The 576,716-nt window shown below is 37.5% G+C and overlaps 6 protein-coding genes across 17 annotated transcripts; 3 read left to right on the top strand and 3 right to left on the bottom strand.

The window, feature by feature from the left end:
- Positions 1-215,364: 215,364 nt before the first annotated feature.
- On the bottom strand, positions 215,365-220,066 carry DMRTA2 (DMRT like family A2). Its single transcript, XM_039320033.1, has 2 exons — positions 219,212-220,066; positions 215,365-217,670 (listed from the first exon to the last, which is right to left on the bottom strand). Exons 1-2 carry the CDS (start codon positions 219,699-219,701, stop codon positions 216,568-216,570), a joined length of 1,593 nt encoding a protein of 530 aa, XP_039175967.1. The 5' UTR covers positions 219,702-220,066; the 3' UTR covers positions 215,365-216,567.
- A 25,294-nt stretch (positions 220,067-245,360) lies between these two features.
- FAF1 (Fas associated factor 1) lies at positions 245,361-436,270 on the bottom strand. Of its 2 annotated transcripts, XM_039320032.1 has the most exons (20): positions 435,870-436,270; positions 416,700-416,768; positions 407,693-407,739; positions 401,462-401,670; positions 397,615-397,706; positions 393,012-393,103; positions 386,006-386,111; positions 339,450-339,536; positions 321,168-321,263; positions 320,614-320,740; positions 318,325-318,388; positions 314,229-314,310; positions 303,579-303,733; positions 290,498-290,634; positions 288,874-288,962; positions 270,914-270,994; positions 269,393-269,470; positions 261,506-261,721; positions 248,095-248,201; positions 245,361-246,390 (listed from the first exon to the last, which is right to left on the bottom strand). In XM_039320032.1, exons 1-19 carry the CDS (start codon positions 435,900-435,902, stop codon positions 248,118-248,120), a joined length of 1,944 nt encoding a protein of 647 aa, XP_039175966.1. In that variant the 5' UTR covers positions 435,903-436,270; the 3' UTR covers positions 245,361-246,390; positions 248,095-248,117. The 2 variants fall into 2 exon arrangements, with proteins under 2 accessions (XP_039175966.1, XP_039175965.1); XM_039320031.1 differs by having other exon boundaries at positions 245,361-248,201; positions 435,870-436,269.
- A 14,446-nt stretch (positions 436,271-450,716) lies between these two features.
- Positions 450,717-455,607, top strand: CDKN2C (cyclin dependent kinase inhibitor 2C). The gene is made up of 2 exons (XM_039319901.1): positions 450,717-451,029; positions 454,947-455,607. Exons 1-2 carry the CDS (start codon positions 450,901-450,903, stop codon positions 455,325-455,327), a joined length of 510 nt encoding a protein of 169 aa, XP_039175835.1. The 5' UTR covers positions 450,717-450,900; the 3' UTR covers positions 455,328-455,607.
- A 27-nt stretch (positions 455,608-455,634) lies between these two features.
- Positions 455,635-497,513, top strand: LOC120297349. Of its 9 annotated transcripts, none has more exons than XM_039319896.1 (9): positions 455,635-458,231; positions 459,427-459,508; positions 468,415-468,482; positions 483,686-483,797; positions 487,314-488,705; positions 490,623-490,728; positions 493,045-493,171; positions 494,610-494,634; positions 496,643-497,513. In XM_039319896.1, exons 5-9 carry the CDS (start codon positions 487,439-487,441, stop codon positions 497,104-497,106), a joined length of 1,989 nt encoding a protein of 662 aa, XP_039175830.1. In that variant the 5' UTR covers positions 455,635-458,231; positions 459,427-459,508; positions 468,415-468,482; positions 483,686-483,797; positions 487,314-487,438; the 3' UTR covers positions 497,107-497,513. The 9 variants fall into 9 exon arrangements, 7 of the variants coding, with proteins under 7 accessions (XP_039175830.1, XP_039175829.1, XP_039175832.1 ...); XM_039319895.1 differs by having other exon boundaries at positions 455,635-458,500; XM_039319899.1 differs by lacking the exon at positions 455,635-458,231 and adding an exon at positions 479,092-479,439 and having other exon boundaries at positions 458,537-459,508.
- A 3,352-nt stretch (positions 497,514-500,865) lies between these two features.
- RNF11 (ring finger protein 11) lies at positions 500,866-531,789 on the top strand. Its single transcript, XM_039319831.1, has 3 exons — positions 500,866-501,455; positions 525,021-525,184; positions 529,416-531,789. The coding sequence occupies exons 1-3, from the start codon at positions 501,333-501,335 to the stop codon at positions 529,585-529,587; spliced, it is 459 nt and encodes a 152-aa protein (XP_039175765.1). The 5' UTR covers positions 500,866-501,332; the 3' UTR covers positions 529,588-531,789.
- A 9,994-nt stretch (positions 531,790-541,783) lies between these two features.
- TTC39A (tetratricopeptide repeat domain 39A) lies at positions 541,784-576,430 on the bottom strand. Of its 3 annotated transcripts, XM_039319888.1 has the most exons (18): positions 576,224-576,430; positions 571,400-571,504; positions 565,304-565,435; positions 563,092-563,168; positions 562,348-562,415; positions 561,273-561,337; positions 559,343-559,442; positions 556,967-557,032; positions 554,939-555,047; positions 553,625-553,692; positions 553,465-553,524; positions 552,350-552,511; positions 550,695-550,786; positions 550,001-550,121; positions 546,349-546,460; positions 544,847-544,961; positions 543,703-543,819; positions 541,784-542,637 (listed from the first exon to the last, which is right to left on the bottom strand). In XM_039319888.1, the coding sequence occupies exons 1-18, from the start codon at positions 576,394-576,396 to the stop codon at positions 542,517-542,519; spliced, it is 1,863 nt and encodes a 620-aa protein (XP_039175822.1). In that variant the 5' UTR covers positions 576,397-576,430; the 3' UTR covers positions 541,784-542,516. The 3 variants fall into 3 exon arrangements, with proteins under 3 accessions (XP_039175822.1, XP_039175820.1, XP_039175821.1); XM_039319886.1 differs by lacking the exon at positions 556,967-557,032; XM_039319887.1 differs by lacking the exons at positions 553,625-553,692; positions 554,939-555,047; positions 556,967-557,032; ... (5 more) ...; positions 571,400-571,504; positions 576,224-576,430 and adding an exon at positions 553,941-553,989.
- Between the last annotated feature and the right edge of the window lie 286 nt (positions 576,431-576,716).

Here is a 576,716-nt window from a genome sequence, read left to right as displayed (position 1 = left end):
TCCAGGACCTCACAATCAGCTAGGAGAAAGATGAACAGGTCAGTTACACACTATATACTATATTTCTCATTTCAGCTCATATTTTCAAGTCAAGCACTTTTTCCTTCCTCTATCCACTGCTGTTTGCTTTCTTTATCATCTTGCCTCATGAAGACTACAGGAGAATTTTTTTAAACAATCACACTATTTTGTTTTCTTTAAATTGCCCTATTATGGATTAGAATAACAAAACGTAATATTGAGGATCTGTGCACAAAAAATATAGATGTGTAAAGTACATTTAATTATCAATAATTATGTTCACGGTCATTCAGGACAATATTGATATAATATTTTACTTGAGATGTAAATAACTTACGAAATTTGTGAAAATCATTAGTAATTTGAAATAGATTATCAAATTCTCCGTTTGTTTCATAAAGATTTTGAGATTCTAATTTTAAGTTCTGCCATTATGAAAACACTTTGTGACTTCCTGCTGTTACCAATCAAAAAAGTCGTACCTTCTTAGGGTTTTTTTGTGAAAAATCTCTAGATTGGATCCAAAAGTTCACTTCTGCTAGTAGAGGAAGACATTTTAAATGGTACCAGTTTAAATTAAGTACTGTTTGGAGAGGAAACAAGGGATAGCCAACCCCTACTTTACATCTTACAGTTTGCCAAAATGTTAACATTCCAAATTATGATATGTTGTCATCGCTACTTGATCAGTTTATTTTTTTAAAAACGTTGGAGTAAGCTAATAAAGCAACATTTCATTTTGCAAAAATGCTGATTCTGTGTAAGCAGCATTTATTTAAACAACTCTAGCCTGTAGCTATAATAAATTATTAGTAGAATATTTTTAAAAGATGTGATACAGTGCCCACCAATCAGCCTGAAACTTTGCATTAAATGCATATACTTCCAAGAAGACTGCTTCCGACATCACAACTCTCCAGGTTTAAATATTTTTTTTTTTAAAAAGTTCCTATTAACTTTTAAATTAGCCTTAGAAGATTGCCAAACAAAAGGTATCTGTACTGTTCTTTCTTATCTCTGGCACCGTTGTCTAACCAGCTTCTCATTTCATGACTTTCTCGTTTCAGCTAAGTAGCTACAGTTATCAGTTCACATTACTGACAATTAAACTGCTACAAGTCTATCTCTGCTCTTCATTTTTGCTAGATGTTACTGATCCTGATAACTGTCTTTAGCTGACATCTTTTTCTGGTAAGAAGGCTGATTATGATACATAATTATGTCAGTAATTCAATTATTTATGTTTAAATGTCTTAGTTGAATGTTACAAGTTACTGATATTTTTAAAACAGAAAAGATATCCTCAGCTATATTTAATTTTTTTTCAAATGTGGACATTTTATCCACTTCATTGGAATTTCCTATCTTCATTTGGTTTTTCTTCCATATCTTTTTCATGTAAGGTTTTTCTATTCTAATCAGTTTTCAATTACTTGAATATATTGACTATTACTAATGGTTGTGATGTGAGTCGTTACACTGAATTGTCTAAAATATATGTAAATCTATTAAGGGTAGCTTATTTAAAAATGACACAATAATTTACAAAGCATCATTAGGTAGAATAATGCAGAATAGGTAGTCCTTGACTTACGACCACAACAGCCCAAAATTTCTGTTGCTAAGCAAGATAGTTATTAAGTGAGTTGCGCCCATTTTACAGACTTTTTTGCCACAGTTAAGTAAAGCACTGCAGTTATGTGAATCTGGACCTCCCCCACTGACTTTGCTTTACAGTGCAACTATCATAAATACATGCTAGTTGCCCAGCACCCAAATTTCGATCACATCACCATGGCAGTGCTGCAAAACCAGTCATAAGTCACTTTTTAGTGCTGTTGTAACTTCAAAAGGTGACTAAACAAATGGTTGTGAGTCAAGGATTATCTGTAGTACTTTCTGCACCCTAATATGTGTTGTAACATTTTTTTGAGATGAAAGTTGCAATTTAATGTTATACTTTCTTTAATATATTGAGTGTGGACCACTACTTCTGGCATGATGGTATGGCAGAATGGCTTCAAAAAGTTTGAAAGAACATTCATATTTTATACAGAAAGCAAACAATTTGTCTTTATATTTGGGTTTTGAATGATCTCTAGGAAATGAATATTTGTGGAAAACGTGTAAAGTTTTAGACTTCTATTTTACTATGCATTATTAAAAAGTAATTAAATTTTTAGCAACCTTCTTCATAGCAACATCTGAAAAATCCTAATGCTCCAGCTGAAAATATGGCCCTTATTTTATAAGTGAATTTCAGATTTATAACAGTACGTTGAGTCCTGAATGCAGGATTAAATTTATTTGCTCATTAAAATAAATACTAAAAAAAAACAAATTTTGCATTTAAAATCTCTCCCTCTTTATGTGTGTATGTATTTGAGTTTTAGATCTCACTATGAGACTTTTTAATTTTGCAGGATAAGGATTCTGTCACAAATATATTGTTTCACCCACTCATCACCATCTGCTATGGAGAATTAAATGTACAACTAACATGAAATCCTACAGCGTTGATATAAAAAGGTCTTTGTTTGAATTTAAACAAGGCTGTGGAAATCAGCAAACATATTACAAAATATCATAAAAACAATAACAAATGTGTTCATCTGTGGGTCATCTAACTATGCTTTTTTCTGTACAGTACGGGATCAACTATAGCATTTCTATTGGATATAATTTTCAATGTGCAATAAGCTTGTATCAGCATCTTAAATCCAATTTTTGCCAACACTTTCAAATGGTACTTTCAAACATGACAAATAACTGTATGAATCCCTCAGCCATGTTAAAAAGAATTAAGGTAATCTAGCATTTGCGGTTTTAGCATCAAAATAATGAAATTTCTCACTTACTTGGATTACTGAAATACAAGTGGTGGTCATTATTTATAATTTCACTTGTCAGCAATTGATAAATAGAATATAGATAATTTCCAGAGAAGAGATGGATCCCCTTTTGATTGGATATGTTCAAACAGACTAGACTGCCACCTCTCAGGGATGCTTTAATTTGTATTTCTGCACTAAGCAGAAAGTCCATTAGCTGACCTAATGGTCCCTTTTCACTCTGTCATTCTATGGGAAAAGCTGCCATATTATTTAAGTTTTTTAAAAAGTTTATTCAAATGCTGAGCAGGCCTTTGATTTGATATAGGGAAGCAGCTGTCTGTTTCTTCTCTGCTAAAATCACTATTTTAGAAAATAAGGCTGCACAGTTTTGTGCATTACATGGTGAAAGTCATTATCGATCACTGAGTGAATGTACACTTGACATGGACTTGGAGCCTGTTTCAGCCCTCTGGGCCAGCATACCAAATAATGTATGTCTGAGATACTAATAAGTTTGTACATACGTACATAAAATATTTCACAAGGTTTGTATTTATTAACAATATTTATAGCCCAATCATTATTCAGATGCTTTTGTAACCAGTTACAACCCATAAAGGATAAGACAGAGCAATAAAACTAAATAAAATAAATAATAAATCTCTCAGTAATAAACAAGCAATACTAACAGAGTGACACATCAGGGACAAGAGGCACACTTCGACTGTGACTGCCAAGTCCAAACAGATGAAAAACTACCATGAAATGAAATGAAAAACAAGTACCGAAAAAATATATTTTTGGCAGTAGGTTTTGCCATATCAAGTTTAGAATTCCCACAAGAGGGAAAGCTTTCTCCAGTATCCCCGTAGATAAAATATCTCCCTCAGCTATGGAATGTTGACATTAGAGCAGATACATTTTGGGAGAAACACTCCCTTAGCTTTCAGAGTACAAAACCATGAAACATCTTTATTACTGTAGAACCTTGACATTCAACTAATAACATATCTGCAGCCAAGGTTCAGTTAAGGACTGGAGAACTTAGAGAATTTACCTGAATTGAAGAACAGGAATGCAGATAGTATAAGGAAGCGTCCATTATCAACAGACTCTAGGCTGTAGCTCTACAAGCTCTGGGACTGAATTTATATAAAACCATAGCTGTGGTCCTGAGTTTTTCAGATATGACATGGCAAGCAGATAAAATGTAGCTCTTTCACGCCAATAAAAAGTTGTGGTTGAGGAATGTCTACTGTACAAATGGGTGAAGTTCTTTTAAATTATTTCTTAAAGAGAATTTACTGAAGTTTCTCATTTCATCATAAGTATTTTTTTAAAAAAGAATTTTCTGTTTTAAAAAAGCATTGTCTGTTCCCAAATAATTTGAAGCATATGGGGAGAATTTAGGCAAAGATTCTAGTTTTGTTCCTATGAATTATTTGTTTTTCACAGAATAAGGGAGAAGATACGGGATGAAAAACATGGCTGGAAAAAAATTGACAGAAAGCACATGCCCATCTCCTCTAATGTGAAGAACTGCAAGTATTTGGATTCAACCTAAAAGTGAAAGGGAAAAGATCCCCTTTTATAATCCAGTTCCATTTCTCTATTTTGAGAAGGTATTAAACTTTGCAGCCATGCCACTTTGCTTAAAAAAAACCCTCATCCAATCTTCTGATTTTAAGTATTGTGTTCATTTGCTGGGATGGAAGATGCTTTTGCTAAACACAGTGGAACCTTCTTTTCACTGATACTTTGTAATCTACATCATATTTTTTTCAGCATTTGTCATGTTGGACATATTAAATGGGCAGAGCTTAGATTGTAACATACTAATGGTCATGTCATCCTCTTTTACCTCCTATCTCTGCTGTCTGCTCCCACCCACCCCCACCCCCACCCCCGCTGCTATTTTCTTCAGTACCATGGCCAGCTAACTTGCTAGAGAAATTGAGAATGCTGGAACAGCCGGTGACCCAGCTACGTCCCAAAATACAAATATAGAATAAGACAAAACAGCACAAAGTCAAAGTCACAAAAAGACCAGCTATCAAAACATCACAAAAAAGACGAGATATCAAACATCATGGATGCAGGGTAGTAGCTAGATTTAAAGCTAATTTAAACCTAGTATTGGTACTGTTCGTTGAAAAATTGGGGGAAACAGAGCCTCTTAAATTGTAGGTAGGTCTTCGTTGTGACCTATGCGAGTCATCTAAAAATTTTGCATGCCTATTCTAGAATAGCTCTGCTTATAAAGAAGATAATTTTTCAGCTGAGTACATCTTTGGAAGATTCAGTCTTCATCTTGTGAGTCATGTAATATTTTCTTAACATGAGAGTTTAAAGCAATTCCAGATATAGAACCAAGTCTTAAAACCAGCTGTTCTCCTGAGACATGCAATCTTCAGTGAAAATTCCTCTATGACAGCTGTTGTACCACATTCATAGGTTTACAAAAGCATTTTCCACTATGATCATATTGTGTCTCAGTATAGCACTATGTAAGCATAAATCACCTTAAATAATATCAAATGCATTTCATTGCCTAAGTATTACAAGACAATCATTCTGTTCACTGAAACTATTCTGGGTGGGAGGGTTTTCTATTTCCTTGGAAAAAATTCTGTTTTCACTCTGCCTTAAACTGAAATAGGAACATTAGACATTTGCAAACATTTCAAGGAATTTATACAAAGTCTCTTCCATAATTACCATGCTTTCAAAAAGTGATATAATGGCCAAAAATATTATTTAGTTTTTCAATAACTTATATTTAAAATTTAATATTTTATAGACTTTATTCTTTTTTTCTTTTATTTTTTATTTTTATTTTATTTATATCTTTTTTCTTTATTCTTTTTCTTTTTAAGCATTTTTTTCTAATATTTATGTTTTTATACATACATTATTGTTAATTATCTTATAATTTGTTTAAGTAATGTATTTAGATTTATTTATGGTTTATATCTTTTTAAAGATTTTTTGAAGAAATTTCAATTAAGCCTATATTCAGCTCTGGGAAGGTCGGGGGAGGGAATGGGAGGGTCGGGGAGGTTTGGGTAAGGGTTGTTTTGTTTTTGTAAAATTTTAAAAATTTTCAATAATAAAAAAGTGATATAATGGCCATGGTATTTTATTTATTTGCCTTTTTATTTATATACCTTTTTAGCTTACCTTTTGCGACCTTCATAGTTAAAATAATGTAAAACAGCACAAAAATAGTATGAAAGTAAGCATCAGGTAAAAAGAACAAATCAGCATGAGTAAAATAAATTAAGTCATTAGGGATGGTTTTAAAAGAATCAAATAAGATCCATTGGCAATATCCATTATACATCACTACTAAAATATTTCTCTCATCTCTTTACAGGCAAGACAAGTAACCTGTGCATTAGAAACAAAGAACAAATCTCTCTCTCTCTCTCTCTCTCTCTCTCTCTCTCTCTCACACACACACACACACACACACACACACACACTTTTCTGCAGACAAGAAGTGAGATCTATAGCTGAGAAAGTATATGAAGATATTAGATGGTACAAGTGCCTGGGAAAGTGGAGTATTTTGAATATTTAGAATTGAAATTGTATCAAAATATAGAAGATGATAAGAAACAATATTTGGGAAGCTTTACGCCAGGCAGGGGATGTGCAGACTAGTGTTTTGCTCATCAATAAGTTACTGAGAAATGATGAAAACATGTTAAAGTAAATTTCTTACATCTATAGCATCTATAGATTGGATACTTTATCCAGTAAGAGCAGTATATGATGGAAGGAAGATGTCAGAATAAATGCAATTAAATGTATAAATTCACACCAAAGAAGAGGAAGACAAGGTGAGAAAGAAAAGCAATGTATTAAATGGTGTATAGATGTCATGCAAGCAAGGATGGTTTGTGAGAAGACAGAGGTATGGAGTTGTAAATTGTATTGATATAAAATACATTGAACTTCTGATTTTATGCCGTCAATGTCTTTGATGGTGCATTTCTTTATCCATTTCTGCATTTTGCAAAATGGAATCACTAGGAATCCAGTTTTACGAATGCTAATCCTACTATTATAAGGTTACAGTAACAGAATCTTGACATTTTGAACATGCTTTTCCCCATCCCCTTTTTACAGACATGAGACTAAGGAAAGTCAAATTTGAGATGTTTTCTGAAATTACATTTCTGCCCAAGACTCAGATTTCTTTTATTTGACTCTTGATTGTGGCTCTTCCTGCTGGTCCTCAAGAATATTCCCACTGCCTATTACAACATATATCCCAACCTAAAACACAGATGAAAATTTCCATTTTTCACCAGGCCTTCTGAAGCTGCAAACCAGCCACCACCTGAGCAACCTTCTCTAGGAATGGAGGGAGAAGGATAAAAATTATCTAGTGCTATTGGATTCAGAGATGGTTTCAGATCATCACCTTTTTTTATATATATATATAAAATTTTATTCATAATACAATTAAAACAACAATGGACAATCATGACATTCCAGAATGAATTTTCCAATCAGTTCCTATCATAGTACAAAAATTTTATACATTGTTCTTAACCTCTATATAAACCTCATCTTTTATACAATACAATTATATATACAATTATATGTACAGTTATGTATATCTTTTAATTCTACCATTAGTTTGAAAGTCCAAGCAGTTCTTAATTCATACCAGCGGTAAAATTTGCCCCAGATTTCGAAGTATTTGTTTTCCGTTTTGTCTTTCATAATCATTGTAAGCCTGTCCATCTCAGCACATATTAGAATTTTATGCAGGATCTCTTCTTCCGTTGGGGTTCCCTTGTTCCTCCAATTTTGAGCAAAAACCAGCCTGGAGGCCGTTAAAATGTGTAGCATTAAATAAAGTACGCCTTTGTCATGTTTTTGCGTAGTTAAACCTAATAGAAAGAGTTCTGGTTTTGGTTCTACCGCTTGCTCTAATATTTCTTCCAACCATATTTTAATCCTGTTCCAAAAATCACAAGCTCGCGTGCATTCCCACCACATATGATAGTAAGTTCCATTTTTCAAATTACATTTCCAACATTTAGGGGAGACATTGGTATACATTTTAGACAATCTTGTGGGTGGGAGATGCCATCTATAAAACATTTTGTAAAGGTTCTCTTTGTAAGAGGTGGCCAAAGTAAGCTTCTTGTTTCTTGCCCATAGTTCTTGCCATATATGCAGATCAAAATTAAGACCAAAATCCTTACTCCAATTCAACATAGTCACTTTTACTTGTTCCTCGTACGTTGCCTGATCTAGCAAATAGTAGTATAATTTTTTAATCATTTTATCCTCCGACCCCAAAATTATTTTATCCAATTCTATTGGTTCTAGTTTAATGCCTAACTCTTTTTTGTCTTTCCGATATCTTGCCTGCAGTTGCAGGTATGCCCACCATTCTAATTCTATCCCTTCATCATGGATGGTTTTCCTGGATTTCAATTCCCCTCTTTCATCTAAGATATTTTTATATGTTATGGTCTTGTCTAATTGAGTAAATTTTGGGTGTACATATATTTCTAACGGTGAGATCCAACTAGGTACTTGGGTATAATTTGGTTGCCAAATTTTTGTCCATACATCAATAAGAGCTTGCCTAATATAGTGACTTCGAAAATATTTATGTACTTTATATTTATGATCCCATAATATGGCATGCCATCCTATTTGTAGGTCATGGCCCTCCAGACACAATAGTCTCCTATTTTTTAGTAATATCCAATCTCTTACCCATACTAATGCTGCGGCCTGGTAATATTTCTCCAAGTCTGGAAGACCAAATCCCCCCCTTTCCTTTAAGTCCTGTAGTAATTTTAATTTAATCCTTGCTCTTTTTCCTTGCCAGATGAATTTACACATCATTTTATTCAAATTTTGAAAAAATTTCTTGTCTAATTTTATAGGTATACATTGGAACAAAAATAAGATTTTTGGCAACACATTCATTTTTATCACTGCAATTCTGCCCATAAAAGAGAGCTGTAGGTTAGTCCAAATATCAAAGTCTTTTTGAATCTGTTCTATTAACTTATCGTAGTTATCCCTTTTAAGCGTAGCGCATTTGGCAGTCAGTTGTATCCCTAAATATCTAATTTTATTTGTGATTTGAACACCAATTCTGTCAACCAATTCATTTTTCTGTATTTTAGTCATATTTTTGACAAGCATTTTAGTTTTTTCTTTATTTATTTTTAAACCTGCTATTTCCCCATATCTATTCAATGTTTCCATCAGTCTAATCCCTGATTGTAGTGGTTCTTCAATTATAAAAACTAAATCATCTGCAAAGGCTTGTATTTTAAATGTCTCTTTCTTGATTTCTAGACCTTGGATCTGTTCATCTTGCCGGATTGCTCTAGTTAATACCTCAAGAGGTAATATAAATAACAATGGTGATAGTGGGCAGCCTTGTCTTGTGCCTTTTTGCATTTGGAAACTCTCAGTCAGTTCTCCATTGATTATTACTTTGGCCACCTGCTTAGAGTAAACTGATTTAAACATATTTAAGAAATTTTCCCCAAAGTCCATATACAATAATTGATTAAACATAAAATCCCATTTTACATTGTCGAATGCTTTTTGGGCATCAAGAAAAATTAAACACATTTGCTTTTCATTATGTACTTCATAATATTCCAATATGTCCAAAACAGTCCTAATATTGTTTCTTATATATCTTTTAGATAGAAAGCCGTTTTGATCAATATGTATAAAATCCACTAAGAACCTTTCCAATCTTTGTGCCATTATTGCCATGAAAATCTTGTAATCTGAATTCAAAAGAGAAATGGGTCTATAGTTCTTAATTTGTGTCAGGTTTGTGTTTTCTTTAGGTATCAACGTGAGGAAGGCTTCTTCCCATGAAGCTGGTATTTTAGCTTGGGTTAAAACCTCATTAAATAAGTCCAACAGCATTGGGCTTAAAGATTCTTGTGCAATTTTATACATTTCTGCAGGTATACCATCTGGTCCAGGTGTTTTATTATTCTTCTGTTTCTTAATTGCGACCGAGAGCTCTAAATATGTTATCTCTTTATTTAGGAGAGTTTTAAATTCTTCTGGCACCTTGGGTAAATCGACTAGTTGTAAATACTGTACTATGTCATAGTTATTTCTCTTTTCGTCGTCCTTATATAAATTCTTATAAAACTCATATGCCACTAGCTTTTTTCCTTCGTTCTGGCACACCATATCACCTTTGGCGTTATAAAGGTTGGTAACTCTCTGCTTATTATTGTGTTTTTTGATTTTATAAGCCAACCATCTCCCTGGTTTATTGGCATTTTCAAAGAAATTTTGTTTAGTACGTTTTATCTGCTGTCCTAGATCTTCCTTCGTAATAATATCCATCTTATGTTTAATTAAATCAATCTGTTGTTTCAAATCACATCTTTGTGGTTCATTTTGCAGGTTATCCTCAACTTTACGTAGTTCTTCCAGTTGTCTTTGGCGTTGTGTTTTGATTTTGTGTTGCCTAGCCATATAAGAAATTACAACGCCTCTCATGTAGGCTTTGGTTGTATCCCATAAATTTTGGCAGTTTGTATCCTCCTTCTTGTTTGACTTAAAAAACAGATCCAATTGTTCTTCTAATTTTGATTTGAATTCTTTATGATTTAAGATTGCCCTTTTTAGAATCCATCTCCTCGTGTTTTTTTGCCCCTTCCATCTAATTCTAATCGGATTGTGATCAGCCCAGGTGTTTGTATCAATCATAATCTCCTCTACTTCTAAATTTAAGTCAGCTGACATCCACACCATATCAATTCTGGACCAAATTGATGACGTCCAGAATAAAAGGTAAACTGTTTTTTCCCAGGATTCCTTTCTCTCCAAATATCCTGTATATTAAACTCATCATCACCTTTTTAAGAGTCAACAGAACTACCTCATCACCAGCTGATCGGAACTACACCTTATCTCTCAGAAACACTGATTCACTAGGAGAGCTGTAGATCTAATACACAGGTGGCTTCATTTAACAGCCCCAAGAATCCCATTCACTTCTTCAGAACCAACCATACTAGATTCTGCCTAAGTCAAAAGACCTGCATAGGCGAAGTCCAACTCGAGTCAAACCAAGCAATTTTATCTGATGGATGTATTCAATAGTCTTCAAGCAGGCCTGCATAAGTTCCTTTGGCCTTTCCTATATTACGATAGTCATGTCAACAGAAAGCATAGGGGCACATGTTGTTATATTTTAAACTATAAGCATTTGCATAGAGATCTAAAGAATGCCTGTGAAATTTATAAAAGGGTAAGAGCCACACTAATAAATTAAAAATTCTCATGGGTTGCAAAGGAATACTTGGTGTGCCAGACAGCTGTTTGGTGGCTTGCAGAATGGCAGCACTCTGAAGCTGCTTGTAGCAGAGAGGATTGGAGACACTCAGCAGCACATCTTTTGGGGCAGTAGTGAATCTATTACTTTTTTTAAAATACTGGTGCATTGCATAAAGTTGTTTGACAGGCCACGTGTTATGCTGATAATTCTGAAGTATTAATGATTAAGCATTTGATAATATCTATTGACCAGGGTTCTTTCAAACTCTGTTAAAAGAAACATCGTAACAACTAAAAATACACTGAGAGAATTTACTGATCTGTGAATATGCAGTTTATTTCTTTTGTACATTAGAATTAAGACTGGTTGAAGAGTCAGAAAAGACTTGTCCTGCTTTTTGTTTTTTAGGTTCATTGGTTTGTTTATTTCAAGGTTCTAGAGATTCTGCATGGTGTGCAACAATATAAAAGAAGCATTGTTGAATGCCTGCAGTGAAAAGGCCAAGTACACCTCTGGCATCAGAGTATTCTGCAATGGGAGTACCATTGCCAAGATGGAATTCTGAATCATATTCCTCCTTCCTCCTGTTAGGATGGGACCTCCTAATGTATCTGCCTCTGGTACTCTTTTTGCTTATAAAAGTCTCTAAAAGCTGTAGATTTGCAAATTCGATGTACAATAAAGGATTTAAAAGTACACTAAATGTAGATCATTTATAAAAAAAATATTCAGTCTGGAGAGTCAATGCAAGAGGATAGTATTCTCTGCAACCCCCCTTTTTAACTCCCTTTTTTATGACCCTGTAATCCTGAATTACATAAAAATAATACCGTCTACACTTCCACCTGCAAGGCATGGAACTTTAGGAGTCAATAAGAATGCTATTGGAAAAGATTTTGAGATAACAAACTGGAAATTAGTCGTTGGAAGTGAAATATTATAAAACTAACTAGCATGCAAAAGCATGTTCCTTAGGTTACCAGACAACTTGTATATTTTGATTGTTTAAATTGTTAAAGGGGATAATAGTATATAAGATGTCTGTATATTTAAACATTTGAGATAAGACTATCTTTCTCAGGTTGACATACTTTATGTATTGGAGTGCAAAAAATTGTGGGTGTTACATTCCAGCATACAGTGTGCACTGGACTGGGAAACCTTCAAAATAAAAAGCATAGATTCTGGCATTAAACCAAAATATGCTCATTATATGGAGTTTATTTATGTTCTAAGGCAGGGGTCCCCAGCCTGTGGGCTGTGGCCCACTATTGGACCATGGCCTAATTGCCACTGGATCACGTGAGTGGTTGCCCAGTGCATGCGTGCATGCGCAGCCCCACTTGCTCACTCGCACAAGTGTGTGAATTCATGGCCCCACTTGGCAACCGTCATTGGCATTTGAGGGCCCCACGTGAGTCTCGTTGCAGGTGCTTGCGCGAGCCTCATTACGGGCACTCGTGGCCACACTCGTGTGAGCCTCTTTACCAGCACTTGTGGCCTCACACATATGTCACAGGCACACAGGTGTGCATATGTATGCACATATGTGCCTGCCCCACCCACAAAAATCATCCCCTCTTTCCCCCCCTCCTGCTCCGGGCCGCCAACCTGGAAAGGTTAGGGAACTCTGTTCTAAGGTCCTTGTGAAAACAGGAACAACACTTGAAATAAATTACTTTTTCTCCAAATTAGACATTCAGCTGAGGTGGATTTGCCCATTTCAGTACTCAAGTACTGAAATGGAGCAAACATCACAATATAGTGAAGAATATCTCCTCCATCCAGGCCTATTTCCTATTTAGTTGGCATCAGCCATAAATAAGACAATTAAATTACAACTTCTTCATCCCTTAATTAACTCTGAAGCTTCAGCATAAAAGCCATGTTCATATGGCGTGCCTAAAATAAGCACCACTAAGTACATGTGCAATATTTTTTAAGCCTTGTCTGACCTTTAAAACAGGTTTAGGATCACTCAAAACTCAACCGCTTTTGAATCTCTTTATCCTGTATGCAGGGGTGCTGGAATTAAAAAAAATATAGTGGCTGTGAATATCCAATTGGAGCCCACTCCTTTGGGGCAGGGCAATGTGCAGTCACAATTGCCATCTTGACTCCCATATTCCAGTGTTGTTATAGGTCATAACATTAAAATTAAACTGAATGTAATAATATGCTACATGTAAACTTCTATTTAAAAAAATGAAATGTGAGAGGATAAAAAATGAAAAGAAAAGGAATTTACTATTTATAGCTAGGAAAGCAAGTGACTGAGACCTTAATAGAGTCTCAGGTGTGACCTACAAGATTATTTTAATAAGCAAACTGCATAAAAGAAAATAGGCTTGTTTTATCTGCAGATTTTGAAGACTTAAGGCAACCATGGTTATGAACTGGTACAACTGAGGAAAATAACCATCCAGATGTTTCATAACCATATTTAAGGGTTTGCAGTGGTTCTTATGGTTGGGACACTAAGTCAAAAGACCATTGAGAGGCTGAAAGCTCAGCAGTTCAAAATCCGAGAGCGAGCTCCATAACGGAATGAGCTCCTAGCTCCTGTCCACCTAGCAGTTCAAAAGCATAAAAATGTGACTAAATAAATAGGTACCACTTTGATGGGGAAATAACAGGGACATGAAAGGAGCCCCCTCAGGCATCCCCTGGGCAACAGTGATGTCACCAGCTAATCCTTTCAACCCAGGAGTGCCTTGGTAGGTGCTTCCAACATGAATGTAGTAGTAGTTTAACCATATTTAAAGAAGACTGACATTTTCTAAGATGGCTACAGATTATACAAATAATTTGACAAAGTTGTTCACCATCTATCTGGAATTGAAGATATTCCATATAGTTTGCAGGATTCGGATAGTTCTCTGGACTTGAATCCAAAGAGCAGGTACTATCTAGTAAGGGGAAATCAGATGTCAAATTTTAGTCTTTTAGTTTGACAACAGAGAAAATAAAAAAAATTATGTTTGTTATATGCCTTCAGTTTTTATTTTAAAATATTTCAAATTTTATTTTTTAAAATTAGAAGAGTGAAAAGACCATTAGATACTGAGAGTTATTTAAAGACTTAAATTAACTTCATCTAAGTTAATATAAAAGCTCTCTGATTTCTGTTTTCTGTTTGTCAAAGAACTGTAATTTTATGTAAGTTTTGATTAATACTTGGAATTTAAATTTCCAGAAAAGTGAAATGCGATTATCTTCCCAGCAAGATTTGAAAGACTTATACTATCAACTAACACTGCTTTGTACCCAAGAAAACATGTTTGCATGCTGATCCATCTCTTCTAGCCTTCTTGGATAATAAAGAGTGCTTGGAAAATCAAAGCTTGCAACTATTTTGTAAAATCTTAGATATATTATATTCATTATTTCTATAGATTACATAGATATCATTGTTGTAGCTAACAAGGCTCTGTTTTTTATGATTCCTTAAATAACAATTTCAACTCGTATTGTATTTTAGATTTGTAACATGCATTTATATATATACAAATATATTATATTCAAAATAACCAAAATCCATATATATGTATTAAATTATTATAGCATTGTGAATGTTTTGAAATCGAGTATAATTATTTAAATTTGAATAAACCAATGGCCATGAGCAGTACTTTTTATAGATCTTGAACTGAGTCGGATTTCAAAGTGTCTAAACATATAGCAAATTGCTCTGTTATTAATAGTGGGACTTAGACATCTATTACTCCATTTCTCACTTTTTGGAGTGTCTAATTAAAAGAGTGATTGAGAAATTGCTGCTCACTGTTACAACATTGCTAGTTGAAAGGTGCAAAGTAAAAGCTCCTTTCATACTCTTGAAAATATAATGGATTCTGTCTATCAGAAATCTTAAATGTAAATGAAATTACTATCAGCCTTCACTCATAGCCAATAAAATCAGACTGAATAAAAATTAACCAACAGAAAATTTACATAGATGTTTTCTCAGAAAAGTCACAAAATGTATCAAGTCTAAAACGCTAAAACAGCATTTTGCATGGAAACAGATGCTTTTCTCCTACTTCAGCTAATTTTAGAATGTGAAGTGGTGGTTTTGAATTTCAGAAATGGATTCAGGCTTCCCTGTATTTTGCATATATCAGGTTTTTATCTCTACTGAGATTCTATTCAACTCTGTATTGCAAAAACAATGCAGGTCATTGTTCCCCGCTGATTGTACATCCCCCACCATGAACATGCAAAATCAGCAAGTTCATCTTTTGCTTATGCATATTTATGCATTGGTCAGGACCAGGTGTCACAGTAGTACTTCCACATACCAGGCTTCTGAAGTTACTGTCTTTTTTTTTTTTTTTTCATTATTTTGTTTTAATGTGACTGAGTGCAAGAGGGAACCTGCTGATTCTGTATGTTCACTGCTGTGGAGAGGAAGAAAAATCAATATGTGAGCCAAGCACGGCTACAATGGTGTACTGCAAAGTGTAACATTAAGCTCTTTCTGGATGGAAACAGAGCTGATTTATTCTTAATGACTTCACTTTGCTGACCATCAGTTTTTTGTTTCATTATTCAAAGGCAAAGACTGAGCCAGCATTTTCTGAAAGTGCCAAGCACTTTGGAGTGGGAGCAAGTAAGCACAAAGTACGTCCTTCAGATGTCTCATGTATTGAATACATATGATTTTAGGGAACTCTTTGCTCTTAAAATGCAGGTAGAATTGCAAGGTAGTCCAGACAGGAAGCATGTTCAGATGAGCTAATTCTCCATTATTGTAAGGTTACATTAACATAATCGTGCAAGTCTGAAAATAGATTTCTCTCCTGCTGCCTTTGCAGCCTCCAAAACTAGGGAGATTCCCTTCTAAGGTGTTTGCCATGCCCACATTCTTTCTGCAGGTTAATTTTCCAATCATTCCCTTGATTGCAGCTCTTCTCCCTGTCTCCCAAGGTCATTCTCACATACCATTACAAACTGATCCCGATCAAGTAATAATATAATAGACACCTAAACACAACTTTCATATTCATATAAGTGATGGAATCGCCACTTATGCAAAGAATATTACTTCCTTTCAATTTATTCCTATACATTATGCTTCACTGGGGGGAGGTAGGGGGGAATTTAATATATCATTTAAACTGTACAGAATTTAGCAAATTGCCATTTTGAATCATTTATGGCATCACGGGTATCAAACGTGTGAGTGATGTGATTGAACCCAATCATCTTTTGGCAAACTCCCAGAATTATGGTGCTTGTTTTGGTGTCACTTTTAACTAAGTATGAGCAGAGCAGGATTTGGAGTAATTGAAATTCCACAAGTAAGCTTTATAACTTACAAAAAGAAATGATATTTCGCTATTATATTTCTGAACATAGTTGAGGCCTATTAATATTGATTATGCTAAAATTGTATCTTAAGCATTAGAGGTTCTTTGAAAGGAAGAATTAGGCACTAAATAAAACAATATTTTTGTAGAATTGTAGATTTGGAAAGAGCCAAAAGTTAGACTAGCATCCCAAGCTACAGTGACCATATCCAGCATATAAAACCATCATTTGAGTTCCCAAAATCAGGATTAGGAATTCACTGAATTAACAAATTCAGATCTAAAAGAGTGTCATATTTTTGTACTTCCCACAAGCTATTAGCCCCATAATTCTTGTGTGTGTGTGACCAATCCACTGCAAGATATAGGTCTCTTCATTTAATGTCATGGACCATGATCCACCATGCTGGTCTGATGCTGGTTGATAGTTTTCAACTTCCCAGTCTGAGACTAAGAAAACATGATGGGTGTACAAGCAGAAGTAGTTAGTAAACCAATCCAGTGCTTAAAATATGACATCTGTTTCTGATCTGTTTCTAAACAAAAATGAAGAACTAAGTCAGAAACAGTACTCTAAAGCTGTCAAAATCATGAAATAGGGAAAAATATTGTGCTTAGTGTCCCTCAAAAGCCATGTCTGCCTATCAGAACAGTGTGTTTTAGACCTGGCAACTTTAAAATGTGTGATCTACTGCTCCCAGAATACTGGCTGATGGGTTCTGAGAATTGAAGTCCACGCATCTTAAAATTGCCAAGTTTGGGGGGGTGGGGGAACTGCTTTAGAACATCATTCTAACATAGTTCTGCCTATTATTTAGGAAAACCTTAAAATCTGGGTTTTTCAGTAGACTTTGAGCCAGTTACCTGATTTAAGTCTTTGTCCTCCTTGGTGCAATGTTTTATTTTGGCCCTTTTTTTTATTATGATGGTGTTTTTAAACCCCTCCGTACACCACCCTGAGTTGCTTGATGATTGGGCAGGCCTAGAAATCTCTCGCTCCCCCTGTAACTCATCCCTTCCATTAGACAGGATAGCTTGGACTTCTGGAAATAATAGGCAGAACTCTCGGGAAGCATTAAGCCAGAAAAAGTAAGGGATATGTAGAAAGATAAGTTGTACCACCTACTTATTCAGAGTTGATTTATTCTGGCCCCATTGTCAAGAAGTAAAATGACCTGGGGATTGGGGGTGAGGGCAGGGATGGAGATTTGTTTCTCTCTAATGTCTAAAACAGGCATTGATAAGACCTGCACTGAAGCCCTTCCTTGAACCAGAGGTCTATGCAATTATAGGCCTGCTCTCAGACATGCCATTGCTAGGAAAGGTGACCGAAGAACTGATGGTCTTGCAACTCTAAATCTTCCTGGAAGATAATGATTTCTGGATCCATTTTAATCAGGCTTTCTTGATGGACGACCTCTGCTAGAAGCTGGAGGGTTCAGTGCTGAATTGCTAATTTCTCTGGGATTTCTCATCAGCTTTTGATGTCATAGTCCTTGGTGTCCTTCAGTAGGATTTAATCCATGAGGGCTCGTTCTTGTCCCCCTTCCATCCTCCAGACTCCCTGCTGTTCAGCATTTAAATGAAATCACTGGGGGGAAACTGTTCAGAACTTCAAAGTGACATCACAATGCTAATAACACTGAGCTCGACTTACCACCCAGCTTCAGAGAAGCAATTTCATTATGATCGATGTGAAAGAGGCCCGGCTTTCCTCTGCTTACTGCTCAGTCTACCCGCAGAAAGTAGGGCTTTCAATTGTTAACACTTTTCAGCACCAATTTTCGTTTCTATTTTTTTTTACCTTTATTCTGCGTGCTATTATTTATTTCAGTTCTATATTAATGTGCTTCAATAAAAAAGCAGGATACAAATATAAATGAATAAATAAATAAATGCTATAAATCATTATTTCCATCGACACATATTTAGGATTCTGCAGTTCCTTTGAACGAGGGGCGTTGGAATGAGCCAGCATATCTTACTGAATTCCAAATTCAAGATCTTATTTACCATGACCACCATTTTAAAAAAAATGAAAAATATTCTGTTTCCAAGAGAGGGGGGGTGAGTGAAATATTTAAATTGTATTTTTCTTTTTTATATATAAAATTTTTTATTGATTTTTTCCATTTTTTTTCCAGCTTAGGACACAACGTGGTGATCAGGGTGTCAAGTCATTCAAAGACAAAATCATATAAGTATAGCTCAAATTAATTATCAAAAATTTCCTCTCTGTTTCCTAAATATAATATTGCTTATTAACATTAATACAGTTTTAAGTAAAGTTCAATCAAACAGAAATCATCAATCACATACAATTATAATAATCTATATCCTGTTTTTAAGCTTTACTAATTACAGTTGTCATATTCAAATTACGTTTTAGTAAACATATAGTTGGGATTTCAGGTATCCTTAATAATAGGTCATTCATTGAGACTGATTTTTTCCCTATCACAAATAGTTCTTCCTCTCTCTCTATTACAACATAGTTACCATATTTAAAATATTTTTTCTAATCCCAGTTAAATTAGTTCAAACTTCCACTAAATTGGTAGAGGATTGCAGCCTAATGTACACAGTTTGACAACCATAGTTTATTATTTATTTGTTTTAATTCTTCTCTTAAATTATTACTTGGTTAATGCAGTATTCTAAATTATATAATTTCTTTAGTTAATAATGGATAGGGGGTGGAACCACGTTGCCTCTTTAGAAAATAAAGTTGTTTTATAATGGAAAGCAGGATTAGATTATAAATCCTAGGGCAATTTATTGTTCTGCCAATATGTATTGCAACAATATTAAATATATGCAGCTACACTTAAGACCAAAGGAGTTGGTTTCTTGCACTTACTGAAACTTAATAGTCTCATTTTACCATTGGGCCCACCGAAAATCCCTTGAGAATTAAAATTCTCATTAAGTCCACGAGAAAGCAGAATGTAATCAAATGAATTCAAACGCTCCCTATTTAAAAATATGCAACTATAAATTGAATTTCTACAGTAGCTGGCATGGCTTTTCGTGGCAGCGATAGTCTTATTTATTATACTATGAATGCAAAACAAAATAAAAATTGAATTATACATCATCAATAGCCGCAGTCTAGATGTGTTCCTTGCCCGAGAAACTATTCTGTTTTAAAAAGCATCATCATATGTCACCTTTCCAAACTCGTAATCTGAAATTGGAAGATAAATATAAGATGTGAGTCTTTCTTTCATGACTTAATGTTACAATTGCTGAGATGTATTCTTCTAACAATGGTAAACTGGATCTAATGAAAGATAAAATGAGTTTTCATCTCAGTAATTTTGATACTTGTAATTTGTACTGATATTTTTCTTGGTTCTGCAAAGATTACAAGTGAATTCTTCCCATAATCATGGGATATTTTCCCCCATGTTATTTCTCTATATGCAATACACTTCACTTTCAAGAAAGAAAGAGACTTTGAATGCTTGAGGCCATAAATATAGCACTGAGCCAATTGTTATTGGAACAGATTGCCTAATATTAAGGTATTGTTAGGAGCCACCTGGACAGTTCTAAACCATTTGATCTGAGACGTCCCTTTATAATGGATGTTATTTTTAAAATACACACACACACAATCTTTGTGCTGTTTGACATTGATCTGTAAGAAACTTAAGAAATGCACTTTAGTATTGGAAATTAATAATCCTGTTCGTAATAAAACTCCGATTAACAATATTGACTGCAAGGCAAATGACTGCATTTTTGGTCACAGATGCTATGCATGGTTAATAAAATTTAAATTATAAATTTAAAACATGGCCTGTCTCTTCACTTCTGTTATTTTTTGTCACAGAGCTTTTAATATTAGAAAACCTCAATATCTACACACACATTAGATTTCATTGTCAAGTACAGCTACATGCGCAACATTAAATTGTGCGGTTGAAAAACTGCACAATTAAAGAATAATTCCATTTTGACTCAATTTATTTTCAAGATATGGATCAAGACAACTAATGTCAGAATGTGAAATGATGGCATCCACAAGTCTAGCCGTTTCAAGAAAGATTATATCTCATTAGCTCATACATTAGCATTCTGTCTCCCTTTCGATATCTATTCCAATTTTCACTTTATGTTTTAAAATAGGGATCCCCAACCCTCCGGCCCGTGGCCCACCAGGCCGCATGAGCGATGGGCCGGCAGATGCAGCTCAACTTGTGCAAGTTGAATTGCATGCGCATGCACGCCAGCCCATCACTTGCACAAGTCATGCTGTGACGCATGTATATACCAACCCATTGCTCATGTGGCCTGGTTCCCCTCTCTACCCCCGCACCAGGCCACCAAGCCACAAAGATTGGGGACTGCTGTTTTAAAACAAAATAACTTCTGTATTGTCCTCAAATATTCCCTGTTTTTCCAAAGTCTTAATTTTGATTAGTTATCTTTTCTGCCTGGGGTATGAAATATTCATATAATATAGCAACTGCGAGTAATTTTTAATTAAATAATGATAGAGTTAAGTCATTTTTCCTGTTTTCTCTTCTGTGTATAAATTTTCAGAAATGTATATTTTTCAAGCAAATTACTCAATACTATAATTGTTCAATTGTTGATGTTCTTTAAAAAATTTCCTGTTGAAACTGTAATTTATTTCTGATGAAATCTGAAAACTGAAATAACTAAGTCAGGTAATTGGCTACATTTGCACATTGCGCAAAGCCAGTATTTAGTCGCATGAACCACAGTTCAACTCATAAACAGTGGTGTTGCTAAGCTATAAATCTTGGCTTATAAACCACAGTATCTGGATCCACACAATACATTAAACCAAAGTAAATCACATCATGTCTGATTATGCTGGAGAAAGGAGATTTTACATTTTAAAAATTTGTTTTCTAGTTAACAGCATCAGATGACTTCCTAGATGAAACTTATTAGTCAAAGCAGAGAAGGACAGCCCCATTCTCAAGACCCAAACAAGCAGTGAAGGAGATGTAGACTCTGCACCAATGCCATGAAGGATTTGTTTGATCGTTATTCATATAAAAGTTAGCAAGCTCAGCTGAGTAGGCTATTCATGATGCAGACTGGAGACACAATAATATCCATGTATCCTCTCTATTTGAGAGGCAATCTGTGCATTGTACCAGACATTAAAGTATATTGTGCATTGTAATTTTATTACTGGAATGAAATCTGAGCTAAGGGAGAAGAGTCTGAAGAGGCTTATTCTGACACTATGGAATATTGAAGCTAAAATTAGTATTCAAATTACAAATCCATGTCCCTTGGCTATATTTTCTGTCAGTCCAGATCTCACTGCAAAACTACTGCCATTCTTTTGGCAGTAAATTCTATTTGTTTCCAGATAAGAAGATACTGTAGATCTACAGGTTTTTCTTGTTGCTAGCCATGTTCTTCACTTTCTCATGGTAAAAATACTGTTTTTTTTTTTAAAAAAAACACAAGAAGAAAAAAAGGAAAATCAAAGTATTGTCATTTTCAAATTAAAAACAAAATTCACAATCATACAAATTGATAATAGAATATAGATTTTATATCTCAGACTTCTCCAATTGCCTCCTATTGTTAATGGTTAACTTGTATGTGAGATTCAGATCGTGCTTTACTACTTATTTATTTGACAAATTTATGTAGTCATTCATCCTCCTTGAAATGCCTCTAGACAGCGCACAACAATCTAAACCCACAATATAAAAAGTAAATATTGTAAAACACCCATTATAAAATATGAACACAATCATTATAAATTAAAACTCAGTTAAAAAAAATAAAATAGACAAACAACAAATGGAAAGAGAGATATATATAATAGGGGAGCTGCCCTAAATGTTACCAGTTCTCTGGGATTCCCAACAGAGCCTGTTCAGTCTAGAGATTAAGGCATCAGGATAGAAATCAGAAGACTGCAAGTTCTAATCCTGCCTAAGGCATGAACATGGGCCCAACTCAATATTTTAGGGTTGTTATTGTGGGGAAAATATTCGTATGTTTATTAAAATAATTAAAGGCAGGAAAAAATATTTAAAAAATTAAAAACATCCTTAAAAGCTTGATGATACAACCGGTTTTTGAAGGCCTTCTTGAAGAGTCACAGTAAGTTTGGAGAGAACATATCATAAGGTAGGTGCCATAGCAGGGAAGGCCCACTTCCTGGGACCCTTCAAATATAGGTCCCTTGCATATAGAACCTGTAAAATGGCCTCTTCCAGATCTATTGGGATGAGATGACATACCATTTGTCTGAAATGGTATAGGTTTTCCTGCCTGAGCAAGGCATTGGACTAGATGACCTCCAAGGTCCCTTCCAACATCATCATCATTAATAATAATAATAATAATAATAATAATAATAATAATAATAATAATTGGGGAGAGGTCATCCCTCAGGTAACCCAGTTCCATGCCATGAAGGGCTTTATTGGTCAAAAACAGCAACTTGAATTGGATCTGGAAACAATCTGGCAGCCAATATAATTCACAGAGCAGAGGAATGATGTGCTGATCTAGGGGCACACATAGTTGCCTGCGCTGTTGCATTTGGTACCAGTTGAAGGTTCTGGATACTCTTCAAGGACAGCCCCATGTAAAGTGCATTATAATAATCCAATCTGGAGGTGATCATGAATAAAGCCTTTTGGTCCAAGTATGGGCACAAGCAGCATATAACACGAAGATGCATAAAAGGTCTCCTAGTCATGACTACCACCTGTTCTTCAAGCAGGACTTGTGAGTTCAGGAGGAACCTGTTGTGATTCCGTGCCAGCCTGTGTTTGCAACAGCTGAGTTTGAGGAATCTGAGGAGGAGGTGGAGGAGGCAGAGGGAGGGAGGCAGAGGGAGGCTCGGATGAATTACAGGACTCATGGTTTGATGCAGAGCCTGGGCCCTCCAGTCGTGTTCCTGATGAAGCTCAGCTGTGTGAGGAGAATGAGTCAGACTTGGAAGAGTCACACCTGATGGACTTGCTAATTGATGCTCGCACACATCGTCATTTAGCAAGAGAAAATCAGCAGCAATCAATATGACGCCTCCAGAGTAAAAGGAGAAGGCGATGAGAGGCAATGCCTTGGGACTGCTGAATAAAGGGAGGAAGTGTGGGCGGTGCTGGTTGCTGAAGGCAACCGTTTGCAAAGTGCTTCTTGGAATCCTGGTCTGTTCGTCTTGCTTGTGACTTCTCTTCTGTTTGTATTGTGTTTCCTGTGGACTATTTCATTCCTTTGGACTTGAGTTTTGCTGTTTGTGTTTTGCACTATTTGACAGGTTTGTCACCCATATTAAAAGGGGTTTGTTTTGTTGTAAAGTCTCCAGCCTATTGCATCAGCAGGGATTTGGTCCTTGTGTCTTTAACAAGGACGGCAATAGGCTGGGATAGAACAGAACCCCCAGATTGCACACCAGGTCTGCCTGGGGTAGTGCCACCCCACTGAGCACCAAAAGAGCCCCAAACCCAAATCCACTCAGTCTTGCCAGGATTCAGCTGCTGTCTGTTGTTCCTCATCCAGACTTTCCCAGTTGCTAGGCATCAGGATAACAATTCCATCAACAACATTGTTTAATTTACCAAAAGCAGAGATGTATAGTTTGGTACTATCAGCAGCATCTGCATACCTATGACACCTTATGCCATGATGATACCCCAACAGCTTCAGGTAGATATTAAATGGAAAAGGAGGCCAAGAGCTGAACTTTTGCCCAATGACCATCTGGAATTGACCTTGGAGAAAGGAGGTGAACCCACCTCCAATTCTCTGAACTGATTCAAAAAGATATCGTGGTCAATGGTATCAAAAGCTGAGGGTGGAGATTTGTCCTCCAAGCTTGTGTTTTGGTTTCTGAGTTTCCCCTAATCTCCACTGAAGATGTTACCTATCCTGGTAATGAAACGTTCGAAAACGCACACACAAGCTCAGAGAACGAACCTCCATCCTCATCCTACAATTGAGCTACAGGTATCAAAAGCAACTGAAACGTCAAATAGGGCAGGATGGATACACAACCTCCATCCTGCCTACATCAGAGATCATCCAAAAGCAAAACCAGTGGTGCCTCCTGCCCATACCCAGGCCTGAATCCTGACTGAAAAAGGATCTAGATAATTCTGTGTTAATCTGCTATATTCTCAAGGGAGAAAAGCAATACATTGTTCCACACTTTGTTATGGCTCTTTACATGGGAATATAGTTCTTCCTAGGACACGGAAAGTGAGTTGAAATGTAATTACTAATAACTACTACTCAACCTAATGGGATTTGCTTTTAAACAAAAGTACTTAGGATTGAGGTCCACCAGCTAACTCTAGACCAAGACTGGTTGGTAAAAACTGACTCCTATTTCATATTCGAAGCTGGGTAAGATACAGGAAGGGAGAGTAAAAAAGGTGTTGGCCACATTTTTGTGACTGCAGCCCCACTTTTTTACACCCAGCAACTCATTTAAAAGAAGCATTGTGGCCAACACCCTAACTTGTTCTGAACCCTGTGGACACCTCAGTTTCTAAAGAATAACCCATGTTTAAATAAATAGGGTCTTATTAGCATTTCACTTGGTAGATTTCAAAGGTGCATCTCCTTCCCAGCGCATCTCTTTCTGAACTGACAGGCCTATTCTTTTCCTTGTGGGAATATTTTGACTCCTGCTGAGACTTGTTAAAAAGACAACAATGCACTGATTCACTGTCAGGCTCCCACAAAAAGTAGTGGCTAAATAGCAATGTTTAAAATGGGGGATGGGGAGTTATTGTGAAACAGAAAGAAATAGCCAGTAGTAGTAGTAGACTGTTAGTAGTTATAATATATAATAGCAGTAGCAACAGCAGAATGTTGTTTAGCTATATTGAGAACATAAAATACTCCTAAAGTTCTGCCTCGTATTTACATGGATTTGCATGAAAAGAAGCAAAAGAGTGAACTTAAACTGATCATAGAAAGCTACTCAGAGTCTAAATATAGGTAGTCCTTATCTTACGATTGTAATGGAGCCTGCCCATCATGGTCATAAGTTGTGATGGTTGTAAAATGGTTGATTTTATGACCTTTTTTGCAGCAGTCATGAAATGAATGCGGCTCTTGTAAAGCAGCCATCATGGTTGTTAAGCAAACAGCGTGGTTGTTAAGCAAATCAATGGTTCGCATAAGATGGGAATTTGCTGGAAACTGAAAGTAAATGCTAATTTTCAGCAAAACTGTCGTAAAAATTGTCATGTGACCATGGGACTCTGCAAACAACCATAAATGTGGTCTGGTTGTTGAGCACCAAAATTTGGTCATATGACTGTGGGGGGGGGGGAAACCATTGGAATTCAAATCCAGGTCCTAAATAATCCCCAGGAGATTATCATAACTTCAAAAGTCACTAAATTGCCAGCCGTAAATCAAGGACAAGGGTACGTAGAACTTGGATGAAAAACTACCAGAACATCTTAAGACTATAAGTTAGGTGTAGATATTGAAACAATATCCCAGAAGGCAGCCAGAACAAACCACTGCCATATTGCTGCCAAGAAAACTACATGTGTGTGTCCATGTATTCATGAAAAAATCCCACCCAATTTAATTCAAGAGATTCTTTGCTATTATCTTTACTTGAGCTTCTGAACTAAGGACTCATTTTATCAGCAATATGTTTACTCACAAACATTTGTGTCTTTATAGAAATATGGAGAGAAATTTCAGAATCGTATGTGACATTGTACATACAATAGGTGGTCTTGAAGACACTCTTTTGATCTTTCACATCTCAGTGGCAAACTGGAAGTGATTTAAAAAAGAATTTGCATAATGAATTTTGGATCCTTGTTATAGTATTGTTCTTTATAATTATTTATCTTAAGCAACTTTGGATAATAAAATTACATAAACACAAGCACAATGAGTACCAAATAAAAATACGAAACTCAAGGCATCACATCCATAATCTTCAGTCTCAAATTTACCAATATCAGGCTCCACTAACAAACTGGCCTGCTGTCTGTAGAAAATCATACAGAACGCATAATCATTTTAGAGACTCCAGAGGACTCTACCATGGTCTTAATTTTATTTATCTTTTATAAAAAATACGTACAGGGAAGCTAGGACTGTGATGGAACATTTAGACAATTACCCAACCTGGGAAGACCTACTGCAGATATTCTATATGTGTGTATATCCATTTTATTCTTATGACCCGGTTAATCCCTTGCTTTGCATGGAGAGAAGTTGACTGAGTGGAACTGAGTGTTTACTGGCCAGATGCCCTTCTTGACACCTACACAGTGCAACAGATGTTTCTCTTTGTACTATGATAGAAAAACATCTGTCGCTGCCTAGGACTGAACTCTCAACTTCCAAATAAGAGGCAAGAGTCTTTCCCTCTAGGCCATCGTGCTGCTTGTACATGTGTATGCCTATATATATGTATAAAACACAAAATATACACACAATATTTATTGCTCAAAAGCAATTACCGTATTTTCCGGCGTATAAGACGACTGGGCATATAAGACAACCCCCGACTTTTGAGAAGATTTTCATGGTTTAGAAAGTCGTCTTATACGCTGGAAAATATGGTATGTTAGTGATCCTTACTGTTGTAAACACATAGAGTTGTCCATAAAGTGTTGTCTCAAATATGGTTGATCAAGAACCTTGAGTACTATCCTATCATGCCTACTGAGAAAAAAATACACTATGAATTCAAAGAGGTTCAGCAGAGTGGATATACATTGCTAGCAGTATTTTCTCTAATGACTTTTATTACACTGAGATATTTAAAGAGTGCCCTTTTTAGTCAACTTGTTAAAAATAAGCTAGTGTAAGATGGACCTTTTTCGAGCTGTCTCCTCATTGTTCAATATTACAAAGTATGAACCAATTTTCACAATGCAGTATATATGTTTCAGCTTCTTCCTTCTCCACTCTCATATAATTCCTTACTTATTTTATGACACAGAGCAGCTAGTACATGTAATCCTCAATTTACGATAATAATTGGGACGGGAACTTCCATTGTAAGTGATGTGATTGTTAAGTGAATCGTTATCAATTTTATGCTAAACTCATTAAGTAAATCTTGTCAATAGAGAGGAATCTGGCTTGCCCCATTGTCAGGAGCCCTCTGGGAAGGTTGCAAATGGCAAACACATGTTACTGACACTGCAACCATTATAGGCCAGTTGCCAAGAACACTAATTTTGATTGTATGACCGCAAGGATGGTTGTAAGTGCAAGAAAGAGTCATAAGTCACTTTTTTCTGTGCTATTGTAACTTTGAATGATAGTTATAGAAATGGTCGTAATTTGAGGACTACATATATAGTTTGATTGAATGAAGAAACCATGACTTCATTATTAAAGCTCCACCCTTTCTTTAAACAATGCACATTAAAAGGAGCAGGACTTTAGAATTACTATCTTGACTTTTTTGACCATCCCAAGGTTACTCTAATTAGTAACTGTTTACTAGATCCAAGAGTTCAGTAGCATCTTTACAGATAAATTATTATTCACATATCATATTTATTTTTAATGTAAACATTAAAACAGGGAATTGCCAAGCCAATGCTAATATGCTGAATAAAATGGTATTAAATAGAATAAATTCTGAAGCTTTGTATAAGCCTTCCTATGATTATAAGCATTGCTTTTACTAAGTGTTTGCATACTATGTATTAATATAATGTGATTTTACTTATTCATATTTTATTCTTCAGATTTAATAACTTTTCTAAATTTACAAAACATTAAATTGCAAAGTGCAAAGCAACAACAAGCCCACAACAGTAGTAATGACATTTCATGTTATTAAAATGCATGCCCACTAATTATTGATCTGATGCTGTTCTATATAAAGGTGGCATGCTTGGTTGCATAGAAATATTCAAGATCATTAATATACATGTGTTATTTTGCTGAGCCTGAATTGGAAGTGCTAGATTATTCCTATTGTCTAACAAATTAGGAAATGTGACAGCTAATGCCATGTAGCCCTGATATATGATTTCTTTCCCTATCTTCTTATTAATTTCTGTCAAATTAAAACTAAAATACCATTGCAAACCTTGAAGAACATAATATGAAAATCAAATATGAATAGCTATTACAAAAATATAGTACTCTCAATTGCTGAGGGTAGGTGAGCGGGAAGGAAGGAAGGAAGGAAGGAAGGAAGGAAGGAAGGAAGGAAGGAAGGAAGGAAGGAAGGAAGGAAGGAAGGAAGGAAGGAAAGGAAGGTTTAATTAAGAAAACCATGGAACTTATAACATTCATAACAATTCAAAATTCTAATTTTTGTGTTATTGATTCCCATTATCACCTTAAGTTTTTTCTCAAAACAGAAACCTAAGTATTATTCAGTATGTTGCTAAATTGCCAATCCACCATTCAACAATGAGGACGGATTAATAATTGTTGATCTTGTTTCAGACACTTTTCAAGATATCCTGAAATTTTCCATCTCCTTGAGATAACCTTTCTACTGTCCTTATTTCACCAAATATCACAAGCAATGTTTTTCCCATTCCAGCAACCTTCAGGATACATAGATCTTGATATTACTTTGGAGCTGCTATGCTATAGAGGCCTCTGTAAATAATTGATGACATATAGCCCATTCATTGTGAAATTCTGAAAAGTTTTAATACTGGGAGAGCACATCTTTAATGCATTTTGTATAACTCAAAATTAACCTTTAGAGAAGGTACATGCTTCTTTTGTATGAATCCCTAAATCAGCTTTTCTAATCTAACACTGGATAATCACATATCTCTCTCTTAGCAGTAGCCAAACTCATGCTGTGAGTTTGACTTACAAATATAAAGCATAATGCAGTTGTGGTGTAACCTGATAGAATATACAACTAGGTTTAAATATTCTTTGTTAATGCTTTAATAATCAGTTACACTGGTATGGGTACTTTTTTATTCTTTGCTACAATAGACATTCATCTGATCAGTATCACAGTATTTCACAAAATATTTGAAATTACTGATGCCATAAAATATAGTTTGTTCACTTGATGAAATTCTCAGATTCTCCTACTGATAGCTGAACAAATTAAACAGACTGGCTGAATGAACTGACATGAGTAGATGAATAAAATGAGAAAGTATACCCAAGGAAATGCAAAATCTAACCAGCTAATGCAATTACTGAGACAGATCACATCCCTTTATGGTTAGAAACAGGGTTAATAATGAATCCGAATCATTTATAAGCCACCCCACTCCTGAAACACTCTGCAAGGCAAACAAAATAATGCAATTAAAACACACTTCAATTAATAAAAAAAATTCAAATCTTCATGGTGCCCTATCCCCATCAACATAAGTCAAAGTTATGATCAAATAACATTGTTTTAAACCCCACTGAGAGCAAATCCCACTCCCTTCTAGCACTGAAGATGTTACTTAGTCAGGTAATAAAATGCCTGCAAGCAAACCATCAAGCTTGGAGAGTACCAAGAACTCCACAAGACTGTTTTAACCTGGCCAAGAGGGCACAAGTTGTGTGTATCTCCAAGCAAATAAAGTTCTATAACATAAGAGCTGCTACTGAGAAAGATTGCCACGTTGCCTCATCCCATGTCCTCCAGAAAAGAAGAGACACTTAGCAGGCCATTTCATGATGACCAGAATGGATGGACATATTTTATTCTGGCAACTCATTGCCTGATATAACTTGGTGCTGTTTGGTTAACAAGCAGCATCTGAATTGAGACTGGAAGCCTATTGATAACTGGTATAGCTACTTTAAAATTTGGGTTATTGTACACTGATGAGACAGAATCACTAGTACTCTAATCACTGTATTTCACAAGTTGTAGCTTCCAAGTCATTTCAAAAGGCAGCCCAATACAGATTATGTTGCAGTTGTACAGCCACATTACATTTAAGTATCAGGACACCCTGATTCAAGCAGGGCAATTGAATGAATCCAACTGGGTGGGTTTCAGACAACTATATCCCCACTAGAGTTTCAATAAAACTGTAGATGAGCAGGCTGAGCCTAAGGGAGGGATCAAATGCGTCATTAGTCTTGAGTCCCTTCACATTCACAAGAGATCTAAATCCAACCCACCTTGAATTCCATTGGTTCTTATCTACTGCCAATTTGCTTTGACAAATTGTATATAGATATACAGTAGATATACAGTAGTTCAGATTGTTGTAAAGACCTTAAGCTTGCAATAAATCCTTATATTTATTTAAACTGCCTGGGTTTCCTGATTTCTGGGCTTGACAAAAACTTTCTTTTATCCCAATCCACTTCACAGGGTGGTTGTGGGAAAATGGGAGGAGGAAGGAGTATTAGGTATGATCATCACTATGAGTTATTTATAAAAATAGTAAAGTAGTGATATTAATTTTTTTAAAAAATGCACACAGCTCAGTCTGTTCATCCATCACAATATCATTTGTGCACTTGATCTTATTGCAGTTCACTCTCATATTTACCAAGCAACTAGAGGCCAAAGTACACAAAACTTTGCTCATTGGGATCCACCTATGACCCCCCCCCCATCCTTTATCCCTTATGGTCATACATCAGACCTCATTCCTCTCCTAGAATGGCTGGATAAATCTCCCAGCCCTTTCTGTCCTTGCCTTCCCCTACTATAACCCCACAATGTGCAAGCATCTCTGTTGGTCTAACCTGTTAGGAACAATCAACAACACTACCTCTAATTTATCTCGGTCATTCCCTCAATCATACAATCATCTCATATATATTCTCTATTTCTCTATCTCACATATTATATCTCCCTGCTTCTCCTGAGGCTTATGAATCTAGCTTTCATACCACCAATCATCTATTTCCCCCCCCCCCATACTATCACTTCAATGCTGTAGGAGAACCATCTTCTACCCATACACAAGGATTGTGACTTTATTTAAAAATGGAAAGAATCCGACTACTTTTTAAGTAGCTATGCATCATTCATTATCTCAATTGTAGAACAATATTACAATACAATTACAGCATCAGTGAAATACAGTGTAGGTGGATTTGACAGACAGGAACAATTTTAAAATCAATGCAAATTATTTAATTGTCACAAAAGAAGGATCTTTCCTCTCCGGGGATAAAACAGGAAGAGAAATTACTAATTTATAGTCCTTTGGTATCCTGGGCAGATGTTAACTTGTATCAGTAATATTTATGGCACCAAAACCCAAACTGGTAATTAATACAAGTAATGCACACTTGATATAATATAATATATAATATACTATAGTATAGTATAATATATATATAATATAGTCAGTGCTGATTAATTCCTTTCCATCAGATTGAAGAGTCTTCAAAGATGCTCCAACACAGATAGAATTAAGTCTTTCATAATCATAGCCAAATCAGTTTTCAGGGATGATGGCATGTGATACCTTAGCCAAAGTTGGGCAAAGGATTACTGGCTGCCATAGTTAGTTCAACAATCAAGTGAAAAGCCAAATCTGAGAATATCTTTAGGGTCTCAATTGAAATACTATTCAGTTAAGATTCTAGGAGTAAACAAACTTAGTGGAGTGAGAAAAATATGCAGTACTTAATTTCTAATGAAATCTGGACCTACAAGTGTATTGGATAACAGTATGAATCACTGGGAAAGTACTGAGAATTCAATTAGTATTTAGTTTTTAAAGACATAATAAACCCAAAACAGATAAGTAAGGTGACCAACTGTCCTCCTTTAGGGAGGACAGTCCTCCTTTTGTGAGTTCTGTCCTCCCTCGAAAAGTGTCCTCCTACATGTCCTCCTTTTCGATATTTGAAGACTAATCTGCAGAGCTTTTTTTTCTCATAGAACACTCAGAACGGCGTTCCGGCACCTTTTTTGATTTTTTTTTCAACTGTTGCATGAGCTGTGCTACTCCCCCTATTGGCTTTCGAAAGCCAATAGGAATTACTGCTGAGTGCGCCAAAACACCCGGCCAGCAAACTTTGCACATGTAAGTTGTCTGCAGCGAAGATGAATTGGCAGGAACTTTGCACCCCTCCCTGCTACCCAACTACACCATCTCCTACTTAGTCCCGAAGATACCTGAGGAGACTGGAGCGGCGACGTCATAGTAACTTTCTCTTGATCTTCGGCCCTGCTAGGGCAATAATGGCTGCGGGCGCAAGAGGCAGGGGCAGCGGGGCTGCTGCGGGTGGGGGTGTGAGGGGCGGCAGTGGCCGGCTGCCCCCGTACTGTGGGAGCTGTGGGGCCTGCTCTACACGGGGCTGTGCAGGGTAGGCGGTGGTGCTGGTGGGGTGGCTGCAAGCGGGGTGTGTCAATGGCGGGCTGCCCCCCGGGGCTGGAGCTGGCGCAGCTGATGCTTTGGGAGCCGCGGGGCCCGCTCTACCCAGCGGGGCAGCAGTGTTGGCGGGGTGGCTGCAGGCGGGGGCGTGGCATGTAAGCATAATTACAATATAAAATGTTATTGTTACAAATGTTTTTATTATGCATTTATCATATTATAGTGTATTCTGTATTATTGTTGCAATGAATAAAATGTTTCTTTTATTTACGATATTTTTTCTTCAATTTATTTGTGTCCTCCTTTTCATTGTAAAAAAGTTGGTCACCTTAAGATAAGGGGCTCAAAATAGAAATTAACTGGCAAGGAATATATGGATTTTTTGTATAGGGATTGTTATCATAGATGGATGGGCAATTAATTTTCTCAAAGGACCACATGAGAAACTGGTACTGCTGTAGAAGGCCATTGTCCCACCTCTCCTGATGCTATCCCACCCCCGCTGACACCACCAACACAGGCCGGACAGGGACAGCTATTAGGCCAGAAGTGGCCTGCAGGCTGTAAAATGCCAAGGTCTGTCATTGATGAAGATAAATATAGATATAATATAGATATAGATATAGGTATAGATATAGGTATAGGTATAGATATAGATAGATATAAAATAAAATTAAAAGCTGTAAAAATAATTGTTAATGGAACAACATTGGAAATTACTATAGCAGCAGAAAGGTCAACATTACAAACTACAATTTTATTCCTCTGTTTCTCCATCTAGAGTTTCTTTATATCAGACTTTATTATGAGACTTCCAATGTACCCAGAAAAGATAACAGGAGGAAGGAGAAAAACTTATAAACACAAGCACAATACAGTGTGTGTGTGCGCGCGTGCGTGTGTGTGTGAGAGAGAGAGAGAAAAGAGAAATATAGCATATGTATGTTTGTGTGTTATGTGTGTGTGTACACACACACACATCTTCAGATCCTACCCAACATGTTCTCCTTGCCAAAGAGAAATTGCAAAACAAATTGGCAAAAGGAGAAAGGGAGAAGAAAAAAAATGCAATAAATTGTTTAAATAGGTTTAAGGGTTCTTTGATACCACCATCTGGATTTAGAACTGATAATTATGAGAAAATTTCAAAGGTTTACAACTTTGAACTACGAAATGTCATGGGAATTCTGTATGCACAGATTAAAATATCACCATCATTTTATATTACATTACATTAGGGTGGTGTAATGTCTCAGCAATTAAGACACTGGGCTTATCGGCTGGAAAGCCGGCAGCCCAGGTTCAAGACCTGAGTGCCATGTGACAGGGTGAACTCCTGTGCTTTTCCCAGTTCCTGCCAATCTACCAGTTCGAAAGCGAGTAGATAAATAGGTACACATGTCTAGGAATAGGTACACATGACCCAGGAAATGTCTTCAGACAGCACTAGCTCAATGGCCTTGAAATGGAGATGAGCACCACCCCCTATAGTTGGCAATGACTAGTGTAAAATCCTCAGGGACTCCTTACCTCTTACTTTATATTTATTATTTTACTCATTCCTTCTCTTCTTGCTTCTGCTATTTCTAAATTCTGAAAAACAGATTTAATGTGTTTTGAATTTTAATTCAGTGTTCTTCAGCACATCTATATGGGAAATCCACCTGGGACATGGGAGACATTTTCAGAAGGGCTTATACAGTTGGAGATATTTCCCAATGCTAACCTGTGAGTCCCACAGAAAATGCTATATTTAAGATGAACAGCGCTTTCACAACTTAGAAATCATCTCCTATCGTCCATGATCCCAATTCAGTACAGATCTAATTATCTCAAAAGAAAAAAAGTGAAAGCAAACAAAACAGAAAATAGCTCAAATAAATGTAGCTTCAGTTATACAAATCACATGAATAATTAACCAACAGCATATAATTAAGAAGTGGCTCATTCAAAATACATACTGGATGACAAAAAGGACAAAATTTTGCACTCTGAAGGAGAGTCAGTAAATTATTGTTCGATCGATGGTAGGGAATATGCTTTATCCAAGGAAGTGAGCCAATCCACAGCAGGGAACACAACCAGGGAAATCTCTAATCTATTTTCTGTTTTGAATTTTTGCTTAATATTTCACGTGCATCTTTCCTGCTTATACATCTGAGCAAATATTTTCCCCTGGCTGCCAGTGGTAGTTGTGTTTCACAATGTCGCAGTCTCATACTAGATTATTAACATATTTATTACATTACTGGAAACAAATGTACTTGGGATATATTAAAAATTCATATGAGCATTGTAACCAGCATCAATACTTCTTGGCTGGATAGGGACCAAATATAATGGAAGGTGAAAAATGTTCTTGGTCCTTTGTCACCTAAGAAAAACAAAATGGAAACAACTGTTGAAAGCCACATATTAAAATGTTCCATCTTAGGAAACTAAAATGGATATGAATTGAATTTCACTCAGTGTGTTGATAACCTTGTTTTTCTTAAAAATTGGGAATATTAGACATATGAGGCCAATTTAAACATCTGAGAAAAATATGAAACATGCTGAATTAATAATAGTAGGGCATGCTGCAGATCATTAATGGGTTTAAAAAGCATTCTAGCAATTATTTATAAATGTGTAACACTGAGGCCAACTATCCATGAATCCATGGTGAGATATGCAAAGCAGCTCTCTAACTATAATGAATAAAGTTTTTAAAAACATTACTCTAATTCCACTCATTTTTTAAAAAAAATATGTATATCTGGGATCCTCAGTCTAGAAAGAAAGAGAAAACACAGAATATATGACGGTGATGTTGGGTGAGGCTGTTAATGTTCTCCTCTGTTATTTATTTCACTGCTCAGTTTTCAAACAAATAAATAAGGTTCTTAATTTTTGAATGTCTCATTTCACTTCACATGCTCCTCATGCATGCCAGGTTTATCGTATTACATAACTAAATATTGTGAAGAATGTGCTCTATTGGTTAAAATAACAACCCCACCAAATAAGTTTAGGATTCCAGATGCTAAATATTGAAAGAATAAAGCGCTGTAAATTTATACGGAACCCACAAGCAGAGCATATAAATAAGGGTTACATTTATTAAATGCCTTAAAAATATTTCTGATCAACTGTACAAATTATTTTCTCTTCCTTCCTTCCTTCCTTCCTTCCTTCCTTCCTTCCTTCCTTCCTTCCTTCCTTCCTTCCTTTCTCTTTCTTTCTTTCATTTTGTTTTACTTAAAGATTCAAATAAAAAAGCATTACAAAAATAATTCTACAATTAGCAATTTTCTAATAAGCTATCTGGTTAAGAAAAAGATTACTATTTTAATCGGGACTGGCAAGATTGTATCTGTTATGAAGACTAAAAGGATACAATCTAATCAGTCCTAACAATATAATGCTCTCCCTCTGTTTTTTTGAGCAGATGAATTTTTGTCAAAGATCTTTTAAACCAGGACTATTGACCAAATTTTATCAAGCCATTTTTTGAATAAGAAATTTGCCCACTCTTTCCACTGTTCTACCAATAATAGGATCTAATGTCTGATTTTTAAAGATGGGCAGGCAGGACAACTGAAATTGCTCCTGCTATATTACCCTTCCAAATGAACAACTATGCCCCTGTCCAAATTGTAAGTTGCTGATGCCTTTCCCCGGAGTTATTGTGGCCTTCTTTGGGGGATGGTGTGGTAAAGCAATTAAAGAGTACATGAATGTCACAGCAAGAATCAGGGATTTCTATCGAAGACTTCTGACCAATATAGGCAAAACACATTTCATAGAATCCTTTAGGCAAACCAATGTATTATGCGTGATCAATATAAATTCATAATATACATCAGCGGTTTAAAAAAAAAAGACTAACTTAGTCTCAAAATAGTCTAATGAATCACATTACTGTGGACCCGAAAGCAACATTTTTTCCCAAAATTGTGCAACTGAGTTTTCCTGGAAATAAGTAGCACAGCTACTAGCTTATGCAAAGACTGATACATATCTGATTTTCCTTCTTATAGTAATTTCCTATTTGGGGCAGTATAATAAAACAGGAAATGCATGAATGACCACTTAATATAATATCTCTATCATATGTACTTCTGGTAAAATGTTTGATTCTATTATGGCTGCATTTCAAGAAGATTAAAACTATGCCCCCCTTTTTTAAAAAAAATGGAAGAGGTTTCCAGTAAAAGCTTCCATAATATATTTATGACATATCTTATACTCTCTCTAATGTGCCATCTAACTATGCAATCCCATTAAGTCGTAGAAACTGAAATGTCCATGAATTTGATTAGAGTGGGGGGGAAATCACGAGCTTTGTACATATGCCTCTTTAATAGGATTTTCTTTGGAACTAATCAGATAGGAACTTATTATTGAAAGCTAAGATTATTTTTCCTAGAAATATGTGTACCATCAGGATCTGAAATTTCAGCCTCAATTGCATCTTTCCATCCCCTGCTTAGGTTTACACATAACTCTATTAGATTTGCTGATGACATAATGAAATGACACTGCTGTGGCCAGAACGCAGAGGGCTGTTACTGTTTTATTACAGAATATCCTGGTGCCTCTAGTAGACAGATTCAGAATTAGAAATGTTAGCCAGGAAAACTTAAATGCCACAATTTGGGGGGATGGGGTATGTCTCTGTTTTTATATAGACTAACTCAAAACCCTATCAAAACCTAAAGAGCCAACAGAAACAAATCAAAGATCAGGTGTCATATACCAAGTCCAGTGCAACAACTGTGAGAAGAACTATGTGGGCCAAATAGGAAAAAAGCTGTCTAGCAGACTGCAGGAGCACTCCCTGGCTATCAAAAGACACGACCCATTGTCCCTCATGTCCATCCATGAGGACTCAGAAGAATACAAGTTCGATCTAACCGGGACCACAATTATAACCCAAGCAAAGTCAAGGAGAGAAAGAGAATTCCTTGAGGCCTGGTTCTCCACCAACCAATCAGTGAACAGACACATATTAACATATTAATGTTAAAATATTGTTTTTAATTAGAAATGCTAATTAATGCTAATGACACAATTGGAATATTCACTGCAAGAGAACAAAATGTCTTGCAGAAAAAGAAGATAACAAAATACTATCAACTATTTTATGTCAAAAAAAGTATAATAGAGAAAAATAGAAAATGTGATAAATAGGGAAGCCTGATTGTTCCTTCAAGCAGCAAAATGCTATTACCTGACAAAAAAAGAAATGAAGGCTATTTTTCTTTCTACTCTGTGCAAAAGTATGTTGCTACATTCTTGGTTCATCTACCATTTGCATATTAGTTCAAAAAGAAATATGTTACCATTTTAACCATTCAACTAGGTGGTTCAAGAAATTCAGTGAAGTACTGGGAAAGTGGAAAATGTTCTTAGAATAGATAAATTCCACAGCATGGAAGCAAAAGAAGCAGCACAAATATTTTAACATAGGGGAAATCAAACATCAGTACTCCTAGGTTACCTAATCAGATTTTAGTTTGTTTGCATTTATCTGTCAAAGACTAGTTTTCTTCTCTTAGTCTGCTTATAAATGGAATGAAATTTCTTCTCTTGTGAAGAGCCTTGCTTGCTGTTTGTTTGTTTTTCACTATTTAAGAAGTCATCTAAATAGCTCAAAAGAGCATTTGAGCCTTGTACTCTCACCAACATGAGAAATGTATAGATCAGTCAATAACTAGTCCATTTGACTGTCTGAATTACTAGGATAATATTACACCCTGATAAGGTTTTTATTCACTTAAAAACACTATAAAAATTAGTAAATTGAATACATAGTGTTTCCTAAAACAAACTTTCTTTGAGAGATCTGAGAGCCATTTGTATTAACTGAGCCAAGTAGTATTAATCCCCAAGTAATGAAAGGAAGGATTGGAAGTCTGCTAGGTCCAGTGAGCAAGAGGCACTGAACTATAATGGCAGAGAGAAAGAAGGGAAAAGAAAGGAGAAAGTGGAATCATGAATGGAAACAAATCAATTGCTGGAGCAGCTGAATGGAAATCAATGGTGCTAGTAGATGAGGAAGATTCTGGACCATTTAAAGCAAGGGTGGGCTCAGGAGCAAGGCTGGCTCAGGAATTCTGGGAGTTAAAGTCCAAAGGGGCCACAGTTGCCCACCCCTGATTTAGAGGAAGTGAAGAGCTAATAGTTGTTAAGTTAGTAACACAGTTGTTAAGTGAATCTGGCTTCCTCATTGACTTTGCTTGTCAGAAGGGCACAAAAGGTGATTACATGACTCCAGGATACGCAAACATCATAAATATGAACCGGTTGCCAAGTGGTTGAATTTTGATCATAAGTGTGAAAAATAATCATACGTCACTTTTTTGAATGCAGTTGTAACTTTGAACCATCACTAAACAAACTATTGTAAGTCAAGGACTACCTATATGATTTCACTCATATATTTGATTTGAAATAAAAATAAAAATGCCCCTGTTATTGATTGTAAAAAATATAATGAACAAATGGAAATTACACCAGATGTAATTAAAATTAATTCCACTCTAGAAGCAAAAGACTCTGACAATAATGAAATCCTACTAGCCTATGAGCTGAGACCCCGATTAAACTGCAGCTTTGCTGAAATGTGAAGTCTTTTATAAGAGTGACAGCCTACTGAAATGCAGGTTACAAATTGAGGATGTAGTGAAGCTTTCACAATGCACAACTGGAATATCAATTTCACATTGATATATATTCTATACAAAATTTCTTGTAGTGTGTTCGATTGATGTGTCCTATATCCCAGTTTACTGATTTCTACAAAGAATTCCTCATTATGATGCAATGCATCCTATTACTATTTAAACTGTAGAGGTTATCTTCATTCTGCTGCATATGCATATATGCAATGATTTATGCACAATTATATTTTCCTTTTTCATAATGCATGACTAGAGCATATTTTATATTTTATGGGTATCAAGTTTTGATGTTATTAATTTCATGGATAAAGATGTCTAAGAAATACAGTAACAAAACTGCTTCTGTAACTTCACTTTGAATGTAGGCCATATTTATGAAAAGTATAATTTTCCGGGTATTATCTTTTACTTAGAAATATGTTACTGTATTTTATAAACAGGCTCTTAACCAAGGGGTGCCCGCATAAAACTCAAGATAGGGCTTATTTTCAGGATAGGTCTTGTTTTCAGGGAAACATTGTATCTTTCATTGTATGATATGTACGATGTCATTATATGTTATTGTATGACATCATGATGTTATTCAGAAAGCACAATTTTGGTGTTTTTTCACAGGAAAAATTATATACATTACCAGTACATTTTATGCTCTTTATACCACCCAGCCACCCCTTAGTCCTTGGAGTACTTTTTCAAATTAAGTTGGGCAATTTTTGTTGTAATGTTACTGATATATTCCAGTTCCAGCCACAACCACCCTACTTTCCATGCTGAAAACCATAGAGGAAAAATACTTTTGTTATTTATGCTGGGAACTAAGCTGACCAACACTGAAGTATAACTTTGTCCCACTAATGAGCCCTCCTAGAAGAGAATGATCTCCGGTAAATACAGCCCATGAGAACTTCAATTACTCCACCAACTGTATAGGTTAGTGACACCATCCCAAGGGGAAGCTGCTGTTTTAGATTAATCAAGTCAGATCCTCCTTTGAGATTTAAAATGACTTCGCTGCTTATCCTTGGGAAACCTGGATAATTCAAAGATTAATCAAAAAGGCCTTGCTTTTTTTTAGAGCAAAAGGCCAATTTCAATAAGCTATTTTCCAATGCCTCCATGTCTCTTCTACCTCAGAGTAAAAGAGACACTAATTTCCTAATAAAAATACTTTCCAGCATCAAAAGACAGCAACTGTCACCGTGTAATTTCTTGTCCAGATACACATTTGTCCAAGGATAGGAATGGCTTCTGCATTCCTAACTCAAGAGAAAGCAAGTTAATTACTACTAGTTAAACAAAAGCCCAAAGACTTGATGGAACAGCTTTCTTGCAGACTTCCCTACGACATATTCTAGCTATCCAAATTCTCAGTGCCATATGGAATTTGTCTTTCAAGTCATTGTGGCAATGAAGTAGCACAAGTTACACCACCTGAACTGCTTCATTAGTCTGATTTTACCTCCCAGATCCCTTTTTTCAGCAGTCTGCTACTTCTGCAAGTGTGAGAAACATACAAATTCCCTGCAGAGTTATTCTGAGTCTTTTGTCCTTCCAATCAAAGCAGACAGCATGCTTTTTGTTTGTGCTTTATTCAGGAACTGAAAAACACAAAACCAAGTAAAATATGCCTAATTATGAATAAACTGGGAAAGGCGGAAGAGTTCAAAGAAAGAAAAATGCTACTCATATTCAGTTGCTAGTATAATTTTGAGAAGTTCACAATAATCCAAATCCACTGAGTAGAAGATAACCAAGGTTCTAGAGTTCAAAACTTTGTGGTTTATCATAAAGATCCTATTCCCTCCCCTCATAGCCCTTAAAGATATCTCATAAAAGATGATGGGTTCCACAAGTCAGTGGAAGAAGCTCTCTGTAATTTCACCCACATGGAAGGTTCCATGTAATTATCACTGTCCACTAGATTACTGGAAAATAGCTTCCAGTAAATTACCAAAAAATCTGGAAAATACTATAGATTACTGGGCTAGGAGCAGGGAAACCAGAGTTGTAGTCCTGTTTTAGGCATACAAAGCCAGCTGGGTTACCTTGGGCCAATCATTCCCTCTTAAAAAAATGCAATGACAAACTTCTAAACTGCAGAAAACTCCATAACTGGAGAAAACTCCATGAATGTCTCCATGTAGTCACAAGGAATCAAGTCGGACTCCAAGCGCCTCACGCACTCTCAAAATTAAATAAACACTATTAAATATTATTTCTGATGTTTTGGAAGAGAACCTGCAGGCATTCAGAAATATGGTTGGGAATTCTTTTGCTCTAAAGCATTCAATCTATTATGCTACTTATTTAAATAAGTTCCCTGAAGGGACTGAAATGTTAGTAGTTTTTCCTTATAACATAAAGCTTCACTAAAGTGCTGTGCCATTACCCTGAGCTGAGAATTGGCTGGCAAAATGGAGGAAGTATTTTATGAAACCTAATCCTTCCAGGTACAAGAATTGAATAGAAATCTGCAATTTAAAAAACCTTAAGTGAAGTAAACATTTTGTATTTAGGTGCTATTATAATCTGCAATAATAAGTATGGTTATTATTGATGGGGAATGCCTTAGCAATGTACTACCATATAGGTATCAACAATATATGAAATCTACCAAAAAAGAAAAAAAAGATCAACCAATAGAGGCATAACTATCAACTATCAAATCACAAAAAGTAATAGTTTTACTGTATTCTGAATACAATATTATCTCCATTTGTAGATGTTGCACTTTAAAAACTGAAATGTTCATGGGAAGTATTAAAGGTAATCACTTAGTCACCATGAAATAAATGCCAAGAAAGGATAGGCTGGGTCATTCACGCAGCTTCCCAATTATGTATTCTCCTATTGGTCAACTGGAAGAGACACTATCTCATTAGGAATTCTAAGATTTCCAAGGATGATAGCAGTGACTAGACTTGAAAGCTGACTCAAAAATGTACAGGTAGTCCTCGAGTTATGAGTGTAATGGAGCCTGCCCATTCCACTTGTAACTCGAAAACTCAGAGTGAATCTTGTTCCTTTAGCGAGATCACTGTCTTGCTCATTAAAACGCAGTCAGCTCGTTAAGTAAACATAAGGTATCTCAGGGTGGGGAAAGCCATGGAGGGCCTAGTACTGGAACAGGCCCCCAAGACCTCCCCGACCTACTAAGATACCGCATGCTTCCCCCTCCCTTCCTGCCACTTCAGACTCACCTGGAAAAGATCCGTCTCCTCTCTGCCACAGATCCTGCTGCTGCCCGGATTTGAGGCCAGGGAACGCTTTAGCACAGCCCCCCGTAGCCTGATCTGGGCTCCAGAGGACTTTTCCAGGCCGCTGTGGCCTGGATTTGAGGCCGGGGGAGGCTTTTGCCCCCCCCCTGCAGCCTGATCCGGGCTCCAGAGACCTTTTCCAGGCCCAATCAGGCCGTGTGGGTAGCAGAAGCATTCCCTGCCACAGATCCAGGCCTCAGCAGTTTGGAAAAGGCCTTCAGAGTCCAGATCAGGCCGCGGGAGGGTGCGGAAGCTTCCAAGGGCCTGATCCAAGCCTCGGAGGTGCTTTCTTAGATGTTTGCATCAGGAACAGAGATTGGGAGGGATTTCTACATGCCTCTGGAGGCTGTATCCAGTCCTCAGAGGACTGCTCCAAGCTGCTGCTGCCCAGAACGGAGCTTCCAAGGACCTGATCCAAGCCTCCAAAGGCATGCAGAAATCCCCCCCCAACCTCCATTCCTGGTGCAAATGACTAGGAAACCCCCTCCGAGGCTTGGATCAGGCCCTTGGAAGCTCCATTCCAAGCAGCAGCCACTTGGAGCAGTCCTCCGAGTGCTGGATCCAGCCTCCAGAGGCATGCAGAAATCCCCCCCAACCTCCATTCCTGGAGCAAACAGCTGCTGCCACCCAGAACGGAGTGTCCAAGGGCCTGATCGAAGCCTCCAAAGCTTGGAGGAACGGGGTCACTTTCTCCCCCAGCACAGTGAGCTCCGGCGGGCTGGACGCGGATGTGAGGGGCCTGGCCTTCTCCCTCAGTTGAAGGCTTCAGGCTTGCTGTCAGGCAGAAAGGAGTTGGGGACAGGAGCAGGAGACAGGCACCTTTTGCATAGAGAATGAAAGTCTCTGAGGTCTGTGATTTGATGCAACTTCAAACACACACGTGAGATCACGGACCCCAGAAATTTCCATTTTTTGTGCAAAAAACACTTCCAAACTGATTCTCCTCTCCTTCAAAGGGAAAGAAACTGCGGCAGAGAAGATTTTTGTAAGGTAAGTGAATCTGGCACAGCAGGAAGGGAGGGGGAAGCAGTTGTGAGGAGTGGGGGGAAATAGGGTGAATGTTGCAGTGCCACTCAAGTTGCTCATTAGGGCAAATGACTGCCGTGGTGCTGCAATATTCATAACTTCGGGACTTGCTCGTAAACACTAGGGGGCGCTCATCATACAACTTCGAACGAGCGTTAAGTGAACGCTTGTAACTCGGGGGTTACCTGTACTTGAGTCAGGCTTGTGACATTGCAGAAGTACTCTTGTTCTCTGAAGCTTTAGAAAGCAGGAGTACACGGACCAATGTGTTTGAATTAGAAAGGTTTTCAGGAGGAATTTATTGGCATAGCAGTGGAAAATGGAACCCATTATCTAGAGCAGTGTTTCCCAAACTTGACAATTTTAAGGCATGTGGACTTCAACTCCCAGAATTCCACAGCCAGCAATGCTGGCTGTGGAATTCTGGGAGTTGAAGTCCTCATGCCTTAAAATTGTCAAGTTTGGGAAACACTGATCTAGAGAAGTAATTGATTCTCCTCACTGGCAGTCTTTAAGCACAGTCTGGACAGCCTTCTGCTGATAACTTTTTAGCTGGGATTTCTAGCATCAAGCAAGGTGATGGACTACCAAATCCATTCCACCTCTGATGCAGTAATGTTAATACTCAGGTGGAGAAATGTCAGTGCGAGTCAAGTGTCCTTTTTAACTTAAATCAGCTGAGTTATCTTTCTGGCAGCTGTTGAAAAAACCCGAAGAGATCAACCATCAGGAAGGAGGGCAGAGAAAGAAGAAAAGATGGAAAATATATTCAAATATCTATTCTGTCAAGGACATTTGTAACACAAGGCACCTGAAGTAAGCCTTGCTGTCAAAAGTGTAGTAAGGCCTTTTTGTTTACATTTGTTTGTATTCCATTATTGGGGCTTTTTTTCTCCGCCTAAATGGCTGACCTCTGAATTTTCTCTTTTACGTGCACTGCAGTTAAATGACTTTTACCTGATAAATATGGAGAACTTGATGACTTGAAAAAAAAAACCCTTCTGTGTCAATTTGGCAGTTCATATTCATGCTGAGATTGTATCTAATTTTGAAAATCTTCACACTTGTGCCCTGCCATCATGTGTAATCTTTTATGCATGGCTACTTCCGCTGCTGCTGCTGAGGCAGTTGCTATGCAACAGATGAGCCTGCACCATAGGGCTCTGACATTAGTAAAAGTAAATTGACCACGGGAGCACTAATCTAGCATGAAAAGCAGTTGGTGCCATATATTTCCTTGCAAAACCTACCTTCAAATGTGAGCTGAATTACCTGGGCTTGGAGTTCCCTCATTCACACCTTCTTTGCTGCTTCCCATTATTATCAAGGGCTAAAGCTTTGGGGCTAAAAAGATAAGTAGAAGCTTGTGATACTTGCTGGGCATTATCTGTTAATTCCATGTGCTCCTCTCATAGAGTGACTGAAAATAGCTTCTTTTTCATCCTTAGGAATTTGAGCATCTTTCTGCTATTAGGGATCCTCTTCCTTACGAGCTCATTCACCTGTTGAGAAACTGCTGCACTTTGCTGAGGATCACATCTGGCACATATGGAATATTGCCTCTGCTTATCAGCTTCAATAACTGCCCTGTTATGAATAGGAATTATAAAGATATACCAGATTGTCTTCTGAAAAGCTGGAGGGGGGGGTAGCTTGGGTTGTTTTTTTTTTTTTTTTTTTTTTGAAGATCTTTGCTAAGTGATAAAAGAGTGCCAAGTAAATTACCCTGGGCAACATTTTCCAAGTATGATTATTAAGTTATAAAGGCTCTCTCTCCAGTCCCAGATTTGGGGCATTTGATTATGAGGGATAATTTCATGTCACATTCACATCCCACATCTTTTGGACTATTAAAGTCAAGCCCCACTACTTTTAATTGTTTCTTGAAACAGACCATGAGTCTTATAGTAATTTGGAAGCTGACAATATGTGTCTTTTGGTCAAAAGAAGGAAGATCTTAATCTTTGATTATGCATATTGGCAATTTGAAGTCATATGGAGTTTTTATTTTATTTAATTTCAAATGTACCCCAGCTCTTCAACAGTTTCCTTAAGCAGTTTATAAGGAAGAAAAACAACTAAAACATTTTAAATAAAATTAAGAGAGGGTTTTTTTTGTTTGTTTCTTGTCTATTCTTATGATAAACATGTTACCAGAATGATATATGATAATATGGGATTCCAGCTAATGTGTAACAAAGGCAGAAAGAAGGAACTTGAATTGGAAATAAGCACAGTGGATGATGTAAATTTTACCTGCACACTACAGTGCAATTGAGGCAAAATTGTTTGAAAATTCGGCTTTGGGGAAATAACTGTTTTTCAAAAGCAAAGATTTGCAGGCTGACCCCAATAGGCAGGTACTTAGAAATCAGTCACTATGAACATGGCAATTGTCTGCAGCACTCAGGAGTTAGGAAAATTCATTTAGATTTTAAAGTATATATTTTTGTTAAACTCTGGATCATTTGAATATTTGTAACTTGTCTTCATTTCAGTAAAGGCTGTTATGGAAAGTACAAAAAGTGCTCTACTCTTCATTCCATTCTTTGTACCTTCTTACTTACATGCCATCAATACACCCATTTATTAAAAATTGCTCTACAGACATTTTTTCTTGGTACTCATGTTATCGTGGGAATATAGTAGGAGGATGAAAGCATATTTATTTGATTTATGCCCTGCCTTTTATTAAGGTGTCACATAGTGTTTTCTTCTGCTATATTTCCTCACTGCAAGCCTATATGGTAGATTGGACTGTGAAAAGTAATAGCCTGAAGTCATTCAGCCATTTTTGTGGCTACTCTGAGGTTTCCCTATTCCTAGTCTAACACCTTAACGAATGTATCTCAGGCTACCATTCCTGAACTTACCTTTCCCACTCTGAAATAATGTTCTTATTGGACTACAGCAGTGGTTCTCAACCTTTCTAATGCCGTGACCCCATAATACAGTTCCCCATGTTGTGGTGACCCCCAAGTGGGTGTGGCCACCAATAAGAGGGAGTAGGACAGCTAGGGAAAAGGGAAAAAAATGGTGGACAGCGTGGTTTGGCGACCCCCATGAAATGGTCGTTCGACCCCAAATGGGGTCCCGACCCACAGGTTGAGAACCACTGGACTACAGTGAAGGGAACGATAGAGGCTATTTTTTTTCCCCAGGCAAAATCAGTTATCAAGATCTCAAAAATACTGACTCAAGATAAATTATATTTTTCAGTTTAGATGATACATTAAGAACATGGACTACAATGCCTAAGAAACTAAAAAGAACAATAAAACCAGAATGATTGGCTTTCCCTCCTATTAATTTCAAGCAGTTGTTGGTCATCCTATTTTCCCCATCAACTCCTGTGACTCAGTTTTTGTTGCTGAGGTGTTAACCAATCAAATATTTAGTTATCAAAACCAAATGTAATGACTATATATCAATTTACATTTGGCTTACTAAAAGCTTTAGTTTTCAGTTTATCACTTTTTAAGGCTACTTCTGACCATTCTTTGCCCCCCCCCAAACAAAACAAACAATTTCCTGTTAGAGGAAAACATCAACCTCAATTTGAAATTGCTATGAAATCATTCATAGGAATTGCATTAGTTCAATGCTGTTAACAGTACTCACTTATGATGCCCAAGTGATACCATGCCTTTTTCTCAACAAAAGATTTACCTAAACAGAATGAGAAAGTGAGTATAATGTTATGTTCATTTTAAAAATAACAGAATTTCCCCCTTCAGAAAAGTCTGCACAATTCAGGCACTCAGTATAAAATAGCTATCATTTCTAGAAACTCTTTTAAAAAATTGAATAGAATTGAAATCATCATACTTCTTAGTTTGTAAGGCTGCTGTGTCATTACAGGTCAAGACTGAAAGTCAGCTGCATAAGTACATTATTGTGGAATTAGCAGTTACAAATTTTTAAAAGTAGTATCTGTGAACCTTAATTTATCTTGGGACTACATTGGAAATGCAGCTGTTTTGTGTCTGGGTTCCAGTAAAAATCATTCCATTTTACAAAATGTGCTATAGTTTCCACTATTAATTACTTCTGAGTGCATAATGTATGTACAAAGTCACTTTCTACAGAAGCCAGCTTGACTTTCAGATTGTTTATTGCAAGCTGCTAAAAGATGCAGTCTGGAAAATCTAATGGTTTGTTTTAGTCAATATGAGTGTTTCTTTAACAACTTCAGACAGAAACCCGCTGCTCTGTTGACCTCAGAGAGGGAAAGATACCAGAAAGGTAAGGAAACTGATTTTATAGGGCTAACATCTGTTAACGAGAAAGTTCAAGCTTTTCACCTCAATGAACCCTGCATGAAGAATAGCACTTAGAAGCTTGAATATTCCCTCACCAACAGATGCCAGCCCAGTAAAAGGCATCATTTCACTCCCCCCCCCCCGTCATATCTTCGTGTTCCTTTAATTATTTCATAATGAGATTACACTAGACTCTAAAACAGAAGGCCTGCATTTCTGAGCTGGAGGATCATTATTGCCTGGTTCTGGAAAACATGAGAAACAAAAATCAGTCCATTTATTTGAATCTGACGATTATAATGAAATGTTATGGAAGCTTACGAATAAGCTTTCCATTGTAGTGAATCTTTAGACAAGCTTTTGAATTAGAAAAGGAGCCTTTTCAAAAACTTGCATAATTCCCTATTGTTGTTGTTGTTTTTAATTACTTGTCCTCCCTTGTGTCCAGGATTAATGAAGCAGGATTCTACACTTTTCTAAAACTCCCATCATATTTCCTCAGTATCCTAACTCCATAATTGCAGCTTGGAAAGTTTTAAATCCACCTAGTGATTTTTCTTCTTCCTAATGGTTGCCAGGCAGGCAACACAAAACTGTAGAAGGGTTTGTCTCTATAGACCACAATGGTTTAGATATAGCTACATCTAAGCTTATTGAAGGACTGAAGAATTGTAGTGAGTGTTATGGATCTTTATGGCTCAAAAGCATCAGAAAGGCAGACATTCAGATGACTTGGGGAAATAGTTAAGCATTTCCTGCCTTAATCTCTGCTCTCTTTCCGCGTATTCTTAATTTCCACATGCAAAACAAAACAAACAAAATTACTCTTTCATTTAATGCATCCAATGACTTGCTTCTCTAGCACCACTGCTATTTATTTCTTAGATCCTGCTAAAACCAAAGTAGTCAGGGTGACTGACTATTCAGCATGCTATGTTTGGGATTTAGCAGTACAACACTCATTAACTGTAACCGAGATTCAGGCAGCTTAATCTCCACTCTGAATATTTAACCCTGGCTATCTGTCTTTTTCAGTCAGTATAAACTGCCTTGATCAGTGAGATAAATAATAACAAAAACTCTTTGACTTTTGAAGTCAATTTTATTTCACTATACATATTTTAATGCATTTTGGGTTTTTGAATATTTCATTTGTATCCTTCCACTGCATTTATGCTTTAATCTACTGCATGAGAACAATGTAAATTCAGCAATGATAAAATGGATTGGCCCCTTCAGTGCACTTGTGGAATAACATTTATTAATGTTTTCCACGGTTTGGGTATTTTAAGAACAAAACATTTCCTGCACACTGTCAGCTAGACATATCAAGATTTGACTTTTTCTGATGTGCTTTTTATTTTACTATCATAGAATTTCTTTACATTTTAGAAACCCATCGCCTGAGTTTACCACCTTACTTGCAATATGTTTGTAAACAAGACATACAATTCTAAAGACTTCCAAAACCCACTTGCAGACTTTCAAAAGAAAATATTTGCAAAATTCTTCATACCATCCAAATGGCTAAATTAAACAAAAAATTCTACACTCCCATCTGAAAATAGAATTCAGCAAATAGAATAGAATGGGTTTTGCTCACACCCTGTTTCCTCCACTATAAAGAACAGCAGAGTAGATTACTACACAAGGAGGCTCCTGCAAGCCTTAGAGCTTGGGGGGGGGGACAGTTTCTTCAGTTGGTTTCATACCATGGAATGTAAATGTACTTAGGAATTTTTTAAGATTTAGATTTTTGCCTCCATTACAACCTCCCCTCAGAGGATGGAAAGTCCCATCAACAGTGTTAGTAAACATGGCTTCCTTCTGAAGTCAAATCACATTTTTATATTTGATGTATTTATGAAATATATAACGAGCATGAATGGAGATGACTAGCATTCTTATCAACATCACTCTACATTAGCTCCTCCATGAGAGATGTCCTGAGGGTGATGACTCTCTTGAGCCCATATATGTATGAACCTCTGGGCAGAGGGGAAAGAATGGGTGACACACATAATTGCATCATTTGTACATTGATGTAGTGACACAAATCACCATTTTGACATCACTGTGATTTCTTCCAGAGATATATGTACGTATGTTGTGAATTAATTACTAAATTGTGTATGCCTATGGAAAGAGAAAATGTTGGGATGTGCTGTATGGCTTGCTTTCTGTGAGGAAGATTTTCATTCCTGATGTAAATCCTTTTGTTGAAAATATTTGTTATGACCATTATGATTTCTTCTCTTCTAAGTGCTGTTCTATAAGAAATATACCGTAAATGGATTGGCAAATGAAAGAGAAGCTAGATCATTGGGACATCAATTGTTAACAAGATAAGTGAAAATTTAAAATTGTCTAGTACACCAACGGGTCAAGGTTGCTACAAGTAATTTAGTTTCATTTAATTAAATGGGATTAAGATATAATCAATCATATTGAAAATATAATAACTAAAATGCTGTATGCACATATATATTCTTCTATAACTTTTTTTTCCTGCAAATATCCAACAGTGTCTGCATAGTGTTTTCTTGAGGGTCCCAACTGAGTTACCAAACTGCTGTTTTCTGTATGATAACAACCTAAAGTGCTGACAACATGGTACCTGTCAACGGGCAAATGAAGGCCTACCATCTGTTCTAGTATAAATTGTCTCCATTTCTCTCAACTGGAGAATCTATTTTAAAGACTCTGTAATTATCTAGTATAACCTGAGGCAAATGACGCAATATTATTTTAACTGGAATTTCACTGCCACAGGGAAAAACAAACATTGAAAGAAAAAGAACAAAGAAAATATATTTTAAAAATCTTGGTTGTCTGAATGTCTGCAAGTGTCCCAAATTGCTCTTACACCAAACACCAGTGTAGTTCAGGTATGACCAATAACTACAATGATTGCATTAATAGGAGACACAGAATCACAAATTAATCACTCACATATTGGTAATCATATTTTTAGCCTAAAATGTTATGTGAGGCCAGTGTTTGTAACTTATGATTCTTTAAAATTTGACTTAATACTTTGAGTAAACAGGATGTAAGATGATCGTGTGCATATCATGTGAACAGAAAAATAATTAGGCCGAAAGTGATTTGAGGTTTTCTATAGCCAGTGATCCCCTTTATGGATTACTGCCTTGTCGTGGCGAAGGGGCTTGCGTAACTCAATGAAGCTATAAGCTATGCTGTGCAGGGCCACCCAAGACGGACAGGTCATAGCAGAGAGTTCTGACAAAATGTGATCCACTGGAAAAGGAAATGGCAAACCACTCCAGTATCTTTGCCATGAAAACCCCATGGACAGTACCAAAAGGCAAAAAGATATGACGCTGGAAGATGAGCCCCTCAGGTCGGAAGATGTCCAATATGCTACTGGGGAAGAGCAGAGGGCTAGTACTAGTAGTGCCAGAAAGAATGAAGCAACTGGGCCAAAGCCGAAAGGACGTTCAGCTGTGGATGTATCTGGTGGTGAAAGGAAAGTCCGATGCTGTAAAGATCTTTTCTCTATAGGAACCTGGAATGTAAGATCCATGAATCAAGGCAAGCTAGATGTAGTCAAACAAGAGATAACAAGATTGAATATCGACATCTTAGGAATCAGCGAACTAAAATGGACAGGAATGGGTCAATTTAATTCAGATGACCATCAGGTATACTACTGTGGGCAAGAATCCCTCAGAAGAAATGGAGTAGCCTCCATAGTCAATAAAAGAATAGGAAAAGCAATACTGGGATACAATCCCCAAAATGACAGAATGATCTCAATTCAAATCCAAGGCAAACCATTCAATATCACAGTAGTCCAAATCTATGTCCCAACCACTGGTGCTGAAGAGGATGAAATTGACCGGTTCTATGAAGCCCTACAGCACCTTATAGAATTAACACCAAAAAATGACGTCCTTATCATCATGGGGGATTGGAATGCTAAGGTAGGAAGCCAAAAGATAACCAGAATAACAGGCAAGTTTGGCCTTGGAATACAAAATGAAGCAGGGCACAGGCTGATAGAATTTTGTCAAGAGAATATGATGGTCATAACAAACACTCTTTTTCAACAACCCAAGAGACGGCTCTACACATGGACATCACCAGACGGTCAACATAGAAATCAGATTGATTATGGGCTCTGCAGCCAAAGATGGAGAAGTTCTATACAGTCAGTAAAAACAAGAACGGGAGCTGACTGTGGCTCAGATCATGAGCTTCTCGTTGCAAAATTTAGGCTTAAATTGAAGAAAGTAGGGAAAAGCACTAGGCCACTCAGGTATGAACTAAATCATATTCCTGATAAATACACAGTAGAGGTGACAAATAGATTTAAGGAATTAGATCTGATAGACAGAGTGCCTGAAGAACTATGGACGGAATTTCGCAACATTGTACAAGAGGTAGCAACTAAAACCATCCCAAAGAAAAAGAAATGCAAGAAAGCAAAATGGCTGTCTGAGGAAGCTTTGCAAATAACTAAGGAAAGAAGGGAAGCGAAAGGCAAAGGAGAAAGAGAAAGATACACCCAATTGAATGCAGAATTCCAGAGAATAGCTAGAAGAGATAAGAATACCTTCTTAAATGAACAGTGAAAAGAAATAGAAGAAAACAACAGAATAGGGAGGACCAGAGATCTCTTCAAGAAAATTGGAGATATGAAGGGAACGTTTCATGCAAAGATGGGCATGATAAAGGACCAAAATGGCAGGGACCTAACAGAGGCAGAAGAGATTAAGAAGAATGGCAAAACTACACAGAAGAACTATACAAGAACGAGCTTAATGTCCCAGATAACCACGATGGGATGGTCACTGACCTCGAGCCAGACATCCTAGAATGTGAAGTGAAATGGGCCTTAGAAAATCTGAGCAACAACAAAGCTAGTGGAGGTGACAGTATTCCAGCTGAGCTATTCAAAATCTTAAAAGACGATGCAGTAAAAGTGCTACACTCAATTTGCCAGCAAATTTGGAAAACTCAACAGTGGCCACAGGATTGGAAAAGGTCAGTTTACATTCTAATTCCAAAGAAAGGCAATGCCAAAGAATGTTCAAACTATCACACCATTGCACTCATTTCACATGCTAGTAAAGTTATGCTTAAAAACCTACAAGCTAGACTCCAGCAGTATGTGGATCGAGAACTACCAGAAGTAGAAGTAGGATTTCGAAGAGGCAGAGGAACTAGAGATCAAATTGCCAACATACGCTGGATCATGGAGAAAGCTAGGGAGTTCCAGGACAAACATCTACTTCTGCTTCATTGACTATGCTAAAGCCTTTGATTGTGTGGATCACAACAAATTGTGGCAAGTTCTTAAAGAGATGGGAGTACCAGACCATCTTATTTGTCTCTTGAGAAACCTATATGCGGGTCAAGAAGCAACAGTGAGAACTGGACACGGAACCACTGATTGGTTCAAAATTGGGAAAGGAGTCCGGCAAGGCTGTATACTGTCGCCCTGCCTATTTAACGTATATGCAGAGCACATCATGAGAAAGGCAGGGCTAGATGAATCAAAAGTTGGAATTAAGATTGCGGGGAGAAATATCAACAACCTAAGATATGCAGATGATACCACTCTAATGGCAGAAAGTGAAGAGGAACTAAAGAGCCTCTTGATGCGGGTGAAGAAGGAGAGTGCAAAAGGTGGCTTGAAACTCAACATTAAGAAAACCAAAATCATGTCATCCGGCCCTCTCAATTCCTGGCAAATAGATGGGGAAGAAATGGAGGTAATGACAGATATTATTTTCCTGGGCTCCAAGATCACCTCAGATGGGGACTGCAGCCAAGAAATTAAAAGATGCTTGCTCCTAAGGAGGAAAGCTATGGCAAATCTAGACAGCATACTAAAAGCAGAGACATCACCCTGCCAACAAAAGTGCGTATAGTCAACGCCATGGTTTTCCCAGTTGCAATGTATGGCTGTGAAAGTTGGACCATAAGAAAGGCTGAGCGCCAAAGAATTGAGGCCTTTGAACTATGGTGCTGGAGAAGACTCCTGCGAGTCACTTGGACTGCAAGGCGTTCAAACCGGTCAGTCCTAGAAGAGATCAACCCCGACTGCTCTTTAGAAGGCCAGATCCTGAAGTTGAAACTCAAGTACTTTGGCCACCTAATGAGAAGGAAGGACTCCTGGAGAAGGGCCTAATGCTGGGAAAGATTGAGGGCAATAGAAGAAGGGGACGACAGAGAATGAGATGGCTGGATGGAGTCACTGAAGCAGTAGGTGTGAACTTAAATGGACTCCAGAAGATGGTAGAGGACAGGAAGACCTGGAGGAACGTTGTCCATAGGGTCGCGATGGGTCGGACACAACTTCGCAATTAATAACAACAACAAATTGTATAAAAGTAAAATCTCCTTTAGGTATACTTCTATTGAGTTCATAGATAGATCCATAGAGTGTTCTTGGGATTAATATAGATACTATTTGCCACTCTCATTTTCTAGAACAATGTTTCTCAACCTTGGAAACTTGAAGATATGCACATTCAACTCCCAGAATTCCTCAGCCACATATCTTCAAGTTGCCAAGGTTGAGGAACACTGTTATAGGCAGTTTTCAATCCCTCAGTCCTTTCTCCTTTAGCAACTTGTTATGAATGGAGCTCCACTTATGATTTACTAAAATCTCAGACATTGCTCTTAATCACTTGTTTTATTTCCATCATCTTGATGCATGTTGCTTGGGAGGATGCATTTTCTTAAAGAGTGGATAGACATACTTGGTTTATAAATACAGCAACTACAAATGCATGTAAAATACAGTTAACTTACAAGAGATTCACATATTTCAGTTGTGCCCATTGTATTAATTATAGCTGATCCTAAGTTGAATTAAATTTTTCTAAACATTTAACATACTTATTTGGGAATTTAGAATCCTGATTTAAACCTCCTTTTGTCAGAGCTGAATTTTATTAGTACTATAATAGCATTTTTCCTATTAACTGCCTCAACTGAAAATCCCTGGCAGAAAAACAGCAAGCGTGATTTTTACAGGATTATACCAACCTTTTACACCCAATCCAACACAGACAAAAACATGAGCTAACTGACCAAATATAGTGCTGCCCCTTTTGCTGGATCTTTCATTATCAGGTAGGTTTTCCCAGTTGTTAGACACTTTTCAATTTCTCCTCCTTGTAGTATGTTGTTGAACTGCTTGGCAATGAGTGGGTGTATAACAGTTAGATGTTTCAACCAAAACCCATGCAGTTCATCTTCACCTGGTGCTGACCAATTTTTGATTTTCCTTGCTCTTTTTTCTACCATTTTTGTTGTTATTACTAGTTCTTCCATTTCAACTTCTGTTTTATTTTCATCCACCTCTTTTAATGAAGCTGCATCCTTGTTGTATTTCTTTGGTTATCCCATATCTGTCTTCAGAACTTGTCAGGAACTGACTGATTCATTGCAGTTTCTCCATTGATGGATTGGTAGAAATGTTTCTGATTGGATTGAAATTGGAGGTTCTGCCTATAATTTGCAATTCGAACTTTACATCTGCTGATCTTCCTGGCTATAGCTGTTATCTGCTGCTTTATTATTTCCGGGCGACATTCAAGCCAGTATGGCTTTCTGAAGTTTACATCTCACCATATTTTTTATGGGAGAAACACTCTTTTTCTGACTCCTCTGATGACTCCTGTCCAGTATGGTTGAACCTCTGGCATAGCTCTCGTCTTCCTCGGAGTACACAAGCCTCACAACCACATCAAGATAGTGTCTCACTGAGGGATGATGATGATGATGATGATGATGATCATCATCATCATCATCATCATTATTATTATTAACTAAAAGGACTCAAAACAAGAAGAGATGAAGACAAGTAAAGATTATAAATTATGGGGCAACTATCATCTGTCTATTGATAAATTTAAGGGGGGAAAGCACAAACTGAAGAGCAAAATGATTATTAAGTATTAAATCTTACTTCTACCACATGCCATTTATAAAAACAAGTTGACACCCATGCATGAAAGAGTGACCTCATCTGACATCTTTATAAAATAATTATCTGATGAAGATATCCTAACAAGAGGTTCCAATGATTAATTATGATTTAGTCCCCCACTTAGCAGACATATAGAAAGAATCATAGGAAATTGGTTAGAGAAAAGCTTAATTCACATCTCTTCCTTCCCCATCTTAAATTCTGATTCTTTATCACCTGCATGTTGAGAACAGAAAGAATAATGGTGGAGAGAGTGTGCTAAAACACAGAAAGTCTGAGCTGTTATGTATCAAGCTAATACATTCACTAATCAAACCTCCTCCCTTTTTTTCAAAAGAGCTTGGGAGCCACATTATATCTGCATGTTATAGTAGTTATAAAAATGAGTATTTTGGTATAAGCCCCACATGCAGATCAAACTGACAGGCTCCTTGGGGAACAAACCCCCATCATCTTCTGAATGCAAGACAAGCATAAAACTAGTGCAGCAGCAGGAGAAAAAATATCAGCTTGAAAATAATTAAACAGCAAGTCAACCACCCATAATGATATTCAGCAGTGCACATTAGGGACAGTTTGCTGGGAATGCACAAGAGCACTCCAGTTGTTTAATTAACATTGAAACGGCAGTTCCACAAGAACTAAAAATCCTGTTAATTTATGTGTCTGTTAATGATGCTCCTTTAAATACTGTCAACTTTTCTTGGGTTTAATATTCATGATTTCTAGTCATTAAAATACCAAGGCTCAGTTTGAAAATTCATCACAAAACAAATTGTTGGATAAGGCTGAGAAGTTGACTGTATTTTAAAGTTAGGGGGCTTGCAGCACTTCAGCTATGAAGGTCCCAATGACTCTGTATGAAGAATCTCATTCTACTCGCTTTGGGAGTACAATGAAATAATAAGGGGGCTTTTAAATGGAAGCCCAATTTACTACATTAAAACTATTTCCTTAATAAGAGTTATCTCTCCAATATTGAATGCTTTTGATTCGTATAAATATGTAGTAAGAGTCTATATGCAAATCTTCTTAGAATATATGTCTAGTGAATTGTATCTAATAGTATTTTTGTAACTAGAAAGAGGCTGTCTCTTTAAAGGAGAGGGAAATTATCTGCTCATGAAATAGGGAAGTGATATTTGCTCACATCTCTGACTCTTTATATCCGTTCCAAATTGTACAGCCCTGGAAGCTGCCATGAAAAGAAAAATAATTATGTATCCAACTTTTCTATAATATACTGTATATTGAAATTAATTTGAATTTTTAAAAGTTGCTGTTTTTCAGATCTGTGCTAATACTCCTACCATTAGAATCCCAAGCATGTCTATATTTTTAAGAGAACAGAGTTTGCAAAGAATGCCAACCAATCTGTATTCATTTTTCAGCTAGCATTCTTTGGGTCTATCTGAAGGTCCCACACCATGGGTCAAACCTTGCACAGTTTTTTTTTTAAAAAGTCTCTTCATTTCTCCTCCACAAAAGTAAAATAAAAAAACTTGCTAATGTATCCCTCTCTTCCAACCCCCATGACCCATGCATTTATTTGTCTGACTTTTTACAAATTATTCTTTATACGGATAGTAGTGAGGGGAAATTGATGTGTCATAAACAATGTTCTAGATCAGTGGTTCTCAACCTGTGGGTCGGGATCCCATTTCGGGTTGAACGACCATTTCACGGGGGTCGCCAAACAACACAGTCCGCCATTTTTTCCCCTTTTCCTTAGCTGTGCTACTCTCTTTTATTCTATTGGCTTTTGAAAGCCAATAGAATAGACTCTCTTGAATAGAGTCTAATTCTATTGGCTTTCAAAAGTCAATAGGAATTGTCCAGGCTGTCTCTGCCCTGCTGAGCCCTCCAAAAGTCCCATTCTGCAAACGGTGCTGCAAGTTGTCTGCAGCGAAGGCGAGCTGTCTGGAAGTTTCCACCCCTCCCTGCTGAGCAACTATTAAAAATGTAAGTAAAAGAGGGCCAGGGGTGGGAGGTGGGAGGCCGGCGGGCGCAGGGAGGGTTGCTGGTGCACGTGGGGCCCAGCAGGTGCCTTACCTCCCTTGGGCTGGGCCAGCTGGTGGCCCAGCCGGTGGTCGGCCTGCGCCGTCTCTGCCACTTGCCAGCTACGCCTCAGCCGGCGCAGGGGGCGGCACCACGCATGTGTGGTGCTCCCGGGCAGGGAAAGTCCTCAATTTACGACCTGTTGGGTACTCCTCACTTACGACCGGTTGGGTAGTCCTCGACCTACGACCAGCTGGGGGTCGCAGCATTAAAAAGGTTGAGAACCACTGTTCTAGATCAGGGCATCCAATCTTTGCAAATTTAAGACTTGGGGACTTTAACTCCGAGAATTCCCCAGCCAGCATGCTAAAGAAAATCAAAGAATTTCATTATAGATGAAAAACTTGCATGGAAAATTAGGGCTTTGCAGGTTCAAAGATGGGGCCCACAAATGGCATCTGTCTGTAACTCCTTAAAACAGCTGGATCTTCCTCCCCCCCCCCTGCTTTTTTCAGTTGCATTATAATCCCAGGAAAGGACATGTTTGGATTTAGGAAATGTGGACAGATGAACCCAATGCACCTCAGAAGGACATTTTTCTATTGAATCTGAAGTGCTACAGAGCCATATTAAGAATAATTTAGGACTACCAATGTTTTTTTTTTTTTTGGCCTGCACTTCAAAAGTGTTATATTTACATGTAGGAGTTTAAATAACTAAAAAAAGGAATTGTGAAAGAGGGAGAAGAAAATAATGATGATGATGATGATAACTTAATGCAGCTTACATTAAAACAATAAAAACGATCAGCATTAAGCTAAGTTATGAAGAAATATATATTTAAGAAACAGTTTCAGGAATTGCATATATTTATTTTGGCTCAATAGAGTTCAAAAGTATCTAGTGCATATAGTTTGAAGGTTCTTCTGAACACATTTCTAAAAGTATGCTATTGCAGAATAAACATAATATAGCCTACATTTTGTCAGTAGAATTGATATATTCTTTTTTCTATTCATAATTTATATTTCATCTTGTCGGCAAAATAGCTCCAGGGGCTGCGTGTAGTTCTTTAACTCTGGGTGCTAAGTTGATCTAAGGGTTAATTACTACTCTAAGGTCACCCATTGAGTTTCATATCTAAATGAGTTTCCAAATCTAGATATTTTTTTTAAAGGCAAGATCTATCTTAGCATTGCTTTCATTTCTGAGGCTCTATAGTGGTCCTTTTCCAACTGCAATTGCTGTTCAGTTGACACACCTTAACTAATGCAGTGTGGTAATTGCTATCTTTATAACACAATTTAGACTTACTCACACCAGTGCATAGTATCTAATTTCAGGAGATGTGGGTGAAATTGGAAATGATAGCTATGTTTTATCATACGTACTAATAGTGTTTGCTCATGCTGCAAGTCATCTGTGGCATAACAAATGTGGCAGATGCCAGGAGCCACACTGCTATATCAGATTGGAATTTTACAAAACCTAGTTATTGCACAGCTGCACAGTTGTTCAATAAAGCAGGTTCAAAACAATTTAAAAGTTAGGTTATTTATAGTTGTTCAGTTGTGTAGGTGTGTGATGGAAAGGGGACTTTTTAAACCATGGGTTTCACACCTGTTAATTCTTTCCCCTTGCCTTTTATTAACATTTTTAAATAGGAGTCAGATATATTGGACCATGCAGAGTTTGGTATCACAGAAATACTGTAATCTCCTTGAAGTCCACAATAAAATAGTTGAGAAAGAAGAATGAATATCAAGGGAGAAAAGAATTGCTCTAGAGCAGTGGTGGTGAACCTATGGCACGTGTGCCAGAGGTGGCACTCAGAGCCCTTTCTGTGGGTACGCATGCTGTTGCCCCAGCCCCGCCTCCCCCATGGCCCCCTCCTCACCAGCAGCCCTCCCGGAGGAGAGTCGCCCCAAGCAGTGCAGCCAAGGACATGGCAGCTGGGCAGCAGGGACAAGACTCTGCCTTCATGGCCTGTTGCATGCAGATGATGTTGTGGGGTGCGGGCGGAGGCCATGGCTGCCATGGTGCTGCAGGGCCACCTGGGTGATCTGCGGTGGCCCATGGAGGCAGTGGGTGGCCCTGTGGGTGGGTGGGGCAGGGGGTAGGTGGGGGCGGAGCAGGCCAGGCAGGAGGCGGAGCAGGGGTGGGGGGGCAGGTTTTGGGCACTCGGTCTCTAAAAGGTTCGCCATCACTGCTCTAGAGCCAGGCAGCAAGAAGTCAAATGAAGTCAACAAATAAGGTTATCCTATGTGACATGCAAACATCTTGACAAGGTGGCGCAGCAGTTAGAGTGCAGTACTGCAGGCCACTTTAGCTGACTGTGTTCAGCAGGGCAGCGGTTCAAATCTCACCGGCTCAAGGTTGACTCAGCCTTCCATCCTTCCGGGGTAGGTAAAATGAGGACCCAGATTGTTGGGGGCAATGTAAATATATATATACATTGCTTACTGGTGTACACCGCTTAGAGAGTGCTTGCACTTAAAGCGGTATATAAGTCTCATAAATAAATAAATAAATGGCAGCAAAGAGATCCAGAAAATGGTGACATCCGAAGGTTTGCATATCTTTTATAATGCCTAGAAAAATAGCATGAGCAGTGTGAGCCATCACAGTGTCAAGAGAATATGCTTAGCATCTAAATAGCTATATAAATGAACACATTGTAGTTCAATAATTGCAATGAATTCTGCAAATTCTAAAGTTGCAATAAATCTACAATAAGACTTGTGGTGTTTCTAAATGAGTTTTTTTTAGGATGCAATTTCTAGATATTTCTTGAGCCCAAGCAATACAATATTCATTTCTAACCATTTTGTGTTTTCTCTTTATTTCTTCCACTTTTTTCTTACCACATTTAGGACACACCCACACAGCCATTTCTAGTTCCCAAACTATAAAATTTGAAAATAGCCTGTGAGTGCACAGGTTCCTGCTAATGGACTAGCATATCAGCAACAAGCTCTAGAGTTTAACACTACTTGACTAGGATGATCCAACCCAGGTAACTCATGCATCTGAAATGTTTCCAAATGTGGCTTATGGATTCTCCTAGCAATATAGTGGCAATTCTGTTGAATATCTGGCCAAATATTTGAGACCAGACAAATTGACAAGATTTTTCTCTTTGATGAAAGAAGTTACCCCAGATGGTCTTAAGAGGGGCATCCTCTAAAAGGATTGTCCCAATCCCCAACTAATCTTTTAAAGAAAGTTTGTTGAGAAGGCGATATGTGTAAGGGTTTTTTGTAATTTCTGATGATTTTTTTAAGACAACAATGGAAGATATCCTTGATTTCCTCCCCCCCCCCACATACACTTTTTTATTCAAACAAATAACAATATTCCTTTGCCCGATTTCACTGACAACCACCAGGGAAGGAATGAAGTCATAATTTGAGATTTAACATGGATCACAAAGCAAAATTTCTTCTCTAATAGTAGATATATCTACTTCTAATGAATAATATTCAGCTTAAATGTTCTCCAATGAAATATGGATCAAACGAGCCGAGATTGAACCCAAACAAAGCAGAAGTGCTGTTTGTGCAAACATGAACAGGTACTCCATTTGAATGTTGATTCCTTTAGATAGACTGATCCTCCCCTGAAAGAGCAGGTCCTCAGCTTGGGAGACCTCCTGGATTAATAGCTACTGCTCGGTGGGTAGATGGATGCTAGAAGAAGAAAAGCCTTTGCCTAGCTCCAGCAAGTGCAATCCTACTTGGAGCTTCTACTAACATCAGTAATTCAAACCTCATCATCTATGGAGATTCTCAGTCATCCAGATCAAAAGGCAATTGGATTTAGGATTTGGCTTGAAGATGATTTGCTTTTCATCCAAGAAGCTTCTTCAGTTCTGAATGAACGGTGGTGAATGGAAGGAGTCATATTCCTGCAAGATCAAGCCCTCATCACCACCTGTAAAGACTACTGCAATGTACTCTGCTCAGAAGCTGGAAATGGTGCAGAATGCAGGGGGTCTACAACAACTCACCATAGCCAACTTGCCATGGCCAACTCACTGCAAAACAATTTGCCATGGCCAACTCGCCATAGGACAACTTGCTGCAGGACAAGAGTTACACTAATATCAAAGAAAAAGTGGAATAGAATCATTAAAAAAAAGAGCCGAGGTGGCGCAGCAGTTAGAGTGCAGTACTGCAGGCCACTTTAGCTGACTGTGTTCAGCAGGTCAGCGGTTCAAATTTCACTGGCTCAAGGTTGACTCAGCCTTCCATCCTTCCGGGGTAGGTAAAATGAGGACCCAGATTGTTGGGGGCAATGTAAATATATATATATATACATTGCTTACTGGTGTACACCGCTTAGAGAGTGCTTGTACTTAAAAGCGGTATATAAGTCTCATAAATAAATAAATTAAAGAAAGGATGCCAAAGAAGGGCCAAAATGAAATGTAAATGACAAACATTAAAATATATTTTTAACTATTTTAAATCATTAAATTGAATTGTTGAATTGTTCCTTAGCAGGTTGTCCTGTGGCGAATTTGCCATGGCGAGTTGCCTGCAGCAAGTTGTTCCATTCTGACAAGTGAAAAATATTATAGCTTATTATGATGCAATGCTGGAGCAATATCTCTAGGTTTCAAAGTATTGTTTTAGACCAGACATGACGTGACATTGCGTAACGTATCGGAACTTTTTCCCCATTGCCGGCAATGGGGTGGGCATGGTTTCCTCATGACGCGTCCAGCCCACAGGCCGGCAGTTTGACACCCCTGTTTAGACCTTCCAGGTCTCAAATGGCTTGACTTCTAAGTACTTGCAGGATCACCTTCTCCACACAGAACCAAATTATTCAGTATAGGTTTTCACTCCCTAAAACAGGGGTCTTCAAATTTGGCCCTTTTATGACTGGTGACTTCAACTCCCAGAATTCCTCAGCCAGCGTGCTTGGCTGAGGAATTCTGGGAGTTGAAGTCCACCAGTCTTAAAAGGTCCAAGTTTGAAGACCGCTGCCCTAAGAAGTAGGGCCACAATGATATCCTCAACATATGGAATAGCTTTCTTCCAGGAGTTAGGTAAGTAAATATCTTGTTTTTATTCAAAGTTCTATACATAAAACAGGGGTAGGTAATGTTTGAAAAATTGGGGACCACAATTAAGTTTTCTAACCTTGATGAAGATTGCAGGGGTATGATTGGTGATGCCATGATTTCAGCTCTTTGTGGTAGTGTGAGAGGTTGGTTTGATGTTGTCATTTTTCAGGTGGGAACAGAAACAGGAGGACTCTGGGAGACAAATTGCTACCAACTTACTCTCTCAACAGAATTTTAAATCATAGCTCCCAAATTCAACTATTTTGCTACTGCCTTTTTACCACATAGTTGGGAGTGTTGGGGCCACAAATAGAAGGAGTGCATGGACTGTCTGATCTTGGTTCTAAATCTTATATCTTAAGTCTACCAACTATTTTCCAACAATTGACAATTTGTTTTTCTTGAGAAAAAAGCTGGCAATGGTTGTCCAACAATAGTCAGAATTCTTCAATAACAGGGTGAAGAAAGGAGCTCCATGCAGAAATTGCAAAGTTTTATTAATACATATCACCTACAGCCCGTATCTCTATTAAATCAAAATGTATAATTAAATGACTAAACTCTCATTGGTGATTTTCTATGAAATCTTGTATGAAAACTCTGAAATATCACTAGATGTCAAGCAATTTCGAGAGAAGAGCCCAAGCAATTTTGTGAAATTATTTCACTAGAAACTATGCTGATACTCTCTAAGCCAACACTGAAAGTGACCTTATCCTCAAAAACATCCATATACCCAGTAAATATCTATTGTTTCCTCAAGGGGCGAGGAAGAAATTAAAGATATCCCTAAATAATAGAAATTAATATTGATAGAGATTTAGTATAACCATCCATCTAAAAGATTTTATTGGAACAAAGGCTTGAATATCTACAGGGAAATGTTAAACACTCACATAGATTACTGTGTTGGACTGAATTTGCAAAATACTTGGGAATTAAACCACTTCCTAATGAGAGATCAGCATCAAAGCAATTTAACAAACAAATTAACTTTTATTTATTAGTGGCAGTGGTATATACTTTAATTAACTAGAGGGACCAAGAACTGTGGATATAAATACAAAGATATTTAAAACACAAAACATGGTTTCTTAGAAGTCCACATGATGGAAGCAACTTCAGAATAAATTCAAATTTAATCTTACCTTTCTGAAAACATATTTCTATTAAAATAAAAGTTTATTATTTATGATTATCTTAGTGAGAGTATCAGATTATGTCTATTTGGAGAAGATAAAATTTTCCTGTCTCCTTGTAGCCTATATTTATCTGCCATACATTCACTTCCTTGAGCTCCTTAAAATATCAGTTTACACCAACCATTCTATACTTTATACAAACAGCTGTGAATAAATTATTACTTGTATATAACAAGTGCTTAGTCATCTGTCCAATGTACTGTGATGAGGCTGAAATAAAGTAATACTTCAGTTCTTTTTCATTTTGGCTTCCAAAATAGATAGGTTACAGTATATAGCATGTGAACTTTTGAGATATAATCCTACAATCTATTGTGGTTATTAAATGGTGCATAGGATAGAAGACAACAAACTTGACACAAGCATAGTTTTAACTTAGCGTTGGGACTTAATATGGTATATGATGCTAGTTAATATTAGTCTGTTAATATTAGACTTTTTCTTGATGGTATTTCTTGATGTATTTATGTAACCAGGCACGATAACGTAGAAAATTAGTCTTGTAGCCACTTTTGATCACAATGAAGAAATTTCTTGTAAGCATCATTCAAGGGTGGTGTCATTTTATAATTTATAGTGGTAAATATCATGGAGTTGCAAAATTTGGTTAGGCAAGCAAATGAATCCATAAAATCATTTGTATATCATATTTTGACATAGTAAAATGACATATCCAACTTCTCTCTAGGAGAAAGATCCAACTTGTATCATTATAATTTACCAGCTGACTCCAAACTAACTCTAGGTTGCTCAGAATATAATAAAAAATAAAAGCACAATACTGCACAAAGCAGTATGGGTTCCAGTCAATCTATACAGAAACATATCCAACCAAGGGCTCCATACATCTTAACTTAAGATGGAATACCAAGATGGTTTAGAGCAACATGGCCTTCCAATCTCATTCCAGAAGATAGATAGTATGACACACTTGCTGAGTTGCAATTGATGCATTGTTTAATTGAAGAAACTCAGAGCACGCTAATTCTGCTGGCATATACAATCCAGGCAGAAATGATGGGATATATGGTCCCCCAAATAGCCTGGCTCTATGTTATGTAGGCCTTTGTAAGTTATGACCAGCACCCTGGATTAACCTAAAAGAACAGTGGCAAGCAGTATAGCTCATAACACAGTGATGTCATGTGAGCATGCCAAGTTACAAGTCTAGGACAACACACTGCAGTCAACTTGCCATGGCCATCTTGCCATGGGACAACTCACCACCCAACTCACCATGAGATGACTCACAAGAGTTACAATAATATCTAAGAAACAGTGGAATAGAATCATTAAAGAAAGGATGCAAAAGGAGGGACAAAATGAAACATGGATGACAAAAAACGAAAATATTTTTAAATTATTTTAAATAATTACATTGAATTGTTGAATTGTTGCATGGCAAGTTGACGGTAGCACGTTAGCTGCTGCAAAATGGCCATGGTGAGTTGACAATGGTGAGTTGGCCACAATGAGCTGGCCACAGCGAGTTATCCCATTCCACCAAGGCACATCCCCAGTGCTTTTGCTACTGCACTTGGATCCAGTTAAACCTTCTCAATGGTTTTCAAGAGCAGTCCCATGTAGAGCATAGTGCAATAAATAATCATGTAAATGCCTCTATGAATCCCACAATATATAATAAATTTTCAGCCAGTTGTAGCTATTCCATTCGTTAGAGAGCTACTTACATATGTCATCACAGCTACAGCTGTTCCCGGATGATATGATTCATAATCCATTTTAATACCCGCATAGCTATGGAATAGAAATAGAAAATTTCTGTTTTGAAAATTGCACTAGAATATTAGAAAAAAAAACTTGTAAATATTCTAATATAATTTCCTGCCATTATTTATGGGCAGTTTTCCAGTCATCAGTCCCTTCCAGTAGTATCTCAAGTTACTACATCCTTGGAACCAACCCTTGTTTTGAATTAGTTCTTAGTTTGCTTATTGGTAATGTATAATTATCAGTGAGTGAGACCTATAGCAACCATATACAGAATCATAGGTTTGAAAGGGACCTTGAACTCCCAAGGCAGGAGTCCGTATACCATCCTGGAAAATGTATATGTTCATTCTACTTATCTTATTGTTTTACAAAGCTCTTGTGACTTTGCTGAAGATTTTTCTTCTAGTGCATACACCGCACGTGCACAACCTTCTGAGCATTTCAACTACTGTATGTCTCTAGCAAAAGAGTAACCCCAAGGCATAATTTTCTGTTACAAAGACCCTTCCAATAACTTACATTCAGTTTTAAAGCCTGGCTCCTCCTGAGTCCTTCAAATGTCATTTTCCAATTCATTGTGAATGCCCTAACTTTGGAACAATAAAAAATTAAACATAAATATAAAACACACATATTTTTGCACTATGGGATAGAATGGAGAGGCAGCAAGAGCTGGAAGCAGGGATTCGGAATAAGAAAAGGCTGTGAGAACAAATCTGACATGAAGCTGCTACTTGTGGTAACTCTGGGAGAAATTGCCTTTATTTTACAACCATGGAGTGATAACCATGTTATCACTGGCTGTATTCAGTGCTGAGCTTTTTATTTCTAGACTCTTAAGAACTCAGTATCTGGCACATGTCCAAAGAAATCCCATCTGCTTTAGCATGTGGTAGGAGGTTAATGGTGACAAAAAGTCACACTTTATGAGAGCTTTTCTCATTTCTTCAGTTTTCCTGACAAGTGGCTTTGCCAGCTTTCAAGCCTCTTTTTTCTCACAAAGGGCACCGATGTTTCATTAACCCTTTTCACTCCACAAGATGGCTTATTCATCGAAGAATGCAGTTGCTGCTGCTTCCTCAACCTTCTGCTTTTACTGGCAGGAGCCCTTAATTTAACACACTTTGGGCAAAGACCATTTCTTTTATTTCTTCAAATGCCAAGGTGAAGCCCAGTAAACTTCCCACTCTGCTTTGTGAAAGACTATTAAAGAAGGAGAAAAAGAGCTTCCATTATTGGCAGGTCAAAATTCTTTCCTGATGTCAAGCAATGCATTTCCAGACTGTAACCATGCTGATATTTGCTGTCGGCCTTAGAAAGCCAAGGCATTGAATGGAGTCATAAATGACTTTTTGACTGAGTTCAATCTTGCTTCTTGTGAATTTCATTGCTTCACTTGATACAAATTACTACCGGAGGTTTTCTGGAGCAAATACTAAACCTCAGTAAGTTTCTTGTGGTATAAACGCATGCTAGGGAATATGAAGAAACTCCGACATATTTGTTTCAAGAGATATTTTGAACTTGTTCAGGAAGGAAGCACGAGCTTTTGTGTCTGTGAGCAAGAAAAAACATGCAAGAAGATGGACACCGTTTGCTACATGCTATGAGCAACTTCCATGTGCAAAAGATGTGGGGCTGGTGGTGTTCAAATGAAAAGGACTTTGTTTGCAATAGTGTTTGCAATCAGCATTGTCTAAGACCCAGACAATTTTCTGAAAAAGAATATTTCCTTTATCAAACAATCAAAATTAGAATGAATTTACCTAAGAGACAAACTAGTTTGTTTCCATTATGTGTTTCCTTTGATATTTTACATTTAATCAGCCAGGTTTTTTATCCTATTTTGGAATCTGCCTTTTTAGATTATAGTAAGTGATCAGTAAAGCTTCACTGCTCACAGATTTTTCTTTGTATAAAAATAGGTTATCTTTATCAAATGGAACAGGAAAGGTTTCTTTCACTTTACCTACTGTGAACGATGGAAGGAATATTCCCAATAACTATTTCCTTGTGTGCTGAATGGGTTAATGCTAATTGATAATGACTTAGTGTCTGGCAAATCTACTTTCAAACTGACGATGACTTACCTATGTTGACATATGATACTATACTATAGACTTATTGCATCAGTAAGTTCTGACTTCATGCCCTTCATATCACTGAACATCACTGATTTTATCAACCAAGTCCAAACTTGCCTAAAATTCCCCTAGATCAGTGGTTCTCAACCTGTGGGTCGGGACCCCATTTGGGGTCGAACGACCATTTCACGGGGGTCGCCAAACAACGCAGTCCGCCATTTTTTCCCCTTTTCCTTAGCTGTGCTATTCCCTTTTATTCTATTGGCTTTTGAAAGCCAATAGAATAGACTCTCTTGAATAGAGTCTAATTCTATTGGCTTCAAAAGCCAATAGGAATTGTCCAGGCTGTCTCTGCCCTGCTGAGCCCGCCAAAAGTCCCATTCTGCAAACAGTGCTGCACCAGTTCAGTAGTCCTCGACTTACGACCGGTTGAGTAGTCCTCGACTTACCACTGGTTGGGGGTCGCGGCATTAAAAAGGTTGAGAACCACTGCCCTAGATTGAGGTAGACACCTTCTAACATTAGGCTGCATATAGCCGTTAGTTCCAGTTCCTGAAGAGATGTGTTAGCTTTAAAACTTAATTTTAAAAAAAGAGAAAATATCGCTTTAGGCTATATTCAGCCCTCACCCACAAACAATAAATATAATTATTGCATAAAGTAACCAACCAGTAATGAAAAATAACTATCCCTTAGTCAGCAATGGTTTCATTGGAGCAAAGGGAAAGAATCTCCTTTACAATAGATCAATTGGATTTGGTTTTCTCAAACTATCGATGCACTGTGTTGTTGTGCAAGGTACTCAAACAATTTCTACCCCAATTCATGATAATACTGGTAACCTTAACCTGAGAGCTGCCTCGCCTTTTTTCAGCTTCCCTCTCAATCATAATTATCGTGGTGTGACATGACTTATTTACTATAAGCCTGAGGCAATGAATTTGAAAGTCATTTTTTAAATAAAGAGGAAAGTAAAATTATGAGGATCGTAAGAATAAATAGAATTATAGGATTAGATCATCCAGTGTAAAACCTGCTTAGTGAAAGAATCCAAAGTAATTAATACTAGTTCTATGTAAATTTCTAACATAATATGACTGACTTCCCAGGTTTTTTTTAACCTATTCCTTTATTTTATTTATTTATTTATTCAATCATATCTGACTTCTTTCTGTCCTCTAACCATACTCCTCTGATTCTATTCACCATACCTAATTCCACTCATTTTTCCACTTCTTCATCTGTAACAGATGGCTTTGGAAGAAAATGTTCTTTGACCAGCCGCTTTTCTGACAGCTAATCCCAGGGGCATCTGCAGGGGAGAGTCAAAATAGTCGAGATGGAGGCCATGTCCATGCCAGTTAAGCCCATCATTTTATAACAATTATGCATGCAATGCATGTAAAAATGGGCAGGATTTTGATGGCATTTGTGCTGCAACTACTTTGACTTTTTTACCTTCTCCGGCAAATACCCCTATCTCGTCCTAACAGCAGAAACAGTGCTATGCAAATGTACCTTCTTGTTGTTTAATTTCCCACAGTTGTATTCTTGCATTCTACTTACAGTATTAGTGGTTAAGATACCAGGCTGGAAAGCAAGAGGCTGTGAGTTCAAGTCCTGCCTTACCCATGAAAGCCAACTGGGTGACTTTGGTCCAGTCACTCTCTCTCAGCCCAACCCACTTTACAGGGTTGCTGTTGTGGGGAAAATTAAGAGGAGGAAGGATATGTTTGCCATCTTGAATTATTGTAAAAATAATAAAGATGGGATACAAATTAAATAAACAAATAACTTGATACAAATTGCTGGCTTTCCAAATTGGTTTCCAAGTATGGGATTGACAATATAAACAAAGAAGTGTTTATAGAGAGCTGTCATGGCACAGTGATTAGAATGCAGTATTGCAGGCTAATTCTGACCACTGATAGGAGTTCGATCTTGACCATTGACTCAGGTTGACTCAGCCTTCATTCCTTCCGAGGTTGGTAAAATGAGGATCCAGATTGTTGGGGGCCGTATGCTGACTTTATAAACTGCTTAGAGAGGGCTGTAAAGCACTGTGAAGCAGTATATCAGTCTACTCTAAGTGCTATTGCTACAGAACTGCATCTTCCTCTCTCACACATGTACATACAGAGAAAGTCTATCCTATTGTGTGATCAGTACCAGAATTATTTATTCACTTGTTTCCTACAAATCACACTATACAGCTGAATTTGGGGGTTTGAAAGATTCCATGAGGACATGAATGGATCAGATGATATTAAAGGAGGTAAAAATGCAGATGCATTCATCCATCCACCCCTAACTTAATCTTGCTTTATTAGGGTTATCTACAGCTATTTTTCTAAAATATAGCAAAAAGGGAGAAACTAACTGACATTGAGAAGTCCCACCCCTGTTGCCCATTATCTTCAGCATGCACTCTTCCATTGTGTGTATTGTCAAATCTTTTCAGTGTTGTGCATGAAAAAAGTCTTGCTGTTGTTATCATATATAAAAAGAAAGTTCCATGACTTTTTGTCAAGCAGTCCCAAAAGAAACATCCCTGGCTTCAATTGTATATTAATCCTTAAAGTCTTCTGAATTAATGTATTTAAAATCCAAAATGAAAACTAGACAGATCATATGAAAGCTTCAATCAGTGATTCTATTTTGGCTAGGAAAGGAGAAGGCCCAAAGTGCCAAATTGTATCTCGTGGCCCTAAGCATGTAAGTATTTAAGAGCTCACAACATCATTGCAAATTATGAGACAATTCTGGGTTTGCTACTTGGCAGCAAAACTTAATAAAAAAGAGACCAGCAATGGAATCTTTCAACTGCAAAACATATAGACATGATTAGCTTGTGTTCTTGATGGTATTAGAATACCATAGAAACATCTGTCTGGAAATCCAAAAATAGGTAGTCAAGATACAACAAACTGTAGATTGAAAATGTCTATGCCTCGCCCAAGACATTTCCTTGCCTGAGGCAAAGCAGCAAATATCTCTCAGTCTGTCTGTCAAGGTGCAAAGTACATAAAGTCAGTCAAGTTATCTCTGCACATCGACTAAAGGAAAACAAAAGAACATCTATAAGTACACTTCTCCTTATCTGACAGTTGCAAACAATTAAATAATAAATATTTTGCCATTCTTTCACAACAGTGTTGCCTGAGGCAATTGCTTGTCTCCATCTGATGGGGCTGGTTCTGAATAAAGGCTTCAGAAGCTGGTTACCCTAGAGACGTGTGACACCCCCTCCCTCCCAAGAGATGGGGCTTTGATTGTATGGGCACATCTGCCATCTTGACTTTTTCACACACCCACAAAGAAAAGTTGAGTTTACTACACAATGTAGTAACAACCCAGGTAACTGTAATTGAAAGGAGCTCTAGGTTTTTTTTCCCCAAAAAAGATTTTTCATATATCCCAATCACAACGTAGTCTAATTTATATACAAGAAGCAATTCGTGCAGTTTGTCTCAGAATTATATTTCACCCCTACAGGATTAATTGTGCCTTGACAGCAAAATCCTAGTTGATACAATTTTTTTTAAAATAAACGATTTTGTGTTACTTTGCCAGAACCAGCATTGCAGTTCACAAGTGTAATTTGAGAAGGAACTTGCCTGACTTTCAAAACAGCAGAACTCCTGCCCATATAACTAAAAGAGGCAAGCCAAGGCTGCTCTCTGAACAAAAAATGATAATCTGTGACTTGTTGTTTCTTTTATGCAAACAATCTTTTATGAAATGGAGCTGAATTTTAAAGGGACATATTCTCAATGCAAAAGGGATCTTATTAATATTAAGAGATCTTGATTTCCACCCCCCCAAAGAAAAAACACTAAGGTTCTGTTTGATTGTGCATTGTTCTGCAAAAACATTAACAACTTGTTCTATGCCTTTTGGTAGTTGTTTGGATACAGATAGTAAAAGTAGCTTTCTTTCTATGTCAGGCTTTTCAATCTTGGCAACTTTAAGAGGTGTGGACTTCACCTCTTAGAATTCACCAGCCAATCTCAAAGTAGCCAAGTTTGAAAAACAATATGGCAGGGGTGTCAAACTGCCGGGCCGCAGGCCGGACATGTCATCCGGAAGCCGCACCCACCCCATTGCCGGCAATGGCAAAACAGTCCCGATACGTCTCGCGACATCACGTGACGTCACAAGTTTGACATGTCTGCAATATGGGATCTCAACCGTAGGATCAAGTAGTTAACAAGATGAGTCAGCCCAGAATTAGCAATCTTGTATTCCCCCATGTGCTTTGAATTGAAGCCCACACAATCCCTTGCCACCAGTGTTTCTCAACCTTGGCAACATTAAGATGTGGGGACTTCAACTCCCAGAATGGCTATGGAATTCTGGGAGTTGAAGTCCACACCTCTTAATGCTGCCGAGGTCGAGAAACATTGCTTTGACACTCCACCTGAAGATCCCATGGATAGAAATTCAAAATATCTATAGGGCAGTATGTTGCCTTCCTCCTGAGGGAGACAAATTTATCTCCTTTCCTGATAACATTCTGAAAAGGGAAACATTTTCACCCTATTTTCATCTTCTTTATTAGGCCTTTTTCAGCCTTTCTTTTTCTCTTGATACATTCACAGTCCCTTCATGTGGGAGGAAAGCACAACACCACTGCCTACTCAGTGTTCTTGTTGTCACACCTTCAAAATGAGGCCAGGAAATTCTCAGAGCGGTGCTTTGGGGGAAGAATGGAGTTAAAACCAGGTCCAGAGAGAGGAGAGGAGTGGAGTAAGCAAGGGATCCTTTTTCTCTTACATTTTCTGATGTCCATTAAGGTTCTGGCTGCCAAAGAGGTTCTTTTCTATACATCCAACTGAAACCCTCCAGATCACCTTCCTATCTCAGATTTCACCTCCATGCAAAACAGAATATTTACATAAGAGGATGGATTTCTGCTGGATCACTTTAATCTGACTTCATCCTGCCTCGATGATAGGCTAGCATCGAGATATTGGTTTTTTTAAAACACAGTCTCAACAAATGGGTAGCAGGTCATCTCAGAATTGAGCAAAGAGGATGTGTGGATGAGCCCTCACCCACAGAGAAGGGTATATCCAAAATATGGTTCAGTGTTTAAAATTATTAGCTGAATCCATATATTTCATTTGAGGCAATAAAGCTAACTAGACTAGTATTTGGGGCTCCTTACATATTACTATTTACTAGGATGCAAACCGATTTTTTTTTTCTTCCATTCAATCATGTCTGATTCTCAGAGACTGCCTGGACAAGTTTCTCACAGTTTTCTTAGTAAAGCTTTTCAAAAGTAGTATGCTATTGCCTCCATCCAGGGGCTGAGAGAAAGTGACTAGCTCAGAGTCACCCAGCTGACTTTGTGCCTAAGACAGAACTAGAACTCACGGTCTCCTGGTTTCTAACCAAACTGGTTGTCATCAATAGATAGGACTAGGAGACAGATGAAATCCCTGTCATTTTGGAGTTTATTTTCTTGTTTTTATTCTCTTCAAAACTCATAGTCTGTTTTATGCCCCTTTCCCTTACTCCTGGTTCCTGTTAGAAAAACAAAGTACATATCAATATGTAAAGTTTCATATCTATCATGTGCATTTCTTATGATGTTTTGATTTGGTTTCCTATACTGGTTAACTTTTAGTGTACAAAGAAACTTCATCCTATCCACTTAAGTCATTTTGAAACCTGATCACCTAAATTGCCACATCTCCATTTAGTAGATTGTTGTTGTAATAGTCCTTGAAACATCATTGTTAATGTGCACTTAAACAAAGGGCATGCATCAACTTTCCACTGGGCGGGGGGGGGAATGAAAAATTGGCAACTGGGTTTAAGAATCCATTTACTCCATTAGCAATGCCATATACATAAGAATCAGAAATGAAGGATTTGATGTTTGTTCCCATCACTATGCATTTTATGCCAATCCCTTTTAAAAAAAATCTGTTTTAGTAAGCTGAAAATACTGTTTTACTTTTTAATTATTACAGTCTAATATGGAAATTATGTTTTATTCATGAGTGTTTTCATCCTTGGAAACTGAGAACATTTTGGTGTTTCAGAGGTTACAAGAAGTCTGTTTATGGCCTTTCATGTTCCTTATGTAAGAGTGGAGTGGAGGGGACGGCAATGAGGAGAGGTGCTGTGTCTGACAAATCTACTTTCAAACTGCAAAATATTTTATCTAGTATCCCTTGACTATTGTGAAAGATGGATGTTCATTTTGATAAAACAGCATGATGTTCTCTCTTTACTAATAGGAGGGCTTGAAAATTTTCACAGAGTAAACAAAAGAGGATTTGTTCATGCCTTCTAAGCCTTCTAATATAATCTTCTTCTAAGGTCCCTTCCAACTTTTATTATTATTATTATTATTATTATTATTATTATTAATTCCTGCTCCAGTTTTCCAGTTCTTCCCACTTTCTGCTTCATTTTACACCCTAGTCTCTTTTCCAGAAGTTAAATTTTATTTTTATTTTATATTATTATTATTACTATTATTTATTCCATTTGTTGTATAGACAATAGCACCGTCCTCATCTTTCCTGTCTTTGTTTTGATCCTTGTTCTAAGTTTTGTATTTGTTATATATGTCCCTGTAACTGACGTATCATGCTACTAGTGGTATGTATTACAATACATCAGGGGTGTCAAACTGCCAGCCCACAGGCCGGATGCATCATAGTGAAACCACGCCCACCCCATTGCCGGCAATGGGAAAAAACTCGCGATATGTTGCAACACGTTATGTGACGTTGCGAGTTTAACACCCCTGCAATACATTATTGTTGTATATATTATTACTTTCACACTGGTTATCCACTGTTTCTAGGATGGCAAATCATTGGGTGAAGGCAAAATAGTTATATTCAAGGTGCTTCTGGGTTGAAAGGATTAATCGGTGAGATCATGGTTGCCTGGGGGATGCCCAGTTTGGGAGGGGTCCCTTCATGTCTCCATTAATGAGCCCATCAAAGTGATACCTATTTATCTACTCACATTTGCACACTTTCAAACTGCTAGGTTGGTAGGAGCAGGCGCTCACCCCACCACACAGCAGCACTCAGCTCTTGAGCATGGGCTTCCAACCACATGAGCCACCACACTCCTTGCCAGAATGGTTGCAGTCACCAATGATGTTCACTGTTCTTCTTGCACCTATCTTTGAAGACCAAACATAACTTTTGAGTTAGATTCATATCACACTTTTCCTCCCAAAGATCAAAGTCATGTCTGTATTTTGACAGGCAGAGTGCCTTAAAATTTGGTGGCTGAACACTTCTACTTTCTCCTGTAAGTCTTGAATCACTGCTGCAACAGTCCATTGTCTTTTTTTAACTTATCTCTTCATGCCACATCCTATATTGCTTCCTTCTATTTTCCTTCCAAACTGCGCAAAAAGATCTGATGGGAATATATAAACACAATGAGGATTTTCAAGAATTAGTGTGCTTTTCCCATTGGGTTACTCTTGAAAAAAGCTATTTGCAATTGCTGTAAGATGTTAGTTTAGCAGTAAGCACTTTTTATTATCCCAGGGAGATTCCACCACCAAGTGCAAAGTTCTGCCTATAAAGTTGCTTCTTATATTCTCAGAAGCAGTTCAATTATACTTAGAGGTTTGGATTTATTTTCTTCCTTCTGCCATCACATTTATACCCCTTTTCAAGAAGATCCAACTTCAGACACCCAAGATGTTATGCAATGAAGTTGTCACTTAATTCCACACATGAGGCTGGGGAATTCTGGGAACTGAACTCCACACTTCTTAATAGTTGCCTAGTTTGAAAAACATCCAGTTCAGGGAGCCATGTCCCTAACATCCCTAAGGGCCAATGTTTTTCTTTCAGGTATAATTGTATCTGAACACCCACTGCCTTCCAGGCTTATTCAATATGAGCGTCCAAAGATCTTATTAAAAATGCATGCAGCACTTGATAAAAGAAAACAGAAAAAATGCTGGAATTTTCAGCAAGTTAGGCTGAGAACATGATGTAGATTAGAACAGCTCTTGATAATAAACCTCCTGTTCTTTCTAATTAAGCTAACTGATTGTCCCCAATGCTCTTTTTTTTTTATAGAAGCAATAGCTGCAGAGTTCAAATTGGACCACACCATTTGACGCACATGATAGTCTGTCCTGTACAGCAAATCTTCCTGAAAGAAGGAGGTAAAGCAGGTGGCCCGAGTGATGGGAAATGCATTTAGTCTGGTACCTCTGGTAAATCTCTCTCTTATCAGAATCCAACCAGCATATTAGAGTAATGTTGCATAACTGAATGATAGAAGAGGGAAGAGAGGAAGCAAGACTATTCAGCAGTGAAAAACAGCAATGGTTCTTTTAAAACATGGAAATAAAAGAGGTCTTCAAAAGGGATAAAGCAAAGAAAACAGTGGAAGACAGCAAAAATAATGAAAGACAAAAAAAACACCAAGCAAAACCATAGAAGAAACATGCCTTAAAAACATAAATCATATGTGCACAAATAATTACCCTATAGGGAAAGGAAATTTTCTTGTTCAAAAGGGAGGTGAATTTTTAAAAAAATCTATAGGTGTTAAAAGCCACAGTACGGGGGAAAAAAATCCTTGCAAACCACAGACTCTAATGAAGTCCATGTATGTGCATGTAAATTCATGCAAACAGTAGTATGATTTTTTTAAAAAAATGTTAAGCATGGGAAGGCAAAAGGTAGGCAAGTAATCAAACTCCACCCTTACTGCCAATGGAGGCAGTACTCAACTGTTCAAGAACAATTCCATGAGAATAGAAAATGCATAATTAGAATTTTTTTTTAAAAAAAAAAAAGGGTAATGAGTAGAATTTGGGAAGAGCACTATGCCTCCCACAGATGAACCAGACATACAGTATGTACATCAGAACGATCTCATCCCGCATTGGAAAGATATACCTATTATAGGTCTGCCTGGAAACATATCGCTACAGTTCAGTGTTGACTTGAATTATGAAGCAAACTATAGACGCATGGACTTGGACTTGTAAAGTCATAACATCCGATGTGACAGAACAGTATTTTAATTTATACACTACTATAAATTCAAATACTACTCTATCACATATAATATTATGACTTTACATGTCATAATAATACAACTACAGTAGTGGCCAAAATTGGGAAAAGTGTACAGTAGAAATGTCACCTTTGGTTAAGTTTCCACCAATTTTTCTTCTAATTTCTTTATAACTGTAGCCTTGTTCACTTAATAATACTATTTTACATCGCTTTCTGGGCAACCAGTCAACTCTTTGCACCATTACTTTAATTTTAATACATTTTACAAGCTGATTGGCTCTCTAAACACTCATGCTCATTGGCTACAATCAGATGAAGGAAAGCTATCTGATATCAACCTAAGCAAGTTGTGCTTCCTTTTTCTGGTTATTTGGCTATAACTAGTGCTTTTTTTGTAAAAAAAAAAAAAAAAAAAAAAGGTGCTGGAACTCACACATGCCATACAACCTGCCTTGCCTTCTCTACAAGTTTCCATCCAAAAAAGGTGCTGGAACTCCGTTCTGGGCATTCTATGACAAAAAAAGCCCTGGCTATAATTTTTCATAGAATACAGTACAGATAATTGAACAAACATTGTTGCATTACGTTCTTGATTAAATTATCTTTCCATTCATATATACTTTTATGGTACTACTCCAAAAAAAAAGTGATGTTGTTAGCCATCAAACCTCAAAAATACACTTTTCCCAAAAGGTTGGCCACTACTGTATGGCATAATTGGAGTCTTACATTGGAGTTTCTTGATTTTTACAGTCCAAATGGAAATTGAATTGTATTCTCACCTTTTAAACAAAAGGTTGAAATATACTGTGTGTGTATGCGTGTGTATATGTGTGTATGTGTGGGCATGAATATATATAATGAACCAATTAGGGAAGAGTTGTTATCACTGAATCCTAAAGCTTTAGATGTCACTATTGGAGTGTAATGAAAAGAATATTAACCTGAAAATCCTGCTCCTGCTTTTCAGTATATTTATTTTCATCAACAATAGCTACTTTGGCTCCCCAGCTCTTGCTTCTCCCATGCTAGCAATAGAATTAGCATAAGCCGAGGATGATTTCCAACCCAACATATTGTTGTTTTAGCCACTCTTATCAGTGAAAAGCAGCCACATTAATGCAACGGTAAATAATACCTGGTGCTTGAAAGGCAGTGAAATAAAAAGCCCAAGAACATGCTAAGCAAATTATTCATTGCTGAATGAGAAAGAAATTTTTCCTCCTGATTTCCACAGTTGATCAACTTATGCCTTGAAGCATTAGACTTCTTTGTGCTAATCATTATTTTAGCTTACATAGCTGCAAACTTTATTAGTGTTGCCCAGTGACTTTGCTACTTCGGGAATTTAATCAAACAGTTAGAGTAAATGGAGCTATTTGCTTTATCCCTAAAGGCAGACATTTTTTTATATAAAAAAAGAAACCCACTTCAAATATCATTGCAATAAATATTAGACTCCATACTCCAATGAATTTCAAAAGACTATATTATTATTTTTTAAACTGTTCTTTTACACCAGATCAGTGTTTGCAATTTCCTTGCAGTTTCTTTGAAATTCTCACTCATTCAAGGGCATGATATTATTGAAGGATACCAATCTCTGGATTTTGCCATATTTTATCCTACAGTACATTTATACTATTATAATATTATAATGAAAATCAATGTTTTGATGACAAGAGCTACCTGGATTTTAAAAATTCATGTTTTCACTTTTCATTTAATAATTAAATTTGCATGCAGAGAAAAGATTATTCTTCCTGCGGACCTCTTAAACCAAGGCAAATATTTGGCATGGTGATTCCTTCATGTTTACATGAGGTATAGTATAGATACCTAGAATACGTTTTGAAAAATATCTTGAGGCATATGGTGATAAACTACAATGGATCACACATTATAATATTTATAAGATTTATTTCTTAACTAGAACAGGATCTACACTGAAACCACTTTCATATTTGCTATGGTGATATTGATTGAAAACACAATATGTACTTCAGCAGATACATGTCAATAAACACAGAATCTGATATCTTCATAACAGGAGCAAGGGCCATATCATAAACCGACTGTAAGTTGTAATTGTTTTGCCACAACTGTTAATAAAATATTTGACTCTATATATGCACAAAGGTTAGTAATGGTGAACACCAACTTTCACAGTCATCACAATAATCAGGCCAAGAGGGGAAATGCATAGCAGTAGTGGCTGTTGATCCTCCTAGACCAGGGGTGTCAAATGGCCGGCCCATGGGCCGGACACGTCATAACAAAACTGCCCACCCCACAACAGCAATGGGGAAAAAGCTCTGATACATCGCGAGTTTGACATGTCTGTCCTAAACCATGGGTATCCAAACTTGAAAACCCTAAACTTCAGCTCCCAGAATTCCCCAGTCAGCATGGATTTATGGGGAATTCTGGGAGCTGAAGTGCACAAGTCTTAAAGTTGTCAAGGTTGGATACTCCTGTCCTAGAGAAAAGCATAAAATCTTGAACAAGGAAACCAATGCAATAGCTACTTCCAAGTGGTGCATCGATTCTACTACTTGAGTGTCATAGCTCATCCTCCATTCTTGCATGTGAATGATGAAGATCTTTGGTTTCTCTTCCCATCTAATATATGTATAAATTGGGATAGATTGTAAAACATTAAGGGAAAATAATAGGAGAAGGAAAGGTTTGAGAGTGCACTGTATGCTGTGTGATTGTGTCAGATGTCACTATGACAAGACAAACCATTATACTTGAAGAATCATTTCTGCATTGTAGAAAAAAGTGGTTGGTATCTCAGTGGTTGGTCAATTTCCTTAGTTTTCTCTGTGTAATTTTCATACCTAACGTGAGACAGAACTCTCTAGACCAGGTGTGTTCAACCCACAGTTCACGTGCAGCATGCAGCCCTGGACAACTGGAAATCTGGCCCCACAAGATTGTATTTTTTTTAAAAAAGGAAGTTTTTTATATATATATATATATATATATATATATATATATATATATATATATATATATATATATATATATATATCATATTATATATATTTACATGCAGTCCAAGACAATTAGTCTTCACTCAGTGTGGCCCAGGAAAGCCAAACGGTTGGACACCCATGCTCTAGATTCTATTTTTACTTAGGTAGGTCTATCTAGAAAAGATCAGTTATAGCCAAGCAAAACTGTGAGGGTTCAGATGGATAATGGTTAGATTAACTATTCTTTATTATTTCTTTTTAGAGATTAGTTTGTGTCCACTAAGTAGTGCTTTTTTATCATTCACATTATAAAAGGTGTTATTCCAGTTGTTAGTTCCTCTCTACAGCAGCTTTAAAAAGCTCTCATCTAGCATGTGTAGTAACGTTCTATACTTTTGATCAGCTTTGGAAATCACTTTTTTAAAAGAAGTATAGAACATTTTTGCATATTTGTTTGTTATATTTTAAGCAAATCTGTCATTTTTCATCAGAACAATGTATTATTTAATGTCAGTATCCTGTTCCATGCAGACATAACTCAAAGTATCTGTCAGATTTTCTGATTCCATTATTAGAGCTAACCTATATTGTGATATGCTTAAATCTGTGACTTGTGCTTCATTCCCCTCTACATCCCATTAGTTGTTTGCCTTGCTAATTTCTAGCTTTTTCATGGTCTTAAGTGGAAAGCAATTATTCTGCAGAATTTACATGGCTTCAAATCACAAATCAGCAAAGTTTTAATCACCTTCTAGGTGCCATTTCATCTTGTGCAGATTTGTTTTTATGACCAGATCCACAAAGAGGTCATGAATCATCCTGAACTTAGTCTGCTTTTTGAGGGTGAAGGTTCGTTCTCCAAATTTGTGGGTTGGTTTCCAAAGTTTCATTACCAGGCTAGGTAACATCTTCAGGGGAGTTTAGGGGATGCCAGTGTCAATGTTCTTCTGTTTAAAAGGGCTTCGTGTGGTCGGTAGGTCTTGTGATGGGTCAGGTGTGAGTGTGTCAAGTGAGGGTGTTGTAATGGGTCTTACGATGGGTCAGGTATGAGTCATCAGTGAGAGTCTTGTGATGGGGAGGTTACATCAAGTCGGTCATTGGGAGGTGAACTTCTGGTGGAGGGGGCTTCCGTGGATTGGTTGAGGGTCAGTGCTGTCTCTGGTTGGCTGTGCGGTTGATTTGGATCCTGAGGGATTTGTAGGCTGGTTGTAGGTCAATGTGTCTGTTGATGGAATTGCTTGTGGAGTGCCAGGCTTCGATGAACTCACGAGTGTGGCAGGTGGTAGCATGGTTGATGATTTTTGTGTTGCTCCAATCGAATTGGTGCTGTTTTGTATCAGTGTGGGTAGAGATTAAGGATTTGGGATCGTGATGTTTGACTGCCAGCCGTGTTTTTGCTGAAGTTGATTAGCATGTTTCCAGCCTCACTGCTAACTGGTCTTTCTTTGCTTTTGCTTGCCAGTTCACACTGCCTTTCTGGCACAACAAATATTTTCTTGGTCCAAACTAATTCCCACTCATTCTTTTGTCTTGGTGACATAAAGCATATTTTTCTTTTTACAAAGGATTGCCAGGCACTGTGAAATGGAAGGAAGGAAGGAAGGAAGGAAGGAAGGAAGGAAGGAAGGAAGGAAGGAAGGAAGGAAGGAAGGAAGGAAGGAAGGAAGGAAGGAATCTAACCTTAAGAAGTGATATCCCCAAAAAATTTCTTCCTATTGCCTTCTGATGATTGGATAGCTGCTCTGGTGCTTAATAGTCTTGAAATTGGGCACTTTCAATATGTTTAGATAATTACTATTTCTATCTTAATAACCATTGGTTCTTATCTTACTTGGACCCCATGTAGAATAAAATAGATGTTTGCTGATATGGCTAAAATCACCCAAACTGCACAAGATTCACTTAAGATAAATAACTCCTTACGGAGCTAACTATGGAGCTTACCTCCTGCTTAACCAATCAGAATGAAGCTGTACTTCACAGAGCTCTGGAGCAAGGCAGAAAGGAATCTTTCACTGATCTATTTCCTACTAGCATATGTCCTATTGCATGTTATTGGTTCAATCATGTAAAGTTTAGATCCAGCAAGGTTAGAACTCAGTGCCTGGAATCAGGCTGGTCCTTTATAATATACAGTTTCACAGGCAGGCACCCCTTCACCTGTCTATAAACAAATGGCTCTTAAGCCATCACAATGTACAGGGAAAGGGGAAAAAAGATGTAAGATTTGAAGTTTGAAGTATGGCCTGAATCTTACAGTTTGGTTTTTCTTCTTTGATTTATCCTAGCAGCTTTTCTAGTATCTGTAATAAAATGATTATATTTTGCCCTTGAATCTCTGTCTGCAAGCTTCCTGGTTTTGGGACTGGTCTGGTAATGGTGCTTTTCTTATCGGATTGCTGAGAAACTGCCAGCTCATTGCCACTTTTGCCTCCAACATGTCAATGACTTCTATAAATTAAATTTGCACCAAAGCAAATCACTTCAAGTAAGTAGGATAACATGATGATGTGAAATATAATAGTCAAAGACAGACAAGTGATGCAAGAAATGATGACAGCCAGCAAATTTGGCATTATGAAAAAAGAGAGGGAAGGGAGAGACGTGGAACTCTGTGAAGTCAGAGTTCACACACAGAGATAGAAATACACACAATTCTAAATTTCACTAGTAGAAAAATTGTCTTAGTTTTTAAAGGGGTAAATTATAAGGTCACCTAATTCCTTTTCATCCTTTACCCTAAACTGGCCATCTCCCCTTGTCCAATCATGTCATACAAGACAAATGATAAGCAGGATAACGATATAGAAAGCATAATGAATCCTCACTTTATAGACCAGCTTGATTATATGTTGGATGTAATCGATTCATGACCACAACTGAGTCTGGAATTTTAGTCATAAGTTGATGTGATTGTTAAGTGGATAACCACATGACCTGACTCAATTTAAAGGCTATTTTTACAATAGTTGTTAAGCAAGCCACTGAGGTTAAGCAAATCATATGTTCATTAAGCAAACCAAATGGTTGTTAAGCAAATCCAGAATACCCAATGAGCATTTTCTGCCAGACAACAGCAAAAAAAAATATCACAAATTGTAGTCACATGACCAAAGGACACTGCAATTGGTCATAAATGCCAGCTAGTTGCCAAGCACTAGAAATGTGATCATTGACCATGGGGAAGGTAGCAGTAATAATTTGAGGATGGATCATAAGTTGCTTTTTTGAAATCTGTTGTAACTTCAAACAGTCATTAAGTGAGGACTGTGAGGACTATACATGACAGATGTGGAAACACCTATAAGCATTCATGTGCATATGGATTTGCTTCTATCTAAGGATCAAAGTTTCAGTGGTCTTTGCTGATATTCTTTTTTTTAAAAAAAATAGCATTTTCATAAGAATTTATTAATAAACTTTGATTTTCTCATTAACAAAACAAAGTGAATTAAAATATAAAGACTCTTTCAGGTCAGTTTCAAGTCCTACTGACTTCTTAGAAAGGTGTATGTAGATTTCTCAGAAATGGATTGTCATTGCCTCTTTAGGGGATGCTTTTATGACTTCCCAGGTTGGCCTCCAGCTGGGAAGGTATCAGCTGAGGATATCTCATGCTAGGCTAGCCAGGCTCAGCTCTACTTACTTGATGAGCCCAAACAAGGATAGCCAGGTGGTGCCACCTAGGAAGCAGATTACCTAGAAGGATATTGCCTGGAAGGGCAGATCAGAGTAAGAGAAGGGGTCCCAAAGGTATAAAGCCACTGCTTCTTTAGTGCCCTGTTTCATAGGAAACAGCTTTTTAATTAGTTTACTCCAGACAAACAAGCTTCTCCATTCGGAGAATTTGGTTAGGCAGCTGTCTCCCATCTGCGTCCTTAGAATCACCTTCAATCTCCTATATAGTACATCAAAGTTGAAATGCCGTCTCAGCAACTTGCCCTACAGTAGAAAAGTCCCCTCTTTTCCCATCAGTAATGTATATGGCATCTGACATAATACATCCTGGCAACAAAATGAACTGCTCATCTGGAGAGGTTTAGCATAATCAGGGATTTGTTTCCTGATGTGAACAAATTGTTCACCAATTGTTTCCTTAAGTGGTGCAGAATAGAGGGAAGATTGCCTGGTATCCTACTTTCCATCTTTATTTCAGGATACTGAAATAACCACCGGCCATGCCCTTCAGTGCGATCCACGCAAATTACCCTGAGTTTTTTTTTCCCCATAGCTCTTGAACTGACCCTTTTATCCTTTAGGGATAAAAATAATATAAATTCTAAAAATAATATAAGTTCTTCTCCGATTTCTTCTAGATCTCTCTCTCTCTCTCTCTCTCTCTCTCTCTCTCTCTCTCTCTCTCTCTCTCTCTCTCTCCTGTTCTTTTGTTTCATTTTTGCCACTGAAATGTTTTTGATGTTTGCTACTGCTTAATCAATAAACACCAAGCTTTCTTTTTACTTTGCTGGACCAGTGTGGGTGCTTGCCCAGATCTGAATGTAGGGATTGGTTGAGTGTGTGTTGGGTCTTACCCACAGTAATTCCAATAGGTGAAAGCCTTCAGCCAGGAAAATCTATGATAATCTATATACAGGGAGTCCTCGACTCTGAACCACAACTGAACCCAATTTTTTTATTGCTAAATGAGACATTTGTTAATTGAGATTTGACCCAATTTGTGACCTTTCTTGCCACAGTTGTTAAGTGAATCAATACAGTTGTGAGGTTAGTAACATGGTTAAGTGAGTCTGGCTTCCCCATTGACTTTGCTTGTCAGCAGATCGCAAAAGATGATCACATGACCTCAGGACATTGCAACCATCATAAATGTGAACTAGTTGCCAACTGTCTAAATTTTGATCACATGACCATGGGTATACTACAACAGTTGTAAATGTGCAAAATGGTTATAAGTCACTTTTTTCAGTGCTGTTGTAACTTTGAACCGTCACTAAATGAATCGTAGTAAATTGAAGACTACTTGTATCGGCAGTGTGGTGTATCAGTTTCTATTTCCTCTTGTTAATGGTGGAGCATTGCTGAGTTCTATAACCATGTTGTTGTGGTGGTTTTTTTTTCTTTGCAGCCTAGTGTTTCTTGCAATACACACCAGGCTAAAGCATCACTGGAACAAAATAGGACTTTCTCCTTCTCCTTTGATTCCCTAATTTAATTAGGTCTCCTAATCAGATCTAGAGAAAATATCTAGAGAGGGAGAATCCCTCTTTCATAACTGGAACATCTTCTTCTGATAATAGCAATCCCCAGATCCATTCAAGGGTGATTTTTGTATCATCAAATATCCTGATGTTTCTTCTGGTTTGATGCCTTTGATCAAGAATAATATTGCTACAGCCACATGGGAATGATGGTATATGATAGTACAGCAGATAGCAGGGATGTCTGCAAAAATGTTAAGCTGGTAGTTGCAGTGATGTGATTAAAGGTCCACCTGGTGGGGGTTTTTTTGTTTGTTTTTTTAAGATGCATCGTGTGGTGCTCCAAATGGCTGGAGTTTTGATTACATCATTACAATCACCATCTTGACTTTTTGGACATATCCTATAGATCTCCCTGGCAGGTAGTTATGCAAGGCAACAACTTTTCAAGATTTTCCTCAAGCAACTCCTGAGTTTTAATATTTTTATTATACTCAGCTCAAACCAGAGATACGTAAGAGAAGAGCCTCTTAACAGTTTCTGAACTGTTGCAATATATTCTAAGATTTGCTCTTGATTCATTGAGAAAATGTCTATTCTGGTATTTTGCTGGAGCTCTAGAGTACTTTCCTATGCAGAAACGGCACTTTGTGTCTTTGTTTCATTTTTTTCTTTGTTTTAAAAAACTGGCATCATAAAAGACAGAGAAATATAAATGCAGTGGAAGCCTCTTAATTGAGAAAGCAGCCAACTCTGGAGAGAAACGTCCATCTATAAATTAGGCACAGGGCAGGAAACCTCAGCATTCTGCTGTGTTACTACTAAAAGTTAAGAGTCCTATTTCATCATTCTGTATCTGTCTAACAAAATTCAAAATGTGAAGTGCAAGACAGCTACTTCTACCCTCCATACCTATCTGATTTGGAAGGACCTGCTGTAAAGTCATATGAGCTGTCTATGTGGTTTGGAACAATATAAAATCAGGGCTGTGCATTATGCAGGAGGCCTATAACATCAGCCCCATGTGGCTACAGAAGCCCCCCTGCTGAAGAAGTTATCTCTCCAACTCATCAAGCACAACTGAACAGCAATGAGAAGTCCAGAGTTTGTACCTCTTGTATGTTGATTAAAGTCAGAATTAGAATGCCTGGACAGCATTCAAATAATCCCATAAAATGGCACTACAGAGTCACACAACACTCAAAAGAAAAGGTTTCTGCACAGAAAGAATGTGGAATTTACTATGTCAAAATCTGATTATCATCAATATTTGAGGTGGCTTTAAATAGGATTTAAACGTGCCGAAGATATTAAATTATTCTGCAGCGGTACTTTAGACGGAATTCCAGATTCAGAATTATTAGTAAGACATTCTGGGAAACGTGATAAGCTGTAGGATACCTTTGGCCTGATTCATCAGATGTAGCCCTTGTTTTTTCCTCCTCTTGCACACTTTTCATCTTTAAACTTCATGGTAAGTCTAACTGTGATGTGCTTTCCAAATTTATCCTTTAGACAAGCAAAAGTTTGATGATAATTTTGTGGCAAATGTTAACATCTCCACAGAACCATATGGCCACAATGAAGTGAAAGGGTTTGATTTATTTTTTTTCCCCTGTCATTGAGCGGTTATTAATAGGGCTAACAATTCACTTAAAAAAAATATTTAACACAACACATTATTAATGTGTTCCATAATATTGGGTCTATTTGACTCATTGTCAGTTTATTTTAGACAAATTCAAAACCGTGAAAGGGAGGTGCCAGAAGCTGCAAACAGCTTTCATTCTCTTGATTGTTTCAGCTCAGGCCATCCTGGCAGTGCTACCGAAGGCACCATCTGGCACTGCTGAGGCTTGAAAACAAGCCATTGTCTTCATTCAGATCTTCAGGCCTGTAGCCCACAGCCCCCCAAAGAAGGTGTTTCCCCAACTACTTTGAATGGCCAGCATATGGATCATTAGATGTAATATGTATGAGGTAGATTGGCTGATAATAAGTGACAAGAGGAGAACACTTGTGGATTTCCAGAATTGAATATCTCCCTTTTTGGGAGTTGAAATCTACAAGTCTTAAAGCAGCCAAGGTTGGACTCCTCTCCCCCCTCCAGCCCCCCGGTCCATACCATAGAGAGAAATATCTCAGCCTTCTGGATTTTCCCTTGTTTTAAATAGAATCTTTAGGGCTACATACAGGAACTGTGTGCCAAACAACAGTTGGGTTGGGCAAGAGGTTGTGTAGTTTCTAAACCATTTGTTCTCTTTCAATATTTTCAGTCCATCTTTCTTGCTTCCGCTATCTAGCTAGGAATGCGAGGAAAGGGGGAAAATTTTCATACTAATTATATCTTTTCTCAAACAATTGGGAGGTACTAATGCTTGCAAATCTACAGTTCATCTCCAGGTATACCAACAGAAGTCAACTCTCCTTCACTGATTAGTCTAATTAGTCTAGGAAATTAGCAGCTCATAAATGACTCTAGCTATCTCTGGCTTACCTGTGAGTGGAAAGACCTCCACAATCTTAACTAATATAGTATCTACTACTTGAATAGAATACACTACTGATAAGTGGAGGAAAATATTATAAGTTTTTCATAACCTACCAGCAACAAAGTTCTGCTGTCTTTTGGAAAATGAAGACAGGGGTAATACACTGGGATGGATACAGAACCAAATAAAGAAACAGAAGAATAAATGAAGGTTGCTAAACAATGCTAGAAGATTCTATAGTCCAACAAGGACTGATTAGATCCAACAGGAAAATTTAAAAGAAAGCCATGTAATAGCATGGCATGCTATTGTGAGTAATAGCAATTTTTGCAGCAAAGTGGAATTTTAGTAACACCTCTGTTGATTTTTATCACTATTAGCCCTATTCTTTATTATTATTGTTGTTGTTGTTGTTATTGTTGTTATTATTTGTTCTATTTGAGAGATCTAAGTTAATTTTTAGCACTATATTTGATGATAGCAAATCTAGTCTATTTGGTCTAAAAAAAGTTCTTCCATTTTTTTGATCCTGGATCTCCCTGCATTTAGTTTGAGAAGATGAACCCACATTCTATTATTATAAGCAAGACAAATAACACAAACTTCTCTCTATTCATCTTTTTCTATGTATGGATAATTTTAGATATCAATATGATATCCACCCTATTTTCTAAATTAGGTCCCAAATATCATAATCTTTCCATAGATTAGACAGCTAATCTAGCCTCTTTTTAGCTGCTCCTGACTGAGCTCTAGAATTCATTATTTATTTATTTGTTTATTTATTTTTAGAGCTGGGAGGGTGTAACCAGAACCAAACACAATACCACTAATTATTCTCTAATTATTCCTCTCATGAAACCTGCTTTCCTTATAGCTGCTATGCTCTTGTTACATTACATTTTGAGTTACCTACTATGGCTCATAAATCCCTTTTCTGAGCAATCATTGCCAGCAAGAGGAAGGAGGAGGAGCATAAGATGACACCTACATGATGACATCATTATGCAAATGCAACAAATTGACATCTTTGCATCAGATGTCAAGATAACAATACATGGTATCATGTAGTTGTCATCATTTTGGCATCATGATCACAGTTTGCTGCAGATACTACTGTATATGAAATTTAATTGTAATTAAGCCACAACATTCTTTTTATATATTTTATCCCACCTTTATTTATTTGTGCAAATAACAAAGATAATATTTCTTCCTCCTCCTATTGTCCCCTCAACAACCCTGTGAGGTGGGCTAGGCTGAGAGAGATGGGCTAAAGCTCGCTTCCATGGCCAAGGCAGGACTAGAACTAAATCTCCTGGTTTCTAGCCTGATGCCTTAACCAGTAGACCAAACTGACTCTATTTATGAATTTATAATTTGTGTACATTTAAACCTATTGAAGACAGGCTTATTTGAGCCTATTGGAGACAGGCTTTATATAATGACAGCAAAGCTGTCATTATATAAAAGAATATATTGTACAACACACACCAATAAGCCAACCCATTTTATATGAAAAAGAAATTACCTGCAACTATTTTAGCAATTATGAGCAGCGCGATGGCCCAGCGGTTAAGATGCTGGGCTTGTCAGCTGAAAAGCCGATAGCCCGGGTGTGAGACCCAAGAGCTTTGTGAAAGGGTGAGCTCCCATGACTTGCTCCCGCTCCTGCCAATCTTGTAGCTCAAAAGCATGCAAATGTAAGTAGATAAATAGGGACAGCTTTGGTGGGAAGGTTACTTCATTCCATGTTTTTATGCTAGCCACATGATGATGGAAGTGCCTTTCAGACAATACTAAAGACTGAGAACTGGAGATGAGCCCTGCCCCCATTGAATCGGTCATGTCCGGACAGGTAAAACCTTTAAACCTTTTCATTTTAGCAGTTATGTTTGGGGGTGTAGCTGTTATTTGGGTTACTAGAAAAGTATAGATAGCAAATTTCTTGGCTTGATAGCAATTGTTACTGTATTAGCAGAAATTATACACACTTGTAATAATATCTTAACATGATTGTTTATGGATGCATTTTTATTTTAATTAAGAAGTATCTGGGTGAATAATCTTCTGCATTTTAAAAAGCACATTTAAATAAAATTCATTGCTATTATCTGAACATAGCCTGAAAACTGAGCACCATCAACCTTGCAATGAGCATATAGTTGAAAGAACAGGTGCGTTTTCTTTTAATCTCTTATCTATTAGTTTTCTGTTTCAAAAATATGTGAAATTTATTCAATAATTTATAATATGGTATATTTGTGGCTACTACTGATATATTATATGCCATAATATACTACTATTAGCCCTGAGGAAGGATATACCTTGTAGTTTTAATAGTCAAGGAACATGTTCATAACTTCAGTATCTGACTCACATAAGACTCCTACTCTTGGTTAATATAATGAAGGTTTACTCAATTAACCAGAGATGTTCTTAAGGTCAAAAAAGTCAAGATGGCAGCTGCACTCCCGCAAATAAGGCTGCCATCTTTATGTAACTACGCTCTGTTGATTCCCCTATAATTAACCTAATTTTTCAATACAGGAGAATATTTGTAGCTCAGGGATGAAATGAGGGTTCCTTGGTGCTTTTTGAGGTTGGTTGTTTTCTTGCTGATGTTTCATTACCCAAACTAGATAACATCATCAGCACTAAATATAACATAACTCTATAAATATAACATAAATGCATGACATTGGCCAAGCGTCTTTTGATCACATGACGATGGTGATGCTGCATTGGTTGTGAATATGCAAAATGGTTATACTGTAAGTAACTTTTTTCAGTGCCATTGTAACTTCGAACGGACACTAAACAAATGGCTGTTAGTCAAGGACTACCTGTATTAGAATTTTACCTGTTTTTATTATGTAACTTAGTGACTCAAGATGATGAACATACATAAAAAGTTCAGTATATCATAAGACTTTATCCACTGGGCAAAGGTTGTGTTCTGCCTCTCAAGCATACAGTAATTAATGAGCATCATAACAAATCTTGGTTTTTGCATTTGTTTAAGGGTGAGTGCACAACTGCACACAAATATGACCCTGACACCATAAAGGACTGTGTGAGGAGTGAATTGGTGACTTAGTGTTCACAAATTACCCATCTGTGCATATCCATGTGAATCTAACCCCAAATAGCTTTCCCTTTTCCATGAAACTCTGGTTATCCAATTGTGCTCAAGGTCCCCCAGGCAATTCACACATAGGAGGTTACTACATTTCATATTTCATTCCAGGAACTGCTTTATGACAAGTGACAATTTTTATTCTAGGATCTTTGCATGCTGAATATATTTTACTCTTTAACGCCCTCTGGTGGCTCCCTACCATTTTGTCTGTTTCTGTGTCTATAAACGTTTTTGGGGGGGGGGGGTTCTTATGCGAAAGCCACATTTGAGCAGGTTCTGTCTCCTTAACTTCATTGGTCAACTAAAAGAAAAACAGTCTCTGAAAACCTTTTGTTAGGGAAGCATGATCCCCCTGGATGGTATTTCTTCTTTTAAAGAGGAATCAGTTTTTTCTTGGACCTGAAATTCTTCTATCTGCTTCTGAATTGCTGTGTGATATTGGGTGACACTTTTCACATTTACAAGATGAACGCTGCTTTGTATGTCAAACTATTTATTGATCTCTCTTCATTTGTTTCACAGAGCAGCAATTAAGCAGACCTGCTTGGCAACTGGCCATTCAAAAAGATAAGCAGGGAGAGGACAAAAGAGGAGAGAGGATGGAAAACCTAAGGTTCAGCCATTTAGTTGATCTATGAGATGTCACTTGTACTAAGCCTTGGGTGCTGCCTAAAATTTCTTAGATGCCTCTTTTAGTGTCAGCACCTTTTACCACTGGAGAGCCAGTGCAAATGGCATAAGAAAGCTGAATGACATAAACAGAACAGAATTAAAATTATTGTAAGAAAATAAAAATATCATACAATGAGCCTCCTACATTAAAATAGTTTCTTTAGATTTTTGCATCTGAAGGCAGGACAAGAAGCAATGGATGGAAACTAATCAAGGAGAGAAGCAACCTAGAACTAAAGAGAAATTTCCTGTTAGTGAGAACAATTAATCAGCGGACCAGCTTGCTTCTAGAAATTGTGGGTGTTCCAACACTGGAGGTTTTTAAGAAGAGATTGGATAACCATTTGTTTGAAATGGTATAGGGCAGACGTGTCAAACACAAGGCCCGGGGGCCGGATGCGGCCCACAAAGTGGTTTCATGTGGCCCACGAAGCCATCCTGGAAACAGTGAGGGAACGGCCCCCACTGCCTTGGCCCTGGCCCAGGTCAGCTGGGAGCCAATGTACAATTTTGTGGTGGCCATCTATGCTGAAACGCATTCAGTCTTAGCTCCATAAGCCCCTCCCTGCATGTCCTGAGAGGAACAGTGAGGCTCCTCCAGTGGACCATGACTTGGCCCTTGCCCCGGTCCAACACCCTTTTGCCAGAGACCCTCAGATCTATCTCACTCCTGCCCAGGCCATCACAGGCACCCTTGATGGGAACGATGTAAAGCTGGCCACACCCACCCAGTAGGCCACACCCACTCTGGCCACACCCACCCAGCCCCCTGAGGGCAACTGCAATGCTGATGCAGTCCTCAATGAAATTGAGTTTGACACCCCTGGTATAGGGTCTCCTGCTTCAGCAAGGGTTTGAACTAGAAGACTTCCAAGGTCCTTTCCAATTCTGTTACAGTTTTTAGCAGAAATACCACAGACAGAGAAAAGGACTTGAAAACAGAGTTTCTGTCTTGCCATTTGCAGCTGTATTTTGTTTATCAGCCTAGGAAACTTCCTGTTTTAGTTCTGAAAAAATAGAAATACAATCTTTTGGAGCTGGAAGGCTATGTGCATGGAGCTTCTGAAATGTGTCAGAAGTGATTGCATACAGGGATGGCTGCAAGAGAATAAAGAAGTGAAGATGGTAGCTAGACTTGTACAAGCAAAGTTCCTCCCCCTTCTTACATATATTGCGGCATGTAAAGGGGGCACACCACACAGATCCCCTTCCATGGAGGCGCATCAAGAGGAAAAAAAGAAAGAAATTGAAGGTAGGAGCAAGCGTGTGAATGTAAAACTCACATTCTCCTTAAATGACATCCATTTATATTTTTTTTAATATGCAGGTTTTCTTCCTCCCATTTTAGTTCCAAAACAAAACTCCTGAATGTAATCTTAATTTGTAATCCAAAAACTGGCAGCTGCAAGGAAGATGTGCCCGGACGGGTTTGTGGTGCTTCATCAGCCTCGACATCAGGGCAGGGGTGGGGGAGTGGCAGTCATCGCTCGGAAGTCCTTGAGTCCTCGTGGGATTCCTGCCCCGGAGGCTGTTGGGTGTGAGTCCCTCCTATTGAAGTTGGGTTCACGGGTTCAGTTGGGCTTGCTGCTGACGTACCTACCTCCCAGCTGCGTTGCAACAGCCCTGCCTGCGTTGATGGAGTCAGTAGCCGGGTTGGCGGTGGAGTTCCCCAGACTTATAGTACTGGGGGACTTTAACTTACCATCACTCGGCGATCGCTCAGAGGCGGCGCAAGAGTTCATGGCTTCCATGGCAACCATGGACCTGACCCAGGTAATTCAGGATCTGACTCATAGGGGTGGTCACACACTCGATCTTGTGTTTCTCTTGGGGCAATGGAGACATGATCTTGAATTAAGGGGAATAGAGATCTCGCCCTTGTCATGGACAGATCATTTCCTATTGAGGCTGGACTTCAGAGCATCACTCCCCCATCGTAGGGAGAGGGAGCTGACTAGGTGGTTCCGCCCCAGGCGCCTAATGGACCCAGATCGGTTCCAGGAGGAGCTTGGGGAAATACCTGACTCCCTTGTCCACAACTCGTCCGGGTCCCTGGTTGCGGCCTGGAATGAGGCGGCGTCCGGGGCCCTGGATCGAATTGTGCCTTTGCGACCTCTCTGTGGTGGTGGTCCCCGGAGGGCGCCTTGGTTTACTGAGGAGCTCCGGGAGATGAAGCGCCACAAGAGACGTCTAGAGCGTCGTTGGAGGGCCAGTAACTCTGAATCTGACCGATCACTATTAAGAGCCTATCTTAGGACATTTAGTGGCGATAAGGGCGGCAAAGCGTGTTCACTTTTCCGCACTTATTGCGTCCGCAGAATCTCGCCCAGCCACCTTGTTTAGGGTGACCCGCTCCCTTCTTAAAGTGGAGGAGGTGGAGGAACCCTTGCAGGGGAGAGCTGAGGAGTTTCTTCAGTTTCTTTCGGACAAAATCGCTCAGATTCAGAGAGACCTGGACTCCGACTGGGCAGTGCCAGCCGAGTTGCCAGGGGCTGGTCTTAGTCATGTTATCTGGAGTGAGTTTGAGCCTGTGACCCCTGATGAAGTGGACAAGGCCGTGAGGGCAATGAATGCCGCCACCTGTTTATTGGACCCGTGCCCCTCCTGGCTGGTTTCTGCCAGTAGGGAGGTGACACGAGGCTGGCTCCAGGCGATAATCAATGCCTCCTTAATGGAGGGGTCTTTCCTGCAACCTTTAAAGGAAGCGGTGGTGAGGCCCCTCCTCAAGAAGTCTTCCCTGGACCCAGCTGTTTTGAAGAACTTTCGTCCCGTCTCCAACCTCCCCTTTGTGGGAAAGGTTGTAGAGAAGGTGGTGGCGTCCCAACTCTTGCGATCCTTGGATGAAACTAATTATCTGAACCCTTTTCAATCTGGTTTCAGGTCTGGCTACAGCACTGAGACTGCTTTGGTCGCACTGACCGATGACCTCTGGCGAGCCCGGGATAGGGGTTATTCCTCTATCCTGGTGCTTCTTGACCTCTCAGCGGCTTTCAATACCATCGAACATGGTATCCTTCTGTGTCGTCTCGGAGAGGTGGGGGTGGGCGGCACCGTATTGCAGTGGTTCTCCTCCTACCTCTCTGACAGGTCGCAGTCGGTGTTGGCGGGCGGACAGAGATCGACCCCTAGGCGCCTCGATCATGGGGTGCCTCAGGGCTCGGTCCTGTCCCCCCTCCTTTTTAACATCTACATGAAACCGCTGGGTGAGATCATTCGGCGACACGGGGTGAGGTATCATCAGTACGTGGATGATACCCAATTATATATCTCCACCCCGTGTCCTTTCAGTGAAGCAGTCGACGTGATGTGCCAGTGCCTGGAAGATGTGAGGGTCTGGATGGGGGTGAACAGGCTTAGACTCAACCCTGACAAGACCAAGTGGCTCTGGGTCTTGCCTCCCAAAGGCCAACTGGATGGTCCATCATTAGTCCTGGGGGGGGGGCAAATTTACCTCCCTCAGTGCAGGCACGCAACTTGGATGTCCTCCTGGACTCACAGCTAAATTTGAAACAACATCTATCGGCTATGGCCAGAGGGACCTTTGCACAGGTTCGCCTAGTGCACCAGTTGCGGCCTTATTTGGACCGGGAGGCTTTACTCACAGTCACTCATGCCCTTGTCACCTCAAGACTGGATTACTGTAATGCGCTCTACATGGGGCTACCCTTGAAGGGCGTTCGGAGGCTGCAGTTGGTTCAGAACGCAGCCGCGAGAGTGATTGTGGGCGCGCCAAGGTACACCCACGTGTCACCTATCCTCCGTGAGCTGCACTGACTTCCTGTGGGTCTCCGGACGCAATTCAAGGTGTTGGTTATCACCTTTAAAGGCCTTCATGGCATAGGGCCAGGTTACTTACAGGACCGCATTCTGCCGCACAGTTCCCAGAGACCGGTGAGGTCCCATAGATTGGGCCTCCTTCAGGTCCCGTCGGCCAGACAATGTCGGCTGGCGGGCCCTCAGGGAAGGGCCTTTTCTGTGGTGGCTCCGACCTGGTGGAATCAACTTCCCCCCGAGGTTCAAACTACTCCCACCCTGCCGGCCTTTAAGAAAGCCGTTAAAACTGTCCTGTTCCGGCAGGCCTGGGGCTGATGTCCCCGGGGGGGGCTGGGATATGATCGGACTCGCGGTATGACTGTATTATTTTATTGTTTTATGATTGTTTTAACTCTGTACGCCGCCCTGAGTCCTTTGGGATTGGGCGGCATATAAATAAAATTAAATACAAATACAAAAAAATAAATATTGGGTAGGTAATAAAACAATATGCTTCTTTCCAATAGCAGAAAAGTAGATGACCACATCAGCCATCCAGGGAGTCAAAGCTGAGTCACAAGGGAAAGGAGCCCTCTGAGCCCCCAACTGGAGCTTTTGCAGCTTATGAAAGTAATCTTGGATGAGGCATTGAAAACAACTCACATGTAGTTGGAAGAATAAGACGTTTATTTGAACTGTATACAGATCGTCCTCGGCTTACAACCATAACTGAGCGTAGTAATGACAGTCGTAAGTTTTGATGATTGTAAAGCGGGTTACTGTACAACCAGACTTATTTTATGATTATTTTGTTTCAATAGTTATTAAGCAAACATGGTCATGAACCGAACCCCTTATTCGGTAACTGTTTATCATAAGTAAACAGTTTACAGAAAAAACAATCATAAATTGTGATCATCTAACTACAGGATGCTGCAAATGGCCCTAAATGTGGGCCACGTGCCAATTGTCCAAAATGCAGTCAGGTGACCACAGGAGCCCAGTGTTGGAATTTTGAAACTGGGTTGCAAATCTCCTTTGGGAGGTTCAAATAGTTGCAATAAGTTGAGGATTATCTGTAGTCAACAGTTCTAGGGTTTTGAATCCTATGATATCCATATTTTCAAATTGGCGAACACAATCTTTATTATTATTATTATTATTGTAAAATGTCCATATCATCAAAAAAAACCCAGTTTTGTGCCGAAATATAGGTTGTAGTTCTTTTTATGTTGACTTGACTTTTCTGTGAATAATATAGAGGCCATGGTCATAGGAAGAAAGGTAAGATTTAAAACTCTAAAACACAAAAGCCGTCCAAATAGGGCATAATGAAACAACTTTATCTTGAAAAGCCCATAATGAAAGTTAAATTATGATCATTGCTATACTCTATACATGCACAATGTTATTTGTCTAATAATAATTTGCATCTTTATGTATGGTAAATACATGCTGTTTTAACAAAATCAAATGACTATGTACACATCTACAATATGTATGTTAATGTCTTTCTTTTTTGTGGAAATGAAAACTGATCAGTTGCAATTCCCTGCTAGATAATTAATGCAAATTCTGCTGACATGGTGCATTATATAAAATATGCACAGAAAGATGTATCACCCTGCTTTCTTCTGCTCCTGTGATTTAATGTACCAGGATATGCAGAGCAATCTTTGAGACTGGATGACAAGGAGAAACACACACACACACACACACACACACACACACACACACTAGCTGATCTATTGCATTTAGATATATTTTATAACTGACTACAAAGAAAATCAATGTCCATCTCATGAATCTTGTTTGTTCCTCTTTCTAGATGAGCTGTGTAAAAATAGCCACATGGAAGTTTTGTAAAATCCCATGTAATTCTTTACAAACATCACTGCTACATGTAAAGAACTTCAAGGCCTTGACAAACTACAAAAGGGTGGCTTCTAAGGACCTAATTGCTATCCGCCCTACCTTAGCTAACAAAGCTTGCTAACAATGGTGCATTTATGAAAATTATGTGACTGCTGCAAATTTTATACCATTTGCCTACATTAGGCCTTGATTAGACAAGTTCTTTCTAGAATATGCCACTGTAGTTAGAAAGCCAACACTTCTAAGTGCCTGGGGTGGGAAACAAAATGTTGTCTCTTCCCATTCTGTATGCAAAAACCAACAAGGGAAGAAGCTCAACTTTACTTCAACAATTACACAACAGCATCCATAGTGTCAGCAAATGAACATGATTGCTCTGCAGCCATATCATTGCCTTGCTATTGACTATGAGCAATTAAGAACCAGTATTATTCAGCTAGTACAGGGGTTCAAAGCTCTGTGGTTGCTAACAACATCCAAAGCATGGGAAGGATCTAGGACAACTTGCCACAGCCAACTTGCTGTGGCCAATTCACTGAAGGACAACTCACCACAGCCAACTCCCTGTGGGACAACTCACCGCGGGACAAGAGTTACACTAATATCAAAGAAATGTTAGGATAGAATCATTTTAAAAAAGGATGCAAAAGGAACTGTGAATGACAAAAATTAAAATATTTTTTAAATTATTTTAAATAAGTTGAATTGTTGAAATGTCCCTCCAGCGAGTTGTCCCATAGTGAATTGGCCATAGCGCATTCTTCCACAGCGAGCTGGCTGCGCCAAACTGCCCATGCTGATTTGACCACGGCAGGCTGGCGGTGATGAGTTGGCTGCAGTGAGTTGGCCGCGCCAAACTGTCCTGTTCCATGCTGGGAAGCAGGGGGAAAGAATGGAGTCTTAGTCTTAAAAAGAAAGAAGGAAAGTACAAATAATCTTCCATTATACAACCATTTGTTTAGCGACTGTTCAAAATTATGTCACTAGAAAAAAGTGGTTTTTAACCCATCTTTGCACCACATACCATCCCTGTGGTCACATGATCAAAATTCAGGCACTTGGCAACCAGCATATATTTATGATAATTGCAGAATCCTAGGGTCACGTGATCACCATTTGCAACTCTCCCAGCTGGCTTCCACAAGCAAAGTCAATGGGGGAAGCTGGATTCGCGTAACAACCACACCTTTCACTTAACAATTGAGTGGTTCACTTAACAACTGTGGCAAAAAAGCCGATAAAATCAGGCCTGACTCAACCTTGCTGAACAACAAAAATTCTGGTCCCATCTGTGGTCAGGTAAGTTAAAGACTATCTGTAATCCTTCTCCCTTGATCCTGCCTTGCTCACAGAATTCATAGGACATTTAGTAGAAGCTCCGTCAACCCAACTCTCTACAGCCAGTTGGGTCTCAAACAAACTTAACAAATAATAATCATAATGACCTGATAGGTGGACAAAAATATCAAATCCAGTCTGAACATCTGGCTGACAAATCATAATAAAAGAAATTTGCCAAGCGGAAGACCAAAGACTTCTTGGTCTTGTGATATATCCAGACAAGTTCCTAATTTACTTTGCGTTGATAGACATAGGCGACAAGGATTTTGCTAATCTATTCTCGTCATAAATTTGACTACTGTCCTCAGCAGCAGACGAGATCAACTGTGCTTGATATCTATACCCCCTTTTTTTTCTGAGGCTGATTTTTCTCTGTGCAGAATATATTGAGTTATTGAGCCTTTGCTTATGTGTTTGCTTTGGCTTTGGCCAAAAGAAAGAGCAAGCCACCTAAGATTATGTGGCTCATCCTAGAAAGACTTCTTCGTTCTCATGAATTATTTGCATGAGTTTTACATAAGTGGTTTCGTTTATTTAATTCAATTGTACCCATCCAAAGAATGGCAAAGAATAAAAGCATTGGGCAGAATCCATGCCAAACTGCAGGGCAAGAAACTGTCTCTGCAGAGATTATAGCTGCGGGTGGAAAGATTAAATGCCTTCTCTTTTGGGCTTTTGGCTGGAATGTCTGGGGCTATTAAATAAATGAACCCCACAATATGATTGGCAAAGACATCTCCAATGCTAAACTTATTGTGTTGGCAACCCAGAGGTTACACAAATGACCACAGTTCTTCTCTTTGAGAGAAGAACCGAGAAGATCGCTCCCATCCTTGCATGGAAAGTTGTTCAATGTCAGTAAGGTAAGAATGTGGGAATTGAGAGGTAGGAAATGGATCATTTTAAAAAGCCATAGGAAGAGATGAAAATATTGCAGCTTACTCCTCTTTATCCTGACAATGCAAACCATAACAGGGCTGTAGATAATCCATCTACCATCTGTGCCTATTAGGACTGTTCATTAATCTGATCTGTAACTAGCCCTTAAATCTTTCTAAATCTAAATGGGATATTTTCTGAATACAGGTAATTATGAAGAGGATGTAAGTGTGTCCAACCCAGTGGCTTAACTGGACTGAAGCTATATGGAACAGTGTAGCACTGGCATATGTGTGTGTATGTGTGCTTACATGTATACATGTGCATATGTACATATATGTACAAACACGCATATATCTAAAGGAGGGGAATTTTCTTAGAAAGTAGAAGCTGTTTCCAGCTACATGGCACACTCTACCAAGGTTGTCTCCCATGTAATGAATCTGGCAGAAATTATTAAGAGATGTGTGAGAATACAAATGGAGAAAGTCCTTACACATATGCCAATTGCCAGCCCTGCAGGGGACCTGATCATTTATTTATTTACTTTTAATTCCAGCAGGCATTTAGGACATTGATTTCTTCTGCTTTAATAGATGAGAATCATTTTATTGGGCTTTTAATGCTGCTCTTTTTATTTTTATCGGTAGTATACTTTTATGGTTGGCATTGTTGAACATATGCATTGGAATAAATAGAAGACATAAATAATCCGAAATAAATATTAAGTACAGGTCAAATGAAAAGAATTCCAACTTGAAGCGGAATATGGCACTGTCTGAATTTCAAACCACATTTTATGTGCTTTATTCATTGTATTCATCAATCATGAGCCGACTGCTAGAGGATGACTGCTTTCTGAGACACTCTCCAAAACAATCATGTTTACAGCCATGGAGATGCATCAGTGGTCAATGGAAGAATGGTCTCTTTGCTAGGTAGAAAGCAGCTCTCCTTCCTGCTACTGGACAAATTAAAACAAGATCCATAATGCCTACATAATCTATTTTTTTCTCCCCCTCCTCCTTCTCCCTCCCTATCCCTTCCCCTCTTTCTCCTCCACCTCCTTCTTCTTCTCTTCCTTTTCTTCCTCCTCTCTCCCCTTTCCCCTCCTTCTCCTTCTCCTCCTTTTCCTCCTCCCTGCCCCTTCCCCTCCACCTCCTCCTCCTTCTCCTCCTCCTCTTCCTCCTCTCTGCCCCTTCCCCTCCACCTCCACCTCCACCTCCTTCTCTCCAGCAAGAGAGAGCTATCACTGGATCATTCTTTCCAGTTTATAGTCAAAGATATTTCTGAGATTTTCCAGCCTCTTGGGTTATATATTTTCCTTTGTGAAGGCCACAGTGTGTAGAGAAATGAGCAGAATAAATTATCAGCAATTTCATTTAACCCATACAGAAGAACCTTGAGAATTCTTTAAGTTGTCAGCAAATTCAGGCCTCATAAAGCTAATCATCTGGGTTATTTAATTCAGTCCAGTAATTCCAGGTTTAGTGTATATAATGTTAAATATTCACTATAAAGGGAACTATTAATGCATGAGTCAAATGTTTTCTTTTTATTATCTTGTATAGTGTATTTGAATGGATTGCAAAAACATATAAGGGCTGGATCACATGAAATATAGAGAGTCTATAATCAGATATCCCAATTATTTTGAAAAAAAATATGCATAGGGAAGAGTATTTAATCTGATTAAAGATGCAGCAGTTATGGAAACTGTTGCGTCCTTGGCGGGAAACAGACACGAGAAGCAGCTGGAGTCCTCAGGTTCTTTTATTCAGCGTTCAGCTTACAGGAAGATGGCTTCAGCTCAGCCCAAACGCCTCGCAGCCCCTTATATAGGCAACTCCCGGGTAAATGGGTTACTTTTCCCGCGCCAGCACCCGCGCATGCGCACGGCGCTGGCGACAGCCTGTCTGGTCCCGGGCAGCTTTGCACCTGCCCGGGACTGCCTGCAAACGCCCGAGCCGTTTGCAAAGGCTCGGGACATAACACCCCTTTCCCCCGGGCTAAAACTACTACCAACATACAACATTTATTTTATATAACATTTTGCTCCCCAGTGCTCCCACTGTTTACTGGCCTTTGCCTTGCCAGCAATGTTATGTAGTCTTCTAGGTACTTGGGAGATTTCTTTGCTCTCTGTGACCTTCTTAGCTGTGGGTTACTGGCATAAGTCCCCTGACTGGAGGGAGGCGTGAGCCTATTCTCTCTATTGTGCCCTGGTGTCTTCCAAGGACTGTGCCCCGATGCCTGGCCTGCTTGCTTGCCCACCGGGCTCGTCAGGCCAGGGCTTCTGTTGCTTTGTGACCTGGTTGACCTGCCTAGCTGTAGACCCTCAGGCCCCTTGAAGTGATAGCCGCTGCTGGGCGTCTCTGTAGGACCTCCTAGGTCAGTCCAAGACCTGTCAGGAGGCTGTCCATTCCCTGAACCCCATTCTGTGTTTGGGCTCATGTGGGTTTCTGTACTCTCCCAAAACTCAGGTGTCCCCTGATTTGTGCTAGGGTTGTTGTAGTCGGGACTTGGTTCCTCGACTAGCTCTGTGTATGTTTGACCCTCTGTAGGATTTGGGGTAAGGTCAGGCCAACTTTGGGGATTGTGTGCCAGCTCTCTTGCGGGGAATGATTTGTTGGGATGCCCCCGGGTATCCTCCGTGACTGGAGTGCTGTGTGATGTGTGTGGAAAGTGAGTATGCCCCCGGGGTGACTCCCTGGCTGGAGTAGGCGTGGATGCCTGTTGTGTGGGTAAGCTCCATGACTTCCTTTTCGGAGCAATTGCAGAATCTTGGGACGGGCCGTTTGTGGCTCCCTCAGTGGAGATGGGCAGTAAGCTCTTGCCCTTCCCTTTGCTCCAAAGGGTCCCCCTCCCCCCCTGGAAAAGACCCAGGAGTTTCAGCAGAAAAGTCCCGCCTAGAGCGGAGTTGGTCGATGTGCCGACGCAGGACACGACCGTTGTCCAGGGCAACCTCGTAGGAGAGAGGACCTGTGATCCTGGACACAGAAGCGGGGACCCATGTATGACCAGGCCCGTAATTGCGAGCCCAAACCGGGGCACCCACAAGTAGTTGTCTAGGTGCCCTAGGATGTGAGGTAGATGAAGGCAGTCTGTCCGGATGCAACCGGTCAAGTCTCGTAGTAAGTTGGCGCCCCCAACGAAGTTCAGCTGGACTTCTCCCTGTAGAAGTGGACGGTGTGGTGCGATAAGAAAGGAGAAAGTCAGCCAACCTGTGATGCCAGTCCCCGTAGGTGAGTCTCTTCAAGGCGTCCTTTGCGATGCGCACCATGCGTTCAGCCATACCGTTGGTGGAAGGGTGAAAGGGCGCAGATGTGGCATGACGAATCAGGTTTGCCTGTAAGAAAGCTTGGAATTCGGAGGAGGTGAATTGAGGGCCGTTGTCAGACACAATGACATCTGGCAGCCCGTGTGCAGCAAAAATCCCCCTCAGTACCTGAATAGTCTTTGCAGTGGTGGTGGTCGAGACAGGCACAACCTCAAGCCATTTTGAATGGCTGTCAACAAGGACCAAGAAGAACTGGCCCTGAAAGGGCCCAGCGTAGTCAATGTGCACCCTAGACCATGGGGACTGTGTTTCCTCCCATTTATGCACAGGAGCTTGGGGCATCTCTGGGCGAGATCGTTGGCACATGTGGCATGCGTGTACCTTAGCCTCAATATCTTTATCTAAAGCAGGCCACCACAAGTGGCTGCGTGCAAGAGCCTTCATACGAACAATGCCAGGATGACCCTCGTGGAGGGATTCTAAGACCCTAGTCCTCATTGAGGTGGGAATGACAACTCTGTTTCCCCAAAGCAGACAACCCTGAGAAAGGGACAATTCGTTCCTTTTGGACCAGAAACTCTGAAACTCAGGACTAGGGCAGTGCTCAGGCCACCCGGACAGGACCCAGGAGCGGACACGTGAAAGTGTGTGATCTGTACCTGTTTCAGCGGTAACATCCCTGGCACTAAGAGGAAGCTCGGGCAAGGCTTGGATTGATAGAATGTTGACAGCTGGCGCGGGGTCAGCTTCTACTACTGGCAGAGGCAACCTACTGAGGCCATCAGCATGGCCCATTTCTTTCCCAGGCTTGTGGAGTAATGAAAAATCATATGCAGACAAGAAAATAGACCACCTAAGCATTCTAGGGGAAATGATGTGGGGAGTCTGCTTACGTGTGGTAAACAGTCCCAGCAGAGGCTTATGGTCAGTGAAGACCGTGAAATGCCTGCCATATAGAAAATCGTGGAATTTTTTAATTCCAGCAACAACAGCCAGAGCCTCCCTGTCTATCTGAGCGTAGTTGCGCTCGGCAGAAGACAATGTTCTGGAGTAGTATGCAATAGGAACCTGAGTTCCATCAGACCTGAGGTGACTCAGGACAGCTCCAACCCCGTAGGGGGATGCATCACAAGCGATGCACACAGGAAGAGACTCGTTGAAATGTGCAAGAACACTGTTAGAAGTGAGCAAGGCCTTGACTTCTTTAAAGCAAGCCTCATGTGCTTGTGACCACAGCCACACAGCTTGTTTGTCTAGTAGCCTGTGAAGAGGCTCAGCTACACTAGCTTTATGTGGAAGAAAAGAATTGTAGAAATTCAGGAGGCCTAGGAAGGCCTGAAGTTCGGCCTTAGACTTTGGCCTGGGTGCTTCTAAAATAGCAGTTAGTTTGGATTCAGCAGGATGAATCCCAGCAGCATCAATTTTGAATCCCAGAAATTCAGTAGAAGGCACCCCAATCTTGCATTTGTCTTTTCTGAGCTTAAGGCCTGATTTCCTGAATCTTAACAGGACAGCCCTAAGCCTTTCAGCTAGAATGTGTGTGGAGTCTCCTGCAATCAAGACATCGTCAAAGTAGGGGCAGACCCCTGGTATACCTCGTAGTGTGTTTTCCATTACGCTTTGGAAAATCCCAGGAGCGACATTCACTCCAAACTGTAGCCTTTTTACCTTAAAGGCTCCCCTGTGGGTCACAATGGTCTGAGCTATAGCAGCATCATCATCAACAGGCAGCTGTTGATATGCTTGAGCTAGGTCAAGCTTTGCAAAAACACGCCCCCCCTTGAGAGAGGCCAGGATGTGACTGACCACAGGAACAGGATAGGCATGTTGCTGCAATGCCTTATTGAGTGTGCATTTGTAATCAGCACAAATGCGAATGTCCCCATTTGCCTTTAGAGGCGTGACAATGGGGGTCTCCCATGGGCTGGAATCAACAGGTTCTAGGATTCCCTGTTGGATTAGTTTGTCTAGTTCAGTGTCAATCTTACTTTTTAAAGCAAAAGGGACCCTTCTTGCTTTAATCCTAATGGGAGTGACAGTGGGGTCTAGCTTTAAGGACACAGGTGGTCCTTTGAATGTGCCCAGCTGGGGGCTGAAAACATCTGCAAATTCTTGCAGACTTCCTGTAGGTCGAGTGTTTGTAAGCTGTTGAGTCCTGTGACGTGTATCCCCAGGGCCTCAAACCAATCGAGTCCTATGAGACTCGTTCTTTCACCCCCTACTACTAACAAGTCTAGTGGACCTTCAAAACTCTTGTATTGCACGTTAAGGGTGGCCTCCCCCTTAACACACACTCTTGAGTTCTGAAAATCAGTTAATACAATATCAGAAGGCCTTAACTTGGCCTTAGTCCCACTACTGGAACAAATCTTCCTAAATGTATGCAATGAAATGATGGAAAGGGCAGACCCTGTGTCTAGTTCCATAGATAATGGAACCCCTTGTAGCTTCACGTTGAGTGACAGCTTTTTCTTCATGGGCTTGTGTGTGCCTGTCCTACAGATGTTTCTACGCGAAGCGCAAAAACCTACCCTATTCTGGCTGGGGACTCTGGTACCCTTCAGGCGTTCTTCTTGAGGTTGTGCCTTTCGTCGGCCCAGACACACAGCTGCAATGTGCCCTTGTTTGCCGCATGCCCGGCAGGTAGCGGAGCGGAACTTGCAGTCGGTTCTCCTGTGGCGACCTCCACAGCCGATGCACTTGAGCGGAGCTGAAGAGCTTTCCTTCTGATTTTCTCCCTTCGCGGGGTGTAGACGGTCGACTTCTTCGTCCGGATCCTCCTCGGAGTTTCGTCGGACGTCTTCTTGGTGCACGGACGCACCCTCTGCACTGCTTCTGATCGGCCGCATGTTCTTGACGGCGCCGCCTGCTGCTTCTTCCGCGGTGGCTTCCCTTAAAGCGTCTTGGAAGGATAATTCTTCCTTAGCGAAAAGTCTCTGTTGTAGCTCTCGATGCCTCAACCCGCACACGAATCGGTCCCTCAGTCGTTCCTCGAGGTCCTTGAACTCGCAGGGCTTGGCGGCCTTCCGTAACGCGGCGATGTATTCCTTGACTGACTCACCGGACCGTTGATCCCTCTGCTCGAAGGTGTGGCGCCATGAGATAACGGACACCTTGGGGTGAAAGTGGTCCTTCAGCAGCTTCTTCAGGTCTGCGTAGCTTACAGACTCTACTGGAACAGGTGCTGCAAGGTTTTCTGCGATTTCGAAGGCGTCTTGGCCGCAAGCGCAAAGCAGGGTGGCAGCCTTCAAGCTATCTTCCCTCACTTGGTTTGCCTTGAAGTAGTTCTCCATTCTGGATACGTAGGACTCCCACCGCTCTGGATGTGAGACGTCGAATTCCGCAAGCCTTCCGATTTTCGCCATCTTCGGATCTTCAGGAGACGGGTCTATCAGCCAGCCTACCCCCGAATGCGCACCGGATTGGCGGGCAGCTGCGAGTCGACGCCGTTCCTCTTCCGCCGCTCAGGACTCCTTGGTAAGCTTACACTTCTTCCTTTCCAGGTAGTGCAAGGCATCCCACCTTCGTCGCCAGTGTTGCGTCCTTGGCGGGAAAACAGACACGAGAAGCAGCTGGAGTCCTCAGGTTCTTTTATTCAGCGTTCAGCTTACAGGAAGATGGCTTCAGCTCAGCCCAAACGCCTCGCAGCCCCTTATATAGGCAACTCCCGGGTAAATGGGTTACTTTTCCCGCGCCAGCACCCGCGCATGCGCACGGCGCTGGCGACAGCCTGTCTGGTCCCGGGCAGCTTTGCACCTGCCCGGGACTGCCTGCAAACGCCCGAGCCGTTTGCAAAGGCTCGGGACATAACAGAAACAGTGATTAACCATTCCCTTAATCTTCTTCCCAATTATAAATTCCCTCCCCCAAAGCATCTTAGATAAAAACAAAAATAATGTACAGATTTCAGAGAATATGCACCTGCACACATATGCACACACACTTTGTTTTACAAAAAAAATACATTTCTAATGGCCGGGCTATATTTTGGGTAATCTTTTTTTTAATTATGCCATATTCCTTTAGAACTGAAGCTGTGTTTTGTTAACCTTTTCTTCTGCTCAGCTTTACAACCCACAAAGGTGGGGAGGGCGTGTAATTCCATAAAATATCTGCATTTAAAAAAAGAGAGAAGGGGTTTTCTTTGGGAAAAGGTTGGTGTGTAATTTTTTTCCATCTATTTTTTTTAAGGCCATAAAGAAAAAAAAACCACCTATTTGTTCTGCATTGCAACAATGCCAGCTGCATTCAATCAACTAAAAAGCTGCAAGCCATAAACCTTCCTCCACAGCCATAGAAGGAGGGGGGGGAGGCAGGGCCATAAAAATTCATCAGGATAATGTAGAGATGAAACGCATTTGAATCACCATCCCTGCAATCAACCAATCACTCATCTGTGGCATTTACAGCACATCTCATTCCCCTGTTCCTTAAGGACAATTGATTTTCCTGATTCCATTAGCATAACGGCAAGGAAAAAGACTGCAGTGTAATATTTCTGGAAAGTTCCAACAAGTAGGCTGTGTGTTGGAGTGTGACCACAATAATAAGCTACCTAGTAGCTTGCTACTCCGTGTGCCTTTCTTTCTGCAGTCACAGTATCACAAGCTACAGAAACTATTTAAGGTCCAAGAACAGGGGGAAAAAATGTTACCTACCCCAAGAAGGACCAGATGAAAACAATTTAGACTAATGTTTTATAATTCTCTTTCCTGTGCTTAGCATTTTCACTTCCCCATTCCTTTCCAGAGGGGCAGGGCTGCACTAAGGATAGAAAAAGTCTCATCTTCAAGAATGCTCATTCCACAACAATATACAGAAATCATTTGATGGATCCCACTTCCCCAGGAACATCTGTAATCCTGCAGAGAATTACCAGCCCTAAGCAGATTCATTCTTCAAGTTTTCTCTTGAAAATGCAATGAAATAATATGCGTTAGAACTTCTTTGTTCAAGAGGCTTATCTGCAGTGAACTGAACCATGGTTTACTCCATTAAACCAATTTCCTGGGTTTGCACAACGTGCTGAATCATAAATTAGCTGCATTATCTGGGTTTGTGACTCAGAGTGTTATGTAAACTCAGTCCTGTTATTCTCAGTCTTTCAACTTCATGAAACTTTACTGGTATTTGCATACTACCTAATTTAAAAAATTCTCATAAATGGCTTTTTAAAAATGTTTTTTTAGCATAATTTAGAGAAAGCCCTTCCTCAAGCTGGGTAATGTGAAATTTCTTTTAGACTTCTGACATCCTGTCTGGTATAAATGTGTGAGTCCCTTTATGGTTACAAGCTCAATGGGTTGTACATGTTCAAATCAATTTTAAACTGATTTCGGAGTTGATCCAAGTGCTGCCTGCAGATTGCCTTGGTTGTTAAAATCAGGAGAAAAAACCCATACACTTAAATTATTGCATTGTTCATGAATGTTGTAGAAAATGCCAGCCAGTATTATTTGTTCTAGAATTACATGAGTGCACTCTTTCTATTGGCCAGATATATCCTCCCATTTGGTGGTAGGGTTTTTTTCTTCTTCTTTTAGATTGGATTACATTGTGCAATTTGTATTGACTCTGCTCCCTCTTTGTGCTGGCAGAACTTTGTCTTTTATTATCCTTCTGGTTCCTTATGAAATGCCTTATTTATAACTTTTTAATTCAAAATTAAATCTTCACTAATCTCCCGCATTCCACTGTTGTTGCCCAAAGGATGCAATACTACAAAACCTCTATATATATTCTTGTTACTAGAGGTCAGTGGGGCCTTTGACTAGGGCAAAGAGCTAAGGTCATTTTACTGGAAAGGATTTATAAGTGTTTCTGAGGTTTTGAAAGAAATGGCTCAAGGCTTTTTTATTATGTCAAGGCTATTCTAGGCATTGCAGTTTAGCTTCCGTGTGCTTTCTGCTTCAAAAATGATAAAAATCCTATATGTGCATCCACTCTAAAAGATACCAACAGAAGAGAATATTTGTAGCTCAGAACTGAATTGTGTGATCCTTGATCTCCCTGAACTTGGTGGTTTTCTTGCAGATGTTTCATTACCAAACAAGGTAATATAATCAGTGTTTAATTATCAAACTAGAAAAATCATCAGTGCTCATAACATTGATGATGTTACCTACTTTGGTAATGAAATGTCTGCAAGATGTCTAGCAAGCTGAGAGAGCACAAAGGACCCTACCACTCTAGCATGTACTAAATGCTCTCAAGGGCTACCGAGCATCCTCCATTCCCATAACCCAAAAGACATATTGCTAGGTTTTTCTCTGTCCATTCAGCTCTTGCATGGTTGATCTATTATCTATTTCTTTAACCACTTCATTTGTTGACAAAGAGTTTAAGTAACTTCAGTGCTGTTTTACTGGACTCAAATTTAACTATGAGGACTACCACTGAATGTGCGGTGGTAAATGCTGAAAGAGGGATGCGGAATTCTTGGGAAGATTAATAGAAAATCCAGAATCAATCTTTGTGTAATCAATAAAAAAAATCTATTCCTTTTATTATTATATTATTTTATTAATATTTTTATTATTGATTTCTGGGTTCTGAAGTCTTTGCAGTTTTTGTTCAAATTATTTCAGGTAAGCATAGCCAAGATGGAGTCGCAGATGTCTCACCTGGCATCTCATATTGCCCAACTATCTCTCCCTCTCTGTCTCCCTCTCACAGGGACGCATTCTGAGAAATTACAGTAGTGATGAGGAACAAAATGCTAGCAAGATCTCTTGTCCTCTTTTTCTCCCTTTCTCTCTCTCTCTCACACACATACACAGCCATTTTTAAAAATTACAGTACAAAATGCTAACAAGTTCTCTTGTTCTCTCTGTCTCACACACAAACACACACACGCAGATGCATATTCTTAGAAATTATAGTAGTTGATGAGAAACAAAATGGTAGCAAGTTCTCTTGTTCTGTTTTTCTCCCTTTCTCACTCCCTCTTTCTCTATCTCTGTCTCTCTCACACACAGGCATTCTCAGAAATTACAGTAGTGTTCAGGAACAAAATGCTAACAAGTTCTCTTGTTCTCTCTCTGTCTCACACACAAACACACACACATGCACATACATATTCTTAGAAATTATAGTAGTGATGAGGAACAAAATGGTAGCAATTTCTCTTGTTCTCCTTCTGTCTCTCTCTCTCTCACACACACACACACACACACACATACACACACATACACATACATACACACACACACATTCTTAGAAATTACAGTAATGATGAGGAACAAAATGGTAGCAAGTTCTCTTGTTCTCTCTTTCTCTCATTCACACACATTCTTAGAAAGTATAGAAGTGATGAGGAATAAAACACTAACAAGTTCTCTTGTTTTCTCTCTCTCTCTCTCTCTCTCTCTCTCCCTCCCTCCCTCTCTCTCACATACACACACACACATACGTATAGGCATTCTTAAAAATTACAATAGTGATGTGGAAGAAAATAATAACAGTTCACTCTCCTTTCTGAACATTTTCTCAAACTCTTGCTTTATAATTTGATTTTTAACTTTTTTATCTTTCACTCTTTTATCTTTTAGCTCCCTCCCTTCTTTTTAAAGCAAAATCATTTTCATATTTATGGTTGGGTTTTTATGTTCTAATTGTGTGAAGGGCTCTAGATAATTATTTGCAAGCTGTGGGCGCTGCCTACAATGTCTAAGAAAGAGGCCGGAATAGTCCACTATATCCTTCAGGACCAGAGTGATGGCAGGAATCCGCTTCACCAATTTGCCTTCCTTTAAAAGCATGTTTTCCAACTGCCATACCCATTCTGGAATAAAATGTGTGAGAGTTCTCAAAATGTACAGTACATCTAGTATTAATTCTAAAATAAAACTAAGCAATCAAAAAAAATTTTTTTTTATAGCAGGTTTCCTTGCAGATTATCAGAAGATTAAAGTGGCAGCTGCTGCTGCTGTATTTCTATTACCTTCATTTGAAGCTATCATCTTCCTCTGTTCATCAGCCTTTCTTCTGTACGTTTCCTTGCTTTTTGAGTTTTAATCATGCAGGGAAACAAAGAATCCTTGTTTTTTTTTTTTTGTACGGTACATTTATAAAGACCTCTTGGTCGTCTTAGGGGAAAGTGTCTGCAAAAGCCACTCAAGCATTATGGTCAGATTGATGGGAAATCATTTGCAAATTAAACATCTGCCTCTGCAGAGAAGAATGGAGGACAAACATACAAGGTTTTTGTTCTGGCTTATGTTGAAGTATCCAAACATAGACTCAGATGCTCAATGCAGCTGCTCAGATCTTGGTCTCACATTTCAGTTTTAGATTCTTTGGGTTTTCCCATAAGTGATGTTAGTCGCTGTTTGTATTACATATTAATTCAGCCAGGCTTTTGTAATGCAGGAATAAGAGTGTTATGTAATATTTTCACTGCATTGCATTGGCAAATGTATGTCCTTGACTGCATATTGAAAACCAGTAACTGCTCAGAGATATCTAGGAAACGTAGATGATCGCTAGGGTACTGCTTCAGACTTCTTGATACCTAAAAGTCTCTAGAGACTTGGATCCATCTCCAGGAGAGAAGGGAAATCAGAAGCTGATAGGGCAATCTGCAGGTATGACGAACAAAATATCAATATACCATACATTTTTTTAAGATAAGATAAGATAACCTTTATTGTCATTTTTTTACTGTGGGCATAACGGCACACATCAAAAATGAAATTTAGTTGCCCGCTCTCAAAGTGAAACACATACATGACACACACCTAAACATACTATGAACAACATATGTACAGACCCACATCCCTATATATATGTAGCAAATAAATATTAAATACTGTCCATCTTGAATATATAACACAAGGAGGAAGCTTGAGAGTTCACAAGGTATGGAATGAAATTATGGCTGAATCTGGATGTTCTGCTACAGATACCACGAAACCTCCTCCCAGAAGGTAACAAGGAAAACAGGTTGTGAAGAGGATGTGTAGTGTCCCAGATAATCTTGTGGACCCTACTCAAACAACGCTTCTGTGCTATGTCCTGGGAGGGAGGGAGGGAACTGTCAATGATTTTTTCGGCCATTCTCAGCACTCTCTGCACCGCCTTCCTATCTGAAGCAGTGATGCCTCCAAACCAGACCTTGATGCTATATGACAGGATGCTCTCAATTGTCCCCCTGTAGAAAGTGGTCAGGACAGGGGAAGGAAAATGTGCTTTTCTCATGCGACACAGAAAATGCAGGCACTGCTGTGCCTGCTTCACCAGTTTCTCGCTGTTGAGTAACCAAGCTAGCCTATTTGTTAGCTGCACACCCAGGAATTTGATGCTGGTAACCATCTCCATAGGTGAACCATTAATGCACAGAGAAGTATGGCTGTGCCTGCCTTTTCTGAAATCAACAATGATCTCTTTGGTTTTCCGGTATTTAAAACTAGGCTGTTTTCCTTACACCAGTTCACCAGCCCCTCAAAAGTACCATTTGCTTCACTTTTCATCAGTAATAACCCATGGCAAGGAAAAAGACTTTGTACATAATGTCAGGAGGACTTTCTACTAAGAATGGGGAAACTGTAGACCTCCAGATATCTGAGTTACCTCTTCAGTAGCTCCAGGCACTCTGCCCAATGGTAAGGGTTTCCTTCCCATTTGTTGGAAATGATGCTATTCCATTATTAGCCTTCTGGGGGAAATGTGTGCTTTTCAAACTAATTCTAGAAATTATTCTAAAATTGGCCTAGCAATAGTGTTATGAAACATATGACTTGTTTCAAACTGTTATGAGTTGCTTACAAAAAAGAGTATGTATTATGAGAAACTCTATACTCAGATAATTTTGTTACAATTGTTACATTATTTATCTTTTTTTCCTTCTTTCTTCTTTCCTTTCAGTTTTATTAAATACTGTAAAGGCAAAAGAAATGATAAAAATTGCCTCTTATTTGGTGCATTAATGTTAGATGTGCCATGTTGGTGTTACATAATAGTTCTTTTCAGACGTTCCATTTTCTACAAACACTCTTCACTTAAGTAGATATGAATAATTCTGATCATGTCATTCATATTCATGGAATTGAGCTGCTTATTGCTTACATTCTCAGCCTGATTTTGGGATTGTCCTCAGAGAAGTTTTAAAGTTCAAGGCTGGAGAAGCAAGCATATCACTCGATGTCAGGCTTACACTGGGTGCAAATCTTAGAAATAGAAATGGATGGCAACAAACTGTGTGGATGGCGCCACAGTGCGGAAGACTACTTTATATGTTACAAATGGAACGCATTATTCTAGAACAGGGATTAATCCCCATGTTGAAAATGTAGCATATCAAGCTGTCAAACAAGGGGTAAAGAAAACAATGGTCAGAGAAAAAAGAACAAAAACTTTTCTGAAAGATAGAAAACCTTCTATGGACTTTGTGGTGAAAAAAAGAAAGAAATGATATGTTTTATGGGCTTGAGGATTGAAAAGAAGCAAGTTAAGAAAGGAGGTGAAGGGATTTGTATAGCATCTAAGAGGGTGAATGGATTATAAGATTATAATTATCAATTATTTTATGTATATATTGTGTGTATAAAATATAATATCTATTATTAAAAAGAAAGATAAAAAGTAATAGAAACTCATCACTATGCATATCTGAATTCAAAATTTTCTAGCTTTTTTACGCAACTACAATACATTAAAATATCCCTTCTTGATATTCACATTCTCAACATAAATTTGAAGTGCTTTTATACATTCTAGACAATTTATCTGGTGACCTATAACAACAGTAGGCACATCATTTTACAAAAATTCTCTTTAAGATTTATCACATAGTGTAAAATTCAACCCTTTCAACCACACATTTTCCTAGTGGTCCATTTGTACATTATAACCAAAGATTTCACACATTTTTTACTTGTTCTTTTTTGTTTCACCTTTCAATAAAAGTATTCACACACACACACACATACACACATACACACACATACTGTAAGCAATTATGTGATCATCACTTTTTACAGAATTCTATTTCAAACTCAGTCTTACAAGGTTCAAAAATTATAACCTCTTTTGTCCACAGGTAGTCCTCAACTTACAACCATTCGGTCGATGACTGTTTGAAATTACGATGGCGCTGAATGAAGGGATTTATTACCTCTACCCAAATTTAGGGCTGCTGCAGTGCCCCCTAGTTACATGAACAAAATTCAGGTGCTTGGCAATCTTTCTATCCTTATGACCAACCTCAGGGATGCTTAACGCCCTCCCCCTGCCTACCTTCTCCCTGTCACATCCTGCTAGGAAGCCCTGGGCCTTCTTTCCATACTTCTGGCTCCCACAACCTCCTCCACACACCTTGTCATTAGTTGGTCCACTTATCTTTTCCATAGATCTCCTTTGGAAGCAGCCACTTTGCCACTCGGCCTTCCTACATCGTGATCTCAGAGATTGCCATCAGGAAGCAGATCTACCCAACTTATTTCTCATCTGTAAAACACTCCTTGTGCTGCAAGCCACAAAGAAAGATTGTCATTATGAGTAGCCATTGACTTATGACCACAATGAAGCCCAACATTTGCACTGCCACAGTTGTTAAGTGAATCACTGCAGTTGTTAAGTTAGTAACATGGTGGTTAAGTGAATCTGGCTTCCCACTTTGACTTTGCTTGTCAGAATATCTCCAAAGATGATCACATGATCCTAGAATAGGGCAACCTATCATAAATACATGCCAGTTGCCAAGCATCCAAATTTTGATCACATGACAATGGGGATGCTGCAATGGTCATAAGCATGAAAAACAATCATAAGTTATTTTTTGAGTGCCACTGTAACTTCGTACAGTCAAGGACTACTGTATCTATTGAAAGGAAGGTTATTCTATTTCATAACTTTATTTTTTCTTGCTTTTTTCTTTTTCTTTAAATTTGTCTTTTACTACTTGTAAAACTGTAAAATAAATTGTAACCACTTTGACTATTCCCTCTTTATGCACATGGAGAAACATATGGGGGATAAAGAGATGCTATTTCAAAATTCTCCACCAAATCTGTGAATGGTCTCTCTGAATTTCTCCAGGGGAAAAGAAAAATTCTCAGTTTTTTAAAGGCAAGACTTCTCTTAACACTGACAGTAATTCTGCTATATTGAAAAGGCCCAGGGGGAGAAAATCTCTCATGATGCCTTTCCTTGTGTTTAACTTATCATTGGAGGCTGCAAACTAGAGTAAGAGATTATTGAATAGTAAAAGACAACACACATGCAAATGCAATGCCTACACACAAATACAGAAACTCTGGCTTTTCATAAGCAAGTACATCTAAGAATACCATATCACACTCATAATTTCTTCAAAATTATTTTATCTGTAAGAAATTCTACATAAAATTCAGTCACAAAATTGACTGAAAAAATCCAACAACTTTTTAATTAAGCAGAATATTTTTACTTTTCTCTCCCCAGTTTTAAAATAAAAGGAACATTTTTCCTCCAGTGGTATATGTAGCCAGACAGCCAGTTTGGAGTAGTGGTTAAGGCATCAGGCTAAAAGTCAGGAGATCAGGAGGTCTAGCCCTACTGAGTGACCAGTGACACTCTCTCAGCTCTAGGGAGCAGGCAATGGCAAACAACTTCTAAAATCTTGAAAACTTGTCCAGGCAGTTGCCAGGAGTAAAAAAAAAAAATGTGTAACCTCCTAGAATGTTGTCATAGATTGAAAAATACAGTTTGATATATTGCAGAGGGATGTGATGGAGTCAAGTCTGGTTGCAAAGGTCTGTACCTGGAAGAAGTTACAGCAGGAGAGAAGTAAGAACCTCTCAACAGAGAAAATACAGGATAGGAATTCAAGGGAAGATAAAGTGTCTGCCGTTAGGCAACTAGAAGACAATGAAAAAAATTAGATTTAGGGATGCCAGACAATGGGAAAAGTTTATCCCAAGGAATAAAGAGGTAGAAACCAAACGGACATTAGGAAAGCTATCAAAGTAAGCCATGTATGGGAAATACACCCAGGAGACCAAAGAATGGAGCAGAAAAAAATTGATATGGTTAGGAAAAGGGGGGGGGGTTTCTAGCAAGGGTGGCCTTAGAGAAAAGGCTTTAAAGCCAGAGTAAAAAAAAAAGGAATACTTGTGAGATAGCAAAAGCACCAGGCCTTTCTCCTTATAGCATTCCACTTAGCTGGAGTTTCATTCCTGCAGCTAATAAAGGAAGAACAGTAGCTTGTAATGGGCAAAGGAATCAGGAATATCAATTGGCACATACTATGAAAGCAAGAAATGGAAGGTAGCAGATATTCACCAGCAAGGAAATCACCCGGTGAACAGGCTTGGAGGCTTGAAAAGCCAGTAAGAGAAGCAGATTGGTTCAGAGAAGATTAAAACTTAAAAACAAGAATCAAGCAGTAAAGAGGGCTGAGTAAAAAAACTGCTATGTGCCGTAGGTGATGTCTTGGGGGTGGTGATGGTGTGTTGTTGTTTAAATTGTTTAAATATATATTCTGCCTTTAAAATGTACAACAGCTTAAAGAACACCTTATTTCACGTGTATGAAAGAGACAAAAGGACTGCTATTTTTCCAATAAGCCCCCTCTGCAAGACTCCCATTGTGTTCAGCAGACTAGGGTGGTTTATCCTGTACCTGTGTAATCCAGATACTTCTTGTAAAGCAGTTGGTGTAATGGTAGTGGTGCAGCTGTTCTCGTACATTCATACCTAGGAGTTTGGTATTTTTCTTATTGAATTTGCAAAGGAGGCGAAGAGAAAAATAGGGCTGTCAGACCTGCCTCAGCTTGAGCCTCTAAATAAGAATAATCCCTAACACTGTTGGGTGGAGAAAGGCATAGTTTACTAGAAGCCAAATGAAATACAGTAGTGCAAAGCTAGAACTGAAATCCACGCTTCAAAACCCTAAGTGAAAACTTTTCCCCGCTTAAGCACTTCCCATTGCTGGTCCCCCACTGTCCAATCAATTCCAAAGATGATGTTTGGAAACTGCCACTCTGATTGTAAGCTGGCTTGCAGCTGCATTCTTCTCATCATGGAGCAACCTTGAAACACCATCTGGGTGTTTCTGGCACCTTCAGTTTCTTAACTCTCACTTTCCCCCCAAGTGCTCCATCTTCCTCTCCCCCACCCCATGTTCATGGCAGACTGGTACCAAAACAATTGCAGACAGCAGGCATGAGGTGGCAGTTCTGACAAGGGCCCTTCTTGCTGGTTGAAGACCTGGCAGCAAGCTTGTTGAAAATGAACTACTTGGGAAAGTTTGAAGGAGCTTACTTCTTGAATTTAGGAGAACTTCTTTATTCAAGCAGCAATGGCAGCTATGTTGTAGATTTAGTGTTTTAAGATGGTTCAAAAGCTTTGAATCCAAAAGTGCTGCAATTCTTGAAAAGTAAGGGTAAAGACTGAGTGAGCAGAGGTAGATATAAATCAAACTCTCTTGACCAGCTGCTTGATATGCAGAACTGGGAATGAGTTGCTTTGGGTCCAAATGGAAATGTTGATTAATATCACAGTCCTAGCAGAACAGCATATTAAACTAGTTTCTGAAAACTATAGTGGGTTGCCAGAGACATGTTCCTGCCAAAAAACTCAGATGAGTTAGGAAATAAATCTATGAATTATTTCAAAAGAGCCATGAGAAGATGGTAGACACTGATAGGGATGCCTGCAATAGGAGTGTCAGCATTGTTAAGTTAGCATTCAGAGGTTCTGTCGAAAGCAGGCAATGTGAACTAATGTGTTCCAGTTTTTCCATGTAAGTCATGTAGTTTGAGCCTTGGGATCTATGCCATATTGAATTATTCAGCTGGATTGAAGCTTTGCCATACTTTTAAAAAAGAAAGTTAAGAGTGGGGAAGCAGAAAAGCTGTAGGCTTCCTAAGCCTTAGTGCTGAAGCAGTGCAAAAAAATAGCCGTTTCTAGAATGACAACTTTGTCCAACAGTGAAAATGTTCTGATCTTCTTTACATTTCCTTTATTTACTTACATTTCCTACGTTTACTTTACATTTTACTCTCCCGTCTGTCACTGGGATGACTCCATACCTCTGTGATATAACTCTGAATAGAAAAGATATGGGGGAGGCAGAGAGAAGTGAGAAAAGAAGTCATTTTAAAGGACTATTTTGGCAACAGTTTTCAAGAGCTTTAATAAATGACTGCATGACTGCAAGGGCTTTAACTGTTTTTTATTAGATGTTAAATTGGGGGCATAAATCCAATCCAATTTAGACAAAAAAGAGAGAGAAGTTGAGCTACAGTACATATAACTACAGGTGATGTAACTAGAAAAGAAATTCACTTTCAAAAAAATCAGCAGTTGGTGAATTCAACATAAGATATTATTAGCTAGGGGTTACCATGGGGATATTAAAAACAGGCCAAGATAGTGACTAGAGCCACAGGACTGAATCCCTTTTCAAGATATATTGCAAGTGCATCAATCATAGAGGCATGGCAGCCATGTGAATTTTTTTAACCCTTATGTCCCTGGTTAGTACTGTGCATCAGGTGATAGAAAAGGAACAGAGAAGAAAAAATTCTGCAATGGATAAGATGGGACAAAAATGAAGAAAAGAAGTAGCATAAAGACACTTTGATCTTAGCTCCTACAGTTCTTCTGCTATCACTGGAGATATCCATATGGCTAAACTTTTAGCATGTGATATTCCTAGTCCCCAGAACATTTGAAGAGAGCCTTCTTGAAATGTTACCCCAGATTCTATCAGGGATGAAAGTTAATAATAATAATAATAATAGTAAAGTTGGAAGGGACCTTGGAGGTCATCTAGTCCAACCCCCTGCTCGGGCAGGAAACCCTACACCATTTCGGACAAATGGCTGTCCAGTCTCTTCTTAAAAACTTCCAGTGTTGGAGCATTTACTGCTTCTGGAGGGAGGCTGTTCCACTGATTAATTGTTCTCACTGTCAGGAAGTTCTCCTTAGTTCTAGGTTGCTTCTCTCCTTGATTAGTTTCCACCCGTTGCTTCTTGTCCTGCCTTCAGGTGCTTTGGGAAAATAGCTTAATTCCCTCTTCTTTATGGCAGCCCCTGAGATATTGGAATACTGCTATCATGTCCCCCCTTGTCCTTCTCTTCGTTAAACTAGACATACCCAATTCTAGCAACCGTTCCTTATATGTTTTAGCCTCCAGTCCCCTAATCATCTTTGTTGCTCTTCTCTGTACTCTTTCTAGAGTCTCAACATCTTTTTTACATCGTGGTGACCAAAACTGGATGCAGTATTCCAAGTGTGGCCTTACCAAGGCATTGTAAAGTGGTATTAATACTTCACGTGATCTTGATTCTATCCCTCTGTTAATGCAGCCTAGCACTGTGTTGGCCTTTTTGGCAGCTGCAGCACACTGCTGGCTCATATTTAAGTGATTGTCTACTAGGACTCCGAGGTCCCTCTCACAGTTACTACTATTGAGCATGGTGCCACCTATGCTGTACTTGTGCATTTGGTTTTTCTTGCCTAAATGTAGAACCTTGCTTTTTTCACCATTGAATTTCATTTTGTTAGTTAGTGCCCAGTGTTCAAGTCTGTCAGATCCTTCTGTACCTGAAGCCTGTCTTCTGGAGTGTTGGCTATTCCTGCCAGCTTGGTGTCATCTGCAAATTTGATGAGTTCCCCATCTATCCCTTCATCCAAATCGTTGATGAAGATGTTGAAGAGTACTGGGCCCAGAACAGAGCCCTGGGGCACCCCACTACACACTTCCCTCCATATAGATGCAGTTCCATTGAGGACCACTCGCTGAGTACGGCCGGTCAGCCAGCTACGGATCCATCTGGTGGTGGTTCTGTCTACCCCACATTTTTCTATCTTGTCAAGTAGTAGGTTGTGATCTACTTTATCAAATGCCTTACTGAAGTCCAAGTAAATTATGTCCACAGCATTCCTCTGATCCACTAATTTTGTCACTTGGTCAAAGAATGCAATAAGATTTGTCTGGCATGATCTATTTTTGACAAACCCATGTTGGCTTTTAGTAATGACTTTGTTTGCCTCTAGGTGTTCGTTGATTCGTTGTTTGATTATCTTTTCCAGGATCTTCCCAGGTATTGAGGTCAGGCTGATAGGTCTGTAATTTCCTGGATCCATTTTTTTTCCTTTTTTGAGGATGGGAACTACATCAGCTCTTTTCCAGTCCTCTGGTAGTTCCCCTGTGTTCCAGGATCTTTGAAAAATATAGTTCAGTGGCTCCGATATCACATCTGCCAGTTCCTTGAGAACTCTGGGGTGTAATCCATCTGGTCCTGGCGATTTGAACTCATCTAGGCTGGACAGGTGCTCCCTAACCATTTTCTTGCCTATCTTAACTTGTGTTTCTGTTTTGTTTTTTATGTTTTTTTTTGTTTGAGCCCAAAAGGTAGAAACTGAGGTCAGAGGTAAAACAAGCCAATCCATTCCCACATGACACATGATTTAAAGGTGAAATTTGGTGTGAGCAAACTTTCAAATTAAGCCATGCGTGTAATCAAACATTATTTTGTTGATATAAATTACAAATTGGCAACTCTCAGATTTAAAGGGAAAGGTAATTCCTCCCTGAAGCAAACATCAGCTGGCACCCCATTCCAAAATCTGCCCCCTCTGTTCTCCAAAGGCTATAGCAGTGGTCTTCAAACTTGGCCCTTTTATGACTTGTGGATTTCAACTCCCAGAATTCCTCAGCCAGGCATGCTGGCTGAGGAATTCTGGGAGTTGAAATCCACAAGTCATAAAAGGCCCAAGTTTGAAGACCCCTAGATTATAGATACCAATGCCCGTTGACAGAAGCACAGATTTCTCATTGGTATGAAAACTAGATTCCCGCACAGAGAAAAATGTTGGTTTTCATATAATATCTTTCTCTCCATCTCTTAGCATCTCATGTTATTTCTCTGCATTTCAGACACTTTGGATTGCTTGGCCTTTTGTGTTTAGCAACGTATAAGCAGTGTAAACTAAACTGTAAGGTTTTGTTTTTATTCCTTTGCTGATTATATAATTCAGACTTGCATGATCAGTCATAAATATTTTCTGTTGGGTTCAATGAAGTATGCAGAACCTCATTAGCACTGCTTTTCTTCCTCCCCACCCCCTCCCTCCCACCCCTATGTTTCCATGCCTACAAATCCCGAAGCTATCCAATTCACAACTGGTGGGTTTGCATTTGTTTATTTGCTGAACATCAAGAGCATGTGAAGAGTGGGCATGTGTGAAGGGAACTGCAGAATGAGCAGCTTAAAAGTGACTTCTCTGGAGTGCAAGTTAATGCTTTCTCTCTCTCTTTTTTTTTTCACTGTTAAGATAGCCACAAACTAGTAGTTACAAGAAAGTCAGAAGAAGATGACCAAGATTAGGGAGTGGAGGGAAAGAGAATGTTATCAGTGCACAAGTGGATGATGTATCATATACTCCAGTGAGGATTTTTAAAGCCTTTCTCTCTGTTACAGTCCTTATTAGATATGTAGTATGAGCAAACTCCATACCCAGACTTCCCTTTTCTGTTTCTTCACTGCAGATGCACGTAAGGTGACCCAAATCCCTTTATAACCCCATTCACACATTATACACATCTATGGTACTTGTAAACTGAAACAGGTTGAGCTCCTGCCCATATTCCTAACAATGAACCCCACCTTAACATTCTTCTCTGTGTAAAGAATCAGCATAGTGTTGATGTAGTAGAGAAACATTTGGCCTGCCTCATTTTCTGGGGTTTTGTTTTGTTCGTTTTAATCTCCCACCTGGGTTGCTATGCACTTTCCTTCTTGAATGATAATGATCACAGTGTACCTTTTTCCAGTTGCTTTTACCATATTTGCCTACATAGAAAGGACATAATCCAAATAAATGCATAAATATTGAAAGCTAGTGTGAAGAGGTGGGGGCAAAAGTCCATTAGATAAATAAATATGGAGATGAGACCTGTCAAGCTATGGCTACAAATGTTGTGGAATAGAAAATCAGGACACAAATTGTTACATATTCATAAAGAGAATTTGATCTGTTTCCATATGTGGCAGCCTAATTTCAGTAGTTTTTCCTTTGAGAGCTGGTTTGATGTAGTAGTTAATGCATAGTCTAGACCAGCGGTTCTCAACCTGTGGGTTGGGACCCCATTTGGGGTTGAACGACCATTTCAAGGGGGTCGCCAAACAACGCAGTCTGCCATTTTCCCCCCCTTTTCCTTAGCTGTGCTACTCCCTTTTATTCTATTGGCTTTTGAAAGCCAATAGAATAGACTCTCTTGAATAGAGTCTAATTCTATTGGCTTTCAAAAGCCAATAGGAATTTTCCAGGCTGTCTCTGCTCTGCTGAGCCCGCCAAAAGTCCCATTCTGCAAACGGTGCTACAAGTTGTCTGCAGCGAAGACGAGCTGTCTGGAAGTTTCCACCCCTCCCTGCTGAGCAACTACTAAAAATGTAAGTAAAAGACGGCCAGGGGTGGGAGGTGGGAGGCCGGCGAGTTCAGGGAGGGTTGCTGGCACACGTGGGGCCCAGCGGGTACCTTACCTCCCTTGGGCTGGGCCAGCTGGTGGCCCAGCCAGTGGTCGGCCTGCGCTGTCTCTGCTGCTTGCCAGCTATGCCTCAGCCGGCGCAGGGGGTGGCACCACGCATGCGCGGTGCTCCTGAGCAGGGAAAGTCCTCGACTTACAACTGGTTGGGTAGTCCTCAACTTACGACCAGTTGGGTAGTCCTCGACTTACGACCGGTTGGGGGTCGTGGCATTAAAAAGGTTGAGAACCACTGGTCTAAGTGCTATTGCTATTGCTATAAAGGTAGAGAAGTCCCTTTGTAAATATCACAAGATCATACCTGAATTTATTTGTTAGTATTGTGCCTCATTTTACAGTCCAACCAAGAACTTTAAGTTTGTATTTTAAAAATATAAAATTCAGGATTATGGAATTTGAGAAACTAGATAATTCATAATTACAGTCTTTCTTTTAGAGAGGGAGGAATTATTTTGTCAATATAAAACATAATATTAACACCAATACTTTGCTCTCAATGTTTATCTTTCAAAATACTAAACACTATCTAGAATTTGTGGATTTGGTTCTGAGTCAGAGCTGGTTGTACCAAAATTGCATAGAAATGAATATTAATTTGAACTGAGATGGCTGCTATTTTCTACTTACCTCAGGATAATTCATTCTAGCTGGCAATAACAGCAGTTTTCTAAAATTTGAAATAAGCACCTCTTTCAATTTTTTTAGCCATAAGTTAAGTGCCAAAATAATTCAGTCTACAGAGCACCATACTATTATAGGCTAAACAATATACAGTAATCTTATGGGATAGAGAGAAACTGCTGAGATGGGCAACTTTTATATACCCCACAAAGACTGGAATTGGTTCCCTAGAGGAATAGGCCACAAAACAGGCTTTCTTCCTTGTCTATTAATAAAGCAACCTTGGTTAATATATAAAAAACAAATCATACTGTCAACAGCAATATCAGATTTTTTTTAAGTATTTAAATAATTAAATATAAGAATCTTTCACCCCAGAATTTTGTTAATATAGTTCTTCCATACTAAAAGAAATCAAAAGTCTATAATAGTAACTGGTGATACTGGTAATACTTTATTCTACATTTTAATCTATTGTTATTTTTAGTGTTGCTACAATACAATTATACATTCAGAGGTTTTTTTACACGTTCATTTCTATTCATGGTCATCCTGATTGTTCCAATAATCTCAGAACAATGCTTGCATCTTTATACTCATAATGCAATCTAAACTGGACTAAAGATTTACATATCTCTCTAACGTTGAGTTTAGGCACAAAAAATTTAGATGCTGCTATTTTACAAAAACTAGGTTGAAAAAAATATAGATATGTTCTCATAGGCTAATAATAATCTGTTTGTCATTATAGAAGAAAGTTTGTTTTTGCTTGTTATCATATTTATATATTAAAGGTCCATTTTATTATGGTTCAGCCACAAAAACCATGTTGCTAAGCAAATTTCACTACTACAGAGTTGAACTTGGAAACATTCTTAACCAAGATGATAAAGTTTCAGAAACAGTCACTGACTAAAATCCAAGGCCATAATTTATGAATGGTATTGAAGCTCTTTTATGATAAAGCTTGCTGAGCTGTTACACAAATAAATACATAAAGCTTTAAATGAATAAATTATTCAAATACATGGTAATGTGTACATAAATTAACAGAACATAATAAGGAGAAGCAAGAAAGCAGATTTTAATTTTTTTTTCCTGCACTTTCAAAATATGTGAGTGATATTTGCTTTCAGAAGAACAAACTCATTTAGACAGTTTACAGAGCCAAACAAACACGAATCGGCACTGAAACCTAATTTTACGTTCGGCAAAGAAGAGAGATCTGCTTCTTGACTCAGTAGGCAGAAACCAATTAAATTAGGCAAACTTGAAAACATGAAAACAAATCTGTTCTAAAAAAAAGTTTTGGGGGCAACTAAACTTGTGCAAAGTGAGCCAAGGGGGGTCTGGCGAGATCAAATTCAATTCCGGAACATTGTCATGGGACATAAGATGATAACAAATGTTGTATATTGTAACACCTCTGAAATGAAACACATGGCATTTATGTGTCTGGGAGCAATTTGAAACCAACTGTGCTATAGAAATCTAACACTGTTCTCTTGGAGAACTGGAATAATAGCTGACAATCCTATAACTGTCAAATAAAAAAGGCTCAAATGTACCATGAAAGGGTCATAATAGGGACATGTTGAATGTTTTAACAATTCCATTTTTGTATTCGCAAATTCTGATTCCTTCTGAAATCAGCAAATTAAAATGAATGTATAGGATGTTCTATTTCACTGAAGTACTTCAAATATTTTAGAAATATTTGTTATTCCCAGTATATTGTTCTATATCAGTGGTTCTCAACCTTTCTAATGCCGCGACCCCATAATACAGTTCCCCATGTTGTGGTGACCCCCAACCACTTATACATCATCGGGTGCCAGGGGCGTGGCCAAAGAAAAGGGGGAAAAATGGCGGACTGTGTTGTTTGGCAACCCCCCTGAAATGGTCGTTCAACCCCAAATGGGGTCCCGACCCACAGGTTGAGAACCACTGTTCTATATGGAACCAAAACAAATCCCAATTGAAATATGAACAGCTACAATTACAGTAATCTGAGAAGTATATTTGGGACATCTAAAATATTAAAGGGATTTTCTCTGTTTCTTAATATATTGGAAATCCAAACTTCAGTAGTTCTTACAATACTATTAAATTAAAAACAGTGTTCCTAGTATACATTAATATGTAATTTCTTGGAGACCCGGTTCTACAGAAATGAGAATTACCAAAACAAAAAAATTACACTTTTTCTTTTTTCCTAAACAATCCAGTCATCAGTTACTTCTCTTTTAGATCATGTTTTATATCAGATTTAATAAAATGAATGGATTTGTTTAGGATGCAAAATAAACAATCAAAATCACTTTAAAATCTATCACTGCAAAAATGCAGTCCACTTTGCAATCTCTGGAGGTATCAGTGTTACTATAAATGACTTTCCAGTTAATTATCTATTTAGAAAAGAGAAGAGACTAGAATTCCCAGGTGTTCGAGTGTGTACTTTCAATGCCTGCCTCATTCCATCGAGTATGATAAATAATATATTGTCTGCCACCCAGGCTGCCAGGCAGTGGTCCCATCTAATCCTTTGGAAATGTTGGTCTCTCTGACATTAGAGGCAATGTAGGAACTAGAAAGAAAAATGAGATGGAGTTTAATCTTAATTCTTTCAATCCCAAGTGGAGGGCCACCAAGATTTAGAGAATAGCTTCCTGGTGGTCTGGAAAGAAATGACAATAGTACTAGAAACTAGGAAAGAGTAGGTGGAGAAATTTGGAATATAATTTAAATTTAACTCTTACTTTAGTCCTAGGTCTGTATTTATATCAACACATAAAATGTCATGTAACACACTGCTTACCAGAATAATGGTGGATGCATACATTCAAACAAACATTGGACTTATATGGTACACTCCAGAATCACATGAAACAACAGATTATGTCTCATTTGCTGGAAAAAAAATCACCTAACATTTCTATTATCCTCATTGGAGTTACTGTGTATTTCACGGCCTTTCCAATCTAACACAATCTGACACAAAAACATGTTGGCTGTTCATGTGTGAGGGAGTACTTTGGAGAAATGCTGTAGACCACCAACAATGAGATAATTTCTGTGTGCTGTCATGCAGGCTATTGTTTTTTTTTAAAAAAAAATGCTTAAAAAGCTTAGTTGTTAACTTCTAACTTAACACTAATCACTAAAGGTGTACCATATGTATATGTTTGTCTGTGGCTATTCCTGTCTAGGTTTCTGTGTCCTGAACACTCCTATTATGGACATTTCTGTCCTGTTTTGTCTTTAGCCTCCATTAGTTGGCTCCTGTTGTTGTTAGCCATTCTGAACTGCTGATGAAGCATTAACAACTACTGAAATCTTTCTGTTTTTCTGGAGGTAAGGGGAAGAAAGTGAGTAATAGCTAGACTCCAGCAGTATGTAGATCGAGAACTACCAGAAGTACAGGCAGGATTTCGAAGAGGCAGAGGAACTAGAGATCAAATTGCCAACATAAGCTGGATCATGGAGAAAGCTAGGGAGTGCCAGAAAAACATCTACTTCTGCTTCATTGACTATGCTAAAGCCTTTGATTGTGTGGATCACAACAAATTGTGGCAAGTTCTTAAAGAGATGGGAAGTACCAGACCATCTTATTTGTCTCTTGAGAAACCTATATGCAGGTCAAGAAGCAACAGTGAGAACTGGACACGGAACCACTGATTGGTTCAAAATTGGAAAAGGAGTCTGGCAAGGCTGTATACTGTCGCCCTGCCTATTTAACCTATATGCAGAGCACATCATGAGAAATGAAACAAAATGATGAAACAAAAGTTGGAATTAAGATTGCCGGGAGAAATATCAACAACCTAATATATGCAGATGATACCACTCTAATGGCAGAAAGTGAAGAGGAACTAAAGAGCCTCTTGATGCGGGTGAAGAAGGAGAGTGCAAAAGTTGGCTTGAAACTCAACATTAAGAAAACCAAAATCATGGCATCCGGCCCTCTCAATTCCTGGCAAATAGATGGGGAAGAAATGGAGGTAGTGACAGATTTTATTTTTCTGGGCTCCAAGATCACCTCAGATGGGGACTGCAGCCAAGAAATTAAAAGACGCTTGCTCCTGGGGAGGAAAGCTATGGCAAATCTAGACAGCATACTAAAAAGCAGAGACATCACCCTGCCAACAAAAGTGCGTATAGTCCAGGCCATGGTTTTCCCAGTTGCAATGTATGGCTGTGAAAGTTGGACCATAAGAAAGGCTGAGTGCCAAAGAATTGAGGCCTTTGAACTATGGTGCTGGAGAAGACTCCTGCGAGTCCCTTGGACTGCAAGGCGTTCAAACCGGTCAGTCCTAGAAGAGATCAACCCCGACTGCTCTTTAGAAGGCCAGATCCTGAAGTTGAAACTCAAATACTTTGGCCACCTAATGAGAAGGAAGGACTCACTGGAGAAAGGCCTAATGCTGGGAAAGATTGAGGGCAATAGAAGAAGGGGACGACAGAGAATGAGATGGCTGGATGGAGTCACTGAAGCAGTAGGTGTGACCTTAAATGGACTCCAGAAGATGGTAGAGGACAGGAAGACCTGGAGGAACGTTGTCCATGGGGTCGCAATGGGTCGGACACGACTTCGCAATTAACAACAACAACAAAAGCTTTCAGTGTGTTTGCTGGAGTGATGAGGCTGCTGGTTCTGCTTCCCTTTTAACCTGTCTGCTGTGGGGATGATCTTGGGAGACAGATGGAAAGCTATAGTCTAGATCAGGGATGTCAAACTGCCAGCCCACGGGCCAGATGCATCATAGTGAAACCGCGCCCACCCCATTGTCAGCAATGGAAAAAAGTCACGATAAGTCACGACACATCACATTACATTGCGAGTTTGACACCCCTGGTCTAGATCATTGTCAGATAAGCAACAGCTGAGTTCACAGAAGAAATGGGCAAACATCTCAGATTCACTCTAGTGTCAGACTATAAAGGTAAGGGGGGGAGAGAAGTGTTTTCAGATGTGAGATTTGTTAGTGTAGCCTTACAATAAAGTCAGAGCTAGTATTTCTGGCTATGAGTCTTGCTTAGACTACCTCATAAGGTTAACAAGTCCACAACCACCCTCCTTCTTCACCATAGATCACCTGTTAAGCTGACATCTCTTCCATTCCCTCTCCCATCTCCCTCACTTTACCAATTGTCCTCCCACATACACCTGCACTGAGGTGGTAATGGCATTTTGCTTTTCTAATTGGAAACCAGGCATGGTCCAGTACTCTTCAAGATGACTTAAAAGTTCCAGGAGGGAAAGTAAAGGGAAGAAAGAGTTCATGCTACTCTATCCTAGACTTTCTTTCCACGAAACGTTGAATGCTCTTTATCTTATCTTTTTAAAAAAATTATTTATGACACTTTTAACCATTTTACATTCACATAACCTGATTTGAAACACATCTGGAGAACAGTCATATAAAAGGTACAGGTGTTATGACCAATCATCCATATTTTATCCCTGTAAGCACCGTATTTATTCTTCAAAATTCAAAAAGATTTAGGACTTAAATGGACCATAATAAATTTTATAGCAACGGTTTTGGAGCCTCCACAATTAATGATAGGAAAAAAGAGCCCATGGCATTGCACAGGGACGTTCCTAACTTGGATTGGGAATTGTAGACCTGTACAGAGAAGTCTTTGGAGAAACTATGCAGAAGCGGTTGCAGAAACAAAAGCATGTGTTAAGCCAGGAACAGAGAAAACATGAGAAAGAGATTCAAATTGGCTCTGCCTAATTTACAGAGGTATAAAAGGGAAGGAAGGGAAAGAAGATTTTGAAGAGTCTGTATTATATAGCCTATATATAGCCTTTTATATCAATAAAAGGGTTCCAGTCCATTTGTAAAGTCTGTTTCCTGACCCTGCCAACCTTGAGGTATTGATATCAAAAGCCTATGTTTTCTCTTCCCTCCCTCTTATAGCCTAATAAATTAAAAAGGAGTCAGTCTGAGCTGCTCTCCCTGTTTCTCAGGCTTATTTTTTCTGTAACCATTTTTGGTTGTGTCTCCAAAATGGTATCCATAGTTCTCTATAAATAACATGTAAAAATAAGTAATCTTCCAGCCCAATCTAGCAACAGCTTGGACTCTGCAACAAGATTTGGAGTTAGGCCAGGTTTTCCAAAACTGACCCCACCTCCAAGACTGAAAACAAATATGTATAATAAACTACCTTTGTAAGACTTTGGCTTTTTCAGAAATACATTGTTCCAGAGGGTCTATATTTTGCAAGGTGGTAAAAGCAAACAGGGACCACATGAGGGTAGATTGCCAACCAACCTTCTAACCCCAGAGACTTGGCTGAAGCTTGTATGCCTACAAAATGCTAATTTGCAAATAATTGAACCATCCTAAGCTGAATTGATGCAACTGCCTGAGTCTGCAAAAGACCTCACACCATAAACTAATTATACGGACTGCTTTTGCACAACACACTGAACTAAAACTAGTGTGCTACTTTTTGGCCTGGCAAATTGTATAAATAGAGTTTTAAAAACAGATCCTTCTCCCTTAAGAGCCAGTGTAGTGGTTAAGGCACCAGGTTAGAAAGTGGGAGAGTGTGTGATTGTAATCCCTCCTTAGGCATGAAGCCAGCTGGGCGACCTCCAGCCAGACAGTCTCCCTCAGCCCTAGGAAGGAGGCAAATGGCAAACTACTTCTGAAAACCTTACCAAAAAAACTGCAGTCCAGTCAGTTGCCAGGAGTCAAAGACGACTAGGAAGTACAAAAAAAAAAAAAAAAAACCCACACACTGCAAGCCACTTTATTTATTAATTTTCTTTCTTTTTTTAACCTTACCATTTTAATTTACATATGATGTTTAGGAAAAAAAAACCCCATCTACCTTACAGAGTGACTCTGAGAAATGTTACTTGTTATTTATTTATCAGAGTTGCAAAAGAATAATAATTTATGCCCTCAGTGACTCTGAGTGGCTCACAACAGTCAAAGAATGTATATTTTTTTTAAAAAAATCAAAGATGGCAAGTGCAACGAAGTCAGGGGATCTCACTTTCCCTTCAGCCAGATCTTCCCAGCTCTTCTAAATAGCAATAAAGCAGAGGCCATCTGTATCTCGGCAAGTACCGTACCTTGTTCCAGAGAACAAGAATTTCTACATAGATGACATACTTCCAGAGTCCTGTTAGAGCACATTGCTTAATTGAAGGTCTCCTAAGCATGCTAACCCTGGAGGTTCAAATCAAGTCAGCAGATGCTAGGGGAGCCATTTGATTCTTCAAGTAACCAGGCCCTATGCCATGTAGGGTGTTATAATAACAACCGGCACCTTGAATACCACTCAGAAACAAACTGACTACCACTGAAGCTTGCAAAGCTGACATGTTTTGTGGACATACTGAGGCATACACTTTAGTACACTTCACTAAATTATTGGGAATACTGAATATTGGGAATACTGAATATTAGTTTGTTAAAGGGCTTATTTGGGTCAAATGTTAATATGACATTTTGATACAATTAAAAGGAACTAAAAACAAAAATATTGGACCGGTCTGCAGAGCGATGCTGAAAAAACACATTCCAAATATATTAATTCCTTCCAAATGGCTATAATGAATCAATAGGGTTATCTAAAATACTGAGTCATGTTATCCTCTCTTTTTTTCGGCATAAACCCATATTTATTGTTCTGCTTAAATGCACTAGATGTTCAGATCTATTGGGGAACATTTATGGTGCATTTTATTAGGGATCCAAGACTGTGGGGTTGTAGCATTTCAATTATGCCCTACCCGGCTGCTATGATGTTTACAGATAAATTCTTATTGTATGTCTCATATCTACTAGCCAAAAATAGATTATTTATGTATTTTGCTTTAATAGCAAATGTAAGATTTTTAGCGAGGTTGACAACATTGCCCTCCAAGTTCATAAATATTTGTCTGCTGAACAGCAACATTTATCTCACAAAGGCAGACTGGACAGTTTGGTTCTGGCATGTTTTTTGTTTATTTATTACCCTAATAACAAATGGCCTGTCAAGTTTGTTAGGCCTCAAAGATTATCTAGGCCTGCTGGCACAAAAGATTATGAAAACCAGTGGTTAAGGTGTTAAGCTAGGACTAGGAACATTCAGATCCTGGTCTGCAACAATTGTTAAGTGAATCACTGCAGCTGTTAAGTTAGTAACCCGGTTGTTAAGTGAATTTGGCTTCTCCATTGACTTGGCTTGTCAGAAGGTCTCAAAAGATGATCACATGACCCGGGGACACTGCAACTGTCATAAATCTGAGTTTTGATCATGTGACCATGGGGATGCTGCAATGGTTGTAAGTGTGAAAAACAGTCCTAAGTCACTTTTTTCAGTGCTATTGTAACTTTGAATGGTCACTAAATGAACTGTTGTAAGTTAAGAACTATCTGTAATCCGCATTGCAGTTCTTTCTCCCTGGCATGGATTCTAAATCTTTTTTTTTTTTTTTTACGGACTGGGAAAATCATGGGATTTACTTGTTCTAGCTATATCCTTACAGTTATAGTCACTTGGTCCTTAGTTTGAAATGTTTAAAAAGAAATTCTTCAGCATTGGCCAAATAACCCCAAATTTTTTAGTTTCCAAAAATCAAAAAAAAAATCAGCAGTATACTTCGTATTACGCCAATTTATTCTGCAGTTTGATTACATGTTGGCAGCCATCCCTGATTAGGATTTTAAGCAGGAACTAGCAGCAGTTATGTTGAATATGGTTTTTACTAGATGAAGCACAATACCATTGATTGGATGCCAATTATATTCAGCATTAACTCAAACTCTTTAAAAATATCACAAAGGAAGTAGGTCTGATACCATATTTCTAATTGCATGGATGAACACTGCATGTTGTGACTTTAGATTTTACAGTCTAAAAAAGCAATGAATATAGTATGTTAGAACAAAACCATTAATCCCAGTCGTTCTTAAACATATTTCTAAATGACAGTAATTACTTCTTTTGACTTTGCATTGCTCAACAGGGTGAAAAACAGCATGCCACATCAAATATTTGTGGTGACCAATAATTTTCAGAGTTCTGATAAATTCTCAGGAGAGGCATATTTGCACTTTTGCCCAGAGGTGCATCTAATACTTTTTAATTCAGAATTTGGTAAATTCAAAGCCCACAATGTGGTTTTCTGATTAGTAGCTTATCATTTTGTATTCATAATTGCAGGGATATGCATCTTGTTTTTATAATATGTGGTTGGCTGACTGTGGGCTTCAATTAGTGAAATATGAATTAAACAGTGAGCACAAGACATGAGTATTGCTTAGCAGTAGAAATTTTGAATAAATCTCAGTCCAAACCAACTGGGACAATGGTATTTTAGCTTAATCCTTTTTTATATACTTTTGTTTTCTCTTTCTGACATCTGCTGGCACTATTTTGTGTTATGCTCCATGTTACATGTTTGTTAACAATATCTCTATTGTATATTTTTCTATTTGGAACATGAATACCCAAATACAAATAACACTGAGAGCAGAAGTCCTGTATAGCTCAATACACAACACTGTCATAGTTGTGTATATACAATGGGATTCCATGTTCTAACAGAACAAGAATTTCCCTCCTTTATTCCTATAATTGCTTCCCTCAAACCTTATGCCAATGTAGTCACTATTCACCTACATAATTTTCAAGCTAAGTGGGCCTTGACACCTGCTTTGTTCTAATTTGTGTAACCATAGTGAGTAATTTTTTTGTTTCTTTCAAAGGAAATCATAGTAGTCAATGATCTTGAAAAAAAAACAAGGTTAGAAAATCTGAAATGGAACATTTCAGACAATGGTTTCTGTTTTCACAATTCTCATATTAAGGTCAGAAAAAAACAGTTTTTACAAATAATCATTATAGATATATCTACTTACTATTTCCAACAGTAGGAAAACTGAATGCGAAAAGCTTCAGAGCATGACCATAGGACACTCTTTTGTGTTATTCTCATAGCAGTCCTTTTAAAGTAGGAAAGGGTGCAAGGTTGCCTATCTACAACATAAGCTGTAGGTGTAGAAGGAATAGTTGGTATATTTACAAGTTGGTCAAAAATTGGACCTCCACTTGATCAAGTCACAGTCATGGGGAAGTTTGCAAGCCCACAAGATTCTATGCAAGGATGCTGGGAGGAAATTTGCTCTCAAACATGTTAGCTCTCCAGGGTATAATTTAAATTGCCTTATGAAATCTATCATAAGCAGAAGTAGGACATGATTTCAAACCAAAAGATTGCACCATAAAGGAAAAAAAAAACACCTCAATAATGACATGATATTAATGAGATGACATCACCAAAACAACAAGGACAAAGTATGGGTGTCTTTGTTGACTTTGGGCAGTTTTTAAATGAAAAATAGAGGCATTGGCTTATCATATTTATTTTGCTTATAATTCTCTTTTTGGGGAAAAAATAGGATGTACTGAGAAAGCAAAAGATTGGTACCAACATTTGTTGGTTGACCACCAACTTCTATGGAACAATCTTCTGAGACCAAAGGGCTTTAACTTGATGGCTGACTGGGAACTGGTATCAGGACTGTCTAATCCTGCTTGCCTGGACGACTGATGACTAAAAAGCAGTTGGCAAATTATTAGAAGACAATATCTGCAGAAATTGTGCTGCACAACATGTCTAAGGCCTAAAGACAATACATTTAAAGTTTTTGTCATGAATCAACTGCATGTTTTACTCATACTTGGTGCAATATCGTGATTATCCTTTCGGCTCCTAAATTTATGGTTCACAGGCTTGAGCTTCTGTTGTTAACTATTTAGGGTGCACATGAATTGAAAAATGTATTTTGTTCCACACACAAAGGAAGCCCCTGTGACTCAGACGATGGACAATCCTAGGAATTCTTCTGAACTGAAACCTGGGGAATACTTTTATTGTTTGCCAAACTCAATCTACAAGACTCTTGTGGGTGATTAGAGCAAGGCTGATTCATTCCACCTGCCACTGTCTTCCTTTATAGCAGGAGTGTCAAACTGCCAGCCCGTGGGTGGGTTGAATCATGCAGAGGCCATGCCCACCCCAGCTCCAGCAATGCGAAAAAAGTCACAATACGTCAAGCACATCATGTGACGTGGCAAGTTTGACTCCTGTTCTCTATAGCATGTTCTATGCAACTGCCTGTTGACCAAACTTCTTCTTTCCTTTTCCTTACTTTGCATTATCCATCACTTTCCCAGTACTTGAATTATACACAACATTGTCATCGTCCTTCCTTTTATCTCTCCTGAGCTGCCCACCCTTATTTTCTCTGCCACCATTGATGCTCAGCCAGCCACCTACTCCTTCTCTATTCTTCCTGCACCTTTCTTTTCCTTACTTCTCTCAAACCACTATCATGCCCACAGTACACCGCCACTTCAAATGGCACCGCCTGTGTCTGACTCTCTCTGTTGTGGAACTTCTTTGCCCCAATCTAAACATACATTTCTGTACTGGCCCAGAACTGGCTATTCTATGCAGGGAATGTTCTGTGCATGGAACAGTTTGCACACACTTCCTATCAAATAATTAAAATAATGAATTAATTTTCTATATTTGAATGGTATATTAAGCATATACCATTCAAATATTGCTTGAATTCTCTTCTTGTAAAATGCATCAAAAATATAAAGGAAATGCATTACTTTTTGTGTAGCACTATAGTGAGCATCAATAGCAAATGTCTAAATTCTCAAATAACAGGGTAATGGAAATGTTCCCAGGTGTGTTTTAAAACTGCCAGGTCCTGACTATCTATGTTGATATTGTATTATAACTCACTTTAGCAGTGTCAATGCATACATATGCACATATCCATCATGCTATTCCCTTTCAGGATAAGAATGTAATGCTAAGTGCAGAAATAAATAAGAAATAGTGAACAAAAAAAGCAAAAAAGCATTTCTTTACATGAGGTAAAGAAATATAACAAAATCTAGTTTATCTTAGCAGCATTCACTATAATATTCCATATCAGTATGTCCTTGCCCACCATCCATACTTGGCCCATATCCATCCATTGCTTTATCCACTTCCTTTTGCTCTTTAAACTTCTTCCTTTTTTTTAGGATTTCATAATCTCCATCCACCAATGACTTTCTTGGTCTTTCCCTTCCTTGCCATCTTTTTATTCTTCCTTCACAAATTTATTTCATACTTTGATCCTCCTTCACTCACTTTAGCATACTCTTTTCATTGTACTCACTCTCCTTTGTACTCAAACTTACTCATTCAGCACCCATTCATTCTTCACTCAGCCTCTTTTTTACTCTACACTCTTCCTAAGTATCCCATTCCCACAGTATACAAATTACTTCTATCTTTCTCTGATATTCCCAAACTGTTATAGAATTGTTTGTTGTATATAACAAAATGGGAGAAACCAGATCTTATACCTGGCTATTTTCTTTTCTTTCGACCTTGTTTACTATAACCACATATTTTGCACTGTTTTTTAATCAGCTTTTCATGCATTGACATTTCTCTATCAATTTTTCCATTTTTAGTAAACATTCTGATAAGTTCCACAGACTCATTTTCTTGCTTTGTTTTTTTCACTGCAACTTACAATTGTTCCCTCCATTGTCCTGTTAAACTTAATGAGCTTAGTCTTTGATACATTAATTTTCAGATCCATAACTCATTGTTGTTAAATATAACCTGTGTAACTTTCACTACAAATCATTCAAGTTCTCAGCCAACAATCCAGGCTTATTTGGATGTGAAAGTACACATAAATGCATGTTTCCAATCAACCCATGTCCATTGTCACCACAAGCATCATTTTATCTATAAGTACTATAAATAACCATTGTGCATTACACATCCTTGCTTTCTCCCTTTTCAAAGCTGAGCAATTCACTAAACATTCCATTTATTCTCACATATGCTTTATTTCCATGATATACTGTTCTTATGGCATTTAGCAATCAATTATAGATTCCATATTCTCACAGAACATTACATAATTCATGCTTGTTGACTTTATCATATGCTTTCTCTAAATTGACACTGCATAAACTTTCTTTCTCATAGTCATCCATTTCTCAATGTCCCACTGAAGAGCAAAAATCTTATCTGTACAACCTCTGTCTCCCCCACTGCATTTTGCTCATTGTTCATTTTTACCTGATATACCTCTTTTATTTGACTTCTGCCAAATACTTTCTCAGGCATATTTAATAAAATAATACTCCTGTGGTTTTTGCACTCACTCTTTCTACCTTTCCCTTTATTCATGGGAACAATGTCAGCCTTCTTCCAATAATCAGGCAGAGATGCAATCTTTACACATACATTAAAAAAGTCAAATAGCCATTCAGTAAGCAAAACATATACAGATTTTCTTCAGTTACACTTTTACACCTGCAACCTTACATTTTTTCAGCATTCTCACAGCATTTATGGCTTCCTCTTTTTCATTTTTTTTCTCAGATACTAACATTGATGGTATTGTTTCAGTTCTTTGTCTATCAACAATCTTCCAGTTTCATTTCAAATTCTTTTTTCAATGTTATTTTACTGGTAACTCTGTTCAGCCTTCACCCGCTGATATTTTATTTTCATCAAAATCTCTCTGCATTTTTTCTGTCTGTCTTAATCATACTTTGCTCTATTTGATTTACATTCTTAGCAACTATGTTTTTTCTTGTTATATAATGCAAGCAATTATTTAACTCACCAGAGGGAAAAAAAATACAGGGCATATGCTTTAAATTCAAGGTATTTAGACAAAACAGAGGTAGGCATGAAGTACAAGATACAGAAACACTGATGCCTGAAATGGATTGCTATAAAAATAGGTCAGTTTTCATTGACACATGACATTTAGTGTTGGTGGATTTTCAAAGTTGAAATGCTGAACACACAATGAAACAAGAACAGAGTTGCAGATTTAAGATGCTCTAGATCAGTGGTTCTCAACCTTTCTAATGCCGCGACCCCATAATACAACTCCCCATGTTGTGGTGACCCCCAACCACTTATACATCACCGGGTGCCAGGGGCGTGGCCAAAGAAAAGGGGGGGGGAAATGGCAGACAGCCTTGTTTGGCGACCCCCGTGAAATGGTCGTTTGACCCCAAATGGGGTCCCGACCCACAGGTTGAGAACCACTGCTCTAGATGTTGTGTGGGTCAACTTCTGCTGGGTATATTTAGTAGTCATAAATGATTTGTGTTCTAATCTAATAAGATCTAAAAACCATGAGTTCCCTACTCCGGGTTTAAGGACTTCTTATTCCTTATCTGTGTACCTACCTCTTAACTCTGGATTTTTTTTTTCTTTTCATTCCTCCAGCATTATACTAATGCTCAGGCAAGGCTGGCAAAAAAATGCTTGAAGTGAGGGACAAGATAGCACCCTGTCTTATTCCAGGAGCAGAAGCTGACCAGTGAAGAAGTTGAATACTACTTTAGCAATAGCAATGGGATAGCTTCCTAGAAGAGATGGTGTTTGACTCCACTGGCTACCAACACTTGAAGGCTGATCCTGCTTCCAGGATCCAATTGTTTAAGATGATCCCACATCACCTAAACGCAGCCCAACCTTATAATTAGATTCGTGATTCTGTGAGTGTACATCTGGTTGTGATTTTGTTTGTGTAATAATAATAATAATAATAATAATAATAATAATAATAATAATCCCCCAGTGAGGCACTACCTTGACGTGGTTGTGGGGCTTGTGTACTCTGAGGAAGATGAGAGCTATGCCAGAGGTTCAACCCTACTGGACAGGTCTCATCAGAGGAGTCAGACAAAGAGTGTCTCTCCCATAAAAAATATGGTGAGACGTAAATTGCAGAATGCCATACCGGCTCAGACGTCGCCCGGGTTAACAAGGTCCGCACTAGATATTGGAGCTCCTGGATATCTGGTGAAAAATGGGTTACAGGACTCAGGACTGTTGGCTGAGCAACCAGGGCCAACAGCTGAAGAACTACTGGAAGAAAAGGTGTTTACCCGTCGCAGATACACAGTGATGGAAAACAAAGAAATAATGATCTGTTACTACAGATCAAGTCCAACAAGAAGAGGATATTTAAAACGAATGCACCAGTTCTGGAAAGAACAACATCCAGAATCAGAAATAACAGAACAGAGACTAGCAGATCAACGCCGATTTATAACACGAAACAAAATATTCACAGAAACAGAATTGGACGAACTGCAAAGGTTTACCCAGGGCAAAGAAATCAAAGCCTTACCAGAAGTAATTCAGAATGTAGAGGCTAACCAGGGGGAGTTGGCAGTGAAGGAATCTAGCAGAAATATACAACTGTTCTCATTTGGAAACCAGGCACCTCTACCTTAGGAAGAACAAAACCCTCTAACTAAAGAAATAAAAGAATTGAAACAAAGAATAACTGAGCATCTAGAACAGCACAAAAACAACAGAATAAGGCTGCCTGCATTGAAGCTTGTTTCAAAGAAACAGCTAGCACAAGCATTAAAAGATGCAAATACTGCAATAGCAAGTATAAGCACCAATTCACTGCAAGAAACAAACCAACTAATGTACAGCACAGCTGCAGTTATAACAGAATACCTGGGATGCAAAATCAACAAAGAAGAAAAACAAACAAACAGTGCACCAGAAAAATGGAAGGTTAGACTAGAAAATAAGATCAGCAAGTTAAGATCACATGCAAGCAAGCTAGAACAGATGAAAGAAAAGAAGCTGAAGAACAAGAAGACCAAAGAATACCTAATCAAGAAATACCACTTAGAAACAAGGAAGATCAAGGAAGCACTGGAAATAATAAAGCAACAAATAACAGCTATAGCCAGGAAAATCAGTAGATATGAAGCTCGAATTGCAAACTATAGGCAGAACCTCCAATTTCAATCCAATCAGAAACGTTTCTACCAATCCATCAATGGAGAAACTGCAAGGAATCAGTCAGTACCTGACAAGAAAGAAACAGTGCAGTTCTGGAAGCAGATATGGGATAACCCAAAGAAATACAACAAGGATGCGGCTTGGTTAAAAGAGGTGGATGCAAATAAAACAGAAGTTGAAATGAAAGAACTAGTAATAACAACAAAAATGGTAGAAAAAAGAGCAAAGAAAATCAAAAATTGGTCAGCACCAGGTGAAGATGAACTGCATGGGTTTTGGTTGAAACATCTAACTGTTATACACCCACTCATTGCCAAGCAGTTCAACAATGTACTACAAGGAGGAGAAATTGAAAAGTGGCTAACAACTGGGAAAACCTACCTAATAATGAAAAATCCAGCAAAAGGGGCAACACCTGGTAACTACAGGCCAATTACCTGCTTACCAACAACTTTCAAATTACTAACTGGTTGTGATAGCTGATGCAGTACAACAGCATCTAGTTGAAAACAATCTCTTTCCACCTGAGCAGAAAGGAAACCGCCCCAATAGCAGAGGAACAAAAGATCAACTCCTAATAGACAAAATGATCTTGGAAAACTGCAAGAGAAGGAAGACCAACCTGAATGTGGCATGGATTGACTACAAAAAGGCATTTGACTCTCTGCCACATGATTGGATAATAAAGTGCTAGAAATAACAGGAGTCAGTAGAAACATCAGAAAATTTGTGCAAAGATCGATGGCACAATGGAAGACACAGTTGCAGATCAATGGTGAGAAGCTGGGAGAGGTTAATATCAAGAGAGGAATATTTCAAGGAGATTCATTATCACCATTACTATTTGTTATTGCACTGTTTCCTCTGTCAACAATACTGAATAACTCAGGACATGGCTATCAAACATCAAAAACATCTGCCAGACTATCCCACCTCCTTTACATGGATGATCTGAAGCTGTATGGAAAAACATCATCTGAAATAGAATCGCTGCTCAACACTGTCCGTATATATAGCCAAGATATTGTAATGGAGTTTGGCTTGGACAAATGTGCCACACTTACTATCAAACAAGGAAAAAAAATAGTGAAAACTGAAGGAATCAAGATGCCACACGAAAATAACATTAAGAGTCTGGATGAGGAAGAGTACTACAAATACTTGGGTATTCTTCAAGCTGACAACATCAAGCACACTGAAGTCAAGAAAAAGATTAGAGGTGAATACATCAAGAGAGTGAAGAAGATCTTAAAAGTCCAAACTCAATGGAGGAAATACATAAAGGCAATCAACACCTGGGCAATCCCAGTCATTAGGTACACAGCTGGAATAGTGGACTGGACTCAAGCAGAACTAAAAGCAATGGATAGGCGACCAGAAAAATAATGACAATGATGAATCATGCCTTCAATCCACGCAGTGACATTGATAGACTTTATCTACCAAGGCAAATAGGTGGGCGTGGAATGCTACAAGTACATCAGATGGTTGAAGAAGAAAAAATGGCTTTGGAAGAATATCTGAAGAACAATGATGAAGATGCACTGAAATTAGTATATCAGGAAGGCTTACTAACTACTGGAGAGACCAAACTGGCCTACAAGAAAGACCAAATGAAGAACAGAATAGAGGAATGGGAAGACAAAGCACTACATGGCCAATGGGAAAGCAGATAATAATAAAACCTGGCAATGGCTAAGAGCAGGAAAATTGAAGAAAGAGACCGAGGGACTAATTCTGGCTGCACAAGACAAAGCCTTAAGGACAAACGCATACAAAGTCAAAATTGAGAAGACAGCAACAGACAGTAAGTGCCGCCTATGCAAAGAAGCTGAAGAAACAGTGGACCACTTGGTAAGCTGTTGCAAGAAGATTGCACAGACTGATTACAAGCATCGGCATGACAAAGTAGCAACAATGGTGCATTGGAAGATCTGCAAAAATATCATTTGCCTGTAAGCAAAAACTGGTGGGATCATAAAATAGAGAAAGTCATAGAAAATGATAAAATTAAACTGCTCTGGGACTTCAGAATTCAAACAGACAAGCACCTGCAACATAACACCCCAGGCTTAACAATTGTCGATAAGAAAGACAAAAAAGTCTGGATAGTGGACGTGGCAGTGCCTGGAGACAGCAAAATAGAAGAGAAAGAACTGGAGAAGATAACAAAATACAAAGACCGACAAATAGAAATAGAAAGACTGTGGCAAAAGCAAGCAAGGGTAGTACCAATAGTAATAGGCTCCTTGGGTGCAATCCCAAAACAACTGGAGCACCACTTGAACACCATTGCATTGACAAATTTGCTATTGTCAATTGCAAAAGGCGGCCTTACTAGGAACTGCTTCCATCCTGCGACGACATCTGTAATACCATCAAACATCCACATCTGCCTATCCCAGGTCCTGGGTAAGGACTCGATAGGTAGACAAAATGCCAAATCCAGTCTGAACATCTGGCTGACTGTGCGATGATCGATAATAATTAATAAATAAATAAATAAATAATGATGTTGGAAGGGACCTTGGAGGTCATCTATCCAACCCCCTGCTCAGGCAAGAAACCCTATACCATTTCTGACAAATGGCTGTCCTGTTTTTTCTTAAAAACTTCATTATTGAGCATTCACCACTTCTGGAGGCAGGTTTTCGCAACTGGTGCTTGTTCTAACTGTCAAAGTTTTCCTTAGTTCTAGGTTCTTCTCTCCTTGATTAGTTTCCATCCCATTGCTTTCTTGTCCTGCCTTCAGGTGCTTTGGAAAATAGTTTGACTCCCTCTTCTCTGTAGCAGCCCCTGAGATATTGGAACACTTCTATCATGTCCCCCCCTCGTCCTTCTCTTCATTAAACTAGACATACCCAATTCCAGCAACCGTTCCTTATATGTTTAGCCTCCAGTCCCCTAATCATCTTGTTGCTCTTCTCTGTACTCTTTCTAGAGTCTCAACATTGTGGTGACCAAAACTGGATGCAGTATTCCAAGTGTGGCCTTACCAAGGCATTGTAAAGTGGTATTAACACTTCACGTGATCTTGATTCTATCCCTCTGTTAATGCAGCCTAGCACTGTGTTGGCCTTTTTGGCAGCTGCAGCACACTGCTGGCTCATATTTAAGTGATTGTCCACTAGGACTCTGAGGTCCCTCTCACAGTTACTACTATTGAGCAAGGTACCCCCTATACTATACCTGTACATTTGGTTTTTCTTGCCTAAATGAAAAGAATCCATGGATCAGCAAAATTTTGTAGCCATGGAAACTTCTATACAAATTTGTAAGCAATTTTTCAAGGAAGAATGCCCTAAATTCAGTAATCTCATAACATTTTAACATTCTTATTGCAAGAATTTATTTAAATGTGTTTCTCAACTAGGACACTCCAGAAGTGCAGTGTTCCACTTCCAATGTTTTCAAAAAAGGCCATGCTGGTTAGGAATTCTGAGTGTTAAAATCTAAATACCTAAACAAAGCTTGTGAAGGCAATCAATAAGTTAGTTCGGGAATACTGATCCAGCGTATGTTTTACCACATATTCAGCTTGCTATGCAAACTTTAGTCTTCTCTGTCACAACAGTGCTCAAATCCAGCAAGATAACATGTAATCAACCTGCTGCTTTAATTGCGTGTAAATGTGGAATACTTGCATTTAGACTAAGAACTCTCCTTTCAAATAAGAATTACTTATATTACTAAGTAATATATGTTACATATATTACTAAACCTCCCAACATTTTAGCTATCTTATTGCACAAAATTAGAAGAAAGCATTCCCCAATCTGCGAACACCAAGTGTGTGGACTTTCATTTTCCAACATTTCAAGGTGAGTCAGGCAGTTTGCTTGTATCATTCATGTTAGTAAAGTTAAAAAAAAGAGTTTATTATCCAGGAAACAAACTAATCTTTGATTCTCTGTGAATGAAGTTTTCTGGAAGAAAAATGCTTGGTATAAGTCTCCAGTGTTGCCAAACATAATGAAAAATAGCAACAACTTTGTTTCCTATAGATGCAAAGCAGAAATAAATCAGAGGAGTATTTTTTTTTTCAGAAAGGCTCTGAATTTATTTCTCTCTCCTTACTGGGAGAACAAAAATGAAAATGTAAACCTAACGTTGTAAAATAAAGCAAAGCTGTCACCACTAGCATGCATTCAGACTCTTTTGAGTGGGTTGCTCCCTGACAAACCTTTTGCTTTCATCCATGAAGAAGGCCTTCACAACTGATTCCAATCATGGGATGTGCAGTAGGTTCAGTCTTTTACATGACTTCTCCTCAGAATGTACTTGGAACACGTAGGCCCATATCCAGTTTTGTGCAGTAAAAAAAAAGAAGAAGCAAGCAAAAGCTCTCCATTCAACAAAAGAGCTGCTTTGATTCTCATTTGTCTTAACAGGTCAATTATCAATTACCCCCAAACTAGAGTTTCTTCAGCAAAGAAGATGGGGGAATGGAAAAGGAATTACTGTAAATTGAATACAAGATATCATTAAATTGGGATAGACTGAGGGTGTACCCATGGGTCTGCCCAATCTGCTAGCCAGGGGCTAATCATTGGCAAGAGCTTCAGTACCTCTCTTTGGCTTTCTTTTGAATCATGATTCATCTGATGTTCAGAAAATGTCTTCAGATAAAAGCACCAACTGAGACAGGTGCAATTATCCCAATTTCCTGCCCTAACTCCTTTGGAAAATTGCATTGTATTTCTGTCTAAAGTGTAATTGTTCTAAATACACCATTTTTCCTACATTAAAATGTGCAAATCTGATTTAAATTTGTATATTCTTTTGTATTCCTCATGTGGGAAGGAGATGCAGTTTCTCATTTGCTGTGGTATAAGTAGCCATTCTAGGGGCATCTGAAGGAAAGAGACAGATGCTCCATAGATATTCAACCTGGAGATTATTTTTCAGTGTTTGTAATTGAAAGGAAAAAAATGAGGAGGATCACAAAGGGAGGATCTACCAAAATCAGTAAAACATTTCCTTCCTATCTACATTTAGTTGTAAGTTTAGACATGCCAGGAAGTCTGCTGAAGCTTCCCAATAAACTATTCCTGGGTATGCAGCGCAGAGGAACATCTCTACAATGAAGAGGGACCTGGGAAAATTCCACAAGAATAGAAGTGAGCAAATTGTCCAGAATGGAAGACATGAAGGAGAATCACTCAAGATGTAATAATAGGAGGAATATTGTTCAGGAAACACTTTGCTAACCACCTAACCCAGAGAGATATTTTGCCTGTAGATTCTTTAAACTTTGGGCTAAACCTAGTAAATTTAAGCATGCAAAAAAATATGAATTCAATAAATGGTTAGATGTGATTTAACAAACAATGACATTATTTTAAAAAATGTATGTAAATAAGCAGAGTGCCTACATGAAAAATGTTACATGTCCTAAATCTGCTTTGAAAATTCCCTGCCCTCAAGACAGCCATACAGATAATGCTTGATTTATGAGTGTTCATTTAATGAGATAGAGATAGAATGACTGGCCCAAAGTCACCCAGCTGGATTTCATGTCTGAGGTGGGACTAAAGTCTTTCAGTTTCTAGCCTGATATTTTATCCAAACTCCATTTGTGTGTGTTGGGGGGATTCCAGAGCATTTATAAGTTCATGAAGGTCATTGTACAAAAGATTCTGAGAACCCACTTATTATATCAAAAACAGTGATGTAAACTCCTCCCATTAACCAATCTGCTACATTTAATACAAATACAGAGAATCTTCCCAATCAAAGTCAGAATTCTGGTGTAATTATTGAAAGTGTTCCTTAGCATGGAAATATTAAGGTGGAAATGATGGCCAGGTAATGCTGAAATGCCAACTGAGCCCTTCTCCAGATGTGCTGGTGCAGCAAACTCTGAATAATCACTTAATAACTATTGTAATTCATTTAAAGAGAGGTAAAAATTATTGCAAAATAGGGTCTCATAATGACTGACTTAATGATCTCATTACTTAATGACCAAAATTCCAGTCCCAATTGTAGTCATAAGCCAAGAACTATTTGTAGATGACTTAAAAGGACGAACTTTGAACTGACTAGCCACAATAGTCCTAGAGACTGGGATTCCTTTGTCATATGTACTGTATGACCTCTAGGACTTAAAAACAGCTTTAGCTTTTATACTAGCTCAGCATTTTGACTACCAAGAAACCAATATAAAGAAACGATTTGTTAAAGAGACATTTTGCTAAAGAGACATTTTGACAGTGAGCTGTCAATGGTTAAAATTCACATGATGCCATTTAGAAATAGAAACCTATATATACAATAACTGTGATGTCTCTTCCAGCAGCAAAAATTGCTTTTGTTTGGCCTCAGGATATCTGGGAAGAGAATCTGAAATCCACCTAATGTGTGTTTCTTATAAGTATTCTATGTAAAGCAACAATATTTCCTACTTTTGTTAAGAAAATATTTTAATAAACAAGTGTATTTCGGTGTATCAGAGACTGAAAAGGGTTTGTTGTGGGAAAAAAACCATTTCTATTTGGATTTTTGTTGAATAGTAAAGTCTCTGTTTTTACCAATTTTCATGATGAATACAAACAGAATTAGATGGAGTAAAATGTTATAAAACTTTGTAATAATTAATGTGAACTTTTAAATCTGATGTGAAAAAAAAAACAACTAAATAATGAAAGGGTTGGTTTGGGTTTCAGATGTGTGTGTTTTTAATTGTTTGTTTTTCCTCCACAAGGTCAGAAATGTTGAGGAAAATGAAGTAGAATAAATGCTCTCTTGTCTCTTGACTCTGTTGGAAAATGGGTTTATTCTATTAATACATATGAAACTCTTAACAAATTTAATCCATGGGTATTGTTGCCGTTTAATGCATACTAGGTGGAAGTATATTTGAAGGTAAGAAAAACAGATTTCCATTATATATACACAGATTAGTATATACAAGATAATGGTGTTAGAGTCATAGCATAACCAACAAAGTTCATAAATTAGAAAGAACCAAAAAGGAAAATATGATTAGGAGAGAATGCTAAAAAGAATAACTAAAAATCAATCATGGCTGCCCTAGTGACTCAAGCACCCAAGACTGCTATGTTTATAAAATATGTTTATAAATGCCAGGAATGAAGTAGTCCATGATCTGCAAAACTCATCTCAAAACTGCAGAGATATAGAAGATGCAGAGAGAAACAGATACAATTCACCTTGTGTAGACGTCTAGAAAAACTAAATATCACAGGGAAGTATTTGAATAATTTTGTGGAAACTGTATATACTGTATTTGTTACTAATTTCTATTAACAAAGTTGTTCCAATAATAGTAAGGATAATTACAGTATAATTAATTATTTAATATTTGCTCTATTTTTTTACTGTTACTCTTTTTAAAAAGAATTGTAGGAGATTCTCTGCAGTCAAAATATTTGTATGACCTTTCCAATGGACTTTTTTGCAAATAGCTACCCCACTTTTCGATACGACTGCACAAAAGTTGCCCCAGATATAAATAACTGCCTAGTATCATCACAACAATTGGAGTCACTCACTCCCAAAGATTTAGAAAACCTACCAGTAGACTTGTCTATGGAGATTCTCAATCACCCAGATGGTTGTCCCAAAGGTGCTTTTTAAAAGGCAACTGGATTTTTTTAGTTTTTACCTTGAAAATGTTTCGCTTCTCATCCAAGAAGTCCAGTTACCTTTTGAAAAGTACTGTTGGGACTGCCAGTAGACAGACTCAATATATTTGAGGAAGCAGAGGACTGGGTTTGAAGTAACTCATTTTTTTTTCCTTCAGGGATGGGAGAAAAACTTAGATTATCAGTTAAAATCTAAAACGTGATTGGCATAAGAGCAATCTATCTTATGAGCAACCTGACACCAATGTTATTGGGGAGGGAAATGCTGGATAAATTACTCTAATCTTACTTCAACCTGCTGTTCTCTGTAACTTCACTGAAACACCTGCTATTTCACATAGCATAGGAAAGGGGCTGTGGTTATCAAATTGTTTTGAGTTTGATATATTAGTAACACATTCTTTGCTTTACTTGTCCTGGGTCTTGTATCTCAGATTGTAGGGCAATAAACTAAGCTTTGCTTCTCTCTTCACATGCTATTAGTGCAAGCTGCTATGGAGACAGAACACTCCTGAAAGAGTCCGGGGAACAACGGGGAGAATGGAGCAGCACCTGTCTCCACTGCAGCTGGATGGAAGAGGAGAGCCCTTTAACTCACCAAATTGCCAACCCTTCACTATTCAAGTAACAAAACTTCTCAAAACTGTATGCAATGCACATTGTACAGATTTCAAAAGACCTAATTCTGCAGCATTGATTTAAGCAATAGAGTCTATGTTTCTTAAACACACTTAATCAAATGCTTTCTGAATACCGAACTATTCTCCTTTTTTTCAGATTAAATGCAATCTGGAAGACAAATACTTCTAATTCTTTAGCTCATGCCTAGCGTGACTCATCCTTTGGGCTTCATTCAATAGCGGAGAGAGAGAATCACCAGCCTTCTTTGAGAGTCCAGAAAACATTGTGAATCAATAAGTGGGTTGCTATGTGGCATCTCTGAATGCAAGATTCAAGAAAGATCTGTGCGCATATGGTTGGGGTCAGTGGGATGGGGATAAAAAGTCTTCCAGAAAACAGCACATGGCTCCAAAGTAGGTTCCTTATAAAGTTTATATTTAAACTGCAGCATCCTCATGATCATATGATAAAAAATTTGATTGCTTGGCAAATGGTACATATTGACCACAGTTACAGCATTCCAGGATCACTCAAAATCAGAAATATGCTTTAGAACACAGGGGGGAAGGTGATGTACATTAGTGCAAGGCTTATCTACAACTCTTCAAATTAAGGGTGATCCCTTTCTGGGATCCAACTACAGCCACTACAATCCCAAAAGAGATATGTCTACTTTTTGCTTGTGAACAGCCTTAGTCAAAAATCTAGTCTCGTCAACCATTAATATCGATCAGAGTAATAGCTAAAAAAAATGGGTTTTGTGAAGGTAGCCCTGCCTGATTCCAAAATTGTGTTATATTTTATGCTCCCACAATTTGGGAATAATGCAACCATGTATCTGCCAAACATAATGCAACGCCCTCTGCAGCTGCGATGTGATCCCAAGAAAACATCATTGGTTTAAAAAAGCTGCAGACAAGAATAGTTTTTCAAACCAAAAGTACCCACCTCCATAAACTTCAAAGTAGCTTTTTGGAATCAAATCAAAAGTGTTGCACAGTCCTACAATTCAGTTCTGCTTGCATTTTTAAAAATGCTAAGACTATATTAATTGCATCAGCTCTTTTTGATCAAGCACAGTTTTATGATGCAACTATCTATATCAGCATGTTGGCTGGGGAATCTGGGAATTGAACTCCACACATCTTAGAATAGAATAGAGCTGGAAGGGACCTTGGAGGTCTTCTAGTCCAGCCCCCTGCTCTAGCAGGAGAACCTATACTATTTCAGACAAGTGGCTGTCTAGTCTCTTCTTAAAAACCTCCAGTGATGGAGCGCCCACAATTTCTGGAGGCAAGCTGTTCCACTGAATAACTGTCCTCATTGTTAGGAAGTTTCTCCTTAATTCCAGGTTGCTTCTCTGTTTGATCGGTTTCCAACCATTGTTCCTCTGCTGCTTTGGAGAATAATTTGACTCCCTCTTCTTTGTGAAGCCCCTCAAATACTGGAATACTGCTATCATGTCACCCCTATTTCTTCTTTTCTTTAGACTAGCCAAACCCAAGTCCTGCAGCCATTCTTCATATGTTTTAGTCTCCAAGCCTTTGATCATCTTAGTTGCTCTTCTCTGAACTTTTTCCAAAGTCTCAACATCTTTTTTGTAGTATGGTGACCAAAATTGGTTGCAGTATTCCAGTTGTGGTCTTACTAGGGTTTTATAAAGGGGTACTTTGCGTGATCTTGATTTTATGCCTCTGTTTATACAACTCAGTATTGTATTAGCTTAAAGTTGTTGAGATTAAGAAACACTGATCTGTATATTAAGCATACTAAATCTGGGCTGCAGGTCTAGATGGCAACAAATAAATACTGAAATCTATAACTCTTGGCCACCATTTAGTGATCATTTGAAGTTTTGTTACTCAGATCTGATAGCTTTATATATACTGTCAAAACTGGATCCCAGTTTTGAAAGTTAATCTTCTTTCTCATCCAAAAACACATCTGAAGTTTTAGGGGCCTGGGACAGATTTTTAGCTGATTATTTGCTTCCCAAAATAGTCTGTCTTGATTCCTACTCAAATAAATATTGATTCCTGCTCAAATAAACGTACAGTATTGGACCAAAAATTGGGAAATCTGGATTCTAATTTTGCCGTAGGCATGAAGCCAGCTATGTTATATTCTCTCAGCCCTAGGAAGAAGACAATGGCAACATGAAAATGTTGCCAAGAAAACAGAGACGTGTCCGTGTAGTTGGTAGGAGTCATAGCTGACTAGATAGCACCCACCAGAAAGACCACAAAATCTAGGAGAGTATCAGCACTAAAAGATCTACATTTCTGAAGATTTTTATTAGTACATTGTTGATCAATTCAGAGAGTCAACCAAATTTTTGCCTATTTGTTTTGCTTGACATGGTTCCAAATTTGAACTGTACATCCATAAAGTCATTCCATCTGTTCTCCAATATATGAGGACTTCTGAATCAATAACACTGGATTCATAGCTAAGGCAAGAGTGAAGTTTAAAAGCTGTACGGAGATGCTCTTCTCTAGTCAGTTCAATATGATATATCAAGTTGTAGACAGCAGAAATTGCTACAAATAGCTTTACTACTATCTTCAATAATTTTGTCAAGTAGAATTTAGGACAACAATTCATTTATTAATATTAAAATAGACAAAAAGTAGATCTGAAGGAAGAGAAAATCTACATACTTTTTCCTTAGAGTTTTAAAAGAAAAAGTGATGTTTCTTTTCTTATATTTTAGGGATTTTTGTTACAGCTTTTAAGGTCACCTTCTTGTTAGTTTCCAACAGGGGTTTATGTTGAACCATTTTCTCTGACATACAGCCCAATGATTTATTATTGCTTAGTTCTTAATACTCTTCACTGCACAATCCAATCTAAAAGACACACATATTTTTCAATTCAGGGACTTTTTTATTTTATGAAAAAATAAGCTTGGCACTTTGTGATAAATGCTAGACTTCCACTTGATCCTAATTTCTTTAAGTATGTTTTCAAGATACAATGTTTTATTTTCTGCACCATCCCTGCCAAATAGTTTTCCTCCCATTTTATTTCCATCATTTTTATTGTATGGTACTTGCATTTGAAAGGAAGGCAAGTTGAAACACAATGCTTCATTCACAATTACAATTCTCAGGCTAAATCAAGGTACTGCAAGATGAAGTCTTCGTTATCTGTTTTTTTTTCAACTGCTTCAAGTCATATGCATTTAACCACCTCTGAACTGAATTTAGGTTCATCATGTGCCCTGCATTTCTTTGGGATTATTTTATATATTTTTTGTTTTTGTTGAATACAGTATGAAAATCCCCCAAGAAAGATGTAGCTGTTGAATTTCTGCAGTACTTTTCAAAGTACCAGCACATTCTCGGTGTTTTTTTTTTTCAACTGGCTAGTTAACTTTTTATTTCCCAGAACAACTTCAGCCAGATATGACCTAGCCAGACTTCGAGGGCAGCTACTTAAAAGTGGGAAAAGGGAACATGTGAAAGGTCATTTTCTAAAATTATGGCAATAGCACTTAGACTTATATACCACTTCACAGTGCTTTATAGCACTCTCTAAGCGGTTTGCAGAGTCAGCATATTGGCCCCCAACAATCTGGATCCTCATTTTATGGACCTCAGAAGGATGGAAGGCTGAGTCAACCTTGAGCCAGTCAGAACTGAACTCCTGGCAGTGAGCAGTGAATTAGCCTGCAGTACTGCATTCTAACCACTGAGCCACCATTAATCACTTGCTTGATTATATACCTACTTAAAGGCAACCCAACTCCAGAAGAAACTGAACAGCTTACATTTGAATAATAACAATCAATAAATAGATCGTAGACATCCAGAGGAGAACAGAAACCAAACAAAAGAGTTCCTCCCCCAAATGGAAACCCGTGGGAACTCAACAGCCACCCTAACCCAAGGCCTAGGTCAGGGGTAGGCAACCTCGGCTCTTTTATGACTCATCATAAAAGAGCCGAGGTTGCCTACCCCTGGCCTAGGTGAAGAGTCACGTTTTCAGAGACTTTCAGAACATCATAGTATAGGAACCATACAGATTCCAAGGAGATACAATTGCAAATTGCATCAGAGAAGGCACTTTTAGGTTGTAAGAAATGTATGACCACTTAGATTCTAGAAAATGTTCCAAATTAGATCATTCTGACTATATTAATGATTGACAATAGAGCTACTATATCAAGACTGCAAAATTCAGATGACCGGCCACTATATGGAACAGAAAGCTACCCAGAATATTAAGTCTTTGTTCTAGATGTCCAGATTTCTGCAGCTCAGATATGGTAGCCCTAACTGATGCCACATAAGGCTCCTGACTGGGGGAAGAGAGAAATGTATAGTTAAATTAATTTATCTTAAGAACTGCCTTCTCAGCCATGAAATTGCCCAGATGCTGATACTTTTCTCAGATGCACTTCCTGATGCCTATCCATCTGCTGAAAAGAGGCCACCGGTGACCTATATTAAGTCTTCTCAGCAAGAACATCCTAACTCTACAGTGGATTTCATAGACAGAATACCTTTTGATAATAAGTTTGATGCCTTTGGGAAACCAGGTAACAATAATGCCTCAAAGGATTTCTTTTTTTCAAATGATAGCAGTGTTAGAAATTTCTGTATTTCTTCCCTGCCCTCTAGCATTGGTCCAGAGGTTTGCAGCTCAGATCTACTAACAGTGATTTTACACCTTTATGGACTGAGGTTTTTCTAAGCCTCACATAGATATGAACCAAGATATGAACTTAAGATTTTTTATAGTGAACATTTTTGGAGAAATGTTTACTGCGAATGGAGTTGTTTTTCGTAAACAGCTATGTTTATTACAGCTGGGGAAAGTGCAAGTTTTTCCCCTTCCATAAATTGCTATGGTTGCACATATGTCAGCTTCAACCTATAACAGAATGCTTTTTAAAACCTTGGTGACTACCAGAGCTTTCATAAGCATTCCTACAGGCTGTTTAAACCATTTGGTGCCATTACTCCTTTCAGTTCTTAGATCCTGGGCTGCAGCTGCTTTTTTTAAAACTGGTAGTCATTAGCTGGTACGTTAAGTAGCTAATGATGCTCTTACAGGATCTGCTGCAACATACAGGTGTCAGGGAGCAAACATTTTTAAAGGGCATTTTTTTTTTTTTTGTGGCAAGTCATTTAAGAGCTCAAATTTGCAAATGCTGTCCTGAGTAAGGTTAGTCATAGGTTAAAGCCCGCCCTTCACTCTGTTTGAATCTTTTTTTGCAGAATTAAGTCCTTAATGAGCAGAAATCAATATCAGACATTGGACTAAAAGCTTTGGCAAGGAATCTTATAAAATCTAGCAAAGTAGAAGCATATGATCTAGCAAGCACTCCCTGTTCCATATTTCCTTTTGATAAGAACATCCCTCTTGCTAAAAGTGTTGATTTGCATACTGCTAGTAGTTGGAGTTTATTCTTTGTTCTATGATCTCATTGTTTTCCCATAAATTGATATTTAAAAAAAGAAAAGAAAGAAAAAAGAAAATGTCCAACCACGATACATTCTCTCTTGCTAATTAGCCACATGTAAGAAAGATTAATTAGATGCATGTAAATTATTGAAACCTTAAGCAGCTTCTGGAGCCCTTCTTTTCTCCTGGGTCAGGTGGAAGACCCTTGAGGTGCTGATGCATAACAAGGTTAAATAAGCAATCCTCATCTTTCTGTCCGCATCTGTCAGACACCTTTGTGGTCCTCCTGGCGCCAGGAAATAAGACACCAATCTCCAGGCATGGAACTAGAGAGACAAGAGAAGCTGCCAACATTAAATTTGATATCCCAGCAGAAGGTGCCATTTGCTATCCCATAGGAGAACAATTCAACTTCTTTGCCTTTCGTGCCCAAATTATAAATAGACCCAAGGTGATGTAATTCCTAAAGCTATTGCTTTGGGATTTTTGGAAAATGGGATTTCTTTTAAAATCTGATTTCAGTTCTACTTGTGTTTCCAAAAAAACAAGCACTAAAGAATGTGGAGCATCCTCATAAAATATGTGCTTTAAAATGACAACCTTGCAATTCTGTGCACATTTACTCAGAATTAAACACTGCTGAGATTATTAGTATTATAAGCATACATAAGATTGCAACTATAATCTATTCTAACCTATAGAAGAAGACAGTTCACAGAGAGATAAACTACACTAGCGGTGGCGAACCTCTGGCACGAGTGCCAGAGGCGGCACTCGGAGCCCTCTCTGTGGGCATACGTGCCATCGCCCCAGCCCTGCCTTGCCCCATGGCCCCCTCCACACCAGCAGCCCCCCAGAGGAGAGTCACCCCCAGGCACGGCCCACCTGGAGCAGCGCAGCCAAGGACATGGCAGCCAGGCAATGGGGACAAGATTCCGCCCTTGCACCCCATCACAAACAGATGATGCTGCGGGGCACGGGTGGAGGGCGTGGATGGCGTGGCACTACGGGGCCACCTGGGTGATCTGCAGGCCATGGAAATGGTGGGTGACCCTGCGGGTGGGTGGGGGTGGGGCAGGGGTAGAGCAGGGGTGGGACGGTGCGGGGGTGGCACAGTTTTTGGGCACTCGGTGTCTAAAAGGTTCGCCATCACTGCACTACACCATGTGTGCAGAATATGGTTTTGTATGATATAATTTCACATCAGTGAGGCTCATTTAGGAAATGTTTAGTGATTTGAGTAAGGGGTTTTCCTGCCCACTTCTACAACTTGGCAGCATTATAGGATGCGATAGAGTAGTTGCATAATGTTCCTTCTCCTAAAGCATGTTTTTGTCACCAAAGGCACTTTGTAGTGTTCATTGAATAAAAGAAAAAAAAAATAACATCAATCTGCATGTAATATGCATGTGACTAAAGTTTTAGTTAATCTCTGGCCCTTTGAGCCATTGTTTTTCTCTGAAGTAGAAGATTGTTGTGACAAAAGGGCTCTCCTGCAAATCCCAATTAGAAGACCTTATTTTCATGGCCAGCAAAGTCCACCATTCATGTGGTAACCTAGGCAAATTCTTGGAGCCAAGAGGCATTTCTAATGCTTTCGCAAGTATCTCCAGTTCTTTTTCATTTCTTAAATCCCCAATTTGGTGATAGAGTAAAATACAACTCTTTTACAATTAGTCCTCAACTTGCAACCATTTAGCAACCATTCAACAGCACTGAAAACGATGACTTATGACCGGTCTTCGCACTTACAACTATCACAGCACTCCCACAATCACCAAGTTGCATTTACAATGGTTGCAGAATCCTGGGGTCATGTGATCACCATTTGCAATCTTTTCTGCCCCCTTCCAATCAGCAAAGTCAAGGGGAGAAGGTGGATCTGGTTAACAACTACATGATTCATTTAACGACCGTGACAAAAGGATCACAAAATTAGGTGCGGTCATATGATGACTCACTTCATCTAGAAACAGAAAATCCAATTCCAGTGGTCATAAATCAAGGACTACTTGTATCCCCTATTTAATAAAAAACATGATTGCACAGCATTTTCCCCTGACATTTCTTGACAAGCTCATTTAATGTTTTTCCAAGCACATCCATAACTTCCTTTTAAAGCTGTTTTTCTTAACTGTCTGGCCAGGTTGGTACCTTTGTTTATGTTACTGTTTTCACAATAAAAACTGCCCACATAGCATTTTTATATATGAATACTTCATTTTGTAATGGCTATCATTTTCTTCAATTTCCATCCTGAGGCAATGAGCTACTAGTTGTTATACTGTTTACCTTTTTCAGCATTTATAGACATTTCCAGAGAGAGCCTGGTCTTCACATAGTACAGTGGTGGTGAACCTTTTAGAGACCAAGTGCCCAAACTGCAACCCCAAACCCACTTATTTATTGCAAAATGCCAAGGCCACATCAGCATTGTGGTGCCCTCGGGGGGGTAGGGAGGTGCCTCTTAGTGCCGCCTCTGGCATGCAAAACCCGGGGGCACAAAAATGGACCATCTTCCGGTGGATCTGCGCGCGCGATGGCGGCTACTTTGTAGCCGTCCTCCTGGGTAAGTGTTTGAGGACATCAGCTGTTCAGTGGTTCAAAAACCCCCTCCCGGGCAAAGGGGGGGGGAAGAGAGTTGTCTGAATAGTGGTAGAGCCTCTTATGCACCCCCAAAGTTTTTTGGGGGGGGTGAAAAGAGTGCTCCCACGGAGTTCAGACTGTCTCCGCTTCCCAGCTGCTTTTGTCCCTAGGGACAAAACAAGCCGCTGCAACCACCTCCGCGATTAAAGTCAACTGGTGAGTTTTTCTTAGAAGCGGACAGAGCTGAGCAGAGGATTTAGTTTTTGCTTTCTTTGATTTTATTTGGATTTTAAGTTTGATTTATTTTTACTTTTATATTCCCTCTTTTTATTTTTTTTTCTTTGTTGAAAGGGAAAGTAAAATGGTGATCGGCAGCTTTTCGGTGTTTTTGGGGGGGGGGAAGGTAGAATGGCGATCGGCAGGCTTTTTGGTGTTTCTTTTTTCCCTTTCCTCCTTTTTCGTTTCTTTTTTTCAATGATTGGAATGGAGTGTGGATTTGATTTATAATGATTTTTTTTGATGTTGGGTTTGGACTTTAGTAGTATTATTATTTTTGTTTAACTTTTTTGTTTTGTTTTTTGTACTTTTAAAAAATGGAATGGATTTTTTCTATTTAATTATTTTTTTCTTTCTTTTTCCTTTTTCTTTTTTTTTTTTTTGAACTCCTTTCTTTTTATTATAATGATCTCCTTTTGAAGGATTTTTTTATTTTATTTTTTGGAGTTAATTTCTTTTTTTTTCCCTTTTGCTTAATTTTTGTAATTTTTAAGAAGGAGCAAAGATTTTTTTAAGATGGCTCCAAAGCGTCCAGTAATCCCTACAGCTCCTAAGGTGGCTTCTTCTTCGGTGTTATCATCAGTGCAACAACCTAAATCAATAGCTTCACCTTCTACCTTGGCACAGTCAACAATGGTGAAGGATTTGCAAGATATGATGGGAGATGTTATACTTCAAATTAGGGGAGAAATGAAAGAGATTTTAGAGGAAAACAATAAGATTTTGAGGCAAGAGATAGTTTTGGCTTTAAAAGGAGTTGCCTCTGTTCTTGAAAAGCTGAACTCTCGCGTAGAAGAGGTAGATGAAAAAGTGGAATTGATGGAGGGAAAATTTGAAAGCATGGAAAAAAAGATGGAAAATTTCCAAGATGAGATTCTTATGCTTCAATATAAACAAATGGAATATGCCTTAAGAATCAGAGGTTTGGGAGAGTCTGTGCAAGGAGATTTGAGAGAGATGGTTGCAAAGGACTTTGCTGTGATTTTGAACAGAGAAAAAGAGGAAATACTTAGTGAAATTGAACAGACATTTAGAGTTAACTCTGTGGTGGCAGAGCAAAAGAATTTGCCAAGAGATGTGGTAATTTACTCTGGGAAAAGATCCCTGCGCAATGAAATTATACAAGCTTTTTATAAGAAGAGGTTTCAAATTGCTTCACAAGATGTTATAATTTTAAAGGAGATCCCATCTAAAATTTTAAGAAGAAAGGAGTTTGCCTTTTTAGCAGATGAACTTAAAAAGAGACGAATTTTGTTTAGATGGGATGTTCCGACTGGAATGGTGGTGAGTTACCTGGGGATACGTTATAGTCTTAATACTGTTTCTAAAGCAAAAGTTTTTTATACTTCGGTCCTGGGGGTATGCTCATCGCAACCTATTACGTTTAAAGCTTTGGAAGAAAAGAAGACAGAATTGCAGTCTGAAGAGCCTATACTTATGAAAATTGGGAAATCTCAGTTTGAGGGGCCTCAACAAGTAGAGACGGAGGAGCAGAGGACAACCTGTGTAACATACAACTGTAAAGAAAAGGATCAACAGAAGAAGGTCAAGGAAGTTTTACAAGTATTGGTTTCTGAATCTGTGGGAGAAGTAGGATTTATAAACTTTTTGGAGCAACCTTTAAGGGCAGAATTGCAGTGTGAAGAGCTTACATTAATGAAAAATGGGAAATCTCAGTTCAAGGGGCCTCAACAAGTCGAGATGAAGGAGCAGAGGACAACTTGTGCAACATATAAACGTAAAGAAAAAGAGCAACAGAAGAAGGAGGTTAAGGAAGCCTCACAAGTATTGGTTCCTGAGTTTGCGGGAGAAGCAGGATTTACAAATTTTTTGGAGCTACCTTTAAGGGCAGATTTTAAAGCACTTCTTTCGAGGTTTATGGACAAAAGAGACTGATAAGGAATGTGTTTGCTGTGGATGGAATTGGCTATTGGAGAAAAGATTATGGAGATCGAATGAAAATTTTAGATAAGAAGTTTAAGTTTAAATACTTAGTCTAAGTACTCAAAAGAGTACTGAGTTTGCGGGAGAAGTAAGATTTACAAACTTTTTGGAGCTACCTTTAAGAGGTTTATGGATAAGAGAAGGAATGTGTTTACTGTGGAGTAATTTGTTATTAGTAAAGATTTAAATAGGTATAAGGGAATTTTAATGTTTTAAGTAATGTTTAAATTTGTGTTTTGGATGGAGTTTATAAAGAATGATGGATAATAATATAAGTATGATATGAAAAGGTTTAGAGTATATTATAATGTGTTTAAAGATTGGTTTTTTTTCTTTTCTTTTTTTTTCTTTTTATTATTATTATTATTATTAAGAGAAGGTAATTTGTTTAATTAAACGTATTTAGATTTGTTTAGGATTTATATGTCTTTTAAGTTTTTTTGATAGGAGAGAAGATTATGGAGATTGAATGAAAATCTTAGATAAGAAGTTTAAGTTTAAGCATTTAGTTTAAGTATTCAAAAGAGTATTCAGTCTTAATGGTATAATGAATGTTTATATGTTTACATTTGTGTTTTAGAATAAAGAAAGAGGGAGACTAGATTTTATATTATAGGTATAGATATTTAAAGAAAGTAATGTTTAAATTTGTGTTTTGGAGGGAGTTTATAAAGAATGATGGATAATAATATAAGTATAATATTAGAAAATGTTTAGAGTATATTATAATGTGTGTTTAATGTTTGCAATTATTATTTTTAGAGAAGATAATATGTTAATTTAATGTATTTAGATTTGTTTAGGATTTATATGTGTTTTAAGTTTTTTGTTTTTGTTTTGAAAATTTTTAATTAAGCCTGTACTCAGCTCTGGGAAGGTTGAGGGAGGGTATGGGAGGTTTGGGGTGGTGGGGGAGGGTATGGGAGGGTGGGGGGGTTTGGGGAAGGGATTTGTTTTGTAAAACTCAAAAACTTTCAATAAAAAAAATGGACCATCATGCTGCAAGGTGCAAAACGGCTGCCACCGCGGCACAAGATGCAGATACAAGGCGCTGCACCACACAAGAACGGGGCAGGGCTAGCATCACACAGGCACTAGTCCTGCCCCATTTGCAGTGCGTGCGTGCTCGTGACTCTATGTGCACATGCACACATGTAAAATGCTAGTCGGCTGCTTCGCCTCCTTTGTGCTAGGCGGGGCTCCTGCTCCGGGTGGCGGTGGTGGCCTGATGGACCTGCTGCTGGTGGCAGTGGCATGTGTGCCAACAGAGAGGGCTCTGAGTGCCGCCTCTGGCACGTGTGCCATAGGATCGCCACCACTGACATAGTATGTCCAAAGTAAGATAATGAGCTTTGTCATTTGTGCCTCCAGGAAGAATTGATTTATTTGATGTCCCATTTTTTTGTTTGAATAGACAGATTCACTGTCTGTCATATTCTTAGGAGTCTTCTCCAACACCAACATTCAAAAATGTTAATACTCTTTCTACACTGCGTCTACAAAGCCCAGATTTTGTTTGCATAGAATGCCACAGGAACTGCACAGCAACTCAGTCATTGTTTTTTAGGTATAGGTAGTCCTCGATTTATGGCCACAATTGAGCCCATTTATGTTGCTAAATGAAACATTTGTTAAGTGAGTTTTGCCCCGTTTTACAACATTTCTTACCACAGGTGTTAAGTGAATCACTGCAGTTGTTCAGTTAGCAACACAGTTTGTAAAGTGAATCTGGTTTCCCCATTTGACTTGGCTTGTCAGATAGTCGAAAAAGATGATCACATGACCCTGGGACACTGCAACTGTCATAAATATGAGTCAGTTGCCAAGCGTCTGAGTTTTGATCACGTGACCTCAGGGATTCTGCGAAGATCGTGTGAAAAATGGTCATGACTCACTTTTTTTAGCGCCGTTGTAGCTTTGAACGGTCATTAAATGAACTATTTTAAGTTGAGGACTACCTGTATAACAGTCTAGCATTTAAATATCTTTTCCAAGGTCTTCATTTCTTCTCTACCAAGTGCTAGTTTGTAGTATTTTTCTTGACTGCTCATTCCTTTATCATCTATAGGTGATCGGAAAAAGCAGAAGCTGTCCACAATTTCAATGTATTTATGGTCAGTTCTAAGGGTGGTTGATGTATTTGATGGTCTGTTTTATATTTAAATTAGTCTATTTTTTCACTGTGTTCCTTGACTTTTATTACTGCCATTCATTTTTGTTTTCAGCTGTCAAGGTAATGTCATCACCACAGCACAAATTATTGATACTTATCCCTCAATATTAAAACCATGCTTGTCTTTTTCTAATCAAGCTTCTGTCAATATATTTTCCTCACGGGCTAAAACTGAAGAGATTTTATATATTAAGGCACACGCCCACTAAACAATGAAAATATTAATTCCTACATAACAGATATGAATCAAGCAATGGGTAGAAATTTAATGTTGGAGATGCTGGTTATTTGTTAAGTGACTGGTTGCCTTAATGATACCACTGTCCTTTTATCCAAGCCCTGGGGTCAGCCAAACAATATCAGCACCATGGATAGCATCTAAAGCAGAGCGGGCAACTATGGGCTCTTTAGAAACTCTGATAAACCCTGATTGAAAAGGTTTGTTTTAGCCCTAAGCTGACCTAAGAAAGGGTGAACATCTGGCTTATATAAGAAAATATAAGTTTGTTGAGACTTTAGATCAGGGATGGGCAACTACGACCCCTTTATGACCTATGGACTTCACCTCCCAGAATTCCCATGCTTGTTCAAGCAACTCCCAGAATTCTTGAGCAAACGTGGGAATTCTTGGAGCCGGAGTCCACAGGTCATAAAGGGGCCCATAGCCTCATTACATCCTGGGAGGCAATGTAATTGGTTTAATTAAAAGAGTTTATTTCATGGTAATTCAATTTTGTTATGCTGCAAGATTTAATGTGTCCTTTGGTAGAATGGATTTATTATAAATATTCATACCATGTTTTTTTCTTAGCACAGCCAAAGAAACTTTATGAAGAAATTATGTATGGCTGCAAATAAAAAGTATGGAATAATGTTTGTAGAAGTTAGAAGGATTTCTGCTCAGTAATCCTCCCTCATAGTATTAAGACTGTTTTTGCTGATACAATTATCTGTCTCAAACATTCTACTCTTACTTTGTTGATTTGATGGATATTCTGTAGAAATAACACTGGAGTGAAAATATTCATACCTTTGAATGCAATTTTTGTCACCTTACACATAAAAGCCACTCTTGGACTAAAAAAAACATTTTGTCATATTTCAGGGCCATAATAAAAAATATATCTAGCTAAAAATTAGCTGGGTCTTATTCTGACCATCCAGCATTTTTTATTTATACTGTCTTGTGTTTTTTGACAGACTGGCACCTGGAGTAAAATAGACGTGTGTTGTTTGTATTCAATGAATCTGAATGTAATTCAGATATGAGGAATTGATGTTTTCTTTAAAATGTATTTGATGTTAAACGGTTCTCATAAGGGAATAAAAGTTAGAGCTTATGACAGAAAAGATTTAGAGGATTCTACTCTATTTAACGAAATGCTTATAACATTATACTAAATTAATCTAAACTAATTTACTTAACTTTTCATTTTGCCTTCTGCTGATAATCAAGTGCAGCAATAACACTGTATGATCCTGAATCACCTACACTTGAGTAGAAGTCACACAGTGAAACAATAAGTAGAGGGAGCAGCACTATGTATGTCATCTTGAGCTCGGAACAAAAGTGGGATATAACTCAAATCTAATAAATAAATGTAGTAAAGCAATGTTTGTGTTCTTCAGTGATTGGCTCATGTCTTCTATTTGGTGTGAGGAACTCCCAGCTTTTATACTGGAAATAAACTTTTTAACCTATTTATAAGGATGCCTAAGGATGTGCAATGGTTAAGGTTTTGCACTACCCTTAGCCATGAAAGCACATTGGGTGACTTGAAACCATCCACCATTTCTTGGTGCAACCTTCCCTTATTAGTTTGTTCTTGGGGGGGGGGTGCAGAAAGTACTATCTAAGCTTCCTTGAATTTCTGAAGAAAAGTGAGAATGTAACAAAATTCCTTAACTATATGGAGGAGGAGGGGGGGGGAGTTTAGTACCAGTGGAAGGTTGCTAATTAAGCAGTTACACAATGGACCATGTGAGATTGCTGTCACTCTCCCCTCCCTTACCCTTCGCCCCCAAAATTCTCTTCACATAACATTTGGTGTTTTAAAAATAAGTTTATATTGAAATAAGTGGAAGGATTTTGGGTGGGAGAAACAAGTTTGAAAGCTGTAGTTGAAGAAGAAAACACAAGGACTTTCCACATAGGATTAACACTTGGAGAGGAAAGAGCTCCTTTGGATGCTACTAAGATGGTTTTTCAACACTTAGGTATATTGAAGTGATGGGATAGCTGGGAAGCAAAGGTGAATTCAAGAGAAGGGAAGGAAGAGGGAATGAGGAGAAAGACAAAGGGGGAAGAGGCAGACAGAGAAAACTGTGGACAGAGGAAACGACAAGTGGAGCATGTGAAAGGATGAATAACTGCCTTGTCCGCTTTCTGTTTCACCAATAACCTTGATCATTATAGAACTGATTCCTGGAATATTTGCTTAAGGAAATATAGCTTTCTACATGAAGGGAAGGCTCCTACCCACAATGTGGGGTCAAACAGGCAGATGAAAACTTGAACATGTTATTTTCAAATCTTCTAACTCAGGTCTGAGGCAAGATGTCCTGATGTAAGTTGATGTAAATATGATGTATATGTAATAAATTTTCCTCTAATGTTATTACTTTACAACTATGCAGTCTATCACCCAAATTTTCTTCATGGAAGATGCAATGCTGTTTGTAATTCATGACAAACAATACTCATTCCTGAGCTGGCAGGACATTTTTTTTTTTCTCAATTGGTTAAATTAAGAAGAACGATGATCTCTCCCTAGATTACTAAAATCCATAAATAAGTTGTCTTGACAAAGTATCTCTGTCAATTCATAGCAGCCAATTTGTAAGACAGGAGATTGGATTGATTCAAAACATATTTTGTTTAAATCTTTGATGCATTTTATATGGGCATTTTAGGCAGCATGAAGTTAGGCTGAAAATAGATGTTCTTGATACTTGGTTTGTACATTTTAACAAAAAGCAGCCCAAGCCAGAAGAAAATTTGTATCTGATTGACAATAGACAAAAAAAGCTTAGCATCAGAAACTTTAAGTGGCCTTAAATACAGCTAGCATTTGAATAGAAATTCAAGATCTTTGATCAGATCAGATACTACATCCCTATATCTCCCATCCGCGCAATACATTTTTTTTAACCAGTATTCCTAATTTTATGCTTCAAAGTAGACATGCTATACTAACTTGCATACTGTAAAAACATTAATCTCAAACAAATGAAAATAATCTAGTGCTATTAATCATTACTGTTCAGGCAAAATGTAAATACTACCAATTTCAAAAAAAAACCATAAACATGGTAAGCGAGACAAATGGGAAGCATTAGTGTTCTCCTAGAGTACTGCAGATTTGAAAGAATAGGAAAACCATATATTTTGAAGAACTGGTTTAAATAGCAGCAATGTTTCATACGGGTACACTGAGGTGGTCAGAATATCGCTAAATATTGAGACGCATAACAAACTATCAGACAGAGATGATGGTAGCAGTTCCATAGTAGAGTTCTCCAGCTATTTCTTACATAATTCCAAGGAAATGAAAACAATGAAAATCAGCCTGCCATGATGGGCATTATCCCTTACCACGACTGTCTTCAATCTATTAGCTCTCCAACTTAGGTCATGGCATATATGACTATATATAAGTGCCTTTTATCTCTCAGCCATGAACAGAAGCAATGATTCATCCACTAGGTCTTCATTATCGCTGTCACTAGCAGTGGCCTTGTTTCCATAAACTATTCAAAAGCTACTCGGTGAAACTAATTAACTATAAAATAAAATTTCTGCCATCATTACAACTATTAAAGTAATTTTAATATACAGAACTGCTGAGTTCAAAAACACACCATCCTTCCTATCAGTAAGGTACCATTTCATGGAGGGCAAGTTTTCAACAGTAAAACTGTACAGATTGAATAATTCCCTCCATATAGTTTTTGCAAAGTTCAGCAAACACCTCTCTGCTATTAAAGTACCCTCTCAATTTTTTTTTCAGACCATACAATGAGTTTTTAAAAAGGATATGGCAGCTGACTCAATGCAGTTAATATAGCCACATCTCTTTTTCCAGCTTATGCCATCAAGAATAGAATAGAATAGAATAGAATAGAATAGAATAGAATAGAATAGAATAGAATAGAATAGAATAGAATAGAATAGAATAGAATAGAATAACAGAGCTGGAAGGGATCATCATCATCTAATATTACAATTCATAATACCACAGTGGGTTTTTTTTTAGTTTTTTGTTTTAGTGGCATGCCAAAGGTATATATTTGCCTAAGTTATAAATTATGTCTTCTTATTACTTGTAAGCCTTTGTCTGTGGGGTAAATAATAGCATTCTACATACATCCATAGAAAAACTCTAGCCTTTCTGGTCTATGTGACTGTTTGTCTGTCTGTCTGTGTGTCTGTGTGTGTGTAAGTGAGTGTGAGTGAGTGTGTGTATGAATGTTTATTCCCAGCCAAAAACTCCTGTAACATGAGTAATCAGGCGAAAGCTTCAGTAGCATCCACTGATTGTTTCCTGTCCTCCCACCCACCTACCTCCACATAGCTTTGCAGATGGCCTCTAAGTTTATAGATGTTTGTTAAGCATATTGTCACTTCTTTCCCCAGCTACTTTTTCATTGTAACTGAGAACATTTTAACGTGTTGATTGTATTGATTTTCCCCTCTTTTGAAGCAGAAATAGCAGGCTGCTGTATTTCAAATGAAATTTCAAGGACATAAAGACTGCTAGAATGGAAAAAAGCCATTTAGTCAACAATCCTGCTCACTTTATTTTTATCTCAGCCAAGCACAGAAAGAATTAAAAAAAAGTCCTAGTTTCCCTCACCCATCCTATACCTAAAGGCAGGCTTCATTTCAGTGCCTAGATAAACTGAAAGAAGCAGGGTTGAGGGTGCAAAGATGCACACAGAATGTTCTGCCCTTGTGAACTAACATCTGAAAATATTAAAGTAATTTGATATCCTTGTATCCAATTCCTTTGGAATGTTCATCTTTTCAACATAAAATGTAAAATTACAGATTGAGCTCCATACTACAGTAAATCTAAACTCTCTCTAAAATATGGTTTTGCTTTGGATGTTTCCTTAGATGTTTCCCCTTGTTTTCGGGAATACCTCAGTATCACCTATTTACAACACCAACTTTTAGCTGTGTGGACTTCAACTCCCAGAATTTCCCAGCCCACTAGCTAAGGAATTCTGGGAATTGATGTCCATACAACTTAAAGTTGTGGAAGTTTGGAAACCTTGGTTTAACCAATCAATCACCACCTTAGCCCTTGCGTGCGTGTTCCGCATTGAACTGTTGCATTTCAAAACCTGACAGAGGCATGTGTGAACCGACCCAAGTGGAAAATCTTACACCTTAGCTACAGTCAGAGTTCAGAATATTCTGTATTTGATTTGTATATTAGTGTGGGTTATCACAAATTCAACAGTATGTGCTTGCTACACAGATGGTTGCAGATGCATCATACTATATGATCCTTTGATAAAGGACTATCTCTCCTAACCCTTAAAACCTTGCACTGAGGATTGCTTGATTGGTTGATTGATTGATTGATTGATTGATTGCATTATACCCAATATAACCTGATTTTAATCCAGTTCAATGAATTCTGGGATTATGCCATGTTTTCTGGTGAATAAGGTATGGGGCACATATATATCTGCTACAGCTTCCCACCTTTCTTGTTAGGGTAGCTCTTCCAATGAATTAAAATTCCGTTCCTGTATCTAGAATCTGTAATCCAGTCCATTTTGTCTTCTTCCACCAAAACCAGGAACGAGGGGAAGCTGCCGAATTCAAGCAATAGGGAGGCCTTTTCCTCAAAGGAAGCAAAGATGATACAAAAAATGTATTCTCATAATAGCAGGTAATTTCAAATGAAAAGCACCAGGTTATCTATGGGATACTTTTTCAACTGCCTTCCTGCAGTGATCAATTCATGTTGAGTAGCAGTTCTAAAGGTGGTCATGTACTCACACACACACACAAACACATACTTTGGCAGAGAATAGGATATAACAAGTTGGAAAGTAACTTGCAAGGCTGCTCCTAATTGAGGTAAACCCTGTTCCAAATACTGAATTAATTGTGCTCGTGATCAGTGATCTGATAACAAGGCTACAAGAACTATTTGGATTTCTAGAAAGATTGTCATTGCTAGATAAGTAATGTGGCAGCATCTTGAAAGCCTATCAAAATATTTCTGCTATACAATGTGTACCTAGTCCTTTTCTCACGCCTCCTCCTTTCCCTGGAAACAAGAATCCTTGTGTAATGGCCCCATTTCATTCCTGGTCTTGCATTCTCATTTATATATATGAAGCATTCTTCTAAAGAAATCTATTTTGGCTTTCTCCCCAGAACAATTGTTTATACAGGAGTGCCTGAGTATATATAGAAGTCACATACTGTAAATATGATTACATTACCATTAGCAACATGCACCACATGAAATGACAGAGATAAAACTTACAACCTGCTCATCTGCTTTTCTGCTATTAACAAACCAGAAGGATCACCATCTTCAGATTGCAGGCACTAGATCTATTTGTTGAAAATGCTGACTAGCTTTCATCAGAACACACTAGATCCATTGTCAGCAGTTTTGCAGAAAGCAGTAAGACTGCCTTTCCCCATCCCCCACTTTCAAGGATAAAATTATTTTCTGTGGAATGGAAATAATCTGAAGGGAAGCCACACATTTAAGTGAAAATTTTATCTTATACATTGCATATTTTGGGCCTCAAAAATCAAGCGAGATGAATGGAAGAAAGAAATAAAGATGATGAAACACAAATTAATAGCTCCTGACAGTGACCAAATATTGTGGCAGAAGAAAATCTGGCTTCTCCTTTCTCTGTGTCTATTCACTTGTGCAGACCTGTAGAGATACGGCCCAGGTAGAGATGTGAGCAGCAAACTGCCCCTCCAAAGCCTGTATGCCTCTACATTATCTCATCCCTTCACATCACCATGCCAATGTGGGAAAGTACCCCAGGCTGGTACAATGACCTCACCTGCCTGATATCAGCTAGCTTACACCAACAGGATGTTACAGCCAACTGCTCCCTGTTTTGGGCCTCTGGCTTTCTATCCTTAAGGATTGGTAAGGAGTTTAACCAATGAAATGCTATTGCTATGCTATTGCCATGTTAAACTTTTGCTGCTTGTAAAACTGTATAAAAGGCAATAAACACTGCGAAGGCGGTCAGCCATATTTGCACCCTGCAATGACTGAGCACTGATTACTACACAGACCCAGTGATATGGCAAAGGATATGCCTGCTCACTCTCTGTTCAGACTCACATTGGATTGTGAATCATTTCTTCAACACATCTGAGGGCAGGCCCCACACATTTTTGAGGCTATTGATGCAAGCAAGGACAAGCTGGTGGAGAAATCCAATGTCTCTAGCTACTCAAACTAAAGAAGGAACTGTGTGGAGGAGGAGAAGTTAAAAATTAACTTTCTACCAGTAAGATGACCATCTACATACCAGAATTTCAGCCTGTAAAAAATGTTGATCCAAGAATGGTTGGGTGCTGGTAGAAGCAGTAGCATAAATATAAGTGGTTACTGGAGGAATCCAGACTTCCTCTTACAATTACACTTAACACAAATAGGAATGTAACACAAAGCTCAGAAGTTCCTTTTCTTTAGGATGGCATGCCTACCAAACTTTTCTATTGTAAAAGTTCCAAAATTTCCATAACAAAAATTCAAGAAAGACATACTTTCAATCTTCCTCTAAGCACAGCATAACAGCATGAGTCTGACTAAAAGGCAGAATCAAAAACCAAAGGGGCTCCACCTCCATCCTAGCCAAGGCCTGGAAGAACAACCAGGTTATTAACAATTTGTAAAACGCAAAAGAGTAGCAACAGTATGGACCAGTATAGATAGTCATTGGTTAACAATGGTAAATTATGACCAAGAAATAGAGATCATGTGACCTCGGGATGCTGCGACCATCATAATTGCATGCCAGGTGTGAACAGCCCAAACTGAAATCACATGATAGCAGGGATGCTGCAACAACCACAGTTTGAAGGACTGGCCGCGAATCTCCTCGTTCAATACTATTGTAAGGCACAATTTAAAATCCTGGTGTTTTTCAAACATTTCTTAAGAATGGTAATATTTTCATTCCAACATCAATTTGCTCTGTGCGATATTTGCAATGCTAGACTGCCTCTAAATTGAGAAAGAAAACTTTCTTGTTTTCCTTGTTCTGTACTTTTGCAAGAGCTTCAGAGTTAGTGTTACTTACAAAGATTTCTCTGTAACCTAAACTGCATCACAAATGAAGACAAATGTAACAAATATTCTATAGGAAAAGTTAGCCATTTATTTAAAATCCTTGCATGACTTCAGATTCATTTTTATACCAAAGTTGAATTCTTATGAAAGTATTATCAGCCAAACACCCTAACCTTGTTATTTATCTACAGCAATTTCCTGCTGTGTTGCTTGTTTGAGAGCCCTAAGTCTAAAAGATTAGCACCAAATACTTGGTGAGAAAACTAACTGAAATAGAGCTGGACTTTGGTGGAAGCTAAAACAGCTTTATGTTGGTGCCTCATTGTTAGGTCACAGCCAGTGTTCTACGTTCTGCCCCAGTTCGTAGAATTTTGTGGCCAATTCATGTCATGTGGCACTACCTTTTTTTCTCCCAGTGACCCAGAAGAAATCAAGAAAGGTGCCAAATCAACAGGATATAAATATCCCTCCAGAAATATGTTATTAGCTTCCAATTTAAGGTCTCTCTCTCCCTCCCTCCCTCCCTCCCTCCCTCCTTCCTTCCTTCCTTCCTTTCTTCCTTCCTTCCTTCCTTCCTTTTTAAAGGGGCTTTCATTTTCCTTCAAAGCATGTTGTCTCTAGTCTATAAGAGATTCCAATCTTTTAGAACACCCCTGTCAACAGCAATAAACTTAATTCAATTTTACAGGGCAGCGATGTCTTTCAATCAACTGGATATTGATCTGAGAAATGTACTTAGAATAAAAGCCCCAAACCATATTTATGTAAAGGGTACAATCCAACAGAAACAATGAATGCAATAGCTTTTAAGAATACTTTCAGAAAAAGAAACATATACCTGGTTAGAAAGATACCCTGGAGTGAAATGTATATATTTATTTACCAGATTTATATCCCTCCTTTTGGTCAGGAACATAAGGCAGTGTATCTATCACTCCTCCCTCCTATATTTCTCTGCAACAGACCTCTGAGAGGTAGAGTTGAGAGAAAGGAGGGGGAAAATGAAAGTCACCCATTGAATTTCCAATGCTGAGCTTAAACTGAAATCTTGGGCCATCCATTCCTCAGCCACTTTAACCATTAAGCCTCCCTGCCTCCTAATGCCTGTATGGAAACATCAATATGGCTTTTCATGGCAGAAATATGTTTGCCATGGCTTTCTTCACAATTTTTTTTTTTGGGGGGGGGGGGGGATTTCTATCTTACCTACAACCCTAAACTTTCCTTTGTTTCCCATTCAAGAAAGGGAACCTATCTGAACCTTTTTTAATGCAAATTCTACTAACTTAGTGTACGATTGCTAAAACACTCCTGGCTTCCTCAGGATACAAAGGCAATGATCCACACAGTGAAAGCTATTAATCATGGGAAGTTTTTGCATGAGTTCATCCTCAATCCTTTTGCAAAATGCTTTGATTTGCATATCTGGATCTGATTTTTACCCCAAGAGTCATGGATTGCATCACAGTTTCCAAAGTGATGCAATTTGACGCCATTCTGCAGAATTTAAGATGACTGTGGAAACTGATTGTATTACAATCACATCTCATCCCAAGTGCTCCCAAAATATCTCATCCTACCCATTCCTTGATCTCCTGCCATCATCACATGGCACTCTGTGACCTTCTGGGAGATCAGGAAATTGAGTTGTGACTCTAGACCATCCAAATGTTGCCCAATTTAGAGCTAAACAAATGCAGCGTGGCATCAGTATATGCAGTTGAGAATGTTTTCTCTATCCATGTATTTGTCAAGCTAAAAAGTCCCGCAATAATATTTTTTTTCTTAATTTCAAAAAACTACATTATTTTCAGTCTCAGTTAATTTGCAGAAATAGCTCCCCCAAATCTACAGAAAGGAAATAAAAGTAGGCAATATAGTTCATTTCAATCTCTTTATGTTTTGCATGATTCAATTTAAGGACAACTAAGGGCATCGGGTTATTCAACCAGTTTAACATTATCCCTATCGTTTTGGCTTCCAAACATGTCTTTGGGTTAAATGTTTCAGAAGAGAATACAAAGGAAGGCGATCACATTTATTCGTTTATCAGGGAAGCACATCTTTCGTTTCCAAAGCTGCTGCTGCCATCTATTGGCAGGAGTCTAAAATAACACCATCTGTGTTCTTACAGTCCATTATTGCTTCTATTTTCATAGGGCATCACGTACAGTACATTTTTGATATGTGTGTATACCCACTGCACATCTTAAAACTGAAACAAAAGGGGGGGAAAGAAACATGCAAAGGTTTATTACACCATATCCACATCCAGAAAGGATCAGGTTTATGTAGACCCCATAACTGAAGTATCCCTAATAAAAACTGAAATGAACACATATATATGGAGACAGTCTAGAGGGCGAGGTACACAATAGTCCTATTATCTTTCTTCCAGAGAGAAAAAAGAAAATCAATGTGTAAAGAGCAGCTGGCATCACTTGACCCAGGTTCAGGTTCAAGGAACACTCTTCAAGGACTCTCTTCTACATCAGCAGAATCTCACTATCTAGGCTTTTCACGAATTCGTTTAGAAGAAATGTACAAAATAATATATTGGCTTCCTGTTTGCTTTCTAGTAGAGCTTAAGCTATTAGTTCCATTAAAATGCTGGATGGCTTTCAGCCAGAGTATCAGAAAGAACCATCTCCATCAAAATAAAATTGCCCAGAACCTTTTTCTTCCCTGAGACCCCCATAAGATAAGAAGTACATGGAAAATGAAGCTATCCTAATTGTGGAAATCATTCTCAGGCCCTTTGTACTGATGTTTAAAGTGTTTAAACTGCTTGCTTTTAAAAGACCCACCCAGTTGTTTCGTTGGTATAATTTACTTCATTTTGTTTTCAATTTATTTTAACACAATGGTACAGTGCATTAGGCTTTCATTGTGTAGCAGAAAATAAAACTTTCAGAAAGTCTTCATCAAATAATAGGTGGGGAACTGTCTGTCTAATCAATAGTGAAATGTGATTCATAGATCGATTAGATTTTTTTATCCCACTTTTATTATTTTTATCAATCATTCAAGGCAGTAGAGATACATAATACTTCTTCCTCATCCTATTTTCCCACAACAACAATACTGTGAGGTGCCAAAAATTGTCCATTTGGCTTCTGGAGACCTTATTGGCAGATTCTGTTCTCCACATTAAGAGATGAATAAGCCACTGGTTTTCAAAAATGAAAGATAATCAATCTCTCTCTCTCTCTCTCTCTCCCTCTCTCCCTCCCTCCCTCCCTCCCTCCCTCCCTCCCTCCCTCTCTCTCTCTCTCTCTCTCTCTCTCCAAGATGATTCTTAGTCACTTGAACTTCCATTTGGAATTACTAGAGAAAGCAAGCTTGAGATAATACCAACAAAATGTGCACGTGGATAAGAAGTGCCTTTGAACATGGTTCATTAGCCCCATTCCAGAGAAAATAAAAATGTTGCCAGCAGAAAGCAATAGATTTAAGTAATCCCAAGGGATCTTTGCAAGATTTTGGCAGCAGGAGAATGAAGTGGAGTCTTGCCAACATGAAGATCTGTTCTCTGGAATGTTCATCAGTAGCCTGGAAGCTTATTTTGCTTTACAAGAAGATAAAATAATTATTAGACTAACAAAAAAGAGAAAAATTGACTGGAGACAAGTTCTTCCCCGGGGGTTGGGTTAGAAGGAGTGGTGATTCTGTGTGCTATTTGGGTTTTCAAACTGTTGGGGGGAGGCTTCAGACATTTGGGATTTTAACTTTTTTTTTTTTAGGATTGTTGTTACAGAGTTGGGTGGCCTTATAAATTTAAACAAGCAAAAAAAATGTGTAACAGTTTTAAAAAATCTAGTCAAAAATTACATACAGTCAAAGCTAGTCATGAAAATGAAATGTCAAAACCTGAATGGCATAGTTGGACTGCAAAATTATGCCAAGTACTTACATGCAGTACTGCTATTGCCAGCAACATCAAAACTTCTTTCTCAAGAAAGGAACAGGTATAGGGAAATATGGTGGAAACATCTCATTCCAAAGGGTTTTCAAGAGCCATGGGATATTTTCCTACCTTTGCCATACCCACATATTGTGAACTATTACATTATATCTACCAGGCATTAGACTGAGTTCATATAGTATGATGTTATCCAGAATCAGCACAGAGAGCTGTAAAGCACTGTAAAGCGGTATATACGTCTAAGTGCTATTCCTATTGCTATTGTTAAAAGTGTCAGCAAGCAATGTTGGATAATTTTGCCCTTTCATTTTTGTCTTTCTAGAATAGTCTCCAATGGGGAATGGGCACTATACATGGAAAGGAAAAAGACTTCAGTACATAAACAAATAGTGCATTTTGCCATCCTAAGGTGCCTTGCTGACACTTCTGATAGCATCCAAAGCTGCTATTTGTTGTTATAAGGCATATCTGAGTTTTGGTAACACATAAACCAGTAGCTGAAAAGGAAGGTCCTGGATCTGGGCAGGTGTTTTGAAAGATTAAAAAAATACATTTAGGAAATACATCCGACTTAAACGATAAGTTATCTAATATGCTCCCAAAAGATTACAACCCAATTATTTCCTGGTCCCAAATGTTTTGAAATATATACATTTCAAATTCATTTAGTAGATTTAAAATATAATTAAAATTAATTAATTTGAGTATTGGAAAACAGTGTATACTTTCTTTTTTAAGTTCAATTACTTTGAAGGCAAAGAAAGTTATTCCCTTTTTAGAAAACACACTAGCTAATGTTGTTGTTCCAATATAAATATCTACAAACTTACAGGAAACAAAATTTATATAAAGCTGAACGGATCGCTTTGCCAATGGTACAAATTATAACACAGTTTTGAAAATGTTATGAAAAGGAACAGTATGCTAACAAATTGCAGTATTTATAATCCATAAAAGGATCTCTACACAGCTGTAGAGAACATTGGGACTACAGAAATGCATTAGAGAAGATTTTTCACAACTAGCCCCGTCATGTACTTTTGTTCATCAATGAAATTGGAACTGTACAACCTTGCAGAAATGTCCATTTATATAAAACATAAAATGAACAGCTAAATTGTTTAAGAGCCACTCGGGCATTTCTCCATACTTTCCCATGATTATTTTTATGGGTTACCATTTAAAACCCAAACTCTAGTAAGATATATACATGTACAGGTCACATAAAAACTAACGTATCAACAATGTTCATAAATGATTAATGAAGAATCAAAGAAATATCCCAGAACAACTTCACTCCACACTGAATGCATGAGTTATTTGGAATAAATAGATATGGCAAACATCCAGACTATAAATGGTGGCACTGATATCCCAGAGACTCCTGTCTACTCACTGGCTTCATTTCATCCCAGATGAGCTCATTTTACAAAGCAAGACACAATCTTCTCTACCAGACCTGTCCAGTTAGGATAAACCCAAGCAAAGTTATCCTATCAATTCCCATATCTGCTTCACAGTGAAGAAGTATTTATAACAGTATTCCACCATCTCTGACTTTTTTACCACAAATATTTCACTATGGAAAAGGAGATCTTTGCCCATAAATGGGATTCAATTCTGTTTTCAGACAAAGTATATGAACATACATCTTGCCTTGGCAAGATGCACTAATGAGAAAATACAGAAAAAAAAATATGAACAGCTCACTCCTACCAGTGCATGCCAACTCTCTTCATTTATCAGCAGGAAGACTCAGGTCCAAGAAGTCCCCACTGGCACTTGCACAACATCTGCCCAACAACTTTAACATCAATTCCCAATGGAGAGCCAAATGGGTTGCTGAGCACAGATGTGTAAATGACACCCCCTCCCAAAAAAGTGCCAGGCTTTTAACTACCACGTCAGCTATGGACAATCCTGAATAGGATTTGCACCTCACATGGCATCTGCCAGGATGCTCTGTATAAATGGGGGCATAGTATCCTCCCCTCAATGTGACTGTGGGTGTCCAAATCAAATTGTAGGTGACATTGTGACTGGCTACAGGTTGAGGCCCTATACACATCCAGTATCTGAATTTTTTTAATATACAGTAAATGATGCTGCACTTCAATGGTTAGATGACCTAAACATTGATATTTGAACATAGAACTTTTAAACATTTATATTTTATTGCGTTCTACTAATCTAGTTGAAATGTTAATTTATATTGCTAGTCCATTGCTAGTCCAGTTCATTTATGTATGATACACTATACGCTAATACATAAAACTAACCTAAGAATATGGAACCACAATTCATAGTCATAAAGCAAGCTTCTGGATCTCTGTGGAGAAATCATTATTGTAAGAAGCTAGTTACATGTATTCATAACCTAAAGGGGCAAGAACTTATTAGTTTGCAACAAGGGTCCCCAAACATTTCAGCTCATCAACCAGTTTATGAAATTTCAGATTATTCTTCAATTTCTAAATATTTATATGACAATGATGTAATAACTACTACATCATGAGCCATGATGGCACAGTGATTGAATGCCGTATTGCAGGAAAACTCTATCCACTGACAGGAGTTTGATCCTCACCAGTTCAAAGTTGACTCAGCCTTCCATCCTTCTAGGGCTGGTAAAATGGGACCCAGGTTGTTGGGGGCAACATGCTGACTCTATAAACTGCTTAGAGAGGGCTGTAAAGCCCTATGAAATGGTACATACATTTAAGTGCTAAGTGCTAATAACCAGTAATAACACTGACCTTTCTGTATCACAAAACAGATTTTTGCATATCCAAAGACAAGATAGTTAATGAATTTCATGGTTGTGGTTTCCAAATATTGGACTCCCCATTTTAATTGGATTTGGGTGGTTTCAGAATACCAAAGTGGTTCCAGCAGCCCATCTCATCTTTCCCTCCTCTGAGAAATAAAAGCGATGGAGCATTTAAGATCAGCTGCAATAGGAAATGTAGATACTAATAAAATGGAGCTAATAGCCTGCAAGATTTGGAATCAAATAAATGCAGAGCAAATCACAGAATATTTTCTTGCTGTTCAGAGGTCAGGGGTCACTGTTCATTACATAGATATCACCTGTAAGATATAATCTTGACCATATAATCTGCTAAAGAAAAAGATACTTCTCCTCTCTGAAAACAATAGGAACAGATTGTTTAGATAGGCATGGAACATACACTGCATCCCAAGATTGTGTGACTTTCTTTAAATTAATTTTAAGACCCCAAAGCACAATTATTTTCTACTACTTCTAGCCTATCAAGCATCTAAAGAGTAGAATTATGTTCTGCAGCACTGAATCAAAAGAACAATAGGAAGAGGAAATTAAAACAATCCTTGCAGTGCTAAACTGTTACCTGCACCAAGAGCTAGTGGGAAGTTCTATTGCACAGAAACTTAAATGTTTACATTCTGCCCACAAAGGCCAAAGAAAAGGAGGGAGGAATATCATTAGCTATTTCAACATTTTAAATTTTAAAAAAGTTATACTTTAGGGCAGTGATGGCGAACCTTTTAGAGATCGAGTGCCCAAAAAACAGCCCCCCTGTCCATCCCCACTCCATCTGCTCCACCCCAGCCCACCCCTGCCCTGCCTGCAGGGCCTCTCACTGCCTCTGTGGCCCGCCGCAGATCACCCAGGTAGCCCAGGAGTGCCATAGTGGTCACGCCCTCCGTCTGTGCCCTGAAGCATCAACCACGCAATGGGGCACGAAGGCAGAGTCTTGTCCCCGCTGCCTGGCTGCCATGTCCTTGGCTGCGCTGCTTCACCTGGGCCGCACTCGGGGGTGACTCTCCTTGGGGGGGCTGTTGCTTAGGAGGGGGCCACAGTGGGAGGTGGGGCTGAGACAACGGCACACATGCCCACAGAGAGGGCTCTGAGTGCCGCCTCCGGCACATGTGCCATAGGTTCGCCACCACTGCTCTAGGGCTAATTGCAGGACATAATTCTTACAGGCCAAAATGTAGCTGTCATTGATATTAATGATGGAGAATGAAACATAGTGCAGTGTTCTTTATATCTGTTCCTCTCCAAACAGTGTGCTGGGGGGAGGCACAGGTATGGTCCACAGGGGTCCACAGGGGGGTCCACAGTGTGTGGTTAAAAAAAGATAGCAAGATAGAAGCCACAACAGTGTAATTGAAGCTCTACTTGTTTTCTATGTGCTTGTGAGATAGTAGTCCCAAAGATGCTTTTTCACGAGGCAACTGGACTTTCTTGTTGTTGTTGTTTTTTTTGAAGACATTTCGCTTCTCATCCAAGAAGCTTCTTCAGCTCTGACTGGATGGTGGGAAATGGAAGGATTTATACTCCTTTCAGACAGCTGGTCATTTGCATTCTTTTATAGAGTTGTTGAGGCCACTTGGAGGTTTATCTGTGTCGTTAGGGTCACCTAAATAGTGCAAATGGGTGTGGAGCCTTCTTGGAACTGTTGAAAGGATTATGTTTACACTTTAAAGCACCTTTTTTCAGGCTTTCCAGAAACTTACTGGATTCAATATAATGGGTAAGCTTTTGAGGTATACTCTTGGAACAGTAGTATTATGTATTTGCTATTTTTTCTGTTTTGATGCCTGTGGCATATTTGTTTTTAATAGTACTTTGACTTTTGTTAGTTTATCCTAATAGGACTTATAATTTTGTTGTCTCTGCTTTGGGAGTTAAGGTTGACAACTAGGATGTCAATATTTTAAATAAATAAAATCTAATTTGGTTCTCATTTTCCTTCTGATTCCTTATTACTGAATTCAAGTAGTAAATGCCTAAGAATATCAGAGCCAGATATATTCTTTATATCACAAGAGAAAACTGAAACTCCATAAATAATGACAAGGAATGAAGGGTAAATAAAGTCTAAATAAATAAATAAATGTTAAACAAAGAGGTAGAGACTGTAGAAAAAGTGCAGACAAGAGCAACAAACATGATTAGGGGACCAAAGGCTAAAACATTTGAAAAAACAGTGGCTGGAATTGGGTATGTCTAGTTTAACGGAAAAAAAAGGAGTAGTGGTGACATGATAGCAGTGTTCCAATATCTCAGGGGTTGCCACAAAGAAGAGGGAGTCAAGCTATTGTCCAAAGCACCTGCAGGCAGGACAAGAAGCAATGGATGGAAACTAACTAAGGAGAGAAGCAACCTAGAACTAAGGAGAAATTTTCTGACACTTAGAACAATTAATCAGTGAAATGGCTTGCCTCCAGAAGTTGTGAATGCTCTAACACTGGAAGTTTTTAAGAAGAGACTGGACAACCATTTGTCTGAAAAGGTATAGGTTTCCTACTTGAGCAGGAGGTTGGACTAGAAGACCTCCAAGGTCCCTTCCTTTGTTATTCTGCTAGTTTCATTACAAGAATTTTAATCCTGATAGCGTTTGTCCTATGTGATATAAAATATCTGTGATGGGTTACAAGCAGACTTACAACCATTTGTTTAGTGACCGCTCAAAGTTACAGAAGCACTGCAAAAGTGACTTATGACTGGTTTTCACATTTACGACTGTTGTAGCATCCTCGTAGTCATTTGATCAAGATTCATGCACTTGGCAACTGACATGTATTTATGACAGTTGCACTGTTTGGGGGGTCATGTGATCATCATTTGTAACCTTCCCAGCTGACTTCCAACAAGCAAAGTTGATAGGGGAAAACAGATTCACTTAATGACTGCATGATTCACTCAACAGCTGCAATGATTCATTTAACAGCTGTGGCAAAACGGTTGTAACATGGGGGAAAACTCACTTGACAACTGCTTTGCTTAGCAATGGAAAATTTGAGTTGAATTGTGGTCATAAGATGAGGACTATCTATAGCACTATAGCCTAGATTCTATTTCCATCAGATCTTATTCTTCTTTCACCTCAGAGTGCTTCCCTGCTGGCCTATAATTACAAGTTTTTTATTGAAATAATTTGCTGGACAAAATAAAAATGTTTATTTCCATTCTAATAAACATAGAGACCATAAAATAGCAGATTTGGCTATACATGTTTTTGGACTTTCTGATAACACATACCTGTCTTGAGACTGTTTACAATATTATTGTCTACATATGGAAAGCTTTCCATTCATCCTTTGACTCCTATGGCTGTGAGGAAAATTTCCAAAATTGATTCAGAGCCAGGAACCATTTAAACTGCCTAAGAGACGCATGGATTATAATATGTTACCATAAACTTGCTTTATACAGATCAAGACAAATGTCCAAAGAGAAAACATACAAAAACACTCTTACTAAAACTGTCTTGTACATATTAAAGGAAAAAACGGCCCTAAAGATGTTGTAGGCAATAGAAGATATACATTAATCTTGATTGCAATCAAACAAAGGCTTTAAAGGTAGCCCATAGATTTTAAATCAAAGACTACTAAAACCAGCTTTGTGGTTTAAATGTAAGCATCCTCCATACTTTATTTCATATGGAACATTCCTTTGACATAGCCTCCTAAGGTTACCATCCATTGTTTCTTAGAACTTTTATAGCACTGGGTTGTCTACCCTTCTTCAAGTCCTTGAGCATTTAAATGACATTGGAAGCAGTTACTTTCGGCTCAGTACAGAGAATTTGTAGAAGTCAAAGATACATTCAGAGGCTGGAAAATAGAATGAGTTCAGCTCAATTCTATCAGGCTGTTAACATAGATAATTTATTGCTTGATGTCTGGTACTAAAGAAGAGTACATACCAGATGATGGAGCAACCTGTCACCTGAAATACTGAGGAAAAGTAGTCAAGTTTGGTGACAGAAATTATCAAGCAATATACAGCAGCACAGGCTGAACATTTACTTTCCAGGAAGATCATCAAAGTAGTGATATCTCCTTTGGATCATGTTTGTCTCCTGTAACTTAGTGGACAATATAAAAACGATTTATTGCTGGCCTCTTTTTCTTGTTTATTTCTTAATCTAGTCTACAACCTTGGGATTGACTGGTGATTTCCTGGTCTCACCCTTCTTAGCTTCCAGACCCAAATAAAGCTGGCCAAAAATCACCACTAGTTGCAGCTTCAAGCAATCTTGGCATACCACATCTGGGTTGCAAAAATCTGAATAACCACTAGATAGCATAACAGAACTAAGAATGTTCTGTACCTCTTTACTGCCTTCTAAATAGCTCTGTTTTCCAACTGATCCTCCAATTTATTATCACAGAGCAGCATGGTAGCCTAGTGATGAAGACGTTTGCTTCCCACATGGAAAGTTGAGAGTTTAATCCTAGGTAGCGGCACATGTTTCTCTCCTTTGGCGCAAAGAAAAAAAATCTGTTGCAACTCCATATAGGCTTCAGGAAGGGCATCTGGTGTGCTCATCTCCATCCAGTTGCCTCAACTCCACCCCAAATAGGGACTACAGAGTCATAAAAATGGAGTTTTCTCCAATCTATTATCAGAAGGTTTGATAATTAAAATAGAAGTTGGGTAATGGCAACTAATGTGTTTTCCCCAAAATAAGACCCAGTCTTTTTTTTTTTTTTTTGCCTTAACTTAGGACCGCCACAACCAGGCCTCCCATGCCCCATCACCTGTCGCAATGCAGTCTGAGTTCTTCTGTAGCCACTTGCGGCTGCACGCCATTTGGCGCATTGCGCTGGTGCCGCCGCTCACGGCAGGAGGCTACGTGGCTCGTCGTACTGATTGTGCTGTCCTGCTATGAATGGCGGCATCGGCATGATTGGTGCAATGAGCCATGTGACCTCCTGCCACAAGTGCCAGCACTGGCACAATGCGCCACATGGCATGCAGCTACAAGTGGCCGCAGAACTCAGGCAGTGGCACAACAGATGTCGGGGTATGGGAAGCCTGGCTACAGTGGTCCTAAGGCCAGCAGGGGCATGTGGGACAGTTCCACCCCCACAGCTTGATTTTTCCTCCTGCGTCTTGCCCCAAAACTAGAGCTTATTTTGGGGGTAGAACTTATATTAGGCACATGCATAAAAATCAAGCTAGGTTTATTTTGGGGAGAGGCTTATTTTCAGGAAAACATGGTGTATTCTAGGAAGAACTACATTTCCAAAAGAACCCATTTGTTGAGAATTCCATAACATGACAGTGGTGGGAAGTGCTGAAGCAATTCAAGCCAGAAACCGGGGGGAGGGTTCCCATCTTTTTTTTACAGACCAGCCTGCTAAAAAAGGGGGAGGGAAATCCCTTCTGCCAGAGATCTAAATTGATTTTTTCTAAGTTGCTATTGAAGTATTATTTTTTTCTATTTTTAGACTATTTTTAAGTGAAAATGCAGAAAATAAAATACTGCTAAAAATTGAGAACTGCCTATTTTTAATCCCATATCTAGAAATAGATGGAATAACAAATATATAGAAATTTATACAAAAAGTGTATTGTAACTCTTACTCCTTTTGTAATGGGCAATTATCTGTTTAGTTTCTTGAAGTCTTGCAACAATTTTACAGTAATTAATTCCTTTTTCCCCATACCTTGAGAAATAAAAGGAAGAGATCAAAGTTTTCTGTCCAGATCATCGATCCTCTCAATTGACTTTTTGGTGCCTTCCTACCAAAACATGTACATTTTCCCCTCCATTAAATCAGCTCCCAATCCATCCATAACACAAACTCCAAAGCTGAATAGGTATGGAATTGCTCTCTCTATATTACCAGGAAAGGATATCAATCTTTCTCTCTCATAAAGGAATCATGCCGAGCATTTATCTTAGTCTGAGTAATAAAATGTTTTTTTGCAAAAATTCATTCTCTATGTTAGCCAATGCCAGTAAGTCAATATGACAGCTAGGGAGAAATTTGTCCTATTTTTTTCCCAAGACATGGATGTTATGCATTTAACAAATACACACACAAAAAAAAACCCCTCTCTAACTTGGAGTTAGACAAATGACAAATATCTTTGTGTGTGAGTCTGTGTGGGTATACATATATATAGTGCTTCTATCATTTCAAAGGCAGATTGGTTCTGTCCTTTTCCAAACTTTTAATTCATCACCTGCAGAGTAATGCTCTAATTCAGCCAAAAGCAATGGCTTGTTTGTTTGATTTTCTAAAAAAAAAAAAAAGTCAACACTTAGGGCTTAAAGTCATGTCAAGAAAACCATAAAAATAAGGAAGAGAAAGTCCAGCAGAAAGAGTCAACAATCATTGGGTTCACTTTCTTTAAAAAGGTAACATCAAACAAAGAAGCAGCAAAGATTTTTACATATCTTGGGGAAATTATGAGGTGGGGAATTCAGGGGATCTAATCTGTTGTTAGATTTAGGGGAAGTAGGACAGGCTTCCCTGCAGTGGAAAAAGCATTTTATTGTGATGGAGAGGAGGAGGAGAATCCTGGATTGTTGGTTTCTTATTGGTGAACAAGACTTCCCTTGGGCTAAAATCCAGGTGATCAGGTAAGGACTTTTTATTCTTTTTAATCTTGATACGTTTGTAACAGGATTTGCCTAAAGATTGGAATGGATGTTCCTGAGCCTGATGGGATTATGCACAGGGCAGGGTGGGTCCAGTCCCATACATCAGGAGTCCTCAACCTCCGGTCCACGGACCAGCACCAGGCTGCGGCATGCCAGAAACCAGTGCGCGCAAACAAGCAAAGCCCCATCTGTGAGATGCAGGCAATACATGAAACCATGCCGCATCCGGTCCACGGAAAAACATCTCTCCATGAAACTGGTACCTGGTACCCAAAAGGTTGGGGCTCTCTGCCATACATAGTACAAGCACAATCTCTCCATATTATCTGGAACTCCCAAGAAGCTGGGTTCCATGTTCCATGGACATTTGAAAAGATAGAGGTTGGATTGAATGTGGGACTGAAACCAGAGCATACACCCCTTTCATAACTTTCTTTAAACCTTGGATATCCTGATTCCAGAATCTAGGAATCAAAGTGAAAAATAAGTGAGATATAGGTAGTCCTCAGCTTACAATCACAATTGAGCCCAGAACTGATGTTGCTAAGTGAGACATTTGTTAAGTGAATTTTGCCCCATTTTATGACTTTTCTTGCTACAGTTGTTAAGCAACTCATTGCAGCTGTTAACTTAATAACACAGTTGTTAAGTGAATCTGGCTTCCCCATTGACTTTGCTTGTCAAAATATCTTTCAGATTGAAAGATATTTAGCAGTCACAAAACTGACAACCAGATAGATTAACCTATTCTTCTTATGCCACATAGATCCAGGGAATATTCATTCTGAACTTTCATGTGCCAAAAAAGAAAAAGCTATTCTTTGTGCCAATGACTACTTTCCTCTTCAGGATGATAGCTTTAAAGGGAGGGATGTTTTTCTGGGTTACAGAGCAGGAAGAAACACTGAAGAATCTCTGCCCTCCATGTATCACAACTCCAACACTAGTTTTTCAAAGACTACATGAAATACGACGTTGCATTTCATCTATTATCTACTTTGATTTGGTATGCCAAATAAACACATGACAGCTGACTAACCTGTGGAAAGGTACGAATTTCTAGCAATTTCACATCTTTTGCCTTCATGAACAGAATACATGTTGACAGAGACTAGAAATATCTACAAAGTTGTTTAAAAACTGGACTAGATAGGTGTTATAATTTAATTATTTTAACTGTCATTTCTTATTCCACCTTTGGGGAATTTCTGGTGAGCTTTTTCTTTTTCTTGACAAGCAAAAAGGTATAATTTCTTTTGACAAAACTCTTCTTAGAACTGTTATACCTGAATAAACTATATGATGAAACTTGTTGTCACATGTACTAGATCAGTGGTGGCGAACCTATGGCACGGGTGCCAAAGTCGGCACTCAGAGCCCTCTCTGTGGGTACGTGCGTCGTCACCCCAGTCTTAGGCCTTCAGCTGGGTTTTATAAAACCTTTTCGCTTTAGGTCTCTGCCGCCATGTGCAAAAAAAAAAAAAAGGTTCAATCAGTCAATTTCAACTTCTTGCGGAAAAAAAAGTTATTGCAAAGTTGGATTTATTGAACGTTTTAGTCCCACTAAGTCTGCCATTACCACTGCAGCCATGCCCACCCATTTGGCCACGCCCACCCAATTGGCCACACCTAGTCAATGGGCCACACCCAACCAGCACTCAACATTGCATAAGTGGGTTTTGGGTTACAGTTTGGGCACTCAGTCTCTAAAACGTTCGCCATCACTGTACTAGATAGAACTGATTATCATTTTGAATGCATGTGAAATAATTTTATTCTGGAATAGAGCAGCTTCATGAGGCAAACCTATACTTCTTGGCCACATCTTCTTATTATTCTTATTCTTATTCTCACATTTCTCAGCACTGTAGCATTCTCAAAAGTGCTTATTCTTCTAATAATATATCTATAATATGATAGCATTAGTCTGGTCATATATCCTTCAATTTAAAACTCTAGATGTACAAGTCCCAAATCAAGATAAAGCACAAGAACAAAACCAGCAATTTTCTGTTATATGAACTTGACTCACCCTTTTCAATGAGAACATCAGTAATCACTTTGAAGGCAACAAAGGATTTCAGAGAGCTGTTAAAAAAGACAAGGAGCAGAATTACAGTGCAGCCCCAACTACATTTCCTTTCTTACAATTTACAGCTTTCGCATTCCAGTCTCCCACTACAAGCAGTACATCTTTCAGATTAAACCTCACCATAAAGCTCATCAACTTCCTTTCCTCCTACATCAATGGCTGGAGCATAAACATGGATAATTGTCATATCAAAATATTATCCATAAAGTCTAATTGATATTATTCTGTCACTGATTGCATTATAAGCATATATTGTCTTTCCTACATCATTTCTGATTATGATGACTTTTTTCTTAAGTCGTAAGTGATATGATCTCACTGAAAATATCCAATTTCAGGCCATTTTAATTAAACTCTCTTAATTCTTTGAATTAAACTCTGTTTAGCTTTTCCATGTTCATGCTTTTTACTTTCTGTGTTCCAGTTGCAGTTCTGTTTCTGCAACTTTGAACTTTCTTTTCCTGCATGACAGCATCAATAACTAGATATCTTAAAGATCTTGCCTGAAAAAAAACACAAGGAGGTAAATTACCTTTGGAGTTTTTGCAGCCTCATTTACAGAATGCATGCAGTAGATTCTCACAGATGGAACTGCTCTCTAAATAATAGCATTTCTGATCCCTCAGCTTACTAATTTATTGGCTTATAAACTGAGTTGGATCCGGATGAGTACCTAAAACAGTTCTGTTTGCAGTGAGGAGGTCTATAGAAACAGGATCCTGGTCCCCAGGGATCAGTTGCAATGGGAAGGGGGCTGGGGCAGTTTCTAGAACAGCATAAGGGACGATGCAGGGGCTATCAACAAATATTGTTTCCCAATTGTCTCAAAAGTGCTTTTTCAAAAGGCAACTGAACTGTTTTTTTCCTTGAAGACCTGGATGACTGAGAATCTCCATAGACATTTAGCCATACACTTTGGAATGAATAGTCCAGTTGCCTTTTGAAAAAGCACCTTTGAGAGAACTATGACCTAGAACAGGGGTAGGCAACCTTGGCTCTTTTATGACTCATGGACTTCAACTCCCAGAATTCCTGAGCCAGCCATGCTGTCTCAGGAATTTTGGGAGTTGAGGTCCATGAGTCATAAAAGAACCAAGGTTGCCTACCCCTGACCTAGAAGATGACTGAGAATCTCCACAGACATTTGTTTCTCTATTGGAGAATTTCTTCTGGATTCCTGGTCCTTTTGTTAGCAAAGAAGGGTTTGTGCAATGAGCAATCCTAATATCAGATAAATAAATAAATAAATTAGATAAATCCTAATAAATGATAAAATAAAAGTTACATAAAGACAATGTATTGATGGACCTTAGTCAGGATTTGTTCCTTCTTGTTCACACCTATTCTCCATGTAATACTTCTCTTACAGCTCGGTGAGTTGTTGGTTGTTGGGTGGTGGTTCTTTTTTATTTTGTTTTGTTTTGTTTTGGTACTCTGTTGCCTAGCATTTTAAAGATTGACTAGAATTAAAGACATCTGTATTTGCATACAGATGCAGCTGGTTAGACTGACATTTACACATGTAAATTAGATGTTCAGTTGTCATGTCATGCACATGTCTAGTCAGATGTCAATGTTTAGAGGTGGAAATCCATAAATATATCTCCCAAAGACTCTCCTCATATCAGGCCCATGCTATTTCACACACACCCACACACACACGGGAATTGTTGAAAACAGTATTTGTTGTTGTTGTTGTTGTTAATTGCGAAGTCGTGTCCGACCCATCGCGACCCCATGGACAACGTTCCTCCAGGTCTTCCTGTCCTCTACCATCTTCTGGAGTCCACTGCTTCAGTGACTCCATCCAGCCACCTCATTCTCTGTCGTCCCCTTCTTCTATTGCCCTCAATCTTTCCCAGCATTAGGCTCTTCTCCAGTGATCCTTCCTTCTCATTAGGTGGCCAAAGTACTTGAGTTTCAACTTCAGGATCTGGCCTTCTAAAGAGCAGTCGGGGTTGATCTCTTCTAGGACTGACCGGTTTGAACGCCTTGCAGTCCAAGGGACTCGCAGGAGTCTTCTCCAGCACCATAGTTCAAAGGCCTCAATTCTTTTGCGCTCAGCCTTTCTTATGGTCCAACTTTCACAGCCATACATTGCAACTGGGAAAACCATGGCCTGGACTATACGCACTTTTGTTGGCAGGGTGATGTCTCTGCTTTTTAGTATGCTGTCTAGATTTGCCATAGCTTTCCTCCCCAGGAGCAAGCGTCTTTTAATTTCTTGGCTGCAGTCCCCATCTGAGGTGATCTTGGAGCCCAGAAAAATAAAATCTGTCACTACCTCCATTTCTTCCCCATCTATTTGCCAGGAATTGAGAGGGCCGGATGCCATGATTTTGGTTTTCTTAATGTTGAGTTTCAAGCCAACTTTTGCACTCTCCTTCTTCACCCGCATCAAGAGGCTCTTTAGTTCCTCTTCACTTTCTGCCATTAGAGTGGTATCATCTGCATATCTTAGGTTGTTGATATTTCTCCCGGCAATCTTAATTCCAACATTTGTTTCATCTAGCCCTGCCTTTCTCATGATGTGCTCTGCATATAAGTTAAATAGGCAGGGCAACAGTATTCAGCCTTGCGAAAACAGTATAGCAATGTTTAAAATTTCACCTCCACAGAAACTACAACATCTTTTAATCCAAGATGAAGTCTGGAGATTCACTAGGAAGGGTTTTTCCTAATTTCAATCTTGAAGTCATCTGTGATTTTTTTTTTCCAAATCATAGGCAATTAAGATTAGCTGATATTGTGTGTCTTTATGTTTTTGTTATGTTTATTGCTTGCCTCCCCCTTTCACTTTCAACTCCAACAATGTGGAGGATTTTTTTATTGTTTCCATATATACACATATTGATGGTTGCTGAGTATCTCTGTCTTTGCTTCACTGCTTAATTTACTGCATATGTATCTAGCCACAATATATTTGATGGTTGACTATCTTTCTCACATGCCTGCCATGACTAATCCCATATGAGATACATCCTCCCAGAATTGTAAAATCTCTTACATCAATCAGTAGGTTTTGATTCATGAACTATTATGTCTCCAGAAACAGCAACCTTCTCAATAATGCTAATAATGGGTGTGTTTACAATTCTCCCTATCTGAAGTGAGATGCAGGTTTAGACAGTTCAGACAGTCAGGATCAACACATTGGCAATCATACTTTACAAAGGCTAAAACTCCTCTGTTTTGAAATATTGTCCTTCCAGTAACATAGGATCCCAGATTCCTGTGTACTCCTAATCAGATGTAAGACAATTGTTATCAGTAATGAAATAAGTGTGTGCATTCAGTCTTGGTAACCCATATAAGAATCCTGTGGTTGATCCTCTTGACATTTTTCACCCTTTTACAGTACTACTACTACTACTACTACTATTACATTTGTGTTGGAAGCACCTACCAGGGTTGAAAGAATTAGCCAGTGACATCAACATTGCCCAGGAGATGCCCTAGGGGACACCTTCCATGTCCCTGTTATTTTCCCACCAAAGTGGTACCTATTTATCTACTTGCATTTGTAATGCTTTTGAACTGCTTGGTTGGCAGGATCTTTTATTGTAAAAGTCTGGTGATCCATTACAACATGCTAGTCAGACCCTCTCCAATTGTTGGAGTGTTTTTAGTTGAGTTTTTCTACAACAACAAGACTGTGAATATCAGTCCCACTAGATGGACCAGGCCAGGAAATCAGTTCCACAGGAAGACTAAAATTGAGATAGGCTATAACAGAACATTGCAAGTCTGGTTGTGCCATACTTCCTCCTCCTCCTTAAAGTTCAGTGGGGAGGTGCCTGCCTGAGCATCTTCTGAACATTATCTTGCATTTGTGGACTTTAAAAAAATGTTTTGGCCCCTTTTGTTTAAGCATATTTTGTTTAAACATTTGTTTTACATATCTCCTTCAAGATTATATTCCTTACTTTCTACAGTGTAGCGAGGAAGATTAAAAACTAACCCAATCAAATCCTTAGCAAAATGGGAATCTGCAGTTGTATTTTCTGCAATCAAAGTGGTTTCATTATGGATAAATAAGCCTTGTACCTTTATTATTGGCCAGGATATGTCTGTGTCCAAATATAGACAAAAAACAATCTTGTTGTTACACTGCAGGGAACTTGTGGTGATATAAATTTTGGTAATATAAATTTAGACTGTGTGGGTGTTTTGCTTATAAAGGTGTGATCGAATGACAGTCTCCTAAACATAACATTTCTAGAACATTATTATCAAAATATTTATGGGTACAAGCTATGCAGTGAAACTCAGTAAACCAACTAGTTTCTAAAAGGTAATATAGATGTGATGATAATTACATGAAAGCAGATGTGCTTTCATTAATGTGTGTATCTTTAAAATGTAAATAACTAAGGGAAAGAGGTACCCTTTCCTTCAAAGTTCTGATGCAGCTTGGATGGAGTGATTGTTTGTCAAGTCATGATATTATTGTTCTTTCTGGTGTTATTAATCAGATTGCTTCCTGCTTTTTTCCTCAAAAATGTCACTAAAGGCATAAAATAATGCCTTAAATTTTCTCCTAAATCTTATCAAGGAGGAATTGCATCCAGTTTTGGTCACTACAATATAAAAAAAGATGTTGAGATTCTAGAAAGAGTGCAGAGAAGAGCAACAAAGATTGCTCTTCTCTGGAGGCTAAAACATATAAAGAATGATTGCAGGAAGTGGGTATGTCTAATTTAATGAAAAGAAGGACTAAGGGGCGACCAAAAAGCAGTGTTCCAATATCTGAGGGGCTGCCACAAAGAAGAGAGGGGTCACCCTATTCCCAAAGAACCTGAAGGCAGGACAGGAAGCAATGGAGGGAAACTAATCAAGGAGAGAAACAACCTAGAACTTAATTAATCAGTGGAACGACTTGCTTTTGAGAGTGTAAACTGTAGTAGTGTGAAAGTGACTTGAGTTAATATTGCGTTCAAAACAGATTTTGGACTCAATCAAGGTGACTAAAACTAAGATATATTGTAAGTGGTTATTTTGACAATAGACAAGCCAAATTTATTAAGATTCAACCATTTGATGGCTTCTTAGTTACTGTCTAACAGTTATACTGGGATTTTCATTCAGGGGCACACTGTCAAGTTTCAGCTGAATAGCCTTCTGAGAGACAGGCATTTCTAATGGTTTATGCATTAGTCCAACAGGTGCAGTCCCACAATGGCTCTGTTCAAAATTAAAGCTCAGTGAGTTCAATAATACTTAAACTAAGTCTTTTATTGCAGTGCTTTATATAAGTTATGCTTATTTAAAACTATAAAAACTAGTGTTACGGTTAAGGCATCAGGCTAGAAACCGGGAAACTGAATTCTAGTCCAGGCATAGGCACAAATCCAGTTGGGTGACCTTGGGCCAGTCATTTTTTCTCAGTCCTAGAAAACAGGTCTCCCATCTTTCTTCTCCTAAAATGTAGACAACGTAGCATCTATTGTAAGACCAGTATCACTTTGCTGCCTGAGTCCGAGTAAATTGGTTTCTTCTATTTTATGGTGAGTAGTCTAAGTGGAAGAACAGTTGGATCTTTTTTCAGAACCAACCATGGAAGTATCCACCACAGCTAAAGGCAGCTTATCTTACTAAGTGAACAGAAGGCTGCACTCAGCACTCAATAAGTTCCCTGTGTAACTGTTCCATTGTAAAGCCAGCCCTGGCTGTTAAAGATAAAAGTGCAACCTTATCACAAAACTATGGGTAACATTCAATGACTTCTGATATTTTCATTTGTATAGTTCTGGGCAAGCAAGAACCACAGAACAGAAGCTGCAATGAGCAGTTAAAATCTGGGGCTGGGGGAATGGTAAGCAAACAAATTGCTTATTTGATTTCCAGATAATTTTAAAAGAGGGAAAATAGTTATGATAGCAGCAAGTAATTGAATTGTAAAGACAGAAGCACAGATGGGTAACAACTCCCTTTCTCATTTGTTCGTGAAACTTCCTAAATGAAATTCACAACAAAATGTGAAAATCTGCAAAGCATCATTAATTTCAAGGGATCAAAGTAAGATTTTAAACAGGAACTATGAAATTGTTTCAGAGTGTATGCCTTTCCTATTTCATCTAATTAACAATAAAACAGATGTCCCGTGACACAATCATTTTTTTTCTACCCAGTAAAGCTCATACAATCTAAAAATGCCAGTCCTTTCACATGTGTAACTTAAATGTCACTGCAGACAGTTGATGCAATTTGAAGATAAAAGCAAAGCAAATTATTGTTGTTGTCTAAATAACTGCAGGGGGTCATCAATTCAAGGTGTGTGCCTCTGGAGAAAATGAGTTTTGTTCTATGCCGTTATTTTCCTGACAGGAAACAAATTAAATCAGTGCCATTTTCTTTTTCACTCATTTTTCTTTTACAGCTGCTGCAGAAATCTAAAAGGAGTACAGCCTTTTGGTGCACAGATTCCCTCTGAAATTAGGCATCTGCATTTCATTGTGGGGCTGCACCAATTACAATGCTAGTGAAGTCAGGACTGTACTATGTATCTAGTCAAAAGCAGGATTAAATTTTACCAGTATAGCGTCCTGCTGAAACATGCATCAAAAGCGGGAAGTTCCACGGAGCTTGTTCAAATGGGATCATCCTGCACCATCAAATGTAAACTGAATTGCTTGGATAATCAGAATCTTACATCTGAAACTGTCTTTGGTTTAGATATCTATTTTTATTGACTGGAGTATGTACCATCTCCAGTCTCCATTGTGTACATTGTTCCAAAACATTCGCCCCCTCCCAATACTTTTATTTAACGAGAGGCCCCAAAAAAATCTAGTGTGTCATATACCACCTTTATTTCAAGCCTTTATTTACAGGAACTAAGAGCCCTCCCCAGATTTCCTCTGCTCTCCCTAAATTTTAACTTATATTAAGAGGAACAAACATTCAAAGGAGGTGAGACTTCCACGTGACACTTTTCCTGCCATCTTGCAGGTTTTGATACATACCATCCACACATACAAATACCCATGTTTGCTACCTTGCAAAAAGTATTCCTTCTGACTGCTGGAACTATCTTGGGACTTTTCATTGCAAGTTCAAACATAAGCAGTTGACTCTTTGACTTTGTTGGTCATAATCCATTCCTCCCCCAGCAAGCACACCAGGTGATTCCTTGCAAAGGTGGAACCATATCCCTTACACATACACCCAAACTTCAAGGAGGGCTACCAGCAGAGCACCTGCCAATATAGGGAGAATTTGTGCTTTTTGTTTTCTTTTACTTTGTCTCAACTTGAATACTTTGCCTTTTATTTCCATGTTGTCTTCTTAAGTTGCTTGTTCCTCATGCGGAATTTCTACCTCTCTGTAATTAAAGTTTGGAATCTGCTACCGTGAGATGTGTGAGCTATTAGCTTGGCTGCCCTCAAAAACAAGAGTTGGACCAACTCATGAAAGCTCAATGGCTAATTTGCCTGGATGGCAGTGTGACTGGCTCTCAAGGCCATTGTGCCAGGAGATTAGTGTGCTTCCTTGTGCAATTGGCTGGCCACATTGACTGCTGGACTTGATGAACTAAGGGTCTTTTTCAGTTTGGCACTACTTATGTTCTTATGCTTACTGTGTGTTCTTTGGATTTAAAATCTTAAGCCTCCTTTCTCCCTTCCTCTTGAGCAATGACTTCTCTTAATTTAACTTTTTTGCTCCTTTTTAATACCTTGGAGTCCCCATTTCTTAGCCTTAGCCTCTGGCTAACTGTTCTTTTCCTTGGTCTCTCTGAATCAAATCTGTCTGCATCAGGGACTAGACATTGAACCCGCAGCTTTTATGCTTGTTTCCAAGGTCTGCGTTTGGTGGGGTGTTATTTTTCCCCCTTCAGCTCCTCAGCATAAGCTCCCCGACCATTTGGAAGTTTCCAATTTTCTTGCAGGCTTCATTCAACTGCCCTTTATTTCTTCCCTGTGACCTCTTCCCTTTTATTCTCTCCTCTTTATCTTAACATCAGATTCTGTTGCTTTTACATCTAAGGTCTGCTAGCTGCAGATCCTAAGCACCCAGATATCCAGCGCTCCCTTTATTTTCTTTGCTTCTCATAAGGAACCCCTGCCAGTTTCCACAGATTACATTCATTTCTCCCACTTTACTGCAACTGGGTTACATAAGTAAGTCATTAATAAATGAAGTCACCTTGCTTAGCTTTTCAAGATCAACAAAGGCAGCTCAGCATGGCCAACTTCTGCTCAGCTAAATGTGACACATGCCGTGAAATAAGTTCCCTAATCAATCTCAAGTTCAGGTTCTTAGAATCATGAAGTTGAAAGGAGCAAATCTGACTCGAGGTAGTCCTCAACATATGACCACAATGGAGCCCAAAAATTCTGTTCTGAGGAAGACCGTTGTTAAGTGAGTTGCACCCCATTTGATGACCCTTTTTGCCACCGTTATTAAGCAAACCACTGCAGTTGTTAATTGAATCATGCGGTTGTTAAGCTTTCCCCGTTGACTTTGCTTGTCGGAAGCCAGCTGAGGAGGTTATAAATGATGATCACATGATTCCCCGGGAAAATGAAGCTGTCATAAGTACGTGCCAGTTGCCAGGCACCCGAATTTTGATCACATAACCATAAGGGTGTGAAACAGTCATAAGTCACTTTTTTCATTGCCATAACTTTGAATGATCACTAAACAACTGGCTGTAAACTGAGGACTGCCTGTACTGAGATCAACACTTTGATCATGCAACTTCAGATTTAAAGCAACCACACCAGTGTCCTTCTAGCCTCCGCTTAAAGAAGTAGGAAAAAGCAATCCTACCACTTCCTTAACTAATTGATTCCCTCTCAAATGTTATTGTTGTTTTTCTTTTTTTCTTAGAAGGTTCAGGTCTTAGTCTGAAACAGAACCACTTAAAACGGTATTTTCTTTGCCTCCATTATGTAGTAAAAGTCAATCTAGTTAAACCAGCATAGAAACCGAAAATCCTGTAGAAAGCTGTGTTCCAATATCTCAGGGGCTGCCACAAAGAAGAGGGAGTCAAGCTATTCTCCAAAGCGCCTGAAGGCAGGACAAGAAGCAATGGATGGAAACTAACCACAGAGAGAAGCAACCTATAACTAAGGAGAAATTTCCTGACAGTTAGAACAATTAACCAGAAGCAGTGAATGCTCCAACACTGGATGTTTTTAAGAAGAGACTGGAGAGCCATTTGTCTGAAATGATATAGGGTTTCCTGCCTAAGCAGCAGGTTGGACTAGGTGACCTCCAAGGTCCCTTCCAACTTTTTATCATTATTATTATCGATCATCGCACAGTCAGCCAGATGTTCAGACTGGATTTGGCATTTTGTCTTCCTATCGAGTCCTTAGCCAGGACCTGGGATAGGCAGATGTGGATGTTTGATGGTATTACAGATATCGTCGCAGGATGGAAGCAGTTCCTAATAAGGCCGCCTTTTGCAATTGACTAATAGCGAATTTGTCAATGCCAGTCAATTGCAAATTATTATTATTATTATTATTATTCCACATCTTACGATTGAAATGTCAATTAATCTATGCTATGTGATTTAGAAATTCATTTCTTCTTAAATTATTTGCCCATTATTTGTTTATATGGGCAAATTGGGTTTGAGGTAATGAAATGAAGGGTAGTATCTTTGTAGAGCATTTATGAAAGTATGATTGTCTCGCTGGCTAAAAATAATACAAACCACGGCTGTCATGAAGAATGTTAATTTATTATAAGTTTTTATTTTATGCATTCATGCAAGCTTTGGAAGACCTACTCAGACTATCAATATAAGATTTAAAGTGTTTTTTTTTAAAAAAAAAAAGTATCAGTACACAGTGATGCATATAGTGCTTTCCTGGAAATATTAGCATTATCTTATGGCTTCCCTTGCTACGTTGTATATTCCCTTTATTGCATATTGGTGTCTGATGTCACAACTGGCCATAATATAATAGTGGTCATTACATTTTATTCAACAGTGTAAACAGACAGGGAGCCAGAGAGTAACTTAGGTTTTAGAGCTGATAGGTTGACTAAAGAAAGAGTTTATTATGGTCTTTGGTTGCCCTCTAGTGTTCATATGAATCCTGCATTCAGCTACATCAACCCAACTGCAATTACATTCTTCCAAGTTAATCAAATTAACTCAAAAGTAAATGCGATAAAGCCAGCATGAATGTATAGGCTTGGAAGCATACCAAAGACTTTGGGCATTTCTATAGCATAAATATTTCTGATTTCAGTACATTTATATGCAGATTACTGTACACTGGGGAGGAGGGGTCTCTCTAGTCATTATTTTATTTGTTGAAGGGGTTTGAATGTATGCACTGCAACATAACATACAAACTGGATGGAATGTATAAATAAGTATTAAAAGATGCTCTGCTGCTGTTAACAATATGCCTGTCATATTAGGAGGTAATCTTAGTTTTATTTGTGAAAGGTCCACAATGGACCTGAAAGCATTGTAGATACTTGATTATCCTCAAAATGCAAGGACAGGTGCTGAATAATCAGCCATTAATGTGGACACATTAATCTTCCCCACAATAGTTTCCCAAGGAAGGGTGATCTTTTGACAAGAATTACTTGCCTCTTCCAGCTTTGTAATTCAAATATGCGTACAATGAAGAATTTTTCAACCAGATCCCCTAAAACAGGAAACAGAATCTTTTTTTTTTTATCTGAGGGCTGTTGTTCAGAATCTTAGTCCATGAGGTGGGAGAGTGGGCTTTAGAACAGGCGTCACCAACCCCTGGGCCATGGATCGGTACCGGGCCGTGGCATGCAGCAACCAGTCTGCATAAACAAGCAAAGCCTCATCTGCAGGATGCAGGCAGCACACAAAGCCACGCCCCCTCTGGTCCACAGAAAAACCTCTCTCTCCGTAACCGGTCCCAGGTGCCCAAAGGACCTCTGCTTTAGAAGATAACTCCCGTGATATAACCAAATGGGCGGGAGAAGAGCGTTTTCGGTCTCTTTTTGTTTTTTGTTTTTAAACACATTTTATTGGTTTTTTAATTCTTAAGAAAAGACACACCGTGGTGTTTGGGTAATCAAACATTCAAAAGTGAAAACATATATAAACAACTCAACTCAATACATTCACTGTCCCCTCTCTATTTCCCTCAAATAACATAATACATTTAAAATATTCCATTTCTAATTTAAATTTCTATTACTGCTAAACCTGTTTTAAAACTTTGTGAGTTTACAATTACCATAATCAATTTAACTTTAAATCAACAAGTTATCAAATCAGGTATCCCTTCCAGATATATTCTAATTCTTAATCTTTCACATCCCTCATTTTATCACCAATCTCATTTATTTCTTCTTCCACTACACAATAGATATCCTAATTAAAATAAAAAATTAATCTATCCTATACGTATATAATCCCACAATCGATCAATCTCTTTAAGATAACAAAATAATGTTAAACCTTACATCATTTCAATTCATTAAACAAAATTCAAATTTCATCCAATTGATTATCATGCCTTATCACATCTATGTTATCATACAGAAAGGTCATCTTACTAGTGTAAATCACTCAGTTAATTATTGAAACCATCCAAATCTAAAAAGTCAACATTTTTTCAATTCCAATACATAATAATTTTCATCAAAATAAATCTATTATTCCAAAAGGTACATTCTTAATCTATTTAAAAAATCTATTCTAATAATCACCCTCCTATATATTTTTTTTCTTACTTCTAACTCTAAATCTTAATCCTTAAAACAGTCCATAAATCCAACATTGCCTTTTAATCCATTACACAATTTTAAATTTCTCTTTTCAGTCTGATGCTGGCTTTTTTTCTGTGCCAGGCAGGTTTCCATAACCAAGCTTCCCTTTCAGCCAGTAGATCTATTTTTGTTGCTTGCAGTGGCCTTTGAAAGGATAGGAATCCCATCCTCTGCATTAGGCATCTATTTCTCTCATCCTTAAAACATCTTTGCTTTGTAGTTTCAAATCTCAGTCTTTGCTTCTTCTGTTCCTCAAAGTTACAGATGGAAAGTTTATAAGATAGAATAAGTTTCTCTTTTATCTCTGTTGATTCCTCTTCTAGTATATTTTGATTTATAGAATAGTCAGATGTAGTCTGGACATTACTTTGAATATTTGAAGTGAGATTTCTGGATCTTGATTCTGTAGTAAACTCTTTCATTGTAGCACATATTTCTGCAGTAGCCCCATAAATCTTTTCCAATATAAGTTACAGTTTAATTGTAACTGAGGTTTCTCCATTTTGATAGTAATTAAAAAGAGTCTCTTTTTTCTTTTTTGTGGAGGCTATATTTAATAAAAGTTAGGCAGTATCCACCCCCACAATTCCCACAGCTGCACAGCTTATTTTTTCTCTTCAAAAATAATTTGAAGGTCAGGTCTATTCCATCTTCAAAGAGTAACCAGAAGTTGCAGTATTAAGTTTTCAGCACTAGATGTCCTCAGTAGGTTAAAAAAAGATCTTTTCCAGACACCATTTCCTTTTTTCTGTCTTTTAAAGTATAATGTGAAAAAAGAAATAATCTCCCAGCATAAGATGATAGTACAGTTCTTAGAAAGAGAAAAAAAATTCTATACCCCCAAAAATATGGAAATAAAATATAGTCTTTAAAATTTTGTTCTATTTTTATACAACGCCTTTCTTCCCAAACATGTAGAAGTTGCTTTTTCAAGCCAGGGAAATAATTCCAACAAGGCTCTTACAGGCACAAAAAACAAAATAGAGTAGAGAGAGTAGCAAGGAAAAGTCTCACCCGGATTCACCACGGGGGTTCTTACAGCTTAGATGTTCTTTGACTTGCAGTTTGAAGCGGCAGGGTGATCAGTCATTTTACTGGCCGATCTTCTCTGTCGGCCCTCAGAAATAGCTCGGACAGCTGGAGGAGCCACCGCTCCTCCATAGATGAGCAAAGCCTCCTCGACAGAAGTCACACCCTCCAGGTGACTTTCAACCCGCATAAGGGTCTACCGGCGGAGGGAAAACTAGCTGACGAGGAGACGAGTCTCCCTGTGTGATTAGGAACGCCGCTAACCAAAACCGGAAGTTCGGTCTCTTTTTGTATACGTTTGTGTATTTGTAGGGGTCAAAGATGAAAATAAGTATATGTTGCCTCATCAAAATGCAACAGACTCTGCCCTGATGAGAACTGCTCGTTAGGCTACTGAATGTGTTTTTTAAGCAATTGGAAACAGTGCTTTTCAACAAATAATAACACTGGAGGCAGATGATTGGTGCATAGTTACAGATAGTCCTTGACTTATAACAGTTCATTTAGTGACGTGTTCAAAGTTACAACGGCACTGGAAAAGGTGATTTATGACCGTTTTTCAAACTTACAACCGTTGCAGCATCCCCAGGTCACGTGATCAAAGTTTAGACACTTGGCAACTGGTTCATATTTATGATGGTTGCCATGTCTCTGGGTCATGTCATCACCTTTTGCGACCTTCTGACAAGCAAAGTCAATGGGGAAGCCGGATTCACTTAACAACCGTGTTGCTAACAATTGCAATGACTCACTTAACAACTGTGGCAAGAAAAATCATAAAATGGGGCAAATGTTTCACTTAGCAACAAATGTTTCACTTAGTTTAGGGCTCAATTGTGTCCATAAGTTGAGGACTACCTGCATCTGATTATATCTCATTTCCAATACTTGCCCCCAGTCTTCAAGATCAGTTAAGGGACTGCTTTAAACCATGAAAGATATGTACAATTCTTATTCTTATTTCAATCTCTTCCATTAGAGACTCCAGATAGAATATAACTATGATAGAAGAACATCGAAAGTTTTTGTTTAAATTCTTAGAAATCAAGAATAAACAGACCGATTTGGTATCAGCCACAGAAACAGAAAGATTGAGTCTGTGGAGAAGGGGCATGTTGAATTAAAAAATCTGTCAAGCAACACAGTTAAGTGATTTGATTCCATTTTTATAAGATTCTGGCTAACTAGTGAACTAATATAGAGAATAAGTCAGAGTCTAACACATTTTTAAATTATATATATTCTTCTAGCCGTTTTTCTTTCAAAATTAAATAAATAATGTTTCAAATGCATCAAACTGGGTCTTAACATTCTTACACATGGGTAAATCATCCAAGGTTTATTTTAACAAAAGTTCCTTGGGTATTTTTGGTGATATTTGCAAGGCTTATATACGCTTATCTGTTCCTGAAAGGGAGAGGTAGCTAAAATGGGCACACAAGTTTTGGAACAGTAAAACCTACTCAAATCACTCTTACAAAGAAAAATTGATAAAGAATATTACAGATTTTATTAGTAAAATATTTTTCCTTCATAAGTTTCTCCTTATGTTCAGACTTCTGTCCTGATCTAAAATGTTTTGAATCTTCTGGAAATGTTCTCTATAGAGATTTGAACAATACATATTATTGACAGTTTTTAATACCTATAGGCAACATATATTCAGAATTAATCCAAAACAAAGAGATTTATTTAAAAGAAAATAGGTTTCAAAGAAAGTTAACAACAAATGCCAGAAAGAAGAGAAAGCATTTCAAAACTTTGCTAATAAGTAGGCCTTTTTGCCTAAAATAAAATAGGCAACGTATAAATACTATTACAAAATTTGAAGAATCAATGAGCAGTTTCATTTGGGGGAGGGGGGAAGAGTAGTCTAACTATCAGATTTATCTTTTGGTGAATTAAGAAGTCCAGAGATTTAAAGTAATTTCAGAAAGTGCTATCCACCTTCTCTTGAATACATGTGGTAACAGAACTTATCATTTTTCTTGGGTTCAAGGTCAAATTATAAGCATCTAGTAGAAGCCACAATAATGTCATGTATAACATGATGTTATCACTGAACAGTATATAATAGTATATCCCTGTTCCCTATTAGTTTTCCTTATTGGCACTTCAGTAATAGTATTGTTCATCACACAGTTAACCTGATGTTTAGACTGGATTTGGCATTTTTGCCCACTTATCAAATTCTTCCCAAGGACCTGGAATAAGCAGATATGGATGTTTGATGTTGTTACAGGTATCATGGCAGGATGTAAATTGTTCTGAGTAAAGCTGGTGGTGAATTTGTCACTGCTGAGGGTGTTCAAGTGATGCTCCAGTTGTTTTGGGATTGCATTCCAGGATCTATTACTATTTATATTACCTTTGCTTTCTTTTGCCACAGTTGTTCCATTTCTATTTGCAGTTCTATGTATGTATGTATGTATGTATGTATGTATGTATGTATGTATGTATGTATTAGTTTCAAAGTGCTTGAAACTTAAAAGTTCAAACCATTTTAACTCTCATCTAGAATATTCTCAGATTATCAACATTATACTGACTGCTTTGTAAATCTAGTTTCTGTTTTTCCCTTTTGAAAAATATTTAAGATATTATTCTCCAGCTGCCCATCATTTCACTCATCTTCCATAGACTCTTAGTTGCAACAGATCTGAAAGTCTCTTGCAGGTTCTTTTATCAGCCTAGAATGCCAAAGAAACTCATGCTTGATTAATAAGCATTCCCTCACCTCTCTGTAACATAAAACTGTTAACCCAGCATGAAATCCTGTTTCAACCCATACTAACTTTTAGGCTACCTGCCTGCAGATATGCCAGTCTATTTTGGTAAGCTGTCTCTCTTGCCATCTCCTATACTTTTTCATTTTTATTTCAGATTGTTGCTTCTGCCATTTCCTGTACATCCAGTTCCACTGACTTGTTTGTCAAGTCATACCTTTAATGAATTTTCCAACATCTTGGATTCTCCCACTGTCAAGTTCCTAAATCTAGGAGGAACAGAGGTTCCACTGTGATTCGCAAGGATATTTTTCTCTAGAATTAAGAAAGGGAAGAAAGGGGGGGTTGTTTTGTTTTGGTTGTTTTTCTTGTGGGTAGCATTCTGAATCCAAATTCTTCCTGTCAGAAAAAGAAAGGGTGACAAAGCTGTCTTGGGATGAGAACTATTACTTTACATCCCAAGATTGGTAAAAAAAAAAAAAAAATTATCAAGGCACACTCGGATGCCGGTTACGCCATGACAGGATTAACATTTCAAATAAGGGGGAAGGCATGGATTCCAGGAAAGAAACACTGACAGATACAAGGCACAAAACTCTTCTAACAAGAATTAGTTGAAGGAAACTGTCTGTGGAATCAAGGACGCTGGGGAGTTTTAACATAGATTGATGGCTTAGCAAAACACATTGTTATGGACTTGCTAGCTAGAGAGCTACAATACTTGACATATGCTATACTGAAATACAGCTAGTCTATCTAATCCTTATAATTATAAAATTAGCATATGGTATAATGATTAAACTGCCTAATTATAGATGACTACAAGTTAAAATAAGAATAATTATATAAATCATTTGTCATAATTTGTCAAATATCAGACATTGTAGTTCTAAAATTATTTTATAGTTTTATCAGAAAGGAGGAGATATTTGTTTAGTGCAGAATACTCCCTGTAAATATTTTTGCTTATTATATACCAGTACCTACAATAATGTGAAATAGCTGCCAGTTCTTTATCTAGTATTGGCCTTCATATACATCATGTTCTTCCCCCAAATCTATGATATTGTAATATATTAGTGGATATATATTATATATACTATGTATATAATATGTAAAGCACTGTGAACTGGTATATGTCTAAGTGCTATTGCTATTGCTATTAGTGTATATGTGCAGATTCAAGCAGTGTGGCTTTTTGTAATTGACATATGGAAATTTTATCAATGTGCAGATTTTCTAAGTGCTCCCCAAGATTTTTTGGTATGACACCCAATGTGCCGATAATCACTGACACCATGAGCCAATTTATGCTATAATCTTTCAATTTTGATTTTCAGATCTTAATACTTTATAATCTTTTCCATTTTTTTATCTTCTATTCTGCTATCCCCTGCTATTGTCACGTCAGTTATCCCACTTTCTTCTTTTCAACCACACCTCAATCTGTTTATTTTTGGCCAAGACTTTATTAGATTGTATTTGGAAATATTTTAATCTGTTATTTTCGACTATTTTCTCAATTCTGTGTTCCTACCAATTTTTCATTATTGGCAGATAATAATTTTTACAGATGTTCCATTGAGGCATTTTGTCAACAGCTTTATGTTGTTGTTTATAATCAATTTATGTGATCTTCTTACATGATTTGAGAATATGATCTATATGTTTTGCCTGCCTCTTTGTCCAATCTGCCCTTTGAATCATTTGACATTTTTTCAATTCTGGCTTTAATTGCATTATTTCAAATAGCTTGCTCTTGAGCAGGCAAAATCAAGTCTTCGGATTTTTTAAATGTTCCATTTGTAAGTTAATATGTATTCATTTCAGGACAAATTAATTGGATAGGACCTATTCAAGTCAGTTTCACAAAAAAATGCAGAAAAAAATCAAAGGAAGCCCCTGTTGGGATGCCAAGATCAGAATATGTAGATAACGTCCAGTTCCTACATTACTAAGAATTCTGAGGATAGTTTTATAGACAGCTCCCTGCAAGTTTCTTCCTTAACAGGGAAGAGACTCACCAATTCAGAGAAAGGTAATAAGAAATAAGAAAATAAGAAAAGTTTGCCATAACATACAATAGGGGATATATTGGTTGAATGTAGGGAATTAATTCAGCTGCTAGAATTCTTGTAAATGCATCATTTTTTCTTAATAGCTCTTAGGGAGTGTTATAGAGACTTGGGGAGAATTGAGTTTGAAAGAGAAATTACTTGGTAACAAATTATGCTTGGAAAAATAATTATTTTCTATTTTAGGCAGAGGCCAAGAATCTGATACTCTGTGGATTGCAGCAGAGCAGATTATATTGTTCCGTTTTCCCCCAAGAATATTCCAGTTCAGAGTGGGAGACTAATAGTAGAGGGAACAAAAGCCAGTGATATAGTGATCACAATTTTTTGTAGGCAATTGCCACTCTCCTCCAGATGCACTAGGGACATTTTTTTAGGTCTCTCCATTGCAAATAAAAAAAAAATTCCCAGAGAGTAGCTTATAAGCTGTACTGTCAAAAGAAGAAGAATAGCAGTCATTAATTATTTGATCCCTTACCAAGACTACTACAAATAGCAGCAAAAAAAGAAAAAAAATACCAGTGAGAAAAGGGAGAAACTAAATTATAATACTGGTGTTGAGATATAAAGTTATCCGTGACACATCATTGAAAAATAAATACTGGACAAGCAAGGTTTTCAGGTACAAAAATAAATGCTACGTCCCATCTCATGTCCCACAAAAATTCAACCACTTCCATACTATGCACAAGGGGATGCTGGGTTTTGGTAAGACTGTTTTAGTCACATAATATATTATTTTCGAAGAACTGTATAAGCTTTTAAAGAATTAGTTGTGGCAAACTGTTTTATTATTAAACTTAAGCTATTGCAAATGGTAGCTTCTGTTGAAATAGGTAAAATACAGGACAAAAGTATAGCTATGAAAAGCCTATTTATTATAACATTATTTCACTTTTTCTACTCCTATTGGCCTTGTATTTATATTCATGACTCTCCCAAGGTAAGTTAAAGTGAGTCCCTAAGCCACCTAGTGATCATAAATTGAGATGAGTCTTGTGCAACAGTTTGCTTTCAAATAGACTGGAACCACCTTGAAAGGATTCCAAGCACAAATCTCAAAGCCCAAGTAATGAATTTAAAACAGGGGTTGTAGTCCAACTCATTTGGAAAAGAACAGATTGAGCTGGTGAAACACTTTTAAGATTTTCAGGCACACTTAATTGTTATTCCGTAGCCTGTCCTCTGCAATAGCAGATTTCAGCCACATAGTGGCAGCAAACTCCAAAGGCTGATTTTGTGATCATTCATACCTCCACCTATCTCCCAAATAGTTAGCATGCCGCCCCTTGAAATACCCCAACTACTTTTTAATGTAAAGCTGTTAAAATCCTTGCATAACTTGGCTGGATCACTGATAGTTTTACTATAGATTGTCCCTTCCAACTTTGAACAGGCAGCCTCTGGGGAGGACGATGTGCATCTCTGCACAAAAATTCATCTTTAAAAAAAATGATACTGCAATGCAGAAAAGGAGAATCTTAAAACATAGCTGTTGTAGTTGTACTCCAAAGGAGCTTTTAGTCCAACATGATTTTTTTGAAATTTTGGTTACTAATCTGAACTTTTCACAAAATGCCCAAACGATGTAGGCACTTTTTATTGTTCAGATGTGGTCTCCATAATTAATTGCTTCGATGACGATGTCTCAGAGATGTCCACTGAATTCTTTCATTTATAAAAGATCTAAATGGGAGAAACATAAAATATTTTGGCCCGTTTATATGCTGAATACATGAGATAACCATTGGAAATAGCTACTTTTCTGGGACAAGGCAATATGGAAGATCATAAAGAATGTGCACATCTCTTAATAATGTACTGCCTATAAAACCTAGAACAATAATAATAATAATAATAATAATAATAATAATAATAATAATAATAATAATAATAAAGTTGGAAGGGATCTTGGAGGTTATCTAGTCCAACCCCCTGCTCAGGCAGGAAACCCTATACCATTTCAGACAAATGCCTGTCCAGTCCCTTCTTAAAGACTTCCAGTGTTGAAGCATTCACGGCTTCTGGAGGCAGGTTGTTCCACTGATTTAGTGAATTGCCATGTGATCTTGTGAAAGTATATGTTCAGTTTAAGATGCAATAGTTGTATATCCACATTCACAAAACGCAAACAAACTGCAGTACCATCCTAATTATTTGCTTCATGGTTCAGTCAAATGTTTATTCCAAGTTCATGACCTAAAAGAGGCTATTTCAGAAGACCCATCTCCAATAACAGTATCATCAGTATTAGTTCTTCTGGACTTCTCAGAAGCTTCCAATGCTATTGGCCAGAGGATCATACAAAAAATTTTCTTCATGCCCTATCATCATCAAAGATCAGAGTGTCTGGGAGATGACATTTTCAGCTGTGGGATCTAATTTGTGCAATTTCCTACACAGAGGGGCACAATGAGCTGTCTCTTGATAGCTCTCAAATCCAGTGGAGAGTTTCCTGTGTCGTTTTTTATTTGGTTCTCCTATCCTCCATCCTCAGTGATTTTAACACCTGCTATCCAATGGGTGGATGGTGGATGGATTAAATCTGCAACTTGCTTTTTATTACAAAAGTAAAGCCCTATGCTGGATGCATTATGCAAAACCTGGAGAGCCAATTTGGTCTAATAGTTAAGACACCAGGCTAGAAAGCAGGAGGTCATGAGTTCTAATTCCTTAGCCTTAGCCGCGAAAGCCAGCTGGATGACCTTGGGCCTCGCCCCCCCTCTCTCTCTCCCTCCCTCCCTCCCTCTCTCTCTCTTTCTCTCTCTCTCTCTCTCACCCCAACCCACCTAACAGGGTGGTTGTTGTGGGGAAAATAGGAGGAGAAAGATGTGTTGGATATGTTTGCCATTTTGAGTTATTTGTGAAAAAATAATAAAGGTGGGATACGAATAAATAAAGAAAATTATAAAAATAAAGCCACATAAAATTACATCATGAATACAAAGAATGTGAAGCAATAGTAGGCAACCTTGGCTCTTTTATGATTTGTGGACTTCAACTCCCAGAATTCCTGAACCAGCCATGCTGATGGGAAAGGGAGAGGTTTCCAAGCTGAGCCATGCTGGCTCAAGAATTCTTGGAGTTAAAGTCCACGAGTCATAAAAGAACCAAGGTTATCTACCCCTGTACTAACTGGTGCTGCCAACACTTTTGAGCAGGTAATAGCACTTCACATAGCACTATAAACCACATAGAACATCACCAAGTATAGATTTCTTTCTTCCAGCAAGGATTCCGGAGGCAATTACATTTCCTGGATCCTCAGTACTCTCCAAGGTCCATATTACCGATCTTCCTCAAGACTTGCCTCTCTTACTATTTCGCTATTGATGCTAGAGATTGCAGCAAAACATTCATCTCTCTCTCACACACACACACATGCTTTAGGAATTTATAGTAAAAATTCCACTTTCTTGTCCCCTTCACCCCACACTCAAGATCTGCATAGGGTTTTTTTTCATTCTCTTACACAAGCTGTAATTTTAAAATGATTTTTAATAATTAATGTACTCTATGCATAATACATTTAATAATCATGATTAGAGTAGACACACATGGGAGGATTTCCTTGTTCAACTTAATGGCTTCAACAACCTGGTGATATCCCTGGCATATATGTGCAGAGACTCAGTTAGTCCCATTTTCTCTTGTATTCCACGGCTAGGTCTCTCATTCTTATCATAGATCCAACTTAAAAGAAAGATTTTATATTTCAATTCCTAAAATGATGAAGATATTTTTTCCACAAGGAATTATGACAATATCATGGGCATAAAAAAAAGTTCTGGACATGAAGCTTCTTAGAACTGTTGCATCACAGACTTGAAAGGGATCATTTAAGCCAGGGCTTTTCAGCCTTTTCACCCATTGTACCACTTTTAGAATATGACAACATCTGAGTACCACCAGTCACATAGCAAGGTGTCAAAAACTTGATGACCAAAAAAAGAAAAAAAGGAAAAAAGTGATAAAGTACAGGTAGTCCTCAACTTACAACAGTTCACTTAGTGACTCTTAGAAGTTACAATGGCACTAAAAAAAGTGCCCCCCAAGTTACAGCTGAGCAAGACACCTACCTGCCCGCCGGGCCACGCTCTTCTTCCTGTCCGAGGTTTTCATTGTCGTGAACATTTCTGTTGAGGATTGGCAGAGGGGGTGGGGTGGGGGTTGTTTGGTTTTTATTCCCCCCCCCCATCTGCTGGGTGGTTGCAGCAGGTTTTGATCACTTCACATGACCCTGGGGCACTGTGACCGTCATAAATATGAATCAGTTACCAAGCATCTGAATGTAAATCACAAGACCCTGGAGATGCTGCAACATTCCAGCTGATCGGCACTTCTTCTGGGCTCATCAGAAGTGCCAGGATCAGCGCCGAGCTCCTGCTGGAGCCTGTGGCTGATCCTGGCGCTTCTGCTGAGCCCTGACAGCCCTGCAGCCATCTCTCGCTCAGGCTTGTGTGGTGCTGCTGCCGGTTCAGCTCATTCTCTTCCCCCGCTACCACTTTTCTAGGATGGTCGCGTACCACCTGCCAAGTGCCAATGTACCACAGGTGGTATCCGTACCACTGGTTGAAATGCAACAAGATCAGTCCATAACTCCGTGCAGAAATCCAGTTGAAAAATCTTGATGAGTGCAGGAATGCTCTGTCTGAACACATGCAGCAAAGGAGAATGCACTGTCTCCCTGAGATATGAGTCCTGCTATCTAACTGCTCTTATCATTAGGAGGTATTTTGTAAGGTTTAAATGTATTATTGCATTTCAGCACCCTGGGGAGATTAAAAAAAAATGGGCCTTCCATGTGATATCCTCCAGCTTGCTGCTGGTCGTTCACTTTCCTTTCACCTTTCCCAGCCTTAGAGGCTTTGTATTAAAAATTAGAATTGGTGCCTTTGCTATTGCTTTTTTGCGATTTGATGGATTTTAATGTTGTATAATTTTTTTTAACACAGGCCGGCAAATTTAATTTTGGGGACAGAGGATATTGGGGAACAGCTCTGGTTTCTAGAATTACACTTTATGAAATATTGCTTTAGAGGGATCTGACAAAGACGAAATAAATTGAAATTTGTACTTTCCACAATATTGAAAGTACATTTCTGTTAATGCTGCCTAAAATGGTGTTTGCCCTTCTGGTAGCCACATCACACTATTTTATATATTCCATTTCCCAGCAATCATTATTTCAGAATCTTTTTTCCAAGTACTATTACCAATATAGATATTCCCCACTCTGCACCTGATTGCCTGGCAACGATTTGATGGTTTGTTGATGGTTGGTTTGGTTGATTGATTGAACGATTGCATTTTTTTTTTCAATTCAGACTAGTTCTCATCCAGAGAAGCAGCTTCTGGAAATTCATGACCATTTGGCTATGAGAATTGATAGGGAAGGCTCCAAGCAACACAGACAGTGAAGAAAGGATCATTTTGATCTGCCAATCGTGTGCAATGTCTATCTGTCTGGTTTGAATCATATCCAAGCCATATTTCTGGCAAATGCAAGCATGGTGTGGGTTTTTTTTTTTCTTTTTATTGGAAAGGACTTGAGAGAGTTGATACACTAAAATGCATAAGGAATAAAAAGAGGTTCCTGGACAAGGCAGTTGAATCTCTGCAAGAGGGGGAAGAGAAGTGAAGAGAGTACCATAAACACATCCACTCTTTGTCAGAAGCAAATGTATGGATGCATGTGACCCAAACAGGCAAAAGGTTCAAGAGACAATGGGTAGGAGTAGAATGTAGGAACCAATATCAGATGTTCCTTTCAGAGGATAATCTGCAGCCCCCTCAGTAAATCATTCCACAGAACATTTGGGCCCCAATCAAAGTTATCCAGGAGCTGCCCTGAGAAAGGAGTATAGTATGTTGTGGTGGGTGATTCTTGCTAAGAGAACAGCAGCATTTATGTGCAAATCTGATATGACATTATGGGAAGTGTGTTGTCTTCCAGGTACACGTGTGAAGGAACTGAAAGATAGGTAACCCAATCTGTTAGAAGCCACCAACAACTATCCTTTCCTCTTGATTCATGGGAAGACAAATGACAGCCAGATGAGACCTTGAAAAAAACCTCTGAAATCTATAGGACTTTAGACAAAAAAGTGGAGAGTTGTAAGAGACAAAGTTAAAAAAAAATCAGATCACTCAAAATAAATGGGCATTACTTGCCCATGTTTTTACCAACCATACTGTACCTGAAGCTTCAATCCTGCTTTTTCATCCTGCTCTTCACGGTTACCTCGTCTGGTAGAACTCATGCCCATTTCTTAAAGAAAATTGAACCCAAATAAAAATCAAATAGTTTCACTCGCCTTTATTATGTTACCATCTTAAATGAGTAGCAAGAATAATTTTCCTTTTCCTTTTGTTTCAAAAGTATTTGAAGAAAACCCCCCCCCTCCTTTTTTTTTTTTTTTTTTTTTTGTTCTTCTTGACATTCTTTCCCAACCCTCTGGACATTCTGAACTTTAGCCCTCCTGAAATACTTTCCAATATTCTAGTCTACCTTTATACTATGTGCCTTTCATTAGTAATGTGTCCTCTTTCCAACTAAGATATATTTTTGCAGCTGGGTTTTCTAGAGGCTTCTTCTTTTATCCTTTTCTTCACTGGAGTTGTTTGCAGTTGTGCTTTTAGTGTATCCCTTTTTAGGAACTCACACCCATCTTGAGTTCCTTTTCCATTAAAATGCTCTTCCTGTTAAAGTTTATTAAAATCATTTTTAAATATCATTTCCCAGCCCCTATACTCCAGATACTTCCAGTTCCTTAAATAAACCTTCCTAATGCTGATTTAACATCAAGTTAAGAATAGCTAATCCTTTGGTGCCTTACCCCATCTTCTAAGTCAGTGTTTCTCAACCTTGACAATTTTAAGGCATGTGGACTTCAACTCCCAGAATTCCACAGCCAGCATTGCTGGCTGTGGAATTCTGGGAGTTGAAGTCCACATGCCTTAAAATTGTCAAGGTTGAGAAACACTGTTCTAAGTGGTCCAATCTGGACCTGAGTAGGGTATGAGTGATGGTAAGCAGAGCCAGCCAATCCAATATGATTTAATAGACACAGCCCCTCAATTCTACCTGAGCTAAATTTAGAATACTCCTATAAGTGCTAAATAATCTACATACAAGATTTGCCTTCAGATTGGTGCAGGAATATGGACAGATAATTTCTCATACATATTTGATGAAGTTGCAAGACTACAGGTGTGTTTGAAACAAGTCAAGGTCACTTAGCTCTCCTATAGGGAAATCCCAAAAATGGGTGGAAGGCTCCATTTACACAAAATAACACAAATAGATGGTCTTCTTAATGTTTTCCTTTTGATTGTTGTGCTCATAAGCCCTGGGAAATCAAGAAAAAAACATGTCTCATAAATGGTTAGTTGATCGAGTTGGGTACTTACATGTCTTAGAGAAAATGATTCACCAAAGTGCATAGCCATATCCAAAGGTATAATCCAGAATGGGGTTCTATTTCTGAAACTTTTGTAGCTCATATTATCTTCTAGAAAAATATTCTTTTATTGTCTTCAAACTTTCTTTTTACATAACTTGTTATAGTTTGTATTAAATTTGAAGATACTTAAGAATGGTGATAACACAAAGGCAGTATATAGGAAAATACCCTATTTAGATTGTCTACATTCTGTACTAAAGTTGGCAAACTTTCTTGGAAAAAATCAGGATATAAATGTAATGGAGGAAATCATGAAATAATCATCCGCATGTTCCAGTGGTAGTATGCTTCATACTTTTAGATAGTCGCTACAATTAAAAACTTGCCAGCGTTTTCATAGTTAAAACTGGGAATTTGACTCCAAAAAAAGAAAAACACATTTATTACCAGATGAAAGATGATTGCATATTTTTTTCATGTATGTCTGTGAGCAGTCTTTTGTAGCAAATTGCAAATCAGCCTGATTATAAATTAGCCTGGTGGCTCCTTATCTGTGTGGACTGCATCTTTTCAGTGTTCACCAGCAAGCATGGCCAGATATTCCCAACATATCTGGATGGTGCCAGATTGGAGAAGACTGTTATAAATTAAAATCAGTCTGAAAGGTAAAAGATCTATTTAACCAATCTCTCATCCTTGCAAGTTTCTGTAATTCAATAACTAGAAAAAATAGTATACAAAAGATGAAACAACAGAGAGCAGAGGTGTACACTCTAATAGGAAACTGGTATTTTAAAACTTCCCATAGACACATTTTTAAACTTCAAGGCATAAGTATCCACACATTTTGGAGTGTAGTTCATTTATTTATGTGTAATTTCAGAACATTGTATATGATTGCAGTTCCCTGATGCACATCTGAACAATTCAACTCAAAACATTTGTACTGAATCAATATTTGTACCAGACAATATATTTAGGATCTAAGGATGTTCATCCTAATGCAATATAGCTAACATTTGAGTGATACCCATTTAAAAAAACAAAAGTAAGGCAGCAGTGGTTCTTAATGACTTTTACTGTAGTATTCTGTGTAATTATGACACAGTTTATTACCTGTACAAGTTGATTAAAAAATGGAACACTGTGGTATAAGCCTTCCTAATCCTTGCTTTATTTCCATCTATCATTTTTATAGCTACAACTGAGCACAATGTTATAATAGCAAGGGGTCACAAACATTATAGTTTCTGACATTTCATCAACAGCATTTGGAAAATAAATGTCCCTGAAAAACAAGAACAGGGACACACAATTAACACTTTGAAGTGTTAATTAGAATGGTTTTTTAATATTTACAAAAAGAATATACCTTTCTCTCATGTGATCAGAAGTAAGCAATTTGTTCAGCAACAAGGATCACACTGGAAATTGCATCATTAGTTACAAATAATTTGCTGCACTTGATTTATTCCTAAAGTGTACAGTTGCACTCATGAAGACTACATTTTAAAACTGGAAAAGCAAGTTTTGAACTGACTTCCAAAATGGTGAGCTGCTTACAGTATACAACAATGATCACATAAAAACACAGTAAAGATTCTGCACATAATTAAGAATATTGATTAGAGTAAATTTAAAACATGTTTATTTTTTATATCGGCCATAATAATTTCATAGACAAATAGCTTCTGTTCTTAAAATGCATTGATCTGGTGCTTTTTATGATAGCCTCTAATTTCCATAGCATATTTATTATAATAAGAATTAACAGAGATCATTTATCTAACAATACCCTACTGCATACAACAGGAGTTTGACAGTCTTGTAAATCTTCATTTCAAACATTTTTCCTTCTTCCCTCTTTTGTAAATGCATTATAATTTTTTTAAATGTATTTATCTGTTGTTTTTTTAAAAAATACATACCATTATGCTTTTAAAAATATTTTTAGTTGCTTGAGAATACTCTAGTTGCTGATCTTTATCATATATACACAATTATTCTATGGATTAAATGATGGTGGAAATTTTTACCATCCTTGTTTTTCTAATTGCTGCACACTGTGATGGGAAGATAGGAAATTGTTATTGTCAATAATGGAGGGGGAGGAGAATTATGTAGTCCAGTTTTTTTAACTAGAAAACAATAGAATCCGTGTCTCTCTCTCTCTCTTCTTTATAGGTATTTTCAGACTTGTCAAGAAAAGAATGTAATACAATCATCAAGCTTTTTTGGGACTGTAATGTTCTGATCACAAGTGAGAGCTTACGTGTTTAAATACCCACTCGCATACTTTACAAAATTTATGTATTTTTCATACATGCATACCCGTGTTTTGAAATATATGCATATATTTTGTCTTTGCTTACTGTGCATTTAATAATAGCAGTCAGAAAATGCAGTGGTTTAAAAAAAAAATCTTTAACAGTACATTATATCCAAATCCAAAGACTGAGACATAGGAGGATTCTTAACAAGAATCCCTTGTTAGTATTTATGGATAATGTAATCTATGTGAGTCCCTTCTTCAGCTATCATTGGATTTTGTAGGAGGCCACTGTAAAATAATGTATTTGCATGGTTGTGACTAGTGCACCCTGAGCTAGTCAAAATTAGTAAAAGGTTTTCACCTCTTGTTTACAATATGCCCTGACATTATTATGTATAAGGTATTATATCATTGTTATATTGTATGTGTTATACTATATTATACTAGTATACATCTAGGGTTATTCTTGAAAAGAGTTCAGAAATTGACAGTGTGACATAATACAGAACCTAGGCCAGGGGTAGGCAACCTTGGCTACTTTATGACTCTGCAAGTTGAAGTCCACGAGTCATAAAAGAGCCAAGGTTGCCTACCCCTGACCTAGGCTGTTGGCAAGTGCAAAATACTAACAGCATATGATGTTCATATTGAAGATCTGCCTGGCCACCAGCTACTACAAATTGTCAGTTTAAGCCCTGAATATCTAAAGCAGGGGTCTTCAAACTTGGTTCATTTATGACTTGTGGACTTCAACTCCCAGAATTCTTCAGCCAGCATGCCTGGCTGAGGAATTCTGGAGTTGAAGTCCATAAATCATAAAAGGGCCAAGTTTGAAGACCCCTGATCTAAAGTATCTTCTCTTCCACTATGAACCTACCTTCTTAGATCAAACAGGAAGGCCCTTCTGAAGATGCCCCACTGCAGGAAAGTCGACTGTCGGTTATATGGGAAGGTCTCATGTTGCTTCAGAATACTGTATAATATGATGCCCAAGGAGTCACTTTGGCTCTTCCTTTTCAGTATTTAGGAAGATGATAAATCACACTTATTTCACCAAACTTGTAATTGGTAATTAAATTATTTGAATGCGTGTTTTTAATTTGGGTTTTGATTTTAATTTTAATTTTTCTTTGTGGTGTGCTTTGTTGTTAAATATATTCAGTCTTGAGTGTTGGAATAAAGGAGAAAGTGAGATATAAATTCAATAATAAATAAAGTTCTGCATCTTGTACTTAGTATAACAAAGAAACCATTTTTTTGTTCCCGAATGGAGCAAAAATTAGTATCACTGAATGTAAAAAAAATACTGTATGTCATCTACTGAGAAACTTACTCAACAGTTACTCAACAGAAATCTGGGATCAGGGTCCAATAGGCCTCAGAAAAGCAACTCTGGATTCTCAAATCTGTGCTAAATTTCTTTAGGAATCAACTCCCATGCCTGCTCTGTGTCCTTTCAATAACATAATTGTTCAGGTAGTGAGAAAGAAACAAGTACATTTTGGATGAGGAATGTCATTTTGCTACTAAATTGTTAGTATATTATGCTGTGGATTACAGCTGATTTCTATTAAACACAAGGGCAGATAATAAACTTCCTGGGCATGTTTTACTCTCAATACACAGTCAGGCAGTAAAAATGCAACTCAATGGATTAAGATTTAATTAACAAGAAAGTTTGCAAATGCTTGGCACGCTGCCTCTCCATTTTACAAATTATTTATTCTTGCTGTGTTGAATTTAATTCCACAGCCTGCATTTTTTTAAAAAAGTGTTAGCGTGTGCTGGTTGGGAAAATGCTTTTCAGTTCCCCTCTGAGGAGTAAGATCTACTATTACCTAACTTTCTATCATTCCCATAAAAGAGACTGGGAAGAAATATGCAGCAGTACACTATAACGTGACAAAGAAGCAAGAGCTGATCTGCGATTTGGTGAGCCTAGGACTTAATCTAACCTTGTGAAAGAATTGTCATCATTTTCAATACCAATCATTTTCCAAATGATTGCTCCACATTGGCTGTGTTCACACAACACACGTAGTTTGTTTAACCATTGAATACTAAATAAACTGCAAGTGGGTAAATTTTTCAGCACATTAAACCATAAATTCTGGTTTAACAGCTACATTGGGCCAGTTTATGCAATGCATTCAGCCACAAGCAGGTAAAGCACCATTTGGATCAACAAATGGTGCCAAGCCAATGTGTTTCCATCTATCTTACATCAAGAGTTAGCATGCAGAGGAAAAAGGAAGAATGTAGCCCATTCTTCTTACAGGCTGCTCTAGAGATGCTATAGGAAAATTCACCATTATAGCATAATAGGGAGCAATCATATAAAACCTGTGCTCATTTTTTGCAGGAAAATGACTGCAAACTGGGGTTTGACAGAAATAAAGTGAAATCCATTGGATATGGCGATTTTTAGTTGCAGTTGTAAGGGATAGCTTTCCACCTATGTTTAGAAGCAATCTAGTTCCACCTCTATCCTCTCTGATTTTTATCTGCCTCTATCCAATTCAGCTGATCATCTTGGGCCATAGAAAAGTCCAGGGGTCCTTTTCACATGTTCCCAACACTTTCAGGGGTCACTTCTAAGGTCCACTACTCACCTTTGAGTTGTCCAAACTAATAGGGGGAAATGATTGTAGGACATTGGCAGGATTGTCTCAGCAATATTTTGGCCACTTGAAATTCTAAGCTGATGAATGCTCCTGAGTTTAATATGTGACATCTCTAAGACTTTAAGGTGAGACCATATACAATTGGAGATCTTTTACAAACTCTGAATAGCAGTGCAATGAGAACTTTCTCAAAAAACAAAAATGATCCAGAGAAGCTAGATCAGTGTATTCCACTTACTCTTTTCCTGATTCCAAGGCAACAGGAGTATGTGCAGTGGGGTCAAAAAAGTCAATGTGATGGTTACAACAATGTAACTGAATCCCTGCCTTTTATATATATGTATGGATGGATTCCCAACTGGCTGACCAACCCACTCTACTTGTGGTCCTTAATAGAGCTACATCTACATGGAAGGAAACATGTAGTAGAGTACCCCCAGGTTTATCTGGAAGGGTACAGAATCTCCTGCTTGAGCAGAGGGTTGGATTAGAAGACTGCCAACATCCCTTCCAACTGTTTTTCTGTTATTCCTAATGAATTGTGGGGCATATTAAAAAGGGTGGGGCTTCAATCGCATAGTTGTGGCTACCATTTTGATTTTTTTTTTAATCGACAGAGACATTGCTGTAAGGCAAAGAAATGTAGAAGGGAAAAGAAACTTCTTAAAACAGATTCTTTGCTTTGGGGGGAGGGGAAGGAAAGTTGTGTATTTGTTTTTAGAGGTAAGAAAACCATAGCTGTTCCATAGCTATCCTCAGCACAGCTGAGGCTCCACAGAATTGTGTGGATACACTACCACCAAGATTTCAGCTTATGTTTCCAAACCTTCTTACATTTTCAGCTATTCCTTCTACACAACCCTGTCAGTTTACAATCCAACAGACAATTCCCTTTTTTTTTCATTAACTTGTTATTAGGAAACTCAATCAATTCGATCACTTTTAAAGCTCTTCAATATTAATCCATTTTATTGTGGCAATATTATGTTTCAATCCTTTTGAAACATGAAACTTTTCTTAAAGTCTACTTATATTAATTTAGTCATTCTTATGGCTTGAGGTAGGAGCAAAAAATTAACTTCCAAGGTAATTGATCATATTTATCATACACGAGTTGCAATCCTAAATATACTTGCCCAGCAGTAAGTCCCCTTAAATTCAAGAGCCTCAACACCTATGCCAGGGGTTGGTCATTCTCATTTTCACTGTCCTTCATTCATTCTCTCACGCCTACCAAAAATATTTTAATGGCGTTCTAAAATATAGAGAAAAAAAAGGAATTGAGAGAATTACAATTGATTATCTGCATTTGCCTCTTTCACTACACCATTATTGCTGTGGTATTATTATTATTATTATTATTATTATTATTATTATTATTATTGCTGCTGCTGCTGTTGTCATTATTATTATTAATTATTTTGTCCCAATAACCTCCAAGAAATTCCAACAACATTATATTAACTGGTTATAGAAGCAGAGCCATCAGTTTCAAGCCAATGTTTACACAGTTATATTTGAAGTGAGAAAGTAAACAGTCCAGCTGTGCTACAGACCAGTTGGGTGGGATTAGGTTTCCATACCAACCAATTTTAGGAGCTTTTACTGTCTTAATTCAACCATGCACTGAACTTGTTCTTTGTGAGTAATAGTTTTCCTGGGCCAAACACTCCACAGGACAGAAAGAAAAATCCATCCTACAGAAGCATTATCCTTAGGGAGGTACAGTAGGAGATTCCTACCAGCTCTTTTACTTCATAGCTTTATTTAGCAACATAGAAAAAAAGGAGTCTCGGTTATTGTTTTCTTCCTCCAAGTCCTAAATGATTTTTTAGACCACTGAGCTTTCTTTCCATGAAGGGCAATTAGGACTGATTGATATATAATACCAAAGACTCCCAATCTTGTCAGATTTCTCTAAATTAGCTTTTATATAAAAAAAACAAAAAATGTCCAGGGAGCTGGCTTGAATAAAATTTCCGCTGTCCTTTGTCAGTCTGTTTTCTTATAGACAAGCTATTGGCCAAGAGCTAGGAAGCCTATTAAACTAGAAATTCAAGGTGTGCTCCTCTCTGATTGAATATTAAAAAGTAGAATGTAAATTCTGAAATGCAGGAGAGGAGGAATAGAGGCTCTTATTGGTAAATTTGATACAAATAGTATTCCCAGGTTTAAATTGCTGGATTTTGTCATCATGATCAAAAGCAGTAAAATAATATTTTACAGAGTTATGGGCACAAATGAAATCCTATAGCACTGGTTCAAAAATAAATCCTACTGAATATAAATGGGCTTATTCTCATATAAGGAGACCAAGAGCCGTGTGAATAATTCACACCCGCAGAATATCAGTCTTTAGGTTCACCACTAGAAACACCAATCTTGGGGGGGGGGGAAATTGTTCTATTCTTGAAAGATATTTCCAAAATTCTTGCAGTAAGAACATTGTAACTATAATATAATATGTATTTGAACTGCAGAATTGGTTACATATTACTGACAGAATCACCTATTTTAGACTGATCGGTTTAATTGAAGCTGCCGGGATTACTGAAAATAATCTGAAACCAATTCTTCATTTGATGTAAATTGGAATTGTCCTCAGAAGCTAAAATATTGCAAATAAACGAAACAGCAGAAGTTACTACTATGACAGGTTTTAATACAAAATAATATTTATTTCTAGTTTTCTATGAAATGAAAACAGAAGGGGAAAAACAAACTCAGAAAAACCTTGTTTGAAATGGCAAGAAGTTTCTTACTGAAACCAGACAGCATTTTCAGTCAGATCATTCATTAAATCCTGGTCAACAACGGCCTTTGGATCGAGTCCAAAGGAAAGGACAATTACAAATATATTTACTTTTTAACCTTATTTACACATTATATTTCTCCTGGGAATAGACAGAACGAAGAGTTAATTTTTTTTACAATATGTTTAATCTCTATGAATGACGTGTTTCCAAAATGAAAACTGACTAACGTTCCGTTTACCATTAATAACGTCGGCTACAAATTACATTAATAATTTAAATTCTCATTTTTTAACATTATGCTGTACATTTGCTGGTATAGAGATACAGATAGAAGTATGGATGCGACCCGAGGGGAATATCCATGTTTACAGCTATATGCAAAATATAATAATGAGGGACAACTTTAACAGTAAAAACGCATTTACTCGTTTTGCTTAATCAACACATTTAGAGGTTCGCCAAGTTCCATACATTTGACCACTTGTGGTTGCAACAAATAGAGTGAAATGAAACCCAGGTCACCTAAAATCGGGCGAAACCAAGGCTGGGGGGGAATCAGGTGATTTCCCATTGTTACAGAAACCGACAGAAGAATTTGGCAACAGCGCGGCCCATAGACACGTTACACGTTTCGGGTTATATAATGTTTTGCAAAATTCCGCCTCGCCCTAAATCACTAGCAATATGTCCCGTTCACTCGGCTGCCGGCGGGACTGCGCCTTCTCCTTCTCGCTTGCTCCGCGAAAAGTGCCGTAGCGCGCGCGCGCGCGCGCACACACACACACACACACACACACACACACACCCACCCTCCCTCCCCCGCCGCTGCCTCAGCTCCAACTCGGACTACTCAGCTGCTTCGTTTTCCGGGGAACTTACTTCTAACTGACGCGTTTCGTAATCTGAGGATGCCGGCGGGGAATCGAGCCCTCGGTTAAACCTGGTCGCTCCCCCGCTGCCTTCCGAGAATTCGCTGCCTCAGCTGCCCTTGCGCACCTCTCGGATGTACGCACAGGCACGAGTTTATATCATATATATGTATATCTATCGCTCTATGCGTATGTATGTACATAGAAAATCCAGCTATCGGCTTTGCGGCCTACTGTTTCTCTGGGGCGCTATTCACCAAGGGCCCGTAAAGCCCGTTTGGGTACGTCTGCTCCTTGTGCACGCTGGCGGCAGCGGCGGCGGCAGCGGCAGCAGCCGCCGCTGCAGCTGATCTGTCCCGCATGAGGTCGCTGAAGGCGTACTCCATAGGCGGCCGGAAGCCCAGCGTGGGCATTAGCCCCGCCGTGGAGTAAGGGGTCATGAAGGCCAGGCCGCGACTGTGCGCAGCTGCGGCCGAGTAAGCTAGGCGTAGCGGGCTCAAACTCAAGTGCGTGCCTAGGGGATAGGCCCCGGCCTCAGCCGCCGTCCCGAAATGGGTAGCGTTGGGCTGCAGAGGCGAGAAGGCGGAACGGCTGCCCAGCGCGCCAATGGCTGGGGTCATGGCGCCGGCCAAAAGAGGGCGGTGATGCGAGGTGCCGCCAGCCGATGAAGGCTGAAGGCCAGCCAAGGTCCCCGGCGCGTCTCCAGCAGCCCGCGCCCAGGTCTCCTCGCTCGCCTTGTCCGGCCCTATCGAGCTGAGTCCAGAGGCGGCGGAAAGTCCTTGGCCTGGGCTGCCGCCTGCTCCCCGGTGGTGGTGGTGGTGGTGGTGGTGGTGGTGGTTGTTAAGGATCTGCTCGATAGCCTGCACCACGTCCCCGCCACAGCCGGCCAGGACCAGCTCCAGCACGCTGCGTTTGTGCGCGGGAAAGACGCGCGTCAGGATGTCCAACGGCGTCCGCTGCTGCCGGCTGCTCGCCGCCACGGCGGCCGCGGCAGCAGCGGCCAAACCAGGCGAGGGGGCACCTGCTTCGTCCCGTTCTGCCTCAGAGCAACCCGAGTCGGAGCCCAGCGGACTGACGGAGCCTGTGCTCTCCTCCTCTGCTCCGCCGCCCCCGCTGCCATCTTTGGCGCCTTTGGAGACTGGCGAGCTGACCGAAGACTCGCCGTCGCCGTTCTCCGAGCCCGAGCCACAGCCGTGACGAGTCAGCTCCGGGGATGAGGTGCCTGGCGCGCCGTCCGTCCCATCCGGCGTTAAAGGCTTGTTGTGTTGAGGGGTCGCGGAGCGGCTGTTGAGAAGCGTCTTGGGGAACAAGTCAAATTTCTGCATCTTGATTTCTGGCAACGAGAGACAGAAAGAGTGAGCTGGACGAGGCTCTCCCCGCCAGCGTGCCCCGCCTCCGCCTCCCCCCTCCAAGGGCCGGATGGGGGCCCATTAAGTACTTTCACCTTGACAAAAATGGGAAAGCGAGTGGACTTTAGCTGAGCGCTTTTCGGGACTTCCTGATGGTTTAACAACCAAGGAGTTTAATTCAGCCACCACTCGCCTTCCTGTCCCACAGAGAACCCACCCAATGGATCTTGCCCTCCTCTACCCTAGCCTGATTTCACCCACGCTTCTGTCCATCCCCCCTTTCCGCTGTCTCTGGTGGCTTCTGGTTGTCCTCCCAATTTACCCTCCAGGCCATATCTTGCCGTCTCTTTCCTCCCCTCCCCAGATGGCACCTACCGGGAGACCATCGGCTCACCTTGGTGAAATTCCTAAATAGCTACTTTAGGACATGAAATCAAACCTCGCCGTTGTAACTACGGTAGGGCGTCTCCTGGCCGGGCTAAATTGCTGAGGTCGCTAGGAGGCGCTATCTTTTCTCTCGCCTCTCTGGCTTGGGACGGTCAAGGTGCCCCCCCAAAAAAAAAAATTTACAAGGAAAACGTTCCCCGACTTGGTCCCCTGATGCAGGGGAAGACAGCTCCCATCATAACTTCTAGTGGCATCGCTGAAGAAAACTTGGAAGGCAGCCAGGTTGGGGAGGGCTCAGTTCGAGGCTGATGCCAGCTGTGACAGGCCTCTATATTTTCAAGGGGTAGTTTACTACATAGCAATACTAACTTACCTGGAAGTGAATCCAATGGCGTCAAACAATTACAGGGACACTAAGTGGAACTCAAATGGGTGTGGAAGACATTATGGATACGAGGGAGAGAGGAAGGGAGCGAGAAAGAGAAGAAATTGCTAAGAAAAAGCAACAGTGTGAGCCCTCACCGCGTTTGACACGGCAAACACGAGTGGGACTATCAATTTAGAAATGCCTGGCCAATATTTCATTGTTAAAGGCAATGGCTAGGTTTTTTTTTTTTTTTTAATAACTCCGTCCGCGACGTTGGGAACTCCTTATATAGATCGAGAAGAAATCCCGAACGGCCGCTGAGATTTGAGGTCTACAAATGGTGTTAAAGGGCGAGCAATTGGTGGCTGCGTGGAAGGGAAACGAACTGTGCGTGGGACGAGAGAGCGCGGGAAGAAGTCCAGGCGGACCGAGAAGGACCAAAAGGTGGGCGGAAGCATCCGGGGAGAAGGACTCCTTTTTAAACTTGCGCGAGGCTGCCTAAAGAAAAAACTGGGAAGCTCAGCCCCGGCCCCTTTCCTCCTCGGCGGCCGGCCCCATCCTAACGTTCGTGGGAGAACTCCTGAGGCCCGAGGGGCTATAAACGGGGCCCGGGCGCCCAAGCTGGTTTTCTCAGAACTTCCACAGGACTCCCTGCCGCCTGTCACGTTTACTTAGACGAGGGAAGGTCCGACTCCCCAGAGCGGCGGGGAAACCAGCGCCTTTCAGCTCGTCGCCAAAGCCTCAGGGTCGGGGCGCGCGCTAGCTCCTCACCTGAAGCCCCCGAGCCTCCATCGGTGCTGCACACGGAGCCGAAGACTTCGTAGGCGGGCCGCGGCGGGATGATGCCGTTGGCCGCGGCCAGGGCCAGCCCCTCGGCCGTGCCATAGAGCAGCTGCAGCTCGCGGGCCTCGTTCTCCTCCTGCGCCTGCTGCCGCCGCAGCGCCACCTGGGCGGCCATGACGCGTTGCCGCTCGGCGATCAGCGTGCACTTGGCGCACAGGCAGTCCTTCCAGCGGCAGTAGCGCTTGTGGCCCTTGAGCGCCGACACCACGCCGTGGTTGCGGCAGCGAGCGCACTTGGGGGTGCGCGGATACTTCTCGGCAGCCCTCAGGAGCAGCGGCGGGGCTCGCAGAAGGCTCCCGGCCACGCTCACCGGCAGGCTGGCCGCTGCCGCCGCCGCCGCCGCCGCTGCCGCCACCGAACTGGGGGGCACCGCAGAGGGCGCCGGGGGTACATTGGTCATCTCAGACCTCAGTTCCATCGTGACCAAGAAGGGGCGCCGTGGCTTCCAGGGAAGGCGCAGAGGCGCAGGGCCCTCTCCCCGCCGAGGCGCCTTTAATACCTCAACAAGACTGCCGCGGGTCAAACAGGGCAGGGCCTTCCTGGAACAACCCGCCACTCCGCGAGAGGCTAACGAGTTGCTCAGCTTGCCTAATAGCCTGAGTCCCTCCAGCCACTCCGAAGCCGGTTAAATTACAAAAATTGAGAACTTTTTTCCCTCCGAAAAGTCTGGCGCGTCTCAGCCCTTCCTCTACAATCTCCCCCTCTACTCTAGAGCGCATCTGCGTTACCTAACTTCGGGGAAGTAAACGACGTTTACTCTTCGAGGAAGCAAACAAACAACGCCCCCCCCCCTCGACCTTCTTTGTTGCCCCGGCTCAATCGCCCACGGAATGGACGTGGATCCTAGGGTAGCGGAAATCGGGGCTTCCTGGCTCCCCCCGCCCCCCGAATCAAAGCCCCCAAACTCCGAAACCATCAAAATGGCTACCCAGCCATTCCATCTCTTCTCAGCAGCGCGGCGAAGCAGAACTCGCCCCGGCTCACTCCCGCTGATTTCTTCCCTGGCAAGAAATTGCGGCGGAACCCGACGGCAGGCGCTCCTGCCACAACCCGAGGAAAGGAGAACAGCTGCGCTCCCTCGCTTGCCAATGTTACAAAACACTGTCCTGACGAAAGCGCGCACGAGCCCCTGGAGACGCAGCAGTCCCAGTGCCCGTCCAAGATTTCAGCTTGTCACAATCGCACGCCAGCCGAGCTAACCGTGGCAGAAGACAGAGGACTCCTCTGACCCCCGCCAGGTTTCAGACTTCAGAGTGCAACAATTTCCAACTTCCTGATTCGCGCCCGCGCTCCTTTCTCAGCCGCCCTCTAATTTTTCTCAGTCTACTCTAGCTACCCCTTCCTCCAGCTACAACCCCGCCAACCAAAGCCGCCTTCAACAGGCAGCCGAGCCCAGTCCGGACCCCCCTTTCCTCAGCCCCAACTTTGCATGTGCGCCACTAAAGAGAGCGAGAGTTGCCAAGAGATAGAAATCTTCGCCGAACCGCCCGCGAGCGCTTGCTCTATTGTTGCGCCTTACGTATCCATTAGACAACATTTGACAACAATGTGGCGCCTGCCATTGGCCGAGAGGGGAAAGAGCCTTTCTGATTGGCCACTCGGATGTCTACAGTGTCCACCCGAAGCTTCTTTCAAATAAACTGTTTTAAGGGGAGGGGAGCGCTAAAAGGGTCCAAAGGGGGAGGGGAAGATACATTTGGGGGGGGAACCCTCAGCAAATAGTTTTCATTTCTCCTCCTTATTTTTTTCTTCTCTCTCTTTCTCTCTCTCTGTCCCAAATTTCTGTCGCCTTGTTGTCCAGGCATTTATTAAATCCACTGAAAACAGTAGTTGCTTTGCCGATTGATTGTGCTCTTTGAACCTCACATTTTCCTGGGGTGACACTTGTCAAGGGTGGGGAGAACGACGAAAGATCAGATAGAAAGGTTGCCACTAACACCGTAGGATGGCCGTCCTGAGGGTTTCAAAGCACAGACTAATTTTTCCTTTTCTCTTACGCCTTCTACATCTTCAGGTTCAGCGGCTGCCCTCAAAGGGAATACCGACGAGGTACAGTATTACATTTTATATTTGGGAAAGGAAAGGGGAGGCTCACTACCTATTACATACTTTCTTCTCTTTCCTTCTCTCAGATTTAATTATTGTTTGTTTAACTAAAAGTCGGTCACGCTGCTTCGGACTCTCCTGTAGGACAATTAAAACAGGGAATCGATCCGTGAACAATTATGCTCGCTACCACTGGATTCATTCGCTTTTTAAACAATATATTGTTTTTGTTGTCGACTATCATTTACCTGAGGCCGACACGCCTTGGGACTTGCTTGTTTTGAAGAAGTCACCCAGATCAAAGGCCAGTCCATTCGGAGCAAGTAAGGCAACCCATTTCCAAGTTAAAATAGCCCGAGAAAATGGACTGGGCAGCTTTGTCGGTTTCTCCCCGAGAGGCAGTTTCGAAATGTTGGTAATAAGCGTGTTAGTGCAGGTTTTTTTTCCTTACACGCCGGCGAATAAAATACATTTCCTGTCCCAAGGGAAGGGACGGTCAACAAAACCTGTACATGTGTCTTACATGTATTTCCAAAAAAAAAAACCCTGTAAGATTGGTAAGACAATCTCTACTTGGCCTATTTCGGAATTACATATTAACCATCCCCGGAGTAGCAAAAGTGACAGCCCTGTCTTTCCAGAGAAAAACTCCTGGCCTAGGAGATTTTCTTTTCTTTGCGACAGTTACTTTGTTCTACACGTGTGTTCAAGGGAGCAAAATCTCCCTCCTCCGATTTCGCTAGATCTAGTCACCGAGATTTAGTGAAATTAATGTCTTAACTCCTGCTTAAAAGTCCCTTCCCAGAAAGGTGGGAAGCGTTAGATCGAAACCCTCCTTTCCACAGCGAGGGAAGCACAGCCTCTCGGATATGGCCAAGAACTTGCCTGGAGCCCTGGGGCAAGGGCGGGGGAGACCCTTTCAGTTGCGAGATAGGCTTCTCCACAGTTGGCCTACTGAGGAGGCATGTCCCCCCCTTTCCCCTCCTTTAGAGGAATTTACTTGGCCGGAATAATCCGTGTCCCTCTCCCGCTTGGCTTCCCTTCTCAAGTGGGGGGGGGGTGTTCGCATTATTCCGGAATCCCCCTCCCTTCTTTTTTAATTGTCACCAAGGAGCCAGATTGAAGCTGGCCAACACAGGAGTCCCGCTCTTTGCAGAGGAGGCTGTTAGTCAGGAAAACTATACTCTGGCTATTGGAGGCAGAGAAATTTTCAAAACAGAAACAGCATCCTGGGGATTAACAAAACCAACGCCTCAGTAGGTCTGATGATCAGCTGGTTTTCCTTCTCCATCTAAAATAATTGAGAGAGATTTAGAGGAAGGATCTCCTATAAAAGACAGATCAGCGAATCTCTGGGATGGGCTGAGTATCTTGCTCGGATTCCAGTCTCCAGGCGATTCGTTCTGCTTTCTATTGAGGTTTTGAGACAGGAAATGCGGTTTGGTTTTTATTTTAGAGGTGAAGGACTTTTGAGAAGGAAGAGCTCAGGTGTGTACGTAGAACCAACAATTGTATAGCTCTGTTGAGAGAGAAAGAGATGACTGCATTGAAGGTAACAAAAGCTTGCCTGGACTTTTCTCTATCACATAAAACAAAAACAAAATCCAAAAACCTGGCATCTAACACTGCATGGAATAAAAATAAATCTAAAACTGTATGGAATAAAAATATTGTTCGTTTCCTATCCCACAACAAGAAATATTCACAATGAACAGTGCCACTTTGCAACACGAATTGATACGATAAGGTACAGTCACGTACAGTTTACAGTTACTGTACAGTTCATGATTTTAAAAAAGGGATATCAAAGACGCTGACTGTGCTTACCTTCACCTGACCAATAGCAAAGCTTCCACCAATAGGAAGAATTGTGCCAGTGACCAGGTTCCTTGCAGAAATAACTGGGCCTAATCTTGTCTTGTTTCTTTGCAAGAAATTTCCCGATTTAACTCTAAATCATTTCACAAAGGGGTGTGAAACTATATATCAACATTTATTTGAGGACCTTATGTCATGCCTTCTCCATTTAAAAAAAAATGAGGCCGGCACAGCTTTCAGTCTTTTAAATCCAAAATCCTATAATTATCTAATTGGATGACAAGATAAGTCACTACCACTATAATTAACCATTTGCATATCATATATACATAGCATCCATTTTGCTTATCTGCGTAGACAGCTCACGTTAAGAATTGGCTGTTTAAATTAATAAGAAAAGGGATGTTATATCTTTCGAATCAGTGTCCAGATACAGAATATTCTGGTAAGCATGTTTTCTATATACCCTTGCTTTGTGAGGAAGGAAGGAAGGAAGGAAGGAAGGAAGGAAGGAAGGAAGGAAGGAAGGAAGGAAGGAAGGAAGGAAGGAAGGAAGGAATGGATAATCTCCGTACTCCAAAATGGGAGTAATTTAAAATCAGGACCGAATTTTAATCTGTTTCTTTCAAACGCGCTGTTTGGGGTTTTATATCACCACAACAGTGGTTGGGTCATTTCTGAACATTTCTGCTGTGGGATTAACTAAAAGAATAGTCTGCCCCGTTCATTAAGACAACGTCTTAAAATCAAGATTGACTTCTTAACAAACATTTTGGAACTCGGAGGAGATTGGGGGGAGACATATTTCCCCCCCCCCTATATATCTGGGTGGAATTCCCGAAATGCTGGCCCCGCCTGGGCGCCTCTTCCCCGCGCGGGCGGCTTGACTCTGCTGGACCTGCTTTTTTTTTTTTTTTCATTTCTCCAAAAACAAACGAATAAATAAATAAAAATCGACGAACACCCCGGAGGGAAGCTCCTTCTACACTCCCCTTTCACTCCCAACTCTCCCCCTCCCCTTTCCGTTTCTCGGGCTGAGCCCTTTCCCGCGGCGACGGCAGCGCCTCTGAGACAGCAGCTAACTTAGCGTTTGCTTCTCTTTTCGCGGCCTTTAAGGGAGCCTCAAAGGTCGCCGCTTCGCTCCTTAGTCGGACTTCCTTCGCCAGGAAAACGCCGGCAGCTCCGCCTCCGGTCCCCTCGAGGCCACCGGTTCGTGGAGAGACCCGCCAAGGTTCCCAAACGAACCAGCGACTCCCGCCCCTGCAAGAGGCTTGCCGGAGGCTTCGCGCTCTTTGCTTCCCCCACCCTCGCAGCGAAAAGACAGCCCCCCCACCCGCGGCCGCTCTCGATCCCCAGTTCCCTCCCTGGACATTAAAGGCAGGCCCTTCGGGAGACTCGAGGAGCGGATCCGGGATCCCTTTGAGGCTCCGCTTTCTTTCTTGACACGCATTTTTTCCCCTTCCCATGTTTTAGGTTGGTTTTATTTCTGCAATGAAACCCGCGTCTCCCTCTCCTCTTGTGAATGCTTCGGCTACTCGGGTCCTTCCCTAAGTGGGGGCTCTGAGATCCTGCTTCCACCCCCTCCCCACAAAGCTCTCTAAACAGCCCCAGATTCCACGGAGTGCCCAGCTTGCCGTTGCAGGCTGGAATCTGGATCCCTTGCCAGCAGGCTTCTTGGGTCTGGCACTTTATGATGCCACATTTTTATATATATATCAGTCCGCAAATGGTGTGTGTGTGGGGGGGTTCTTGGGTGCATGGTAAAATCTTCCTGAACCTGGAGCCCTGTTCCGTTCAGCGCCGTTCCCTGCGCGCTTTTCAGGACTTTCACCAAGCAAAGAAGCTTCGGGCTACTCTCCAGCTTAGGCTGCAATTATTTTCAGAATCGGTCCAGGCTGACTCATACGGCCTGGGATTCCCGACTGTTGAAAACGTGAGCGGGGGAATCATGAATTTTAGACAAAAAAAGAGACAATGTGTGGGTGTTCACACAACCCGTTTGACCAGGCCCCTTGCTATTTTAGAGGCTGCATTTGGAAAGGAACCGAAGTTCTCCAAGTTTCAGTCTTTGGCTGGTTACTTCGCTTCCCCTTCCCTTTTCTGCACAAGGAACTTAGAGGTTGTCGTACCGATGCAAGCCATTTGATTAACGCACTGAGGTTCAGTGGGTCGTGCGAATCCATCAAATGGGATTCTGGCTAATTCAGTAACGGAGTTAAATAGGTGAGACTCTTATCTAGCCTTTATTTCGGGCTGAACTTCCCACTACTGAGTGCCTTAAGAATTACAGAGCCAGGCTAAATATCATCTGGAGCACTCCGCTTAAAGAGGCACAATAACCTGCGCCCTACGTCGAGAAACGACTCCGTCGAGGCTTCCCAACCTCGAAGCTCGGAGAGCTCATCTTCAGGCTGAGCTCGTTCGCTCACTCGCTCGCTCTTCGCGGGGGGGCGGGGGCGGGGGGGGGTCCTGCAGCCAGCGGAGAGCAACAGTAGCTGAGTTGGACCTGCAAAGGGGGGGGGAGAGAGGAAAGAGATGATACCTTCGCCCTTTTGCCCCCCCCCCTTCCCCTGCCCCGATGCTCCAAACTGGGCTCCCCCGCTGCCGTCCTGCCAGAAGAACCGTGAGATATTTCTACCTGAGCACGAAAGGAGCACGGATAGGGGAGGACGTGTGGACAGCAACCCGGGCAGAAAATGGGTACCCTTTTCTCCAATGGAGGGAGCCAAGTCCGGCCGGGGAGCAGGGCGCGCAGAGGAAAACAGAAGCGTTCAATACAACCGACTCTAATCCCAATCTCAGCCCTTCACTCTGCAGTTTCCCAGAATTACAGGCAATTCTGCAGCGGATTGAAGGGGGGGGGCAGAAAAAAAAGCAGGGAAATCTCCATTAAGGGGTCTTAAAACGACTTTTCTCTCTTCCCAATATCAGAACAAGAGTTGAACCCATGCTGTTAATTGTAATCCCTATTAATGATCAGCATAAAAATGACTGGCACGACTTATATGGTTAGCTTTATATTTTCTACTCATTGCCCCCAGCCTCCCAGATGTTGCTGTAATCGCCAAGCAGTCAAGAGCTTTGTCAATGTGTGGCTTCTTTCTTTTAAATAATTCGGGTACTTAATTATGACTATTCAGTAGACCATTTTCTTTTTGATACTCTCGTATATTAAATTCAGCTGGAAACAATTTTACTTTGAAGAAAGTCTGGTCCACTGGAGTTTAAGCACAAGCGACGGGACTAAGGCATACATTCATCACTAGACAACACAGCTATTGTTGTTACTGTTATTTTACCACAAGTGTCAGACAACTATTTCTCTCCTTTAAAAGTACAAGGAGCTAGGATTTATCGGAACACGTTTTTAAAAGCCTCTTCGCTCCCCTCTCTCCGATAGGCAGATATTGATTCAGATCATTCTAAAATGCCCCTTCTTATTTTCGCCAAAGGTTTCCAGGTGGAATCAAAATCTTAATTAAAAGATGACTTCCACTGTCTAAAATCGAGGGTAGTTCTTCCCCAAGGCAGGAGGCAGGGGAGGAGAGAGAGAAGACGCGGAAGAAATATAGTTCTCGCTTGGCATGTATTCATCCGGTTCTCCTTCAAGTAGCTACTTCGCCAGGGCTTCCAATAATGTTAGCGATCTTTAAGGTTTCAATTGTTCGTGGGGATTTTGCCACTGACTTTTTCATTATTTACCTACTGAATCAAAGTAAGCAAATCCCATCTGTTTTCCCTCCTGCTATCAGCTTCACTTTTAATTATCCGCCCAGCAGCCTAATAGAGATGATATTAAACTAAATCTTTTTGACATTAAAAGTAATTATCCCCAAACCAATATTACAAGAATGAAAATTACCCAGCCCGCCCGCCCGCCCGCCGCCTCTCCTAGCATGCTTTCTCCGCCTAAATAAAATAAAATAGGCGCTCGCTCTCTCTCCCGTCTTCATCCAAGCTCAGTACTTAAAAGTTGAGGTGGTTTGACATGCGGGCGAGACTGGAAACATTTAAAAATATGATTAAGAATGGTCGTTTTTTTAAAAAGAGAGAAAAGGTCCCGATACTAACTTTGGGGAAACTCCCTGTTCCTTCCCAAACCAGGGAGTGGTTGCAACTTAGGTTGATTTGGAAAGAATCGACTTATGCAGATGGGCAGGAGAGTCCATATAAGGTGGAGAGTGAATTTTTTTTCCTGCTTTTCTCTGTATTAAAAACCTCTCCAATCAACACAATCTCCTTAAACTTGAATTATTACCGTTATCCTCGTTATCTGAAGTGAACTGGCTTCGCGCAAATGCCGCAGAGGCGATATAGACTGATCTCAATGAGGACTAGAAACTGGTTCCCTATCTTAGAATTTGCCTGTAAATTAGCGGCTTCAGAGCCGGGAACTCTCCATCGGGAGCTTCAAAGGAGCGTTCAGCCTCCCACCCCAAAACTTGGTAGCTCCTCCTCGCCCACCAAAAGGGTCCCTTGATAATTGCCTTTGGAATCGAACCAACGCAGCCTCCTTCTATGTGTGCCACTTATGCAGGTGGGGGCTGGGCTGGGGATCGCCGGAGGGAGGATGAGGCCCACAGGTGGTTTCGGTCAGGGGCGCACTTGGAGACCGCGAAGTGGGGGGGACCGGGGGGGGAGATTGAATCCTCCTATGGAGGAGAAGATCGGATTCACGACTGCTCCGCCTATTTTTCTCCCGAGCCATCAGATTTACCCAAACGTCCCCTCTTGGGTGGCTACTCGGTTAAAATCCAGCAAATCGGTCAAGAGGCTGATCTGCTGTTGTGCCCAAAGATTCACCCTCTAAACTGGTGCCCTCCGTGGACTTGACCTTCCAGTCGCAGAATTTCCCAGCCTTTCCCAGTCCGGCCGCGCCTGTCGAGGAAGGTCCAGCGAAGGACGTCGAAGGTTTCCCGGTTCAGACGCGAAGCTGGCCGTCAAAGCCTTCCGCGTTTTCTCCCAGCAGTTTGGGGCTTTTGGAAGTGGGGCTCATCGTCTGCCTCAGAGACCTTCCCCGCCAGCCAGGGACCCGCACCGTCCCGACTTGCACCCGCACTGTCCCCAGTCATTTCATCTGTTGTGCCAAAAAAGGGAAAGAAAAAGAAAAAACTCGGGTTTTGTATCTGATGCCCTGACTGTAAATGTAAACGCTTACTCCTCACCACCACCCCCCTCAATCCAACTGTTTATTAGCTTATATATATATATATGAACCTGCGTCTCATTTTTCTGACTCCGTTGGGGTGGGGTGGGGAAGGGTTTCAATTCCTTAAAAAAAGAACTAAACGTGAAATAAAAGAGTCTCGGCCCTTTGGGGACAATATTTCGATCGTTCTTTGCCCCGTCCCATTTCGTCAGTAGCTACAAAGACCTGGACCACATCCATTCTCACATAGCATCGACCTATGAAAAGGACACTGGTTCCACAATTTCAAAAAATAAGCATTATGTTAGAAGAAGAATATATATATATGTGTGTGTGTGTGTGTGTGTGTGTGTGTGTGTGTATGCATGTGTATGTATGCATGTATTTATATACATATATACATATGTATGTATGCATGTGTGTGTGTGTATATATATATATACAGTTGTCACCCTAGCCTCAGTATCGTTTGTTTGTTTGTTTGTTTGTTTGTTTTTCCTGGGAAGCTTTTTGGATGCTGAGATTTGCGCCTTAGCGTCTCACGCAGCATTTATTGTCAACCACATTTCACTGTGCAGGTATTCGGCGTTTTCTTTTCCAAACTTCTTTCGGGGGGGGGAGGCGGCCAGCGAAGGTGAGAGTTGAACAGACGGGACGGGACCTCTTCGACCCTTGGACGGTCGCTGAATGAAGCTAACCGAATCTCGACTCTCCCCGATTCCCTGTATAATTTCATCCCTGCCCCAGAAGACGAATTCCACTGCAGAAAGTCTCCGGCTGAACTTCAGCCAACCTTGGCTTGTTGTGAGGTTACAGCGTTTTCTTCTGTAAGCTGTTATTCCGTAGGATTGGGGGGGGGGGGAGGAAAGCTTTATTGTGGTTGTTTTGCTTTGCTTTGGGGTCACTTGGAAAAAAATAATTTCTCCAAGATCCCCACGGTCTACCGTTGGCCGAGACCCCGCGGGAGAAAAACCTCGTGGGGTGTGTGGGTTCCGTGGGCCCAGGCAGCTCGGCTTCTGCCTCCCAGCCCATTGTGTTGTTCTACATCACGTACCAGCCCTTTTATTCCGAACAGTCAGGAAGAACCAGCTTCCCTTTCCCTTTCCTTTCCCTTTCCCTTTCCCTTTCCCTTTCCTTTCTTCCTCCTACGCTTTCTGAAAGTGTTGCCAGTCACCTCTCCGGCAAACGCTCGTGTTTTCAGAACGCGTCGTTTATGGGAGCTTGAATCTGAAAACAGAGAACTCTTCTCGAAAAGGGATCAAGAAAGCTCGGGGGGGAGAGAGAGAGAGAGAGAAGGGGGGACGCCACCAGAACTCAGTGGGTGGCTCGCGGCAATCTTATCATTATCCCAAATCTTCGCTCTTGTTACTTCCGATCGCATTTCTCCGACTCCCCCCCCCCCCCGCGCGCCCAATAAAAGAAAAAGCGAGCCTCTCCCGCTTGGGAACCTCCGAGAGCCCCGGCTCGCGCCCCGGGTCGGCGCTGCAGCCTCTCCGGGCTTCGGCTCGCCCCTGGCCCCGCGGAGCTAGAGCCGGGGAGCACCGGCAGCCCTTCCCAAGCAAGGGCGGTTGGGCTCCTAGGGCGGCCTGTGGCCAGGCGGGGCTGGGAATTGGGGTCCGGGTCCGAGAAGGGAAGATCGGGCAAGCTGGACGCTTCCGGCGTGTCGGACTACAATCCCCATCACCCCCAGCCTTGGCGACTCCAGAGACGGGGCCTGAAACGCTCGGTCCCGGGAGAGGGAGGGAGGGAAGGAGGGAGGGAGGGAGGGAGAGGAGGGACCGGTCGGCTCTCGCAGCCCAGCGTTGCTTTCCGACGCCTCCGGAAAGCGGATCGTCTCAGCTCGGCTGGGCTCTGCCGGTCGGAGCGGAGCAGGGCTGCCTTTTCCACCGGGCCGAGCCCGGCACGTCCCCCCCCCCGCCCCTCGGTCGAAGGGGAGCCGGCCTCGGCCCGGGCTGCCCCTCCGAGGCTCTTTGCCTCCTTCCCTTCTCGGAGGCGAGTTTCCCACCTTTCGCCCGCCCGCCTGACGGCTCCCGCCGCGCTTCCTTCCCCCGGTTTCCCTTGAAGACCCGCTAAACTGAGCTAATTTTAATTGCATGTTTCAACTTTGCTAATTAAATCGAGGGGGCTAATTAAAAGTGACTAAGGAACAGTTTTAACGCAACCGTGTGTGTGTGTGTGTGTGTGTGTGTGTGTGTGTGTTTTCCCTCTTTGCGCCGCTGCCTCCCCCGCCGCCCGCCCCCCCCTCCGTCTCTCCGCGCAGCTCCTCCGGAGCTCAGGCCGGCCAGCTGAGAAGCCCCCCCAACCACCCCCACTCTCTCCCACCCCCACCCCACGAGGCTCAGGCCTCCTTTGGAATTGCAAAAACCAAACGTTTGGGAGCAAAACCGCCCCGCTCCTTCCATCAAAACGCGTTTAGAGAAAATCTGAAACAAGTCACTCAGTTCCGATTGGCCCCTTAAACCCCGGGAGGGGGGGGAGGAAGAGGAAGCTTTAGGACGGGTAACCTAACCCATTATGATATGGGGGCCCCATAATCCACACCATCTCCAAAGACAAGAAATGCGCACGGGTTGCTTCCAGACATTCAGCAGAGTCCTTTAAGCAACACAGCTCTGCTTTTATACTAAGAGGGGCCAGTCCCAATTAAGTTCCTCTCTGGGCTGCTGTCACCCAAAGACAAGGTCAGTTCTAGCAGTGGAAACTTCTAAAGTTTTAAAACTTTTAAACCTGTGCGAAAGGTCCTTGAGATACAACAAGTAAGGGTAACACCCTTCCAGGGACAGTGAAATTGTCAGGAAGGAAGGAAGGAAGGAAGGAAGGAAGGAAGGAAGGAAGGAAGGAAGGAAGGAAGGAAGGAAGGAAGGAAGGAAGGAAGGAAGGAAGGAAGGAAGGAAGGAAGGAAGGAAGGAAGGACCAGAAGATGCTGTGGGCTTGCTTGGGCTCCACCTCCACTGCCCTTCTGAAGTTGAGAGAACTCTTCTCCCTCATCTCCCCAAATTCTGCCAGAGGTTGCAGAGGCCAGCTTAGCCAGTCTGACCAGAGGCTCCCCTTTCCCAAACAAACAGGCTCACCTTGAAAGACAAGGCTTCCTATAGAAGCAGGCCCTGCGTGCTAATTGAGGGATCACCACGGAGGCAGTGGGGAGGAAAGGGTCTGACCAGCATTCCCACAGCTATTGTATGGATTTTTAGGCTCTTAAAGAACCTTTCCTTTTCTCTCTCTCTCTCTCTTTTATATTTCCCAGCCCCTCAGGCCTGGATTAACGTGACAGACAATTTTCCCTTCGCACCTTATTGATGCTTAAATGCACTTTGAGGTAATGTGAATAGGGTGGAGTGGGAGGAGAAGGAGGAGGAGAGAAGAAGGAGCTCAGAGAGAAGAGAATAAAGTGTGTGTGTGTGTGTTTGGGAGAAGTACAAAGCTCTATCCACGCTTGAAGGTGGAACAGAAACAACAGTTTGGGTACAAAGTATTACAGCAAAGGCTGGGAACTGGCTGTGGGCTCCATTACCACTCTCTTCCACCTTATTTATTTATTTATTTATTTCTCTTTTTAAACTGCACTAAGCCCTTAGATGCAACTAAAGCAGTCAAAGCCAGGCATTAAGAGTCCCCCTTGATATTCACCTGAAAGAGCCCAGGATAATATACTTCCTCTGCTCCTTTAACATACTGAGGAAAATGTGAAGCACCAACTGAAGAACCAGGCCAAGCCTTACATAGGGAGAAGAAAAGTGTGTGGGGGGGCGGTATTTTACTTAGAAGAAAGATTCCTGTGCTTTCAATTCCTAACATTTGTGACCATAACAATTCCTAACATTTGTGACCATAAGCAAGCTGCAGTGGTGGCCAGGGAGAGATGAATAGGATCTCAAACAGCTGTTATAATTGAGAGTGCAGATATACATGAGAGAGAAGAGAGGGAAGTACATGACCCACAAAAAATTTGCCTTTTATCTGCGTGAAAGTGATCCTGGGAATTTTGGTCAATCTATTGTTCTTAATAATAATAATAATAATAATAATAATAATAATAATAATTGGAAGTGACTGTGGAGGTCTCCTGGTCCAACCCCCTGCTCAGGCAAGAAAACCCCACACCATTTCAGACAAATGGTTGTCCAGTCTCTTCTTAAAAACTTCCAGTGTTGGGAGCATTCACAACTTCTGAAGGCAGGTTGTTCCACTGATTAATTGTTCTGTCAGGAAATTACTCCTTAGTTCTAGGTTGCTTCTCTCCTTGATTAGTTTCCATCCGTTGCTTCTTGTCCTGCCTTCAGGTGCTTTGGAGAATAGCTTGACTCCCTCTTCTTTGTGGCAGTCCCTGAGATATTGGAACACTGCTATCACGTCTCCCCTCATCCTTCTCTTCATTAAACATTAAACATTGGTTTGCAATGTTTCCAAGGAAAGTCATGGCAGCCTCTCACTTACCAGCTTTAAACATTTCTGGTTAAAAAAAAAAAAATCAGCAGGCAAGGATTTCCATTTGTCCAGAAATGGGATTTGTGACTAACTACATCCTATTCTACAAGAGTCCCACAATCTTCTTTCCAAAGGCCGAGTGTGTCACAAATTGCCGAAGAACTGAAAGGAAAACGACAATGAACATTATGGGAAATGAGATGCAGAAGCAAGCTCATGGGCATTGGGAGGTGTACAGTCCCTTAAAGTTAAGCTTAGTAATTACTTGGAAGGAAAAATGAATGCCCAGGATGTCCACTTTTTAATTTTTTTTAATTTTTAAGGAAAAAATTATCCTGTCCATGTTCTGGGACCATGGATTCTACAGTCTAACTATGATGAGTTCATTGTGCCTTAAAACACAATCATCCCTTGCTTCTTACTTCAGTAGAAATGCAGTTTTAATTATTGGGAGTATGCCATTTATTTCCATTATGTGACACAAGTAAACAACCTCTTCGTTTATATGCCCTCTCTCAATGGACCTACTTCTTTTTAGGCTGAAATTGTACCTTGAAAATTTCCCTTTTCCTTGGTATCATATGCTGTTTGAGGTGGGGTGGTGAGGGGAAAAGATAACTTCAGCATATTTTTAGGATGTTATATCAGTGGATGCTTATTTGATTATTATCTAGTCTATCCTATGTGCAACTCTCAAAGGCTGCCCAGTTTTGAGACTTCCAGCTATAGGTACTTTGGTTTTCCTGATTGGAATTGCAAATCCAAATTGTCTCATGAAATTAGGGATTAGGGAAATGTCTCCTGATAATGATTTGTAAGAGAAGTCTGCTTGATATCTTTTTCCCCCTCATCCTCTACAAAGACTAGTTGTTGCCCAGATAAAAGAGGCCTGTAAACGTCCAAGTGTACAATTACTATTCGTTCATTAGATTACACTCTAAAAACACAGCGGAAACCAGCAAAAACAGGAATAATTTGGCTTAAATAATTTTCAATATCTACTCTTCATGAAAGCATTAATTATACCATTTATCTTTTTCCCTTATCAAAAGGGGTTGTCAAATCAAAAATTGCAAAGCTGGAACCTCATAGTTTAGTAAAGACTAAACTTGTTGTTCCCCCCCCCCCCAAAAAAAATGAAACCAAAGACATCAACAGAGATCTGAAACATCTGGTGGTTTGATGCTGACCTATTGAGAAACTCAAAATGAGGGCTCTCCCCCCCCCAACATCTTATCATGCAGTACAAATCGTGTAATCAGCCACCCCAGGTAGGCAATTTTGTGGCAAGCCGAGCAGAAAACCAAGGGAAAGCGGCACTTCCCTCATTTATGAGAGGCTCATTAGCGGAGTTCTTTGCAGTGCCTAATGATTGGAGCCCTTTTAAATGATATTTTATATTATCCCCAATCCTTCTCTTTAACTTCAAACATGCGTTTTGTTTTGTCTCTAAAAGGATCCAATGGGTTCCCTCGCCCACTCTTGCTCGCTTGCTCGCTCTGTTTTGTGTTGTTTTATTTTTGCTTGTTTTGTTTTGTTTCAGGTAAAACTCAATCATTAAAATTCAGCCCCCGTCTCTTGCATCTGCTTCGTCTTTGCCAAATGAATTGCAGAGGGAGAGAAAAGCGATTGCATTCAAATCACAGATGGGTGCAGGTTTTGGGAAGAAATTTGAGAAACACCATTGTCCCGAATCAAAACTCAGCCCTTGGCTCCACAAAGGGGGTTGCTTTAAGCCCTCTGAGTTCTATGGCACTTGTTTTTTAAACTTTCAAGGTTTCACACAATGGCCTGCTACCTAAATGTCACAACCACTCTGATTCCAAGTGTGTCTCTCTCACTATAAAAAAATGGATGGAGGCAGCAAAATGGAGGGAACAAAGTGAGGGAGGTGCAGAATCATATGCAAGCTGCTTCTTCATTGCCGAGCAGTTGTCCTTTGTGAGTGGGAAGCCACTGAAGATGACTTAAGCTCAAACTGGACAATAGCTGTCCCAGGAGAAGAGTTTTGTTGAGCCAGCTAAATGAAACATACAAAATGTTAACAAAGAGACAAGAATTCTGAGCATGTTCAGACTGCATTCTCTAGACAGTAACTTACCAAAAGCAGTTTCAACTTAACTAGGATGGGTGGAAACCTTCCAGGGTACAATGAATGCTGGCATATTTTTTTAAAAAAGAATTTTCCTGTAGTTCTTACATTGGTTGAATAAATGTATGGACATATATAATAAATGTGTATATACCTGACTATGTCCACATAATTTAATACAATAATGTTGGGCAGTCTTAACTGTTTGACTGTACTATGAGAAATGGCTTGTCCAACACATCGCAGTTCAAAATCTCTGACTTACTATTATATATATATATATATATATATATATATATATATATATATATATATATGTGTGTGTGTGTGTGTGTGTGTGTGTGTGTGTGTGTGTGTGTGTGTGTGTGTGTGTGTAGGTCTTTGGTTATACAAATACCCGCGAAAACCTCAGAATATATATATATATATATTCAATGATGCAATCTTCGATCTCTGGGAAGAGTATACTCCAGTTATTTATTGTTAAAACCACATTTAAAACAATAAAAACAGTTATATACAAAAATTAAAACAACTTAGCTTTCGCTGGTTCTCCGCCAGCGTCCTCAGAGTGGGGCTTAGGGGGTGGGAAGTTCTTTTTATCCCCTTGCTGATCCAATTGCCTACTCATTGCCCTCGTGACAGGGCCACTCTTCCTGATTGCTCGTGACTGCCTCAACTGTTCCGCCCTCTCTTTTTTGCACTCTAACCTGGTATTTTCTTGCTTTGTCATCCTTATGCTGCAAGGATGACAGCACAGGGAGGGGGAGACAGCACAAGGATGACAAAGCAAGAAAATACCAGGTTAGAGTGCAAAAAAGAGAGGGCGGAACAGTTGAGGCAGTCACGAGCAATCAGGAAGAGTGGCCCTGTCACGAGGGCAATGAGTAGGCAATTGGATCAGCAAGGGGATAAAAAGAACTTCCCACCCCCTAAGCCCCACTCTGAGGACGCTGGCAGAGAACCAGCGAAAGCTAAGTTGTTTTAATTTTTGTATATAACTGTTTTTATTGTTTTAAATGTGGTTTTAACAATAAATAACTGGAGTATACTCTTCCCGGAGATCGAAGATTGCATCATTGAACAAATATGCCCGGGATTCGTATTTTTATAACTATTAAGGACATATATATATATATATATATATATATATATATATATATATATATATATATATATATATCTCACAATACACAAGTTACATCGCCAACACAGATAGTTGACCTGCAGCAAAATGAAAATAGGGAAATTGTCCCCATTAGAGCTGGGCAGATAGATCTAGAAGCTGAGTGCTGGAGAAGACATGTGGGAATCACAGGTTTCATGTCCAGAAAGAAGGCAGACTCAGTACTTTGTATTTCAAGTTTTATCTAGATGGTGGCACTTAGATAGCTGATGTCCAGAAAACAAATAAGCTGTGACTAGTGTTTGGTTGAGAGACCCTCAGAAAATACCAGGGCTTTATAGTAAACTGAGATCACATCTGGAATACTGCATCCAGTTCTGGTCACCACAATAAAAAAAAAGAAGATGCTGAGACCCTACAAAGACTGCAAAGTAACCAAGAAGATAAGGTGTCTGGAGGCTAAATCCTATGAAGAAAAGCTAAAGGAACAATGTAGTTTAACAAAGAAGAGACTGTGGGAGACATGATAGCAGCCTTCCAATAGGGCAGGAGGCATCAATTTATTCTCCATAGCACCCAAAAGCACAAAAAGAAACAATGGATGGAAGTTCATCAAAGGGAGTTCCAATCTGGAAATGAAGAGGAATTTCCTAATTGTGGGAAGTATTACACAGTGGGATAGCTTGCTTCCTGGAGTTTTGGGTGCTCCATTGCTGGAGGTTTTCAAGAAAAGATTGCATAATTATTTGGCTGAGATGTATGACGACTCCTTCCTTGGGCAGAGAGTTGGATCAGAAGATCCCCAACGTCCCTTCCAATCCTATGATTCTATGAAGTTCCCCCCAACCTCCCCCAACCCCTTTACCCTACTTCCATATCATTGCCAGGAAATCCACATGGATGCGTCGATGACGTCATCAATAGGCAAACCCAATTCAAAAAAAAAAATGTACTAATTTCTCCAGGTCAGTTTTTTTCCCCTGGAAGCAGGAGTGGAACATTTCTGTTCCTGAGAATTGTAGCTCAGCCTTCCCCAGCCTGGTACCTTACATGTGTTAGGGTGACAACTCATTAACTTTTCAACCAGGATTTCTGAGATTTCTATCTTATAGATCTGCAGGGAAAAAGCTATTAAAGATGCATTGCCAGTGCAGAACAGTTAGCACTAAGCAAGACAGATCAATGTCTTAGCATAAAATAATTGTCTATGTTTCCCTGTACCTGGATATCTTGGCCTTTTGAATTATAGTTTGATTTGCTTCCTTGTACAAAAGAGACCAGTAAGATTTGCTGTTGGCTTAAACAGTCAAGCAGGGAATTTAAACACTCACTTGTGCCAATTTTATGTAACATACCTTTTATTTGAAAATTTAATTATTGCCCCTAGTAAGTCAGAATATTCCACTAGATAAACAATCCTGAATGTTGTTAATGAAAATGATGGGGTAGAAAATGTGAAAGGCATCACAATCATCTTTTACAATAAGTCTTTCCAAATCCAAGACAACTTGGCTCTTCCCCAGCTGTGTACATCTTTTGAAATGCATATATAGATTTGCATGTATAACTTGTTCTCATCTGATAGGCTCAAGGAGGCAACAATGGAAGAGCAACTGGATCTGATAGTATCTAAAGTAGCTTTTCCTGACTATTACCTCCAAGTGTTTTAGGCTACAACTTCCACCAATCCCAGAAAGAATGTGTACAGTATGTGTGACAAAACGAAGATTAAAATTAGCTCTTTCTTTTTTAAATATTCTATCAACATGCTGAAAGAACTGCTCCATGGACATTTGATTTCGCTCTTCGGAAGATAGCCAGTCAGTGCTGAGATTAGCACATGAAGCTGGCATACCATGTTTTGTGGCCCAAGGTTGCATGTCAATTAACATTTTGCCACTCCATGCAAGTTATCTGACCAGAGGGGGAGAAAAATCTCACAGTTACCTTTGCTCACCCTTGGAATTAATTTTTCGGGTAGCCAATTAGCTAAAATAACTTAGTACTTGCTGCCCTTTCATGACATCCCTAATCTGGTACCTGAGGCAAACCGTCACTTCTGACAAATCGTAGACTGGCTCTCCTTGTGGGAGTGAAAAACAACTGACTGTAGCTCAGAAATCGTTGGACTTCTAGGCCCTTCAGATATTTACTTCATTTTCAGGGTTTTCATACTATTGCAGATACTGAACATTTATACGCCTCTATGAATCTATAGAAAACGTTCACTTCTGTGATACAGATTTGATGTAAAGTGGATGAAGAAGCTTGAAAATCTAATTACCTGCCAATGCTTAATCCTTAGCTCGCCAAAGATGTCTCAGAAACTCTAAAACAGTTCCCAGACTACCCACAATGTTATGTTGTTTTCTCGATCCTCAAAAAAAAAAAAAATACATCTTTCTCACTGCCTCCAGCTGTCCTCTTGTTGCAAAAATAATAAGTTCTGCAGCGGAGAAATTTTGGGTCCCTACATGACGTGAAATAAGGAAGCATTATTCTGTACTTGGAAGAACTGTTATATTAATCAGTAAGAGTCCCTTAAATCAAATAGATAACTGTAACCTCAAATTCTGGTGGGCTAGAAACTTGCCCTGAGCTTGGAGGGAGCAAACGTTTAGAACTGCCCTCTTAAGCGGATTGCTGTCCTGCACATTCCTGAGGGTGAACTGGAGGCATCCCAGCCCCCAGCCCTTCATTCTCCAATGCAAACAGAAGTTGAGAAGATGAGACACCCTTAGTTGGGACACAGCTGTTTAAGATGTAAAGACCCTTTAAGCATTTGGGAACTCCTGCTTATAGCTCTGAGAAAGTAAACTTTGAATGACCCCTCAGGTTAGTTTAGTCTGAGATCCCAGAACTGAAGGCTGGGTGGAACCAGCCTAGGGGTTTGCCCGCCCACAAAGGAGGGGTATTGTATCACTTCCCCTGGAAATGTACATGATCTTTAGGATGGGGATGGGCGGACACACACACACACACACACACACACACACTGAAGCATTTAAAGAAATCCTTTTTTTGCAGAGAGGCAGGTTGTCCAGGAACAAGACACAACTCGTTGGAAGGTTGTGCAACACACAAACCTAGGCCTGCTTTGTCCAACCTAGTACAATAAGAAAGTGAACAGCTTTTTTAAACACTGGAGTATTTTTGATTCATTCACATACACATAGGGAGAGGGAGGGAGGGAGGGAGGGAGAGAGAGAGAGAGAGAGAGAGAGAGAGGGAGAGAGATGCTGGAGAAGGATCACTTGTACTTAAACAATAAGTACAACATATTTTCAGCTTTTATATACTGTAAGGATGGGGCTATACATTTATATGTAAAACAGTATTTTTTTTTACACCATACCAATCAAAATGTTTAGTTGCAATGTATTTCCCTGACACCTCTCTTCTTTCCACTCATTCAGGTTATTAACTGAAACCATAGTTGTTTGGATTACAGAACTGACATGCAAAAGGACATGTTGCTTCGATACGAGATTTCAAAGGCAACCTGCCTTTCCTCATGTCATTCATAAGGATCTACTTTTTTTGAACATTCAGTCCACATCTGTACTGCTGCACATTTGGCTATTGTGGAAGTATCTCTCTTTAATACAGCCTTCATGTGGTACAAAGAAAATGAACAGTAAATCTTGTCAGGTGAATAAAACACATTCAATGGGAGTGTTCCATTCTGGCTAACTATCAATGGTGATTCATAAAACAAGTAAGATCAACAGAATGATCAAAGGTGCAAAGGAAGACAAGAACTTTCTTCTAGTGAGTTAAGGACTTCATGGATACATTATTTACTTTCATATTTGCTATTATTTCCAAAATGGCAGTCACACTTGTATCTTCCAATATACTCTAACAAAAAAACGTGCAAAAGACAGTATATGAAGTTGATGCCCTTATGCTAATATTTTACTGTGTCAGGCCCCAAACCAAGAATAGCACGTGATGATTCCTTCAAGTGGAGTTCTTTATTGTTTTGATACTATAGACAAAATATTGCCAGACTGAGCACTCTGCTATCTGCATCTTCAAAATACTCTATGAGCTATTATGGAGAGGCTGTCTTCACCCTATTTCTCTCACACATAATATCTGAACTAGGTTGTCTCTTACGTCTCTGAAATGTACCACCTCCCTCCTGGGAATCCATCTTCTTACTACATTCCACCACATCATGAGATTATTGTAAAGAATTTTACCAAAATGAAACCAGCAACAATCTTGCATGACTGTACATTGGTGAGATAATTCAAAAATAGTAATAACCAAAATGTTTAGGAAATGTAGCAGTTTAGTAAACTTTAAAGCAGTCCCATGATTGACTGGGGCATTCTGGGAATTGAAGTCCCTAGATCTTAAAGTGGCCAAGGGTGGACACCCCTGCTTTAAGCCTAATAAACTATGCCACACATGCTCACATATACAATCTTTTTAAAAAAAAAAATCCAACGGTTTAGTAAAGACCAAATAAAAAGAAATTTGAATCAGGGCAGAAATGTAATTTGAGATGGCAACTTAGACATGATCCTCCCTAGTTTCTCATGAAGAAAAAGCTGGGCGGGGTGAAGAAACTTATTCAGACTTGCAAGATTCTGTTACCGTAACCTTATTCTGTTACTATAGGCTTATAACAAAAATAGCATTAGCATTCATAACTAGAAAACTTTTCTAGTCTTGTATACCTTATAGGGGTGACAGATAAGGAAAAGAGGTAAGAGAAAGAATAGAATGATTTGTAGAAGAGACCATGGTGGATCACCAACTGAAGCAATAAACAAAAACTTCATACTGTAATATTTTGCTGGAGGTTCTAGTTGCATATGTAAACTGTAATTATGTTCCTCTATTAATTTTTGTTTAACATTTTTTCAGATTGCAAAATGGATTTACATTACCTATTTTTATAAGGAATTAAGCTGAGTTATAGCTCTGTGACCACCTTATTTAGTCTTTCTTGAGACTTTACGTACCAAGGGCTCCACTTCCAATCTTCCATCTGATGGAATAATCCATTGAGTAAGTTTCACTTATGTGAAGTTCACATCTATTTCTTTAAAATGCATGCATGCTTGAGAGAAGGAGAGGGGACACTGCAGTTGGAATGCTTCCATCTCTAACCAACTTAATTCTTAATGATGCATTTATATTCTGTAGCTAGGTAGTGAGAACATGGTGAAAACGGTTTCCCATTCTACAGACTTACTTTCCAGTTTCTAAGACTTCATTCACATGTACTCCTGATCTTGGACTGTTAATCATGAAAAACAGAGTAAAATTATATGAATAAAACAAATCAAGGCATAACTTTGTACACAGCTTTCAAATACATGTCTACATTTTTTGATAAAGTAGAAAAATTCTGTCAACTGACAGCAAATCTTTACATCAGAAACTCAGTGAAGACGTCTATTTCAGACCTCATTGCTGTAGTGCTGTTGATCTGTGATGTTTATTTCATTGTTTCCTCTGGAAGCCTGAAAGAACACTATGTTCAATTTGCTTTCTCCCTCATCCTTGCAGCATTTGTCCATTTTTGACCCAATATTAAAGTGCTCATAAGTCTTTCAATATGTATGATTTTTAAAACAATTTAGGCATCAACTCACTGGCCAAATTGTTATATTTTTAAAACTTGTTCATGCAGTCCTTAATTATAAAACTCATTACAAGAGATTGTGATGGTGTCAAAGCTGACTCGCTTTCTTCATTGCCTGCATCAATGTCCAGCTCACAATTTGCCAAAGAGAAACGGGGGGGGGGGTGTTTGGTAAATTCCTAGGGTGGGGTGGGGGGCTAAGGAATGCATGAGAGCTTTCTGCTGTTGGAGAGGAGACCCACCAAGGCCAAGTTCTTGGAGCTAACAGCTGGCACAGAATGTTTTCCCAAAACAAAAGTACTGAGTGTAATTGGTGGACAATGAACTGTGGGCAGCCCAGGAGTGAAAAGAGGTTTTTACCTATGTGGGTTTTTGTGGGAAAACTTCAGAGCTAACTTTGCTTCTGCTGTGCCTAAATGGGTCTTTCAATAAAGTTTTACTCTTGGTAGTTCCTACGTGCCAGGAGTTCCTTTTGGATGTGCCAAAAGGGACGGTTATGTAGCTTTCAGAAGAAAATAGATGAAAGTTAAGACTTTTTAGTTTCTAGTCATGATGGCCATATAGCATGCCCCAAATCTTAACAATTGTTGGAACATACAAGTGAATGCTGAAGGAAATAATCCTTTGATTTGCTCCATCTTACACTGATTAGAAATCAGATCAACAGTTTAAGAATAAATGAAAATGTCAGGCAGAAAAACAAGGAGTTTAGTGTTCTCTATATCTGTGAAGAAAAAAATAAATTAAGGCTAAATGCAGAGATTGACTGAATTGTTTTAATGATTGGATCTAAAGTTCTTGAAATGGCTCAGTTTGTTTAATGTAGCAATCTGAAGCAACTTGTTTTCAGTTCTTGAACATAATTTGGAAAAAAGAGAACATTGTTCTCACCAAGGTTATTTCTGTAATTTAAAAAAAACATAATCTCTTAAAGATAATGCTAGATTCTGAAGACTGACCATTGATGATGCTTCTGGTTCCATGGCTGAAGAACAAAGAACAAAGACCCCCTCCCCCCAAAAAAATTTTTAAAAAAACTTACTGACAAATGTTTATTCCTTACTCTAACTTAATTATATTCTTTGCAATTATGTATTATACAATGTTTCCCCTTTGTCCTAATTTTTGCATCTCTAGTTTCCTAATGTCAACTTTTGTATTGGAAAATTAATCAAACCTATTTTCATACAGGGCTTGGACTATCTCTTCCCAAAGCTGTTTTACTGTCATTTTAGGGTGGTTTTTTTTTTTTTTTACTTCTTTCATTTATTTTTTGTCCATTCTACTCTTTCCAGGTCTACTATTGATAATCATGAAAAATGATTTGTCCAATATTCACTAATTCTCTCAAACTTTCATCACATTCAGTACAATTAAATTAAACATGTTTTTACATTAATTGCTTTGCCTTGTGTACATGTTCATAGATTTATGCCTAAACAAGTATTTGAAACAGAACAGAGTTTAAACATTAGTCTATTAGTACATAAATAAATCTCAGAATACAATATTATGTGGTACATAATTTGTGACATTTTTACCATTCCATAGCCATTTTGGGATTTTAAATACAAACTGAGGTGTTTTTTTTTCTGCTTTCTAAATTCTAAATTGCTCAATAGAGAATTGAAGGAATCAAATTGTTTTGTTCCATGAAAATAGGACAAGACAGTAATCTGATTTATGCAATTATTTGCCAATTAAAGTTTCCTTTTTAGAGAAACAATCTTTCCTAAACAATAAATAATTCTTAATTGTGCAGAATCACAGGTATGTAGAGAGAAAACTTGCCAATCTGCCTGGGATCTGTTGCTGCTTATATACATAAAGCTGGTTTTCTACTCTCTGTTTGACCTAAAAATATTATTGATGACTGTGATCCAGCAAGGCAAATCAGTATAAAGCACAAATATGAAGTTGATTATTTGTCTCTTGGTCCACATCTGCTTGAAAAAGGAAGGCTGATATCAGGTGCCCCTTTGCTCTACACTCCATCCAATTTAACTAGAAAAACTGATGATTGAGCTATGGGAATGTGTGGGATTGGAGACAGAACATGTCAAGAAAAACTGGAGGTTGAGGGTAGCTCAGCACTGAAGGAAGGATTAGTTGAAGATAGCTTCCACTTTACTATCCCTTATCGGGCCCAGTAGCATTGGGGTTGTCTGATCAATCACTCTTGGATGAAATTGTCCTCTAGTGCTATTTCAAATAAATCCTTTCATACTTATTAACCATTTCAATGCAGACTTCAATCTCAATTTGGAAGCAAAAAACATTAATTCCTATAGGATGGTATTTGCTATGAAAGGATCGAGACAACTGCGATCCCATTAATTCACTTGTATTAGTGGCTTTCAATACCATTACTTTTTTAGTTCTTTGGACTGGTTGACGGAACCCCCAGTTGATATCGTTTCCATTCCTCCTACCAGACTGATCTCACAGAGTATTCCATATTTACATGAACCTATTGTTGGAATAGATCACCCAAATATTTGTGCTGAGATATTATTAATATATTGATGGCACCCCGCAGTGTCCCTCTGTTCGATCAGGGGCAGGTGAGTCAGTTTCAGTTCAGTGCAGTAATAGGCCAATATAAATACAATGACATTTTGTTTAGATTATGTACTATTGCCAGTAGATACTCCATCCAGTTGATCAGACTTTCACCTGAGAATCAGATTAGCAGTTCCAAGTTCCTTATCACTAGAAGCTCAACTCTTTTCTAGTCAAGAAGCTACTTTTATTAAATTCACTCAGTATGCTAGCTATACCACTATATTTATGAAGCCAGCTGGGACAGAGATATCTATGTGCAAGAGTTCCCCATTTAACTTGCTGCATCTGTATCTTCATGGACTGAAATACCCAGCTGTCTTTAAAAGAACTACAAAAATGAAAAACTGATGTTTCCGTCACATGATGCTCATGTCCCAGTTCATTTTAAGACACAGTTTAAATATCTTGCATTCCTTTATAAAGCCCAGGATAAATAGAAGGATGATATTCCAGCTTAATTCTATTTTTCTTTACATTCCATTTCAAGGAAGCAATGAATATTCTTAAACCTTACCTAAGTTTGATAATGAGCTGTAAGTTGGAATTAAATCCAAAGAAGACAGTGGTGCTGTTTGACAAAGAGAAACTAGACCAGGGACTAAGTTAAGCCTATTTTGAAAGGGGTTACAGTTTGGCATCTGCTCCAGTATTAATTTAAACTTAAAATAAAAAAGCTAGGAATATTAGAAGCTGTACAGTCAAAAGAACTTCCCACTTTTTCCATTATATTGAATGGGAAAGGGGAACTCCTCATTCCTCTAATTGACAAGAAAAAAATCTTAAGATTTAATACTAATGCATTCAAGGTATTAATCCAGTTATACAAAAGATCTAATGTTACAAAAGTTTTATCCAAGATATAATGTTCAATAACCATTTAACTGTGGGGTGCCATAATAGTTTGCATGATGAAAATAAAGAGCTGGTGAATCTCTGTGTGTACAGCTCCTAGTGACCATGTATATTTTTTCTATGATGATCTATCCCTAACCTTCAGTTCTTTAATGGTGTACCCATGGACCCTGGAACTCAGTCCATCTATTTTGCTGCTGATCCTCCTCTTCTTCTCTTTCTTTCCATCTTTCCCAGCATTAGGGCTTATTCCAGAGATCCACCTCTTCTGAGTAGAATAGTGTGTATGTGTGTATCTGTGTGTGTGTGTGTGTGTGTGTGTAAAACACAGAAAGGAAATACATAATAAATTGTCTATAAAATGCTACTGATAACAAAAGGATCAAGTAGCAATATGGCTCCACATCTGCAAAACATTTTTAATCACTACTTTTTAAAAATGGTAACAAACATTAAAAATCCAAACATGGAGAATTGAGCACTAATTACCAATATTTTATTTCAAGAAGAAGATGTATCTTTATAGCCCTCCAAGAAGATGACTCACTTATTCAAAGAGAACAGCAATAATAGATGAGCATTTTTATGTGGTCTAAATGATAAGTGGATTCCACAAAGGAGATCAAAACCAATGCCATATATGTCTACATTACCAGCCACAAAATATTCATAAGTCCACAAATGCTGACCATCCTTGTGGAAGGAAACGGGAAACTAACTGGTTGAAATATGGACCAGTGATCATTTCTGACAGTTGTTAAGGCACTTGCCTTGGATTTATGACTTCATTCACTGAAAAAACCTATTCCCAAAGCCACATATTAAGCTAATCTAAAGCCTAATCTGTGCCTTAGTTTAGAGCCTCATTTTTAAGTTGCGACAAATAATTTTTTTTCTTCATCTGATACAAACAAATGTTGAAGTCAGAATTGATAAAAGGGAAGCATGGACAGAACTGATAAAGAGGAGATGAAAGTGTACCTTAAAAACTGATTGAAAACAATCAATTATTAATTAATAACAATTTCCCGATACCTGTACTCCTACAAACTTGCTGGGCTCCTTCTACCAACAAAAAGAACCTTTCCATTCTCAGATGATCACCCTGGATCCAATACAATATATATCGATATTTCAGCAAGAAGTATGTTTAAAAAGAAGTAGAACAACGAAAGGGCATCTTGAGGATTTGCCAATTGAAATTGCAGTCCAAATTCCATTTGCTTCTACACTATTTTAATGGGACTATTTGGTTAAAATGTGTACATTGCACCTTGTCATTGGGGGTTAAAAAAAAGGTTTTTCTGCATGCTGTAAAGCATTATTAAGCCCCTTTGATTTCAATGAAAAAAAATAAGTAAGCCGTTTTTTTCTAAATGGCCTCCACAGGACTTACTTCGCACAAGCTAGATTCCATTCTCCAGCTTATCTGTGGAAAAAAAGAAATCTTTATGTTTGTTATCTCCATTTTCAACTTGTTCAGCATAAATGAGTAGTTGAATTTTTCCATTACAAGTTTCTTCCCTTGGCAATTTGAGGATTTATTTATTTATTTGTGTGCACCAGAGGTGATTAAAACATACCACACATACAACAATTTTGATTGACACAAATAGATTAGTTCTTCTAATATATGTCCTAACAGAATTTTATAAGATTCATACCTCTCCACTTCTCCACTTTTTCCATATTTGGTAAAAATAATATATCTGTATCCTTAAACACTTAAAATAGTTCCTAAGTTCATTACTCCACCCAGAAGAGAATTAGACAAAAAATGCATAAAAATGCATATTTTTTTCCAATTTGTATTACTTCTTACAACAGGACGGCAGTCTGCTACAATAAAGAAGATATGTCAAATGGAGAAATAAGGGAGAACAAATGTATTCTTTAGAAAATGAATTTTCCATGGTGCTTTTGTATGCCACAGTCTAAGCCTACAGTTTGTAATTCACATTTTTTAAAAAAAAGCTTACAAAACTATTCTGATGTAGCTTTAAGCAACATGCTGATTTGAATGTTCTAAATTTTCTAACCACCTGGATAGATCAGCCCCCTGAATAGATGTACACATTTCTCAGGCCCATAATCAAAATTTGCAAACATTTCTTAGTACACTGTAATTTTACATTTTTATTGTTTGTGAAACAAACAAGGTGCTTAAAACTGCAAGAAAAAGAATACAAACCAGTGTCAGAATGGAAAAAAAGCAAAAAGAAATGAAACAGAGGAGGGGAGGGGAGGGGGGGGGAGGAGCCCTGTAATTTCTTCTACAATGATGAGCAAATAATTTTACTATTTGTGCTGCTTTGGACATTCATAGCCAAAACCTGTTTTTTCTGAACTGTTAGCTTAGGTACTAGACATTCACTACAGTTCCTTTTTTAAAACATTATTTAGATACTCATATTATCAGCAGTTCAACACACTGCAAGGTAATGGAAAATACTCCCCAAACTGAATCTGGACTGAGATCCGAAGCAAAATAAAAATCAGTAAATAAATATCTTGCATATATGTCAAACTATCTTCTCCAAACAAAAGCTTACATCTTATGAAAGAGTCAGAAAGTATAGGGGAAAAAAAAACACCCTCTGCTTTCTACTACTACAATACTGTTAAATCTTCAAGGATGAAAATGTCCCATTTATTGTTTTTTTCTGCCTTTAAAAAGAAATTAGGTGGCAAAATCGAATTTCAAACACAGAAAAGAAAATGCACATATATGAGAGCACTGGTTTAGCAAGATATCAAATATACAGTATTCTAGTGTCAAAAGTACAGGCAGAAATGTCCAAGAATTCTTGGTGAAAAAAGGGGTAATTGAGGAGTAAAAATTCTACTGGACAATCACTCACATTTTAACAGTGTATTAGTTATAACAAAAGCCAGATGGTAAGTGAGCAACAGATTCTAGTGTTCAGTGTTTGTAGCAAAGTATTTTCTCTGCTCTTTTAAATGAGGTTGAAAACACATACTCATGTATGGGAAATTTTTATGGAACTATGTTTATTCTTTTTTCCCAGATTCTTGAAAGAGGCAGAGTTGGGACATTGATCTGATTTAAATGATAGGACACAGTGATTTGGATAAAGCCTTCGCCGTGCCTTATTCATTATCAAATAATTACTTAGTCCTCCAATCTGGCTTCATCTATTCTTTTGCCTCTAGAAAAAGTGTTTCTTGAGGGTACAGTTTTAACTCCAATAATGATTTATTTGGATCCAGCTGGGTTACCTGTGAAAATAAAAAAGAACAAGACAACCTGTAAACAAAAGTATAGGTAGCCTTCAGTTACCTTTTCAGAATCAGACTAATAAACTTTCCACAATTAGTTTGACCTGTTTGCTTGTTAGTTGATATATTTAAGAGAGTCAGGAAATAGCCTTGTTAAGATGCTCATAATAGTATTTGTAGCAAAACATACAGAATAAATAGTGAGCTGTTTCCTTGATCTTACCTTCCAAGAACTTTGTATTTTTTTAACAGAATCTAAAAATATTTGCTCTCTGATGAAACTGTTGACATTTTTATAATTTGGGGATAGAAAAACATTACTGTTTATAGAATATAGAAACCAAAGTATTCTCTTAATTTAAAATTGGTTTCCAAGTGCATATATGAGATACATCATGTAATTATTTCACTTTGCAAAGCATTGTGGTATGATTTCATTATTCTGTTCCAATTTCACAAAAATCTCATTCTACGTTTATATTCTCCTGCATTTATTATTACAACAGGATTTGGATTAAAGGTAAATCATTGGAAATTCTACTATGTGACAGATTTTAATTCTTACAAATCCAACATATGTGATTTTTCCAACAGTTAATACTTAGCATGGAATGCATGGCGTGCAACCTATGCCATTCAAGGTTTCTTCTGCATTCTAACTATAAATGTTACAAAATTGAAAAATTAATTACAAGGGAATGACAATATGAATTCCATTTGACTGTTTTAATGTAGTCTAAGTTTAAATGAAATCATAATATATAGAGTATGGCAAGACATACGTATGTACTTGGCATGCTATTCAAAGGCTGTGTGATTGTTGTCCACCAAATGATATATAGTTAATGATATATACATACAGTTAAATTCCATCAGAATACAGGAAAGCTGTTACAGTTTATTATGTAAATAATTTGCAAAGTATCTTGTGCTACTGTATTACAGATCTGCATTTTGGAAAGATGAATGCTGACCAGAAGAAAAATCTCCAAATCCACATTACAGCCATATCTTTATTGGATTAATCTAAGGTTACAAAATAGTCCGTATTTCTATGAATTCTCAAGCTTGGCCAAGACAAAAAAGGAAGAAAGTATGCTGAAGTCATTTCTACATTTTGCTATGTTAGAGGGGATGAAGGAACAGTTTGAATACATGGAAATCGGCTCCTCAAATGTAAAGATTCCCCGGGACCCCAAAATCTGCTTGATAAAGAAATACTATTATTTCTCCATCACTTCTGAAAATATAAAATAAAACCAGATTGTCTAGCCTTTTTTCATCTTTAAATGAAATACACAATTCCTTTGGTAGAAGGAAAACAGAAGGAGAAAGTAACAGTTAAAACTGATACGGCTAATTATATTTTATATACCAAGAACATCCAGTAATGACAGAAGAAGTAAAATGTAGTTTACCGGAAGAGATAGAAAAGTTAGAGTATGTTTTGTGTTATCAGCCTCTATAGGCAACAGAGGCTAGTGTCTGTATCCACAAATGCAGCTACAGTAACTGGATGTACCTATTATGGACTAATAGCAAATATTTATTATGCCATTTAATGAGAGTAACCTTTGAAACCTGGAATCATATAGCATTTATCTCTTAAACCAGTTATATTATCATTATATTGCAGCGGTGGCGAACCTATGGCACGGGTGCCAGAGGCGGCACTCAGAGCCCTCTCTGTGGGCATGCACGCTGTTGCCCCAGTCCTAGGCCTTCAGCTGGGTTTTATAAAACCTTTTCACTTTAGGCCTCAGCCGCCGTGTGCAAAAAAAAAAAAGGTTCAATTAATCAGTCAATTTCAACTCGCGGGAAAAAAAAGATCTTGCAAAGTTGGAATTGATTGAACTTTTTAGTCCCACCCAGTCTGCTGTTACCACCGCAGCCACGCCCACCCAATTGGCCACACCCACCCAGCACCCCACGATGCATAAGTGGGTTTTGGGTTGCAGTTTGGGCACTCGGTCTCTAAAAAGTTTGCCATCACTGTTATATTGTAAAGAGAAAGATAAGGTGCTTTCCCTGGAGGCTTTCAAAAAGAGTCTGGACAACCATTTATCTAAAACGGTACAAGGTCTTTTGCTCGAGCAAGGACTAGAAGATTTCTAAGGTCCCTTCCAACTCTATTAATCTATGTTTTATTCTATAATTATAACATAGTTTAAGGTTCCATGAAAAAGCATTTATAATAAGAGTATTATCTACAAAGAAAGCCTGGTTTCCAAAAAATATATGACTTAAAAGAGATAAGCAGCTATGATCACATAAAACCTACTGTGGTTTTACAAAACAGCCAAAATGCTAAGTTGTAGTTTGCAATTACAGGAAGGAAGCTCTTTGTTTCCGTATCTGAAGCCTTAACATTTCACTGCTATTAATACAGGCTCATTCTCTGGACAACAAGAGTAGTGCACCTGAGAAAAGAAATTAGCTGCTTCTATTTAGTCCAAGCCTGTATCTAATTAAATCCACTCATTTTCCAAATCCCACAACGCCTGTATTGCAAAATCACAGAAAGGTAAGTAAAATGAGAATGTCTTCTGTGTATCAGGCAAAAACTGGTTTGAAATGCAAAACCAGGTTAATAAACACTATCCTCCAGACTGTAACCAGATGGAAACTTATTTTTAATTTCAGTGTGATTAACAATGCACATCCTAATCAGAATTCTTGGATTTGCAAACTCCAGTTACCCTTAATAACAACTATGAACGATGTCCTTTTCTCAAATGCTTTCAACTTTGGAGATTTACTTGCGTACCTGTGCTAGGAAGAGATTTGCTGTCTTTCACCTTGGATTTCCAGAGTGCCTGCTGATTTTTTTTTAAATTCACCTAGGGACCACATAGTTTGCAAATGTTTACACCATTACCCAATTAACTAACAATATGGCTCTTACATCTGTCAACAAATAAAGCTGTTGTTGCTTTGTTTTAGCTCCCTGGCATTTGCTGTTCATATAGGTCGTCATTGTACTTAATTATCATGCTAGATCCCTTCTGCAGCATTTACTTTGTTATTTGTGGCATGTAAATATATTGCTTTAGCATGGAAAATAGAATCTTTAACATTTGTCTGATCAGAAGAAATGTCTTAAAAAGTACGCAACACCTCTCCCCTCCAAGCAATAAAAAAACAATAACAATCTTTTTGGGCCTATTCAATCAGTATCCAAGGTGACAGTGAAATCTGTCATTATGGTCTTCCTACCTTTCTATATTTTTTGATAATAAGGACTGAGATATGTCAATCTTATTGAAATATAGACTCTCTCCCAGCAGACCAGTCTTAACTAAAATGAATAAATTAGAACAGAAACCAAGAGAAAAAGTCCAATCTCAGTCCTGTTCCTGATTTTGGAAGCAAAGCAGGATATCAATAAGTCTTTGGGATATAAGATACTCTAATAATATTCTTTATAAATGTACTTAAATTAATGAGATATATTGTCAAAAAGATTACAGTTTAATTCAGTGGTTCTCAACCTTTTTAATGCCGCGACCCCCAACCGGTTGTAAGTCGAGGACTACTCAACCAGTCGTAAGTCGAGGACTACTCAACTGGTGCAGCACCGTTTGCAGAATGGGATTTTTGGCAGGCTCAGCAGGGCAGAGACAGCCTGGACAATTCCTATTGGCTTTTGAAAGCTAATAGAATTAGACTCTATTCAAGAGAGTCTATTACATTGGCTTTCAAAAGCCAATAGAATAAAAGGGAGTAGCACAGCTAAGGAAAAGGGGGAAAAAATGGCGGACTGCGTTGTTTGGCGACCCCCGTGAAATGGTCATTCGACCCCAAATGGGGTCCCGACCCACAGGTTGAGAACCATTGGTTTAATTCTTTTACCGTAAAAATGATTTTTCCTATTCTAGCCAGCCTTAGATAATAATGCGGGAAGGTAACTTTAATTGCTACTCTGCAATTTATTTAAGCAGCCAACCTCTCTGGAGAGTGACTTTGCAATAATTTTTACCCATTTAACTGATACTAAGCCCCACTGAACTCAATTAGACATTTCTGAATAAGCGTAAATAGCGTTGTGCTAGGAGAGATATTTATTTATTAAATTTTTATGCTGCCCATCTCATTGATATGGCAACTCTAGCTATTTTAAAGATTTTAAAGACTACATTCAATTCTGAAAAATATCATGATTCTATGGCTGCATTTGGGCTGGTGGGAACATTGAAAATTTTGCAAAAGCATGCAGGCATCATCATGATCATTCTGCTACAGAAGCTGTCAGTTCACAAAATGGCTACTATGATGGCAAAGACAGTAACAAAATACCCATTGTGAGAAGAGCGGACTTGGGAGACTTAAAGATAAATAACCTGCTCATGTATCTGGATGCAAAACAATATTCTGGAAGAAGAAATTTGCCCTGGATTCCCAATTTTCACAATTCAGGAATTTAGTCTTTGTTAGCCTCTATCAATTGCCAAACATTAACTTTTTTCTAGGCATTTAGAAAAACCACACTGACTTCCACCCAAACCCCTCCTCATTCCCTCTGGAAGGAGCCCTTCCTTCTTTCTCTAGACCAGACATGTCAAACTCATGACTTCATGTGACGTCACGCAACGTATCGGGAGAGTATTGCCATTGCTGGCAATGGGGTAGGTGCAGCTTCCGCATGACGCATCCGGCCCGTGGGCCGGCAGTTGACATCCCTGCTCTAGACTGAATCACCATCAGCTGTCTTTAAGTCATATCCAACTGCTTGAGCTTCCTGCCATTGTCCACTTTTTTAGGATATCTCTAGACCTAAGAAATCTTAGGGAATGAAGCTGGCATGTAAGTTACAAGAGCAGTCATTTGCATAGATGTTAAGTTCATCCATTTTAAAGCACTGAATTTAGCAGGATATTTTACAGTATATGGAGTGCATGCATGTATGTGTATACAGCCTCCTGGGCACAAGGAAGTCAGCCTTATAGATGTATATCTATTTCTGATTTCATACCTGATTTATCAGATATGTATAGTATTCGTTCAAATAATTTCACAAAGCTTGAACTGATGTTTAAAACTTCCATATACAGATTGAAATGACTACCTCCAATGCAAGGAACGCTCCTGCCATCCCTTTCTTGAAATATGTATCACATAGTCTCATAAGAAAGGTTTGGCCATATCCTTGCCAGTTTTCACTTTCCCAAGGAATACACTAATTGTCTTTTTCCTGCAGCATTCATTGTGTACATATTCTCCTAGACAAGGATAAATAGTTTCAGAATTGTCAGTCATAATCATTAGGCTAAAACACAGAAAATATGGAAAATGTCACCCAGGTATGGCTTTTTAGCCATTTTTGACCAATAAAATAGATTCTTCTAATGTCTAGGAACTCTTGTCAAAAATCTTTTTGTGATCTGATTTATTACGTATAGGTACAAATGTAAAAGCAATTTGGTTCAGGGATTTTTTTTAAAAAAAATCATGAATATTATATAACAACTATTTCCTTTTCCTATTCAGTATTTAAGGTTGCTTTAATAAATCTCTTTCTATTTTCTTGTTTAACACAGCTTAATATATATATATATATATATATATATATATATATATATATATATATATATATATATATATATGATATTTGTATGTAGGTCTTTGGTTGTTCGGGTTTTCTCCCACGTAAAATTGGAAGTGTCTTGGCGACGTTTCGACGAAGTCCCATTCGTCATCTTCAGGCTGGTGCTTTCAGCTTCGTGCCTCGAGCAGCAGTGTGTGGTCTTGGCTGTTTCTTCCTTTTAACTGCCAGTGGAGGTATGAACTGATTGGGTGGGAGCTTGGCTGTGTTCTGATTGGGTGGAGGTGTGTTCTGATTGGTTAGGGGCTTGGCTGTGCTCTGATTGGCTGGGGGGTTGGCTGTGCTCTGATTGGCTGGGGGGTTGGCTGTGCTCTGATTGGCTGGGGGAGTGTTCTGTTTCTGACACCCTCCATGAAGAGGAAGCACGACCACGAACACGAAGCCAAGGAATGGCAGGGCAGCCCAAAATCTTGAATCCCTCTGCAACTCAGACTAACCTGAGCACAACCAAACAGAACACTCCCCCAGCCAATCAGAGCACAGCCAACCCCCCAGCCAATCAGAGCACAGCCAACCCCCCAGCCAATCAGAGCACAGCCAAGCCCCTAACCAATCAGAACACACCTCCACCCAATCAGAACACAGCCAAGCTCCCACCCAATCAGTTCATACCTCCACTGGCAGTTAAAAGGAAGAAACAGCCAAGACCACACACTGCTGCTCGAGGCACGAAGCTGAAAGCACCAGCCTGAAGATGACGAATGGGACTTCGTCGAAACGTCGCCAAGACACTTCCAATTTTACGTGGGAGAAAACCTGAACAACCAAAGACCTACATATATATATATATATATATATATGTTTATAAACACAACTGTATCACTTGATTAGATATAGCCTCTTACTGGATGGGTGTGTGTGAATAAGGGGAAAATAATGGCAAACAGCCCAAGGCCGGTCATTTTAAGCAATGATATGAATATACTCATGTCAAACATGAGTAACAAGGATCATAGTCATCACCTCTGTTAACACCCAAGAATAGGATCCAATTCTCAAGCAGGCAAACTTCCTTTGCTTTTTTACACATGCATGAATTACTCTGTTGAATTTAGTAGACAAAGAATCCTTTAACTTTCATTCCTAATCCCTCTTATCAAGGTATAAGTGCTGTGAGAATCACTTAAAATGCACACCTGGTGAAGAACCAGAACTTAAAAAAAAATCTTATTATTATTCTGACACAAACGGTGAATTAATCTGGATGATAAATATTCCTTCTGTGAATGTTGTTGTTGAGCTCCAATATACAAAATAAGAATATCCTGTACACATTGGAAGGCTGCTCAGTTTGGTTTAGAAAAACAAATGTGCCAATGGTTTACCAATGCTTAAGAAGCTTACTAAACTGTGAAGAATAAAAGAAAGGAAAGACAGGAATGTGGCCCCAAAATTTTTAACCAGTATTGCTGTTGGAAGTATAAGATGCTGATTATTAAAGAAAAGGGCTGAATACCATGATCTGAAAACAATTCACAAGAAAGATTTTGGACTTTGCAGGAACATTAGCTGCTATACATTAAAGCAGTCCTTCTTTTGCAGGTTTCTTTATCACTGTAAGAAAAAAACATTGTAATCACATCTCTAAATATGTGACTGCTTTAAAGAATCAACTCATTACAGTAACTGCATTTTTCTCATATTTACGTGTAAGTCTGAAAAAAGGTAGACTGCATTAATCTAAAGTCTGCGGGTGAAAAAGGTCGTAAACCCTTCTGAGTAATTTTGAAGTATACACCGTCCTACTAAATGGTGATAGTAAATGCTTATTTGTCTCCAACTTTTGTTCAGGGTACTTGTCTTCAAAGTGCTAAACTCAAATATCTAAAGAAGATTTCTGTTGCTTACAATATCTTATAATATGTTGAAATGTGCTAGAACAAGCTCACTGAATAAAACTTCTATGAATGCTGAAATGATCTTTCCATTCATGCTTGGCTAGCTTTGATGCTGCTACTATGTGAACGTCATGTTGAAACTTACTGGTTTGTAGACAATTAAGAATTTGATATTGATTATTTGATATATCAAATGTCATCAAATTTACCTACCATCAAGTGTTAAATACTGGAAGCAATAAATGGTGTTAGTTTTCCAATTTGGGCAACTTGGGATACAAGTATGTAGCACTTTTGGTTGGATGGACAATATTACAATCTAAATAAAATAGAATTCTAGTATCTCTGGAAACAATTATATAAGTTACAAAGTTATGAAATGTAATATCTAAAAAGAGATTCAATTCTTTTTCCCATGCTAAATTGACTTACAAATTGGGGAAAGGATGGTGATATGGAAAAAATGAGGAGAAAGTGGGGATATTGGCTTAGGATCAATTGACAGATGATGAGAATGAATTTTTAACAAATACTGTCCTAAGAGCCAAATATCATCTATCAGATGTAACTTAGAGGCAATATTTACAGCTACAACATTTGTTAACAACACTGTTTGAACAAACAGCATTTTCATTATCTTCTTATCTAATCTCTATTACTCAAGATACTAGAATAACTGTTCAAATCTTTTAAAATTAAAAAAAATACTATTAGTTTCTATAGATATTTCTTATCAATAAATCAACTTGACATGAGTGAAGAATTAGAGGTTTCTATATTATCTAGACAATGGGAAAGTGTCTTAACTTTTATACTGGAGTGTCAATAAATAAAACCCTTCAAGATTTAAGATACACTGAGATCGAGAAGAATTAATTTAGGCTCATTGATTTTAAAAAAGTGAATTCTAAGATCCAATCCTTTGGGGACAAGGAAGAGGCCCATGTAAACCATGGAAAAGAGTACTTCTGGCTGTCTCCACATGCATGTGCAGGCTCTATTGTTTTGCTTCATTTTTTTCCAGGCTCTTTTTAAAGGATTTGCATAGTGCTAGTGTATTATTTTGGCTTGCATGAAAAGGTATCTGCAAGTGTTTTACTACAACTACAGACAGTCCACCAGTAAAGGCCATTTGCTTAGTAACTGTTCTTTGTTACAATGGTGTTGAAAAAAATTACTTATGATCGATCTTTATACTGACAAGTGTCGCAGCCTCCCTGCAACCATGTAGTCGTGATTTATGCACTTGATAAAATGCATGTATTTATGATGACTGCAGTATACTGCGGTCACATGATTGCCTCTCTCTGATCTTCCCACTAGGTTCTGATTCATGTAATGACCGCAGCAATAGAAGGTTGTAAAATCGGTCTCAGTCATGCGATGACTCATTTAATAACTGCATAGCTTAGTGATGAAGGTTTCAGTACCAATTGTGGACATAGGTCAAGATCTTTATTAATAATGAACTCCCTTTCAAAGGAAACCGCTCAATCACAAGTCTGATAGTCAGCCTTTGGGTCACAGTTGAATTAATGGCCTCTACAAGTCAATAATTCATGTTTTCTATATAATTCTTGAATTCTGAATGCATTTAAAATGTACTTTAAATCCATTGTACCATTTCTTCCAAGAATTGCTAAAGGTCAATCCATTATGCATTCATTTTCTGGATTTCTGAATTATTTTTACTACAAATACTGTACATTTGCATTCTAAGAGATAAGGAAAGTTTTTTCCCCCCATTTGTCTAAATCTGAGGACATTTTAAGTCATAAACTAATTTATCTCGTGTTCTGAACGATGAAAAATGGTGCACATGAAATTTTTATAATCAAGCTGAGAGCCTGAGACAAAGACAATTGAATACAGATTACGTAATAAAAAGGAGGTAGCTATTAGGTTAAAGACACCATTTATAATTATCAGTGTGAGAAAATATTTCTCAAGACGATTCAAGAGTGGGGAACACAACATTCCCAGATGCTACAATATAACTGATGTACAGTTTAGACCAACAACATGTATACAAAAATGTCTTAGTAATTTACAGATTCTTAAGCAGTTCTGACAGCGGAAGCCCTATCGGAATGAACAGAGTTTGGGCTATAGGATCACTAAGGATCAGAGCCTTATTAAGATGCATTTACTTGTCCAATTACCAAAACAGCAGGAGATCATTAAATTTTCTAGTTAGCAGACACAGCAATGTTAATTTCTTAATGTTGCCAAGGCTATTTCTTGGCATTTTGCTTCTACACTTTCTTCTAGCAAAAATTCATAAAGTAAAAACTAAGCATGAGAAAACAGGTTAAATGCATTTAAATAGAATACTCTTATCTTGGTGACAGTAATTTGTAGTGTTCAATATTCATGAGGATATTGAGAAATGACCACTAAACAGGGAATCTTACCCTGTCTCAGGTAGTTTATAGAGTAATCAGGAGAACTAAACTCCTTTGAAAGTAATTTAAAAAAAGGTAAATTTTACTATCCACAATGGAACTTGCAATATAGTTAGATATAGAATGGTAGGGCTATGATATAAAAGGAAAAACTAATGAAAAATGTGAAAAAAAGTAGAAAAAAATGAACTGATCCAGTAATTCATCATTCTTATGTTCAGAAATACGTACATGTTGCAACATAGCCTTTTGCTTCTTTCTACGTCCGTCTCCTCCTAGTGTACAGTTGGTATTCAACATACCAAATGAACACCTGCTCCCAACCAAGTCTTTTTAATCCCTCACCTATATTTTATACTCCTGCAGTCATTCAGTTGCAATCTGGTCCTAAATCAACCTAAATCCTTCTCTTGACTAGATGCACTGTATTCTCCTCAGTTAAATTTATTTTGTCTGCTATTTTGAAATGGAAGGGTAAGAAATAGATGCCTTTTCCTTATTCTTGTTTATTTAAGCTGCTGCTGGAATTGACTAATTAAAGGGATTTTTAGAATCGTAATACTATAAACAAAACAAACTGGTTTAGAATTATTAAGCAACATTTTAAAATGCATTTGAATAACCTTAAGTAACTTAGGTGCCAACTGATCCTAAGCTACAGCTCAGATAAATAAACGTGAAATACTGTAGAAGTCTTAACTTACTAAGGCCTCCAGATACAGTAAATAAAGAGCTTAAGTCTCCAGTATACCATACTTTCAAATAAGTGGATTTCATTGCTTGCATTTAAAAGAGGAAAAGCAGCAAAGAAAAAGAAATACAAGGTTTAATTTTGATTACAAAAGAAACTTGCAGGTGCAGGCTGTAAAGACATGCCAATGCTCTTGTGAGATGTTAAGGGTCTCTTGTCTTGTGTTTCAAATGCCATGCCATACTAAACCCATGTCATAACTCTTTTCAAGTAGTTATCACAGATCTTGTCATTAAAGGATATCACTAGAAAAATCCAAAAGAAACAATCAAGTAATACCTTTAGAAGGAGAAACTCAAAGGTCATGAAGTAGTGAATAAGCTGTAAAGTTTTCAAAACTTTGCTCACTTTTCTGTCTTCTCAGTTGGTCCCAATAAAGATATTACCTTGGTCGGGGTGGGCAACTATGGCAACTTTATGACCTGTGGGCATCAATTCCCAGAATTCCTAAGCCAACCATGATGACTCAGGAATTCTGGGAGTTGAAGTCCACATGTCATAAAGTTGCCATAATTGCACCCCTAATCTTGGACTTTCTTTTGTACTTTGTCCTATGTGTCAAGAGTAACTTCTGTTATGCTTGCCTGACTATTGCATTTATTTATATAATTTTAAAATAATGCCACAGAAGGGTTTCTTTCATTACAAATGTCAATCTAAACAACTCCATTCCATTTTTCACTTGGAGACTTCCTTGGGATAGAGGCTAATTCAGAGGACCTCTGTACCAACTCCATGCAGGTGGCTGCTTCAGAGATCAGTCTGCTTTTTTGATACTGATAAAAGTAAGATGGATCCAAGAGATGTAGCAACCAAAGCTGATGATGTAGCAGCAACAGCTGTTCTGCAAATGCATTCTCAGTTGAGATGAATGGTTCCTCCTACCTTGTTTGACGAATGATTGACAGCTGTTTGTTTGTTACAGCCAGATTAAAGTGCCATTCACCATTCTTGAGCTGAGAGAAAACATGTTGTTCCCCCTGGTGATTAGTATTGCGTTACAGATACAAGGTTGGCAAATGGCACTATTCTGATGTAAGATGAATAAGGTTAAGTTAAGGTCAAGGATGGATGAATGCCCTTGGGTTTGGTTCTCTCCACTCTTCAAAATCTAATATCAAGTGAGAAAGCATCCAAAACTATGAATAAAAATAATTAATCAAATAAACTACTACTAGCAGCAATCTATTTGATGTGTACCCTTCCTTGCTGCAGTGAACACACAAGTTAATATTTATCTTGTGATAAATAGATTTGCTTGAGAGCCAAATATAGACAGAATAACAGAGTTGGAAGGGACTTTAGAGTCTTCTAGTCCAACCCTTTGCTCAAGCAGGAGGCCCTATACCACAGGTCGGCAACCTGCGGCTCCGGAGCCGTATGCGGCTCTTTGAGCCTTCCCCTGTGGCTCCCAGCCTCCTCTGCCATTTACAGAGAGAGACAGAGACAGAGAGAGGCAATTGCGCTTCCCTGCTTCTCTCTCTCTCTCTCTCTCTCTCTCTCTCTCTCTCTCTCTCTCTCTCTCTCTGTGTGTGTGTGTGTGTGTGTATAAAAGAGAATGCACTCACAGTGTTCTCTGAGGAGCTGAAAAGCTTACTGGGCGGAGCTCCTCCCTTTGCTGCGTCTCTGCAGGAAGCAGGAAGCAGGAAGGGCAGGAGAGAGCTAGCTAGCCCAGCTAGGCTGACTCAGGAATTCTGGGAGTTGAAGTCCATGAGTCATAAAAGAGACGAGGTTGCTTACCCCTGAGCTTGTTGGACAACAGCTTGAAGCTTGCCAGGTAAGCAGCAGATAGGAGGGGGGGGGAGAAAGAGAGAGAGAGGGAGGGAGGGGGAGAGAGAGAGAGGAAAGAGAGAGAGAAAGAAAGAGAGTGGGGGAAGAGGAGCGGCAGACCAAGGGCAGATAGAGAGGGAGGGAGGGAGAGAGACAGAGAGAGAGAGACCCTTTTGACATCTAAAATGAAGATAACACTGCATATATCCTTTTTTTTACCTCTCTGTGTATGTAATTTTATTCTCTTAAAGCATTCTCTTGGTGATCATTGTTTTAATAGTATGCATATTCCCAAGAGTGATATTTTTACTTTTATTTTTAAGGGTTTTGCGGCTCCCGGTGTTTTGTTTTTGGTGGGAAACGGGTCCAAGTGGCTCTTTGAGTGTTTTGGGTTGCCTACCCCTGCCCTATACCATTGCAGACAAATCTCTTCTTAAAAACCTTCAGTGTTGGAGCACCCACAATCTCTGAAGGCAAGGTTCCATTGATTAAATTGTTCTCAAGGATTAAACATAAGGGATATTATAGAATAATCCAATCAAAGATTTTTCTTTTGTTTTCACATTGAGAAGCTGGCTGTCACATTCAAATCTTGAAATAGTTATACAAGAATCCTCAGATTGGTTCTTAGTTAGGGACAGACCATGCCACATGAGGAGTCCTAATTATCAGAGGTACAAATCTATGAGCTGAAAAGTACCAGGTGGGAAATATTAGAAAAGAGTATCTTGAAAATTAGAGGGACTTTCCTTTGCCGGACCTATCTACAGTAGATGGTCATCTCAGAGAAATGCAATAGCACATCCTATAAGACAGCTTCTGCACTGAGCAGGACATATGCTTATTTCACAATCCACATTCAGCTTCACCATCCTAAGTGTGAACTACAATTGGGTAAAGGAATGGAAAAAGTAATCTAAACACATTTATTTACTTACATCTCTCCTGGGAAAAGTTCCTAGTAGCTTGAATTCCTCCCAAGGGTAGCCCTTGGAAGCTACAAAATCAAAGACGACCTGCAGTTTGCTACTGGCCAGGAAACGCCGTTCAAAGAATTCTCCACTGGGTGTTCGGATACGTAGTTTACTAACTGATTCGGTGCTCTCCTGTTTTGGTTCAGGAGGCAATGACTGCTCTAAAGAGAGTCTTATAGCCTGAGGAAAGAAAGAAAAAAGCCATTTAGAGATCAGCAGTTACTTCACTGTTAATTCTGTTATTTTGTAAATAAGAATAGCATTATAAAAAATAGACTGACAAGAGTACGCTTTGATTAATAGTTGCTCATAGGTCTGTCAGAGGCTGAATTGGAACATTTCTCCAAAATGGTGGATTTCTTTCATTTCCTTGAAGCCCTCTAGGTTTCTGAGAAGGTATGTAACCTGTTCTTGACTCAAATTTTGTAACAATATCAAATTTCCACATCGTATCAGTTTTTTTTAAAAAAAATCTGTTCATTTTGAGGGCTAAAAAAAAGAAAAGAGTCAATTCTATGCTTTTGCCTCCTAGACTTTCCAATTCCCAACAAGAGAGGGGCATGAGTTGGCTAATTGACCTATTCTCCCTGCCTTTTACAGAGGTTCAAATCTAAGAAATAAATTTTGGCGAGATTATCATTTCCAACATTCTATAAATGGTTACTAGCTTTAAGAAAGCTTTCTAAATAATGATTGGCAGGCCTGACCCTCACTTTAACTGTCTTTATTTAAAGTAGTTTATATTTCCAGATCAAATTTTGCAGTGATAGTAGAAGATTTTACTCTGTTATGAATATTGCCACTGATATTTAAATGACACTACTAGGTAAATAAATGTCACAGATAATGGTCATGACACTTTGATCACACAATCAAAGTCTTAACCCTTTAAATATGCACCCACACATACAAAATGGGCAGGGCTTTGCATGATCTTGACTCATGCTTGCCATTAGATAAGTGAAAAATATCTTTCCCTTTGCCTAGATAAATTATAAGGTAAACTTTCCTTTTATTTCTAATGTTTAAGCCACTTTTTTTAAAAAAAGAAAAAATGTTCTCCAAGTATTAGGCTGTCTTCCTGTTTTTGAAGTTCATTTCCACACAACAGTTCTATAATTTACATCTCAATAACGTATTCATCTTTATTCATTTCTTAATAACAGCTAAAAACAACTAATTAAAATAAATCCTTCTCTTATAACACATTATTAAACCAATAGTTTGCTGCATAGCAGTGATAGTAATTTAATTGTTGGACAGAAAGGACTTAAGAAATCTTGATTGAGTGAATAATTGCAAAGTGCCAAATTGCCCTTTAAAGCATAAAAATCAAAACCATTAAATATTTAGACAGATATATTAATTTATTGAAGTCCCATAACCTACTCAACAGATTTTTTTAACAAAAGAGCAAAGTTCTCAACATCAAATTTCTCTATACATAAATTTGGACCAAAATGGGTTACCTAGTTATGAAAATATATATCAGTGAAATAACTTCAAGTCAAACTGCTCTATTAGTGCTTTCAAAACAAAAACATTTCTTTAAAATGTTATGTGTTTTGAGAATTTTTAAATGTCCAACATTTTTTCAGATTCCTCTGTTGAGCTAGATTCTGACTTATTCATTCTTAATAGTGGGATCTTTGAAATCAAGCAATGGAACTTAAAAAAGATTATACAACTTATATCTGATTGATTTTCAAGTATGGTTAAAACCAGATTCAATGAATTTAAGATTAGGATATACCTAGAGTTGAAAATGAAAAGTTAGTATTATTAAGAAGAATAAAATATCAACAGGACAAACATAAACACCAGCAAAAAAGTGTACAAATAAGCATGTCCAAAAGTTATATGCACATACTATAGATTAGAACTTTTGTCTTTTTGCCTCCACACTTTTGATGTTTTTAAGCTTACAAAGCAATACCTAAGAACAAGAACCCAAAGCAACTGTAGAAAATATACTCTGCAAAGGTTTTATATATATTATCTCAAATGGGCCAACAAGTAACAAATAATGTATATCTGGGAGGTTAATGTGTTGCTATGTGGCAGGCATCATTTGCATTCGACGCATCCAGTTGTTGACATTAAGGAAGGAGAGAAAGTAGAGACACTTCTCCATTCCTTCCAGAGACTTTAATAAAATCCACTGGAAGCTTACTTGGCGTCTGATTGGAAAATAGGAGTTTGGCAAGTGAACTATACAAAGCAGATAAGAAAAAAAAGAGGAAAAGAGAAAGGAAAAAACTGCTGTTTCCTAAGTGCTGCTGATAGATTACTTTTCATTTCCAGAGTACTGTTGACTACCCATTGTGTCTGATTACAGCATGGTCCTTGTTGACCTTGCTGAGACAGCTCAAGGAGTTATATAAGGAATCCAGTTTCCAGAAAACAGCTTTGTGTTTGCTCATAAGTTTGCTCATAAGTTCAGTCAGCAAACAAGGAGGTTTTCATAGGAAAGTGGCTAGAGTAATCAGAAGAGGGGGGTGAGGGAATCATGGTGTGTACAATGTTTGTTTTCCTGGCTGAAGAAGATCCAAAATACACCTGCAAGTGCAATCTTGTTTTCTTCTTGAAAGAGAGAGTTAAAGGGCATAAAGAAAGTGTTTCCAAACCACAACACATCAGTGGAAATGAGAAGTTCCTGGACAGGACAATGGACATACTCAGAGAAGCCAGAGAAAGTGAATACATAGATCCGGGTGGGGTGGGGGGGACTTTGGCAGAGACAACAGCTCACGTGATCAAAAAAGGCAAAAGGATTAGGAGACATCCAGGGGTAATTATGGTTCTCCCTCTAGAAGATGGTCCACAACTACCTGAGCAAACCTTCTACAGAACACTAGCAAAAACATATAGTCCCCCCATGGACTTAAGCCAAGAGTCACTTTGAAAAAGAAGTGTCTAGTGATGGTGGGTGGTTCTCCGCTGAGTTGAACTGGGCAGCTACCTGCAATCCCAAATGATGTCAGGAGATGAAATTCTTGTAATCAGTCTACCTCAATAAAACTTGCTAATGAGAACTCTGAGAAAGCATGTTTGGAAAAGAATCACCTTTAATTTAGGCAGCTGCCCAAGAATTTGACATAAGGCTTACAAAAGAAACCCACACCCACGCCTGCAAAACCAACAAAAATGAGCTATTTGGATATGTTAGCAATAAAGCCAAAGAGGTTGTAGATCCATTGTGAGAAAAGGTTGTGAATGGGTAATAGGTTAATGGTTGATCTCAGAACTCTTGCAGTAACCTTTGAGAGAAGGCAAGCAAGATTCCAGAAGCTTGGAAGACAGAAAATATCATCCCTGCTTTAGACTGTAGACCTATCAGCCCGAGATCTATAATAGGCAACTTCAGACTTGTCATCAACAAAATGCAAGGTAACTTAAAAATCTTGAACTTTGAGAACTTTGGCTTCTCATAAATCTCTCTGTAGAGAGCCAGTCTGATATAGTAGTAAAGAGATCAGGTAGAAATCAGAAGACTGTGACATGCAAAGCCAGCTGGGTGACCATAAGCCAGTTGCGTTCTCTCTTAGCCATAGAGAGCAGGCAAAGGCAAACCACTTCTGAAATTTTGTCAAGAAAACTATGTGTAAGTCCAAAAGAGGTTCAAATAGATCACAGGAGCCCTATCACAATAAATTTAAGAATGAATGTGCTAGAGTTTAGGCTTATCTGATTTCCAAGATTCTGTATACCAACCTCTTATTTACTTCACGATACACAACTTAGTTAATAAGATTCATTGTAAATTTTTCTTTCTCGATTGTACTCCTCTATTATAGGCTTGACACTCTCAGTAGTCAAGGGCAAAAATAAGCACACATAAGCACTGGCTATGAGGCATAAATAAAGGCTTGAATAGATCTGAATAAGCAGGGCTTTTTTTCTCATAGAATGCCCAGAACGGAGTTCCGGCACCTTTTTTGGATGGAACCTTGTAGGGCAGGCAAGGCGGGTTGTATGACGTGTGTGAGTTCTGGCACCTTTTTTTTTTTTTTAAGAAAAAAAGCACTGTGAATAAGCATATCTTACATTGTATCATATCATAATGTAATATATATATTTATAATAGGGAGTCAGTTTGATTAATGGTTAAGGAGCCCAACAGAGTTGTTGATATGAGGAAAATAGATAATATGAGTATTAGGTATGTTTGCTGTTTCACACTACATATAAAAAAGGTGAGAATAATAATAATATGACCCTCCATAAATTGTAACAAGGAGATCACTTTGCAAGCTGCATGAAATTTAAGGCAGATATACCAGGTTATTAAAGAAACAGTCTGTGTTTCAAGAATCCACAGTAGCCAGTTCAAAGTTAAAGCTGATGCTATCCACAAGACAAGGAGTAGCTGCCCTTGGAACATTAGATTACAAGAATTCAGGGCAGGATGCAAGACCTTTGTTTCTAACCAGGGAGAGAGTCTGGAGGATGATGTTATATAGCCAGAGCTCCAGGTTTTATCTAATTAGGGGAAATAATGCCTTCTCCTTTCAAAGAGTTGTCCAGAACTTCATTGCTGAGCTGTGTTTAGCTGATGGTGCATTCTGAGGCTTGGCACTCTCCCAAGTTCAGCATCTAACTCTTAAGTTAGCAGCCAACTGCCTTGAGTCTGAATCAATTCTGAAAAGGGACTGACAACTACTGGTGATTCTCTTCAGTCTCAGATCAAGCCATAATAAATAGCTTGTTTGTGAGCCCTTGGACAAACATACTACAATTAAAAGGATCCAGCACTGGCTTGTTGCGAACAAATCATGTCAGAGTCATCTTCTTTTCTTGGTAGAGTTACCAAAATGCCATAAATATGAGTGCATCTAAGTGCAGCTCAAGCAAAGCCTTTGATAAAGTGTCTCATGATATTCTCCTTAATAAAATGGTAAAATACAGGCTAGATGATAGTCATTAAGCAGACTCACAATTGGCTGAATGTACCCCAGAAAGCTTGTTAATGGATGCATGCCATAGGCCTTTATATTGCACTCTCTGTCTTTCAACATTTAACCAGGTTCTTGGATGAGGGAATTGAGGAAAAATTTATCAAGTTTGCGGGAGACACAAAGCTGGAAGGAAGATTAATTCTTTAGTGAAGAAAGAAATATTAAAAAAAAAATCAAAACAGGCTTGTGCAATGAGCTGAAATGAAGAGAAATACAGTTATGCATCTGAATATGAAAAATGTAAGACATAAATATACCATGGAAGAAACCTGGTTTGTGAGTAGTACATGTGAAAGGGGTCTGGGTGTTCTTGTCAACCACAAAATAAACATGATCTAATAGTATAATCCAGCTGCTAAAAAGACAATGGCTATTTTAGTACATATTAACAGGAATATACACTTTAGATCATGGGAAATAACTGTTCCAATTTACTCTGCCCTCATTGAATCGCACTTCAAATATTGTCTCCAGTTTGGGAAATCACAGTTCAAAAATGCAAACTGAATTCAAAAGAATGGCACCTAAATGGCAAGGAGCCTAGAAATTAACCCCTATTAACCCACAAAGAGACCTAAAACAAGACTGATTGTGGGCCCAATTGGCAAAAGAAAGCTCAGGGCCATATAGGTTGGAAACATAAGGAAGAGGCCTTCATCCTGCAGTGAATAGACAATGGCTAAAATAATGATGCTGATAGTGATGATGATGAACAATTAAAAGATCTGAAGATGATTAGCTTACTATTAGAATAGAATAGATAATCTTTATTGTCATTTTTTTACTGTGGGCACATTGGCACACATTAAAAATGAAATTTTGTTGCTTGCTCTCAAAAATGTACACATATATACCACACATTTAAATATTCTATCTACAACATATATATAAACCTACACCCTTACATATAAATAACATATAAATATTAATCACTGTCCATCTTGAATACATAGTGGAAAGAGAAGCTTTAGAGTTTACAAGGTTAATACTGTATGGAACAAAACTGTGACTGAATCTGGATGTTCTGCTTCGGATACCACAAAGCCTCTTCCCAGAAGGTAACAAGGACAACCGGTGATGAAGAGGATGTGTAGTGTCTTGCGGACCCTGCTCAAGCAGTGCTTATATACTATGTCTGGATGGAAGGGAGAGAAATGCCTATAATCTTTTCTGCCATCCTCACCACTCTCTGCACTGAGAGGATTAAGGAAGGATAGCAGAAGCATTGTCAACACAAAAGGGATGCACTTATTGTCAAATGTACCAGAAAGTAGAAATCATAATCAACGGGCTACAATTGCAAGTACATTGGTTTAGGCTACATGTCAGGAGAACTTTCCTGATTGTATGAAGTATCAGATGGGGAACATTATTGCCACATGAAGTGGTGAATTCTTCACTGGAGAACTTCAAATAGAGACCGGATAGTCATCTGTCACAGAGATGCTGTACATAACAGCATTAAACAAGAGCTAGACTAGATGAAATTGAAAATAGTACATATGTTTAAATATTTTATTATTTTATCATTTACCTGCACAATGGACTTATTTTAATCTTTTATAAATGGATGAATGTTGTTATCCTTTTGTATTTTCTCTTCTGAGGCACCTGCTTTCTATCATTGTATTTTGACATTTACCAATACTGTATAACAAATGCAATAGTATTTACTGAACCCAAGCAATTATACTAGAAAAAACAAACAGCAGCTTAGAAAGATCTATTTTTATTATGTAAAGAATAACTTCCCCTCCAAAGTAACTACTCTCTAAAGCTTTAGCAGAAAATAGATATTTACAATGGATATTCTATATCAGTGAACACACTTAAAGAACAATGAAGGAAGAATAAAGTTAACAATTCTTGGATCTGCACTGCAGATATAAAAAAAGATGATTCATTATGTGGACAGATGAATGACTGGCTATCAAACAGAAGTTGAATGAAAGGACATCATATAAACAAACTCTGTGATATAGCAGTGGACTATAGGTAATATGTATATAAAAGGAATGTTTTTACCCAGCTTTGTGAATAATGTTTTTGTTCTGATATATAAATATTTTTCTCTTTTATAGCTATTTGCATTGAGAAAGAGTCCAATTACAGGCATAAAAGGCAGACTTATTCTGCAGCTTTCTATAAAAAAAATTCTGAAAGGACATTCTAAATAGTTAAATAGCAAAATTTATGCTCCAACAAAATTACACAAGAGTAAAATTATTCTATGCCTATATTGACCTGAGTTGAGACTGACCCCAATATTGTTAGCCTTCTAGAAGAGTAAGAAAGCATGGGTTTGCCATCTGGTCTGGGGAATCTGGTAATGTTGGTGACTAAATGACTATGTAGGAAAATAAGTGAATTCTTCAGCAGGATTTGATTTCTGTGGTTATTTGATGATTCTTATACTGTTTGGGGGCATTTTTAACCTTGGTAGTCAAATAGGTAGGCATATAACAATGTAAGTAAGTAAGTAAATACAGTACGGACAGTTAGAGAAAGAGGATATTGAACAGAAATATTAAGATAGGGAGAAACTGAAAAAGTAAAAAGATTATATAAAAATGATATTCAAAATCTCTTTGGAAGAGATCATCTGAAATATAGTTATGGTGGTTTTGATAAAAAAAAAATTAGCTTAGATACTCATTTCTTCTTTGTCAGCATTCCTGGGGAATGGTGGACAGGAATGATGAAACTTCCATGATGTCACAATGTGCATTTTATCACTTCACACTTTATACCAGACACCTATGTTTTCCTTCTGGTAGAAAACATCTAAACAGGAAAACACTTTATTTTCAACAAAAAACATCAGAACTACAGCTAGTAGCTTCCCTTACACAGTTGTTAGTGTACAGTTGAATAAAAAGTTAAACTCACTTACTTCACGCTCTTCCTCTTGTTCTTTTCTAATCTGTTCCAAGCGAAACTGCTCTGCAATTTCTCTTTCTTGTGCTTCCCGCTGCAGAACAAGTGATAAATTAATAAACAGAATTTATGATTTGCATGGCTTTCCATATTTGAATGGTTTACATTTCTTCACAGACACAATACTAATGACTCAGAAAAAATATATCTGAACCCTATATCTGTTTCTCTCTACTGAAAACGATCCTTCTTTTAGACTCTGAGAACTATTCAGACCTTTTTTTAAAAAATAATAATAATAGGCAGTCTAATATTGTTCTCACCATGCTGGAAACTCTGTGAAAATAACCATGAACCCTGTAGGCAAGCCCTGCCCCTGAGAAAAGCATCCATTTTTGGCAACCTTCAGTAGATCAAAACAAGCATAATGGAAGTCAAAGCAGCATGATCAAAGCCATGGATGCTGCTGTACAAATTGCCAAAGTGAATTCTTTAAAATCTCTCTCTCTCTCTCTCTCTCTCTCTCTCTCTCTCTCTCTCTCTCTCTCTCTCTCTCTCTCTCTCTCTCTCCATGTGTGAAGGTTCCTTTACCTGAAGGATAATAGCCAATCAGGAAATCTTCTTAACTGAAGGATCTCACTTTGCACATAGATGTTTCCTCAGAGAACCTGGTCTCCCAAACAATGTATTTCAGAAAGCAAGATGGTTCATAGGTCTAATAATCTGCATAGTTTTAAGATCCTCCTCCCGTGTTGTCACTGAACTGGAATCATGTAACTTGCCTTGTTTTTACTCCAAGCATTAATCCAATTATCATTAAATTTTTAATAATATTAGATATGACTATAGTTACTTTTACTTTATTTCTTTCACTTCCACATATTTTTATATTCGAGTTCTTTCCCTATTTGCATTATTGTGGCAGGATTGAATATTACTAGGCAGATTGAGAAAATCAACAGAAAGAGACAATTTTGGATATATGGTAAAGTAGTAAAGAATTGATTTATTTATTACTATGGTATATTTTTATAGTGTTAAAGTGAAACCATTCATATCAAAGGTGATATCAAAGTAGGTATTTTCTGAGAATTTGGGGGTTACGGAAGGTTACTATGATAGACTGAAAGCAGCAGAAGGTTGCAGTCATGTGTTTACTAAAAGAATAACATATTTCTTTTTCTAGTAAAGTTATAATGATTGATTGAGAAAAGTAGTACCAAAAGCAATTGTAGCCAAGCAACCTTTTTTTACTGAAACAGGTCCTTTCCAGTAGGAACAACAGAACATTATGAGATTTCTCCAATAGGAAACCCACATTTCTCAGAATGTCAGTGTGATGGAGATCTTCTCTCCTCATCACAAGTATAGGAGGGCCTTGATGACTCTCTGAAAAGGATTAGGAAAGGGACCAGACCCTGGGATACAAGTGACAACACTGGTGACAAAACATGATCTGATTTAGATTAATAATTAACTAAACTATTTCTTAAGATTAGTCTTAAACATTGTATGCTTTGCAATGATTGATACATACTTTTGCCCTATCAGCTTCCAGAGAGATTCGGTAAGCTTCATCTTGTTCTCTCTTCACATTTTCTCGGGCCTCACGTTCATCCTGGGATAGGAAAAAGACAGGAAGATAAAAAAACTAGTTTGGTATTTCAAAATCAATATTCATCCAGGTGCAAATACCTGTTTTGGAACACCTGTCCTTTGTTTACAGTATACTAACATTTGGAGAACACAGGTTGAAAGAAAGGAACTGGATAGTCAGTGAAGTGTAAGAAATTATTTTTCTGGGCATTTCTCTGCCTTGATTTTGACACAACTACAATGGGCTACAATCTTTTAGTTTGGTATTAACTAGTATACTTTTTTGATCTGAACAAAATTGGTTATCATCAAATCTTAGAGTTGGAATCTGGAAGTTCCCAACTAATTCCTACTAAGTGAACCATATCCATACTGTAATCAACAAGAATATCCCTGACAGATGGCTGTCAGCCTTTGCTTAAATGCCTCCAATAAAGAGAATCAATTATCCCAACAAGAAGAATGGCCAACAATGCTGTTTCCTCCCAAGCTCCTTTGGCTGTTGATAATTTCTCCCACTTTCTGCCGTTGCTGCTATTTTCTTTCCTGGCAAATGCATTGCTTTGCTGCAATAACACTATAACATGCTGGCTCCCAGAATTGCTAAGTGAGATGGACAGCATATACTGTAAAGATACAGTAAATACAGGCATTGGGACTCTAAATTTATCCCAACTGGAGATCATATTGGCAGATAATTTTCTTTTTCAAGCCAACAATTCAAGATTTCAGGAGTTCCTCTAGATTTAATTCTTCCATTTTTGGCATTATTCTTTAATAAAGGGATTTCAGGAAAGGGATTTCAGGAATGTAAAAATATATTATGCATGGCTGCTTGCTATAGCACGAAGATGTGAAATGACACTGCTGAATTCAATTTTAAGTTAACAGTTTCTTACTCAGATGTACCTTCTCATCAAGTTCATTGTTAGACCATGGAACATTATTTATCCAAGCCAGATTTAACTATATAAAATATTTGTACAGTTTTTTTAATGGTACGTTTTAATTAAGATGAGCGTTGCACTGCAGCGCAAGCAATTTACAATGTTATATTCATCAGTATACAAGATTACAGACAAAATGGTGATACTCTTCTGTACATGCAAAAATAAATATTTGCATATCACAAGAACAAGCTTTCCTTTCAAAGTCCCTTAGTCCCTTGGAGCTTTAGTAAAGGACATACCTCTTCCACTGAGCCTTTACAGTAACAGAGTAAAGCCACCTCTAGGAAAGTTATGCAGCAGCACTTTCCTTCTCCATTTTATCATCTTCAGATGTCATGTAGGTCAGGGGTGTCAAACTGCTGGCCCACGGGCTGGTTTCATCATACCAGAGCCGCACCCACCCCATTGCCGGCAATGACGAAAAAGCTCCGATATGTTGTGCGACATCACGTGACGTCGTGAGTTTGACATATCTGATGTAGATGGTCTTAATCCATTACAACTTTCAACACTTTTGCTGTGTAATTGACCCATTTTTAAAAATATATTCTTAGTAGCGCATATAAACGCTGGGTAATCAGTACACAGCAGCAGCCTCTCTTTATGAGATAGAGGGGCAAGTTGTGAAGTACAGATAATCCTCGACTTAAAACAGTTCATTTAGTGATCGTTCAAAGTTACAACAGCACTGAAAAAAGTGATTTATGACTTATGACTGTTACAGCATCCCCACATGAATGAAATTTGGATGCTTGGCAACTGACTCATATTTATGATGGTTGCAATGTCCCAGGGTCATATGATCACCTTTTATGTCTTTCTGATAAGCAAAGTCAATGGGAAAGCCAGATTCACTTAACAACTGTTATAGGAAAGGTTGTAAAATGGGGTAAAATTCATGTAACAAATGTTTTGCTTAGCAACAGAAATTTTGGGCTCAATTGTGGTTGTAAGACAGGGACTACCTGTAGAACTCAAATTCCTCAAAAATTACCTTTTTGTTTTGGTTATCTTCTCATTTCAAGCAAGCCATTCATGAATACCACACCCATCTGAGATATAGTGACATGGGAAAAGTCCTTTGCTGTGGTCCTACTAGGTTTTGGAATTCCCAGTTGAGGACAGACCATTTGGCAACTTCATGCATTTCATCATCCTCTGAAGACATTTATCATGTCTAGCTTTTGGCCTTCCAGATTTCAAAATGTGATTTCAAATTACACTATCTCTTGGTTTGTGAATAGATTTTGCCTTCTTCCTTTTTGTTTTAGTTGTTTCTTAGGGACTGGAAATACTGAGCACAATGCTAATAACTTTAATTTGGGTGTGAACGGGGAGATGTAATGCAATAATATTTGATTTCAAAAGAGAAAACTTTTTAAAACTGAAAAGACTACTAAGAAGGAAGATAAATGAGAAAGAGGATAAAATCAACATTTGAGGATTATTAAAATCTACAACAATAAAAGTCAAGCAGAGAAAAGTTTACATATATAGTATGTGCGTATATGTGTGTATATACCATAAAACATTAAAACCCAAAATAAAATTGCACACCGAAAAAACCCTTCAGCTTTTTCTAGGACACAGACAATGTGGAGGTAGACAAGTCTCCAATAGGGGATCATTTGAGAGGGCCAAGCCCCACTACCAAGAATCAATGCTTCCAGACATTGGCCCCTAACCTTCCAAAAATGAAGGTCACAACCAACTGGTTCTCCTGGTAGGATCAAAGGGTTCAGACTGACTCTAATGGGGAGGTGTAGTTCTGATGATAACAGGTGCCAATCCATGAAAGGCTTTATAGATTTAAACCAGCATTTTAATATAAATTATTAAAGCCTTGCTTTTTTCATTGGGGAGAATTTTTTTCTTCCAGTATTTAGCTACAGTTTAAGTAATTCTGAAAGAATAATATGAGGTTCTATACACAATAGCATAATCCATAGAACAGGTTGAGCTAATCCAACAGAATTTGAATTTGAATTAATTTGAATTCTATAAAGAAATGCTATTCTTAGTTTACTTTTCAGGTTCAGAAAGATTGTTCTAGTGCAGTGATTCTCAACCTTTCTAATGCCGTGATCCCATAATACATTTCCCCATGTTGTGGTGACCCCCAAGTGGGTGTGGCCACCAGTAAGAGGGAGTAGGACAGCTAGGGAAAAGGGAAAAAAATGGCGGACAGCATGGTTTGGTGACCCCCGTGAAATGGTCATTTGACCCACAGGTTGAGAACCACTGTTCTAGTGGAAAAGAAAAAGCAAGCTGAGTTTCAGGAATAAGGTGTTACTATCACATGTATATAACTGCCTTTCCATAGGTTTAATTTTAAAACAAATTAGGCATAAACCTAGTCTTTAATGATCTTCTAAGCCAACTAAATACTGCAAATATGAAAACAACTGTATTATCCATATGTTGACATTAACCAGGTTACACATTCCATAAAGTATGGGAGGACAATGTATGACTTATTAAATGTTGTTGAACAGCAACCTCCATCAATTATCTCCACTGTCATTTTAACTAGGACTGATGGGTGCTGTAGTACAGCAATACTTATATATTGCCCATTTCTGCCATAAGGCAAAAAAAGCACATTTTGAAATCTATATATTTTCTGTTTCCCAAAGGATAAGAATGTTTCTACTGAGCCACACCTGAAGTTAAACACAGGGCTTGATGTTAATAAAGAGTATGTTAAAAAAAACCCAATTTGTCTAAACAAAATGCCATCATAGAAAATATTAATTTCATCCTCTAAGATAACAATCTTGTACAATTTCTGAGTATATAAAATGTATATGCTTATGGAAGTATCTAGTAAAAGCTGCCTGACTAAAACCCATAGCTTCTGATTTTTATACTCGATTATTCCAGAATTTAATTTGAAAACTTCAGAATTATGTTTTTTTTAAATTGACTTAGCTTATTTTGTTCCAAAATGGTTGCATTCTCTCTGTTAACATGAAATATTTTTGTGAGGTATGTCATTATCATTTATAAGTCCCTTTCACCTATGGTATTTCTTGTTAACTGTAATCAGAATACTGCAGATTACTTTTTCTGTATATTTTTACATTGCAGTATATTCCGAATAGGAAAGAGTTTTATGATTTTTTATAACAGTTTCCCTATGTGCCTCTTATAAAATTATTTTTTTAATTTAATATAACATTCTTTTGAGAATTATTGAATTGTAGCAGTGGCATTTAATATATGACTATTTAATTTGATCTCTCTCTCCCTTCTCTCTTTCTCTCTCTTCTCTCTCTTTCTTTCTCTGTGTGCATATAATTTATTTGTATTTTATATATTCTATGTATTATGTATATTTTCAAGGCCAAAACATAATGCGTGAAAATGAATAACTTTTATTGAAGTATCTGAAATGTCAGAAATAACTTCTGGCAAACTCAGAAGGCAATGAGGATACTTACTACTTATATGGATAAAATATATCTGTATCAAATTTTTATTAGCATGTTTCTCTAAATAAAAATATGTATATAGCAACAGCATAGAATTAAAAAAAAATACTCTTCAAGGTTGTGTGCCTGAGCACAGAAGTTTAATCACTTTCATAATATTCTATTTATCCACAGATTTAAATGGTGTGTGTGTGTGTGTGTGTGTTTCTCTGTGTTTCTGTGTGTGTCTGTGTGTGTGTGTGTGTGTGTGTAAGTAACGGAGATTCAATCCTGAAACAGGTAATATAATACTCTCCAAATGTTTCAACTAGAATTCCCATATACCTTGACACACTTAAGGGAACTATTAATAATATATTACATGTTTTATTGAATAATATATAATAATATTGACAGAAAACAGTATTAATAGTTCTTAAATATTTTTGTTACTATTGTGGAGGTTGAATGATATAGAAATCATACTGAAATCACAAAATTGGCAAAATTCATTGAAATGATGTGATAAAGCTTTGACCGCAATTAGACAGACACATAAAAATGGACAGAAGTGGCAACTGTATTTTCAGTACAACCAGTTTCATTTATTAACTTCTACTTATATATTCTATTAATTGGCTCACCAGATAACAGTGTATGCATTTGAATTTAATAAATAAAACATATTAGATTTTAACATGCTATGTGAGAATTATATGACAATTTTCACTATTTATGCTGAAAGGGCAGAGTGCATAGAGAGACTGCCTCACTTCAAAAATGGTATCATTTGAATATTATGCCTAAGCAAAGTGAATTCTAAAATAACCATCATACACTGGTATTTCACAAGTGATTCAAACTGACATTTTTACTTTTCTAAATGAGAACCTCTTCCTAGAGCAGGGGTGTCAAACTGCCGGCCCGCGGGCCAGACATGTCATCCGGAAGCCGCACCCACCCCATTGCCGGCAATGGCAAAAACGTCCCAATATGTTGCACGACATCACGTGACACCGCGAGTTTGACATGTCTGTCCTAGAGCTACAATTGCAGATGAGCAGCTAAACTGGACTTTTAAAGAAGTAGCTGCTCTATGAAGGTTGTTTGTTTTGAGATCAAAAACTGAAACATAATTTGGATTTAATTCATATATGTACAAATATGGATGAGTATTTTCCCCAGTGAATAAACCTGAACATCTCAAAATAAAGGGCCCTTACCATTGTTGCTTTTCACAGCTTAATGATCAATGATCACCAAGATTTTCAGCCAAAAGAATGAAATATTAACTGAGGGGAGTTAAAATGAATAGAAATTTTCAGCAGGGACTTGCAAACAGAGGTGTTTTTTTTTTCAAGGAATGCAGGATATTTTTCATGAAACTTATCCTAAAGCCATAATGGTCAAATGTTGCATAACAAGAAAAACAAACACACTGTCAGTCCTTCTGTTAATTAACTTAAAAATGAGAACAAGTCAAGCCAGCTGTGTAACAGTCAATGCTTTTACAGTAATAAATTTTGACAGCAAAAATAAAAAGAATGCATTATCTAGATATCGCCAAATGGGTCCTGGCAGTACATAGGAACTCCACCCTGTATAAGCTTGTCAAAAAGTGTTACTGTAATCCATTGAGAAGTCTCCTCCTCAGGCAAGGAAGAAAAAAAAAGCAAAGGGAGGCTCAAAGCAGGTGTGGTGAATTGTTATACTATTATTTAATCAAGGATCTCTTCTCATTAGTTTTGTATTTGACAAATTCATGCTTTGTTCTTGCCCATCATGTGATGTTAGAGTCATCAATCAACAGTCTCATTAAAAGCCAAATGTAAACAATGAGGTTGTAGAAATGTGTTTTTAACACTGTATGCTCCTCAGTCACAAAAGGCATAATACACGACTGCTATTTCTTTTGGCACTCTCTGCTAGATTTTACCCAGATGACTATCAATTTTAAAAAAGAGAACATTAAAACTAGCTTTTCTATGGATATAAACAGTCATTGCCTCTAGCTAATATCCTCTCAAGGACCTAGCTACTCAGGAAAACATTGTCAAACTATTAAACTAATGAAGTCTACAATCATTCTGCCTAAATGACGGCTACCATTGTAAAAAATTCTGGAAAAATATGGTAACTAAACTGAAAAAAAATCCCTACCAGTGATTTATGACAGAAAGGTTCCATGGACAGGGAGCATTCTAATTTTCTGAAGTGAAAACAACAGTTTTTGAAAACTTAAAGACTATTTGTTATGACAGCAGGTAACGTTCAAGTATTCTGAATTTTGGTCATCTGGATCCACACTTTTGCAAACTTATTCTTCTGATGGAGTAAATTTCTAGCATTATAGTAACAATTCTTTTAACATTTCCATCACCTTTACAACATTGCGAAAGATTTAGTTATAACTCTTTTACAGTAAAACATGGTCTAATTGAATGTATGTCTTGGACTTCAAAAAAGCACATTTTAACAAACTGAAAGAACGACGTTGCATTCCACAGAGACCACAGAAAAGGGTAATCCGTAGGAAAAAGGAATTCAAGATGTACAGGAATTTCACACACACAGATACACAAAATACAATTCTGATGAAGAAAAAAAAAGGAATAGCAGAAAAGAAACTGCACAAATAATTTAGTGAGGATATGAAAAACAAAGAAGGTGCAGGAAGTATACAACGAGAATTGTAGAGAAGGAATCAGGAAACCTAAAGATCAAACTAAGATTTATAAGGGATGCAATGAAACATAGAAAGAGCTTCTTTAGATTTCTTTAACTAAGATAATAAAAGAAAAATCAGTGTATCAGTTGCTCAGTGAAAGTGACAAAAACGATAACAAAAAGATGCGTTCCACCAGGAAACTATGAAGAAGAACATGAAGGGCAGGCCTAAGTGTATGACTGATGGAGACAAAACAATGGATGAGCTATTTACTTGAAGTGAATCTGAATATAAGGGGCTAGATAACTTGACTCAAGGGTGAAGGAATTATTGATAGACTGGCCAAACTTTTATGTTATCTTTGAATAAATGCTTATGGATGACCTTGCTGCTAATCAACCTGATATTAATATTTGGAAAGATCTTAAAGGAAATCATAAAAAGATTTGCTCTGTTAGGTGTCTTGATAACAATGCAGTAATAATCAGCACTGATTATTATGGCCAGCCTAATCTTACCTCTTTTTTAAAAAAACAAAAACAAATAACTTTTTTATATTTTGGGAAAGCTATAGACAAAATGCCATAGCAATTTGGTGAATCCCCAATTTAAAAATGTTGGCTATCAATGGTTCTTCAGCATATTGCAGTGAGATATCAAGTGAGCCACTCAGAATTTCAGTTCCATTCTTCAGTATGAATTGACTAAAGAGATTGAAGGAATCTTTATCAAATTTACTGAATCACAAAACTAAGTGGCTTAGTTAATGTTCCAGAAGAAGAAATAAAATGATAAATGATCTTGAAAGACTAGAGAATTGCAATTAATGCAATTTAATACAGACAAGTGCAAAGTTCTTTATTTAGGAAGCTAAAATGAAAATGCACAGATATTAGTTAGGGAATACTTGGCTGAGATATAACAGTTTATATCTAAAGTTTCTTGGAATAGTAATTGACTGAAAAATGAATATTAATCAGCAATGTGACATGGCTACAAAAAATACAAATGCAATGAGCTGCATCAGTACAAACATCATTTCCAAATCACAGCAGGTATTAAATCTACGTATGCAGCATTACTGAGTTTGTGTCCAGTTCTGTTTAGAAGTAACCAGTTTAGAGAAAGACAATAAGGAAGATTAGAGGACTAAAAACAATGTCATATGAAGATCAAAGAAGCTGTGGACATTTAGCTTTGAAAAGAGAAGATGAAGGAGGATATGACAGCATTCTTTAAATACCTGAAAGGATGTCACACAGAAAAAGGTCAAGACCTGCTCTCTATTGTCACAGAGTATGGGATGCAGAATGAAGGATTTAAATTACAGGAAGGCAGAACCTGAATTTAACATTCTCATCACAAGAGCAGTTCAACAGTGAAACGATTACCCAAATAGATGGGTTGGTGTGCTCCCCTTTACTGCTGAAGCAGAAGACAGACAACCATCTCTTATGCATTCTTTAATTCAGATTTCTGTTCTGAGCAATGGTTACACTCAATGGCCTAAATGGCCCAATTTAAAACTGTAATTCTCTAATTTGAGACAGAGCCAAGCAACACTTCTGAATCAAACACATTAGATACAAAGCTGTAGTTTTAAGCAGTAAGACTCAATGATTGCAATATTATTTTTGTGAAAAATATATAACTCCAATTGAGAATAGCTTAAACCAGGATTCAACCTTCTTTTTTATTTGTTTTGTTATATGCAAATCTCTTAATCACTCTATTCCCTTTCTATGCAGAATACAGAAGGGAAGGAATACTGACAAAATATTAAAGACATAAGTAAAGAAAAAATACAAAATAAGTAAAAATACAAATAAGTAAGATTCACCAACAACATTAATCATACATCACTATATCTTTCTACCCTTGCAAACTGTTCATGCTTCTATCATGTTCATATACCATTTTATTTTATTTTATTTTTTAAATTTGTCACTTTTCTCCTTTTGAGAATCCCACTTACTACAAATTATCAGGGGTGTCAAACTGCCGGCCTGTGGGCTGGATGCGTCGTGATGAAACCGTGCCCACCCCATTGCTGGCGATGGGAAAAAAGTCGTGATACATCATGACACGTCATATGACATCGTGAGTTTGACACCTGACATAATGTATATGTAAGTATATTTTTCTTGGTCTTCTTCTTGCTCTCTTGACTCATATACTCTTATTTAATATACTTGTTCTGTGGATTTGATCTTCATTTATTCTCTTTATGACCTAATCACTTCTATATTTTTCTTATTTACTAGATGCTCATCTTTGTAGCAAACCTATATTCATTCATCACCTAATTCCTGATATTACCACACAAACCTAATTACTGTATTCCCATATAAAAAGAATGTATCACAATTTATTTCCCTAGGAAGATGTCACAAATAAATATGATATCTTTAAACAATCCATACTTGTAATATACATTATATCTATATCAAAACAATGCAAGTTGTCTATCAATATTGAAATTAAATCAGTAATGGAATACTATTTAATTTTTACTCTGGAAAAAACATTCATGTAAAAAACCAAAGTAGTTGTTAACTAGCTTTTTATAAGCTGCATAATACTGCATACTATACTACAGTATGACATCCTAGTTCTTAGAAAGAAATTGATGTGTATGAAGGCCAACACCAGCTAAAAGGCCAGCAGCAATGCTTTCATGTGTATATAATAATAATATTGTTCCACGCCTTTTAATATAATATATTCAACTTGCATGTTGACTGATTCAACTAATCTGGGCAGCTCCCAGGAGTTAAACAAAGAAATTACAACAGAATATAAAAATTAAGATGGCAAGTGTGAAGAAGTGGGGCTCTATACTCTCCCTTGCTGAAGGCCTGGATGAAGAGCCAGGTCTTCATGGCTATTCTTCTAAAGAACAGCAGAGTGAGGGCCATCAGGATATAGATGTTAATTTTTTAATCAAAGGAACCAAGAGTGGACCCACCAGGCAGGATCAAATTGTCTGGCCAGATGTTAGAGGAAACAGGTGCTCCCTCAAGTAAACAGGCCGTATGCCAACTGTGCTCTTCTGATGACACCCCTCTGAAAATGCAAAGGATCTGCAGGATCCAGTAATAAAAATCAAGGAGCACAGTGAAAAAATGTGAGTAAGATTAAACTAAAGTAATAACATCAGGGACAATAACTAACCTCAGAATTGACTATGAAGATACTGGAGTGGTGACAGCTTGTATCTTATAAATTCACCTTATAACCTAGCAGAAGTGCATCCTCTGTTATTGTGACTGTTCTTTAGAATAAGCTTCCCCCAATGTTAAGATGACCTGACCTACTGGCTTTCCATTAAGTTGTGAAGACCTGGCTCTCCTTCTGTGCATTGGACAAGAAAGCTAAATGTCTATTAGTAGCACTATCCTCAATTATTTATTTACACAGAGAGAGAGAGAGAGAGAGAGAGAGGGAGGGAGGGAGGGAGGGAGAGAGATACAAATTTGAAATTACGATAGCACTGAAAAAGGTGACCTATGATCATTTCTCACGCTTATGACCATCAGTATCCCCATGGTCATGTTATCAAAACTCAGATGTTTGGCAATTGTCATATATTTACAGTTACATGTATTTACAATTTACAGTTACAGTGTCCTGGAGTCCTTTTGTGACCTTCTGACAAGCAAAGTCAATGGGGAAGCCAGATTCACTTAACAATCTTATTAACTTAACAACTGCAGTGATGTACTTATCAACTGTGGCAAAAAGGTCATAAATTTGGGCAAAATTTACTTAACAACTATCTTGCTTAGCAATGGAAATTTTGGGGTCAATTGTGATCATAGGTTAAGGATTACTTATGCACACACACACACACACACACGTGGGGGGGTTGTTGTTTGATTGTATCAATTTTGTACAGATTTTCTTCTTAGTTTTGTATGGATATTATTTTCATTTTTCTTTTGAGGTTATTTATTTACTTTATGTTGATATGCTTCCCAGAGTCACAATTTGTAAGAGGGGCAGCCTATAATATTTTAAAACAAATTAAAAATAAAAACTTTCAAGACTACTCTTGAATTCTTCATAGGCCTTTTTAGAAATGAAAAAAAAAAACTGTGGATGGCTAGGATCCCATGTTTTGTGCTGAAATATGCCTCTCCCCCTTGGCAAAATGGTTGAGAGCATCTGGGGGATAAAGGTTAGGAAAATGATTGGGATTAATCTCATCACTTAGTCTTATGGTAAATGTAAGTTTTTAACTAGATACATATTCCACGGCTAACATTTTATGGTAATCTTTAAGGCATAATCCAATTATAACATTAGCAAAAAAAAGAGAGATTTTTTTTGTTTCATCCAGAGATAAATTGACTGCAGACAAAAGGAAATACAGTCCTGTAGTCTAATAACTATTGTTAGATGATCTCATATTAAATATTATGCTGATGACTTGCCAACAGTTATTATGTTTGAAGATTTTTAAAAGTCTTCAAAAACAGAATCCCAAAATTTAAACTTTGTATCCTTTTGTGTGTGTGTGGATATGCGTGCATGTCTTATACATCCCAAATATCTTTTGTTCCTCTAAAAGCTCTATGTCTTCCCTTAAATAACATACTAAAACTCTCAGAAGAATTTTCTGTTTATCTTGTGGTTTATGATGACTTACTGTAGTTATTAAGACAACAATAACAGAAACCGGAATCTGTATCCTGCTTGCTATTGTCACATTTTGAAAGAAAGTTCATGTAAATGCATTAAGACCTGCACTAGAAAAAAAATGCTATTTAAACAGGAGATGTTAGGAACAAGATTTACAAAAAGTGTTACATGTGATCCAGTATGCCACTAAAAAATTGTTTCACATGCCAACGCCTCTTCTTAAGTACACAGAGCACAGATTGGGCTGCTAGATATTATATTTGTCATGTTATTTTACCTACAGTAGAGAATTATAGTTCTCTAAAGACATTTAGAGAGAGAGAGAAAAACCTAATGCATTCATCAAAAATCCTAAATATGGAATTTGGTGAGAGACGATATGCTTTTGTTAACTGTCCAAGTATCTCTTTTTGTATTTCCAGTATAAATGAAATGGCTCATAGCTTTCCAAAGGCTTGAGAGACTAGTTGGCTGGTTGGAACTTCATGTTCAGGTTAACAGGGGTTGCAAAAAGCATCTGGATGTCATAATTGTGTACTATGTGAAAATAATAGCAATAGCAATCAGACTTATATACTGCTTCATAATGCTTTACAGCACTCTCTAAGCAGTTTACAGAGTCAGCCTCTCGCCCCCAATAATCTGGGTCCTCATATTACTGACCTCGGAAGGATAGAAAGCTGAATCAACTTTGAGCCGTTGAGGATTGAACTGCTGGCAGTGGGCAGAATTAGCCTGCAATACTGAATTCTAACCACTGTGCCATAAAAAGGTCTGCAATCATCCATTCAGTAAGTTATACAGAAATAAGAAACAATCATACAGGTAGTCCTCGGCTTATCACCATAATTGAGCCCAAAATTTGTTTTGCTAAACAAGACATTTTTAAAGTGAGTTTTGCCCCATTTTATGACTTTTCTTGCCACAGTTGTTAAGTGAATCACTGTAGTTGATACGTTAGTAATCTGGTTAAGTGAATCTGCCTTCCCCATTGACTTTGCTTGTCAGAAGGTCGCAAAAGGTAATCACATGACCCCGAGACACAGCAAAGGTTCATATTTATGAACCAGTTGAAAAGAATCTGAATGTTGCTGATATGGCCATGGAGATGCTGCAAAGATCGTAACTATGAAAAATGGTCATAAGTCATATTTTTCAGTGCCATTGTAACTTTGAACGGTCACTAAACGAACTGCTGTAAGTCAAAGACTACCTGTATAACATAAAAAAAATTATGTTATATTTTTTTTTTCCACCTAAGTTTCTGGATTGGGTTAGAAAGGCTTATTGATGATGCTTTATAAACCTAATTCTATGAGGTTAACATTTAGGTAGGGCCACCAATTAGTTTTATCTACAGTAATTTTTATTTAAGTACATATTATACATGTTTCTGTATTTGTATATGTTTGTAACTTGTTGAAAAAGGGCAATAAAAATATTCAATTATCATATGTAACCAGTTTAATTGTGTAACGCTCATGGCTAAATTTTCTGAGAATGTAAAATAAAATTGATGTCCATTTTGTCAGATAGAAAATAGACAGCATTACTATATAAATAGATGACATATATTCCAATGATTATACAATGAAATCAAACCTTGTACTAGTGAGGAATAAGATTTAGATGGAAGAATAAGATGCTTAGTACATTACTGTCAATCAATGTTTCTACTGTACATCCAGGATAACAATAATCTTAAATAGGAACACACCTATTATTGCAAAATCCTAACTAAGTACTTCATTACTTGTAAATGTCACTTTCAATTAATAAAGTAACAGATAACCACTTTACTGTTGTATATGTGGCTTGTGACTATATTTGTATAATTGAAACACTGGCATTTTGGGGGAACTTTTATCATTTTACTTGTTCATCATAGTCTGCATGAAATAAATCTCCATAGTAATTCCTTATTATTATGGTTAATCACAGAGTCAGCCAGATTTTTAGTGTATTCAGGATTTTTATCCACCTACTGAGTCCTTCCCAAAGACCTGGGTTAATCAGATAGGAAAGTTTATTGGTGTTAAAAGTATTGTTGCTTCTGAGTAAAGCTGCCTTTTACAACTAACTGATGGTGATTTTGTCAATTGTGATGGTGTTCAAATGGTGCTCTGTTTGTTTTGGGATTGCACCCAAGGTGACGATTACTATTGGTATTACTTTTGCTTGCTTCTGCCACAGTCATTCTATTTCTATAATGCAGGTCTTTGTATTTTATGATCTTCTCCAGTTCTTTGTTTTTTCTTCTGCTATCCCAGGTCCACTATCCGGACTTATTTGTCTTTCTTATTGACAAGTGTTAGGTCTGGTGTATTATGTGGCAGGCGCCTTCTGTTTGAATACTAAAGTCCCAAAGTACTTTAGTTTCTTCGATTCCTATTACTGTCTCTTTTTGATGGTCCCACCAGTTTTTGCCTGCAGGCAAATGGTATTTCTTGCAGATCTTCCCATGCATCATTGTTGCTATTTTGTTATGCTGTCAGTCTATGCAATTTTCTTGCATCTGCTAACCAGCTGGTTGGTTTCTTCAGCTTCTTTGCAGAGGTGGCATCTACTGCCTGTTGCTATCTTCTCAATTCTGGCTTTGTATGAATTTGTTCTTGATCTAGTGCAGCCACAATTAGCCCCTGTGTCTCTTTCTTTAACTTTCCTTTGCCAGCTCTTCTTGTTATCTGCTTTGCCTGCTAGTGTGTGTGTGTGTTTGTGTGTGTGTGTGTGTGTTGGCCATGTAATACTTTGCCTTGCTATGTGTCTTTTCTAGTCTTCATTTGGTCTTTCTTAAATGCGAGTTTGATCTCTACAGTATTCAGTATCCCTTCATAGTGTACTAGTTGCTTCATTGTCTTTCAGATATTCTTCCAATGGCCTTTATTCTTCTTCAACTATCTCATGTACTTCCAAAATTCTACACCCACCAATTTTCCTTGGTAAGTAGAGTTTGTCAATGTCACTGTGAGTATGAAGGACATGCTTCATTGTCGTTATTTTTCTGGTCTTCCTATCCAGGGCTTTTATTGGACTGTTTGAGTCCAATCCATTATTCCAGCTGTGTTAATTTGCACTGATATTATTTCCTTCACTGAGTTTGAACTTTCAGATCTTCTTCACTCTCATGGTGTGTTCACTTCTAACATTCTTCTTGATTTCAGTTTGCTTGATGTTGTCAGCTTGAAGAATGTCCAGGTATTTATAGTGATCTTCTTCATTAACTCTGGATGTTATTTCCATAGGGCATCTTGATTCCGTCAGTGTTCACTATTTTTCCTCTGTTGATAGTAAGGGTGGCACCTTTGTTTAATCCAAATTCCACTGCAATATCTTGGCTGTGTACATGGGCAGTGCTGAGTAGTGATTCTATTTGAGATGGTGTTTTTCCATATAGCTTCAGATGTAAAGGAGGTGGGAGAGTCTGGCAGATATTTTTGATGTTTGATAGCCATGAACGGTTTAGTGTTGAGAGTTACACTGAATCAATGTAATGGTGCTGATAGTGAGTATCCTTGAAAGATTCTTCTCTTGATATTAACCTCTCCCAGTCTATCACATTGACCAGCAATTACATCTTCCACTGTGCCATTGATCTTTGCACAAAACTCCTGATGTGTGTGCTGACTTCTGTTATTTCTAGGTACTTTTATTATCCAATCATATGGCAGGGAGTCAAATGCTTCTCTGTAATCAAGAAGTTTTCCTTCTTTTGCAATTTTATAAAATCATTTTGTCAATTAGGAGCTGATCTTTCGCTTCTCTGCTGCTTGGGCATTTTCTTTTCTGCTCAGACTGAAATAGTGTTTTCAACTAGATACAGTTGGATTGCATCAGCTACAAGCTCAGTTAGCAATCTGAAAGCTGTTGGTAAGCAAGTAATTGGCCTGTAGTTGCCTGGGACTGCCTCTTTTGTTAAATCTTTCATTATACCAGGTAGGTTCTGCCAGATGTAAATCAATCTTCAAATTCATCTCTGTATAGTTTGATGCTAATTGCTTGGCAATGTCTGTATATAGATCAGCCAGATGTTTCAACCAAAAACCATGCAGTTTATCTTCACCTGATGCTGACCAATTGTTGACCTTCCCTACCCTTTTCTTTACCATTTCTGCTGTTGTTACAAATTCTTACATTTCAGCTTCTTTATTTTTGCTACCTCCTTTATCCAAGCTGCTGTTTGTTGTATTTTGGGGGGTTGTCCCATAGAGATGCTCAGAATTGCACCGTTTCTTCTTTGTCAGGTGTTGATTGGTTCATTATGGGTTCTTAATTGAGGATTGATAGAAACATTTCTGATTCAACTGAAATTGGAAATTCTGCCTATAGTGTGCAATTCAGGCTTTATATCTGCTGAACTTCTTGGCTACAGCTGTTATTTGCTCTTTATATTTCTAGTGCTTCCTTGATTTCCTTTCCTTTAGGTCACGGGTGTCAAACTCGATTGCATCACATGACGTATCGTGATGTTTTTTGCCTTTGCGGAGCTGGGGTGGGCGTGGCCAATATGTTATGCATCCGGCCCACAGGCCACCAGTTTGACACCCCTGCTCTAGGTAATACTTCTTGATCAGGTATTGATCAATTTCTTCTCCTTCAATTATTCTAAGCTGCTTGCATCTGATCTAACATACTGATCTTATTTTCAATCTGACCTTCCATTTTGGTGGTACACTGTTGTTTTTTTGTTGTTGTTGATTTTGCATCCAAGATATTCAGTTTTAACTGTAGCTGTGCTGTGTATTAGTTGATTTGTTTCTTGCAGTGACCTGGTGCTTATATTTCATATTACAATATTTTAATACTTGTGCTAGCAGGCAACATTATTCTTCTGTTGTTGTGCTGTTCTAGATGCTCATTTTTTTGCTTTTTAATTAGAGGGATTTGTTCTTTCTGAGGAGAAGGCAGTGACTTGTTTGGGAATGAGAATGAATGAATAGCTATGCTAGTTTCATCTATTACCAACTCCCCATGGTTTGTCTCTACAATGTGAGTTACTTCTGGTGAGGCTTCAGTTTCTCAGTTTCTGGTGAGGCTTCAGTAGATCTTTTGCAGTTCTTCCAATTCTTCTTCTGTGAATATTTTGTTTTGTATTATAAAAGTGTTGATCTACTAGCCTCTGTTCTGTTATTTCTGATTTTAGATGTTGTTCTTTCCAGAACTGTGCATTGTCTTCAGAAATCCTCTTCTCATTGGGACTTGATTTGTAATAACAGTTCATTCAATTTTTCAATAGCATTCTTTGTTTTCAGTCTTTGTATATTTGCAATGGGTAAACAACTTTTCTTCTAGTAGACCCACACTTGGTGGCCTTAGTTGCTTAGCCCACAGTCCTGAGTCCTGTACTCCATTTGTCACCAGATGTCCAGGAACTCCAACATCTAGTGTATTGTTGACCCAGGCAATGATCAATCTTGTATGGGTTCCTGTAAATTAAGTCTCACTTTATTGTTAATGGATAGTAGTAAGAAACTTTTAATTTTAGATGCTTAATTAGTAAGGTAATTATCCCAGTAACATATATTTAATTGGCAAAATATACTTTTTCCATTTAAAAATTTGCCAAAAAAATAGCAATACTCATCAAAACAATTAGATGTTTCAACAAGTTTTCATTCAAAGAATATGAGTTAAGTTTATAGTTGGTATTTTCAGATAATTTTTCTACTACAATAAATGTAAAGTTTCTTAATATTGTTTTACAAATTCTTTCCTTCCTGCAAGGATTGCTCATTTTTTCAATATTCAAAACAATATTTACATTTGAAAGACTATGAAACTTAGGGGTATTTTATTACACAGAATGTGTGATCAAGTCCTTAAATTTAACTATCTTCAAATTTGATATTACATGTCATAAATATGGAGATATTGCAGAAAAAGTAAATGTAAATCTTTATCTCATTTTACCTATCTCTCAAATCTTACATGGAGGCAGAGCAGTATTCTTAGAATGATCTGATGGATAGCATTTCTATTCTGATGGACAGAATAAATTATTTTGTCATTGTGAGTTTCTATAGGAACAACCTCCCAAACTTCTTCTTTAAATAAATATTAAAAATGAAGCCATTCTATTTTTCTTAACATCAATTACACCATATGCAATTGATACTGAATTAGTGCTAATACAGATAACAGCACAAATATAGAATCCAGTATTTTTAATTGTCTAGGAAGGCCCTTACTCTAAATTCAATAGCTGTCTGTAGTGATGTCCAGGTCTCACCTCATCTTTTATGTCTTCTTGCTGTTGAGCACTGAAGATCTCCATTGCAGCCATCAGCCTCATCATTAACTCATCCACTGTTGTGTTTCCTAGCAACAAAGAAGGACAGTTGACCTTCATAATATTAAAGTTATTTTAAAAACTCAGAAAGTTGTTTTAGAAATAATCCAAAAATAACATCTTAAGATTTTTTTCATAAGTCACAAAAAGAAAATTTAATTAGTTTTATTTTAGTGTCATTTAATTTATGTTTTAAAGTTTCTGAAAGTTTCAAGTAGTAAATGTGAATCTAAATGAAAAAGTTAGATTGATTGTAATTTTTATTTCATCTTCATTTCAGCAATAATAGCCAAGTCAGGATTTCAAATTAGTGTTAAATAAGGAGGAAAGAAGGAGATTTTTTATTTTTAAACATTTTTTTCAAACTGTCATAAAAATTCATAGTATGTCTCTAGATATTATCACAAGATCTTTTGACATATCTATTTTTGATATTTGTGTTGAGTTTAAATACTAACATTTACAATTAATATCCCTCAGAATAACCTCTTGTCATTCATTGATTCAAAGATTGCTAACATATATAACAATGAACAGCCCATTTCCCCCTTAACTGGACACTATTTGTTGGCTTATTATTTCTTGATTACATTGCTAATGTAAGGAGATTTGAAATACATAAAGAAATTCAACAGCTCTATTCCACTGCATATGAATCTTGGTTTCAACCTCTGCAATACTTTTCACTGTGATTTTAATCCATCAATATAGCAATATTCAGTTTTCAGTGGAGAATATGGAAGTACATTACTACTAAGTTTCAACATTCCAGTTGCCAGAAAAGTATTGTAAAATGTAAGTAATTTATAAGTAAATATCAAGAGATTAAGAGAAAACTATAGATATTATATTACAAAACATCAAACTGACTGATTGAATATAAGTCTAGTTTTTCCCTTCAATTATTTCTGGATTTTTTTGGAGTTTCAACATAAGGATGGTAGAGATCCTGCAGGCACATCTGATATCTTTTAAAAAATCAATGAATATCAATGAAATATCTATAGAGCTATGAATACTCGTACAGTTATTTTTATGAGAGTGAGGTCAATTACAAAAGGTTAGCTATCCCCACTCTTTGTTTGTGCTTTCTTCCTAATGGGAGAAAGGGAGAGGGAGAAAAGGCGAGAAGAGGAGAATAAGTTTGGGAGGTGAAGTTCCTTACTCACACTCAAGTTACTAGAACAAGAGGGTAAGTTTTTGAATGTGACATAGTAACTTCTCCAGGTAACTAAGATTAATCCTGAGACCTACTTCTAAAATTCAGCTACAGTATAACATTTGCCAATTTTTCTTACTTTTTTTTGTTGAGCAGCACCATAAAGTGTAAACTTTATAAGCTTAAAGCTTGTAAGCTTTCATACATTACCATGCTACATTAGTTTTGATCAGATGCATAAGATAAATTTACCAATTTTTCATTTTATCTGCACTACTTTGTTAATATAAGAATATAAACTATATTCCAGGAGAATTTATATACTTGAATACAAGTGTAATTGATGCAAATGCAGTTCAAAGTTTCCACACAAAACATGCATGAAGCAGAATAGACAGACTGTACCTTGTATTACATTCAATACTTCATTTGATGATCGTTTTCCCATAATAATAAGGAACAATGGAAACTGATCTGTCTTCTGAGTCCGAATAGTTTGGGCTACAACACTGCCAAAGTGTCTTGTGCACATTGTTAGAAATCTGAAAAATATGAATATTTTAATGAAAAGTTTGTATAAATAAATGTACCTTATTCATTTAATTTTGAAAATACATATACATGTCTTATAACTTCTATAATTTCACAGCAAAAATATATGCAGTACATTGTAGCTTACTTTCAAGAAAATACAGGACTTCATTTGTTGTTAACAGCAGCCCCCACTTTTTTCTCTTTTTATACCGCGGACTATTTTCCACGGATTCTCCCAATCTTACTACTATCCCTAGGCATCATACACCTCCATCCTTTCTTTTTTTTTTTTCAATGCTGCACCATACCTATTTTATTAAGCCATGCTATCTTCTTTATATTTTTCACTTAACATCTAAATTTTGTTACATTCTTTGGGGGAACAGTCATAGCTCTGTACCAATTATGCTCCCAGATTTAATAGTTAGATACAACTGAGACCTAGTGGATTAGTATGATCCTTCTGTCAATTCTTAACTTACATTGCTGAAAATCTTCACCTTCAAAAGATAGAAGGAAACAAAATAGCACCATAACATAAACCAAGGAAAACAAAAATTAGTCAATTCATGAGAAAATTCTACAGCTTATCATAAAACTATTGATGGGTAACCAACTTGAAATCAATTACAATATTAGATGCCAATCATCTAGAGATTATTCAATGATTAATGAAGAATATTTGTAGCTCATTTGTAGCTTATTCAATTATTATATTTGTAAAAATAATAAGTATTTCCAAACCAAAGTCATCCCTTTTTTATTTGATAACTTCCTTAGTAGACTGTGCAAATACTATGTACATATATTGTTTTCAACTATGCTTTGACAGTGCACCCAATTCTGATGGGATAACCAAGAAATGGTTATCCTATTTGCAGTTGACATAAAACAGGGCAGGACAGATGATATTTTAGAAGACCGAAACAAAATTCAAGTTGATCTTACTAGGTTAGAGGAATGAGCTGAAAATAACAGAATGCAGTTTAATAGAGATAATGTAAAGTTATACACTCAGGAAACAGAAAAATGCAGAAATATAGAAAGTGGAATTCCTGGGTACTAAAATTACCTTGGATCACAAACTGAATATGAATTAGTGATGTGATGCAGCTGCTAAAGGAGAATAAATTTTATGTTGTGCCACTGTAACAGTTTCCAAATATGGGAAATATACTATATTTTGCATTGATTAGTATACAGTGCTTCAAGTATTGTTTACATTTCTGGGTAACAGGTTTATAAGATTATTTAGAAAAATACAATGAGATTGGTTTTATGAGGAGAGAGAGGGAAAGACTGAGAAAAGATGGCTTGAAGGAAATTTTCAGATAGCTGAAGGGTATCATAGGCAACAAAGTGAGCACCTGCTCTCTATCATTCCAGAGAGTAGGATACTGAATAATGATACAGGTAGTCCCCAACTTACGACCGTAATTGAGCCCAAAATTTATGTTGCTAAGTGAGAAATTTGTTAAGTGAGTTTTGTCCCATTTTATGACTTTTCTTGCCATGTTTGTTAAGTGAGTCACTGTAGTTGTTAAATTAGTGACACCGTTGTTAAGTGAATCTGGCTTCCCCATTGACTTTGCTTGTCAGAAGTTTGCAAAAGGGAATCAGATGACCCTGGGACACTGCAACCATCATAAATATGAACCACTTGCCAAACTTCTGAATGTAAATCATGTGACCATGGGGCTGCTGCAATGGTCATAAGTCACTTTTTTCAGTGCTGTTGTAACTTGAGCAGTCACTAAACAAACTGTTATAAGTCAAGGACTACCTGTATTAAATTACAGATATTGGTAAATGAAACCCAAAAAAGAAAAAAAAACTTCTAGTGGTAAAAGCAACGTGAAACTCAGATTACTGAAGGAGGGAATTCCCTTTCCTAATTAGAATGTAGTCAAACAATTACCTGTCAAGAATGCTTTTATTTGGATTCCTGTACCAATTAGAGGGGTTGGGCTTGATGGCCCAAATAGGCTATATGTTTCTATGAACTTGGAAAATTAATGGGATAGAGATAGATGAATAATATTTCACTGTTTTTTATTACCTAGCTCTGCATTAACAAAAATTACAAAATGCTCTCAATGTCTTTTCTGATTTATTCTTAAAATTCAAACCAAAAGAGATGGAGGACAGTAATCAAAACAACAGATCCATATTATTAGGAAAATATATCCGCTTCTCCTTGTTAAAGGAAAGTTTCTTACTTGGGCAACAGCCTCCACTATTCTTGGCATTCTTCTTTATTCCTAATTCTGAATCCCACATTTTACTACTGTAACAGGAGCAGCAACAATGCAGAAATCAATTGATATTTCAATAAATTAAGATGACCCCACTAAATTCAAATAGTTATTTCTTTATGTGCAAAAGCAAAATGATACCACAGTGGAGAAAAGTACAAGGCTAAAAGCAAAGCTTAATTTGGTATCTTCAGATGTTGAACAGAATGCATCATCATGCCATCTCCTCAGATGACTCATTTTGAAAGGAGGAGAAAAATCACTAAACTCATACATGCCAATTCTAGCATTAAAGATTGTGTGATTCTTGAATCCACTTTTTGAACTCCAGTTTAAACTATCTGCGCAACTCCCATGCCCAAGGAAGTGGCACTGGCACCGAGTTAAATTTCAAAAGGTCAAAAGCCATAGCTAAGCTAGTTTGGATCAAAAAACCTAATCTATTAAGGATTATTACTATATGGCCCTGGATCCTGAGTAAAGGTATTAAATAGGGACTGGACTGAGGGGTAAAAATCTTTAGTGTAAAGTTTTTCCTTCCTACATAGGAAGTAATACCATTTTTGGTAAAGATTATATACTTAAATCTTGAAGCATTGTTTGAAATCTGTTCCAAAAATGCCTCATAAGAATCAAATGGAGATTAAAACCATTACTATATTTCAGTTTTATTCTTTACGATGCAAGAGGATTTTTCCCCCCCTCTCCTCTAAGGTATACTCTGATAGATTTGATGATTTTGAGGTCCATAAGAATGGGTACTGAAGATTGAACTCTTTGGCAAGAATCAATACCATAACATTTCAGAAGTTCATTGTAAAAAATAACACACACACATACACACCAAAAGTTGTAGATGAACAGCTTGCATATAGAAATATGTTAATATAACTTTCAGTAATTAATTAGTGAAAGAAGTAATACATATCAAGGAGTCATGTTTTTGAAGATTGTACTAGTTCCCTTCACTTTCATACTTACTAGTATGTTCTGAAAAACACTAATTCTAAGCTTTTGACAAAAAAAGCTTTCATCCATTATCATACTGAAGTCTGACATTAGTATTCTTAACACGATCTTGAATAAATGAAAAAACTGATAAAGCTTTTCACTTCCATTAGAGGACTGTTTGAAATTAGCATTTCTTTCAAGAGAAAAGGGTAGCTTATGATATGTTTTCAGATCTGATGGTAAAAAGTAAATGTCATAATAATAATGAATTATGAAAGACCAAATGCAAATATAGAATGCTTTAATAAGATCCAATTTAATAAAGTCTGTAAAAATAATGGACTTTTAATAACACAGGTCACAAAAGGCAAAACAGTGGAAATTCTGAGGACTAGCCACTAGCAGAAGCTTATTAATTCTTAATTATGTTCATGAAAGGCAACTTAAATCGTGTATTTTCTTATGCCTTAGGATAATATTTTAGGTAACAACTGATCTGAAAACTACCTGATGAGCATAAGCCTTTTTGTCCCATGCTTTAGAAGGTAAATCTATCTGAAAAGACAAACGGCATTAAAATGTCACAGGATGAAAAGCATTTGATATCAACATCCAAAGCAGAATCACAACACTTAATTTTCATATTATTAATAAAAAAATATCTATGATTCAGAAATCTAGAATGATAAATAAAAATCCTTGATTCCAAAGTGAATATGATTCTGACAACTATTAAAGTTCGAGAACAAATTGAGTCAATTTTGTGTTATTGGCTTTATTTAAATAAAATAAAGTTACTAACTTTTTAGTAAATAATCAGATGTGGTTAACAAACAGTTCAAAGGTTAGAGTAATTACATGATGATGTCCTTCATGTGCTAGTTGGCCATAACTGGTATGTGGAAACCACAAAGTGGGATGAAAGGTCTTCTGATTTTATTGGGAAATAAAATCAGGGTGAGTCTAGGGTGAGTTGGACTCTGGAAGCTTTGTGCCATCCACAATGGATCTGTGTCATCCTTATTTTGATTCTCAGGAAACTGTCTCAAGAAGTCATCCTCATCAAACTAATTGCTAAGTTATGTATCCTATGCTCTCAGTAGACTATTTAGATAAATTATATGATTTATACTCAAAAAGAAACTTTTAAATTTTTATAGAAGTTTGAAAATACCTATTTGATGTGACCAAATCCAATTTAGCAAACCAAATATTTGAAGAAGAGCCCTAGTGCTCTTTAAACATGAATCAAGAAATGGTGAAACTTATTTCTATACCTATTTATGGTAAATTTACTGTAGTGTTTTTTCAAAGTAAAAGAATACTTGTTGAATATTAAACTTATCCAACATCTATTTAATATGATTAATTTTATACTATGCAAAGTCAATATGTTTCATTAAAATGTGAATAAAGAAATAACATTTTATGCTATTAATATTTAAATTTTAAATGTAGAACTGGAAGCTATATTTTATTTATTCATGACGTGACTATCTTAGCCAATTCTACATGCCATCCACTTAGCCCTGCCTTTCTTTGAAGACAATTGTTACTTTTGACTGGGTTCTTGAAACATTTCTTGCTATATTCTTCTATGTGTAAATAACTGATCAGTAGCATTCAATTGTTGTTTAGAAGCTTCTTTAAAAATGCTTAAATTTCCATTATTTGGAGTTTGTCACCAAAGTCAGCCTTTATCAGATAACTTGCAGAGCAGCCTCAACCAAAACTGATGGATTAGAATAACGTAAGGCTGTTGGTCCACATAAGTGAAACAAAGGTTACTTTATATATTATTTTTTATACATAGTTATCATATGTTGGTACTGGACATTTGGTGTTTATGTTAAAGTTTCTATTCTGAGCATCAGCTTACAATTATCATATGTTTTCATGCTATTATTGTGCAGCTGGAAATGGAATTCAAACAGATACTTCTTTTAAAAATGCTTATGACAGTAGCAATTACTCAGTGTTTACTTGCATAGCAGGAAAGGGATTGGAAGTAACAAAAGGAGAAGATTAATGCATAAATTAGGCTCAAGGTAATTATCAAACATTACAGTAATGGTATGCCTTTTGTTAGATTGTTTCATAACCCAAAATATGAGAATTATGAGTTGACCCTTTCATTTGGGCAAGCAAAATGGGAAAAGTCACAGCTTAATAAAAAAGAGTACAGGTAATCCTCAATTTACAACCAATCCGTTAGTGACTATTTGAAGTTACAACAGCACTGAAAAAAATTGAATCACAATTTGTCCTCGCCCTTACAACCATTGGAGTATCCTCATGGTCACATAATCAAAATTTGGACACTTGCAACCAGCATGTATTCAGGATGATTGCAGCACCCTAGGGTCATGTGATCACCATCTGCGACCCTCCCAGCTGCTTCCAACAAGTAAAGTCAACGGGGGAAGTCAGATTTAATGATGTTTCATTTAACAACTTCAGCAATCGGCTTAACAACTATGACAAAATAGGTCATAAAATCGGGCATGACTCACTTAACAACCACCTTGCTAAGCAACAAAAATTCTGATCGCAATTGTTGTTGTAAATTTAGGACTAACTGTACTTTGTTTTCTATTGCCCCCAGTTAGTTATTCATGTGATAGATTTGAACTTCTTGCCATCTCCATTAGCTCCTATAACTTGGGACATATCAGTACCGATTAGTAAACCATCATAAATCTATCTGGAATCAGCGATATATAAGTGATACTATATCAATTCTTATAATAAACAAACATATCTGTGTCTTATAATTTCCCATCAGTTCTAGAATATTTTAGCCCAGTGTATCACCATAGCGACTTATTTAGATATTTAGGTAATTGATGGAAATGTAGGGAAGATGCTAGGAGGTTTCAGCTGCATAAGCCTTTTACAAAGCAAGAATAGGTCCTCATCTACAACCTGATCAATCATCTAATAATACCTTAATAAGTTTCCTTTTGATGTCCTGGTAGAGGTAAGATTGCACATACTTTATTTATACTTAAAACACATACAGCTTTATTAACTTTTAAAAATAAAAACTGTCTGTGTTGAAACTATTCTGATTAAACTATATGACAGACTTCAAAACAGCTATTGATGATCTGTCCTCAAAGTTACAACTGCTTCATTCACATACCATGGTCACATGATTGCAATTGGAGTACTTGGCAATTAGCTTGCATTTACAACTGGTTGCAATGTCCTGTGGTCACATGACTGTGACTTGTGACAGTTTTTGCCATTTTCTGGCAGAAAACAGCAAAACCCACCCATTGGATATGCTGGATTCTCTTAACAACCACATGGTTTGCTTAACTACCACATGTGGACAAGAGGATAGAAATTTAAAAATCAATTTTATAGTGTTATTTAATATGACTCAGAGAACAAAATGAATCTACAATTTTTTTTGCATTTTAAAATAAATTCTATTTTTCACTGCTGCAATGCTGCATATTCTCTACACGATATGGAAAGACAAACTGCAAACTTGAAAGCTGAATGGAGAGGGAAAGATTATATACTTGTATGTGTAATTATAATACAGAAAGATCTTTAGTTAATCCATCACAACTCCCATGCCCTAGTTTTGAAGGCCCCTATCTCCTTGTAAAACATATTCAAAACATACAGCAAGCTATCATCTCAAAGCATACTTACTGATGTCCTTGTTCAATAGACAACATCTTACTAACAATTCGTGCATTATTGGAAGAGAGGTTATATGAAGAGATAATCACCTTCCATCCTGCTCCTTTGTTCTTAATGTTTTGCTACTGGGAAACCATTCACAAGTACAATCCTCAACAATGCTACTCAGTAATTATGGCTAGATGACAAACAGATATGATCAATTTATGAATTTATTTTGAAACCCTATACTAATAAAGTCATTAAATGCTGCCCTTGCCATGATCTTTCTAAAAGCTTCTGAAGTTACAAGAACACACAGCATTGTTTGTGGAAACAATTGCTGATGGCAGAATGCAAACCTTGAGTTTAATCATGCTGCAAATTGATCTTGACATTCTGTAAGACCACTGCTAAAATCAAAAGCAAAGGAGAAAATGAGAAAATGAACAGGTCACATATAATCAACAAAAAGGAGGGTTCCCTTTTTTTGCCTCCTCTTAAAAATAAGACATACCCAAACTTGCCTACTGTTGGTGTATCTTTCTTATTTAAGGCAAACATTAATTAGATTCCTGACCTTAGGTACTTAAAATATTTTTCTTTTGAAAGTAAAATGAGACAGGACTTTGAAAATCATTGACAAAATAAAACTAATTCTTGGTAGCTTTCTCACAAAAAGTCCAAAACAAGGACTACTATGTGAAGAGCAGTAGCTTTTCCTGTACGAGATGTTTTTATTGAATGTCTTCATTCTCTTAGAAACCTCAAGAAATGAAATTGGATGGATAATGCTTAAAACAGTTGTTGCATGGTATGCAGTGGTCAAAGCACTGTTCTAAGACTGGGGAGATCCAGTTTTAATTTGCTACTTGATTATAGAGCTCACTGGTGAGCCAAATTTACCTCAGAAAGTTACTGTTATGAGGAAAAAATAAAGGCTAATTCCATTTATACTGTCTTGAGCTTTTGCAGAGGAAAAATAGAATGTAAGCCTAATAAACAATAAAAAACCATGCCCAGTTGTTATACTGAGTATATAAAAAACAGAAACAGTTAAACATGACAATAAATGTCTCCCTCTGCCTGTGATTTCTTAAAATAGCTGTGCCTTTTAGTTTCACTTTATTAAAAATATACAATTGTAGATCCAATATAAACACACAAAATAAAAATAAACAATAAAATAAAATAATAGGTATTTTTTATTAAATACCTATTTATGCCTAAGCATGGACACCTGGGAGAGAGATCAAGTTCAGAAATTTCTAATTGTCATTACTATATTTTAAAATGTGGCTATAATTCTAGAGACTTCCCCATTCTGGTCATTTAATGGTTATGCATGATTGTTATTTGAGAATGGTCTGGTAGTTTGCAATAAGTAGGAAGATGGTAGCTAGCGCAATTCTGAAGTATGTATGCTACTGTTTCAATTAAACTCGCAAGATTCCTTTTTCTCGCCATGTATATATATATACATCTGAACTAGACTGTGTTGTTTTTCTGGGCCACATATGTGTGTGTATGTGGGTATGTGCATAATTGATTAATTAATTAATGTTTATGTAGTGTATATTGGAGGTGGTTACCCTTTGAGAGCTGTATACAACAAAATCTCATTTTAATGTACGCTGATTAGTGTACATTTAAAGCAACAATAAAATTATTCTACTCTACTCTACTCCACTCCATTCCATTCTAATTTCAGAGTCAGAGCAGATACATGAATATTCTTGATAAGGAACAGCACTGAATCTGCCCAAAAGTACTACTGAAGGTATAATATTCAGATGTACCAATGTGAAGGCCATCCTATGAGATGGAAATAATACATTTTACAAATATTTAGGAATAGTAAAGGGAGGGTGTGTGAGTTCATTATAGTGGAGAGGTGAAGTATTGATATTATTTCTTTGCAAATTGAGAAGTAATTTTTTTGCTTATGCTCTCTCCAGGTATGCCTTGGCATGTATTTCATCGTGCTATGAACAGTATTTCTCATGTAGGCTGCAGGTGCTAAGAATAGATTATGTCCTACAACTTTAAAATGAAATTCCTACAATGATTTATCAAAAAAGTACGTTAATTTTGCAACAATACATTTTAAGCAAAAGAATACAGTACTGATGATAATTTGCCAGGCTACATTTGTTAGCTTTCAAAATACAAATAACTATTTCATGTATATTGCTCATTTGTTACATTGTGTGTATACCTTTGGCTAGATCAAGGTGGCACAAAGGTGAAGGGAAATAGTGTTAGCAATTTTTTGGGGGAAGATAGTGCTTCAAATGTAACGTTGTGTATTAGTAGACTGAAAGTATTAACATTAGTAGGAGGGGTGTGATGGCTCAATGGTAAAAGACACTGAGTTTGTCACCTACTGTAGAAAGCTGACAGCTCGGATTCGAGACCCGAGCACTCCATGACGGAATGAACTCCCATCCTCACCCCATCCTGCCCACCTAGGAGTTTGATAGCATGCAAATGCAAGTAGATAAATAGGTACCAGTTAGGTAACTGAGTTCCATGCATAGTCATGCTGGCCACATGACCATCAAAAGTATTTTTGGACAATGCTGACTTCCTTGGCTAAGAAATGGAGATGTACACTGCCCTCTAGAATTGGATATGACTGGATGGGGGAAAATTTACCTTTACCTTTATTAATATTAATAATGGTAAAAATAGCTATTTATAGTATTAATAACAACATCCAAGGCTCCCTTAAATGGCTTACAATTACTATTTAGCATTAAATATGTATCTGCCCTTTTCATCTAATTATTAAAATGATTATTTTAAAAAAACTGTTTAAAAATTAGCCAAAAGCAATACCCAAACTGCAAACAACTTGAAAAAGCCTGGATGAACAGGAAGCTTTTGATTAATGTGAGTTTTATTCATTTATTGAAGGACTTCTGGGAAAAATCCAAATCAATATAAAACATTTTTTAAGAACACTAGTTAACTAGTATAATCATCATCAGAACTAATGAGCAATAAAAAATACAGCAACATTCAATGTATGTGTTTGAATCTGAGCTTGCTTCTGAAATGAAAGCAGCTAGGCAGTTATCTCAGCCTCCAGAAGAAAGATGTTCCAAACAATGGATGAAAAGGCTCTCTCTTGAGACCTCATGTAATTTATAGCTCTCAACTACAGGATGTAAAGCACAGGCTCTTCAGAAGATCTTAATACCTGGGCAGGTATATGAACATCTAGTTGACTGATCTAGACTGCATTCAATTTTAGAGTCACCTTCAAAATCATGTAACATAAGGAAAATTAATGGTACCTGGACTAAGAAGATATATTATGTTAAAAATATTTAAATGTGAACTAAACTACTTCTGGTTCAGAAACTATTGGAAACTTCAAGGTCAGAAAATTTGACAAAAGAGTCTGAGCTAGTATGGCCACTTTAGCTTTGAACGGCAACAATGAATCTAGAAGAACTTTTATTCCTGATCTTTCAGACAGATTCAGCCTCATCCAAAAGAGGTTGATTACTGGAACTTGGAATGTTGTCCCCATATTTTAAGGGTTCAATTTTTATTGACTTTTATCAAATGCAGTGCTTCAAGCTTAAGATAAGTGGACTGGAAGAAGTTTGTAGGAAGGAAGTTTTTCACATTCCTTCTTTCCAAACTATTGAATATTGAACATAAAAAAGTCAACCCCACTATCTTAGTTGAAAGTTTGTGGATTTAAATGTACACATTTAAATATCAAATTTATACTGATATATCTTTCATATCTTTTGTGATAAAGTATTTTGTCCATTGCCAGCCATTCTTCCCTAGGCCATTTGAACGCTCTGTAACATAAAGACGATCTCATTATTATGTATAAATATACTTTATGTACAATTATTTATTCTCTTATATGATAGTAGAACCAAAAAATGTAGACTTAAGCATCTTACCGTATTTTTCAATCAGGGTTCTAGACCTGCTGAAAATACTGTGCAGTCCTAAGCAAGCTCTTTATTTAGCATTTCTAAAAGTGTCATAAGGAGTTAATAAGACCCAGCTGTACAAACTCTTTCTACTAAGCAGCTTCTGTTGCTTTGGTCACCACAGGTATCGCAGTAACCTGTAAACTCTTGTAACTAGTGTATCAAAGTTGTGCTACTTAACAGATCTTAAGTAAAACACAACAAAGCTTTGACATGCTGCTTATTGTCAGTCATAAAAAAACCCTCCCTCAGACATAGTTTTTAGAAGACAGTATACCACAATTTTTTTGCGACTGTAAAATAAAAGAAACCAGAGAATTAAAAAGAGACTAGAACAATATAACAGCAGGTCATCAACTGAACTTAGCCACTGCAGATGGTTTAGAAATAGGGTTTCCATCCACAGCAAGTTGTGGAATAAAAGGAAAGGAGGGGACTCCCCATTTCTTGTAAATGGCAATAGTATAAGATTAATCCAATCTCTTGCCCACATATTTTGTTCCATTGAAAAAAATCATAGTTGCTCCATTCATAACTACCTATGAGACTACATTTACCTTAATGATAATAAAAACAAATGAATGCCGCTTAATCTCAACCAAAATTAAAGTTAAAATGTGTAAGTTGTGAACTATTATGCAGAAACACTACATATTTTAATCTTAATTTGGAACGTTTGCTATGTAGAGTGAGTTGAAATAAAAATAAAGACTCTAATAGAAAAGTGAAAATATCTTTTAAGCCACACAGTATATACTAAATTACAGTTATCATTTACAATGTGAAATGAACTTTTTAAGTGAATAAAAACTAAAAGTTCACTAATCATAAAAAACTATGATACCTATGTAAAATCAAAGTTCAGACAACATTATTAAATAATATTATGAGGAATGTTTCAATATGCATATTTCATGTATTATGATGAATGTTTTGAAAGAATGAATTGCCAGGTGATATTTTATACACAATGAAAGGTCTTTGTATCACCTCAAGAGAATATTAAACCAATTATTATATAAAGCTTTATTATTTTGTTGAAAGTCAAATGGATTAAGTTAAATCAATTTTTAGGCCAAAAAAAACTTTGTGAGGCTAAATTTCACTTGCTATATTGATTAAACTATTTGTGTACTATAAGTTATTTCTAGCTAGTCACTGGTGCATGAATGTTTGTATATCTAATGATTTGTTGTAGTAAACTTGCACATCTATGTTAATAGAGAACCCACATATCTCCTTAGGGTGACTGAAGAAGCAATGACCTCCATGCATCTGACAGATGCCCCTCTAGACAAAATTTTGCAAGTCCTTTCTTCACTAAGTCCCCATATTACAATGCTATGGATCATTACACTCTTTTCCACAGGAAGCTGTTTCTCCCCTCTAAACCATCTGTGAACTCATTTTCTGAATATAGATGCTGATTATACTTCTTAAAAGTTCTATGGCACCAAGAGAGATTGCATCCAGGATACTCCCATTTCTTTCATAAGTCCCTTCATTTCTCCTGTTTTCCCATCTGCTAGTTCCTGCTGAGAGATGGAAAAGATTGGTCTGGAAGAATGATGGAAGAACAGAAGGTGAAAGAAGTTGACAAGGGATGATGTATTCTGAGAGCTCACTGCTTGAAAATAATTCATTGTACAATTAGGACAAATATAAATACCACCTCAAAAGTAGACCATTAAAACATTGCTTTAAATTGATGAACAAAAGGAACATATGTATACATAAACGGAATTCTTGGTATTACTTTAAATTTGAATAATCATATGAATTATTTCTAACAAATGAAAGTATGGGCCTGATTGTATTATAAAAAGTCTTAGAACTCTAAAATAGTTGACTAATTTGCTTGAAAATCTATTTAAAGACTTTAGAATACAGTTGAAATTTCATGAAATTATTCCTCTTTTCCACTCAGTGAATTTTTTCTCCTCCCCCATCCTTATGTACATTCAAATCTGTTCTATAACGTTGGAAGATATTCTGGAAAACTGTGAAGGAAATAGTAGGGTTTGTATTGAGATAAACAATATTTTTGTCCTGAAAGTAGAGTTCTGCTCATGTAGTATTTAGTTTCATCTTAAGCAAAGATACCAAATTTCTCAGGTTTTAAAAAAATCCATTTCAACTTACCTTGCTCGATTTGCTTCTTTTGTCATATCCCATGCCCATGTTATAAAGTTTTGACTCAGGTAGGAAACAATAGATTCAGCACAAAGCATTTGAGAGCAGAATACATTAGTCAGCACACTTTCATCCTGGTGGAGGTAGACAGCAAGAAGCTTTCTCTGTAAAACAGAAAATCAGACGGAAATAATTTCCCATAATTTTCACAATATAAATGTAATTCATGTCTTACATCTAATCAAGTATTTATTTGAATTTCAGTAGAACATACTTCACTGTATTTCAGTCTTCATATATAGACTATCCTTATACAATATAAATTCCCTTCAAAAGAGTTATAACCATTACCTGCTGCCTAGAGATTCTGGCAGTTGACGACTAAGAAAGGAGGTTGGGGAAAGTTGGTATAAACCAGGGTTTCTCAATCTAAGATGTGGCCTTAAACTCATGCTGATTGAAGAATTCTAGATATTGGTCTACATGTGTTAAAGCTGATGAGATTGAAAAATACTAATATAGGCAAAGCTACCACAAAACAGTTGTTCCTGGTAGAATTACTGAGGAAGTAGATTAAATGAAGCCTATTTGTAGAACTTTATTCTTACATTAATAATTTTTTTCTTTGTATTACAAAATGAAAACATGATTATATTTCCTTACAATTATTAATATATTAAGTGCTAATCACATTTGCTGCAAGTATTGTCTGACTGATAACAAGGCATAATTTTACCAGCCTTTAAGTAGGGGAAAAAATTCAATAAAGGAATGCTATAGTCAATGGCAGCCTTATATTTCATATAATATACAGTTCTATTTAATTCTAATAGTGTGTGCCTTAATATACATATAATGTAATCTTTTCATCAAATCTTTCTCATATTTACCAACCACATGCATTTTTGTCATAGCTCTATGGAAACAGCAGTCTTGCTAATCCTATTCGCATATTTGTTTCCTGGTTGATTAAATTAAAGTCTTTTTATCTCATAACTTTCTATGGCTGTATAATTATAATTAATTTACACAATATATTACTAGTAAATAGAATAATTTACATTACATCCTAGGGAGGATAATTATAACTAACCATCAAATTTGCTCTGAACTACATTAAATAAATTACACTAAAATAAATATCAAATACAAAAAAGAAGGAAAAAATAATATCAGAAAATAAACTCAAGGAAAAAGTTGGAAGGAGTATGTTTTTTTTCAGGAGGCTAGAACTGGAGAAGCGAAGACTTATACATGTATCATTAAATAAATAAATAAACAAACAAAAATTAATATACAAGTTCACATAAAGTACTACCCTGCCTTTTTTTTTACTTGAACCATTCTAATTTTCAATTTTCAAAGTTAGAACTGAAATACCATTGGAGAAGATAATGTACCTTATAATAAGGGAATTGCCATGAGAAGCCTAGATTATTTTAACAAGGTTCAAAGTTCTGTGAAAAAGAAGGGTTTTTTTGCCATGACCAGCACAGAATCAACATATTCTGATAGAAGTAAAATTTGTTCTTCTCAGTAAACCTACTCCTGTATATGAAAATGCCCCAATTTGTTAACATGTCTCTTTATCATGGATAATAATCAATCTTCCATAATATTTTTCCCAATAACAATGTCAATAGTAAACTACTTTGGAATTTGGAATTTGCAATATAGCATATTGAGAAAAAGCATGCAATGGGTTATTGGAAAAAATGGCACTAGGCAAGTCCAGCTTAAAAATACTTCTATGAACTATATGCAAGCTATGGCTATCTTTATCCAAAAATGTCAGTGGCAAATAAATACATGGAAAGTTAATTTGTAATGAATGATTTCTTTTAAATCAATGTTTAAAAAAACAGAGTTTGGGAAAATTCTAAGATCTGTTTTAAAAAGTATGGAATCATTTGAACATAGACTTTGGAAAAGGGATTAGACATTACATTAATATTTGTCTCCTTTAATTTAAAAAGTTATTCCAAAGTATACATACTTCAGAAAAGGCCACCAATAAGCCTAACATGCACAGTCCCATATAAGTGCAGCCAACAATGTTGACTGAAACTAAACTTGAAAATCCAGGGCACTAATGCACAATATCAGGCAATAAAACAGCATTTCTGTGGTGATATTTAATTTAAAAAAGAAGAAAGAGGCAGGAGAAGATCAGGCACTGTCTGTTTTGGAGGATCAGCCATTCTGCATTTCAAAGCATGGATCCCTGCAATATCCAGGTTACTGTGCTAGAATCTCCACTATTATATAGCAGTTGTAAGAGAGGGAGGGCAAAGATGTGTTTACTCAGTGATTAGGGCCTTAGAATAAGCCGCTAGCTCCTAGAGAGACAGCTCGCCATTTATTCATTTGGGCCAATTCACAAAGCCTAGAAAGATTAAACATCCATGCTGAGAAGACAAGCGAATGCAGACGGTGAAAAAGAAATAAAAATTCTTTAAAAACTCTTAGATGACTTCATTATTTTTCCACAAGGAAACTTTAGGAAAGTGTTTAGTTAGAGAAAAACCCACATTGACCTCTCCCTAAACCCTTAATCTTTCCTTTGTGGTGGGACTGCTTTGTGGTAAGCGGATGGCTTTGCTCTCCTCTTTTCACTGAAAGCAGAGACAGAAAAAAAAAAAAAAAACTCTTGAGAAACTCCTTTCGTCCCAAAGAAACAACCCGATGAAACTGTTAAATATAAGAGTCCATGTGAACTAACCTTCCAAAATAAGTACAGTTTAAAGCTATAAGTTGGGACCAAATAGTAGAAAACAAGGCAGGTTCACACTTACAGCATATGTAAACAGCGAAATGTATAAAAACATTTAACAACTACATATGTGGAACTACCAGATTCACATAACTTAATTTTGTCATTGGTTGCATTTGTTCTTGTTACATATGGCAGAAAAATGTAACCAGCTCTCCTATAAAAGTTGATTCCATTTAAAGATGGTATAGAAATCCCCCAAAATGCTCTGTAGGATAATTACTATTCCCTATGACTAGTACCAAATTAAAACTACAAACCTGGATTTTCAATAATAATATTCCTATGTAAAACCTCTATATATAACATAGTAATTCAAATCTTTACGCTTCCTAACAGAATCTATGTGTGTTATCTGCCTGGATCTATTGCTTTTCCAACTGATTTCATGAAAACATCCAGATAGGTTTGACATCTAAATAAGCTGTCTCCAATGCATTTTACAACGGAATTGCATGGTCTTCACAAAACCAAACTGTTTTGGAGAAGCAATGAAATAATAAAAACTAGAAAAGGACCATAAGTCAGAATGAGGAGGGGTTCTGGACAGGCTGCCTATTCTGTTACTGAAGTCTTTCGGTGAAAATCTCTTAAAGTATTAGGATAATAGGAGCTTTGCTCCTTTAGATCTTCTTCTGTGAGGGGAAGTGAGGTAACAAGATTACTTAAAAGGATATTTTCTATTAAAAGTGTTACTTGGAACAATTGTAACTATTTGGAGAACTTTAGCTTCTACATGTCTATTTAAAAAAAAAATAACCCTAGTAGGCTTCGGATGGGAGAAATTAAAACACGCCTGTTTGGGGGGGTCTTGGGGGGAGGCATTTAGCAAATTTCATTTGAAAGTGTGTTCGAAAGAAGAATGAGAAAAGTCAGAGGTTAGAATCCAAATTTTGTCAACATTTTTGTAAAATCTCCAGCATATGATTATTTTTGAAAAAGGAGACTTCCCTTGAAGTAGATTTGATATAGAAAACTAGACACTATCCTTTAATTTTAAGAAGCCAATTTAGCACATCTAGCTAGGAATAGTGTGTGCTGTAATTAAGAGTAATGTGTTTTTATCTTATAAAATGCAGCTATTTTGGTTCTACCAGCTTTAAAAAAGCAGAAAAATGCAATAATATAGCATATGATGGTGAAACATTATTTGGTCAACATAAATTTTAGCAAAATGATAGTGTTTGGAAAAAAATATTATAAAATTATATATTATATATAGCTTGAAAATTCACTTTCAGCATGTTTGGGGCACGTTAATTTTAATCTATGGGTATACAAGTATATACTTTTTATTTAACTATGTAAGAGTTATAGGGTAATTATACATGCCTGCTAAATATCCTGTATCCACAGGTTTGACCTATGTATCAGAAGCTACATCTATAGTCCAGCTTCTGCAAATGTATTGGAACTTTCCTTCACTCTCCACATCCTTCATCATATCCTCAGATCTGTTCTGGAGCCTTGCAGTAGGAAAGAATGAATCCATTCTAACAACAAATACATTTGCCAGCAGAATGTCTCTACTATACAGAACCCCGTGTTGTTTTGGCATATCTTATTGGTATTCCTTCCTCTTAAGAAAATGATTCAAGATTGAGATAATATTTCATATACTCTAAATTATACTAAAGAGCCAGTTTGATGTAGTGGTTAAGGCACCAGACTAAAAAGCTGGAGACCATGTGTTCTAATTCCACCTTAGACTCAAAGCCAACTTGTTGATCTTGGTACAGTCAACCTCTCTCGACTGTAGGAAGGAGACAATGGCAAACCACTCCTGAAATGTTATCAAGATAACTTCAGGTACTTATCCAGGCAAGAGTCAAATAGTGACTCAAGGGCACCAAAACAATGTCAAATAGCAAAATCTGTAGTCAAGGTTTATTTAAGAACAAACAAGATTTAAATACTTGTATGAATGGACAACATTTTCCACATGCATTTAAAAGAAACAACCAGCACTTAACAGTTAAAGTTGCGTAATGGAATTATAATCCACTAACCACTGGTCTCAGTTGAATGGAAAAAAAAAAAAACCTTATAGCCTGAATATTTTTTTCCACTATAATGAAGCCACCAATTTTTAGCAATTCTAGAAATCATATGTGAATTTTTATAAAATTTGTGTGTGTGTGTGTACATCCATTCTATCTACTATGAAAATTTCTGCCTACATATGAAAGTTACAAAGGCCACTTAATTGTTCTTTCTAGCTTAATGCAACACAGCCTAAAAGTACAGGCTGAAGAATTCACATATTGCAAAGATAGAGGGTACTTCTTTGTTCTTTTCATGCTGTGTTTCTCAACTTGTCAAGGACACTTAGTTCTACAAGCCAATGTACTACGGTTTCTATGTGGCACTAGGAATTCCAAAATAATTGTACTGCGTATATCACGTTGCTCAGTTTGTGTCTGGGTGTTTTATCCTTGGGGTGGACAAGAGTAGGTTTGAAGTGTGCACATATGTGGTATATGCAGTACAATGCAGTGAGCCATGTGCAGATCTGTACATTGGAGAAACAAAACAACAACTTCATAAACGTATGGCACAACATAGGAGAACAAACCCACCAGGACAAGAGTCAGCAGTCCATCTGCATTTAAGAGATAAAAGCCACTCTTTCAAAGATAGCAAAGCCCACATTTTGGACAGAGAGGACCGCTGGTTTGAAAGATGGGTCAAAGAGGCCATCTATGTCAAAACTGAACAGCCCTCTCTCAACAGAGGGAGAGGGATATGACATCATCTACCTCCAATCTACAACATAGTCCTTTCAACAGTTCTGAGAAGGCTACACACATTTGCATTACTCAGGTGAGCCTGAAGGCCAGATAAGCCTCCAGGTAGCATTAACGACTCACTAAAAGAATGCAAATGAAATGCAAATGAAAGTAAGAAAGTTCAGTTGTCTCGTGAAAAAGCATCTTTGGGATAACTGAACTGGATGACTGAGAATCTCTATAGACATTTCCATTTAAAGCAGTGGTTCTCAACCTGTGGGTCGGGACCCCATTTGGGGTTGAATGACCATTTCACAGGGGTCGCCAAACCATGCTGTCTGCCATTTTTTTCCCTTTTCCCTAGCTGTCCTAATCCCTCTTATTGGTGGCCACACCCACTTGGGGGTCACCACAACATGGGGAACTGTATTATGGGGTCACGGCATTAGAAAGGTTGAGAATCACTGATTTAAAGAAACCAACAAGCAAGCTTATTTGATGCATGAACTGGATCTGCAATCAGAACGAATTATACTAATTATATAAAATAAGATATGTTTAATTCTTTCCCCAGGCTTTTGAATGTTCTCCCTCATGAGAGGGAAATGCATGTATAGTTTGTTTTTGTCCATGTGGAAGCTTGACAGACCACAGGAAGAATAAAGCAGCCACATGATCAGATTTTTAGATAGGTTAATAGCAAACTCTCATGGGTCTAAGAAACTGAATTTAGGCCTGGTTTGAGGACAAAATTAGACTTGGTTTCCCCAACAAATGTCCTATAGACTGAAACAGGGAGACTGCAACTATATTGATGGTGTTTAATCTCTCAGCAGTTTTAGATAGAATTAATCAAAATTTGCTCCTCCATTTCTGTGTGAGTTTGAAACTGGGGGCAATACAATATTGTAATTCCATTCCTAATGCAAGAATGCTTCAGAAGCTAATACTGGGAAACTGTACTTCTGCATACATATCCTGATGACCCTCCGCTCTACTTTTCCATAACATCTGAATGAGCAAATATTCTGCACTATTCTCACTGTACAATAAATTCAATGAGTACCAATACATTCAGGCTGAATTCTGATAGGACAGAGACTATGTGCTGTCTAAATACAAAAATTGGGAGGGAGGTGTTCTAGATTAGCATATACACAGTGATTACATGACTGTGGGGATGTTGTGATGGTTGTGGGAGGACCTGTCGTAAATCACTTTTTTCAGTGCCATTTTAATTTTGAACAGTCATCATATGAATAGTTGTAAGTGGAAGACTGCCTGTGTAAGTATTTTATGCAGCACCCATGTGATATATCCAGGGTCCTCAACCTTGGCAACTTTAAAACTTGTGGACTTCAACTTCCAGAATTCTAAGAGTCGAAGTCCACAAGTCTTAAAGTTGCCAAAGTAGAGGACCCCTGTGATACATGAACATTCTTAACATTTTCAACAGCTATCTTTCTGATTATCCTTTTTGATAAGAGTTGAGTTTTCATGTTTCTGTTCTTTCATGCCCCTGAGATTTTCTCACTACCATTCTTGCTCAAAGAGGCCAACATATAATATATTCCAACAACCATTTAGAAATCAACAAAATATTTTTATTTCCCCATTTCCCTCTATATGCAGTATAGAAGAATATTCATCTTTTCACTGAGAGTTGAAATTTTTTTATCTTCTTAAATATAATAAGCATACTAACTTTGGTTAGTATACAGGTAGTCCTCAACTTATAAACACAACTGAGCCAAAAATTTCTGCTGCTAAGACAGACAGTTATTAAGTGAATTTTGCCCCATTATACAACCTGTCTTGCCACACTTGTTAAGTGAATCACTGCAATTGTTAAGTTAGTAACAGAATTGCTAAATGAATCTACTTCCCCATTGACTTTGCTTGTCAAACAGTCGCAAAACGTAATCACATGACCCTAGGACACTGCAACTGTCATAAATATGAGTTGCCAAGCAGCTGATTTTTGATCATGGGGATTCTGCAATGGTTGTAAGTGTGAAAAACAGTCATAAGTCACTTTTTTCAGTGCTGTTGTAACTTTGAATGGTCAATAAATGAACTGTTGTAAGTTGAGGACTACCTGTACTAGCCATGTCCTTTCTTAAACAGAGATAAGATATTTCTGCTTGTTCTTTTTGCATATAAGACCCTAAATAACTTGAGATCAGAATTCCTGGCAGATTCCCTTGTATGACACAGACCTGATACAGACCTTACTAAAGCTGTGAAATGAAGTCCTGTTATTTCTGTCACAACTATCAGGCTGTAACCTTATGGTTAGGCAGCTGATCAGATTTCTTCACAGTCATATCCACTCCATTCCAGCCAGTTATGGAATGCTTTCTAAATAATTATATCAATAATCAGCAGAGATCTAGCTGTCACAAACCAGTACTTGGACAGTGTAGGCTTTTTGTGATAGTGTAGGCTTTCCAGCAATTCTGATGCAGATGATGATGATAATCATATCGATATTACAACAGATAATTTAATATAATATTTACATTAGATAGTGATGTATTTTCAGTTATAATCTTTAAAAGTAACAGAATTATTCACATTCACTTCATTTATTTGACAAAAAAGAATTACTGAATAGGTATGTATGAATAAAAATGTTTTCCGATCAACAATATTTTCCTTATATTTGTTTCATTTAAAAAAGAAGCAGATCTCAAATTTTCTCTGCATTTTCTGCTACAAAAGCAACATAATGTACAAAGAAACTAAGATTTTTTTCTTTTGCTAAAGCTGAATTTGAATAGAGATCCCTTTCCTTAGACAACAATGAAAAAATTCCCAAATAAAGGACAAGATCTGCACTTACTCTTGGCTGTGAAGTGCTCTCAAATTAAATCAGTTTGAAGTGGTTTTCATTAAGATGGATTGAGTGTGGCATCGTGAGAAACACTTTATCAAATGCAGTGTTTTACTTAGTGATTAACTATATACCAGTTGATGAAGCTCCTCAAATCCTTCATAATCCCACCACTCCAATAAACATTTAATGAGCATATAAGTTCAAAAAGCCCAGCAGAGGATTTAAACTTTCAATCTTGTTTTTATTTACTCTTCCAACTCAATTTCTCACTTCAAGTTAAGATTGCTATTGCTTGAAGCTCATCTGTTGCCCTGGTAAAATTAAGTCCCCTGCACATCAGGACAAAACATATAGGTTCAGATTATAGTTTTTGCAGAGATAGAATAAGAGAAGATAGATAGATAGATAGATAGATAGATAGATAGATAGATAGATAGATAGATAGATAGATAGATAGACAGACAGACAGACAGACATTCTTTTTTAAATAAAGTTGCTAATGTTCAAAAATATTGCTAAAGAAACCTCTTCAGAAAAACTGCAATCATAAAGGACAATGAATAGTAATAATACGACAAACCTGCGATGCATCAATTTACTTTTTTTACTCTGTAATTGTTATATTAATCTTCAGAATAATAAATATCACACAGGGAATTAAGTATTCTCAAATATTTAATCCCTTGGGGAAGAAAAAGTGTACAATTTTTATTGATGTTTACAAGTTTTTACAAAATGAATATATGCTGTTAGAATGCATGCAAATGATCAAGGTTGACATTTCTGTAATATTACGTTATATTTAAATATTTAGATTTTTGATTGTGTATAGTAAATATTTTTCCCTTGGATCTTAATGGGTGGAATCATCGCGATGCTTGTTAGATATTAAGACACTGAGTACTGAGAACAAAAAAAAAAAAAAAGGATGCTGTTTGAGATTGATTAGCCTTACATTAAGCATCTAAGCTATTCTGTACTTTATATGTAAATAGGGATATTAATTCATTTATTATATATAAACTATTTATTGTGTATGAGGGCCAGTTTGATGTAGGCATCAAGCTAGAAACTGGGAGACTGTGACTTGTAGTTCTGCCTTAGGCACAAAGTCAACTAGTGATCTTGGCTTAATCACTCTTTCACCGCTCAAGGAAGTTGGCAATGGCAAACCACTTCTGAAGAACCTTACCAAGAAAACTACAGGGATTTGTCCAGGCAGTTGCCTGGAATTAAAAACTGATTCAAAGGCACACAAAAAAACCCCAATTTCATCAAATATGTAATTAAGATATTCTTACATTTTACAGTATAATAATGTACAACTTTGAACTTTCTCCCATGGTAATAATGAAACTCAGAATATTAATTTATTTATTATGCAAAAAAATCCACAGCTTTCATCTCATTCTTCATTACTGTCTCAGAAAAGATACATATGCTTTCATAAGCAACTTTCTGGGAACACAAAACTGTTCTACCGGCTATCTAATGCTACCATGTTTCCCCGAAAGACCTACCCCAAAATTAAAACCTAGCTTGATTTTTAGCGGTGGGCCTTATATAAGGCTTACACCAAAAATAAGCACACACCTAAAAACCAAGCTAGGGTGGAGCTTACCGTTGCAGTCTGGCCTCCCATGAATCGACACTTGCCTTACCTCGTCCCACTTTTTCTGCAGCTGAAAGAGTAGCTTCATTCTGCAGCTGAAAATGGAGCTCTGGCTTGCATTTTGCAGTCAGAGACCTTTCTGGAAGGCTTATATAGCCGAAAACCAAGCTATGGATTCAATCCATAGCTCGGTTCTTAGCTGCAGAGGCCTTTCCAGAAAGGGCCAGCTGGACGGGGCTGTCGGTGCTGCTGCTGCAGAGTGAGTGGAAAAGACCCCCCTCCCCGAAAATAAGACCTGGTGCCTCTTTTGGAGGAAAAAAATAAGACTGTGTCTTATTTTCGGGGATATACGGTATTACTGATATTTCTCCATTGAATGAAGACTCTTTAATCCAGTGAAAATCAAGCATTTTTCAGAAAATTAGCTTTCATTTTTGCAGTCCTTTGCATTATTTCCCAGATTGTTTCAACAATCTGGGAAGGGATGCAGAAGACAGTGGATTAGCCAAAAATTAGTCCTTTCCAATCGATGGCACAATTGATGGCAGAAGCCATAACCAATTCAAAATGTTTTTGTTACTGAGCGAACACTACTCCATGTCCCAATTTTCAGAAGAGACCTAGCAGCAGCAGCATTAGCATAAAACTGCAAAGTAATTTAGAAGACATTGCCATCTGAATAATATAGTATTTAAAATGTACTTACATCTCTAGCTTTCCCATAGAATGCCTCTTGAAAGGCAGCTTCTAAAGATCCAATAAAAAATACTGGATGGCAATCACCGTATCTGTTTCAGTCCAAAATGTTTCAATTAGTTTTTTTATAGTTTTTAATAACAAAAAGACAATACTATTTTTCCCCAAAATCACATATCCATAATAATAATTCCATCATAATTATTATATAATATCTGTATATGTAATATACATTCATTGAAAATTTTTTTTAAATTTCATACTAAATAACACTGTAAAATTGAGCACTGGAAAGGGGATAAGGACTTTTATTCTTCATTATAAAAAAGACTGACATTTTTAGAAATCTGAAATTGACATGGCTCCATTGAGGCATTCTTTTAATTCAGCAATTAGTGTAAGCCTTCATGTTAAAGAATAGTTCTTTAGTTGTTTAATTCTTTTCTCAAAGATAGTGGTGGATTTAATAAGGGTAAACTTAATGGAAAATGCAGTTTTTTTATTTATTTTAAATTAGTTTCTTTACTAGACCATACAGCCAATGACCAGCAAGTAAAAAAAACAATTACAAGAAAATAAGATATAATGAAAATATAATACAAGACAAAAAGAAAACAGAAGCCTAAAATTATAGCATATCAGAGAACTGGTAACAAGATATCAACAGCATCAGTGGAAAACCAGCCTTTTACTTCTGATTGAGATAGCAGCCAATAAGAATGTAGCCTCTCTGTTTGCAATAAATGGGTTCTGATCCTGCACGAGGCATAGAGCTTCTCTCTCAGAGTAGAACTGAGTTATATTAAAAGTGGATATTAAAAAGGTAGAGTGTACAACGTCATAGAAGAGACGGTGGGGGGAAATGGGAAAAGTTGAAAATACTCAAACTGCAAGGACATTCTCTTTACAAAAGGGATTTTCTACTTCCTCCCTTCCAATACTTGAAATGTTGAAATGGACAAGGCAAAAACTGTGTAGCAAAAGCAAGACTAAACAGATACTTAGCAGGAACAAGGTGGTTCTAGTCTGTGACTAAATTGGTTGTAATCAGTGAGAATCACCAATAACCCCTAGATCCAACTATCCTGCTGCATTATAAATTCACTGGCAGGTTTCTGTCCTGATTTTCTCTAAGCCTAAAGAACTACATTCAAAGAGAAACTATAGAAACTTAAATTGGAAAAATGTTTGACTTCAGTTGTTAAGGGGAATTGTCAAAGAGCATGAAGGGGGTCAGTGAAGAAAAAAATTAACTAGTAAGAGAGGTGACAAGTGCAGGCTGTTTCCTCAAGGAGAAACATTCCTAATTCAACACATATCAGAGCATTTGAGATACGACTGAAAGAGAGTGGACAAATTCTTGGACTGGACAATCTCTAAGTATTGAAGATGTTATAAATGCATACTTATGCACTATTAAACATCTTTGAAACAGGTTTAAGCTTTAAACAACTTTATGGAGCAGGGAAGCAACACCCCCAGATCCCAATATGTCTTGGTGCTCTTATTACCTTTGTCAGATATAGCTTAATTTGCTCCTGCCAGGTTGTAATCCTGGAATATAACGGTCAAATATTTAAAGGCAGAAGCTTATTCAATGTGATGATTATCAATGCAACAATGGTGTTTTCAGCACCTCTGTCTCTGAGAATACCATAATTTAGCTTTAGAATAATTAATTGTGAACTTTTCCTCCCTTCAAAAATCTGCCAATACCCAAAGACTTCTAAGGGTAATCTGAGAAAGTGAAAGGATTGATGTATCAATTGTATAAAAGCAGCATTACAAAATATCTTGTTTTGAGTTTGTGTGTTTGTATGTGTAAAAGTTTCGTTTGGTTAAGGCTGTTATGATAGGATTCAAATAGGTATTACATTGAAGGGGGTCCTGTTTCACCCCTTTACTTATTGGGATATCTGTAATAAGGTACCCAGCATTGTCATATGTAACCTGGCTGATGGTATTTTCATGTAACATCTTGATTAGATAGAGAAGCCATTGATCTATAAAGATGCATGATAGCATTTACAAGAGCAGGTCACCTGAAATGGATCTTCAATAAGGTTTACTTGGGACATCAGGATGGACTCAACAGTTGGTTCCTCTCATTAGGTAATACTGCCATAAATTGGCCTCTGGGGAGGAATATGCTTCTATGTCTGGTATCTGTTAGCAGTTGAACTGAAGGATACTGACGACAGCTTTGGTGTGCTCAGTGTTCTGATCAGGAAAGTGAGATTTTGTAAGAAATGCAAAGTCTGTTGATTGCAGGTGAGTTTCAGATGGATTTGCAGTTAGCTTCTAGGTACAGTCCTACTTTAAAAGTCTCCTTTTGGTGTAAGAAGGCTGCAAGAGATTGAGTCATCATCCGTGCCAATCCTTCTAACTTAAAGAGGAATTCAATTATCTGAAAAGTTCTCATTCTTGAAGCAAGGATGGGAATGCTGAAAAAAGGTGAACTATTTTCTGACCAGGATGACTTGGAAGCCAGGTAACTTGTATTAAGACTATTGTTTGTAACTGGCAGTAAAGAGCTGCCTTAAGGCAGTGTTTCTCAACCTTGACAATTTTAAGGCATGTGGACTTCAACTCCCAGAATTCCACAGCCAGCACTGCTGGCTGTGGAATTCTGGGAATTGAAGTCCACATGCCTTAAAATTGTCAAGGTTGAGAAACACTGCCTTAAGGTGTAGCAAAAAGTGCCCTCGGAAGTCCATCTTGCAATATTAGTGTTATTAGTTAGGGCTGTTAAAAGTAATTGTCTGTTTCTGTAAACAAGAAATGAGTCCTTTCATAGAGGGGACATCAAGGTAATCATCTTTTTGTGGGTGTCAGCCCCTTGAAAAGTTAAATATACTGGTGCCTCAACTAGGAGGCAAGAAGGCGAAGTTTCTTTGATAGTGAGCTAATAATATATGCCTAGAGGACTTAGAGAATTGCATGTTATTCAGAAAATGCACATTTTAAAAAATCTTCGGGCAAAGGAGGATATTTCAAAGTGGCAAAATATGTAGTTCATTGAAAATATATTTTTAAATATTACTCAAACAAAGTTTCCAAATATTCACATATTTGTTCTGCCCCTTTGTTAAATATATGAATTAATCTTAATAACAGATCTTCAAAGTGAAATCTTCAAAACCAAAATATCAAAACTCTGAAAAAATGAACTGCATGGAGTCACATTAGCTAAATAAACTTCTCTCTATTTATTTATTTGACCGGATTTAGAGACCGCCCAACTTCCAACAATTCGGGGTGGCTTGTGTTTTTAATGGTAGGAAACCATTAAAGGAAAGGGAGGGGAAAAAAGTCTTGTTCTGACAGAAAAAAATCTTTTTTAACTTGGCCAACCTGGAAAGAGTAGATAGAACATAAGTAGAACCTCCAAGAAGATTGCAACCAGAAAAAAAAATTCATGAAATAGATTGTTGCTCAATTCCAACACGAAAAAACACCTTTCATTGTCTGAAAGCCATTTATTTCTATGCCAAGTAGAGGAGACTGACACTGAGAAGCAGAATGCAATGAGCTGGCCTGTGGTTTCAGATCTTATTCCCATGCTGAAGTGTGTGACAGGGAAACGAAAAGAAAAATAAATGGAAGGCTCAAACTGAAAATGAACTATATTTTAGATTTGCAAGTCCATTTCTCACGGAAAGGCATTGGAACTTTCAGGTCTCTACCTGATATTTTGTTACATTATATCAGCGGTTCTCAACCTATGGGTCGCGACCCCATTTGGGGTCGAACGACCATTTTACGGGAGTCGCCAAACATGATCCGCCATTTTTCCCCCTCAGGGGGCAGCGCCGCACATGCGCGCCACACATGGTGGCGGCCCGTGCATGCCCACCGCGCATGGGGGCGCCCCGTGCATGCGCGCCGCGCCGTGCATGCGCGCCGCGTCCGTGTGACGGGGTCGCCGTCACACAAAGGTTGAGAACCGCTGCATTATACAAACAAATACTGCACAAAATTTAAGCATGGTATATGCATGTATTAGAATTCGTTGGGAGACGCTTGCTACCCTGTTTTGTGCAAAAGGAAGCAATGGTGATGATGATGATATACATGTATAGATTGTACTTAGTTATAAATCTAACCTTGAAGAAAATTCTGCTGTGAATTGTAATAAGGCATCTCCTTCATTTTCAGCATTTTCCGGCACTACAGAAGGAAAGGAAAATATTGCAAGTAAATCTTAACACGCACATTTAAAATATTTCCTTTACCATTTAGCCAAGTTTTATGCTAGCTCTGCTTATCTGTTTAATGAAAAGAAGATGAACTATTCTTTGAAGATGAATGAACGAATACAATGTCAATACTATAATCTGAAAATACTAAGCAATCTATAAGTGGCATAACTTGATACAATAACTGACGTCCCTGTAAGCAACTGAACCCAATTTAAGGTGCTAGTATTAGCCTATAAACAGAAAATGACTTATTACAAAGATTGCCTTTTTTTCAATAAAATACAAAATGTACATTAAGATTAACTGGGAAGGTCCTGCCTCTAGTGCAGTGTTTCCCAAACTTGACAATTTTAAGGCATGTGGACTTCAACTCCCAGAATTCCACAGCCAGCATTGCTGGCTGTGGAATTCTAGGTGTTGAAGTCCTCATGCCTTAAAATTGTCAAGTTTGGGAAACACTGCTCTAGTGGCTCCAGCTTATAATGCAGAGCCATGAGTTGAATCTTCTCTACAACAGTGTCCCAATTACGGCACTTTCTCCAAGTGATAATTAATTGTCTTCTTTCAGAAACCAACTGAAAGCATGACTGTTCATAGACATAGCCCTAAAAATTACCCACGGCGTTTAAGCTACCCCTCCCTCAACTATTTCCTGGCTTTTAACCATCTTGGCTGATGAAAACTTATCAGAAACTTAAAATCTGCACTATTGTTATTTTCTCAGCTGTCATTTGGGTTATTTATAATTTGATATACTGTGATAAAGCGTTGTAAGCAAGTTATGTATTCGGACTGGGCGGCACAAAAATTCAATAAATAAATAAATATAAATGGAATTAATTAATTAATGATTATGTAAAACATTAGTAGACATAAAATATGTATTTCTTCTATTTTTAATACTATACTATAATAATGTCATATTCTGTTAAAATATGTGTTATAATGAGAAGATCAGCAGAACACAGGAGCTACTGAAATGTATTATAGTGTCTTATGGGAGGAAGTTGATGCATATGACGACCAACTTCAGCTAAAGAACTGGCAGCTTTGATGTCACATTTTTGTATATAGAATAATAACAAAATAGAAGAGAAAGAATTGGAGAAAATCGTAAAATACAAATACCTACAAATAGAAATAGAACGACAATAGCAAAAAAAGCAAAGATAGTACTGATAGTAAAAGGTGCATTGGATGCATCCAAAAACATCTGGAGCATCATTTGAACACTATTAGAACTGACAACATCACTATCAGTCAGATGCAAAATGCAGCAATGTGAAAAAAGTCGTGATACATCGCAACACGTCACATGATGCGACGAGTTTGACACCCGTGGCTTACATCATGCAACAATTCCTGTTACACACCATGAAACAACTTCTACCTATCCCAGGTCCTTGTGAAGGACATAATAAGTGGATAAAAATGCCAAAGTCAGTCTAATGCTATATGACCAACCATAGTAATAATAATTGTACAAGTGGACAAAATGCCAAATACGGTCTAAACATCTGGCTGATTGTGCAATCAGCAATAACTGTACTGGTAGAGTTGCTTGATGGCAATATGTGCAGCATATAAATTTGCTAAATAAATAAACAATATAATATAATACAATACCATTACCTATAATGGTTATTAATTTGTATTTGAAAATTAATACACCCAATTAATAGCTTTTTAAGTCAACCAAAAGGCTTTTTTAAAATATCTATTCAATAAATTAACAGAATAAAAATTTCAAACAGATATAGGTAAAATTTATTCACTAAAAATGTAAGTTTATTTGATTTAACCTAATCTGTTAATAGCAAAAAAATATAAGACTCTGCCATTACTAATATCACAATAAAAATAGCATTCAGTGAAATAATCATGTTTATTCGTGACCTTAAATAATTTTTGTTATTAATGATAATTCCTAAAAATCTCATTCCCATTTACTGGTTATTTGCCCAGAACACATTTATATAATTTGCAACTTCATTTCCTTCTTTTTTTAAAGTTAATTTTGTATAAGAAACAGATTATATTCTCTATTATCTCTATTATATCACCTTAAGAAAGTCACACTGTAGTCTCAAAAAGTATGTACAAAATCATTGAACACTGAAAAAAACAGTGTTCTCCCTATCCGGTTTGTCCAAAGATGGGCTTATACTATTCACAATACATAGTAATACTTACTCATTGGAGATTTTCTCAGTGCAGATGATGCCATACCAAACATCTCTCCATCATCCACTCCAAATTCAGTAGCATCTTCAAAATCATCTCCATCACTGTCACTAACCATATGTACATCTGTGCATTGCTAATTTAGTAAAATTGATAATAATAAGCCAATTATTGAACAAACAAATGTCAATAGTAAGTTTCCATATTTAAATATAAATGTCACCAAATTTTCATTCAAAATCTTGAAATAAAATTTCATTTTATTTTCTAATAAGTAAGAAAGAAGCATGCATATTTTTTGAAAATCAGTGCAAATAATATAAGAAATTTTAAGTTTTTTTGAATTTTAGCAGTTATTTTTTATTTATATACTAAAGAAATATTATTACACTAATGTCTTATTCTTTAATTTCATTGTAACATTTTTATCAAATAATATCAAACAGCAGATATTATGCCATAAGGTCAAAGATAAGGCAAAAATTAGACATATAATTTCATTTTCAACAAAACTTTAATAAAAGTTTATCTGCCAACTGTGTGGGAAGAAGGGGTTGTCTTACCTCTTCTGATTGTTCTCTAGTTTGTGCTGGTGAAGACCTCCTTCCAACTGTAAGTCGATGGCAAGGATAAGAGATTCCTGAGGCTGCTAAAGTAATCTAAACAGAAGACATGTATTATTGAATTATCTATCAGATTTTGTTAAGCATCAAAAATCAAACTGCAGTAGACGTAAATATCAAGATACATTCTTTTTAAAAAATAAGAGCATTTTCAACCCTCTCCTTTTCATAGAGAGACCATAGGAATCTAAGATGAGAAGAAAAATGTTCAGAGAAAGGCAATAGCATAGCAATAGCAATAGCAATCTAAAACCAATGGGGTTGTCAGTGCTTCTATAATAGATTTTGTTTTGCAGTTAAGTATACTACTGTTGCTGTTAAGAAAAATCAAGCTTGTGATTAGTGCCATACCATGTGCACTAATCAAACAAATGGTAAGGCTGAAGAGGAACTCAGACACAAAACTGGTTATGTAGAAAATAAACACTGGGTCAATCAAAAAAGACTCAAATGCCTATACACCAATGCCTAAAGTATGAGGAATAAACAGGGTGAATAAAAATCCAAGTACATGAGGGCAGATATGATATCACTGCCATTATGGAAACTTGGTGGGATGAAACCCATGAACGGACTACACAGCTACAGGGATTTAAATTGTTTGAAAGGAACAGACCCAATGAAAGAGGAGGTGGAGTTGTGCTATATAATATATAGAATAACTATATCTCTACAGAAATACAGCAGAATAATGATGAAAACCATCTTGAATGCATTTAGATCAATATAAAAGGAAAAAGGAATGACATTGCCACAGGTGTATACCACAGACCACTTAACCAAATAGAGGAAATAGATGAACTTTTGCTATTCAGTTAACTAAAGTATGTAGGAAGCACACCACAACAGCAATGGGGGACTTTAACTACCCTGACATCAACTGGAGGACAAACTTTGTACCTAGTAGAAGGTCAGACAGATTTCTGACAATCTTAGCAGAAAACTCTGTCTCCCCAAAAGTAGTGAAGAGAACTAGAGAGTCAGCCATACTGGATTTAATTCTCACTAACAGAAACAAAATGATAGAAGACATTGAAGTATAGGAACCTTGGGGGGAGTGACTATGAAATATTGGAATTCAACATTATACAAGCACAAGCAATAAACCAAAGTCAAACTAGAGTCTTGGACTTCAAGAGAGCTGATTTCATTAAAGCCAGATACAGCCTGAAAAGGATTCCATGGATGAAAATCCTCAAGGGGAAAACAACCCAAGAAACTTGGGAAACTTTGAAAAGCTAGATTATATAAGCCCAGTCTAGCACAATGAAGAAGAAAAATAAGAGATCTCAAAAGAAGGAAACAATTGGTCCATTAATGGGAGAAAATGGCAAGAATGTGACAAGAGCATAGACAAAGCAGAACTGTTTGATTCATTTTTTGCATCTGTCTTTACACAAAAGGAAAAAAATAGTCCAACCTATAAAAAAAATCCTGTAAAATGCAGATTAGGAAGGCAAGTCAAAATAAGCAAGAAAAGGATAAGAGAACTCCTATTCATTCTAGATGAGTTCGCTGAACTATATTTTTCAAAGATCCTGGAGCACCCGGGAACTATCAGATGACTGGAAAAGGGCTGATGTAGTTCCCATCTTTAAAAAAGGAAAAAATGGATCCAGGAAACTACAGACATATCAGCCTGACATCAATACTTGGGAAAATCTAGAAAAGATGATCAAGCAAAGAATCTGAGAACATCTAGAGGCAAACAAAATCATAACCAAAAGCCCATGCAGGTTTTTCAAGCAATATCTCCATCAATGATTTAGACGAGGGGATAGAAGGGGAACACATCAAATTTGCAGATGACACCAAGCTGGCAACAATAGCCAACACTCCAGAAAATAGGCTCGAGATACAGAAGGATCTTGACAGACTAACACTGGGCCAAATCTAACAAAATGAAATTCAATGGTGAGAAAAGTAAGGCTCTACATTTAGAAAAACCAAATACAGATGTCGAATAGGTGGTATCTGGCTTAATAGTAGTAACTGCAAGAGGGATATTGGAGTCCTAGTGGACAACCACTTAAATATGAGCAGTGTGCAGCATGCCAAAAAAGCCAATGTAATTCTAGGCTACATTGATCAAAATCACGTGAAGTGTTAATACCACTTTATAATGCCATGGTAAGACCATACTTGAAATATTGCATCCAGGTTTGGTCACCATGATATAAAAAAGATGTTGAAACTCTAGAAAGAGTGCAGAGAAGAGCAACAATTAGGGGACTGGAGACTAAAACATATGAAGAATAATTGCAGAAAATGGTATGTCTAGTTTAATGAAAAGAAGGACTAAGAGTGACATCATAGCAATGTTCCAATATCTAAGGGGCTGCCACTAAGAAGAAGGGGTCAGCCTATTCTCCAAAGACCTGAAAGCAGGACAAGAAGCACTGGATGGAGAGAAACAATTTAGAACTAAGGAGAAATTTCCTGAAACTTAGAACAATTAATCAGAGAAACAACTTGCTTCTAGAACTTGTGGGTGCTCCAACAACGGACGTTTTTAAGAAGAGATTGGACAACCATTTGTTTGAAATGATATAGGGCTTTCTGTTTGAAAAGGTAGTTGGACTAGAAGACCTCCAAGGTCCTTTTCAAACCTATTATTCTGATAATCTGTTAAGATATAAGAAGGCAAAATGGGATGGGATAAAAGTACAGAAACTAAGTAAAATAAGGGATAAAGATATTGAATAGAATCAGTAGTAATGTTTTAAAGCTCTTATCAATGGAATATATCTAGATACTTCAGAAATTTGAATAATACACTGTAATTTGTGAATGTATAATCACCGTTTACCACTCTATGTATAGGAAAAATGTCATAGCTAAAAAAAACCTAAAATGTAGTTCTGTTCATCTACTGATGAATATAACTGGTTTCAGAAGATAAAGCTGGAAGCTGAAAGTTTGATGTTTAGCTTGGTCAGAATGAGCTGAAATAATTTCTTTAAAAAAAAAAACTTGCAACTATGTTCAGGTTCACTTTAGTAGAAAACCCCTTCTTTGTTGTATATATTTCCATTTCTTTGACACTCAAATGGATATATAACTATCTTAAGATATTTCCCCTGTTTCCTACCATGTAAATATATAGCCTTGGTTAATAAGCTGCTATGCGATCAAGTTCCTCCAGGTAAAAATGCACATATTATTAAAAATGAAGACATCAACAATGAATTGTGTCAAAATCAGTTTATTACAGTAACATTTTAAAATTGATTAATTTTTCCATTTAAAACACGGAAAATGTTCTACCTTCCATGTCACTCTATATATAACCCAAAGCCTGGCAAATACATTGGGAAAAACTCCTTTTTATTCCCAATTCAGGATATTTTTAATCACTTACGTGCTAGAACTCATAAAAGCCTTAATTTCCTTCAGGTTAAAGGAAGCTGATTAAGTGTGCTAACTAACCAAGTGAGTGTTGACCTGCCTGGACTAGCCTGTTGACACATTTTTGTAGCAAGGTTAAATAACAATTTAGTCACAATTTTAAAATCACAGAGTTAAAAGGAAATGACTATTTTTGAATAAATGAAATATTAATGCAGACATTTATGTCAAGCTCAATTATCAGTGAAACTCTTTCATACCTAACACAGAATCTACACTCACTTTTGCAGTGGTGACACTGCTATTTTCATCATGTTTTGTTCAGTATGTTATTGGGCTCTAGTATATAAAAATAAATTCCTCATATGAATTTTTGCCTATATAGCTAAATATATCCAAACCTTCTAAGTAGTACACTAAAAGTGAACACATTTAAGTACACTTGTCATTGTGATTAAGTAATTAGAGCCAAAATCTCACAATGAATAGCTTCTAATTTTCACTGGCTTTATCCAGATTTAGGAATGCTTGGTAGAATGAAGCTTAAATGACTAAGTATTATCAAACTGAGACTTACTCTATCTTTAAAAAGTAAGAGCATTTAAGAAAAGACAGACAAGTGAACATGGTGCTGGTCATTTGATGCCCCTTTGTTCCATAAGATCAATAGGTTTTTAGATAAAAACAGAATATTCTTTTTTTCTTTTTTATTCATATCTTACAAGATATGGAATTGGGAAGAGGGATCAGCTTGAATCATCCCTATATGATCAAATGTGAATTTTAACAACTAGAATTTTGAAATCAACGGAGTAATCAGTAAGCATTTTTAGATTAAAAGTTTATACAACTGTTTAGGGAAAGCTAACATGGCATTTAATATTGGGAGATAATTAAAATTTCAGAGTTATTACATTTTTATATCCATGTATCTGCAATATTAACATTTCAATTTTATACTTTTTAACACTTTAATCCATTAATGCATTTAATAATTATACTATCACTGCTAAAATAGCTGTTGTTAAAAATGACAACATTCAAAGCAAACTATGAATTTAAAAAAACCATTCCCACCCAATAAAAGAAAGACTAGATTTAAACAAAAATCCTTCATACTACCTAGGTTTACCAGTGATAGATAAAACTTTTTAAATGCCACTGAAATCAATCCTGATTTTTTTACTCCAATAAATATTTGCATGTAACCTACATGTGCATATGCATGCACAGACATGTGTTTATGTACAATGGCGACAAATAAGGGAAGTATTAAAGTAACATTAATTGAATTAATAACTATAATTAAAAGTAATCACCTGTAAAATAAAGCCATCTGTTTGCAAAACAATAGACATCCTATCTAAAAATCCAGCCTTAATAAAATTTTTAACACTCAAACTGGACCACTTCACTCTATCAGAGATTGACAGACTATGGAATTCTGGACTCAACAGGCATAAATCTTTATAAATCATATTGAGTTTTAGTGAGTTTCTGCAAAGGAAAATATCTTCATCTAGGAATACCCCACAAACTGAATTTTGGGAATTTTTTGAAGTATTGTTGTGAAGAACAACAATAAAGAAGGATTTCCTGCGCAGATAGAAATTCTCCATTCTTGCAGGGCTTCAAAATGAAGGTAATCTAATTTGATTTCACTACTTGCATCTCTGGTCTATTTATTTGCTATCTACAGTACCTTTACTGTTACCATATCCCCAACACATTTAAGAGGATGCCGACCTCCAACTCATAGCTAATTATTTAGGGAGGAAAATAAAACATAATCCTTTAGAACAGTGGTTCTCAACCTTTTTATACGGTGAGCCCCGGTCACACGGACGCGGCGCACATGCGCGGCGCCGCCCCCTGAGGGGGAAAAATGGCGGATCGCGTTGTTTGGCGACCCCCGTAAAATGGTCGTTCGACCCCAAATGGGATCGCGACCCATAGGTTGAGAACCGCTGCTTTAGAAAGTATTGAGATTTAAAAGAACAAGTAAAAATAATCCTAATTATTTCTGCAAAAGATTTAATGGTAGTAATGTATTTATTTATTAATAGTGTTTTTGTTATTTATGCACTTATAACTAAATGTAGTATAGATAAATAAAAAAAAACAATTGATACCATAGTGCATTCCAATGAATTATAACATAATATAAAATAAGGAGGTCCAATATAGGCTAATAATATTGTTCTATATAATCCATATATTGTTATAGGTAACTATGTATGTATGTATGTATGTTTGTATGTTAATTTCAAGCAACTTCACAAGGACCTATGAAAAAGGAGAGTTTAGTGCTTTTTTTAAACCATTAAATGAGCCAATTACATGCACCTTCCCAGAGGGAATTGATTCCAAAGAATCAAAGCCATTTAAAAAAAGGCTCTTAATCATGATATAGCTGTTGTAGAAAGCAGTAGAATCAAATAAACTTTGCCTGATAATCAGGTCAAGTTCATATGAAATACGAGGTCTTTCAATTAACAGGATGTGTCATCACAGCATTTTGTTTTTGTATCTTCTCAATCTTCCAGCCAACTTAATCATCAATGGTCAAAAAAGGAGCAAAATAAGGAAGGTTTGTACCAATAGCAATATACGCGCGCGCTTGCATTTTGTACATTTTGATAATTCATCACTAGTTTTTAGAAGTTGAACTGATAAAAGAGCACTTGGCTGTATTTTGAATTAATATTCAATTCTAGATTATTCATTTAAGAATGAAGCTAATCTCCAACAGGGCTGACATAGACCTTTTCCTTCTCTAGGTCAGTTGCTTCTCCTAAGTACAACTTCTTACCAAAATTCAGCAACTGATTTTTTTTTTCCTATGAAACAACTCAATTTCATCACAGTTTGTAAAGATGGCTTATTTAAGCAAAACCTTAATTAAGATTGTAACCTTGTGTTTGTGTTTGATCACAGTCTTAAACTTTGATAACTGAAACAGAAAATGAAAACTTGTACGGTAATTATTTCAGCGGTGAATCAGAGAGGATGGTGGGAGAAGAATGCTGACTGGGAACACCCCAAAGCTCTCAAAAAACAGGAAATTCTACTGAATTTTTTTCAAAATTAATAAAAAATGTCATATACATTTAGTGATTATTTCATTTCTCTTTAAAAGTTTGTAGTGCCTCTATAATTAGCATAATGCTTTAAAACCAATTAGTTTCATCTTTTCACAGGAAATGAACTTATTTCTATTATAAAAAAATATACATATAACACCAGGCATTAACTTTTATTTTTAAACAATAACTGGATGCCCCCCCCCCAAATCACTAGAGTGGAGTGTTTTCACGTTCCACCAGCACCAATGCATACTTTATCCTCTCATAAAGTGCTGCTGAGATAATTACTGCTGACAGATTTATTCAAGGTTCATTTCACTTTTTCTCTAGTTTTGCTCTAGTTAGAAGTGCAACAGAGCCCATGGGAAGATCCACCCCTCACACCTGTTAAGTTTCTTCATGTTACTAGGGCCAGTTTGGACATGTCACTTCGAATTAGCATTGTACAAACGCACTAAGTGTGACAATTACTTATCACAGGTTTAACTTATAGGAAAGAGAGAGGGGAGAAGAAGAAAAGTTTCCAATTCAAGCCCAAGAACAGTGTCCAAATACGAAATTTAAGTCCTTTAATACAGGTTGTAAGAAATTCCCTCTGAAACTTACAAAAGAATTCCCATGGTAGAAATCCTCAACAAAGATCAAAATTAATATAAAGAACTAATCCTGTGTTTTTAAATGAAATAAATATTTTCTTTGGGCATTCATAAAAAATAGAATATTATTATTCTAATTTACTGACATTATAGAAATGCACGCACGCAGACACACACACACACACACACACACACACACAAATAGATACATAGACAAATACACAAAACTCATATTTTGCAGACTGTCATACATTTACTGAGAAGGTAACTGAAGGTTTGGATATGCTGTAAAGGAGATGTTGTTGTCCTCCTTTGTAAGACCTGTGGCTATGTTTCTGTAAGGGGAAGAATAGGCTGAACCTGAACCTTAGTAACACAGTTGTTGAATGCACATCAGGGCTCTCTAATGTCATGAAGTTTTCTCCCTCATTACCACCCATCTAGATTACTAGTGCCCTTAAACATTACTCCAAAACTGTGATTTGTCCAGAATGTGTGTTTGTGTGTACTGATCTCCTTAGGAACTTATGATTCTGTAGATCCTGCACTGGTTATTAACAAGTTTCCAGGTACAATTTAATGTGCTAGTTTTGATCTCTAAAACCCTTTATGGCTTGTTACCTGGGTACCTACAGAATCATTTGCTCCAACCAATATTGGTTTGACTTCAGTTAGTTCTATTTCACCTTTTTTAGAGCTCGAGAGATTGAAGCTAGAAGGTGCTCCTTCTCTATAGGAGCATCAGTGCTTTGAACAGCCTCTTGATGGTCATCAGATTGGGTTCCTCCTTGCTGGCTTTCCAGAAAATGCTAAAAACTGAATTATTTCAGAGGGCCTTTTCTTAAGTTTATGTTTGATATCATCTTGTTTCCTGGTTACTTTTCTTGCCTTGTGTTTTCCTGTGTTTTTCTTTCTTTTTTATATTCTGTGTTTTATGTTTTTGTGTTAAGTTTTAATTGATTATTTTTACTCAGATTAGTTTTAACCTGACAGTCTATGTTTTAATCCTTGTTTTATATATACTGTAACCTGCCGAGAGTTACTTTGTACAGGGATATAAGTTTCATTAATGAATTAAAAATATGCTTTGAAATATAGACTAAGCCAATCATGTTAGAATATGTAGCAAATATTACAACCATCATAATTGATAAGTAACATTACACTTTTCTTCTTCAGAAGACAAATCTGCCCTGTGTCTTCACAGTTAGCTTAATGCTAAGATGCTGAATGCCAAATGCAGCACACAGTTTTGTATAAACCCATTCACAGCATGTTTTTTTCATTAGTTCTTCTTTTTTTCTCAAATTAAATTTCAGGTCAACTGAATACACTGTTAATTCTTTAAAATTTCTAGTTCATTTAGAAAAAAAAGCTTCCAATGATATTGTATGTACTCTGGCAATGCACTAGTAGCAATAGCACTTAGCATTTAGACTTATATACCGCTTCACAGTGCTTTATGGCCCTTTATGGCAGTTTACAGAGTCAGCATACTGCCCCCAACAATCTCATTTTACCGACCTTGGAAAGATGGAAGGCTGAGTCAACCTTGAGCAGGTGAGAATTGAACTGCTGGCAGCTGGCAGTCAGCAGAGGTAGCCTGCAGTACTGCATTCCAACTACTGCACCACCACGGCTCTACATGGGTTTTTTGTTTGCTCCAAATTACACACTTTCTACAAATATGAACACACACTGGTACTCGAAATGTCTTTTAGGACTACAGATAGACCTTGACTTATCACAACTGGGACCAAAACTTTCAGTGCTAAGTGATGCAATCATTAAGTGAGTCCTCAGATGATCGTGCCTTATTTTATAAGGTAAATATGTTAAGCTTTTCTAGTAATCAAGATTATTCAGAATAAGTGAACAACATGTTAGCTTTTTAAATGTTGCAAAAGGAAGCTCACAATTTCATATACCAATGAGATTCAAGTATATATCTCTTAATAATAACTGTTGGATATACATAAATCTTCTACAGAACTAGCTTAGGCTGCTTTTCTTTCAGAATTCCAGAAATGTAAATTTCAATCTGTCAATATGAAGAAAAGATAAATCACAAGGGAAGAGAGTTTCGGATCATTTATCTCCTAAAGTATAGGAATGGGTCAGGTTGTTGTTTTTTTTTGTCATGGCATGTGTAAAGCTATGGCTAACCTCAATTTGTATCTGGGCCTACCATATACATTAATATCTGTGACTGGACCTGTTATATTTCAATTTGCAGGTTATGTTAATATAACGAACTTAATAGAAACTGAAGGCTACACTGAAGTGTTAAATCCCTGCAGCAATATCAGTGAGTCACTCTTTGTCTAATAATTGCAAGCTTGGGCATTCTTTTAATGAGTTTTGTGAATATGTCATCACAAAGATGAAATAAACTATCACGTCTAAGGGGTATTATATTTTCAATAACACAATTCCGAAACATTTCAACACACTCCATTTTGATTCATTAAATACTCCGACACTGAAAGAACAGTCCCTAGACACCAAGAAGAAATGTGTAATGTAGCCAAAGATTAGAATATAATTTTAGGCAACTGTTCATATTAATAACCATAAGATCTGAAAAAAACAACTCCAACTTCTCTCCATTTGTTATTTCTGCAATATGAGCTATTGAAAATATGGATATTAATATTTTTGAACTTATAATCTGCCTACAAATATTCCACTTAAAATAACTCCCTTACATCAGTTGTTCATGAGCACTTGGGGGAGGGGACATTGGCCAAACAGTAAAGATATTATAGTGATATTAGCAGAATACACATACAGTGGAATATGGAGTTGCTATACATGCCACAATTTTATTAAAAATAAAGAATTGCTATAATTTACACTATTATACCTGTGACAAAGAGTAGTGCATAATTGGCTTTTGCCAATAATTACAAACATCAAAGATTTGATAAAAACTTTCTTGTTTAAAAATTGCAATGACATCTCCCAGGGATATGAAATCTTTTTGACAAATTGCCTATGTGAAAAGTTTAAATAATTTAACATTATATGGCTTTCATTATGGGAGGTGCTTCTTCAAAAATGTTCATAGAATCGATGTAGTACAACTTTTTATTTCAGACAATTATTCTTTTCTCTAAATAGGCTTATAAGATGCATTCATGTTAAACCCTATTGAGTTCTATTTAATTTTTATTTATTTATGCAAAGATTTTAAAGTAAATTGAAGCCTCAAATTCTAACAGTTGTACTGGGCATTTCCAAACACTTTCTGTTTTTTCCCCCTGCTTTGTGGAGAAGTTTATTTTTCAAAGTGGCTGGAATAGTTGAAAGAACTGATACTGATATTTTAAAAAAGCAAACAAAGCAAAAACTCTTGATGGGAATGTAGAGTTCAATTATATCACCCTTTGGACTCTGACCTTTCATTTTTGCAAATACTCTATACTCGTTTTGGGTAGTATTAATTTCTACTGTTAATAATTCAATTCTGACAATACAGATTCTCATTTTATAAGAGAACATCAATTAATTATATTAATTTCAGGGACTTCAACATGGACTGACTTTCTAGTTATTTAACTGGTCCCTTCTTAATACAGCTAAGTCCCCAGATTAAACACTTGTTTTCAGCTGCTTAAAAGAAACCAAGTATGACTTTGCATGGCTAGAACTATGAATAGTGCTGCAACTTTAAAGTTTCAATCAGCAGCATCTACCCAGTACTTTCTAACCTGGCATAATTAATTCAATCCCTTTCTATTGTGAAATCTCCACAATAATAAGAACTTTATCAGAATGGTGTTAGTACGGAGTAGCGTAGCAAACAAAAATCCCGCCGGGAGCAGTCTAGAGCCCTCTCTTCTAAGCAGTTATCATTTTCTGAATTACAGGAACTATAAAAGGACACTCTACTCAAGCTGCCGCTGAATGTCACCTGAAAAGCAATCACAAAAGGGCTCTGTCGTGGCTTATCTCTGAGCTCTGTCACTACGGCAACCAGCAGGGAATAAGTATCCATGGGTCTATGAATTTAAGAATCCCATAAAAGCCAGGGCTAAAAAGGCATGTGCAGACTCTCAGAGATTGACTGCATTAATACATTAGCAAATACTGTGAAACACTGGATAAATGTCAGCAATTATGGAAAAAGCATCTAATAACGATATTCGTTGTCTGTCAAACCCCCGTGAGGTTTGATCTGCAACTGCCACTCAAAGAGCTACTGGTAATTTTATCTCTTTTATACTTCTGAATTCAAATCATTCAAATTGGAAAGTAATAAACTGTATAACGGCTTATTTTGAACCTAATCACAATTGGCAGTAGGTAAATAATGCAGAGAAGAAAACAACTGTTTTTACTGTATAGTAAATACAGTAGGAGCAGATTTTACTAAATGTCTGATACATACTGTAGATTTCACAAATAAATAATAATACACACATACCACCATCCTGCTCTAAAATCAAGCCAGCCTATTAAAAAAAACATATCTACAAGCAGCCTGATTAAGATAAAAACAGGACAGGAATCAGCACTGATATCACTGCTGTAATGCATTTAGAACCAGCAGCCATTAAGCAGATCTTTGCCAGCCAAGAGCAACTGATATGGACAGCTCGAATTCATCTAAAAAGTAGTGAAGAGGTCACAGTTTCATTTTTCAAAACATATCAATATATCAGTTAAGGGCAATAGGTCTTCATGATACTAAAAATAGACAAAAAGAATAGTTTCATGATCTCCAAGTAAAAGCTTTTCTTGTCAGGTCATCAGCTAATGTATTTTTCCAAGAAGTTGAATTCAGCCATGTATGTATTTATTTATTTAATTTATTTATATGCCGCCCAATCCCAAAGGACTCAGGGCGGCGTACAAAATTAAAACAATCATCGAGAAAAAGACAATAAAATAATTCAATCATACCGCAAGTCCGATCATGTCCCGCCCCCCCCCCGGGCACATCAGCCCCAGGCTGTACTGTGTTCTATGACACGATCACCCCAAAAACATATACTACATAGATATAATATATATGTATGCATGAAGCAGTATTCAGGGGATTCAGAAGACTTTTAGCTATGTTAGTAGTTGGTGAAGCCCCAGTAGCATTATTAAAACTAGTCAGAAATATATGGGTACTATATGGGTACAAATTCTTCAGAGAAATTATCCTAGAAATTAGAAAGAAAACAGATATTTTTGTTCCCTACTGAACAAAAATGGGTTACATATCAGCATATATGCACGTGTGCCAAAGACATTTAGAAAAATTAACCATCCATATTTAATTCACTTTGGTTGAAGTTCAAATGCAGAAGCTTATGTCCTGGCAACATAGAGAGAAGACTGTCTTTTAAGATAATCTTCAGAAATAATGTTATCATAAGAGAATGCAATGACTTTTTAAAAATCAATAATGTACTTTCTGTTGTACAAAGTAGTGCTACCTAAAATGTTGAAGTACAGCATTCTGTTGAAAAAGCTGACTGAAGAAAGAGATATAGTGACTTTGTTAAAGATATACAAGTCTAAATTTAGCCAGCAAGTGAATGGAAGGTTGTTTCAGAGCTTTATATATTTCATAATAATATATAATATTTCTGTTATAAAGGAATGTAACCAATTAATAAAATGATTCCATGATCAGCTCTTGCCAGACTTTTAACATTTCAGTACAAAACTACATTTATATTTCTAACCTTCAGAGTATCCAAGTTCCAGCAAAAGCAATAGCCAAGCACAACTAAACTGAGACATGCTTTCAGATTCTGCATGAGAGAAGAGGTAATACAGATTGAAATAACAATCAACAGCACAGGGCATTATTTATTTTTCTGAGATTTATATTGTCTTTCTCTAGGATATCAAGGTGATTTTATTTTATCTACACAGGAACAAGTGTGTGAGGTAATTTGGGCTGAGGAGGAGGAGGAAGTGGCTGAAGTTACCCGAAAGTTTCCATATTTAAGACTCTCTGTAGTTCTAGTCCAACATCTTCACCACTGTATCACTGTTATTAAGTAAGTAATCCAAAATAGAGAAGGCTGATATGTTTCTAGCATAATAATAACCACAGGACAGGAATAGATTAAATGGGGCTACAAAACAGGATAGGTATAGGTTTACGGACAAGATTTTTTTAAGCTATGCTTTTTATGCTATTTTCAAACACTGTGGTTGGAGTGATAGATACACAATAGTTAAGATGGTCTACAAGAATATAATCCCTTTGTTTGACCTTTGTTAGACAAAAAGTATTAGAATTCTATTTTTCTATTCCAAAGACACAGGTTGCTTAGACATTAGTCTTTTTTTTAAATAATCAATAGAAACGCATTCTATTTCACACAATGTGTTCTCCAAGAAAAATAACATGGATTCATTGGCTGCATATACAAATTGCTACCATTTGGATTATCTTCTATTTTTTTATCCCCAAAGAGACTTTTTTCTATGAAATCCAATGTGATCAATTTTATATTTGCTTCTAGATTTATACTAACTTTCCACTTAATAATTTCATGTTTGATTAACTTTGAACGTTCAAAACCTCTAAACAAAGCATTTAACTGGATTCCTAAGTCTGGAATAGTGTACATTGATTAATTTAACAACTGTGGTGGAGCAATTTTCAGTCATTTAGTGATGTGAAAATATTTTTTTCTGCTGGTGCACATGATGCTGCATGATTTCTATAAGCCAAAGCATGATACTCCTGTTCTAAACATTGAGCACATACAGTAAATCAGAACATTTCTCCTATTCCATTCAATATAACATTTATAATGCATTTAAAGCAAGCATTATAAAATACAATCATACCCTATAATATTTCTGCTGAACTGTCAAGTGAAAACCTGAATCAATGATCAGGTTTTTGTTTAAAATTATAAGGACTCTCATCCTGAAATCTTTGCTAACTTTACCTGGCTTCCCATAATATCCTGTAAATAAATTCTAATGGTAGATAGTACTTAGCAACACCATCTATTCTCTGTTTTCTGCTTCACTTCTTGGAGGTGGAGAGGGAACAGGGACAGGAGGAAAAAAATCGCAATTTTAACTCCTAGAGAAATTCCAAGGAGAAGATGAGGATGGTGGAACTACTGGGCAATTCTAAATATAACTTTCCAGCTGTTTGAATATTGCTATAATCTGCTAGAATGTTCAGCAAAAAGGGCCTTGATCACCCTACCTTAGTCATGAAAACCAGCTGGGTGACTTTGGACCTGTCATTCTCTCGCAGTCCAACCACCTCACAGGGTTGATGTTGTGGGGAAAATGGGGGGGGGAGGTATGTTAGATTTGTTCATCGCCTTGAGCTTTTTGTAAAACTAATAAAGGCAAGATATAAACAAACAAACAAACAAAATAACTCTTCTCCCTTCCTTCTCTCTGCGACTCTGCTGTTACTGATGTGGAACTGAAATTGGAACTAAATTGTTTTATATATGTACTTCTAAGTAATGCTAATATGGCAAAAGAGTCTATTCCTTACCTGTTGGAATAGGCTAAAAAAGATTTTAAACCAAGGCCTACCTATTCAATCTAAACATTAACATTATTAATCCACAAAAAGTAAACTATTACTCGATCATGCTAAATGTCATAAATGCCACTTGATTGAGCACAAGGAAATACTATGTATTACTTTGTTAACAGACTGTAAAAATGTGCAGCCAAAGAATTTCTTTCATTTAGAAAAGAACACAACTGAGAAATATAACTGAGAAAAAGAGCAGAAGAAAACATCCTTCTGGAATATGTGTTTTTCTAACTGTTTAAAACAATAAATTGTTCCTTGTAATTATTCCATAAAGTAATAATAATTTTTTAAATGTGTTGCTATTTTAAGTCTCATCATTATAAAATATGTTCCATAAGATAATGGTTTAGGGGGGGAAATGCTAAATATGTGATGACAACATCAGAGAATAGCACAAAGCAGATCCACTAATCATGCAGGTAAAGTTTCTAGCATCAAATACTCTTTTTCAAAATATCACATCTGAAAATTGAACCAGTAAGCGGAAATCAGGAATTGTGCTTATGTTATAATGAAATGAAGCAATTATACACTCCCAATGCTAGCAATGTTTATATTCTATAGAAACTAAAAAGCCATTCTTAAAGTGTAAAATGGCATTTTTAAAAATTTTGCTAGCTCCTTGTTTCTCCCATCAAACTTACACAGCATGAAAATATTTCCCTACTGGCTCACTTTTACCTACTGATTTTCTTTGTGCAAGTGTGCAAAAAAAAAAATTTTTTTTTAAGTCATTATTGACTTCTCAGACTGTACCCTATATTTTATTAGACTAAAAATCACAAAGAGGAGCAGTAGTGCTTTTAAAAAGTCTCTTGACTTTGATGCATTTCTGCATTTAATGCAAAAGAATGAAGCTTATTAGGTTCATAGGAGGCTCAATTACACAGAATCTAATTATTAGAAGTTTATTTAGTTGCCTGTTTGCTAAGGCAAAGGTTAACGAGAACTGCACTGAAAAAACCTCCTGTGGTATAACAAAGTATTTTTATGCTGTATGAAATGTAAATTAAAAGTATTCTAATCAAGTCTATCTTTAACTCTTTCATTGTTAGAAGTTATGATTAATATTCTTGAAGAGCCATCATTGAGATATTTATTAAAATTAAGTTATTTCCAAAAGCCTGGGATTTTAAAAAGGAGGAAACTAACAGTTAACACTTAGAAACAGACTTTATAAATAGCAAAGGAGGGGCAATTTTTCAGACTGTTATTACTAACATTAAATCTTCATAAATATTAAGTTGAAGGTTCTAATTTCAGATAAAAATTAATTATATTTTTGGGAGTAACACATTCAGAAATGTTTACACAGCTGACGGGGCTCAGCTGCAGTAGTTTCAAGCTGAGAGCTTTCTAGACTCATTTGCTTGAAAAGCAGATGACTTAACAATCACCAATTTCATTAAACTTGAAAAGGAAAAAGAAAATCACCTGCAACATTGTCACTTGTTAAAACAGAGTTTAAAATAGATTTGTGTGTTTTATTCAAGCTGGACATCCTATCATACAGAAAAGCTTTTCCTTTTTGTTTAGTTGGCTACTTTCCCAACAGCTGCTGGTATTTGGATTAGAAATCATGGGTTTTCAAATCCTTTCTGGCCTAAACTCAACTAGCAACAGATGACAATACACCAATATATTTCAGAGGTTGCAATTAACCTTGTCTATGTTTGTTTTTATCAAAAGCTTCAGTTGTACATCCAATACAAGGACTAGCTACTTTCCTTGAAAATACCAGCGTGGCACTCTTGTGCCAAATGTACAGCAGTGACAGTCTTTCTTTGCCCTTGAGAATGTAGGTGAACTTAAAAAGTGTGACAACTATTTTATAACATGCTACACATGAAAGAGCAGATAATGTGGAATGACTATAAAGTCTCTACTACAGCCAGAAGTATCTATTTTAGGTGATGTGTCTTACATATTAAAAACAAGTTTCAATGTATAACAATATGCATGTATTTCAATAGGTAACAATAGGAACAAATAGGGCAAACTATTTGTCTTGGTACAGAGGGCAGGTACAATATTGTTACCATTACTGAAATTTAGTGGATGAAACTTATGATTGGAATGTACTGCTAGAAGGATACTGTTAACAAAAAAAACCTTTCAAAAGAGGAGGTGGAGTTGCATTATATGTAAGAAATCACTACACCTCTACAGAAATGCATAAAAACAAGGCTGAAAGCTTTGTTGAATGCATGTGAGTTAATATAAAAGGAAAAAGAATGACATTGCCATAGGCCACCCATGATGCAAAAAAGATGCTGAGACCCCCTAGAATGAGTACAGAGAAGAACAACAAAGATGATACGGGATCTGGAGGCTAAACCGTACACAAACAGTTGGGAGAACTAGTCTAACAAAGAGAAGGACTAGGGGGCGACATGATAGCAGTCTTCCAATATCTGAGGGGCTGTCACGGAGAAGAGAGGGTTGACCTCCAAAGCACATGAGGGTAAGAGAAGAAGTAAGGGGTGAAAAACCGTTAAAGAGAGATCCAACCTAGAACTAAGGAGAAATTTCCTCACTATGAGAACAATTAATCAGGCTTTCCTCCAGAAATTGTGGGTGCTCCAGCATTGGAGGTTTTCAAGAAGAGATTGAACAGCCGTTTGTCCAATAGCAGGGTCTCCTGCTTGAGCAGGGATTAGAAGACCTTCAGGGTCCCTTCCAACCTTGTTAATCTATGTTCTATGTTCTAACTGTCTCTTTCTACAAAAGAACAAGAAATACTTTCTCCTTCTTCCTATGAACTCTTATTACAAGTGTTCTTGTAACCTACATAAATGTGACAAAAATGTATAAAATGACACATGAGTTTTTTTTTTTTAAAAAAAAAAATAGCCTCCCATTTCATCAAACATATTCCCCAACAGATATATACAAGACTAACCACTTGTGATATTTTTCTTGCAGGAACATCATGGTAGAAAATACTGTATGATTCACTGATCTAGTGTTGCCAAAAGTAATTGAAAAAACATTTTACCAAATTATAGTCATTCATTCATTCAGCAACATACACAGTGACTCTGAGAGATGTACAACATTAAATCCATCTGTTAAAAATGCACAATTTAAACCCCACTCAATTTCAACCCTCCTCACCCTGTGGCAGCGACAACAGAATCAGGCAAGCCACTTGATCAGCTCTGAAGGGGATCCCCAAAGCCACTGACAAAACCATGTCTTCAAGGACTTGTAATCATATCACAAAACATATCAACTGTTGTTTTTACTGTGAAAATCTGTATTAAGAATTTTTTCCTAATTTAGAAGCCCTAAATTAATAGTTCAGTTGCTTTAATGTACTATTAGATAAATTAGAGCATCTGGCCATTCTTGGTTTATCATGAAAAGCTAAACAGAGCAGGATATTTAGTAATTGGATAGAAGACCACCAGAAAATGCCACAAAAAATAAAAGATCTGGAAGAAGATAATGGCAAACTGTTTTAATATTCTTACCAATAAAAGTGCATAGGTATGAAATCAACTGGAATCAAGCTTGACACAAAAACATATTAAATTACAAAATGTATTTGCATAGAAATATTTTTGAAATGTAGCAAGTATTTCCAATAGAAAACCACAATATGGATTAGAAAAAAACACTACAGTATTTACGACAATGCTGAATAATTATGACTTACTGAGTCATCTGTAGCAGAAGCAGGCCAGCCTTCCCAATATTGATGACGAACAGGGATACTAGTCAGGTCATACACATTTCGTTTAACCTGCCATAAACAAAGGAACAAATAAATGGCTGCAAATGCTTACTTTATACAACCAGCATTCAGTAATTTAAATACTACAGTTATGCCATTCAAGTTGAGAAATTGTGAATTTTTTTAAAGCATTTCATTCTAATGAAAGCTAGAATCAAAATTTAGTTGTTTACTTCCATACCAAATGTTTTACAGACACAACCATCAAGTTCACTGTAAAATCACTTGGACATAAATGTACCTGGTACATGTAGCAAATACAACACACAATGTACCGCAAGAAGGAAATGCTCTTCATAAAAATAATTATTCAAATTTGGTTTCAAAGTGATAGAAAGAAAGATTACGTCAAGATTACAAATTCAGTATCAGTATTTTTAGTCTAAAGCAGTGGTTCTGGACCCCATTTGGGGTCGAACGACCATTTCACGGGGGTCACCAAACAAGGCTGTCCGCCATTTTTTTCCTCTTTTCTTTGGCCACGCCCCTGGCACCCGGTGATGTATAAATGGTTGGGGGTCATCACAACATGGGAAACTGTATTATGGGGTCGCGGCATTAGAAAGGTTGAGAACCACTGGTCTAAAGATCCTAATAATGAAATAGAATCTTTTTATTTTTTCAAACAATTCTAAGAAAATGTCAATGAAAGGTAGACTGTGAAACATGAGTCTAACAAAAATAGTGACCTTACAGTGGAATGAAGTGGAATACAATGGAATTACAGTGAAGTGAAGAGGCTGAGTGTACTCCTATGGCCAGACTACTGTATCATTTTTGTGGGTTTTTACCTGGGCAACAATATCATGTATCCTTGAAAGGGATATAAAAATGAATCTGACCCACTGGCTGAAAAAAGTTATCTTTTCCTTATCTATGCTTGAGCCTCTACTCCAATTTGTATTTTTTAGATTACAACACCTATCCGATGAATTAAAAAATAAATTAACAAAAGTAGCATATTACAGGATAGACTTGGAAGAGAATCCATGGTTATTTACTGCTCCTAGCTGAAGCATTCGGTCACAATGGGTAGCGGCACCTGGCTGGCCTTCTCTATGCCAGGAAACTTTGTTAATGACAATATTTCTCTCTCATACTTTTATAAAGTGGTGGGTTGGTCTTCATAAGTAGCCTCAAATCTAAGAAGTTGCTCATTGCAAACATGCTGTATATAGACTCCAGAGTAAATTCAAAAACAGATTTTGTCCTATTGTAAGATCTAAGAAAATCAAACAACACTGCTATTTTCATTTGTTCATTTGCCAATACTGCATATGTATTAACTATTACTTTAAAGTGGCCACTGATGAATAAAAGCACTTTATTAGGCATACTCTAATATGAGAATTTATTAGGCATACTCTAATACTGGATTTCAACTTACCAAGAACTTTGGTTCTTTTACCTATAGCCTGAACCACAATTATTTTATCTCACTGCAGGTATTATTTGTCTAACAAATTATTATTAACACTAGATCATCAAACTGTTTAGATCTCTCTAAAATGAGAATGATTCTTCTATAAGCATGCATCTGACACAATTCTCTTTAGAAATATTCATTGAGATAGATAGAATGAGGTTATAGTAATTTCCACATCTTAATTCTTTCAGAAATGGAGACTTTCTGACTTAACTTTTTACAACCTTCTGATGGACATTTGCAGCTAACGACTCTTTATCAGTCTGGGAACCAACTCCCAAAGGTGCTTTTTCAAGAGGCAGCTGGACTTTCTTGTTTTTCTTTGAAGACATTTCGCTTCTCACAGAGCTGAAGAAGCTTCATGGATGAGAAGCAAAACGTCTTCAAAGAAAAACAAGGAAGTCCAGTTGCCTCTTGAAAAAGCACCTTTGGGACAACCATGACTGGATGACTGAGAATCTCCACAGACATCTGGGAACCAAAGATTATAAGTCACTAATCATTTTATATACACAAAGGTTTGAACATACTAATAGCATGTTAAATTTACAGTCTATGTTACATAAAATTTACATTTTATTCTTAAGTCATTGCTTATAAGTAATCTCTCTCTCTCTCTTTCTCTCTTTCTCTCTCTCTTTCTTTCTCTCATGTTCTGGAAAGTGATGCACCTGTTGAACTGAACTGTAATTCAAGAAACCTTATGCCATAATAACTATATTTAATGTGCTACACCTTTCAAATTTGTTTATATTGCAAAAGTTATTTCAGTGTCATTTTTGTGTACCAAATGAAACCTTACCTGATTAGTTCATAATATGATTCCAGCAATTTCTATTTTGTACCATATCTTAGGAAAAGTTATCTATCTATCTATCTATCTATCTATCTATCTATCTATCTATCTATCTATCTATCTATCTATCTTTTTCACACACATACATACAGACATAAATGCATAGGGTAACCAATAAAATCTTCATTTTAGATTACAAACCAATAATTCAAGAATGGGTGTTTTAACAAGTGTAGGATAACCTATAATCTATAAGCTTCCTAAACAGTTAAGAATATCTTTTAAAAAGATTTCTTTTCCATATCAGGAGGCAACAGACATGACTATTATTATAGCTGACATAAGGAAATTCAGTACTATGATGTGTTTCCTAAAACTAGTGTTAATATGTCCAGGAATAAAAGGCATTGAAAATAATTTTCCTATTTTATTTATTACAGAAATTAATATTATTTTAATTAAGACACATACTATGAAGACAGGGAGTTTGCTTATCTAAGAAACCAATGTCAGTCATATAATAAAATCTACAAAAACAACAATAAGAATAAATAAGAATATGAATAATAACTTTGTTGTCACTTTGAATGTACACTAATTGGCATACATTAAAATGAAATTTCGTTGCATACAGCTCTCAAAGGGTCACCACCTCCAATATACACTACATCAGTGGTTCTCAACCTGTGGGTCGGGACCCCATTTGGGGTCGAACGACCATTTCATGGGGGTCGCCAAACAAGGATGTCCGCCATTTTTTTCCCCTTTTCTTCGGCTATGCCCCTGGCACCCGGTGATGTATAAGTGGTTGGGGGTCACCACAACATGGGGAACTGTATTATGGGGTCGCGGCATTAGAAAGGTTGAGAACCACTGCACTACATACATATGACAAAATTAAATAAATAAATACAGAATTATGCATATATACTCACATATATTATACGACACAGAGAAACAACACAGTCTAGTTCGGATTATGTATACTTGTGCGTGGCGAGAAAAACAAATCTTGTGAGTTTACCAGGCGGATGGCATAGGGAACAAAGCTATTAGCGAATCGGGTAGTCCTGCTAGAAATACTTTGAAACCTCCTCCCAGAGGGGAGCAACAGAAACAGACCGTAAAGTGGGTGTGTGGGGTCTCTAACAATGCTTTGAGCTCTAAGCACATAGTGCTTACAAGAAGCATCCGGAATACCAGGAAGTGAGCTTCCTATGATCTTCTTGGCTGACCTTACCAATCTCTGTAAGGACTTTCTATCTGAGGCGCTGCTGCCACTGAACCAGACAGTGATGCCGTTTGTTAAAATACTCTCAATTGTGTCTCTGTAAAAATTGGCCAGGACAGAAGAAGAGAGATGTGCTCTCCTCATCTGACACAGGAAACCAGACACTGGTTTGCACGTTTCACTAAGGATGACCAGTGTGAATTTTGTTAGTTATCTGCACCCCCAGATACTTAATACTGTTGACCACCTCTACAGCTGCATCCTTGATACTGAGTGGAGTATGACTATACCAGCTCTTTCTAAAATCTCCTTTGTTTTATCAACATTTAGAATCAGGTTCCTTTTATTGCACCAGTCCACCAGAGCCTTCACCTTTTCCCTATAAGTAACTTCACTGTCATCCCGGATAAGACCCACCATAGCCGTGCCGTCTGCATACTTTACAATATGATTCGTAGCAGATTTGGCACAGCAGTCAGGGGTCATCAAGGTGAACAGTAGCGGACTCAGGACACAGCCCTGTGGGGAACCCATATTCAAGGAGATGGAATTGAAAGTTTTCTTTCCAACTCACACAAACTGGGGCCTATCAATAAGGAAATCAAGTATCCAATTACATAAAGGAGTATTAAAACTTAATAGGCTCAGTTTGTTCACTGGGGAATGCTGAGGAATGATTATTTTGAATGCTGAACTAAAATCAACAAACAGCATTCGCACATGAGTATTCTTCCCCTCCAGGTGGGCCAAGCTAAGATGAAGCACACAGGAAAGTGCATCTTCTACAGAGCGATTCTTCCGATAGGCAAACTGTAACAAGTCAAATGCAGGGGGAAGGCATGAAACCATATAGTCCTTTACCAATCTCTCAAAACACTTCATCATAATAGAAGTGAGTACAACTGGATGGTAATCATTAAGGCAAGTGATTATAACTTTGGGGGGCACTGGTACAATGATTGCAGTCTTAAAACATGATGGAACCACGGCCTGATGCAACAAGAGATTGAAGATGTCTGTGAGAACAGTGGCCAGTTGGTCAGCACACTCCTTAAATACACGCCCAGGGATATTATCAGGACCCGCAGCTTCTGTTCTTCAACACCAATAAAGTAAAAATAACTAAATTCTGGAAACTGGATTCCTTACATTCTGTTCTAATTCCAAAACACAACACCGCAGTATTATGAAATAAACAGTATTCTCCTTTTTCATTCATTCATCTGTAACTCCACTGATTTCAATAACATTCCTTTGCTATTCTAAGTCTGAAAGGCATTTCGACTTATAGTGTTATGTTGGTATAAAGCACAATGCCAGACTGATGTGCTGAACTAAAGTGATCAAAGTTTGAGTAATGTTAGCCAACGCACAAGTATTATTCAACCAGAATGACATCTGTTGAACAGCTTGTTGCAAAATACACTAGTTATTAGAGGACAAGCCTCAGCTGGGAAGTAGTAGGTAAAATGTATTTAGGCATGCACTGTGTTTAGTTAAACAAATAGCTCAGGTTATATTAACAAATGCATTCTGAAAAGATGCCAAAGCCAGTCCTCTTTCGACCTACAGTATTTTTTTAAAAAGTTGCTCTCTGATAATGTATCAACTGGCCTTTCTTTAAAAAAAAAAAAAACTACTAATGCAATGTTTTAAAATGAACAAATCCTATGTTAATGCACAGAGAATTCTTTATTGAGAATATTTTATGTAAAATGAAAAAGTTTCTTATGTTCCTATACAGTCCGGGCTTAGCATAGAAGTAGCAGAACTTAGAGGCCTGAATAAAGATAGATCTGTAAACCTAAGGTTAACAAACTGACATGGCAGTTTCTTGTGGTAAACATTTGGAGATAGTGGCACCAATACTAGGCCTTTGGCTATTCCTCCTAAGTATCCCAAATAGGCACTTAAGCCAACTCCATGGTAGTAACAATATTTGCTTATTGCTGAACTCTTAGAAGCTGGATATCTCAGCTGATTGTCTTTTCCCAAATTAGACAGTCAGAAATCTGATTAATTTAAATAAGGGAAAAATAAGCTTGTGTTCAACATTTGCTACATTCAACACTTAAGAAAAACATCATTTGCTTCTCTACACTTCCATATCTCACAGGGAGGCCCATATTGATCTCCATTATCCATTATGGCTTTGATCAAGCAATGTAACTTTTTTTTTTAGTAAAACAGAGAAGGCATGAGCTAGGATAACAGCATTTATTGTACCTCTATGCCACATGCGGCATTAGTGACAGTACGGATAAGTTTTTAGCATATTTTGGGCAATGTGTCAAACAACAAAGTAGTATCCCATGTAGGTATGATTTCTAATGTAGAGACTATAGTACTTGCAAACCAATCTATTGTTGCCTGCATCCCACCACTAGGAGATATATGCAAACCGATATACAATCAGGGTAAAAAGTGTATTTCAGAAATAAAAATATAGCTAATGCACCAACTTTGCTATACTGTTATCATAAACTAATGGAAAAGCAATCAGCAAGAGGGGGTTCAGACCTGGAGCCCCTTTTTATGAACAGTATTTACCCTAATCTTTCAACTGCTAATCAATCCTAGTTTCACAGTTCTTATATTTCAAAGATCATTATGTTGAGAGGGAACCATATTTTTCATATATGTATTCAGAATACTAAGAAAACAATCTGCATTTTAGCCTATATATCTTCAATTCAAAGGTCTCTTATTTTGAACAGATTCCATACTAAGTATTTGTTCCCTGTAATACACCTTGAACTGGCAAATGTAAAAGTTCATCAGCCTCAGTTCCACTTATTTATTTCTTATTTCTCATTTTATATAAAATCTAATATTTTATATAGCAATTGCATTTCATACACAAAAAACTGTTAGGAATGAATATAAATTGCTAATGCAACATTTCATTCAGAAATATATATTTGAACAGCTAGGACAGTGGTGGCGAACCTTTTAGAGATCGAGTGCCCAAACTGCAACCCAAAACTCACTTATGTATCACCGGGTGCCAGGTGGGCATGGCCACTGGGTGGGCGTGGCTGTGGTGGTCATGGCAAACTGGGTGGGTATGACCAAGGTGGGCATGGTCACCTTGATATTGCTCATGGGGAGGGATGCCTGTGGAGGCCAGGCAGGGTTGGGGAAGATCCAGGGGATCTCTGGCAGGTGGGGTGGTGGGCAGGAGGCGCTTCACTTCCTGTGGGGTGAAGCAAGGCAAGGCAGGGCGGCGGTGCCACTGTCACAGGGCAAGGCAAAGCAGGGGCCAGGATGGCTGCTGCCTGACACCATTGGTCCCCATACACAGAGGCCAGCAAGCGCACGGGGGCCGACAGTGTCTGTCAGCATACACAGCCTGCTAGCCCCTTGACCGGCACACTCTGGGGCTCCGCAGCCCACCACCAGCAATTCAGAGAAGCCACCTCTGAGCTGGATGGCCAGCCGACAGCTGAGGTGGTGATACAGTGGGTCATGTCCGGGAAAAGGAGAACATGCGAGGCCAGGAGGAATGGGATGGGGGGGGAAACAGCCATGCTGGGATGCATCTGGCCATGTGGGACCTCAGTGAGTTAGCGGGCGGCTGGTTGAAGAGGGACAGATGCCATCTCTGGGGCATGGTGCGCGTGCCCACAGAGAGGGCTCTGAGTGCCGTCTCTGGCACGCGTGTCATAGGTTCACCACCACTGAGCTAGGATAAAATAAATGACTCAGCGATATAGCAAAATGGCTGCCAATAAATAATACTAAAAGATGATCTGCTTTGGGGGATAGGTAGTATATTAAAAAACAACATCAGGAACTCAAGTTCTATAGCTTCTTCTTCCTACATGAAAATTATTGATTTTAAAAATAAAATCAAAATATGTCCTCTATTTTGTAGATGTGGCATTATTATAAGATTACTCTCAGCAGACTTACATGATTTGTGCAGCAATGTATAACTGAATGCTGTTTTTAAATATCACATGCCCTGCCTCCAAAGGTTTATTGTTTAAGGGCACATGCAGAAGCATTGGAAAACAAACAGATCAATAGAACAGACAAATGGAGTGATCAAGGGTCATTTACGCAGGACTGCATTACAGAACAGATAGGCTGCACAAATTCTCTTTTTTAAGGATGGGGAAGATTAAAAACAAAATGTTAGACTGTGAATTAATCAAGAGGGTACAGCCCTAAATTTATTAGGAGGTAAATCCATTGAACATAGTGAATAATATGTTCAGGACTGAATTCTATAATTTTAAAGATACTACACAAAGTGCCAAGACTCATTAAAGAACAAAGAGTGCTCTCAAACAATTTTAGGGGCAAGATCATATACAAAACTTAATCCACATTAAGAAATTGGCATTTTTCTTCTAGTGTCACATCTTTCACTTTTTCTTAAGCCTTCTCTTCCCTTGTCTGTTGCTATGAGCTGTTTTTTTTTTTCCCCTCTACTGTTCCTCCATTTCTCTTCAAAATTTGTTTGGGCAAATCAAGCAAACTTAGAAACGCACTTGAAGAATGTAAAAATATATGGAAGAGCCAAGATGTTTATTTGTGAATTGACTTGGAAATTGGTTAGAAAAATACATTCTAGGGTACCTGTTGCAAATAAAAAGTAACCATATTTAAACCTAGCCCTTTCCTTAATAGCATGTGAAACATCACCTAGCTTTTAAGCTCTTCATATGTCTTTTATTTTATGACCCCTAACCATGATTTCACATAAAAATATGTCTGAAAAATGCTTAGGGGGAAAGGGGAAAGTCTTTGATAATATGTGAGGGAGAAATCTCTTGTAGGGATGTATTGGAACAATAGAATAATTAGGATAAAATGCTAGTATAACTAACAGGACAATAATAGAGGATATGTCCATAAAATGACAATCTTCCAATACAGCAGGACTGTCTGCTTATTACATTTTGAAGTAAGAATATATTATCAATGAAAGAAGAGACCCTTAAAATGTGAGTATAGAAATTCTTAATTGTATTTCCAGAAGCATTTGGAAGAGAACTGCTTCTGACCAGTTCCTCTTCCCAGAATGTCCTTTGCCTGTGATATAAGCACAAAATCTTCAGCTCCATAGATAACTGATTGAAGGAGTTTACAATGTAAAATTTGACAGAAAAAAACAGAAGAAAAGGTGAATTGCACATTCTCAAACTTTACTGCAGTCAATGGAAATCAGGAAGATATTAGACATAGTATGGAAGAATCATGAAAACTACCCCTGAATCTCTTATTTGCCCTAAAAGAGAGAGAAAGAGAGAGAAAGAGAAAAGTACCATAAAATTTTCTTTCAATTTTCTCATATGTTATACCATAGGTAAATTCTTAAAATGGAGCCTCCTTAAAAACGGAGACTTCCAAAGGATTGTGACAACAGCTGAGAATAGCACCTACTTGCAGAATGGCAGGAGGCTACCACAAGGCTGCCTCTGTAGGAAAGCCGAGCCTCTCATTGGCTGGGCAGCTCTGTCAGAAGCTATAGAAAACAGAAAAGTTAGTTGGGATTGCTGGGTCCAACAGCTGGCTGAGAAGCAGCCTGAATCTTGAAAGCTGCAATAGCTTTGCATACACCAGTAGTCTCTGCGCCATCCTGAGGCTCCCTTGAGTGCCTGAGTGGCTGGGTCAGGAGCAGGTACAAGTCTTACAGGAACTGAAAGGGGGGAGCAGGCCCAAGGCCCATAGGGAGGAGAAGCAAAGAATAGACCCGGGGTCTTCACTAGGCCTTCCAGAGCCAGCCCCACATCTTGAGGCACCACATGATTTGCTTAATGACTTGCACGGTTGCTTAACAACTGCCCTGGAGAGAGCAGTTTTAGGGATCATTAAGGAAGGTGATCATGTGGGATTGTGTCATGACTTGTGACTGTAATGGGCAGGCTCCCTTGCAATAGCTACATTAGGACTATCTATACTTGTTTTGTCTCCATGACACATTTGAATAACAATTTATGTATACATCTTAGTAGGTGTTTTGATTCAAATTTTGCCATTTGCCTTAAAAACTTTCCTTCTTTGCTAAGCTAGCTTTTTACCACATATTTTTTTATTTTTCGTAACTATGCTGAATTGTGACTATTTTAATTTTTGTTGTAAGTTGGCATGAGTTGGTATGGATTTGGTGATATTAAAAATTAAAAAAATAGATGGGCTGCATGCCCAAGTATTTATAAAAATCTAAAGCACTGGATTAAAGACATACAAAAATGTTATAGTTCACAGGTTCATTATAAACTTTTAGCATGTTCTGGTTCTGAATAAATTATTTTCTCCATAGAAGAGGATAAGAAGCAACTGAGGAATTTATTCCCTCATCTAGCATTTGTAGCAAAAGATTATAAAACAGAATTAATGATCAATAATTGAAGCGCAGTTCCACAAAGGGAAAAAGGGGATTGCTTAACAGAGACAGAAAGTACAATTAATTGTCTTATAGCACTACCACCAAAATTCAGTGAGTGCAACAGAGTGATTAATATAGAACTGAAATGAGAACAAATGGCACAATTTTTAATGTTGGCTATAGATAATATTTTTGGAGACACTTAGTTGTTTGTCACATGTTTGGAAAGGCCAGACACTTTGGCAGAAACGGTGACATTTTCCAGCTTGACAAGCTATGGGCCTGGAGTATGGTATAAGCCTTCAGAGCGTATTCCTTTATCAATAGGCTTTCAAACTATGTTTATTTGGCTGCAATACTGATAACGCAAGAGTTGCTGGATATTCTAAGTCTCTGGGGTCAGGAAGTGAAGAGGACATGAAACCCAATTTTAGACAATAAATAAAAATCCTGCCATAACAGAAGTCTTTCAGAAAACTCTGGATTACCTAATAAACAACAAGGTGAATGCATTGATTTCAACAATAACAAACAGTAACATTTTCAACATAAAAATGCCTAAGTCTGGAAACCAGATGAATGTTCTAACTCTGGCTTCTCAATTCCAAACTTTTGCATGTTGATGTAAGAATATTAAAGGAGCAGTTACATTTAAGTAAATGTGATTTCTTGTTGTGAATGGATTTGAAAGAAAATGGCTAGCACATGAGCTGATATAATGTTTCTAATAAAAAGTTTACCAAATAAGCAATTGAAGTAGTATTGAAATGGGGCAGGAAACCCAAATGCTGATGAACAAGATGTATTACACAGGAATGATATTAATCATTTTAAAAAAGGAAAGAAGAAATACAGCATGAGCTTATTTATACTCAAGGGAGCTTCACACATAATTAAAAACTCACCATGGAGCAAGGTCCCATCTAGATTCAAAGATTTATAAATTTAAATAAGGCTTAAAAATCTCAAACAACTTAGACAAAATTGAAGATTGTTCTATAAGAAAGCCCTTGAATAATGGATATGATTGCAATGAGTTATTGAGACTCTGCAGCCACAGCAATTTGGTACTGAATGAAACTAAATTAAATATAATTAAATGGTTGCAGTTCTTTCATTTAGAAATAGCTTGTATCTGTTTGACAAACAGACCCATGGGCCTAAAAATAGTACCTCATATATAAGACAAACTTTTAGTGCTGTGCCAAAAATGAAATACGGCATTCATATATATCCATATGCGCCATATGTCAGACCTTGGATTCTAAAGGTATTGTACCAAGCTGAAGATTCTCTCTGGATGCACAACAGAATAGAATAGAATAGAATAGAATAGAATAGAATAGAATAGAATAGAATAGAATAGAATAGAATAGAATAGAATAGAATAGAATAGAATTCTTTATTGGCCAAGTGTGATTGGACACACAAGGAATTTGTCTCCAGTGCATAAGTTCTCAGTGTACGTACAAGCAACAAGTGATAAATCATGATCATAATCATCATAAAACTATACTCATCATAAATCATAAGATACAACATTCAGTGATAGTCATAGGATACCAAATAAGCAATCAACATACATCATACTAGAATACTAACAATATAAATCATAGGATACAAGCAACAAAGTTATAATCATAAGAAGATAATAGGTAATGGGAAAGATGAGGAGGATAATAGATCCTTTCACAAATGTGAAAATAAGGGTTCAAGAAAAGTAATAGAGCATTTTTGATCTTAAAATATAAGTCAAGCCCGGGAATAGAATGAACAGCAGGTTTGGAAAATGTGATCAAGAAATAGTCCAAGCAAACTCTTAGTCAATCTTGAACTATTAGCATACAAATACTAGGAATCAAAGAAGACAACTGGTACTAAAATTCCTGGGCAGTTATAAGCTTCAGTCAAAAAGTACTGAGGATTCAAGTAACTTGTAGACTGTGCTCCAGATGGGCAGAATGAAGAATCAATAGGATGATCTGTCTGAATGAAAGAAAAGCACATGGTGGGTCTTAACTACTTCATTGTTTTGCCCTCATCAGTAAAAGAAAGCAATGCAGTATGAGTAGTGCCTAGGGGATATAGATTGACCAGTTGATCTGCCTTAGAAATAGGAACATTTCAGAATTGTGTGATTTCTTTTCTTCAAAATAAGGCTCTGAGCTGATCAATTTATAGGTTGGTTAGATCAGGTTACATGGGCCAGTTGGCTGGGTACTGATATGGCAAAGAGGCATTTAAAGATATTGGTTAAACATTAGAAGCAGCTCCTCTTTAAGTTAATGAAGGAAGGAGGAACATAATTCTAATATCGTCATTATAGAAAATGCATATTCTGAAATTCTCCTTCTGTGTGCATTTATTACTCTGGGGTTCTTTGTTTTGCACACAAACATGCCCATATGGACATATAAACTACCTCCATTCATGAATCACTGGGGAAGTAAAGCTCTCACATACCATTGACAAAGCATACTCAGTTTCATATACACAAGGTATAATAGCTGATCAATATTAGTAAAAATCCCACTTCTAATTTTCCTTCCATCTAATATTTCTATCTGCTTATAACAATTGCTTGTCAGATGCTCAAGTTCCTTAAGATAACTGAAACATACTTCCATTGTAACCGAGAGCATAAAGAGTCTTTTATGTTTTCAGAGCTATAACAAACAGTATTGCAGGTTTGAATAGTAAAGTATTTAAGTCCATAATGTGTATGCTTAACTAAAAATATGTGTCATAATGAATGTTAACTTCTATCATTGTAAATGTTCTAACATTACCCTGTTGTACTCACAGGCAGTATACAGAAAGAATTCTTTTAAAAATTTATTTCCATTTAACTACTCACTAACAAAGCTATTCCTTAGCTCATCTCTGCCATAACCTTCTCTATTCAGAAACATATGGGAAAAGACATTAAATAACTACTGCAAAGCATAGACTTCTAGTATTAGTGCTACACACTGCATACCCCTATTCTTTGTTCCAACTCCTCTATTTAATCTATCATTATGATTCAGTGACCCTACACTAAATTTAAAGCAGATCCTTCCTTCCTCCCATGCTTAAATGCACATACTTTTCTGGTTGTAGATGCCCTCAAGTATTATCTACTCTACAGGGTTTCTCTAATCTCACCTCTGAGCTATGCAATGTTATACAATCAAGAAATTGCGGTGTACAACTTTAACTATGGAGGTTTACACACAAAACAAAACTGAGATGTTTTATTAGAAATGTTTTTATTATATTCCAACATTTAAAACCCACAACTAAACTACCTTTTTAAATATTTATGCAGTTCCTGTTTTTAAGGCATGTACATACAGAATATAACACAACTTTTATTACATTTTATTGATTGTAAAGTACTCCATCCAAAATTTGTTGATCATATGTAATCATGAAACTGCTTAATTACTAAGAAAGTTGAGATTAAATACTAAGAGCAATTGCAAGATGATTTGTACTCAGATTATTGCAAATACATATACCCTGTCATATTACCTTCATGCCTTTTATGTTGCACCAAAATCTGATCAAGAAATTTCAGAGGATTTCAAATTACTGATTTGAAATTTGATTTGCTAATCTGCCTAGGGGGCATCCAATAAAGAAACCGAAATCCAAAAAAACTCCAGTAGGAATGCAAAATAAGCAGAATAAGACTCTGAGTCCACAGACCCAATGAAATCCAGCACCTGGTGGATTGTGTCAGCTTTGCCTCTTAACTCATAATGCTTCTGTATACCCCTTCTATTTGCTACCTACTGGGAGTTAAAAAAAAAAAAAGAATTGTTAAACATTTGGAAGCTTTAATATTCCAACAACCTATTATTTCTTAACTCAATCAGTAAGAGGTATTTAACAAATGACTAAAAATTTGTTTTAAATAGAATGTTCTTACTGACAACAATATTTAAAAATGTCACACTGTTAAGTTGGAAAATAGGTTTTATTTTTTATTAAAAAGCCATGTTGAAATAGCTGATTTGTTAAAATTCTTGCTCAAACATTAAAGAGTGTAAGGAGGAAAAGATATAGAAAGATGTAGATCAATAGAATGTAGACACATTCTATCAATATCATTTCTCTTTTAAAGCAGCTATTCAATGTTTTGCTATTTAAATGGTACAGGGACAGGAGAGGAGGGAAAAACTAAATGAAAAACAAGTCTCTTAAAAAGCCTAGCTAAAAAAATAACTTCTCTACAGGCATGAGACATGAATTTGCCAACGTAACAGAACACTGTATCTTTTATCCTGAAATAAAGTACTGGTATTTGTGAACAGTCATTTGATGACCATATGTCTACCAATTTCATATCAAAGATTCAGATAAGGTCCTATTATATTCTTACTTCTATAGAAAATGTACATATATTTTCAGAATATAAAAGAATGAAATTGATTGATTGCCTTACCCTAAGATTCGTTGATCAGTGTTTCATTTTAGTTTATTATAATCTGCACAGTTTGTGATCTATTTGTTAATTTTATTATGAGCATTATCTTATAAGCTGTATGTGCTACAAAAATGATTCAGAAGAGGTGTTATGGAACATGCTAAATGTGGATGCAGCAATTTAACAAGGAATTGCAATTTCCACATGAGCCTGAAAAAAGATACAGTACATTTAAGTAGTCAATTAATTACAGCAGCCATATCATCAATACAGATACATCTGTTTTCAGGCTCCATTGAAACCTTTAAAATGCTTTGCATTCTGAAAATCTCTTTTGAATCATATATACTCAGGCTTAATGTATATATTCCCAGTCTCATATTTATTCTTTTATTTGTTATGCAGTTTCAAACAGATGCACAATGAAGCTCAACAAGACTATGTTGTATCTGTACAAAAATATTTTATTTATGTAGTGTTATTTGCTGATTGCATTTCTATCTCAATTTTGCTGAGAGTTCAAATCTGCTTAAGACGTCTTTCTTAATTTAAGAAACGTAACAGGTAGTTGTGATAAATGGATCTTCCAGTGAGCTTCATTGTGAAGTGGAGACTTGGAGTCAATCTTGTCCAAGCTCAGCATTCTCACTAACAATTGCGATCACTCCAAATTATTTGCTCATCAGGAAAGAATTTTTTAAAACACACACAGAATTATTTCTCATTGTTTTTCAGGCACAGGGTCTCAGTTTGACCTACCCAGTGATTTTAGTCCACTCTTTACCTTAGGTTTTGCATTAGGATGTCTATGGCCTTCTCTTTATTTTTGGCATTTTTAAACCTAGTACCATTATTATTTTATCAGACCTTCATATTTACCCTCTTCCCTGCTTATTAATATACTTTCTATATTTAGTCCTATTCTGTAAAGGTCTCCATTCACTTTTTCAATATTAAATAAAAAAGAAAAGAAGAAACGGACTAATTCAAAGCCGCTATTATTATACTTGTATCACAGCAGCAAAGAGCACCAATATGCCGACAAAATTCCATAAACACACAAGAGTAGCTAACTCACAATGGCTGAGCAGTCATGAGTGCAGTCCACAAATCCACCCTGGCCAAGGGAGCACAACTGATTGGGGGGGAGGGAGAACGATGGAGGACTAACACAGCCATCTGGTGCACAGAGACTCTCAGGCAAACATTAGGTCATAAAAGCGATAACAAAAGACTGGTATGCAATAAAAAACATAGACGTACAAACATGATGAATGTGTTCTGGACTCTTCTGCAAGGAGTTCATAATGCAGCATACACAGTGATACATAGAGTGCATCAACAGAGAAAAACAGCCACTGACATGAGCACAGGGGGCAACAGAAGCCTGGAGAACCAATTAGCTTAACATTGAAAGACTGAAGAAGACTGAAGGTTAGTGACAGTGGGGTGTCGGTGGCTTTGAGGATGCTATAGACATTGGTATTCTGTGTTGTAGAGGAATTCTATACTCCCACAGTCCTGAACAATGAAATTCCATTCATAACATCACCACAAGCAGCTGCAACATTGAACACAACACTGTAGATGACTGTTCCAATGCAAAACAAAAAAACAAAAAACCAACAACAACCAACTGGATTTTAAAAATTGAAAATGAAATCTTTCCAAACTTCTCCATCTCCATTGTCCAAATTTAGAGAGTCAGATATAGCTTTGGGCAGAGATATATGGGCAGATATATTTGGGCAGAGTTAAATGTAGCAAAACACTAGCTATACAAATAACACAAGCATTATAAAAAGAAAAACTGTTTGAGCTTACAGTATGGTTCATTGGATAGTTAATAAATGTATTTACTCACAAATTAGAAAAGCCCATATAAAACATTAGCAAAAAGCCATAATCTATTATGAACATCCCTACTGAAAAAAAATTTAAATGAAAAATATATTGAAAATATACTGTAATCCCCCAAAAAATATATTGGGGAAAACATTCTGTGAATAATTGTGCAAGTTTATATGTATGTAAATATACATATATGTGCATGCTTGGGATCACACCTGAAATAATTACAAACTAATGACAATATTTGGCATTCACATACTGATTATGAAAAGGAAATATGGCGTGGATTATAACGATACAATATAATCTTTACTATACAAAACAGAATACAGTATACTTAAATGTTATGCAAGTTCTTTTTTTCTATATTAATCTACTATCTATAGTTATATTGGATGTCCTGGGATCCAAAATTCAGTGAGAAAGGCTAATTTCACCTTCTCTATAGAACACATACTTCTGTAAACCTTTATTCATTTTTCTTCCTAAATTGAACATGCTAGATGTTTTAGCCTTTCCTTGAAAAGAAAGCTAGTATCTTGATTATTTTTGCTCAATATATTTCTTATTTGGTGGGATATGAGCTATACTTTGTTGGCTTGCTAGGTACTCTCTAAATTATTGATGCTCCCAACTGTTTATAGTACACTGGTCAAAATGCACAAAGTTATGCACTAACTTCTCTGGATTGTCAAAAAAAAATGCTGTAGGTAGCATGGAATAAAAAAGGCTTGAATTGTGGAATATGTTATGCAAATATGGAATTGAAAGTCTGCTACTGAAGGTGATTAAAACAGTATGCAACAGAACTAAATAACATGCAAATAAATTATTATTTTTTAACAAATAGTACTGTTCTAAACTCATACTAAGTAAGCAGTATGTGATGTTCCCTTAGTTGTTTAATGTAAGTATAAATATTTAAGGAATGCATATTTTTTCTACAGTCTGAGTCCGGGATGTTTTTGTTGTTGGTCTTGGACGGGATTGCACTTTCTCATTCAAGACTGATGCCTGATTCGTGGCTCCTGCTTGACCAGGTGGGCCTTTGCACAGGTTCAGGTTCATCTTGTGTGCCAGTTGCTTCCTTTCCTCTTCAGACATTCACTCATGTTCTGCTCACCTCATCAATGGACTACTCAATGCACTCTACATGGGATTGTCATTGAAGACCATCAAGAAGCTACAGCTGGTATAAAACACAATAGCATGTATAGTAATTGATGCTTCATGGTATGCCCATTTGTCATTGCTGCTATATAAGATGCATTGGTTGCCATTTGCTTCCAGGTGCAATTCAAGGTGCTGTTTATCACCTACAAAGATGTTCATGCCGCACAGCCTGATGTTTTGAGGGTCCATTTGTACCCCATAGTATCTGGCTGGCCAACTCAATCTTGTTGGGCTGCCAATTTCATTTATTGGGACTCTGGAAATTTGTCTTTTCTGTCACAATGCCTGTGCTCAGGAATGAGCTTCCCTTGAAATCCAGATTGCCCCCACTCTGTGTTGCTTAGAAGGGGTATAAAGATTTGGCTGTTCACTCAAGCCTTTGGTGAGGGAGTATGAGACTTTTTGGGCCATTGCCATCCAATCTGTCATTCTTGCCATATTTTATCATTTTATTGGCTTTATAGTAATTTCACTGTTTTGATTGTTGTGAGCCACCCAAAGTCATTGGAAGTTGAGTGGCATACAAATTTAACAAATTATCCTGTATATTTATAAATAAGCTCCCTTGCAGATAGCCCAAAATATCAGGAAATATATGTAAAAATTGCAACCAAAATACAGAACTGTTCACTCTATTAATAGCTTTTAGCTTGAAAGTTGCATCATAAGCTAACCATTGGAAATTTCTAGACATGGCGAATACCTACCTACCTGAAATGTATGCAGTGAAAGGCAGGATAAACTTTTACATCATCACATGATTTTAAAAAATCTGAGCTCCAATTTGTAGTACCGTATTTTCCGGCGTATAAGACAACTTTCTAAACCATGCAAATCTTCTCCGAAGTCGGGAGTCGTCTTATACGCTGGAAAATACCGTATTTTCTGGTGTATAAGATGACTTTCTAACCATGCAAATCTTCTCCAAAGTCGAGGGTCGTCTTATACGCCGAGTCGTCTTATACGCTGAAAAATACGGTAAGTCAAAGATTATTTTGGGGTATAATTTATATAAAGGTGCAAGTTCTCTCTTTTATATATCTATAGATATTTGAAAGAACTACCTCCTTTTCTAAAATGAGTTTTTAATAGAAGTTTTCAATGAATCAATGTTTGACCAAACTGCCATCTTATTCCTGATTTCTTTCTGTTTTGTTTTGTTTTTTCTATTCTCCTTCAATTATTGGATTGCTTTGTTTTACTGTGCAATTTACATTTTCTAAAAAAATACTGCTCATTATTTAATGGTTGTTTGTTGCAGCCTACTTTAAGCAGTCATGAAGGCAGAATATTAATATTAACCAAAAATAAATAGTAAAATGGATAAGACAGCCACCAGGGAATTTAGAATTTAGGTTGTAATTTTGTTTCTGGGAATAATAGTGATTAATATTGCCCAACCTGGAAGGGGAAAAGTCTTATTTTGCATTAATACAATACAAATATTATCAAAAAGAGAATTGTATATCAAATTATATTGTTATTCAAATTGACCATTGAGATTGATTATTGAGACTGGATATAGTATGTCCAATTACCTTAAGGTTCCTGAGTATCATTCTTTCCCACACTATACAAAAATAAGCTTTTGTCCCCTCTTCTGGGACCTCATGTACTCCTATGGTAGTTCATTTCATAGAATATTGAGAAATGTAACACATTAGTTAACAGATATTGTGTCTTCTACTTTCTTCACATTCTCTAATAGCAAGAATCTATGTGTTAGTAATGAAAACAAGCCTTGATGCCTGACATGCTTATGCTAAGGAAATGACCATGAATATAAAATGATCTAATTTTTCCTTTTCATGTTAATTAACAATAATTAATCTTTACTGGGTTACATTTGAAAAAAGCAACTTCTAATCTCTGTATATGTAATTTGCCCAAGTCAATAAAACACAGATATATTTTAAAGTTACATGTATAAATAAATATAAAAAGAATAATTAAGAATTAAAAAACTAAAACAGAGCAACAAGATGCTCTTTAATGAACCCTTTATGAACCCTTTATGACAAAGATTCTAATTTATCTGGCAACACTGGTTGACTTTGGAAGTTCAGGTGAGTATCTACTAAATAATTCTCCCTTTATGAGTTAATATTTTATACAATGTAAGACATCTATTCTAAATAAAACATGGCAATTGTATTCTACTATATTTGGAACAACTTTTTATTTCAGTTTCCAGCAACATTTCTCCCCTAGATATAAAGGTATGGTAAAATGTTAACAATTAGTGGTATTTAAAAGAAAGGAATCTATTTCTGAAAATCTCCTCAGTCCCCATCAGAAGATACAACTGAATCTGACATGCGATTTCTTGTGTAAATGTACTTAGGAAGTTAGTTTTAAAAATTATTCTCATTCTTTTTGTAATATTATATTAAAACAGTTTAATAAAATGTTTGACTACCAGGCCCACTGAAGATATTCATCACACATAGATAATAATATGGAATTACAGTCCAAGCAGGAACATTTTTCTATATCTATAATAACCACAATTCCTTTGGCTTTCAAAATAATTTTCAAGTTCCTCATTCTGGCAGGTCTATGAATACTTTCAATTTCTGATTTTCTAAGATAATGCTGTCTATACTGACAATATTATTTCTTCTTGTGCCAATTATTTCTCCTTCCCTACACTGGTATCTATGATTATACATGATACTATGATTACGCAAAAAGATTTCTTAATTTTATTATCCCAGCATGTCCAGAAAGCAACTGTAGGTACAAATGTAACAAAATAGAAAATAATCACTATTGGATAAGGCATTGGAAGAGAAAAGGCACTGTGACATTTTTTTAATTCTTGCGTACTTTCATTATAAAATATATGTATTCTTTGTAAAAATATTTACTAATTATAGTTTGTGCAAAACCATTCATAAAATGATACCCAATTCTCAAGAGAATAGTTAACGGAATAAAGGATAGCCTCAACAACGACCCTTTCTTTGCCACCAATTTTAATGTTCCCTGAGTCTGGGCATTTCAACCTTAGGGTGTTTGATTAGGCTGGGTGCACTATGGTGGATTCACTCTATGGATGTGAGGAATGCTGTGACATCAAATTAAACCATTTATTCTTTGTCTAACAGACAAACATACTAGCAAAGGAATAGTGTAATGGTATGTGGGAATGACCTTGGGAGATAGGAGGAAGAGCCACAGACTACACAACGATCAGACACGCTACCCCAGAGCCAAGAAGAAAGGAATGTGTGTATGGTAAACATCTCAGAAGGAATTCTTCCGAGTTTCTTGGATTGTAAAGGCAAGGGATGTACTTTCAACTTGCAAGACTGATGTCATGATTAAGGTATCAATTGCCAAGTAGCTAACTCTCACCCAACTGGTACTTTGCCTCTCCCTGACATAACCAATCTAGCCACCTGAAGGCCTTTACACTGGTACAATGTCATCTCTTTCCCTTAACTGTCCTCGGAAGCTCAATACAGGAAAATTCCCTACCCAAAAAGATAATGCCCATGTGACTCTGGACGTAGAAAAAAACAGCATGTGCTTCTCCAGTTGCCTGTATTTTAGAGACATTCACGCTAGGCTCATTTCACCATTTCTGTATAAATATCCAGAGTACACACAACAATTTTATATTTCTCTACTACTACTACTTCTCTACAACATGCAATGTTGGCCAGGTTCTGCTCAGCAGCACTTAAAGTATTCATAACTTTTATATCTTTTTTTGTATTAAATATTTTAACATCTTTAATTTTTTCTTTTGTTTTACATATATCTATGCATCTATGTATATCTTGCTATCTATCTAGAGTATGTGTGTTGTTTTTTAATTTTTGCTTTAATATTTCTAGCTTTTTAAACAATTGTTTGTCTCCCACCCTCCTGAATCCATTCTATGACAATAAAGATTTGATCAATTGATGCCAGTCTTGCAAGATAATCCAGACAAGAAGCACACTCTAAACATATTTTATAAGTATTAAAAAAAACCATGCCCCAATGTGGCATTATTTCAGAGATATTTCCTTGCCAGATTCCTTCAACAGTGCCTTCAACAATGCCTTCAACAGTGGCAGAGCTTCTAATATACTGAAAAAGCTCTTCAGAATTCATGGATATATTCAAATATATATCTGCCTTGAAAGTAACCCATATTGCGCTATATAGTGCACACATCAACATTTGATCAAAGGAAATGTTTTATGAAATTTTGCATTATGTCATAAAATGCTTTATGATAATTTTTATATCATCAAATGTTTTATAAAATTTGCCAAACTTCAATTCCATGGGAGTCATGGGTCCTGGATTTTGGAACCACTCTGTAAGTTAATTCATTTGAGGTATCTTGGCTGTATGATGCACTGTTTTGCCCAACTATAATATAACAAACAGGTATTATATTTTATAGTATTTTCATAGTATTACTATAGTAAGTATATAGATTCCCTTACAGGTAGTCTTCGACTTATGACAATTAAAACCAGAGATTTCACTTGTTGAGCAAAGCAGCCAATAAGTGAGACATCATGTAATCACTTTACTCAATGACAACAATCTCGGGACTTCTGGTTGCAGTTGCTAGCCTATTGTATATAGGTCATTAAGTGGACAGAGTCCAGGTAAGGAGCACTGTGTGCCTCAAGAGGGAGGGAGAACCTGGGAGACTCTGCTCAGGACCTGAAAATCCAAGCCGGATTGTCAGCCCCTAACAGACACTCATGCACAGCCTGCACCAGGACTCCCAGGGCTCTCCCCCACCCACCTGGAGCACTCTGTACTGCTTACCTTATTGCTTCTCTCCCTGCTGGCTGACAGAGATGCCTGCCGAAGAATGTTACCTCTCTTCCACATGTAGAAAGAAAGACCTTCAACCTCTGCTTACTTCTGCAGGGTGAAGAAACAGACCTAAAATTCTCAAGTTCCATTATTACACCCTATATGAAGATGTCATTGCTCCTTTCGCTCCATTTCTGTTTCCTCCATGCGTGGAAGATTGCAAATGGCAATAACATGATTGTAGGGAGCTTGGCAACCAGTTATAAGTGCAAACAAATTGCCAAGAATCAAGATCGCAATCATGTAATGGGGGGGGGCAGGAGTACCGCACATTTTACAACAACCGGAAGTGCTTTATGGGCCATAAAACACCCTTTCTGAGGCTGTCATAACTTCAAACCGTTGTTAAACAACTGGTTGTGAGTTAAAGACTACCTATAGTGATACTATGTTACTTTCATCATCTAGAATACATCCAGACAATTTACCATTTGTTTTAGGATCTATTGCTCTAAATATGGTATTAGTACAAGTTATAAAGTCTTACAGCGTATGCATATATCAGCTAGTGTGTGTGTGTGTGTGTGTGTGTGTGTGTGTGTGTGTGTGTGTGTGTGTTCCACCCAACAGATAAGATATATATCCTCCCTGGTTTCTGCTGACAGAAGTAAGGAGGAACCTGTGGCTGAAAAGGTTAATACAGTTGCCTAATGTGCAAGCTGCCCAGGTTCGAATCCCAGAAGGGTATAGTTATGGTAATTATATATACACACACAATGTATATATAATGTATATATGTATGTGTGTGTGTGTACACTTCATTGTTTGTATCATCATGCAGCATTCCAGTCTCCTCCAATGTATTTATGGATATTTCTTTACACATGTTCAAAAACTCTACAAGATAGGCTAAGCTGAAAAGTAGTGGTTTCGGTCATAAAAGTATCTTTATTTCAGCTCCTGCTGACTGCATGGACAAATCCACACTGTTTTCTTGGCAACAACATAGAAGTGATTTACTACTGCTTTCTTCTGAAATTTGTTTTTGACAGCATGCTAATGTATGTGTGAAGCTAGCCAAAGAGATTTGTGAACCATGGTTTATGATTTAATGTGTTATATACAAATCCATCCAATTGTGGCTTATTTAATAAACTACGGCTACATAAAGCATAATTTTGCATATTCTATGAACCCAGTGACTGGCCACTTACAACTAAGGAGGTTTAGTATAAACCAAGGTTCTGAATTAGATCTCTCTTGCTACCAGGCAAAATCCAACATTCTCTCTTGTGCTTCTTCATCTATTATTTGCAAATAAATTGGGAGTACAATTCTCAAAGAATTTTTAGTCATGTGGCCAATTCTGAGAGTTGTACTGCTAATACATCTGGATGACACCATGTTGGGGGAAGACTTCATTTTTTTCATCTACTGCATTTAAGATTTAGAAGATAAAGATTCCTGAACATACTATTTCTTAATGGAAAAAGTAGCTCATTTATAGACTAATTTAAAGACACATATTTAATTTCATTTATACAGATTTAGTACTTATTGACATTTGTGGAGCATTCTTTCCACAATATTTACATATAAAAGAAAACAGAATTTCTTTATTATCCATGAGAGCTTTGATGTATAATTTAACGTATAATCATATACTTTGGATCAGTGGATATGATGTTAACATTCTAGAAGAAAATCAGCAACTAAATGTTCTTTTATTATTCATTATTATTCATTTTTTACTATAAATAGTAAGGAAAACTTCAATAACAAAAACAAATGTCAACAGCTTTCTGTAAATCAGATAGATTTATATAGTACTTTACATGTTGCTACTATTTTTAAGTTTCACAATAATTTAATGTTATAAAATACATACGTATATAAAAAATCAATTTCTTTTCTTAGCACATTACCTAGGTAAAATGTTTATTTCAAATGCTTACTATTGGAATGAAAGAAAATATTTGTTCAATATTCCTCTATTAATTTAAATTAGTGTTGCAGCTATATGTTAGATAAAATATTAGTATTCCTCTTCCAAGTACGTTTTACTGGGATAACTCAGCATAAAGATGTATCTTCTTTACTTTATCTATCAGGCCATATATGGTGACAGCTGCATCTGGGAACAACTTAAATTTCATCTTAGTGGAATCTAATCCAGAGGGTGGTACAAACAGCATGGAAGAGTCAGTGTCAAAATTAAACAATGCCGGATTTCCCAAGAACAGATGCTTTTCGCTTGCAGCTGTAAAAATCTTAAAGCAATCCTGTACCACTCTGTCTGGTCACGCAACAACTACAAAGCGAAGCATAAATTTGGCCACTGATTGCAAATGTTTGCTCAGAGCTTTAAAAACAGTAACAGGGATTTATTGTGGGTGATTATGAGACTACATTACCTTTTAAATTAGCTTCATGGGAGTTTAATTTGCACCATGATTTTCCTATATTGACAAAAACAATGTTAATATGTTGTTTTAAGATTTTATTTTCACATATTACAGAGCTCCTTTAACTATCCATGATATCAGTTATGCATCAATATCATTTTAAGATTATTTATTTTCTAAGCTATAGTTCTATTCTATAACAAATTGAGGTGTCTTTGTGTATGAGAGCATATGCACTTATGTGTATGTACACAAAAAGACAAAAACACTACTAACTCTGTACCATACAGAAAAGGCCAGTGATATAGCTGCAACTAACTATACTGTTAATGGAGAAACTTCTTATAACAAAACAGCCATATGATAAACATCCTACCTATGATATGATCCTTATTAGTAAAATGATTGTGCCATGTTATTTTAATATATCACATTAATATTCATTCTAAAAGAGTAAAAACACTGCTTATTTGTTAAACAGAGAATGTGGCATGAGATTAAGTGTCATCAGGATTTAAAGCATTGGATGAACCAATCACAATCATACAAAAACCAAAAATCTGACCTGTGATTGTATTTTTTAAAAATATAATTCTAAATTTATTGATTAGATTTATATAGCCATTTGGTTCATAGGAGCAATTCAATGGTATGTTCTTTTTCACATTTATCCTACTTATATTATCTCTATATTAATTTGTTATCTTTATTTGCATATATTTAGGATACCTGAAAATTAACCTTAACATTAAAATATATTTAAAAAATACTTTCAAATCTGCAATTATTTTTAACACTGATTTACAGAAACTTTTACTAGAATTAGCAGTTCATTAGCACTTCTTTACTTATCAATATAATTGGATTGTTTGATGGATTCATTGTTTGAAGAAGTCATCTTCACAAATCTACTTTTAAAGGCAAGGTGAAAAACGGCCAGATTAATAAGTCTAATAATTATCTAAAATAGCATAAAAGATACCAATTTTAGCAGTGGGGAAAAAGACATGGACTTTTCTCCCTTGCATTTTAGATATTTATTAAGTATAAATTTGTATTCCTTATTTCTTCTCCCTCACTTCATTATGTCTGCTTCATAGAAATATTTAAAAATATATTGAAAGTGATCAGTAGAGATCAACTATGCATATTTTTCAATACTAAAATACTACACAAAAGTTAAATGTAGAAAAAATGCAATCTGAATATACCTGAATAAAATGTAGATCTCATATTTATATCAAATTATAAGCAATGCACATTTATATGTAAAGGAAATAGCACTGTTAATGCAATCATATCTCTTCGTGAACTGTAACTACTTACCTATTTTTTTCCTATCATTTTAAAACTGACATGATTTCAGAAGTATTATTCTTGACATTTAAAGAAACATTCCTGAAATGTAAAGCAAATTTTATAGTGTGAAATTTCTCTATTAATTAACCGAATTATAACCCAATTTAAATACCTTGAGGGTATGAGATGCAGTTTAAAAGTCTAATTCAGTGACTTAAAACTCTTTTTTTTTGTATGTCCAAGAACAACTTGACTGTTAATGTATTTGTAATATAAGCAGCACAGTGCTATGCATATCTATTCTGAAGTAAACATTATTGATTTCACTAAAATTCATTAAAATTCACTAAAATCAGTCTCACTAAAAGTGTATAGAATGTCAATGTACAATTTGTTTATATTAGATTTTTTATATATACATACATACGCCTCCCCAAGCAACTATTTATATCTGTAAGAATATATTATATGTCTATAAATACACACACTTAAGTAAACATACAAGTTTGTGTGCCTATACATGTATACGTACATACAGGGTTAGGGTTAAGATTAACAGATGTGTGATCTCTAATTAGTTATAATAATCTCTGCTTCAACGCTATTGGAAAAAAGCTTCTCTTTTCCATAGAAATTAACATTAACAGCCTTTTTAATTTTACTTTATGGATGTTTCAAATCAGTCCTTTCTTTAAAAAAAAACCTAATAAAGCTATCTAGTTTCTGTTGAAAATTTCAGATCTCTACAGTGGTAAGTTTATCAAAAAATATTAAAATATAATTATCCTAAACAAACACAGTCCTGTGAAACTAACCTCACATTCATATTAAAATACAAGGAGCCTGCTATAATGAATTTGATTCATCCTTGGGACACAAAGCTTTAGCACAGTAAACTCAGTCAACTGTTGCTCTTGCTTTTATATTCATGGTACTTAAATAGCGGACTTTAAAACAAAAACCAAAGGGGAAAAAAAATCCACCACCAATTGGCTTTTCAGACATCCACCCTTCCCAAAAATAACGCAGTTGAAAAACCTAAAATGATATGAAAAGGCTTCAAGGACTCTTTTCTCCCTTTCAGGGAACTTTTTTTTTTAATTTCTGTTTGCAGTAATCTGCCTTTCACTTTCTCCTTGCTACAGAACAAACGAGGAGGCTCAGGACTTTGAAAAGGGGGCTTGATGTGTAATGGGCCCACTAGAATTAATTTAGTTGCACCAAATCCATTGAGCACTGAAGGGTTCCCCCCCCTTCTTCTCAAATCAGTCGAGTTGGATGCAGCCCCCCAGCCTTTGTAATTCTAGTAAAGCACTTAAAGTGCACAGTAGGTGTTCATCAGGACCATCTGGTCAAAAGCAAAACAAGCTGCTGATTTTGCCTTTGAATAGAATGAAGCAAGTGTGAATTAGTCTCTTCAATTAGCACTATTACAACCTGTCAAGTGCATATTGTAAAACAGGATTATTACAGTATTGGTCACCAGTGCAATTATTTACTCTCTGCCTTTTCTTGCATATAAATATGTCCTGGTTTATTAGTTTCTGATACCTAGAAGTGGTTTATTTAAAGCTTATGCCTTTCCAAGATGTCAACTATACAAATTACAGGTGATTCTAGTAATAAAATATTATATCAAATAATTAGTAGTAGAATTTTTTTATAAAGGAAAGACTTTCACTATATTGATTTTATTGTTTCAACTGTGTATTTAAAAATCACCATAGAATTAGGACTGCATAGATATGCCTACACATATCTTTTATATATTAAACAACGTTTTGACACCAATATATCTTTATTACACCGAGCTAATAAAAAGACTCCTTCACATCAGGCTCAACTCCTGGTAATGGACACAGGCATGCAGGTCTTTTGGTGGAGTTATGGAAGTGTTTGCCTTTGCTTTGTTCTGGGAATTTTTCAATTTCCCTGTCTAGCCTACAGCGCTGATATTCCCTGGTGGTATCCCATTCAACCACTAACCTGGCGCAAACCAGTTTAGACTCCAAAGTAGACAAAGTACGATAATGTGCTGAGCTGCCCAAGCAGATACAAGGATTCAAAATTAAAAAAGAAAAATGTCATTTGTCATTAAAACTGTTTTCTTACCCACTGATCAATATATTCTCTTTCTGAGGCAGCTCCTGTGAGGTAGGGGAACAGAAGGCTATAGATTGTAACATTAGGATTACTCTCTTCATATCTTTGTAAGTACTCAGACCTATTTCTCATACTGTATTTATGGATCCTTAAAATATGGATAATAAATTCAAAATGTCTTATATCCATTTTTCTCACAGTAAACCCCAGCAATTCAACATAATTAGTTTAAAAATATCTTTTTATCTGTTTAATTATCTAATATATTTTAAAAGCTTGTTTTAATAAAAAAAATTATCCAAATAATGAATATACAGGTCACGATGAACCTATGGGAAGTAGAGCTGCAGAACCAGGTTGTGATGTGGCATTGGAGGAAACTACATTTTTAAAAAGTTTATTCCTCCCCCCCCCCCAGTTTAAAATTACACCTGTGGAACATTGACAAATTCATTATCACTAGTCAATAAAATGATTGAAAACATAAGCCTAAAATTAATTTTAAGAGAAAACAAATGTGCATTTCCACAATTTTAACATTAAAAATTAAAAATAAATAAAGGATTACAATCGTCTAGAGGAAAAACATGCTATGCTAGCTGAAAATAAAATTCAAATTTCTAAACTTTATACAATAAAATTTCAATTTGATTCTGATGCTTTAGCAGAAATATTATTAATATACTTAGCAAATCTGTTTAAATTAATGGAATTATTGGAACAGGTGAGTCATTTTGTGGGCTGATTTAGCTACTGTAGTCATATTACTCACGGAAGCTTGGTTCTGCATCTATACCTCTAAGGTGGATGGAAACTGGACAAAACTCCTCTGCTACTACCAATAATTCCCGTTAAATCCAAAAACAGAAGTTATTTGCATATGTATATATATATAGTCTCATTTGGATACTGTTGATTATCTATTTAATTTGGAGAAGTCAGAATCATCCTTAGCCCTACATGCTTCCCATTTTCCTGAACTGCTGTTACATATACAGTATCATACTGGAGTAGGTACATACAGTTATGATTCCTGCATGTGAAGAGTTAAAGCTGTACATTTTTTGCTGTTAAGTTTTGATTTTACTTAGACAAAATTCTATACATAGAGTTTTCATATTTTGGGTACACACTAGATAACTCATGATATCCTTTCAGAATTATTTCCTCTCTAATTTCTTAATGCACAGAGAGTGTTATCTAGTTTGGTAATGAAACATCTGCAAAAAAACAACTGAAGTTGAGAGAGGACCCCCCAGTTCAACCCTGAGCCACAAATATTCTCTTATATTGGTGCCTTCAACAATGACAGAGCTTCTAATGTGCTGCCTCAATTAGAAAAGTTGAGATACATTAAGAGATTATCTGCTTTGAAAATAGCACGTGGGACTGTACACCACAGTCAAACATGAGCACAAGAAATGCTTTATGACATTTTGTATTATGTCATTAACAACTTTATGATATTTGTGTCATAAAATGTTTCACAAAAATTGCCAAATTTCAACTCCACAGAGTCGAGATTTTGGATGTATTTTATAAGATAGCTCATTTGAGCTACCTTGGTTCAAAACAATTTGTTCTTTGGTATACATTTTGCCTAGTTAAAAGTTATAAGAATCAGAGATTTACTAGTATGTTCCATGTTCCATGAAGGCTTTCAAATAAAATTTTCCTTTGACTAAACTAACTGGTGACTACTTGCCCATACTACTTGGCAAGAACATGGAAATTGTTTGCCATCATCTTCTTCCGGGATATTGTTTTGACTTTCCAGTGTACCTTTATGGGATTTATGGGATTTCTGCTTTTATATTTCCCAAAAGAAAAGTAGAAACCTTGTGAACTATCTTTCTATCACTGATATCAGTTGATGAAAATGAAAAGTTGATGAAAAAATGAAGTAATTCTGTCCTTATATGGCAAGATTATGGGTCTCACTGTAGGAAACCAGCCATAAGAGAGCAGTGGATTGTTGTTGCTTGAAAGAATGTTTTATTATCTCAGTTGTTCTCCCATTTCCACTGCAAATTCATACAGCTTGGAGAATCCCCATTCACTGCAATTTCATTTTAATACTATATGCTGTGAAGTAATTCATAATGAAAGAGATGTATCCTAATTAGAAGCATATAAAACATTTAACTGATATGAATATCTATGATCTATGATCCTAGTTTCATTGGAAAACTGCCTTAGATATATAGGATAAAAAATAAAGAAGTATGCACAAAGACCACCGAAAAAATCCAATTATATAGTAATTTCAATGTATTGTTGTTGTTGTTGTTAACTGCGAAGTCGTGTCCAACCCATCGCGACCCCATGGACAATGTTCCTCCAGGTCTTCCTGTCCTCTACCATCTTCTGGAGTCCATTTAAGTTCACACCTACTGCTTCAGTGACTCCATCCAGCCATCTCATTCTCTGTCGTCCCCTTCTTCTATTGCCCTCAATCTTTCCCAGCATTAGGCTCTTCTCTAGTGAATCCTTCCTTCTCATTAGGTGGCCAAAGTATTTGAGTTTCAACTGCAGGATCTGGCCTTCTAAAGAGCAGTCAGGGTTGATCTCTTCTAGGACTGACCGGTTTGAACGCCTTGCAGTCCAAGGGACTCGCAGGAGTCTTCTCCAGCACCATAGTTCAAAGGCCTCAATTCTCTTGCGCTCAGCCTTTCTTATGGTCCAACTTTCACAGCCATACATTGCAACTGGGAAAACCATGGCCTGAACTATACGCACTTTTGTTGGCAGGGTGATGTCTCTGCTTTTTAGTATGCTGTCTAGATTTGCCATAGTTTTCCTCCCAGGAGCAAGCGTCTTTTCATTTCTTGGCTGCAGTCTCCATCTGAGGTGATCTTGGAGCCCAGAAAAATAAAATCTGTCACTACCTCCATTTCTTCCCCATCTATTTGCCAGGAATTGAGAGGACCAGATGCCATGATTTTGGTTTTCTTAATGTTGAGTTTCAAGCCAACTTTTGCACTCTCCTTCTTCACCCGCATCAAGAGGCTCTTTAGTTCCTCTTCATTTTCTGCCATTAGTGTGGTATCATCTGCATATCTTAGGTTGTTGATATTTCTCCCGGCAATCTTAATTCCAACTTTTGATTCATCTAGCCCTTCCTTTCTCATGATGTGCTCTGCATATAAGTTAAATAGGCAGGGCGACAGTATACAGCCTTGCCGGACTCCTTTTCCAATTTTGAACCAATCATGGTTCCGTGTCCAGTTCTCACTGTTGCTTCTTGACCCGCATATAAGTTTCTCAAGAGACAAATGAGATGGTCTGGTACTCCCATCTCTTTAAGAACTTGCCATAATTTGTTGTGATCCACACAATCAAAGGCTTTAGCATAGTCAATGAAGCAGAAGTAGATGTTTTTCTGGAACTCCCTAGCTTTCTCCATGATCCAGCGTATGTTGGCAATTTGATCTCTAGTTCCTCTGCCTCTTCGAAATCCTGCCTGTATTTCTGGTAGTTCTCGATCCACATACTGCTGGAGTCTTGCTTGTAGGATTTTAAGCATAACTTTACTAGCATGTGAAATGAGTGCAATGGTGCGATAGTTTGAACATTCTTTGGCATTGCCTTTCTTTGGAATTGGAATATAAACTGACCTTTTCCAATTCTGTGGCCACTGTTGAGTTTTCCAAATTTGCTGGCAAATTGAGTGTAGCACTTTTACTGCATCGTCTTTTAGGATTTTGAATAGCTCAGTTGGAATACTGTCACCTCCACTAGCTTTGTTGTTGCTCAGATTTTCTAAGGCCCATTTCACTTCCCATTCTAGGATATCTAGTTCGAGGTCAGTGACCATCTCATTGTGGTTATCTGGGACGTTAAGCTCATTCTTGTATAGTTCTTTTGTGTAGTTTTGCCATCTCTTCTTAATCTCTTCTGCCTCTATTACGTCCCTGCCATTTTGGTCCTTTATCATGCCCATCTTTGCATGAAACGTTCCCTTCATATCTCCAATTTTCTTGAAGAGATCTCTGGTCCTCCCTATTCTATTGTTTTCTTCTATTTCTTTGCACTGTTCATTTAAGAAGTCATTCTTATCTCTTCTAGCTACTCTCTGGAATTCTGCATTCAATTGGGTGTATCTTTCTCTTTCTCCTTTGCCTTTCGCTTCCCTTCTTTCCTCAGCTATTTGCAAAGCTTCCTCAGAAAGCCATTTTGCTTTCTTGCATTTCTTTTTCTTTGGGATGGTTTTAGTTGCTACCTCTTGTACAATGTTGTGAACTTCCATCCATAATTCTTCAGGCACTCTGTCTATCAGATCTAATTCCTTAAATCTATTTGTCACCTCTACTGTATATTCATCAGGAATATGATTTAGTTCATACCTGAGTGGCCTAGTGCTTTTCCCTACTTTTTTCAATTTAAGCCTAAATTTTGCAACGAGAAGCTCATGATCTGAGCCACAGTCAGCTCCTGGTCTTGTTTTACTGACTGTATAGAGCTTCTCCATCTTTGGCTGCAGAGCACATAGTCAATCTGATTTCTATGTTGACCGTCTGGTGATGTCCATGTGTAGAGCCGTCTCTTGGGTTGTTGGAAAAGAGTGTTTGTTATGACCATCGTATTCTCTTGACAAAATTCTATCAGCCTATGCCCTGCTTCATTTTGTACTCCAAGGCCAAACTTGCCTGTTATTCCAGCTATCTTTTGGCTTCCTACCTTAGCATTCCAATCCCCCATGATGATAAGGACATCATTTTTTGGTGTTAATTCTATAAGGTGCTGTAGGGCTTCATAGAACCGGTCAATTTCATCCTCTTCAGCACCAGTGGTTGGGGCATAGATTTGGACTACTGTGATATTGAATGGTTTGCCTTGGATTCGAATTGAGATCATTCTGTCATTTTGGGGATTGTATCCCAGTATTGCTTTTCCTATTCTTTTATTGACTATGAAGGCTACTCCATTTCTTCTGAGGGATTCTTGCCCACAGTAGTATACCTGATGGTCATCTGAGTTAAATTCACCCATTCCTGTCCATTTTAGTTCACTGATTCCTAAGATGTCGATGTTCAGTCTTGTCATCTCTTTTTTGACTACGTCTAGCTTGCCTTGATTCATGGATCTTACATTCCAGGTTTCTATGGAGAAAAAATCTTTACAGCATTTTCCTTTCACCACCAGATATATCCACAGCTGAGCGTCCTTTCGGCTTTGGCCCAGTCGCTTCATTCTTTCTGGCGCTACTAGTACTAGCCCTCTACTCTTCCCCAGTAGCATATTGGACACCTTCCGACCTGAGGGGCTCATCTTCCAGCGTCATATCTTTTTGCCTTTTAGTACTGTCCATGGGGTTTTCATGGCAAAGATACTGGAGTGGTTTGCCATTTCCTTCTCCAGTGGATCACATTTTGTCAGAACTCTCTGCTATGACCTGTCCGTCTTGGGTGGCCCTGCACGGCATAGCTTATAGCTTCATTGAGTTACACAAGCCCCTTCGCCACGACAAGGCAGTAATCCATAAAGGGGTTCAATATATTGGGTATTCTCAAATTCTGAAATACTAATAAAATGACAAATTCATTTGTGTGACCTTGTCTCCATGAATAAAATAGTTATTTCACTGGGGCAAGGCAAGATATATCCTGACATGATAGCAGTATTCCAATATCTCGGGATTTGCCTTAAAGAAGAGGGAGGTCAACCTATTCTCCAAAGCATCTGAAGGCAGAATAAGAAGCAATGGATGGAAACTAATCAAGGAGACAACCACCTAGAAATAAGGAGAAATTTTCTGTCAGTTACAACAATTAACCAGTGGAATGGCTTGCCTTCAGAAATTGTGGGTGCTCCATCATCCTGGAGGTTTTCAAGAGGAGATTGTACAACTATTTGTCTGAAATGGTATAGGTTCTCTTACCTGAGCAGGGGGTTGGACTAGAAGACCTCTAAGGTCCGTTCCAACTCTTGTTATTCTATTGTATTCTATGCTCTGTGGGATTGTTAACATGACTCATCAATCCATGAATCTATCAAGATAGCAACAGAATGCAGAATTTGCAGGCATACTAAAAGAATTACTATAAAAAGTTGAAAGGAAATCACTGATACTCAGCAATGGATTGCTGGTATATGCTTCTTGTCAACATTTGATTTTTTTTTACAAAAGAGGAAGTATTAGGAAGAAGGATTTCAAGCAATACAATCAACAGTTTTGGAGCTGTTCTGTTTATATTTTTTTCCTTTTTTAATTACTATGCTTACCAATTTTGAGGCTATGTTGATCCTTTAATGCTGCTGTAGGTTTTTGTTGTTGTTGACTTTTTTGGCTGATTAGTTTAGGAAAAGAGAAAAAAGAATAGAATAGAAAATGCCTGGTTTTTTATATTTCAAATGCTGAAAAGTATACAGAGAATAAGAAATTAAGAATATTTACCTCAAGGTTTGCATGTATATAAACGTTTTGTTGCCTTATACAGTACTAATCAAAGATGCAGACACTGAATCTACGATAGGAACATGGAGGATCTGGTCTATAAAATCCTAACTGTTATATGCTAAACACGTTATACCCTAAATGTGTTATATCAACATCAGGCAGCATCCCCTATCAGTACTTTCTCATTATATATTCACAGCTCGGTCAGTCTGGAATAGATCTTTGATTCCTGATTAAAAAATTGTGATCATAAATTTACTTATATCAGTACTAAACTATATACAATGATGTAAATCTTGGCTAATGCCTATATGGATATACCAGAGATCCTAATTCACCTTCCACAAGGAAAAAAACCCACAGTAAGGAAAACTTAACCGTAAATGGAGCACCATAACATCACAAGTCTATTTAAAATTATTTTAAAAGCATATTGATACATTGATTTGTATGATAGCAGGACTAAAAAGTCAAGTTCTGAACATAATTCAAAAATCATTTTCAGTATAGACCTCAAATTCAGCACATTTCAAATAACTTGAGGGGAAGTTAGTCTGCCCTAACATCTGTATTAAATACTTAGAGTAACTGGAAACCACTAAACCTCTCCTGGCTTTTTCTCACAAAACTCAAGATATTTATACTATTTGTGTTTTATTTTGTACAACTCAACCAATGTACTCAGAAGCTTTTCCATTGAGGGGAAAAACTTAGTTAAGCATTTACAATCATATTATCAAATAAGCTAGAAATTCACATGACACTGTCTTTGAAGGTCTGTTAATCTATCTCTTGAAACAAAAGTGTAAGTTCCAGCTATATAATTTACTGCGGTCATGTTTATGTGGCAATAGCACCAAACTCTGAGAAGTGAGCATGAAATCTCAGATTTGGGAGCTTAGATTCTTTGTGCCAGAAACAGCCAAACCAATTCACCATCAATATAAGTCTTTAAATTTGGCATGTTAGCATTTTACTTTGACATGACATCAATAATAGGATTGTCCAAATACTCTAGTACAGAGTCTTCACAAACTCTCCCACATTTTGGTGGATGTGCATGCTGGCAAAGAATATCACTTCCATGAACATAGGTGGGGCAAGGAAATAGAAATTTCCTTTCTATTGTCTGTCTATATGACATATAACCATCAAATGAAATGCAGCAAACTTTCAAGAAAACACAACTACCGTTAACAGTTTAAGGACTGATGCTTCATTAGCAGCAATGCTGCAAGCACAGCTCTTTTCCAAACAATGTGTACAACCTAATAAATACAAATAATATCACCTTATGCTGGAGAAAGTATGAAAAAAGTGGATTTTTTATAACGCAAGTGATAGTCAGATCTTGAAGTTACAGGAAATTGGCATAAGAGTATACTACTATTTCAGACATTCTTGCAGTTCCTCAATAGTTCTGCAGCCTTTTACAATAGAAAAAGGTACAAGACAGGGATGTCCATTGTCACCGTTATTGTTTGTTTTAACTTTGGAAATTTTGTTGATTAAAATTCGAGAGTCGCAGGAAATAAAAGGAATAGAAGTTAACAAGAAAGAATATAAATTAAGAGCTTTCGCAGATGACTTGGCGGTTACTTTGTCTCAACCTACCTATTCTGTAGTAAAGTTATTACAACTGATTTACCAATATGGACGGGTTTCGGGTTTTAAAATTAATAATAATAAGACTAAAATATTATCTAAAAACATGACTAATTTGGACAAGCAGATTTTGGTTAATTTGACAGACTTTGAAGTTGTTGATAAGATAAAATATCTGGGGGTCACTTTATCTGTTTCTAATGTAAAATTGTATAAAAATAATTATGAAAGGCTGTGGGTCAGGGTACAGAAAGATTTGAAGAATTGGGAGAAGTTACAGTTATCTCTTATGGGAAGAATTGCAGTGATTAAAATGAACGTCCTGCCAAAATTTCTCTTTTTATTTCAAATGCTACCTATTTTAAAGAATGAGATTAATTTAAATGAATGGCAGAAAGGCATTAACAAATTTATTTGGGCAGGGAAAAAACCAAGGGTAAAGTTTAAAATTATGCAAGACTTCCGTGAGAGAGGTGGACTCAAGGTACCGAATTTGAAATTATATTATGATGCTGTGGCTAATTAGTGATTGGGTTAATTTAACAGATTAGAAATACTCCATCTGGAGGGTTGGGATTTACTTTTTGGATGGCATGCCTATCTAATTTTTAATAAAAAAGTGGACCGGGTTTTTAAATCTCATATTATAAGGATTTCTCTACTTCGGGTTTGGAGGAAATATTATAAAAGTGATTTTAAAATACCATTATGGGCTATACTCGGGCATGCGATAGAGGGGATAAGGAGAGGAGTTAAGATGGATAGGGTCTCTTATACACAATTACTTAGATGGGATGGTCAAAATTGGCAGTTAAAATCTTTGGAAGATTTAGTACATGAAAATATTACCTATTCATGGTTTCAGTACAGACAAATAGTGGATAGATGGAAGATGGATCGTAACATGGGCTTGCTCAGAGAAGATGAAAATTTTGTTAAACAAGTAAAGGATCAAAGGCGAACTCATATTAAGAGAATTTATGGGGTTCTAGTGGAACTGGACTCAGAATCAGAATTAATCAAAGATTGTATGATTAAATGGGCACAAAATTTTGGTGAACCAGTTCTACTGGATACCTGGGAAACTATTTGGGTGAGGAATGTTAAATTTACACAATCCCAGAACTTAAGGGAGAATTTTTATAAAATGTTTTATAGATGGCACCTCGATCCACAAAAAATGTCTCTTATGTATCCTGACTTACAGCCTAAATGCTGGAGATATGGTTGTTTGGATGCCACTTATTATCATATTTGGTGGTCGTGTAAAAATATAAAAGCCTTTTGGATTAAGATATGGTGGAATATTCAAAGAATTTTTAGAAAGAGGGTAAAATTCACTCCACAATTGGTTAGGTATTGTTACTGATTGTGATGCTAAGGAGGTTATATTGATGTTAAATTTGATTACAGCCGCAAGGCTGTTAGTAGGGCAATACTGGAAGAAGGAATCCTTGCCTACCTTGCAAGAGTGGTTTTTTAAAGTTTCTTATCTGGCGAAAATGGCAAAGATTTCAGCTTTCTTAAAGGAGCAATCGCAAGAGAAATTTTTTGCCGTATGGGAAAAATGGATAAATTTCATACAATATAAATTGGATATAAAAAAATATAATTTAGTTTTTCAATAATTTGTATATAAATTTTGATATTTTATAGATTGTACTTTTTTATATCTTTTCTTCTTTCTCTTTTCCTTTTTTTATTATTATCTTTTTTTTCTTTGAAGTACTTTTTTTTTATACTCATGCTTTTTTTTATAGATATATTTTATTGTTAATCATTTTATAAGTTGTTTATGTAAGCTATTTAGATATACTCATGATTTATATTTTTTCAATTTCTTTAAGATTCTTAAAAATTTTAATTAAGCCTATATTCAGCTCTGGGAAGGTTGGGGGGGATGGAGGGGGTGGTTTGGGGTGGGTGGGTGAGGGTTGTTTTGTTTTTTGTTGTTGTGTTTTCTGTTTTTTGTAAAAATATTTAAAAAAATTTAATAAAAAAAAAATAGTTCTGCAGCCATTTGTTGACCAATAAAATTAAATCACCCACAAGGAAATAATATAGCTTTTATTCACAGACATCAATATAGAAATTGCTAAATTTTGCAAAACTACATTGCATGAGTCATACAAATTTAGTAATTCCAGCAGTAAAGGTAATCTATTAAACTACATATATATAATAAGAATACTTCCTAAAAACATTATTCTGATTTTTCTTCTCTATCAAGAAAGGAAGATTCCAATATTTTCTCACAGATGCACATACCTTCTTTATGTTCCTTTATATACTTTCCTGACTTTTGATGATATTGTTATATTAAAATATTAGATATTAGATATCCTGATTATAAAGCAAAAGAATATAAATTGATTTCTCTTGCTGTTTATTGTTTATTCTATACTGCTTCTTTGTAATTTTCCCTATTTATATTTTTAAATATAAATAGGGGAAAAAATCAGTTGGCTGCACGCAATCAGTGGAAAATATCTACTTTACGCGGAGATTTTCATCAAATGTATGACCGAGATGTGTTTCTCTTCTCAGCTAGTTACAATGGTAGGTAAAAGTTTGTGAATGGTTTTGAATTTTAATATTTCTGTATAAATATGAATTAAAATGTGATCTGTTCTCCACACAAGTCCTAAAACTAAATCAAGAGAAATGAAATAATAAAAATAAACAAATAAATAAATAACATTATAATTGTTCATTAATTAAGGAAAGTGATCTAAAACTACATCTCTGTGCATGGCAAAAGAATGTGGACCTTTGCTTTCAGTTATCGGTGTGGTGACCATGGACAGAAATACCTACAACTGAACATTTTTTGATAAACGTTGATTTGTCCTGCATATTAGCTTGGACGAATCTGAGCCTATTTTACAAAACTGCTTTAATTCGGGGACTTTGGTGGGCTTCTTTCCATTTCTTGCCACCCTGCCCTGCACACCATTGGTGTTAGTGTACTCCTGACGTTGTACTCTAGTTCCTTAGATGCTTTTTTGAGATCTCCTGGAGAATTACATTCCTTGCACTCCTTGCTCTTGGTGTGATCACTGGTACTCCTGAGAAGGGTAACAATGGTGTTGGATAAGAAAGAAAGAAAGAAAGAAAGAAAGAAAGAAAGAAAGAAAGAAAGAAAGAAAGAAAGAGAGAGAGAGAGAGAGAGAGAGAGAGAGAGAGAGGGAGGGAGGGAGGGAGGGAGGAAGAAAGGAAGGAAGGAAGGAAGGAAGGAAGGAAGGAAGGAAAGAAAGAAAGAAAGAAAGAAAGAAAGAAAGAAAGAAAGAAAGAAAGAAAGAAAGAAAGTTAGTTTATTGGTCACCCATCTTCCCTTAGGGTAATTCTGGGCAGCTTACACACATAAAAATAAAAACTGTTCAAAGATAAAAAGCATAAATAAAATACTACACAAGGTAAATACAGAGTCCAAATAAAAAATGGGGAGGGCGGAGGCTGGATGGAGGTGGAGGTGAGATGAATTGCCTACATTTATATACAATCTGCCTGCTGGAATCCAAACACTTTCGAAATACATATTTAGCTTGGTAAACATCAACAAATGTTTTTGGAGGCCCTCAGAAATCTCCTTTGTTCACGTCATGACACCCTTCCACATACCTGTCTTGTGAAGATCAGATTTTGAAAATGAACACCCAAAATTCTGTTCTTCAAATAAGCAAGACTTCCTGCACTCACCATCTGATTATCATCCCATTGATTGAAATACATGATATTAATTTCCCTTTCAAATGAATTTATAATCCCAGAGGTTTACCAACTTTTGCCACAAATGGTTTTTACTCATTTGTTTAATTAAAAATGCTTTATCAAGTTTTAGGACTTATATGGAGAACAGATCATGCTTTAGGTCATATTTATGCAATACTGTTGAAAATTCAAAACTGTTCACAAACTTTTAAGCATGACTGTAGACCTTAATTATATTAATACTGAAAGGGTGACTGTCTTCCCTTTAAACAAGTGATGCAGAATTTTCCAAAGCAGTTTTCCATATTAACTCCCAAAATATAAGTATACAATCTCCAGATTCTAGCTGAAAGGCTAAAGGGGCCAATTTGATATTGTAGATTTTACGCTAAAGAACACTCTTTAAAATTGTTACATTTTTAATTTAAATTTATTGGCTTACGCTAAAGAACACTCTTTAAAATTGTTACATTTTTAATTTAAATTTATTGGCTGCTCAATTCTACTGGATTTTGGGTGGCCCACAAAACTAAAAAAAGAACATAAAAAACCTAAAAGTATTAAATCAACAGGCAGCCCAAATTAAAATGCTGTAATAATGAATTCCACAAAATGAAACAGGGGCTATTAAGCAAATAACAATATCAACCTTAGGCTTGGGATCAAAGCTGGGTTTTCAAAGCTTTCTAGAACTCTAGGAGAGACAGTTCTGGTTTTTAACTATGTGTTGAATAACACAATTTCTGCAATAGGTTTTCTACCTGTGGTCTGCTAGGAAGGTTCTGTTGGGGGTCAGAAAATGTACGGCACTCTGCAGAAAAAAATCATTATTATTTTAAGATTATATTATTGCTTTGGGAATCTCCTATCCTTATAGAAACAAATTCTTTTTAAGAATCAGGTGTGGAAGCCTGAGCAAGGTATTAGACAGCATGACATAATAATGTCCAATCATTTGCTGGACATGGTTATGTCAAGCTGCCCAACATCTTGTTCAGGCTTCTACATTAAATCTTAAATCTGCCTAATCAGTACAACTTCAACAAACTATTGATTTTCCATGTCAAATGCTGACCTTGTTATTATGATCACAGATTCTCCAAAAGGATTTCATAATTCCTACAATTTAGATTTGTCTAGAAAAGGTGACGAGTACCCGGTCACCAATCTTTGAAGCAGAAATGTTATTCAAATCCTATCATGGCATCACCCAAAGTTGCTTATATTCTTCATGGTCTCTTGGGAAAAAATAGAGTCCTAAGGGATTCAGTGATGTCAATCTCTCCAGATGGTCATTATCATTATCTGGTAGTTACCAAGTCTTCATTGGGGAACAATGCCTGGTTTCTTTAGTAGTGTTAAGCTTGTTCTTCTCATTACCTAGTACTTGCTGCTTCTCAACTCTATTCAAGGTCACATCTAGTATATTTAAAATAGCCTTCCTCAATCTAGTTTCATCAAGATGTTTTGGACTCTGATGTAGATTTAGAAGGCTGCCCAACTACAAAATGACTCTGGGTGGCTTACATAATTTAAAAAAAGGAAAATAATTAAAAAGAAAACCAAATGTGTCCCTAGAAAAAACACACAATACATGAAAAAAAAAAATCTGCCAGAGGCTCAGTAACCACCTTAACACCAGGCTTGGGAGCACAGCCATTTTAAAATATTTGTGGAACTCTTCTAGGATGGAAGATATACAGAGCTCTGGGACATGCTATTCCAGAGGGCAGGCTACATGACAGAGGAGGAATGCTTCCAGGGTCCCACTGGATGACATTGCTTGACAGAAAGTATTGACAGCGCCACATTGCCCAATCTTATTAGACAAGCAGAAACCACTGAAGACAGGTGATTCTACAAACAGCCACAAAATAATCTCCAGCCATTCTGTTTCTAGAATCTCAAAGCAATTTAACATAACTGAACTCAACATGTCTTATATTGGATTATAGTACTATAATATATACAACAAAATGAAACAAAAATAGACTCATTTAATTTTCAATATAAGTATCTCAGCTGAAAACTATAAGCAAAATCATAATAGAATAATTCAATATTTTATTGAAAAGAGACTTCTTCAGCTACATATTCACATCTTCTAAGGCTGATTAAAAAGTGGTAAAACTAACTTTTTACCTTGTTTAACAAGAAGATTTGACAGTATGCTGAAGTGAGTGGGTTGGCCATGGTAGTTTGGCCATGGTGAGTTGGCCATGGTGAGTTATCCCATTCCAGTATGAAATGCTCTCTTTATTCTCCAAAATTAAAAACCAAACTCTGAGTCAATAGCAACTGGTCCCTATCCAGACACTCTCCGGAGATCCCATTGTATATCTCTTCATTCTCAGCTGAAATAGCCATTAGCTTGCAGCCAGGTTCGTTGTAGAGTTGACAACTCTACAACTCTAACTTCCTGACAGTTAGAACAATTAACCAGTGGAACAACCTGCCTTCAGAAGCGGTGAATGCTCCAACACTGGAGGTTTTTAAGAAGAGACTGGACAGCCATTTGTCCGAAATGGTATAAGGTTTCCTGCTGAGCAGGGGGTTGGACTAGATGACCTCCAAGGTCCCTTCCAACATTATTATTATTATTATTATTATTATTATTATTATTATTAATAATAATAATAATAATATTTCTAGAAATCAGCTAGTTTGACAAAACACTTTTTTTTCATATCCTGGGCACTGATATGCAACTAATGATGCCCGTCATAAAGTAAATATCTACTCATCCTAGGACTACTGTGCTAAATTCATTCATTTGTTCATTCATTGTAACTGCTCATCTCATCTCAGTGACTTTTAGTGGCTCACAACAATTACAACAATATCAAACTACAAAACAATTTTTAAAAACTTAAAAGCATACAACCACCAATATAACAGCAATAATAGAGAAAGGAAGAGCATGGAGATCCTGGGCTGTAGCCCACTACTAGTCCGTAGCCTGTTTCAAACCGAGTCCTGCTAGTGATGGCAGGCAAGCGCACGCATGGGAAGCTCCACTTGGTGAGTGGTGGGCACTTGTGCTTGCACATGAAGTTCTACTCACATGAGTGCAGGCACTTGAGTGGAGGGTGCTTTATTTTATATTTTATATTCATTTAACGCTTTGTGGAGCTGCAGACCATGTTAGTAATAATCTTAAAGGAACCTGCCAATTTCAAGCTCAATATGTCTTATACTTTATACAGTCTCCCTGGTCCTTTACTTCTTAGATTCTCAAAAAGTCTGAGTAAAAATGTACCGATTCAATTTCAATCAAAACATCTTTATAAAACATGCTTTGGGGATTGTCTGGTTGATTTTAGAGCCATTTCTTTTTCTTTTACTGCTGTTAAAAAATCTCTACAAATCACTGCGGAATATCTACGTTAAAACAAATCATTTAGCTGCAGTTAAATCATGTTAAGCATAGCATTCATTGCCACATCATCAATGTGATACCTTATCTTTTGTGCAAAGGTTGACATAAGTGATAAGGCTGTATATCAAGGTCACCAGCAGGGAAATTGGCTTTATTTCTGCAACACCATAATTTAAAGGTTGCAATAAGATCAAAGAAACTAGTCGTTTCTGTTCAAATATGTTAATAATAGTACATTATAGCAATATTTTCTATGTCCAAGGGAAATAATTTAATGCCTCACATAGCAAGTTTGGGAATGGTGGTGTTAAAGAACTATTTTGAATAATCTTTTAAGTGTTTTAAAATCAAATCTCATTAAAACTGTTCTGAAGTCCCATTTTATAAACTTACGTATTCATGTTTTAAAAATTCATCACTAGAGAATTGTGGAATTTAAACTAATTTTTTTAAAGAAACAAAATTGTCCTTGATAATTATTCATTCCTAAGTTAGTGATATAACAGTATAGATCTGTGATACAATTTAATCTGTGATGTACCCAACAGAATTAATGTTCAGTAATAACTTTTATGTTCTTCAATCCATTTAATTCCATTTTAGAAAGGTTCATAAAAGGGGGTGATAACCTGCATTCATTATTTGGTTTTATGAGTGTGGGTTATGTTTTAAATTTTGTTATACCAGTGGAAGAAAAGATAATAAAAACTAACACCAGAAAATAAAGTTCAAATTCAGTCCATCTTAAATCTGACTGCTGCATGGGGGGAAGGTGAGAAAGAATATAGGATGACATGAATATAATATGTGGATTCAATTTTGAGTTACAAGTCTGTACTGTACTAAACTTGAGGGATTTCCCAAACACAAAAGCATCCATTATTTGAAAACAATATGGTCGCTGCCTTTCTATTTATACCTCCATAGGCCAAATTGCAAGAAAAAGCAATTGGTAACGATATTCACTAATTTCTTTCTCAACTTGTTATTCTTATTTAGATATCTGTCTTCATTTTAGTACTTTTTCAATGTATATTTCTTTAGTAACTGACTTGAAATCAGCAAAATAATGTTATTCGTATGAACTCAGCTAAAAGATCTTTCACTTGTTCATCGCAAAATGTTTATAACACTATTTTGTTTGCAAAAGACAAGAAAAAATGTTTATTAGTACTGTTTGCGTGGACTGCAGCAATACAATAGCCTAAATCAAAGAACCAGAGAGATAGTTATATCCAATAGTTGTGGTAAGACCTGAAACATTTCTGGAATATTAAGTGTTTCTTTTAATAATTGATGCAGACATTTTGAATCTTTCTGCATAGTCTATCAGGTGCACGTAGATTGCGCTAATGCTGCTTAAACATTTCAACTTGTCAGTATGGCTAACTCAATTTGCAAAGTATTTGCTGTATTTCCCATCGAAACAGTAATAAAGGTAAAATAAATATATGCCACTGCTTTATAATCACTGAGCATTAATGAATATTTTATATCTTTTAAAATCTCACTGTTTAATTTTAAAGGATGAAATTAAGTCTCCTTTCACACAATATGCCAATTATCTGCATATCAAACAATAACTCAGCCATTATACTACTTTTTGTTAAGACACAGGAAGCTAATTTGAAAATACTGGCTAGCATTTTGGAAAAATAATTGAATAGACCTTCCTGCCCTCTGGTGGTTGATAAGTGAAAATTGCACACAAAATTAAATTACTACTGATGGGAGTACATATAACGTTCTAATTAAAAAAAATTGAATAAAAGAAGAAAATTTAAACTAACTTCAGAAACTAAGTGTTAGTATGTGGTCAGTTTAACACTTCAATCAAAGATTAAATTCAATTTTTGAACTGAACTGAAAGAAAATACAACCCACAAGTATGACTCGTTCTGCACATAAACAATTCTCAAAATTCTAGAATATTGGAAATAGTTTATGATGGAGTAGATCCACTCTGAATATCATGGTGCTATTTTCTGGAGGATACACTGTTGTTTAGCTTTAACTAATGAGCAAAAGTACAGAAATGCAATTCAGCCATATTGACTCACAAAATTTGTAATAAAGCAAAACCTATCAGTACTACCAAGTCAACCCAGAACTGTTGCCCCTGAAATTAATGACATATATTTATTGAAAGTGGATAAGATTCCAGTTCAAAGCTTGAAGGGCTGAGTAATTTCATTTTATATTTAGGAATGGGAGACAATTTTATGGGAGACAATTCTATGGGCCTTGGATAAATAGGCAATCATGTCTATTTGATATGTAACAGAATTGATTTTCATCAAAATTTGAAATTTTCATATTTTTTGCAAAACAATTGCAGTAAACGTTTGTAACTACATCACAAGCAGCTGTAATTGTTTACTGTTTACTGTTTATATGTTGCAATTAACTGTATACACACACACACACACAATCCATAGATATACATAGGTACATATACATACATATACATATATATGGGGGGTTTCAAGATGTATGCATGCATGCATGTATGTACATATGTAATGATTTTTATATAAAGAACTACATAAGATACAAAAATATATTTTAGCCAATAGGTTCATATTCTTCATAGTAATCTTAGTAAGAGTCAAAAAATTATACAAAGGAGGCGCTATATTGATTTAATATCATCGGTACTAAAATGAATTCAAATAAAAACAAATGAAAAGAGGCTAATGTCCAAACCATATAATCCTTTTAGCTATTCCATTCCAGAGCTACTTCCGTGAACGAAGCATGCTGCTAATACTGTAACAACATAAATAAACGAATTGATAGTATTAAAAAAAAAGTGATCATAATACAGATCATTTCACACATGCACTGGCTTCTTGAGATGCCAGCGACTGTATTAAATGAGGAGAGGGAGATCTTTCATACAATAATGAAAGGAAAAAAAGATTCAAAAGGAACACTCGCAATTGGAATCCTCATGTATATAAATAGGTTGGAATCAGTAAGCAAAAAAATACTTCAAAAATCTGATTGCTCAATTTTTGATATACAACAAGGTTATGACAATATTTAATTTTTAGTTAAAGGCAATTTACTACTTTAGGAAGTGCTTCTGTCTTTCAGGACAAATTAGCAAGGAACTCTTCTTTGCAACATCACCCCTTGGTGGCTGTTTTACAGAATGACAATGAAATTGTTTTTAAACAGAAATCATTCTTCTGCAGTCCCATTCCTAATCAAGATTGTGACAAGGAGCAATGCAATGGCTGCAAGAAATACCTAAGAATGTAAGAAAACTGTGTACAATTTTAAATAAAGGAAGAAGAAGCCCTATCCGATAGCCCTACCTCACCTTTGGCAGCATGCTCACAAACACACAACCGCTTTGGGGTAAAATTAATGCAAATGTGATATGTCGGTGACACCATCTGATGTACCTACAGTAATCTTTCATCATCCACTTAATTAAAAGCTAAAAACCTAATAATGAAACATGAAAGGAAGTATGCAGCCTGAATACATAAGCCCTCTTTAACAAAGCTGACACTAGTTATAATGAGCGACATTTATTCTTCAGCTGCGAGACAAGAGCTCACCTCCTGGATGGTACTGCTTCCTGAGAAGTTGAGGTTGTACTCCCGCTGGACTTCTCGATGGGTGACGATCAGCATGAAGTTTTGATTTAATGATTCCTGCAGGGCACTGAAAGGGTTGAAAGAAAAACAAGAATATCAGGAGCAGAACATGTTCTAACTTGCTTTACATTTAGCTGTAAAACCCCAGGAGTACCTTAAAACTCTGCAGAGACAGGTCCAGGCACAATGTTATCGTTTTCTTTTTTGCTCTTAAAGGCAAGGAAGCAACTGGAGAATGACCAAGGGAGCTGACCTGTTAACTCCTTCTAAGGTAGTTGAGTATCTGAGGCTATATTTCAACTCTTTGCAATTTTCGCAACACAGTTCTTACTGCAATCATTGCAATACTGTATGCACACTCAGTATCTATCTGTCTCACACACAACACACTCACATCTTAAGAGACCTCTAGGCTTTAAATTAAGTTCAAAGTCAAAGCTTTGATGATGCTTATAGTGTTTACAAATACACAGATAATTATGTATTTATATGCCAGGTTTGTGTATGCACATGACAGCTATGCTTTTCAGCTAAGCAGGGTAAATGTTCATAACTGCTGTCCAAGTAGTTGCCAGTAAGACATGTGGAAAATTCTAGGATTCACTGATTATCTCAGGAAACACCAAGTGAATTTGACTCAGGTTTACAACCAACTGTTCATTTTTCCAACGTAATCTGGGAGAAATCAGAAATGATAAAAAAACCTCAGTTCTCAGAAATAGTAGGAACATTCATTCCTTTCTTTCTAACTATGGACATTACAGCCTCAGATGTCAACTTTTGATAACATAAATGATGCCAAAAACAGGAAGATAAGTCAATTCTTGAACATTCTTGATTTGGATAAATGTTAGAAATAATTACATCAACAGTCCTTTATTTGAACTATTTATTAATCTTGGTAAATACAGACTAATAAAATAATAGACATCAGAAAGCCCCAATGAGTGGAAAGTATTTCAGTTCTCTCAAAAGGTTCAGAATTACTCATCTAAATTTATCAGTTCAGCATCCCACATTAAATTCCATGCTGTTCCAGAGGTCCCTCAACCTACAGAAGAAGGGGCTAAGTAGGAACAAAAAGACAAAAATCATGTATGTATTTTATATAGGCACCATCTGGGAAAACTGTTGTTATTGATAAAACAGAAGTGATAGGGAAAGCCACTAGCGTATAAAAAAAGAGCTAACTCCACTCCCTTCTAGAATGATAATGTTACATAGTATGGTAATGAAATGTCTGCCAGAAAATAACCAAGCTGAGAGAACACCAAAGATTCCAAAGCTGTGCTTAGAATATCAAGTTTTAAAGCATATATATCCAACTTTACTTTCAACACAACTCTGATCCTTGTGAAATTACTTTCCATAGTTCTTTCAAGTTATGGAAGAGAAAATCAGTCAAGATTACAGGGAGCCATTTTACTCAAATTCTAATAAACTGTTATTTCCATTCTTCTGGCAAAGAATGATGCACTATTACAGTGAGGGGGGAAATTATTTGATCGATTTTGTATGTTTGCCCACAGACAAGAAATGATCAATCTATAATTTTAATGGTAGGTTTATTTTAACAGTGAGAGACAGAATAACAACAACAACAACAAAATCCAGAAAAACTGATTTCAATAAAGTTACAAACTGATTTGCATCTTATTTAGTGAAATATGTATTTGACCCCTTCGCAAAACATGACTTAGTACTTAGTGCAAAACCCTTGTTGGCAATCACAAAGGTCAGACGTTTCTTGTAGTTGGCTACCAGGTTTGCACACATCTCAGGAGGGATTTTGTCCCATTCCTCTTTGCAGATCCTCTCCAAATCATTAAGGTTTCGACACTGACGTTTGGCAACTTGAACCCTCAGCTCCCTCCACAGATATTCTATGGGGTTAAGGTCTGGAGACTGGCTAGGCCCTTCCAGTACCTTAATGTACTTCTTCTTGAGCCACTTCTTTGTAGCCTTTGCCGTGTGTTTTAGGTCATTGCCATGCTGGAATACCCATCCACGACCCATTTTCAATGCCCTGGCTGAGAGAAGGAAGTTCTCACCCAAAATTTGATGGTACATGGCCCCCTCCATCGTCCCTTTGATGCGGTGAAGTTGTCCTGTCCCCTTAACAGAAAAACACTCCCAAAGCATAATTTTTTCATCTCCATATTTGATGGTGGGGATGGTGTTCTTGGGGTCATAGATAGCATTCCTCCTCCTCCAAACACAGTGAGTTGAGTTGATGCCAAAGAGCTCAATTTTGGTCTCATCTGACCCCCAACATTTGCACCCAGTTCTCCTCTGAATCATTCAGTTGTTCATTGGCAAACTTCAGATGGGCCTATGCAAGTGCTTTCTTGAGCAGGGGCACCTTGCGGGCACTGCAGGATTTCAGTCCTTCACGGCATAGTGTGTTACCAATTGTTTTCTTAATGACTGTAGTCCCAGCTGTCTTGAGATCATTGACAAGATCCTCCCATGTGGTTCTGGGCTGATTCCTCACTGTTCTCATGATCATTGAAACTCCACGAGGTGAGATCTTGCATGGAGCATCAGACCGAGGGAGACTGACAGTTATTTTGTGTTTCTTCCATTTGTGAATAATTGCACCAACTGTTGTCACCTTCTCACCAAGCTCCTTGACAATAGTCTTGTAGCCTATTCCAGCCTTGTGTAGGTCTACAATCTTGTCCCTGACATTCTTGACAGCTCTTTGGTCTTGGCCATGGCGGAGAGTTTGGAATCTGATTGATTGATTGCTTCTGTGGACAGGTGTCTTTTATACAGGTAACAAGCTGAGATTAGGAGCACTCCCTTTAAGAGAGTGCTCCTAATCTTAGCTTGTTACTTGTATAAAAGAGATCTGGGAGCCAGAAATCTTGCTGACTGATAGGGGATCAAATACTTATTTCACTCATTAAATGAAATTCAATTTATAACTTTTTTGAAATGTGTTTTTCTGAGTTTTTTTGTTATTCTATCTCTCACTATTAAAATAAACCTATCATTAAAAACATAGACTGATCATTTCTTTGTCAGTGGGCAAACGTACAAAATCAGCAGGGGATCAAATGATTTTTCCTTCACTGTATTTGATTTCAGATTATTTTAGTTTTATTGCACACTCAAGTTGTTTGAAATAGGTGTAGGGGAATCTCAGGCAACACAATTCTATACATGGAAGTAAATTGCATTGTCCTCATTTGAATGTACTCAGAAATCATTGTCCATAAGATTGCTGCCTAAATGTGATATAAAATGGTTTAGTCAGCAATATATATTTAAAGTTCACAGTCTGCAACATAAATTCTGGTAACATAATAGAGAAAACAATTGGTTCTTTACAGTTATATTAATACACATTACTCTCATTAGAAGACATAGCAAATTAGATTAGACTCTAATTTACTTGAAAAAAAATTCTACATTAGAAGTACATTGTCCAATGAAATATTAATATGACTCCAATAAAACAACTCATTAAATCAGATAATTCTTAACCAGAGTTCACTGAATATTAATATCAAGTATTTAGAACATTTTTAGCATGTATAATCTTGAGAATAATCACAGCTGACAATGGATACATATACATAATGGTGAAACAGATACAGATACAGACACACACGCTTGCACTATACATACACATACACACACACACATATATGTGCAATTATACATTAAGAAACACTTTCGGTAAAATTCTATTTATTAAATAACTTATTTTAACCACTTTTTTCTATTGAAGCACTAAACATTTAAAAACACTTAGCTATTAGTATTGTACTGAAACTTACTGAAGTTAATTTCAGTAAGATTTTTCGGTTGGACAGTATTCCATCTATTATCTTCAGGGCTAAATCTCACATCTAGTTTTTCTGCATAGTTTTAAGCATGGGGTTGGGAACCGTGCATATAGCACTGGAAAAATCTTCTTTATATGGGCATGGGAAATGACTATATGTGCAAAGTACATATGTCTTTCCTATCTCTCATCTTTTTTCACTATCAGAACTGCTAATTGTGAAATAACTAATCGTGCAAAATCATATAGAAGAATCCTATTTGTTCCAATCATTGGAATCAATTGTTTTACTTACTCTACTATATGTCTCAAGTTTAAACTTACGTATGTTTAACTTTGCTGGATAGTTTTGTTTTGTTTTTTACAAAAATAAGGTACTAAAGATGTCAGAAATCTAAAACATCCCTCACTGATACATAGCTTGATACAAACGCATTCGACATTCAGTTTCTCAAACAGCTAATTAATGCCAACAGACTTTCTGAAAAAGGTATGTTAAGGGCCAGAACAAATATAGCATTAATTATATAAATACAGTTCACATACATGGATTTTCTTATACAAATAGTATCCATAGAAAAATGAGAAGGAATAATTATTTCCTTCATTACCTCTGCTCCAATAAAAATATATTTTCTGATCTTTCTACTTGCATTTTACAACCATTAAAAATCTTCAGATATTGAGCTGAAATTTAGCAAGAAAACCATATTTTGAGCTGCAGAATTTTAGCTTCTGTGACTAGTTTTTTTCAAGCTCATTCCCACCCATACCCAAAATAATGGAAAATATTTAGCTGTGCATCTATTAATGTCACTAGCAATTTAGATCTAACTTACATTCTTATCCAAAAAACAAAGCTTACTCTTCTATTAAAACACTCCTTCCTCTGTGTTGATATTGTATGAGATTATCTTTGTGGGCAAGAAATAGAGAATCTAGCACAATTGCTAGAAGTGATTATTTCAATATGTTTCTCTGCGGCTTACTTAAAAAAAAAAACCCATTGAATTCCATATGAAATCATCTGACCTCTGGAGAATTAAAAGAGTAGAAGAATTGTTTCCTTCTTTCCTCTCTGTATGAAAGTATCTTTTCCATCATCTCTTATAGCAATAATTTAGTACAATTAGCAAACCTAGTACCCTATCTTTTCTTCCTAAAAAAATAAGCTGTTTATTAAGAGTTCTTCTGAAATTATATGAAAAATAGCATAAAGAACTACATATGATGAAAACAGTTTCTTTCCTATCCACAGCTGGCTTCTCAAATAAAAGTATTTTATCTAGCTATTATCCAGCTATTTCTTAAATTAATATTTAGTGCAATACAAGTGTGTGTGTGTGAGAGAGAGAGAGAGAGAGGGAGAGAGAGACAGAATTCTCTTGAGTTCAATGGATTTTAATCTAAGGCAATTAGTATATATTACATTATTGTTCCAGTTTAATGCCACAGAGAGCCTCTTCATGAATTTCAGCTGAAAAATATCATTATTCATCATATCAATTCATTTTTCTTACCAAACATCTACATTTTAACAAAATATCATGAAACATAATAATTAACATTTCTATCGCAAACATTCAGATTTATACAAGCTCATGTCAATAGTCATCCAAATTTGCTGTAATTACAGTTTATTTACACTAAAACAAAATATGAAGTCACTATGTAAATGTAATGTTTGTTGTAGCTAATGCAGCAAGCAATAGCAAATTAGTTTAAAACAGCAATCACTCAGAAAGCTTTTGTTTACTTTGTATCTTGAATGCTAAACTATTCAGAGGGACTAATTCATAGTCACTTCTCTTGTGAGATGGGTGGCTTTCTAAATTTGATAAATTAAATATATAAATTTAGAAGAACTGAGCTGGATTTATGTAAGTTTTTCCCACCTAAGAGGAAATAAACCCAAATTCTATATTTTCTCAACTGCTGGGATACCCTAACCTCTACAATATGTAAAACTATGCTTTCATTTCAAAAGCAGTTCTTTTTAATTTTGAAAGTAACTCATTATCCACCAGGACATACAATTGTTCAAGAATGACAAAAAAAAATCCAGTAAAGAAAGTTAATTTATCAAAAAATAACAGCATCAGCCAAAATGCATGTAAATAACCATATGAAAAAGTCTCCAACTGTCACATATTCACCTTATCAAACTGCTCATACGATAATCCAGTGCAAAAAAAAAAAACGTATTTTAAATCCTTTGCTTTCACTTTACTTTGAATTTGAAAACAGTTTTGTGCCATGGTATATTGCTAAAACAATTGATCAGTAGGCCGAATAATATTATAGTTTGAGTAAATGTTATGCTGTCTTTAGTTTATGCCATCTAATCAAGTTGTCTCTCTTTGCTTTGCATCCACACCTCTTTCCAATTTAGCTTCAAAATTCTCACAATTCTCTGTCCTTCATACAAATGAGAACTGGCTACATGCACAACCTCATTTCATGTGATCTTAAAATTCATTAAATGTTCTTAATCACTCAAGTTCTATAGATTTCTTTTTAAATTGAAAACTCACATCTACTACTTTCTATGAAGAAATTCTTCTTAACCATTTCCAGTGTTCCAGACTGTATTTTTAAAGTTGATTTTCACACAAAGTTTCTAGTTCTAGCCTTTTAATCCAAATGCCAGCAATGTAAGTTTTCAGTGCATATATAGTATAACTGCGCTGCAGTTTACTCAAAACTGTATTTCATCTTGTACACAAATTTTCTAAAACAAGGATTTTTATTATTGCAAATTTCAATAATCATGCTTTGTTAAATGCAACTGGAGAAGTTATGAAAGCAAAACATAACTAGAAAAAACTGCTGGTTCTGTTGAAATTATTTGGAATATGCAATCGTTTCTGCATGGTTTATGCTCTTTATTTTATTTGTAAAACAAAGTAGGAATCCTTAGCCCAACCAGTTTAGAAAATGCATCATGAAAAGGCTAGAAGAGACCATACAATTATTTAATAAATCTCCTGTTCTAAAGCAGGGTTATCATCTCTACTAGAAACTACCTCTCCATCAATTTATACCATCCAAATATTAGTTCCTCCTGGAACAAATGTTTAAAGCTGCTAAAATGCATAGAGTTTGGATACTCTCAAATATACTATTAACATGAATCCTTTTAGGTTACATTCAAATTTGTTTGTGACTTACCCTGGCAAACTTGATGAAGACGGTGGTGGCAAGTCGGGTGTTAGGACATACAGGTTGTTGTTTTTGGGCAAGTGTAGAGTTTTTAGAATAGTCTGCAGAAAAAAAAAATATTTAGAATTTAGAAGTGTCAAAATGTTTCTATTTGGTGTCTGTATCCGAAAGCCAAACTGATATAAAATTATACATGTCACTAGCAGCCACAATTCTGTGAGTTAAAAAAACACAAGGAACAATTAATAACAAGCACAACAGGAACCTTATTAGTCTCCTGACGAAAATCTTTCTTCCATAAAAAAAAATCCCATTGGGAGTAATGATTGGTAATATTTAAGCATTTTATTCAGTCTGGCCCTTAGTGGGTTCCATTGCAATATAACTGCATGTTACACATAAGGTACAATTTAAACTGCTGCCAGTCAACAAGCTTTCTTCTATTACTAAAGAAATCAACAAGCTTTTTTTCTATCGCTAATATCCATATTAATTTCTGAAGAAACACAGCAGCCCTTCTTTATAGTGAAAATTCTTACAGTCATGAAGCTAATTAATATTGTACATGTTTAATCTTCAATGAATCGTGATGTTTCTGCAATATGAAAAAGTAGCATGCCAGACTTGTCTTATTTTCTAAAAAAATCATTGATACATTTTTAACCTGGGAGGACTGATCTCCATTGCCTTCTTTTTCAGTAGAGAAAGCCCAAACACATCTTGTGCATATTAGGCCTATTATGTATGTTCTGGTGAGACTGGATGGCGCTTGTAATATAAAAATATTCACAATGATTCATTCTGGTCTTTGATACCAGCATCTAAGTGATCCTGTTGATCTATCTTAAGGCCTGGAGGTTTGAGTATCTGGATGGGGAACAACGGTCATCAACAGAATCTTAGTATCAACCCTTCCAAGTAAACCAGACAGGAAACACGACTAGGTGAGCTAATTCTATTTTATTGTGAGGCTACATTAACAGAATCTTATTTGTTTGTTTTTCACATTTCTGAACTGCCCATCTCCTCAAAGAGGAACTCTGGGCAGTGTACAGAAAAAAAACCCATCAAAATCTAAAAACAGTATATAAAAATTAAGACGTTGGAATTAAGATTTCACAATTAAATTTTTAGAAGGAGGCAAGAATAATTAAGACCTGTTAATTAAAAAGGCGAGGGGGGGCTCTCATGGCCCAACCAGCCCCACAGCTGTGTGCTTCTTTGAGCTCCCCAGGCAAAGCTACAGAGACGTGTGTTAACTCCTTTTTGGAAGGCCAGGAAAGTGGGGGTCTGCCTCACCCCTGGGAGTGGGGGAGAATATCTTGCAAGTCTGAAGGTACAACTCTCCCACCACCATATTTAACCATCAGATTAATTAGGGCAAGACCTTTCTAAATTTCTTTCTCTGAATGTTAATCCACTACAACAGAGGCTCCTTCCTCTCTTGTCTGATCATTTCCTAGGAAGCATCTCTTCCCCTCATCCTTCAAAAACATTCTTGTATACCATAACTCCTGGTAAAACCAAGTGGCTTTGGCTTTCTTGATCTGGGACCTTCCCATCTATAGTACTGGATGGGGCTGCATTGGCTCAGACAGAGGGAGGGCAGAGTTAGGAAGGCCTGGAGAGAGACCATGGCAGGAAATCCTTTGTTGGGCTGCAGGAACAGAGTTAAAGTCCAGAATGTTTTAGCTCCATTCCTGCAACCCAAAAAAGATTTCCCGTCCCCTTTGTCCACAGGGTGGGGAAATCCTTTGCTGAGTTGCAGGAACAGAGTTAAAATATTCAACAAAAGCACCCTTTCTGAGGCCACTGTAATTTTGAGTGATCATTAAATGGTTAGTTGTAAATTGAGGAATCCCTGTAATTTTCCAGGTTTTTGGCTTGATTTGTAAAGCTCTACATGAATATTACCCCTCTGAATCCTCAAGGGCTTCTACACCAAGTTCTGATTTTATCAAAAACAGAAAATATGTATTGTGACACAAGCTCCACCCTTTATGAACTTCCATACAGTGTCACAATGCAGAAACTAAAGGTGTGCAGTTTCCACCGCAAGACCAATTTTGCCATTTGCCACGTCTGCAGATGATCATGCAAACCCACCTACTCTGTTCACTCAATGGGAAACTGTCACCTTAGGTATCTGAGGACTATGTGGCCCTTGGGTCAAAAGTCTGTTATGCCTATCCAGATCACAGATCTCTGACAACAATTCCAGTGTTAGAGATGTTTCACGTTTTATCTGGAGATCCCAAAGACTGAACCCAAAATCTTCCACATATAAATATGTCTGCTCCGCCATCCTTTTATACAGCAAATTAATTGTACCTTGCATGTAACTGGTGGAGATATATAGTGATGCTGCACCTTCATGCATGATTTATGAATCATAAATTCAAAGGCACTTCAGAGATAATCAAGTTTCCCCCCCAACTACTATCTCATTGTGGAATGTAACTGCACTGATAATAAATTGCCATTCAGTTTCCAATTGAATACATCAATTTATTTCAGTAAATGATACACTGATAAAGATAAATCTTGACTGTTATATTACCAGGACCAAGACAATCTGCCTGCAACACAATCTTCATTATTTTAGGTTTTTATCCCTGCCTTTTTTCTCATATATAACTCAAGGCGGCAAACTTATCAACACTCCCTCCTCCTCCTATTTTCCCCACAACAACAACCCCGTGAAGTAAAGTGAAGTGAAGGGAGTCGGGCTGAGGGAGGAGGATGGCTCCAAATCACCCAGCTGGTTTTCATGCCTAAGGAGCGAGTAGAACTCAACAGTCTCCTGATTTCTAGGCCAGCAAACTGACTCTCATTGTTATTTAATGATTATTTTAAAAATGGGCATGCTACAAGCCCAGCTTTTCTTCAAAGGAAAGGTGGGATTCTCAGAAAACCACCAGGAACACTCAGTTACACACAAAGTGTTAAAAAGGCATGTTTCAATTTAGAATATAGTTGGGAAATGCCATTCAGGAGATGGGCAGAATGCCATTTCATGGCTGTTGTGACTGAGTTACTTATGAATGGGTATCAGTTGGCAAAGCCTATGATGATAAAGAAGGGTTCTGTCTTGTGATATGACCTGGGCTTCTTTGTAGCTTGCAGAACCCAAGGAAGTGTAAAGACTTTCCTGCCACCTGTGCCCTGGATCCATGTCTTCCTGACTATTTCAGGCAGCTAGATGGGACACCAATGGGTGGATCGAGACGGTCATGAATGTTTCTTTGAGGCTTCCTGCTTTGAATGAGGTGCTTATATGCCCTTTCTTGAGGAAACCATTCCTGGATCCAGCTGGCTTTGATGACTTCTGTCCTATTTCTTTAATATTCTTCTCACAGAAATATGTGCAGCCCCCCACTATGCTACCTTTCATAAACAGCTGATTAATAGCTAGTTAATGTGCTTTCGGTTCCAGATGGCAGATTATGAATACCCATCTTGGATTTTATCATAGGTTTTATTTTTGTTTTTCTTTTGTGGTTCATCTTGTTTTAATATTGGTTTGGATTTAATTATTACTTTTGTTTCATATCATACACAACCCAAAGTCATCGAGATGGTGGCAGCTTATGTACTGTCAATAAATAAAGAAATATCATATAAACAATGGGGTAAATAAAAAATATTTATAATGAGATAGAGAAATCTTTTTATTGCTACTTGGAACAGGAACTAAAGAAAGTTGTAAGAGGACAATTGAAAAGATCTGTTTCCTATAAACTTTTCTTAATCACTGATAGTACATTAAAAGAAGTGCTATCAGAATTATATATATACACACACACAGTCCACCTTCCCTTAAACTCCAAGAGCAGAGAGATACAGATGATGTATCATGCCATGGCCCCATGATCAAGGTTTTACATGATTTCTATCCCTCTCCACTAGGGTGGAGGTGGGGAATTCTCTGTTTTTACACAGTGTACAGGTAGTCCTCAACTTACAACAGTTCATTTAGTGACCATTCAGAGTTACATCACTGAAAAAAGTAACTTATGACTATTTTTCACACTTATGGCCATTGCAGCATTTCATGGTCACGTGATTGAAATTTAGATGCTTGGCGGCTGACTCACATTTATGAGAGTTGCAGAGTCCCAGGATCGTGTGATTATCTTTTGCGACTTTTTGACCAGCAAAGTCAATGGGTAAACCAGATTCGCTTAACAACAATGTTATTAACTTAACAACTGCAATGATTCACTTAATAACTGTGGCAAGAAAGGTCATAAAATAGGGCACTTAACTCACATAACAAATTTCTCACTTAGCAACATAAATTTTGGGCTCAATTGTGGCCGTAAGTCAGGGACTACTGTATATCTTGTCTGTGTGACCACCAGAAGGTGCCATGTCATTCTTACTGGGAATCTTCAGATACAGAATATTAAAAGAGAAAACTTACACTGAAGGAATAGAATATACTGCCCTGCATATTGTCCAAGTTGACTATTGTCAAAGTTAAGTGCTATCCTTCGTAAATATTGTAAATATCGTTCCTTCCTTGTACAAGCAATTATGCCATTAAATCCAGAATATTTTAGACATTTCTGACATATCAGCACTAATTGGCAAAAATATAAAAACTTACACTATCATCTACATCTCCAGTCTTCCAGCCTTTTAGCAACATTTTTGATGCAGGAATCTGCAGCTCATTTTCTAAAATATGTTTGATCTCTCCTGGAAAAAAACACAAAGGAGAATCATCAAAAAACATTTCTGCTTTTTCTGATTTATCTTTATAAAGCATAGGCAAAATAATATCTAAGAATTCCAAACATTATTCAATCAAGGTTTTTTAAACATATGTGTTTAAGTATAAACTCACAAACTCATATATAGTAGCCTTAAAAATGAAACACTGAAAAATGTTTAGTACATAAAAGAGAGAAATGCAAAATAATAATAGGTTTTACTTGAAATGCTATTGAATTTTGATATTGTTATATAAAATGGATTAAAGGAATTCACATTTCATTTCTAAATTAAACAAATGGATCTTTTGATATGTTTAGGATATATAATTTGCAGTAGAATTTTACTTTCTATGTTATATGCTTTGGGCTCTAAAAACCTTTCTAAATTGTTCGAAATGTTTAAAATTTACACATAATGTGACTACTCATTTACCATCTTAGCTAACAGCTACCAAATGCTTTTTCAGCTGGGCATATTCTACAATGGTATTCCTTCTTTCCCATGGCTGCTACTTCAAAAGTTTGAAGACCAACTCTTGGCTCTTTTACATAAATGCATTCTGTTCCATCACTAAAACGTGGTCCTCAATATCACTCACAGAGAATGTTAATTAACTGTTATGATTGTTATTAACAGAGCTAAAGACTAAATTAGAGTAGAATTCTTTCCTTAAAAAAACTTTGTATTTCTTTTCCAGATCAAAATTACTGTTTTGATTCTAAGCTCCACAGACAACTTGTTATTTTATTCAAAGCCCTTTCAAGCACTTGAATTATCCCACTGAGCAACATTTTACAACTGTTGCTCAATAGCGAATATAGTATGATCAAATGCAAAACATTAGTCTCATGTTCCACAAAGCCGATGTCATCCAAGTTCTGGATGATTTTAATTATTTCTCTATTCATATGATATATGTTCCTTCCATCTGGTGGGCATTTTATGCAATTGCATCACTAGGAGGGAAAAAAGGTAATATCTGACTCTGAAACATTTATGCACGTAACCCACAGCTGCTTTTGCAAGAATGTGAAGATGTTAAATTTGCTATTAAAAGGACAGACTTGAATATATCAAATACTTATAAAAAATTTTTAAAAATAGGTTAATATGATGCCTAACAGCAGTTTTATTGCATGCATAGTTAACGGAAAACCCAACTTTGCTTCTGTATAATGTGTGAATTGACCCTGAGCAAGAGACAAATGGAAGGGATTAAAGTACCACTGAAACACTAATGAAAGTATGGTCTTAGTTTAGTAAAAAGTAAAACTTAGGAAATCAAAACAGAATACAGTCTGGTGGATTTTTTTACCCTTATCTCAAAATATAGAAATTTATTTTTTCATTTAAATCAACATTCCTTGTCTCTTAATCAGAGGGCAGGCAAGGAATGTTTCGGGTCCCGGCCTTCTCCGTGGTGGGTCCCTCCCTCTGGAAAATCATCCCTCTGGAAATTAGACTGATCCCAACTCTGACACTCTTTCAGAAGGCCCTGAAGACGTGGCTGATATGAATGTACTGTATGTTTTTGCCAGGGTGGTGGGGTTATTATTTTATTTTTTTTATTTTTTTTTATATTGTGTTTGTATGTCCTGTAAGCCATCTTGAGTTGCCATGTGAGAATAGGTGGCAATATAAATTTTCTAAATAAATAAATAAACATAACCTGCTTAACCCCAGAGATACTGTGACTAATGTTCATATATATATATATTCTCTTCATACTATATTTGCACATATGGAAAACTACTTCAGATAAATACAGAGTTATGAGCAAAATCTCTATAGATACCAATATTTCCTTACAGTTCCCTGGAAAACTTTTTTTAGAAAGAAAAATGCATACTTTGTTGACATGATACATATACTTCAAAAGGCATCATATTTCATCCTCTCATTCATGTCAACACAAATGTCTCTTAAATCCTGCTACTTCTAGAAAATAAATCACAACTTGTATAAAAAAATTGTCTCAAAATATAAAAGGCCCCTGCTGATTAAAAATGAGCATTTTATTAATCTATTAGCTGAAGTGATCTTAAAAACATTTATATCATTTTTTCATTTGGAGCTGTGCAAACTCAAAAATGAGACTGAAAACCTGGATTTCAACCAATCTCAAAGCAAGACACAACCTAGTGAAGAATTGAGCATAATAATGGATATGAAATAAATAGCCAAACAAGTACTTGCTTAGCAAATAAAACATATATTTGCCACTAGGTGGCGCTCTTTGATTATATATTACATGCTTTAAAAAAAAGCGTTCTGGACAAACACTTGATACAATATGCCTATGATTTTTATATTTAATTTTTAAACTAAATACACTATCCAAAGTCCCTCTTTGAGAGAGATGGGTTCTTCAGAAATGTGAAATATAAATAAACTAAACAAATACTTATTTTCAAAGGAAACATTTGTTTGATATCAATAATCATATAGAATGGACAAAAACTGTTTTAAACAAATACAGTGGTACCTTGGTACTCATTGTTAATTGGTTCTGGGAGGCACAACGAGTACCAAAAACAATGCATATCAAAAAAAATTTCCCATAAGAAATAATATAAGTGAGTCATAAGGCAGCCAACACTGACAAGTTCTAGCTTGTGTGTTGAGTACCAAACAAATGATGAGTACTGGGACAAAATTTTCATGTCAAAATACATTGAGTACCAAATTCAATGAGTTTCAAAGCAGCTGGGTACCAAGGTACCATTGTAATAAACTTTCATCTTCTTTCTTTGCTCAAGGAAGCAAAATAATATATAAGTAATATGGGATTAGTAGATAGGAAAACTAGTTGCTGCAATACATATCACTAATTCCAGCATGGTACAGTTTACAGCATAAAAGAAATCACTGTATTTTGTAAATCAATGACTCCAAGATGACTTTATAATGAGGGCAGAATTCCCTTTTTTTTCTGTCACAGTGATATTTCTCTTAATTCTGGCCTCACTTCAAGCACAACATTTTGTAATCTTTAAGCTGAATTCAAAAGCATACAAGCTCTGTGAGTCTAACGTGGTATAAAAGAGATATTATACAGTGTATTAACATGGATTCTGGTATCTTTGATCATATTTTCGCCCTCATACAATTATTAATTCAAATACTTAAAGAATCCAACCATGTTTTCTACCGGTCCTTGTTTCCCAAGATTAACATTAACTTTACAAGTGTTTTTATATGTCTCTTCTCTACCCTATCCTTCAAAGAAAGGATACATCAGACTTCAGGTCACTTATAGCTATAAATCTCTACTCTTTCAGAAATTAGATAACAAAAAGAAAAAGCTTCAGAGCTATTCATTTATTTAAAAGATTTATATAACTGCCCATCCTTTTAACATAACCCTGGACAGCTCACAGACAGCAATAAAACACTAAAAACAATGAAAAGCATAAAAACCATCACCACCACCAACAGAAAGCTAGATAAATTGTTTCCCTGCAGAAAATGAATGAGTCATGTATACAAACACCTGGGTACTACAGAACACACAGAGGTCAGCCTCAGTGTAAAATTTTAAAACTTTTCCCCCTGCCCTTTCAAGTCAATGGACTTTTGGCCCTGCTTTTCCCAAGCTTGAGATTGGAATGCACCTGTTGTGTCTTTACAAATCAGTTCACCCTGCCAATTTCAGCTCTTACACGTATTTGTATTACAGTTAAATTTGGTACTTAGTTTGGTCTTGTGTTTGTTTTTTTAACTCAGTAGTTTCTTACCAACTGTAGAACTGTCTTCAAGCACCACATCCACATTTCGATCTCTGTATTCCACTCTGAAGTCAAGCATTCGCGGTTGTCTTTCCACTATTTGTCTAGATGGCACTACGTGACGAAATGCAGAAGAGGAGGAAGATGCTGAAGATGACGACGAAGGATGACTAGCGGGACCATAGGCAGGCCTTTGTAAAGACTCCCCACTATATTCACTGAAAAACATATCAATTTGCTTTCAAATAAAGACAATTAAAGACAATTTTCCAAATGTATGCACGCTCATATGCTTACATGTATTGATATCAATTGTGTGCACTAGCCATTGCAAAAGGCTTGAATTGCACAAGCCACTTAGAATATAAATGAGGAATTAGTAGAAATGTCTGAGGTAGTCACAAAGTAGTTGACAAAAGGCTGAAAACTAGAGAGAACTGTATAAGAGTGAATGATACCTAAATCTACACCAAAGCGTCCTGAACCAGCCCATGGACAAAAATCAATCAGCAGAAGACCTTTATGGCTATAACAAGGAATCAATCAGAAGGCTTGTAAAGACACAACATGAGGTCCTTATAATAGAAGAAGATAAAAGAACTGCCTTATAAGGTTGTGAAAATAAGCAAACTTGTAAAATACCAAAAAGCAAAGTGGCAATAATAATGAGAATGTAATCTGACATTTTCCTAAGCCTGCAACCACTAAGAATTTCTAAAGCAAGACTTCTTGCCACATAATATATGAAAAAAATATATAAACCATAGGTAAACAATAAACATTTGGGAGCTGGCCAAAGATAAAATGTGGGGCAGTTGAATATAGAGGAGTCCCTACTCCTTTGCCCTTCCCTATTCGTTTGGGCAAATGATCAGTCTAAGAATGAAACAGATTCCATTTACAATCACGTTACAGCTGAAGATCAGCCCGCATTTCCTACTCTGCCTTACCTTTGCTTTGGGCTAGCTTCCATTGTTTGATGATATAAATATCTATCACTGACTGACTGACTGAAGCCTGATAATAGTTAACATTACTGTTTAATATCAGGCTCCATTTTGCTTGGGTGCCACATTTTTTATTAACTAAGGAGAAACTTCCTGACAGTGAGAACAATTAATCAGTGGAACAGCCTGCTTCCAGAAGCAGTAAATGCTCCAACACTGGAAGTTTTTAAGAAGAGACTGGACAGCCATTTGTCCGAAATGGTGTAGAGTTTCCTGCCTGAGCAGCGGGTTGGACTAGATGACCTCCAAAGTCCCTTTCAACTTTACTACTACTATTATTATTATTATCTCAGTTACATCTCATACAGTATTGTAACGTATATGAATTTTGTTCTGATATTTGCTATGCCTTAATAAATTTCCCAAACGTTTCTGCAAAGAAGACTTGATTATTTTGCTTTGTTTGGAGAATCTGTCAAATAAATTTGTGTAGCCCTTAGGTACAAACAACTGGTTTCACTTTTGGGTACATTATTTGAGGTTACTTCCATGAACAGTGCAGAAATGCAGCCACAGGGGGGAAACATTTTGTTCCTGAACAAAGACCTTTTGATTCTCAGAATTATTTGCCATAACTAAATAGACCTCCAATTAATTCTGCTGACATCCTGACCTGCAATAATATTAACAGTTGTCAGGACTTACCCTATCTTTTTTAGCCTAGATGCTTTTCAAAAGCACACTTATAAAATGAATTAGATGCTAAACTGAAAACACTCAGTTTCAAATTTGCCTTTGTATTTGAAAGCAATGTAATATTGTTCTGGCTATTAAATAAATACAAATATTGTAAAATGATGGTATGTATCACAGTAACTGACTTTTGTAATTTACTATCAAGATTTGTTTATTAACAAATATGTAAAATACCTGATAGGACATGTGGTTTCATTTTGATCCAATTTGCAAGTATACAAATAAAATATATTTCTTCCTCTACTTTTTCCTGTAGACATATCTAAAGTAGTAGTTATGGAATATAACTAACACTGAACACTGATAATGCAAAACACATCCCATCCACTAAAAGCAACATTGGGTTCCTGGTTTTTCAAATATATTTTAATTTTGTAAAACCTACCTGGCTTTGAACAGGGATATACAATTTGCCACCCCTCAGAATCCAGAGCCTCTTCAAAACCTACTAATTTTCATGCAGTACAAGGGGGAAAATTAATTGCACTGATTATATTTAATATTATTATATTTTTCAGTAGGTTTGCCCTGTCCCTGTCCATTCTTTTTGTCCAGGGAGTTTTGGTTATAGTTAGGAAATACTCTGGTATGTGGGCTCAAGAAACATTGCACATTCTTGGCTTCAATCCAATTATTTATTTGAGACTGTCTCCTTCCCTTTGTTCTGCAATGCTCTCATATGATGTGTCATATGATGCCAGCTGGTCTTTTTCTCTCTCTCTCTTTCTAAATGAGAAAAACTACTATCATGGCTGCATACACAACACATCAGGTCTACTTGCAAATGCTCTACTTTCTCTTGGAAACAGGAAGGCAGGCAGGAGGAAGACACCGAAATGGGCACTATTATTATTTATATCTGAACAAATTTTTCATAGGTCACAAGGAGATTATATTTGTAATTCGGAAAAGATATTTAAATATTTTTCCCTCCTATTTCTAAATTGTAAAAAAGAAAGAAGATTATCAGCAGTGTCCTCTGAGGCAAGGAAATCATGAAAAATATAGCTTCTGGAATTCCTTCCAATCCTTAACCAACGACAATGGCCATACATTCTTGTTATGGATGTGAAGGCTGCCCATACTGCCTCTGGGTCATGTGATCAGAAGGGAGAAAGGAAGGGAGTACAGAATGGAAAAGTCAACAGCATTCTGCACTGCTGCTCACTGCCTCTCCCAGCAGGATGTCCTGAAAGCTTTTTTTTCTTCTTCCGCCCGATCCATTGCGTTTTCAAACTCTGTCTTTATTTTGCTTCACACTATATTTCTCTTCAGCTTTTGAAAAGTTATTTGGCTGGAGGGCACACAGATCTGTCCACCTTTACTTAAATTGTCTCTGACACTTCAGGCCAGGAAGAATTTTTTAAAAAGGTGTATGATTGAGTAAGTCCCTACTCATTGCTGCTCATACCTTTGTGGCCTCCTGTTTGGACTACTGCAATGCACTCTAAATGGGGCCGCCTTTGAAGAGATTTGGATGTTTCAATTGGTGCAGAGTACAGCTGTCCAGGTAGTAAATAGTGCTGGCTACTTGGCACTACTTTCATGAGTTACCCTAACTGTCCATGTGTTTCTAGGTACAATTCAAGGTACTGCCTTGAATTTAAAGGCCTTCCTGGTTTGGGACTGGGTTACTTGAAGGACTATCTTTCTCCAGTTGTTTCTTCCCAACGAATCCAATTCAGCAAGATGGCCATGATCTGGGTCTATTAGCCCCAAAATGCTGGTTATTGGGGCCCAACATTTCTGCCATCATGCCTGCTAATTGCATTCTCTCACCAGAAATTAGAACAGCCTAGACCAGGGGTAGGCAACCTTGGCTCTTTTATGACTCATGGACTTCCAACTCCCAGGTTCCTGAGCCAGCCATGCTAGGTCAGGAATTCTGGGAGTTGAAGTCCACGAATCATAAAAGAGCCAAGGTTGCCTACCCCTGGCCTAGACTCTGCTGGCCTTTTGTAAGACCCTAGAAACCTGGTTCAATGCCCGGCCTTGAGGGTGTGAAGGGTCTTGACTTCTGGCTATGCTAGTTTCTGCCTTGTGATATCTTGCTCGGTCGCCATGTATTATAATTTTTGTATTGGTGATGGGAATTGTTTTCACTTTATTTTAAGATTGTTCGCTGCCCACAGTCATTTGTTGAGATGTGTGGCCATGCAAATTGAATACATTTTATTTATACCCTTTTATTATTTTTACAAATAACTCAAGGGGGCAAACCTATCCAACACACCTTCTTTCTCCTATTTTCCCCACAACAAGAACCCAAATAAATAAATTCTAATTGTTCAGAACCATGAGATATGAATTTAAAATCCTCGATACATTAATAAGTAAACCAGCAATTTAAAATGTTTCCTCTCTTATCTGTTTTTCAAAATAGGAAGCTTATATTGAGCTTTTGGTTTTTCAGATCCATCCAACGCAAACTATAGACAAACACTTACAAACAACTCAGTCACTGTTCAACTGAACTGCTCAGTAAACTGTTGCTGACAAATCTGTGCAGTTTTAATATCAGAGCATTTGTCCTCTTAACCATTGGCTACTATAATTTGCATCATTCTGCATTACAAATTATGTTTGAGTGAAGGGGAAACAAACAAAAAAATAGAACACTGTGATTCTTTTTTACACAAAACCCCCTTTTCTTTCTTGCTAATCAGAAAGAACAAAGGGTAATTCTCAACTCCAAAGCCATGGGCAGTTTCAGAGTTAAGATGAACAATGGGCGCGCTTGTGTTTAGGTGTATACATTTCCATGCAAAAATATATTGGCCCCAATTCAGAGATTTTTCTGTGCTGGAGTGGGAAGCAAGAAGACTACTGCTTGTAAAGACCTTTCCGGCCAGATGGTCAATGCAGTTAGCTTTCAAAACTAAGCAAAAGAGAAAAGGGATCAGTCCTCATATTCCCAAACCACAGTGATCCCTCTGTTTTTGGTTCTGTCCGAGTTTGCACGTGTCCTTGTATATCTGCAATTTAGGAACGCAACACAAGCCGCCTGACTTCGCAAGCACAATTCTCTTTCCCCACGCAGCACTCTTTTGCACCCGTCACAGGGACAATATTTTCCCAGTTTACATATTCTCCCAACGAAACCAGGACAATTTTTGTTGTTATTGTTTTAGTGAATGTCAGCAGTTTTTAGAGAGAGAAAAACACAATCAGTTAGTGCTAAAGTAGTGAGAGGCTTGATGGCTAAAGTAGTAGAAATGGGGAAATTTAGGACATTTTCAACAATTTCCTTTCTTTCACTGAGTCCCAATAAACATTTATCTATTGCTATACGCTACGATAGTTGAGACCAAACAATCTCATAATGTCCAAAATTGCTTCTTCATGCTCAGATTGCCAGCTATAGTTTCTTACAAAGTATCATACTGAATGCTAATCTTTAGGAGAAACCTTCTGAGGTACGTGTATATAGCAAAATTAAAAAGTCTAAAAATCCAGGTATGCATAGATTTTGATGGACTGAATTTTATTTTTATCATTTTGAGATGCATTACCGGACAGCAAAATTAGTCTTATTTTAAAAGCAACTAAACATAATGGAATTTATTTTCTGAAAGAATTCTGAGCTATTATATTTGTTAATTCCATCAAGAGATAACCAATCTCTGTTCAGATCAATTCTAAAATGCTGAAAGATTTAATGCAGACTAGTATATAATGTCAATTAGTTGGTTTTCAGTACCACATGTTGCAAATCAACAAAGACAGAAATTAGGAAACAAAACATTAAACAGAATATGCAAGAATAAAGTGGATACACTTAAAACAGTTTTAAGAAAATAATGCTATATGTCAATAATTGACTTTTTTAGAGATACGCTTTTATGGCAAACAGGAGGCATTTCAAGAGCAATAATATAAATCCCCTTTCTGAAGAAAAGGTGAGAGATTTCAATCTCAGAGAAGTCTGATTTCACAATTCCCTCTTAGCCAAGATATTACCTCTGAAGTGTCAAAAAGCAGAAATAACAATAAGGAATTCAGTGGAAGAGACTCTGGATCCCCAAATTTCACAGTCCACAGGCTTTCATTTTGGGGGGAACTTTACACTAATCTTGCCCCTGATATAAATAATGCCTTTTCTTAGAGAAAGAAGATTGGATTGCTGTGTAAGCCATTACTGATTACAATTAAAGGGGACAATTGAACATTAAGTGAAGAAGAGAGCTATATTTCTTAGTCTATCACTAAGAACATTTGTCTTCTTATTAACCTAACTGGTTTCAATCTTGATTATGGGAAATGTGTTCATTAATTATTACAGGATAATAATTTCACTGGAAGATGTAAGAGCTTATTTCTACAGAGTATCTGAACTACAAGCAGGTGAAGGAATTTGCAAAACTAATTGAAACTTAAGCATTGACAAATTAATTTAGATATTAATCTATTTTTTGTATTGCTTAAATAAAAGCTTCATATTTAGATGATTAAAATGTATTTTAAAGCAGAAAACAAGCAGTGCAAGTACGTTATTTCATAATGCTTCTAGGATAATGAGTATAAAAACATCACTTACCTTTCTAAAATGCCATTTTCCTGTGGTATAACTCCATTGATGGCCGCCTGGAAAGGAAGCATACAGCATTTAATTTTCTAGACAACAATAACTGTATAGTTTTGTGACAACAATATGGATGTGGTTTGTCACTGCATGCTGGAAATTTTTCCAATCTCTCAGTGTAGTCTACAACTCTGGTTTTCCTAGGAAAGATACCACCAACTGTTAATCAATCTGATCAAGGTAGTGGAACATCACCTGCTGAGATATGGAAGTATCCCTAAAGACACCAGGAGTGAAGTTAAAATGGCCAAATTGGAGATGAGAAAGCTGGTCTTAAAAGAAACTCTTTTAGAGAAAGAGTTTAGAGAACTCTTTAGAGAAAGGAACTCTTCAAATATATTGTCTGCCAACTGTGCAAATTATCTGAAACAAGCTCTTCACAAAGTTTACTAGTCCAAGCAAAATACCCTCTAATTTTACTAATAAGAAAATTAATAAACACTAATATGAATCACCCTTATTCAAACAACAAAGTCCCTATTGTACAATATAATTACAATATAATACATGAAAAGAAGTGTGACATCATGGTCAGAGTGCAAGATTAAATAGGGAACTCCAAATAAAACTCTCTACTAAAACTCATTAATTGATTGGGTGAAAGACTGTTTAGATATATTTTATAGAGGCACTTTAGAGAAGTGGATAGAAAGGAAGGAAGATTTAAATAAGAAAAGTTATGCCAATTCATTACTATTTGCCCCATCTAAAGATTTTTTTCCAAGTAGGTGAAATTAAATCTATTGCCTCTAAAACAGGGCTTTTCAACCAGTGGTACGGGTACCACCTGTGGTACATTGGCACCTGGAGGTGGTACGTGACCATCCTAGAAAAGTGGTAGCGGGGGAGAGGAATGAGCTGAACCGATGGCAGCACCACACAAGCCTGAGCGAGAGATGGCTGGAGCTGCAGGGCTGTCAGGGCTCAGCGGAAGCACCAGGATCAGTGCCGCTTTCCAGCTGATCGGCACTTCTTCGGGGCTGTCAGGGCTCAGTGGAAGCACCAGGATCAGCGCCAGGCTCCAGCTGGAGCTCAGTGCTGATCCTGGCGCTTCTGCTGAGCCCAGAAAAGGACCGATCAGCTGGAATGTTGCAGCATCTCCAAGGTCTTGTGGTTTACATTCAGATGCTTGGCAACTGATTCATATTTATGATGGTCACAGTGTCCCAGGGTCATGTGAAGTGATCAAAACCTGCTGCAACCACCCAGCAGATGGGGGGAATAAAAACCAAATACCCCCACCCCACCCCCACTACCAATCCTCAACAGAAATGCTCACAACAATGAAAACCTCGGACAGGAGGAAGAGCGCCGCCGGGCAGGCAGGCAGTTGTCTTGCTCGGCTGTGGCTTGGGGGGCACTTTTTTCAGTGCCATTGTAACTTCTAAGAGTCACTAAGCGAACTGTTGTAAGTCGAGGACTACCTGTACTTTATCACTTTTTTCCTTTTTTTTTTTTTTGGTCATCAAGTTTTTGACACCTTGCTAGGCGACTGGTGGTACTTGGATACTGCCATATCCTAAAAGTGGTACAGTGAGTGAAAAGGTTGAAAAGCCCTGCTCTAAAAGGTTAAAAACTTAGGTGATTATTTGAGTCCTGATCCAGGTAATCTATGGGCCCCAGTCTTTTTTTAGAATGACATCCTTCCAATATCCTGTTATCAAAACCCAGCAGCAAATTGTTGAATTAATGGCAGGTTTTACCATAAATTTCTAACAGAAATTGAATAAAAATCCAAGCCATAAACTGAGCACTGCCCTTTGAGGGATGCTTCCAAAGTGTCTTTCCAAATGTTTTCCAGAAACCAATTGCTAATTTAAAAACTGAAAACAGATGTGCAAGAAGTTATGGACTTACTTTTTTTCCTCTGAAGTCTCTGATATTATTCCCACCCATCCCTTTTTTAAAATAGCAATAATATAACTTTGTTTCTAATACATATATTTAGGCGAAGAAAGCATGGACACCATTATTCCAAAATAATATTTTCTGATGTCTCTAAAGAATCAATAGAGAAGACTGTTTAAAGCTAAAATTAGGAGAATCCCATTTCAAAAACCTGTCATATCAAGAGATTCACTAAGGTTAGCCTTAGACACACCCCTGTAATTCAGTCTCATAACAATATAACACTAGTCTTCTGTACTCTAAAGCAGGGGTGTCAAACTCAATTCCATTGAGGGCCGCATCAGCATTGCGGTTGCCCTCAGGGGGCCGGGTGGGTGTGGATGGAGTGGGTGTGGCCTACTGGGTGGGTGTGGCCAGCTCTACATCATTCGCGTCAAGGGTGCCTGTGGGGGCCTGAGCAGGAGTGGGACAGATCTGAAGGTCTCTGGCAGAAGGAGGTGGGACCAGGGCAAGTGCCAAGGCATGGTCCACTGGAGGACCCTCACTGTTCCTTTCAGGCCATGCAGGGGGAGGGACTTATGGAGCTAAGACAGAATGCGTTTCAGCATAGATGGCCACCACTAATTGTACATTGGCTCCCAGCTGGCCTGGGCCAGGGCCAAGGCAAAGGGAGCCATTCCCTCACTGTTTCCAGGATGGCTTCGCGGGCCACATGAAACCACTTCGTGGGCCGCATTCAGCCCCCAGGCCTTGTGTTTGACATCTCTGCTCTAAAGTAAGAAGGCTTACTGAAAAGAAAAATATGAACTATTCTGAACTCCCAGGAGTCTTTCTGTATTACTATTTCTAATATCTGGACTCACTATGGGTATTCTGAAAATCCAAAGATAACTGATTTCATTGTTTCCTTCCATGTTTTTTTTATACATATTTACTGACATAAGGATAGATCCAATACAATGCTATTCTTCCTATCTGCTCACTTTCTAAAATATACATTTAGAAAGAACTTTAGTGCTTTCTGGTTTACTATTAACTTTCCTAGAGCAGAGCTTAATATTTAACTGCCATTAAATATGGTTTTAAAAAAGAGATAATTATGCAAAGCACATGAAATAGCAATACAATTATTGCATGCATACAACAAAATGTGGGACACAGAAGCATTCTTAAGATGTGTTAAATTCAGCTGTAAACAGTGGTGGGATTCAGCCAGTTTACACCACTTTGGCAGAACCGGTAGCTCTTTTTTTGTTGCCCAAGCCCAGAATTGACTTCCGGAAGCGGCATCCACAGACAGAACCGGTTGTTCACATATCTGAATCCCACCACTGGCTGTAAAACATAAGATTCTTTTTTGCTCTTAGACATTTAAGACAGATTTTTTGACTACCAAACAGGAATATTTAATCTTTTCAAATGGCTCCATTAGGCAATTAAAGATAGGCTGTTAATTCCTCCCTTTTTGGCCATGGCATTTCATTTCTACAAATAGCCTAATGGCAGAGATGGATGAGGATTGTGGGGCTTGTTACCCAACACATTTAGAAATATCAAGTTTGAAAAGTCTACATTAATAGATCAGAATTTCAGACTGTAATTAAATCCAGTTTATATCACATACATCAGTATTTTGTTTCTTTTTTGGAGGGTCTCTAATACTTCAATTGGCTATTTGCATATCAGCACATATGTATGTACTGCAAAAAGATTTATACAATGTGTAGCCGGTCTTTTCATACACTGAAGTTGATGAGGAACATTTTGAATTGCAAACATCATATATTGAAATATATAATTGTTTATAATGGGTTAAATTCAGACTCAGTCATCTACACAGCAAAATAACGCCTCTTAAATCATTTGGAACTGGTTATCACTAAAGTAAATTCTAGTTGGCTTAGTCAGATATGAGTAAATCGTATCTATTTAACTAAACGAGTGTCTGATTTGACATCTCAAAGAATATATTTACTACATGCCATACCCCCATATATTTTGTAGAAGGCAAGACACAGATTTATACAAGTAGTGAACCTTAAAATAGGAACTGAAACATTAATATATTAATTACAAAACAATATGTCCTTAATTGCTTCCTATTTATCCATTCAGATGTGCAATCGTATTTCATCATTCGCTGTTTTTAAAAATTCTAATGATTCTTGGGAATTAATATTTATTTGCATTTCCTAACATATGAGGAAAAGCAATTTTCCCCCTCAAAATTCCCAGGAGCCTAGAGCAACAAAGTGGAGTCTACAACATATTTATTATCTCTGATATCTCAGTTTTCCTGAGATCAAATCTTAAAACATCATTCTTGCTAATAAGAAGTCACATTCCCCATAAAAAAATTACCCTAATGGCATTGGTCTTACTCATAATGAAAGCAAGTTAAAGCTATTTTGAGAATGCACTCATCTGCATATTTTTCTTTCTAATAAAAATCTTATAAGATTCTAAAAACATTTAACTTTCCCAAATCCCATGCATCCCAACAGGGTTTTTCTAAACCATCTGCTTCTAATAGAAAAGGGCTAAGGATAGAACAGAAGACGCATTGGTTTAGTTATTTACAAATTTCATGAACAGAAGGGACTACTGGTTGATCAGGTTGAGACTATTGGTAAAATAGTTTAGATCAGAGGTCCCCAACCCCCGGTCCATGGCCCAATACCTGTCTGTGGCATGCCAGCAACTGGTCCGCACAAACAAGCAAAGCCCCATCCACGAGATGCAGGCAGCACACAAAACCACGCACTCTCTGGCCCATGGAAAAACCTCTCTCCACGGAACCGGTCCCTGATGCCCAGAAGGTTGGTGACCTCTGGTTTAGAGCTTCTAATCAAGGCAATAGGAACAGCAACACATCCAATCTCTTCCTCAGAAGCAGCCCAGTAGATAGAATGTGGTTAAGAGGAGACCATTCTGAGAATTACTATCACCATTCTGAAAGTTACCACCACAACAAAAAAAAAAAAAGGAAGGAAGGAAGAGGGAATTCAAGCAGCATGTGTTATTCTGAAGATATTAAATGTACTACCAAATGTTGCTGCAAAATCCAACTAATGCTAAGGTAGGCAATGTGCACTTCCATTTATACTATCCTATAATAATTTATTTCATGGTTTTATTAAGATTTCAGAAGGGAGGGGAAATTATTGAAACTTCAGTACATCACTGAAAGCAAAAGGACTTTTTTTATGCTAAATCTTATCAGTGGGCATTTGGAGGTAAAAAAAAATACAACTATAGTGCTGCAGGTGATTTTTTTTAGTTTTGATTTTTTTTTTTTTTAGTTTAAACAAATTTCCCATATTCCAAAAGCCCAAAGTATCCATCAGCTTTAAAAACAGTGAAATTTTGTACTCTTTGCATATTTAGTTTACTTTTTGCTTTGGGGCAACATTTTAATTCAGTTTTACATTTACTCTTTTAACTGTTTAAAGCAATTTAATTATAGTTTGCAAAAATATATAAAATGCTTCCTCCCTTAGGTTTAAATTTGCTATCCTGAAAATATGAATTTGTGATAAGAAATGCTTAACGAGAGGAGGGGGGATGTTAGTCAGAGTGCCAAGCGCTTCTGTACTCTCAGGTGCTGCCTTTTGTGTGGACTAAGAATACAAAGAACTCTCTATTACAAGAAATAGAGTAGCTTCTTCATAAAAAGAAATTGACATTTATTAGCCTTGCCGCTCACTTGATGACTCTGCATTTCTTGTTGGCAGCTGCGCAAGGATAATAGAAGTAGAAAGAGTTCATTACTGCAGTAATGAAATTTCAACTACTGTTTAGATAAGGTTGCATATGGTGCTTACATTAGTTTCATAACTTGTCACCAAGCCTTACCAAAGGCTTACTTCTGTATTGATACTGTGCACTGCTGGATTTTATATCTACAAATTCATGCATATTAAACATAATATTTAATAGCAAATTGAGAATAGGTTAGGTTACAAAAATTCTACAAGCACCTCACTTTTTATTATAATATTCCTATTTATTCTTTTTTTTTTTGGCAAGCAACTGCAGATGTAAAAAATAAAACCCAAGCTAAAATTGTCTTTATAAAATAAGCCAGATGAACAGCATTCTTAAGCATTTAGCCTACCCCTCTCACCCAAATGCACAGCCACCATTTCTTTGGTGCCTCAATATTTTTTCAGTTTTAGTGTCTCAGTACTTCTTAATTAACTGTAGTGTACCTGAATGGAAAGACATTGATATGCTTATTTTTTTGGCATGAAAGGGGGGGGGGGTTTCCAATCGGTGCATAGTATTGTTATAAACAGATTTTTAATTCAACTTTCCTTGTATGTCAATTAAGAGCATAGAAACTGTATAGTAAAACAATCCTGGAAACTAAATTTTATGAATATGCTTTCTGAATTTTCCAAGAGGAAAATAATAAAATTCTATAATTATCTCCAAAGCCGTTGTTAAAATATCTATACAAAGTAAGTCGAGTTAAAAGCTATAAACTATTTCGTAAAGGAAAAATATGAGATGGTCTATACTTTACATAAAAATCTGTAGTGTAAGTATTTTAAGAACTTCAAAACCTATGTTACTTAGAAAGTTATTTAATATTCTCCAGAAAAACACACGCTGAGGTACCTAGTTTGTCACTTTTCGTTTCTTTTAACTACAATGACCATATGTGCTTTATTTCCAACTTTATTTTTCTTGGTTTTGCTTTTGAATTTTCTAAATTTTCTAAAACAAAATTATAAATATAAACAATTAATTTTGTTATCCTTACAAACTTTTTTCAGATTTGCCCCCTTTTTCATGTTTGCCCTTTGTTTTACCCAAGAAGATGTGGTCATTGTACTTGTAATAGATGCACAGTAACACACCAATATAGAATAAATTTTAGGAAAATTACTTCTTGATCAAAAAAGAACTGATTCTGGAATTAAAACTCTGGGCACATCTGAGTTTTCTAATTCTTCAAGATAAACAGCTAGTAATTAGTAGATGTATTATTAAAATTTGGAACTGAATTCTATAGAAAATGTCTAGAGTTTGGCTCTTAAGAACTATAAGTAAATTTGAAGGGTTGTTTCAACATCTTCCTACCCAAACATTCTGATGCAGGGAGGCCCGAAGTTGTATTTGGTGAGCTTGCACAACACATACATAAATCTATGATTATTCGAACTGTAAAAATGAAAACTCCAGAGGGCATATTTTTTGAAGATAGTGAAATGCCATATCCTCTCTTTCATGATCTGCATGTGGAGTGCTACAGCTGTAAGCACTAGTAACTACAGAAGACTGTTCTTTTGTTGTATTTTATGGTGAGCCATTGTACTGAAGAACAAAAAACTCTTATCTCTTTCAGTAGCTGCTTTCCTTAATACAGGCTGTATCCTTTTAAAAAATGAAGACGTGTGGTATATTGGATATTTAAAAGATGTCTATAATTGATTGACTGGTTGATTATATTCCATCAAATGGATTTTGACTCTTAGTGACCGAAGGTATCTGTAGTTATGTTATAATAGCATGTTTCTATGAATACAGAAGAAAATCTCCTAATCCAAGGATTAGGTATCTGAATTTAACATATGTTCATCTTCTTGGCCCACCTCAATGTATTTTCTAGCTATCAAAATCAGAACAAGACAATCCCAATAATGCTTTTTTTTAAAGTCCTGCACTGCTGAAGCTTAGTAAAAAAAAAAAAAAGTAATAAAAATGGCAGCACTTTTTTTTACATTAAGGATTATTAATATTTTAACTCTTAATATGTAAAACCGTAAGACAATTCTTCCTTATCTTTTGGATATAAGATATAAACCTGTATTATCCAAAGCATTTCTCTCCAAAACAAATCAACTCAGAAAATTGCCGTTTCCTCAGTGTGTCACATTATACCATTTTCTTCTGCACACAAAGACAACTAGATTTCCAATAAATTTCCAGCTTTTCAGTGTATCTCTGAACATCTGACCTCCTAATGCAGATCAGTTGACACTAAATTCTTTCCTATCATTGTACAATATGAAACATTATACCCATTCTGTTTCTTATTTAACCTTTCTTTGACTCTGAAAATGCATTATCTTTATTGGCACAAGTATGTAGATTTGAGGATTTTTGGCAGGACATTTTGGCAAAGATTTGTTGAAAATTGAAGTACAGTTACAAATAGATGCTAACACATGCTTACTCTCCCTATCAGACTCTAGATATTTCTTACGAGATATGGTTTCACTTCTCTAAACTCATGCATTTGCCAAATATGTCATACTTTACTGTGTATCTGAAGAATCTGATCTTAATAAAAATCTGCCTGTTCTTAAAAATCCAGGAAATTTATATTTAGTATGGATCCCTGAAAGGAATCCAAATGAGACTTGACTAGAGATACATGTCATCAGTAGGTAGCGATAAGATTGCAATAAAAAAAAAACCCTGCCCTTGGGGATGTTAGTATTTTTTTTCACTATAACATACCTCATCTCTCCATTAATTTGGAAAGAAAAGTTGTATCCTCCTGAAGCATACTCTTGTATACTGTTACCATTACTTCACTTCCAATACACACCCTCAAAAAAACATGAAAGCGCAGAGACATATGATACTTGATCAAAGGTAAGAAAATACAACTGATGCTTTGTCACCATGAACACCCAGTAAAATCAGAAAGCAGTAATGATGTCCAAAACTAAATGGAATCCTTACAAAGATGTAAAAGGAGAAACTTCCATCCGTGCCCCAAGACACTGAAAAAGGACAAAGCTACATCATGAGTAACATCAGTCCAAATCAAATGCAATGGGAAAGCATTGCAATCAGTTGAGCCAATAAGAAAACTTTGGTTACTGCTCTTTGCAATGTCAAATTACATTTTTCCCCCAAAAGTGAAAGGCCTATTGTTCCTTGTAGTATGTACTCTGAACATGTATTTCTCTTCCTCTTAGTCTAACACTTTAACCACAACATCACATCTTTCATGGCTTGCAAATGGGGTGGTAGATTTGACACAGCACTACATTAAGTTTGTATATCCTATGAACACTCATTCTTCCAGCTAGAATTCCAGCAATATTCCCTCTGATTTTAAGCATCAAACATATAAAGTAAAATAAATACTTACCACTAAATCCCAGTTATTTTGTTCAAGTAAGGTGATAGCCTCATCAATATTTTCTATTCCAGTACATGCCTAAAATAATAAAGAATGACAATGTTTCAGCTGAAAAAGTCTGCCAAAAATAATAATTTGTTTAAAATCCTACAGATTAAAAACTGCATTCAGCAAGGTCACTTGATATCTAGACATCTTAAGACACAAACATAGATTAAATATAGGAGTTAGATTCTGTTGTATGAGTTCAGAAAATGTAGACATTGCTACAGAATGATTATCAAACTTGAAGTTCATCTTATTAATCCAATGGCTAGCTTTAATAGATTACAGTAGTATAGCTATACAATAGTACAGTAGTATATAACCCTATTTGCAAAAGATTTAATAATAGGCAAGAAATACTCTTACCATTCCCATTTTATTATGAGCAAAAGATCTCTATCCCATCATATTCAGCAAGTTCCTTAAGCAGTGGTTGCCAAATATATATTCAGTTAAGAGGTATGACCCATCAGAGCTTATTCCATAATCATAGGTAAACCATTATGAAGTATCTTTCTTGAAGTAGGATACATACATATTCTTTAATAATCAGTGAAAAGAGAATATAACTTTATAACTGAGTATTAACTTTATATGCAAGAGGTCCTAGATTCAGCTGTTGATATATCCAAGTAAAAGGACCACCATGTTTTTAACTATTTTCATATCTATCTTCTCACACACAGAGGGTTCAAGGAAAAGTATAAAAACAATGAAAGAGGAAATAAAAATTATCACAAATAGGAAAGCCATCTTCCCAGATATTTGTACGATGTACAATACAGAAAATTGCATATTGCTCTTATTCCATTTCAAAGTAATTATAAAAGAAAATGCATCCTTGCATTATTCTGCAAACAGGTAGCCTTTGACTGATGACCACATCTGGGACCTAAATTTCTATTACTAAACAAAACAGTTGTTAAGTAAGTCACACCTGATTTTTAGGACCTTTTCGTCACAGTTGTTAAGCAAATTATTGTTAAGTGAATCACAAGGTCATTAAGCCAATCTGGCTTCCCCCATTGACTTTATTTGTTGGAAGCTGCAGGGAAGGTTGCAAATGGCAATCACATGGCCCTGGGATGCTTGCAACCATCCTAAATACAAATGCTAGTTACCAAATGCCCAAATTTTGAGGCTACAACAGTCTAAGTGCGAGAACCAGTTGTATGTCACTTTTGAATGGTCATTAAATGAATAGCTGTAAGTCAAGAACTATCCATATGTGTATTTTCAATTTGCATATAACAAAAGCAGGATTTAGTAATCATTGGGGCTGAAGCAGATTTGAATAGGAAACTTTTTTATTATCCGCAGTGGTCCTAAGGAAACTCTTCACTTTAAAATGGCCTTAACATTTTTAGGAAAAATTTCATTAACTTGTAAAAATAATATCTGCGTAGTAAGGGCGAAGGCACATATACCACTGCGTTGTTACATATTTCACTCCTTCCAACAGAACGGAATGAGAGTTGATTTGTGCTTTTTTCTTTCAGAGAGAGAGAGAGAGAGAGAGAGAGAGAGAGAGAGAGAGAGAGAGATTTCTCCTTTTGTTATTGGTATTGTTTTGCTGAATCAAACTTCTTCCACCGATAGGAAATTTTCTGTTTGCAATTCATGAAGGCAAAAAGCAAAAATTAAAACCAGATTTCATATTATATTTCCTATCCAGTAACCCCAGTTTTTCTTGGATCTTTCTTTTTTTCATATGCAAAACACACTTTCTCCTTGATCCACATATAAAAACAGACTTATGTTCAAATGCCTGAAGCTCAATAAAAAATCCAGGTGGCAAACAGCTACAGTTTTGCTTCTACATACTATCCCAGCTTTTGGAACACTCTACACCATCAAAATCTAAGCGAGCAAGCAAGCAAGTTTATATTAATCCTTATGTATTCAGAGTGCATCGGTAATGTATGTTATATATACTTCTTAATGGCAGAACATAAAATCATAGGGCTGGAAGGGTCCCCTCAGGGGTCTTCTAGTCCAACCCTTTGCTCAAGGCAGGGGACCTTATATCATCGGCTGTCCACTCTATTTTTGAAAACCTCCAGTAATGGAGCAAATTATTCCACTGATTAATTGTTCTGTCAGAAAATGTCTCCGTACTTCTAGATTGGATCTCTCTTTAACAAGCTTCCACACATTACTTCTTGTCCTGCCCTCTGGTGTTTTGGAGAATAAATCAACCACCTTTTCTCTGTCACAGCCCCACAAATACAGAAAAAGAGTTATCATGTTCCCCCTAATTCTACTCTTTCATAGGCTAGACATATTTAGCTCCCTCAACCATTCATCTTCCACAAACCCCTGAAAAGGTTTCTCTAGCCTGCCTGGACCCAAAAGGGCCTGCGTCACCTGAAACAGGACAGCAATAGACAGAAAAGTATTAATATTTCACCACCCTTATCACCCTGAAGTAAGGCCTTAATCACAATTCTTACCTGTGTCAAATTTGTCCCCCCCTCAAAACACCAGCAATGCTCTAAACATCTCTTGTTACTTCAATTCTCTTAGCTCTTTTGTAAATGACAGGGAGTGACAGATCACGAGAAGGGAAAGGATGCATAGACACAATCCCATCCAAAGCTGCCCGGCCTTCTTATTCCAAGTGATGACCAAGACTTCAGATGGACCATACAGCAGACCAGCAGAAAAGATCTCCAGTTCCTGTGGAAATCCATCCAATTCCATTACTCACCAAAGGAAGACCAATCTAGCTAAGCCTCCTTCAGTGGTTAGTAGTACTATGAAATCCAATGGTTATAAGAGTGTGATATAACCATGACAAGGGGAGCACCAAAATCTCCCCCAGATTGAGATCACATAGTGACTTTTCCAACAGAAACACCAGATTCAGTGTATGATTATTGTTCCTTATCAGCCTCTAGATGACATGGACCGGCTTGTGGCCATCATTATGGCCTGAGCTGAGCCACTCCTGAGCTGCTTCAGACCCAGAGAAGGGGCGTTGTCTTACCTGAACGCCTTTTTTCAGCATGATGATGTAGAATCCACCGGATGGGTTATTTCAGCCTTCCTGCCCAGATAGACTAGGTCAGAACTTTGACCCAGTTTTGACGAGGCGAAGCATCACTGATGAAGTCCGGCGCACTGGCTCCAATTATCAAGACACCTGCCTAGACTGCCTCAAGGGAGGGTGTGGATTCTACATCATCATGCTGAGAAAAGGCATTCAGGTAAGGCAACGCCCCTTCTCCAGCATGATGAATGTAGAATCCACCGGATGGGACATACCAAAGACGCCCATGTCCCTACGGGGGGGGGAAGTCTAGGCTTGTGTCCCCTGTGAAGAAACAACCTGTTGTAGGACCTGTCTGCCAAACGCAGCGTCCCCCGCTGCAAACCTATCAATCCTGTAATGCCTGACAAACACAGAAGGGGAGGACCACGTCGCTGCCCTGCAAATTTCCTCAACTGAAGCCTCCGTGTGCCAAGCAGCAGAAGCAGCAGCGCTGCGAGTAGAATGAGCTGTAATGTGTGCAGGAACTGGAAGAGACTGAGACAGATAGGCCCTAGCGATGCATGCCCTTATCCACTTACCAATGGTCAAAGAAGAAACCTTCTGACCCATGGCAGACACAAACAATGCCTCCAACTTCCTAAAAGCCGAGGTCCGCTTGATATAGTGACGCAGAGCCCTACGTACATGCAATTTGTGCCACTGTCGTTCCCGACTATGAGAAGGATTTGGACAAAAATCAGGAAGAACTAGCTCTTGGGACCTATGAAACAAGGAATTAACCTTCGGAATGAAGGAAGGATCCAATCTGAGGACCACTCTGTCCTCGAAGAAGGTACAAAGATCACTTCTGACTGAAAGTGCAGTTAATTCCGATATTCTTCTAATCGATGTTATGGCTATAAGGAATGCCACCTTCAAAGACAGGAAATGAAGAGAACAAGAACCTAGAGGCTCAAACAGAGGAGAGATCAGAGCCTGCAATACCTTGGGTAGGTCCCACGACGGGTAGCGATGGACCGCGGGCGGTCTAGAGCTAACCGCCCCCTTAAGGCACTAACTGCTGGATGTTGCGACAGAGAGACCGAGTTGTCACAGGTAAGGACCGTTGACAGGGCCGCAACCTGTCTGCGGATGGTACTGGGTAATAAACCCTTGTTCATACCTTCCAGCAGATAATCCAGAATATTGGGGATTGTGACCATGAGAGGTTTGAGATTTTGTTTATTGCACCACGTGCAGAAGTTCCTCCACGTGGCATCATAAATCCTATTGGTCGAGGGGCACCTAGAGGCTTGAATCATCAAGATCACCCCGGACAAATAGGATTGCCTGGTTAAACTTTCCCGCTCAAGTGCCACGCGGCTAATGGAGCCACAATGGGTCTGGATGTTGAAGGTTCCCTTGGCTGAGAGCCACCCGGTCCAGGGGAATCTTCCACAGTGGCGAGAGCGAAAGATCCACAAGGTCGGCAAACCACGGGCGCCTTGGCCAATGTGGAGCAATCAAGATTATCTCCGCCCTTTCTTGAATGAATTTGCGGATGGCTGCCTGTAACAACGGAAGGGGGGAAAGGCGTACAGCAGGTCTCCTGGCCACTGGTACCGGAGGGCATCTGTTCCCTCCGCTCCCCGTGTCGGGAACCTGAAGAACAACCTGGGAAGTTGAGTGTTCGATGGTGAGGCAAAGAGATCCAGATGCGGATGACCGAACCTTATAGAGATCTCCTGAACAGTGCCGGGTCCAGTCGCCACTCTGAGTGGTCCACTGTGACCCTGCTTAGGGAATCTGCCTGTCGATTCACCTCACTCGAGATGTGTTCTGCTCTGATGGACCCCAGATTGGTCTCTGCCCACAGACCTAGGTCCAGGGCCTCCTGCATGAATGACCAGGACCGGGTCCCTCCCTGCTTGTTGATGTGGGCTTTGGCCGCCACGTTGTCCGTCAGGACTAGGACGTGCTATCCCTTCACTAGGGAGGAGAACTGTTGGAGAGCTAGGTGTATGGCCCTGAGCTCGAACCGATTTATATTGTGAGCTATGTCCGACCGGGACCACTGACCCTGGGCCAGGTGAGTCTGAATATGGGCGCCCCAACCGAACAGACTGGCGTCTGTGGTCAGTGTGAGCCTGAGGGGCTCCTTGAAGATGGTCCCCTTGTTCATTGCGGATGAAGCCCACCATAGGAGGAATGACAAGATGTGATGGGGATCTCTGACCTTTTTGTTGGAGGAACTGAGGTTCTGTTTCTGAAAGGGAAGGAGGAACCACTGAAGACGTCTTGAGTGAAGCCTGGCCCACGGAACAATCCCCATGCAAGAAACCATGTTCCCCAGGAGTTGAGACAGCTGTACCAAGGGCACTGTCTTGTCTCTCCGAACCTGATGTACCAGCTTTCGGATGCTGACCCGACGTTCCTGTGAAAGATAGACCTTGCAAATGTCTGAATCTATGATCGCCCCAAGATGTAGGAGGCACTTCGTTGGGATCGTGTGACTCTTTTTGAAATTCACGGAGAACCCGTGATCCTGAAGTGTATGAATCGTGATCTCCAGATCTGACTGGGCCGACTGGAAGGAACTGGACTGCACTAGGATGTCGTCTAGATAACATTGCACCCGCACTGGCCTCAGCCTGAGATGAGCCGCCAAGACTGCCAGAATTTTCGTGAAAACCCTCAGTGCTGAGGACAGACCGAAGGGAAGAGCTCTGTATTGGTAGTGCCGGCATGCATAGTAAAACCAAAGGAACCTGCGATGTTCTGGGAGAATGGGGTATGTGACGGTACGCCTCTGTTAGATCTATGGATGAGAGGAAATCCCCTTTCCTGATGCTGGTGAGAATGGACCTTGGGTCTGCATCTTGAATCTCCTGTAGGTTAAGAATTTAGACCCTTTAGGTCCAGTATCGCCCTCCATCCTCCTGAGGCTTTGGGGACCACAAACAGGATGGAGTAGAACCCCTTTCCTTCCTGATCCCAGGTACTGGTTCTATTGCCTTTATGTCCAATAGATGAGAGATGGCCGTGGATACCAATTGTGCTTTGTTTGTGTTTTTTGACACCGGACACTGAATGAAGTGGTCGGGGGGAGGGGAGTAGAACTCTAGGGCGAGACCATACTTGACGGTTTCCCTTACCCAGGAGTCTGTGGTGGTCGTCACCCAAATGTCACTGAACAGTGCCAGACAACCCCCAATGGGAGAGTCCTCTTTGGCGTCACTTGGACCGCCTATATGGGCGACCTCCCGATCCCCGGAAGGGACATTTAGATTGGAATTGGCCCTTGGCTCCCGTGTTTTGGCGGTCCTGCGGATGATCCTATCTGGGGGGAAAGGATCGTGACCCTCTTGACCAATCCCAGGACTGCCCTGCCCGAAAGGGCTGCCTCCATTCCCATGAACTGCTGGGACGAAAGGCTTGCCTATGGAACTCTTGTTGGGGCCTTCTGTCCGACCGTTTGGATGGATGTGCCAGGATCTTACGTTTATCCTTGCCCTCAATAATGTGCGGTTCAAGGATTGGTCCAAACAACTGAGAACTGCTATATTTGGACGTGGATAGATGCCACTTAGACTTCAAATCCGTTCTCCACTGTCTCAGCCATAGAAGTCTATGAGAGGCCACAGTGGCTGCAATGGATCTTGAAGAATACCTGGTTGAGTGAAGGGAAGCGTCTGCCACGTACTCAGAGGCGGCCACCGGCTGTGTATGGTGTACACAGACCTGGTCAGGTGGAACAAGCAATTGGAGCTCACAAAGCCACATGATCGATGCCCTGGCAAAGAAGGAGGATGCAGTCGCGGCCTTTGTCGCCCATGCTGAAGCTTGGTGCGCTCTGCGGAGAGAGAGTTCAAACTTCTTTTCCTCCGCCTTCAAAGCCTCAACCATATGTCCTGGAATAGCAGAGAAGCAAGAGGAGTATCTACTGCAGGAACCTCCAATAGGGAGGCGAACGAAGAGGACACATTAAATAGTTTCTTTTCCGTATTACTAGGGGAAGGCAGAGTGGCTAAGGATGACCACTGCTTCTCCATCGTAGTGCGGAAGACCTGTGGACAGGGAATCTGCTTGTCCTCCACCACCTGTTCTGCAAACAGAGGATTGGATTCCTGACTAGCCGAGGTGGAAGGTTTCTCCTCCTGCACCAAAGTGAGGTTAACAGTGGTAATGGCCTTTAATAGTAGAGACCTGAAAAGGGAGGGATCAAAGAGTCCGGAGGTTGACGCCTGTTCAGGCGCAGTCTCCTCATCCTCTGACATGGGTGTGTCAGCTATCTCCAGGTCCACAGACCTTTCATCCCCTAGCTGGGAAGAAGTCTCAGAAACCCCTGAACCGGAAGCAGTGGTGCCTGCCGCCTGAGAAGGAGGCATGGAAGGAGGTGGTGGTGGTTGGAAGGACCGCTGTCCTCTAGAAGACATGAATTGCATAAATGCATTGTGCATGAAAGACTGAAATTCAGTTGACCATATATCCCCTTGTTCCTCATAGCTGACACCAGCCTCAGCTGGAACAAACATGGCCTCAGGACCATGATGGGAAGATGATGAAGAGGAGCGAGGGGGACCAGCCTGCACAGTTTCCCCTTGAGGAGACCAAGCCCTTGGGACATCATGAGAAGTTGTGAATGGGAGCTCAGATGTAGGAGTGTCCAATGGAGCGGGGGAAACCACTTCAGCCTCACTGGACCTGAGCCTTTGGGCTTTGGAGAATTCTCTTTCCAGTGCCAAATTTCCCCTCGAAGCCTCTTGCTCGGCCATTTTAGAGGGCTCTCTAGTACAAAGATGTTTTGTTTTGGCCTTTTTCTCCCCCCCCCCGTGTCCAAATCAGTAGATCTGCACTTTGTGTGCGGGGGGAATACCAGAGCCCTGTGGTGCCTGAGGCGATGGACTGTCTGCCATTGCAGTCTAGATAATCCAGGTAGGAGATATCCAGAAGTGGGGGGAACCCAACACGCAGACCTGAATTGACAGAGTTGGAAAACCGATCCTCGCTCTGCACAACAGCAATGGCAGGGACAACCAGACAGCTTCCTAGAACTGTCTATCTAGGCCAGTGACAAATGCCACTCTTTATGTGGAACAGGTGGTCTAAGCAATTCCCCTTCGCTCAACTCACACCAAAAAGGAATATGTGACAGAGTCACCAATAAGTGATTAGAACAATAGTCCTATATAGGTCAGGATCAAATAAGTGAATTGTGTGGAACAGCTGTGAAGCTTCCCCCCCCCCCGGTTAGAGGCCTGGAGACACAGGCCAGTAGAAAATAAGGCAGGCCTCGAAATCTGTAAGAGGAACTTCCATGCCTAGGACACACTCAAAATGGTGGCCGCTGCTAAAGCCACACCCAAAATGGCGGCCGCCCACAATGACTGTTCCAAAATGGTGACCGCGTCTTGCACACGTGGTCAAAATGGCGGTTGCGCCCATTCCGAGCCTCCGAGAAAGTGAAACACGCCAGAGGGAGGAATGGGGGAATCAGCCTCCCCGTTAGAGCAATAAGCTCAAGGAAGCAGTTTCCAAAACAAGCACTCTCCCCCCGGTTACAGAAAGAACTTGCTGTTAGTTGCGCAGCGTCCGCTGCGATCCGAGTCGTGCGGCCAAGAGGAGCCTCATTATGACGAAGCCAGATAGGGAAGCCTCCGAACGGCCTGGGTCCTGGACGACTCCGATTTCCAAAAGCCAGCTGGTAGGCTGGTCCGCATTTCCCTGTGCCGTCTGATCGGCAGTGGAGAAAACCCCCGCTTGAAGAAAGAGAGGCCTGCAGCCCTCCTCACAGGAGCCTAAAGGCTCGAAGCCAGAAGGCCCCATTGAATTTAGAAATTTAATCTCTGCCAATTCGATCCTAATTACACTGAAAACAAGTAAACACTACACTCTAATAACTAAAGGAAGAATTAACCTAATAAAATTGAAATAGTGTAGAATAAATACAAAAAAACTTGGCCTAGTTAAGGAGCCTAAATATCTGCGCCTTGCTGAGCACGAGACTAAGTCAAAACTGGGAAGACACACCCTGAAGGAGGCGTGGCCAAAGTTCTGACCTAGTCTATCTGGGCAGGAAGGCTGAAATAACCTATCTGGTGGATTCTACATTCATCATGCTGGAGAAGGAAGACTGTGGTTTTCCAAGACCTTAAGTCTGGGGAACTCTACAGCCAACCTAAAAATGGAGTCAAGGAGCTCAGGCAGGGAGCTTACCATGCAGCAGGGAGGTTAGTACCACAAGTCTAATATCAGCTGGCAAGCAATATAGTAATCTTTCTCCAATATACGAAGGACCACATGTAGAAAAATATAGTCTCCCCTACCCTATGCTCTGAAATCATCTTTGCCATACATATTGACAAGAAAGAAAGACAAGAAAACTTTCAAACTCTGCTGAGCTTTGGAAGTACTCTGATCAAAAGTCTTATCAAAGTTTCCTTAACAAGCAAAGTTCTGGCACCCACAGCTTGAGAATAAAATAGATTTTTTTCCAGTTCAACACACTAAGAAATTGTACTGCTAAATAGTTAAATTCCTGATTTAAGAGAGTAGTCTGAAGAGAAGTGGTTGGAAAAATTAATATTTTTAAGTGCAGTACATTTTATTCTTCCCTAGTCATCTTTTAAGTAGCTTTGGCTACTTTCTTAACAATCTATATTCTCTGCAATATCTTAGCATGACTTCACAAGAAAAAATGTGCTATCTGCAACACAATTTGTTTGCTAGAATTCAGTCAATTCTGTTTCACTTTCTATAATCCCTTTCAGTGGCATAGTAACCAGCCTGAACCCAGCCTAATAAATGTAGAAGAAAAGCAAGTTGTCTGAAAAGGGGGAGTGGCTCTTCAACTGTCCGGGTCAACTTTAGTACTTGTTGCAAACAACAATAACAAACTCTATTCTTCCTGCAGTTAATAAAGGAATCTCCAAAGGAAAAGAAGCATGGTGTCCTTGTTAAAGCAAAGTAAACAAACACGTGATAACATTTTTTTAATCTATGCCCTAAATCTATGTCTACATCGTGTAGAACAGGGGTAGGCAACCTTGGCTCTTTTATGACTCGTGGACTGCCTCAGGAATTCTGGGAGTTGAAGTCCACAAGTCATAAAAGAGCCAAGGTTGCCTACCCCTGGTGTAGAAGAATGTACCGTATATGCCGGTGTATTAGGCGACCCGGCGTATAAGACGACCCCCGTCTTTATAGCCGGGCCGCATTCCTAGAACGTTGTCTTATACGCCGGAAACTACCAGTATTTCCAGCGTATAGGACGACTCGGCGTATAAGACGACCCCCGTCTTTGGCGCCGATTTCAGCGCTCGCAGAAGTCGTCTTATACGCCAGCATTTACGGTATGTGCTAATCTGTGGCACCAAAAAAAGCAAGACAAAAATTCCTTACAAAATCAAGGATCAACATATAAACTTCTAAACACAAGTATCATGAAATACAGTTCATAGAGAAAGTTGGTCCAGTGGATAAACACCAGGCTAGAAACCAGGAGCCTGTGAATTCTAGTCCCACCTTAGCCATGAAAATCAACTGGGTGCTTCACGCTCTCTAAGGAAGAGGAGCCCAATCCACCTCACAAGTTGTTATTGTGGGGAAAATAGGAGGAAGGAGTGCCTTCCTCCCTATTACTGCCTTGAGTTATATATAAAGTAATAAAGGCAGGATGCAAAATTTTTAAAAGTTGAATGCCACAGCAAAATCTGCAATACTGCCCCCCAATAAAAACCAAGTTGTAAGAGTTTATTATAGTTGATAGCTAGTAAGTAAAACCAATTTATTTTTGCTCAAATTCCTTGCTTGGTTCTCAAAATACTTCTTCATTTTTATTTGAGGGCAGCAATAAAGTCGTGGGTTCACATCTACAATTATAGAAAACACTTCTGAACACTTTTTTTTCTTTTTACAACCCTGTAATCCCTTTTATCAGGGTGGAGTCGGGGTGACTGAATGGAGTTGAGCATTTACTGGTCAGATGCCCTTCCTGACACCTACACAGAGTTTGCAGCAGATATTTTCTCTTTGTGCCCTGATCTGTCACTGCCTAGGATTGAACTCTCAACCTTCTGAGTGAGGTAAGCATCTTTGCCTCTAGTCTAGACCATCACACCGCTCTTTCTGAAGACTATAATATATAATATGGGCTGCAAAAATATGGACAGTCACTAGATGGCAGCAAAGAATTATGGTTTTCTATTCATCTCTGCTGTTTCTAATGGTTGTCCATATTTTTGTAGCCCATATCTGATAAGCTAATTATGGCAATCTTCCAACAACAGGTACATACAAAAATTATTAACTGCTCTAAAAATCTCTCATTAGCATTAATTTTAAAGATAATTTAGTTAAGCCTGAAATCAATAAACAAAAAAAAAGCCAAATTCAAATGCCTATACCTACACCAAAAACACAAGTGCTCAATCTAGACATATGTGTTCGGTCGAAACACAGAACTAGAAATACATGTTCTGGGCCAGGTATTTTGGGGCGGACACAATTACATTGTTAAATACTTGTTTCTTGATATGTGATGCACATATCAAAAAAATGGCAAAGGTCACCCAAAAACCCCAAACAAACAAACAAATCAAACAACAGACAAGGAAAAAAGACAGAGAAGTAATGACAATAGATGGAATTTAGTCTTTAGGATGCATCATCTGTCACATTCTTGATGCTAGGAAGCAAAACTTGGTAATATAGTAGTCACTGAAATTTTTTTGCCCACATGATAATCACCCGATTGCCTTGGCATGATTATTTAAAGGGAGGGAAAGTCCCAAGCACTTCATTTAAAGCTGAAATGATGACAATTGATTAACTTACTTGTAATGTTTCTAGTACACAAATTCTGTACTAACTGAAATTTTTTAATTTAATTCAATTATGGGTCTGCTATTTAACTGCTAGTAGCTATTATAACAAGGGTGGGAAAACTTCCATAATGCAGCATGTATTACAGCCAGAGCCAGGGAGAGAAGCCCTGCCCCTTTCCTCAGAAATGCTCTATGCTATCTCTTTATATCAGAGGAAAATGCACAATCACTTTTACTTTCTGTTTTATGGGGAAAGCTGCTTCATACAAAGAAAAAGAGCAATCAGCCCTGTTTTCTCTTAAAGGGAGAAAAAAAAAGGAAGCCCTCCATCCTCACTTCCTGTTGCACAGAAAATGACACTTCATGCAAATAGAAGCAGGAATATTGTCATTCTAGCTTTTCCTGCATAGTTCATTCTTCCTGCACATTTGAAAGGCTGGGTTGTGATTATTCTTCATACAGGAAGAACTGAAGGATCTCTAGACTGTGGCCTAAATGACAAGGATTTTCATTAGGAGCTTCACCTCTTAGGTTATCCAAATCATTGGAGATAGAGAGGAGATAATTGGTTAATGGTCTAAGATTAAACCCTCATTGTCATTCCTATATTGAAGCAATCAGGAAGTTCCCAAAATACAGATGGCTGGAGCTATGTTATGTATGTCCAAAAATAGACCTTCTGTGGTTAGAGAAAACTTGATGTCACCAAGGTCACCTAGTTTCTTGCAACAATTTGGATTAAGAAGCTAAATTCCAAGTACATAAGACAGATGTCTCATATCAGTCTGCAATAAAAAATAATTCCTATTTATAATAGGATACATGTAAAATAAAATATTATATGCTAATTGTATTTAGCATCTTAAACTGCCAAGATATGATGCTGTTATACACTGACAATGCATGTTAAATATTACAGGGGGTTTCTTTTACTTTCACAGATGTGGTTCATTAACAGGGTATTTCAATAATATATATGAAGAAAAAAATCACATAAAAAGCAGAGAGAGCCATGCTGGCAAAAACAAAATTCCAAATCCATACTAGGATTATAGTTTTATTAGTACAGTAAACAAAAAATGTGCACATGTTTTAAGGTCTTGCAGTTTAAAAGTAGCATTTAACACTGACAATATGCTATAAAAAGAAGCTAATAACAGCTCTGAAACTGTTTCAAGTCTCACTGAGTAGCCATGTTGCTAGTCAACTGGCTGAGAGTTTCACAGATGCTCAGATATCCCTGATAAACAATCACAAGGAAGAGATACAGAGATTCACCCACAATTCCTCCCTCTTTCCTAGAAATAGGAAAATTGAAAGTCCTTTTAAAATGAGGCAGAAATTGCTAGCTAGAGGCTGGAAAACATTTCCCCAGTTTCAGATAAATTTACTAAATTCCAAGAAACTGTGGACAAGTCCAGGTAAACTGAAGCAGAGGGGAAATATGTTTCTTAAGGAATCTTCTTCTCCAAGAACAGATAAAAATGTGAAGTTAGGATTTCATGCTAATCTGTTTTCTCTGTAAGTTAATTATCTTCATTTCTCTATATACATTTTTATAATTGAGTAATTAATCCTCAGTTTGCATCTATCCCTTCAAGCTGTTTCAATGAAATTTTACAAGAACCCTCTTGTAATTGCAATTGTCTTATTATTTCTTCTGAGGTTCCAGCTGAAAAAGAACAATTTGTAGCCCATTAGCTATAACCAGCAACATCTTGAAGGGAGCATTGCTTCTATTTTATAATTCTCAAGCTGTCATCCCTCATTTGTAACAGTTTTGTTAGTTATCTATCCCAAGATTGACCAAATGTAATATCTTCCTTTTTAAAGAAAATTTGATTATATTTATATCTTATGAGATTGGTCTACTTCCCAAGTAGATTAAAAAAAAGGAGTCTGGCTACCTCTGGTGAAGATGTGAAGTATAGAAATTATTTCATTTTTTCATCTTTTATCTTTTAGTTACAAATAGAGTAACACAGGTACTTAGAACCCTCTCTAAAACAAACTAAGGTTGGGAGAGAACACAGAGTAAGGTATCCCATGGAAAATAGATGGTAACTACAAGCAGTACATAAAGGCAGGAAGCAGGAACAGGGTGTGATTTTGAGAAAGGAGTTTTCAAACACGCCATTACAAGCTGTAAAAAAACTACTAGATTCGTTTTAAAATACTTTTATTTTAGTATTTGTTTTCATGTAAAACCATCACATATATCTCATTGTCGTTAATTCAATAACAATATTTGGCATTACCTCTAAAATGACTTGTAAGCTGTTAAAAGTAATCTATTGAATACAATAGATTTCACAAGATCATATTTGTTCTTTAAAAAAATAGTAGAAAAAATGTAAATGAATTATATATGAATTTCCAGTATGATAGATTAGATTACAAATAACCTTGAATTAACTGGAAAAGCAAAGTGACATTAACAAATACTTCAACTACAAACTGGCTTCAATACTATCAGTGGTCATTCCCGTCTAATGTTTCAGTTCCACAGGTCCTATGTGTAAGGTTACAAGTCAAGCAACATATCACCAATCACACCCCAATATAAAACATATAAGAAGACAAAACCAAAAGATAATCAAATTCAAGATCTAGGTCTATGCTAACAGAAAAGTACAATCTGCTTTCTAATATTAGTACATAAAAATATTTGCGCTCATATGCGTAAGATCTTAAACTTATTTCTCAAACTCTCAAACCTGCCAGTTACAGATTTATAAACAGAAATTATTTCAGATCCATACTCTGTATGAAAAGGCTCATTATGAAAAGGCTCATTGCCTTTAGATGTGATCAAAGCCTTAGATACCATTTTTTAAAAAAATGTTCATTTTTAAAAAAATGTTCAGGTTACAAATATTCAATTTTGGAAAAGAAGCATCTTCTTTAAAAGATATGAAATTATGATTTTTTCCCCCTCTAGCACAGGGGTCCCAACCCCCAGTCTGTGGAGCAGTACCTGGCCACAGCATGATAGCAACCAGTCCAACAAACAAGGAAAGCCCCATCCGTGGGATGCAAGTAGCACACAAAACTATGCACCCTCTGGTCTGCAGAAAAACCTCTCTCCACTGAACCGGTCCCTGGTGCCCAAAAGGTTGGGGACCTCTTCTCTAACATGAATAAAACTTCACTAAGTCTTCTGAAGATGTAGCCTAAAGTGTAAATCTCAATAACATCATGCAGAAACAAAACAGAAAACATACTCAGAACTAAGCATTTTGAAAGAAAAAATATTTTCAACTGTATATCAATACTTTATTTACTTGAGTGTCATAGACTGTAAAAAATATTTCCCTAAATAGAAGCTCACATAGGAGAAATATTACTTACAAAATAATTTGAATTACGGTCTAAAAATAGAACTTTATACAAAAGATATGTTGCTACTATATGTAAGCTACATGACAATCAAACAAATGTTAATCCTAGAAGTTGTAAAACCAAAGAAATAGAATACAATACTCATAGTCCAATTAGGAGTAGAATAACACATGGAAGCATCCAAGACCTGAATTCAATTCCTGCTTAAGAATTTAGCAGTAAATGGTAATTATACCCAGGAAACCATGCATATAGAATTGTAACTTACTGAAAAAAATTGTTACAATGGTACCTCAGTCCTCCCTGGTAATTTGTTCCGGAAGACGCAACAAATACTAAAACTGACAAGTACCAAGAAAACCATGTGATTTACCACATGACCCACTATTTTGGCTGGAAGAAATAGCGAGTTACGAGACAACCGACATCAGCACATTCTTCCATGCACAAGTGCCAGGACAAGATTTCTGCTTCAAAAATGCATCAAATACCAAATTTGATGAGTTTTGAAGCAGTCAGGTGCCAAGGTATGACTGTATCTTGTTACACGTACATGACTATCAATATAATTTATATCTAAGTAAATAGTGTTTGGGTTTTAATATCAATGATTTTTTTAAAAAAAATCATTAATTCTTAGCTTCAGAACACAGGAATGCTAATAAATATGGAATTTTTGTTATTTTCCCCTTCAACAAAATCACCTAAGAGTGGCTGAAATAAAGTTCAACCCAATATGTGCTTATTCAAAATACATCTGCAATGATCGGTGAGTCTTAGTGACACATGCATGTCCATAGGATTGTGACCCATAATATAGTAGCATTCAAATGCACATTCATAGTGCAATCTAATCACGAATATAATCAATTTGGGTTGAGCAGTATGGTCTAGTGGTTAAGGCACCGGGCTAGAAATCAGGAGACTATAAGTTCTAGACCCACCTTAGCCATGAAAGCCAGCTGGGCGGCCTTGGGCCAGTCACTATCTTTCAGCCCAACTCACCTCATAGGGTTGTTATTATGGGGAAAATAGGAGGAAGGAGGAGTGTTGGATATATTCAACACTCCAGGTTATTTGTAAAAATAATAAAGGTGGGATACAAATAAATAACATTATTCAATAATAAATCATAATTGACCTAAGATCTCAACAACTCTAAATTCATAAAATTCAGACAGTCTAAAATTATTAGGGATACTGTGCAGCTCAGTCCTATGCTGCCCTGTTAGATTTTTGCTAGAAAAGTATTTGTAAATCTCCTCCAGACAGGGAAGGGTTTCTTCTGCTGATGCAAGCAAGCATGCTATTGAATTCAATTGATCTTAAGTCGTAATAAATCTGATAAAATCAGTAAAAATTAATAAAATATCACAAACTTTATTTGTTTCGGATATATCACCAAGATTCTAATCCAAAACACATATCATCATAGATTACCAAACTGTAATATCTCTTTTGCAGACTGAAAGCAGGTAGCATTTTATCTTTTATAAAACATCTACATCAACTATTATCAGCACTGTACAAAATCTGTACATTTTTTTAATTCTCAATGCATAAGGTACTATACAAACAAGCATACAAATATACATCTATTAATATATATTACAAAAATTGAGTATAAAACATAAAGCCAAATATATAGCAGAACAAAATAGTTTATGAAAATGTTCATGAAGAGTGGGAAGTATCAGTAAATTCAGCAAAAGAATTGTCATATTAATGAGATGCAACAGCATATAAATTTAATTAATAAAACTATTTTTCAATATAATTAGCAGGCTCCTTATCAAAAAGGAATGGATTAGTATATCACTACATATAAAATGCTCTATGATTGTAAGAATCTTTGCCAAACAATTAAGAAAAGGAATTTGATTTTAACATTTTGGTAAAATTTCAGTGATGTTGTAACTGACCTTCATGGAGCAATTCCTGGGCCTAAATCGATTCCACATAGCATCTGACCTTTGCAGGTTCTCTTATTTACTAGAAAGTATATCTCTGAGTACAACTTTCTACACTCTATGGTATATTTCACCTATCCTCTTTAAATAACAATGATGCCCATTAAATATGATTTCATTTGCACACAGCAAAACAGAAGTTATTTTAAAAGATCAGTTAAAAAATATTTACAGTGACATCATTAACTTAAAACAGAATCAGGCAATATGCACCTATGGATAATTCCACCTGTGCCTCTAATATGCTCTGCTGGTGCATATGATTTAATTAATTCTTAATTTTTTCTCCAGAAATCCTTTTAAGAGAAACATCAGACTCCAGTTACCTTCCACATTTATCTCCCAATATAACTGGATCCAAAATATGTTATTAGTGAATTAAGATCCTGGAGTCCAGTATTCCATTATCAATTGCCAAACAGTGAAAAATTAAAAAAGAAACAAATGACCTTACTGCTTAGAGCTTAGAGATGGTAACAAATGAAGACATCGAACTGATTTCAAGGAGAATTAGAGCTAACCCAATGCAGTAGAAAAGGGGACGGGAAAACATAAGCAAATATCATATGGGCAACAGAGGGCAAAGGGGGAAGTTAAATGGTTGGAAGCAGTCTAAAGGTAAAGAAATAAAATTCTTCTAGGAATGGCTTATGTGTGAAAGCATAGATCAGGGGTGTCAAACTCGCAATGTCACGTGACATGTTGCGACGTACCATGATTTTTTTGCCCTTGCTGGCAATGGGGTGGGTGTGGTTTTGCTATGATGCATCCAGCCCAAGGGCCAGGAGTTTGACACCCCTGGCATAGATGAAAAGAACTTGAGGAGTAACCCCGAAAGAAATGTGGGTTCAATGTTATTCTTTAGCTTGCATTGAAGTTTTCTTTACATAATAACTTTGGCATTTTATGAAATGGATACTTTCTTGGAAGTAGATGCATAGGCATTTGTGATACTGATATTTTCTGAAAATTCCATATTCAAAAAGAAAAATTCTAGAACTAAAATTATTCATGTAAGTTATGGTCCATTTTTTATAAAAGCCATATATAAATTATATTAAATTTGAAATTTGGCCATATATTCATAGAATTCAAATCCAGTTAATTATTTCCCAACTGATTTATAAATATTACATAGAAACACCTAAAGAAACCCAGTTCTTACATACAGATATGCTGCAAAACAGGGCAAACAATCCATTATTCTCCTTATGTTTTGGAGTACAGATCCTATCATTCCTTGCCACTGTCCATGCTAATTAGAAATGAGAGGTGAAATTCAAAAAGCTGCTTTCTGTATATTTAAATCCCAATAGTGATTATATCTTACCCTAACAAATTGTTACTGCCCCACAAGCTAAATTTATGGGAGAATTATAGCATATTACATAAAATGTACAAGCAGATATTTTCTAAGATTAAAAAAACCTTTTTACATTGTCTAATATTTAAGCACACAAGACACCAAAGTTCTTTCCTACTCTTTTATTTAACATCTTTTTAAAATCACAATAGATATGAGCCCTTGGGATATCGGCATATCTTTTTATTATCTTCAGAATATTTTATTTTCTATCCTCCTGTGAAATTTATTAGAAGTTTGCAAAGAATCAAAATGAACCAGATATATGGTGGCTAGAAATCTAAATATTTGTTTAAAAAAAACAATTCTGCCTCTGACTGGGATTATGTTGTTCCTTTATTTCTTTGTGAAAACAAATGTAGATACATTACTGCCATTAACTAATGTTTAGTTAACATTATTCATGTTTCTTGGATTATCTCTTGGATTCTCGACTACAAAGAATAAAACAGTCTCGAGCTTTATTACTGTTGTGGTTGCTCTACTTTAATATCGGAGCAGGGCTCGCCAATTCGGAACTTAGATCCTTCCACCAAAGAACAAAAAACAAAAAGAGAAGCCGGGAGAAAGGGAAGAAAGAGAAAGAGAGGGAGAGAGACAGAGGGAGGGCGAGAAAAAGATCATGATTAGAATATAGCAGTGGTGGAATTTGAAATTTACCTGAAAATCAGCCAGTATCATTTCTCTATCCATGTTGGACGCTAATGCAGCCGGGAGCGGCCCCTCCTCCTGCCTGAACTGTACACTTGGAGGCTGCTGCCGGCAAGACCCGGGCTCAAGGGGGTGGGGGGTGGGGGGGGTGGGAAGAGAAAGGAAACTACGCTCTCATCTAAACTCCAAACTTAGGTCAAGCCCTCACAGTCTGCTCCCCGAATGCTTTCCCTTCTTCCTAAACACGCTGTCCCGACCACTAGAAGGGCGGAGGAGGGAACTGAAGAGTGCAAGGCAGCAAGCCAACCCTGCCTTTAAACAAGGCGAATAGCCTCTTAAGTAGCTTCCTCCTTGCCCAGCGAGCGGCTGTCGCACATTTTGCCTGTCATTGAAGTCGCAAAGAGACGCTTTCCGGCTGCCACGTGACTGGACCTCCTGTCAAATGCTGGCCACCGATAAAACCTGGGAAAAGAGGGAGGGAGGGAGGGAGGCGCTTTCGGCTATTATGTAAGAGTGCCGATTTGGATGCGGGAGCGGGGTGGGGGTGGGGGCAGAGAAGAGAAAGAGACGGCAGGAGGTTCCCACCGCCCCCCCCCTTTTTTTAAAAAAAAGAAAAAGAACGAAGGGTGTGGTTGGCGGGCCTGCAGAGGTCCTTCAGGAGATACCGATTCTTCAATGAGGAATGGAAAGGAGGGATGGAGCCTTGCTTTTATGAAAATGTCGTAAATGCGCTTGCTTTGGCCGTTTGGGTTGTCTGCCCCATGCCGCGGTGTTAAAGCCCTCCTCGCGGAGGGAGCTTTGGAAGGAAATAAAATGATTGCGGTTACTCCAAAAGTTGCATGCAGTATTCTGGGATGGAAGGGTTGCGATTCTGTTCCTTAAAAGGATTGTTGTTTTGCACATAGCGGATTTTTTCTGTCTATTTAGCTTGTAAAATAGGCTGGGGGGAGGATTGTTTTAAAGTAAGTAGTGCAGGGGCATTTTTGGTATAAGTTAGATCTACTCACCAATCTCTTAATTAAATGTATGCTGACTGCTATACCTTAGATCCTTATTCTAAGTAGATTTATGTCAACTGTCCTTTCCAGATAATTCATAAAGGTATGGAGTCTAGAGTTGCAACCAATAGCAAATTGAATATGTTCCTATTGTGCTGTTTTTAAACAGCCTGGGGCATGGTAAATAACAATCCTAACTAGAACAGAACTGCAAAAATCTGGCTCACCATTACTGTAGGTCTCCAGAAAGAAAAGCAGAAAAACCTGCCCTCTACTGACCATCCAGAAATTTGCCACAAAATCTAGTCGCTTTATAAAAATATCTCGGTTTTGTGGTACGCCATTGGGAGAAAGCTAGGGTAAGCCATTGTTATAAATAAACTATTGCTACTTTTGATGTCAAACGAAGAATTATCAGTATTGTTCCAAATATAAGGGATTGTCATACATTATACATGGTTGAAGGTAGACTGCTTAAAGTCATTGAGGCACTCAGATCTACAGTACATTGGTTATAAACTGCAATACAAGAGAAAGCAACCTGGTGCTCTTCAAACATTTGGATTAACTACTACCATACTGCTAATGGTAATTAAATTTAAATTGAAAACATCTGTAAAACAAGTTGGCTATTTTAGTGCTAACAGAGGGTTGTAGAATGTCAGTTTGCAGTGAAATAACGACAAGCCTTATGAATTTTCCTGGGGAAACCAGTGATAATGAAAATAATAACATAGCAACTGTATGCTGGGAAAGTGATTATTTAAAAATTTGAAATGGTACATTGGCTGAATGTTTGATTTGGAATAAAATATAAAACTTTAGATTACTTACACAGTAGTGAAAGTCAATGAGTGTAAAATCAAACTAAAGTATTGAATGAGACCACATTTCAAATTACAGGAATGTACAGGACACAAGAGACTTGCTTAATGAGAAAAAAGGTACTGTACAGCAGGGCGATTAATATCTTGAAGCTGCACTTTTAAAAAATCTACATAAGTTGCAACAGGCCGAGCCATGTTATAGTAATGTCACACAAATGGGCAGGTTTTAATGTGAGCTTTGGGATGGGTGAAGTTTCTTTTGCTTTAATTAAGTTTAGTTTTTAAAGACATGTTTGTTGTTAAATAGGAAATGACACCTCTATAATAACAGGGTTTGCTTTTATATTTTAGCAATGGAATTCTGGAAAACCTCACTTGGTCATAATCCAAGGAGTGTTCAGCCCTTAATTTAAACCAACTCTGTATAGAAGACTTCCTCTACATCGGTTTATCTTTTCTATTTAAGCCTACTACCAGAGATTTTAAAATATGTGTATATCTGAACTTTGTATGTAGCAACTCATTTAGGTCAAATATGCATGTGTCAGAAGAATCCAGAGAAAGAAATATTTTGGGGAATATTAAAAAGGCAGAATATATTTCTCCAAAGGAATAATGGAGATGCTCTTTAAAAAGGTAGAAACTTCTCTCTCCCCCCAGCCAGAAAACTCAGCAGAAACCAGTGTTTAGAATGCAGATGTAATAATCCATTCAGGAAGGTTGGAGCCAGGAACCTAGAAACTGATGAGATTAGGAAAATAAAGACCCCTAAAATCTACATACCCCACCCAAACTCTAAAAGACATGACCTTTGAGGACATAATAGGATTAATCCACCAATACCAAAAGGTCACACTTAGACTCAGATCAAACTACATGACACAGGAATACAAAGCCTCAAACAGGAATAGGAAACAACCTCAAAAGCCCAAGAAGGTATAAAAACCTACCATTCCCAGCTACATGTCAGCTTTCCCAGAGCTATGTTTCTGTCTGGCTCTGCCCTTCAATAAACTACAATTTTCTAAAGCAGTCTCCATTTTGTTTATTCCTTGATGAAGATTTTTCTTTCAACACATGCTTTTTATATCTTTTATTTTCAGCTGATAATAAAACTTAATACTCTGGCAGTACTTGAAAAGGAAATTCAAATCTGATTTGCTGACCTATGACCTTAATAAAAATTTGATTTACTTTGATATAGCTTTAATATTAGACTATGACTGTGCCATTTATACTTACCCTTGGTATATATATTTTGGAAATAACTTCTTTTTGCCATAGTACCCTGGTTATGCTTATTCTTAGCCTATGACTGAGACAGGTTTAAATTATCCTTAGCTTGTAAATTATCCTTGTAAGTCATTAGCATCCAGCAACAATTGAAAGTTATGTAAAATCTTTTAAGCTTTATTTCTCACTGAGTTGAAGATATAGACAAGTACCAGTTACATGTGAGGTCATGAGATACTGTGAAGAAAAGGGAAAGAACTCCCAAATAAAAATACTGCCCATGATTCTGCTCCCTTTGTGATTGATTTGGTTATTGTTTTGTTTAACTTGTTTTCAGTTTGGGTTAACACAGAATATGATGTAAGAAGAAAGTCAAAAGAAGAGACCTAGTAGTAAACTCCTGCAATCAGATACACCCCATTCTTACTGCAGTCGCAGTGATTACATATGTATTGAGCATAGAGGGCAGTAAAGCTGGAAGACTCAACCAATTGCTTTGTCTATCCAGCACTGTATTTGCATAATCAGGACAGCATGTGTTGGAACAGAAATAGGCTTAGCAATGAGAGCAGCAAATTTCATGCTGGTATAGTTTTCTTCAATTGAAGCATGGGTATATAGCATTTAAAATTAAGAGTAGAGAAATGGTAAAACAAAATATGCAGGAAGAGTTTAGTCTAAATCATGATTCACACCACAGTTTATTTTTCAGTAAAGATTTCGCTTATGGAACATACGATAAAATAAAAAATGATTCCCCATATGCATGGAGTACCATAACAAGCTATCTTTATACTGATTCAGCATATTGTCCTGCTTAATTACTGTCAATATTGATTGGAACAACATATCATTAAATGATATTGTTTGCCTTTATGTAGTAGAGATAATATGCAATATACAGGGATGTCCACAGCTACAGTTCCTGGCTTTAAAACCTGAGTTGTGGCTTGGCAATACAAGCCCCACCTATTTTTAAAATGCACATTTTAAAAAGGGATGTGGCTTTGCTCAACCCATTACATTATTTTGAAGCCTATAAGCAATGCAGAGACTCGTGTAACAGTACAATTCTACATATGCTTCAGCCTAATAGCTCTTACTTCCCAAATAATTTATTGGATTTGAAAGCTGCCTATTTCATCAAATGACTCATTATAGGATTTTTATTATGCCACAATGTTTTTCTATTAGTAATCTTAATATCCAGGATCATAGTGCAAATTCCATGCATAATTATTGAGGAATGGAGTCTTATAGCCATTAGCAAACTAAACAACAGTGGTTCTTATGGGCAAATATATTATTTCAACTGATGATTGCTCTTTCTCATTAGAAGTCTTCCATACTAAATCTCTCCTTCCTATATATGTCTATGTGCTCATGAAGAACTCACCCTAAAAAAAACAATTTGCCACTGACATTGGAAAGACTCATAAACCTTTTTTTCCCTCTCTCTCTCCTAAGTTTTTCCTTGTGATAGCAGGAAAATATCTTTAGTTGGATAAAATGAGTCCTGTTGATTTTTGTGGAGCTTATTTTATATACAGGAATGTGCTGAGATTGTTTTGTACCCTTTTAAAAATAAATCCAATAAATGTGGAAATGAATGTGGGTTATCTAAATTGATCTAGATTTATATATGTGGCTTAACAAATTAAACTATTGCATTAGAAGTGTCTCTAAAATGCAGAAAATTAAAGCTGTCTTCAAGGGCTTTTGTTATTATGGCTATGATCTCAAGCCACTCTAAGCGGGTTTTTTTTTTTCTGATATAGTTCACTGAGAACAAGCATAAGTAGCATGCTTCCAGTATAACAGTATATTCTGTATCTGAGTGATAGATTATGCTACCTACGGTTGTCAGTTACACTGATATTATTCTGTATTTGCTTGGTGTGTTGATGAACTTCTCTCTTGCTGACTGAACTTGGTTATCCTACGAAGTTGTTATACATCTTTTAGGCAATGATAAAACTTCCTATTATTTCATGCCTATTTCCTGACGGCTGCCAATGAGCACTGGATTTACCTGCCAAGCAAGTTGAACCTGTCAAACATAACTAAGTCACACTCCTCTAAGTGTTTTGTTTGCATAGTTATTATATTCATGCATGTATTGTTAAGATACAATTAAGGTATAGCAAAGCATCACCAATGCAAACAAAAACAAAAGTCAGTTGTCAATTTCCTTGACATCTAAGCAATGTACCTCATTCTGAATATTTATCTAAAGATGAATGAATCCTTAGGGAGAAAAGCAAATGGAAATGTATGTACCTTCTTTCCATGAGAGCAAGGCTGGAATTCTTGATATTTAGATAAAGCAAATAATTACGTTTTTCAGCTTTATATCCTGAGATACATGTTTGATATCATGAATGTAGAAAAGAGAAGTAGTACTTGATAGGATGTTCATGTTACTACAAAATTATGGTGAAAACTCTTGTAGAAAACCCCCTTCCAGATGATTTCTAAAGGTGTGGAGGTTTTCTCAAAACCATTGTACCTTCTATGTGAGGTACATAGCTTTCAGTGTGGACAATCAACCTTTTACATTCTATTTTATGGAATTGTTTATACTAGCAGATCTCCAGTGCTGGAATGATGTTTTTCCACAAAAATGATCTAAAATATATATTTTAAATATATTTAAAATATAATGGCTACATCACACATCAACTCTTTGGATCTGGTTTGGCAGCTTTACAAATAATAGATTGATATGCCAAATGCCTGATGTATATCTTCATCTTGAAATTATGTCTTTGGCTTTAAATTATTTTGATGGAAGAAATAAATACAAAATGGTGGTGGTACTTATCAGCAGCAGAAGTTAAATTCGGACAACATATCAAGCCAAACCAAACAAATATAATTAGGCACCATACACAAATCCATCCGCTGATTCAAGTATGTCTTTGACTTGCCTTCTGCTTTTTGTACCAGCTCAGCATATTCAGACATGGTTACTGGGTAAGACATAAAGTGTATTTTTTCCCCTGGTAATAGTGAATTAAAATGTTTCAAGTTCAAGAATTCTGAGCTCAAAATGCTCTGTTCCAATTTGAAACAGCTGTTCTGATCTTATTAGAAGCCTCCTAACGGTGATGAAACTCAAAACGTGTTCTCAGTGACCAGAATGGTATGGGAACATTTCTAGTAATATCAAAAATACTGATTTCAAACACAAAACATTTCAAATTTCATATGTTTTGCCTACCTCTACCTTTTTGTTCCGGCTGGGGTTAGCTGTTTTCTCTAAACTATTTTATCAAATATTTAAATATATATAAATAGTCTATTTGCCTCATATCATCAGTGTATTTTCTGTGCAATAATATATGCTGGAAAAAAAACCCTCAGTACTTAAAAGTAATTCAGTCTCTGGCTGATTCTAAGAAAAATTACAAAATGCTGCAATCAGATTTGTGCCAATCTTTTCTTTCCTAGTGTTTTTATCAAAAGATGAATACAAATCCATTTGCTGGTTTCTGATGGATTTTACTGGGGAAAACACAGGGGAAATGAAGGGTTACAAGTTTAATAATGGAACCAAATATGGCTTTACAGAAACAGGCCATATAACTGGGTACGCGGGAAACCACAGTGTGGTTTACAGGCAGTCCTCAACCTACAACTGTTCATTTAGTGACTTTTGGAGGTTGCAGTGGCACTGAAAAAAGTGACTTATGGCCATTTTTCACATTTACGACTGCTGAAGCATCCCCATGGTCCTGTGATCAAAATTCAGACTCTTGGCAACTGACTCATATTTATGACGGTTGCAGTGTCCCAAGGTCTTGTGATCACCTTTTGTGACCTTCTGACAAGCAAAGTCAATGGGGAAGCCAGATTCCATTAACAGCCATGTTACTACCTTAAAAACTGCAGTGATTCACTTAACAGCTGTGGCAAGAAAGGTCATAAAATGGACCAAATTCACTTAACTGTTTTGCTTAGCCACAGAAAGTTTGGGCTCAATTGTGGTCGTAAGTAGAAGTGTACCTGTATTTGGTTTTGGTTTAATACACTGCCAACCCAGTCTTTGCAGTTTTCAAATGATGATTTATACAGCTTACCATGTTGTGTGAACTTACCCAAAGCAAATCGTGCCATAAATCATCTAAATAGATGTGCTTGAAAATGCTGACTTTATGATAGGAATTGCTGTATAAAAGTGTTATGGGTTATGAGTAATTGTTTAACAATTTTATCAACTACATACTACTAAAATTCTCATTGTGTTCATCTGTTTGCCTGTTTGGACCCTAGGTTACTCCAAATGATGCGTTATATCCCAACAATTTTTGAATCAAGGTACGTAAAATCTGCTAATTTAAAAAATGCATTAAAAAAAAATCCAGGGCCCATTACTCCTGCAGAATTTAGATTTCCCATGCTGTTCAGACCAGTTTTATTTGCAAAGTTGTAGCTGTCCCTATAAGTCATGTCATATGATTTCTGGCATTCTTTCCAGCTTCCCCCAAGGAAAATCAATAGGAACGCTGACAAGAAGTTGGAAGTTGCTCCCAATCCCACTGCTTTTTTTCCTGGCCATGGTGATTCTGTTTAGCAATTAAGGTAAATAAATATTGACATTATAGAAGTTCGGTTACCATTACAATTAACAGAATAACAGAGTTGGAAGAAACCTTGGAGGTCAGTCAGAGGTCTTGGTGGTCAATCATTTTGATATTTATGTTCTTCTTAGATCAGTGTTTCTCAACCTTGACAATTTTAAGGCATGCGGACTTCAACTCCCAGAATTCCACAGCCAGCAATGCTGGCTGTGGAATTCTGGGAGTTGAAGTCCACATGCCTTAAAATTGTCAAGGTTGAGAAACACTGTCTTAGATGATCAAGGATCATCCCACACTGACATAAAAAAATGGTCAACCTAAAGTTTATGTTCAATCTAGTCACATAAGATTGTACTACCTTCTCTCAAAGGATGAACCAACAGGTCACAGGGTTATCTAGTTTCACTGTAAATGGCCACTACATGAATCAAACAATAAAGAAGTCCTCCAGGACCCAATCTCAAATATTAACAAAAACAAAGTTATTCTTGATTTAAGCTCCTGCAACACATTTTGGATTGCAGTTGATACAGCTATTACAAAAACAGTTTGCAATTGTTTGCAAACAATATCATCAGTCATTATTTGGCTTTAAACATGTTCTTTAATACTCATGACCTGCAGTTTTGAGTCAGGCTATATACTTAGCCTCAAACAAGTTCCACCCACACATTATTACAAAATGTCCCTTTAAACAAATACAAAAAAAAAGTTGAAAAGCGAGTTTTGAGAATTGGGTAGAAGCCATGGAGTTCCTATCAAGGCTTTAAAACTGTTGTATTGAGCACAATGTTGCAATATCATTTGCAGAGAGCAGTAGTTGAGTATTATTTAACTATAGCAAATTAAGGTCATAAAGACTTCTTGTTAATTTACAAAATTAAAAAAATCAGGATAACTACACAATAAAGGAATTAAACTGGGAATAAATATAGTTTATAATATATAGCATGTAATATATACTATCTTGGTCTATACTAAAAATGAAATTGTTTTCCTTTTTATTCAGTAAATACATTAAATAAAAATGGAGGTGATGCTAATCAGAATTAGCAATAGTAACAGTACTTAAACTTATGTACGCTTCACTATGCTTTACAGCCCTATCTAAGCGGTTTACAGAGTCAGCATATTGCCCCCAACAGTCTGGGTCCTCATTTTTACCAACATAGGAAGGATGGAAGGCTGAATCAACGTGCAGCAGGTGAGACTTGAACTGCCAAACTGCTGGCAGCCAGGAGTCAGCAAAAATAGCCTGCAGTACTGCATTTTAACCACTGCGCCACCGTGGCTCTTAACCAGTGTTATACAATTATGTGTCAATAGATTGGTCCTATGCATTTATTTGTCAGACACAAATTGAATGAATCATGAACACAGGCAGTATAAAATGTATGTATGTAAATAGAAGTGGTTTATTTCTAAGAAAGCACGCATTGGGTCAATGAAAAAGCCACAATGAGTGATTTATACAACATGCTAAACCACAATGTGAACTATTGCTACATTGTTAACCATTGTTTTGTATATAACCTTTTGGGAACCACAGTCTGTGAAATGAGTACTTGTGTTTAGGGATATATATGTAAATTGTTTCCTTTGTAATTTAATGTAAATACTGAATATTGTTTGTTGCAACTTTTGCAATGTTTATACAAAGTCTCATTGCCATTGCTTGTTAGAAAGTAATATAAAGAGCTCAAAAGACAAATTATAATAAAAATATAGTTTTCAAACAGTAACAGTACAGAAATTCTAATGTATTTTTTCCCACATAGAAAAATGTGATGGCAAAAATGAATTCATGCACATGCAGTGATTGCAAAGCTATGGCATATCTGATATCCCTTAAACCGGGAGTATCAAACTGCCGGCCCACAGATGGGCTGCATCATGTAGAGGCCAGGCCCACCCCAGCTCCGGCAATGCAAAAAAAGTCATGATACATTGAGACATGTCACGTGACACAGTGAGTTTGACACCTGTGCCTTAAACCATATAACTACTATTAGAGCATTCAGCTCTAATATTGCATAATGTGTGAATCAGATACTGGATTACACGTAGTTTAGATGTGGAAATATTCCACATTTCAGGAGAAAATTAAATAACAATAAAAATAGAGATTACTGGAATTATTATTTTAATGAATAATGTAGACCAGTGGTGGCGAACCTATGGCATGGGTGCCAGAGGTGGCACTCAGAGCCCTCTTTGTGGGCACGCGCGCCGTCACCCCATTCCTAGGTCTTCAGCTGGGTTTTATAAAACCTTTTCGCTTTAGGCCTCTGCCGCCATGTGAAAAAAAAAAAAAAAGGTTCAATCAGTCAATTTCAACTTCTCGCGGGAAAAAAAAAGATCTTGCAAAGTTGAAATTGATTGATTGAACTTTTTAGTCCCACCCAGTCTGCCGTTACCATCGCAGCCACGCCCACCCAATTGACCACACCCAGCCAATGGGCCACACCCACCCAGCACTCGACGATGCATAAGTGGGTTTTCGGTTGCAGTTTGGGCACTCAGTCTCTAAAAGGTTTGCCATCACTGATGAAGACTATAACTTGAACTTTATACCAGAACTTTAACTGGTTAGTAAAGTTTGGATTTACATTATGTTTGAAAAATATTAATATTATGTATCATTATTGCATTATAAATCATTACTACAAATAACTAATAGACTGCTATTGGAGAAATTTGTCTATTCCTCTACAATCAGAACAAGAGGAGATTATCTCACTAGACTAGGAATGGAAAGAGAAACTGATAGAAGATAAATATATAACACACAACCCACTCCCCATCAAAAAGAAACATATTAAGACTGCCTGGTCCCAGATAAAACCAAGAAATAGTGACTTCTAGTTAATAAATTATATTATACTGTATATCTTTTAACACACCTATCTAGATATGATCTATTGATAAGCACTGTTGAACATCATTCCTTGTCCCTATAACACAACTTCCTATTATCTCAAGAATTTGCTATAATCAATTTATTTATTCCTGATAAAAGTCAAAGATTCCATTGAATGAAGTTTATATCCTGATGACAGTTGATATAACTAATATGCCATTTTTTGGCAACTGTAAGGAAGTAGTTTGTCCCCGCTTTCTTCCTGGATATTTTTTTAAATTTCTCTGACTAGGGTACTGGAGCTTGTTGCTGGTTTCTGATCCAAGTATTAATTAGTCCTGACCCTGCTTTACTTCCAAACCTAGAGAAGGTCAGCAAGATGCTGCCACCTGCTGAGATTCTACTTTGATTAAAAATATAATATTTTGCCTCAGAGATGGAGTTGGTGGCAAGGATCAGCAAAATTCCTCTCAAATTTGATGCAATATTAAGTGCACATGATATGTTACATGTGCTAAAAAGTGGTTGGCTAATTTAAAGCTGTGTACTGTGTAAACTTGGCCAGTTTGATAGTTCGTGGGTTAGTTTATTATGGGAATCCAGGCAATCAAGTTAATTCAATCTACCATAATTCTCCCGTTTTATCACATTGTGAGAACAAAGACCACAAGTACTGAAAAGAAGCCCTAATGCAACTAAATCAGAAATACACAACTTCTGATCCCAGCTATGTTGCTACTATTATATTGGCTGAAGACCTCCACGGTCCCTTCCAACTCTGTTGTTGTGTTTGCAGGTGCAAACTAGTCAGTCCAAGAAAAACAGCATTGCATTGTCATATTGCAGGCCTTGCCTTTTGTATACGCATGTTGTAATGTAACATAGAATATGATAAAAAATGTGGAGCTTATAGTACAATGCAGCCTTCGTCATTTTGATTAAAGCAGCTGGGGTGTGGACACCATACAAACATTTTTTTGCAGTTCTAATATTAGCAAACAATGTTATATGAGTGGATATTCAAGAGATTCTACTAAAATGTGGCACTGTAACTTACTGAAGGGAATTCAATTTGCTCTTACAGTAGAATATCACTGTTTGGTCAGTCAGCCAATTCTGTTAGCTAAACTGAGAAATGAATGTATTTTTTAAAACAACCTCTGTGATTCAGCCATTAACATGACCATGGTATAAGCAAAGGGAACAAATGACAATATGCATGTGATTGCATAATCAGACATATGTCATTACTTATATACTTGCATCAGAACTTGTGACCTAATATCTTTATGCACATAATGATTTTGACATCATTGTGATATTTGATCTTCACCACTGAACAGGCCACTGTTTAATAAACCATAGTGAATAGCCCGGCACAGTACAATGTGTGAAATTAGCTGTGACAATTATACCTTGTGATTCGTGAAACAGCTACTGATATTTACAGAATACAGGTGGTCCTTGCTTAAATTCTGTCCTGTTTAGCAAGTGTTCAAAGTTACAGCAGTGCTGAAAAAGAAATGTTATGATTGGTCCTTGCACTTACAATCATCACAGTGTCCTGCAATCATGTGATCACAATTTTCATCCTTCACAGCTAGCTTCCAACAACCAGAGTCAATAGAGAGGTTGGCACTAAAATCACAAATTGTAGTCATATCATCCTAGTACCACTTAAGCATGAAAAACCGGCTAGGTGACTTTAGGCCAATCACTTGCTCTCTTGACCAACCCACCTCAAAGTGTTGTTGTGGGGGGAAAATGGGAAGAGGAAGGAGTATTAGGTATGTTTGGAACCTTGAGTTCTTTACAAACAATAATAAAGTGGGATAAAAATAAATATATATTTTAAAAATATGCTCACTCTTGCCCTATTTTGCATTTTAGTTTTGACCCACCCATCTCATTCATATTCAAAATCAAAACAAAAAATGGGCTAGATAAGAAAAGCAACTGCAAATTTCTCATAATCTATTTTTCTTATCTAGCCCAACATGCATGGTTTACCCATGGTTTGTTGGATAAATTATTATTAGCTAGTTTGGGTTTTAAATATTAAACCATACTTTTGATTGACAAACCACCAGCTATGTTCATGTGATCCATTAATCCAAATCAAACAAAGAATGCTGCATCTTAGACAGATGAATCCAAGGACACAGTAATTCAATATGTTAAGTTGTTGATTTATTCTTATGATATAAAATAGATATGGTTTAAGTTTACTGACACCAGACATTTTCCTGAAAGGAAAATCTGTTCAGACTTTACTGATGGACTCTAGTGTTCACTCATTTGTTTCATGTTAGCTCTTCAACATTTTAAGAATATAATACTAGATCCTGCGCACAAGAGTATTTATGCTCCTGATTTTTGCCTTGGTGACATTTTAAAATGTCACAACTATCTTTCTCCCATTTTCCCCAAGGTGCGGTAAAAATAAGTGCAATGGGATGGGTGGGGGGGAGTGGAGAGAAAAAGTTTTTCATTTGCTACAGTTGCAGCAAGCTGACATTGACCCTTCAGCGTGACCTTGTCTGGGCTGTCTCCTTAGTAACCAGACCCAGAGAAAGGAAACCTGCAGCCAAGCCTCTCTTTTGGCTACCTAACCTTTCTGCCAATCTGATGCGTTGTGCTGGGGGGGGGGGGGAAACAGATACAGGGTCGAGGTAGGCAAGAGGAGCCGAGAAAACCTAGAAGCTCCGATGAAGGAGCTATGCCACTCCGGGAAAAGAGATCACTGATGCACGAGAGGGCACAGTCCCTACACGTAGCCTTAACTTTCGGCCCGCCTCCTTTACTCTCCTGTGGTGCCCGCAGAGCTGGCGTCAACAAAGATTTCACACGGGCGCCCACACTACAAAGTAGTAAAACGTGCCGTGCGTCTAGGCTCGTCTTGTATCAAGGGAGCACGAGGAGCTCTGCGAATATCACAATTGTAGAGGGCGCCCAGGAGGTGGCAGTGGAAGGTTTAGCGGGGGAGGGGGCGCCAATAGCCTCTCGGGCTATATTGGAAAGAGGCTAATGTTAAAGAACGGAGGTTGGGGAGGGGGGACGATCTCCTTAAAATAGCAGATATAGGCTCTCGTTGCCCCAGCTTATCTCTTCAGGCCTGGCCGGGTAACAGCGTGGGGAAAAGGCCTACTAGCCCCGAACGGCGGCTCCGCGGCCTGAACCGATTGTCAGAGCCCAGCAGTAAAGAGGCGAGGAGGAGGAGGCGGAGCATTCGCTTGGTCTCGCCCTCCCGCCCAGGCCTTCCTGCTTTTGCCGGGAACTCCGTGGCGCCTCCTTAAATCTCTGCCGTTAAAATGTGGGCGGGTGTTTCAAGTCAAAGAGCGCTCAAATGTTTTTCCTTTTCAAAAAAAGCTGAGGAGAAGTTGGGGAGGGGAAAGAAGGTACGCCGTGGACTGGAGGAGGAGGAGGAGGAGGAGGAGGAGGAACCGGCTTTCTAGGCGGCATCCCGCAAAAAAAAAAAAAATTAAAAAAAAATTCAACGGACTTGACTCAGCCACGGCAGCTCCACACACGATCGCAGGATCGGCCGCCGACGCTCTGCGCGGAAAGGAGAACGGCCCCGGAGGCGGCAGCTTTGGAGGGTTGTTTTGGCGCCTTTTAGCCAGGCTGGGATTGCGCCTTTGGGCTCCTGTCAAACGGGCGCAGCCGCCGCTGCCCCTCTCGCTAGAGAAATCGACTGCCAAAAGAAAGCAACGGGGATACGGCAAAGCTGATGCTGCCGGAGCCGCAGCTGCGCCGAAACCACCAGCGCGCCGAAAGGTGCGGCGACCTCTCGGCTGTGCTGATGTGCCCGGTTTTCTCGGCTCAGCCAACCCGCCCCAACCAACCGCGACCTTACGGCTGCTGGGTCTGCCGCGCGTCCACCGCCCCGGGATGGAAGCACCGAAGTCCCCTCGCACCCCCGGAGGAGCTGGGCAACTGCTCTCCTGCCGGGACTGGTTAATGCCCCGGCTACCAAGACTAGATTAACCCCCTCGCTCCTACTGTTGGCGGTCCAGGGGGCTGCTAGTTGGGGGCGAAGAACGGACTCAAGGAGCGAAGCCCCGACCCTCAACCTCGGCAACGGAACCCGCGACTTTCCAAGAAGCCTGGCCCGGGTCTCGGCTGGACAGAACTGGTGGGTTGTGCCTTCCGCTTCTTCTGCTTCCACCTCTCTGCCTCCACCTTGTTCTTTACTTTCTCCATCTCCCTTTCCTTACTGGGCTTGGGTTTTTCTCAAGTGTGTCCGATATGCTCGCTGAAGGGCTTGAATCAATTTATGCGCCCCGGCCAAGGTCCGGCGGGGGGCGGGTGTTGTGCGCGTTAGAGGTGCAGCAGTATGCATGACGTGTGAACCAAGGGGCGGGCTTCTGGCAAGGAGCTTTTTTACGAGTATTTACTACAAGAAGGTCTACTCCAGAAGATTAACATCCCCGCTCCTGTCAGTTTCCGATGGCCATGCCCGGCTAAAAACAACCATTAAGATAATCAAATACAAGCCCAGGTTTTCTGCTCGTTGGCGATCGTCATTCGCCCTAAGGAATGGCCGAACCTTTGGCGAATGAGTTGGCGTCCGCAGCTGCCAGAGGGGACCTAGCGCAAGTTACTAATTTGTTGGAAAATAATATAAACGTCAATGCACAAAATGGATTTGGGAGAACTGCGCTGCAGGTTGGTATCTGGGCGGACAGAGGCGATCGTTCACCACTAGGTGAACTGGTTTGACGGGGGAAAGGACCGTTTTTGAAAGGGGAGGAAAAAAAATCAGCATTTTTTAAAAAGCGAGTTGGTTGCCATATTTTATAAGTTTCACGGCTCCAACTCCTTAAAGTGACGTACTTTAAGCAAAACCTGTTTTTAATGTTTCTCTAATCTCAGGATAAACCTCGTCTGCAAGACACCTCGTCTTTTTTTTAAAAAAAAAAAATTCTGAGACAGGGAAGCAAGTGGCGGAGGCAATGGGGGAGGGAAAGGAACAATCCGGGCTAGGTCGTGTTTCAGAGCAGGTCGGTAAACACCTCATTTTTGAAATCCAGATTATATCTGTTTTGGTATCTGACGGGAGTGTGTTGTCTGACTACTAAAAAGTAGCGGTTGGTGCTTATTTTTTCTCACATTCTGGCGAGCATGTCCCCCCCCCGCAAAAAAAATACTATCGTTCCTGAATAACTGCGATGTGCGGCGAAGCAATGTGGCGAGCTGGATCACGAAAATCCAGTGCTTTGTTATTCACCATCCTTCGGGTGCTTTTTGATATATCGGTGGATCGCTTCGCTGCGAGAATTTCCTTTCCGTAGGTATAACGTCGTCTACACCCATTTCCAGTGTTTAGATTTACAGGCGGCTGCTGGAGCTCTTCCAGCTACTAAAACCCTGCACCCGCTGAAAGATGTTTTCCTTTGAGAACATTGGATAACGGTGCTGAAAGTGTTACGTGTATATGGGAAGGGGGGGAGAGGTAAGGGTGCCCAACCAGACAGAAGAAAAAGGTAGGTGAAAATCTGGGAGGATTTTCCAATGCAAGACCGTGAATCTGGTCGGAAGTATTGCGGAATATTCAGCAGGCTCCTTAAAAGCAATTTGTTGATTCAACTACAGACAGGATCCACTTTCTGAAATATTGGAAGAGGGATCCCTGTGGGTGAGGGCTGAAAACTCCGGCAACCCAATCTCCTCTTTAAAATGGAAAGATCCTCCTGTAATACGACCTTTCTTGGTGTTCTTTTCCAATTCAGCTCAGTAATCCTAAATTATTTTCCAATGTGCAAGGAGCATAAATGCCTTGAATCTTTTTAGGTTTTTCTGTACCATAACAGGTAGGTCATGTTTGGAACCAATCAGCTGAATTTGGTAAAAAAACAGAAGTACACCTCAATTTCCACCTCCTTACTAGGTTGCCAATTCTTTTTCTTACTGTTTAATAAGAACCAGTGATTCTGCCCCCCTTTCTCCCCCATTTCATGATAAGCAGAGATAGATCTTTTCCACCACCTACTTTTCATTGCAGCCTCATCACTAACCATAATTTGAGGCAAGCTACACACACACACACACACACCCTTCTGAATAAAAGTAAACACAACAGAAAAGGCTGATTCTTATTTTCAGTATGTGTAATCCAGAAAGATCTAGTGGGTGGATGATAGAACTTGAATTGATAGTTGAAATGTTGCTTACCAAAGAAAGTGAAAATACACATGGGCTTCTATGGTCTCACTCATTTAAATTATTTCTGACTCTTCTCTGAGTGTTTTTCCTCTTTTTTTCCCCCTTTCCCCTTCTCCTTTTTCAAATCAGGTGTTTATGTGAAGGCCTCCTTTCTCAATCTAGCTAAGAACAGCTAGGCTTAGGCCTTTGCATGCTATCTGTACCCTTCTCTTGTTAAAGCAATTCCACACCAGGAAAAAAAACCATTTAGAAACATCTAAAACTGTCTTTAAAAATCAGACTTTTCACATAGTTTGTATAGTATAGATAACTTTTATCTTCTACAGTTTTGGAACCTGATCCTGAGTTTTGTATTTACCCAAATTATGAATTTGACAGGAGATACATGGTGAAATCATAAAAGGTTAAGGAATACATGTTTGTTTTATCATAATGACCTGATGTTAGTTTCCAAAAAGCTAACTGTACTCCTACTATTTGCATTCCAAATTGGTAAACAAGAGGGCAGGTGATTGGATTACCAAGGAAGAGATTATTTCCTAGTAAACTATCATCTTTGTGGCTGCTGATCTACATTCTGAGTCTTATATGCTCTCTCACATAACTCCCTCTTGTTTTATGGATTTTCCAGTTTTGTTTACTGTAACTGCTCCCTTTTTGTATACTAAAACAGAAGACAGCATTCCTCCCAAGAAAAATAATGTAAAGGGCACAGCAATATTATTTTATAAATGGGTAGGTAAAACAGGACTGAAGAAAAAAATATTGAAAGCAAAAGAACACCTCATCTTTGAAAGTTAGCTGTTCCCTGTAACAAAGCTTGACCAAGGTGTAAACTTCAGTAAGTGATATTTGGCTGTGGCTTTAAGACACAAGGATTAAAATATTCAGAAAGCAAAAAAAAAAAAGTCCAAGAATCTCTGATATGGGCAATCCTAACTATGAAAATATAAGAAAAATTATAGAGTTACTATATCGTTTTTTTTTTTCTTTCAGCAAAAACAGTCCAGATTCTTAAGAAAATGTGAGTTTAAGTGATAATAGCAAAACATCCACACAGAAAGGGAATGTTTAGGGAAGCCAACAGCTTTTTAAAACTTTCTACTAAACTGAATATAAGCAATAGACCTAGAGGTATTGATTTGCATTCACATAACAATCCCAAAAGAAACTAAAACTGCAAACCTACAAATACACTTCCTTGGAAGTAAGACCCTCTGAATTTACTAAGATATTTTTGTAATTAAATAAATCCATTTTATTGGTTAGTCCACAGATAAGGGACACAGGAAATATACTCATTGATTAAAATGTTTTCTCTGAGTAATCTACAATTAGTCTACAATGTGACCATAATAGGATTATATTTCAGTTCTTTGCAAGTGCAGAAGCAACACAGCTTTGTTTTTAAAGGTGGCATTCTTCAATTTCCCCCTTCTTTCATTTCACTAGTTTTCCATGTTTGCTTGCACTTCCTTCCCCAAGAACAATTTTAGATCCATCCAGGATTGCAAAACACATTATATTCTAAATCCACTATCTGCCCTTTTGTTTAGGATATTGCTTGTTTTGTTCTCAGTTGCAACTGCCAAGTCTTAAATGAGAGAAGTGGAGCTATCTCTCACACATGCAGTGTATTTGCTAATAAGGTACAATACAGACACTTTATTTTTTACACACCTTATGTGGACACATCTTTAATTAGAAATAGTCATTTAAGTCCTCCTTCCTTTATAAAATTGGGAAATGGGCTCTTTGGATTTTAAACCCACTTTCTATCAAAGTAGGACAAGACCATCAGTATCATTATATATCTATTACCTTAGCCAAGAACCTCATCCCCTTATCCTGTTCCTTATTTTTTTTTATTTCTATCATGCCACAACAGGAAATACAGTTTCCCATCATATTTGTTTATTTATATTCACAATATTTGTTTTTGTGTGGCGTAGGCTGGATGTCAGAGCAGTACCGTTTTGGCAACTATAGCTTCTCCATTGCAGTATCTCTCAGAAGAGACTTAAGTTCGGCTTTTAAAAGCAGGAGTAGGAGAGGGGGGGTGGTCTCTCTGATACCATTAAAGCTGAGGACCAAGCAAGCGGCCAGAAATGGCCATGCAGAAGGCAGCTGTTGGTGTCCTCCCAAAATATGCCAGCTCAGAAAGCTTTCCAATCAAAGGCACCAGCCATGGATTCTCTATCCAGGGATGCCGAAGAAGTTGACATCCGGCTTTCCTAGGGCTCTAGGCTCCCGCGCGAACTATCCCACGAGCTTTCCATAGTCAAAGCAAGCAAAGGCTCTGCAGGTAAGGCCCGGCCAGAGCGTGGGGATACGCCTGTCGCGTGTGTGAACCCAACCCTTCGGGAGAGGGCACATTTGCCCACTGCCTCGCGTTTCTCTTCCTCGTTCTCTGCCTTCAGGTGGTGAAGCTGGGGAACCCGGAGATCGCCAGGCAGTTGCTGCTGCGAGGCGCCGACCCGGATCTGAAAGACCGCACCGGCTTCGCTGTCCTGCACGACGCGGCCCGGGCCGGCTTCCTCGACACGCTGCAGATTTTGCTGGAGTTCCAAGCGGACGTGAACGTGGAGGACAACGAGGGCAACCTGCCGCTGCACTTGGCCGCCCAAGAGGGCCACCTGGCCGTCGTGGCCTTCCTTCTGGAGCGCACGGCCAGCCGGGTGGAGCATCGTAACAAGAAGGGAGCCACCGCCTACGACCTGGCGAAGCTCTACAAGAGGCAGGCCGTCGCCAAACTGCTGGAGAACAGCAGGCGGAGGGAGGGCGCCCTCAGCGGAGACTGAAGCCCACCCCTTGCCCCGGACTCCAAAGTGCCCGCTTGTACACCTGTCGCCTCTGCTTTCCTCTCTTTCTCTCTTCATCTTAATCGAAGTATACACGTAGGTGGGGTCGGTCTTTTTCAAATGCAGACATGGGGGTGATATTTTTTTCCTCTTGGGGGGGAAAAAAAACTACTCCAGTAGCAGCTTTTCTCGGAAGCATCTTATGAATACTTTTTCTTTTTTTTTCTTTTTCAAGAAAAGTTTGCTTTTGCTGCTCAGCCCACCTTTCATTTAAGGGAAGATGGGGTGGGTGGGTGGGAATGTTGAAGATCTCTTTTTGTGCTTTCTGATAACTTTCTCTCTCGAGATCTATAAAGGCTTACTGTGATTTCCCATCCCTAGCGTAACAGAGGTTAACATAATATGAAAAAGTGCATGAAGGAGGGTATATGTGAAAGACCTTTTGTGCCAGAAGGAGCAGGGGGAGGAAAAGAGAGACTTTTGGACAACTGAATCACAAACTTTTGATGAGATGGATAAGCTAACAAAAGGTCTATGGAACATTCACTAAAAATGCTTTCATTGTTATTTTTCTTCTATTTTTATTGCTGTGCCTTATCTTCTAAACATCTCTTTTTCTGAAGGAAGTTCTCCTGAAATCTGGCTTTCTTCTAGTTAAACATGTTTAGGACCAAAGGTTCAGTTGATTCACCACATGTATCTGAACAGAGAGGAAATCTCAATTTGGGATGGTTTGAATAATGAAGCTTCAATATAACATATAATAATGAGAGTAAGAAGGAATGTATCAAGTCCAAAGTCACACAGTGTGGAATATGATTTCTTGGCTATTTGCACAAACACAAGTTTAAGATAAAAGAGTAATTTATAAGATTAGATCATGTTTAGTGACTTGATCAGATTTTGGGAATGCTCTAGATTTTTCTCAGATTAAACTGCCAGACTAGTACTATTTACTCAAATTTGTTCCAGTAGAATTAATCCAGAATAAGCATTTATTTTTGTTGTTAAGACTTTGGATTTTTGATCAAAGCCTCTTTTACAGAGTCCATAAATTTCTATAGAATAGTGTAGTACAGATGCTCAAAAGCAAAAATGTGAAATTGGATTCTTTTAGGTTGCAGTTTTCTATATATCTATGTGGGTTTGAACTGCATTGAACTCTGAATAGAGCTTAGTTCTGAGCAAACATGGCTAGAATTGCACTGTTACTTGGAGTTCTAGGATTGCTGAGTAGAAAAGCTGACTATTAAACAGATGTATTTTGCATGGGAATAAATTACAAAACCTATTCCTTTTATCAATTATTTAGAATAATCTCACTCTTCCTGATAGTTTACTGATTAAAAACTTCAGTTTATTGCAATGGAGAGAATTCATTACCATTCGCCTCAACAAAGAGTTCTCTGCATCAACTGTGTGGTAAGATGGGATGTGTGTCCTAGTTCAACTGCTGCTATGAAGATAAAAACCTGAGAAAGTGTGATATTTTATGTGACTCAGGTCTTAAACTATTATTTCCAAGAGGGGTGACCAATCCAGCTAGATTGGTCACTTTCAGTATCTGAAAATTTGACTCAACATTTTTTAAAGAAAGGGTTCATAAATTGCATGAGGCAACTTCACCCCCAGCCTGCATTGTAGAAGCTTTTTCTTTCTCGAACAAAAATTTCAGAAGGACCAGTTAAAAACTAAACCAATCATATCCTTTTCCAGACATTAAAAAGCAAACCAAGGAATTTGCTCTCTGTAAAACCAAACAAAACCTCATATTTCCTTTCTGGTGAACCTGCCCCTCCCATCCTCATGAGGGGTTTAATTTAAAAAAAAAAAGCTTTAATATTCGAAAAGCTAGTAAACATATAGGCAAGCTTTTAGCAGATGATGGAGTTTCATAATAAGTTTCATAAAAGTTAGTCAAATTGTTAACACAGAAGAAACATCTGAACCCTGTGGTTTCAGAAATGACTTGCATGGTTTCCCCAGTGTCAGGCCAAAGGAGGAAGGAATGCTCTTTCTCTTTTTCAAAACCTTTTCATAGTTAATGTGGTTAATATGAACTCTTAGTGTTGCCAACCTAACAGCAAGTAACATTAATTCGATTTCTCTTAAATATAATGCAGAAGGTGGGGAACCAATCACACCCAAAGTTTTCTCAAAAAGCCATATATTTATCCATGGCCTTTAACTATTTTTCACTTGGCACCAACATAGCTAAAGAGCAATATCTTAGAGATGGGCAGCTACCCCATTATTTCATTTGGACTTGTTAATAGGTAAGCAAATTTGAGATTAGGATTCAATCTGACATGTTCTGCTTCGTTAGAGCTTCTGCCCAGAGTCCAAACCAAACAGTTATTTTTTTTTAATCTCAGAGCACTAACATTTGGATTCTCTACATCTAGTCCCACCTTTGAAGCAGGTCAAGACTAAAATATAGGTGGAAGTTCCAAAGCCTACAATGGCTTTAAAATTCGGGCTCAATAAACCCAAGTCGCATTTGTAGTCAACTGAGAAGATCTTCAGACAAAATGACTTCTGTGGAGCAGGTGAGCTGTACTAGACTCCGTTTACCTGGAAGAAGACTTCATTTCGGTCTCTGGGACAGGTGGCACTCTCTGCCCATGTTCAGGGAACAGAAAAGGGGACCTGGCTCAGTATAACCAGTTTCCTCCAAGCTCTGTTCTGTTATTTGCCAGTCCTGCAGTCTTGTTGCCCACCACCAGGAACGGAGTGCCACTGACTTTTAGGGCGCTTTCTTTGACCCCTGGAAACCTCGCTTTGGAGACTTGGATCCCAGGACCATCTCAATGAGACTTGCTATTCCCAAGTAAACATCGGGAGAGCTGGAGCAGTTTACTTGTCAGAAGTGAGTGCCACTGAAAATCACCCGCGTGGAAGAAGGTAGGTGATATATTAGAAGAAACTAACGGGAGGGGACGAAGAGAAGTAGGGAGGTAGATGAGTCCCCAGCGTCCTAGATCTTTCACGCCCATATTCCGAACGGGTTTGGCAATGGCGCGCTCGCTGCTGAAGTACAAAGTTAGAGGGCGGATTTGAAAGCGACCCAGGGCATCTACCTCATGTTTGCTAGACCTGGGCGATCCCTCCGGGGAAGCGGGAGATGTAATTTGGCTGCTACGGCAAACTCAGCCGGATGCCCTGCACCGCAGGTAAGGTGCTTCCCGCGCACAGCAGAACAAGCACCACCACCCGTGGAGTCGAAATCTGTATTTGGCTTTCTGTCCTGGGAATCCGTGTGAATCCTGAGCCGGCTACCTCTTATTTAGCCAGACCCAGGACAAAACTGGGGGCGAAGAGGGAGTCCCTCCGCTCCACTCCTTCTAAGGACCGGGAGCAAAAAGCGTGGCCCCGATGCGAGGTGCTCAAAATGTCGGAGCTGTTCCCGGCCTTTGCGCCGCGTCTTTTCCTTCGCGGCGCTCCGTGCCTCTCCTGCTGGGAATCGTCCGAGGTTCCAGTCCGCCGCGGTGCTCGAAGCCAAGGCTGGGGCCATGCGGGGTCCGCGCCTAAGAGCCAAGCCGCGAGTGGGAGGGGAGAGGCAGCTTCAGAACCGTTACTTCGCTCCCCCCGCGCTCCCTTTCCCGTCCCCGTCCCCATCTGCGTCCCTCCCCCTTTACGGTTTCTTTTCCTTTTCTCTTCCTGTCCAAACATTTTTAAATTTCCGCGCCTTCCCTAACAGTCTGATTGTACAGTATTGATTTGGCTTCTTCCTTCGCGGTCTTCGGCGCTCTTTCTTTTTGCCCTTCTGGTCAGCCGGGGGTTCGCGTGGGCTTCTCTCGCAGCCCCTTTCCCGGAACCAGGCAAGGCGAGGCAGGAGCAGGAGCGATTTAGGATGCGCCCTCGCCCACCGCGCCTCAAGGTCTCTCGCAGCCGGTGCAACCTGCTGCGCTGGATGGGCGAGATTTGCGGGTTCTCACCAAAGCCGAAGTCCCAGCCAAGCGGCCGGAAACGCCGAGGCAAAAACGCCGTCCCTCTGCAGTTTTCCTTCGGCGAGGAAGATGCCGGGGGAGGGGGAAAGGCGGTGTGCGTTTGCGCGTGTCTGGGAAGCTGCAGCTGGAACGGCTCCTTTTCCTTCTAGAATCGCCAAAGGCAACTGTCCCAAGGCGGCCTTCGCCCAAGAGGTCCCAGCACATGGAAAACAAAGGCGAACGGCGAGGAAGGTATTCTCATTTTATTTTACAGCTGTTTTATAATTAATTCTTAACTTACGTTTTCTGTTGCCCAATCAACGCCAGTATTTCATGTGGAATTAAGAAAGAAGAAAATCGCATTTGTGAATCACCTTAACTAAAGTTCAGGACAGACGCTTTTCTCAATATCAGCTCCGTGCGAATGATAGAGAGGAGGAAGAGATTTCTCCTGCCCTGCTTCAGACGAAATCCATAACTTGGTCCTGTTATTTTCCATATTACTGGATGTCAGCCAAATGGGAGTTATAATTTTGAGAAATCTCATTTTTACAAAGCACTTATCAAAGAGATGCCAGCTCTTTGCAGCTTTTGGAATGACTTCTGTGGAAAGAAACTTGTTTATCTATTAAGTTGGATTGTTTAATGCCATCCTAAAAATCCATATCAGTATCAGCCTAAAAGCTGAAACCATCATCTTACAGAAGAACTTTTTTTTTTCTATGCCCTTAAATTTGGGCCTATGACTATGTTTCCAAAGCTTATAAAAAAGTAATATGCTTAATAACACTTTGAAAAAAATCAGCCATCTTATCTTACTTAAATATTACCACCCCTTTTCAGGCAATAATGTAATTATTTAGAACATCATTACCACTCTGCAAAATGATCACACCATGAAGAATATTAACTACATTTTTGAAGGAAATATGACATTATTAAGCCAACCTTTGTTCCTTTTAATAAAATATTTTGAAAAGGGGATGAATCTGAAAACTTAATTAGTTAATTCAATACTCTTGATTAAATGTAAGATTTAAGCAACTAAATAGTGGGAAACATTTGGGTTCATTTTTTTGCTACTTTTGAAATACTACTTTTAATAATCAGAGTTGGGCCTTTCTAGTATCAGAAAATGTTTTTCATACATTAATAAATATAAATAATAAAACAAGCATGATTTATGGGGTGGATTTTAAGATGTAATTTTACTTACATTGTTAAGTTTTATTCTTCATGAACATAAAGATTCTTGAAAATTGATTTGTGCTTGAGAATGAAATCAATATTTTAAGAATTAGGTTACTTAACTGATACAGAATGTCAATAGAGAAATATGGTATTTTTAAGACAATAAACTTTGCATCCTTGTTTAGAAGTTATTTTTTGACAGTCATACAATATATTATTCCTGCTGTTTTACCCCAATGTCTTCTAACCAGAAGAAAATAGCTATCATCATGTTCGAGTAACAGCCATTTTACTGGAGGTTTGAATGGGAAGTTCCATTTCAGGCCTTTTCTCCTTCTCGGTCTAAATGACATTTAGATTCAGATTGTTTTTGCAAGAATTTATCTTCAGTATATGCTAATATAATGTGATGCAGCATACATTTGCAGAAATTTATCCATTTTATAATGGTATATTATGGTGCAGTATATATATTACATTATTTCTATTTTGGATGCTACTAAACAAGGAATACAAGATGTTTTAAAAAGTTACACAGTTAAAAAGAAACAAAACTCTTCTGCTGTTAATTAAACTCCCTGCAGTATTTCCTACATTCTAAAAATAGGAAAAATAACATTGGTAGGAAAAGTCAACTTTAACCTAGAACAATTTAATAGAATTTATATTTGATGAATTCTGCCTTCTGTTTGGTCATTATCCCTCTCTTTGGTAATAAGTGAAAGAGAAAAATGGATGGGATACAATGCATATTGAATATTGGATTTCCATTAACCTTAAATAGAATGCACAATATTTTGAATCATGCCTTGTTAGATTATTTATCATGGATTAAGCTAAACAAAATTTAAGGAGGACATTTTTATGTACTTTCTGATTTAGGTTTTCATTTTAAGAATTACAAAATGGGTGGGGTTCATTAGGAACATCAAATCAAAGGTAGAACTTCTAAATGAAAGCATCATTAGAAGATGGATGTCTAGCTTCTGCTTGAATACATCCAGGAAACATAAGCTACCCTCAATCTCTCTATCCAGATAATAGTTTTCACTGTCAAATCCCCTCATTATTAGGAACTTTCTGTTCTAACATTCACTTAAATCCATTCTTCCTATCTTTATGCTCTAGGATACAGAGCTTTTCCCCACCATAACATCCTTCATAACTTGAAGGATATTATCGTATTCTCCACGCCCCCTCTTTTTCAAGGGTAAACATTTCCAGTTTCTTCAAACTGTCTTTATGGGACTTAATTTTTAATCCCTTGACCTTCTCTGAACTTTTTGCAGTGTGTCTAAATTTTAAGTGTGGTGTCCAAAATTGTACACAATAATTTAGGAGAGGTCTGAGTAATGCTGTATGAAAATATATGATTTGGAAACCTTTATTGACATAATATCACACTGTGTTTACTTTTAAAATAAATTATTTTCAGTCAATGCCTAGATCAGCATTTCTGCAGCCACATCACAATTGAACAAATTGACTCATGTTCAGTTTATAATCAATTGTTATTTTTGTTTGAAAGCAAAGTTTGTTTAGCTTTTAAAGCAATTTCTATTTAAAATAAGTGGGTGTAATTCTGCTACATGTATAGAACCAAAACTATATGTATAGAACTTGGAAAACTAAGTAATTAAGAAACTGCTAATCAGACAATAAGCTCTACTAATCTAATTTTATCCCCTAGAAGCAAAAAGTAACATATTTTAAGTATTATCAAAAGTTAATGAAAGTTTACTTTTTTCAATTTAAATAAACATTGATATAATCAATAAAATCAGTATGGTTGACAAAATCAGAATTAATTTTATGAATCAGTGAAACCAATATGATTCTATGTTATTTTATTACACTCCACTAAGAAAATCAAAATGTCCTGTCTCTGTCTCAAAACAGAAATTTATAGCATGCTTTTTTTCTAAGCTAAAGTCTACTTGATTAGATGGATATATTTATACCGTATTTTCTGGCATATAAGACGACTTTCTAAAGCATGCAAATCGGCTCTGAAGTTGGGGGTCATCTTATAGGCCGAGTTGTCTTATATGCTGGAAATTATGGTAGTTTCCGGCATATAAGATGACTTTCTAGGCATACAAATAGGCTCCGAAGTCGGGGGTCATCTTATACGCCGAATCGTCTTATACGCCAGAAAATACGGTATATATAAAATCATATATGCAAGTGTTATCCCATAAATTGGCATAGAATGGTACTTTTTCCAATATGTATTATGTATAGTGCAGCCCAACATACACAGAGAAGTGGCAAATAAGCTTGTCTTGATGCATGGTACTCTAAAATAGAAAACCTATTGCCTACTTTAATAGTTGGTGCTTCTATTCATGCGTCTTAATGTATCTACAGGCATATAGACATTTTAATATAAAACCCACAGAGTGCATTTTGGCATCCTTTGGAGCAAATTCTAGAATTGGTAATGCATGTCTATTCATTTCATGCTATATATGAACAATGACACTGGGTGCCAATTTCACAAATAAACTAGGCCACCATGGCTTGTTTAATAAGCCATAATTTAAACTTCATTTCTTACTTAGCATTATGTGACAATAGAAGTATTTGCTCATTCTGCTGCACTTTCCTTTTTTTGCAGAGAAATGGATCCCAATTTTGTCATGTAGGTACATTCATTGGTTTCATATACGGTAGCTCAGTAGTTTTCCTCATACTGTTTTGAAAGGTTCCTATAAAGTTGAAAACCCATTACTTCAGGAAAAAGTACTATTATATTACTTGAATAGAAAGACAACAGGTTTGTCTTTTGGATGTAAATGAAGATATTTTTTAGGATCTCCATTTTAGGCCTTTATGAAAACTCTGTGCAGTTACATTGTTTAATTACAGTACTATGTTCCTTTTTCTGATGTTGCAGCATTTTTATTATTAGCATCCATAGAAGAATGATATATTGAACTGACATGGGATACCAATTACATTTAAAAATGAGAAAAGGATTTTTATACTCTAGGTATTATTAATAATTAAATTAGGTACAAATTAACTAACAAATATATAATACTTATAGGACGAACCCATAAACCCATATATTCATTCTTTTTTCAATTATTTGTTTTCAATCTAAAGAATATTCATGCAGTATTCACATAGACAGTTTGGTCTAGTGGTTAAAGCATCAGGTTAGAAACGAGGAGACTATAAATTCTAGTCCTGGCTTAGACAAGAAAGCCAGCTGGATGACCTTGGGCCAGTGACTTTCTCTCAGCCCAACCCACGTATTGTTGTGGGGAAAACAGTATTCAAAAGACAAAGTTAGCCACTTAAGTTATTTATAAAAATAATAAAGGTAATATATAAATGAAATTAATGGTCAGTTGTTTTGGAGAATACTATACCTTCTTAAAAAAGGAACAGAAATTACATTAATTTAAATCCCTGAACAGTTATATTTCATAATAATATAACTATTTTATTTGAGCTGAAAAAATTAAGTTGAACAATCTATGGGAGTAAAGAGATAGAATTTTCCATGTCTCTTTGCTGCCATCTATCAGTCATCCAGATTTTTTCACCCCAGATAGGGTGGCTGTTAGTAAAAAGCAGATTAAAAAAAAATCTCCCTTCACCTATTACCACATTAAAGAAGACAAACAAATAGGAGAGAAATTAAAGAATCAAACTTTAGGCTTATATAGATAGGCTCCTTTGTCTCAGCAATATCAAAGTTTGCTGTTCCGTTTGTTTTTAAATCTGTAAATAAAGCTGATTTTAAAGATGTAATAATGTAGTTGTTTTTTTTTTCCCTGAAAGAAACTGGCTCTATCATAACTCAGTAAAGAATCAATGTTCCCAAAAGTGCAAGCTAAATTATATACATATATTTTAATAGTAAATCAATTTCTCTTATCCCTCATCCATAATGTACAATTTACTCTTCAGTGAGCTTTTAATCTTATGTTATCTCATCTGTAGATAAGTTCCACTGAAGTTAGTGGAACTTCCTTCTGACTAGAATTCTATATTTGTTCTATAAGAGAATGATTATTGCAGTAATATAAACATATATAAACTAAATATATTTAGTTGTTCTCAGACAACATAAACCACTTAAAGAATGAAAGTAGTTCATTCTAAGTCCTTTACAGAAGCTTGTCTTCACTAGTTAAATGAGTTGACTAAATATTGTTTCTCATTTTACAACACTATTTGAAATGATTTAATTGAACTTTAGATAAGATAACTTCACCACGGCTTATTTGAAGAGAAAAGAAAAAAACACATAATAGTGCCAGAGTGCTTTTGGAAGATTTTCTCAATATTTAAGACAAAGAAAAAAAACTATCTGATATTAAAGAACTTGAAAAGCTATTTGTTTTATTTCTACCTCAGCATCTAATTAATCTACTCAAGCCTCATTCAAAATGCACAGATTAAGACTGTGCCAGTAAAACAAAATTGCAGCACAATCTTATGCCTGCCTATTCAGACATAATCCCCATTTCAGTTTGGCTGAATTTTTACTAGGTGAGTGTCTATATAGGATTATACTTTGGGCTCTTATGAATAATCACAGAACCAGTATTTCCTATTTTGGATTTTTTAAAAACTCTGAAATAATATTTTTAACATAATGTTTGTATGAAATACAAATAAACCTTGGTGATAACCATTTATGTATTTTGCAGGTACCGAGCCTTCTTTAAAAGTATTAATCTTATAAAGTGGAATTGTTTTCCCTCCTGCTTTCAAACTTTTGTATGCCATATTTATGCATTTGTTGAGGAATTTTCATACTGAGGATTGAATTCTGCCTCCACTTAACTGCAGAGTTCTCCCTATATAGCAAGAGATTTGAAAAGACCTGGGCTTCAAGTAAACAGTTTTAGGGAGAGGCTTAGGGTGTGCTGTTGCTCAGCCATTAAGAGGCTAAAGATCTAGTCCCCTCTGCTCCAGATCCTACCCTCCCCATTCAAATCCCACCTTCTGAAGGCAAGTGCTGACAATGGCACTCATCCTCCAGTCTTTGCCCTCTCTGGCAACATGCCTAGAAGCCTGGATCTGTGCAACAGACTGCACCATAGAGGGAGGGTAAAGGCTTCCAGCAACTCCTCTTCTGATTACCAATTTTCCCTACATACGAATAGTCATAAATAACAGTTTAAAATGGAAAGCTAGAAATATTCTGATTATATATATATATATATATATATATATATATATATATATATATATATATATCAGATTATATATATATATATATATCAGATTATATATATATATATATATCAGATTATATATATATATATAATCTCTATATTAGAAATATAGTGTTTAACTGATCTTTAATACAAAAAGCTCTTAATTCGGTAAATTTGACAAATTCTGAGATACTTTATCTAGAGGGATGGGATTTACTTTATGGGTGGCATGCCTATTTAACATTCAATAAAAAAATGGACTGGGCTTTTAAATCTCATATCTTAAGAATTTCTTTACTTAGGATTTGGAGAAAATATTATAAAAGTGATTTCAAAGTACCATTATGGGCTATACCTTGGCATGCGATAGAAGCAATAAAAAGAGGGGTTAAAATGGATATGGTGTCTTACAGACAGTTACTTAAATGGGATGGACAAAACTGGCAATTAAAATCACGGGAAGAGTTAGCACAAGAAAACTTTATTTATTCTTGGTTCCAATATAGGCAATTACTAGACAGATGGAAGATGGATTGTAAGGTGGGTTTTCTTAGAGAAGATGAAAATCTTATTAAGCAAGTGAAGGATTCAAGACAAACCCACATTAAGAGAATTTATGCGGTTTTAGTTGAATTGGATTCAGAAACGGAACTAATTAAAGACTGTATGATTAGATGGGCGCAGAATTTTGGTGAGCCAGTCTCATTCGACACCTGGGAAAATATTTGGGTGAGAAATGTCAAATTTACACAAGCACAGAACTTAAGGGAGAATTTTTATAAAATGTTTTATAGATGGCACCTTGATCCACAAAAAATGTCTTATATGTACCCTGACGTGCAACCCAAATGTTGGAGATGTGGTTATAAGGAGGCTTCCTATTATCATATTTGGTGGTCATGCAGAGAGATAAAAGCATTTTGGATCAAAGTATGGTGGAATATCCAGAGAATTTTTAGAAGGAGGGTAAAATTTACTCCGCAATTATTTTTGTTAGGTATTGTTACAGATTGTGATACAAAGGAGGTTGTATTGATGTTAAATTTGATTACAGCCGCTAGGCTGTTAGTAGGACAATATTGGAAGAAGGAATCTTTGCCTACATTGCAGGAATGGTTTCTTAAAGTAGCTCATTTGGCGGAAATGGCAAAGATTTCGGCTTTCTTAAAGCAACAAACGCAAGAGAAGTTTTTTTGCTGTTTGGGATAAATGGATAAAATTTATACAATTTAGATTGGGTATACAAAAATATTATATAGTTTTTTCATAAGTTTTATTTTCATATATATTATAGATAATCTTTTTATATATATAAATATAAAGTTCTTAATTTAATTTTTATTTTTATTTCTTAAGCCTATATTCTGCTCTGGGAAGCTCGGGGGGGGGGGGGAAGGGAGGGGTTTTTTTTTTTTTTTTGGGAGGGGTGGGGGATGGGGTTTTTTTCTTATATATGTATTGTTTAGTTTTATTTTTTTGCATATGTTGTCTCTTGTTTTGTATTCTTTTTTCTTTTTTGTAAAATTTATAAAACTTTTAATAAAAATAATAATAATAAAAAAAAGCTCTTAATTCATACAATACCTACTACTAAAAGCAGTGATGATGATGTCATTCTTAGAATGTGACAAAGGGCTAATAGTATATACTGTATGCTGTAAAAACAATGAGTCAACAGTTTCTGTGACCCCTGAGGTCAAGCTTTCTACAGACTGAAAGTAGCCTATTCTTTAAACACCCAGAATTTGCAGTTATTAACTACTGCATTATGTAAAAATGTACAGTGTTAAGATAACAGACTAACACAACTTTTTTGTTCAGAATATAACTTCTCAAAATGTTTATTGTCATAAAAAAGAAAGACTCTTATTGAAATTTTAGAAAACAAATTCTTGATATCTGCTCAAAATTCAGCTGTGTAAAATTATCCTTCTCAAAACACTGAGAACAGGCAGCACTGCAAAATGGAGTCTTACTTATGCCAAGCATCCAATTTCCTTTATACTCAAGACAAGTCTTATTGCTGATTTTCAGACTTCATCTGTATATAGGTATCACAATAGTTTTCTAATGATTTTAACCAAAAATCTCCTTACTTTTCAAATTATAAAATTATACATATAAAAACTTAGAGAGCTCTTGATACTTTAAATTACATTTCAAGTCAGAGTTTTAAATTTCCTAAACAGATTTGTTGGGTATACAATCTATTGTTCAAATATTGACTACCTTTACACAAGTTTAAAGACTGCATAAATCTTTCAAGGCCAATGGTGCTCTTTTTTATCATTCTAACAGGGAAAAAACAAAACACTGACTAACCTCCATCAGAAAAAGAAAGGGGTGCTAAGTCAAGTCTTGACTGCTGATATTTATTTTGATCATTAAGGATATGCGTGTGTGTGTGTGTGTGTGTGTGTGTGTGTGTGTGTGTAAAACCATATTTGTCATCTTTCAGGTTCCTCTGCTTCATTTACCTGGAAGCTTAGTTTAGGGTTTAGAGGTTTTTTTTAATTGTTTATAAAGATAGTTCCACTTGGTAGTAATACTGCAATTTATTTTGTTTATAATTACTTTGAGCTTATTTTTATAGGAAATATTTAATAAATTACTAATATGCCAAGTTAGCTGACCCTATTAAATAAAACTGTAACTCCATAGTTTATAAACGAATGACTATTTCATGTGAATTATTTTTTGAACATATAAATATTTGAATTTCTGAAATTGCTTTATTATTTAATTAGATAAGGAATTTTAAAAAGCATTTTGATTTAATTACAGCAATGAAAAGATTTCCAGTTTAAACTCAAGACAAGTAGAGCACTAATGGTTCCTGCTCTATTAGTCAGGTAAGCAAACTTCCCAACGGAGTCTAAGTTCCCCCCCCCCCGCTCAGGTAGGCCAAACTACCTACTTCATTGTTTGTACAAGAGAATGCATAACAATTTAATTTTACTGAAGATTATTAAAATATTAGTTGTGCTTTAGCCTCATAATAAAGAGTCATTACTTCTTATACTAGTGGGTCATGGGTTGATCGTAGAAATAACAGGAAAAAAATCCAACTGTAACAGTCTGCAACTCTTAAAAAGTAATGATTTTAAAGTACCATGTTTTCTGGCGTATAAGACGACTTTCTAAACCATGCAAATGGTTTAGAAGTTGGGGGTCGTCTTATACGCCGAGTCATCTTATACGCCGGAAAATACGGTAATGGTTTTAAAGTAATGGTTTTATTATGCTGCTTCCCATAAGTTCAGATCTGAATTTAAGGTATGTTGGCAATATTGTTTACTTTTCTTTCTTTTTAAGCTACAATACAATCAAGAGATGACACCCAGTCCTAATATAGGACCACAATTGCACAACTAAACAAGAGCAGCAATGTTAATAGTATTGAGTTGCACCTAAGGTATTCTTGTCATTAAACTGCTCTTATTATAAACCCTGTGCTGCCAATTATTTATTTATATTTCAGAAAGGTTCACTGCAAACATTAGAAATATATTCCTGAGAAATATATTCCTTGCCCATTGACAAGTAGGCTTTACATAGCTCTTTGCACTGGAATTTGAATATTGTCTTCTGTAGTATTCCTTTGTATGACTAAATGTCTGGGAATTACCAGTATTATATGCTATTTCATTTCTTTTCAACTTTTGTATTTTAATACTAATACTTTTAATACTAAGAATTAATTCTATGTTTATTGACTTTATCTGTAAAGGTCAATAAAAATAACTAAATTTTACATTCTCATTTACTTATTTATTCACATACATATTTCTAAAAGTTATATTTCAAAATAACACAGCTTATTTCCTAGAAAAAAACCAAGAAACTATACAATAAATCATCTGGACCAACATTTATAAATAAATACCCATAATCCTACAAAGATGTATGTTTATTTTTCTGAAACAGACATTTGTCATATGATTTTTATTGCATTCTTGTTAAAATCTTTGTTAAATTTAAAGGAATAAAATTTTAAAAGTTACAGAAAGGTGCTTGAGTGACAGAAAGGTAGTATACAGCTGCCTACTGCTGTCATATTTTCCTTTATTTTTCCAGAAAAATTAAAAAACAACTAAGGAAAGTATCAATAACAATACATTTTTAAATAAAACCAATTTAACTATTTAACATGTCTATCTATATACAAATATTTCTACACAAACATTTTAAATACCCATACGTTTTGCCTAAAACAACCTGTTTAGAAATGAAGGTAAGTTTATTAGGACATTTTATAGCAAACAAACTTTACTAAATTTACAATTAATAAGTTTTAAGGAGTGCTTTGTTACTATTAATTTTCAGCAAAGCAATTTCCCATATTTTAAAATAACCCTGAGACAATGAAAATGTATTTTTGTTTTACAACAGTAAACTCAATAGTTAACAATAAATACTTAATCGATTTATTTTCCCGGATCAATTGATAAGTATTAGGAAATAGGATAAATTAATAAATATCATTTCATATCATGAAATGTGGTCAGTAAACAAGTAATAAATTTATATTGCTCACTGTTCAAAATTAACAAAGATTGTTTCTATCTGCATCTATTTAGTCTCAACATAATTTTTAAAAATTACATAATTTTCTTAATTTTTTCAAAAACATTTGACAAAAAAGCATTATTAAATTTGGCATTGTCATCAAAGTTTGTATGTATCAATTTGATTACATCTTTGCTAACAGAATCTAGAAAGTTCCAATTTTTAGACCAATATTTCCACCAATAAAAGCTTGATGGCGTATAATACTTTCTATAGTTCTTTGTTGATTACTGATTTATGTAGAGTTAAGAGCATCTTTGTTCTGTGAAAAATTCCAGTGACAGTCAGCAAATTCAGTGCTAAAATAATTCTTGTGCAGTTTTGTAATACTTTGAAGAGACTGTTTGCTTAAAATATAACTGTATATAACTTTAATAAGATTTCCTTATTTAATGTACAGGTAGGTCTTGACTTAAAACCATTCATTTAGTGACCATTCGAAGTTACAATAGCACTGAAAAAAGAAACATGACCAGTTCTCACACTTACGACCATTGCAGCATTCCTATGGTCACATGATCAGAATTTGGGTGCTTGGCAACTGGCATCTATTTATGATGGTTGCACTGTCATGTGATCATCATTTGTGGCCATCCCAACCGCCTTTTGACAAGCAAAGTCAATGGGAGAAGCCAGATTCGATTATTGATGACATGATTCACTTAACAATTGCAGTGATTCATTTAACAGCCATGGCAAAAAAAGGTCATACAATGGCATGATTCACTTAACAACTGCCTTGCTTAGCAACAGAAATGTGCTCAATAATGGTGTAAGTTGAGGACTACCATATATTTATACCACTTTAAATATTATTGACAGTCCAAATTGGCCCAATTTGTATATTTTATGAAGAAATGATTAAATTTAATTGAAGTTAGATTGATATTTGTGTCTATTCTTTGAAAATACATAGGATTGCACTATGCTTTTAAATCCTAATTCTACAAAATTGCTAGTTTCCCATTCTTTCTACTGAACCAATTTGCTCTTGTGAGGATTCTTTGCTCTCCAAGGACTGGACACAACATAGCAAATCTATACACAATACTTGATTGCAGCACACCCCTGCTTACTCCTCTGGGTCAACAACACCCTTCTAGGACAGACATGTCAAAGACAAGGCCCGGGGGCCAGATGCGGCCCGTGAAGTAGTTTCATGTGGCCTGCGAAGCCATCCTGGAAACAGTGAGGGAACGGTCCCCACTGTTTTGGCCCTGGCCCAGGTCGGCCGGGAGCCAATGTACAATTTTGTGGTGGCCATCTATGCTGAAACTCATTCAGTCTTAGCTCTACAAGGTCATCTGGAAACAGCGAGGAACCAGCCCCTGCCGCGTCGGCCCCACCCTCTGGGTGCATGCTGGGGAGGTGTCACCCTTTGTGAGGAATGAAGAAATGCACCATCACCTGGAAGTGGCCAGCAAATGGCCCTCGCCTACTTCACATATCCGGCTTGATGGGCTCCGGCGGAGGGGTTTCAGAAGGCAGTGAGGCTCTTCCAGTGGACCATGCCTTGGCATTTGCCCCGGTCCCACCACCAGAGACCCTCAGATCTGTCCCACTCCTGCCCAGACCTCCACAGGCACCCTTGAATCGAACGATGTAGAGCTGGCCATGCCCACTCAATAGGCCACACCCACTCCATCCACACTCACCAAGTAGGCCACACCCACCCTGGCTACAGCCACCTGGCCCCCCGAGGGCAATCGCAATGCTGATGCGGCCCTCAATGAAATTGAGTTTGACACCCCTGTTGTAGGACTTTGTAAGGTGATGTTGCCACGAACTATGTCCTTAATATTTAGTCTGTAATGCTCAGATCAGACAAAAGTCTCAAAGTTTATAAAATAGTATAAAACCTTTGTCTTTCTGCAAAAGTTCTTGTGCTAGTTATGATGAGATGCAGTTTCAGCATGGTTGCTCCTCTTCTAGTTGCTGCTGAGCCCATTGCTCTTAAGCAATGTTGCTTTCTGAGCACTCCAGCTAACCTGCCAAAGGATTCTTCCGGGATTTGCTGCTAGTTGTCTGGTCTGCCTGTAATAGCAATCAGTCTTCGGACATCGCCTTCTGCTTCCTTGCCTATATGCGGTTTGCTATCTCCTTTTCTCCTGCACACACCCCCATACAGTGTCTTAGTGTTTGCTTCTGTAAGCTAAGGGTCTGGATGATGAGAGGCCCCCTCCAGATATCAACACATCCTTGAATACACAAGGGTTCAGCCAGGCATCTTGAACATCGGCTTACTTGTGAGTAAATGCATGCATGCATGAGCCCATCTCTCAGGTTTCTAGGGTTCTGAATTTTCACAACCTTTTGAAAAAAACATGTGCTATGCTGAGCCTCCTGGAAATGGGATGGGAAGCACTGCTGTCATGACTACAGCTGCTTTCCCAAGCATAGACTTTCTCAGATGATCAAGGAATGGAAGAAGAGGAAATGGTTAGGAGCCAAAAGTTGTTTCCATCTTCTCCAGATTGCAATGCAATTATTATTGAGGAGAAAGGACCTTAGGTTATCAAAATTTTAGATTCTCAACATAGATTCTATATTCAATAAATAAAACACAAAAATGATAGCAATGCAGAAGAACAAAGCTTTTGAGTATTAAGACTTGACTAGAGTGAGGAATTTGACTGGTAGGTTTGAATCATGTTTGGAGTATTGGATTTTGGATGCTTTTGATTATTTTAGCTCAGAATGGGACAATTTGTTGCAGCCAACTCACCAACATCAAGAATAGGGTTTGCTTGAGAAACATGGACTTCAGACTTGGTTACAGGAGGATAAAATTTACAACATTGTTAAATCCAGAAGAGGAGTCCATAAAGGGATGTTGACTTTGATAGAAAAAGAGATAAATGCAAAAATAAAAGTTAAAAAAATGTATAAAAATGTAAACTTTCATTTTAATGGAATTAAATTACTGTGTGTGGAAGGCTACAATTTAGTCAAGGTTAAGTTCAGAAGTTTATCTTTTCTAAGAATCTCAGTTGATGAGTTGAGACAGTAGCTGAAGAATTGAGGTACCCTGGATTTAGGCCAGAAAATAATAAAAGGTTTAAAAGAGAATGGCTACATTAGTGCAAAACTTGAGAATCTTTTTCCTGGTTTTCCTTGGCTGGAAACAAAACACTATAATGTGCTTTTATACTGTAGCACTTGAGAAGCTGTCCTTTGGTTTTATCCAGCAGCCCTGCTTTCTGCTCTAGGCAAGAGGCCCAAAAATGTGGCTTTTTGGAGCGGAAAGCAATTATAGCTGTACCTGGGAAAAATGCAAATTTCTCTTTGCCAATATGAATCTCTCTGAGAACACCGAAGAGGATTACAGTCTCCCTAAGTTTGTCTGCAAAATTGGAGAAATAGGGATTGGGACTTTAGGAATAGATGGATGAATGAATGACAGATACCTGGTTTGTGGAAACTGCCTTAATAAAACTAGCAGCAAAGAAACAAAGTCTGGAATAGTTTTTGATTAGCTTTAGCCCACTAAAACACAGAAGAATTCTGAAATGGTGATGTCAGTGTAGGAGATACTGAAAAAGAAAACTGTTATTCAAATATACTTGACCTTAGTTCAGTTGACCTATTAACTGGTTTGTGTATCAAACCCAGGTATTTAACAACAGATCCAATTCATTTAAAGCTCAGGATTATTATTTGGTTTCTCATGAATAATGTTTTAAAATTAAATTTAGCTAAGTGATTTTCTTTACATAAAGCAAATCTCTTAACAGATAGAATTCATCTTTTTACCTTTGAACCTCACCAGAATGGGGATGTGTTGGAATTAATTTTTACAATCTTGGTTTCACGCTTCAATCCAATATTTTATTCATAGATACATACTTCACAAACCTAACCTAATCCTTGTGATATATAAATCATGATTTATTATTTATAATAACCTGAATTTAACTTCTTCATTCCTAACACATTGCCTCTATAAATGTTGAGATATTTTTAATATCTTAAGAAAGATATTAATATCTTAAGGAACTGCCAGGATTATTCAAGAAATGCCATTCTGCAAAAGACAGCTTACCTAATCTAGTTTTTGGATGACAATATTTAATGCTATAAGCTACCAATGACACCCTTTATGGCATGGTGATGGATTGAGACATTGCCTCTCCCTGTTTATATCTACCCATCCCATTAAGTTTGGCATGGGATCTGGAGAGGCATGCTCCAGATCCCATTTCTTAGGGAGTGCCATCTGACAGTGCCCAAGAAGTGAGCATTTTCTGTCTTGGTGACTGCCTTTTGGAACAGCGTCTCTCCAAATATTTGATTGGCTCTGACTCTGATAACTTCTTGTAAGGCATTAAATACTTGATTTTTTCATCAAGATTTGATAAAGCCTATATAGTAGTTACATTGATTTGTGTAAGTTGTTCTATTTTACTTGGCTGCTTATTATGTTTGTGTTTTATTTTATTATGTCCTTTACAGTATTTTTAACTGTTTCAGGCTACTTAAAGTTAGGAATTTGAGATGGGCAGCCATATAAATTGAATAATTAAATCAATAAAATGTCTTCCTTAGTTTTTTTTTCAGTGTGAGGTCAGTTAATAAGAATAAAACTTTCATCCTATCCTTTGAATTTTTTAGTTTCCAACTGAATTGCCTTAGCAAGATTCTATCAAGAGCCTGTCATCAAATGACACCACACTTGAGTCTGTATTAAAATTAGCAAATAGTCTAATGGAATTGATCTGCATAATTGTTTAGATGAGACTATTAGCATCACATATACAGTAACTAATTTGAAATTGTTTGTTTTCTGTATATTGATGTACATGATTCACTTAACAACTAATTAATACATGTTTTCTTGGAAGAAAATTACCTGAACAACTTGATGCAGGCACTCTTAACCATTGTACTTGACTACTGTAAATTACTGCATGCGAATCTGCCTGTAGTATGAATCTTCAATTGGTGCAGAACTCAGCAGCAGTAGTCTTTGGAAGAACTGAAAGAAACACTAAAAGCTTTAATTAGCTGCCAATTTTTTCTGGCCAAAATGCAAAGTGCTGATTACTACTTCCAAAGAGTTATACGATTTATTCAGTTTATTTCAGAATACATTTCTTTCTATATGTTTTCGCCCTATGGACAATGCATATCCACCCCCACACCCAGACTTGAGTTCATATGAGGTGCTTTAGCAACAGTTGTTGCCTACTTATCTTCTTTGTAGCTGTCCTAGTTCTTTGGAATGTACTGTTTTTGTGGAGTTGAACAGCTAATTTCTTCATTTTTAAAAAGGCCATTAAACAAATATATTAAGTAGAGTTTTAACTGATTTCAATAGTTTTAATTATAATTTTGAATTGTTTTAGTATTTATATGGTACTTTTGATTGAAATTTGTTTTTCTTGGCTTCAGTGTTGCCAGTCATCATCTATACATTAGAAGCAATTTTGGAGGGAAGTATTCTTTCTGGGAAATGGTGGCAGCCTGCAAGAGACTGGGAAACTTATTTGGCCTTTCTATCTTAATTAAAAGTAAACTTAATTGTGCTCTGTTGCAAGACAAACAGATGTCCATGGAGGAATCTTGGCATTAGGCTACGGCAGCATGACAGATCACTGGCTGGTAGAAACGGTCTGCAGGCAAATGACCTCCATATACAATGTATACTGATTAGGTATACTGCTCAATGGCTGCAAAGAAATGCAAGCAGCTCTAACTCTTTGTCATTAGAATTCAGATTTCTGTAGCCCAGATCTGTCCTAGTGTTATTCTTTTTATAGGCCATTCCAATTACACATATCTGTGAGTGGATAATATAAACTGCCAGCATTATCCACCCTAAAGAGATGGCCCTGAAATGTAGAAAGCAAATGGCTGAGATCCCTTTCCTCCAGATTCTCTTCTACCTCCTTTTGCCATGCTTCTTTGCAATAACTAAAAAAACAGAGAGACATATTTTCATAGAACAGCATCTCAAAGTACCCCACAACTGAAAATTGTTAATTTGTATTTTTAATTACTATATTGGAAGTTGTAGCGCATTAATTTTAATGTAATGTTGTTCAGACAGTCACTGGTTTACTTAAAACCTGTTAAGAAGTGGGAAACTACAACTATCAGGACACTTCTTTCCTGTGTTTAGAAGTAATGCTGGTAATCATAATACCACAATTACCAGAACATAAAACTGGAAGTGTATGGTTCTGTAAATCATTGTGTGTCATAATGAAATATTGACATCCTACAGGATACCACTATAGTTCTAAATTCCTTCCTGTTAGCAATGTGCATTTATTATTGAAGTGTTTGCTCTGTATTGTAGAGTTCAACTATAAGAATTCTAAAAAATCATAATACATTATAATAAAGTTCATAGTTATTGACCCAAGTAGGGAATTCTTCTGAGGAGACAAAGGAGTAAAAGAGAAAGAGGAATAAGTGCTTTGTGGGAGATTTTGAGAAGGGAAATGTGGAGTGGGGATCTGAATAAACTGTAAGCAGCAAGGGCAGTAAAAGAAGCTTCATGGTGATTCCCTTCTCTTCTCGCTGAAGAGAAACTCTACTTCCTGAAAGTGCAGGTTAGTGCCATTATTGGAGGAAAAAGAGCATCAGGTAAGATGTTCCTAGAAGGCAAGTGAAGGGAAGGACATAAAAAAGAAGTAAGTGCCAGAGAACATGAAATCGAAACTCTGAAAAACAAGAAAATAAAAAGGCAACCAAAATCAGTCCACTATGGAAGGAAATCCAAGACCAGGGCAGAAGAAACTTGGGTCAAAGAAATTCAAGAGCCACTTCAAACAGAAAAACTCACAGGAACCCAAATATGATATCAAAAACCTGTGCGATAGGAATATCTCTGGAAAGCAATACTGTAATTTATTCAAATGGAACAGACTCAGCAGAAAGGGAAGTATCGTGTTGTACATGTAGAATGCATACATATGTATATAAACCTACAAAGCATGGAAGTCCTATTGAAAGTATTTGAGCAAAAATAAAGGAGAGAAAAAGAGAGGCAGTTTGGTTTAGTGGTTAAGGAACCATACTAGAAACCAAAAGACTATGAATTCTAATCCTGCCTTAGGCATGAAAGCTGGCTGAGTGATTTGGGGCCAGTCACTCTCTTTCAACTCTTGACAATGTCAGGCTTGGGCAACAAGCTGGTTAGTCGATTCCTATCACAACCAATGGATCAACACTCAGTTGATCTGAAAAAAAAAAAAAACAGACCCTGCCCTTGCAGGAAAACATTAGGATGAAAAAAAAGAAGGGAAAAAAACACAATAATGATATTGTGTTGTTGAAGTTCATTCTAGCCTGCCAAACTTTTAAAGATGCCTAGAATAGTAAAAATGGGAGATTTCAATTATCTCTGCTAAGGCAACTAATCCAACTTCTTTAAAATCACAGATCCAATGAATTCTGTTCTCTCTTACTGATGGCTCTATTTTTAAGAAGCTGGAAGAAGGCATAAGGGATCAGCTATACTGGACTTCATCCTTACTATCAGGAAATAAATGAGTGAAAAAATTAATTTGACAGAAACCTTGGGGAGATTGAGCCTGTTATCCTTGAATTCACAATATCAAAGGGAGAAGAATATAGAGAAAGATTTGTATACCAGATTTCAGAACAGCAGATGTTGATGAACTCAGAAAAAAAAAGATCTGGGAAGAATGAGAAATCTATTGAGGGTGCAGGTATAAACAATTCCTACTAGCAAGACAAAGGAGAATAATTTAAAAATATTAATATGGGTGCACCCAAAGCTTTCACTTAAAAGTCTGAAAACTAAAAATACAGAATACAGCAATGGAAGGAGACATTTACAACCAAATAAAGATACAAGGCTATCATCAGAAACTATAGAAATATAGCAGAAAAGTTAAGATCAGAAAAAGCTAGGACCTATGAGAAATATCTAAACCAACTAAAAGAGGGGCAGGAGACTTATTTGACTACAAAAGAAAAAACAAGGGAAAGAAAAAATGGTTGTGGGCCTATTGCAAAGCAATTGAGGTGAATTGGTAATGGGAGAAGGGAAAACAACTTAACTTATATTTTATATCTGTGTTAAAAAAAAAGAACTTGATTGATTATCTGCCATCAAGTCAGCACTGACTCTTAGCAACTACATAGATTGTTTCCGTGACAATTTGTCACTAAATTTATATTTTATGTACTCATTGCCACTGTAACTGGTGGTGGCATTCTTCTTCTCTTTCTTTCTACCTCTCCCAAGATTACAGCCTTCTCTAGAAAGCTAGGTCTTGCATAAAGAGAGCCTAAAGTAGGAAAATTTAAGGGTGTCAGTTGTGTCTCTTGTGAGAACTCTGCATTGATTCGTTTGATAATCTGTTCGTTTCTTTGGCTACCACAGTATTCTTAGAGGTGCCTTTTTTTAACACTGATGTTCAGGAATGTTTAGTTGGCCATTATTCTCAAAATTACTGATGTGAGCTGCAGCTCAGAAAGACAAGGGAAGAAAATTAATTAATTAAATCAGTTAGATAGATATACTATCTATGTCAGTTCTACAAGGTAGATCAGATTAAGAATCCAAGTCTAAATATGCTTTTCCCCCTCCCTCTCTTTATCTTTGGGTGAACTAAGGAGGAGCTTATTAGAGATTTTCTCAAATTATTTTCTTGGGCCAGACTTAAGCCCCATTTATCTGACTATTGTCTTGGTAGCAGCTTTTCCTCTTCTTGAAGACTATTTCCTATTCTATCTATACACTACAATATAACTTGATATTCATAGATAGTACAATGATATGTTTTCAACAAGAGGATGGTGGAGATGCGATCATCTAGAAGCTTAGTGAAAATTTTGAGATCAAATATTTAAGACATATCATACAGTAGCATCAACCAAAGAAGCAAAATCAACAAATATTGATTTATATTGCAGTGGAAGAAGCCAGGGAAGCAAAAAACAAACAAACCCTTGGCAATGGAGTACCAAAAAGAAGACACAAAAGTCAGAACATGGTAGCAAACAACCACCATATCAAGAGATCATGGGAGATTTGTGATACATACCAATGATCACAAGATTAACTTCTCAGCAACAACCAGAATTCTATGTTTGAAGGTCTACATCACAATGAAAAATGTAATGTAATACTTACTGTAAAATCGTTGGTTAGTGACAGTAATTGGGACCAGAAAACACGGTTTTACATTGACTTTGCTTGTGGGAAGCTGGCAGAGAAAGTCACGAATGGCGACCACGTGACCAAGAGTTGTTGTAACTATTGTAAGTATGAGATGGTTGCCAAGTGCTCAGATTGTGATCATGTGACTGCAGTGGTGCTGGCATGGCCAGAACCTTGAGGACTGGTCAAAAGTGCCACTTGTTCAATGTTGCTGTAACTTCTGCTGAATGAGTAGTTGTTATCTGAAGTCTACCTGTACAATCAACATGAAATTAAAACTGCTGGCATAAACAAAATTGATGATCATATTGATATGGACTAAACTGGCAAGAAGGCAGACTATAAGTCAAAATATGGCACTTTTTCCAATTTCGGAGTTGGATTGTTACCTGGGCTAGTAAAAATCATTGATTAGTGTATCCCATCAAGAGTTATAATTGTATTTGTCCAGAGTCACTCCTTGTGAGATGGGCAGCTATATAAATTAAATAAACAAATTAAAAACCAATTTACAATGGAACTGTTTTCCATGGAAACTGTATATAACACAACAGCACTACCAATGTGCTCACTTTGGTTGAACATAAATCACTCATCCTAGAGGACAGTCAGGAGTGTATATGTCTGGTGCATATTGTGAATTCCCACAACAACCATAATGATGTGAAGTGCCATGTACTGAACTATTTACCACACAAGGGCACTATTGAGTTTCTGCTCCAGCAATAAATATGAAAATAGACATTCTGAGCAAGCTCTTGATCAGAGATTGGCATGGAGATCTTACCACACAAATAAATCTTGGGAAATGACCCATATGTTGATAAGTAGTCGTGTTGAAACAACAGCAACAATAGTTGGAGCAAGACTACATTTAGATAAAAAGGAGCTAAAGGTAGTACTCAACTTAAGGCTGTAACTGGGATTGGAATCTCAGTCACTGAGGGAAGCAGTCATTAAGGGGGACACCTATGTGACTGCCCATGTGACTGATTCACTCAATGAGTACAATCCCAACACTCTTAGTTGTGGCTGTTAAGCAATTGCACAGATCGTTAAGCAGATGAAGTTCCAGTTAAGGAGTTGGGGAGCTTCTGGGAAATAGGGAGACCCTGGGAGGCTCTAGTCAGGAGCTGAAAATCCTCCCTGCCAAAAATCCAAGCAGCCCCTGAACAGAGAAACATTTGTGTACAGCCTGCACTGGGCCTCCCAGGGGCTCTATCAACTTGCCCATGAATAACAGGTGTATACACAAAGGAGTTCTCAGCAATTGTCCTCCAGACCTAATTGACTGACTTTACAATTTTTTTAGCCAGTTCCAATCAAAATAAGAGCAGGGCACATACAAATATATAACTAATAAAATATGCAATGGAAATTTAGTACATTGGAAATGCCATTATGTTAGACTAGCTTAAGGACCAAACACTCACTGGAACAATGCCGCTTTGATTAGTTTTCAAATGCACATACAGTAGGGACAGTCCTTTCCTCCAAGGGAGAATGCTACATAAAATTAGGGTACTATTTCTTTTCCCACAATGAACTAGATATTTAATTGAATAAGAAAAAGAGAATATTTGTTTTTCAGGGTTGAATTGTGGCGTCCTTGTGCTCTCTGAGCTTGGTTGTTTGCTTGCAGATGTTTAACTGCCCAACAACATAACATTTTCAATGAGAATAAGTATAGGGTTTGTTCTCTGTTTATTGTCTTTTAAGAGACAATAAAAAGCTAAGACGTTTATGGAGATTCTCAGTCTTCCAAGTCATGGTTGTCCCACAGGTGCTTTTTCAAAAGGCAATTGGACTTTGTTTTTTGCTTGAAGACATTTCACTTCTCATCCAGTTCTGATTGAATGGTGGAGAATGGAAAGATTTATATTCCTTGCAGTCATCTGATCATTAGCACTCTTTTGGAGAGTTGTTGAGGCCACTTGGAGGAGTGCAAATGGGTGTGGAATCTACTTAGAACTGCTGAAAAGATTGTGTTGTAAACAGGAGATAGATGGTGTCATATTCCCCCCCCCCTTATGCAGTGAGACATGTACAGATCTGTACACTGGAGAAACAAAACAACCACTTCATAAATGCATGGCATAACATAGGAGAATAAACTCATCAGGACAAGATTCAGCAGTCCATTTGCATTTGAAAGACAAAGGTCACTCTTTTGAAGACAGCAAAGTCTATATTCTGGACAGAGAGGACCACTAGTTTGAAAGAGGGGTCAAAGAGGCTACATACATTAAGACTGATCAGAACTCTCTCAACAGAGGGGAGGGATACGACACCACCTATCTCCTGTTTTCAACACAATCTTTTCAGCAGTTCCAAGAAGGTTCCACATCCATTTACACTATTCAGGTGACCCTGAGGGCACAGATAAACTTCCAAGTGGCCTCAACAACTCTCAGATGACAACCAGATGACTGCAGGGAATATAAATTCTTCCATTCTTCATCATTTAGTCAGAACTGAAGAAGCTTCTTGGATAAGAATTGAAATGTCTTCAAGGAAAAGCAAAGTCCAATTGCCTTTTGAAAAAGAACCTTTGGTAATAAGAAGGGGAAAAAAAGACTAGAACACATCCTCTCCAGCTCAAACACCTAGGTAAGCAGGGATTAATACCAGACAAAGAATCACATAGAAATCAATACCCTAACCAAGGAACTATCAAGAACAAAGCCACACCCACCAACAGTGGCAGGCAAGCTACTATATATCAAGGAGCAAACTACCCATTCACTTGCACTGATGATGTTACCTAGTTGGGTACTGTAATAAAATGTATGAAAGCAAGCAACCAAGCTCAAAGAGCACTACAGACTCCACAAATGTATACCTTCTAGTACATGTAACTTTTTAAATTGTTATTTTGTCAGCTGAATGTGAAGAAATAAAGGAAGAGGGAGATCAAATTAGACAGTAGTTATCATATTCTATTTAACAGTTAATACAAAATCTGAAGAAAAACATAAATATATTAAGACCAAGAAAAGAATAGTTGGGATGCTGAACTGAAATATTGTATTGTAAAACTTGTAACTTATATGAAGAAAATTGGCTGAAGTATTGTTCGAATACTTTAAAATAAAGTCTTAATCTTTTCTTTGAAAAATAGAGCTGAAATATTTTTTGGACAAAATCACTTCAAATATACAAAGCAAATATATTATGTTTGAAAGAGCACCACCTTGTGGGCAGAATTGATAATTTGTATAGTATAAAACTGGCAGTGGAGAACTGCAGTAAGCATTACTGTGATTACTATTTCAAAAATAATACTATGTATCACCTTTAATATGAAAATATCAGGGCTGAACAGTGAATATACATCAGTTGATTTTATCTGAACTTCTGATTTTGAAGCCATGTATCATTAATGAGGAACAATAAAAAAATTAAAAATGTACAATATTGCAGAGAATTGTCTGAAATAAATTAGCATCTTAAGAGCCAATCCTGCAGGTGTCTATTCAAAAGTAGTCCTGCTGAATTTAAAGGGATTGGTCAATAGGTATGACACTGCATCCTAATGTTAGTTGTCAAAAATGATATTCTCATTGATCAGGTATATTTGACCAGTCACCCCGAATCGGTACTGGTCCATGGCCCATTAGGAACCAGGACATACAACTGGAAGTGAGCGGTGGACGAGCAAGCAAAACCGAAACCATCTCTCTCCTTCCCAGTCCATGGAAAAATTTTCTTTCATGAAACCAGTTTCAGGTGCCAAAAGGATTGGGGACTGCTGCTTTAGGCCAATCACTCTCTCAGCCCAATCCCCCTCATAGGGTTGTTGTTTTGGGCAAAATAGAAGGAAGAAAGAGGTATGTTGGCCATCCTGAGTTATTTATAAGACGCCCAGAATCACTTTATAGTGTAGATGGGCGGCCTAAAAATTTAATAAATAAAAATAAAATATAAAAATAATAAAGTGGGATGGATGGATTGATAGATAAACTATTACAAAAATAGAATAGTTCCAAATGGAAAATATTCCCAACAGGCCTCCATAAACTCAGTTACATGAAATTTTTGATTATATGCCATAATCAGTGTTGACTTTTAATGATTACACAGATGGATTTTCTTCATGATTAACTGTTCCTAACTTTCATATCTTCCAATGGTGCACTCATTGCCTCAGTAACTAAGTCCATCCATCTTTCCCAGTTTTATAGACTTCCCAAGAGTTAAGTCTTTGTATTATGTGTCTAAAAATGAGAAAACAATGGCTAAGCAGAGCTTTCTGTGAAACCTTTCAGTGCCGCTTCTTGGCTTGTTTTTATTTCTCTGAATTATTTGTCTTCAGATTTAAAATTTGAACACTTCTGCTCTTCCTAGGAAATTTATCAACTACAAAAGATACGCACATCAATAACAACGGACCGGGGGGAAACCGCGTGAAGGCTCATTTCACTTGAAGTTTCGGCCTTTCACTAGAGCCAGAGACCAGGTAAGTAATGTAAAAAGCGTGTATTTGAATTGTCTTAGGCACTCTCGAAATGTAATAGGACAGAGGGCTGCCTGAAGCCCCGCCCCGCTCGCGCTACCTTAACAACAAGCGTTGATAAGCCCGCCAATTTCTTCGCGCGCGAGGTCAGAATCGTCGCGGTAGCCTCTCTTGCCGTCTCTCGTGGCGTTCGCTTGTTCGTTCAGCTCGAAGGACCGTTAGAGCCACCATGGCGGGCTGGGAGAACATCGTGCGCGGAAAAAAGCCATGCTAAGAGCTCGAGCCCTTATGGTCGCATTCCTAGTTCTGGCGCCGTTCACGGAGTGGTCCGAATGGGGCCGTCTGCTTCTCTGTGAAGCGTGGCCAGGTGAGGACCATATAAAACCTATCTACTTCAGCTGAATCGCTGGGAATTATGGATCGCGAAGGTTTATTCTCTCGGAAGGTGCCAAGTTGAGGAAAGCATAGAGTCTTCGGCGGATGAGGAGCTTAGTAGAATTTGAAAGTCATCTTTTGTAATAAGAGTATGAAGTTAAAAGTAATGACTTTAAGCGTCTAAATAAATACGGGAGATGAGTAGTTTGGTTCCAGTTTAATAGTTCTTGCCATTCTCAATATGGGAAAATCAGCATAAAAGCAATCTGTTCAATGCTATGAATGACTTTAAAATCTGAGAATGAAAATATTTATAGTTTGGACTTGGAATTTTAATGAGTTAGGTTTATACTATTGTAGATACAGCTGAACTGAAACTACCTGTCCTGTGGTGAAAATCAGACACTATATCAGAACTGAAATAAAAAAATCCATTGTATATCTGAAATAAGTGAAAATATGCTTTACACTGTGAATAGTTGATACCTATTTAAGCAACTGCTGTGATTACCTTCTAGAAATTTTGATTACTCAACTTTTCATTAAGTAACTGAAAAACCACTGGACTTTGGTAAAAACTACCCAAGAATCTACAATATCACTTTTGTTAAATGTCAATGCTACTAAATGCTGCATACTAAAAAAGATTGTACTGTACTAATTCTTAGACAAGGGTATAAGCAATGAACTCCTGTTACATCTGCTCAGAGATAAGCCACATTATTTTAATGAGATTTAGTCTTAATGGATATAGAGTCACAAAATACTTTGTTTCAAAAAATACTCTTCAGTATTTATGTGCAATTGGGAAATGCATGTGCTTAAACACTGGTAACAGTACTTAGAACAACAGACTTTGCTGTGTTGTTGTAAGGATTTAGTCTTTACTTTCTTGCGAGAGGAGATTCTTTTCTGCCAACTTGTTCTTGTGTTTTAGAACAATCAAATTTACTGGCAAAAGGGGATACTTTAAATGCCATAGGGATCAGATGAGAAGGAAAGTCTTCTTTAAAAGGTTTACAAAACTGCAGCTGATGCGAATTTTATGGGAGATGGGCTTTCTTACAAACTCTGCAGCCTCAGTGCATGTACATTATGAAGTCTTCAAGGCCTTGCAGAAGGCCTATAACAGTGGTTCTCAACGTTTGTGTGACGGCGACCCGTCACACAAATGTTCTGCGCATGTGTGGCGGTGCCCCCATGCGCGGTGCGCATGCACGGCAGTGCCTCCATGCACGGCGTGCATGCGCGGCGGCGCCCCCTGAGGGGAGAAAATGGCAGATTGCCTTCTTTGGCGACCCCCGAAAAATGGTCGATCGACCCCAAATGGGGTCGCGACCCATAGGTTGAGAACCGCTGGCCTATAGGATCAGGGTCAATCTGATCTCTAGAGGGATGATATTTCAGAGGGCGGGTGTCATGGCAGAAAAGGCTCTCCTCTTCAGTCAAATGCCACTTCTTAGCAGATGGCATTTGGAGCATTCCCCTTCTGCTGGACTGAATAAGTAGAAAAAAAACTGGGAAGAGATGGTCCCATATATAACCTGGTCCCAAGCCATGACTATCACCACCTTGAATTTCATCCAGAAACATACTGATAGCCAGTGCAGCTCCCATATGGTAGTAGAGGTGGCCTATGCACCAAACAATTGGCAATTTTAAGACAACTTGACTTAATAAGACAATAATATAAGAGCCTGTTTGATCTAGTGGTTAAGGCATCAGGCTAGAAAGCAAGAGACTGAATTCAAGTCCCACCTTAGTCATGAAAGGCAACTGGCTACTTTGGGCCAGTCACTCTTTCCCAGCCCGCAGAGTGGTTGTGGGAAAATAGCAGGAAGAAAGTACATTCTACACATGTGCTGCCTTGAGTTATTTGTAGAAATAATAAAGATGGAATGTAAGTAAACAGCTCACCCTGCTGCATTTTATATTGACTGAAATGCTCTTCAGGGGTAGCCTCATGTAGAACACATGGCAGTTTTGCAATCAAAGGCCACTAGAGCATAAGTGACTGAGTATGGCCTCTTTGTCCAGAAATGGTGCAAATGATGCATAATCCAAAAGCTGGCCATCCTACTATGGCTGCCATCTTTTAATCGAGCAGAAGCTATAAGTCTGGGAGGATTCCACTGACAGTCTAATTCTGTCTGAGGCAATGCTGCCCCATCCAGAATCAAAGACGAAAGTCCAAAAACCTAGACCTGTTTGGCCTTGCTAGGGTAGAGCAAGAAACCTCATATTTATTTCTAGCATTGATACTTGTTTCTAGCACCTGATATTTGTTTCAAGCACTGAGAAAAATCTCCATGGCATCACTCAAACAACCTGAGATAGAGATAAGATAACCTTTATCGTCATTTTTTTTACTGTGGGCACAACGGCACACATCAAAAATGAAACTTAGTTCCCCGCTCTCAAAGTGAAACACATACATGACACACACCTAAACATACTATATACAACATGTGTATATACATATACATAACAAATACATATACATAACAAATATTAAATACTGTCCATCTTGAATATATAACGGAGGGAGGAAGCTTGAGAGTTCACAAGGTTAATACTGTATGGAATGAAACTATATAAAGCTGGTATCATACTGATGAAACGTCACCTGAAATCATAGGATGGCCTCATCCAGCAGGTTTAAGAAGACATTGATGGGAAAAAGCACGGAGTCCTGAGACATCCCAAAGGATAGGGACTGCAGGTTGAATTTCTTCCTGCCCTATCAACACAACTGGAATTGACCTCAGAAAGGAACCAAACCAGTAACATAATGCATCCCCAATTCTCAGAGTCAGGCCAGGAGGATGATATTGAAACTTGATGGTATCGAAAGCTGCCGAGTAATCAAAAACAAGGATGGATGCATCACCCCATACCATCCCTATAGACATCATCCAAATTGCTTTTGTAGTTACAATTTTAAACCTAAGCAAGTTAATCTAATGTAATAATGTTAAAATTCTCTGAAACTTTTGTTGGTATATAGTATCACATGCCTTACAAGGGAGCTATTTTGTCCAAAACCATTACTATTATTAAAACAAGTCTTAGATAATAATCCTGGCTTTATGATAATGTGATTTGAAATATTTAATTAAACTAGGGTTATTTGCTTTGTTGCAGGGCATTTAAAAGAGTATCAACAATTATTAATAGCATCTGATAATGATTCATACAAAATATCAGTGAATAGAATCTTACAACAGTCTACACTGAAAAAGGACAACAGAAATTACAAAAGCTTCAGAATGAATTTCAAAATTCATGGCAAAAGTGCCATTAAGAACCATCAACAAGAATATGCAGTTCTGTTTAAAATAAATCTGTATTTAGTTGGAAACAGAAAAACAAGCATACAAATTTCAAAAAAGCATTTAATAACATTTAGTTACATTTTGAGGGAAAGAAATTATTTAAGGAGACTCAATATGTTGATGAATGCAAATCTTAAAAATTGTAAAGTAAAAATGAATTGGCATATTAATGTGAGAAAGAAATCTGAAGATAACAAATCACATGCATCATATTTTGAAAATGGATGTAAATACATGGAAACCAAATCACCAATGAGTTATACGGCACATCAAGCAAATATATTAAGAAGTGAAGAACTGTTGCAAAAAAGTCAGAAAAGCTTGGGAAGTATAATGTTAAAATTTATAAAGCAACATAAAGGAAAAGAGCATATTGAAAGAAACATTTTAAAAGAAAAATGTAAAAATAGTATTGAGAGATTTTTAGCTTCTGTGAAAGAAACAATTTGTAAAGTGAATACAAATGAGTACAGTAAAAATTTGCACAGAATAGTTTCTGATGAACAGAAAATATTTAATAGAGAAAGAAATATATATATAGGATTTAAAAGTTTACAACAGAAAACAAATATTAAAGAAAAAATCAAGATGTGGAAACGGAAAACAAGAAATAAACAATCAATTTATGCAAATCAGAAGCTTCAATTCAGAAATTTATTCACTTACCAAAAAAATAGGCCCATACAGAAGGTATACTTAACTCATAAAAAGACGTTTAACATTCAAAAGAAAAAAAACCCTGTGTTTCAAACAAAAATTTATAGAGACAAACATTTAATACAAAAATGGGGCAGTATTCTCAGAAAAGAAAGTAAATTTGGAGAAAATGAAAGTGGGACTTTGTTCAAAAATTGCTATATGCATTTTTCCACAATAAATCTTAAGTTTTTAACAATTACAATATGTATGAAGCAAGAATTTTTTAGCTCAAAGAAATATCAGACACAGCAATTAACCCAAGTGAAAAAAATGTTGCGATATCTGTTGCCATCTTCAGAGAGAGTTAAAAAGAAGTATTTTAGTCTTAGTCCGAAAGCACTTGAAATGTCATCTCTAAAAATACCGATGGTAAAATGGCTTGTTAAAAAAGAGGGTTTTCCAGACTTAATCTACTTCCACAAAGATATTTTTAATGGCCCATCATCAACTGTTGAAAGAACCAAGCGATCAGCAAAACATAAAACTGAATCAATATCAGTAGGTAGGTTTATTTTTGTGTTCATTGTATTTATTTTTTAAGAAATAATAGCTTTAATACACAGTTAAATGTATAAATTGAATAACTTCTTCAGTTTAAAAGTATCGTTGACCAATAAACATCATATATATATATATATATATATATATATATATATATATATATATATATATATATATATATATATATATATATATATTCAGTTTTGTAAATTTAAAAAGGAAAGAAACTGGTTTCATACCTTACATATAGTAAATTCTCCATGGCAACCAACAAAAGGATTTCAAATCTAGTGAATTTATTGATTCTGATCTGATGAAGCAAATTATTAACATAAAAAATATGTCTCACAAATTCATATATATTAAATTATTAGCATAAATCGTAAGTGATATTTCTGTATCGTTTTGAGGGCTGGCTAGTTCTATCAAGCTTTCTCCCTTCAGACTTCTGTTCTAATTCTAAAGATCTTCCAGACCTGAAATATTTTGGGTAATGGGAGCTGTAGAGAAGATAATTGGAAAATCTGTTTTACAAAGTCTGTTCCAATCATATAAAGGATATTAAAACTCAAGCAGGCCTGTTAAAAAATTTTCTATTGCTGTATTATATTACTCCTCCTTGTCCTGTTACATTTCGAAGAAACTTTGTTATGGTCCATAGTCCCATTAGAAATTTAGCTTATTTTTTATTGGAGATGCTTAGATTTTTCTTGTCATTTCTTAAAGTAGTATAGTTAATGTAGAGTGTCGGAATAAAGTTGTTAATAACCTGAACAAAGATGGGCTCAGATATCCCACCCTATTAAAGTACAAGACACTACCCCGCACATATTGTCTGCTCAGGTCATGGCTGTTTTACATTCAGGAATAAAAGCTCTAGTCTCCCTGATCCTATCTAGAAACTCCCTGATCAGGAAGTCAAAGCTCTTCTTCCACACAGATACTTCAACAGAAATAACTATGTAGAAAGTAATTAGAATAAGAATAATAATCTTAATGCAGTTGTTTTCTGCATCAGTAATATCAATGGCAATTCTGGCTCAAATGATCTTGGTAAATGGGGAAAAAAGATAAGTGAAGCAAATCACCCCAGACAAGTTCCACGAAAATAATATACAACAATGGATTCCAAAATGTTACCCATTTGTGGACAACAGAAAAAATGAGCTGTTTTAGAAAATATTAAAGGATAAAATGAATGCTTTAAATATTTTGTAGGTTTATGATATAAACTTCACCTCTTAGTCTCCCTCCCAAAAAGGGTCTGGCCATTTTTTGAATATGACTCAATATATCATGTTGTAGCTCTTGCACTTTATCATATGAAATGAAGACCTTCAGCAGATTTCTGACTAATGCTAACTATCTGACTTCTGTTCTGACATAAAGCTCTATTAATACACATTTCCATCCTTGCATACTTATATTTGAATGGAGATTATAATTGTTTAGTTGTCATAAAAAATTAAAATGAACAATGGATTTTATAAAATGCAGGACTTCTGAAATATTCAAAGCTATATAATTTATTTAAAAATGGGACACCTGTACAGCTATTAAGACAACATGAGATTGCTTGAAAGTCATAGCAGAGATGCTGAATTCTTTCATTATTCTAACAATCCCCTTTCCAATCACATTTATCTTGCTTTGCTTCTGATTTTGGAGTGCAGCTGGAAAAAACAACTAGGAGGGCAATGCATTGTGGAATAATGGAAAATGGTGAAGAGTTAGCACCATTCCTTTACAAAAAATTGCCCTTCTTCACAGTCGTGCAGCAGATAGGACTACATTTAATCATGTGGGCTTACTCTGAATAAACATGATTTTAGGGCAATTACAATGGAAGAAGTCTTAAAAATTATAAATCTAAACTGAAGTACATAATATTTTAACATTAACTTTTTTATTTATTTAGGTGCTTTGAGACATTTAAGCAATGCTCTTATAGCAGGTGCTACAATTTTTGGAATAGCTCTGTTTATTATTGTGTTAGGAGGATTTTACCTCTACCTTAAAAGAAGGTAAGTTAATGGTTTTGCAATTTCTTTCAAACATTTCAAACTGACTACAGGTAGTCCTCGACTTACAACCACAATTGAGCCCAACATTTTTGTTGACTGAGACGGTTAAGTGAATTTTGCCCCATTTTATGACCTTTGTTGCCATAGTTAAGTAAATCACTGCAGTTAAGTTAGTAAGATTGTTAAGTGAATCTAGCTTCCCCATTGACTTTGCTTGTTACAAGGTTGCAAAAGGTGATCATGCTACTGTCATAAATATGAACCAACTGCCAAGCATCTGAATTCTGATCACATGACCATGGGAATGCTGCAACAGTTTTAAGTGAGAATGGTCATAAATCATTTTCAATGATGTAACTTTGAATAGTCACTAAATGAACTGCTATAAATTGAGGACTACTTCTATAGCTATTAATACAGTATTGCTTAATACTAGATTAATATATAACACAAATCCTAACTTATTTAATAAAATGTATTGAGATTATTTGGACAAAGGAATATTTTTAGAATGAAATGTAATGAAAATTAGATAAAATTTAGTCTGTTAGAGCAGGGGTCTCCAACCCTGGATTGTGGCCTACTATTGGGCCTTGAGCCGTTCGGAACTGGGCCAGGCTGCCGCTTGTAGAAATGGAGTGCACACGTGTGCACTCACCTACCTCTCATGTAGAATGTTCCCCTCTCCCTCCCTCCTGCCAGTCAGCAAAGCTGGAAAGATTTGGGAACTTGGTTAGAGTATCTCCAGATAAAAGAGTACTTTATTTGAAAAAAACTTGCTTTGTAACCTTAAATGAAATGAGATTACTTTAGTTATGAACTCAACACACAGCTTAACTCAAATACTTTTTTCTTTTAACAAAACGCATAATTTAGTCATTTACCTTTGAAAGTAGTAATATCTTTATTATGGTCCATTACTAGCATCTTGGAAGTCCCAAAAGTGCTTTCTCAAGAGGCAACTGGACTTTATTGTTTTTCTTTGAAGACGTTTCGCTTCTCATCCAAGAAGCTTCTTCAGCTCTAAAGTTTTTTGGATGATGATGACCTGGATGACTGAGAATCTCCATAGACATTTAGTACCTTGAAAGTTGAGAGTCAATGTATCTTTTCTATCAAACTTGCAATTACATTGCAGAAATATATTCTGGTAGCTTCAGTCTTCCAGCCAATTCTAGTTAACACTTATTTAGATCTTTTTGAATATTGCCGTTATTATTATTATTCTTTAAAAATAATAAATAGTAATAAATATAAATAATAAAGTAAATCTTTTTTATTTTCAAAAATAACAACCTGTCATGCAGTATTCTCTCAATCTTTTGTGTCATATAATGGAATTTTGAAAATAGTGTCTTTAGCCCAACTTAATTGAAACATACCTGTTTTTCTTTTTAAGATAAAAAGAAGCATGATTTTCTGATGGTAATTTTTATTACTTGACAGGCCAGACGTTGCTGGGATTGCAATACGCTGGGGATTGTGTGTGAGGGGCATGCGTTCACTCATGTGACAGCCCAATTTTACGATCTTGTTTGCAGTGGTTATAAAGTGACCTACATGGTCGTTAAGTGAAGGACATTGTTATTAAGTGAACCAATTGTTTGCATGGCCCAGTCTTGCCAAATACCAGAAGAAAAGGCCAATTTGGGGCAAAGATATTGTAAATACCCCTGGGAAGTCTGTTGTAAGTGGTTGCTAAATGACTGGTGTAAGTTAAATTTCCTTATTGTGCTTCAAATTTATGCTGGAAGTGTAATCAGTAAGTGGGGTTATTATACCATGCTTGGTATATGTGAAAATAACTAGAGAGTTTTGGCCTCAATTACATATCTTAATTCAGAAGAGTTTTAAGAGTAATATAAAATTGAAACCGGAGGCTTTTCTTTTGGAATTGATCAATAATCTGGAAAAAAAGTCATGGAGCTTTGTTTTTATACATGATAACTGCAGTGCAAAGGTGAAAATTTGACATTGCCCACAATGGAAGAATGAATGATGAAGATGATGGAACTTTCTGAGGTGGTCAAACTGACAGCTTTGATTAGAGAAAAGACATCTATATTCAATACTTATGCAAATTCCATAGACTTTTTATCTATAAGGATCTACTTTATATATATTTTTTCTTTATATTTTTTCTGCCCTTTTGATTTCATCCTTTTCCTTCCTTTCCTCTCTTTTTTGCTAAATGTCTTCATCTTAGTATGATGAGCAACCCAAAGATATCTTTAGTTTTATAGTTTTTTTATTACAAAATTTAATACAAAAATGTTCAGTTTTTGTATGTAATCATATATTTTTTAAATATTTCAGACTAGTTTTAAAATTTTTGAATACTGTTTTGAAAGATGGAAAATCCTCTTCCAAGTCTAAATCTACTGATTCTCAAGGTTATGCCCCTATTTCTGTTTCACAGAATTTTCATTTTGTACAACCAAAGGTAAGACACAGTACTTTTATAGTTATAAAAAATGAACTCTTAATATATGTGGCTTCTCTCTATTTAGATTCACAATATTCTGAGGCTAATTAAAATTCTAAACATGCTTGTATAAATTCACAATAGGAGTTATTCATTTGGGTGATATAAATGAATACAGAATACTACTAGGCAGAAAATTGACACATGCAATATATAATTTTTGAAATCTCAGTAATGAATCCCAATAGTACCAGATACATAAGTACATTGCACCTATATTCCAGAGATTTGATAAAGCCAGATGTTGCTAGTAATTCCTATTCAGCCTATAAGTATGTATAGAGCCAAAACACATCTACATTGATGACAATGGAACCATAATGGAATCTGACAGTGATATATATATCACTGTGATATATATATATATATATATATATATATATATATATATATATATATATATATATATATATATGCTGGAAAATTTGCATAAAAATACGACTCCTGGGCATTTGTATATATATATGTTTTCTGAGATTTTCGCGGTGTTTGTATGTAGGTCTTTGGTTATTTGGGTTTTCTCCCACGTAAAATTGGAAGTGTCTTGGCGACGTTTCGACGAAGTCTCATTCGTCATCTTCAGGCTGGTGCTTTCGGCTTCGTGCTTCTAGGAGCAATGTGTGGTTGTAGCTGTTTCTTCCTTTTAACTGCCAGTGGGGGTATGAACTGATTGGATGAGAGCTTGGCTGTGTTCTGATTGGATGGAGGTGTGTTCTGATTGGTTAGGAGCTTGGCTGTGCTCTGATTGGCTGGGGGGTTGGCTGTGCTCTGATTGGCATATATATTCATTCTTTTTTGTACAGATTTTTTCAATTTATATTTATTTTTTTAAAAAAAATAAAAATTCCTTTTAATGCAGTTATGATAATAGAAAAAGACATAGTAAACTGTTGACTGTATATGTTACATTTAAAAAACACTTCTCCCTCCAAAGTGATATAAAAAGTCCAGTAGTAATTGATACATCAAATTAGTTTTAAGAATCTGATATTTTCTTGGCTTCTTCAGTGCCTAGTCAATAAAATTTGATTGTTACTAACACAACACTAAAGGCTCTCGGATACCATGCAACTATGTTGTGAAAGCAATTTTATACTGTGATGATAGGCTATATGTTTTATTCCCAATATTCTAAATGCAGCATAGCCCATTTAGTATCAATTATACTATTGATTTATGTAATACAGATAGTCCTTGACTTGCAACCATTTAATTTATTTTTTATTTAATTATAATTAAATTATAGTAAAAGATTTGTTAATCTTCAACATATTTTAATATTTGATATTTAATACAGGATGAGGCATACCTAATAACTCAAGCATTAGAAAAATTCTTAATATATTTTTTTTAATATAAAATTGATGCTTTGATTATCTTTTTTTATATTTAATAGGACTCAAGAAAGAAACAGACAGCAGGTATAAACAGTTTCTAAGAATGCAGTCTACAAAGAATATATATTGCTATGAGAGTTTTGCAAAGTAAAATATTATAGGATAGAGATCATAACAGATCTCCACATATATTCCAGTAATTCTCAGTTAATGACCATTCATTCATTGACCATTCAAATTTATAACAGTGCTGAAAAGCAATACTTATGACCAATCCTGAAGGTTCCAGCCATCACAGTGGCCCCACAGTGATGTGATTTGGGCACTCCGTAACCAGCCTAGATTCCCTTGTTTAACAAACTGGTGATTCATTTGATAGCAACAAGCAATCACCATTGCTAAGTGATATGGCATTACATGATATGCTTTACGACTGCATTGTTTAGTGATGGAAATTCCAGTCCCAATGGTTGTCATTAAGTGAAGATTACCTGTATAACCATTCCTCATTATTGGACATGGTGATTAAGATTCTGGGAATTGTTAGTTCTGTAATGTCAGAAAATATTGTTGAAGTAAGGATATGTCCATTTAACTTTATTGAGATATAAATGTTAAGGATATCTTACCTTTGGTTATATTTAAATTTGATTGTGTTAACTGGTATCAGATTTTCTTAACATATTAGAAATATATACATATATGTCACATATATAACACACATAAATAAAATGTGACAGATCCATATCTAGCATTTGAAAAATAAAGGTCTCCAAGACAGATAACATATAGCAAATCACCAAATTATAATTTGATCATACTGTGCAGACTTTTCCTGGTGGATCAGAACTGTACAGTCAAAACATTATGACACTGTTGATCATCAGTTTAGTTTGTCATGATATTAAAATAAAATTTAGGGCAACTTCTCCAAGTTCATATAAAGGTATTTGCATGAACCATTAAATGTATTTTAAGAGATTAGTGTTAGAAATCTAAAATTCCTATCAATTTATTATTGTGCTATCAGGTCCATAATAAGCTTCTTAGGCCAATGATCAATTTTTCATAATCCTCACAACTCATTCTCTGTGCTAATTTTAGAGATAAAATTACAGAAATAAATGAAGCTCAAAAAGAATCCATGAGAAACTAAAAGCGTGAGAACCCTGATCCAAATTATGAAGTTTGAGAGCTATTTTTGCAGTCTCTAGGACTGTTTAAATTTGGCTGGCAATGAACTGCCAAATTATAATAACAAAATTCTCTGCCAAATTTCTCTGTTTCCCAAATTTTCTTTGGGAAACAGAAAGATAAACGTGCTAATTCATCAAGATTGATGTCCTATTAATATTTAAAATAATGTCTTCATTCTCCATCTCCTTTGATGATATCATGTAATTGCCACATTTTTTGCTATCGAAAAAAAAAATCTAAAATTAAGGGTCCCAGGGTTCAGAGCGATTCTCTACCCCTATTCTAAATAATAAACCTTGTACCCATTTTCCTATAGCAGAAATTTATTTAAAAAGCAGTTTTTCTACTTTGCTTTAAGAAATAAACATATTACTGTTAATGCTTACATTAAATACAGGTGATGAAATCTAATATTTGAAAAATATTTTTATGCTGTACACAATAGAGTTTGAATCCTAATAACTTTTTCCCTTTCTTTTTGCCAATCTAAGAAAACGTTTGAGAAAAGCATTGTGAGGAAGAGGAAGATTCATGGAGCAAGGAGCTCCATTTTCTCTTTTTAGCTATTGAGGAGGTCCTCTTGGTCTTAAGCATGTCTTCATGAAAGATGAATAGGGTACTCCATGAAATCTTACAAAGCAGGCAGATTGACAGTGGAAGATAATGTAACATATCCAAAATAATTTTGCCCTGTATGAGTTAGAGTTTTTATTTTTTATTGTTTAACATTATTTGATATATTCTTTGGTAACATTAGCGACAAAATAACATATAGAGGAATTTTGGAATAGAAGATAGATATCAACTAGTATTCAAATTAGTTTTACTATTATTAAAATAAGTTCATTTTTAACATACATGTTTTTAATGAACAATATTAACTTTTTCATTACAGATGTAGAAGCCCTTGCCAAAACCAATCATGTTACTGTGAAAGAAATATATGATAGCACCGATACAGAAGGAAGTTCAAAAAAGTCACACAGAGGTTTGACTGTGAGATCCAGAGCATACGTGTTTCCATCTCGGTCCAATGGAAGTGTACAATCTTTCTATGATGATGTTTGTGATATTTGCTCAGCGCAATTTTCTTTATCAGATGAATTTGTAGAAAAACCATATTCAAATCTGCCCAGCACTACTCCCAAAGCAAAGGAAGCTGTTTCTGTTTCATGTCAAACGAACCATTGTTTGAAAGATGAACAAATCTCTGGTATCAATACCGATATGTCACCACAGTTCAAGAAACCAACTATTTCAAGATCAAAATCTGAAAATGATATCGTAAGGGCTTGTTCCAGTAATACATCACGTCCAGTACAATCATTGACTCATGTTTCTGAAGTACAAAATCCATGATCATTATCTTGATATCACATTGAAAAATTCTAATTAATCTTAAAATGTTGATGATTCTATTTTTTCGTAAAACAACAAATTTCTTAACTGAATACAGTTTCATTAAGAATAGCACACAAAGTTCTGTGACAGTCTTGTTCCAGCTTTATAGGAAGTTCTCCATTCTTGATGCTCCATTTTAAGAAGGCATTTCTGGTTAAGGTTAGACATTTTGAATCTGGGATATTTTGACTACAAAATGTTTTGTGGACTCACAATAGTGTGTGTGTACAGAGATGCAACAACATAGCATCCATAAAACTTGTAGAATGTATTGTATATAATAATAATAAAGTTGGAAGGGACCTTGGAGGTCATCTAGTCCAACCCCCTGCTCAGGCAGGAAACCCTACACCATTTCAGACAAATGGCTGTCCAGTCTCTTCTTAAAAACTTCCAGTATTGGAGCATTCGCGCTTCTGGAGGCAGGTTGTTCCACTGGTTAATTGTTCTGTCAGGAAGTTTCTCCTTAGTTCTCGGTTGCTTCTCTCCTTGATTAGTTTCCATCCGTTGCTTCTTGTCCTGCCTTCAGACTCCTTGGAAAATAGTTTGACTCCCTCTTCTTTGTGGCAGCCCCTGAGATATTGGAATACTGCTATAATGTCCCCTCTCGTCCTTCTCTTCATTAAACTAGACATATCCAATTCCAGCAGCCTTTCCTTATATGCTTTAGCCTCCAGTCCCCAATCATCTTTGTTGCTCTTCTCTGTACTCTTTCTAGAGCTCAACATCTTTTTGTACATCGTGGTGACCAAAACTGGATGCAGTATTCCAAGTGTGGCCTTACCAAGGCATTGTAAAGTGGTATTAATACTTCACGTGATCTTGATTCTATCCCTCTGTTAATGCAGCCTAGCACTATGTTGGCCTTTTTGGCAGCTGCAGCACACTGCTGGCTCATATTTAAGTGATTGTCCACTAGGACCGAGGTCCCTCTCACAGTTACTACTATTGAGCAAGGTACCCCCTATACTATACCTGTACATTTGGTTTTTCTTGCCTAAATGTAGAAGCTTACTTTTTCCACCATTGAATTTCATTTTGTTAATGGGCTAAGGAAATATACTGTTAGAAGACCTATTCAAGATTTATTACATCAAGATAAGACTTGCCCTCTCTGAAGGTTGTTCAAATGATTTCAAACTCCCCAAGATATTTATGCATTCAATGCAGGTTCCTGTTAGGATTTTGCACATTCAGTTACATTTATGCTTGCTTTCATGCAAGCAAGGATTCTGAGCCTATTTGGGGGAATGTTATTATGATAAAACTGATTATTTCCTAACCAGAATTAGAAAGTACCCAAACCTTTCAAGTCCATCTCGGTGAATTCATGAGATGTGAATCAATGGCATTCAATGCATTGCCTGAGATTTTGTTCCTGTGGATCATTGGCTCTTGTGGTAGCATCAAGAGTGAAACCTAATATCAGTAAACAATGTTTTATTAATAAATAGTATATTGTGTCCTAAGAGAACATAGATTTTTATCATTTTTACTGTCACAATGAAAAAAATTGTGATCTTATTCATGGGATTGAGACACTTGCCATTACGTACTTTTTAATCAAAAACAAGTATTTTATTTGTGATATAGTGTCATGCAAAGTTTGGTTGTATTGACCTAGCTACATAACTCACTAGCATATAGTGAAGTAATGAAATAAAGTAGAAAATGTTTGTTCTTTAAAAGGGAAGTTGAAGTTCCAACTTGCTGGGGAATTCAAGTCTTTGAATAGCTTAACAATGGATATACGGTAAGGCGTTGATCTTAAAAGATAATTCTGGAATCTAAGTATGTGTAATACAACAAAATCAACAGCCATTTTGACTATGGATTAGCAAGCCTAATTAATAAAGCCCCACAATGATTTATTTTCTTCTTTATTGGCAAAAAAGAATGCTGAGCTGCACTGTTAAGCAGGATGGAGAGCAAGATGCTTTCTTCCTTTTGTAGTTTATTGAATTTCTGTGGCAAGGATGTAAGAAAGATGGGGTATTTCCATTTCCCTCCATCAGTTTTTATTCTCCTGTTATAGTTGGTGGGTACAACTGATATACATGTTTTGATAACAAACATTGGTAAATAAAATACAAGAAAAAGCCAAAGGCCAGATTCTAAAACAACCTGTCTATCAGACCCATGTAGAGAAAAATCCAAACTGGTAAGGATGCTCTATTTCTCCATGAGTCTGGTCTACTGCTTCGGGATGTCCTGTGAGTGTGTTAAATATCACCCCATGTGGAAGCAAAGCATCCTGCAGAATGACCTTCCTGTTGGATCATGTTTTTCTGTATGGGAGTGGCAGGCAGGTCTATAGAAATCACAAAGTTCATTAGACCAAAGTCTCTTTACAGCAACCTGCTTATCACACAAAGATATTTAGAGCAATACTCATATTTAAAGTTTCTTACAGCTAAACCTAACCACTCTAGCCAACTGTCACAACTTACAACCTCCCTGAGTTCAGGTCAGAACAGCAGCTGGTAAATACTTATTCCACCAGCAGTGAAATCCACCAATAGCTGTACAAACCAAATGCCTGAGGAGTCCATGCGTACTGTGAACTTTAAATCACACAATCTTAACTGAATGGAAAGTAGTTGGAAATGTATATGGCATCAATTGCTATACTAATACAGAAAAAATGAAAAATAAAGAATGGTTGTAAGCTGAACACTTCTTGGCATTCTATAGAATTAACCACATAAGAATTAATTGGGTTTTGCCACTTAATGCATAATTTTTTAGGTATTGTTTTTAACAGCTTGATATGAAGTATCAAGTCAGATTTTTTGCAAAAGTAGATTGTGGCAATATCGCTTAAGATCTCAGTAAGATCGTTTAGTATGCAATATCAAAAGGATTTTGAGGTAGGACAATGTCTAAATGCTTATGAAAAAGTTAAGATTTAAAAACCCACATTTTAGGATGTTTTTTTATACATCCAATATTGTCTTTGCAACAAACCCAACAGAAGAAATATACATTTTTACAATGCAATCTCACGTTTATTTACTCAAGTCCAATTGAATTATGTGACCACAAGTAAATTTAATCCTTCAGGGAAAGATTGAAGGCAAACGAGGTCCAGGCAGAAGAACATTGTGGCTTCAAAATCTAAGGGATTGGTTTGGACAAAACTCAGCAGCACTTTTTTGTGCAGCTGCTGATAAAAACAGGATCACCAACATGATTGCAACGTCCAATAACGGATATGGCGCAAGAAGAAGAAGACCACAAGTAATGTAATATATCTTTAACCTCGACTAGTCAGAAACTAGTAATTTGTTGTTAGTTGCGAAGTCGTGTCCGACCCATCGCAACCCCATGGACAACGTTCCTCCAGGCCTTCCTGTCCTCTACCATCTTCTGGAATCCATTTACTGCAATGTTAACTAGAAACCATATTGGAATGAATTGTGCTTTTGAGTAAATGTGCAAAGGATATTGCTTTTTGCAATCGTTTTTAACAAAAACGTGCCAGAAGTTTTATGAAATGCAACGCCCCCAGAATATACAACTTGAGGTCTGCCGAGGCCCTATTTTAATTATAAAATTAATTTGTGGTCTATTATTGTATGCGAAAGGAATACCTCTCTCAGCCCAATCATGAAAAACTGTTCAGAAAGCTAGCTCCTGGGGTGTTCGTTCCCTTTGGCTCGAAGGGAAGGTGGGATTTAAGCATGCGGTGAGTGAAACCAGGCCGTAGCAAGCGGCGAGCATCAATGCAGAAGGAGGAGCTAGAAGAAGGCCCGGCTGACAAAGCTCGCTGCGTAGATGGCTGGTGACCAGGAAGGAGAACCTCGCTTTAGGCTTAGGGAGGAAACGGGCTCTGTATACCTGGACGCCGCCTTCCCCTTCTCCTAACTCCCAGAGGTCCAGAGGAGCCCTTGGCTGAGGCCCTGATGGTGCCCGAGGGCTGAAGCCTCTCCGCTTCCTTCCTGCTGCTGTTTCGGGGCTAGAGCGGTGACTGGGCATTCTGACGGAAGGCGAGAAAGAGATGGTCACTCCTTGAGGCGAGCGGACTAGAGGCTAAGCAGCTTAGGTCGGGTAGGGAGCTGGCATGAGCTTCCAGTATTGGGTAGCTGCTGCCCGGGAAAGGCCGAAGGAGGGCCGCCGCTGTCGCCTGGAGCTGCCATTGTGTTACTGAGAAAGAGAAGACCCCCCACTTCCCTTTGGGGAAGATGGGAAATTGCTTGAAATCGCCCACTTCGGATGATATTTCCTTGCTGCACGAGTCCCAATCGGACAGGGCCAGTTACGGGGATGGGACTGAACCGGATCAGGAGCCGCCGCCGCCATATCAGGTATTGCGAGAAACCGAGAAGGACCCGGTCCCGGTTGGGGCTTGAAAGAGAATGAAATTCAGCGAGGGGAAATTTTCTAACGGGGTAGCGGAACTGATCGGTTGCAACAAGGACGAGAAAGAGGGTCTCGTGGCACCATAGGATTGATACCTTTGTAGTAATATTCAAGAGAGGGGGGGGAGGTAACTGTGGTGGTGGGGAAAACAGCTAGAGCGCCTGTAGGGCTTGTTTTGACCCCGGATTCATCGGGAAGGGAAACATAAATTACAATCGTTAATGGGCCGATGCAAGATTTCCATCCGTTGATTTCGCGGGTGTGTTTGACTTTAAAAATAAAAGTCTATTCTCTTGCCGGTTTGGAATAAATGGCCACCGATGAGCAAACAAAAGTAGGGGGTTTCCTTTCACATATGTTTACCAGTAATAGTACTCTACTCCCGAGGCCTGAAATTTGACATCTGGCCAGATCTCTCTCATCTAAACCTCCTCCTTCAGTCTGGTGGAGACCTTCATTCCTCCCTCCCTCCCTCATTTGTTTTTCAGTATTAAAAAGTCAAGTATTCAAAATTCTGTTTGTGGTTTTCTAGGCTGACTCTTTAAAAACAAAATATAAGCCACTTAAGCTCGAAATATTGGGCAAAATACAGAGTTTGTTTTAAAAAAACAAATATCCATTTTAAGCGAATTAAGATGTATTAGATTCCAACTGTTTTCCACTAGGAATTCAGCTTTTAATGTCAGTGAATTTTATTTCCAAGTAGTACAATCAAGACTGCATTTAATTGATTATAATGTTGGGTAGATTTGGTGTTTAATTCTAGGAATTTCTAGTTGTCATTTCTGAAATATTTTTCTTTATCTGGGTCATAAAAGGAGGTTCTAGTTTTTCAGCCTGGGCAAGCTTCCTTTGTTTCTACACAGAGTGACATCACTGTCTGGTGTTGCTTCCTTCTGATTACCTTGTTAAACCAATAACAATCTCCCTCTCCTTTCCCCCCCCCTCCTCTCTCACACACACACACACACACAGAGAGAGAGAGAGAGAGAGAGAGATATCCTTTTTTGTAATCCTAATAACACATAATTTAGGGAGTTCTGTGGCAATATGCCTTAATTGTTATAACTATAGCAAGCATAGGAAATAAACATTTTATTCTTGATTTTCTACCATTCTCTTACCATGTTCTATTTCTTTCTTCCTCTCTTATTCATAATAAACCTTTTTTTTTGCTAGTCTTGAACTATATGACTGGATTAGCTGGATTAGTTCAAACAAGTGATAAATGGAGTTCTGCTGATGTTAGAGCAGTGGTTCTCAACCTTTTTAATGCCGTGACCTCCAACCGGTCATAAGTCAAGGACTACCCAACCGATCGTAAGTCGAGGACTACCCAACTGGTCGTAAATCAAGGACTTTCCCTGCCTGGGAGCGCCGCGCATGCATGGTGCTGCCCCTTGCGCCGGCCGAGGCGTAGCTGGCAAGCGGCAGAGACAGCGCAGGCCGACCACCGGCTGGGCCACCAGCTGGCCCAGCCCAAGGGAGGTAAGGCACCCGCCGGGCCCCACCCGCGCCAGCAATCCTCTCTGTGCCCGCCGGCCTCCCATCTCCCACCTCTGGCCCTCTTTTACTTACATTTTTAGTAGTTGCTCAGCAGGGAGGGGTGGAAACTTCCAGACAGCTCGCCTTCGCTGCAAACAATTTGCAGCACCGTTTGCAGAATGGGACTTTTGGCGGGCTCAGCAGGGCAGAGACAGCCTGGACAATTCCTATTGGCTTTGAAAGCCAATAGAATTAGACTCTATTCAAGAGAGTCTATTCTATTGGCTTTCAAAAGCCAATAGAATAAAAGGGAGTAGCACAGCTAAGGAAAAGGGGAAAAAAATGGCGGACTGCGTTGTTTGGCGACCCCTGTTAAATGGTCGTTCGACCCCAAATGGGGTCCCGACCCACAGGTTGAGAACCACTGTGTTAGAGGAAGAGGATAGGAAGGCAGCTCATGCTCATGTTCCTCCTTAAAAATTGCTATGGAGATGGAGGGGCACTGTTACTGAGAAACATGAAACATGACCCAAGAGAACTGCAAAAGGTGTGAGGGTTGTCAAGATTGCTTCTCTGCTCCATTGTACTCAGTGGAGGTCCTCTATTTTAATCCTAGAGTTTTAACAACCAATTTACTGTAGCCATTTCTGTACTGATTAGATAATGACATTGCATGTTCATTTCCTGTGTGGATAATAATTTCTATGCATGTAGTCTGCCTTTTCAACAGCATTGCTAGTTCTCCTCAGATAACCTTGTGAGGAAGATGAGGCTGTAAGATCATGAATCCCCCAAAGTTCTGTCAGTAAACATCGCAATCTAGATCTTCCAGATCCTACTTCAGTACTGGAAACACTCCACCGCCCTTTTAAAGAATAAATGCACAATAGGGAATTATTCTAGGTTCATTTCTTGGCACTGGAAAATCAGTAAATATATTCTGAAAATCTAAGCAATATTGCTTAGAGATTTTATTAAAGATTTATGAAGCCTTGATTTATTCTCAATGCTTGCTTATTTTTTCAGGATATGGAATAAATGTTTTCTTGGGAAACTATTGATGAGCTACCAGTCTTCAGAAATGAATTGTATTCATATCCCAAATATATGCTCAGAATCCTGTTGAGTTCAGTGAGTTAAATTTCCAAGTAAGTATGCGTAGGATTGCAGCCCTTACATATTTCTTCCAGACTCTTGCATAATGCTGCTGCTAAGAACAGTAGTCAGAGTCCAGTGAAACTACTCATGCATGTACAAAACTTTCATAATTTCATTATTTACTTTCACCTAACAGAGTGTCTACCAGTAAACAACATTTAAGCTTCTAAGTTTGTATTTTGTTGTATGCATATACTTGGCATGCATATATGATGCACTCAGTCAATTACAATCCATCCATATGTATTTACATCAAGGTGTAAAAATATTTCAAGAAGTTTAGATGATAGTAAATAAATTATAGCAAGCATTTAGCTTAATGCAATGAATTATTTTGAATGCTAATGCTAAGTATACAATAGCTGCAATTGATTTGTTTATCTGAGTAATTTGACAGATAAATGAAAGAAAGATGGCCGGTATATAGTACTGTATACTCTAGCATTACACTCCTATGCATGTTTAGTTAGACGTAAGTGTTTCTGGGGATATTCTAGAGCAGTGGTGGTGAATCTATGGCATGCGTGCCAGAGGCAGCACTCAGAGCCCTCTCTGTGAGCACCTGCGCTGTCACCCCAGCCCTGCCTGCCCCCACAGCCTCCTCACCAGCAGCCCGCCTGGAGGAGAGTCGCCCCCAGGCGCAGCCCTTGTGGAGCAGTGCAGCCAAGCACATGGCAGCCAGGCAGCAGAGACAAGACTCCGCCTTCACGCTCCATCGTGCAAAGATGATGCTGTGGGGCGTGGGTGGAGGACATGGCTGCCATGGTGCTGTAGGGCCACCTGGGCAATCTGCAACCGGCTATGGAAGCAGTGGGTGGCCCTACAGGCTCACGGGACATAGGGGCAGAGTGGGTGGAATGGGCGGGGCGGGACGGTTTTTGGGCACTCATTCTCTAAAAGGTTTTCCATCACTGTTCTAGAGTTACCAGTTTTTCTAATTGTTGTCTGCTTGTTTGTAGCTGAGATCTGGTAGTTCCAGATATATTCCTTCATAACTCTGTCATTTCACACAGTTACTGAAAGTAAACTTTACTGAAAACAGCAGAAGTTTCTTCCACATTAATATGCACAGGATTGTATTATGTTAGAGGAATTATTGTGTGTTTTACCTTGAGTAAATCCTTTTCAACTCAGCTGGATTTACCTTGGGCACTGGATAATTATGGCTGCAATCATATGCATATATAAGGGAGTAAACCTTATTAAACTTATTAAAACTAATTTGCAGGTAAACATACATAGGAATGGGATGAATGGCTGCATGGAAATAATATAAATGTTAACAAGATCAGTACTAACTTGGATTAAATATATTAAGTAGTGCACTACAAGACAAGAACACTGCATATTTTTCAGAGCATTTTATAGCTTTAAAAAGCAATAAGCTGTGTACTGCCATTTATAAAAAGATTTTTTTAGCATTGCCAATATTGTAACAGCTACCAACAGGCATAATATCAAAGTCTGTTATTTTCAGAAGTGCCCATTTCAAGGCATATTACTAATATAAACTGAGCATTCTTATTTATGCTAAAAACAAGGTCTATGTTATTCCGAACTCTGATATTTAGAATTCACTTTAAAAAACAATATAAAAGGATTCTCATTTGTGTTCCTTTTTTTATAAAATATAAATTTAGCCTACAAAGCTTTATAGATAATTTTATAGTAGCAATGAAGAAAAAATTCAGTACATATTTACTCACAATTAAATTGTAAATTTATAAGTAAATCTTCTGTTAGAATTAGAATTACTTCCTAGTGGGTTAAATACAGTTTGGTTTTCTTCTTTGAATTATTTCTGAGTTTTGCTTTTATTTCATTTTTTTTCTCTTTTCCTCCCTATTTTTTATGGTTTATTGTTGATGACTTTTATACCACTTCAGAATTATGACAATTGTATAGTCAAGCATCTGAAAGTTTTATGAATTTAATCATATTACTTCTCCATTTATTGTGATTCACATAAAGCTCACTGTATTTATAATCCATAAATGAGTAACAAATAACTTTACAAAAACAAAGCACAGAAATCTTCCCAGCTATTTATGGGCCTGGCATTTGCAGAATCAGGTTAATCTCTGTCGCTACTTAATTAAAGTATGCTGAAAGTGAATATCATAGATGACTATAAACTAAAGATAATGCATTTTTGAATTCTAGCCATCATCAGATGTTTGACAATTATGGAGAGAAGATGTGGTTCATACTCTGATTCTCCCTTCTGTTGCCTTTTCAATCTAGCCCAGAAGAAAAGAATGATATGAACGTTCAGATACATTGCTGCACATATGCCTTTGCATTTTTATTTCCTATGTCTCTTATAACATTAGTGGTGTTTTGGGGGGTGGGTGTTTATTATTTGATTTTTCTGCTTCACTTGTGATCAATTCTTCAGAGCTTTCAACCTGAGGATATAAGATCTATAAGAGGTCTCACTGTTTATACTTTAGCATATGAGCATAGGAACTGCCAGGACTCAGTGTAATTTCATTTCATTCATACATTAGTAAGTCACCAAGAAAATTATTTTTCTCAGCTTCAGCTACATCATCATCTGGGATCTTTAAATTATTAACTCTGTTTCTTGCTTGGTGGTGTCCATCTATCTTGTTTAAAGCCTTTTCTATCCTTTTTTGTAATGTTGCTTGTAACAGAGCTGCAATATTCATAAATGATGCTAAAGGACTCTTTCTGGTCTATCTAGAAATGATGTCATTTTGATGGGTCTGTGGCCAGTTTTAAATGAATGTATCAGACCTTCTTCCTCATGCCATTTGTTGACATTCTCTAGATTTCTTAGTGCTGTTATCTGTGGAATCTCAGGTGATTTGTGGAGAAGAAAACCAGCATGTCTGAGTAAGGTATTTTTCATTTTTACCATCATCTCATGTTATTTTTTAAACTTAAGTATATAGCTTTTTTTCTCTTTTTTGTAGCAAAAGGAGCAATACAAACGTTCTTTTTTTTATTGAAGAGTTTTATAAAAGTTATAATATAAACCCCTAAACCAACCCACCTTAACCCCCTCTCCCTCCCCCACTTCCCAGAGCTGAGTACAGGGTTACAATTATAATAATCATAATCTAACTATCATTAACCAATTATATAAATAACCAAGTCTATAATGTGCTTTAACTCCCCTTTAGCATAAATATAAACAAAATAAAAGTAAACATAATACTAATAAAAACATAAACATAATATCCTAATTATTAAACTAGTTATTATCCAAATTGTTAAACAATACTAATACTAAGAATAATAATAATATATAATTAAAACTAAAAATTCCACTATAATAAGCTATTAATAATAATAATATTCTAAAATTTGCTCATAAACTAAGTGGAACTTTTTAGTCCCATATTTATTCTGATTATAATCTATCCATCTTCTCCAAACCGAAATGTATCTTGTGAATGATCCTTCAAATAAACAGAAATCTCAGCCATTTCTGCTAAGTTTGACACTTTAAGCGTCCATTCTTCTATAGTAGACAAGCAATCCTGCTTCCAATATTGCCCTAACAATAACCTTGCTGCTGTTATCAAATTCAACATCAAATTAGTTTCTTTAGTATCACAATCTATAATAACACCCAATAAAAATAATGGTGAGTAAACTTTATCTTTCTCTTGAAAATCTTTTGAATGTTCCACCAAATCTTAATCCAAAAAGCTTTTATATTTTCACAAGTCCACCGGATATGAAAATAAATAGCATCCAAACTACCACATCTCCAACAATCCCAACTAAGAACTAATGAAGTACTTTTAATCTTTCGCAACAATATGAGTCGCTGCAAGCAAACAATGTCATTTTTATGTTGTTTCAAGTAGTAAAATACTTCCTTTCTTTTCTGTAATAAATTCAGGCCATTCACATAGTGGTTTGAAGCCTCTAAAACACTACTTGAAGATCAACCGTTGATCTCTTCGGTCGTGCCCCTCCCACAGGCTCTATAGTAATCCAGAATTAGCCTTCTGCTTCTGCTGCTTTTCTTTAGTCTATACGCAGCAGCACGAGTCATCCTCTGTTCCTTTAAATCAGTGTTTCTCAATCTTGACAATTTTAAGGCATGTGGACTTCAACTCCCATTGCTGGCTGTGGAATTCTGGGAGTTGAAGTCCACATGCCTTAAAATTGTCAAGGTTGAGAAACACTGCTTTAAATCATTCTTTACCTCCAAACTCTGTTCAATAGGCTCAGCCTGCAATAAATCTCCTACACCTTCAACTAGTTGTTTATCTTCCAGCCTTTCTTCTATTCTCTTAGGTTGTGAAGATGGTGGTGAACCTGCTTTTCACAAACGTTCTTAAAGACAGTTTTGAATAATCTCATTCTTAAAGACTAAGTTTAGAAAAATCTGAACGTTGCTAAAACACAGTCTCCATTTTTTAAGACCTTCAGTGGGGTTTTCTGTGCCAATAAAACCCTCTCTTTGCCGTATCAGGCAGCAATTCAAGTAACTCTTTCCAGTCAGCATATAATCTACACAGAGTGAGGAGGTTTGAATTGCTTTTTTATTGTGCCATTTCCTCTGCACTTTTCATTACTGTCTGAAGCATGTAAGATTCATGAATTTTGAAATGAATTTTGAAATCCTCTGTCTTCTTCCTGTTTTCCTCTGCTGTTGGGCCTCATCTAAGATTATTTTGACTAGAGCTCAGAGACTTCAGGAATGAGTAAATTAATACATAAATAAATAGGTATGCGGTAGGACATCTGAATAGAAACTGGGAATGTAATAAGGTTAGCTGAATTTTAGTCATGCAGATTATTCTAACCATGCTCTGCTGGCCCATTTTGTTTAATCTTGTTTTCCATGCAACTGTCTAACTACTGGCAATCATTTTCAGAATATAAAATTATTATTGCTACAATTATTAAAACTTAATACTTTTTTTAGTGACAAATATGTAGAACATTAAAGCAGGGCTTTTCAACCAGTGGTACGGGTACCACCTGTGGTACATTGGCACCTGGCAGGTGGTACGCGACCACCCTAGAAAAGTGGTAGTGGGGGAGGGGAATGAGCTGAACCAGTGGCAGCACTGCACAAGCCTGAGCGAGAGATGGCTGGAGCTGCAGGGCTGTCAGGGCTCAGCGGAAGCACCAGGATCAGCGCCAGGCTCCAGCTGGAGCTCGGTGCTGATCCTGGTGCTTCTACTGAGCCCAAAGAAGCACCAATCAGCTGGAAAGCAGTACTGATCCTGGCACTTCTGCTGAGCCCAGAAGAAGCGCCAATCAGCTGGAATGTTGCACATCTCCAGGGTCTTGTGATTTACATTCAGATGCTTGGCAACTGATTCATATTTATGATGGTCACAGTGTCCCAGGGCATGTGAAATGACCAAAACCTGCTGCAACCACCCAGCAGACGGGGAAAAAAAAACCAAACACCCCCACCCCACCCCCGCTGCCAATCCTCAACAAAAATGCTCAAAACAATGAAAACTTCGGACAGGAGAAAGAGCGCCGGCGGGCAGGCAGGTGTCTTGCTCATCTGTGGCTTGGGGGGCACTTTTTTCAGTGCCATTGTAACTTTGAACAGTCATTAAGCGAACTGTTGTAAGTCAAGGACTACCTGTACTTTATCACTTTTTCCTTTTTTTTTTTTTTTGGTCATCAAGTTTTTGACACCTTGCTAGGCGACTGGTGGTACTCGGATGTTGCCATATCCTAAAAGTGGTACAATGGGTGAAAAGGTTGAAAAGCCTGATATAAAGGATACCTATATGTAGCAATGATACACTTAGGAAGTCACTTACAATTTTATAACACTTTGGTTTTCTGCAAAACGCTAAAGGGAGAAAAGCCCCTTCAACTCTCAATCAATTTAAATGTGTGTGTAGGATCTAAACTACTAATAATGAAAAAACGTTATTTTTATAATGGCTTTCCTTCTGAATTGTTTGGATGAAAAGACAATTATTTGCACATATCTTAAAATCATTTAAATATTAAGTAAATGTACTTAGAATATTGATTTCAACAAACAGCTTCAAGCATTAATAAATATTAAGTCATATATTTCCTGGTTCAGTGCAAAAAATGACTTTGAGTAATCTCTGCAAACTAGGCATTTTTCAGATATAGTGATTGGGAATTTGAGGAATTTGTAGTCTCGTTACATCTGGAGGGCACTCAGTTTGGTGAAAGATGATCTTTTGCCCAGAAGGACATGTGGGCAAAAAGCGCTTTAATACATAAATTTTAAATTTAAAAATCTATTAGTATTAGGATTTATAAGAGAGAGAGAACATTTCTTCCTTTCTTTCTATCTGATCAAAATGAGTGTAGCAGGGCTTTGTAATATTGAAGCCGCCATTGCTACAGGATGTATTCCTCTGCTTCAAAAGATTACTTCCCTATGGCCCAGTTACAACAGTAATTCTCTCATTTTGCATCCTGGAAAATCATTCACATTCTCTCAGCTCGCCTCACCAGGTTGTTGTTGTGGGGAAACTAGAAGGAGGAAGGAATATTAGTTATTAGTTGGGTTATTTATAAAGTAATAGAAGTGGGATAAAAATCTAATACAAATTTTACTCGGGTAATGTACTGATGTCTACATTTCATTGTCAGATGTGTTGTCTTGAATTATTTTGAGATTGCATTTGATATCATTGATTTGTTGGATCCAATTTACCTTATACTTTGGCAATTACATGCAAGAAGTCTTCAATTAAGCAATATTATTTTATTGCTGAATCTCATTATTATGGTTTGTTGCACAGTCTGCCAGATGTTCAAACTGGATTTGGCATTTTTGTCTATCTATCAAGCCCTTCCCAAGGACCTGGGATAGACAGATATGGATGTTTGATGGTGTTACACATATTGCCGCAGGATATAAGCTGTTCTGAGTAAAGCTGCCTTTTACAATTGACTGATGGTAAATTTGTCAATGCCGGTGGTGTTCAAGTGGTGCTCCAGTTGTTATTTATTATTATTATTTGTTAAGGCCACCCAATTCCAATAAAACTCTAGGTGACTTATATAATATTAAGTATGCAATTAAAAATATAACATACCAAAAATATAACTGTTTGGACAAGATAACAGTAACAATCCATTTTTATTGACCAAGTTCCAGCCGAGCTGTAGCTGCTCAAAGTATAACATTAAAATAAAAAGTGAGTGCTATATTGTATATCCTATCAAACAGTAATAACTAGCCTATCCATGTTTATTATAGTCTTGCATACTCAAATTACTGGTAAGACCCACCAATAATATGGATCATCATGTACATTTCATTTCCTATCAGCGTAGACAGCCACAAATGAGCTTTCTATAATTGTTTTCAAATGTTTGTGTAGCAAACACACGAAGTTTGTGTTTTAATTTCTATTCCTCAGTATGAGAAGAAAGAGGACCTTTTAATAATTTTTTTCTTTGCATATACAGTATTATGTGAAACATAATCAGCTTTTAAAAAGTAAATTTACAATATTTATTAAAACTTGATGTTGTCCTTGCTGATCTTGCCTTATTTCATTCCTTTGAATGATACTTGGATATTTTAACAACTGAGATCATCCTATAACGTTTCTGTTTAAACATTTGCAATATGCGCAGCTTTCTCTTCTCACTGAGTGATTAATACTCACAGAGTAAATCACTGCCTACAACAGCCATTTATCTTGATCTATTGATGTATGTTATGTATGTATATTCCATAATTACATTTAAAATCAATTCTAAGAAGTTTCTAGCCTCCACTAAGAAACCAACAGCAAGTTGACCACGCTGAGGAAAATTAAGGTTAAAATTAAATTTCATTAATGCGTTTCTTTGCATAGAATTTCTGTGTCATATTTTAACCCTGTTTTTTATATGAATTCTTCAGATATCTTTGAGCATTTTAGTTGATTATATAAGAGAACTACAGTTTCCCTATTGAAAACTATCATAAGATTTTATTTTTCTGCTGCATGAGAAATCTATATTGGCTGATGTATTTGTAGCCAAAGTGACACATGTTTTTTGAACTGGTAAAATTCTCTTTGTATATTTTAGCAATTGAATTCCGGCTTTGGTAGAGTGATTATAGCAGAGCATCTGTTTTCAATAATTTCTTCCTTTAAGAGAAAATACCTTAAATTTTATTTCCTAAATTTCAAATATTGTGCCAAAATGCTTAGATTAGATAGGTGGCTAAGACTGCAGTTCTCAAACTAAAGGAAAAATAGGACAGTTATCATATTTTGTCTCTAATAACAATTTGTATATGGTGGACAGATTTTTGGTTTGTGATGTAATAGCCCTGTTGTATTCCTAAATGCTTTAGGAATACAAAAGTTGTAGCATATATTATGTGAAGCATAACATACGGCTCTTGATGACTTGAGGAATGTAGAGGGCTTTTTTAGATATAATAATCACTATCTAGATACCTCTTTTGAGCATGGAAGAATTTTGAATGTACAGTATTATTTGCAGTTGCTACACAATTCTGGGTGCTGCAGTTTCTAGAAGAAAATTACAAAAAGTCATATCCTAGTCAGAATTCTGCCTTGCATTTTTCTCTGGATCAGTTGAACTGGAAGGGAAAAGATTCACATTTACAGGACACAGGAATAACATCAGAATAGTCCTGAATAGCTGATCTAGTAGAATTTATATATTTCTCTAGTTTTATGTTGTAGTTGCTCAGCTTTTATTTCTGATATTGCATCATGCTGCATTGATATGGTCTATTTAGACTGCCAATCATAGCTTAAAAGTCGGCTGCCTTCTTTGTACATCTTCAGCTTGAAGGCAGAAGAAACAAAGTGCTAGCTGCAAATTAGACTTTTTATTTTAAATTAGGTTTCTTATTCCAAACATCAGAGTGTTTCACTATTTTCATATATAATACATTGTAATTACTTAAACTAATACATGGTGCTGCTTCACGAATGACATGATTGCAGTCATTCTTAATTTGTTTACATATAAACACTAAATACATAATCACAAAGGTAATTCTTAGCTATAATTTCTTTTGTGAAAAATGAATGAGGAACATGGCCCTTGTATTCATGTTGAATCAAAGTAGAATTTCTATTTCTGTTACTAAATATCCATCTGCTAAGACACCATATTAGATACTATTCAAATGATTGTTTCTTAACTAAAAAGTACCTATGTTATCAAAGTTATAAAAAAGAATCAGTATATTTGATCTCTGTGTGTGTGTGTTTTTCTCTCTCTCAATATAGTATGTGTGTGTGTGTGTTTAAGCAAAAGCATTTGCTTAAAAATGATATAAGTTGAGTTTAGGTTTGGTACACAAATAACTTGTGTATGATGATATCCTTCACATTTTGATTAAGATGCTATATTTATAGTTTTTTTAAGAGAATTGAAAGATATTTAACCAGTCCTAATTTAACCCGTTTAGAATGTGTTTAGAAACACAGACTTGGGAGAAGTAAGATATTTTTTGACCTTTGTGTCCGAAACACAGTTTTAATGGTCAGCCCATGATTAATGTAGCTTCTGTTTCTTGTATGTATCTTCGGTGAAAACTTGACATGGGTATTAGAAATAGTTAATATTTAAATGAAATCATTCTTGGATGGGTGCCCTGGGAATTAAAATTGCACAGTCACTGCTTGCAGAGAGAGACAAGCTATGGCTTATCGTAAACAGAAATATAGACTTGTTATACAGTCTACAGTAATTTATTGCAAATATAGAAAGGCCAGTGCAGTGGCAAAGTTTTTCTAGTTTTTTTCTGACAGTTTATTGTAAAAAGCCAAAAATCTGCTCGTTTTGAAATGTGGTGTATGAGGCAGTTTTCTGTCTTCCTATGTATAATTACTGCAAGGTGGAAGAAAATATATGTCAGTCTTATTAACCTGACATTTTATGCTTTGATCTAGCATTTTATTAACTATCACTTTGTTTTAATCAATAACAATCAAGACATTTTCCTGTTTATGAGCACTAATAGCCACATAGCACAAATAAATGAATAAAACTCTTAGTGTTGGAGTATCATGTTATGATCCATGTTATCTCCTAAGTGTGTGCTTATTTCATAAAAATAATTGTAGCCTCTACAGACATAATGAACCAGGTGACAAAAAGAGAGTGCCATTCAGACAAAAATGTCCATTTGTACAATTGCCACTGATATTCCTCATTATATCCTGTGATCTATCCCTGTCTGTGGTCCAGTTGCTTAGCTCTTCAGATTATAATTTCAAATACTTGCACTTCATTAATGAAATATAACCTCCAGATTGTCCATGTGGAACCCCGTGGAGCCTGGACCTAACCTATATTATTAAAGAGGGTTTCCTGGTGAGACCTGATACTGGAACTTTTGCAAGATAAAACAAAACTTATTGCACCTGGTGAGTACAGGAACCAGGTGAGGAAGCAGCTGAGGGTGAAAACTCAGCTGGCTGGAATAGTCCCTAGGATATTATCTTGGAATGAGAGGAACACGCTGTGCAGTAATTGAAGTGCAAAAAGCAATTGGTTGTAACAAGGAGATGCATGGTTCATTAACAACTTTGTCATCCTCTTTTGATTAATTTCCAATCAAAAGTTGCATGGATAGATAATAATAATATAACCCACATGATATTCCACTTAGCGGAGGTTTACTTTGAAATGCAGGAGATAATATGTTTAGTGTTTTGTCTACCCCAGACCTCATGAATATAAAAACTAGCCCATAATAATGATATTAATGTTTAGTTCATGGACAAAGAAAAACTTAATTTTTAGTATGCCATATTACTTGAAGTTTTAACAAAATATAGACAAATCGGCTTTGGCTAACCAGCAGTTTAAGAAATCTATTTTAAGTAATTTTCTTTATTGCTTTAATCTAAGCAGTTTACAATAATAAATTACAGATAAATTCAGTACTGCAATCACATAAAGACAATGCATAACAATAAACAGAATGATAACTGCATATATTAATTAAAAACTTAGTTTTCCAAATCTAAAATGAGATGAAAAATTCTGGTTAGGTAAAAAAGATCCAGAGGCAAAGTGCATATTGGCTAGTGAGATTGGCGGTATATTAATTTAATAAATAAAAAATAAAGTCCATGACTCTGGGACTCTTATAAGAGTGCTACTTAATTTCTGTTTTGCAAGAATAAACTAGTGAGTTTTCATTATGAACAACAAAAAATGAAGATATGTATTGAAGTCATAAATACTAATTTGAAGTTTAACTACAGGTGAAAGTTTATGTCAATAAATATTACTATAGCTGTTTTATTTCTGTATATTTTCTTATTTTGGGGGGTGGGGAGGTTGAATATGTTCATTAGAAGAAAGCAAAAAAGAAAAGAGCACCATCAAATAGAACAGTTATGGTTATTGTCTCAAAGAATGGAATGAAGGTGCTTTACTGGCAAAGGCCAAAAGCCAAGGCTATCACAACTGTAACTGCATGTCCATATCCATTAAATGTGAAAATCCATCAGGAATATACAGAAAGCAAGCAAAAAAGAAAAAAACAGAAGTGCCACTTCATTAACTAGATGCACAGTGACTTCAGTCACACATTGTACTAATCTATTGTCTGGCTAACTGGTCTGAACCATTTTTTCATTGTGGCAATATCCTGGTGAAACCTTGCCTCATGTTTGCCACTGACTGCAACTAGATTTCGGAAAAGAGTCCAAGTGTGAATGCAGAAAATGAATCTTCAGTGACATGTTGCACTTCCTTTCTCTTGTATGCTGCGAGAAATTTGTCAAATAGCTGAATGTGGTTTGGTGTTCTGTAGTTGTCAAGAAAATTCTCAACAGCATCCTTGAATGCTTTCCAGCTGATTTTCTCTGACCCCGCCAATGGTTCTTTGAACCGCTTATCATTGATGACATATCTGATCTGTGGACCAACAAAAATGCCTTCCTTAATCTTGGCATCAGTTATTCTTAGAAACATCTGTCTCAACAAAAACCTTCACCTTCCTTGTTCACATCATTTTTACAGAATTTTTCATCAGTCCAATGTGGAATGGAGGCAAAAAATGTCTTTGTCAGGTCAACAAGTGGTTCGTGTGCCATGTTTTTCTGTCCTGGAACCAAATTCTTTCAGAGTGGCCACTTCTTTTTAATGTAATGCAACTCTCTTGCACAGCTGTCCCATTCACATATATAACAACAGTGTTTGTATATCTGAGCTGCATTCCCAGCAGTAGAGCCACTACTCTTAGATCTCCACAGATATTCCAGTTATACTTGGTGTAATATATGTGCTTCAATAAAAGTTTCATGTTTTCAGATGCTTCTTTCATGTGTGCAGCAGAGCTAACATGTACTGAAGGGTGTACATTGCTATTGTGAAACAGAAGTATTTCTATAAAACATTTTTATAAAAGTGATAGGTTAATTTACAGGTTATTTTCATGATTAGCAGCAAAACATCTATAAGATGCACTCAAAAGTCTCAGGAAGCAAAATCTTTCTTGTCCAGTGAAATCCTTGAAGAAACACATAGAACGTTTTATCGTTTTATTGTGGAGCAAACTAATCATCAGATTATTTTTATCTGGGTTTTATGAATTTCTAAGATACAATGACCTATTTTTAGAGTATTACAAAATCATTATTAATGCATTATTAATACTAATGTTGTGTACATAATCCAGACCTGAGGGATGGATAAGTGACAGAAGAATATTATTTATATTGAGTGAGATCACTGATTCCTCCATCCAGGATCTACTTTCAGTGACTGGAGGGATAGTCAACTCTTTCAGAAGATGGGATTGAAACTTTGCCCTGTAGGCAAGATATGTTCTCTTTAATTGAGTTCAGCCCTTCACTTAAAATAAGGGGTGGACAATCTGTTCAATAATAAGCTCAGCTAAGGAGTAATGACACTTTCAGACCTAGAGTCCCCCCCCCCTTCGAATTAGTCAGAATAACAAAAAATATCAAGAGATACAACCTTATCTCCAGGAGTCAATGAAATTCAGTCTAATCGGGGTCAAGACTGGGGAGGGAAGGTCTCAAGAGGAGAGGCGAAGTACATTAAAGAAATAATGGTAAGTGCTGTGTCACAGTTTAGGGAGGAAATGAAGCAACTTTTGGAACAGAATAAATCTGAAAGCAAGGAAGAAATGAAGAAAGAGATGAAGGAGCTTTTAGAACAGAATAATACTATATTGAGGGATGATATACTTCTAGCTTTATCTGGAGTGGCCTCAGTGGTTGTGAAGCTGGACTCTAGAGTGGAGGAAATTGAAGAAACAGTAGAACTTTTGGACTATAAATTCCAAGATATGGAGAAAAAAGTGGAAACTTCACAAGATGATATTCTTATGTTCCAGTATAGACAGATGGAATATGCTTTGAGAATAAGGGGCCTGAAAGAAGATAAAACTCAAGATCTGATGGAAATGGTGATTAATGATTTGGCTGTTATTTTGAATATAGACAAAGATGAGTTACGTGGGGAAGTGGAAAGAATTTATAGAGTTAATTCTTGGATTGCAAAACAGAGGAATCTGCCTAGAGATGTGGTGATATATTTTGCTAAGAAATCCTTGCGAAATCAGATTCTGCAAACTTTTTACAATAAAAGATTCCAGATTGCTGCTCAAGATATTATTATTTTAAAGGAAATTCCACCTAAAATTTTAAGAAGCAGAAAAGATTTTGCTTTTCTAGCAAATGAACTTAAAGCAAGACAAATGCCATTTAGATGGGAGATTCCGATGGGCATTGTTTTGAGCCATGCGGGGACACGTTATAGACTTAATACAGTTGCTAAAGCTAAGGAATTTTATAAAACGGTCCTGGGTGCAGGCTCACCTTTGCCCATGATGCACAAAGTCCTGAGTGATAAAGAGATGGAACAGAAATCTGAAGATATAGGTGCGATGACTGCTGGACAGGTGGTATGGATGTCTCAAGCAGAGGTTAAAGAACAGAGAATGACCCGTGCAGCACACAAACGTAAAGAAAAAGAACAACAGAAAAAAGAAAAAGAAATCAAAGAATCTACTCAGCAAATTGTTTCAGTGCCGGTGGGAGGAGCAAGACCCAAAAGCTCTGCAACATATTCTTCAGTAGCAGAATTTGAGGGGATCTTCTCCAGGCTTAAGGCCAAGGGAGATGGCAAAGCTCCTGACCTGGAATGTTAATGGATTAAATATTCCTCAAAAGAGAAAAAAAATCTACCATTATTTGAAACAACACAACAATGATGTTATTTGTTTGCAAGAAACTCATATTACATCTAAAGACCAAAAATACTTAAACAATCCTCGTTTGGGATCTCATTTTGTATCTCCCGCCCCTGGGAAAAAAGGGGGTGTGGTAATTTATGTTAAACAGAACTTATCTGCTACCCTGTTAGAATCAGATCCTCATGGAAGATATGTTATGCTTGAACTTGGTTTATATGGCAAGAAAATTCTTATTGTGGGGTTGTATGCACCAAACCAGCAACAGGAGCAATTCTATAGGTTGCTACATCAGAAAATAACTTTGTTGGACTATAGATCTGTGATTTTAATGGGAGACTGGAATGGTGTCTTAGACATACAAAAGGACAAAAAAGGCTCTTCTACCTTTTTTAAACAGGCTAAACTACCTAAAGCCTTCTTTGACATGAAAGAAGATTGGGAATTGAGGGACTATTGGCGTGAACGTAATCAAGAAGAAAGGGACTTTACCTTCTTCTCAGACAGACACCAATCTCTTTCAAGAATTGATTTCTTTTTGATTACAATAGACTTATACAACAGGGTGAAGAATGTAAAAATTTTTCCTAGGATATTGTCTGACCATAGTCCAGTATGGATGGAACTGTTTGCTGAGAAAGAAGACAGGAGATCCTGGAGGGTGAATGAGAATTTATTCAAACAAGAAAAAAATGTTCATAAATTAAAGGAATGTTTAAAGGAATATTTTGCTTTAAATATGAATAAGGGAACATCAATGTCAATGGTGTGGGATGCAAGTAAAGCTTTTATGCGTGGTATCTTGATAAAAATGAATAACTCGCATAGACAGAAACAGACTCAGAAACGTAAAGATTTAGAAGAGGAGATTAAATCAAAAGAGAAACTTTTAATTTCAAATCCTTTAGACGAAAAGGTGAAAGGAGCTTTAAAACTGTTAAAAACACAATTTAATATGTTGATGGCTGATCAAGCTGCAACCAATTTATTATTTATGAAACAAAATATATTTTGTAATGCTAATAAACCAGGGAGATGGCTGGCTTATCAGTTAAGAAAGAAACAGAAACAGAGGAATATAGATAAAATAAATTATAATGGTAAATTGGTTTATCAGAAAGAATTGATTAAGAAATCCTTTTTAGAATACTATCAAAAATTATATAAGAGTGCCAATATTCAAACTACAGATATAAACAATTATTTAGGTAAAGTTAACTTTCCTAAATTAACAGAAGATCAGGAAAAAGAGATTAATGGCTTAATTACTAAAGAAGAAATTGTTACAGCTATTAAACAATTGAAATTGGGCAAAGCGCCGGGTACGGATGGGTTGACATCTATCTATTACAAAACTTTAGTAGAAGAGATGACTCAACCATTGTGTGAATTGTTTAATAACTTATTACAGGGTTTAGAGATCCCTCCATCTTGGCGTAATGCATTTATATCATTGATTCCAAAAGATAATCAGGATCTTACATTGCCTAAAAATTACAGGCCTATATCTCTTTTAAACGTGGATTATAAAATCTTTGCAAAAATTTTAGCTAATAGGTTTATGGGGATCTTGCAGCAGTTTATACATAAGGATCAATCGGGTTTTATAACTGGAAGGTATATGAAAAATAATGTTAGACAAATTATTAACTTATTAGAGTATCTAGAAAAGAATAACCAAGTCTCTGCAGGCCTGATATTTTTGGATGCTGAAAAAGCCTTTGACCAAGTGAATTGGCAGTTTATGTTATGTTTAATTAAGGAGATGAATTTTGGACAAAATATATTACAAGTATTATCTAATATATATCAAAAACAGACTGCTCAACTTATTGTAAATGGGGGTTTGTCAGAGGCTTTTGTAATAGAAAAAGGAACAAGACAGGGATGCCCGTTATCTCCGTTATTGTTTGTTTTAACATTGGAAATTTTGTTGATTAAAATTCGGGAGTCTCAAGAAATAAAAGGAATAGAAATTAATAAAAAAGAATATAAATTAAGAGCCTTTGCAGATGACTTGGTTGTTACTCTGTCTCAACCTACCTGTTCGGTGGTAAAATTATTACAATTGATTCAACAATATGGATGTGTTTCTGGTTTTAAAATTAATAATAATAAGACCAAAATATTAGCTAAAAATATGACTAATGGTGATAAACAGGTTTTAGTTAACTTAACAGATTTTGAAATTGTTGATAAGGTAAAATATTTGGGGGTCACATTATCTGCTTCTAATGCAAAACTGTATAAAAATAATTATGAAAAGCTGTGGATGGAGGTACAGAAGGATTTAAAAAACTGGAACAATCTACAGTTATCCCTTATGGGTAGAATTGCAGTTATCAAAATGAATGTCCTGCCAAAGTTTATTTTTTTGTTTCAAATGTTACCTATTTTAAAGAATGAACGTAATTTAGATGAATGGCAAAAAGGTATTAATAAATTTGTTTGGGCAGGGAAAAAACCAAGGGTGAAACTTAAAATAATGCAAGATTTTCGTGAGAGAGGAGGACTCAAGGTACCAAATATGAAATTGTATTATGATGCTGTAGTATTAACATTGATCAGCGACTGGGTGAATTTAACAAATATAGAAATACTTCATTTGGAAGGTTGGGACTTACTTTTTGGATGGCATGCCTATTTAATATTTAATAAAAAAGTGGATTGGGTTTTTAAGTCTCATATTATAAGAATCTCTTTGCTTAGAGTGTGGAGAAAGTATTATAAAAGTGACTTCAAAATACCATTATGGGCTATACCTCGGCATGCCATAGAAGGCATAAGGAAAGGGGTTAATATGGATATGGTCTCTTATGCACAGTTACTTAGATGGGATGGCCAAGATTGGCAGTTAAAATCTTTGGAAGAATTAACGCATGAAAATTTAACTTATTCATGGTTCCAATACAGACAAATAGTGGACAGATGGAAGATGGATTGTAAAATGGGCTGGCTTAGAGAAGATGAAGCTCTTTTAAAACAAGTAAGAGATCAAAGGCCAACCCATATTAAGAGAGTTTATGGGGTTTTAGTGGAATTGGACTCAGAACCTGAATTAGTTAAAGATTGTATGATTAAATGGGCACAGAATATTGGTGAAACGATTTCAATGGATACCTGGGAACTTATTTGGATAAGAAATGTTAAATTCACACAAGCGCAAAATTTAAGAGAGAATTTTTATAAGATGTTTTATAGATGGCACCTTGATCCAAAGAAAATGTCTATTATGTACCCTAATCTGCAGCCGAAATGCTGGAGATGTGGACATTTGGATGCTACTTATTATCATACTTGGTGGACGTGTAAGCATATAAAAGCTTTTTGGATTAAGATATGGTGGAATATCCAAAGAATTTTTAAACGGAGGGTAAAATTTACTCCGCAATTATTTTTACTAGGTATTGTTACTGATTGTGATGCTAAGGAGGTTATATTGATGTTAAATTTGATTACAGCCGCTAGGCTGTTAATAGGGCAATATTGGAAGAAGGAATCCTTGCCTACTTTGCAAGAGTGGTTTCACAAAGTTTCGTATCTGGCAGAAATGGCAAAGATTTCGGCTTTTTTAAAGGAGCAATCTCAAGAGAAATTCTTTGCAGTATGGGAAAAATGGATAAATTTCATACAATATAATTTGGATATGGAAAAATACCATTTAGCTTTTTTATAACTTGTAATGATTGTTTTTTCCTTCTTTCTTTCTTCCTTTTTTCTTTACGTATTATTACTTATATATATATTTTTTATATATATGTTCTATTTTTCGTCTACTTTTTTCTTTTTTCTTTCTCTCTCTCTTTTCTTTTCCCTTTTTTTTTCTTTTTTAGTATATATTATTCATTTTAAAGCTTATGTTATGCATATTATTATTATATATATTATTATATATATTATTATTATGACTTTTATTATTTTTATTAATTATCTTATAAATTGTAAACGTTATTTTTTAAAATTTGTTAAATAATCCTATATTCAGTTCTGGGAAGTCGGGGGGGAGGGTGGGGTGGTTTGGGAGGGGGGGGGATGTTTATTTGTAAAATTTTTGAAAAATTTCAATAAAAAAAAAAAAAAAAGAGGAGAGGCGGAGCAAAATTGGCCAACTAGTCTACGGGCAGAAGACGAGGAAAACCCATTGTGGATTCTCCACTCGGCATGCTGGAGAATGATCCAACTGCAGCTCCCACATCAGCTCTGATTGATTCTGATTTCTTGGAAAATATAGTTTCAGTATTCGCTGCTTATTCCTCTTGATAACTTTACTTTTTCTTGAATTCCAGTTCCAGAATACCTCTTTTTAAGAAAATAATAAGAAATGATGTAATCAAATAAAAAATAGTTATGTTTTTATGTCTCGGGACTTTAAAACACGTGTGAGGCCAAATGAAATATAGTACTGGTGAATCTGTTCAAGCCTAAACCTGCCAAATCAAAAACACACAGTGCAGAGGTACAATGGGGAACCCTGGAGGGGAGAGCTGATCTACTATTTATTTCTCCATAGGCTAATGCCCAAATTCTGATTTTACATATCCCGGCCATCGTAACAAAGTAACTGCCCTAACCCTAACTTCCAGGAGAAAAGCCCCCCCCCCAAGGAAAGGGGTTCATCCTCTTGTAAGGAATCTTTTCCATCAGTCAACCCTCAAATTTATAGAGGTTTCAACATAAGATACTACCAGCACTGCATTTAAGTTGTGGTCCTTGTTGCTCTTTAACTAGGTTTCTGACTTGTAAATGGAATAAAGGCCCACCAAAGAGAGAGTGTCAGCAAATTTAACAAAGCCCTCTGAAGCATGTTAGTTGTTCTCTTCTGATCAATAAATGATCATTTCGAGGAAACAGACAGATGCAGAATGTGGACACTTCTTTTCGTTGTCTGTAAACAACATCCTCTATAGATTAACCAATACTATCTGGCATTTGTCATGTTATTTGTCTATTCCAAAAATAAGGAAAAATATTAATACTGCCAGCACGTTAATATTTGACCTTTGTTTGAGAATTATATTTAGTTTACAAGTTGGTGCTAGACATTTGGAATTTCACCTCCCCATCCCATTTTTTACGCAAGAGCAAGGGACGCCTGGGGGGAAAAAATCATTTCACAGCTTGGTTTTAGCCATTACAAATAATCCTCAACTTACAACCACAATTGAGTCCAAAATTTCTGTTGCTAAGCAGGACAGTTTTTAAGTGAGTTTTGCTCCATTTTACGACCTTTCTTGCCACAGTTGTTAAATGAGCCGCTGCAATTGTTAAGTAACATGGTTATTAAATAAATCTGGCTTCCCCATTGACTTTGCTTGCCAGAAAGTTGCAAAAGGTGATCACATGACTCCGGGACACTGCGACCGTCATAAATAGGAGCCAATTGCCAAGTCTGAATTTTGATCACATGACCATGGGCATGCTGCAACGGTTGTAAGTGTGAAAAATAAGTCATAAGTCACTCTTTTCAGTGCCACTGTAACTTTGAGTGGTCACTAAATGAAAGGTTGAAAGTTGAGAACTACCTGTATACATGAATAGCTTTATTAATATAGCCAAGCAGAGCACTTGTAGGAGGCCTCTTGTAATGCATGTTATTGATAATGAAGCAGCTTTCTTTTAATTATTAAAGCAGCTGTATCTTTTGTAACACTTGCATGGCTTTTTTAAAGAGGTTTTTGCCCCTTGGCTGTTGTGGAGTGGGGTGTGTGCATGCAAAGAAAAGAACATCCATTGAGATGTGTCCAATTTATTGCTTTGAGGTGAGGTTTTATTACAAATTCAACTTAACAAATGGAACTCATTTTGAAAATACTGAACTAAATTAAAACCCACTGAAACTACAAAATAATGACTAGGTAGCATATTCCAGCTACTTAGCATATTTTAGTTATAGATAAATTCTGTTAAGAATGTAAACTTTTTTCTGTGATTTGTTATCAAGCATGAGATGATAGCCAGTTGTCTGGCATCTATATCTTAGCTGAAGTTTTGGTATTCCAGATTTATGCTATAGTATATCATCTTATTTGCTTTTTCAATAGTTTTAGGGGATTTCTCTCATGTATTTCCTAAGCAGCATGAACGAGGGATGTTTATGGGGCAGAGAAATCTATTTAACTAACAATGAAGTTTTAATTAGACACTATATAACCTTTACGTTCTTGTTTGCTTAAAAGGTGGATGTTATCTTTTAACATCCTTCTTCCCTTGATGTCAGTATAACTATACAAAGCAAAATTGAAAAATTCATCAGTGACAGCTTCTCCGTATTGGCAGAATAAAAGTGAATCAATTAGCCAAGCCTGCAAGTAGATACTCATGTCAAGTTTGTACATCTATTTAATTAACCCATAGAGTCAAAATTAAATTGTCTTTGCAAAGAGCAGCTTGAAACAAATTCATGCCAGCAATGACAGAGGAATTGCTGTTTATTCAATTTTCTTTTTATTATTAAACCAAAGAAAAGAACTGTCTTGTGAGTACCGTATTTTCTGGTGTATAAAACGACTCGGCGTATAAGATGACCCCCGACTTTGGAGAAGATTTGCATGGTTAGAAAGTTGTCTTATACGCCAGAAAATACGGTAACCTTCCAGCAGAAAGAGAAATTGAAGCAAATAATTTCCATTTCATTTATGTCATCAACTTTAAAAAAGCCTATTTAACTGTTTTTCTTTTCTTCCCCTATCCTCTTTCATTTAAGGAACAAGTTCCAGTTTACCATCCAACACCTAGCCAGACCCGCCTAGCCACCCAGCTTACGGAGGAAGAACAGATTAGAATAGCACAACGGATAGGCCTTATACAGCACCTGCCAAAAGGAGTCTATGATCCTGGAAGAGATGGTTCAGAGAAAAAGATCAGAGAGTAAGTTGAAGAAGTGCCATTTCTGATACTGTGTTTCCCTGAAAATAAGACCCCCCAAAATAAGCCCTAGAAAAGTGTTTGGGTGCCTGTGGAGTGCTTGGAGAAGCTCCACCCCCTTCCCCCATCTGCCTCGTCTTGTGGCGGTGGCATGGCGCAGTGGGCTATGCAAAGTGGGCCAGGGCCACGCAGGCTCCTGCTGGATGGGGCTGTTGGTGCCACTGCTGCGAGGCGAAGCAAATGTCCCCCGCCCAAAAAATAAGACATCCCCAAAAGTAAGACCTACCGCCTCTTTTGTGTGTGTGTGTGTGTGTGTGTGTGTGTGTGTGTGTGTATGTATATATATATATATATATATATATATATATATATATATATAGAGAGAGAGAGAGAGAGAGAGAGAGAGAGAGAGAGATGGGTCTTATTTTCAGGGAAACACAGTAGTAATCTCACCTAAGAGATGGCTTTCACGGGCTTTTCAAAAATCTTGTTCCTTGTTTACAATTTTCTTCACCTTCTCAGATTCTATATACTGCTTTTCTCTTGTCTTTCTTTTTTTAATGGGAAGCAGATGTTTTCTGGGATGCTTCCAGACAATAAATATCTTCGTTGTGCATTGCCCTGACTGTTTTTTTAAACAAAATTTTACAGTAACTCCAGATGATTTTACTTTTCTTCTGAATTCTTTCCATGTTTTCTCACAACTTCTGGATTTTATTTTTCCTTACCACAGAAAAACTGTTGTTTTTGAAAAAGGGGTGGAAGTAGCTGTACATTTTCTTCTGCGTAGTGAAATGTAAAATTTAAAACAGCCTAATCATTCTTATCTCTTTTTTACCTAAAATCGTCTTATCATTCTGTATCTCAACAACCTGTTTTATATTCATGCATTTATGCATAAATGTTTTATATTTATGCACTTATACTTATACAGAAAGCCGGAGACCATAACTTCTTGTCCACCTTTTGACATGAAAGCCGGCTGAGTGACTTTGCTCTGGCTTTTACCTGACAATAATGAATGTTGTAATCAATTTATTTCCAGGGACAATTCCCATTCATGCTGATATAAACTGTGTAGCAACAAACAGCTTTTCAGTGCATGTTTTTTTTTACAAGTATAACACTCAGTTGTGCTAATGGGATTAAATCTTTTCCATATTATCATTCAAAGCAGATATGCCACATAATTACATATACTACAATAATAATAATGGACTGGAATACAGGAATGTAGCATTACTGATAGAAATTGTTTTTCAGAGATTGTGTTGCTGCAAAAGGACAGAACATTGTTGCATAATATTTTACAGTAATCATGTGTTTGGAAGTACATTTCTAGCTGTTAAAGCAGTTTACAAATTCAAAGAATCTGTATAGTATGTTACTGATTTCAAAATCTTTTTCTTACAGCCTATGATTTAAAGTTATTAAAATAGAAAATAATACTAGAAAATGTCCAAAAGCCAAAATAAATTTTATAGATCATAATCTATAAAATCTTGTCAACAGGAGCAAAAATCTACAATAGAATACTATCTATTTTACGTATATGTCTGTATACTGATAAATGTATGGTATTAAGCTATTCTAATTTCCCCTAAATATCTATTTTGGGGATTCAGACACTATTCATTTGTTTATCCCTGTATTTATTCAATTGATACGTCAATCCATGTAAAATAACTGATTCTGAACAGCTAACAGTTTTAAAAATCAGCCAAAAACTCAACAAAAAATATAAAATAAATAGTCAGAAGCCATCAGTACAGATGCAATACAGATATTTCAACAACATTAATTCACAAACTGCAGCAGACACTTCAGTCTTCAAGCCAGGGAACATAGCCATTTCTTCATACCTTGCAAAAGGCCATTGGGGTCTTGTCTAATTTGATATCTGAGGAGTAAAGTAGGCCTAATAGAAAAGGCTTCCTTCTGAGTCCCACCAGATGACACTTTTTAATGGATGGGACCATAACATACCTTCTTGCCATAATTGATGGGATGGGTAGATGTGATTGGGGAGAAGCAGTCCCTCAAATAACCTGGCATCAGGTCTCGGAGAGCTTTATTTGATAAGCACCAGCACCTTGTATTCAAAATGATACTGACAGCCAATGCAACTCACAAAGCAGAGTTATGACATCCATAGATTAAAAAGTGCTTATAACTGCCAGTATTTTGTACTAAGTGCAGATCCTGGATGCACTTCAAGGGCAGGACCAAGTAGGGCAAATTGTAATAATCCGTCTGGGAAGGAAACCCCCCCCCCCATCTACAAAGTTATGGAAAAGTTTTCCAAATCACAATCATTTCTGTTTTGTAAAGAGAAATAGCACACTATGTGGGATAGCGTAATCCCATAGTTCTGTGTGGGATAGCGTAATCCCGTGCAGAATGAGAGATGGAGAATCCCAGAACCAGGAGTGATAGAACCTAAGCCACTCAGTCATATTAGGATTGGATTGAAGCCTGTTCCACCCCATCCAAATCCCCACAGGCTCCAATCCTCAAGATAGAATTTCCATGACATCACCTGGACAGCTCACGGTGAAGATATCTCACCCTATGCCAGTGTTTCCCAAACTTGACAATTTTAAGGCATGTGGACTTCAACTCCCAGAATTCCACAGCCAGCAATGCTGGCTGTGGAATTCTGGGAGTTGAAGTCCACATGCCTTAAAATTGTCAAGTTTGGGAAACACTGCCCTATGCCATTGAATGACCTCACTAGTGGCATCATGTAAATGTTAAACCAGTCTTGAGAGAGTGTCATACCCAGGGACATCTTCCAATGCAGGGGTATCTAGGATGGCATTGGTGACTGTTGAAAGAAGGAATTGGCAGAAATAGTAGTCCTGTTTCCTTCTCTGATAAAGAATTCTACCAAATTCTGGTTCATTGACGTAGCATGCTCATTTGTGAGAAATGAATTGTGGATTTAAACCATCAAGAACAAATTCAGTGATTTGGAATTATCAAATGTAAACTCCATAGAAATATTCCTGGAGACTCTGAAATGAACAGTGCTAGAAAACCCTCCAATGTTACTGACTTGAAGCTACTTGTCTTATAGGAATAGGCCAATATCAGATTGTAGTTATACCTGCTATGTTAGTGCAATAAGTTTTTTAAATCTAAAGGGAGATTCATCTTCTCATATTGGAACATCGTATGTTGAGTGATTTTGTTTATTTATTTATGAGACTTATATACCGCTTTAAGTGCGAGCACTTTCTAAGCGGTGTACACCAGTAAGCAATGTATATATATATATTTACATTGCCCCCAACAATCTGGATCCTCATTTTACCTACCCCGGAAGGATGGAAGGCTGAGTCAACCTTGAGCCGGTGAGATTTGAACCGCTGACCTGCTGAACACAGTCAGCTAAAGTGGCCTGCAGTACTGCACTCTAACTGCTGCACCACCTCGGCTCTTGATGAATTAAACAAGCACAAAATACTGAGTGAACAAATAACAGTGAGTTTCTTTACATATATGTAGAATCCATATCACGTGTGGATGATGCTATGAAAAAACAACAACTGAATATCCAAAATGTGATAAATATTTTTCACCGAATTGTTCCAAGGCAATTTCAGATTGCATAAATGGCTTATTCCCCCTATTTTTAACATTGAAAAATCGGCAGTATTTAACCCAGAAATGAAGTAACATGTATTAGCAAAACTAAGATTAATGTTAAGTGCTTTATTGAGTTAAAAACTCACTAATAATAAAATACAGAACATTTCCAAGTGGCTTGAGAGGTATGCACTCCTCCCCAAAATTTAATTCTCAAAAAGAAATTGGGTAAGCAATGCTATATTAAATAATTAAATTATTCTAAATTACTTAAACTGAAATTGCAGATCTCAAAAACATGAAATAAAGGCAGTCTGTCTTCAATGAAATTATTATCCGTATTAATTAACATAGATTCTGCAGCAGAATTATACATATACTTATTGAACCCTGTACTCAGTGCGGTTTACTATGAAATAAATGTGCACAGATTTGCAGCCTTAATAGATTTCACATGGATTTCCAGAGATTAGAATGTAATACCGTAATAACTTCTAGAAGTTTAACACCAAAGATTTAGCAAAGTAACAACTTTAATGTGTATTAGAAAACAAGTTCACAAGATTTTTCTCCCTAATTCCATGAGCCTATTTCTATACAGTTTGCATTTTTTCCAGCTTGTTTCTCTTTGTTTTTTTTCTAGGTGTGTCATCTGTATGATGGACTTTGTTTACGGAGACCCTATCAGATTTCTGCCCTGCATGCATATTTACCATCTGGACTGTATAGATGACTGGTTGATGAGATCTTTCACATGTCCTTCTTGTATGGAGCCCGTTGATGCCGCATTATTGTCCTCTTATGAAACTAACTGAGCCAGAGTGTCTCTTCTGACCTGTCAAGAAAACATCATTTTTAATGGATTATACCTATTGTTCTACCCAAAGAACCAGTGATTAGTAAACAAAACCATGCACCCAAAACGTTCATTTCCTTATAAGACAATAATTTACAACTAGCTGCAGGTAATTGATAATGAGAGGGAGGAAGAGACATCTTTTAGGAAATACATAGGATGCTATTTTTATGTAAAGCCTTGATCCAGTACTTAAAAATAGTTTTACTCTTCATGAAAGCCTGCTAGCACACCCACCCAGAGGAGTTGTGTGGAGGGTAATAGTAGATGCTAAATATTAAATTGTGTGGACTGAAATTAGCAAGCTACTCTGCTCAAGCATCATTGACTCACACAAGAGTACTGCCATGGGAAAATGTATTTGGAGAGCAGAAGCAGTGTGAGATACATACATGTACTTGACGAAAGAGAAAGAGATACCAAAACATCCTTTTCTCTTAAAGAAAAGGGTCTGTCTGCTCAGATTGCTCACAGGTTTCTGGTATTTGGGTCAATGTTCTATTTACAAAAAAAAAAAAAAAAAATCCTACATTTTTATAACACTGGCACAAAAATAGTTTTAAGCTTGTTTGCACAATTCTTTTTTTATCCATTGGAAATGGAATCCATTTTGCCTTAGGTCTTTTTAAATAGCATATTCTTATGTTTGGGCTGGCTCTATGCTTGAAAATCAGTTTATTTATAACCTGTTGTACAAGTACTATATGTTGTTTGCAGGTAGGATTCTGTGGACTTCAAAAATATGTCCTAGCTTATAAGCAAATGTGAGATGCACTATCTCTTTTGTATATGTGGCATTCTAAGGTTGAGGTATTAAAGAAAAATCAGAAAACAAACCAGGGTTTTGCCTCTCTAGGCTTTTCTTTCCCTGCCTCATTTTTTTGCCTAAAGTTTGCTGGATTCAGACACCAAGATCAGTGTTGTTATTGACAGGTAAAGGCAGAGAATGGTGAACATGGAAGCATGCTAAAAGATCACCTATATCACAAAATTTGTTTAAATAGCCTTCTTACAGCAAGTATTACATGGAACCATATAAAAAGGATACTGCATCTCTCATTCTTGTAGTTCTTAGATTTGAAAGACCAGACTGTGTCCCAGTCTATGTAATCAATGTATCTTGTATTTTGTTGGCTGGCAAAGCAGTCTGTCAAGCAGGTGTTAAATAATCTATATGTTTTGTACAAAATTGCAAAAAATTGTATTTGGCACCGAATTACATAGGACTGATCAAGTGAGTGAACTGCAGCTGGGAAGGGCTGTTTCAAGTATTTGTATGTCTGAAATGACCAAAAGGTGCTTGCAAAGAAAGTCATGCAAAGAAAGTGTAGTTATAAAAACAGCTGTCAATTTAGCATGTGGGGCTTTGTCCTATTATGTGTTCTTTAATGTAATTTTATACATTTGACTTAAAGACAATTCTTTTAATTTAGCATGAGATACAGGCTCCAGTTAATAGCGCTGTATTATGAGGACCGGCCTTGTTTTAACACATGATTTTAATAACTGTATTTAAACAAACTGCTACACTGAAGACTGTACGCTTAAGAGAATAGAGTAATTAGATGTCAAATAATTTCTACAAGGTTAGTAGTATGCACACATCTGAAATATGACTTATTTCTTGTTCTGCAGAACCTTTCATTCAGATGTTTCAGTCCGTATCCAAAGTGAACACTCGTTTATTCATACAGCTCCTATGCAAGCAGATTTTCTCTCCAAATTATAGTGAGCAAGGCATACTGAGCATGATCAGAGTTAGCCTTAAAAATGAAAAAAAAAAAAAAAACAGGCTGGGAAAGAGCTCCCTATTTGCCTCTGCCACCTTTGAACCTATCTAAGTACCTTGTTTGCAATTCTGCATCAGATACAGATTGTTCCACTATGACTGATGCATTGAAGAAAGCAATTTGAAGCAAGTACCATGTTAGACTAATTTGCATTTTATAGGAAACTTTTTAGTGCAACCCTCTTCAACTGTTCTTAATTCCTAGAAGAGAGATAAAAGGAAATTGTGCAATATTTTCAGAGTAAATCATACTACCTTGTCATTCCATATTTTTCCCATAAATGTTAATGTCTATCTTGTTAAGTATTATAGCCAGAATTTGTTTCTTTTACCTTGGATGTTAAATTGGCAAATGAACCATTTTTAAACACATTTTTCATGTTCATTGTTTTCTTTCTGTGATTCCTTGTTTAAAATGCTAGGAGAATAGTATTGATTTGCTGGGAATTTTTGTCCTTGTACATCTTAATTTCTACAACTGGGTGTGTGTGGGGAAACATAGACAACCTATTCTCCAGCAGGATGGCTGTAGAGTCCAAATGGATGGGTTCTATGACGGCCTTCCTGCCTGGCAGACTGGGTAAAAACTTCGGCCACACCCCTTCCTTTGGGCGTGACCCCAGTTTTGACTCAGTCTCGTAGCCTGGTAGAAGTGCGAGAAGCAGCTCTTAGGAAAGAAAGAGATTTCATCAAAAAAAAAAAAAAAAAGAGAATCTCTTCTTCCAGTTTTCCTCCCCTTTCTTTCTGCATTAGCAAGCAGGGATCTCTGGCAGCTGAATAGGACACCGACGGACTCCCAGCCAGGATCGTCGGAGTGGTGAGAAGATCGTCAGGGCGGTTAGCCAGGGGGGCTCGGGCCGGTCACTGGGTCTCCCGCGGATTCTCGACCCGCCAAACAGCTGTTTGGCGCGGACATTTCCCGGATCGCTCGCCGATTTCAGGCCCGCCGGGCAGCTGAGTGGCACGGACGCCACTCCGTCCGGCGGAGGAGCTGAGGCGCCGCTCAGCGCCAAACAGCTGAGCGGCGCGGGAAATACAACCGGCGGCCCACGGAGCCGCTGATCAGCTGAGCGGCGCGAGAAGCGCGGCGCGCCCAAACTGACCGGCAGAGCCTCAGCGCCGTTTTTTCTCCCCCAGCGGAGAGGCGCAGCCCCTTAAGGACAAAAAGAGCCACTCAAGCCGGTTAATTACCCTACCGCTGGCTATTAAGGACCGCCATTGTTGGAGCCTCGTGGCTCATCCGGCTACTATTGGGAGGCGGGGCTTCCTCCCATTCGCCATTTTAAACGAGCAGTTTAGCCCGCCGTTCTTTTTTCCCTTTACATTAAGGCATTGGGGCAGGAGGAAGGAAGAGGAATAAAAGGAAGAGAACTGCTATCAGTTCTGAGCGTGGTCTGCTACCACAGCCACAGACCGGGGGAAAGAGAGATATAAACTGCACTTTTGTCTGGACTAGGTGAGGAGGTGAGGAGGAATATTTTTTTTTCCTAACTGTTCCTATAGTGACCTTTAGTCACTGCCTTGCAGGATCTTCTGTCCAAAGAATCCTGTCTGTCCGGCCATTGTTGGTATAGGCAGAAGAGGGCACAGCCCCAAGCATCTGCATCTGATCTGCGTACCTCATTCCCCCATTCCAGGCATTGCCTACTCGGGGTGTCTGGCACAATGGCAGACAATGTCTCGTATTCAGTCACACAGGTCCCTCAATTGTCCCCCCCACAGCAACAACAAAAACGCAGATCTTCTGAATCAGAGGTGGGGGAAGAAGAAAGCTAAAACAAAGCACCTTTCTCAGAAGGGACAGTCTAAAACGGCTGAGCGAGAGGCTTTGAGGAGACATTTGGCTTTAGAAAGGCAAATTAGCAGGGCACAGAGAACCAATGCCAATGGGACAAACTTGGTTTCCCCTGTCCCAGTGGTGGCGCCCAGCACAGAACCTACTGCCGAGGAAGTGCTCAAGACTTGGTCTCCTCCTGGGGAAACTGAACAGTTAGATTCCTCCAATCCCTCCTCACCAGCTTCTTCACCCGACCACACTCCAGCGCCTCATCCCAGCGACAAGGCGCAGGAGAACATATGGTTGGCACAATTTCATGCATTCATGCAGGATGCATTCTCCCAGTTCATGGCTTCTAAGGGGCAAGTGGCCTTTCACACACCCCGTAAGGGACGGGCTAGGCCACCCCCTACCAGCATCTCTGAAACTTCCTCTCAACTGGGAGAGGGTGACTCAGTAGACCTTGACATGTCAGACATGCCCCTCTCGGAGGACGAGGAGACTACACCTGAGCAGACGACGAGCTCTGGCCTCTTTAACCCAGCGCTCCTAAAATCACTCCTGATAAAGGCAGTTTCCACAGTCAACCTAACATCAGTGCAGGATGAGAAGCCCTCAACAAGCAAGGAGGCCAATCCTCTATTTGCCAAAAAGGTTCCACAAGATAAGTACATTCCATGCGCGGAGGTCTTTATGACCACGCTGGAGGAACAATGGTCCTCACTTGCAAGCCCACCGGCACCTAACAGCGCGGAAAGAAAGCTTTTCAACCTATCTCCCTCCTTCTCTAACATGTTAGAGGTTCCTACTGTAGATAACCCCTTGATTTCATTATTTTCTACCTCCGCGATTCCAGGAGACATGGCGGAGGTCTTGAGACCTGAGGAGAAGAAATTTGAACACTCCCTCCGGCGTTCCCATATGGCTGCAGCCTGGGCGGCCAGAGCAGCCACTTCATCATCATTCTTCGCGAGGGCCAGTATCATGTGGCTGAGGGAACTGCAAGGCACGGTGCCTCCAGACCAGGTCAGAGTACACCAAACATTGGCCAAGCTCCTCGCGGCCTCCCAATTCGTGTCTGACGCCTCACTGTAAGCAACAAAGTATGCGGCAAGATCCATTGCGGCCACAGTGGCCTCGCGTAGGCTACTGTGGCTCAAAAATTGGAAGACAGACCTGAGGTCCAAATGGCGTCTCTCGACGTCCAAATACAGTGGAGTAGCCCTATTTGGTTCCATTCTGGACCCACATGTCAGCGAAGGCAGAGACAAGAAAAAAATCCTAGTACATCCATCAAAGAAGTTAGACAGGAGAGGCAGTCAGGACTTCCGGAGACAGGGCTCCCGCCCAGGAAGCCCCTGGGAATGGAGACAGCCCTTTCGATCAGGGCAATCCTGGGACTGGCCCAGAGGCTCACGATCCTTCTACCCGAGGCAGGATCGAACCCAGGATCGCCAAAGCCCGGGAGCCAGGGGCCAGTTCCAGTCCAGACGCCCATATAGGGGAGCGGGAGGCAGATCCTTTAAGCGTACCAAGTGACGCCAAACAGGATACTCCCATTGGGGGTCGGTTAGGAAATTTCATCGAGGTCTGGGAGCAGACCACGACCGACGCCTGGGTTCTGGAAACGATCAGGCATGGCCTGACCTTAGATTTCTGTTCTCCCCCACCAAACCGGTTCATCAGATGTCCCATCTCCAGAAGAGTACACAAGACGAGGCTGATAACTTCGGCCATAGCCCACCTCCTGTCAATTCAGGCCATAGAGAGGGTACCAAAGGAAGAGGAGGGAAGAGGATTTTATTCTATCCTCTTCGTTATCCCAAAGACATCAGGAGGGTGGAGAGCAATCTTGGACCTGAAGGGCCTGAACTATTTCATAAAGTACAGGAGGTTCAAGATGCACTCCTTGAAATCCATCCTAGCCAGCGTCAGGGAAGACGACCTATTATCCTCAATAGATCTCACAGAGGCGTACCTACACATCCCCATCCATCCCAGCTATCGGAAATTCCTCAGATTTACCTACGCGGGTCGGCATTACCAATACAGGGCATTACCCTTCGGACTATCATCAGCACCAAGGGTATTCACCAAGATCCTAGCTGTAATAGCGGCCCATCTCAGGTTGATCCCGGTTCGCGTTCAGTTTTATCTGGACGACATCTTGATTCAGTCCAGATCTCGGGAACAAGCAAGGGCAGATCTCGAGACCACAATCCGAACCCTCCAGGGACACGGATTCTCGGTCAATCTAAACAAGAGCCACCTCATTCCCTCAAGGAGACTGCAACACCTGGGCGCGGTGATAGACACGTCACAGTGCAGGGTATACCTTTCCCAGGAGCGACTGATCAGCATATCCAAGTTAATTCACCAAATTCAAAAGATCAGGAGAGTGCCCTTGCTACAATTCTCGAAGCTCCTGGGGAAGATGATATCTTGCATGGGCATCATCCCATGGGCAAGGCTCCACTCGAGGGAGTTGCAGTGGTTCCTCCTACCCTACCAGAGGAGGAACCTCAGCACCTCCAACAGGAGAGTGCTGGTACCAGCACAGGTGAGGAAATCACTAAAATGGTGGCTATCCCCCACGACACTCAAGGGGAGCATATTCAGGGAACCGAACAGGGTCACACTCACGACAGACGCGAGCCTGTTCGGATGGGGAGCCCACTTGGGAACCCAGATAGCACAGGGCCAGTGGGGACAGAAGGACCTGTCACACAGCATCAACTGGCTGGAGCTCCGGGCCATACACCTGGCCCTCCGTCATTTTTCTCACCTAGTAACGAGGAGGCACGTCCTCGTGCTAACAGACAATGTAGCAGCCAAGGCACATGTAAACAAGGAGGGAGGAACGAGATCAGCGGAACTAATGAAGGAAGCAGTGGCTCTGGCTCGGTGGGCAGAAACCAATGTGAGTTCCATCAGAGCGGAACACATCTCAGGGGAGACAAACACCCAGGCAGACTCCCTGAGCAGAGCCAAGGTGGACCAGTCGGAATGGCGTCTGGACCTGGTTCTCTTTGAGGAGATCTCCTGGAGGTTCGGACAACCGCACCTAGATCTATTTGCCAACCACAAGAACACACAACTCCCCAGGTTCTTCTCCAGATTCCCGTCCCCGGGATCGGAGGGAACGGATGCTCTCAGGTGCCGGTGGCCGGCGCAACTCCTGTACGCCTTCCCACCGCTGCCATTAATACCGGCGACCATACGCAAGAAGATCCTGGAGGGCGCAGAGATGGTCTGCATTGCCCCTCACTGGCCACGGCGCCCGTGGTTTGCCGACCTCGTGGACCTTTCGATATCACCTCCGTGGAGTATTCCCCCGGACAGGGTAAAACTCAGTCAGGGCAAGCTTGTACACCCAGATCCCCAGTGGCTACATCTAGCCGCTTGGCATTTGAGCGGCAAAGCTTAACAAAACAATCTTATTCGGCAGGGGTGATATCGATCATACAGGCATCACGAAGAGCGTCCACTAATAGGATTTACGACGCTACATGGAAGGGATTTTGTAGGTGGTGCGCTTCGCTTCACCTAGACCCGACCGCAGTATCTATCCCTAATATCCTAGATTACCTATTGGAGGGTCTTAATAAGGGCCTGTCAGTCAATACTATCCGCAGACAGATAGCGGCCCTCTCAACTGTACTCTCCTGCGACAACTTAACTTCCCTAGCACAACATCCAGCGATTAGTGTCTTTTTAAAAGGGGCATCTAACACAAAGCCCCCAGTCATACACAGGTACCCGTCCTGGAACCTGCCTAAGGTCCTTCTAGCCCTGACATCAGCACCCTTCGAACCTCTTGAAACATGCTCACTCCATCACCTATCACTGAAGGTAGCTTTCCTTGTGGCAATTACTTCAGCAAGGAGGATTTCAGAACTAGCAGCACTGTCAGTAAGGAAGGATCTGTGTACCTTTTTCAAAGACAGGGTCGTTCTTAGACCAGACCCGACCTTCATTCCGAAAGTAAATAGCATCTTTCACAGATCTCAGGAACTTACGCTTCCCGATTTCTGTCCAAGACCCAAACATAGGCTAGAACACAGATGGCACAAGCTAGACGTGCGGAGAGCGCTGTGTTTCTACATGAAACGCACATCGGCTTTCCGAAAGACTGAAGCATTATTTGTGTCCTTTCAACCATCAACTATGGGAAAGAAGGTATCTCCTTCCACCATAGGCAGGTGGATCAGAGCCTGCATAGCACAGGCATACGTCTCACAGGATTTGCCAGCACCCACTCAGGTGACTGCCCACTCAACTCGGAGCTCAGCCACATCTGCGGCGTGGCTAACGCAAGCTCCGGTGGAAGAGATTTGCAGGGCCGCAACCTGGTCCTCACCTTCGGTTTTCATCCGACATTACCGTTTAGACTCCCTAGCAGCAGCAGACGCGGCTTTTGGCAGAAGAGTTCTTCAACAAGTCGTATCTGCTCAGAGTTCGGTAGCCTAGACATTCCCTCCCAGGGGGACATGAGGGCTTTGGTATGTCCCATCCATTTGGACTCTACAGCCATCCTGCTGGAGAAGGGGCGTTGTCTTACCTGAACGCCTTTTCTCAGCAGGATGATGTAGAGTCCAAGCCCACCCAGAGGATAGGTCTAGGCAGGGATGTAATAATGATATAATAAAGAGCTGCAATGTTAATTCCAACAAAGTTTCTCGCCTAAGTCAAAACTGGGGTCACGCCCAAAGGAAGGGGTGTGGCCGAAGTTTTTACGCAGTCTGCCAGGCAGGAAGGCCGTCATAGAACCCATCCATTTGGACTCTACATCATCCTGCTGAGAAAAGGCGTTCAGGTAAGACAACGCCCCTTCTCCCCCCAGACTCTGGTGTAGCTTGCAGAGGGTGCTCATAACCTCTCCTTCCTTGCCTCCCACTTGCTGATTTATTGCTGCCATCACTGCCAACTTTCCAATAGACCATATTTTTGTAGAATCCCCAATCTACAGTCCAGTATCCTGATGTGTGCTTGGCGGTGGGGGAGAGTGTGTCTCTATGGTTGTTAGGCCACCTTTTATTGAAAGAGCCAGTTACCATAGAGCTTTCTTAGTGCAAAAGTTAAATGGCTTGTTCAGAAACTTTCTTTAAGACTCAAATCAGAGTTATGGATGCAGACATTTGTACAATGCCTGCTTAGTCCTTTTCTGATCAGTTGCTCAGCAAGCTATTATGCTGCAGTCAGGCATGTGAGGAAGACTCATATAATTCCATCACATGTTATATGTTAAGTAGCCCAAATAATTTACTCTGTAATTGTTAAATCTTTTGTGTTGACTGTCTGTTTAATTCCCCCTTTGTGATAGCCTTTCTTGTAGGAGCAGACATCTAGTGGACAAATTGCCACTTATGTCTTCCTAGTATGTGCACATTGAGAATAGCAGCCTTCTTTTGCATGTTTGACTGTTAGCCTTACAAAGGAAATTAACTGTGACAGTTCCAAGACCGGCAAAAATCCTGCCCTTTGATCTTGGCATATCAGAATTGTATGTCAATCCACGGTCTCTTCCAACCCAGACTCCATTCCTGGTTGATCACTATTAAACCAAGAGCCACAGAACTTTCATCATCATAAATTCCTGTGGCTTTTGACAGAAAAGACACACTACTCTATGAACTCTCATCAGGCTTCTTTGAGAACTTAAAATTTATTCTGAAAACTTTATTTTCAAATACAATTATGAGGTAAGCAAGGGTGATTTGTGTGTGTGTGTGTGTGTGTGTGTGCGTGCGCATGCGCGCACAGGCACACCCCAGATTCAGCACCAGGGCCTTGATTACTGGTGGAAGAAAAATTCAGCCTTTTTAATTTATCATTCCAAATACATGGTTATAATCATCAAAGCATATTTGTGCACTGCTACAAAGGAGCAATACTTACATTTAGAAGCAGGTTGTGTGCCTTAAAATCACCATGTACTTTTCTCTACAAATTACACAAACAATTTGGTCAATTGGTACATGACATTTCTCAGTAATACTTAGAAGGAAAAATCAAGCACAATACCAGAGGTACTTAAAACTATGTCAAATCTATTAGAAATTATAACTAGAATGAAGTCATTTACCTAATAATGTATTTCAACTGGGACAATAATTGTTATTTCTCTGTAAATTATTATTTGCTTCCTAATTTAAGGACATGCTCTGGAGGAGTTAGGAGTTATGTATGAAGAGCAAAAGAAACTACCGTTACATAGACACTTTATATAACATTGGATTTTGCCCAACTGCCTGAATGTTGCTCAATATAGTTTTCTAATTTAGTGGGTGCACTATGTGCCATAACTTTGTGATCATTTTTTTTTAAATTTACTAAATCAAAAGTAAACATTTGATTTACTTCTAAATGTTACAGCACAAATTTCTATAGGTGAATCTCTAAACATGTTTCCTAAATTACGTTGGAAATGTCTATAATGTTGGTTATTTGCTTAAATCCTGATATGTACCTATTTCAATAGAACCTATCAAAGGTCAGCTTACAGTATGAGTCTAATTTATCAAAATTATTACTTGTCATTCTAAATACAACTAACAGATCTATGATTATAGCCTAAGCATCCATATTGGGAAATAAATATAAGCACCAATTCTCACAGATTAAAAAAAAAAAGATGCCAGATTTTTAACTTTACTGTAGGATGGCCACTAAATAAAAAGGGTATTTTGGAAAAACAGTCAATTACTGAACAAAATGACATGCTACAAATTTCAAGAGCCACAAAAATAATATTCCAGCCAAAAGCACAAGAACTGGCTTTGTCTCTCTCTACTATGCACATATTTCACATCTGGTATAAACAATTACTGTATGTGTATTGCATTTGCTCCAGTAAAGTTTGCAATTTCTTACTCAAACTTGCATTTTTTAAAACTGGAGAATATTAAACAATTTCTACTTTGTGGGAAAAGATTCTCTGGTTTAAATCCAGACAAAAGGTCTATCTAACCCAGTATCCTGTCACAGGATGTTTAATTAATTGCATATTGAAAGAATAAATCACATATTATCATTTCAGGTTTCTGCAAAAATTGAAAGATGGTACAGACACATTTGTTTCATGTAATATACCAGCAAAGGTACAAACTGAATTTGTGAAATTAATTCAGTTAAGTGTGCAAAATGCTGAAGTATATGGTATTAATTTAACCGGAGAAGAAATTAACAATTTCTCAAGAACTTTCCAGTCAGAGAATAAGTGCAGAACACAAATAAGATACAATACTGTATTGTCTATAGTCTTTTACTTTGAGGCTCTGATTAATGTAGACCAGGATTCCCACTCAAAGAAACTGATCCCATCAGGGATGAATCAAAAAGATCTTTTGGTAAAATTTGCAGACATTCTGTTATTATGCAGGTAGTCCTCCAACCACAGTTGTTAAGTGAGCCTTGCCCAATTTTACAGTCATTTTTGCCACAGTTGTTAGCAAATCACTGTAGTTCAGTGAATCACATGGGCTTTAAGTAAAACTGGCTTCCCCTAGTAATTTTGTGTGTCAAAAACCAGCAGGGAAGGTCGCAAATTGTGATTGCGTGGCTCCAGGACGCTGCAACCATCATAAATACAAGGTGATTGCCAAGTGCCTGAATTTTGATCATGTGACCATAGAGATACTGTGACAATATATGTGTGAGGGCTGGTTGTAAGTCACTTTTCAGTGCTGTTGTAACTTTGGATGGTCACTAAATGAATGGTAGTAAGTTGAAGATTATCCGTATTTACCATATAGTTTTAAAACTAATTAAAGTTTCAGTGACTTACTCTGTTGCTCACCTGTGATATCCCACTGATTGAGAGTCAGCAGCCGAATCTATACATGTTCCAGTTTAAAATGCTATCTTGTATAAAATATTTTGTGAAATAATTTTCCTAAGTTGAATTAATGTCAAGCACCGGGGGAAATCAGGAGATTCAGGCAGTTCAAATGAGTATAAAAATTTATTGCAAGCTTAAGCTCTCTACAAGAATCTGACCAACTAACCATCAAGGGAAACGAGCGGGAGATAAGAGAGACATTCAAGGTAGGCTGCCCTTAGATCTCTTGCAGGCGCGCAGGGACTTGTGACTTATGATGTGTTTGGCCCCCTCGTCGGGCTCAGCCTGGTCATCTCCAATATCAATTTTTTACTACGGACTATGAAGTAATATAAGAAAGGCTGAGCACAAAAGAATTGAGGCCTTCGAACTATGGTGCTGGAGAAGACTCCTGCGAGTCCCTTGGACTGCAAGGCGTTCAAACCGGTCAGTCCTAGAAGAGATCAACCCCAACTGCTCTTTAGAAGGCCAGATCCTGAAGTTGAAACTCAAATACTTTGGCCACCTAATGAGAAGGAAGGACTCACTGGAGAAGGGCCTAATGCTGGGAAAGATTGAGGGCAATAGAAGAAGGGGACGACAGAGAATGAGATGGCTGGATGGAGTCACTGAAGCAGTAGGTGTGAACTTAAATGGACTCCAGAAGATGGTAGAGGACAGGAAGACCTGGAGGAACGTTGTCCATGGGGTCGCGATGGGTCGGACATGACTTCGCAATTAACAACAACAACAAATGAAGTAATAGCATATTAAAAGTTTTAATAATTTAATTCTTTTCAAATACTTTAAACTTGGGTTTTGTTCCAGAAACTGGTTCAGGATTGTTTGCTCTAGTTCTTCAATTATTCTAATAATATTTATCCTAAAATTCTTAGTAACTGGTCAAACTGGCAAAACAATATTACACAGCTTGATTTTTTTGCCACATCAGGACAACTTACATATTAATTAAAGCATGGTTGATTGGGGAATTCTGGGAGTTGAAGTCCACAAGTCTTAAAGTTGCCAGGTTTGGGGGCCCTTGTATTAAAGAACAGCTGAAAAGTGGGAGGGAGGTTCTACTTTTTTCAACTATTTAATTGTGATAAGCAAGCTTGTAGGACTACACATTGTTCTATTTAAATAAGCAATTTAACAGTTATTTTATTATCAAGAAAACAAGATCCATTTAATTAGTACTTTTAAAAATTAACAGCCATCTGAATCTGATCAAGGTGTGAGCAGAAAGTCTTCAAACTTCTACTAGTTTATGTTGTATTATTCTCTGACAGCTATATTTCAAAATGCTTATAACTAGCTGAAAATGGCATACAAGGGTAATTAAAGAAATACTGCTTTTTAGTGTTGATTCCTCAGGATTTTTAAAATTAAAAACATTTGTGCTGAATGTGAACATGGAAAACATTTTAAAATATTGCCGGTAATATCCATCTGTGAAGATTTGTACAACAAATGAACTACTGATTTAAAAAAACAATAACATTACAAAACCACAGTTGCTATAGAATGATCATCATCATCTGGGAAAGATCTGGCTTGATGCAAAGCAGCTTGAATTCTGAAGTGTGTCCTTGTTTCCATGGAATAATTCTTGTAATTTTGCCTAAAACAAACAGATATTTGTGATAGGTTCATACCTACAGCATTTATCATCATCTATACTTAATAGAGCAATATTTACAGAGTCTGTTTTGGAAGTACACAGTGCAGTCCCTACCAGAGCTGTTCAGCCTAACTCTGGATGGTGGCACATTTCCCCAAGCTAACGGCTAGGATCTTCAATCTGCCGTCTTTGGTGAGGGATCTGGAGTGGCCTAAGAGTTGACAACCACCATGACAACCACATGGTAGCCCCCTAGAATTACTCTCCCATACCTCAGCTTTTTTGCATTTTCCTGGCTGGGTCTCTCACTATTATATTTTTGATATTGCCTGTGAGGTGTATCAAGAGTTCAGAAACATTAGGTAAGATAAACATGTTTGAAATTTATTTATACTTTCTTGAACTTTATTTGTTTAGATATAAAAATCATCTGCCATTATCAAGTGGGCTTGCTGCCTACTGTATTAGGTAAATTTAATATTATTGTAGCTAAACTAGTTTGATTTTGTTGTTAGACTATCCTATTTGCAGTCTTAAATAATAGTAAGAGTTAGGAGCATGTTCCATTGAACACACTGGGATCATTAAGTAAACATTCTTTGGATTGCAGCAAAATATTTCTATAACTAATTGTAACTAGTTGTAACAGAGATTCTGCCAATAAGAACAGATACTTCAGTTGTTCAGTTATGAGATCAACATACATAACGTAAATGCTCCTTAAAAAAAAAATTATACTGCAAATTGTCTAGATGAGGCCAATATCACACACAAGCATAAACATTCACAATTTGCTCAAAGTCTAACAACTTTGATTAAAAAACAAACATAAGTTTGGGTATAATTTATAAATAGATAAAAAATGTATGCTTCAACCATCACTGAAGTAAATTGTATATTTTCAATGTTTGTATACCAAAATGATTGAAAATAAGCAACCTACATGTTAAGATAGAGCTATATGTTATTGGAGCCCCTCTAAGAATTTTTCAACAAACCCACTTTAACTCTTCCCATCACCTTATCTACTACTAATAATGAAAAAATATACTTCAACAAACTTACTTTGCTCTTTCCAGGATCTTAATTGCTTCTTCTATTTTACCTTGATCCAGATATAATAAAGCAAGTTCAAGCAGCGCATTTGGAATTAAGTAATGATCATACTTGATCTTCTTTTCACTTAAAAGAGAGAAATGGCAAGGTACATGAAATGAATAACAATAGTTTTACAGACGAGAATAAGTGAAGTTACTCAGAGAGGAACTCTGACAAGAGGAAATTCATGCATTTTAGGTTGTTTCCATGCATTTTAGGTTAGCAGATTATGTACACTTTCATCCAGAAGTCCATTGTAGTTATTCTTGCAATCACTCTAATATCTCCACTTTAACATAACATTTGTAATATCTACAAAAACAAATGGATGCATCGGATAAAATCTACCTTTTTTAACTGTCCATTTTAAGCATATGCTTTCCCGTGTTATATTAAAATTAAAAATATTTGTAATGTTTCTGGTTTTTAACATTTAAAACTCCTCAATGTGCAGGATAGAATAGGCTCCTTGCTAAAATAATGCAGCATAATCATATGTCTTCCTATTAAATGTTGAAAGAAAGATAAATTCATCCTAGATACCATTTTTACCGGCATGGATCTATTGAAAGTGGAGAAAAACTTAAAACATGGAGTCATGGATGCTTTTTGAGTTTGGTTACTTTGTTGCAGACATTTCATTACCCAGTTAGGTAATACTTCTGTGTGCTGATCCACTTAACAACCATGTGATTCACTTAATGAGTATGTGACTTGTTTAACTGTTTACTGCTTAACAACTGCAGTCAAAATTATTATAAAATTAGGTCTGGTCACATAATGACTTGCTTAAGCCATTTTAGCTATTTTAAAACTAAGCTTTTTTTTTTACCCTGATAGCTACTATCCCAGACTGATGGAGCTACCGAGTTACCAGATAAATCATCTCAGGAAATGACCAACATTCTTTCCACAGTAATTTATATTCTCCTAAAACCCATCTCCTGATTTTATCTGTAAACCAGTTAAAACTTATACAAATATAGATTATATCTATATAAATACATAGATTATTAACTGACATGAAGAGACTCTGGTTGAAAGCTGTGATAATTTAATGCAGCCGTTCCTGTTTTAGTGTTCATTAGTATCTTCCAGTTTAGAAACTTACTTGAAATGAATATAAGTAAAGTGATCTTCTGCTTCCGATACCTTGCCAAGATATTTCAAGCATAGCCCTTTCAGAAGCTTTATCACGCAATGGTCATCAATGAGAATATCGGTAGCTGTAAAATAAAAAGATGCACAGGCAATTTTGGATCACAAAAGACAACTTTTTAATGCAAGGAACATAGTGAAACATATTTAATATTCTCACCTAATATTGTAACATACACATTAGTTATGAAATTAATTATAAGTATTGATAGCACATATTCAAACTATCCTTGTACAATATTTAAATGATATAATATCCAGTTATTTGAATTAGTGACTCCATAAATTCTGTGATAGCATGAAGAATTTGCTATTATGTCAGTAACATATGCATTATGTTACTGGCTGGGTAACATATATAACTCACTGGCTGGGTTTATATAAATTGACAACTCTACATTATCATTATAGCATTTCCTTGGCTCAAGTTTAGTATATTGTATAAACTCAGATATATTTTTCAACAGACCACAGTTAAGGAAATTCTGATTTACAAAAGTGTTTAAATTCAGTCAGGGTTCCTCTTCCAAGGGGGATGCTGAACGGTGGAGGGATTTGCTTCTCCTGCTGACAACAGCTGATTTTGCTGCCTAATCTGATTCCTTGGCAGCCGGATCCCTAGATTGAATCGGAGCAGCTTGGAACGACCTAAAACAACTTTCTGGAAATTCCTGGAAGTTGCAATTCCTGGTAGGAAAGGTCAGGGAGTCAGGTCTCCATCTTTCCTCTTACCTGTTTGGGTTTTTTAAGCCTGTCATGGCTTTTAACTGCACATTTTAAAGTTTTTGTTTCTTTATATGATTCATATTTTTAAAAGTTAATTGACTGATTGAAGGCTGATCTAACTCCCTTACTGGATTTTAAAATCAACTTTCTTTTGTTTCTTCACTATTTTTTTTAATGACTGTGAACTACTTTCACTTTCCATATGGAAGCTGAAGGCAAATTTTACACGTAAATTCTGACTTACAAAAGTGTTTAAACCCAGTCAATGTTTACACTTTAAGCTACTAGAAGCTACCTGTGAACAGTGGACCACATTCACCCATGCTATTCCAAAATCAAAACCTAATTTGTTCCTCAGAAACTGTCTGTTCCTATTACCATTCTTAACACTTCCAAATATACCCCAAGTTAAGATTAGGAATTGGAGTGGGAAGACTCTTTTATTCTCATTTCCACTCTTAATTGGCCAAAGCCTTTTGGGCAATTAAGCTTCATTTTGCCCTTTAGATCAGGGATCCCCAATTCCTGAGGCGCAGCCCATTACAGGGCCTATTCGCAACCAGGCCGGCAATGATAACATTACTACTATCATTACTATCTTACAATTAGTCTAATCACTGCAGAAGAATGGGTGAATCTTCTTAACTTCCTAGAACTCCAAGACAAGCACAATCTCTTTCATTGGCTGTGCCCTCTGCAAGGATGCATCTGACACGAGATCTGGATTACCTGGGCTTTTTTCCAGGATTGTTTCTGCATCTGCTAAGGACTCCAACATGTTTTCAGTTAAATTTGGGCACTTTCCAATCACTGCATAACCATTCCAGATGTACATCATTTCCTAAAAATTATTAAAATATAATGTATGTTATTGCAGAAACTTCTTCCAAAAATATATGAGTACATCAGATAAATATTTGAGAAGTATTTTTGTGAAGATTGTGACAGAATTTTTTTTTTGCTAACTTCTGGCAAAACTCTGCCAACCAACAATTCTTGATCTACACATTGTCTGCCTCACTGGTAGTATGTTGTTATTTTCCCAGATCTTTGAAAAAATGTTAATTTGAAATAATTTATTTCAACTATTAATCTACCTTAAAAGACTAAAACAAAAGCGGCCCATGTCACCTTCTAGGGCAGGGGTCCCCAACCCCGGTCTGTCAACCGGCACTGGGCCGCAGCATGCCAGAAACAGGTCCATGCAAACGAGCAAAGCCCCATCCGCGGGATGCAGGCAGTACATTAAACCACACCCCCTCCACTCCACAGAAAAAACTCTCTCCATGGAACCAGTCCCTGGTGCTCCAAAGGTTGGGGACCTCTGTTCTAAGGCAGGGCTTTTCAATCTTTTTACCCATTGTACCACTTTTAGGATATAGCAGTATCCAAGTACCACCAGTCGCCTAGCAAGGTGTCAAAAACTTGATGACCAAAAAAAAAAGGAAAAAACTGATGAAGTACAGGTAGTCCTCGACTTACAACAGTTCGCTTAGTGACAGTTCGAAGTTACAATGGCACTGAAAAAAGTGCCCCCCAAGCCACAGCTGAGCAAGACACCTGCCTGCCCACCTGGCGGCGCTCTTCCTCCTGTCTGAGGTTTTCATTGTTGTGAGCATTTCTGTTGAGGACTGGCAGCGGGGGTGGGGGTGTTTGGTTTTTATTCCCCCCATCTGCTGGGTGGTTGCAGCAGGTTTTGGTTACTTCACATGACCCTGGGGCACTGTGACTGTCATAAATATGAATCAGTTGCCAAGCATCTGAAGGTAAATCACAAGACCCTGGAGATGCTGCAACATTCCAGCTGATCGGCGCTTCTTCTGGGCTCAGCAGAAGTGTCAGGATCAGTGTTGCTTTCCAGCTGATTGGTGCTTGCTTCTTCAGGGCTCAGCAGAAGCACCAGGATCAGTGCCAAGCTCCAGCTGGAGCCTAGCGCTGATCCTGGCACTTCCACTGAGCCCTGACAGTCCCGAAGAAGTGCTGATCCTGATGCTTCTGCTGAGCCCTGACAGCCCTGCAGCTCCAGTCATCTCTCGTTCAGCCTTGTGCGGTGCTGCCACCGATTCAGCTCATTCCCCTCCCCTGCTACAACTTTTTTAGGATGGTTGCGTACCACCTGCCAGGTGCCAATGTACCACAGGTGGTACCCGTATCACTGGTTGAAAAGCCTTGGCCTAAGAGACCTATGGAGCTGAGCCATGTGACAACTATTATCAAATCACTGATTCTCTTGAAGTGCTTCTGCAGCAAAAGTCTAAATGTCTATTTTAACCTTGATCAAACAAAACAACACTATATTCCTTCCTTTTACTTTTTAACAATCTTGATCTTTAGTCCTTTCAAATAATGTTCTAGAACATGAGTTCTTTTCATTGCCTCTTCTCACAAAATTCTTTAAAGCTTTAGCAAGCCTCTTTTTTCAAATCCAATATAAATAAATCCAGTTAACTACTTAGGTTTCTTATTTGTATATCCCTTTTAATTACTAAGATACCAGTCTATTTCAGTTGTATGTCCAGCATAGCATCTTTTTTCATATCATTTTTGTCAGCCAAAACTTGTTCTTCCATAACATCTTTAAAAACTATCTATAGAGGCAGACACTCTTAAAATTAGCTTCTGGGTCCATTGTTCAAAAATACCCTTCAATACATACAATGTTCAAATATTTTTCTTCATTCTGTATTACTAAGTCAAATTTAAGTGGCTTTCTCCTTTAATTGTAGTGTTTACTTCCTTCTGGTTTTCTCTGGTGTCTAACCTTCAAAGTCTTACCTCATGATTTTTTTTTAATAATTCAAAACAAAAGCTTTTTTCCACAGGAAGGACTCTTATAATTAATTTCAAAATCTTACTTCAAATCCATCTGGATCCTTAGTTCATTTGTAATTTTTCACAATCAAATTTCTAATCATGTTTTTGCTTTTTCTTAAAAAAATTAGAAGAAGCTCACCCAGTATTTTCAGACTTGTAAATCCAAAGATTCCTAATAACTAAAAAGCAGTTAATAACCAACTTCTGAAAGTGATTAGAAAAAGAAGTATGTGAACCCAGTATCCACAAATGCACTGACCATCATTTGAGCGAAAAGGGCTTTCCCTTGTCTCCCAGAGTTCTTAATTCACCAGAGACTACTGTCTTGTGTTGTCCTATTGAAGAGCAACTGTGCACTGATGATATTACCTAGTTTGGTAATGAAACATTTGCAAGAAAACATCCAAACTCAGAGAGTACCAAGGACCCCTTATTTGAACCCTGAGTTACAAATATTCTTTTTTATCAATGAGAAGCAATTGTCTGGAGCACTTGTACGTGATCTCAAGACTTCTTCTCTGGAGAAGAGTTACGAAGACCTGGTCAACTTACTGGCTCTGCATTCCACAATAGTTGTTGGATCTGCTCTTACTGGAGCTGTTTCCAGTTAGCCATTCTTTCCCAAAAGTCCTTTCTGTGTCAGTATCAGTTAGCCATGAATTTGAAGGAACAGAACCACAATATAAAAGACACTTTCTTCTATACGCTTGGTAATAAGGACCTTTCCACCAGAATAAAAATTGGCCTGGTGCTGCAGTTAATTATTAACAGCCTACTATAAATAGTGCAATTCCAATTTCTAATTCCTCGGATTACAGTTTCATTATTAGTGAGCACCATCTGGTGCTCTTGTTATGCTGTTCCACCAACAAAGACAAAAAAAAAAAAAAGATTATCAGCCATAAATGAGGCAAAAAGTCAATTAAGAATTTCATTTTCTGAAACAAAGAGATACACATCTATTTGCGCACTATAAATGTGACTTTTTCAGAAATACTTTCCATCTATAGTTTTCTCCATTTGCACTATGGATCTCTATATACAAAACCCTTATAGTTAATAGGTATCCAGCATGAATCATTGATTGGCTTGATTTACAGACTTTATTGTTATTTTGTACTTCTTTCTCATATATGTATAATTGGTTAAGTGGACTCATACATCTGTGCATATGCTATTGTCCACATCTGATTTTTCCAATGTGACTCTCTCCAGCTGTGATGGACTTCAACATTATAATTCATCCTCAGTATGTCCAACGCACTGGATGATACCTGCTTGGGAAAGGTTGGTTCATATAATCTACTCCTTTTGTTTATGGTAAGCAAAACAAAGCATACCGGCTATTCAGAGATGCACACATAAAGGGTTTTATTCATGCAGTGATAAAAGCAGGTTTGAATCCTCATGGAGTGTTTATCTCCAGCATCATCAAAAGAAATATCAGGAGAATTTGTACACAATGTTCTGGTCTATGAACATATTCAAATCAATCTTTATAACATTCATAGTCTAGTATGACTATATATAAGAAACAGATGTGGAGGAGGGATCTTTTCCAGCTTACCAAAACAGGCACAGGAAGTGGAACAGGATTTGGGGAAAGGTACCTCCGGGATTTCCGAATTGCAAACTTTTCGGTAGGCAAGGATTTCCCTGCTATTTTCAATTTCAGACTAGGCACAGCCCTGGGGGAAAAAACAGAGATATACACTTAAATGATTTCCTGTATGATAACTGTAATCTTCTAAAAACTAAAAAAAAGGAAAGACAGGAGAAGTCAAAACAGAACAGAAAAAAATGATATTATTTCTATATTATACAATAAAAGATTTTGTGCTACAGACAACCAAATTCCATCTAGAGATTGGAAGAATCTGAAGAGGTACAATGAATGGCATTCCAGGGAGATTTTAGGCTGACAATGGGGGGAGTGATCCAGATAGAAATTGTTCCTGTCTTAGGAAAATGCTGTTCTCTTAGCTCAGAAATTACCAACATTAGCGCAAGTATATGATTATCAGCAGAAGAACATATACCCTTTCCTGAATAATTCTGACAAAATTCAACTCATAGCCATGAATAAAATATTCCATTAGATCTCCCTTATCTTTAAAGATGACATAAATATAAAATTCACACAAGTACATAAAATGACAACTTTAGCTTTAAAATGTGATTTGAATGAAAGAAGTTTTTCTTCTCTCATTGTCAATCATTATCTTCCATTCTGACATCTATTTTGTTTTTAAAAATCTTACCTAAATAGCTCAACTTCATTGTCTCCAAAAGGTTTATAATCTTTTGGCCCAAACATGCTGAGGTAGGCAGCTTTCATAAATACATAAGTAGCCTAAAAAAAAAACAATACTTTTGAGATATATTCATGATCATCTGCAATACAACTTACAGATCAATAATGTTGAAGCCAGAAAGGAGCAGAAAGTGCTTTATTTTCTAGTAATGGGAAAATAACTGTTCTTGTCAGCAAGAAAATATAAAATTACACAGAGCTGATTTGTGAGCAAATGAATTACACCTCAGAATTTTTCAGAGTTCTGTAAAAGAACATAATAACTTCCTTAACAATATAATACCTAATGCAACATTATAATGGGCTGTTTTCATAAGGACTCATTCATAATTATTTGCCAAGGACGTGATACACAGATGAATAGTTATATAATTTATTAAAAAGGAATTTGCATCAGTTCTGCCCCCTGCCCATTTCTTCTTCTACTTAGTTACCTTTGTTCTCTTAATGTTGGTGTGAATTCATATGCTTAAAAACACAAAAAAGGACCATAACAGCACTACTTTTTTACATAGCTATTCTACCTGTGTGTTATTCCTGGGTCCTCTCCTTACAGTAATTGATAAAATTTTGGCCTTTATCTACACAGACTTCCATTGCAGAACTTATGACTAAAACATTTACACAGTCTCATCAAACATTGCACTTAAGAGTGGGAGAAGGATGCCCATGTGGAGAAAGACTAATTTAAAGAAATCATAATGGGCTTGCTATTTTTAAAAGGGAAAACTAAAAACCCCTGGAAAAGAGTAAAATGTAATTCCTATATAGCCAGTTCTAAAATTTATGCCAGGGAGGATTCAAATTTAAGTGGATTATCTGGTCACTTTAAAATAGAAGTAATCACATGTTGTCGCACAGTCCCCCCCAAAAATAATACTCTTCATTGGCAGATTTTAATTCCGATTCCTCAAACCTAAGGAAAAAAGCTCATTTGTATTTGTGGGAAGACAATTATCAACTATACTTTCATGGGAATAAAAATATATCTGATCAGTATGAAATAAAAAGGGTTCTTATCCAGTTAGGCACAAACTCTGAAACTATCCATTCACTGACTGGGTTCATACATCATATTAAGGTATATGGGTAGTCGACTCAGGACCACAATTTGAGTCCAAAATTTCTGTTATTAAGCAAAACAGTTGTTAAGTGAGTTTTGTCCTATTTTACAACTTTTCTTGCCACAGTTGTTAAGTGAATCACTGAAGTTGGGACCATAATTCCTCTAGATAAGCAAGGCAGTTGACAAGTGACTTAAGACAATTTTATGAACTTTTTTGCCATGGTTATTAAGCAAATCACTATAGTTAAGTGAATCACACTATAGTTAAGTGAATTCGACTTCCCCCATTGACTTTGCTTGTAGGTAGCTGGTTAGGAATGTCGCAAATAGTGATCACATGACCCCAGGATGTTGCAACCGTCATACATTCTGAATTCTGATCAGATCACTATGGGGATGTGACAGTGGTTGTAAGTGTGAGGACTGGTTATAAATCACTTTTTTCAATGTTATTGTAACTTCAAGCAGTTGCTAAACAAATGATTGTAATTCAAGGACTATCTGTAACCCTACCCGCATCATTGTTTTTAATTCACCTTTGACCAGTTGTTCTCTTTGCTAAGCAGATCTGCGTAGAAATATGCCATCTTCCACTGGCGTTTATATGTGAAGCACCACATCAGTTCCCAGTAGCACATGTGATGGAACTGCTTCCAAAGCTGCTGGGCTTCACAACATTCCTCAAACCTTCTGATGGCCTGAAAAAACAAAAATAAGCCCGACTGGATATTAATATAACTTTAAAACACGTGTTCCAAACATTCATTAGTCTAAGAAACTAATACTAATATCCTGAAACAATTACTGAGAAAATAACTGTGTGGAAAAACAATACAGAGAAAATTCATGGTATTAATCATTTCCCTTACAACACATTATTTATTGATTGCTTTTTAAATTTATTCCACTGATCCTCCCAGCAATTCAGGGTAATATACATATATAGTTTTTCAGCATGCTCCCTTTATCTTTACTGTGATCTTGTAAGGGAGGCTAAATTGAAGGAAAGGGATTAGTCTAAGATTACTTCATAACCAAGTGGCATTTTGAACCTGTATTTCTTAAATCTTAAATCAACCATTTACTCCTAACATCTTTGAACAGGGTTTTTATTATAATACAAGTAATAAAATAAGCATTTGAAAAAATAATTTAATCACAATTACTCACAACTGATGGAAATAATAAGAGAAATAAATAAAGAACCCCATGTGTATTCTTTGTGTAATGCCTATCTGTATTTTCACTGCTAATTTTACTTTCTTTTACCTTGGTTTCCTATCTTTTACCTTGGTTTCTTTCTCCCAAGATTTTGGGACTGAATCCTCAACTCAGTTGTATGAAATCTATTTTCTTAGGCTGTCTGCTTCCACAAGGCATCCAATCAGGACTCTCTGAGAACAAAGAAATCCCTAACTTCCTCTTCCCATAATTCACAGCCCCCTCCCACAGTCTCTATGTTTAGAGTCCTTAAAAGACTCCAACTAGCCAGCATGCCAACTATTAGGCCTCATGTACAGCGGCTCAAAATTAACAGTCCCCTTAATCCACTAAGGAAATTATCTTACACTCCACTTCTTCTTGTGATCATAATTTTTTTTTCTTAAACTGAAATAATAGCATGGGAAGGAAAGAAAGGCAGATTACTCACTCCATCAATATTGCCTCTTATTGTTTCTATTCTCCCTGCAAAAAACAGGAATATGGCACCCTGGAAGAAATCCAAGAGAAAACATTAGTTTTTGTGCAATTTTTAAAAAATGAGGCACTGCATAACAGTATTTGGTAGATCAACTCACGATTTATCTTACTTTTGGATATTGAGTCAGGTAAGGTTTGAGAAGTTTCTCTGCTTCTTCAACATTTCCTTTACCTGTCCCTGCATTAATTGGGGGGGGGAAAAGTAAAATAAACTGAAGAAAAATTGGTAGCCTGAGTCTGGCTGAATTATAAAAATGAAACAGTAAATGATGTAATATGGTAAGACTCCTTTTATTGGATTTGTATAAACAAATGAAAGGGCTTGCTCTTTTCACAAATACCGTGTTTCCCTGAAAATAAGACTGGGTCTTTTTTTTTTTTGCCTCCAAAAGAGGAACCAGGTCTCATTTTCCGGGTAAGCCCTACCTCATGTCCGGCACTAACAGCCCCACCCAGCCGTCCACTTCTTTTGGGGCTGAAGTTCTGCAGCTGCATTTGGGCCTGCATTTTGCAGTAAGGCCTTTCCAGAAGGCCTAAGCAGCCAAGTACCAAGCTATGGATTCAATCCATAGCTTGGTGCTCGGCTGCTGAGGTCTTGCAAAACCAAGCTGTACATTGAATCCATAGCTCAGTTCTTGGTTGCACAGGCTTTCTGGAAAACCCTGTGACTGAGAAATATAGGCCTGGCTGCAGAAGAGGCCTCAGAAGAAGTGGCCGGCAAGGAGAGGCCTAGCTGCAAGGTAAGTGGGTGCGGGCTTGATTTTTAGGTGTGTGCCTCACCCCAAAACTAGGGCTTATTTTTGGGATAGGGCTTATATTAGGCCCACCCCCCAAAATCAAGCTAGGGCTTATTGTTGGTGTAGGCCTTACTTTCGGGGAAACACAGTACTTTATTTATTTAACAATTTATAGAGATACCTAGTTTGTTTTGCACAGCTCTGGGTAACTAACAGTACATTTAAAAACAAAAACAAATCCAAAACAAAAATGAAAAAAACTGTAACAACAAATCATTAAAACAATATTCAATGTGCCATGACCATGGGGATGCTGCAATGGTTGTAAGTGTGAAAAACGGTCATAAGTCACTTTTTTCAGTGCTGTTGTAATTTCAAATGGTCACTAAAAGTACTACCTATATTTAATGTTCTTTAATTCTAACAGTATTTCATGCTTCAAATCATTTCAGTGCAGCTATACAAATTCAATGAATTTAAAAAACTATACCCATTTAAAAGTGGCTTGTACTCCCTGAAGATAAGGACATTGTGAAGAACCAACCAATCACACCTGAAGAATTCAGAATTATTTTCAAATGGTTAATTCGTTAAAATAAAGTTAAAATAAAGTTTGCAGTGAACCTGAATCTTTCCTATATCGGATTATTTTAAAAAGTCAGGTTTAGAGAAAAAAGGAAATCCTACCTAGCACAAAGGTCAGGAACGTATAATAGCACAACAGTAGCAGAGTACATAGCACAGATCTAAAGCCACACATTGATGCTCCTTCTTGAAGTTGCTGCAAGCCATATTTCTGCAACACAGATAAAGGGTTACAAATTGATCACATCTTAGCTTGCCTTGTCTGTTCTACTGCAAGGAAACCAAAAGATTAGTATTTCTCAGTATATCAGACCTGCATCAGTTAATTAGATGGCTTACACAGCTAGCCTGAGAGGAAATACCAACCATTATAAGTTGTCCTAAATGTTAATGTTGTAATTAGTCATTTCTTTTGTGAAATACCATATGAACAAAGTAGTGTTTGCACACAATCTGTCTTACATATAGACAAAGTCATGCTGTCTTTTTACTGTAGGCATGTGACTGCAAAAAATTGCTAAATCATGATCCGTTACATTTATGCAATCGTTGTCCTATAATGTTTACGCATAAGCTATTGTAGCAAATGTTTATTTTATTGGCTTATTTTTTCTGATGGGATATTAATGACGAAAAGCTCTAGTGTCAGACTCGATTTCTTTAGAAGGGGTCTTAATTACAAATGTCTTTTTGGTATTAATGTTATTTCAGTATTTTTTAAAAAATGATAATGTAAGCAAACTGGAACAAAAAATGTAACAACAAAAACCCTTAAAAATTGCTTCTCAAAGAAGCAAAAGTCAACATTAGAACAATCCAGAAGAACTGAAGAAACATTTCATATCAATCTTCCAGGCATATAATATAATATAAGCTATATTTAATTATAACTTTAATCTCTAAATAGCGTTTTGTCTATGCATATTGGTTAGATTCACTTTTTAAAAAATCTCCCCTACATGTTTCCATGTGAGAATCCACCATGAATAAAATCTGAAGATACACAGAAAACAAGCATAGGAAATACTGGAATGCCACAGAAGAAGAGCAGCATGAGGAACTTAGGGTGGAAGAACAGATACTGAGTGGCAGAAATAAGCTGAATAATAGATTATCTAAAGATTAATTATAATAATTTAGCAACCAGTTTCTTGATTTGAGAATATACCTGCTCACTATTTATAGAGGTTCTTTTCACTATAATTCCAAAAATACACCTTCTCCTTTCATCATAAATAGAATTTCCCTCTTCTAAAACCAGGAACTGCAATTCTTACATTAGTTAATTACGTTTTGAGGTAAGAATCCCAGGCAATTAATGCAAACTTGGATTAAGGATTAAAATTCAATTTCCTGTTAGGATTTATTGAGTTATTTGGATACATCTCTCTTTTTCTTTCTCTTTCTACAACAGATTCTCATCCATAAAATAAATGTAGTCTATAGCCATTTGATAAAGCTAAATATTATTAAATGCATTCAATTTATGGCAGGCTTTTGGAGGGAATAAAACTGGAGCTATAGCAGCGTTGCATTTATTATGTATTTATTCTATCACTAGGCTAAAAAAATGGCACTCCCGATGCCTTAAGTATCTTGTGGCCCCATCCTTTGATATGCCCATCCACAGAGCAAGGATTAAAAACCATGGGAAGATGCATGCAAGAGGGATCTGCCATTTGCATCTGTAAAATATAAGCAGTAACAAATACAGTCTTGTCGCATGTACTGTACCTCTTACAAACAATAATATATGAAGCACAGGTAGTCCTCAACTTACAAACACAATTATGTCCAACATTCCTGTTACTGTGAGAGACAGTTGTTAAGTGAGTTTTGCCTTATTTTATGACCTTTCTTGCCAGAGTTAAGTGAATCATTGTAATTGTTAGCAACACAATTATTAAGTGAATCTGACTTCCCTATTGGTCTTGCTTGTCAGGAGGTGATCACATGACCCTGGGACACTGCAACTGTCATATTTATTTCAGTTGCCAAGCATCTTAATTTTGATCACGTGACCATGGGGATACCGTTGTAACTTTGAATGTCATTGAATGAACTGTTGTAAGTCAAAGACTACCTATACTCTTTGTCACTAATGTGTTGCAGATTAAACTAAACACTTGCCTTATTTCCAGAAAACCCAACAAATTCCAGTAATCGTGCGATCCTTGTTGGCAACATAGATAGAGTCTGGAGCGGGTGGGAGAAAGAAAGAAAAAGAAACAGCTTGCCCTCACTAAATTTTATAGAAGTTCTTCATTAATAAAAGAACTTAAAAGTCTTTCCATTACACTGTAGTTCATATCCACTGAAGTCAACTTCATCTTCCTGCTCTTTAAATACAGCACAAGTAGAGCTTGACTTATGATCACAATTTAGTCCCATAATTACATTTATAAAACAGGTCACCATATGACCAGATCTGATTTTTATGACTTTTTGTGGTGCTTGTTAAGTGAATACTGCGATGTTTGCTTAATAACGTGGTCATTAATTGAACGAATTTTAACAAGGGGGCGGGTTTTGCCAGAAACTGGAGGTAAATACCAGTTTCCAGCAAAAGAAACATAAATTGCAGTCACGTGACTACAGGACAGTACAAACAGCTATAAATATGGGCTGGTTGCTGAGGCACAAAGTATGACCAAGTTACTGTTGTGGGAGGGGGGCTAACTTGAGAACTTCAAAAATGGGTCATAAGTAATTTTTTGAGGATCCCTCATCACTTCAAAAGGTTGCTAAGTGGCCAGTCATTAAGCCAAGGGCTGCTTGTATGAAAATTTCCTTTTACCAATGAAGGAGAATATTTGTAGCTCAGGGTTGAAATGAGGGCTCCTTGGTGCTCTCTGAGCTTGCTTGTTTTCTTGCAGACATTTCATTACCCAAATTCGGTAACATCATCAGTGCCAGTCCTGATGATGTTACCTAGTTAGGGTAATGAAACGTCTGCAAGAAAACAGGCAAGCTCAGAGAGCACCAAGGAACCCTCATTTCCTGTTACCACTCAGTGTCATCTCAGGGAGACTGTTTGGCTTCAAAGCAGTTGGAACCGAAGAAGTTACAAGTAATCTTGAAACAAAAAGATGGGTAATAAATTTAGTAGTAAATGAGATAAACTCTTTTAAGAGAGCATGCTTTGTGAGGAAGCCTAGTATACTCTCCCACACAGGACTGCTTAGTAGAGGAACCGAAAGATTTTAAGATTCAGCATTACCCGTCAAGCACTGTAGTGAAAGAATTTCACAGATGAAGCATATAGAGAAAATAACAGGATGTGTTATAGAGACAACATGAAAAGAACAATTGGGTCTCTATAACAATGACAACATTTGACAATTTTGCAGCTGTTAACTGATGCGCTCCAAGATTCTATATGGCCAATACCAGGGGTAGGCAACCTTGGCTCTTTTATGACTCGTGGACTTCAACTCCCAGAATTCCTGAGTCATGCTCAGGAATTCTGGGAGTTGAAGCCCACGAGTCATAAAAGAGCCAAGGTTGCCTACCCCTGGCCAATACCAATAGTATCACGAGTACTGGCTAATAAAGCAGTTTCCTTACTAGGTCTATAGCAACAGCATGTAACCTGAGAATACCTATCTATACTATATGCTTCATAAAGAGCATGGAAAAAATATACTGTGGAAGTTAATTTCTTCACAGAGGCATTATTTTTCTTCAAGCTTTTAAACTTTCAAATAAAAATATTTATCTAGATCTAAGCGAATTAAGGAGTTTTAGGAGACAGCTGATGAAGCTAAAAATTCTAAAAAAAACCTAAAGCATTTATAATTGAAGTTTCCTTCCTGTGTGAAACTTGGAATTGAAAGCTACCCTTCCTCCAAGTATACAGAATGCTGCCTATGAACTATGGCAATTATTGATAACTTTTTTTTATAATGGAATAGCTTGAATGGATTTTGGAAAAGTATTCAAGTTCAGTTTGAAGCTTATGTTGTTCAGCTGTATATGTTCTTTAATGCAGGAGCATTTATAACAATCTGATATATTTTTGACATGAGTTACATATGCAATAGTGGTGAATATCTGTAGCTCAGGTATAGGATGAGGGTGAAGGTTCGTTCTCCGAGCTTGTGGGTTGGTTCACCGAACGTTTCATTACCAGGCTAGGTAACATCTTCAGCAGAGTTTAAGGGATCTCAGTGTCAGTGTTCTTCCATTTATAAGCTTCACCCACACCTGAAGCCCTTATAAGCAGAAGACCACTAACACAGACATCCCCTAAACTCCGCTGAAGACGTTACCTAGCCTGGTAATGAAACGTTTGGAAACCAGCCCACAAGCTTGGAAAACAAACCTTCACTCTCATAATATTGCATATCTGTGATGGGACAATTTCAAAATAAAGTGCTCACATGAAAGACCCATTGCCATTGCCCTGAAGGACTATTTGCTGGTGCTCTACATATTAGTATCAGAATAATTGGCACAAAGTTAAAATCAATCTATTTAAATATTTATTAGAACTTCAGTACATACCAGATTAAATGCTCCAACTCCCAACTTTACACCAACTTCAAAATGGAGGTGATTTTCTCCTTTGACATAATTGGGAGACCGTATTAAATTCTCCAGGACCCTAACAAAACCAAATATCTAATTTTAAACAAATTTTAAGCAGAAAAATAAAAGCAATATACAACATTTTCACATACTGTAATTATTAAGGGCTACTAGTAATAATTAATTTTGGGTGTCAAACATGGTGCATGTGTCACCAATAAGCAAAGAGACATCTTCCTTGGCACCTACATGGTTTCCTATGTCATCTGATTTTTAGAAAGTGAATAGAGTACAGTATTTCAATTTTAACATGAATTGGAAGCTAGGGTGTTGCAAACCTAAGTGTCAGCCTCTAGCATGTTTTTCATTTTCACAGGGTCCCCAAAAGCATTCGCTGAAAATAACAGTGAGAACAGCTACAGGCCAATGCATTATTTAGAAGGTGAAATATTAACTATTTTGCTTGGTAGATGTCATGTTACCATTTTGTGAATGAAAAAACTTCCTATAGCAGCTGTTTTGGTGAGCTCACCAAATTTAAGCAACGATTATTAGCCCAGGGACATGAGAAAAACCTGACGTTATTTGTAAATAAGCACGATCCACATTTGGACTTTTTGGGAGGAGCTCCACCAGTGGTGGGATTCAGCCAGTTCACACCAGTTTGGCAGAACTGGTAGCTAATTTTTTTTGTTGCCCAGGCCCAGAATAGACTTCCGGAAGCGGCATCCACACAGAGAACCGGTTGTTCACATTTTTTAATCCCACCACTGAGCTCCACAATATGAAAATCCCTTCCACAAAGGTGGGAAGAGGACTTCACACACTTTTAAGCATACTTAAAGTATTTTTAGTATTTTTATACTAATGCTTCCTGAGACAGCATTCCATGAGGCCTCTCAGATTTCCCTTCAAGCCTGAAAATGTAATTACTGTCACTCTAAGCTTGGAAACAGAAGTTCTAATGATAATTTTGACTAGCCTATGTAGTTGCTCTTTCCAATACTGAACATTTAGAAAGAAGACACAGAAGTCTGGGAAGGTCTTGAAGTTCGTTGATCTGGGCCTGACTAGCCTATTTATCCACATGATGGAGAAGAAGCAATGGCTCTGCAAATGATGATTTTTAATTGTGATTTTGATTGCATCAACTTTTTCTACCTTAACAGCTTTTGTTTCATTGCTATATTTTTCAGATCGTTTTACTGTATTTATTAAGTGTTGTAAGTCTAGTGAGAATTCTAGAATAAAAGATTGTACTTTAAACACATTAAATAAAAAGAAAAGAAAAGAAATTAACAGCACAGATAGTCCTCAACTTATGATAATTCATTTAACACCAGTTCAAGGTGAAGACAGCCTCAGAAAAGTGAGTTACAACCCATCTGTAAAGTTATGATTGTCACATCATGCCTGCAGTCACATAATCTCAGTTTAGGCGCTTGGCAACCAGCTTCCATTTATAACAGTTGCAGTATCTTAGGGTTATGTGATCATAAGTAAATTGGGGAAGTCAGATTCACTTAGAAAGACAGTCTGATTCCCTTAACAACCATGGTAAACGTCAGATCCAGACATCTGACGATTCATGTAACGCCCAAATCAATAAACAACTGAAATTCTGATCCCAATTGTGGTCATAAGTCCTGTGGAGTATGTTTCCTGATCTGCTCTACCTTAAACATTTGCTTTTCAGAACTATCTAGAGCAGGGGTGTCAAACTCGCAAGATCACATGACGTGTCGTGATGTATCGTGACTTTTTTTCCACTGCCAGCAGTGGGGTGGGCACAGTTTTGTCATGAAGCATCCGGCCCATGGGCTGGCAGTTTGACACCTCTGATCTAGAGTAAATACAGTTGTCACTGCAAAAATATAATTATCAAATAATTTCAAATACCACATACCTGTATGTTTGATAACTATTTCTTATTTTGATGCTGCCTTTCACAAAGCTAATTATGTTTTCACCCTAAGAAAAATAGAATAGATTGTCTATTTCAGTTTATTAGTCAATTAAATACTCTTGCTTCAGATGGACAGTGACTAATTATGAGATAATTATTTGGTAAATTGCTAAAACTCAGTAATAAACTGTAATAAAAAAAATCCACTATTTAGCTATTTTGAAAGCACACTATGAGAGTTACCAATCTCATTTTTTGATAAATTTGATATATTAGCAGGAAGTTGAATTGTTCCTTGCTAAAATATACTAAAATATACTAAGAAAATACCCAATTCATTCAAATAAGTTATCATTAAAAACACACACACAAATAGGCCGTCAGTCTAAGCATTATATGGCTTCAGCAAATTTCCCTACTAAATTTAAACTATAGAGTAAGAACATAATTTATGGTCATGGGCTTTAGAGTAAGCTAAGAAATACAATTTATTAATATCAATTAATAAATACAAGATTTCCTCCCTCCCCCCTCTCTCTCACACACACACAACTTTCTGCATCCATAATAATAATGGTTTATTTTCTTCTCAGCTACAGTTATTATCTAATTTCCCCCCAAACCTACAAAAAACAATAATGGTCTTTCCTCTTTCCCTCTTACATCTCGAATACATGTCTTTCCTATATACTCCCTCAGTGTCATTTCCTTATCTCTTGCAAACAAAAGAGAGATGCAAAGAAAGAACATATTTGAACAGAGAGGCAAGCAGTACAGCAGCACAATGGGCAACTGTGCTGTATACCTTGGCAGGGAGGGAGGCATCACAATGAAAAAAAAAACCACTAGCCCAGACAAATGAACAAACGCCAATTTTGTTTTATTAAACTAATCCACTTAAGAATCTTATAAACTAAAACATGGGATTCCCTTAATAATTATGTATTAATTGCATATAAAATATCATAAAAAAGATAAGCGATAAAGTAAGTATTTAAAACAAAAATTCATACTTGCCACTCTCAGATTCCCCTGACTGCCTTCACAATACCAGGTCCTGAAACAACATCCTTACCTGGAGGATTGTAAGAGCTGCTCTCTGAAACAAGCATTCAGCATAACAAATTTCTGCATGGATTTCTTCTAGAAAAGTAAAAAAGAAGTATTTCAAATTTTCTCTACATAAGGTGATTATTATCAATGTTGTAAAAAGTGTTTTTCAGACAAAAAACTGAAGGACCACCTATTGCCACTTAAAAATGCTAAGAGGCCAGAGAAAGATAAAATCCTTTCTACAATACAAAGGCTATGGAACTGTTTCCCAAACTTAGATAGACATATAACGCAACATCTGAAGCTTACACTACTTATTCATCGGTTATATCAACAGAATACAGGCAGTCCTCGAGGTACAACCACAACTGAGCCCAAAACTTATGTTGTTTAAGGTAGAAATTTGTTGAGTTTTGCCCCATTTTACGACTTTTCTTGCCACAGTTGCTAAGTGAATCACTGCGGTTGTTAAATTATTAACATGGTTATTAAGTGAATCTGGTTTCCCCATTGACTTTTCTTGTCAGAAGCTCACAAAAGGGGATCGCATGACCCCGGGTCACTGTGACCGTCATAAATATGAATCAGTTGCCAAGCATCCAAATTTGATTCATGGGACTGTGGGTAATGCTACAATGGTCATAGGTGTGAAAAGGGATCATAGGTCACTTTTTTCAGTGCCGTTGTAACTTTGAATGGTCACTAAACAAACTGTTGTAAGTCGAGGACTACCTGTAATATAACAGAGTGCTAACTTTTTGTTTACCTTCAGTTAATTGAGCAAGATTGTCTTTGTACACTAAATTGTTGAAAGAGTCTGCTATAGAAGACTTTTTCCGAAACCTAAAGAAAAATTATGGAGCTGAAGATTTAAAGTATATTTGCAGTTAAGGAAATAATTCAGAAATATAATTGACACACATTCTGGAATGCATAATATTGGATGCATGAATTTCTGACTTTTCTTAAAATTGAAATATATTTTCTGAATTGATTGAATCTATAATTCCGACAACTGTAAGACATGATGACTGGTACTAATAGGAACCCTAGTTTAAAATACTGGCGGCTAACAGGTCTGTAATCCCCTTTCCTGTAGAGAAAATGAACCTCAGATATTAATTCTGTATCTGTTTACTTAGAAGGTAAAACCCACTTAATTCACTGGAATTTAGTATTTAATAAAGCACATAGACATTTATTCTCAAATCAAAAAATTACATATCTTTTTCTTCAAAACTCTTGAAAGACACTCTTTAATACTCTTGCTACTTTTCTTTACTTTGTAAGTTTTATACCTGTTATATAGGTAGTCTTCAACTCATGACTGTAATGAAGGTTGCCTATTATCGTCACACATCATGATGGTTGTTAACCTAACTTAACTACCCCTATCCCTGCTCCCCCCCAATGCAGTTGTTAAGCAACCAAGCTGGTCATTAAGCAGAACATAGGGTGCCCCTGAAATGGGGGGACTCCCTGGAAGATCTAATGCTGGGTGAGGCCCATCTGCCCCTGAGCCTCCCAAGCTTCCCCTCAGCCCTGAGGCACCCTGGGTTTACTTCTTGCCCTTTGGGGTCTATGCAGAGCTTGGGCCTGATTCTCCCTCCCCCACTGGGTCTCCTGAAATTCATTGTGGCTACTCCAAAAATGGTATCTGCTTTTGGAGTGGAACCACATGCACTAGTGGCACTGAAAGATAGAACAGCCTGCTTTCCTTCTCTAACGTGAGATCTGGATATCTTCCAAAGGTATGTGTGCAATGATGGAGGTTGGGGAGGTGTGGAGTCTGGTGAGGTGGAAAACAGACCCAAGACCTTTGGGGACCTGGCAGTATCGGACAGGGGGAGATAGCTGAGGTGGGGCACTGCCGCATCCCTGCAGTTGGTTGCAGGGAGGAATGACTATGGGAGCACTGCAGTGACTGCAACTTTGAAACTGGATCAGAAATAGATTTGGGGGGAGGTTCTGCCATATGTATGAATAGTCACTAAGCAACTGGTTGTATGTTGAGGGCTGCCTATATCAATCTGACATAAGATTCAAAAGCTAACCTGAAAGGGGATGAAAGGGGGGGGGAAATCTTCTCTTTTAACCAAGCCAGCTCTGAGTTTAATTAATTGTTTCTACTGTATATCCATATTAAATTTAACAGAACTCAACTATTAAAACAAAATTTTAGGCTATTTGCACACCCTATCAATAAATTATGTGTACCTCCTAGTTGATGGAGGCGGGCAAGAATACCTTGACCTGTAGAGCTATTGCTAAATTAGATATCCTAGCCTGCCTAAAACAGCTTGAGCAGACTTGGGGTACAACTGTCCCTTAGTTGTTTTTACAACATAGGGGCTACAATGTGCCCAAACCAATCACTTTAGGATCCTGCAGGGCATACAGGTAAGGTTAAATTATTACGCCAATCTAACTCTTCTTTTTTATTTGAAAAAGTATAACTTGAAAATATTACAAAGTTCTGATGGAGAGAAGAGATTTATGGATCCACCATATATTTCCTTTTTGTCTTCCTTGCCTGATTTTACTTGCTAACCATTTTTCTAACCCTTTCCTGTAATTTGCATTATAAGGTTTATGTGAAAGAGAATAGCGTGTATATATACATGCTACTTGCAGGCTACTAAAAAAGACTACTGGGCTTCTTAAATATATTTCCAATTAACATTATTGTAATAGCATCTTAGAGAGCCAGCTTAGTATAGTGATTAAGGCACTAGGCTAGAAACTGGGAAACTGAATTCTAGTCCCACCTTGGACAGAAACTCAGCTGCATGACCTTGGCCAGTCACTTACTCTTGGCCCGAGGAAGAAGCCAGTGACAACCACTTCTGAAAAACCTTGCCAAAAAAACTTCAGGGACTTGTCGAGGCAGTCTTCAAGTATTGGACATGATTGAACAGAAGAAAAAAAAATAGCATCTTATGTACCAATTGCATAATTATTGCATTTTATGTGCTTACTTCTGACATATAACTTGAGCTTCTTCCATTGTATGTCCAGCATTCAATATGTCCCTGGAATCAAAGGTCATCATGGCCTGAATTTCCAAAATGGTAGCATAAGTCAAAGCATGATACATGCTATCCTTTTTTCTATAGGAGAGAAGTTAGAGAAATATGTAGACAAGGCCCAAAGGTAGCATAAGAAAAGAAAGAAATTTGTCTTTAAGAATGTACAGGAGCATTAAAGGCAGCGCTGTCTAAGACTGTAAAATCTATCCTATTTCTAAATTAAATTTCATACTGAGAATCACATCTATTTATTTTAGGACAGTGGTTCTCAACCTGTGGGTCGGGACCCCATTTGGGGTCGAATGACCATTTCACGGGGGTCGCCAAACCATGCTGTCTGCCATTTTTTCCCTTTTCCCTAGCTGTCCTAATCCTTCTTATTGGTGGCCACACCCACTTGGGGGTCACCACAACATAGGGAACTGTATTATGGGGTCACGGCATTAGAAAGGTTGAGAATCACTGTTTTAGGATATGGTGTTTCCTCTATGAGATATCATAGAGGAGGAGAGGCTAACAAAATATTACAGATACGGTTTCCACATGAGGCTGATGCCTAAAGAATGGTTTGTGTCTTTCTTTCATTGTATTCCTAATAATATGTTTGAAAATAAAACAGACATCATCTGCAAAAACGTATTGAAAGGCAGACACTTTCACTAAAATCTTGCTCCCTTTAGAAGCATCAAAGAGATAAGGTTTACATTTTGCTAAAGTCTTCCCTAAGGGATTTCCTGGTTATATTTTTTTAAATTTAGCAATGCAATGTTTACAAAGTATTTTTTTAAAATGCTCTTTTTAAAATTTCTGTTTCTTACATAGATTTGCTTAATTTCTGTATGTCTGCCTGTATTGGGTTACAATGGCTGATCTAAAGCATTTTCAAAGAACTACTGCAGTATTTTTTTTGTTTATCATTCTCTTTGATGAGTTTACTAATATGTTCATTTGCTAATAAATTACTTGAAAGGATTACATAATTTATTGCACTGACATATGGACATCTAGATATTTACATGATAAAATTGGAAACTGCAAGACCAGAAACTAGACTACGAACCACAAAGAATATAACTACAGAGACTAATCTCCAGATTCAATAAAACAGAGGCCTGTCTAGATTTTCTTCCCTGTATTTTAAGTGTTCCCTCTTCTTCTCTATTAATCCTATTTCCCCCTCTATGAATCCTTTAAAGCAGTGGTTCTCAACCTTTCTAATGCTGCGACCCCATAATACAGTTCCCCATGTTGTGGTGACCCCCAACCACTTATACATCACTGGGTGCCAGGGGCGTGGCCAAAGAAAAGGGGGGGAAAATGGCGGACAGCCTTGTTTGGCGACCCCCGTGAAATGGTCGTTCGACCCCAAATGGGGTCCCGACCCACAGGTTGAGAACCACTGCTTTAAAGAGTCTAAAAGATGCCGTTCATGTAATTTATTCAGTAATTTGTTATCCCCAAAGGGTTGTTCCAGTTCTTTCATGTATCACTCCTTAATTTGAAGTAGCAGTGAGATTAGTGTCCTTGCATTCTACAATGTTCTATTTAACATAGATACCAATAGGGTAAAATGTTAATTAAATGAGCTCTTAAGTAAAGGAAAATCCATTATCTGAAACACTTAATTACATTAGGTACAGCACAGTCAACTATTCTTTGGGGAATATCATACACTGGGAAACAAAAGATGGGCTTGTGTGATTCTTAAAGAGGTCTTGAACTGAAGCTAATTAGAACAATCCCCTACATTGGATATAGGTAGTCCTCATCTTACGGCCAAAATTGGGACCGAAGGTCTGTCACTAAGCAAAGCGGATGAGTTAAACCCCATAAGATATTTTTTGCTGCAGTCATTAAGCAAATCATTATGGTCATTAAGCAAATCTGGCATACCCACTGATTTTGCTTGTTAGAAGCCAGCTGGGATGGTCACAAATAGTGATCATATGACCTTAGGACAGTGCAACCAATACAGGCCAGTTGCTAAATATCCACATTTTGATCACAATGACTGCAGGACCCTGTAACTGTCATAAATGCAAGGACTGATTGTAAGTCACTTTTTTTTAGCACCATCATAACTTCAAATGTCATTAAACAAATGGTGGTAAGTCCAGGACTACCTGTATTGACAGCATCATGTGGCTGGCCCAGGTTGGGATGTACTGTATAATTGAGTGTTATCAGCATACCTATGGTGCCAGACTCCAAACTAATGCATGAACTTATCCAGGGGTTTCATGTAGTTGTTAAACAGGAAGAGAGAAAGCATCAAGCTCTGAACTTCCCTCTTTCAGTTGACCGAGAATTTCTGAAATATTTGTCAGGTGTTATTCAGGTTCCTTATAAACATGAGTTTTGCATCATTTTAAAAGAGTGTTAGATTGTTTTTAAACATGGATTTGGGGCTCTGAAAGAGTAGCAATCTTGTAATACTGTTTTGGAAGAACTACACAGGAGGTTGATTTAAAAAAGAAAGTCAGGTTCTCCTACTTATATATTGCTGGTTCTGTTAATATTGGGGACATTACTGGTTTACCACTTCTCACAGAGAATAGTTTCATGTGGCCTTAAATGCTGTTATTACTCTGATGAGTGGGTGGGGGGCACTGCTATTTTACCTACTTCATTCTGACTGTTTGGCCACCCACAAGCTGTTTCCACTTGCCACCAGTACTGCCATAAGAACAGAACTGTTGCCGGCACTGCTGTTCTATGGCAACATTAAGTCAAGGATATCACTTGCTCATTATTAACAGCTCTCTTTTGCCTCAATTTGCGTTCTTTGCACTTGTAAGTGGCACTGTTTTAGTCATATATTTCTTTCACAATAAAACCATGTTAAGAAACAGCCTGATCAGTCATGTACATGAAATACTTCCTTGCCTGCAGACTGTTGGGCAATGTGACATGCAATTAAAAAAACTAAAGATGCCATTTCAATTATCCTCTTGCATTAGCCCTAATGTGCCCCATCCCATGCTAAGGACTGATTGATAGTTGTTGTCCTGTTAGTAGGTTAAGCTTGATAGGGTGGGAAAGATTGGGGGAATCCATCTACTGGTTTCCTTAATTTGTCTCACATTCAATAGCAGAGCAAAGTCACAGCAATTGGGGAAGCAAATTTTATGCCAACAGACTTTTTCGTCAGTTCAAGGACTTCTGGAAAGCACTTGTAACATGGCCATCTGGTTGGAACGCTTACACAAGGACAGTCCATTCCAGCTGCTCATATTTCTCTCTCTTACATCTCCACAGGCAATCAGCCAAAATCCCCAGTGGCAACAATATTAGCCATCTGCAGTGTCATACAGAAACAAGTGAGGCTGCAGCAACATCCAACAAGAAATTACTTTTTAGAGCTTTATTCTTTCAGGGATCTTGTGTCTCTCTATAGCACAGCAGATTAAGCTATAACAAGGAGAGCTACCATGGTAAAACAAAAAAATTCTCCTACTGTCCTGTTTTACATTTTTTTTTAAAAAAAGATGCATTTTAAACAGTATACATTTCACAACATTCCTCAATATAGAGAAACGTAAACAAGCATCAACATACATTTCTGATTCATAACAAATATATTCAACACACAGAACAGAGAGTTAGATAACAATAGAATAGAACAGAACAGAGTAGAGTAGAATAGAATTAAGAATAGAATGCCGTACAGCCATACAACATGGGTGAATATATTTAGATATTTTATGTATCATGAGATGCAATAAAATATCTGTTCCTGCTATTACTATTCAGTCTTCCTTACCAATCTAATAACTCAAAGCATTTAAAGCTATCTTTTTAATACTTCAGTATAATTATTGTTATCATTTTCCTTTAACATACCCCAGAATATCATATGATTCATGTTTTTCCCCAGAACACAGAATGTCAATATGCTCCTTCACTCTACAGCTATCAGTGACTTTCCACAGACTTCCATCAATAGAAACTGACACTGAAAAATCACCGTAGTAAAGTACACCATAATTTACATCCAGTCCTCCAGGGTTATATAAATCACTGTTTAAATTCTGAATAAATACCTTTTAAAATTTATTTTATTTGTTTGCAACCAAATAGGAAATATAAACAGCTTCAAATAAGACATAGAAAATTCTCCCAGACAAAAATCATAATCTGCTAACTACATGTCATCGTAATTACTACCTTTATTGTCTGTTTTTATGCCATTCAGTGTGTTTTTAGTGCACTTAACTATACATTAATTATGTGTTTCAAAATATGTAGTTGGACCTCAGGAATACTGAAATATCCCAAAGTTTGCACTATTCAGATTTTTACAATACAATAGACAAAAATGTATTTCAGAAGAAATACATATAAAATGTATATATTCAAGTAAAATATATATAAGGTTTTTTTTCTTATGGAAAAATTAGTTTACAAATAAAATACAGAAACTAGGGAGTTGTTTCAGTACATTTGGGAAATACACAGATTAACAGAGAATTGAACTCTGATGCCAAATTGATTCTAATAGATGTAAATCTTATGGTTCACATGCAGAGTTGTAAATATGACATTCCTAAATTGTAACACAATAATTCTATCTTAGAATATTACTGATATTGGGATGCAAAAATCTGAACAGTTTTGTCACTGGTGAATAATTAAACAATAGGCCACCAAAAATCTTCACCCAGAAGTTCTAATTAATACTAATTTCTGGGAGCTCTTGTTTCCTAATTTCAAAAAAGTAAGGTTTAAAATTGTTATTTCAATAGGGGAAAATCAAATTCTATTTTTTTACAAAAAGAAGCTTTCAGATTGAAAAGAGGGGATGGTAGAATATTGAGATTTTTTATTTTTCCTAGAATTCAGGTATTTTTTTCAATGTTTCCTTATTTTTTCTTAACTATACTGTATTATAGAGTTTATACTACACGTTCACGTTTCTTAATTTAAAATAGCAGGAGAAACATGTCACCAGTTTCACAATCAAGTTCTGGAGAAATGGGAATGAAGGACCACCTGAGTGCCCCTGCTGGCCATAGACTAGTTTATTTTTACGGTCAGATTAACAACCTCAAAAGGATAAGCACAACCAGGGAATTTAAGTCCCTCCTTTTTAAATGTGTGTCACAAACATATAAAAAGTAACCAGGCTTTGGTCATCTGGTCAAGACTACCATTCTGAAGATTCCATAGCTCAGATTCCTCAGTTCTGACCAAAATCATTAATAAAAGCATGCTAGGCCTTGAAGTCAGCAATGCAAATTTCATATTCAAAATCTCTTTCTAGTTTGTTGAGACACTTGGAAGCCCATATGAAAGCGTAATCTTTGAGACAACTTCTGCAATTAGATGTAAATCTATTTAATACTATTATTGTATGTCATATACCAGTGGTGGTGAACTATGGCACGTGCCGTTGCCCCAGCCTTGCCTCCCACTGTGACCCCCTCCTCACCAGCAGTCCCCCTGGAGGAGAGTCACCCCCGAGTGTGGCCCACGCGGAGCAGCACAGCCAAGGACATGGCAGCCAGGCAGCGTAGACAAGATCTCCCATCACACCCCATCATGCACAGTTGATGCTGAGGGGCGCGGGCAGAGGGTGTGGCTGCCATGGCACTGCTGGGCTATCTGGGCAATCTGAGGTGGACCCTGGAGGCAGTGAGTGGCCTTGTGGGCAGGTGGGGTTGGGGCAGGGCAGGGGCCAGTGTGGTACAGGGGGTGGAGTGGGGGCGGGGGCAGTTTTTTGGCACTCAATCTCTAAAAGGTTCGCCATCACTGTCATATGCTAAGTAGTAAAGGACACCTATTCACATGTTTTGTTATAATCAACATACAGTTCATTTAATCTATCCATGCAATCCAGTAAATTACATTAAACCTAGCAGAGTTTTGTCAACTTGTCAATTTATTGTTTACAAATCCATGTTAGCTGGTACTAATTGCTGTTATTATCAACATTTTTGAAATTCTTAATTTTTGAAGTCTTATAAAACATTTTCCTGTCTCTAAATCCTATAATTATGCATGTTGATCATAACCAGAAGAGGGAAGATGAAAGCAGTGGCTCACTTAGTTTGCAGAGAAGCAAGGGCATCTTGGAATTTGTTATTCAGAAAGAAGTTCACGGCTACCATGCATTCATTGAGAGCAACATTCAGATCTGTTGTAGATGATCTGGGAAGAAAAAAAGAATGAATACTAAGTTTTCTGGCAGAATCAAGAAACACTTTGTGCATGGGAAAGCAACACGATAGCTATCAGAATATAATCTGCACAGATTAAAAAAAAATTAATTCTTTTTGCTTACTTTAATGTCACATTTTATATATTGTATTTGTTTTACTTGTTGTTAATGGCCTGGAATGCTTATATAAGAACACAGGCTATAAACTTAATAATACAATGAAATGAAATAAGGTCATTTAAAGCTGATTTACTAACCTAACACAGCAAGAGAGCCTAAAACTAGTGGAATCAATCCACATACTAGTTCTACTCTCATACTTCAAAGTAGACAGCTTCCAGCTGCTGGGTGGACAGATGTTGTACTCACTAATTCTCAATAAATTGGCTGTTTAGGAAAAAAAAATGTCAAGAATCTCTCAATTTGAATAAATTCTAAACAAATAATTGGTTCCACAAATGTATCTCAGAAAAACAAATATTTCTGCTTATTTTAAGAAGGCAACAATTATATTTAAGTTCTGCTTCTTGCCTAATGTAACTACTTATGCATCCTCTTTGTGAATTTTTAATAATTTCTGAATCATTTTCTAAGGCATAGAGTGGTTTAAACATGTGGGGATAAGGATGTAACTCACTGCTGCTGGGGTTTCCTGGTCCAGGATAAGCTACAATGGGAACTCCAGTCTGCACTCGATACCGCTCTATTAAGGGCCGTAATCCAGGACAATTACCAAGCCTCAGTGCGACCTTATAAAGAGTAGAGCAGTCACTGGAACTGAATCAGAGCCAGACAATTTGGAACTCTTTCTTTGTCTTACTAAGATTCAATTGAGCATGAAGAAAAAAAAATCAAGAGATAAAAAATGTTTACCTATAACATACATTCCTAAACTGGATGACTATTTTATAATACAAGGTGTTGAGAAGATCACTGCTACATAATGAGAAATCAGGATTAAATTCTCCAACGATTTTAGCTAACCAGTTTTAGATGCAAAACTGTCTTTATAATTTCATTTTTCCAGGATTGCTCTTGGAGCAGAGCCCAAAGAAATTGAAATGCTGGTTTGAGACCATTTAAGTACTGCAGGCTCATGGGATATTTAGATCCATTTACGCTTTTGTGCACCATAAGGGCACATTAAAGGGAAAAGGTCCAGCCTGAAATGGAAAGAAATTCCTTACAGCTCCTCCCTTCCCTGTTGCTTTATGCAATGTTCTCCACCTGCTTATTCCAATGTTACTGTGGAGAGAAAAGCAGAAATTTCCAGCCTAGCCAGGAGTTGCATGTGTGTTTATGGAAGAAAACCAAAGGAGCCTGAAAGAGAGGGAGGCATGCAGATTTGGTTTCCAGATTTGGGCTGCTTGGAGACAGAAAATGAAATAAAAGTTTTAAGGAAATGAAAAATATGTTTCCCTTTAAGCTAAATAGCTTAAGAAGTTGAAATCTAATAGAAATAGCAGATGGCTAGGTATGCCTGAAGTTACAGCAGGCGATATAGGTGCAAAGAAGGCCATGGCAAGGTAGGCGAGTCAGCAGCACTTGAAAAACAAAAACCAGGGATTATCCAGCAACACTCAGGCTTTTGAAGAGGCCTGTCAACAGATTTGGCCTGGGAGGCCAGAAACAGGCCAACAGGAAGGGCTAGGCAGTACAGAAAGTCCTTGACTTACAACCACAATTGACCCCAAAATTTTCATTACTAAGAGAATTAAGTGGGTTTTGCCCCATTTTATGACCTTTCTGGCCACAACTGTAATGTGAATCACTGCAGTTAAGTTAGTAACATGGTTAAATGCATCCGGCTTCTCCCTTTGACTTTGCTTGTCAGAAGGTCGCAAAAGGCGGTCACATGACATTGAGAAACTGCAACTGTCATAAATATCAATCAGTTGCCAAGGTCTGAAATTGATCATGGGGTGACTATGGGGGTGCTGCAATGCTTGCAAGACTGAAAAACAGTCATGAGTCATCTTTTTCTGTGCTGTTGTAACGTCAAGCAGTCACTAAACAAATGATTGTAAGTCGAGGACTGCCTGTAGACTCTGTAAACAGCACAGCAGCTGCAGGTACCCAAAAGGCCCTGTGGCACACTTTAGGAGGAGCCTGTGGCCTAACAAGAGGCCCCTTTTGGCAAGGCCAGATAAAGAGGCCCTGTGGGAGCCACCTCCTGAAGAGACTCCCATGGCAGAAAATGGCTGCCAGCTGCTCAAGAAATGGAGATTGCTTAGATCAGGGGTGTCAAACTGCCGGCCAACAGGCTGGATGCCTCATGCTGAAACCGTGCCCACCCCATTGTTGGCAATGGAAAAAAAATTGCGATACATCGTGACATGTCACGTGACGTTGCGAGTTTGACACCCCTGGCTTAGATGCAGCTCCCAAGAAAGGTTGGGATAAGAGGCTAGGAAGCTGTAGTTCTGTACAGATTTTGGGGCTTTCTCCACTTTAAGGTTGCTGAGATTGAGAAAGACTGCCTTAGAAGCTAGTCTGGGGAGAATTATGCATTCTGTATGAAAGGTTTTCTAGGGTAAAACCTTTCACAAGTAATTCAAAAGATGTTTTTGGTGATTGGAAGGTTAATTCTTGTCAGCTGAGTTGAACGTCAGTGGGCAACTACTGTGTCTTTCCCAGCTAGAGTTGCTATGGAAAGATGAGGAGGTCACCTAGTTGCAATATCCTGAGGAAGGAGTGAATTACAGTGGCATATGATCTTGATTTAAAGGAACAGTGGATTATTTGTTCAGCACTCAAAAAAAAAAAAAGCAATCTTGGAAATACACAAAATGACATAGAGCCAACTGAAGCAATTTTCTCTTGAATCATTCCTTCCCTCCTCAACATGCACAGGAGGAGAACTACACCCCTCTTTGTCTACAATACTTGCAGGCTACAGTAGTAGAGCTTCCCTGCCTCGACTTCACATTAACAGAGTTTCTACAGCTGTTTGTAGCTAGTAACCTGCCATGAGGAGTGAAAAGCAAAGCCCCTCTACCTGTAGTTCACTTCACGTCTCATCAAACCCCGGGCTTCAGATCTGAGCAGCAAAAAATCTGGATAATCACCAGATGACAGCAAAGTCGGGCAGAAAAGAGCTATTTGCTGCCATCAGGTGATTATCCAGATTTTTGCAAGTCGTATTTGGTGGCTCTAATAAAGGAAATAAGCGGCAAGCTTTTTCTTGTTCTTCTTGACTCTGGCTAGCATCAAACTGAGGTTATCAAAGTATACAGCCTGCCTTCTCTTAATCTTTCAGGGCACAGAGATACACATATTATATTATGCAGGCTCCTGTGTATAAGTTTTTATGTGTCTTTCAGCCCCTTCCCCAGGACAGTGAGGGTGATTTTATAAAAGGCCACAACTGGCAGAGAGACTTATACTGATATTTACTGATATGGCTATGTAGTTTAATTTTAATAATCTGAATCAATAACTAGGTGTTCCTTGGATCAAAATTCCCAGAATGTTGTGGTGTTCTATGTTATAGCAGAAATAATTACCAATTTAATTACCCCTTAATGCCTAGTATATTTATCATGTCAATGTTTATTAACTATAGTCCACATTATAATTGTCATGCCAGGCACATCCCAACAACCAAGACTGCAAAGAACCTTCCCCAAATTTTATAGCTCAAGGTAATCTATTTTTTTCAGTAGTCCTACTTGCCCAGCTTTGATTCTCTTTTTCAGTCAAATAACTCATCAAGACGGCAATTCAAGATACCTTGGTCTTATCTTTAATCAAGGTATCTCTCTACTTAGCTATGATAATAAAATGTAGGACTGTACTTATTTACTATCTAACAGATAGTAAATGTAATTTTGTCTGCTGCTACATTTTAAAACTACTTCTGTATTTTAGGTTTATTTTTTAACACGTTTGCTTTTTATTCTGTACAATTTGCTTAGCTTGTTTCATCCTTATTTCCACAACTCTAGTTATGGAGTAGGACTTAAAAGTGGTGATTAACTGTAAGAAAACCATACTATTACTTTCTCCCCAGCTTATGTAACTAAGAAAAATGCTTCAGGACCACAGGGCCACTACATTCTCTATCAGCTAGTTCTTTAGATCTGCTCATTATTTCAGTTCATTTGTACAGTTGTCACCTTCCTTACGTGCATATGTTCCATATTTATTTATAAGCAATGTACATTTGCCAATCATTAAGTAGCCCAAACTTTAGTCAATTAATAATTAATTAATAACTAATAAAACCTTCTCAATTTGTAATAACACACTGAACAAACTAACTGCACTGTGTCTGGGTTTGAAATATACAATAGGTCAAAAAGGACTATATGCTTTCTGCAAAAATTCAGCAACAACTAGATAAGAACAGAGGTTCAGAAAACTCATTAAAATATGGTTCATTTTTGTATCAGTTATAGCAAGTGAGCATAGCCATAGTCTGCTTTCTGTAACACATTTCCATAAAATATTCCAAGTAATCAGAAAGAAGGCAAGGAAGGAGAACAGTGTTCAATAATTCAAAATATCGCATCTGTCTTCAGCCTCAGTAAAGACCAATAATACGGGAGCCCGACTGGTGATTATTCATAAACTCATTGCTAACCAAAACTTCACCGGTTGGTTTTCTGCCTGCCGTCATGCCTGTGCTGTTGAAAGCAGAAGGCATGAAAATCAGGGAAACAGCCATCCCCGCAAATAAAGGACCAACACCCCGGCTTCGTATCTACCTAGGGTCTTTGGCTTCGCCCCTCCTCCGCATATGCTGCGCATCCATCCGACCCGGCAAGGAAGCTTTGTCAGATCTGGCTACGAGATGTTCTCCTCTGAAATCCAGGGGGCGCTTGAAGCTGGCCCTCTTACCGTATTTCTCCCCAGCTTGAAAGCCAGTGGCTGGCTTCATAATAGAAACGTAGCGAAGCTCCAGCACCTTCGGAGCAACCCTCCAGCCGGTTGGGCTCCACCTCTTCTTCTAGCTTCTTCAAAGGGGCCGCTTCCAGACTACAAGAAAGCGCTGCTGTCCACCAACTTTGGCCAGGAGCTCTTTTGCGTCTGATCTGGGTGTGGCGCCAGTCCGGAGGGAGCTTTTAGGCTTAAACGCGAGCGGGAAAAGACCCAAGGCAGGCTTAAATCAATTTACTGCGTATCTAAAACGCCCAAGACTAAAGATTTCTTTCTTTTCTCTATGTTTCCTTCTTGCTGGAAGGAAGATTGAACAGTTCC

This window comes from Crotalus tigris, unplaced genomic scaffold (assembly GCF_016545835.1).
Source record: "Crotalus tigris isolate CLP2741 ecotype Arizona unplaced genomic scaffold, ASM1654583v1 scf7180000023617.9722795, whole genome shotgun sequence".
NCBI lineage: Eukaryota > Metazoa > Chordata > Lepidosauria > Squamata > Viperidae > Crotalus > Crotalus tigris.
The sequence above is the reverse complement of the archived record's forward strand: the minus strand, read 5'-3'. Positions and strand labels throughout refer to the sequence as shown.

Excerpts from the sequence above, each read along its gene's own strand:
- DMRTA2 (XM_039320033.1), bottom strand. The coding sequence starts at position 219,701 with ATGGAACTGAGGTCTGAGATGACCAATGTACCCCCGGCGCCCTCTGCG. Across the intron at positions 217,671-219,211 it reads TGGAGGCTCGGGGGCTTCAG|AAATCAAGATGCAGAAATTT; the intron begins GTGAGGAGCTAG and ends TCTCGTTGCCAG.
- FAF1 (XM_039320032.1), bottom strand. The coding sequence starts at position 435,902 with ATGGATAGAGAAATGATACTGGCTGATTTTCAG. Across the intron at positions 397,707-401,461 it reads TGAAGACAGTTCTACAGTTG|GAGAGATCAAACATATTTTA; the intron begins GTAAGAAACTAC and ends GTTTTTTTCCAG. Across the intron at positions 303,734-314,228 it reads TCTATGGGAAAGCTAGAGAT|AGAAAGCTTCTTGCTGTCTA; the intron begins GTAAGTACATTT and ends TCTGTTTTACAG.
- CDKN2C (XM_039319901.1), top strand. The coding sequence starts at position 450,901 with ATGGCCGAACCTTTGGCGAATGAGTTGGCGTCCGCAGCTGCCAGAGGG. Across the intron at positions 451,030-454,946 it reads TTGGGAGAACTGCGCTGCAG|GTGGTGAAGCTGGGGAACCC; the intron begins GTTGGTATCTGG and ends CTCTGCCTTCAG.
- LOC120297349 (XM_039319893.1), top strand. The coding sequence starts at position 484,062 with ATGCTAAGAGCTCGAGCCCTTATGGTCGCATTCCTAGTTCTGGCGCCG. Across the intron at positions 490,729-493,044 it reads TACCTCTACCTTAAAAGAAG|ACTAGTTTTAAAATTTTTGA; the intron begins GTAAGTTAATGG and ends TAAATATTTCAG. Across the intron at positions 494,635-496,642 it reads AAGAAAGAAACAGACAGCAG|ATGTAGAAGCCCTTGCCAAA; the intron begins GTATAAACAGTT and ends TTTTCATTACAG.
- RNF11 (XM_039319831.1), top strand. The coding sequence starts at position 501,333 with ATGGGAAATTGCTTGAAATCGCCCACTTCGGATGATATTTCCTTGCTG. Across the intron at positions 501,456-525,020 it reads AGCCGCCGCCGCCATATCAG|GAACAAGTTCCAGTTTACCA; the intron begins GTATTGCGAGAA and ends CTTTCATTTAAG. Across the intron at positions 525,185-529,415 it reads TCAGAGAAAAAGATCAGAGA|GTGTGTCATCTGTATGATGG; the intron begins GTAAGTTGAAGA and ends TTTTTTTTCTAG.
- TTC39A (XM_039319888.1), bottom strand. The coding sequence starts at position 576,396 with ATGAAGCCAGCCACTGGCTTTCAAGCTGGGGAGAAATACGGTAAGAGG. Across the intron at positions 563,169-565,303 it reads GCTCAAGTTATATGTCAGAA|GTTTCGGAAAAAGTCTTCTA; the intron begins GTAAGCACATAA and ends ATTTTTCTTTAG. Across the intron at positions 542,638-543,702 it reads AAGATCCTGGAAAGAGCAAA|GCAAAATTACAAGAATTATT; the intron begins GTAAGTTTGTTG and ends TGTTTGTTTTAG.